This window comes from Python bivittatus, unplaced genomic scaffold (genome assembly GCF_059951505.1).
Source record: "Python bivittatus isolate LINGU-HERP-01145 unplaced genomic scaffold, Pbiv_v1 ctg000350_np1212, whole genome shotgun sequence".
Classification (NCBI taxonomy): Eukaryota; Metazoa; Chordata; class Lepidosauria; order Squamata; family Pythonidae; genus Python; species Python bivittatus.
Window position 1 is genome coordinate 25,255,010 of NW_028277074.1, and position 576,716 is coordinate 25,831,725.

At 39.2% G+C, this 576,716-nt stretch overlaps 6 protein-coding genes and 1 long non-coding RNA gene across 21 annotated transcripts; 4 read left to right on the forward strand and 3 right to left on the reverse strand.

The window, feature by feature from the left end:
* Positions 1-18,784: 18,784 nt before the first annotated feature.
* RPL8 (ribosomal protein L8) lies at positions 18,785-24,778 on the forward strand. Its single transcript, XM_007426501.3, has 6 exons — positions 18,785-18,918; positions 20,647-20,790; positions 21,288-21,429; positions 21,737-21,955; positions 23,284-23,399; positions 24,572-24,778. The coding sequence occupies exons 2-6, from the start codon at positions 20,653-20,655 to the stop codon at positions 24,728-24,730; spliced, it is 774 nt and encodes a 257-aa protein (XP_007426563.1). The 5' UTR covers positions 18,785-18,918; positions 20,647-20,652; the 3' UTR covers positions 24,731-24,778.
* Positions 24,779-38,074: 13,296 nt separating this feature from the next.
* Positions 38,075-162,535, reverse strand: USP9X (ubiquitin specific peptidase 9 X-linked). Of its 5 annotated transcripts, XM_088144757.1 has the most exons (48): positions 161,501-162,535; positions 158,358-158,416; positions 154,076-154,167; positions 147,505-147,598; positions 125,552-125,805; positions 123,835-123,980; positions 123,192-123,271; positions 121,472-121,584; positions 113,667-113,885; positions 112,391-112,506; positions 105,353-105,604; positions 105,121-105,259; positions 103,958-104,110; positions 100,010-100,114; positions 98,459-98,665; positions 96,581-96,717; positions 94,595-94,728; positions 94,053-94,140; positions 92,911-93,253; positions 91,045-91,140; positions 90,260-90,471; positions 89,545-89,785; positions 89,200-89,349; positions 88,990-89,110; positions 88,415-88,545; positions 87,470-87,748; positions 85,462-85,587; positions 84,645-84,770; positions 83,264-83,430; positions 80,739-80,847; positions 78,137-78,283; positions 77,794-77,940; positions 76,821-77,043; positions 75,764-75,981; positions 69,040-69,230; positions 66,742-66,915; positions 65,400-65,541; positions 64,287-65,037; positions 63,528-63,651; positions 59,672-59,897; positions 58,466-58,595; positions 48,766-48,951; positions 47,781-48,001; positions 46,522-46,610; positions 43,726-43,882; positions 43,144-43,356; positions 41,397-41,492; positions 38,075-39,659 (listed from the first exon to the last, which is right to left on the reverse strand). In XM_088144757.1, exons 5-48 carry the CDS (start codon positions 125,645-125,647, stop codon positions 39,525-39,527), a joined length of 7,656 nt encoding a protein of 2,551 aa, XP_088000883.1. In that variant the 5' UTR covers positions 125,648-125,805; positions 147,505-147,598; positions 154,076-154,167; positions 158,358-158,416; positions 161,501-162,535; the 3' UTR covers positions 38,075-39,524. The 5 variants fall into 5 exon arrangements, with proteins under 5 accessions (XP_088000883.1, XP_088000882.1, XP_088000880.1 ...); XM_088144756.1 differs by lacking the exon at positions 147,505-147,598; XM_088144754.1 differs by lacking the exons at positions 147,505-147,598; positions 154,076-154,167.
* A 9,021-nt stretch (positions 162,536-171,556) lies between these two features.
* Positions 171,557-242,582, forward strand: MED14 (mediator complex subunit 14). Of its 2 annotated transcripts, none has more exons than XM_088144760.1 (31): positions 171,557-171,918; positions 172,818-172,844; positions 181,367-181,472; positions 184,158-184,331; positions 185,549-185,678; positions 186,537-186,665; positions 186,968-187,075; positions 200,872-201,004; positions 202,603-202,753; positions 203,257-203,368; positions 205,872-205,997; positions 208,808-208,886; positions 213,137-213,296; positions 213,850-214,044; positions 214,681-214,815; positions 216,007-216,083; positions 217,338-217,498; positions 217,583-217,729; positions 219,433-219,524; positions 221,008-221,160; positions 221,483-221,752; positions 222,575-222,709; positions 228,286-228,397; positions 228,722-228,853; positions 230,345-230,527; positions 235,968-236,203; positions 236,926-237,105; positions 237,463-237,570; positions 237,670-237,795; positions 239,270-239,459; positions 242,006-242,582. In XM_088144760.1, exons 1-31 carry the CDS (start codon positions 171,737-171,739, stop codon positions 242,077-242,079), a joined length of 4,323 nt encoding a protein of 1,440 aa, XP_088000886.1. In that variant the 5' UTR covers positions 171,557-171,736; the 3' UTR covers positions 242,080-242,582. The 2 variants fall into 2 exon arrangements, with proteins under 2 accessions (XP_088000886.1, XP_088000887.1); XM_088144761.1 differs by having other exon boundaries at positions 228,289-228,397.
* A 1,572-nt stretch (positions 242,583-244,154) lies between these two features.
* CUNHXorf38 (chromosome unknown CXorf38 homolog) lies at positions 244,155-252,690 on the forward strand. 2 transcript variants are annotated; one of them, XM_015891049.3, is made up of 6 exons: positions 244,173-244,497; positions 246,324-246,458; positions 247,375-247,497; positions 248,264-248,413; positions 249,456-249,623; positions 252,295-252,690. In XM_015891049.3, the coding sequence occupies exons 1-6, from the start codon at positions 244,282-244,284 to the stop codon at positions 252,445-252,447; spliced, it is 945 nt and encodes a 314-aa protein (XP_015746535.2). In that variant the 5' UTR covers positions 244,173-244,281; the 3' UTR covers positions 252,448-252,690. The 2 variants fall into 2 exon arrangements, with proteins under 2 accessions (XP_025032440.1, XP_015746535.2); XM_025176672.2 differs by lacking the exon at positions 249,456-249,623 and having other exon boundaries at positions 244,155-244,497.
* A 2,518-nt stretch (positions 252,691-255,208) lies between these two features.
* On the reverse strand, positions 255,209-267,307 carry ATP6AP2 (ATPase H+ transporting accessory protein 2). The gene is made up of 9 exons (XM_088144762.1): positions 267,151-267,307; positions 264,649-264,779; positions 261,864-261,992; positions 260,430-260,525; positions 260,115-260,252; positions 259,737-259,790; positions 259,038-259,187; positions 258,128-258,244; positions 255,209-257,120 (listed from the first exon to the last, which is right to left on the reverse strand). Exons 1-9 carry the CDS (start codon positions 267,200-267,202, stop codon positions 256,926-256,928), a joined length of 1,062 nt encoding a protein of 353 aa, XP_088000888.1. The 5' UTR covers positions 267,203-267,307; the 3' UTR covers positions 255,209-256,925.
* Positions 267,308-412,904: 145,597 nt separating this feature from the next.
* LOC148215146 (uncharacterized) lies at positions 412,905-442,949 on the reverse strand. 2 transcript variants are annotated; one of them, XR_015796814.1, is made up of 4 exons: positions 442,856-442,949; positions 442,678-442,738; positions 414,856-415,061; positions 412,905-413,039 (listed from the first exon to the last, which is right to left on the reverse strand). It is a non-coding gene; the product is annotated as an uncharacterized LOC148215146 (long non-coding RNA). The 2 variants fall into 2 exon arrangements; XR_015796813.1 differs by lacking the exon at positions 442,856-442,949 and having other exon boundaries at positions 442,678-442,786.
* Positions 442,950-457,314: 14,365 nt separating this feature from the next.
* BCOR (BCL6 corepressor) lies at positions 457,315-539,507 on the forward strand. Of its 8 annotated transcripts, none has more exons than XM_088144764.1 (15): positions 457,315-457,820; positions 495,314-495,442; positions 497,511-497,589; positions 499,090-501,909; positions 502,532-502,585; positions 503,064-503,247; positions 509,129-509,407; positions 509,734-510,087; positions 513,931-514,259; positions 514,690-514,827; positions 521,730-521,896; positions 535,942-536,087; positions 537,305-537,382; positions 537,563-537,713; positions 538,341-539,507. In XM_088144764.1, exons 2-15 carry the CDS (start codon positions 495,357-495,359, stop codon positions 538,627-538,629), a joined length of 5,154 nt encoding a protein of 1,717 aa, XP_088000890.1. In that variant the 5' UTR covers positions 457,315-457,820; positions 495,314-495,356; the 3' UTR covers positions 538,630-539,507. The 8 variants fall into 8 exon arrangements, with proteins under 8 accessions (XP_088000890.1, XP_088000895.1, XP_088000896.1 ...); XM_088144769.1 differs by having other exon boundaries at positions 509,836-510,087; XM_088144766.1 differs by lacking the exon at positions 457,315-457,820 and adding an exon at positions 458,530-458,666.
* Positions 539,508-576,716: the final 37,209 nt, after the last annotated feature.

Below are 576,716 nucleotides of genomic sequence, written 5' to 3' on the forward strand. Positions count from 1 at the left end.
ATGCACTTATTTGTGAAGTAGAAACTATAGTTTTCCAGAAACCATAGCAACAGTTAGGAGTCTTAGCTGCATTCCTCATATCCATCAATGGCACTTGCATACAGTACTGAAAAAATTACATTTATCATAAGCGCAGTGGTTCAGTTTTCTTCTGTTACAACCTATCTTTCAGAATCATTCCCTATGCTTTTTTGGACTCCAGGCATTTTTATACCATCTAAGGGATCAAAGGACTATATTGGTATCAGGATTTATTTTTTTATTTTTTTTACAAACTCAAAAGTTGCTAGCATTATCTTGTTCTTTAATTCTGTTCTGAAAGGAGACAGAAATTGTATGAATTACAAAGGCCTTCTTTTGTATTATCACAAATTACATAAATGTCTAGGTTTCAAGAAGCTGTTTTGGTTGTTATTTTTTATTTAGGCTTCTGATGTTGTGAGATGGCAGTTCAAGGAGTAAGACACAAAATTTTGATCTCTGATTGCTCCTAGGCAATTTTGGATTCTGGATTTAATGGGCTTGGATTTAGATGGCCATTTGCACCATTACTTCATTCTACAATCCTTTTATTCGACATTTGTGATACATTGAGGGGAAGTATATGGACCGACCTGTTTACTAAGTATGATTAATAAATATTCCTCATCATCTGCATTCTGTATTTTAAATTCCTTACAACAGTGTTATTACTACAGGAACAAAACAGATTTTATGCCTGCTGACCTAATTCAAAACACTTATGGCCAAGACCAATCATAAAGGCAAAGTACAACAAATACAGTAAACAAATTAAAAGTATAAAACTACATAAAATAAAGCCCTAAATCAATTAATAATGTGAATGAGGCACCAGGAGACTTCTAAAAGCCATGGTTATTGATAAAAATTTTGTAACCACCTTAGAGTTATCTGAAAATTGATCACATAAAAGGACAGTGGTAATCTCACAATTACAGGAGCAGTTATAATTATTGGAAATTGGGGCTATGAGTTTCAATTGTCATTGGGTATATAACGGGCATTTTAATAATGTGATGCAGAGCTCAAGCAAGCGTGACTTTCATTTGGAAGGTTAATATATTTGCTGATTGTCATCCTAATAGATAGCACCCCATTCACACCAGAGTAAACAGTTTCCTGGGGAGAACATGTAAATTATTAAAAAAATATCTAGGGACCGGCGGGGGGCAATTATACCATAGAAAAGATGAGAAACTCTGGCTGTAATCTGAATAAGTCCCAAATCCTCTGCTTCAATTCAGCCAGAATTTTATCCAGGCCAAGGGCAGAAAGTACAAGGAAAGGCCACAATATACCAAGTCATTGTTAATTTGTCTCCTTAGGGTAGAGCTGAACCTATTGAACAAGGTGAGATGGCAAGGAATTCTTGCTACAGCTAGAATTTTGAGTTGGTAGAGTCTTCATCAAGCCCCAAAGGAGATGGAGACTAATTCTAACCATATTAAAACATTAAAAGTTGAGCGAGGAATGCACATTATAATATTTAAGAATTTTGATTAGATGATGTCTAAGCTAGGGATCTTACAGATACACAGCTGATACCCAGAACTTTATATTCAAATATTTCAATTGTGGCTGGGCCATAGTTATTTTCAAACTGACTTGTGAACTTAACAATGAATTTAACATGCAAGAGGTGCTTTTGGGGCTCTTATAAGCAGCATTCTTGCCTGTATTGACCAACTGGTAAAAGTTTGAAATTGAACACCCAAAATTTAACCTGTTCAATAAGCTTGCCGTTGATTGTCCATCTAACTGGAGTCTTGAAATACTTTCTAGAAAATTACAGGAACTTCCTTTTGGAATAGTGAATTTCAAGATGTTCTATAGTACAATAGCGCAATAAAGCTTTAAGACATCTTTGGAGGCCTACTTGGGTAACAGACAGTATAAACAAGAATAGAAATGCGGCAGTTGGATGGAGGATGGAATTCTGGCTTGGCAAAACACTCAGTGATGCCATTAATATAAAAATGAAACAACAGTGGGGCAAGAATCCAGCCTTGTTGATACCTTTGCATATAGAAATAGGTTCAGCTAGGTTAACTAGATGGTTACCTACCATCCTTGACTTGGATGATAGCACCAGGATACAGTAATATAGTTAATTTAAGTAGATGTCAGTCAATTGAAGTGGGAGCTAATTCCTCCAGTCTTTCATGTATCAAAGTCCAATCGTAACCTATAAAGTCAACATACAGGGTGCCTTTAGGCAAGCTATATCCCTCAGCGAGATGTGGTAATATAACTTGATCGAACACAGGTTAGAGCCACTATTAAGGCCTACCTTGTAGTAGCAAGGGAGGTGAGGCATCAGTACTTCTCTGCCCTTACTGCATCTGCAAATAGCTGCCCTGCACCCATTTCAGGTGACTCAAGCCCTCTTGGGTAGAAGGGGCTCGGAGAACCTTTTGCAGGAGTGTGTGAAGGAACTTGTTCAGCATCTGTTGGATAAAGTCACTTGGATTCACTTGCAGTTGGACACCGGCCTTGTTGCAGGTCCAGAGGAGATACCTGGGGAGGAGTCTTGCCCAGTTATTTGGGAATGGTTGAACCAGTTGGACCTGAGAAGGTGAACAGGACTGTGAGCTCAGCCACCTGCTCTTTAGATCCATGCCTCTCCTGGCTTGTTAAGGCAGCCCAGGGGGTGTCGTGTGAGTGGGTTCTAGAAGTGGTTAAGTCTTCTTTGAGTGAGGGGGTTGTTCCTTCACCTTAAAGAGGCTTTGGTTCACCCTCTCCTCAACAAGCCATCGCTGCACCCCACTATACTGGACAATTTTTGTCCAGTATCTAACCTTTTTGGGAGAAGGTGGTTGTGCAGCAGCTTCAGAAGACTTCGGAAAAAGTGGATTATCTGGAACCCTTTCAACTGGGATTCAGGCCTGGGTATGGGACAGATACTGCATTGGTCATGCTTTTTGATGATCTCTGGCAAGGGTGGGATGAGGGTTGTGCATCCATCCTTGCCCTACTTGACCTCTCTGCAACTTTCAATACCATTGACCATAGTATACTTCTGGATCAGGTGTTGTTCTGGTTCGCCTCCTTTCTCCGGGATCAATTCCAGTCAGTGGTGACTGGGGAGGAGAGGTCCCAGCCTCAGCTTCTATTATGTGGGGTGCCACAGGGCTTGGTGCTGTCCTGTCCTATTCAACATCTACATGAAGCCACTGGGTGAGCTCATCTGTCACCATGTGGAGACTTACCCAATTATATATCTCTGCCCCTGGCAAATTAAGCAATGTTGTGCCTGGAGGCTGTAAGGGTCTGGATGGGGAACAACAGGCTTCAGCTGAACCCTGGCAAAACTGAGTAGCTTTGGATTTTGGGGCCTGCTGGTTCTAGGACTATGCCATCTTTGGTGCTCGATGGGGTTGAACTGCCACAGACAGATCTGGTGCACAGTCTGGGGGTCCTCTTAGAGTCACAACTCTTGCTTAAGGAGCAGGTGGCAGTTGTGGCTAGGAGGGCCTTTGCACAGCTTCATGTTGTGTACCAGTTGCACCCATTCCTAGATCAGGGGGGCTCTGCTCACAGTCAATCACGCCCTAGTCACCTCCAGATTGGACTACTGTAATGCGCTCTACATGGAACTGCCCTCGAAGAGTATCTGGAAGCTTCAGCTAGTGCAGAATGCATTGGTGCAGGCAGTTATGTGTGCTTCCAGAACAGCACATGTCACACCAACAGCACACCAGTTTGCTTCTGGGTCCAATTCAAGGTGCTGTTTTTAACCTTTAAAGCCCTTCATGGCATGGGACTGGGTTATCTGAGGGACCGCCCCTCCATGATTACATCTGCCTGTCCCATTAGATCTGGCAGGGAGGGCATACTTTAGGTCTCATCTGATAGGGACTTACGCTTGGCGGGTCCTAGGAGGTATGGTGCCTGCCTTATGGAACATTCCCCCCCCACTCCGGAAGTGAGGTTAGCTCCGTCCCTGTTAATGTTCTGTAAGTCCCTCAAGACCTGGCTATGTCATCAGGCCTGAGGGTCCCAGGGGACCGGTGTTACTTTAAGATGGCTCCATCACTGTGATTAATTTATTCTTTCTTGTGCCTGGTAGTTTGTATATTTTAATATGACTGTTTTATATTTTTAATGATTATTTTATATATTTATTGTTTTATTTAATTGTTGTACACCACCCAGAGTCACTTCTTGTGAGATGGGCGGCCATATAAATTTGATAAATAAATAAATAATAGAGTGACCAGAACTTAAAGGGGAAAAAAAGCAAAATTCTGCTTTAGAGAACTGGACTAGGATTCAGCAGGCTGTGAAAAATTATTGCCTGTTTTGGTGCCTTGTTTCTTAAGTCCCTGCCAAAACTACCTTCTATAATGATAACAACTTAATCTCTCTTGAGTCTTGGGCTCAATATTATCTTGATCTATTTACTGTATCTCAAGACAGTGAACTACATGTCCAATTTTAACAGAATTCTTAAAACTAAATTCTGCTGTGCTAGCCCCTCTTTTTACAGCTATAAATAACTCTTTGTGTATCCCTAATGAATGACTTAATTCCTTCATTTTCCAATATACAAAAAAGGTAATAGAAGTGATCCCTCAAATTATTGCCCAATTAGTCTTCTACCATAAGCAGCAAATTATATGCCAGATTTTATGTTATAAACTCTTAGACTGGATGTCCTTCAAGAACATCTTGGCCCCTGAGCAGACTGGCTTTAGAACACATTTGAATGAGCACTATTTGATGTAAAAAAAAAAAAAAGAACTTTAAAATGAAAATCTCTAATCATGTACAGTATATATGCCTGGATACCTGCTTCCTAACTTTTTTAACATTTAAAAAAAGACAAAACATTCTTTACAAGGCAATACAAACCAGAAGAGATGCTGTGTGATGAACAGTTTCAATTCCAGTAGGCCACAGCATATCCATGCCAGCTCTATTTTCCACTATTCCTGCACTCTGTCATTTGGGTAGAGGTTAGACTTAGGCCCTGACTGCACCATTAACTTGCATTCTTAGGTTCTTCTTTAATAAAGTCTAAATAATGTATTGTAAGACCTCAACTGAATGTGTGCTATCACGTTGACTCATAGTGCACACACACATAGACCTACTGTCCCTAACCTGGCCATTCAGATCTTCCAGTGGTAGACCATTGCCACTGTAATAAAATCCATCTATCTTGCTGCTGGTCATCCTCTTCTCTTTCCTTCTGACTTTCCCAGTATTATAGACTTCTCAAGGGAGCTAGGTCTTCACATGAAATGTCCAAATTATGATAATTTGAGCCTGGTCATTTGTGCCTTGAGTGAGCCTCTGGACTGATTTCTTCCACAATCCATTTGTTTTGTTGGCTATTCAGGATATTCTGAGGAATCTTCTTCAACACCAAAGTTCAAAAGCATCAATATTGTTTCTACCCTGTTTATTCAAAATCCAACTTTTGCTTCCGTGTACTGCTACAAGGAAAATCATTGTCTGCACCATTCTGTTTTTTGTAGGTATAGACACTTCACAGAATCTAAATATCTTTTCTAAAGCCTTCACTGTTACCTTCCTAGTCTTCAGCATATTGCTTGACTGCTGGTTCCTTTCCTATTGATAATTAGTCTTAAAGGGCAAAAGTTATCCACCACTTCAATATCTTCATTGTCAGTTGTAAGGCTAGTTACAATTAGTTGCTATTCATTTGGCCTTTGTTATATTTATCAAGTCCCATTTTTTCATTGTGTTCCATGACTTTCATTACTAGAGCTTACACATCATTTGCATTTTCAGCTATCAGAGTAGTATCTTCAGCATAACATAGGTTATTGATGTTTCTTCCTCCAATTTTAAAACCATGCATCTTCCAATTCAACCTGTATGTGTGTGTGTGTGTGTGTGTGTGTGTGTATGCATGCATGCATACATGCATGCATGCATGCAGCTGGACACAGGAGACCGGGATCCGAATCCCAGCTGGTACCTATCTTAGGGATCCTTGGGCAAAGACTCCCTAACACTTCACCTGCCTACCTCAAATACAAGAGTGACATGAACTAAGAGAGTCATGCCAGCTCGGCCATCGCCCAGATTAACAAGGTCTGCACCAGATGTTGGGGATCCAGGACAATCTGACAATAAGTGGGCTACTGGAACAAACCATACATGGACAAGACAAGAGAACCTGGAATTGATGGAATGCTACAACAGTAGACCCAATGAGAGGGAATATATGAAACACATGAGGGAACTATGGATGGACAGAAAACCTACATCCACAGTAACTGAGAAACAGCTAGTTACCCAATGCTTCAACATAGTAAAAAGGAAACTGCTCTCACAACTTGAGATAGACCAACTACACATTACAATCCAGACTCGAAGACTCAGAAGAACAACTGAATGTGCAGCCAACACCTGAAGCTGGAAGGTCACTGCCACCCCCTCCATTACAGAGCACAGCAACTCTTCTCCTGCTCAGTGGAGAAGTACCATCAGATAGTATGCTAGAAGATGCCAATAGAGTCTTCATGACAATCCCTACTATCACTATAACTCAAACCAGTGAACTGGTATATGGTACACGATCAAGAAGAACAGCAGTACATACCCCCACTGGAAAATGAAGTTGGAGGCTAAGATCGAGCCAACTTGGAGATAAGTTAGTCAGATAATGCTACTACAGAAGGATGTGAAGATTAAGAATAAGATTCAGCTGCTGAAAAAATACAAGGGCCTGACTCCATTTGAAGCCCGAGAGACTACTAAACAAAGGTTCACAGCACTGGCTGCCAGGCTAAGGAGATACACTAGAGAAACATAGTCCAAGAAGATACAAGAACCATACAAGTTGTACTCCCTACTGCAGTGCAACAACACAGTAACAGCAGAGCTACCAATAGCAGAAACTGAACAGTACTAGAAGAACATATGGGAGAAAGAGAAGATACATAACACAAGTGCAACGTGGGTGCAGGACCTGAGAGCAGACCACAGCAATCTCCCAGAACAGGAACCAGTCACCATCACAGTAACAGACATCCAACAGCGGGTCAAGAACATGAAGAGCTGGACAGCACTGGCTCAGACATGATCCACACCTACTGGCTAAAGAAACAGTGCATGAGCACCTAGCAGCACAGATGAACCAGTTGCTAGCAGTAGGTTCCCACCCAGACTGGCTAACAGAAGGAAGGACGGTGCTGATCATGAAAGACCCCCCCAAGGGAACAGCACCGTCCAACTACTAGCCAATAACCTGCCTCCCTACAACATGGAAAATCCTATCAGGCATCATAGCTGCCAAGCTAGAGAACCATACGGGCCAGTACATGAGCACAGCTCAGAAGGGCATTGGGAACAACACCAGAGGCTCAAAACACCAGTTGCTCATAGATACAGCAGTTGCCCGAGGCTCAAGGTCTAGGCAGACCAATCTGCGCACAGCCTAGATTGAGTACAGGAAAGCCTATGACTCAATGCCACACACATGGATCTATGAATGTCTGGCGCTATACAAAGTCAACAGGACACTAACGACCTTCCTCAAGAATTCAATGGAATTGTGGAAGACAACACTGGAAGTCAACTCAAGACAGCTCACACAAATGGCCATCAAGTGCGGCATATACCAAGGTGATGCACTGTCCCCATTGCTGTTCTGCATAGGCTTGAACCCCCTAAGCCAGATGATCACAAGGACTGGATACAGATTCAAGTTCAAGAGTGGAACTACCATCAGCCACCTCCTCTCTCTCTCTATATATTTAATTATTTATTTTTTACTACAAAAAAGGAAAAAAATACATAAAAGTACATGGATGACATCATCTGCATGGACAATATCAAGCTGTATCCTAAGAGTGAACGAAACATTGACTCGCTGATCCACCTGACATGGATCTACGGTGAGGACATTGGGATGTCATTCAGACTGGAGAAGTGTGGCTGGATGGTAGTAAAGAGAGGGAAGGTAGTTAAGACTGATGGGGTGGAACTACCCAGTGGGTCACATAGCAGACATACAGACCAGCTACAAGTACCTTGGTATCCACAATCATATGGGAACCACAATGAGGAGGCAAGGAAGACAGCAACATCCAAGTACCACCAAAGGATAAGACAGGTCCTGAAGAGCCAGCTCAATGAAAAAACAAGATCCATCCCATCAACACCTTGAACATCTGCATCTCCTTTTCCATATAGAGCTCTAATTTGCTTTGATATTAAAAGTATTATTTTGCTAGCATGTGAAAATAAGGACATTGTACGATAGTTTGCACACTCTATTAAGTTAAAAAGTTACCACTTTTTTTGGTATTGCTAAGTAGACTGATCTCTTCCAGTTAGTTGGCTACTGTGTCATTCTCCAGATTTGCTGGCAAAGTTTGGTTAGAACCTTTACTGATTTTACTTCTGTTGCTTACCATATTTCTATTATTTTTTGCTTGCTAAATCTCTAGGGGCATTTCTAGGAAATCAATCTTACTATTAAAAATTTAGGAATTCTAGAAGGAAATGAGGAAGGGAAAAATAAGACAATTTAAAATCTAACTCTTTGAATTGTATAAGAACTCTGGACTGCTTATTGCACTTACCAATTTTAAAAATACATGTATTGTAATAATAGTTTATAATTAGTTTATAGTTTATAATTTTTTAAAAGTTTCACTCTGTCCTAACTCTATATGTAAGCATTGTAGCCTCTCTAGAAATGTATTTGGCAGCTGACCAATAACCACTGTTTTCTTCTTACTTAGCTGGAACTTGTGAGAACCTTTAAGAAAATGAAAAGATTTCTAAAACTTATTCTCACTGGATATTTTCCATGGATATAGATGCTTACTATATATTACTATTTCCCCTAAGGTAAAAATAATTTTATTTTTTTAAATAAAATTATTCAGCAGTGATCTCATGTAGTATGGTAATTAAAATTAAAATGTCCAGAGTTATAATGCAGTGACCAAATAAAAACTATCAAAGCCAATGGATTGCTACTCTTTTGCAAAATGCAATATTTGATAAAGGTGATTGCGATGATCTAAGTGTAGGTATTGTGAAGTATACTGTATGTATACTTGTTCTTTGATTTAAAAAATTAATTAGATAAATTTATACATTTTAAAGTTAAGGAGTCCAATATAACAGTCATCCTGTCCCTCTCCCCAAGAAAATCCAGTCTTGCCCCTTGTATGGAGATAATAGTGTATTATATTGTGTAATCAATATTGCTTTTCTTTTCTATTATTTATACTTCAGGAAATAGTTAAAAATTAATTTGTAAAACACAGAGATCCAAATAAAAGAAGAGCATGGGGCAGCTGTGGCCAGGGTGGTCTTTGCACAGGTCATCTGTGCAACAGTTGTGCCCTTTCCTCAACCAGGCCCTGCAGACAGTCACTCATGCTCTGGTAATCTCACAACTGGACTACTGCAATGCACTCTACATGGGGCTGCCTTTGAAGACCATTTGGAAGCTACAGCTGGTTCAAAATGCAGCAGTGCAAGCAGTAATGAGCACTCCTCATTGTACCCATGTATCACCATGGCTATGTGAGCTGCATGGCTACTAGTTGCTTTCTGGTAATTCAAGGTGCTGGTTGTTATCTTTAAAGCCCTTCATGGCATATGGCCTGGTTATCTGAGGGACCACCTCTCTCCCGTTGTTTCTGGCTGCCCAGTGTGTTTGGGCAGAGGGGTGCGCTCCCAGTCCCTTCTACTAAATGCTGCCATTTTGTGGGACTAATAAATCATGTCTTCTGTGCTGTGGCCCCTACCCTCTGGAACAGCATCTTCCCAGAAATACAGTGAGTACCTGCAGTTCCAAAAAGCCCTGAAAACCTACCTTTGGTCTCAGCTCTGGGGTTAGTATGTTGGTGGGGGGCTCTCATCCTGTATTTTAATGGCCGTTTTTAGTCTGGGCTGTTTTCTTTTATCCATTTTTTAAATTGTTTTATATTAGATTTTGTAAGCCGCTCAGAGTCTGTTGGAGTGGGCAGCTATAATAAATTTAATGAAATAAATAAATAAGTGAATAAAGTAACCTATTAGCAAAATTTAATCAGAATTAAATTTATGAGACGTAATTTCAATTTTATGCAATATTATTGGAAAAGTTTCATTACATTCAGTGGTGCTTACTTTTGGGTGCATTGGTACAAATTGTACAAGTACTGTAGTGTATCTTAAGAAAATGCCTTCAACTAGTTGAAATGAACCTTTTGGCTTCTACAGATAATCTTGCAAAAAGCATTACTATTAAAAATGTTACTTTAGAACATTTAGAAAGCTCAGAAAAATGAACACCTCTAGTTTTGGCTGTATTATGACTGTCTTTATCGATTTCCTGTTGTAATGTGTCACTTTAAACATTGGAAGCATTATTAGCAATCAATTCACTCGCCTATGCAAGAAATACCATAGTGTTTTGGCTGATACATTCTTTCTTTACTGTTTTCAGCCTTTTGAACTGGATTTTGGAACTTTATTTTATCAACTTACATTGTCTCAATCACAATTGCAACTCTAGGCAGCATTGAGAAAGTATCAGAGTCATCACGAAATCCCTGAAATGGTTGAATGATGTTGCAGTAGATGGGATAAATAATCTGTAAGAATCTGCCTTCTCCTTCAATCTATGGACTGTATTTCAGGGTCCCACTGCTTCAGCCACGACACTCCCAAAATTAAAAGGTGGCCTGCAATGGGAGCCACCAACCACCTAAGAGTCTCTCTCTGAGTCCCAATATTCATTTCTACAAGTTCCCCCTCCCACGGGTGATCCATCCAATTGGATGAAAACCATGGGGTATTTTAAGTTCTGCACCCTCAGTCCCAGATCATCCACAATGCGTGGATTGATTAAACACCAGCTGCATCCAGAGCCAATTAATGCAGTCAACTCTGCTTTACGATTAGTTCTTAACATCCTTAGTTTTACGTCCACCATCAGGGGATTCACCATGCCCTTGTCACTCTCCGATTCACTTCCTGATGGCTGCCTATCATCCTTGGAGGATTCACTGTCCCACAATAGCGGACCCTCCTCCAATCCCCCCGCCGCCGTCCCTTTCTTTTCAGGCTTGTCGCTTGGTTCATGACCCTTGGGCACCCTTTGCCCCACTGGCGGCTTCACAGTGGTCGGCGAAAGGTGATTTTTTGGGCAACTAGCAGCAAAGTGCCCTTCTTCTCCGCACTTGAAGCACATACGCCTCCCACATCTCACCTCTCGAATCCCTTCTCTGGGCTTCCCAGCCAGCTTCTTCACTCCAGGTCTCGTTTCTCCCATCAGGCGGCTGCTTTTCCCTCAAACTGACAGCCAATCCACCTCCACTCTTCTGGCCAAGTTAATCCATTCATCCAGGGTCTCTGGGTTGCCTCGAGCCAGCACTCATTCCAGCAGCTCAGGTCTCAGCCCCTTCTGAAAATACTGCACTTTTAACTCCTCATGCCAATTTCGAAGTTTTTCTGCTAACCCCATGAACTCCAGGGCATACTCCAAAACTGCTTGAGATCCCTGTTTCAGATGCTTGATCACCACCTTGGCTTTGATGGTTGGGAAGGGGTCTTCAAAACGCTTGCAGAGGGCACTCATGAAGTCATCCAGGTTTCGCAAATCTGCGGAGCCAGCTTCGTGCAAGCGCATCACCCAATTGGCAGCTTTGCCTTCTAGTGAGCCCGACACATAAGCCACTCGCTCCATGTCGTTTTGGAACAAGTGCCCACATCCCTCCGTGTAGATCCGCACCTGGGTCATGAAACAGCCCAGCCAGTCAGGGTCTCCGTTGAAAACCATCTTCAGACCCCGCTGCTGGAGAGGGTTCTTCTCACCCCTTTGGCGCCTTCTCGGGGGGGGGCATCGTCGTCTTCTCCACTAGATCCCTGCCCCTCGCGCTCATCCCCACTCTGCCCTGATGACACTGGGGAACCAGACCGGGGTGGGGGTAAGGCTCCGTCCCCTCCAGCTTGCGGCTGTTGGATCCCTGCCCCCAACAATCTCTCCAGCAGGGTCTCCATATGGCCCTCTAACTTCCCGACTCATGACTTCGAGTCCTTCCTCTCCCTGGGGGTTTGAGTCACTTGGATGTCTCCAACCCCCAGTGACCACTAGGGTTTGACCTTCTTCCTTGAGGGCTTAGGTGGCAGTTTCTCCTCCGCTTCCACAACTTTCTGGAAATGGGTCACTTGGGTAGCTGGGCACTGATCTCTCCTCCGCGCCACCATAGGTTCCAATGGTTCTGAGGGTCCGGGTTGTGACTCACTGGTGAATCCCTCTGACCGCTCTGGACTCTACTTCTATGGCGTCGTCTGCCATCCCAAGTTTCTGTTGCAGCAGCCTTTCAAATCTTCCTCAAGGAGCGTTCACTCTGGGAAAGATTCGCTAAGGGTGTCTTGGCAAAATGTAAGAATCTGCCAGACTCAAATCCCAACAAAAGTTCTCAGCTGGACCATTGATTGGTTTCAGAGCAAAAGAATTCTTTATTAAGAAGCAGTCTACAGTTCCAGGTTATTGCCAAGACTAAAAGCCTGTGCATGCAAAAACCCTTTTTCTTTCCCATCATTTCTACCCCCCTTTTTCCCAGTCCATCCCCCTTCTTGCTGGTGATCTCAGCTCTTCCTGGGTCTCAGGCTGGTATGACCTTGGTTGTCTCTGGAAACCCGATAACAGTCCACCTGCGCTTAATGGTTCTCTGTCCCTCTCCCCCTTTTCCATAATGGCAGAAATGAAGCAAGCTGATTAACTATTTAATTGATTGCGAGGCTTCTGACATAATCATTCTAGCAATCTGAATACATGCAGATATAGAGACAAACCCATTCCTTTGAACCTTCAGTTCTCTCTTCAAGGCACATCCATGTAGTCTTCTTGGCAAAAAAATACAGATTTTTTTAAAAAATACATTTCCTTCTTCTGGGATGTTTTTTCCACTTCCCAGTCTAGCCTATTGTATTGCTGATATTTCCTGACAGTTTCCCATCCACTTACAAGTCAGATCCAACTCTTCGTTTTTTAAGATCATGAAGATCAACTAGTGCTGCCTCCTAGCTATGCAAGAGAGACTAATCATCAGCTATATTAGTGGCTGCCTTGCCAGAATTGAATCTGCCCACCTGGTCTACAATATAAATCTCAACAGGGCCTGCTGAGAATCCTCCCTCCCCACAGGAAGGGCATGGATTGTGGGTTAGGCACCAAGCCTTTTCTGTGGTGTCCTGTACACTTTAGAACATACTATACCTGGATCATTTAGCATCCCCTCTCCTTGCATTTTGTAGGGCAGCAAAAAAATGTATCCCCACCATTCTTTTGGCCCAAACTGATTGTGGGTGTTCCTCTTTGATTTGCATAATTAGTTCTTATTAGTCTGCTTATTTTTCCTAATCTTGCTTTGTTGTTTATTTCTGGAGTCTTACCAATGTTATTTACCAACATTGTAAATAAATAAATAAATTCACACACACACACACACACACACACACACACCCTCACGTTATTGGAGACCAGGATATTTATACATAAAATTATGTGGAGCTGCGTAGCAAATCCAGATAAATTATACATCAGGCATAACATTGTTCTCACAGACTTTTAGAATGTTATAAAGCAAATGTATCTGAGTGGGATAAGATCACTTCATAATTTCAGTGTAGGCTGCATATGGATTAATGCCATGAGGAAAAAAAATTACATTGGAATAGCAATATATCTACACTATAATAGGAAAGCAACTATAATGTTTATGGAACTCTCCTCGGCAATGGTGGGAAAATGGGCAAATTTTACAGATGGTGGTGAAAGAATAGGTTCCAAATTAGTTCAAGAACTGAGCATCATCATATATCAAGCACACCACACACACAGAGCATGCATTCTTGTATAGGGATCTATAGGCATTGCTTTGGAAAGGAGGATTTTGAGGATGGGACAATTGCCCAATCAATGAAGCCAGTATTTATTTATTTTTATGCTGCCTTTCAGGACAAAATCAAAGTACAGTAATTCAGAATTAAAAGCCTAAAAATAGTTTAAGGAGCAAGTCATCTGACCTAATGTGTAGATAAAATGATGATATGAACCCCATCCCATTTTAGCACTGAAGATGTTACCTAGCTAGGTAATGAAACGTTTGCAAGAAAAGAACCAAGCTCAGAGAGCCCCAAGGACTCCACAGTTCAACCCTGAGCTACACATATTCACCTCTATTGGTACCACATATGGGCATCAAATGCTTCAGAAAGCACGCAGATGGGAGAAATTTGCATGGAGGCAAGAACAGCTATTCTTTCTACATGAATGCCTAAGACAGCATACTCTACCCACCAGCATCAGATACAAATCCCCAATAAAGAGCACAGCTGGATGGAAGATAGCACATCAAAACGGCCACAAAATGGTAAGACTAATGATCATGGATGTGCACCACAGACTGGACAAGTACCAGCAAACAACAGACAACCTCAAGGAATAACTAGAACTGACCATGACCCCAGAGCATACTAAGATACTGACTTCCACCATCCAGAACACATCCAGAAGACAAGCAGAGAAAACAAAAACTCAACTTCAAACTCAACTACTCAAATTAAACCCTGGAAACAAAGAAGTACTCGAACCAGAACAGGTAGTCAACATGTCTAGCCAGCCACTATCCACTGCAGAACACAATATCCTCCAGAAAGGCCTCAGCTACAACATGGACAATGCCAATCAACTAGATTTCTGCACATCCCTAGAAGCAACATTCAAAACAACAGGAGTCAACCCAGAGACCCAAGAAAACATAAGGCAGACAATCATACCACAGATCAGAAGAACATGATATCAACACCAACTCAAAGCAGAGGACAGAGCAGTCCTCAATAGCCTAAGGAAAGACCAAACCATCATCATCCTCCCAGCAGACAAAGGCCGCACCACAGTTATTATGGATAAATCACAATACCTGCAAAAAGCCAACAAGTTATTAGAGGACAAAGAAACTTACATCCCTGTTAACACCAACCCAATACAGAAACTAGACAACCTAATCAAGAGGCCCCTCATCGACCTAACTAAGAAAGGCCAGATCACAAAGGAAGAACAGTGGCAGATAAAAGGCAGTGGACCCATCCTCCCACGCTTCTACGGACGACCAAAAATACACAAGCCTGACATACCGCTCCGACCAATTGTATCTTTACCAGGGACTCCAACATACAACTTAGCAAAAGAACTGACAAAAAAGCTTGGACACCTCACAGAGAATAGTGAATATTCTATCAACTCCTCCTACAGTGCCTCCAGAAAATCAAAGACGTACACATATATGAAGATGAAATTATGGTCTCATTTGATGTCACAGCACTCTTTACATCCATAAACCCAGAACTAGCAAAAGAATCCATATCAGCAGTACTACACAACACACCCGACTTAACCAAATACACCCAGATCGAAATACCCAGAATCATGGACCTCATCAACCTCTGCCTCACCACCTATTTTCAGTTTGATGGACAAATATATCAACAAATCAGAGGCACACCCATGGGATCACCACTGTCAGGACTCATAGCAGAGATTGTAATGCAATGCCTAGAAGCTATAGCACTTCCCCACATACAACCTAAAGTATGGATCTGGTATGTAGATGACACATTTGTTATGATAAAAAAACAACTAGAGAAGACACATGAAACCATTAACAACATCTTCAAAGGAATAAAATTCACCAGAGAGGAAGAAAACAACAACATGCTACCCTTCCTCGATATCCTCATCAGCAGAGGAAACAACAGTAAATTAGAAACCCAAGTTTATCGGAAGACAACCCACACCAATCAAGTACTCTATTACCAAAGTAACAACCCAACCTCCCACAAGAGGAGCTGTGTAAGAACATTATTCAAGCAAGCACAAATGCGTTGCAGCAACCCAGAACAGCAGAAAAAGGAAGACCACCTATACAACAGCTTCCAATAAAATGGATATCCACATAATTTTATCAAAAAGTGCCTGACCACTCAACCTACTACAACACAACCTACACAAGCCATGAAAAGGATCACACTACCATACATCAGAAACGTCTCAGAAACCACCAACAGACTATTACAACCACATGGCATCTCTGTAGCACACTAACCAACAAAATCACTTCAAAATATCCTAAGTAAATCAAAAGACCCAGTAACACAAGAAGAAAAAACAGGAGTCATCTACAACATACAGTGTAAGGACTGTAACAAACACTATGTAGGACAGACAGGCAGAAGCCCAGCAGAGCGCATCCACGAGCACCAACTAGCAGTCAGAAGACATGATGAAAAATCCTTAATCTCACAACACATGGGCAAACTGAACCATAGTTTTAACTGGGAAACTGTCAGCATTTTAGACCAAGCTAAATCCAAATATGCAAGAGAATTCTTGGAAGCCTGTTATTCAGACAAGGCAGCAATTAACAGACACATAGAAATAAACAGCATCTACATACTATTCAAAAGAGGCAAAAGACCAGAAGATCGCCTCACCAGCAATCATCACCCAGATAAGCAGAGGTTACCACCAGGCACACAATCAAGCAGTGAACATATGCTAATCAAGAAACTATCAGAGGAGCAAAACAAAACCCCCACCCACACCAGCACTGGCAAGGCATGCCACAGTATATAAGTAGAGAGCAAACCCCATCTCATTTTAGCACTGAAGATGTTACCTAGCCGGGTAATGAAATGTTTGCAAGAAAAGAGCCAAGCTCAGAGAACCCCAAGGACTCCATAGTTCAACCCTGAGCTACACATATTCACCTCTGTTGGTAAAATGATGATAGTTGCAAACATAGATCAGCAACTTTATTCAGTTTGGAACTGCCAAGGCTTTATTACCTAAGGAATACCATTTGTATTCTCTGAATCTTTTATAGCCACCTTGCCATAGAACATTAACATCCATTAGGGAACTTAACTGCACTCCTGACATGAGATTTAATACCAAACACCAACAATTCCATCTTTCTTTCCGCCAAACAGTGAAATGGCTGTACCTGATAAGTCACGTGTAAGGCCACAACAATAACTAAATTTGACTTTATTTTATTAATTAAAAATAAACATAGTCAATTTGAGTAGTTTTTAATCATGTATTCAAGAGTGTTCTTTCTGTGACTTTGTTAATTATAATTTGACAACCTGTAGATGTCTCAGGATGGTACCCAAGGCTTGGAGGGAAGGCTGCATGCAGTCCTGGGGCCTCAGTTTGTTACCTCCCAACTCCCACCCCCACCCTTGTTTTAAGCTAAGGGATACCTACAGAAGATGTTGCTTTTGAAAAGATCAGCCTTTGAAATCACTCAGACCCTTTGGAGCTAATAAAAAATGTGCTGCCTGCCTCCTAAAGGCATTATTTTTTTTAAAAAAATGGAAATTTGTCTACCTTTAATGAACCACCAATTTTTCATCAAATGCTTAAAATCAAAAAGGAATGTTGTAATTGTAGGTAATGAAATGAGGATGCCAGCAGAACTAAGGTTTTGTTTTTTGTTTTAAAAGGGAAAGCACTACCTAATTGCAGGATGCAGAGATATTTCAGTTTGTTGTGTATAAGAGAGCCTGCATGCTGTATGCCTTTGGATATTCTGGTGCACAACCAGTTGTCAACTTTTCAACATTCCAGGGAGACATTAGCTTCCATACCATAGTATCTGCATGCTACCATACAGTTTTTCTGCCCATGTGTTGTTCATAATATAAACGTTACCAACACCGTGGGGGGTGACAAAAAGCTGGCAACTGTTGCTAAAGGGAAGACATACATTGTAAATTCCGTCTTGCGGAGTCAGGAAATATTTTGTATTGCTGGAACATTTTCTGCTGTAAAATGGTACAGTACCAGCTCTATGCAGAGCAAAAGAAACAGGACTGCTGCCCTATCAGCCTCTCTTATTATAGAGATAGTTCAACTAAAGCAAGTGAACTTCTTTCTGACAAAGCACTTTTACACTTCATACACCAGTGATCTGCAGCTCTGGCACTGGCAAGCATCAAGTCTCCACTGTGTTCTGGAAAAGGATCATAAACACACCTCCTGCTACCATAGTCCAGTCTACCAGCTCAGCAATGAGTTCCTAATGGGCAATAATGGCACAGGCACTGATGGGTGTGTCATGGTATGTGCACATGTCCCCACTTCTTCACCAGCTGTGCTGGTTGCCAGTCAGCTTCCTGGTGCAATTCAAGGTGCTGGTTATCACCTAGAAAGTTCTGCATGGCACAGTGTCTGTTTAGTTGAGGGATCTCCATATGTTTCTGCACTCCAGTCAGATCAACTGGAGTGGGCACAGTCAGTTAAGCAGTGTCATTTCGAGGGACCTAGGAAGCATGCCTTCTCTCTGGTTGGTGGCTCTTGACTGTGGAATGATATCCCCCCTGGAGATTCCTACTGCTCCCACCCTTCCGACTTATGCAAACTGCTTAAGACGTGGTTGTTCTCCTTGGCCCTGGGCTAGGATGGGGGTCGAGCCCCTTGGCTTGTGGCTGTTCGGTTTCCGGTCAGCTGTCTTCTTTTTTCTTGATATATTTTGTTTTCTTTCAATTTTTATCTGTAAGCTGCCCAGAGTCCCCATGTAGTCGGGCGGCCTCGAAACCGAATAAACAAACAAAATAAATACATAAATAAGGGACGTAATGTCTTTTAGCTCCTGCAATGGGAAATAAAGGAAATCAGACCGAACAAGCATCCTGCGCGGGACCCAAGCGGAATGCACCCAGCGCGTCTCGTTAGACTTTAACGACCAGACGAGAGCGAATTCAGATTCTCATGTACCAAAACTACATTACCCAGCAGGCTTTCCAGATGGTTTGGCTCGCCGCTTTCCGTCTTGGCCGGAAGGACTTTGTAGTGCCGTCATCGCCGTAGCTTTCTTTTTCCTGGAACAGGCTTCGGCAGAGGTAAGAAGTACTCCGGTTTAGGAAAGCGGTTCAGGAGTATCAGTCTCCATCGGGCCTCTGTGACCGCCCCCTTGGCCACCTCTGAGAGTTATTGACCTGCTTACCTCCTTGTCGAACTTTTAAGGGCGGGCGGGCGCTTTCGAGCTCTCTCTACCTAGTAGCTTTCCGCGGCAAGCGAGCCCAGTCCCCTTGGGCCACGAGCAAATTGGAGGAATATGGCGAAGAGCTTTTCTGTTTCTGATGTTTTTATAAGTTGATGATAATACACTGTAGGGAGTTGCTCCTCGTCTTTTTTTGCTGTCGTTCCGAGGAATAAGCTGTTTTTGGAGCACTTAATTTACAGCATGTCAGCTTTTCAACTTTTTGTCAGTTATTTGATGATAATTCATAATTGATTTGCTGCTCATTAAATCGTCATTTTTTATCTTTTTGGACAAAATTTACGTTCTATATTCAGATATGTTTGTATTGCCACTGCATATGAAGAGCTCGTTTAAGCTAAAATAGAAAAAGAAACCCAGAGTTTCTGCTAAGTTCACTTGCTCACAGTGCCTTCTGCCAACAGAAGGGGTGGGTGCACAATTCTCCCCACTTCTCTCTCCATCTGCTCTCAAAATCATCCATGTTCTGCTCTCAACAGGGTTGAGAATAACAAAAAGCAACTTATTGGGGGGTTATGCATTCAGGAAGAAAAGAAAATCCACATGGAAATCCACTAATGGAATGTTGGTTTTTGACTTGTTTCTCACCCAGAATGAGTTGGAACTTGGAAAAAATTAGGCTTATATTTATTTTAAAAAATGATAGTTTAACTCCCTGAATGTTTTTAAATGGAGGTTTAGGGGATGCATAACTAATAAATGGATCAGATTAGAAAGGACCACAGTTCTTTCAGGTTTGATTTAATCACTGTTAAGTGATGAAGCAGAAAGAAAATTTTGCATGTTGTACTAATTGAAATTTTTTTTATAAAAATGGAACACTAGGTAGAGCTAACATTTAGATTTAGTTATTAATAGTGCTGCAGCTAATATTGGTATATTGTCACTGCAAGAGCAGCACTTGGCTGGTCTCAAGAAAACTAAGCGGGGTTAGAACCAATTAGTACTTAGAAGGGGAAACAACAGGAAAGCCCAGATAGTAGACTAGATTGGAAGGTCAAATATATCCTTGGAGAAAGAATTGGTAAACCACTTCCATGTTGATTTGTTTACTCAATCTATATTCTGCTTTTCCCCAAGAGCTCAAGGTGGCTTACATAGAAATCTTTGATTTCTTTTTAGATTTTTTTATCCCACCTTTATTATTTTTAGAAATAACTTAAGGTTGTGAAGATACCTAATACTCCTTTCTCCTCCTATTTTCCTCACAACAACCACCTTGTGAGGTAAGTTGGGCTGAGAGAGAGTGACTGGTCCAAAGTCACCCAGTTGGCTTTCACACCTAAGGCAGGACTAGAACTCACAGTCTCCTGGTTTCTAGCTTGGTGCCTTCACCACTGGACCAAACTGGCTCTCACTTTTATTCCCTAAACAGCAACCCTATGAGGTAGATAGGACTGAAAGACAATGACTAGCTTAAAGTCATGCAATGAGTTTCCAGGGCTACATGTGGACTTACGTTGTCGTCAGGAGCTTAACACAGGTTTTATTTTAATTATATATGACATATGTATTAAATAATTAAAGAAAAAAATCCTAAATAATTGTGATTCCAATTATTTTTCAGTGCACAATGGGCCGTGTAATACGAGGTCAAAGAAAAGGTGCAGGTTCTGTATTCAGGGCCCATGTGAAGCACAGAAAAGGTGCAGCAAAGCTGAGGGCTGTTGACTTTGCTGAAAGACATGGCTACATCAAGGGCATTGTAAAGGCAAGTATCAGGTTGTGGAGTTGTTATGAAACTGCATTTTATTAAAGTTTAAACTAAAGTTTTTACTAATCGAAAGGTAACTAAACACTAAGAGAACAGACTTATAAATTGATAGTTACAGGTTTCAGGTTTTTTTAAATGATGGTTAGATTGAAAAGTCTTGAGTGTCATACAAGAACTAAAAATATGAATTTAAAGTTCTTAGTTAAATATAATGATGAACAACATCTGAAGTGAGGAATATAAAAATGGATCTAAACCTTTCACACACACACTTTTCTAATACAATCATTGCAGTATGGATGTTAAATACATGGCAGCTGAAGTACTTATCGGGTTCCGTAGCCTTGTAATATTGGTATAAAACTTGTTTTCTTGAACACTTAATACTTTGAGCTGCAAATGCACAAGTAAATATTTCTGTAAGTAAAATTGCAATATTGTTAATAGTACATTTGAAGCCATACACTTCTCAAGTTTTAATTACATTTCTCTAGGACATCATTCATGATCCTGGTCGAGGAGCTCCACTTGCCAAGGTTGTTTTTCGTGATCCATATAGGTTTAAGAAGCGAACAGAATTGTTTATTGCAGCTGAGGGCATTCATACTGGACAATTTGTTTACTGTGGCAAGAAAGGTGAGTAGAGACAACTGGCGACCATTTGTGTTGTAGCATCCTTTGAAAAGTTGGTATTTGAGAGAAATACCATGAAATAGAAAATAGACACAAAGTCTAATCGCACCTTCAAGGCCAGTCATCTTTGTTAGGGCATAAGCTGTCATGAAGTGCTGCTCTCAAAAGGTTGTGCCCTTAGTCTTGAAGATGCCACCAGACTTGCCAACTATTTTGTTGCTGTAGATTAACATGGCTCTTCCCCCTGTGTAACCAGATCATCACTGTATTTTAAAAAGCATTTTCACACATGCAAATACATCCCTTTCAGCTCAGCTCAACATTGGCAATGTCCTGCCTGTTGGAACAATGCCAGAAGGCACCATTGTCTGCTGTCTCGAAGAGAAACCTGGGGATCGTGGAAAACTAGCTCGTGCTTCTGGAAACTATGCCACTGTTATCTCCCATAATCCTGAAACCAAGAAAACCAGGGTGAAGCTGCCTTCTGGATCCAAGAAGGTGATCTCCTCAGCAAACAGAGCAGTTGTTGGTAAATATTATCCCTAAGTCTCCAGAACCAAAATATTTGGTTAAAATCTGTAATATCTAAAGTTTAAACTATGACAACATGGAATGCGCCTGCACTATAAAGATTATGGAAATGTTATGGTCATTTCCTATTTTAGGAAATAGTTGTTTTAGTATGATGAGGTACTGGTCATGAAAGAAAATAAAGTGTAAGCAGAAACTCACAACAGACAATTTGCTGTAAAAATTTAAGATCTCCTCAGTTAATATGGGAGGGGTTGATATTTGTTGAATACTGGTAACTTTGGATCAGCAGTAAAGGGTATTGAAATAATTATAGTATTGGAATTTGTCCATTGGATCTATGTAGTCTTTGTATAAATTTTAATTAATGTAGGTAAAACAAGCATTGCTGGTAGCAGATAGTGTGTTGCATTGCACGATTATTAGGTCCGTGAGTTCTTAAAATTGTTAGGTTTCCCTCTGTAATTGCAGGTGTATTATCTGCCTGAGGATAGCACTTCATGCATATGAAACAGTGAGATAGTGTTTATAAAAGCTTGAAGTAGGCCTTATATACCGGTTGCTGGGAAGAGCTACTGGAAGGAAGCTATTGCTTTATTTATTTATATTCCAAATTTGGTCACCGCCCATCTCACTAAGGAGCGGCACTGGGTGATTTACAGTAAGAACAAGAATATTAATTAAAATACAGTGACCCAGAATGCTTGACTGCAGGGCTGTTCTTATGAAATGCTGCAATAGTTTGAGTTTTTATTCCATTTAACACACTACTAAATTACCTGCCACTTGATAAAATACAATTCATTACTTGAAAATGCTGTTTCCATGAATTCTATAGAATATACTTGTTTAGTACGTTGTTCCTATAATGTACATTTAAGAAGGCTAATTGCAGCAAAACTGGCTTTTTTTTTTTTTTTTTGGCCTGGGTGGGGAAAAATGTAGTCATGTTGATGCTAACTAAGGAGCTGCTCCACGCAGCCGTAAACTACTAATTGAATAGAAACAACTATTATAATCAATTGTTTTTGATGGAAGAGATTCTAATACTTTGACATTACATCTAAAAGGTTTGATAAATTAGTGATTTTTAAAAGATTCTTATTAAATTGAACTGTAAAGACTACATAAAAATTCTTGGAAGTCTGCAGCACAAATCTACAACTGACAGACCTATAGCGCTAACTTCTGGCAAACATTCAAAGCCAAGAATGTAATTTTATCTATTTAATATGACAAATTAAGTAGGTTTTGAATTTAGTATTTGCAAAAAAAAACATCATTAGAGGTGATCTTTTCTGATAATTATACTGCATTTTCTTCTAGGTATTGTTGCTGGTGGTGGTCGTATTGATAAACCTATCTTGAAGGCTGGAAGGGCTTACCACAAATACAAAGCAAAGAGAAATTGCTGGCCACGAGTCCGTGGTGTGGCTATGAACGTAAGTAGTCCTTGTATTTATCATGCTAATATAATTTCCTTGTTGTTTATTTACTAGATTGATACATTGCCTAAAATGAAAAGATGTTTTGAATAGCATATACACTGTATCTGTCAACATCTCTTTAAGAAGCTGCATCTTTTCTTGGGCTTGCCTATTAGCAAGGCCAGAAAGATGTGCAAATACTACAAGAATTATTCAGACTTTTTATACATAAACTTGTGTTGGTCTTGAAGGGAGAATTTTTTTTCCCCAATTAAAGTTGGTGATAGGAAGCTCTTTACCCTTCTCTATGCAGATGATCTGAGCTTAGTTTTTGCACAAACGTTGATTTACCCATGCTGCCGTTCTCTTTAGACCAGCGCTGCTCAAAAATCTCTTTTACCATCAGTTACCAGGAAAAAAACAGTCATGAACCTTGGGCAGAACTCCCCTAGGCACCTGTCTACATACTACTGGCACCTCATCGCAAATGCATATTTTCTTGGGATTCCTCCATTACTATGTGAAGCAATAAATGATAGAGTTCTTTTAAAAAGGTGCCACCTCTGAAGCACTGCACATCCCTACTTCTAAATTAGGTTATTTGGTAAAGATGATTAAAAGAAAATTAAATGGGGAGGGAAGAGGAAAATAGAGGAGAAGACTCTTCATAACAAAGTTCTGGGAAAGTTTGGTTATGGCTTAGCTAAGTGTCTTCTCCCTCAAATCTAGTGTTGACGTTGCTGATACAACTTCAGTGCTCATATTTTAAATCTCTACTCATACCTAGTACTTTATATTGAATTCCAAACCTGCACTATAAATACCTGATACCTTATTTGCAACATTTTAAAGCCCCAAATGGTCATATACTACAATGCAATTTATAACATAAAATGGTAATACAACATTCAGATCAAAGCTAATACATGACTATCGATTTAACATTTTAAAAGCAGAAAGCAAGAGATATTACATTCTCTTCCAGCAGATTGGACCATTTCTTGAAAGTCATTAACACCAGTTCTTGCTCAGAATGAGCAAGATGCCTTCAGAAATTTTTGCTTTCCATTTGGTAACATTAGCAATACAGTAATGTCATTTGCCTAATGGGAGTTTTAATTAAGTTCCTTTGGTATTTGAAATAACTTCCTGTTCTGCTTTTGACTTGGATTGCTTTTCTTTCCCAGCCTGTTGAACATCCCTTTGGTGGTGGTAACCATCAGCACATTGGTAAGCCTTCGACTATTAGGAGGGACGCTCCAGCTGGTCGCAAGGTCGGTCTTATTGCAGCTCGACGTACTGGTAGACTGCGTGGGACAAAGACTGTGCAAGAGAAGGAGAATTAAATTCTTCACTTTACTATATTCATAAATAAATGTCATCTGGTTAAAAAACAGAGTGTGAGAATTCATTTTAGAAATAATAGCTTCTACAAAACAATTTTATACTTAAAGTGTTCTAGAAACTAGTCTTTATTTATATGCGATCAAAGACCAGAGAAGTATCCAAAACAGGAAAACAAGACAAGTGTGTCACAATACACCCAGGAAAGTGCACAGTACTAAAATATCAACTAAAAGGTAAAGTAACAATCCAATGAAGTCATTAATCACTCACTGCAGCCAGACTGTTCCTTGTCTATGTTTCTTGTTATATCTCGATTGGTATCTGATAAAAGAAGTTCAGTGTAAAACCTGACTGTTCTTTCTGGAAATGGCTAGAAGATAGATGCTCACTAAAATTTGCAACTTCTCTTAAAATTGCAGGGATGCAGCGATTGTATTATATCTACCTCTTAAAAGGGCTGAGGGTGAGATGTTATGCCTGGCTTGAAAAAGTTGCTTCCTTAAGCTGAGAGAGGTTTGCACGCTCGGATAGTTTGCAGGTTTCCATGTTTTTGTAGTAATTGGTATTCTAAAGCTTTGTGTTAAGGAGCCAAATTTGGTTTGAAGTTCTATGTCCTCCAGTCTTCGATAAATATCTTTTTGGCTTGATTTTAGCCAGCAGAAAGAAGGTAATCTTTGGTTAATCCAGTGGCATTTATCTTCTTACGTTACAAGAAAAATACAGTGTCAGCCAGTACTACACTGCTAACCTTGCAAGTCCTATATTCAATCTGAGGCATCTCTGAGAGCTACATTAGGGGTGCTTTTAGAAGCAGAAGATGGACCTGAGAAATGAAGTTTGTATGACATCTAAGAGGTCATATCTAAGGGGTCAAGCCCAACTTGTAATGCATATAAAATCTGGGCCAGGACTTCAGCCTCAAAAGGATGAAGGGCTGAGGTATAAACTCTCCTCTGATAAAAAAAAGAATTTCCTGAAAGCCATTGAGGATTTAAATACTGCTTCCTTGATGTATTTGTAGTGAATGTTCCAGGAGCCCATGGCATGCAATTACGTGTCTAATAAATGGAACAAGGCCTGGGCCAGATTGCAATCCTGCTGCGCTTTCTTTGTAGTTGGTACATTCTGTAAATGCTCCTTCGGGATCTTGCTTGGAGGGATGTATTTATACACAAATTCCAAATTAAAAATATTGAATGCCTATTAGTATTTTGTATTTTTTCTCCAAATGTCAATCTTTTTCTCAAAATGTCAGAGTAGGCCAGGTCAGGAAACAGGCTCCACAAGTAATAATGGAACACTACTCAATTGATAAGGGCTTTAGTAACAATCCTAAAAGCTAGACAGCATTTTCCTTCCCTGCCTCCCTTTTAAACTCAAGAGAGTTAAGGTGGAGCTAGTTTGAGTTTCTCTTTTCTTCCTGTCCTGAACTTAATTCATATTTTACTAACAGCTGTCCTGTAGTTTCTCCAAGGTCATTGTGATTCTCTACACATAAGAGGGTTTGAGGTATGGAATCAAACACTAAAGGCAGGCCACATATGAAGGAGATTTAATTTTATAGATGTATTTATCAGGTGGTACAACATGAAAATGTGGCCTGCCATTGAAATCATGTCCTACTGGGGCTGCCCAATTTAAAATCCTACTTGTTTCAGTCCAAGGATTCCTTCATAATCCAAGCAGCCCTCTAATTTTTGATTCAGCGATCTAGCATAAAGTTTGGCTATTAAATTCAAAGGGCTAATAGGTCTCTAAATAGATGCATCCCCTTACTGCATTTCTTTTTAATAGGCACAACTATCTCCCTCTTCCAGTCCGTGGGGATATTTCCTGTTTGATCAATGTCAATAAATAAGATGCACCCACCAGTTAGAATGCATCTTGATGAACACTGGTAAGATGCAATCACAGCCTGGGGCCTTTCCTAGCCTAAGAAATTTGATAACTTTAACCACTTCTTAAAGGGAGACCAGTAGCCAAGAGTCTAACACAGAGAAGGAGGCTCATATCACTCTATGAGAACTTATCAAGTCTCAATAATATGCTGTTGGATTTCTAATGCAGATGTAGAACTAAGCCATGTGGTTAAATATCCTGTTCTTTCATTCCATTTAATGCATGTCATGATATCTGCAGTCTCTAAGGCTGGGACAAATTTTGTTTTTGCTCTTTCAGTCTGGTTGGATCTTCAGAGTGACCATGGTTCCACCACTAGGTTAGCCAGAAAAACTATGGCATTATGGGATACAAACCAAAAATCCACAGTAAACTTCCTACCTCTTCCCCAGAAGATGTATTTGGCCAGTATATAATTTTCCAACACACCATTAAGAATACATGAGCCTGATTGGTTGGCCATTTGCTTCACGCTAAGACCTGTGACATTACAAGTTGTATCTTTTGTCTCCCTACCTTGGAAAACAGGGTTCTGCTGATTCACGCAGATAAGTGTTACGTTTCTATCGATGAAAAAAGAACAGATTCATTTTTACCTAAACGTGCATTCAAATCTCTTCCAATCATGATTGTCACAGAAGAATAATGGGAGGAGCAATTCCCTATGTAGGTTCAATACAGCCCAACTGTGCTTTAATTTGGGTCGAAGTGCACAGAGGAGATAATATATCTTAAAAAGCAGAGTTTAAATCCATTTAATTTTTAACAGGTAAAACCAAACCGTCCAAGGGAGAGACCAAAGCAATGCTGAATTAAAGTTCTCTGCTAACAAGAGTAGTGATACCCCCTTTGTCCTTCTTCCTTTCTTCCTTGGGCTTGTATTACATGAAGTAGTATAATATCCATCAGGGTCTAAATTAGGTGTGGCCCAGGTCTCTTGCGGTAACAGAATGTGAAATTTGGATGCACATTGAAAAAAGGACTGGTCTTTTAGTCTAGATATCCAGCCAGCAATATTTCAGGTAATTAGGGAAAGGGAGCCCAAGCTAGAAGCTAATCAGGAAGACTGCCTGGTTTGCTTTTCAATATGAGAGCTTACGATCTGGCAACCTGTTACTTATGGGTGAGTTAAGATTAGTTCCGGACTCAATGGGTATCCTCAGTAAAAACTGCTGAGTTTCATTCCTTATCATTGAGGAGGGATTTGATTGTCCTAGGCACTGATCCTGGGCAGTAGAAGTTTTTTAAAAAAGAAATTAATGTATGTATCAAAATGTGGATCTGTAGAAAATACAAAACCAGAGTAAGACTGCATTCTGAATTGGATAAGAGGGAGCTTGACATCTATAGATGGGTTCATTTGGCTCACAAAATGCTGCAGGAGAGCCTAGACCAGACTATTATATAAGAAGCATTTAACAGCTGTTAAAGAAAGTAGACAAGACATTGTTGAGAAAAATCCTGCTACCAGAGTAGATTTTTGATATAAAGCAATTTTTAAATTTTGTTAAATAGCAAATGTTGGTACAGAAAAGTTGTTCTCTATCTTTAGTTATAAATGCCAAACTCAAAAGCTTGCCATAGTGGAGCTTTCTAATATGAAATAAATACTGGGTACATTTGGTGGATTACAGTTGCTTATTGTATCAGTATTTTGCATTCATTACCAACTTACAGCTATCTTTTGGCATATGAGAATGTCTAATGTGTACTTTGATTTACTTTTTGGGGGTGGGGAGCTCAAGTGACCAGTCTAGACAACTGCTGTGGGCTTTTTAATTTTGTTCTAGTGGAACAGCTGTCCCTATTCTACAGTTGGTAAATTTCTCTTGAAAATGAGAGAGAACTCCAAGATGGAGACTAATTCAGCAGCATCTCTTTAAATACAGACAGTGGAAGATTGTGAAAATTTCCCTAAATTTTAAGCTGAACAAGAGGGAGCCTGGCAGAAACCCAGATTTATATGGCAACACATCTATTGGTACAGCAGCATATTCCACCAGCTTATTTTTTATCTCCTAAGGATACAATTCTTTTTGGAACAGAACAACAGAAAACCCAAGAGAAGTTAGAATACAAAATGGGAAAATCCCAGGTGCAGACAGACATTCAAGATTCCCAGCTACTTGAAAAGGAAACTGAGAGGAAATAACTCCATCTCTTCTGCTTAGAAGAGGCGTAATTTATACAGCCACAGGGTGGAAGTTACACCCCCTCCCCCCCAGTCTTAGTTCTGAAAAAGAGAAAGGCCTTTTTCCCTTGGCTCCATTTTGAAGTCAAGAGACCGAACTACAAACAAACAAACTCTCCCAAGAACAAGGAAGGAATATATTGTAAATCAGTCACATGGAGAAAGGAAAAAATCTATGGTTTGTTGCTGTGTTATCTCAAGGACCAGTTTAATTTAATATAAAAGTAAGGGTTCCCTCTATTAAACTCAGCTGCTGGTGACTCCATAGACATATCTATTCCTTTTTCATGGCAACAATACAGAAATAGTTTGCCCTTGCTTGCTTCCACAATTTTTGTTTTTTTTACTACCCAGTTTTAACACTAGAGAAATCTATTTTTCTCCCATAAGAAAGCCACATGTTTTCTAGCCTTTTTTTTTTTTTTTTTAGGAGTAGAGCTATTATTTAGCAGTGTGTAAAAGTTTCAAATTTGAAGCACTTAGAGTCTAAAACAGCTGTTCCAACTATCATTATAATTTCAGCTCAGTCCATTTTGAGTTCAGAATATTTGTAGTAGGGTTGCAACTATCCATTTTGAGATCAACATTTCAAATTTTAAATCTTTTGTACAGCTCAAGTTAAAGTTAGCAAAATGGTGCAGTTTTTTACACAGACATGGAAAAAGTAGTACAGATTTCCCAAAAGGAATTATGTATAGCTTAAAAAAAAAAGATACTTTTGCACAAACCTGACCCCTTGCACTACATCATTTTCTTGGCAAAAATGCAGGTGTGCTTCACCATTGCCTTCTCTGGAATTTTTTTTTTTTTTTTTAAGATTTCCAAGCTATAGGTCTGAGATTTCCAAAACCTGTCTAGGTCCAACACTGCTTCTCTTTTGGGGAACAATCAGGATTAATTAGCTGAGCAGAAATACAAATCACAGATTTTTAATTTGAAAGCAGAAGCAGCATGGAGATAGGAGGTAGGCACTAAAAGGCAACTATGTAGATTATTATATTGGCAATTATATAGATTATTATATACAATTATATAGGTGGTAGGCACTCTCAGAGGTAGGCACTAAAAGGCGATTATGTAGACCTCAACCTTAAAAATAATTCTTTAAAGGTGGGGTTAGTTGATGCCATGATATCTGCAGTTCTTGTATTGCATAGTACAATGACAATTCAGTAATAGATCTTACTGAATGAGGTTTTGAATCTATGGACAAAAGCTCACCGGACTGACCTCTACTTTTCCAAAGACATTCCAGTACTGTAATTTTTTCATCCCACCCATTCACTTTATCCATTGTCTTCCCCTTCTTCTACACTGTAACATCTAACCTGTGCTGGAGTTGGGAAATGCATTGTGGGCCTTAAACAAACACAAAGTGGGTCAGAAATTCATTTGAGAAAAAAATCTAGAGTGGTCTTACAGGGCAAGTAGGAGACAGCTGATGCACCTCACCTCTCTCTTCCTCTGTATGGCTTGTATTCCCAGTAATCTCAGTGCCTTCTTTCCATACTGTCCCTTCTAACCACCATCCTAGAATTCAAGCCTGCCATATTTAAATATCCAAAATGGTTATGTACATGCAACAGTTTGCAATCCCTAATAACATCCATTAAAATCAAAACACGGATTTTACAGCTTCGTAGAACTCTTGCACCTCCAATGTTACAAAGAGCAATATAAAATAAAATGCAAAATAAAATAAGTTGATGAAACTATTTGTAAGGAACATTTAGGATTAATTTCATAATTATAGCTTTTTTCAAAGCATAAACTCCAGCAACACTAAGTGCTAATGACAATAACTAAAAACGTTGAAAAGTTCCTACTTCAGAAAACAGTTAACATTTGATAATGATGGAGGAGGATGAACATTTGGGCATTTTCCATATGCCCTTTCTGTACAATGTGGATGACATTAACCCACACACTACTTAAATAACATCCAGGCCCTCATTTGGATAAATATCCATTTCCAGTGCTTACTAGTCCTGAGTGTAATGGGGAGAGAAAGTCAAACCTCTTCTCCATTCATCTCTTTTTGTGCTGCTCAGCATTTCTCTGGACTACAGGCCACCCTCAATTCCCCCCCGCAGAAGTTAATAGCATTAATGTAATAATATATAAGTATTCAAACTAATGTAGAATGTAAATGAATTGCAATCATTTCAAACACCTTTTTTATATATATAATGGAAGATTGGCTTTACCATTAATTGTTCAGTTTGAGTGGATATAAACCTTTAAAAATTTGGACCTGCCTTCAAACTGGAGAAGCGTTCATTCTTTGCTGTCCGCTCTGTCCCCCTGCTGGCTAAGGAAACATAAGAATGAACATTCAGCTTTCTTAACTTGCCAAGTCCACTTCAAAGATTCAGGACAATCTTATCCAATCCTGATGTATTTCAGATGTATTTGGCCTACAACTCTCAGAGCTCCCAGCCAGCATGATCAGCTAGCCTCAATCTGTCAGGAAATCCTGGGAATTGTAGTTACGTCTGGAAAGGACCAGTTTGAAAAAGGGTGCTGTAGAATTACAAGAGAGCAAATGTCATCTAGATTAGTTTTATATCAGAGTTTAGAAGATGAATCCTTCAAAGATTAATGTTGATGAACATACTAGTCTATTTAAATTTCAGTTTTAGACTTGATATATATCACTTAACTGATTCAAGTGATGTGTTCTTCCAGCTAGCAAAATTTTAACAACTTTGTGCTTATAAATTTACATTGATTTCATTTAATTATGACTTAACATGTGTGTTTGTGTGAGGGAGGGAGGGGGGTATCCTGCAATAATATACTAGAAAATACACTACAGTGCTGTAGCCCTTTTATTGGAAATTTAAAATTATAAGTAGTATATTGAAGCAGAAGACATTCTAGGGCAGCAAATTATAAGAAACTGCAAGTGGAAATTCAAATGCTTTGTTACATTGAGTTTACTGCAAAGAGAACATACAACTTAAAACATGAGGTATCTTTTGTTTACAAGGAGATGTATAGCCCCAATGTCTTGAGCAAAGCATTTATATTAGTCTGCTAATGAAAAGGATGAGAATAAAAAAACAAACTTTCTTTTAGGAAAAAGAGAAATAACACTTAAGCTGCCTTCCTTGACCAAACAGCATCTCTCAGGACTGGGATGATACAATCCCCTTCTCAATGCAGCTCCCTGCTCTCATGCTCTCAAAAACCAGTGGAATCTGGAAGGATCTCGAGGGGCAAGAAGGAAGGGTCACAGAAGGGAAACCCCAAAGTGTGAGTGGCAAAATTCTATTTGGTCATTCCATTAGATCCAAAGAAGTACGCCAGATACGTTGCAGACTATCTGGCCCTCCAGATGTTTCTCTTAGCATCCTTCATTGAGCTGGCCCTGTTCTGGATTGGCGGTGAACAAAACCTGGAGGATTACATGTTCTACACCTATAAGCCTCAGCCTTACTACTTGCAAATCAGAAGTTACAATATTCAAAGCAGCAAAGTTTCAATCTTTTCAGAACTATCAGTCAACAATATTGACAGCATATCTGAGCAATCTACTGTAGCTGCAAGAAATATGCCTGTTAGGAAAACAGAAGATTTATTAAGACACTAATAACTCTAGTCCATTCATTTTTTAAAAATTCATATTTAAATACAAAAACAAAAACATCAGAGGCTTAAATCACTTGTCAGGTAAAATGGTTAAAAAAAGAATGTACTTAAGAACTATTGTTTGAGAAAGCGTTTAGCTTTCCATCATTTGGTTCCCAAGGTAAAAGAAAACCATAACCACATTTCAATATTTAAAAATAAAAAAAATATTGTAATATCTTTGGAATAATTAGTCCAACGAAAGAAAGGGAGAAGTATTTCTGTACTCTAATCACTGCCATCTTTATTGGTTTTCAGTTTCAGTTCTTTACTTAAATTTCCCTACATCCTATGTAATTAATCATGGAAAGTCTTGTAGTAGGAAAATCCTAGTTTTCAGCAACTGGCCTATAATGGTCTTTGTGGTATCACAGCTCTACTCTTTGATGACAAAGCCAGCAGTTATCACATCTCTCTGTGAGAAGCATTCTAATATGTGGAAAGAGATGCTAAGATTTTGGAGTTAATCTTTTCTAAAAGATAACTGTTTCCTACAACAATAAAAACATTTCTTGTTCTACCACTTCCTTTTCACATATATAATTAATCCATAACACAGAACCTTTGCCTGGCCCTTTTGTAAGATAGAATCTGAAGCCCATGACTTTTTGCTTTGCTTTCAAGGTAGCCTACGGTTCTAGGAAAGCACTTTACTGAGCTAAGGGCCACAGTATAGTTGTTGTTCAAAAAAGTTACTATTTTAAGAAGTTAAAAAAAAGGAGCGCCAGTTTGGTCTAGTGGTTAAAGCTCCAAACTAGAAAGCAGGCGACTGTGATTCTAGTCCTGCCTTAGGCTCGAAAGCCGGCTGGGTGACTTTGGGCCAGTCTCTCTCTCTCAGCCCAACTCACCTCACAGGGTTGTTCTTGTGAGGAAAACAGGAGGAAGAAGGCATATTAGGTATGTTCACCGCCTTGAATCTTTATAAAAATAATAAAGGCAGGATAAAAATTTAAAAAAAAAGTCAGCCAAACAAATCATAGTACTGTACTGAAAGCTGTAAGCTATTTTGTGAGACTCAAATACAGACTTAAACTGGAAAAAATGATAAATCAGCTGATATTACATTATTGTTCAGAGGTAAGCCTGTATAGAAAAAAGAGGCATACAGGAAGCATATGTGCAGGAACAATGAGAATCCTTTAGCAGTCAAAGTAATTAAAAAAAACAAGGTACAGCAAGAATTTAGTAGCAATGAACATTTAGATGTTTACACTAAGAGCAACTGATGCATTTTAAAAAAGAACAAAAGAAAAAGGGGGAACCACCAAAGATAGCATTTTTAGGAAAGCAAAACAACAGGTTGAATGTCATCCAATTGGATCCAAAAATTAATATAGTAAAATCCTGAAAATACATCTTTTCCTTTTTAAAGAGAATATCAGAAAATTAAGCAGTACCAAATAGAACTAAACAAATATTTTTTGGTATGATTGTGATGGGCAGGGCATGGGGACGTTCTCAAAAGCTGTTTAATCAATTTTAGAATTACTGTTAGGTTGGAAAAAAGCAACATGAATTAAAGATCTATAGAAAATACATATAATTTGCTTGACACACAATTTGGCATTTGTGCTTGGGCCACAAAGGATACAATCAACAGACATCCCTAACATGACTGAGAGGTTCATTTTCAGCCACAGCAATTGGAACTGGGACCACCATCAATGACTTGGCCCACATTACTGTATTTCCAGGGAATGTTGTTGGATAGAACATACATTGATGCAAATTGCTCCCAACAAAGCACTTGACAGAAAGATTAAAGATCAGGAAGCAAAAACAGAGAAAACCCAAACTGCATGCAGGTGGTAGTTACTACATTGATAGAAATCAAGACAGTTGTATGCAAGTTTAGGCACCCCTGGTCAAATTGTGGGTTGGATGAATCCCTAAGTGAACAGAAGCTGACACAACCTCTATGTGGAACAGTTCAACACACCTGTCTGTAAAGTTTGAATGCCTACTTACTCTTTATGTGGTGGCTTACAGATTCAGAATAAGAAAACGGGGAATATGGCAGCTGCAAAAATTCTGACTTGCTTTCAGTCAGTGCTTTTTATCACTTCCTTTGGCAGAAGTTAACAGCTTTCAGTTGTTTTCTGTTGTCAGTGGTCTTATTTTTGCTTTTGGATTTCTCCCCCCCCCCTTCCTTGCAGAACATTTATAACTCATAATCTTGCGTGTCCTTGCATGCACTGCCGTTTGAAATCTCCTGAGAGATTTTTATAATATTCATACCTGGGGACCTTGAAGACCCTTCCAAAACGTTTTAGCTTTCTTTTCTAAACATATTATAGTTGATTCAGAGGCATGTTTTGGATCACCATCTTGCTGAAAATATTCAATCTTTTTTCAGCTTTACTACAATTTGACCAAAGATGCCTAAACTTTTGCATACAACTGTAGTACATTAACAAGAGACTGATGCTAGAAAAATAACAACTTGCCCAGGGCTATCTAATGAATTCTCAGCAGAGGATAGATTCAAACAGGAAACTTCCTGATTTGTAGTTAGGCCTGTACCTAAGTACATGCTTTGTGGGCAGAGCAAGTCACCAACTTTGTAGCTTAAAGAGTATTTGCTTTTTATGCACCTAGGAAGCCATTATGATCCAAACCTACTTCAATACACAATTTTTGGAATGTTTTGATTTGGGGGGAGGGAGTGAAATTCAGTAAAAAAATCCTCAAATAGGAAATACCAGAAATAGCTTAATGTAATGAACAGTGGTTACTAATGCTATAGGAGGATTTTAATAATTTGACAAACGCCTAGTTAATTTCAAAAATATGAAAGCAAGTTGAGAAACTAAGGCAGAACATGTGTAGATTTTATCCCATTTTGTTTCACACTTTAAAGTAAGGAAAAACTTTTCTGCTCTTTTAATGGTTTCAACCAGCCTATGGTTGACAGAGCCTATGGCCAAATTTATAGATAAATCTACATCACAGAATCAACTTGTTGCAACTTGCTTCTGATTATTGGGACAGATTCCCTAGAAAAACATGGGTTGGATCTGGTAAATTGATCATGAAAGAAAACTAAAAACAGTACTTTTCAGCTGCCTTCTCCCCATCCCCCCCCCCAATCTTTCCTTAGAGGTAGAAGATAATATTAAGATGAGCAGCGTCACATGGAGGTGAAAACAGTTCCAGTTCAGACAGAGGATTCTTGCATGAGTTCAGGAGAGGCCGTTAGAAGAAACAGAAAGAGATAGAGGCCCTCTTCCGTCAACTTGTTTCATTCTTAGGAAAGAAATCATTGCAAAACTGCAAATGTTTCAGCCAAGACATTTGATTTATGACTCAGTAACACACAAATCACCACCTAACAAGAGTATCATGAAATGGTACACATACAAATGTGAACCAGCCTTATTTTTCTTCAATTTGCCATAATCTCCATTGAGAGAAAAATGCTTGCATTTTTCTGAAGTATTTATTTCTTGCAGGAATTTCTTGTAGAGTCTTATGGTGGTGGTGTTTTTTTTTTTTGATAAAATAGTTTTTAAGAATGTGAATCCTAGCACAACCTGTGTTAACAATGTCCATAACAGTCTATTTTATATAGCACAAACATTTAGTCATATAACATTTGGTAATACTACCATCTTTTTTATAAACAGTACATGGAGTTATCTTGAACAAACCAGTGAACATTAATAGGACTGTCCGAAAAGCAAAACAGTATTTAAACCAAGTTCCAGTGGAACACACAGGAGTAATATTGGGACAATTCTTCAGACTGGTCCACCTAGGGAATACGCTTTTCATGAAACATGAAGCCTAACACAAACATTTTGCAGCTTGTTTTTAAAGTGCAATTTCATTTAAGAATGCCTATATGGCAGTGGCAAGATCATGTATACTACCATATGAAAGTGTGCCAGAAGGGGGAAGAAAAACTATTTTATCCTAACTCTACACCGACTGAACTATTTCAAATACTCTTTTTAATTCACTAATGAACAAAGGACATCCAGAATGTTATCTCTATATATACACATTGCCTATAATTGTTTTTTCTAGTTAATTCTGTTTGAAAAGCAAAGCAAACCAATACATGCATTTCTAAAGCAAGTTCTCAAAACTCAAAATACATTATGCAACTTAAGGATTAAGTTTAAAATTCTATTTTGGATGTTTTTTACTTCTTGATTGGTCTTCAGAGAACATTCCAATCCAACAACCACTAAAGACTAGAATCTAGTTTTGTTTTGTTTTTTAATAAATGAGGTTCCCGTGACTTTTGGCATTCAAAAGGTCTTTCAAAGTGAAAATACATTAAAAAAACATAGCAAGCTGGCAGCCATGCATACTTATTTAATTAGGTTAGTTTAGCAGTGAGAATACTAAAACAAAACATTTAGAATTTATTCACTGAGCTCAGTGATAAAGACTTATATGCATACAGAATTGCTCCTATAAAAATGAAAGCTATTTTTATAAACACATTCTGGTAAGAAAATTGCTAATTTTTTTCCTGTAGCTGTTCAACTTCTTTTTGTTTGAATCTTAAATTATTTTAAAAAAGGTAAGATTACCACTAGGTGAATCACTTTTATGGAAGACAGCAGTTTCTCCTTAGGTGTTACAAACAAAAAACAGAATTCAATAATTAGGGGAAAAATAAAATTAAACATTTAGGCACTTTGAGGACTTATTTTAATGTGTGCCATCAATACTGAGGTAATAAATTACAGTTCTGAAACTACTGCTGCCATAATTGACAGAAGCATAAATTACTCTGTATAACATTTTAAAATGAATAAATCTGACATTTTGCCAAAAGCAAAAGGAATTTTCATGTTTCTGCCACCTACTGATTTCCAAGAAGCCATACTCTCAGAACGTTTTCTTTTAGGGGCAAAAGCTTAGTGGTAATACCCCCAAGCTGAACATTTGAAAACATGTTCCCCCTGGAGGGTAAAAAATGTACAGCATTGTGAACGTAAGTTCCACAATTGTATCACACTTGCTTCCCCCCCCCCCAAGGCTGAAGTAATAACTGCCTTCTTTTGGTAGGCGAAGAGAGTCTTTGAAACACCTTGTTTAACAATAATCACTGGACCAAGGGAATATGAATGCTTGAGGTTCTAATATAAAATCAGGATATTATTTTGTTTAAGCTAGTATTAAATTTATCCAAATAGATGGGTAAAGCTTCACTCAAATGTTGTTAACCAATCCAAAAAATGCTATTAAAACATAACAAGTATATTAGAGCAAACCTGGGTGACGTGAACACTGCTACATAGAATAAAAATGTGTTAAGACTAGTTACACTAAATGCAAAAGAAATTTGTGATTTTGTTTTGCTCATTTCAACTATAAATCCTAAGTTTGATAAGCAGCGTTGTTTGTATTAACTCAGTAAAAATACCAGAAAGCTTGTGCTCATTAAATATATATGTATATATAAAACATACAAAAAGTACAAGATAGTCACATTAAGAAACTATGACAGTTTTCTTTTTTTATTCTTTGTCAAGGGTCAAATTTCTGTCCACCAAATCTCACTGTGACTTTTGTTCCAGAATTCAGCATAGTGCACAGAATTCAACTACCTGTGCAGTCTGTTTTAAAAAAACCACACACACATACCACAGGACAAAAATGGTCTTCTTAAATCAAATTCTATTTGTGAATTCAGCAAAATAATTTCTATAAAATAAAACAGCAAATATTTAAATAGTATAGGGTGGGCTGTATCTGTTTGCAGGGGGTATTTGGTTTTTTGACAGGTTCCAAAATAATTACACACATTCAAGTTACCAATTTTTAATTTAAATACAGTATTTACTGATGAGTTCCTTGAAGTCTTTAAACAAATGTTTACTCTGGAATAGAGATACCTCAGGTTTATATTTGACTAACCAGTAGTTTATTTACTTTAATAATCAAACCCTGCTCCTAAGGTTAAGATTTCTCTTATAATGGATATAGAGCTAAGACAATTCTTGCTTTCAAGTAGAATTGTGCATGAGCAGAAAATCAGCAAGTTAACTTGGTGCAGTGGCACTCACAAGTATTGTGTGATTTTGTTGACTTCCACTTCACTGCAATGCAGTATAAAGGAAAGTATTAGAAGTTTTATCAAATAAGCTCTACTGAAGAAACAAAACAAGCACACCAAATACAGTCTGTTATGCTCCAGGCATCCTGGCATAGCAAAATTTGCATATTTGTTTTAAATCTTTTAATTTCCTATTACTGAAAACTAAGTATTTTTTTACCCCATCCAGAGACAGAACTGTCAAACATCAGATGTGAGGAACATATGTGCAACTGAAAACCATCGGCCACTTTGCCCAACCCTCCCTTCTTGTTTTATAACCCAGGCGTCTGAAGAAAAAGGGTTTAAACAGCAGTTGTCATTTTGGACAACTGCATTTTTCTTTCCTCACTGGCTACTCTAACTTGGTGTGAAGCCATGCTAAATGTTACAGCTTAACTATAGCTTCGAAGTGATTAACTTAATACCAGAATGGAAAAGGCAATGGAAAAAGACCTAGAAACAAGGTTATATCACCAATTTTCCACATCAACCAAAGAATTAAAAGGTTACCAGTCATTATGATGCTCATAGTAAAATTGACTCCAGTGGCAAAGAATTACATGAAAGTATTTTTCTGGTTGACATGGAGAGGCTTATTTTTTGGGCGGGGCAAGGGTAAGGAGTTGATCTAACTGCCATTAGGCAGGCAACACTGGTTGTAGAGCGCAGCAGATATATCAAGAAATTAATTGTTGTAGATCTGTGAGTCTCATTCAAGACAAAAAAAAAAGTTTCTTGTTTAAGAATTAACAGTCAAACATTAATATACTATATACACCTTTGCCATTTACACATTAGCATCAGGCCATTTATTACAAAACACTATACACTTTCCACTGCAGGCAGGTTATATATTGACAGCAATTTTCTGCAGATAAGACAGTGAATAGACTCTTCACTCCATGTTGATTAGGAATAGTTTTTCTAAATATCAGCCAGACACAGAGAAAAGTTGGACTGTAAGGCCTGGGTGCACAGTCTTGATGGAGCAAGTTAATTATGTGCATTTTCACTATTCTTTTGTCTGAGGTGGTGAAACTTCTTCACTGCCTTCATAATTTTCTTGTGCTCGTTGGCCAGTTCGCTGAGGGTTGTTCATATGGTGTGCTGCAGGGCCCGTATACGGTTGTCCATGCACATGGTTATTCTGTAAGAAAGAAAATACATCTTAAGAACAATTACTTTATTTACTTAAACAGCAGCATGGTGGACTGGTTTGTAATAGTCTAGAGAAACACTTACCTGTCAAGTAAAATAAGACACAAAATAATTTATACTGAAACCAAAATGCTGATTCACTGTTTAAGTTCATGCAAGAGCTGAAGCTAAAGGAAAATAAATATGCTATCCAACCAATATAAACAGCCTGAATTGTATATTCAAAAATGAAATGGTGAGAAAGTAGCAGCATTATTTATTAAAGAAAAATATGTCCTGGCCAATTGCATTAATTTTTTGCCCTTAGGATACAGTACAGTCTTTGAGTCAAACATAATAAAATGATAATTTACATCATATGCATTAACTAAACTGACTTAAAGAATATGTCATAATGTAATGTATACTGGGATATGTGCATATTGAAATATGCAATAAAATAAAATAAAACTGAAATAAAATTAGTCATTGTGAAAGTTTGGAAGGGAGAAAATCTCTTGGGAATAAATCATACCCTAACAGATAAGGGAGGCGATAGATAAATATGGTCAACTTTGTGGCAACTGAATCTACATCTTTACCACTTCTTTGCTAGAAACATCAGTAACGAAAGCAAAATGAAAGCAAATAGGCAAGAAATAATATTAACCAATTTAACAAATGGGTTAAAAAAGATAAACAAATAGCGCAATTATTTATAACAAACATAATTCATAACAAATAAGCATGACTTTAACCTTGCAGAGGTAGCATGGTATTTTTAGCAGCATGTAACATTTAAGAGTTTAATCTTACATCCTTGCATTTAATCTAATTTCTCTCCTTCATGCCTGTTAGCTTAAGAAAACTTTGAAAATACAAAATCCAACACACAAACTATTCTCAAACCTGACTTTACTAACTAGGATTGGGAGGCAACTTCAGATAGCATTGCAAATGAATTGTAGAATCAGATCAGTGCTGACTGAAGCATTTCCATTAGCCGGGGCTGGCTCTAGGCTAAGGCCATGTAGGCACTGGCCTAGGGGCACCAAATTTCAGGGGGGTACCAAAATTGAAAAGACTTCTGAAAAACACAGTGAAAAAGCAAAAAGCAGTAACAGTGCACTCCGTGAGCCAGCACATCCACTTGAGGGTTTAATATAATTTCTCAGTGTAATAGGGTGAAAATGTTTCAGAAAAGAAAAAAAAAATTCTGGGACTGAAAACCGGAAGTGAAAAGCTCAAAAACCCAAAGAAAAAAGGAAACAAGAGGGTGCCTTTTTGAAATTCCTAACAAAATTGGAAGATGAGACAAACCATAGAGGGCGCCAGAATATGATTTTGCGTAGGGAACAAAAATGTCTAGAAGCATTTCTGCCATTAGCAGTAGGTTTGGCAATCAGGATCTACATATATGTTTACCAGCAATTTCTGTAAGCTACAGCTCATATAGCCAAATTGCTTTGAGAACTGTAGACTAAAACATTTGGAGGGCACTAATTGTCTACTATCATTAGCAATCACTTTATACAAAAAGTATATATAGTTTTAGATATTTTGTAGCATTTTGATTTGCTTTCTAACGTTGCCCTGCAAGCACCAACAAACATTTGCACAGTATCCAGGAATCTGTTACATGCAAACTCATTTTCTTTGGCTGGCTGTGATTCGAAAGAAACAGAGATGCCTTTTACTGGTACTATAGTGAAGTAACATATTCTCTTTAAGATATATCTCTGCTCACCTGCTGATATTGGGAACCAGGTGAATGGGGATACAATGGGGCATCTTCTGGTGGAGAAGATTCATGCTCATCAGGAGCATCTGGATCATCTGGTTCCTAAAAATGAAATCCACTCCCATTAAAACATGGGGAAAATCTTTATCTGTTTCATTTTTATTTTTAAAAATGATTATTTTCCAACACATTTGTAAAGTTTACACAGTATGGACTTTTTTACTCAGAGATCTAATAATTTTTAAATTACCAAATACAGGACTAAGGCATACCATTTTTGTGCATATATTACCCTCAAAGGGAATTTTATATGTATGTACTTAACATCCTGGTATACGGTATCATCTGCCAACTCCCTTGCCACTAAGCTGTGGCCAATAGTGACATCACTCTATTAGTGTTAAGCTTTTGCCATCTGCAGGCTATATTTTCATCATAGTGAGGCCCTGTATTGCACAATAGTTTGCTCCTAATAAAGGACAAGATAGAAAATGCTGCATATTCTACCTCTCACCACACGTAGGGCACTGTTCTACTGGAGTTACACCTGCTTGACCATGCTGACTCTTGACCTAATGCCTTGGCTACAAAGGTAATTTGGGGCCTTCCAAATGACCCATTCCTTTGAGCTACACTTTCACAATACTATTAATAACGTCCTCCACAAAGTTTCTTAAGCTGTGTCCACCATAACTCCACCCCCAGAAGAAGTCAGTCTGGTATTTAATGTTTTCATTGTCTTTTGCGTGACCTCTAGTGTCTTCACTTTGACATATGGTTATATGAAGAATGCCTAGCATCCTCCAATGATCATTTTCTGAATAATCACAGTTCTCCACAAATTTAGAGAGATTATTCTAGCAAGAATATACAATTTATTTGTTTTAGTGGGCTTCAAACAAGTAAGTGTAATTCAATATCTGTTGTTTACATTTTTTTTTTTTTTGCTTGAATGTACTATTCCCACACTGACTGTGCATATGCAGCACAAGAGTAACAATGGGTCAAGCTGGAGCTTGTAATGGCTGCTGAGGTAGTCTTCCAATGGAACAGAAGTCCAATGTACTGATTTCAGCTCTCAGTTTATATTTAAAGAAAAGTGTATGATTCAGGACTCCTCCATGGTATACATGGTATACTACTCAAGGAAAATCATACTGAACTTAAAAACTGGGCCTGATGATAACTGAAATTTAAAAAGTGACCAGTTTATGCAAAAGCCATAAACTCTGTTATACCTTTTCTTTTTGTATTGCATGTTCAACTGATACTTTATGTGATTTACAGAAGTTCAAAACTATGAACTCCACTATGACTTAATTTGTAGTATGGAGAAATCTTGGAGAAATCTGTATCTGCCAGTTTAGAGAACAACTGATGCTTAAAGTTAAGAGCAGAATTTGGAAAATACTGGAAAAATAAGAGTTAGTGACTTCTCTTTTTATGTAGGATTTTTCCCCCCAATATGTTGTACCAAGGGAAAATAACATCTTGATATAATGTAGCCTTTAATATTAATGTTCTCTATCCAATGTTAACATGCAGGTCATAAGCTATTTTTCAAGATTTAACCCAAGTTAAACAACTTCATTAACTTACTGTATGAAGAAACTATAAACTTGTGGTTTTAAAAGCGCATATTAAAGTGTAATACCAACCCACATTTTTATTATATAAGGTGTAATTCTATTGGCAATTTTGTGACAGATTATCTTTGTACTAATGAATGCCAAAGTAACATTAGATTTCTCACCTCTTCTGGGCACAGTTCACAAGCCTTTGCAAGAGTCATTCTTGCACTGTGGGATCTCTCCAGAAAGTAACCATTTGATGTTTCATTACTCTGCACTGGTGGAGACCAGTTGTTGTATGTATACTGCGGGTTGCCAGTATAAGGCCTACGTTCCAGCTCATCTCCAAGCCACTCTACTGCCCAGGTCCATTTTCTCTTCAAATCTCCATTACTCTGTAGAGATAAAAATGAAGTCATCCATATTTGAAGAATTATTCCAACTCTTCTATTCCATACAGCTTTTTAATATAATGTGCTGTTTTTGCTCATGACTGAGAATTAAAGAAATATCAACAAAATGGTCTTTCTATGGGGAGGTAGGATTGCTTTTGTATTTCACTATATACAAAATACAATACAAAATACAAAAGCTAAATTAAATTTAGTTAATTTATTCTGCTGAGAATTCTATTCTGACCAAAAAAGTCTCCATCAATCTATGTTTTTTTCACAAGATTTTTTTTAAAAAATGAAACAAACAAATAAATCCCTAACTGTGAAATGTAATTAACATCACACAAACACTAAGATCAAAACATTTACCTGTAAAATTTGATATGCCACAGGACAGTTGCTGAAGAGAGCCACCATACACTTTATACACTGGTAAGCCCTTTTTTGATAATGGTTCTTGGATCGTTGAATGGTATCGAACAGACCATCACGGTCATCTGGAATTCCTTTAAGTGCATTGTGAATCCTTAGGGAACCCAAACAAATCAAAAGATAAGAATTTCACAGAGGCTGAAAATCTATATAACTGTCACTGTTATAAAACATAGGTTTCCAACCTATGCTCTGGGCTGGGTTCCAGTGTTGTTATTCCACAAAGAAAGGACTGATATTCAGCAAAGGCAAACTTTTGCCAATCCCTCTTTAGAACAAATTTTCATTAATACTCTGAGCTACAAAAGGAGGAAGGATTGGTTAAAATCACCTCTCCTCACTCTTCTGGGAATTTTTCTTTAAATAGCAAACAGCTTTGTAATTAAACTTAATGGATGAGTATCACTTTCTTATATTATCAGAAACTTATTTTATAGAATGAGTAATGAGAACAGAGAATATCTTGGAAGATAATTGGAGTGGGCCAAGTTAAGAAGCAACAATAATCATAATGCTTCTAACATTAATATCTGAAACTGTAATTAATATTGATAGAATATCCACTTATCTATATTCATTATGCTATGACATCTAAATAGCAGAATATTAAAAATTTATGATATAAATATCATTATATTGAAATAATATGCTGTGTTAAAATTGAGAAGATGGAGCAATAGATGATCTATATAGCTAAATGTAATAATATGTTAAAAGATTGAGCTAGTTCTACATTAATACTTTATAGATGTATCTTTAATTTCTTCAAATGTCATTTAATTACTCTTGTCTATTCTTTTTTTATTAGCAATGTTATATTTTTGGCTATCCATCATATCTTCTAATTGTTACACTTAAACAATAAAATATTTAAATGTCAAGAAGAAGAAGAAGAAGAAGAAGAAGAAGAAGAAGAAGAAGAAGAAGAAGAAGAAGAAGAAGAAGAAGAAGAAGAAGAAGAAGAAGAAGAAGAAGAAGAAGAAGAAGAAGAGGAGGAGGAGGAGGAGGAGGAGGAGGAGGAGGAGGAGGAGGAGGAGGAGGAGGAGGAGGAGGAGGATTATTTTATCTTAGAAATATAATATACGTTACATCCCCCCCCCAAGTACAAATGCATGCACAAATTTCAAATTTGTCATTCAGGTATAAAGAATAAGATTGGTCTGATTTTGAATAAAGCCCATCCAGTTATTAACTGTGCAATTACAGAAGCAGAATTTGCATTTATTAGGCAAGTTAATAATTAGTTTTAGACTACTAGTTAAAAATCTTCAGACCAAGGTGTGAAACAACCTGCAGTTCATTACTTAGTATGTTTGATCACAAATACATTAAGCTGATAATGGAACTTTTAACTGAACTGCCCCAACAGTTATCACATATACACAGTCATATATATTTCCAGTTATAGATTATTCATAGAAAAGTATGTGCTTGAACAAGAGACTTTCAGGTGATAACAGGGAGCAATACTGTGTGACATCAGAAAAAGGCTTGGCTTCTTTAAGGTACAGCTGGCAGATAAACCCAGTATACCCACAACGGATTTGAACTGTTTTTCCTGCTTTGGATTTCAATATTGAACACCTCTACAGCCAAAACAGATTTGGTGCCAAATTTGGGATTTAAGCCACAAATGAAATTAACTGGATAATCCCTCTTAGAAAGGCACCCTTCTTCAATCCCATTTCTAACAGTTAATTCTCCTTCTTTTTAGATGGTTTCATCATACAACATCAACTGATGAAAAACCCCATATTAAAGATCTTGCCCTTTCTTTCTTCAAAGGAGGAAATGCCTATTTCAAGATGGAACCTGATAACCACCTATAACTGTATAAAGTTGCAAGATCTGGTGCTGGCAACGTAATTATCGCATGACCAGTACCAAGACTTCTCAGGCTCCATCCAGAAACAGGTAACATCTTGAATCCCTGACTCCACTTTTCTTAATTTCCCCACCCCACTGCCATTTTTTATCATGACTTCTTCCCATTCTCACAAGCTCACTGAAATTAATTATTTTAATTCAATGATTTTCTAATATTTGGTTTAATGCATCAGTCAAGCAATTTAGTAATATTAGCATTTATGTAACAGTTCAAGTATTCAAAACATTTAATTAATTAACAACTCTGAGAACTCTATAATTTACCATCTATAATGATTGGTTTAAGGGCAAGGTACATTTGCTTCAACATTAATATAAAACTAAAGCTGTAATATATATTAAACATAATAAATAATTTTGTTTAAATGCCTATGTAAATAAAAAGTCTAAACCCACAACAAAAAGGATGTATGATCAGTGCTAATCACAGTTATTTGTGAGAGATGCCATCTGTACATTAGAATGAATGCACCTCTCCTACGGATAAAACTCAGAATTTGCTCAACGCATTGTTTGCAGGTGGAGTTCCTTCAGTATTTTGAGAATCAAACTTCACTCCATAATTTTTTGTTCTCCTCCTCATTGAAGTACAGAACAGTGGGTTGTCAACGACCACAAAGGGAATTTGCCACAATTCAAATATTTTATCTGATGCAAACAAACATCTTTCTCCAACTGCTACATCTTATTCATACCAGGCATGTTTGACCTGCATTTCCCTTATGCTGCTGCAATAGCAACTTTGAACATGGTTCAAGATAAGCTACTGCAGCATGATATTTTGATCAAAATATGTAAGAAAAGACTTTCAAATGGAAGAAAAGACCAAAAATCTCAATTGCTAACCTGTGAGTCTGCCAAGAATCCTCAATTAACAAGATTTGGAGAAGTAGATCCAAATACGGTCGAAGTTCATACGTGTAAGAATATGCAACCTTGAAAGGAAAATATTAACATACAACTTCTAATTCAAGCATATATCACAAATGATATGTATCATGAATATTTGAATATTAGTATTATGAACCTTTTTTATGTCATAACAAACTATTGGGAAGGTGCTGTTAAACAAGGCTTTATAATTTAATGATTACTTATTCTTCATGTACATGTGCTTATATATGAGCTTGGGTGTGTATGTGTCCATGAATAATCGTTTATATGTATTGTTCCATGTGTGTGTATAATCTTTAAATTCAAGGAATGTTCTTTATTAGACAAAAAATACCAAAAAATACACAAGTATTTTCCAAAGTTTTATGCTCTGGCACTGGATCAGTTCAGGTTAATATCAAATCATTATCAAAAGTTTGGAGAATTCTGTTTCCTTCTCCCATTCATATTCTAGTTCTATTTATACCTGACTACGTTTCCCTGGTTTCAGAAAGCAATTAAAATAAAATATAGAAGAATCAACTTGCCAAACCAAGAACTGCAGCTACATTGCAGCTAACTATGGTTGTTGTTGTTTTTTGACAGTACAGTGAAACCCTGATTTAAAAGACTGAGTGGGAGTGCATCTATATTTAATGCACATTTGTAAATAATGGAGATCCTCCCTCCCAGTCAGTCCTTTAAATAAAAGGACTGTACTATCCCCCCCAAAAAAGTTCATTATTGCAGCAATTTAATTCATGTGCATGAAGACATCATAATGAAAGTTACATCATTTTAATGCATCTCATTAAATCAAATGATGTAAACCACTGTGGAAATGTGGTCTATCCCATGTGAAATCTATCGTATCACAGTCTGTTAATTGAGGTTTTGCCATATAGTGTGAATTAAACTGCCTAAAAATTATTTATGAATTGTTTCCCCCGTACTGTATTTGCTTCAAGTGCAAAAACTGCTTCTTCCCAGTTCAGTGCAACAAAAGAAATAAACGAAGCCAATCCCTGTGAGCTGCTTCAGAAACTTTAATTCTGCTATTAATTACTTGCTTTAATATACTGGAGCCACCTTGCTTGGAAATATATTTGATACATGGGATATAAATATTTTAAATGAATATGAACCAAATCTTACATATATTAATAACAATTATATGACAATCAAAGCCATTTCCATAAGATACAAGCTTTCTTGCTTTTTTTTTTTTTTACCTGCCAAAGTAGTTCACTGAGAACTGTAGATGAAAACTGAGGATTCTCCCAACAGCAGAAACGAAGTAGTTTGATAGTCTCTTCTGAGTTACTGCAATCTTCTATAATTTTTTTCACATAACTAGTCCGCACAAACAAAATGTCTGCCACATTTTGCTGAAGTGCCATTATTGGTTGTGATAAATTAGGATCACCGTATGGATTGCTAAGTGGAGGATTACCTAAAAAATAAATATGTAGTACTTTATTTTTGCTCTTAACGATATAAATCTCCAAAGTATCATATTATTAATAATATCAAATTCTACAACCCATACCAACACATAAACCTATCTCCTGATTAATAGGAAACTCTTGCGTAGGTGCTCACTTAGATGTAACACTGAACCAAAGATACATATATAATTGATGCTGTAGCAATTATCTTCAGGAACTACAGTTGGTTATGTAAAACAACATTCCAGAATGTGGTGTTATCACAACTTGCTTGGTGCTGCAGTGTTCTAATATTGGGACTAACTATTTGGTCATGCTACTTGACAACTTCGTTAAAACAACAGTGAAAGGAAGTTTTATCTATCATTGGCATTGATTTCTGTTCCAGTAGCAAATCTAATAATAGAATTTTCCTTAAAAATATAATTCAAACTCTTATGACATTGAAATTAACACAAGGAAGCTGGTGTTAAAGTAATAACTAGTACTTCTTCTAAGAACAGAATGCACTCCACACTTCTAAGTGGGAGCCTACACGAAAAGTACTGTTGTATGAGGCAATCAGTCCAGGAGCTAAAAGCTCCACTTCCTACTTCAAATCGATTCATACTGATTCTGAAAAAAAAGCATCCCATAGTCTGATCCCTCTCACCTTTCTATCAGTACAGAATATACATCACTCTAGAAAAATATTGATAAAAAATATTTAAAAATAAATTTCACACATTTCATAATAAATACATTTTATCTATAAACTGCAAAATAGTACCATTGATAGAAGACTGCATACGTGATGCCACATTGCAACAGCGAATTAGTTGGGACACCACAGTGTATAGTTTGCCCAATTCAGCATACTGGTATTTGATTGGAGGACCTGGGCCTTCGTCCAGTGCCACAAGCATAAATGTGGCAGGGACATTTAGTTTTAAAAGTTGTGTTTTTTCTGCTACACCTAAATGGAAAGGTGATAAAAGGGGAAAAAATCATTAGAAATCTAATTATATTTTAAGTTATCAAAATGTTATATACAAAAATTGATACATATTCAATCCCTGGATCATGTCTGGAAAAAATGGAAGTGTGAATATAACCAGGCAGCAACACCTAGTTGACCCTAGTTGATTCTAAAAAAGCTAAGCATGATCAAATCTAATTAGTATTTGAATGAGGATCACATGGAAATCTGAGAACTATCAATCAGAGTGGCATGTCAGGAAAGCATCCCAGAAGAAAGCAGTACCAAATTACTTTGACAAAGATACCAAGGAAATTATATGGGGGTGTCCCATTAGTCATCAAGAGTCAACTTTTTCCAGAGAGTCTTTATTTACGCATCACAACCAGTAAGAGTCACTCAAATCAGCAAGCAAACCTTTCTCATTCAATAAGATGTAATAGAGTTATGAAATGTGTTATCCAGCAATATCTGGTTCAAATTTCTCATTATTAAGTCTATTTGAAACATACAGCAAAGTCTATCCAAATTTTCAATTATGTAATTTTCCTAACAAACTATGCATGTTTGCTGAAAGAAATCAAGAGGTTATCTAAGTTAACCAAAGGGTCAGGAAACCCCATTTCTGAAAATCTCCAACTGAACTGTAGGAAAATTGGTAGATGGGGCAGTAATTCGGCACATAGGGAGCTTCTGCTAAGCTTTACTTCACTTGGCTCAGGGTATTCCTGGCTTCATCAGGAAAGCTTAATAACTATACAGCAATTAAGGGTTGGCAGCTCCAATTATGTAACTGGCTGCACCAATTACGATCTTTCCTGAAGTAGGAGGCCCCACACAATCACTCATGTTTTAAATCTCCTCTTGTTTGGATTATCTCAATGTGCATTATACGGGATTGCCCTTAAGCTCACTCAGAAACTACAGCTGCCCCCTTGTCTCCCAGAGCTCTAAACCCACTGGAGAAACCCAGATGTCTTGTGGTCTCCCTGAGAGGAGCAAGTGTCTGCAGCATTTGTGGGTGATCACAAGTCCTCTCCTTGTCTGGAGAGGAATTACAAACAGCCGGTCTAGTTGCCAGCTCTTCATTCTGCTGCAGTCGTCGGCTCTGCTTCAGTTCGCCATTACTTCCCAGGAAAACTGCTCAAATTGCAGTCTGCCTTTACAGGCACTACCTTTTCTAATCACTTTTGGAAATTGTTTAACTGCTTTTCAGCTATTAGGAACCTTTGGATCAACAAGTTGATTTTGGAAAGTTACAAACACACTAAGGGTCCAGATGGATTTAAAATAAGATTTTAAAATTAATTATAAGAATCCTTCCCAAGGGAAAATGCTTTTGTTTTGAATTTAAAAAATAAATAAATAAATAAACATGATAGGACGGGACTTTGAAGGTTGGACACTAGAGGGAACCAGAAGGAACTTAAGATTACAATTAAAGGAGAAGAACACTTACATTTGACTTCCTAATTCAGAATGGAGCAAAGTATTTCCTCTTAACATTGGAAGTATTGAAGAATATTTTTGAACAATGGACCCAGAAGTTAATTTTAAGAGTGCCTGTCCTTACAGATAAATTGAGTTTAAAAGATGTAATGGAAGAAGAACAAGTTTTACTGGCAAGACTGAGACTCATCTAAAAGTGGATTTAAAAATGACAGGCTACAAGAATGATATGGAAAAAGATGCTACGCTGGATATACAAATGAAACTGGCTGATGTCTTAATTAAAAGGGATATACAAATAACCAAAAGGGTGACCTGGGTAACTTTCCTATATAGGATTTACAAAAGAGTTGTTAAAGTTTGTTAAAACTTTGAAGAATTTTGTGACAAGGGACAAAGAAAAAATGAAAAGAAATCAAGTTCTAAGACATTATTTGAAGGGACTAAAGATCAAGAGTGTTAAAAGTAGAAGGAAGGAAGTAATATAAAGTTGATTTATTTGATCAAGGTTAAAATAGATGTGTTATCTCTGGTAACCCTTAATGGACTTTTGCTGATCAGGACTGAACAATGAGGCTTAAGGATTTGTTTTATAGATAAGAGATGGGATATGGGAAGAAGAGATCATTTGTTGTACTTTAAGAGAAGGTGATAGGTTACTAAAATTGTTTATACTTGTGATGAAGGGGAAAGTCATTTCTATATATTTTTTCTTTTGCTTTACTATATTCTTATTTTTTCTTTCTTTTCTATTTTTCCTTCTATTTTTTCTTTTCTGTACTTTCTATTTTTTTTTTTAATTTTTCTTAGTTTGAATTAGTTTTTATCTTTTTAATTGTAATGTTTAATAAAATTTAATAAAATTACTGTGGAGTCCTTGGGGTTCTCTGAGCTTGTTTTCTTGCAAATGTTTTGTTACCCAGCAACATCTTAAGTGCTAGAATGGAGTGGGGTTTGCTCTCTGTTTATATATAGTAGCTTGCCCTGCCAGTGTTGGTGGGAGTATGTTTTTTTTTTCTTGGTAGTTCCTTGATTAGGGTATTGTTTACTGCTTGTTTGTCTGGTGTTAGTCTTGGTGTTAATCTCTGCTTATCTGGGTGATGACTGCTGGCAAGGAAATGTTCTGGTCTTTTTGTTTCCTTTTTATTGTCTCTTTTGAATAGTGTGTAATGTTGTTTATCTTTATGTGCCTGCTGATGGCTACCTTGTCTGAATACCAAGCTTCCAAGAATTCCCTCGCATTTTTGGATTTAGCTTGGTCTAAGATGCTGAGAGCTTCCCAGTTGAAACTATGGTTAAGTCTGTCCATACGTTGTGAAATTAAGGAGTTTTCATTGTGTCTTTTGATTGCTAGTTGGTGTTCATGGATATGCTCTGCTAGCCTTCCACCTGTCTGTCCTACATAGTGGTTGTTACAGTCCTTACACTGTATGTTGTAGATGACTCCTGTTTTTTCTTCTTGGGCTACTGAGTCTTTTGGTTTACTTAAGATGTTTTGGAGGGCTTTAGTTGGTTTGTGTGCTACAGAGATGCCATGTAGTTGTAACAGTCTGTTGGTTGTTTCTGATGTACGGCAATGTTATCCTTTTCACAGCTTGTGTTGGTTGTGTTGCAGTAGGTTGAGTGATCAATAAAACTACTATATATATAAAAAAAAGAAACTACAGCTGGTGCAGAATCCAGTGGCTCGAGTATTTATGGGTACATAATGATTTGCCATATAACATCTCTGCGTCAAGACCTACACTGGTTACCAGTCTTTTAGATGCAATTCAAGGAATTTGTTGTGACCTTTAAAGACCTTCATGGCTCAGGACTTGGGTATCTTTGGGATTGCCTTCTCCAACTGGTTCTTTCTGCCCATCCAGTAAGATCAAGTAGAAAGAGTTCCCAGTGGGTCCTTTCTCTCAGAGAATGTAAGCTGCAAGGATCTTGGAGGTCAACTTTTTTCATTCATTGACTCCATCTATGGGATAGCATCTCTCCAGAGATTCACATGGCCCCAACTCTTCTGGGTTCTAGGAAGGCTATTAAAACCTGACTTTGAGGATGATTATAACATGAATATTGTTCCAGGGTTTATCTGTATGTGGTCTCTTTATTGTTCCTCAGCAGGAAAGTGCAATTTGATATTTGTGGTGTGTAAATGTTTAACCTTATTGAAATAGGGTATATAAGCTGCTCAGAGTCTGGAATCATTGGAATAACATATAAACCCAGTAAATAAATTAAAGCAAATCCATGACAGGCTTCTTATGAGTTAGGAACTGATTATATAGAACCTTGGACATCATTATGGAAGTATCTGCACAGTTCCTTCTAATCTATAGGATTGGAACAAGAACAACAAAAAATTCCTACATTTTAAGGGGAAAAGGCATTCTAAAAAGAGAATTAGTTTTTATCAAACAAAAGAGGAAAACTGATTTTTTTTTTTTTTAACAGAACAGGATTCCAACAGCATCTTTAGCTCAGTCCTACTCATGCATCACAGAAATTGACATCAACATACTTTATGGAAAGAAAAATCAAGGCCTTAGGGATTAAGAAAAATCTAAAAGAAAAAGTAATTTGAAGTGCCATGTACCTAGCAGCAAAAGCAAGGAAGTTTGTTGTGAAATCTCTAAAATCTGTGCAATCTATGTTAAGAATGACTGGCTTATAAAAAACATGCTATGTAGTAGACAGAGTGTGGGTTAGGATGGTACTGTTATCCATCTAAGATTGTAGGCTTTCCCAATTTGAAAACTGTGAGTAAGTTGCTGGGATATTTGATAGCAGGATAGTAGCATACCTCTTCTGTTACAAACTCTACTACACTTAGTAGGACACCAGACCTATCTTGGGCAGACCTTAGCAATTGAAAAGGTTGCAAGCTACTACATGATAAACCAGCATTTCTCTGTTAGGCTGGTGGGTGACTGAGAGCATTTACTAACATTGTGGCTAAACTCAGTAGATGATTATCCATGACAAAAACATCCTGACAGATGCAACAAATCCAAAATTGTAATGATAGATGAATCAGAGTGGAGATCAAGAATCGCCTTGCTTGTTCATTTAATGAACTGTTACTGTATTTTCAAAAAAACCTGGACAACCAGGCTCTGGTTCAAAGGTTATAGGTGCTTTCACTATAGCAAGAAGTTGCAGGTAGTCAGTTGATAAAGGAGACACTTTTCACAAAGAGTCCATCACACCTGCATAGTAAAATGGTCACAACAGGCTTCTTAGCCTTCCCAAGAAGCATCCATGCTGCTGCTGCGACAGCAAAAATGGGCCCCAATTAGAGAAGTTCACCTACTAGCAAAGAGAATAATGTATCCTTAATGGGACATAAACCTGCATCCACTGCGAACCAACTCCAAAATAAAAATATAACAAGGACCAGTGCTGAAGGAAATGCATCTGGAGTCAAGTAAAAAGGACCATTACCACTGGTTCAGTCAAATAGCAATGGCTATTTTAAAGACTCTGTATTTTATGTCAGGCCCCATGATGAGACAGACACTATTTATGCTGGTAAAAAAACTCTGTGATGGAATTCAAGTGAGTTATTGTATATAACTTCTGCAATAAATATACATCTTTTAAATCTGTGGAAGTGAACCAGTCCTCTCAGTGAATGAGAAACTAGATGTTCTGAAGTGCCACCATCCTGAAGTTCTGAACACAAATGCACCTGAGTACCCAGAATGGGGTACATCCCTTCATCCTTTTTGGAACAGCAAAGTACTGACAGTAAAAAGAACCTTAGTACTCTAATTCATTATTTGGATAACAATGCTCAAACTTCATCCACGGGAGTAGAAAGTCAGAAAGTATGGTTATGAGGTGGTGTCACAAGAAACTTGTAGCACACTTACTTATAGATGCCCAAACTTACAACTGGGCATCTATAAAACTGTTGTAATAACCTCTCAGGTTTCCAGATAAGCAACATAAGGACCAAAGTAATCTTTCTACTGAGTGGTGTTCAAGTCAAAGATGTCTAAGCAGTTGTTCCCAAACTCTCTTATAGAAAAAATAAGACCTGGATGAAGTCATCAACAATCTAGTGGTATGAGCAGAGCAGGAGCACAAGGAAGATGGAGATGAATGAAACCACTTGTCAAATTGCACCCATGAGACCAAGGATGGTATTGAAGATAAGAATGTTGAGCAACTGGATTCCTACTTATGTAAGATGCTATAGCCTGCCTGCCTGCCTGCCTGCCTTTCTTCCATAATACCACCAATCTTAAGACAGAAGAGGGTCGGGTCCACCACTTCAAAAAGTAGCACTTCTGCATTTCTTGGGAGAACTCTGCAGCACAAAAGTCCAGGATGTTTTCAAAGCTCAACTCTCTAAAGAAGCTTCATTTTGCTGATCTGTTAATCTCAACAGCCTACTGTCCTCTGCAATACAACACCTGCTATGTCCTTTTTGTTATGTGGGAGCTGTGGGGGAAACAATGGAAGAACAGGTGCAATGCCAGGCAGCCTGATGGTTAGCTATCTGGAGCTGAATGGCAGTGGTATAATAAACCTCTCTCCCTACAACATACAGTTTTTGTTGCTTTACCCACTGGTGCTATGTGGCTCCAGCTTCAGAATTTTCTGTAGTCTTCATTCAGTTAATGTGCAAGTTAACTGCAGTGAAATGTTAAAACAACTTGCAATCTTGCTGTTGGAAGTTTTTATAAATTTTCCACAGGTTTAGTACTAAATGGCACAGAGGACAATAAACAAAAGGGGTTTAAGCATCAAAGTCTACTAGCTGGAAAACAGGATCCTTGACAGGATTAGCATCTGCTGCACTTGTCAAACTCATCTGTAGCAAATGCTTAAGACAGGAACAACTGCTTTCCAACAGAGATCCTAACAATTAGTCTTAGACCATTGTTTCTGGAGAGCAGGCCAGGTTGGTAGCTGTGATTGTTAAAGGAACCATCAGTGAGATTGGTCTCTATATTATCATAGTTGGAATCATTACCAATACTTGCAGTAGGAAGATTGTGGTAAGCATAAAGGTGGGACAGCTGCTGTGACTGACAGAGGCAATCCACTATTGGAAATGACTTCAATTTTGAGGTGAAAGTACATATTTTTAGCTGTGCTACATCAAGAGCCTGAGAAATGTCAGCCAAGTTCGATCCTGCCAAAGGGTGTATGACTCTTGCTCACAATAGTAGTAATCGCCTAAAGCTATCTGGAAACTGCATATTGTTTCCATTCAAATTGAAGAAAAAAGAGATAGATACTTACACAGATGTATTAAACTACCATGACAAAAATGGGGAACAGTAGCAGAATATGTCTTCTGAAGGGTACATTTCTTTGACTAACTTTCTTCAATTGGAAAGCAACAATTCCAACCCCTGAACATTAGTGGAAAAAACAGTATTGATGGTTATCATATTGAGACTGATACCAGCTGAGATATGAATACTGTGATTTGGGGGAGGCAAAGCATTCTAGGGATTGATGAAGTTGCTGTCCATCCCATGGGAATTGCCTACAAGAATATCAAGAGCGAAGATGTGGAACATTATGTCATGAGGCAGAGAAGAATCCCTCATCTCATCTTTTTAGTTGAGTCCATAACCCTTTGGTTATTGTGAGGAAAACCTACTAGCTATACAGAATGACTGATTCTTTCAAGTCAGTTTTTGACTCCTGGCAACTGCCTATACTAGTTGCTGCTGTTTTCTTGGCAAAGTTTTTGGAAGTGGTTTGCCATGACCTCCTTCTAAGGCTGAGAGAGAATGACTGGCCCAGGTCGCCCAAATGGCTTTGTGCTTAAGGCAGGACTAAAACTCATAGTCTCTCAGTTTCTAGTCTGATGCCTTAACCACTACACCAAACCAAAAGTTAAACATACAGAATTAAAACCGGCTAATTAACTTCAAGATAAGTGAGGTTAAACAGTGAAGTTGGAGTCAGTATCTTACTTAAAGATATGTTGTTGATATAAGACTATTTTTTAGGTGTTTTTTTAATCTTTGGTACCTCAGGTCCTAATCTGATCAAAGTTTTCTCTCTTCCCATTCTATTTATATTTGGACAGACAAATGCCCATAGAATGACTTGGCACTGATAAGTTTTACGACAAGACTGAGAATCACATAAGTCATCAGTACTGCTGAAGTGGATGATGGCTCAGAAGCAGCACCAAACCTGATAATCAGATTGTAATTGGAGGCAGCTGGGACCAAACAGTGAACCAAGTGTACTTGATGCAGAAGCTGAGGGTCCCATAGGCAGCAAATTTTTTTCCTAGAGGTATGTGTGAAGTCAGAACAAGCAGTTTCAGTGAGTCTGTTTAGTACATTTTTGGCAATAGATATAGCAGTCCATTATATGGCAGTCTCCCAAGAAAGACAGATAAAGCAAATGCCTGTCTTGGGAAAATAGTTTACTACTGGAAAGGTCCAAGATAAACTCCATGCTCCTCTGCTCTGTACTATTCCTCTCATATCCTTTTTGTGCTTTTTTTCCCTTTTGTTTTTAAATGTATGATTAAACAAAAATATAAAATCAAAAGTCAGTATTAGAATGATAAAGAGAAAAAAAGAATATCTGGAATCTTCACCACTGCCCTCATTTAGTTCCTACCAATGAGACTACTGTGGTGTTTGAAACTGAAGGGAAAGCAGGAGTTGTACATCTGGGAATATACAGTAGGGTAGATTTCCAACAAAAAGTCTCTAAAGTTATAGATTCCTAATAGGATTTCTGCTTATGCGTGAAACCCCCAAAATGTGATGCAGAGATCAAAATAAAGAACCAAATGACATACCAGATGTGGGAACATATACCAATTTAAATACAAGCAGTTAATGTGTATCCTCTATGGCAAAACTGGGTTTATTTGATCAGAAGTGGCATAGTATCTTCAAAATTTATTCTGAGCATAAATATAAAATCTCACTGCCACCATTTTAAGATGATAAATTTAAGAGTTCTTATTCTCCCTTGTATTTTTCTGTAGCTTAGGGTCTTGTGTGATTATATTATATGCTTTTCTCATTTACTGAATCAATTGTTTACCAATTAAAACTTTATTAATAACAGTATGAACATAGTGTGTTATACAAGTTATTTCTGCTTAGAGATACAGAACTCTGTGCCTACTTACAAAATGATAGTTTACTTTTTCACATCTGTGTCTTTCTTTTCTATATACTAATACTTTCCTTTTCTTATCCTATTTCTCTTTCTACTCTTTTTCTTCACTGCTTTCTCTCCAAATTCGCTAAGTTTTCTGCCCTGCCTTCATTATAAGGAAGTACTCAGTTAACACTTTATTTGCATTTCACCACATGTGCTTGCATAAAAAATTAAGTAATAATATAACAATAATTTATTAAATTTATATGCTGCCTGACTCCCAGCAACTCTGGGCAGTTTACAATAGTTAAAACATTTAAAAAACAAAGAATAATACAGAAAACATAAAAACAGCATAAGACCAAGGGACAACGAGGGCAGAGGGGAACAGAAAGGAAAAAAGGGACATCAATCATCCTCTCCAAATGCCTGGGTGAAGAGCCAGGTCTTTAAGGCCCTTTGAAATCCCAATAGGGTGCCAGCCATTTGAATTTTGGGGGGAACCTCATTCCAGAGGGCAGACACTGCTACAGAGAAGGTGTGCTTCTGGAGTCCCTGTAGGTGGCATTGTTTAATCGATGAAACCCAGAGTGTGCCAACCCTGCCAGATCTTTTTATTCCACCTTTAAAGTATGGAAGACATTTAATACTTGTCTCCCTCTAGCCATGGATTCAAGGGTATACTGGTAACACATCTTCCAGAGAAGCCTCCCTGTTACTGTTGATTTTTTCACTGAAGAATTGAAGGGAATTTCCAGAACATAATTTGAAAACTACTGTCTTGACTGTAAAAAAAAAAAAAAAAAAAGTTTTTGCAACACCCAATGAGCCATATAAAAAAGTTTGGCACGAATCTTTTGATGAAATTAGGTTATTTCAAAGGGAAAGAAAACAGGAATAATAAGACATATGCAAATGAAATTATCTGAACATTTACCTTAATTGTTTTTAGAAAGAAACAGAAAATTACCTAAGTTGGCATACATCACGAACAAGTTGAAATATTGCTGCAAATGACGCCCATGCTCAGACACTTCCCTTCTAAGAAGATTCAGTACTGCTCTTAACAAATGGTCACTCAAACTTAAATTGTCATATGCCTATAAAAAATAAGGCATGTTAAATTTTTATTTACAGGCTAAATATACTAGAAAGTAAATTACAATTTCATTAAGCCTTTTTAAGGGACCAACTGGACTCAAAACAAACCTCAAATGAAACTAAACTGTTAATTGTATTATATCGCTATGAAGATCTAGTGTAGTATATGCATATGCATATAATGTAGAGAAATAATAATAATGGTGGTTGTTCCACAGTCAGCCAGATATTTAGACTGGATTTGGCATTTTTATTCACCTATTGAGTCCTTCCCAAGGACCTGGGATAGGTAGATGTTGTTTGATGGTGTTAAAGGTATCATCGGAGGATATAAGCTGTTCCAAGTAAAGCTGCCTTTTGCAATTGACTGATGGTGATTTTGTTAATGCCAATGGTGTTCAAGTGGTGCTCCAGATGTTTTGGGATTGCACCTAAGGCGCTTATTACCATTGGTACTATCGTTGCTTTCTTTTGCCACAGTCGTCCTACTTCTATTTGCAGGTCTTTCTATTTTGTGATTTTCTCCAGTTCTTTCTCTTCTATTCTGCTGTCTCCAGGTATTGCAATGTCCACTGTCTAGAATCACTGTCAGTCAATTGCAAAAAGCAGCTTTACTTGGAACAGCTTATATCCTGCGACGATACCTTTAACACCATCGTAACAACAACTTCTGCCTATCCCAGGTCCTGGAGAAGGATTCAATAGGTGGATAAAAATGCCAAATCCAGTCTAAACATCTGGCTGACTGTGTGACCAACCATAATAATATCACCTTTTAAAAATATATATATTTGGTCAAGGCAGCAAACTTACCTAATACTCCTGCCTCCTGTTTTCCCCACAACAAAACTTATCGTTTATCTGTTCCCCTTAATTAGTTAAATCAGCTAAATATGAAGCAGATATCACCCAAGCCAGTAATATTCAGGAAGTTAATATAAGCCACTGCATAGAGTCCAACATGAATTCATAAATAGTTAATCAACTAGGATGCCTTTATATCAAAACAGATGATTATACCATTGTATATAAACTAGTTCTTTCATATTGCATTTTGGTTGCAGAATGAGCATACCTGACTAGAAGGTCCAGGTGAAGCAAAGGGTGAAGGACATGGTCCATCTTGTAATGAAAAATGTGCAATAAATACTATCAATTTTGCAAATGCTCCTCTTACTTCAGCACTTGGGCATTCCAAAAGGTATTCTGAGAAGCGATTTGAAACATTGAAAAGGACATTGTGTGCAAACCAAAAACGTACATTCTTGCTGTGACGAAGGAGAATGCACAAAGCATCATACCTGAAAAAAATATTAATTAAAAGCATCACATTTTCAGAATACTGATCTATATATATGAAATATAGTTAGAATGCTACTAATTAAAGTATTCAATATTGTTAAGGAATACTAAATATAGCAAGGATATAGCATTAGCATTATAGCAAGATTTCAAACTCATAGTCTTGCTTAACTGTGAGTCAGCTGGGAGATTTCCTGCTGCTTTTCCTTAAATCCTCCAAATTTCCTCTGCTCCTTTCCTGTTTCCTTAAATATTACATCCACAGTGCTAACTTTGCTTAACAATAACCAAGATTCCTACTTAAGCAATTTTGTCAACTGTCTTCAAACTCTTGCTTGCATTAATTATGGTTTATTGTTCTATCTGTTTTAAAATAAGGAATCAAAATGAGAAGGTCTGATGGCACAGATAGAACCAAATTCAAAACAGGCACATTTCAATCTATATAGTTAAAAGGGCTGGTTATGACCAGATACGGCTGTTCAAATGAGAAGCACTTTATGTCTATTTTGAAGCAGGTAATATTCAGGATGCTGATCATGTCATTAATTATGGCAAATTCTTCTTACTCTCATGTCAGATTACTGCATCATCTCTTTGCTATATTAGTAAAGTTAGATGCTAGGTAAGTTTATCATTATGTAGAATCATTTTCACTATGATTGTACATATATTATGGCATATATTTATTTTATTCTTTTTGTGTAATTTTAATTACTGATTTAGTTCTTTTGTAACTGTTAATTGTTACAAAGGTTTGACTGTACCCTGCTGGAGGCATGCAGCAATTAAAATGTTTGTTTGTTTTGTTGTTTATATCTATGAGCCACCAGAGCAAATGGTGAGAGACAGATAAGGGAAAGAATCTTTATACACTGTCATCCAGTCTGTCTCTCATCTGGCATGTTAATAAAATGAGTCTCTGCGTTTAAGAGATAAGGGAAATTCTGTGCATGCACACACTCACTCTTTCTCTCAATGTTGTTTAGATAGAAGTACGGCTTCCTTATTCTATACATTTCTTAATAAACCTATCTTTGACTTCAAATGGAATAAATGTCTGTTAGCATTCACTGATAGCTGGGCTAAGCCTATACTCTGGATCCAAGTTTATTATAATTATGATCCAGATAAAAAAACATAAAACATAGTATTTTTTAATGAATCATCTCATTTTTACTGTTTACACCTGATAAGCCACAAGAATAACAAGTTCAGCAGATTCAAACAATTTGTGGTTTATGTAGAAAACAAATTGGGAAGAAAGCACAGATTTTATATTCTGATAATGGATGAGAATTTATGAGTAGACAGATCTTTAATTATTTAAAGGTAAATGCAACTATTCATGAGAAGCCTCTTTCTTTACGCAGAATAAAATGGATTAACAAAAAAATGTTCTCTGCTGGATGTGTATATGCTAGCTGACACAGGCTGGATCAAAAATATGTAGAAGCTATTTCAACAGCCAAATCTAAATCACTATTTTATTATGACAGCCCAGCAGTCAAATATAGATAAAACAGATACAAATGAAAAAAAATGAAGCTAAAAATTAAAAGAAACTTATACAATTTTTCAGATGCAGGGTGAAGTGAATGGTACATATAGAGGCATGGAACTGGACAACCTGGAAAGATATAATCAAACAATGGCCAGACAGGAGAAGCGACAAAGAGAAATCATGCTCTTTTAATTTATTCAGAATAAGGGGATAAAAGTAATCTGTCATTCCCCATGGAGAAAGCCATAGTTAAGGTCCTCACAGAGAAATCACAACCCTATAGTTAAGTTCTCATTCATGGCCAAAAGGAAAGGGTGAAGGAGCAAGAGACTGGGGGAGACACCCAAAAGCTGCCAATTCATGAAGGCAAGAAATGGAAAACAGCAGCAAAGAAAGAGACAGAGCCTCAAATACCTAACAACTTGTGAAACTCCCCTGCCACAGGAAAAGCAATAAAGAGTTGACAAAGCTGCAGGACTCCTATGCAGAAAGTAAATGTGCCATCCCAAGTGACTCGACTCCAGTTGAGAGTCTGGGCATATACCTCAAGGGTATGAAGCTGAAGCTGCCAGCAAGCAGAAACCCTGACCTACTTGAATACTTGCATGAAGACCGGGCTGATGATAAAGCTGACCACAAAACACTTGTTCCTCTATGGTGGTGAAGTAATCAGGTGGGCCAGCAAGGAGTAAGCCACTGTGTCACTGTCTTCCACAGAGGCTGAGTACACTTCAGCTAGTAAAGCTAGTTGCCAAGCCATACAGATTTACAAATTGCTAGAGGATTGTGGAATTACTGAACCCAAGCCTTTAGAAATGCTTGAAGAAAAATAGATTGTATTGTCATCACAAAAAGAAAAGATTAATTCAGGAGTAAAGCATACTGACACCAAATGAACTATGCAGAGATGTACAAGGCAAGGACTTGTCAGTGTCCAGAATTGTCCCACAGAACAAATGAGAGGCAATGTGCTGATAAAGCCATCACCCTGAGATGGGTTCCAGATGCTTTGAAGGGTACGGGAGACTGCTTCATCTCTCTATACCTATGAGCCATTTCCTCACTAAGGCAAATGGTGAGAGACAGGTAAGGAGAAAATCTTTACCCACTGTCCGTATCTGTTTCTTACATGGCCTACTGTTAGTATAAAGAATCTCTGGGTATCAGAGACTAGGGAAATTTCTCTTTCTCTTCTCAAGATGTAATTTATAGAACAGAAGAGCCTCATTTTTATTTATTTCTTAATTAATCTACATTTTACTTCAAATATAATGAAAGTGTTAGTGTTCAATATAGCTAGGATGCAATTATATTGTGCATCCAAGGCAACTATATTATGAGTATTTTTCTTTTTGAATGGCATCTGTTGCCACTCAGTTACTTGCTATTCTTTTAGCTCTGCAATGCTCAGGAACATACCCTCTAACAAGAGCTCCGGAATTAGTATGCGCAACAGATACTGTGAAAAGAAAGACTAGCCATGCCAAACAAACTTCAAAGCAAGAGAATATTCTCAATAATAATACTAGCGAGCAGTTCAAATAATAGAGAAAAGAACATTTATCCCACCACTAGAGATATGCAAATAGACATGCTCTCTAAAACTCCAGAACATGTTGCTCTATGTTGCAGGACACACATCTGATAGATGCTACTGTGTAATAGACAGAAATATTCATCTTCCTATCACCATTAGTCATAAAGGTCACTAGGTAATTTGAAGCCTATCAGTGTGTATCAGTCTGATCTGCGTGACAGGGCTGTTGTAAAAACAAAGTTGAATAAAATATGGAAAATACCAACAGGTCCTGGAAATGATTGAAAAAAATCTAATATTATGTGTGATTAGAAAAAATACATTAACCCTAACTGTAGAAGTTTTCTGGTTTTACTGTCAATACTAATTGCTAATCTCAATTACGTTTAAATATGTACCTTTGTGTTAATGTCTCAAAAGTAGGGCAAATTTTGTATTTCTAAAAAACAAGTTGCAAGCAAATGCAACACAGCTTTCAATTTCACTGTAATGGTATTTGTTTCTGACTGATTAAAATACTATCATACGAGCAGTACACTAAAAACACTGAAGGTATGACTAATTAACACTCTTAAAGTCAAAATTTACCAATCACTGGCAGGACCACGAACTATTTTCTTTGTGTGAAATCCTGTGGTAAACAGAAACCTAGCAGCAAGCTGAACACTTATCATTGTAATTTCCTCTGCTTCAGGTAGTAGATGATCTTGTCCTAAAAAGAAAATGTAGAATGTTGTAATTGAGTTTATATGTACTGAAATCTGAAAAGTCAACCTGACTCAAAATAGTTCTTAAATCAATCTACTTCAAGAATTTGTCACTTTTTTTCAGCGATACTGCCTGACATCTTAAGTACACTTTGTGCATTTGAATCAGTTTTGACTCCTGGCAACTGACTGGACTAGTCCCTGTAGTTTTCTTGGCAAGGTTTTTTGGAAGTGGTTTGCCACTGCCTCCTTCCTAGGGCTGAGAGAGACTGACTGGCCCAAGGTCACCCAGCTGGCTTTGTGCCTAAAACAGGACTAGAACTCACGGTTTCCAGTTTCTGGCCTGATATCTTAACTACTACACCAAACTGGCTCTCTAAGTACACTTAAGCACCTTATTTTGTTTATATTGAAGGCTTTTTGGCTTCAAGATGGACATGGAAGATAATGATAATAAGAAAGATATCCATAATGTATTAAAAAGTAATTTAGTAAACATTTTAAAATTAATCTCAGGGAAAAATTGTCAGGTATACTGAAAATGTTAAAAATGAAATCCAGAAGTCTGAAAAATGTTAAATATCTTCTACTTTTACATAAGTGTGTAATTCATTTTCACTAGGAATATCCAAAAACTTACCTGGAGGGGGATTTAGGTAGACACTGTTACATGTCAATAATTTTTTTACAAACTGAAAATATTCCAGGCTGTACTGCATTCGGTTATGCATGAACTGTACATTTTGCTTTCGTACACTCCGTTCAATGGCAGATGGCATTTTAATTTGATGGGGTTTAGTGGTCATTGCAAGTTCTGAAATATATTTTATAAGTTCATTGTCTTTCTCTACTGTGTCCATACGTTCATAAAAAAGAATGTAAGCATTCCACCACCTCTTCTGACGTCTGTAGGACATCCGTTTCATCATATGATCAAATACTTCTCCCATGTACTCTCCACCAAAACACTGATTTTTCATTTCTTCATCATCATCCATTTTGCATTCAGTTACATCGCCATCATCAAATTTATACCATCTGTTTTTCTCACCATCTCCTCCATTTCTTTGAATAATGTAAGAGTAGTAATGTCCACCACTGGCCTGACCACTGTGCACCAATACACCCACTAATCTGTATTTTGTACTTCCAGAATGTTCATTTTCTGATTGTTCATTCTGTATTAGCTGGTTTTCAGGGTTTACGTCATCCCCTTCCAGCTTAGCTACTCCTGCCACAGTATAAGGTTCCATATCCAACTCACGTGGAAACTCAAAGTAATCATTGAACTTGATTGCACATTCCCTTTCCCAGTCATAGTCAAATCGTTTTAGCTGGATGGCAAGAACTGGAGGCAGTTTTTTAATCAGCAAGCGTTTCACTGTATCAACCTGAGAAATAAACACATACTTATTGCTGTGAATTATCAAAAGCAACAAATTATAGCCATTTTTTAAAACCAAAATGCTATAATCAACTCTCTGGTCTCATATACACAAATTTAAAATAACACAATTAAGGAAGTGGTAGCAATACAGCTCTAAATTCATATGTACCTCCTTTTGTAATTAAAAAAAAAATGGAGATCTTGGCCACCATCATTCTAAGAAATATTCTTGAATTCTGACTAAAATATGATGAATAGGAGCTCTCAATACTCATAAAACATCTAAATTGTTGTCTTACTGACCTATGTCAGCTGCTGCTGAATCAAACAGATTTAGAGTGTTTTCTTAAGGCATGCCAAAATTACCTTCTTGTTGCATTTTTCACAGTGATATGCATTTGCACCTTCCAGTAAGTCTCCTTTGACATATTGTTCTAAGGAGTCAAGCAGATTTTGGTGATTTCTTATATCTACATTCAGTGTTGTAAAAGATTCTTCGCATTCGTACCTATAATGATAGCAAAATAGTTTAAGTTTGCTGAATGAATGATCTTTTACCATTAAGCAAAATTAATAGCTTCATGAATAGTATAAAAATGTCTACTGAAAATTTAAAATATATACCTAGGTAGAACAATTTAGACTGACAATTGCAATTTTAAAACAAAAGCTGTCCCACTGGATACATGGCAATATTGTAGAAATATTAATGTAAGTTTAAAAAAAGGTTACATTTATTAACAAATGAATATGGAAGAGCAAATAAACACAAGCTGTTCTATCTGACACAAAGGAGAACAACAACAAACTTTAATTTTATTTAATTAGAAACAAGGAAGCTCAAGGAAAAACTATTACTGTACATATGGATTTTCAATATGATTTCATCAGTGTCAGAAAAGGGTAGCTGTAATGGCTTCTTGTTTGTACTGCCATTTAAGATGCATGAATAAGTATCAACAAAGTCAACCACTGGATCTGGATTAACCCTCAAATGGTAAGCAGTATAGAATTCACATAAAAAAGTACCATATTTTTCCGACTATAAGACGATACTTTTTTCTAAAATCCTTACGCTAAAAATTGAAGGGCGTCTTATTCAAGGAAGTTAGCCGAGGAGAGAACCGCCCAGTTGCAAAACTGCCCATATTTTGTCTCTGCAAAGAGGCTTCCTCCTATTGCTAGCCTCCAATCACGAGTGAAATAGCTTGACTCTGCAAACGGACTTCCTCCAATCACGAGCCTTATGTAACTGACGTCAGCTGATGCTGAACAAACCAATTAGAGGAAGTCTGTTTGCAGAGACAAGCTATCGGCAGTTTCACTCGTGATTGAATGTAATCAGTTATGCAAAAGAGCATGGAAATAGAGCTGCAGAGAGACGGTTTGGACCTCCTCCCACTGAGTGTATCAGGTAAATGTTAATTAATTACTAAATAAAAATGTGTTCTGCACTATCTTTAAAATATTGATTTCTTAATTTTGGGTTGGAAAAGTGGGGGTCGTCTTGTACATGGGGGCGTGTTATTGATGGAAAAATACGGTAAATTCAAGGAATTAAAATATTCTAATATTTTGATTAAAGTTACAGAATGAAATAGTTATATATCATCACTTTTCAAATCATCATTTAGAATGCTAATATAAGAAGTATACATATATTTATACAATAATATTCAATGTCCTGTTAGATAACTAAACACATTACCTATGTGGGCAACCTTGACAGATCTTCTGATCGGCAAAGGATCCTCCCAAAACTTTACTTAACATTGCTGGGTGACCTAGGGCTTTTAAAGCTTCATCTAGACTATCCACCAAAGAATTAAAAAATTCCAAAGCATCATGCTGTTCCCGCAGATTTACAGGTTCACCCCAGAGTCTAGAACAAAAAAGATTTTTTGTAATAAAACCAGATTTCTAGCAAATTAAATGTCATGGAAATAAAAACAATTGTTTATCTCAACTTGATATACATTTCTGCTAAAAGATGCATGTTACAGGTATGCAACAATCTTCAAATTATATACCAATTCATTTACAAGGAGGACTAAACTACTGTCACCACCCAAACTCTTCATTTATGGAATAATGTAGTCCCTAAAATAATTTAGGAGATGGGACTTAGAGTGGTGTCTCATGACTTCATCCTTTTTTTCCCTTCCCAGAATGCCTCAAGAAAAATGCTAGTGTGTCCATGCTAGGTGTCAAAGGCTGTTTCTAGACACATTCCAGGAAGAAAAGATGGATATGGCAAAAGCTCCATTCCTGCTGCTATAGCTACCAATTTTTAAATGTTTCAAGAGGAAAACTAAAAGATTTTTCCATTAAAAAACAAAGTAATAAGCCTTTCTTCATCTGGCATTCTAAGCTTTCCCCTCTACAGTGAACCTGAAGTGAAATATAATGATGTACGTATGTACATAAATTAAATCATACATACAACCTTAAGATTTTGCCCCTTTTCCCATAAAGTACAGAACCTTTAGTGTTTGCCTGGACATGAGAATCTGAGATCACATGGGAATGAATAGAGGTAGTTATGAACCAACTTATCCTCTTTGTCAAGCCTCAGAAAGCTTTAGTTATGATGGTGTCCTTATTAACTATAACGCCTGACATGAATTTGCTCATTTGATACACTTAAAAGGGTATATATGGATGAGGTAATTCTGTCCAAATAGGTACAGTGGCCTCTCATCTGGATTACTGCAATGCACTCTACATGGGGCTGCCCTTGAAGAGCATTCAGAAGCTTCAACTGGTGCAGAATGCAGCAGCATGGGTAGTAAATGGCGCCGGTTAGTCAGTGCATGCAACATCACTGTGAGATGCATTAGTTAACAATGTGCTTCCAGGTGCAATTCAAGGTGCTGGTTGTCACCTTTAAAGCTCTTCATGACTTAGGACCAGGTTACTTGAGGGACCCAGTTGTTTCTACCTGATCGATCCGGTCAGGCAGGATGGGCATGCTTCTGGTCTTGTCAGTGAAAGAATGCTGGTTGGCAGGACCTAGAAGACATGCCTTTTCTGCTGTAGTGCCCACCTTATGGAATACTCTCCCTCTGGAGATCAGGATGGCCTTGACCCTGCTGGCCTTTCCTAAGGCCCAAAGATCTGATTCTGTGCCTGGGGCACAGTGTATGCATTTCTCGGCTTCCCGTATTTTTAATTTTTATAATGTTTGTTATTGTTTTTATTCTATTTTAATTCTGTTCATCACCCAAAGTCACTCACTGAGATGGGTGCCATATAAATTGGATACATAAATAAAAATAAAGTTCAGATATCTTCTGTCCTTGAACATAAGACTGAATCTTCTCAAGAGTATTAGAAATGAGCATAATATTTTACCTTTTGTGATATTTCAAACAGTAGTTTTAGGTAAATCTATTATTATTGGTTTGATGTATATTGCTCTCATATTTATTTACCTTTATTTTCACATATTTGTTTTATTATATGTTAGACAAAACTGATTCAGTATAAAATAAAAGTCTGGATTAAATGGAAATGGTGTATTCCCTGTGTACTGAATTCAGTCTGAAAAACTGCTACCAGCAAAGTAAGTGTCAGAATTAATTAGCTCACAGTAAAAACCATGTCTGTTCACCACTTGGATATTTTCTTTCCTGATGAATAGATAGAAAAAACAGGAATTCAGCCATAGCTAGGAAGTTTAAGGGACAAAATTTCATAACTCATTTTTGTGTTTTCTATTAAACTTCATTTCACACTCAAGGATCTTCCTACCATGATGGAGCCCACATGAATTCAAGGCTTTTGTTTGCATTTTGTTATATCGACAATCTACACCAAGATCTTCTCTGAACTGTCCAGTAACTTTTTTCTTTGAGCAATTTTAGCATGCTTTCTACATAGGTTAAAAGGTTCACAGAAAGCTGTACCAATTTAGAAATATTAAATTCTCTTAATGTTTTATTAAATGCATGCTGCTTGTAATGTACCACAAAGACATTTCAACAAAAGTTAATTTCCCATTTACCTGAACTGTTTCCAAAATCCTCTTGGCACATAGTACTGTAATCTAGAAGCTGCTAAGTGACCAAATATGACCTGGAGATGTCTTAATACGCCTATGTTGTATTCTTTTCTGTCTTCTGTTTTACTTAAAGTTGGTTTATCTTCATATGGATGGGGATAGCCAAATACTTCATCACGTGGGTCAACATTGCTCTTGAAAGGAATAATATATTACACATGAAGACTATTGCAAAATAAGAGTTTGGTAGTTGGACTTATAATGAATTACCCTTTCGTCACAGGATGATGGATCTGATATTCTAGGGACAACTGTCTCTTCTGCTGAGAAGGCAGGCCAAAACAATTTTTGTGTCCTTGTAGACGGGTTTCATTAACTGCCACGTGAATGGACTTCAGATGATATTATTACTATTACTATTTCCCACTTTTAAAAAATATATATTTGGTCAACTCAAGATGTCAAACACACCTAATACTCCTGCCTCCTATCTTCCCCACAATAACCCTGTGAGGTGGGTTGAGTTGAGAGAGAGTGACTGGCCCCAAATCACCTAGCCAGCATTCATGCCTAAGGGAGACCTAGAACTCAGTTTCCTGGTTTCTAGGCTAGCACCATAACCACTACCCCAAACTGTTGATCTTTGCTTGTATAGCTAATTATATACAGTGGGGCAAAAAAGTATTTAGTCAGCCACCAATTGTGCAAGTTCTCCCACTTAAAAAGATGAGAGAGGCCTGTAATTTTCATCATAGGTATACCTCAACTATGAGAGACAAAATGGGGGGAAAAATCCAGAAAATCACATTGTCTGATTTTTAAAGAATTTATTTGCAAATCATGGTGGAAAATAAGTATTTGGTCACCTACAAACAAGCAAGATGTCTGGCTCTCACAGACCTGTAACTACTTCTTTAAGAGGCTCCTCTGTCCTCCACTCGTTACCTGTAGTAATGGCACCTGTTTGACCTTGTTATCAGTATAAAAGACACCTGTCCACAACCTCAAACAGTCACACTCCAAACTCCACTATGGCCAAGACCAAAGAGCTGTTGAAGGACACCAGAAACAAAATTGTAGACCTGCACCAGGCTGGGAAGACTGAATCTGCAATAGGCAAGCAGCTTGGTGTGAAGAAATCAACTGTGGGAGCAATAATTAGAAAATGAAAGACATACAAGACCACTGATAATCTCCTTCGATCTGGGGCTCCGTGCAAGATCTCACCCTGTGGGGTCAAAATGATCACAAGAATGGTGAGCAAAAATCCCAGAACCACATGGGGGGACCTAGTGAATGACCTGCAGAGAGCTGGGACCAAAGGAACAAAGGCTACCATCAGTAACACACTATGCTGCCAGGGACTCAAATCCTGCAGTGCCAGATGTGTCCCCCTGCTTAAGCCAGTACATGTCCGGGCCTGTCTGAAGTTTGCTAGAGAGCATTTGGATGATCCAGAAGAGGATTGGGAGAATGTCATATGGTCAGATGAAACCAAAGTAGAATGTTTTGGTCTAAACTCAACTCGTTGTGTTTGGAGGAGAGAGAGAATGCTGAGTTGCATCCAAAGAACACCATACCTACTGTGAAGCATGGGGGTGGAAACATCATGCTTTGGGGCTGTTTTTCTGCAAAGGGACCAGGATGACTGATCCGTGTAAAGGAAAGGATGAATGGGGCCATGTATCGTGAGATTTTGAGTGAACACCTCCTTCCATCAGCAAGGGCATTGAAGATGAAACGTGGTTGGATCTTTCAGCATGACAATGATCCCAAACACACTGCTCGGGCAACGAAGGAGTGGCTTCGTAAGAAGCATTTCAAGGTCCTGGAGTGGCCTAGCCAGTCTCCAGATCTCAACCCCATGGAAAACCTTTGGAGGGAGTTGAAAGTCCGTGTTGCCCAGCGACCGCCCCAAAACATCACTGCTCTAGAGGAGATCTGCATGGAGGAATGGGCCAAAATACCAGCAACAGTGTGTGAAAACCCTGTGAAGACTTACAGAAAACGTTTGACCTCTGTCATTGCCAACAAAGGATATATAACAAAGTATTGAGATGAACTTTTGATATTGACCAAATACTTATTTTCCACCATGATTTGCAAATAAATTCTTTAAAAATCAGACACTGTGATTTTCTGCATTTTTCCCCCCATTTTGTCTCTCATAGTTGAGGTATACCTATGATGAAACTTACAGGCCTCTCTCATCTTTTTAAGTGGGAGAACTTGCACAATTGGTGGCTGACTAAATACTTTTTTGCCCCACTGTATTAGCTATAAAAATTACAAAACTTATATTATCACAATGTTTAAAGCATAGGCCAAACTTCCCTTCCTTCCTTGTTAGGGAATTTTCTCCCTTTTCTTTGAGAAGACCTATCAACTTCATCATCCAGTGATCAGAAGGATTCATCATTAGTCTAACCACAATTGTCCATCCATTGTTTTGGATCAATGGAGCGGACACTTTACAAATATATAACCGCAATATTCCTAAAAACTTATTAGAAATTTGTGACAGCACTCTGAAACACTTTGCAATCTAATGGTGCAACTGGTGAATCCATTTATCTTGAACAGGCTGATGAATTTAGAAGGGCTGAAAAAGACAGACAAGACGCAAGTGCTAATCAGTGAAATCCCTGCTCCTGGTATTGTTCTTATGACAGATTTTCTTACCAAGTGAATACTGATGCTTTTAGCAACATTTTTCATTAGCCCAGTGTGCCAAAGTGATGCATTCGTTATTATCCAATAATAAAGAATGTGATACCTACTTGACATAGTTTCTAGCTTGTACCATGGTAATAGGTTACCTACCACAGGGGCACTAACCCTATAGTGTTGGCTTCATCAGTCAAATGACTGAGATTAATAAATTCTGTGCCTCATACATATAACCAAATACATTTTTTCTGCAATGTTTAAAAAAATACTAATAATTCAGAGTGAATGCAAGAATGTGTAAAATAATTTGTCTCATTAAAATTCTTATCTATCTAGGACAACAAATGCATTCCAGCTTCAAGTGGACAAGTGAGATTCCCATGAGAAAGTGTCATAACTATTTTATGGCTTTTTACTATCTTGGCTTTTGTGCTATAAGTACAGCTTATAGGGCTGATGCAAACATATTTAGGTTAGTGAGAACAGCCTGATCCCATGAGTAATTATTTCTTATGTTTCATGTACTGGGTAAGATGAATAAAATGTTATTTTACTTAAAAATGCTTGGGGGTGGGTGGGTGAATAGACATTGTGGACATGAAGGCAGTGCAATCCCTTTCCTGTAAATCTACATATAGATTCAGAAAGGAAATCATGCAATTTATGTTGTATTATATTAAACGTGTATATTATGGACATCTTGGGATTTTATACTTATGTACAAAGTATGTGCCATATTAGAAGTGGTCCTCAATTTGTATGCCTATTTCAAACTGATACACTGAAATAATTTATTCACATCTATCTTGTCTTAATCATTCATAATGGACCTGAAGTAATCCAAAATTCTGTTATTTGAAATAAATGTTATTTTTAATCCAATTCAGTTAGTTATCACTTCATTGAAATCACCCTGTATAACAGCTCTATTGCTGTAATTTGCAAATAGGCAACATATGCTTTTTTGCAGACACAATTACTCCAGATAGAATGACAAATCAGAATACAAGAAGTATTGAGCTTCAGTCTCAATTGTTCCCACCTTTCCTTAGAATTTGAGAAATTGGATCAAACTACAGTGAATATTTTCATCTATTGTTTGTTAAAATATTGTTGATTCCTGAAATCAAGATCAAACAGTTAACTGGCTTGAAAGGTAACTATGATTTGCCACAAACTATACATTAAACTTCTCCTCTTCTCTTTTCAAGCAAAAATGGGAAGGAGAATGAGAGTTCATAGCTCATCACTGTTCATTCTCTTAACAAACTGTCTTATTTTTCAATGATCAAAATCACGCTCCTCCATCTCCAATGCCTTTTTCCATTATCTTTTCTTATAATCAGATTTACGACCATAAATGTATTATGTCCATACTGTACTGAATGCTACTTCGATTAACCTTACATCATACTTTGTATCTATAATGTAGCTTATGATTCAGGAAACGCTTGCTGAAAGAGAGTATCAGAAAGTTTATAGATATCATTCAGATCTCCAAATTAAAAAGTTACTGCTTGATAAAGAACATTTCTTTTAGATTTTTTAATCCCAACTTTATTATTTTTATAAGTAACTCAAGGTGGCGAACATACCTAATACTCCTTCCTCCTCCTATTTTCCACAAAACAGCAGCCCTGGGCTAAAAGAGAATGACTGGCCCAATGTCACAGAGTTGGCTTTCATGCCTAAGGTGGCACTAGAATTCATAGTCTCTGGTTTCTAGCCTGGTGCCTTAACCACTAGACCAAACTGGCTCCCACAGTAAGATGTTACATCTTACACAGTAAAATTTACTTGTAAAATTTATAAAATAAAATTTACAAAATATGTAAAATTTACTTAAAGATCTTACACAGTATGATCCTTACATCTCCCAGTAAGACTGTGAGATACATCCCTTACAGTGTTATGCACAAAACAGAACATGTGTTTTCTTTGAGCTTTAACTGAAACAAGCTCCATTAGAAAATTTCCATCAAAATGTTTTGAGTTGGCTCAAGTGTTGTATATTATGAAAGTACAAAACTTGAAATGTTTTGAATATTCCAGTTGTGGGAAACAGTGGGAACTCAGAAACAGCTACTGCTCCCTTATTTATCACTCTGAGGTTGCAAGATCACATTGTATGGTAGTCCATGCCAAACCCTGTGCTATCTACCACCTAAATTGTGGACAATTTGGCCAAGCATTAAAACAAATTTCCATGGGAAAAAATGGGAACATAGCTCTCTTCTCACTAACTAGGAAAAATGATCTTGTGGAGTCCTTGGGGTTCTCTGAGCTTGGTTGTTTTCTTGCAAATGTTTCATTACCCAGCTAGGTAACATCTTCAGTGCTAGAATGGAGTGGAGTTTGCTCTCTGTTTATATACAGCAGCTTGCCCTGCCAGTGTTGGTGGGTTTTTTTTTTTAGTGGTAGTTCCTTGATTAGGGTATTGTTACTGCTTCATTGTATGTCTGGTCTTGGTGTTAATCTCTGCTTATCTGGGTGATGATTGCTGGTGAGGAAATGTTCTGGTCTTTTGTTTCTTGCTGGCGAGGAAATGTTCTGGTCTTTTGTTTCCTTTTTATTGTCTCTTTTGAATAGTGTGTAGATGTTATCTATCTCTATGTGCCTGTTGATGGCTACCTTGTCTGAATACCAAGCTTCCAGGAATTCCCTCACATTTTGGGATTTAGCTTGGTCTAAGATGCTGACAGTTTCCCAGCTGAAACTATGGTTATGTCTGTGCATGTGTTGTGAGATTAAGGAGTTTCCATTGTGTCTTCTGACTGCTAGTTGGTGTTCATGGATACGCTCTGCTAGACTTCCTGTCTGTCCTACATAGTGGTTGTTACAGTCCTTACACTGTATGTTGTAGATGACTCCTGTTTTTTCTTCTTGGGCTACTGGGTCTTTTGGTTTATTTAAGATGTTTTGGAGGGCTTTAGCTGTGTGGTTGTAAGAGTCTGTTGGTTGTTTATTCAGACAAAGTAATAAATAAAAAGGAAACAAAAGACCAGAACACCTCCACACCAGCAATCATCACACAGATAAGCAGAGATTAATACCAAGATTATCACCAGACATACAATCAAGCAGTAAACAGTATCTTAATCAAGGAACTACCAGTAAAAAAAAAGAAAAAAGAAAAAAGAAAAAACCACCAACACAGGCAGGGCAAACTATATATAAACAGAGAGCAAACTCCACTCCATTCTAGCACTGAAGATGTTACCTAGCTGGGTACTGAAATGTTTGCAAGAAAACAACCAAACTCAGAGAACCCCAAGGACTCCACAGTTCAACCCTGAGCCATGCGTATTCTCTTCTAATGACCTTCTTGTCCTGTGTTCTTCTTTTGGGGGGATAGCGTGCACATAGGGGAGATCGCCGGCTGCAAAAAAGGACGGTTGCTAGTGCTTCTTAATTGTGGGAATAACATTAACATTACAGCAAGACACAAGAGCATGCATGGATAGCATGTGCACACCAGAGTTCTACATATCAACATTGTCTAGAATGTAGAAGTCTTTACATTTATACAACATCAGCAGCATTAACAGCTCTGGTGTAAGAAGCGGACTAGCGCACAAGCTTTCTTGACTTTTTTCTTCGTGATCTGAGAGGTTAGCTATCTCTGTGTTCCTATGCATTTTCTGAAACCTGCAAGTTTCATGTTTCTCTCTGCACGTATGTCTCTATTCTTCCTTGTTTACATAAGAACATTGAAAGTATTTTAAAGAACAGTCAAATGGCTTTAAGAGTAATGAGTTAAGAAGAGTTTAAAAAGACAGGACACATTTAATGTATTTGTGAAAGCTAGAAAACAATGCTAAACTTGTGTAACACAAAAGGACACCCACTTTCAAAATCACTGATAGTACTAAGAACTAACATAAAAGCATAGAACAAAAGTTTCATGCTGTTTTTTAAATTGTTGGTGATTAAAAGGTTATTGCCAAACCTACATATACACACCAAGAGTAAAAACCCTTATAATCAGACATACGGGGCAAAGGAAGCACAACTGGATGCATTATCATATACTAAGCAAAAAGCAGTACTGTATTACCTCATCTTGTTTCTCATCTCCAGACATGTCATCATCTACATCACTGCCTGTTCCATCAATTGCAAGAATTCCATTCCTGATGGCAGGAATCATATATAGTTGCTGAATGACAGAATTCATGTAACAAGTGGCTCCAGCATTCTTAAGCCCTACAAATCCCTTTGGTGGTCTTGGTCCAACAGGTGGCAGATATTCCCATTCTGTTAGTGCTTCACAAGCTAGGACAAATTAAATATATTAGACCTTTAACCGCTTGCGACTCAAAATATATTAGTAGGCTAATTGTTACTGCTGAAAATTATATTCCTAAAACAAGTTTATTTCAAACCCAATTCTAGTAATATATGGATTTTACATTAAAATGTGTAAGTTAGGAATTACATCCCTCAGCATCTTATTTCCTAAGTGCATATAGAGAAAATAAAATCTACAATCAAAAGATGCACAAAACTATATAGTAAGCCTCCTTTAAATAATTTATCCATAAGAGTTATTTGAAGATGACTTGCACATTTGCTAGATTTGTAAAACAATGTATTAGTTTGCCAAAATTGAACAAAGACCTGGGGCAGGACCCAAAAGTTAATGTTTCTAGGTTCCTCAAGCACAGGGGAGCTAATCATGCTTTGATGTTTCCCTTTCCAACTGCAATTACTCAGAAGTCACTTCAACCAGTCACTGAGAGACTTTGAAGCAACTCTGATATAAAACAACAAATTAGAACTGAAGCCCCTAAGAATAAAGTATCTGTGTAGTCCTAACCAGATTTAATCTTTATGCACTTCTCTTAGGAATTATGATTAATCAACCAATTAATTAATTGATTAAAGCAAAGGGTTAGTTCTGGATTTATGCTAGAAACAGCATTCTTCCTTTTCACTAGCAATCTTCTATATAATTTTTTAAGATGCTCAAAGGCTATGATGCAGATAAAGGGGCTTAATATTCTACCAACCCAGATTTTTTCCCAACAAAAATTATGGAAACATATCAAAATATATAAAGTTCTCCACATTAAAATTCAAAGCAATATTAAAAAACATGAAATAGTACATACTAGTTATTGCAGTGCCTATATAATACATTTCGGTCAAAGTATCTACTATTTGTTTGAGGTTACGGACACAGCCCACTGCTAAGGCTACCAACAGCTCAAATCCAGCATTAATGGTAGCTGGGGAACTACAGACTGGTATTGCCTGCTCAGCAGGTAATTCTCCATTTCTCATGTATTGCAAGTAAACATTTGATGCTGGAAAGATGAAATCATCTATTAATTCCTGAAAAATAGAAAATAAAATATCTGTTATTAATTTAGGAACCATCCAAATCAGAAGAAATATCATCTAACATTTCACAATGTCTTAGATCTTTAGAAGAGAGAATAACTCAACTCCAAGAAAGCAAGTAAATCTAAATTCCGTACCTCCATTATGTAACCATAATGAATCAGTCAGAGGACTAGATTATTTTTTAAAATTGTATGAAAAATGTTGGGCATCAATCAACTTTATCAAGCCTATTTACCTACAGCTGACAGGTCAGATAATAATACTAGTTACTTGAATAAAGGATTTCCACACAGGAAGATTAGTCCTAATCTTCACAGGGCAAGGACTCACTTGCCCTTAATTTGATACAGATTTCTTGTCCCATCCGTATTTCAGTTAGGATTTGAGCACGCTCAAGATAAAATGTGTTTTTTTAAAAAAATGTATGGTGTATCATGTTACATTTACCTCAGTTACAAACAGGACTCTTTATCCAACAGCTTACATTATTTAAAACTTCATAAAAATTGAGAATGGGTTAAAGCTTTTCACTTCCTTCGCTAAACAGAAATTTTGCAGTGGCCTAAATATATACCTTCTACATATTTTGAGGATTCTGTCAAAAATTCAAGTCAATTTAAACTATTGTTTTATGTTTTTTGTAGTATATTGACATTAATTATTAATTACAATCTGCAAATGTTTCATTTTGTTACTAACTTTATAGTTTTCAAACTTTTTTGTACAGCAATAACTTACTTTGATGAGATTAGCACCACCTTTTTCACAACCAATATGGTATTTTTTTTCAGGAGTTTGGAATGCCAATAATTCTTTGGTAACTCCAAGATGACCTTCTAAAATAGTCTCCTCTACGCCTGTTTCTCCTGTCCTTTTCACTTCATCCTAAGGAAGGAGAATACTCAGACACATGAATTCTGTGTACTAATTTTCAAACATTTTTAGTGGAAGCACATATCAGTTAACTTACTATAATTATTGTCCCAATATTTTGTTCTACATATTTGGATCCAAGGCAATTAACACTTAAACTTAAAATAAATTACAAGTGGTGAACAAAATAACAAGAACAAAAACTTACCCTAATCCTTTTAAGCCAGTCAATTTCATTATTAAGCAGAACTTCAGCATTGGGCACATTAATGTTACTATTATAAGCATAATTTAGAAGATGTCTTAACAGAGTAAAGTAATCTCCTGAATGTTTAGCACGTTCTCGTGCAGTACTCTGAAAGAAAAATATTGTCAACATAGTTGAGAAGATATTCTCATTAATAGTCACAACACAGAATACTTCTTAAAGGCAATGTTCAGTTCATACATCATGGTAAGCAAGAATCCATTGAATCAACATGAGCATTTATGGTTACTTCTGAAGCACCTTCTTAATAGGAATTTTATTCCTCTCCTAATAAGCCAGAATCATGGCAATGCTTGCACTTGATTTATGTCTAGCTTATTAAATTAACAAGCCAGAGTTCTTAGTTCATTTGTAAGGCTAAAGAAACACTGAGTGGCTCCTGCCAGCAAGAGAAACCAAGCAGCAGTGATAAAGCACCATGCATTAGCATACTCCTTGTATATGAGCAGCCAGATCAAACTTATATCAAAATGCAGCTATTAAGTTTAGAAAGTTTTCATATAAAATAAGATTTAAAGAGATGAATAACTGAACAAGCATCTGCATTCTCAAGTACTGTTAAGCAGCTTACACTATGTCAGATTTTTGGAATTTTCTTCTATTACCACATACTTTCCATCATATTTTAGACAATTCCCAAATGTGTCCTAACCCCTAGGAAATATTCCATGGCACAAGATGCAGGAATATCTTGATGCATGAGCAAATTTCAGATGTATAATTTCTACATGTGACCTAAGGGTTCCAATTCAAAGCACATTTCATGTTCCTATGAATATTTTAATTTGTTGCTTGACTTTTAATAATGGGAGTAGCTCCATATGACTGTGCAATCAACCAGAGTTCAGTAAAACCATTACTTGCAAAACAGACCGTATGCATTCAATTAGCTTCTTTATCAGTAGTTACTGGTAAAGTTTAGTACCACTATTACTAAACCATACTTCTACGTCATTGTTCCTCTCTATTCTGCTTGGGTCAGATTAGATTATATGACCTACAATATTAGGTCATATATCACATTTTAGGAAGACCATTGAGCATGTCCAGTGAAGAGCAACCAAGATGAAAAGAGGTCTGGAAGACAAAATGTACAGGTAGTCCTTGTTTAGCGACTGCCTCGTTCAGCAACCATTTGCAGTTACAACAGTGATGAAAGAGTAACTTTCCAACCAATCTCGCATTTATGACCTTCATAGGTCTGTAAAGCAAAGGAAAGCTAAAGTAAGATCATAAGGACAGTCATGGTTTCACTTAGCAGCTGCTCCACTTAATGATCAAGCTGCTGGTCCCAACTGTGGTCACTAAACGAACACTACCTGTATGAGGAACAGCTTGAGGTGCTTGGGTACATTTAGCCTGGAGAAAAGAAGGCTGTGGGGAGCAATCATAGTTCTTCAGTTACTTGAAGTCAATCATCATGTAGAAGATAGGGCAGAATTGTTCAGAATTGTTCCAGGGAACAGGACAAGAAACAATGGTTTTTAATTAAATGAAGATTTCAGTTGGATATGAGAGAAAATGTCCTAATGGTAAGACCTGTTCAGCAATGGAACTAACTCAGGGAGGTGGTGGGCTATCTCAGGAGGTAGGATGGTCATCTGATGGGGATGCTGTAGTAGTTGATTCCTGCACTGGACAGGGGGGGAGAGTAGTGTAACTCCAAGGTCTCCCCAACCCTTGTATCTTATGATTCTTTGAGTCCCAGCCACCATTCCCAAAATATGAAATGCTGAGTTTAGTAACATCTGGAGTGTAACAAGTTCTCTCTCTACAGTATGCTCAAGACAAAGCTTGCTCACAGTGTTAGGAAAACAGAATTAAATTTAATCTTTGTTTAAATGCAAAGGAGCAAAGATGCCGGTAAAGTCTGTAATTACTTGACAAAGTGTTCATTTTAGAATTACTATTTTTACGATTTATGTGAATTGGTTCTCAAAATCACAGCCTCAGCTTTTAATACAAATATATATAACAAAGTAGCCAAAAATGCTCACAAGCAATAATTAATATAGTAATTTTAGGATTTTATTTTCAGCAGTTGCATTTTGCATTCTGCCTGTTTTATACTAATAGTTCATCTTTAAACAATAGACTAAAAGACTGTAAGCAGTTTTCAACAAACATTTGTTTACATCAATATATTGAAGCTTGTGAAATAGACAAACTAACACACTGAAAAACTTGACTCATACTTGAACAGAAGGTTAATATTAAAGAAAAAACAACTAAAGGACTGCCTTATGTAAAACTGTATCAGCATCATGAGAAATTACACATATATGTCTAACATATTAAAACATAATACAGTTTGCATGGAAGAACTATCTATTTAGTGGTTTATCATACTGTGTACATCTTCCAAAAGATAAGGCAATTTACAAGATAGAATGCCAGTAAATCTGCCATTTTTGAATATAGGCTTTTCATATACTGGTTAATGTAAACACTGAGAAAAACATCTTTAAAATTAAATATGTATTAAATATTTCTCATAGATATTGGAATATATACCCAAACATGAAAGTTTGAAATGTCTTACCCCTAATACAGTAAATAACAAAGTTATAAAAAAAAGAAGAGGTCTTTGTCCCATACAACATCGGGTAGCCATTAAGAAGAACTGCTCCTGTGCCATTTGCCGAACAGTTCTGAAAATTTCAACCAGGAAAAAAAAAGACATTAATACAGGTATTTTAAATAAAACTAACCTTAAAGTTATATAAAGGGTAGAATCCAATGTTAACCTAGGAGGTTTCCTCTGTCTTGTCCTTGGTACAATCCATTATATACTCAGCAAATCTGATCTAGATTATTAGGGGAGCCTCTGGAGCAGACTTTAAGAGAGTATGGGAGGCTGCAATCAGTCTCTCCCTTCTGGCAAATGAAAACTGCTTCTACTGATGGAAACATTCAACACAAGTCTACCCCAAATGTTTATGCCCCTCTATCCATACTGCTCTCAGAGCCCTATATAATCATCATCATCATCATCATCTGCCTATCCCAGGTCCTTGGGAAGGACCCGAAAGGTGGATAAAAATGCCAACTCCAGTCTAAACATCTGGCTGACTATGTGCGAACAACAACAATTGGATAAAAATGCCAAATCCAGTCTAAACAATTGGCTGACTATGTGACCAACAATAAAATAATAATATTAAGTCTGGGATGTTATGTGGCAGGTGCTTGTCTGTTTGAATTCTAAAGTCCCAGAGTACTTTAGCTTCTTCATTTTCTATTACTTTGTCTGTTTTGTGGTCCTACCAGTTGTTGATAACAAAGGCAAAAAAGTCTAGATAGTGGACACTGCAATACCTGGAGACAGCAGAAGAGAAGAGAAAGAACTGGAGAAAATCACAAAATACAAAGACTTGCGAATAGAGGTAGAACGACTGTGGCAAAAGAAAGCAAAGATAATACCAATAGTAACTGGCACCTTGGGTGCAATCCCAAAACATCTGGAGCACCATTTGAAGATCACTGGCACTGACAAAATCACCATCAGTCAATTGCAAAAGGCAACTTTACTTGGAACAGCTTACATCCTGCGACAATACCTTTAACACTATCAAACAACATCTGCCTATCCCAGGTCCTTGGGAAGGACTTGATAGGTGGATAAAAATGCCAAATCCAGTCTAAAATTCTGGCTGACTGTGCAACCAACAATAATAATTTATTAAACTTGTATGCCACTTTGCCTCACACTTGTCATGCACATGTGAAAAAGCTTTCCTATAAATTATGGAGGACTCTCTTTTAGAACTGAAAATAATCTTTCCTATCATATTTATAGAAAGGCAAAATAAAAAATAATAATATATAATAATAAAAAAATGTAAGATAAATCAAATGTGTATTTTACATTAGCATTTTTTTCAAACTTGGAGATCAATTTATTTCTTTATCCTAGTAATCCTAAACCTGAAAGTCTTAGAAAATAGTCCCAGCTTCTGACTACAGTTTACAATATATCCAAGCACAAAGCTAGCAACACTCATGAATGACTTAATTATCAAGATCCACTTCACGTCCCTATATTCAAAAGCCAGCACAGCTGTTTTGATTTTCCCAAGTCTTCTGGTGATGTTCAGTATTCTACCTATCCAGATTAGTTATTTAGGGTAGAAAACGAAGGCAAGACATTGCAGTTATTTTGCTTCTTTCTTAATGGAGAGAAGACAATTATTCCTAGAGGACAACTATACTACGGTGTTTCACAATATTCAGGTTTGTTCTCTATGCTGTCTTAACAGAACTGCACAGTGACAATCGCCCAATCTGGAATTAAGTGCAATCAGCACAGAAGTAACACCCTGTTCTCTTCCTCTTTAAAATCAAATCCAGATGAACCTGTAAAAAGGGCTACATTACTGTTCACAACTGAAAATTAATTGCATGAAGAGTAATATTCTTAGTTTACACAAGATGGAGATGCTATCAATTGTCCTACCGTTTGAGACTTATTTCCTCAGGCTTTTGAGATTATGTATATTTAGCGTGCTATAATTTTATCGGTCTACTTTTGATATATTGTTTGCTATTTATTGCAACAATGTTGTATTGTTTCATTCTTGTAGGCTGCTCTAAGAAGTTTAGCTGAAGATTACATAATAATAAACAAATGTCATCAGGACAGGGAAATCATGTTCAAGCTTCAGCTCATAGCACTGTAATAAATATCAGAGATAAAGAAGGGAACCTTGTACACCAAAGCAGGATATAAATAAAATTATATCACAACACCATAGTAATTATAACTCAGTAATAAAATACACAAATGCAAATTACAGCCCAATACCTGTATGTCATTTACTATATATACTGAACATCTATCATCACCTGCAATTGCTTCTGGAGACATGGGTGTCCCAAGGAGCTTGCTGCTTTCATCAGCATCATGCCACAACACTCTTTTGTATGTGTGTGCGATGTCACAACACATATACTAAAGGGGCAGGAATTGAGTTGGCACTATGTGATTTTTGTCATTCCGTCTGCCCTGAAGGATATCACTGGCTGGCGAGTAGTTGGTAAAACAGATGAAAAATTAAAATCACTTACTTGCTGTGACAATGCAACAACAAATCAATGATAAATGTCTGCCATGCTTTTTCTTTACTTAGTGCATCCAATGCTGTTGGAATTAAAGCAAAACAAAGTGTCATCGCTTCAAGTGCTTCACAGCAAACTTGTTCATCTTCTGCATCTGGTTCATTGCCTGCATTTGTCTACAAAATAAATCAGAAATAAGCAGAATAACATATGTGAAAGTGGGATTGATTACTTTCTTAACTGTTCCCTTCAAACCCAAGGAAAATACGCATACTATTTACTACATGCTTAAAATCACAAACACTAATAGTAGATTAAAACCAAAAGCTGGGATTAAGGATTTGAAGAGTTGATAAAATGTACTATGAGACAATAATGTAACTATACTGATTTGAAACAGATTTCACAGGAATTCAAATTACACACAGGAGATTAGTGTTGATGAAAACTGCACAAGGCAGGGAAGTAAATATAACACTTGTTCATAATTGCCTGCTTGTGATTGTTTGAATCTAATTTTAGCTCTTTATCAAGAGCTAAACATTTTAAGAGAATTTAGAATTTTTAATTAATTATCTGGAGTTTGTTTTTATTAGATAAATCAGTTTCTCAAACGGACATCTTCTTTCCATGATCTTTCACATTCGGAAGAGGAAGAATTATCAAAAGTGACTGCCCCATTCTTAAGCTACTACACAAATTCAGGCCACAGAATTTAGCCTAGATCCACCACAAGCAGCAGCCAATCCATATTTTTTTTCTGCACAGTTACACAATTATATGATCAAATTATAATTTTTAGTTTTACTAAAAACAACAACATTACTTAAGGCATCTATTTGGGGGGATTATATTCATTTATTTTCAGATATAGTGTAGGGTATAGATGATACGTAATAGGTAAATATCTGTTGTTAATTAAAATTATTCTACATATAAATTTTTACAAAGAAAGGAAGGTAAAATAGAAAGGTAAAATATTTCTTGCAAGTACTTCACAGCCCAAAACAAATCCCACTGACATACATGAATGTCATGTGAGATACCCACATAAATACAGATTTTATGCACATCTACGGGCAGATTTAGTTAAATACAAAGAAATAAAGAATCAAGCAATTTTGTGGCCAAACCGTAGTCTTACCTTTATATACAGAGATATCAAATTGCAAAATTACTTAAATTATGTAAATAACTTCTTAATAAATTTAAAAACATTCTTTCTACAAAGATGATAGCTCTAATACTATGCCAATAAAATTAGAAGAACAACAACTATCTAAAAAACTATAGCAATGTTTACTATTTGTAAATAGGCCACTTGAAGTTCTTAGTTTGGTCCTTCCTATTAAAAACCAATTAGAAGCAAATGCCGGTTCGGTTTTCTTACCTTTTCATAAATTTTACTAATATCTTCATTTGAGTTGAATACCAGTTGTACTGATCCACATCCAGAAGCCCATACTATTTTTTGCACTGCTCTAATAACACAAATATCAGGAATAAACTTCGAAGCCTGAAAACAAACATAATGCCATACAAATATAATAATTAATCTACCATTTCACGTATTATAATGTAAGCATGTACTTAAAAGTGAATCCATGCCATAGCAGTCCACAGTCTTGCATCAGACTTACAGGGACATAATTTATTCACCTAGCTCAAGCCAGTCCATTGTCTTGTATCAGATTTAGAGACACAATTTATTCACCTAGCTCAAGCCATCTACTGCAGCCACTCCCATAGTCTTCAAGAAGAGGTCTTTCTCATCATCTGCTGTTTCTTTATAATTACACAAGCTAGAAATTTAAAGTCCTTTCTGCAGCTGCATCTTCCCACAAGCAGCCTTGAGTGTAAACCACCTCTGAGGTTTCCAAAATGCTTTAGGGTACAATTCAAACTCAGGAGGACAATACCATGGGCTAACTGCAAACCACACTGTATTCATGATTTGCAGTAAATTAATTCACAGTGACACTAACTGAAAGTAGGTACAGCTTACATTTGGACAACACTGGGCACACTATAGAGTTCCTTGAGAAAATCCGGTGGGTGCAAATGGGATTCAAAGAGCCTCCATTCATCCATAGTCTCATGTACGTGTCCTTTAGTTTTTTTTTTTTTCAGAACCAAAAATAATCCAGAAACAGGCTATAAATTTAAGCCAAAGAGGTTTGGAGTGCTTAATACTTAACCATACTAACCTCATCAGATATTTGCTGTGCAAGGCGTATTGCTACATTTCTTAACATGCACTCTGAAGTTGGATTGGGAATGTTCTGTAGAGCAGTTTGCAACACCACTGCCTGGTCATGAGTCGCTTGGTTGATCTGCAATAATTTATATTCAGTATTTTTAAAGAGAGAACACATTCTGTCCAACAGTAAAAATTAGTATGTTGAGAAAATTGTTTTCATTGCATTTATTCCAATGCAAATTATTTGCATTCCATTCCAAAAATGTTAATATGAATGTTCAGTTACCTAACAAAGTTTATTAAAATAGATCTGAACAGATAACTTCTCCATAAAAGAGATTTCATCCCAAATTACAAAGGTTTATGCAACATCTATTATTATAAATCTCAATTAATCTCAAGAATAATATTCAATATTGTTTTTGCAGTCATCACCCTTTTTCTTCACAACCTGAAAACTAAACTGAAACAGTAGACTTCTCAGAAGAGAAATTCTAAGACGGAATAAGGTTAAGAATATCTTACTTGCATTTTAAAAAAATTTTCTATCTACCATCCAATCTGGCAATTTCTTATATAGAGTTCACCATTAAATTTGTTTTCTAGACTACTTAGTCAACTTTCTTTTCCTCCATCAATCCTGAGCTTGTCTGTCTGTCTATTTACAATTTCTACGATGCTCAATCCAAACAGGACTCTAAGCAGCTTTCAAAATAGTGTAAACATTGGAGTAAAACAGAAATATAAAATTTGTAGCATAAAGCAAACAATAATATTAAGAAAAAACCTTCCTATTTATCGTCACTCTGAGGAATAACACAACCTGTAAACAGCCAATCATTGGATGCAAGAGTGGGAACCCACCATTTTACCAGTCCCTAAAGCTTTCCAAAATAACCAGATCTTAATGGTTTTTCTAAATGCCAGCACAGTACTAATCTGACTGCAGGTCATATTAAGCTGTATAAATGTTCACTTCTCACTTGTGCTGTTCTCTATGTACTTATTTACAAACCTTCCACTGGCACCTTACCAAATGCAATAATTAAATGGCTACCATTGGACATTAAGTTGCAAACTTGCTTTGTATTCAAGCTAGTTTGTCTCCTGAAATGGGTTTAATTATTGTATTTTTAATTATACATGTTGTTTTTGTAAAACTGTAATTTTATTGAATGACAGAAAGATAGAATATAAATTAGTGTTAAATTAGATTAACATATCAATATGTTGCTCAAGTTGAGAAAAATACTGCTTGCTAACTTTAGAGAAATAGACTCTATGTGATCAAAGGGTCTAAGCAATGACTTCAAATTCAAGGTAACAGCAGGAAGCATGCATATAGAAAATAACGAATGCCAACAAAATTACTGAGGAGAGGAACTGAAGACCACGTTACCAGAAGACTGACTGAGATAAATTTATTTGGCCCAAATGCACGAGAAGTCAATGAGAACAGGACTTGCCTAGATTTTAAAAAAAAACCTGCTGTGTGAGAAAATATACAATGTAATATCAGATTATAAATATTTGACAGTTTACAGTTGATGATTTACATACACAAATTTTGTTCTAGAAATTATGGTTACCGGGAGAAATGGACTGTGAAGATGGCAGAATTTGCAGAAATAGCAAATTGACTAGTTTGATTAGGGACAAAACAATAAGGATTTTTATAAAAGTTTGGAAATCTTTTATGGACTTTTTGCTGAAAATGGATAAAAATGAATTGTTGATTTCTGGATTTGGTGATTAAAAAGGGTTGAACATGGGAAGAAAGGAATTATATAAAGCAATTCTAGAGGGAGAGAAATGGTAAAAGTTTCTATCTGCTGTAAAGAAGATTGGAAGCCGCATCATTAACTTGCTTTTTCTTTTTCTTTCTTTATCTATATTGTTTCTAGCACATTTTCTTTTTCTCTATTTCTATTTTCTTTTTATATACTTTTTCTTGTTGATCTTTTAATTATGTAAACACTTTTTAATAAAACTTATACAAAAATAATTATGGTTACCGGTGACATTGGGCTTGTACCCTCTACAACTGGTTGACAAGCTTCTGCCACAGCTCTCACGTGACCATAACCAATTGCAGTTAGCAACAGCTTTGCTATTTTTAAAGCATTTAGGTAAGCACCCCTTCTTGTTTCCATATCTGCATTTGGCAGGAAATTATTTCTAGTCAGCATACTCAACACGAGGGGTAAGCCACCACTTTTTAAGAAATTGTACTGAAAATCAGTAGCATCTTCTCCCAGAGGTAAATTGGCAGGCATTAACAAGGCATAAACTACCTGGAAAAAAATAGAGAAAAGATACAAAAATGACATTTTAGTAAAAATGCTTTCAAAACTCAGTGCATTAGACTGCAGGATGGGGATGATATATATAATTATTCATATTCATCAGAATGATCTGATAATGCATTAATATGATGATGATGAGGATAATAATAATAATAATAATAATAATAATAATAATAATACTTTTATTAGATGTATATGCCGCCCATCTCTCAGTAACTCTGGGAGGTTTTTCCATGTTCCTTATCAGGAACTAAATCAGTTTTTCATAAATTGTCCCTATCTTCCATGTCTAAAAATCTCAAAATTAATTATATAAAGAATATTTTATATTTTTCCCCTTTAAGTGATATAGTACAATTTCCCAAACCAGAATCCAATAGTATTTCTTACATTCAAGTGACATAAGAAGAAAATTCCTTTTATTTGGGAAAGCTATAGCATGAAAAGAATAAATTTCTGGAAAATATATCAAAAATAGTTACAATTTTTGTAAGTCGAGCCTCTTTCTTTTGGTCACTGACCAGCAATTTTTTGTTATTAATGTGAAAGAAAAAAATCAGACTGGATTGATATATGAATGCATACCATATTGAAATGGACTAAAATCAGACTGATCCATAAATACATTAGCCAAAGCATTAACACTATACAAACCTCTGTAAGATATAGCACTTGTGAAGCAGAAGGTCCAAAGAACAGAGAATCAAGGGAAGGACTAAGGCTGCTGTCACCAAGTTTTGCATGGTCTAAACAGATAGCTCTTAATTTTTCTATAGTAGTGTTATCTGTAATACATAAAACAAAATTTAAAAATGTTTCTTTCCCCAAAAATATTAAGAGAAACATACTGCTTTCTCAAAAACATCTTTAAAACTGAAATATATTGAAGCTACATCAGAAATCAAAACATTAAAAATATTTCTGAAACATATGTTTTATTTATAACACACATTTTTCAGGGACCACATGACTACAGTGTTGGCCCAAGAAAAGCAGCTTTTTTAAGGAACTGCTGACAGGTATAACAAATATGCCCACGCCAGAAAGTACTTTTCCCACTCTGGATCTGAATACTGCACACTTCTATTATATACTGTGCTAATTTTGAACTTCAATGGGAATTAAGCAAGCAATGTTGATTGTTCTGTAGCGGAAAATTTGGCTGCATGTGTTCTTTTCATTACCAAACTTATATTTCAATTAGCAACTACAGAATGAAAAAAAATTACCTGGTGGCATTAATTTCATAAGGATACGTGCACCATCTCTAAGGGGTGGCATATTTAGACTACTGCCTAGGTCTGCAACTTGCCAAAGAAATGAGATGTATCTAGGATGCAGTGACATAATCTAAAATAAAAATAAAAACTTGTGATAAGATGCAAATTTTAAACATTTGCCTAGCATTATAAATTTAGAAGCAATGTTCTTTAACTTACAACTCCAGGCAAGCAACTTTCGACTTCTGGATTTGGACCATCGCTATAATGATTGCCATGGTTACCAGGAGAACCCGTAGAAGAATCAGAGGAACTATCAGGGCTTGAAGGCATATTGGAACTTATCTGTGTAAGCTTTGCTGTAATTAGCTGCAGACAAAGTAAAAGGCAGAGGTAAATTGATAAACTGTCTCAAGTAGTGAAGCTTAAGTATTTTTTAAAGGTTCTGAATGTATTAAACTACAAGTTCCGCAAGTTTACTAATGCAAAATTCTACCATTATAGATTATATTTATACTGCATTGGCATACATTTTATCAGTATATAATTTTTCTTAGTACTTACTGTTTTATCTTTTAGATTCAATTGTCCAATTAATTTCCTGTCATCTACGGGATCTACTAGTTCGCCTCCAATAAATAATTCTACTTTGGTATGCGCACTGTTGGCTTTAATACGGTTGAGAATGCAACGTCTGACTGAACCAATGGTATCATTTGTATGAGACCAAACATCCAAATCTTCCACCTGCCGACCTTGGTTGGGAAAACGAACTACCAGAGAGATGTGCTTACCACGAAAAGCTCTGAAAATACAGGAAAATGAAATACTAGTTAAAACTATCCTAGATATTTAAGAATGTTAATATGGTAAAAGTAAACAAAGATAATAAATATTTTACTCCTTTTTAAAAGGTTAACAGTTTGCTAATAAGAAAACGTGTTTACTTCTGAATCCTCTGAAGGAGATGAAATTTATAAAAGCTATTTATACTGTAAGACTGATTGTCTTGGATAAAAAAATAATGTTTTCCTTACGTGTGTGAGGTATAATAAACACAACATTTATAATTCTGTTGTACTGCACCTACAAGCTATCATACTGAGATAGATTTCAGACAATTGGGAAGATGAGCTGAGTAGCATAATCCTAAGCATGTGCACTCAGATATATGTATCCTATATTAATAACTATGTAAGAACTAGTAATTCAAATAATATCTAATTAATAATTCCACCATTGCACTCTAAGTAACTGTAGTTCAGACTTTTCCACAAACCTTGACATTGGTAGAATTGTTCGTTCTTCATGATAATCACTGTCACATTCATTTATATACTCCCTTAAAACAGTCAACACTCGCACCATTCTTATTGCTTCTTGTCTTGCACAATTAATACTGTCTTTATCTCCATCCAAAACACATAAAGTATCATAGGATGCCTTCAAGCGATCAAAACAGGACTGAATAAAGTCCTCATGGATGACTACCTGTACAAATACCGAGAGGCATATTTTATCAATTACTCAAAAAGAACAAACAAAAATCTTCAAAAAAATTACATGAGGAAGTCCAGGTTTTTCCAGGTTTTTAATTCCAGAAACTGTTTTAAAAATTAACAAGCCAAACAAATATACTCTAAGAACATAAGCACTGGCCCAAATCTAAGTAATATTAATCATAACTGTCATGCAGTCTGACACAACTTCAATACTTTAGTACAAATAACAAAGATTAATGTCAAAATAGTGGACCTTGACTATTCCCACCTTTCCTGCCACAGAACAATAGAATATTCTAAAATAATTAAAATTAAGGACCACCAAAATTAGTTAGGTAAATATATCTGCTCATATCAGGGCACAAATTTCTTGGGTAAGTAGACTGTTAACCATGTCTACATTGTGTAAGCGATATTAAATGAGTATTTTGAAATGGTTATTTCTGCACTGTGCTCTTTGGATGACTATTAAAACCTTTTTTTTGTAAATAAAAAGGTAAGTAAAACTCTTCTGACATTGCAACAAAATTTCCTACTGGAAGAAGTTACTGTAATATTTTACCTGATTGACCTGTAATCTTGGACCAAGATTGGTATAAATCTCCTTCAGTAGATCTATTGCTCGACTGGCAATATCATCATTTCCTTGAATTACAACCTAAAGCAGCAACATAAAGTTAAGTTAAAATTGTACCACAAAGGTACGTATACCAATTCTATTTAAAATGATCTAAAATAGTATATGCCAAACTTACCTTTTTGGGAATGGAATGTTCTTAAGAACTCTGGAATATCCTTCAGACCATACCATTCTGCCTATTCTTGAAGTGGACTGCCATTTTTCAGAGTTAATCCTCCAAACAGAAGTAGGTTCTGGTATTCTAGTGGTATTCTGGCACAATTTCAGGCTGTTTCACTCAAAATATGACAAACTGCTTCTGTTTTTTTAACTTCTAGAAAATGGCAGACCATACTCCAAATGGCTGGAGCAGCATGATCCACAGGAGTAAGGAGTACTGAGGAATTTTCCAGAATATGCTACTCTGTTCCCAGAGCGGGTATTCTAGACTACATCATAAGATGCTACAAAGAAACTTTTAGAAAGCCAATACATTATTTAAAAAGCCAATGCCAAGTAAGTAAACACGTTTAAGTCTTGTCTCCTAGTTTTTTTGGCTAAATATTTAAACCATTAAAATTGAAGCCATTAATATCAATGGATAGCTTTATATATTCTCTCTCTAGTTTCTCAGGCTGTAAAGGAGATGGCAGGGGACTTGTACTTTCAGACTTGTGAGACTGATGTCAGCCTTACCAGGTAGACTAGACAGGAAACATGACCAGATAAGCTAATTCTACTTAAAATAAATGAACTTAAATTATTTTTATTCTGCAGTAAACAGATTTTAGTTAGCCATCACAGTAGGGCAATAGCTGATTAATTTTGCTTTGTTTCTTTGTTTTTCAAATGGAGGGTCCATATTCCTGACATGGGCTAAGACTGTGTAGGACACAAAACAACAAAACATAGTCCCTGCCCATCTTCCTATATGTATTGAAGCAAGCAACTACCATCAAAGATCAAATGTTCAATCTCATCTAAAAACAATGTTTATGAAATACTACTTGTATTTGTTTACATTTTGGTTATTTTGCCATCTCCCTGGCAGTGCTGGTATGAATTTACTGTCACCTTAAATAACTGCGAAAGAATAGTTAAGAACAATTGGTACACTTCACTTTTCCTAAATAAAATTTATTCATTGCATCTTTTCCCCATAATTTGCAAATAATGAAATCTTGTTTTAATGGACTACACTGAAGAAGGGGCTGACCATTATTCTCAAATGTTTTTAAAGAATTTATGTCACTGTGACAAATTATTTTATTTGTGCTATGACATCACACAAATTACAGTGTTTACATCAATTGCATAATTGTATCATGTCATATATAGTATATGGTGGTAAACTTGTTAGAAAAAGCAGCTGTACACAAACTTACTCTACCAATAGTAGCTCAAGAACACATTTTCAGCTAAAATTGGATAATTAATCAAATATAAAAGAAGCACCTTATAAATATGCTGTTTAGGGGCCTTAGGACGTTGACCTAAATTACATATTATCATCCAGGGCAGTTACTAGGGTATTGCAAATTAATTTTAAGCAGAAGGAAGAACACTGACAAATTAAATACTAACTATGACTTTAGAAGAGCTCCATACTATTACAGAAACATTAAGCTTTATATCTGAACATATCAAATGTATCAAATTAATGAAAGCATACTTAAGATACACAATGATTCTTCATTCCATGTACATATAATTGTTGATTTGCCTACTTTAAAAAATGTCCTCCAATTAGATTTTGTCAATACCGTAAGTCTCAATTTGAATAGTTAGATGTACATATTTTAAACTTACTCTCCAAAGATAATCTAGTCCTATTAACTCCAAGTCATCCATCATATAGGCTCGTCTCTTTGCTACTAGCTTCCCTTCCCGACAGTTCACAGCTTTGAAGAAACGCTCAAAACATTTCATTCCATTTTCTGTTAAGAGTGAAGGGTCCAATTGAAGAACATTGTTTTCAAAAAAGTCTTTATTAATGTCAGGGTCTAAATCCGGTTCATCTCCCATTAGTTTAGAATACCATTTAAAACAGGCTTCACGATCACACAGGTAGACTGCATTTTCAGCTAAACATTTCCATATTTGTTTTGCCTGAGGAGCACAGAGCCATAATTGACCATCCTTCAGTAAAAATCTTGCAGAAAACAAAGAAAAAAATCATTAGAAATATGTATTAATTCCATGAACACTTTAAAATAAAATCTATTATGCATGCTTAAATCCCAAAATTTTAACATTTCCAAGAGACAAAAGATAATTTACCAGTAATTACATTACATGCACATTATGTACTTTCACATTACTATTCTTAATATATGTTCATAAAAGGAAGTCATTCCACTTAATATTCTTTGACTACTGTAAAAGATTAAGGAGATAAAAGAAAATCTGTACATGCACATAAATTGTATCTCTGTGGCCTTCATATAACATATTTCCTTCCAAGTGCTGACAGACTAAGCTTCCCTTTAATATTTACTCATCACAGTATTCTCTTATCCTTAAAACTAGCCATTTAAATTTGCTTTAGTGAATCAAGAGATATCAAGATGTACTTATACAAAAAGGAACTACTTCCTTTCCCACTTTTCTGGGGCAGCTTGGCTATGAAGTAATAGTTCTGACTGCAAGAACTCTAGTGAAAACAATGTACCTTAAATGGGGCAATTTGAAAGAGGTTAACAGCTGGTATATCAATATTTAATGAATATAAATGGGAATTAGGCTGAAAGGATCAAGATTAAGATGCAAGGACTGATCTCTTGCTAAGGATCTTTCTGTAATACTCTCTACAAATCAGAATCAGCTTATGTTACAAATATCATTTAGTATGCAAGTTCTTCACATAAATAAATAAATAAAATTTTCTCTGCTTCTTAAGGAACATTTATTTTTACTCCCCCCCCCCAAAAACAATCTGTGCTTAAACCAACCGTAGAAAGTTCAACCGCTCTTGGACTTCTTGAACATGACTGTATCTACTTCCTGGTCTTACAGTTTGTGGATCATATTCTCCATGCTCTGCAAATTTTTAAAAAACAGATGCTATGATTTTATATATATTTAATTAGAAGTGAGTCCCAATGTATCCAAGAACCTCCATTTAAAATTGCCAACATTTTAGTATTGCTGAACCATTTATCATTTAGACGGGCAACAACTAAGACAGCCATACCAATGTCCTTTATGATATTTTTATACCTTATTCAATAATTCTTTGCTAAAATTTATTAACATAAAATTTAAAAAATGCTTCACAAATTACATGGAAATAGACTGAGAAAAATATTTTAGTTTTGCAAAACAACTCAAAGACCTGAACACTTTCTGTTTAAAAACCAATTTTACATGCTCCTTTATTGAGTAGCTGATCTCATATTTCTCAGATTAAGATGCTAGCCCCCAGTATCTAACAATGTTAGGAGAGGAAAAGGTTGTATTTTAATGAGTTAAACAACATTAAAATTTAACTCACCTTTAGCATACTGTCGCATGCTTTCCATATATGCTGAAAGATTTTCTGCGACTAAAGTTACTAGAGCATGATTGTGCTGAAGTTGATTGATTAAGTCATGACGATAAAATACATGGGGGCTTCGCTGAGTCTGACTGCAATTCAAAGCATAAAAATTATAGATGAATATTTCATATAAATATTTCAACCCTAATTGTATTAACAGGAAGTAAATAAGAGTCCAAAGTGGTATTACATTTTTAAACTAAAATCCCACTCAAAACTGAACATTTATAAAACAAGTCAATTTAAATTTTTTTAGTTTTTTATTTGTAATTATTTTTTAAATATTTATTCTTTTTAATTGTTGTACACTGCCCAGAGTCACCTTGTGTGAGATGGGCAGCTATATAAATATGATTGATAGATAGATAGATAGATAGATAGATAGATAGATAGATAGATAGATAGATAGATAGATAGATAGATATAGATAATGAACACCAGGAGTTATAGCTTTATGTGGAAGCCACTCTCTTCATAAAAATCTGTCACAGAACAATTTTCACAGTTTAATGAATTATTCAACAGCAAGTTGTTCTATAAACCATAATACAATTTTTTCTGAAAAAGTTCTGAACCATGGTTTGCCATCCAACAAAAATTATTAACAAATAAATTTAAAATCTGATACGAAGATGAATGCTGTTTTCTGGCACAAAAAAGTTGCAAAACCAATATACAGACCACTGACAGCCCCTTAGCACCTGGAATCACATCACAAAAAGTCAGTGGCAGAATATGAACAGAGTGACTTCAAACCATTTTTAGTTGTTTAGGACAATTTTAAGGGTCAAACATCTTGGCCATTCCTCTCTTCTGGTGAGTACAGGTGGCCCTCGCTTAATGACCACTCGTTTAGCAACCGTTCGAACTTATGATGGCGCTAAACAAGTGGTACTTATGACTGGTCCTCATACTTACGATGTTGCAGGGTCCCACAGTCACGTGATCGCCCTTTGTGACCTTCTTTGCTGGCTTCTGACATGCAAAGTCAATGGAGAAGCTGGCAGGAAGTTGTGAATGGTGATCACATGCCATACTTAACGATGGCATGGGATTCACTTAACGATGACAAGAAATGCCAGAATTTTCATCGCTAATTGGCAGAGTCATGTGATGTCACTGGTTAGCACAGAAATTCCTGCCCCAATTACTGTCATTAAGTGAGGACTATCTGTATGTTCTTTGCTCGCTGAAGGTCAAGGGACAGAATTGTGATCCTGACCCCTGAAATACTGCCAAACCATGGTATAAATGAAGGGAAATCAGTCATTTCTTTCCTTAACTGCTCTTCCTGAATTGCTGTTTTAAAATCAATTGTCATCAAAATAACTGACATGAATACTACTGGCAACTCAGCTTCAGTATTTCTCTTCTCCCCACCACACACAATTTATACTCTAACAATTCATATCTTAGTAACTCTTAACCATAAGTTTAATTGACCATTACACAGTCTCTTATTTTGGATTCCTTTAGGCCCAGGTTCTCTAAAGTGGTCAATATTGATTCCCAAAGGTAGATGGGACTATCCGTTGTTGTGGTTGTTGTCGTTATTATTATTATTTGTATTACTATTAGCTAAAGTAGTATTTATTATTTTCATATAATAAATGTTTGGGGGTCGATGCACAGTCTGAAACTTCATGAAGGGGTCAATGAGCTGAAGATTTTGGGGGGCCCTGCTTTATACTTTATCTTGCCCCTATCAACTCTCAAAGGTCACATTCTTGTCACACCATTTGGAGGAGGCTAATAATTAGGTTACTCTGGGATACTCCTAAACTAATTAGCTTCAGCTACTTGAGTTTGTTGCATGAAGGAATTATGTGCATTCTATAGGAATACTTCCTATTACCACATAACTAAAGAAATACATCATCTATTTAATGTGTTGTACTAGATTTGATTACAATTTAATAGAAAATCACTTTAACTTCTCACCTTAAGTTTTGTGGTGCTTCTCCAAACAAACTACAAATTTCCCTAATTTGTTTCAAGGCTGGAATGACCCATTTGTCATTTGTGCGAAGTTCTTCTATAAAACGATCTATCCACTGTATTTTTTGTGTATCTCGATCCTTCAGAGAAAAAAAGGAAGCATAAACATGCAAGGAATGAGAATAAAGATAGGCCAGAAAGGAACTAGAAGCAGTAGAATCATCCTGGGCAAAAGCAGAAGGAGCCCACAACTGAATAGTAGTGTGCCAGCTATCAGTATAGCATCAAGTGGGTTCCTTATTCCATTTGTACATGCAAAGCTGGAGCTTTGTCAGAATTTGGGCCAGCTGTTTTGTCCAAAAGGAGCAAGACTGAAATCTTATAGTAATGAACTGTTTGTTTATTTATTTATTATGGCCACCCACCTCATATACATGACTCTGGGTGGCTAACAATGAAAACAAATTCCCATAATCAACACTAGTTTGAGAAGACTAGCAAGCACAAAGCTAGAGGTTGCCACTGAAACTATGGCACCCTAAAGATTAAATTAAATTTTGATTAGGCCCTTGATTCAAGCAGCAGTCTTCCAGTACACATATACAAAGGGGGGAGGAGGAGAACAGCCATTAGCTGCAAAGAGCCACCATGTATAATTCTCCCTTCCCTATGCATTTTATACCTCATATTGCCCATACTGCCTGTGGATTTTGGTGCATTTACATCCCTTGCAAGAATTGCTCTTAGTGCAATCTGCTCTTATAATCACAGAGCCTGAAAGGAAGGGGATGAGGAAAGGGTAGGGGATTCTGGGGATTCTCTAGAAATCAGCATGTCTCGCTACCTCTGTTTCCACTGCTCTCTTGCTCCCAGATTCACCCCTCTTTCCATTACTCTCCACATATATTATTTTCCCTTCTATCTGCCAATTTTGCAAATCTGTCAAGCATAGTATATGCCCTCCATATAAACTGGTTCCCCCTTCCCAGCCACTTCTATACAGCTCAGAGACATTCTAGTTTCCTCTGCAGCCTGCCTGGCTGAACCTGCTAGTGGGAGGGATGCATACAACACTTCTAAGTATCTGCGGTATTTAGCAGGTTTGCCTCCAACAACCCACACAGCCAAGCTGTCAAAGGGTCCTCGGACGTTTTAGTCCTAAAATGCAAGGCAGGACTGCAACTCAGCTCAAAAACCAACCTGAAGCAATAATGATCCAGAGTTTACTGGCGGGGTGTAACAGACCTGGGTGCTAACTCCTAAGAAGGTACTCGTCTGAGAAATGCCAGAGTAGCTATGGTCTACTGGGCTGCTCCACTGCATGGTGAAGGGGAATTATTAGTGGCTGGCAGTGCAGGACCTATACTCCTGGTACGGCTCTTTGTTCTTAGTTCCACATCCTCTCTCAAATTGGGCATGTACAGCTTGCAAGCTCTTTATAGCTACTTGATAATGTTGGAGTGGCAAAACTAGGAGCTACCTCCTGCTGTAAATGGTGAAGCAACCCTTATTTCCTGGCTGACCTAACAACTTGCAACTGGCTCCTCTCCATACAAGAGCAGTGCTCCTTCAAACTCCTAGCTGCCAAACCGTATGAGGAGAGAGTACACACACCTGCCAGTGTTCCCTGGCTATCCAGCTTGTGCACACAAAACCAGAGCCCTGTGAGAACTCAGTTTTGGCACATCCAGACAGGTTAGGACCAAATTCTCATAGCATTCCAGCTTTGTGTGAGGAAGTACCCTCAAAATTGCAACCCTCCCTTGAATTTGCCCACCTACAATTTGAGAATTTCTGCTTCAGAGGGCTGGGAAAAAACATGATTTGTTATGAAATATTAACAAAATGATTGTCAATGGCTAATTAACAATACATCCTTACCTGTGAACAACTGTAATCTAATATTTTAATGTGGGCACTGAGAGCCTGATCCATGATATCAACTGGAACATCATCACTATGTGCTAAATTCCATAGAAGGTTTAGTACTTTGTGTGCCATCACACCATCTTTATCATCTTCTGCAAGACGTCGGATTAGCTCAAGTAGCTTTTCACGTTGTTTTTTACTTGCATTTGTCCAACTTGCCTAGAATCCAAAGGGAAACCACTGGAATGTTAAAAATATAGTCCTACAATAGTAACAAAACTAAAAATGTTGTAATATTAAAATACAAATTACCAAAATTTAGAATTTACATGTAACTATTTTAAATAACATACAGATATAAATGCATTATTCTCTCTAGCCACACTGAGCAATCGATAGAATTAAGCTATTTTAAAATCATTTTCAAAGACTTCACTTGAATGAAAGCCTCTTTTCCAGTTCTTCTAATTCAAAACAAATTCATGGTCTTATTTCAGGGGAATACAAATAGAATAGCAATTTTTAATAGCATTTTAATGTATTTTCCAATATCAATCAAATTTAATGCTATTTATAGTTAAACATGTCTGGCTTGACAATTATTCTTACAAAAATTCTTCATGAAAATGGAAAAAACTCATTGACTTTTACCCATAAAACAATGAAACACATCTAAACTGTACTTAAGTAACAGGAGCATAAAGTACTTATTAAATGACCATTGGATTCCAGCTTAAGTTCTTCATAAGTCAACTGTAAATTAATTATTTGATTCTACTGCATCATTTGAAATGAAATGTCAACATGTTTCTTATTGCTGTAGTAAAGTATCAATTAAATATAATTGTTACATTTTAGTATATGCATTGGTACCTTGGGTCATGAGCGCTTCTGTTCACGACCAATTCGGGTCACGAACAGCACCGTTCGCAAAATTTTGCTTCTGTTCGCGAACTCCGCATCAGGTGACGAACAGGATCCGCGGCCATTTTCCCTGCTGACACACTTGGTCGTGGCTTCCTATAGGGAGGGGGACTCTCCCTCCAAACAATAACCGCCTCCCCACCCGCCTTCCTGTCCTCCACGCCTCAAGCAAGGTTAGCATTCTCTCTCTTCATAGTGTACTGTACTGTATTTTGTGTCATATTTTTGTGGTTTTTTAAAAAAAATACATATGGTTCAGAATGGATTAACTATATTTACATTGAACCTTATGGGAAAATTTGATTCAGGTCGCGACCAAAATCAGTTGGCGACCAAATTTGTAGGGGTCAGAACGGATTAACCGTATTTACATTGAACCTTATGGGAAAATTTGATTCGGGTCGTGACCAATTCGGGTCACGACCAGAGTCGCAGAACGAATTAAGTTCGTGACCCGAGGTACCACTGTAATTTCAAATATTATAAACAACAAAGGGGATTTGATTCAAGGTACAAGAAATTCTCAGTGAGGAAACTGAATCTGAAATTTATCTACTATATTAATCTTAACATAACTTGAAATCTGATTATATTCGACTTACAGGAGCCCAATGAATAGCAAATTAATGGAGTAATTACCTTAAAGCAATCAAACAAATGGTCAAGCTGTTCAGGAGAGAAATCCCAGGCCAATTTTGCAAGAAGATCGTGTACATTTTTCACAATGGCTTCATGTTTTCCTGCCTTGAAAAGCAATGTTATTAACGTTGTTTTCAGTTATTTGTAGAAAAAGATACCACTTTTATAAGATGCAGGTTTCTATTATAACATTTCTGTCACAAAGTACCATTTTAAGATAAACTGATTAGAACTTGAAAAAATTCAAGGATTGGTATGGTATGGTAATGTACCTGATGCTTTACAAAGCTAACCTCAAGAGGCTACATTCTAAAATAAATAATCAGATGAAGAGGAAACAAAAGCATGAGGATATTTGATAATGCACAATTCCTTATATTATTAGTACTTCAGCTTGCACAAAATAATGCCATGCAACCTTTAAATGCCTGCAAGCTATACCTAACTTCTGGGAGAAAGCTGTAGTGTGCAATGTGATGTTAGAAAAGTAATGTGGCTTTATCACATAATATTAGGGAGATGCCTTGAATGCTTCCTGGAAAGTGTTTTGGAAAGCAGTTCAAGGCATAATGTAAGGCAAAGGAAGTGAGAATTGTTTCCAGGTTTATGAGACCTTTGGTTGAGAGTGATGAAGCTGAATGGACAAAGGTCATTGGAACAGATGTATTACAATAAAGGAGAAAGGAGAACAGAAAGATTGTTGTTAGAAGTTAGAAGTTCATGAAGGAGCTAAGACATATAATTAGAGATAGTACAGTGAGAAAAATTAATATTTGGAGAATGAACTGGATGGACATAAATTAATGAAAGTGAAACAGGTTTTAGTGAAAAGACTGCAATGCTAAAGATCAAAACATAAATTTTGCTTCAAATTCTTATGAACAGCTTCAGAGCAGCCCCATTTCAGTAGAAACAAAAGGTTTTGGCTAAAGCAAAATCTGGAGGGACCTCAGGGTGATTTTTATGGAGTGAATAGGGAAAAGGTATTGCCTGTGTTCCCCTCAGCAGCAACTAGAACAGCATATCCAACTGGCCTCCTCAATCCCCAATCTTCCCAGCACCTCCCCTCCCTCCTTCCTCTCAGCCACTATGGATTTACTGGCCTATGCACCTGTTCTCTACTGTAATTGTCCCAGCAGTAAGGAACATAATCCAAGGAACAGCATCTTCCGCAGGCTCTTCTGTCCCTGATCTTCCCAGAGCCTGCCCTCCTCTTCCTCTCCAAGCCACTGCCACTGTTCATTGCTTTTTTCTGCTCTTTCCACCCCCTAAATGAAGTGCTTCTGCCTAGAGCAACAATATTTTGGTCTGCATCTGGAGCAAAACATGCCAGAAACAAAAGAGTACACAACTGCCTCCTTCAAGACAATTGGAACTATCCCTTTTTTTCAAAGAAATCTTAATCATCTCTCAATCTAACCATACGCTCCACAAAGGACATCCTTTGTTCCTGTCTTTGCCTCCCAGAGTTTAATTAGACACATGGTGAAACTGCCTGCAAAATCCATGGAAAGAAATCCTCAAGTCATATGAAAATCAGATTCATAAAGCATCTAAATACAGTGCTGCTTAAAAGCCTGTGAATCCTTTTGAATTTTTGGATCATTTCCCTCAATAAATAAATGAACAAGTATGCTTTTGACTGATTTGTTTAATTGGGTTCTCTTTATCTAGTTCTAGGACTTCTGTGGAGAACAGATAATGTTTTAGGTCATATTTATGCAGAAATGTTGAAAATTCAAACGGGTTCACAAACTTGTAAGACTACTGTAGAGCACCCTAATCAGCCCCCATTCTTCAGAGGTAACAGGTGCCAATGAGTGGCATATTAGGAAGTGATCTGACCATGGAAAAGGAATGAACATGTCCTCAATCTTCAGATTACAAACTATCTGGTAGAAGTAATAACTAGATCCAACAAGTGGCCACACGCATGATGTTTTTACTAGGTCAGATCCAGGTTTGGGCATAGTTAACAAAGCCAATAATCAGTAGGATTAAAATATACAGGACTCTGGCCCTGTTTCAGTGGAATGCTAAGGCCAAAAGACAGAATCCATGAATCTAAACACAGAGGAAAAGAATAATTCCCAGGATAGAACACATAATGCCAAGGAAGATTATCTCCAGGAGGAGAAATTATCAAGAGGCACGGGAAAGAGTTAAATGACAAAAATAAGTGATTAACCCCTAAAATATAATAAGGAGAAATAATGCAATGAAAAGGCTGCAGAGAAGGAAGAAGAGATGGATGGACCCAAATGTTGATTCTGAAGGAAGAAACTTTCTTGAATAGAGAATAAGGAGAGAGAAAAGTAAAGAGAGTATTGGGCAGTAAGAAAAGGCATTGGGATTCCTAAAATTGGTATGGATTGGGGATTTACAAAATATTTCAAATTCAAAATACCTGACTTCACATTTGAAACATTTCTTTCAAGTTTTAAACAGACATTTCCTGTTCCGGCATGGCTGATACAATCCATTTCAAACAACTGTTTTCAACTCAAACTGGGGCATATCAAATTCATATTTGAAAGGTTCTGCACATCTCTGGATAACATAATTTGATCACAATTTTTATCATATATCTTTGACTGTTAAATTGGACTTTTCTCTCAATATCTAAATTTTTTAATACCCAACATTTTAATTCTTGTATTTTTTTTTAAAACAGAATTCTATATCCAAAGGATGAACACATATGTATTATCTGCCTTTGTCAAGGAATGCCACAATCAACAACGGACCTTCTTCCTTAGTTCTAATATAGTGAAGCCTTGCTTGAATAGACTAATTGTAAGGGGGGGGGGTGCCTGCTATTCCCAAATGCTCAAAATGTGTTATTTGTACCAATGTACATCAATTGGGTAATGATGTCATAACATTCAGATAAAATTAACACAAATTTAACTCATCCAGACTACTTTTGGAGGCAATAGAAATTTTCTTTGCTGCATTGAAAGTCTATAAAATGGGGGTCTGTTAAATTGTGGTGTTTCTGTATACATTAAACAATGAACAAGGTTTTATAATTTACACTTCAGTGTTGCAACCCAAAACTTCACAAACTCTACAACTTTTTAATGCTTAAATGCTGAATTTTGGAATCTTTAATTCCTAAAGCAAAATACTACAGGAGTACCTGGCAAGGTTTAACAGATCAGAATACCAGTTCAATCTAATACTGAACAATTTAAACTAGAACTATTACTAAAAATACTTGAAGTGTACAGTGGTACCTCGGGTTACGAACTTAATTCGTTCTGTGACTCTGGTCGCAGCCCGAATTGGTCGCAACCCGAAGCAAATTTCCCCATAAGGTTCAGTGTAATTACCGTTAATCCGTTCTGGCGTGGAGGACAGGGAGGCAGCTATTGCTTGGAGGGAGAGTCCCTCTCCCTACGACCACGTGTCAGGGGCAGAAAAATGGCCACGGACCATGTGTCAGGGGCGGAAAAATGGCCGACCACGTGTCAGGCACAGAAAATGGCCCCGGACCACGTGTCAGGGGCGGAAAATGGCCGCGGACCACGTGTCAGGGGTGGAAAAATGGCTGTGGACCACGTGTCAGGGGCGGAAAAATGGCCGCGGACCACGTGTCAGGGGCGGAAAATGGCCGCGGACCGTGTCATGGGAGGGAAAATGGCCGTGTATCCTGTTTGTACCCCGAGGCGGAGTTTGCAAACCGAAGCAAAATTTTGCAGCCGGAGCTGGTCGTAACCCGAAAAGTTCGTTAACAGAAGCGTTCGTAACCCGAGGTTCCACTGTATTTGAGACTTGAAAAGAGTTAAACTTTTTGCACCCTTGTAAAATATAAGGTAATGAGTCAGAGAAGAAAGCATTAAATGTTAGTTTAATATTGTAGTACCATATATAGACAATTCAAATTGTAACTGACTATACAAAATAAAGATGGTCTCACTCAAGATGATAGTAGTTAACTCTTACCTGTGCAGCCCAAATGTTGTCAAGGTCTTGCAAGGTGAGGGCCTTTTCTTTGATGACAAAACGAAGAATTTTCTCTAACTTTTCTACATACTGAGGTTGATGTAGACTATCTCTCAACACAATTGATAAAATGTTGTTCTGCTGGATCCATTCCTAAACAGAACATGAACATATTAGATATAATTAGAATAGTGTATATAGAGCATTCCCTTTATTTTCGTTTTAGATGACTGCAAGCAATGCATAATAAAACTCTTACGGGGGGGGGACATAAACATAACAATTTGGAAAAAAGGAATACTAATATTATTCACCAGTTTTTTTTCCTAGAACAAGCATACTCAACTGGTTATTCCAGATTTCACAATGACTAGGCACAGTATAAATTTGCTATGTGAGCATGTAGCAAGGTATGACGTGAATAGTTATTAGGGAAAACAGTCAACGCTAAGAACCAGAAATCTATGACAACCTAGACTACAGCATCTATTATACTAAGATAATGTGCAGTTGAGATAAATGATTAATTTACATACAGACAAACAGAACAGCACTAGAAAGTGGTAGTATAAATTTCCAATGTTAAAATAAATTAAGCCATATTTGAGCTTAGAATACATGGTACAATCTAGCTTCCACTCCACTGAGTTACTATGAATAAAATACCATGAATAAACAACAGGAGAGGCTTATGGTACCAAGAAGGTGAAATTCCCTTTTTAGAAATCCAATATAATTTTTAGGGAAAAATATTTAGACAATTATTGCTAACTTCTGCTTTTCAGCAAACCTTTTGTTCCCAAGTTTTTGCCACCTGATGTACATAACTTTTAAACTATTTGGTTTTACCTGCAGCTTAAAATATTCCCGTAATTGTTCTTTATGTTTTAATACCAAAGTTATCTGCTAAAAGCCAGTTTGGTATTAAAGCCACTGTGTTAGAAACAGGACACCATAAATTCTAGACTGCCTTTGGCACAAAGCCAGCTGGGTGACCTTGGGTCAGTCACTCCCTTTCAACCCTAGGAGGAAGGCAATTGCAAACTACTTGTGAAAAATGTTGCCAAGAAAACTCGAAGCCCCCCCCTCTAACTTATCTCCTATGGGCAGAAAAACATTACTGATGTACAAGTTTCCCACTATATTAAAGCAAATAAGCTTACTGCCATTCTTTCTGCTGTAAGCCATTCCTCCTCTTCAGGATTGCCATGTCGATGGGTATAATATGACACACTAGATATCACCTTGTTAACTTCATTTAGTGCGTTCATTTTTCCATTGAAAGATGAAATTTGTAATAACCTATGAAGAAATGTTAAAATAAAAATTTAAGAGGAATAGAATAAGACAATCCAACTCCTAAAAAGGCATTAGTACAACTGAAGAGATCCTTACCTAAGTATCATTTTTAATCTAAATATTTCTAAGTTTTTTACTGTTTCCTCTTGCCCTGGAACTCTTGAGGCTAAGTTCTTCAGAGATTTTATGATCATTGACAAAGCATCATTTTTGGCTTCATTCTTAGCTTCTTTTTTCAGTTCATCATCAGTTAAGTTCTCTAAAAACTGTGGAACCATTTCTATAATTGGAAGGAAGTATTTCTTCACTGTATGCAGTGTTAAAAACTCATAGCATTGTCCAAATGGTCTGAAAAGAAAGAAGATCAATGTAAAGGTAAAACTGGTTTGAAGTAGTATGTTAGGTAATCATAAATATTATGCATTTTATGAAAATTAATAAAAGCAAAACTTATCATGACTCTGATTGAAAAGTAAGCTATTTAGTGCGAGGCCAATCAACTTCCCCCCAGTCTTTGTCATCAAGCCATTCTTAGATAGCAAAATAAAATTCTGCTATTTTCAAGGAATATCCAAAGTGCGGCAGCCCACCAACTACTGCAGTAGTAATTTATGGTCACAAAGACTACATCTGAATGTTGTAGAAAGTGGGATCACTCTCACTACAAAACTCAGATGGTTCTGTCCATAGCTCAGCATTATGTGCAAATCAGGAATGGCAGACTACTTACGTGTACATTGGTTTGGTTCAATGGTCATCCAGACTGCCAAAAATCCCCTTGTTCTGCTCTGCAACCTTGTCCTATGCTAACTGAAACAAGCACCTCAGCAAGTGATAGCAGCTAGTTGATCCTGGCTAATCTCAGAAACTAAGCAGGGTCAGCTTCAGCTAATAACCTGGGAATTTCAGGACTCTTGGGTAGACTGGGAAGTTGAAAAATCACACCAGAAAAAGACAACAGCAAACTATTCCCATAATGATGCCCAAAAAAATTGCATGAATACAATCACCCAGGAACTGGCTTGATTCAAGAGCATCTTTACAACTCTTAAACTGACACGTGAAGAGGGGAAAATGAAGGATCATTTGAATATATAAATAATCATTGGAATAACAAGAATTACATGGAAGCTACCAATGGCTATTCTTTATGATCTCTTTGCATCACACTTAAGAAAGGTAGACAGGTCCTGCGAGATGAACATTGTACTAAAGCATACAGCTGCATCATCATCAATCTGCAGTGTTTCAAAACATATAAGGTAGACCACACTTTACTCTGCAGATGACCTGAAGTAGGACACTTCCAATCAAAGCAATGGAAATGGTAGCAGTACTACTGTAACGGTCTTTGCATGGAACCAATAAACGGTGAGTTAATAGGGCAGATCAACAATTTTTATAATCCAAATGTACTGTTAAGGCTTTTGGAAGACTTTCATCATTTGCCGTATTAACAGGCCTGCAACTACTTGAGTCATCAAGCAAATGAGTGAAAAATCAGGACAGAAACTAGGAGATGTTATCCTATATACATGTGTGCATGCATACACATGCATAGCCATTCTCCACTAGATAAGATGTACACAAACCATAGCTGTAAAGACCATCAAGTAATCACTACAACTCAACTGGTGATATTGGCATGAATTCTGTTGGTGCAAGGAAAGGGAGCTAAGTTGTAAAACCATATTCGCTATGAATCTTTCAAGCGAGTCTTTTATTTTGTGAGTACCAAAGAATGGGATATGACTCAAATGATATCACTTGTACGGAGCACTCTCACATTCTCCAATCAGTTCTACCAATTGAGTCTCCTATTAGTGAAAGATATTGTGAAGAACATCAGCATTTAGCATGTAGTCAAGATGAATAATTAAGGATTCACTGAAGAACACCTGTATGTTGCTTAATACGGTAAGATTAAGCAACTCTAGTTTTGCATGCCTTAATGCTAGAGGATCAGAATCAGATAAAGCATGGTGACAGAATAAATCTTGTTTGTTGATATGGAAACCATTGCAAAATTTTTATTGATCACCTATACTACTCTGTGAGACAGGGGGGCTTGAAACATCTTGCAGGCCTTGTAGAATAATAGTTGTTCCAGTGCATTGATACTGAAATTCTACTTCTCACCTGTCCAAAGACAAAATAATTGCTGGGGTCTGCAGCATGCACTCTTCCAATTAGGATGCATCTACTGTAACCACTTGTCATTATTATGGTGGGTGCTGACTCAGACAAATTCTAGGTCCAATCCTGGCTTTGCTTCTGAATATGCTGAGCTTTGACTAGTGTGAGAATGCTAGAAGAGGAGTGGGAGATGCACGACTAATAGATTGTGGAGGCAAGTCAAGTAAGGGCTCTAATGATGGGACAAAACCTAGGAACAATTTTAGTGAAGCTGCAGTCTGAACCAGAGAGGTTAGAGGATTTGTGGTGATAAGTCTAGTGGCAAATATAGTCAATACTGTAGGCAAAATTAGTGGTAGTAATAATAATAATAATTTATTAAATCTGTATGCCACTTGACTCTCAAGAACTCTGGGTGGCTCACAACAATCAAAGAAATTACAATAAAATCAATTAAACATAAAAGATAAAGAGAAAAGATAATGTGGGCAGCTGGGGTGGATAGCACTGTAATTGCTACCAAGTACTTGATATACATGCTGCCAAATAGCTTGGGTCTTCTACAGACCATGCATGTTTTCAGAATCATTCAATGCGGGGAGGGAAAATGACTGTGAAATCCAAGGAGGTGGTCTTGGGTAAAATGAATCCTTGTGAGTATGGTAACAGCAATAATAATGTAACAAGTATGGAGGAGAATAGAATCTGTAGTGGTTCCAAATCATTAAAGATGGTTTAAATTTTAAAATTAAAAAAAATTAAATGGTTTTAATTAAAGATCATTAAAGATGGTCCTGAAAGGGCTCTCAGTTTCTTGCTGGTCCAAAGCTGCCCTGGCTTGGTCTCAAAAACCCCTCAGATGAGGAAGACCAGAGGTGGCATACTAAGAAGCAGATTCTGTGCTGCCAGGCCCCAACAATGATGTCAAGCCAGAAACTGGCCTCACTGTTTCTGTCTTCCAGACAAGGATCTCCTCCATGTATCCCTCAACAACATTAGCACCCGAAGTGAGACCACTGAAAAGCATAGAAACATAGCAGTGCTCGGTTACATTGAGAGACCGCTGGACTTGGTTAGTTTACTCAGGAGCAACCTACTGAAAGATATCAGACCAGATTAGGGACAACTGTGTTCTGGCAGTATCAATGGCTGCTGGAATTTAGGGAGGAACTTGATGTCAGCTCTACTAGATAGACCAGACTATAAAACAAATGCCGTATGGGTCTAAAACTACTTTGATTAGAACAGTTATAGTAACTGAATCTTGTAAGTCCGAATGTGCTTCTTTTCATGTGAATGAAGGGGGAAGGCTGTCTGAGGCATTTTCTTACATTTGTTTCTTGGAAAGGGCTTAAGCCACACTTGTCTGATAGTTGCCTTGATAGTGGATCTTCTCACTATCCTTCAAGCCCATTCTCTATGCCTTTTACATTTGGCTCATTAAAACTGCTGGAATAGCACTAGTCTGTAGCCCTTAATGACTTCCTGTTCATAAATCCTAGCTAAAAAACCTCTTATTATCCTTGCTGCAAAACAGTCTTTGACTGATATTCCTATCTGCTCTTTTTTGATGCTGTCTTCTCAATGGATTGGCTTGTCTGTGTATGAAACCTGGACTGAATTTACAACTTCAGGATAAACCTGATTGATTACAATCTTAATCCAGGTAACAGCTACTGTTTGTGAGTCCAAAGCTTGTAGAACAGCAAAAAGCTCTGAATTCAGAGACATTTCTTGGAGGGAGCATCAGGGTTGAAGTCTAAAGAAAATAGCTGGGAAGCCATCTTTCCTGCAGAGGTAATTCACAATGTTTCTGCTAGATAATGATTAAGTGTGGAAAGAAAAGAGAAGATAGAGGCTAGACTGAGGTATTACGAGTATAATGTATAATCTCTGGAGGGGCAGGTTCCACAAAATGAAGTGGGATAGAACTCTGCTGGAGTCATCTATTGCATTTATAGAACAGAAGGATTTTTGGAGTGCTAGTTCTTATAGCATTTATACCAATTTTTCTGTCCCCAGCTTGCTACTACAATTTTGGTGCTGATGCAAGTCACCTGCTTGGAGTTAGTGGCAGCAGAACCTCTGCAGTAACTCAGACAATTACTGGAGAAGTAACTTTGGAGAAAATGAAACTGTGTACTTCATTTTAGGACATGTCAGGGCATTCAAGACTGAATGAAAGCTGGAATCAGTTGGTTACAGCACATTACACAAGCTCAAATCCATGGCTATATCTAGAGCCTGTTTCCTGGGAAACATAGAAAAAACGAAGCAATTCTGGAAAGCCTACAGCATAAAGTTCTGGCAATGAGTCCATAAGTCAACACGGGGACTCCAGGGCAAAAGTCACTTAAGAGTCTTGGTGTGGCAGAATCTTCCTCACAGTTAGAACACTTTGGAAAAAAAGGTTCAAGGCTATATGATTAAGGAGCCTAAAAGTGAAATGAAAAGGAAAATGTCAATGTATTAAGTTTTTAAGAATGCAAAACAAAGAAATGAGGAAAGCTAGGAGTGGACAAATCACAAAGTCACCAATGTGACAGAAAAGAAGTGAGGGTGTTTTTGGCAAGACGTTTCTATACAGTATAGGTAGGAGTGTGGGGCTCTCACCTTTTCAGCTCAACTAAAGGAAGTTCCAGGATGCTGGACTATATAGCTGTAAATTCATCACTGTGATGGGATACATATCATGGAAGAAAGAAGCCAGAGTTATTCTTCCATTGTATCCATCCCATCACTGTGATGACTTTAATAAGCCAATTTCTATAACAGGCCAGAATCATATAGCAAACCATGATTTTAGTTGATTAGTAGAGGACTGACTTAGATTTCACATAAATTGAATAGACTATGATAAATAATTCTGTTTATGAATAAATCAGAATTCTTTAATCTTCCAGTCTACTTTCACTCTGGTCTTCACTTTTGGGGAGAGGAAGAAATAGAACTTTCAGCAATGATTTGGATAACATTTGATTAAGAAAATGGCAGTGGCAAGAATTACCTCCCCTATCCCAGATAAATGTTTTCTGCCAAGAACCTTCTATTAAGCTTAAATGAGTATTTAATTAGTGTTTATTCTTTGTCTAATAAAACTAATGTTTAAATATCTTTTGAGAATTCATGTAAAAGTTAAACTGTAAAACTAAAAAGCTATAGCCACAAATATTTATTTCTGTGAGAATGTCAATACATCACTATAAGCAAGATTTTGCATGGTAAAAGATCCTCAGTGTTTGAAGCTCAGAACTGTTAGCAAAATGTTTTTGACTGATCTTACAACATCCTTCATTCAAGGCAAAATATGTAAAATTCTTTATGCCTTCACACATATAGCACTGCACCAAAGCAGGAAATGCAAACTCTAATATAAATGCAACAAAGTCTCCTAAACTAGCTCTGAAGGTACAATCCAAATGTTTTCATAAAAATCAACACTGCTGGATATACAAAACCCCAAGTTATTTTTCAGTGGGCTGTTTAACATGACTACCTGAGCAGCATTTTTTTAACTAAGGAAACTCTGAAATCTAAAATTAAACCTGTTCTCAGTCTTAATGCTGTAGTTTCCTAAGCAAAGTTAACTGCACAACAGTTGAACTTGCTTGATTAAAATATAAAGAAATACTGAGATCTTCTACAAACTAATGCTAGTTGGTACATTAATTAAGGAAGAGTTAAATCACTAAAGCTCCTAGATACCAAGAGGTAGAATAAAGAGATTAAAAAATATATATAAGGAATTCATTATTTTTGCAAATAAACTGAACAGGATGTATTTAGATCAGAATTATAAAGTAAAGTTGTTTTCATTTTGCAATGCAATACATATAGGCTTTTTTTTAAGTAGTAGCAATTGCAACACAAACACTTTTATATACTATCAAGGACCTAAAGGATTTTGAAATTTTGAATTTAGCATTAGGGCTCACAAATATGACTCAGGGTTTTTTTGGAGGGTGGGGGGTAACAACAGTTTAGCAATCTGGACTATAGCCAACAGTGACTATGTATTATTAAAAAAAAATTAATTTGAACAAGTTGATATGATCTGTCTCTAATCTACATGTTTCCCAACCAAAAGCTATTCCTGAGAGCAAATAGGAATACAGTGGTGCCTCGGGTCACGAACGCTTCTGTTCACGACCAATTCGGGTCACGAACAGCTCTGGTTGCAAAATTTTGCCTCCGTTCGCGAACGCTGGATCGGGTCACGAACAGGATCCGCGGCCATTTTCCCTCCTGTGACACGGTCTGTGGCCATCTTCCCGCCCATGACACATGGTCCGCGGCCATTTTCCGCCCAACACGTGGTCCGCGGCCATTTTCCCGCCCCGACACGTGGTCCGCGGCCATTTTCCCGCCCCTGACACGTGGTCCGCGGCCATTTTTCTGCCCCGACACGGGGTCTGCAGCCATTTTCCCGCCCGACACGTGATCTGCGGCCATTTTTTCGCCCCGACACGTGATCCGCGGCCATTTTCCACCCGACACGTGATCCGTGGCCACTTTCCACCCCTGACATGTGGTCGTAGGGAGGGGGACTCTCCCTCCAAGCAATAGCCGCCTCCCTGTCCTCCACGCCAGAACGGATTAACAGTAATTACATTGAAGCTTATGGGAAAATTTGCTTCGGGTCGTGACCAATTCGGGTCGTGACCAGAGTCACGGAACCAATTAAGTTCGTGAACCGAGGTTCCACTGTAGTTGACAAAAAACAGGGATTCTGATTTGTTGAGAGAAGAAATGTTTTCTACAGGGTCAAATCCACTATTGGATACAAACCACTCTCTGAGTTCAGTTATTAATACTATGTGTTCTCATTTTCTTGTAATTCAGAACTGTGCACTCTCCTTAACATTTTGAGAAGTGTGGAAATATATGCATATAATAGTAACTTTATCATAATCCAGTATAGAGAAAGATATTTGAATTAGAATGACAGTAACTGTGGTTCAGTTGACAAATTCCAAATATATCCTTAGAAGAACTTACTTGATGAGAGCTGCAATAATCTGAACATTCAGTGCTGATCCACTCATAAAGCGATCATGGAGGATTTGAAACCCATTTAATGTGCCAAACTTGTTGATGAGATCTACTAGCCAACCCTGCAAAACAATTTTCCTCCTTTACAAGTAATTTCTACCACCAAAGTACATATTTATGTTGCAAAGAAGTTGTTCCACATATATTTGATTTGAATCAGAAGCCAATAAATCTTTAAATTGTTCTTTTTTACATGTTCTTACTACTATCCTTTTAATTACACTGATACTTTAAAATTTGAAAAATTACATCACCTAAAATTCAGTCTTTAATTGACATTTTAAAGGCAGAATAACTATTATATTTTCTTTTGTCAGAAACGAAGACAGGAACATGACTTAAAAAACAGTGGTTTAGGATATGGAAAACATACCAGGCTTCAGAAGCTACATTAATATAAATTCAGTTTCCAGTTCAGCAACTTGTCAGCCACCCCCATGCTGACAGTCTGCAGGACTGTCTTTATTATATCAGCAGCTTTTATAAACTTTAATTCCAATTTGGTATAGGGACAGAGGCTATAAACATCTATAACTAATAATGCTACTTAGCATTACAGTAGCATTTTAACCCTCTTGGGATTCTGGTTGAAAGGGAAATAATGCCAATGTAATTTCTGTGCTCTCCTAATAAACAAATATGAAATAAAACTTGTAGAGAAAAGGCTGAACAATCCCCTACTCCATTCCCTTAATTACAGTTTAAGAGTTTACCAGTGTTACATATACTCCAATTTGTGGATCACTGGCTCCTCAAAGATTGACTCAGAAAACAAGTGTGTTCATACAGATTAAATATGCCAGGTTCCCTAATCTAATTTAGCTAAAGTAAATATACTGAATTGCACTGGGAAAAACAAAAACAAATTTGGGGGCATACATTCAAGCGCTTTGTCCACAACCACTGTTATTCAATTTAATACTCTAAAAAAGAACTATTTATAGTACACAGTGAAGATGAATTATCAGAATTGTTCAATGATACCATTACTTAAATATCAGAGACTGAAATCATATTCTGAAACCATTCTGCACAGGCTTCTGCTGAAGCAAATGCACAAATTCTGTTTTTCTGACTCAATTAAATATGCACTAGCAAGACAAACAAACAAACAAAAATCCAGTTTCTATACTGCTCCCTTATCTCAGGAAGTTACAGTCCAGAGTTGTTTATATAAGTCTGAACAAAGATTCACTAATAGTTCCAACTTCAATCACCATACCTTTGGTGACCGTGGGTCTGGAGGACGAGCATAAAGTTCATCTTCAGCTAGCTGAGCTCCAGCAGGAACAGTTTCTGAGGGACGTGTACCATTGTAAAGATGGAATTTGCAATGAGGATTTAAGGCCATTGCAAGAAGTTCAAGAAGAGGAAACCAATCTTGGGCCAGCTTTGCCACACAGAGTTCAACAAGACGATGGGTGTTATTAATGATACATCTCTGTGTAAAAGAAAATTATTTTAGAAATGTTGCCTTGTATTCAAATTCTACCACAAATCTTATTACAGTAATGAACACACATGACACCATAGTACATTCTGGTGTCTTTTAGGTTTAGACCAACAGTTCCCAAACTGGAGACCATGAATCCGAGGGGCTGCAGAATTATTACAAGGAGTCTGTGACATGCACCAAACGTGGAAATTAAAACAAAACACAGTCACATTGCTCTTCTAATGACACAGACACTGACCAAAAGATACTCCACTGCCTAGGCAGCACTTGACAGAAAACTGAAAGAAAAAATACCAGCTGATCAGGGGCACTCCTCTTTTCTTCCTCCTGACCAGCAATGATAATCTCTCCCATCCTGCATACACAGTGCACACATGACTTTCCCCACCAATGGCACTGTCCCTGCATGTCATGGCTAGCTCTGACTCGGAGAAGTCAGACACAGAGAAGCCTGCTCTGGAAGAGCCAGGTGGATTTCAGCCTGAGGAAGCTTCACATACTCAGTCACATGAGGATGGTCCACCTAGCAATTACCAGAAGCAGCTGAGCCCACTGCCAGAGGATGAGGAACCAGAGCTGGAAAAGCCATCCAGCCCCAGAGTGCACCATGTGCAACAGAGAGAACTTGACCTCTCATGTTGGGAACAAGTGTACTGCTAGTTAGAATGCTGTCTGTGATCTGAGCTCTTGCCTGTGGAAACTCTGCTCCTTTGGATGACCTACCCATGACGCTGAGACCTTTGGACTGTGCCCCAATGATGCTTCTACCTGCTGCTTTGGATCCTGGTTACTGAAAATTCTTTATAGACAACTTTCCAAAGGTTTTGGTGACTGCTCAAAACTGACTGTGTGATTGCACATATGCCCTGCCTACTCTTGCCTGTATTTGAACCGTTTAAAACAGTGCTTCAAAAACCTGGGTAAATTACTCAAAATTGGGTAAAAATGGTTTTTCTTTGGGTAGCGACACACAAATCCATTCACAACAGGGACATTTAAAGTGACTTAAAGATGGCCAAGTGTACTAAAATATATTTGAAAATCTCCCAAAGCATTCCCATGAAGACAAAAATCTATGAAATTACCAATGGTAATTTGTTGAAATGACATAAAGATCATTCAATGATATTGTTTTATAATGCAGGTAATCCTTGGGTTATGATCATTTGTTCAGCAACCATTCAAATTACGACGGTGCTGAAAGAAGGGACTTATGACTGGTCTTCGAAGCGCTGCCCATTGCAGCACCCCTGCAGTCACATGAACAAAATTTGGGTGCTTGGCAATCAGCTTGCACTTACAACCAGTTGCAGTGTCCCGTGCTCACATGATTGTCATTTGAAACCTTCCCTGCCAACTTCCCACAAGCAAAGTCAATGGGGAAACCGGCAGTGAGACTTCCTATTTGGGATGCTGCAGTGAGTGCATGTCTCTCATCTCTTTCCTGATTAAAAGGCTTTCAAACTTCTGTATTGTTGGACTGTGTGAATAAGAACTTTAATCATTCGGTAAATAAAACTTTTTATTACATATTATTTTATTTTTAACAACATATTAGTATGCCAACTAGACCTAAGCATTCCACAGCTAGCTCAAATTCAACTACGCCACTATCTGCTGAGCCAGGCAAGATGGCAGAGGAGGATTCTTCTGCTACTTTACTAAAAGAGATTGTGGCTCAGGTACAACTCTTAAAGCCGATCCAACAAGATCTGGCAGAGCTTAAACGTGATTTAAAATAGATGCAAGAAAAAATGGCTCACTATAAGGATCATTCAAATACCCATGAGACTGTAACTCAAGCCAGTCATAATATTTTGGATAAATGAATAAATTCTGGAGTCACAATTGCATAGGAAAAATCTATGTGTGATTGGCATTGAAAACCCTCCAAGTCAATCAAACGTGGGTGAATTTATGGTAGATTTTTTCAGAAAACTTCTTTCTTTGGTAATTGACTTTCCAGTCGAGATTGACCATGTGATTAAAATTCCTTTAATGAGAAGGAAGACTGGAACTAGTTCCAATATTACTATTGTGCAGTTCCTCCATGTTACCACAAGAGATGAGATTTTATGTATATTTCACCAGGAAGCAGTAAAGTTTTCTTTGAAGTGGGACTCTAGTCAAAGCAAGATATCAATTTATCCTGATTTTACTAGAGGTTTCAGAAAAGAGAAAGATGTTTACAAAAGCTCAGTCTTGCCAAATCAATATAACTTTAAAATTTCATGCATTTTCCAGCTACATTCTGCATTAATCATCAAGATCAGATTCACAAATTTGATAATTCCTTGAATGCAGAGGAATCCTATCTTTAAATCTGCAGATGGACAAGCCTGATTGTGTTTCATTTCTATGGAATCTGCTGCAGGAGAAGTCAGAGTTTGTCTACAGTAAAAGCCTCAGTTTAAGTCTAGATGCCAGTATTTTTTTTTTCCTGTACTCTTGTGTGTGTTTTCGTTATTTCAAGATACAGGGTCTGGGCATACTGCCAACTCTGTTGCTTATTTTTACACACAGTACTTTTTTTCCCTTCAATTAGTAACGTTTGAAACTCTTTCATAATTTTCAGTATAAGAAGAGAGATGAAATCACCGTGCCATCCCCCCTTTGGGAAGTCATCAACTTCTGTGATTTTTCCCCCTCCCATATATTTACATACATTTTTGTTCTTTACATATATATTTTTTCTTTTTAAGATTCCTTTTCATCTTTTTATAATGTCACTTTTTAAATTTGTATGCATATAATTATGTGTTTTTTTTTCCGTTTAAGTATAGATTCTATATACACGTAAAAGAATGGTATTCGAATGTTAAATTGAGTCTTTATGGAAGTTCTATGTCTGTGAGCAAAACTAGAAAATATGTTAAATATAGAAAAGTTTATATATTTGTTAAATGATGCATAAAATGAATTGGCATTGGAAGAATATTGATAAGTGGGCCAAAATAAAATGTATGGATGAAGTTAGTTTAAATATAAAAGGGTTACAAGAATCCAAGAAACAAAATGTAATCTTAGCATATTTAAAATCATTAAGGGCAGATACTGCTTATTTACAAGAGACTCATCTAATGGAACAGGATAAATCTCTATTAATGAAAGACTGGGTGGGACAAGTTTATGTCACAGATATTTTGATGAAAGCTAAAGGTGTGACCATTCTGGTTCAAAAAGGATTCCCAATGGATGTACAAGTTATTACTGATGTAAATGGGCATTATTTAATTTTGTGTACCAAAACAGCAGAGACTGCAATAGCTATGGTTAATGGTTATGGACCAAATTTAGATTCTATGTTTTATGAATGTTTTCAACATTTGAATGAGTGTATTTATGATAAATTGATAATAGGAGGAGATTTTAATGAAATATTGGATCCTGAGCTTGATAGAAATACACTGTCAGGGAAAAAACAATCATTAGTGAGGGAAGCAACTAAGACTTATATGGAAGAACTGAATTTGGTAGACCCCCTGGTGTTTGATGTATCCAACTAAAAGAGAATATACATTTTATTCAAATGTGCATCAGAATTTTTTAAGGCTTGATTATTTTTTAATATTGTCAACTATATAATCAAATTCAAGAATGTAACACTGATGTCTGTTATGTATCTGATCATAGTGCAACCACCTTGAAATATGTGTTTCAGAAACTGGTTAAGGTATCGAGAAATTGATATCTTACTGTTTCCTTATTGAATGAAAAAGAATTTGTATAAAACAGGTAGAGACCTTATAATATTTTTATTTGAATTCAGAAACATCAAGTGCCCAAATTTTTGAATGGGAAGCACATAAAGCATACATTCGAGGTAGAATGATTGCTTATTCATCATACAAAAATAAGATTAAAAATAAAAGAGAAAATAATTTGAAAGATGAATTGAAACATTTATGGGCACAGATGGTTAGATGCCCATCTACAGTTTTATATAGAGAAATACAGAAGAAGAAATATGAATTAACTACTATAATATCGTAGCAGACAGAATTTATGCTAACATGTTTACAACAGAGATACTGGTAGAACAGTGGAAGATCCAGTAAGATCTCAGCTAATTGTGTAAAGCAAAACAAAAACAAAAACCCAAAAAACAGAACATAGGGCAATGATTCCAGTCATTAGAGCTGAAAGAGATGAAATGTATAAAACTTCAATAGATATTAATTGTCAATTTTTAAAATTTTATTCAGAATTTTATAGTAAACCAGAAGATGTATCGGATGAAGATATAGAGGCCTTTTAAAAATAAAACTAACCTGCCACATTTAAATAATACACAAAATCAACTCTTATTTGCTCCACTATCTCAGCTAGAGATTAAACAAATACTTTTAAAAATGGCAAGTGATAAAACATCAGGATTAGACGAATTCCCTATTGAGTAGTACAAAACATTTATAGATCTTTTGGTGCCAAAACTTTGTCAAGTATATGAAGAGATATTTGATAAGGGAATTTTATCACTGGCATTTAATCAGGCTTATATTACAGTTATACCAAAAGCAGGAAATGATCATACTCAGTGTAATTATTGTCCAATCTCATTAATATCGATACAAAGATTTCAACAGCAGTATTGGCAAATAGATTACAGCAAGTGATATCGTTCATTATTAAGAATGATCATGCACGGTTTATAAAAACTAGGCAGGCAGCAGACAATATTAGGTTAGTTGTAGGTTTAATAGACTTAAATAAAAACAAAGATCAATTTGTAATTTTATTATTAGATGCTGAAAAAGCCTTTGACAAAATACATAAACAATATATGTTTGCCATACTAAATAGCTTTGGATTTCCTTTGGAATGTATAAAATGGATTAAGATATTATATGAGTCACCCAGGTCTAAAGTAAAGGTTAATGGTATGTTATCTCCTACTTTTCCACTATTTAGAGAAACTAGACAAGGATGTCCACTTTCACCCTTGCTTTTTAACATTTTCATGGAACTCTTGGCTTGAGCTATTAGACAACACAGGGAGATCTACAGAGTAGTACACAACTCAGTTGAACACAAATTGGTTTTATTTGCAGATGATGTTCTTTTATTTCTAAACCTCATGCTACTATTCCAGTGTTGATGCAAAGGATAGATGCCTTTAGTAAAATAGCAGGATATTCTATTAACTGGTCCAAATTGGAATTGATGCCAAAAGGTGAAAATCTGGCTACCCATTCCTTTAAAGAATATCAATTCTGTATTTGTCTGGAATCTATTAAATATTTAGGTATGTGTATACCAAAGGATGTAACTCAGCAACATGTAACATAAATAAAATATATAGAGAGGTTTCTTCAGCTATTGATAGATGGGAGTCATTAAATCTTACCCTTTGGGGAAAGATGAACGCTCTCAAAAATAAACTTTATTCCCAGATTAATTTATAGTCTGAGAGGAATTCCAGTTTTTATATCTGGAAAATGTTTTCAGAAAATAAATTCTTAGTTTAGAAAATTTCTATGGGATTCTTCAATTCCAAGAATATCTTTACAGAAAATGCAATTATCAATTAATGAGGGAGGATTCAGTCTTCTGAATCTGGAGCTATATCATCACGCTTACCGATTATCAAGTATTAAATACTGGAAGCCAACAAGTCGTGTTAATTTTCCAATCTGGGCAACTTTGGAATATACATATATAACACCTTTGGTCGGATGGACAGTATTTGGATCTAAATATACTATAACTCTAATATCTCTGGAAACAATTTTGTCAGAAAGTTATGGAACATAATGTCTAACAAACTATTTGACTCTTTTTCCCATGCCAAATTAATCTTATGGGGAAACCCAACTTTAAAAATTGGGAAAAATATTGGATGGAAGCAGGGATATTGACTTTGGACCAACTGATAGATTATGAAGATGAATTTTTAATGTACTCTTAAGAGATAAATATCATCTATCAGATGTAACCCAATGGCAATATTTACAGCTACATTTGTTAATAACATTGCTTGGACTAGGAGCATTTTCAGCTTCTGAGACACCTGAGATATTAGAACTTGTTAAATCCTTTAAAACTAAAAAACCTACTATTAGTTTGCATAGATATTTGTTATCAATAAATCAATTTGATATGCAGATGTTAAGAGATAATGGAATAAAGAATTAGAGGTTTCTATATTGCCTAGACAATGGGGTAGTATCTTAACTTCTATAGCAAGAGCATCAATAGACCTTAAACTACAACTTATACAACAAAAAGTAATATTTAGAATTTGTTGGACTCCACGACGTCTGTATAAAAAAGGATTGTAAAAATCAGCATTTTGTTGGAGATGTAATAAAGACAATGCCTCTTTAAAGCATATGTTTTTACAATGTCCTATACTTAATAAGTTTTGGGAGAAAGTAGTGGACTATATAAATATGATTGTGCGACAAAAACTAAAATTTTCAGAGGATAATATTCTTTTGAACTATATACCTTGTACATGGAATTTGACATTTGGATGATGTAAATGGATTCTTTGTGCCCTTACTATGGCCAAAAGACTGATAGTGAAGCATTGGAGATATATATGCATGGCCCCATTTATTCAATGGATTAAAGACCTGATTGCACTTGTCACTTATGAGTGGACTGCCTGTAGACAAAGACTTTGTATGCACAAGTATAATGAAATATGGGGCTCATTTATACAAAATACAGTAGGTTAAAAAGAAAAAAAAATGACAATCATATATATCTATTAGATATATACATATATTTGAATAATATTTGTATTAGATAAGAATATATAGAATCGAAATTGGTTATTGTTATAATTAACCCTTTTTCTCTGTTGTACTTTTTCACTTTTTTATTAAACCACCTTTGGTTTTTTTTCCCCTCCTTTTTGTAATAAAAAAAAATAAAACATAAATAAAAAATGGAGAATCTGGCAGGGGAGGTTACAAGCTGCTCGGGTAAGTCTTCCCCACCCACCTGGCCTTTCTTCACTTGTACACACTGCTGCCTCATTCCCCTTTGCTCACTTGCATGCACTGCACCCTCTTTCCCCCTTTCGTTTACATGCATGCACCCACCATCTTCCTCCTCCTCCCTTGAGTTTGGGTAATGAAGGAAAAAGTTTGGGAAGCACTGATTTAAAATAAAGCCTGCAACTAAATTCCTTTGTGTGTATATGCATTTATTCTGGGACAGGATCCTGCACTGTGCCTGCCTATCCTGTAAGTTTCCTATAAATGCCCTCATTCCAGCATAGCTGCTCTATACAAGCTCCTATTCTGTTCTCCCTGCCTTTCACAGAGCTACCCAGCTACCCTACCATGACTCCCTGTGCATGTTATACCCCACCTTATATTTCCCTTCTCCTGCTGACATCCCTCAACTTCAACCCCTGGGGACATGCCAGATAATAAAAATACAACTGCTATCATGCGGAAGACTGAAAACATTTTTAACATTAAAAAGTGTTTCCCTTATTCAAAAGGTTTGGGAATCATTGGCTTAGAAAGCCAAGGGGTTTGGGCGATTAAGTCACTTTTTTTAGCACAATTTGCTCATAATACATTTATATAAATGAGTAGCTATCACCAACTTACATGAATTTCAAATTTCCAGCCACTCACTGCCTCATCCGTAAGGATTTTTGTGAAAGAAATTGTTAACCCATCTCGAAAAAATCGCTGACATGCCTCACTTTTAACATCAAGACCTACATTAAAAAAAAAAGTTTAATAAAATTATTTCTATGAATATTCATATTGTGGTCAAAACATACAAACAGCAGCAAATCATTCACAATTTGCTTCAAAAGAAAGCCATTTTAAACTCTTTGTGAGCCTTAGATATCTATTGTACTTTATCAAAATTGCATAAAACTGAAAGTTAATTTCTTTAGTAAATTAAAATAATTTAATACTATAGAATATTAATAGTGAAGAATCTGACTTGGAAGAAAAAATAATCAGAACACAAATAACTGAGATGGAAGGAAGACTTATGAAAAGATAAATGTTTCTGAGTGGTTACGCAAGAAAAAGGAACAAAAAGTTACTGATAACACATTACATTGTTACATTGGACCGAACATTAACTTTTAAAAGACACTGTTGCAATTTAAAGCAAAAGATCTCCACCCCTAATAATCTCCTCAGAAAGTTGGCTGGAACTATCTGGGCTGCCCATCCCATTATTTACGAATGGCTGCCCTTGCCTTGTGTTACTCGGCAGCAGAGTATGCCTGCCCTGTTTGGGGCCAGTCTGCACACTCTATACATGTGGATAGGGCGCTTAGTGATACATGTCACATCATCACTGGATGTCTGTGCCCCACTCCACTTGATAAACTGTATATCTTGGAGGAGAAAGCCCCACCGCGTGTTAGAAGGAGTGTGGCACAAGACGTGGAATATGGAAAGGTGTTACATGATCCGGCACACCCATTATTTGGCCAAGTACCTCCTACAAAAAAATTGAAATCAAGAAGGAGCTTTTTAGACTGCGCCGAGGAGATTGTTACCACACCTCAAACAGAATGATTAAAAAGATGGAAATCTCAGGCAAAACATCATTATGATTGGATAGAACTGCTTGAGGAGTTGCCTGGAGGTTCGGAGGAGGAGTGGATGGTTTGGAGATGTTTAAACAGACTGCGCACTGGTTTAGCTAGAATTAAAGACCATATGGAAAAATGGGGGTTTCTCTTTGAGGACAAGGATATTTACTACGAATGTGGCACTATTCAAACAACTATCCATCTTTTACAGTGTCCCTTGGGACCGACATGCACACAGAATGACTTGCTGGTCAGAAATACTTTTGCCATCAATGTGGCCCGGCATTGGGCAAGAATTATATAAATCTATACTTTTATTAAAGTTTTCAATTTTTTAAATTTAAATTAATAATTTCCCCTTTTCTAGTTCCTGCATTTCTGACACGAGACGAGACTGATAACACAATGCCTGTTTAAGACAATTTCCAATTCACACAGATAAGCTTTTAAAATGTAGCCAGGGATAGAAAGTAGAACTGCAAATGAATATCACTGGAGAAATTAATATAGCTAGGTTGAGTTCAACTGTGTTCACATACACATTCTAGAAAAAGGAGTTCAAAATGTAAGAGGATTCAAGCCAGAGAATTTCTGATTAATTACTCATCTCTGTTTTACAAGAATTGTTAAATTACTGATACTCTCTTTAATTATACTAAGGCGTTCCCTACCCAAATAGGAGAAAACATTTTTACAAAACAAGTTTTTCAGTGAGTCAACCAGGAACCAGTCCATTTTTCTTAATGTTTTATTTTTTAGCTTACCCTTTTTACTAAGCTCAATAGCAGCTTCCAGAAGAACTTCTAACTCTCCCTTAGGCAATACAGGAACAACCCATCGAGGTCTAAGAAAACATAAGAATATACTCCATTTTACATTACATCTAAATTTTCCCCATTTGTGTATTTTATCCCAAATATCTGGGCCACAAATTAAGATACACTTAAGAAAAATCTGCCCTAATTTGATACCATTCTTTGTAAACAATTCAACTTTTTACATCCACTCGTTTAGCAACTGAGGTCCATTCCAATGACCAGGGTGGTAAGCAAAATGGTTGCTACATGGGAGAGGGAGAGGGAGAGGGAGAGGGAGAGATGTTGTGAAGCTCACTGGGTTGCTGCCATCTCATTCAGATCAAGTTCTCATATAGCTACACCAGCATTATTCTTACTCCGGCATACGTTATTGTCAGGCATACAAAATTTGGTCATAAATGCACAGATTGGTCAGAAAATGAATTTTTTATTTCTGTCGTATTTGCGATGGTCACTAACTGAGGTAGTTGCCAAACACAGAGTGGGTATATTTACTTAAATACTACTGGAATGTATCCAAAATGCTAACAGAAGTTAACTGCACAACTGTTACAACTTTTAATAATTACAAAAATGTTAAAGAAATAACCTGTTGATCATGTCATCCAATTTTGCCAAATCAGTGTGTGGAAATGCAGGCTCTTCATCTTCAAGTTGTGGTGGGGCATCACCTTGACCCTGTTCATCAGGGGGGGTAGCTGGGGAATTCTCATTTGAAGAATCAGGTGAAGAAGTCTGAAATGGAAACTATGTATTTCAATGAACTATTCAAATTCCATCATTTTTGCTTATAGCTTCACTGTGAGTATTTAAACAAGACTCAAAATTGAGATCCTGGAAAGGTTAGGAAGGTTGATTATCGTTTTCTGATTAGTTAGGTTTTTAAATTCAAGACATTACTAAAACGTAACCGTGTGCTAATATTTCCAAGTATGGTCAATGACAGACCTGCTTTGTTCTTCTTACAACCACACTAATACACTTGTCACTCTCATTCCACTGCTACACGTACAGTATTTATTTTCACTTTATCGCAAGCTTGTGTGTTTAACTTTTGACTACAGTAATGGCATCTAGAGATCTCGGATTTCTCTTTTTGATAGGATACTAATTTAATTTTTTTTTAATTATATTTCTCCAAAATTAATGAAATTTTAATATGGTATCTGTTTCTAACCCTGCTAAAACGTGTGATCATTTAGGGTCTCTATATCATCTAAAAATATGAAATAGCACTCATGCCACCTACACAAAATAAATCTTTGATAAAGCTTAGGTTCAGAGTGCCATGAACTTAAACACTTTGCATGCCAAGAATTCTTCCAGATGAGAGGAAAATACACTATCCACCACTGTGCTCCTCTTTTAATTCCTGCTGATTGCCTCAGTGTTCCTAGTATAATTTATATTATCGTATATCAATTGTTTCTCTGTTAGTATAGAAAGCATAAATTTTCTCAGGAATACTGACAATCTTCCCAGTCCATCAAATGCATTATTTCTACTGTAGGATCATCAAAACACTAATGCAGTTACCCTCCTTGTAGAGCAAGAGTGGTTAGATTATACTAAAGAGCTAAAAATGCACTCCTATCCTCATCCTGACATTGAACAAGGCACACCCATAGCAAGCATAAACATCTGATTATCAAACCCAATCAAAATTTCTGGAGCCTTGCTTATAAAGCATGTTACTTTATGAATATTTTAAAAACATATATCACAGTATAGGTATCCCTCACTTACTGATGATAATCAGGACCGGGAACTCCTTCACTAAGTGGTACAGTTATAAGGTGCGATGTCACATGACCGTGCCAACTTACAATGGCAGTTCCAGCAGTCCCAGTCTGTTGTTAGATGAATCCCGTGTGGTCACAGCATCCCTCGGTCACATGATCGCCATTTGTGACTTCCTGCTGGCTTCCCCACTGACTGCTTGTTAGAAGCCAGCAGTGAAGGTTGCAAATGGAGATCATGTGACTATGATCATGCTGCAACATCGTAACTGTGAGCTGGTTGCCAAGTGCCTGAATCGCAATCATGTGACTGCAGAGATGCTGCGATGGCTGCAATTATGAGGACCTGTCATAAAGCTCCCTCATTCAGTGCTGTTGTAACTTTGAATGGCCGCTGAATGAGTGGACGTTAAGTGAGGACTACCTGAATTTGCAGCCAACAGTAGCTTCCTACTATCAATTCTGGAATTTCATATAACAGCAAGAATTATAAAAGAAGAACTAATTAGACTTATTGTTACATTTAGTTGAAAGTATCTGTATTTTGCAAAGATATATTCAGCATACCTGATTCTGCTGGAGTGGAGGCTGGGACTGTCCATCAGGAGCCTGTCCCTGACTGTCATTCCCTCCCACTGGAGAGCCACGAGTCGTGGCTGTCATACTCGAAACAGGGCAGATTTTTGCAATTTTGTCTGCTTATGTAGTTGTTGAGAGAGAAAAACTTATAGTCCGCTTAATAAAGTTGAAGTACCAGCGTAGATCTGTTTTAAAAAGCTCCAACTCAAGAACAAGCCATCTTGCAGAGACCATTGCATAACCTGAAAGATAATTTAATACATCATGTTGTTTTAAGTATTATCTTGAACATACAAAAATAATGCCATTCAAGGAACAGAAACATTCTCTCTTTCTTATAAATCCACCCAAGAATCAGATTATCTAAGGAACTATTACAGTGAGGGCGAACCTATGACACGCGTGTCAAAGGTGACATGCCACAATGTTTTGGGTGATGCCAGTGTTCACCAACACCCAACAACTATTCTCCCTATTTGAGTTACCAAAGAAACTGAGGTTTTACTCGTATTTCATTTCTGTAATTATTTGATGTTTCTTTATATAATGCATAGTTTCTTTATATAACACACAAATGGACTCTATTTTTTTTTAAATAAATGAATATGTAAAGAATTGTTTCTCTTTTGTTCAGGGGGCAAGGTGACACGTCAGCAGAGTCAAGTTAGGCATTTTCTGGATTTTTGACACGCCAAGCCCAAAAGGTTCACCATCACTGGCCTATTATATTCTTCTAGAACTAAACAATGGGAATAAATGAATTTACCCCATGAGCTTCAATTCCACGACCCAACCACCTTTCTTTTCTCTTAGAATGTATCTGTTTTATATTTTAGAAAAACATTATCATTTGGCATTGCAAAAACAACACTGTGCCAACACAGAGCACTTAGAAATGTTAACCTATGGCCAATACTGGGCCAGTTTTAATTAGTGGTTCCTTGTTAATTCTCCTGATAAAGCTCTATTTCAAATAATATGTAAGTAAAATGTATGTGTCCAGCCAACCTCTGCTGATCTAAAAACGTTAATGAGTACTAAACCAGGTAACACATGGATGTAAGATCATCAGAAAATATTAGGACTGTATGTTAGACTGGGAAGTCAAAACAAAAGAAAATAAAAAATCTCAGAAGCAAGCAATAGCAAATCCCTTCCTACTGTTGCCAAGACAATTCCACAGATATGTCCAGGAAATCACCAGGAGGCTACCTTAAGTTGAAGGAGACTTTCACATTTACAGTACATAGAAGTCAGTTTTGAAGATCTGAGCAACAAATTAACAGCTATTTATATTCAACTATTAAACTGAATAGTTTAAATTTACCAGAACATTTAAAACAGACACTAGACTGCGCTAAAGTGTATTCAACGGCTCTTCAGTGTCACAACTCTTTTTCTATATACTGTATGCTACAAGATATAAGATAGAGTGTGGCACATTATTATTAATATTTAATAAGTATTTTATTTCATCTGCTACCCCCATTCCACAGGATAATGAAATGTTTACAATTTTTTTTGAGCCTGATTCACTTGTCCTAGCATATCAGAGCATCTTAGTGAAGGCTATAGAACAAATTTAGATAGAATACAGACTAGATGATATCAGTAGTTACTAAGATGAACTATCTAAATAGGTCTAAAGACAAACTGTAACCAGCATTTAAATCAGAAAGACAAAACTGGAAGTAAATTGCTTGCTTATACAGGTGATCCTCGCTTAATCACCACTCATTCAGCAACTATTTGAACTTCTGACAGTGCTGAATGAGTGGTAGTTACAAACAGTCCTCAAAGTTCCAGCTGGTGCAGCGTTCCTGCAGTCACATGATCGCAATCTGGGCACTTGGCAACAGGCCTGGATTTCCAACCATTGCAGCGTGCCACGGTCACTTGATTGCAATTTGTGACCTTCCCTGCTGGCTTCCCACAAGCAAAGTCAGTAGGAAGCTGGCAAGAAGTCAGAAGTTGCAATCACGTGAGGTCCTTGCTTAACAACGTGCTCAGTCCTCATTTAACAATGGTAACAGGGACTGCCGGAACTGCTGTCACTAAGCGGTGTGTTCCTGTGACATCACGCTTTATGACTGCATTACTTAGCAACGGCAGTTCCGATCCCAAGTGCTGTTGTTAACTGAGAACTACCTGTATTTTCTAAGATAGACTTCCACTCCAAAATTACAATATCAGACTATTCTATTGTTACAAAGATTAGTCGCTTTGAAGATTCAAGTTTAGACTCAAAAGATATTTGTTTTCATTTGTACACACATGATTACTTCACTTGCTTCAGCAGTCAGAAATATAAAGAAAGGCACTGCACAGGAACGTTATATTAGTTACTTTTACAACAGTTGTAGATCAACATTCAGAACCTGCAATATAATCTAATCATAACAACTTGGGGATAATGTAAAGTTTTGGGCTGGTACCAGAGAAATCCAGGTTCAGCCACAGTAACTCACTAGGTGATTTTGGGCCAGTTACTCTCTCTCAGCCCAATCTACAGTATTTCAGAATTTTCAATATTTCTGCATAAACATGAGCTAAAATGTGATCTGTTCTCCACACAAGTCCTAAAACTAGATAAAGAGAACCGAATTAAACAAATAAGTCAAAAGCATTATACTAGTTCACTGATTTATTGAGGAAAATGACTCAAAGCTACACATTTGTGTGGCAGATGTGAATCTCTAGCATTATCAGTTCATTTGAAGGAGAAATTAGAGTCAGGTGTTTCAATCAATGGGATGATAATCAGGTATGAGTGTGGGAGGTCCTACCTTATTTAAAGAACAAAATTCTGGGCATTCACTATCAAAAAATGATCTTCACAACACAGGTATGAGGAAGTGTGTCATGGCTTGAAGAAAGGAAACTTCTGAGGACCTCCGAAAAAGAGTGGTTGATACCAGGCTGGTAAAGATTACAAAACTATTTCCAAAGAGTTTGAACTCCACCAGTCCACTGTCAGGCAAATTGTGCATAAATGGAGGCAATTCAACATCACTGTTAGCCTCCCCAGGAGTGGTTGACCAACCAAGATCATACCAAAAGCAAGGTGTGTAACACTGTGGGATGTCTCAAACCCCAGAATAACATCTAAGGAGTTAAAGGCCTCTCTTGCATTGGCAAATGTCACTGTTCATGAGACCACCATCAGGAAAACACTGAACAACAATGATGTGCATGGCAGGGTTGCAAGGAGAAAGCCACTACTCTCCAAAAAGAACATTGCTACCCATCTATAGTTTGCAAAAGACTACATGGATAAGCCAGAAGGCTACTGGAAGAAAGTTCTGTGGACGGATAAGACCAAAAGAAAATGTTCAGGTTTGAATGAAAAGTGTTATGTTTGGTGAAAGGCAAATACTGCATTCCAGCATAAGAATCTTATCCCATCTGTGAAACATGATGGTGACAGTATTATGGTTTGGGCCTGCTTTGCTGCCTCTGGATCAGATGACTTGCTATCATTGATAGAACTACAAATTCGGAATTGTACCTGCAGATTCTACAAGAAAATGCCAGGGTATCTGTCCATGAACTGAAGCTCAAAAGAAAGTGGATCATCCAGCAAGACAATGACCCAAAATACCACAAGCTGTATGATCCAAGAATGGTTAAAGCAGAAAAAAATTGTTTTGGAATAGCCAAGTCAAAGTCCTGACCTCAATCCTGTAGAAATGTTGTAGAAAGACCTGAAGTGGGCAGTTCACCTACATCCCTGAATTGAAACTGTTCTGTAAGGAGGAATGGACTAAAATTCCTCCAAGCCAATGTGCAGGACTGACACACAGTTATTGGAAACATTTAGTTGCAGTTATTGTTGCCGAAGAGCAGACACACCAGTTACTGAAAGCAAAGGTTCACATACTTTTGCCACATACAAATATGTCACTCTGGATCATTTTCCTCAATAAATCAATGAACAAGTATGTTTTTGACTCATTTGCCTAACTGGCTTCTCTTTAACTAGTTTTAGGACTTGTGTGGAGAACAGACCACGTTTTAGGTCATATTTATGCAGAAATATTGAAAATTCAAAAGGGTTCACAAACTTTTAAGCACCACTGAATATCACAGGATGGTTGTTGTGGGGAAATATAAGGAGGAACTATTATGTATGCCACCTTGAGCTCCTTAATGAAAGGTAGGATGTAAATCAAACAATAAAATGAGTTGTTTCACATTATATTGCCTGTCATTTATTTTAAAAAATACAAAGCATTATACTTTTATTGGAATAATGAAAAAAATGCCAACTTGGCTCACTAAATTTAAGTGTATGTTTAAGCAAGCAACCGTTTAAAGGTAGGATATGACAAAATGTTCATTCTTTCAACTACTCAATAAAATCTGCCTGGTACAGGGTTAGAGATTAAAGGTAAAAGCTTGTATCAATCTGTTGTGGCTGAAGCAATGGTTTTGCACAAAATGGTAAGCTATAAGGTTTTTTAGTGAAACTGGGTCCTCTTTCTATGTGGAATAGCTAAAGTATTACAGTACCTATTTGTGGTTTATCTGAATGCAATAAGCATGCTATTTCTGGGTGGCTTTGTTGGAAGAACTACAGTGGTAAGAGAAGGTATGTGAATCCTTTAGAACTATCCATAATTTTGAGATACAGTGACCAACAATGTAATCAGTTTAATTAAATATTGATAAAGAATTGTTAAAAAAAACACTCAAAACAGTGTATCTTTTCATGTCTTAATTGTATGTATTGAGGCAATACTCACTGTCTTTATCGAATAAAATATATGAAATTTTAGTTTTAGAAATTAGTTTCACTTCATTTAGCAACAATGGCTTTGGCCAATATTTCCTGTAGCTGTCAATCAAACCTGTACATTAGCATAGAAATACTTTGGCCCATTTCTCTTTGAAGAATTGCATCAACTTGTTAATAGCTTGGAGCTTTCTTACATGAACTATCTGCTTTAGATCACAACACAACACTTCAGTTGGGTTAAGGTCAGCTTTGACTTGAACATTACAAAGTACAAAATTTCTTTGCTTTAGCTATTCTGCTGTAAATATATGTGTGTATTTAGTACTGCTGTGCTATATGACCAACATTAGCTTGCAGACAGATGCCCTGATACCGTCTTGTAGAATTTGCTTTTGCAATCCAGTATCTATTATTTTCTCAATGATTGTGAGCCAGCTAGTCCTAAAATCCCTGCTGCCATGTTTCGCAGTTGGGATGAGATTGTTTTGCTGAAATGTGGTGTGTGTATGCGTGTGCCCATAAATAACATCTCATTAATGTAAAGAAATTCCATTTTCATCTTATCTCTCCAAAGTACAGGTAGTCCTTGCTTAATGATGGTAATTGGGACCAGTGATACCATTGCTAAGCGACGCAGTTGTAAAGTGCTATGTCATGTGACCGCACCAACTTACAATGGCAGTTGCAGTAGTTCCAGTTGCTGCTGTTAGGCAAATCCCATGGAGTCCCAGTGTCCCATGGCCACGTGATCGCCATTTGCAACCTCTTGCTGGCTTGTCAGAAGCTGGCAGTGAAGGTCGCAAATGGCGATCATGTGACCGTGGGACATTGTGACTATCATAATTGCATGTCAGTTGCCAAGCACTTGAATTGCAAATGTGACTGCGGGGATTCTGCAATGGCCGCAATTACAAGGAACCGTCGTTAAGTCTCCTCATTCAGCACCGTTGTAACTTCAAGTGATCGCTGAAGATCTACCTGTAGTCACATAGCCAACTAGATCACTTTCCATGCACCACTCTGTTAGACTTATGATGGACTGATGAACACTGACATCAAACTGCAAGAATGGTCTGCAAATCCTTTGCCATTACTATATGCCTTGCTTTTCTGGAGGTCTTTGTTGGACAACCACTCCTGAGAAAAACAACAACAGTGCTGCACTTTCCCCATTTGTATATTATCTGCGTGACAGTAGACTGATGGGATGCCAAAGTTTTTGGCAATCGTTTTGTAGCATGTTCCAGCCTTATAAGCATCAACAATATTGTTTTCTGAGGTCCTTAGCAATCTCTTTTGAAAAAGGCATGATTCAGTTCAATAAACTTGTGTCGTTAAAAGTAATACTTGGTGGTAGCAGTTCATGTATTTCTTTCATTTTTAGGGGATGGGTTCTCAAACTCACATTTGACTGGCATCTGATTGGAACGTGTGACTTAAACATCCCTTCCCTTCAGAGAGCTGATTATCCTAGGGATTCACATATTTTTTCCAATAAAGACAAGATGCAGCACACTGTTTTGGGTATTATTTAACTAGAATCTCTTTATCTATTAACAGGACTTAGATGAAACTCTGATCACATTGAAAGTCATAGTACTACAGATTCTACAGAGTTCACAAATTTTCTTTCAGCACTGTATATGCATTGCTTCACTTCACTAAACCAGTAAGATGAGAATACAGTATATGTAGTCATTTAGCACAGAGATTCCCATCTCTGACTTTTTAACATTCCCCTCTTTGATTCCATCCAAAGAGGTAGTGCCACCACTAAGGCCCATTTCCTGATCCATGTCCCATGAACCTTACAAGGAGGGGGGACCCACAAGTGGCCCCCTCTAGATGTTTGAAGCAAATGGGTAGATTTTCTCCTGGAAGGCACTGCCCAATATATCCCAGCGCTCCACCCTTATAGGACTTTAAAGATAACACAGCACTTTGAACTGGGCCTGGAAGCAAAACAATAACCTATGTGGCAACTTTAGAACTGGTGTTATATATGCTGGTGGGATACTGCTGCCAGTAATCTAGCATTCTGCACCAGCTGTAGCTTCCATGTTATTTCCAAAGGCAACACATCACTGTAGTCCAACTGAGTGATAAGTGGTGATCAAGCCATGAGATACTACCACCAAGGCATCCTGATCCAAGTAAGGTCATAACTGGCACACTAGCTGAAGCTGGGCAAATGTCCCCCAACCATTACTTCTATCCACTGCTTTGGCAGAAACTGAGAATTCAGGAGGACCCCAAAGCAATGGACCATCCTCCTTCAGGGGCAGTGAATCTATGATATGGTTTCTTTCTTTCTTTCTTTCTTTCTTTCTTTCTTTCTTTCTTTCTTTCTTTCTTTCTTTCTTTCTTTCTTTCTTTCTTTCTTTCTTTCTTTCTTTCTTTCTTTCTTTCTTTCTTTCTTTCTTTCTTTCTTTCTTTCTTTCTTTCTTTCTTTCTTTCTTTCTTTCTTTCTCTCTCTCTCTCTCTCTCTCTTTCACCAGGTAATTACATTTTCTTTGTAAATATAATTTCCTAACAAATTTTTTTTTTCCTTTTGAAAGATAAGCAGCACTCTTCAGAAATCCTTCTGTGAATTGCTATTTCTCTCTTGATATGCATAATCTGCTGCATAAAGCTTTTCCATTAGCACTGAAATATAAAAACCACTGAAATATAAAAACCATACAACTACTTTTTACGGTTATTCTGCATGAAGCCTTTGGATGCATATCAAACCAACCAACCAACCAACCAAAGACATGTGGCTTCCAAACTTAGGGGTTTTCAAACTTTTTTAGGTGGCAGAATCTCTTAGTTTAAAAAAAAAAATCCTGGAAGCCAGCAAAACTCTAGTGATAGAAAATGGGCTGCATTTAGATGAACATCCCCCACCCAGCCCCCAGTCTCTCACAGAGCCCCATTAAGTTCTCAGTCAGGAGGGCGTTGCCAGAGGGTGCATTCATATTAAACAAGCCTTAGGACTTACCATGTCATGAATTAGAGATTTAGGTTCATACACTTAGCATTTGCTACCACTGATTTACCATAAACAAAATAGTATTTTAACCATTTAAATCTTAAAATAGAGTCAATTTAAGAAATTCTTATACAGACTCCACATTAATTTTGCAATTTTAAAGACACATAAGAAAATAAACAAAAAGCAAAAGCAATAGAACATAATTCTGCAATTCTAAATTCACCTGATTTTAATATATTTTGGAAATCGTTGATCAAGTGCTCTAATTCATTATATTGTTCTTGTATTATTCTGTAAGTCCGGACAATTCATTTATTATGAAGAATCTGTCAGGAATTCTCTTTTAAAATGAAGCAACATTTGTCAACAAATAAACAAACAAGATTTTGAAAGTCACTCTTGCTATAAGCACCATGGAATGACCTTGTCAGAATGGCTTCTACAGCCTTCTAGTTTAAGAACTAGCGACTCCTGAAGTAGAAAGGAAGGGCAGATATATCTGAAGCTTTCACAGCAAAGCCACTATGCACTGATTCTTTTAGTAAACAAAAGAAAATGTAACATATAGCCTCAACAACACTTTTCTGTTAAGGGTATGAACAAAATGGAAAATGTGCTTTGTTTTGCGCTTGGAACAAAACATCCCACTCAAAGTACTCTACAAAACCTGAAGCATTTCAAATAGTTTATCCAAGGGAAACAATAAAAACGTGGATCCAGATGCCCTTTCTTGTGTTTCACCCCAGGGCCACAGAGTACAGTAGGTGGAGTAGCAGTCCATTCTGCATGCTAGCTACCACCCAAGTAGCAGAATATTTGGCTAAGGATTCAGCCAACATCCACAGAATAAAAGATAAATTCTCTAACATTATCCTGAGTTATCATACCTTCCCTCCTAAATGCTTTTCATATGTAGATTGTTAGGTTTAATGTTATTTCATTGAAAAGATTTATACTTCCAACAAATTTTATACACATTTGCTAACAAATCTATATTTTCCACATATCCTGATTAGCGTTATGCTAATTACTAGCACAACAAATAAAAACATACCATTCTTTATTTTAAAAAAATATTTCTTCATTCCATTTACCTAGCATATTTATTTTTAAGAAATCTTTTTAAGTATAGCATTCAGCCAAATTTTTTCAAGCCATATCTGAACTGAAAGCTAGTCCAAATATCTTTAGTGTTGAGCAATGATTTGTTTAGCTGCCAATATAACAAATGTAATCAATTTCTTGTTTTGTGATTGTCTTATTCTATGAAATACATGTAACACACCTGAATCTGGGGGACATTCAATTTTTCTTTTTGTAATAAGTAAGTCTTCTCTTATCAAAAATATCTTTCCAAAATTTTGAAGTTTATCACAAGCCTACCAGAGACCTTTTCTTTTTTATAGTCTTTCCAAAAGTCAATGGACACTTATGCAACATACATGATACTCTAATCAGGGTTAAATGCCAACTACATAAAATCTTAGATGCAACTCTTATAATGGAACTAAAAGAATTATCCTTGGTAACTATAAGGATAATCATATATCATCATCATCATCATCATCATCCGAGTGTTTATCTACAGTGGGGCAAAAAAGTATTTAGTCAGCCACCAATTGTGCAAGTTCTCCCACTTAAAAAGATGAGAGAGGCCTGTAATTTCCATCATAGGTATACCTCAACTATGAGAGACAAAATGGGGGGGAAAATCCAGAAAATCAGAGTCTGATTTTTAAAGAATTTATTTGCAAATCATGGTGGAAAATAAGTATTTGGTCACCTACAAACAAGCAAGATGTCTGGCTCTCACAGACCTGTAACTACTTCTTTAAGAGGCTCCTCTGTCCTCCACTCGTTACCTGTAGTAATGGCACCTGTTTGACCTTGTTATCAGTATAAAAGACACCTGTCCACAACCTCAAACAGTCACACTCCAAACTCCACTATGGCCAAGACCAAAGAGCTGTTGAAGGACACCAGAAACAAAATTGTAGACCTGCACCAGGCTGGGAAGACTGAATCTGCGACAGGCAAGCAGCTTGGTGTGAAGAAATCAACTGTGGGAGCAATAATTAGAAAATGAAAGACATACAAGACCACTGATAATCTCCCTTGATCTGGGGCTCCATGCAAGATCTCACCCCGTGGGGTCAAAATGATCACAAGAATGGTGAGCAAAAATCCCAGAACCACATGGGGGGACTTAGTGAATGACCTGCAGAGAGCTGGGACCAAAGTAACAGAGGATACCATCAGTAACACACTATGCTGCCAGGGACTCAAATCCTGCAGTGCCAGACGTGTCCCCCTGCTTAAGCCAGTACATGTCCGGGCCTGTCTGAAATTTGCTAGAGAGCATTTGGATGATCCAGAAGAGGATTGGGAGAATGTCATATGGTCAGATGAAACCAAAGTAGAATGTTTTGGTCTAAACTCAACTTGTGTTTGGAGGAGAGAGAATGCTGAGTTGCATCCAAAGAACATACCTACTGTGAAGCATGGGGGTGGAAACATCATGCTTTGGGGCTGTTTTTCTGCAAGGGGACCAGGACGACTGATCTGTGTAAAGGAAAGAATGGGGCCATGTATCGTGAGATTTTGAGTGAACACCTCCTTCCATCAGCAAGGGCATTGAAGATGAAACGTGGCTGGGTCTTTCAGCATGACAATAATCCCAAACACACCACCCGGGCAACAAAGGAGTGGCTTCATAAGAAGCATTTCAAGGTCCTGGAGTGGCCTAGCCAGTCTCCAGATCTCAACCCCATGGAAAACCTTTGGAGGGAGTTGAAAGTCCGTGTTGCCCAGTGACCGCCCCAAAACATCACTGCTCTAGAGGAGATCTGCATGGAGGAATGGGCCAAAATACCAGCAACAGTGTGTGAAAACCTTGTGAAGACTTACAGAAAACGTTTGACCTCTGTCATTGCCAACAAAGGATATATAACAAAGTATTGAGATGAACTTTTGATATTGACCAAATACTTATTTTCCACCATGATTTGCAAATAAATTCTTTAAAAATCAGACACTGTGATTTTCTGGATTTTCCCCCCCATTTTGTCTCTTATAGTTGAGGTATACTTATGAAAATTACAGGCCTCTCATCTTTTTAAGTGGGAGAACTTGCACAATTGGTGGCTGACTAAATACTTTTTTGCCCCACTGTAAATTTGTTTCTCATCCTTTTTTCACAGCACAATTATAATTACCTGTTTCTAACGAGGCCTTAGAGACTTTAGAAATCATGCTTTAAGGTACTGAATAGCAAGTAGCAATTAACTTTTTAAAATTTGAAGGGGGCAGTTAGCTAAATCTAATACTCTCCTGCTTTGTAAAGACAAACTATACTAATACCATTGTAAGGATTATATTTTATAAATTAACTGTTCCTCTGCAATATGAAGTAAATGATTTTTATAGAAATCTCTTATTTGGTACAATCCTTTTTGTGCTTAAAACCATACTGTTTCATTGTTAAACCAAATATGTTCCATTAGAAGGTTTAAGAGGAAAACATCCAGAGTTAATCCTTAAATCCTTTTGCTCCAGATTCATATCACAACTTTAATAAATTTATTAGTAGTTCCATTCATTTTATATAATTCATGCTCATATACATATATATACATTTTGGGCATTTTCAATGTTCGGTTGAATATTCCAAAATAAAAGGAACAATGTGAACTAAAACAGTGGCTTGAAAATGCAAATTCAATTATTGTACTCCCTAATCTCCCCTTTTTCTGAGATGTACATACAGCATTTCTACAATTCAGTCTTCTGAGATGCTCTTACCTAAAGTATTTACTCAAAAACTTTGAAATAAGTTAATCAACTATGGAAAGCTTATCATTTTGAATGCAGTTATTTGGCCTAGAATTTTAAAGACTCTTTTTTATCACGATCTTTGCTTATCTTTATCCATACTGGACCACAATGATAATTCAACATTTAATAAAAATTGCACACATACATGTACCCCAAAATTGTCTGATTTTGTCAAGTTGAAGAAAACAAGTAAGGAAATGGTGTAGGTTTAATTATGAAATATGAATATATAAAATATGTATCATACACATTTCTGTTATCTAGATTCTTTTGGGTGGTGAAAGTTTTGAATTTATAGGTTGGCGATAGTCCCATGCTATATTCCCGTGCATGATTATAACTGAAGTACCAAGGATGAATTTTGGGGAAAAGAGAATAATGATTCTATCATATCTGCTTAAAGGTGTATCTGAAATACAGAGTTTAAGCATAATTAATGCACAGTTTAAGCATAATTCTATTAATACATATACATAGCAAAATAAGGAAGGTAACTCTAAATCATGATTAATTTGACTGCTTATGACAAAAGACAGAGAATTAGTGAAGGATACTAGGATAATGAGAGATGTTGAATGTTGGATACATCATTTTTGATAGTATCAAAGTACTGTGGAGGAAAAAAGGACATGGAAAAAAAGGAACAAAAGTGAAAGAATCTAGAATGTAAGTACAATGACTACAGGAAGACTACAGGTCCTGTATGAAATGTATTGGAAGACAAATTAATCTTCCAACACAATAAAAAAGTAGACATATGGAAAGAAGATGTGAAAACTGCTTGGAACAGAATTATAGAATAGTTGTTAGAAAAGACTGTATGAGGAGAATGGATCTGAAAATTAATGTTTCTTCTGACATACCCAACTCTTATTTCCATATAACAAAGCTCACTTTTATATATAGCCATTTTTGCTTCTTTTCAAAAACATTTATTCCTTGCAACAGACCACATACTACCTGACCTTTCTACCAGCATTTGCACATTTTAAAATTTCTCTACTAATTTCCTAATCTTTAGTTTATATTCTACAAAGGTACACAAATCCATCTACTTTAGCATTTCACCACTCATGTTTAACTTGCAACTATTTATTTTCCCTGTCAAACACATTCGTTTTCAGATCCATACTCTTCACTGCATCATAAAATCTTTCAATTGTTAACTAAGAATCATTTCAGTTCTTAGCTAACAAGCCGACATCTGATGACAAAACTACATAGATTTACATTCCCAATGAAACACTTATAATATCTTATAGTAGCTATTGACCAGTAGGACATACTATACCACTGGTTTTGTCCTTCTGGGACTTTTCAGGTGTAGATATCCTTCATACTAGATGTTCCACGTTCATCCCATTAATGGGATTTCAACCCACAGGTCTTAAACCACTAAAAGGTGGAACACAGAACATCTAATATGAATGGTATCCACAGCTGAAGAGTCCCAATCAGGATGACGCAAGTGAAGTGCCTTCTATTAATCAGTAGCTAATAACATCTACAACTATATAATTGCCCCCCCTTTTTAAGAGGAGACCTTTAGCATGAGATCAGAACAATAAAAATTACAAAATTCTCTACTATGAGAGCATACAGAAAAATGCATAGTTTTTACTTATAATATCACAAGAATACTTTATATATTTATTCATAAGCCACATTAAACAATCAAGGAGACACCACATATTCTTGTCTTACTCACTGTTCAATAGCAGATCCTACACCAAACAGAGACTTGGGCTAAATGGCCTCTGAGGCCATTTTCGAATTCTATGCTTCTTTGATTCAATACTGAACTACTTACTAAGCATTCTATTCATTTTCATATGTGCTCCACTGTCGCAATGTGTTCACTTCCATTATACATCTCTCTTACTGCATTTAGCAATCAACCAACCTGACATGTTATGTAGTTTGACATTATTATATACGATAGGCTTGTAAGATATAAGCATCTAAACATTTGTTCAACTGAAATGGCATAGAAGTACCAATAAGCTTCATATTTATGCAAAATATTCCAAGCCTATTCACTTTACCATATGCTCTATACCTGTGGTTCTTAAACTGTTTGACCCAATTGTACCTTTCCTTGGTCTCAAATGTCATTAATCCGACCAAAACAACCAGACTCTGTTGTTTTACACACATGTTTCAACAGTGGCAGTCCCAAACTTGATCCTTGCCTCACAAACAAGGAATTACAAATTCCTCCCAAAATATGCCCAAATTACACTCTTGATGATAATTACCCTCAGTTTAACAACCACTGCTCTATGTCAACAAACGTATAGCAAATTTTGTTTCTCACACTGACTTTCTCAGTGAACAGCTGAACAGCAAAACTTTGGAATGCACTTCTCCTGCTCAGCATAATGCCATACTGCACTACCAAACTTTTGATCATTGTCATCTCTTGTACCGTCAGTCAAAATTCTACCAAAAACCTTAATATATTTAACAAACTAATCCACATATAATTTTGCATTCAATATTGCTATCTTTCATTTTCTATACACGAACAATAACGGCATTCTTCCAATTAACAGGCAAATAGTCTTCACAAAGACATTAAACAAATCAAACAGCCATTTCATAAGCAAATCACACCTAAACTTTAACACATGAATCGTCATGGGGGTGATACTGTCGCCAAGGGAACAAAAATTGGTTCTTGGAGGGCGAAAAACATCTTAGATATTACAATAGTTTGTGACCCTCCAAAGCTCAATCCTACCCACAATATCTTATTCATATTTATTTTCTTGGGTATCCACAAGCAGCATTAAGTTCATGGAGAATACACAAAATGTAAGTAAGATCAGTTCTACAAAACTATACAAATAGATGGCTGTGGTTGGAGGAGTTTTGATTGATTGTTCGATCTCAAAGTCGTATCATGAGAAGTAGCCTGCCCATGTCTATTGGCTACCACTGGTTGCCTTGTTTATTGTGGTCTCAAATGGCAAAAGTACATTTCCAACATTTTATATCATCGAAAGTGATTTTAATTCAGTAAATAATATATTAACAAAAGAAAGAGAACTGATATATGTTCAAGAGAAGACATTAGAATTAAACATCACACCAAACATTGAACTTTTAGTTTAAAAACATCAGGCTCACAGATCCCATTGAATTGTTCCTGGGTATGTTACTTTCTTTTGTAAATGTTCTGTACTTAAAACATTATTTTCTCATATCAAGCAAAAGTTAAAAGTTCACTAATTCTTTTTTCATGAAATTAATTTAATTTTTTCAATTGTTTTACATTTGCTGGTAAGATAACAGTTTTTAATAATTTTTTAAAGATTTGATTACAAGTAATAGCAATTATACTGCTATTATTATGTATTTATATAAATTACTAATTTGCATATATTTGACAAATCACAATTATATTAAAGGTTACTCAATAAATAGTTATAAAGTTAAAAGTTAATAGCTTTTTAATGTTTAAGGTAACTTCTAACTTTAAAATTTTATTAGTCATTCTTAACCCTGCACTGAATAAAAACCTGAACAAAACTTACTTTTTATGTATAAATCACATACAGAACATTAATGAAAAAAAAAAAGGTTGAGAAACACCAGTTTAACATTTCTCCAATTACTTCATCTACACCTGCAATCTTACAATTTTTTAGCCTTCTCACAGCTTTTATTACTTCCTTTTCAACTTTTTTTTCTTGGAGATTATTATTTATAGCATTCACTTCAATGCCACTCTTCAACCTGGCACTATTATTCTACAAACTTATAAAATGTCTGCATTTTCTTGGACTCCTTTAATTATTCCTTGCTCTCTTTGACTGCATTCTTTGCAACTACCCTTTTCTCTCTGTACTCATAGTATCTTTCATCCTCATTTTTTGCAGCTATCATTCTCTTACTGTAACATAACTTTTTTCACTCTATGCCCAGCAGTTTCCACACACACAAACCCTTACATTCATTTTCCATTCCATGTTAGGAAATCAATCTCTATTCTAATAGTTTTTCATACAAGACTCAAACTTCCCCTTCCTATAGCCATCCTACTATCACTTTAGTTTTTAATCACTTCTTTTTCTTCAATGAGCACTTTTTCCCAAATATTCACTCCTGACACTATTAAAAAAGTTTAATCTCATATTTAGAACCTCTCATCACTCCTATATCATTCACTAATTCTCGCAATCTTCGATTGTAATCACATTAATAGTTTTAGATTTAGATTTATTCCTTTGCCATGTGTTCACAGACTTTTGTTAAACCATGTATTTGAAATGAACATCCCCTTTTCCATGCAGGTACTCACCAGTCACCACTCTCATTTATTTTTGCTTGTTCTGACTCACCGATTTGTGTCATTTAGCAAAGTAATTTCCTACTGGATTGCATTAATTCAGAATGCTGCATACCTATTCTTCAAACTCATATCTAGTTCTTTTATTATCATGTTCACCAGAGCTAACGTGCAGCAAGCACTGACCTATGAATTCCTACTTCTATACATACCTATAACCTTGATGATCACTAATTCTAACACACATTTTAGTGCTTTCATTCATAAATAAACTAGTATTTTCACTTTCTGTACATATTCACTGACTCTGCTCAAAATCAGATCACCTTTAGATTTATCTATTTCATTTGTTAATTAATCCAAAAATTTACCATTTATTCCTCTTGTAACCTAAGTCACAATTTTTCATATGCCAGTTATCACCAGATCAGCCTATACATATTGAGCTCCACCAACCATCCCAGTTCTAGTCAATTACATTTTCAAACAAAACATTTTAGTAAGATAGAGAAGCTACAGACTAGTTTACTAGCCTTAGTCACACACATAGTACACCCAGCACTCTATGTTAACAGTAAAGACAGTAGTGATAAATTTTGGCCAGTATGCCACAAGCATAATCAAAGCCAAATATTACTCCAAGCACGCTCACACTATTTTATGCAAATAGGGTCTCTGTTCTAGAGACTACTTTTTAAGCCAACATACTGTTCCCTGTATCCCACCAACCAGAATACAATGGGAATGGGTGGCTTAAACAAAGTGTGTGATAAAATAAAAGAGGTTGGGTCAATAGGTGATGGATAAACATGTACTGAATACAAAAATGACTGACCAGTATGTTGAGGTAATTTGGTTATACAGAAACAGGATCAATTCACAAAACAAATACATGAAAAAAATAGTTGAGAGAAAGAAGAAAACCAAAAACTTGTGGTTGGATGGAGTTCATGAGAACCTCAGAAAGGGAGCAATGAGAAATTTAAAAAACAAAAGGTAGTGTATGCAGTCATGATGGATTTAAGAACATTTGCAAAAATAGAATGTTATGAAGAGATACAGTGAATGGTGTAGGTGTACACAAGCAAACAAACAATCAAGCAGAAAACAATAACCTAATCAAGGAACTACTAAGGAGAAGACCACACCCCCACCCTCACTAGCATGGCAAGCTACTGTATATAAACAGGGAGCAAACCCCACACTCACTAGCATTGATGATGTTACTTAGTTGGGTAATGAAACATCTGCAAGCAAGCAAACAAGCTCAGAGTGCACCAAGGACTCCACATCAACAGCTACAAGGCAATCATAGCTATAGATAGAGCATTAAACTGTTACCATTATACAATATTAACAAACATTCAGTAATGAATTCTTAACACCTTTCAAGCAGAATAGAAGACACTGATATATATTTAAGTTGATTAGCTGAATCAAACTGCTTATTTAGGGCGGAAACTCACACCCTGGCATCTTAACTGAAATCATTGCTTTGAAATCCTTAGAGCTGCACTTTCTGTTATGCATTAATGACTCCTGAGAAAGTGGGCAACGTCCTCCAAACTGTCAATCTGGCCACCTCTTTGTTGGATCATGGCCCCTCCTGGGTTGTGAAAGAGGCTCAGGTGGTGACCCAAAGATGGATCCATGTGACTGCATCGCCCTCTTTGAGGGAGGAACTGGTCCCTTCATCCTTGAATGTGGCAGTGGTGCATTCCCTTCTCAATTAGCCTTTCCCTTCTCAATTAGCCTTTGCTGGGCCCCTCCATTCTAGTAATTACTGTTCAGTTTTCAATCTTCCCTTTGTGGGAAAGGTTGTAGAGAAGGTGCTAGAATGGCAGCCAGAGTGGATCTTGGATGAAACAGACCCACCTATCTAGACCCATTTCAGTTGGGTTTCAGATTGGGACATAGTACAGGTTAGTTGCGCTTGTCAATGACTTTTGGTGGACCAGAATGGGGGTGGTGCATCCATCTTTGCACTCCTTGATGTTTCAAGAGTTTCAATACCATCATCCATGGTATTCTTCTGGACCGTTTGCACTTCCCCATTCCAGACTGGTGCACAATTTGGGAATCCTCCTGGACTTACAGCTACTGCTCAATAAGCAAGTGGCAGCTATGGCCAGGACAACTTTTCCACAGGTTGTATGCCAGTGTTGGCATCATATAGGTTATATGCCAGTTCTGCCTCCTCCTTGACCAGGAGGCCTTCAGATGTCACTCATGTCCTGGTTAGCATGTGACTGGATTACAGCAATGCACTCTATGTATGACTGTCTTTGAAGACCACCCGGAAGCTACATCTGGTCCAAAACATAGCAGTGCAAGCAGTAACAGGCACTTCACATTATGCCCATATATCACCACTGCTATGCAAGTTGAATTGGTTCCCAGTTGGCTTCCAGATACAATTCAAGGTGCTGGTTGTCACCTAGAAAATCCTAGATGGCATAGGGTCTGGTTATCTACAAGACAACCTGTCATCTGGTACATTTGGACAGAGTGGGTGTACTCTAGGTCTCCTCAAACACTGTCACCTTGTGGAACTGAGGAGGTGGTGCCTTCCGTCATAGCCCCTGCCTTGTGGAATAGCACCCCCCAAAATACATATGGTGCCCGTACTCTTAGGGTTCCAGAAGGCTTTTAAGACTTGTCTCTTTTCCCAGGCTTGGGGCTAGTCTGGGATAGTCCCTGACATGTTTCGTTATGGCCGCTTTTTGTCCAGGCTGTTATGCTTTGTTGTTGTTTTAACTCTTTTGATTGCATATTTTAATATGTTGTAAGCCACCAAGACTCTCTTAGACTGGGTGCCCATAATACATTTTAATAATAAATAAATAAAATAAAACATAATTGAAATCCACCAAAAGTTACTGGCAGATGATGAGCACTGAGTACATTTTAACTTATATTTCTGCACTTCTATACACTATTCCTTCGAATTATAATTTATATGTAATTACCATTTGCTGGATATCTGTTGTCTATCGTGGTGTAAAATGAAACTGCTCTCAGGTAAAAAATTCAGGAGCAAAGTATGTTTTTATTTGCCATCCCTCCAGTTATTTACAAATGTATATACAGTACTGTGCAAAAGTTTTAGGCAGGTATGAAAAAATGCTGTAAAGTAAGAATGCTTTCAAAATATATATTGTAATTATTTATGTTTATCAATTTACAAAATGCAGAGTGAACAAACAGAAGAAAAATCTAAATCAAATCAAAATTTGGTGTGACTACCCTTTGCCTTCAAAACAGCATCAATTCTTCTAGGTACACTTGCACAGTTTTTGAAGGAACTCGGCAGGTAGGTTGTTCCAAACATCTTGGAGAACTAACCACAGATTTCCTGTGGATGTAGGCTGCATCAAATCCTTGTCTCTTCATGTAATCCCAGACGGACTTGATGATGTTGAGATCAGGGCTCTGTGGGGGCCAAACAATCACTTCCAGGACTCCTTGTTCTTCTTGACGCTGAAGATAGTTCTTAATGACATTGGCTGTATGTTTGGGGTCGTTGTCCTGCTGCAGAATAAATTTGGGCCCAATCACATGCCTCCCTGATAGTATGGCATGACGGATAAGTATCTGCCTTTATTTCTCAGCATTGAGGACACCATTGATCCTGACCAAATCTCCAACTCCATTGGCAGAAATGCAGCCCCAAACTCACAAGGAACCTCCACCATGCTTCACTGTTGCCTGCAGACACTCATTCTTGTACTGCTGTCCAGCCCTTCGGTGAACAAACTGCCTCCTGCTACAGCCAAATATTTCCAATTTTGACTCATCAGTCCAGAGCACTTGCTGCCAATTTTCTGCACCCCAGTTCCTATGTTTTCATGCATAGTTGAGTCGCTTAGCCTTGTTTCCACGTTGGAGATATGGCTTTTTGGCTGCAATTCTTCCATGAAGACCACTTCTGGCCAGACTTCTCTGGACAGTAGATGGGTGTGCCTGGGTCCCACTGGTTTCCACCAGTTCTGTGCTGATGGCACTGCTGGACACCTTCCCATGTCAAAAGGAAGTAAGCATGATGTGTCTTTCATCTGCTGCATTAAGTTTCCTTGGCCAACCACTGTGTCTACAGTCCTCAACATTGCCCATTCTTTGTGCTTCTTCAAAAGAGCTTGAACAGCACATCTTGAAACCCCAGTCTGCTTTGAAATTTTTGCCTGGGAGAGACTTTGCTGATGCGGTATAACTACCTTTTGTCTTGTTGCTATGCTCAGTCTTGCCATGGTGTATGACCTGTGACATGAAACTGTCTTCCACAACCTCACCTTAGTAGCAGAGTTTGGCTGTTCCTCACCCAGTTTTAAGCCTCCTACACAGCTGTTACTGTTTCAGTTAATGACTGTGTTTCAACCTACATATGAAATTGATGATCATTAGCATCTGCTTGGTATAATGGTTAATCATACACCTGACTCTTATCCTACAAGATCCCTGACTTTGTGCAAGTGTACAAAGTGTACAAGTGTAAGAATTAATGCTGGTTTGAAGGCAAAGGGTAGTCACACCAAATATTGATTTGATTTAGATTTTTCTTCTGGTCGCTCACTTTGCATTTTGTAAATTGATAAACATAAATAATATATATTTTTGAAAGCATTCTTACTTTACAGCATTTTTTCACACCTGCCTAAAACTTTTGCACAGTACTGTACATCTCAAATACAGTTTCAGGCTGTGACATTGTTAGTGTAACACAGCATGCAAGGTTTTTCCACTGCTTTTTTTTTTTTTTTTTAAGTATCTAAATTTCAGGATTTATATAACTGCAAATTAAAAATATAATTGATATTACACTCATCAAATTCAATAATTTCAGACGTCCTGTATATTTTTTAAAATGTCTACATAGAAAAAAACTAAACCAAGATCTTTAGGTCTTCTTAGGATTTATATTAAGAGTTTAAAAATGGCCCCATGTTTTCCATTTAAATTTAGATAGAATGCATGGTTAATATATACAGAATTCCAATATAGTAACAATAATTTTTCAACTTTAACATTCATGCTACTGTTACATTCAAACCACATTAAGTATGCTTAGTACTTTGGGAAAAAGAAAAACAGCTAAAGCATTTTCTAAAAACAGTTCTCACTTGTCATCATATACTAACGCATAACACAACAAATTTCAAAAGATGTCACTACCCTAACTTTTAATTAAAATCAGGAGCAATACCAGAAATGTAAAGGAAAATCAGTAAGAACTGTGGAGAGAAGCGGGAAGAAAATGAACCTATAACGGCCACTAATATATTACTTGAATGAGCGCGATGAAAATACTGGAAATTACTTATGCAGAAACTTTACTAATCAATGTATTTTGATCTGATATATAATTGTTTTTCTACACTTTTAACTGAATGAAATTCAAGCTATAACTTGACATATTTTAACAGATTTATTCCTGTGCCAGCCTTCATAAATATATAAATTAAGGAAGTTTAAGTACTTGGAAACAAAACTTTTAGTTTAAGTTACTATATTAGAAACAGATGCAACTTTAGCAACAGTCACACAATTATAAAATATCTAATATAATAAGACCAAAATTCTATTTGAACATCTTTTACTAATTAAAAAAAATAAAGGCCTTTAATGTGCAGCTTACTCCCTCCAGTGGCAGTCTCTAATAAACTGAATTTAATTTTTCTAAAGCTAAATTTAATATAAAACTGGGTTTAACAAGAATACAACTAAAAATAAATCAATGTTGCTGTTCACAAAACAATTGTAGTAATTTGCTGTATAGAAATGACCATTCTGTTTTATAATCATTTGTTATTCTTTTAACAGAAAAGCCTTATTTAGCACTGTTTATTTACAATAATGTTTACAACATTACTGAATTGCTATGTGGTATCTTTATGTTATTGTTATGTGGTATCTTTATGTTATTGTAACACTAAACCATATAGTTTATCTTTAAAACAGTCTGCAATTATTACTATAAAATTTCAGTTTCAGCAACTCTAAATTAGCAAACCTAACAGAGATATTCATGGTATCCCTGGATCACTCCAAACTAATTTTCATATTCATAAATTTAACATTTTTCCTATCCAAATTTATCTTACCTTATACACCATGCATTCTGAACCTTCTCAAAAATTCAAGAGTTGGAAATGCATAAAAATGGGCAGCTAAAATAGTGAGACTAGACCAACTACCCTGTAAGAAAAAAAAACATTAATATTTGCAGCTTTCTATTTTAGGAAAAAAGGAATGTATGGGGGGGGGAGACCATAGCGTAAAAAAGGAAGAACTTTGTCTCTTAGTTTTATAATATTAGAAGCTTCTATATGATGGGAGTTACAGGATAGAAAGCTATGTTCAGCCATAATACAGTCTGTCTGATTTTGGCTAACATGCTTATGTATTATCTTTTATATGACTAGACTCACACGCTGTGAATTTAACCAACTGTAGTTTGTTCAACATATCTGGATTAAGCATGTTAAAAATAGTGCACATACTCAATCAAGTTTTCCTTTAGTAAGCTCAGTTAAAATTATTCAATTTGTTGAATAACACAGTGATGGCTACCAAATTGGATGGCTTTAAAAATGAGACAAAATCAAGATATGACTAAATGACTATTAGTCATGATGGCTATGTGTTACTTTCAGGATCAAAGCAGTATGTCTTTCAGTGCCAGTTGCTGGGGACATGAGTGGAGAATGTTTACAGCGATAGGAGAAATTTGGAAAGCTTGTATTTTAACAAGAACTTATGTGAACTTGTACAGTGCTTGTGCACTATACTTGCATATGCATCACTAACTATACTCTTCTCCATTATATAATTCACAATTCAAAAATGTGACTAAAATTTGCTTATTAAGGAAAATATGCACAAAAATGTGTATTATAGAAATATGCAAGGGTATTCAAGCAAATCTCTGTCTGGACTTTTTAAAAACTGAAATTGATACAACTTGGAATAGAATACATTAAGGTCAGAAAAAGTTCAAATCTGGAAAAACTGAACTACAGAGATTCAGCCACTCCTTGATTATATACTGCACTAATGTCTTCCTTGTGAGTATCTTGCTGGCATCAGATGGCCACTATAGAAATAATGCTGGACTGTATAGACCTCTGGTCCAAACTATCAAGATTCTTATGTTATTATTATTAGTCTCTGATGCTTAAACAGCAGCCAACTGAACCAGATCTCTGCTACAATTATTGCATTCTATTGTGGAAAAGAACTGTTACTTTCTGTCCTTCTACAAGCAGTTAATTCATATATTAAGACATAGCACATACATCAATAGTTGTACAGAGCTGAGGAGGGCGGAGCTGGCGTCGCGGCGATACGGCGGGCGATCCTGGGCTCCCAGGATGGCAGCCGATATCTCCTCCCCCGGACGGTCCCGATGGACCTAAGCCGTCCCATAGAGATGGCGATCGCAAAGGGCACGTCCCGCGGATCTCAGGGACGCCGCAAGTCCCAGATTGATCCGGGGAGAAGCTCTTGAAGCCGGCGGAGGAGAGCCAGCCAAAATGGCTGCGAAAGCCGGGGCAGCTCCAAAGGAAGAAGGAAGAGAAGGGTGTCAACTGGGTGAGATGGACTTTTACTATTTAACTATTCTTAGAGAACACCTTAAGTAACTTAAAGAGATTTTTAAAAGTGAAGAAAAGTGGATTAAGCGGCGAGATCGAGCCTTATAAAAAAAGGGGGGAAATTTTTTTTTCTTTTCAACTTTCCCTTTTTAGTGGAATTGGCAAGATGTTTTTTTCTTAAAAAAATATATATTTTTAACTGGATTGGCTTTTTCTTTTTAATACTCAATAACTCTTTATCTTAAGCCATTTTTTTGACTAAGATTTCTTTATTGTTGTAAGAAATTTATACTTTTGATTTTGAAATGGGGAAAGTGGAGTTAAGAGAAAGTAAATGAAAGAAAGTTACACTACCATCTAGAGGCTCAACATAGTGTTTTTTTTCTTCTATTGTGACGCATGCTCAAGGACCCTGTGCTTTCTAAAAAGATAGTGGGATGTGCATGTTTATACAGGTGCCATCCGTAACTATAAATAAGAAAGTGGAGTTGAAAGCGATTTTGAAAATATCAAGATGGAAAGTTTGAGCTAGTCACAAGAGCCCTGATTAGTGGCAGTAGCTCTTCTTTCTGCTAGAAGCTCTGCTTTGCTCTCCATTCCCCCCTCAGTTGGATTTTTTTTAAAGAGACTTAGTCTTTTCCCTCCTCTTTTTTTTTTTTTCTCCTCTTGTTTTTTTTATTTTTTTTTTATTTTTGGCAAGAACAAAGATAAAGAATCCTTTGACTCAATGAAGGTTTATTAAGACAATAAACTATACGAGAAACACAATGCATAAAAAGATCTTTAAACTATTGAGGATGACTATAAAAAACTGGAAGAAGAGCTGCAGAAATTCCCGCAAAAAAAAAAAAGAAAAAAGATACTAAAGCTAAAATGGACTTAATTAAACATAAAACAGGATCAATGGAAAAGGAAGAAATAGTACAAGAAATCAGAAACATTAAACAGAATTATTGTGAGGCTTATAAACTGAGAATTAAAAGGGTTAATCAACTGATAAATGAAGAGGGACAGACTTGTTCTTGGCACTGAGGGTGAGAAAAAGATTATACAAGATTATAATGGAAAATCGTACTAAAAGAATGCACAAAAAGAAGAAGTAAAACAATATTGAAAGAAACTACTTCAGATGTTTAAAGAAAAACGAGGGGAATACAACAATGATGGAACTGACAGAAGCTTCAAAAAGCAGAATGTTTGAAAGGACATTTATTATTGCTTTCTCTTATCCAATAATATAGAAAAAGGAATAAACAGCTAGATATTTTGGGATATTGAATGAAAAGGGTGAACTCAAAATTATGCAAGCGCTGGAATAAAGTATAAATCTGAGATATATAGTTAAAAATTGTATTTGATTCTAAATGTTTTAAGAGATTAGACATTTACATATGGTTGAATATAGTAACATATAGATTTTAAACTAGAGATTTTTTTGTTGAAATATGTAGTGAAGAATCTGGTTAGAACTGTAACCCGGTTAGAACTGTAACTGATATTGTAACTGATACTGGTTAGAACTGTAACTTTTAAGAATTGGAAAAATTAAAAATTACTTATGCAGGAGGAAGTTATTGAAAATTATGAAATGTGCAGAGATGAGTTAAACTGAGATTTGAAATTAGAGTAAGAAGATAAGTAACTTGTTTTTATTAATGATTGGATGAGAAAATATAGTAATGTAATGGATTAGGAAACTTTATAATAGAAATTTGATATTAATTATTATATATATACACATATAATCGATAGATGAAAATGTATTACTAATCCTATTGAAAGTTAAAATTTCTTGTAATAAATGATTTTATAGATTAGCTATGAATGATTAATAATTGTTAATTGATAAGTATACAAGTATATTTTGAATAGATGATATGAGAATTTAAGATTATGAAAGGGGCACCAACGAGTTGGTAACTGGTTGACACACGCTATAAAATGGAAGATGCTCTTTTTTTTATGCCTTTTTATGGTTTTGTTTGTCCATGTATGTTTTGTGTTTGTTGTAAAAATAAAAAAATATTAAAAAAAAAATAGTTGTACAGAGCTTAAGAGCAGGATTCTTACATATAATCTATAGAAGATTATATACAAGAAGAGCTGCACAAAAAAGATCTGGTTGTGCAACTACAGGTAGTCCTTGCTTAATGACTATTTGTCCAGCAACTGTTTGAAGTTATGGTGGCACTGAACGAATGGTAGTTACGCCCAGTCCCCGAATTTATGCCCGTTGCAACGCCCGAGGTCATGTGATCAAAATTCAGGTGCTTGGCAGACCGCTCGCACTTATGACTTCAGGGGCGCTTCAACTCCCCCCACCCGCCTATTTCCACCCATCTCTGCCCTTTCGGCAATCCCGCACTCCGCCGCCTCTGCTGCCCTCTGCTCCCCGCTGGCCCTACCATCCTGGACTCTGTTCACCCTACCAGCCCTGCTGCCCCCGGCTGACCTTCGTCATCTTCTTCCTCCTGCTGCTGCTGAGGCACACCCAGCCTGGCCCTTCACAAGGAAGTTATTGGCTGCACCAGACCTTCTTCCTGAGGCCACGCGCGATTTGGACAAGGTGCAATCATGTGTGGCCCTCTTGCAAGGCTTTGAAGCCTTCCAAACCTTCATGAAAAGGCCACACACGATTTGGACAAGGACACACGCAGTCTTAGGAAGAAGGCCTGGCACAGCCAGCATCTGCCTTGGGAAAGGCTAGGCCGGGCACACCTCCTCAGCAGCTGGAGGAAGAAGATGGCAAAGGTCAGCTAGGGGCGGCAAGGCCAGCGGAGCCCAGAGCAGCATGGCCAGCAGCAGTGGAATGCAGCGTGGCCGAAAGGGCAGAGATGGGGGAGGGGAGATAGGCAGGTGGGAGGGTTGAAGAGGAGGCAGTCCCTTACCTTACCAAGGCTCAGGGCTGGGAGGGACCAAGTCGAGAATGGCTTGGATCAGTGTGGGTCGTCACCTAACAACTGGGTGGGATTCAGTTAACAACAGCAATGGGAGTGCTGGGAGTGCCATTATTATATGATGTGGTCATGTGACATCATGCTTTACAACCACATTGCTAAGCGACGGAAATTCCAGTCCCAATTACCATCATTGACGAAAGACTACCTGTATGAATACACATATTTTACAAGTAAGAATACAGAAACTGGAACAGAATTACCTATTTTGTTATTTGCAAGTTCTTCTCACTGTGAAACTAATGGGAGTCACAAATATTTACCATTCTAAAAAAAAAGTTACCCATAGATTTAAAAAGAATAAGCCAGGACGAAACACTTGTTTTATAATTTTGCTTTCCACTAACTCTACACTAAACAAGCCACAGCTATACTAAGTTATACATACAGTACCAGAAACTGATGACTTTGTGATTAAAAATGGTAGCATCTTTCAGTTGAGCCTAAAGGTGGTGAGAAGAGGCTAATGAACTCCATGTTTGCTGCACATTGTTCTCAAAGCAGAAAATATTTTCCCACTGAGCCTGAACTAAATAAGGTCAGGCTTTTTTTTTAACCCTCACATCCTTATGGACATGAGTCATCAATGTGAATCAAAAACTTCAGCCATCGAAACAGCATACTGTATATTTAATTTGGTTTTGGATCAAAACTTAGAAATACTTCTATGCATACTGCAAGCTTTCTAGATCTAAAAATACAAGCTACAATTTGTATGATTTTAGCAGATATAAACAAAACAAGCTTCTAACAATATTAATGGCAAAACTAATTTTTCTGTATATGTTGTATTAATACTTGGCAGTAAACAAAATGTTCAAGAAAAGTTCATTCCTACATTGATTCAATATTTCAAGATGTAACAGGAACCAATGAAGTATGCAACCAGATGAAATACCCTTTACATATTTTCAATTGCCAAAAGATGAGTTTCACCATATTTGTTAAATGCATTTATAATGGTAACTATAAGGAAATACACTTCTAAAATTATAGGCATAAGACTTGTTTTTCTTGTAATATCCAGATCGACTCACAATTCAGTATACTTTACCTTATGCTTTCAGAACATTTTTGGAAATGCCAGTGTATTTTTGCTTTTACCTGAGAATGTAAGAAAATCAGATCAATAGGCACTGGGCATTTCCTGAACTAAAGTGGCAGAAATATTAACCGTTCAGGTCATTAAATTAATTTATGCTGGCATCCTAAGAAAATATATTGTCATTCAGACTAGATGCATGATTCTCTATGTCTTTCAATTTTTTTTTTTACTTAAACATTCAATTCCTTTGGATTTTTTTAACATTCAAAATTTTTCCAATTTTTTATGCACAAAAAGCAGGAAACTTTGCATAACCAAATGGCATTATTCACAGAATTACAGGCAGCCACCAAAACAATATTTATGGAAGAAAAACCCTTTGAGGAAATAAAATTAAGAACATCTCTATGAGGGGAAGCTCAGAAGGTGCAGAATACTAAACAAATGCACATTTATGTATATATGATGTGTGTGCTGGGAGGCAAACAATTAGATGGAAGAATAACCCAAATATTCTAGACGTTTCTGGTTGGCTAGCTAGCCTTGAACAGAAGCATGTGACAGTATTGTGAAGTGATATTTGTTATGGTTTATTATGAATATAGGTTTTATTTTTGTACCTGCTTAAGCTGAGATCCACCATTAAATTTCCCTTCAGTTACTATATAATTTTTTCATGACTTATGTGAATAAGCCTTAAGCAGTTTGACTTGTTATGTAAAACTAATAGGCTTAGGAAATGCAAGATATTACATCAACCTCAAGATTAACAACATACCAAAGTAGTAGAAGGCTTATTAAATAATCTGAGATTGGCAATGGTCATATAAACAAAAGTTGTCATATGAGTTAAAGCAAACCTAATTTAAATATATGCTGAGTGTCAGAAATCTTACTTAGCTATAATTCTGTTCATAAGCAATATTTTTTCACTATGATAATGAACAATTTCAAGTAACACAGATCTAAATATGATTCAAATGTTTTACAAACTCTATATGTCTTAATAAAGTATAGAATTCAAATCATGGATAAAACTGAAAACAAGTGTCAATCTATACATAAAATATACACTTACCTACTTCTGCTCTTTAGTTTTTAGTGAATGTTATGTCTGAACCACAGAATTGCTTGAACACTTTTTCTAAATACAATTCATACATCAGCTAGCTAGAAAAACAAATAATGTACTATATCAGGATTTAATAGAACAATTTAACATAGGATTATAGTCACTTGCACATGTAAAATAATTTTATAATAATTTTCCTAAGTAACACAGTATCTATTCAACAAGACTATTTAAATACAGATTTAGATAACATATTAATAGAAAACATTTATTCTCCAACTTTTACCTTAGGCAAGATCAAAACTACTGAATGCAAGCACAAGAACAAAGATGGAAGATCACAGAAAACTTGATTAACAATGATTCAACAAACATTTATTTCCAGTTATAACTGATTAGCCGCTTATTCTAGGAAGTCAAGAGCAAAAATAATGAACATGTTTTATTTACTGATTTTAACTGTTCCTCATTTTAATGGGGATAACACACTGGATATATTAAATAAACTTGAATGTAGTAAACATTTTAATTTTAAATTTGAGAAACCACATACTTATTGAGGCAGTATAATGTATCTCACAAGGTTATTCATAAGATTAATATACTGCTCTGAGCTTCTTGGAATTGGATACTAAGAATTTTCCATGTTGGGAAACAGAAGATTGGTTTCCAAAAGACAATTCTGCTCTAGGTCTGTTCTTCAGTATTCAACAGCTGTGTTGTGCCAAATCTGCACTTTCCTGATGCATCTGAAAATGTTTCTGCATTGGCATTCTGGGGGTGAGAGGTAGCAGAAGTGGTCCACCATGGGTGCAAGCAATAAGGGGACTGTTGATGAAGATACAAGGAGGCTAGTGGCAGGTATGGAGTCAGGTCACTGCTGCATGTGTGCAGATCAGCTATTTGGCAGTCAGTGGCAGTGTAGCAGCAACAGAGGAAAAAATGTGTGCCTTCAAGTCAGTTTTGACTCCTGGTGACTCTCCACCACAGTATTCTTGCAGCATTTTTTCAGAAGTGGCTTGTCAGTTCCTTCTTCCTAAGACTAAGAGAAGTAACTGGCTCAAGATTTGTGGTTAAGGCAGGACTAGAACTCATAGGCTTCTAGTTTCTAGTCTTGATATCTTAACCACTACACCAAACTGGTTCTCAACATTGAAGAAGGGGGATGTTTAAAAAAATCTGCTCTGGGTGTCAAATATGTTAGGTATGCCACTGTGTCTCTGACTGTATTATTCTTCCCACAAGACAGACTTGTTGCCTGAGATTTCCTCATTGCACTCTTTCTGAACTCTACATAGCATTGAACCTTGGTCTTTTTTCCCAAAACCAAGGCCCTATGCACTATATATATATATGCACCCGCCCACCAAATATTTTTGTATTTCAATAAAGGGTAATAAGCAAATTCTCCCTTATACTTCTCAGCCATCATTACTACTCTCCCATGTGGAAGAAAAGATACTCCTGATCATTATTTTAAAAATTTAGCTGTCAGCTCACCAGGATGCCAAACAGTAAACACATCTCCCCTTCCTTCTCCATGCACTAGAGAAAAGCTAAAAACACTTCCAATACAGTCAGAACATTATGTTTCAAAAGTTTCAAGAATATAATGGAAAATGGTCCATTTGTTGTCAAGGTTGGTCTCTAACCAAAAATAAATTAACTTTCTCATAACATGTACATAGGATTACTGAGAAAACAAGAGTTGTGGAGTTGGGCCTGACTGCCAGTTTGGAAGATAATGTAGCATTGTGTCAATAAAAAATATGAAGGATCTTTCAGTCTGAACAATTCTCTAAATTAAATGACACGGTCAATTCATAGTAACATTCAAATGGGCAACCAGGACACCAGAATTGTAATCAGGAGAGTAAGAACAAAAATTAATGAATAGCATGGAATACTGGCTAAGGTGTGGAACTATAATCAGAAGACCCCGGTTCAAGTTCACCCTCAGCCATGGAAGCTCAATATACAATACTGAGCCAAACACTCAAAGCCCAATATATTCCACAGAGTTGCTATGGGCAATTTTTTGTAGGAAGGAGAGCTATGTACATCACATTGAGCTCCTGGAAGAAAGAGGGAATATAATATACAGTTTAAAAGTGAATGGGAATTTAACCCCTGGTAATAGGTTTTTGCCTTTTCGTTTTGTTCAAAGGTTTAAAATAACTTATTTTTTAAAAGTTTAAAAAATTATTTTAAAAACCTCTACTAGGACTGAGATGTAGAGCAGTGGTGCAGCATGCATTGGTATCTAGAATATGTTAGCACAAAACAGAAGCATATGCATATGAACCCAAACTGCCTGTAAAGCTATATATTTGAATTGTGCAATGCTATTTTCCAAACAAGCCATTTGAGGAGCAAGAATACTTGGCCCAAAACACTGTTCAAGTTTGTTTTTTTTAAACCATTTAGCATCTCTTGCAGCATAAGAACAAAATCTAGCACCATCTAAATCAGTAGTGCAGAAGTTGTGATTTAGACTAGAACCAGCCATAATTTGTTCATCACCAATCTTTCCAATTGACAATTGGAGCAGACAATTTGTTTAATAGAGTGAGAGTTAAAGCATATACATAGGATCAGTTCATATGATACCTAGACTGTGTTTATGAACACTACATATAATAATGTATAGGCTTGGACTTCTGCAGACCTCTAACAATCCAGTTAACAAGGCATGTAAATGTCAGAAAAAAATTCTGAACACAAACCAATGCCTGCATTATTAAAGTGGATGAAATTAATAATTAAATCTTTCATGAAATTTGACCCAAAACATCTAGAGTACAGACTGAAGCAAGATTTGGATCCACAGAAAAAAACAACAGTAGATTTGAAAGATAAATATAAGATCAATGCTAACACAGGACATTCCCGCTAACTGGCTGTACTGTAACATCGCAACAATCCAAATGCAGTTTGTTCAGTTTTGGCTTAGCGTTTTCTGTGAACCCTGTGATTGTGGTAATATGTACAAAAATAGCCAAATGTACCTTAGAAACAACTTATAAGGCAAACTATAACTTAGTACAATGTGTGAACCTCTCCAAAAAGTAGAACTGCTAGTAAAAAAAGTAAATATCACTTAAGCAGACAATTCTTGGACTGCCAAGATGGGATATAAATCTAATAATAATTTCTCAAGTAGCCACAGCATGAATAAAATAAGATCTCTTAATCTTTCTACCATCACAGGAGATATTTTTAAACATAGGTCATTCCCAGTATTGTTAGCGAATGCATAGAGTGAAGTGAAAACCCAAGTCTGCTGTACTGCAAATAAAATATTGGTTTAAAAAAATCTATTATACCAAAAATAAATCTAGTTCTTGTGGCATACAATTGTTTTTCTTGACTTAAATACATTAACATATTTTAGATTCAGTTTAAATATTTCAGAAGAAAATCCAAAGATTTTTTTTATCAAATATATCTCTATAGATATACAAACAAATCATGTAAGTTGAAGCCAAAGAAGATTCATACCTTTTGTTCCTAAATTATTGCAAGTTATAACATTAGTAAACAGCAAAAGAGACTACATCTCTAGACATATTACAATTCTATAGCAGTTAAGAAAAGTGTTATAGAAGTCAAATGCAGGCAAAGAAAGCCCATGGCAGAAGAGGAGAAAGTAATATTTTGCACTATCCTATGCACATCAATAGCACCACTATTCCCCTTGCACTGATAAAACAATGCAACCAAAATGCAAACATTTATTTCAAAATCTAGATGCAAGCTCCTGTAGAACATAAGACTAGACAATATAAAGCCATTTACTATTATTCTTATAACTATGGATCACAATGTAAAGTACATAATTCCAAAACACAGGTGCAGAGAGAACACCAGATCATAAAGCATAGTTCAACAGTTTTTATCTGCTGCCCTTTGCTGTAAAAGAAATAATATAAAAAGGCAGAATAATCAGCATTACTTAACATGTTATAGAACTGTATAGAACATTTAAGAATATGATTAATATTATTAAAGATAGGAAATTACTTACAAATACAACTCCTGTTCTTCATAATTTCAGATCTCCATGAAGTAGTAGGTAACGACTTAATGAACAGTTACCTGGTACTTCATATAAATTTTGAAATTATGAAGAATTCTTTCCCCAAAGCAATAAAATTTATTCAAGTGCAGAGAGTAGAAAAAGGAAAAGTATTGCTGGTTCAATGTTGTTCCCTTACCAAAAGAGCTGTTTAACTCAAACAGCGTATATTGTGCACCCAAAGTTAATATATGTCATTAAAGAACTTACTTCCAGCTAGTGGTGTTTTGGATCCACGTCTCAATTAGGCTGAGTCCCACTGGTCTCAACTAGAGAAATGGTAATTGTAAAAACTGAATACACATACACAACTGCAATAATAGAACAAAACAGATACATATGAAAAATCAAATTGATGTACAGCAAATATATGAGACATGCTTTTTTATAAAGACACAAACATTTTAGAAAATACTAAGGCTACATGGACTCCAGAGTTTCATATCTGAACATGTCATATGAACTAGTCATATGAATTTGACAAGCACTTCAAAGACACAAATACAAATGAGAACAAAACATTCTTTACTGAAGTTGTACACTTGAAAATCATATATAAAAAGAAATAATTTTATGAAGGCACTTCAAACACAGTTGATTATTTCAAGAACAGATTTTAAAGTATCACTGTACAATATCTTTCCTATTACCAGTTAAGTGCTTTTAATTTCTGAAATAATTTTAGCTCAATTTAGTGAGTAGAACCATTACTTTTTCAAAACAATTCTAAAATCTGCTACATTTTAAACTTTAAATGCTAGTTCCCAGCTCTCGCACAAAAGAACAATTACTATATTCTTAACTATAAATACCATGATAACCACCTGACAATTTATTTCCCCAATTATGTTTAGAATAATGGCCTTGTTTCAAATCTCTGGTATTTGAAATGAACATGTAAGGTTACATATTTACCTAAAAGAAACATGACCCTGAATTTAAGATATCCCTTCTCCCCAAAGATTAGACCTCTCCATTTTTGTGTGTGTTCATAAGGTGAATCTAAGATGATCCTCCTATTTTAAAGGTAAATTAGTTTTAGAAAAAATAACTTACTTTCAGTTCAATACAGCGTAAGATCCTCTTTATTTTTCCCCCCCTAGTATCTGTATTTCATCCTTTCTTTTCACACTAGTTAAGTATTATTGTAAAGTAATTGTTTTTGTAAATGTCTTAAGAAACTTATTTTAACTTTACTGGATCTTTTAAAAAGTAGCATAGCTTCTTCATTAGGAAATATTCAAATACACTGAATTTGAGCAGGCTGAAAGTGAACTAATGACGAAGAGTCATTTGGAGAAGTTTTGTGTGTTTGCTTTATGACCTATATTTATGAGAGGCATGGGGGAGGAAATCCCCCTAGTACAGTCTTGCTTTCACAGCCCATCCTATACAATACTTATAAGCAGCTGCCATTGATTTCAATGGGATATACTTCTAAGCAAGTACACATTGCATTTTAACTTGGAAAAACACTAATTTTAGATCAATGTAGTTTCCATGTTTAAATAAAATATTTGCTAGTAATTTTTATAAATATTTGAATAAATAGGATGGCAACTTATTCCAACCTTTATTAGTATATTAATAACTGTATTACAAACAATTCATAAATTTCAGTGGTATGCCATTCTTAGCTCCAGATATGATTGAAATATTTTAATATAAGGATGACTGCGCCTGTCCAATTTCCAAATTAATGTCCTTTCAATTACCTAAAAAAAATCAAAGCCAACACAACATACCTCAACAACTTAAGAAATTACTAAAGCTGTCACAACCCATTTCCAAATTATTCATTTGCTGAAATGGAACAGGCTTTAATATCCCTGCAACACTTAATAGTTCTGATGAATTCAGTTAAAGGCCTTTCTGCCAAAAGATTCTTTCTAGTAACAAAACTCAGTATAATACAAATGGGAAAACAAAAAATCAATTAATGCATATATGCAAGTACACACTGCAGTACAACTAGTTATATCTACAAAAAAACTGGACATAAAATGTAACTAGGCCATGGTTGACTGGGTACTGTACTAAATAATGGAAACCACACCCCCTGATTTCACATTTATATCAATACATAAGTCCATCCAAACTGTCTGTACTAGAATTATAGCTTAAAATAAGTTGTGCAAAATTAGGATATTGACAGAACAGCCCAGCACTGGGAAGATTTTAAAGTAGCTTGAAAAACTTAATACAAAAATAATTTACCATTATTATATTCTATCCATACGCATATTTATTAGAAGTTCACTGAGTTTCATTAGGCTTGAGTTAGCAGTCCTCACCTAATTACAGCTATATCTTTTTCTATTCATATTTAATATCTAGTCTGGACTGTGTAGCAAACTTAATATTGGTTTGTTACAGCCACAAGCAGGCTGTATAAAAATCAATGGGAGTTCTTCCACCAGTTTTTTAAAACATAAAATTCCACCTTAAAAATGTTCAAGTATCTTACTGTGTGCTCACGAAAGACTACCAATTAGTCTTAAAGATACCTATGAGACTGTGAACTTCTCAGTTTAGCCTCTTACAGTCTTTTATATATAGATTTATCAGTCTCATATATATAATTAACCAGGCAAAATTATTTATTATGTAGATTCTACCCAATATAAAGTTATAAAACGCCAAATATATTAAAAGAAGCAAACTACGCTCAATTTAAACCTAACGGAGAACAGATACTGATATCTGAAGGTATATCCTATAATATCACAGCTTTACTGGAAACGTAGAGTGCAGCCATGACACAGCCCACCTGCACCCATGACAATAATGTTTACAACGAAGACGAAACCGCTGGGCCACAACATCTGAGACCGGATTTAGAAAGAAAAGAGCTTGTGCAGAGCCTTATTTCCTGGCGTGGACTAGGCCCACACGATTCCAATCACTCCACCTCAATAATGGCGTTTGCTATGAAGTGGAACGAGAATCAAAAGGAACTAAACGCCGGGAAGGTCTGCCGGGTACTCCTTTTACTCTCTTCTCCGCCAGTTTTCCTCGCTATTTAAGGAGGGGTCAGGCCAGCAGCCGGCCAGCTCTGCAGGTTGTCTCCCCTCCCTCCCCGGGACTGCGGATATGGGGTGTGCGCGCCCCATTCTCCTGCAAGGCCCAGTTCAGGCCGGGCAAAGAATGAGGACTGAGTCGTCAGCCATTTTCCCTTCATACTCCACGACACTGACACACGCACGAACAGACATTACTCACTCCAAGATACGCTAACTCACGCACGAACAGAGACACAGCAAAGGGCTCCCCCTCCGGACTTTACCCCCTTGCTTTCCCACAGAATGACCCTTCTTTCCCCGACGGACCAGCCCCCTTCCCGACTCGCTTACCCCCACACAGTGTCGCCTTTTCCTGCTGCTACTCTTGGTTCTAATGCCGAGGCCCGCTCTGCTCCCAGGCGCCGCTGCCGCTGGCGATGCAGGGAGGAGGAGGCTGCGGCGGGTGTGGCCGAAGAGTTTCTCATCCCAGGCGGCACAAGCCGCCGCCGCCGCAGCAACCAACGGGGCTGCGCCTCATCCCAAGGAAAAGACGAGTGGCGGTGGCTGCTAGAGAAGCCGGCTTTCCTACGCCGGGTTTTGCAGGAAGGTGTCCCGCGTCGCTTTCCCGACCGAGCCTCCTTTCCGGGGGAACCTTTTCTTGTATTTTCCTTTCTTTTCTTCTTTTTAGTTTTGCGTCACCAGCTTTTCGGCGACCGCCCCACTGCTGGTGTGTTGCAGGGCCCGGGCGGGCTGACGCTCTCTCTCGTCCTGTGGTTCCTGTTAAGCTGAGCTAGGCCTGCGGGCTATACCACCTCATCCGGGGAAATCGGATACCTTCAATCCCTGGAGAAGGGGATGGGAATAGGAGATAGGAAGGGGGCCTGGACTGGCAAGGCCAGCAGCGAGAAACCAACGAGGCTACCTCTAGAAGAGGGGGGGAAACCCGCGCTGCGCCTAGGAGCAAAATCGCGACGGAGGTGGCGGCGGCAGCAGCAGCAGCAGAGACGGAGCGTCTGAGTCCCGGGCAATATGGCGGCTCTAGGAGGGCTCGGCTCACAGCATATGCAGCGCAGACTCCGACTCAACGCAGCGGCGCCGGCCCCGCCACCCAAACAGCGTTCGCGGCGGCCAACGTGACCCCCTCCCTTTCCTGAGTGTCAGTCAGTCAGTCACTCCCACAGCCCCCTTCCGTGTCCCGAGACAGTGCAGGGAGCAGCAGCCGCTCACGCCTTGCTTTATGTGGGGCTAGGGTCGCCGCCGTACTGTGGTAGGGTCTGCTTGGTGTGCCGTGTGTAGAGGGCGGGGGAGGGGCCAAGGCCTGACAGCGTTGCTGGCTGGGCTGGACGGCGACGGCGGCCGAGCGGGGCCCGAGTTAACGAGGCCGGGCCGCGATCACTGAGGCGGGTGGCTGCCCAGCCGTTTCGTTTCGGTTGAGCTCCGTTTCGGCTCCATTGTGACCCGCGGTGAGAAGAGCCCGGATAATGACGTCACCTTTCGTGTTCGGGAGGGGAGGGGCGGAATTGATCCTCCCCTTCCTTTCCCCTCCGTCCCAGGGGCCAGCCAAAGGCTGACGCGTGGGTGGGGCGGGAACGAGGGCTCGGCTGCCAAGCTGATGGGGAGAAAGGCAGATGGCATTTGCTTCCCGGACTTCGCATTGGAAAAGCTGTGCAGAAAGGCCTTAGCCTATTTCCCTTTGAAGCTTCAGCTCATTGTGTTAGTTTGAGAGGCAGACGTTGTGCATTGTTATTGTCATCAGAGGAAATTAGTCTGTACTCATGTCTGGTCTGGGTAAAAATCCTGGAAACGGTATTGAAGACAACTGAACAAATGCTACAAAAATGAGAAGAGTTGGTGTCTTTCTCTAGGACTTTGGAAGACTGAGAAGACATCTCGCTCTTTATTTGCTATTGTAGTGGGAAAACTAGACATCTGGTTCAACCTGGCATAATGCAGAAGTATTACCACCCTGCTACTGAGTATTCTTTGTCTATCTAATATATGTCTATATGATCGTTAGGAGTCAATCAATCACTTTGTACCTAGCATGATTTATTACATAGATTTGAAATTTCAAGACAAAATCTGCTATACATTGGCTATGATCAGTCAAAACATTTAAGCTATCAACCATGGTTTGTAAACCATTATGGCCAAGCCAAAACCAGACAATCATGTTAGCTTATACTGTGGTTGGTTTGTTTTGATTTGGCATATTCCAAGAACACAACTGTTAATGTATGATTCAAAAGGTTGTATAAACAACCATATTGATTCTCTTCTGTGCTAACATTAGAATGACTGGTTTCAGCTTATATCAAATACCTTCCATCATTTTTCTCACCCGTTTCATATTACTATAGTTTCATTTGTTGGCTTCCTGAAATAAAAGACCTGGCAGAAGCAGGGTAACTTAGCAGGCATATACAAACCCACTGCTTATAGACAATAATTTCACCCCAGTTTTAATTCAAAACTATGAGGGAAAAATCATAATTAAAAATCATAAGAACTTGCTCTTTTCCAATATTCTATGATTATTATTGAAAGTACTCTCTCCAGTGGCAATACTATGTCAAAAACTAAGCAGGATCAGGTGTGGGCTGGACCCAGTTCTTGAACGAGAGATTGCCAAGGAATACAAATTGTTGGCTAGCCTGGGAATTTGCAAAAACATCTCACAGGAAAGCAGACACAAATTATTTCTATGCTGCTATAATGGAAACTGAATGGACATGTCCATGAAGTCTCCAGGAGCTAAAGCCAGTTAGGCACCTATTAGACAAATGTACATCAAGAAAAACTGAGACAGTATTTTTTTTTCTTTTGATGAGGCTTAGAATTACATTCTCACCAGTACTCACTGGAAAATAATTCTTCACTACAGTACTATGCATATCTTAAATTATTTCTTGCAGATCCTTTAGCGTTATCAAATACTTCTTTCCTTATCCTGAAAGCCTAAGTTCATTTTAGATTTTAAAAAATGTTTGCTAATGCTTCCTTCAAAATATTTAAAATAATCAGACAATTCTTTTTTTTAAGACTTCTGCAACCTATTTAAAAATAGAATAAAGTTTTACTTTGTCTGAATTAAGTGGAAAAATACATAATTACATGCAACATAAAACAGTATGCAATGTGGCTTGGATACCTGGAAATCTAGTTTGCATTCTTGCAGAGTCTAAAACATTTCTATAAGTCTAGAAAGATGCAAAATCAAACTAATGCTAATTTTTTTCAGATGAAATGTAGATTCTGTATCTAAGTACTGTATATGTAAAAAAAGATATTTTGCATTCGTGAACATTCCATATAGTGTCTTCAAAATTTATTTACTCTATTTTATTTAGATGTTTTACAAAAATTGGATACATTTTAAAATGAAGAGTGCTAGTATATAGCAAATTACTTAACAGTGGAAGTACTGTGACTCCATTTCCTATGTAAATGCCTTCAAAAATTCAATGTTTGCATTTTTTTTCTTAGGAAAATTTAGAACATTAATTATCTTTAAATATGAAATATATTTAACTTCTTATTTATATCCATCTATATAATAAGAATGAAATAAGAACTCTGCTAGATCAGACTAAAGTCCTATTTAATCCAGGAACTTATTTTCAAGATATCTAACCAGAGATAAGAGCACACTCATTGCTGCATTCCCCATTAATTGGTATGAAAGGGAATACTGCCTCTGATTCTAATCATTGTCGTGATTAGAACCATCAAACCTGTGAAAGGGAATGCCCCAAATAAAACCAAAATCTTTATTTCAGTCATTGACCAGCATAGCATTACACAAAATGCTCTGTTTTAACTACTGTATACAATGTGTGAAAAAGTATTTTGTATATCTCTGATCATTTAATTGGATCCAAAATCTAGAATTACGACAGAGGAAATAACTTTCCCCTTTATAGTTTATCCGAACTGTGCCTATTTCCTAACTGTTCTTAACTTTTGTTAAGAACAAAAGTTCTTAACTTTTATCGTAACCCTCTCCATTCACCCTTTTTCCAAATGAAAGTGTCTCAAATGTCCATTTCAACTTGTTTTGAAACAATTATCTTTTTCCTTTTCCTAGCATATAAACTGACTGCAAAGCAAGAAACAGTCTCATACTATTTATCCATTTAATTTTTTTTTCATACTTCAAACATTCATGATTTGCAAAAGTACCCAGAACAGTTTGAAATTGGAGTTTGTTTATTTATGAGCTGTACTTCATCTTTCTATGTGTTTGATAATCCAGGCAGCTAACAGTAGTAACAATAATACAAAATGTAGACCAAACAATATAATCGAAATACAAATAAATATCAAATATTAAAATTAATTAATTAAAGGCTCAATGAAAGAAATGCTAGGCATTGCAGTATCACCAGCCACAGGTCTCTTTAGACATAATGGAGGCAGAGAAGTAGGACCTCTTCACTGCCTCCAGTATCTTGGAATAGGATGGGCCTGAAAAGAAGCCCCATTCCATGTTTAAACTGAATCATCATGAGAAGTCATTCATCTGTACTCTCTTCTCATACAATGTCATTGTTCTCAAGAGAACTTAGTAGAGGGAAAAGAGCACTTTCAAATAATATTGTGAATTCTGCAGCACATCTCAATATTCCACAGATTGGCCAGGGCTTCAATAGTATCAAAAGACAGGAATTTCAAGCATATTCAGAAAACTGACTGAATCCATAGGGTGTCTGGGTCAGACCATTTTAGCTGATCCTCTATCTGTGTAACCACTAATCTAAAACTTTCTAGAGAATGATCTCTCAATGAAAGCAGAGTTTGTCCATTTTCTGATCCCCAGCTTCACCCAAACAGAATACTGAATTCACTACGTGGCCTGCTACATGAATGAGACCAGATATCACTTGTACAGGTTGTCATAGCAAATATGAAATCTTCAGACATTCCTGATTAGGCAACCTCAGCATGAACGTGAAATCCCCAGGACAAGAAATCTTGAGTAACGCAGTGACATGCAATAGATTGCCCCAGCTACCTCAGGAAGAGAGACTGTACTCTGTACAGGGAAGGTAGTATACTAATGAAACCTCCCATACACTCCTAGCCCTGAAATGTAGCAAATAGTGAAAATTAGCAAGATAATTAGATGGAATTTCTGGTCAATAAGATAGATGCTAGCTAAATTTTATCTTAATTTTTCTAAGAAGTATAAAACCATTAATGAAAGGTGAGCTCCAAGTACATGTACGTATTGTTCTGCTGCATGTTTATTGTTGATCAATAATTTTATTATACTATAGAAAAATATGATGGTAACAGATTAATTTAAACTATTTTATGATTCCTGTCTGTTGAACAATAGCTAGGATAGCAGGGGAAAAATTAATTAATCCTTTACATATACAAATTTATACTGCTCTTTGAATATAAATTTATAAATGAAGATGGCATACTATAACATAATAAAATTTTCTCTTGGATCCATTTCGTTTAACCAGCTTATACTTGCAGTACATGCCCTCTGCTCATCTAAACATGAAGTGTTCTTTGGGATGAACTCAGGTCCGGGTGATTTTATGGACATGTTCATGTGGGGTTTTTTGGCAGTAATGGAGAAGTAGCTTGCCATTGCTCTTTTCTACAATGTTTGTTGACTTCCCAGTCTAGACTACAAGCATAGGTTTTCTTGATGATTACCCATCCAAGTACTAACCAGGTGTAATTATATTTATACGTGCAAAATTGGCCAAGGCCTTGCCAGCCTCACTGTGCTTTGTACTCCCCTTGATCCAACTGGCCAATAGGCAGAGCACAAATGGCAGCCAGCAGACATAGTCACATGCCCTCATCCTTCCCTCATCACATTTGCTTTCTGCAACAAGAAAAAGAAAACAAAAACCAGCCACTGTGTGAAAGACCAGCAAAGTGGTCCCTCAAAACAACCAGAAAGATGGGAACTGCTGCTTGACTTCAGGAAGGAAGAGGAACTCTAAGGAACAGGGAGATGGATTTGGTGGGAATTCATGTGCTCTGTAGATCCAGAGGAAACACCGCAAAACTGTTGGAATTTAACTGGCCTTTTCTAGGGCCTGCAATAAAATCAACATATCTAGAGCTGTATCCCTGAATTGCTGCTTGTAAGATTTATAGTGGTAGTATCAGTGGGGAACAGCCTTTCCCGACAAAACACTACTTTGCTATGTTCGTTTTCAGATCCACATTCGTTGCTACATCATACAATCTATCTGTAAAGGTTTTCTCTGATTGATCCTGCAACTAAAAGGCTTGTAGGCAGTAATTCAAGGGCACAGCTTTTTGATAAGTTAGGTTTATTGCAAAGACTAGAAAAGCAGTTAATGAAGAAATCTGGCAACTGCAGAGTGCAAGATGCAACCTAATCTCTCAGAATTTATCTTCAAAATTTACACTTCTTTCTTCAGCATAATGGGCTGAGAGTATATGATGTTTAGGTTGATGCAATGATTGACACCAGTGTATTATCAATCAAACTGGTCTGGTCTCAGGCTCTTTGCTTCTGACATAGGCTGATCTAATCCTCACACTGTATGACATTTGCAGATATCTTCCCTCTAGCAATAATCAACCAATAAGACAGCATCATATGCATATAAGTTATATGCACATTCTTGACTCCAGCCTACATACCTTTAATGTCACCAGAAGCATTTCTTGCATTATTTCTTATATTCATAAATTCATGAAATAAGGAACATCACATAATCTTATCTTACTGATGTTGAACCATTTGCTAAGCATTCCATTCATACTCATGCATACTTTGCTTCCATCTTATATCATTTTTATTGCATTCAACAACCAACTTTCAACTTCATATTAATGCAAAATTTCCATAATCCAAGTCTATTCACCATCAGACACATTCTCTAAATCAGCAAACATGCAATAAACATTCTCACGTGCATTTCTTAGTGATCTGCTAAAGAACAAAAATCTGGTCTGCACATCTCCTTCTTGACATAAAGCCACACTGCCCTTCCCAAATTGTGTCCTTGACACCTGTCATAATCAGAATTCTGTCAAACATGTTCACATATATACTTATCATATACTTAATCCCCCTTAGTTTTGTATTCATTCTTGCTAGCTTTCTTTTGTATGGGAGATCAATGATTGTACTTATTAATGGGTTTTATTTACCACTGCAATCCAAAAAGATTCTAGGTGATATAAAGAAACAATAATAAAAACCACTACAACAGTACAATATTAATAACAATCATGCAAGTTAATAACTAAATCCATTCTGGTGCCAGTGATTCCACATGGCATTTTTCCAGTTGTGAGGCACACATCTTCACACAGACATTAAGCTGCATAGCAAGCCACGTACATATTTTAACATTGTTCTAGTTACATTATTTACAGCTGCAGTCTTACCATTTTTCAGTATTCTCACAGAATGTATTACTTCTTTTTCATAATTTTTCTTGCATATTACAATTTACAGCTTTCAGTTCCATTCTTCAATATATCTCTGTCACTCCCATGCAAATGTCTAAAATATCCTTCCAGCTTGCATTTCATCCCAAATAATTTAATGACTTTTATTTTTAATTCTATTCACTCTGCTAGTGGCTCCTTTTTTAGCCCTTTTTACTATTCCCACTTCCAAAACAATGTTCATTTCAGTCAAAAGCATTCTGCATTTTCTCTGCCTCTCTCACTCTTAACTGTTTCCTACTCTCTTTAACTACATTCTTTGCAACTATATTTTTCTCTCTATACACATTAAACAATAGCTTCCTCTCATCCTAATTTTTTGCAGTAATATTCTCAGCTATGCATTTTTTTCTCCACAGTGTAATGGAATTCTCTGTGCCTGGGAACAGGAATGATAGTTTGCAAAATATTTCAGGGTCGGAACTTTTGTATGTTCCTTATCAGGCAAATGAGTACCAGCATCTTCTCCGTGTCAAGAGACAGGTACAAACTGGGTCAGGGGGACCAAAAAGGCCCCACCTTCACAGCTTATTGATAATTGGGTGCTAAAATACACATACCCAGTTTCCAAGATTCTGCAATCTAACCTCTTTTCCTTTTAATCAATCTGATTAATGGGACAGTGAGAATTTAGCTTTCTTCATTGTGAGCAGCTTAACAGCTTGACATATGCCCTCTTTCACTTCTTTATTATACCACCATGCATCTTTTTTATACTTCCTATTAGTGTAAGTCCACACTGTTCTATGGTACTCTCTAACATTGTCATGGCTGTGATTAATTGAGACTTTAACATAAAGCCTCATGAAGTTCATCTGCATATCCTGGTAACCATGGTGCAAAGCTGCCCTCTAACCATTTTTAGAGGACACCTAAAGTTGATTTTGGTCTCAGTGCATATCCAGCTCATGGTCGAGGCAGCTCAGAACTGTAATTAGCTATTCCAGTTTTAAAGCAGAGTTTTCGCTCTCCTTCTTATAGAAGTTGTGCCATATAAATGATCTGTGATGCATCACTGCTGATGCTGATGCTGATGCTGAAACAAACACCCAGAGACTGGAATCTGCCCTGCTGTCATTAGCTACTTAGATTGTGGTTGACGTGTCCTTTCCCACCCAGTTATTAGGTACTGCCCTTCATATGTTCTTTCAGATTCTTCTGCCTGCATAATGCCTGACCCAAAATCCCAAGTCGCAAAAGGTCCACTATGAATTTTGCTTGACCTCTGCAAGGTTTAGTAACAGGCAGTTTGCCCATTACTGGTACCTCTCACCAATGTCCTCCTCTTGCTCCTGGGATTACCAATATCTTGGACTCTTTCTCTTCTCCTTGTTGTCATCAACTAAGCCACTGTGGTGATAGGTGTCCTTCCATCAGGCTTAGCAAGCAATGGGCAGTTGTTTGTTCTTTCTGCAGCAAACAGCAAAGTAGCAAGATAAGGACAGGGAGGCAGCATGATGCTAGCTGGCAGTTTTTTTTTTTTTTTTTGCACTTCTTCATGTTGTTTATGGGAAGGAAGTGTTGGCTGGCTCAAACTTGAGTTCTTAAAATGGCTATGTGGAACAACTAGGCTATTCTGACTCTGTTTTTGTGGCTGAGGACAGTGAAGATCGTATGGGTGTTCATGTTTTTCTTTTTATATTATATGTTCTTTCAAAATTGTTACCTGCTCAGAGTCCTTTTGGAGTCAGGCAGCCTTGAAATCAATTAATCAAACAAACAAACAAACAAGAATGAGTGAAAAATAAATAAGAATTAGTGAAAAAGCTGCCAGTCTGGAAGTGCCCCAGGTCTTCCATACAGTACTAGCTAGGATCAAGCCAAGGAAGCCAATCTACTTGTGATTCACTTAGTATGCTGCATGAAGCAGGCCATGATAGCTTGTTTTACAAAACCATAGCGTGATGAGATGTGTAAACTTAGTCAATAACTTATAGGTTGTTACTACTTAAAGGCTAATTGCTGTGGAGAATAATTATAGGAAGGAGCATTATGAACATCATCTTCAGTCCAAGAGGAAAGGTGGGGTATAAAATTAATCAATTAAATGATCACATAATTCAGTTAAAGACATAAACAAGTCTAAAAAGAAACAAGTTTAATTAGACTGAGTTTGCTGTAAATGGAATGAAAGAGAAATTTCTGCATCTGGCATCCAGAAATTATTTTTGCTTAAGGCTACCACATCTGGCTAGCAGACATTGAGATGACCACTATCACAGCAACTGGTTAGAATTTTCTGTATCTCTTTGCTGTTATCTATTGGTCCACCAGATTTGCAGTCCAGATTTAGCAGCCTCAAGCAAGATTAATTTCCGAAAGATTTTAGCCTAACTTTATTTAAACTGAGGCTACATTATCAAAATAAGTAAGCCCTAGCACACCCTATTTCTTACAGTAATTTAGATTGGTATTGACACAATAGATTCTCCTAATGTTTAATAATTTAGTAAAACCACCTATCGGCTTGCAAAATTCCAGACGACCACCAGCTGGCAGCAAAGAGACACAGAGTACTTTAGTTCTTTGCTGCTGTCTAATGAACGTCCGGATTTTGCAGCTCATATCTGGTAACCCTACGTATGGATGTCTTCATGAAGTCTGGAATCGAATTCGACTCGAGGGAGTCTTTAAGGCTTATATAATGCAAGGAAGTTAAAATTGTATTATGACATCTACTTCGGTCCTATGATAATACAACATAACGGTGAATGAGCATTATCCTGCTTTCATCGCTACCTTAAAGTGGATTTGTTCTTGAATTTTAGTTGCTCCCTCTTCTTCCCCTGAATATTAAAAAAACAAAGATTTTGAACCCGGAAGCTTGGAACTGTTCCTGAGACTACCAAAAAAAAAGGGAAACGATCTATAATCCATGTACAGTCTCAGACGGGATTTATTTCCTGTCCGTCACTTTCTCCGGATCACTTCCGGTGCAGTGTCCAAACCCGCCCCCTCCAGCAATGGCGGTGTCACTGTCGGCAACGATGGCGCTTGCTGGGCGACGAAGTGCGTTGTGAGCACTTCTCTACGTTTGAAGCTTCGCCAGTGGGTGCCTATCGCTGGGGTGCAAAAAGGCTTTAGCAGCGCGTTGGGGATTGGTTGGTTTCTTCCTGTTTTGCAACGATGGCGCCGGTGCAACTGGAGAGCCATCAGCTGGTCCCAGTGAGTGGTGGGCCCGCTTCGGCTCCGGCCCCACCGCCCCCAGGGACGGCGACCGCGGCAACTAGTCCTGGCTACCGACTTAGCACGCTCATCGATTTTCTTTTGCACCGAACGTACGCGGAGCTCACTGTCCTCGCCGACCTGTGAGTCCTGTATCCCAGCTTCAGTTCTTCCACATACTTTCCGTCTAGCAATAGTTCATTCTCCGGCATTGCTTGGGAAAATCCTTGCTGCTTAGACACTTATTTTTTCTTTGGGATCTATGTTCAGTTAAAGTTAGGGACAAAAGAGCAGGAAGTAGTGGTGTGTAAGCCTTTGGGTCTGGTAACAAAACTGATGTTTGCAATAAAAAGAAATAAAGTGAGTTTTGCTGCTGAACAGATCCAGCCTGTTACGCTGTCATTTAAATCTCAGAGTGACAGTAAAAGTTACGTGAACCAATTGTTGGGAGACCAGGGGTAAGAATTAGAAGTATTTAAATTACAGATCCCATGCTGGGGTCAAATGCTGCCTTGATATTTCATCAATTTAAGTTTGTATAAACCTTGTAACAATGTCCTTTTGCATAATACAGACGTTTTGATTCAAGACATGTGTACAGAGGGTAATAAAGTTGTGTTTTCCAGTATGTGATGCATGTTAGATATGTGTTCATCATACATCTGAAGATGTACAGTATGTCTTCTCTTTCAGTTTTGTATACTCTGTGTAGAGATGTCGTGTTTGTATAGCAAATAGGTTGCCACCAGAAGAAAATGAGTCAGTTGCTATTCAAGTTTTCATGGTTAAGCTTATCTAAAGTATTATATGTGTGTTTATTATTAGTGTATTTAAGATTTCTTTTAGGAAAAGTTTAAATGTCAAGCTATAAAATATAGGCTCAAAATACATTGGCATTTGCATGTATTCTGGAATGTAGGACATTGTCTATATTGAGAGGCAAAGACATCAGATACCTTTTATAGTCTAAAACGTAATATTCTTGCAATCTTTCATGGCGTAGTATTTTATTCTTTTTTCTTCTTCTTCTTTCTGAAAACAGATTACCAAGAAAAACTGATATGGAAAGGTGAGTAATGTTTGTTATGGTGGCTTTACAAATATGGAGTCAATGAGTCAATAAATGGTATAATGTTGAATTGCTGTAGAGTAATTAATTTTAGTGCAAAGTTTGAAATGCAAAATACATTTTACTGCTTTCCACATATGATAGCTTGATTCTGTGGAAATAAACAGATCAATCAATCTATTTGCTTATAGTGCAAATCCAGAGTACAGTTTTGTATTGCCTGTAGACCATGAAATTGGTTTGTGCTTAATCTCTATCTAAAGTTTACCATATTTAAAAAAGTTCATGAAGCTGTCAAGGAAAAAGAAATCTACCAATAAAAGATTACTGTCTACAAGAATTGATCTGACGGGCAGCACAGAGTATATTCTTGTATTTTTTTTCCCCTCTTTTTGGTAACAAAATAAGGCAAGTTGCTAGTTTTATTTTCAGGTGGTTTAAGCAGCATTTCATTACAGTAGCTAAACAAGTCAGTTTCCTTTCCCCCACTCTTCTGCCTCTTTACAACTTTTTTCATAAGCAGCAGTATAGAAATAACACTAAGATTTGACTTATGTGTCTGCCCAAGCATTTTAAAGTTAACTATTTTCCTTTACTGGATATTTGTTCAACCTACAATGTTGGCTAAGTATGTACACTGCTGTTTCTAGATTCCATTTGTACTTGGAGTTAAGGGGTTAATTTTTCAGGTTGGCAGTCTCTCTTGGGCTGGCATGATGTGCTTGTCTTCTCTTCAGCCTCTCTCTTTAGTTTCCCATGAAGGGAATATGTTAGGAATATGACTTTCTTAGCTTCTCTTTATTAGGATCTTGGGCCCGTCTGCTTGTTTCAGTCATCTTCTCAGAATTCAGCCTGGAACAGCAGTGTAACTTGTGTAGACCAGTCAGCCATCTTTTTTCCTCCTTTCCAGAACTCCATCTAACTATTTCAAGTCTTACCAGTTCCACCCTTTGCCAGGACAGCAGCAATTCCTCCTATCATTTCCTATGAGAAAAAAATGTGCTATCTTCTCCCAGTTGCTACTCTCAACTAAAAAGAGCAGTGTATATGTTTGGATTGAATATGTGACAGGATGGCAGCAGCAGCGGCTATAACATACTGTCACACACATAATAATGGGGGGGGGGGGTTTCCTGGCAGGAATTTCTCAGACTACTACATTAACCTGAGATAGCAGATGATAAAAAACATTATTTTGAAAAATATTTTAGAAGTGGGTCCTGTGTGAATTATAGCTAAGAGTTAGAATAGAAAATCCTAACTAAGAACTGGGCACAATTTCAAACTATGATTTTAACTGGGATTATAGACAATGGTTTATTTGTTTTACTTATTAAAGGCTGTCAGAGTTGAACATATACAAGTTTATCATATACAAACCATACAATCAAAATAAAACAAAAATAGTGTAATCTGGAGGGAACATCAACCAGACTTTCTCCCCCATCAGCAGACAGAACAGACAAAAATATCCTCCAGATTCACTAACCCAAGGTTTCCTTGGAGTAGAGTGATATTTATAGTGCTCTTTTAAAGGCTGGTAAGGGATATACAAATTTCATGGGGATGCTGTTCCAGAGAGCAGGTGCCACTGCAGAGAAGGCCAGTTTGGTCTAGTAGTTAAGGCTCCAGGCTAGAAACCAGGAATGTGAGTTCTAGTCCCGCCTTAAGCATGAAAGCCGGCTGGATGACTTTGAGCCAGTCACTCTCTCTCAGCCCAACTCACCTCACGGGGTTGTTGTGGGGAAAATAGGAGAAGGAAGGAGTATTAGGTATGTTCGCCACCTTGAGTTATTTATAAAAAATAATAAGGGTGGGGTAAAGAAAACTAAAAAAAAAAAAAAAGGCCCACTTCCTGGGTCCTTCTAGATGATTTTACTTAATATGGGATTTGGAGTGAGCCAGCTGTATCAGATTTTACAGGACAGGCAGAAACCATAGGAGATAGACAGTCTCTCAAATAACTAGCCTTTGTGCTCTGTAGGGCTTTAAAAGTGACAACTAGCATCTTGAATTGTACCTAGAAACCACTGGTAACCAGTACAGCTAATAAAACATGAATGTTACATGGGCATGGTATGGCCTGCCCATCACTACATATGTCACTGCATTCTGGACGAGCTGTAGTTTCTGAATAATTGGGTAGCCCAGTGTAGAGGCACATTGTAGTAGTTCATCTGTGAGATGACCAAGGCATGAATGATTGTAAGAAGGGCCTTCCAGTTTAGGAAAAGGCTCAACTGGTACACAACATGAACTTGTGCAAAGGCCTCTTGGCTACAGTTGCCATCTGCTCTTCAGACTGATCTTGTGAATCCAGAGAACCCCCAGATTGTGCACCAGGCCTGAATAGGGTAGTTCAATCCCTTTCAGGGTGAAAGATGGAAGATTCCAGCACCAGGGGCCCAAACATCACAGCCACTTAGTCTTGCTAGGATTGAGCCTAAGCTTCTTCCTTGGAGACCCCAGGCACTGAGACATGATTTGAAAAGCATTGTTTGGCCAGCCCAGGGATAAGATATACAACTGAACATCATCAGCATACTTTTACAAAGTGAACTTATTTGATGATGGTTAATATATAGATTGAGATTCTGGGAAGTTATTAAAGAGATTTCTTTTTTGGATCAGGATTGAATGACATGGTTTTAAGGATTTGTGTATAATGATTTAAGTTAGAATATATTTATTATTAAATTTATGCATTTTTCTTTTTATATATGGCAACATGGTGAAGTTGATGGAGTTGGTTGAAGATGGAGAAATAGATGGTTTTGATTTGAGATAAGACATTGTATAATTTTAATGCTAATTGGAAACTTTTTTTGGACTTTTTGTGGAAAACAGAAAAAAATGAAAATATGTTGTATGGATTTGATAATTAGAAATAATATGGGTTAATAGAAATAATGGAAGTTATGTTGTAACCTTAGAATAAATGTTTGATGTATATTGTTACTTATATCTGTTGTAAGGAGGGTTGGAAGTCAATTTTTTTCTTTTGTTTCTTTTTGTTTTTCTTGTTTTTCACACTTTTAAACTTGACTATTTCTCTTTTCTAATCTTTCTTTCTCTGTTTTCTTTCTTAATATTAATTCCTGTTAGTTTTTATTGTTTTTTCAACATATTGATGATACCTGACCCTTAACTGACCTGACCTAGTGATTTCACGTAAATGTGAAATAGGAGCGGTGTTGAACCCCAAGGCATCCTACAAATCAGGGGCATTGGGCTCAGCCTCTCTCCTCCTATCACCACCAACTGGAACCAGCCACAGAGAAAGAGGAGAATCACTGTAAGACCATGTCTCCCACTCCCCACATTTGGTCCAGAAGGATACCATATTTGATGGTATAAAAAGTTGCTGAGAAATAAGGAAAACCAGGTTGGTTGTACTTCTTCCCATCCCAGTTTCCCCAAGTAATCCACAAGCATGATCAATGCCAACCTCACACTATGTTCTGACTTGAAACCCAACTGCAAAAGGTCTAGATAATCAATTTCCTCCAGGGCCCTCTGTAACTGGAACCCCACCACTTTCCCAACAATACTTACAGTAGTTTTTTACTCATTAGAAAGATTCCTCAAAAGAAAAATCAAATGTTCTGGCATACCCATTAGCTGTGATATGTTTCACACTTTGACATATTCAAACAGCATCTTATGCTATCTAATCTTTTTTTGGCTGCCTTCTGTGAAATCTTCCTGTTCATTAATGCCTCTATTTGTAAAATGTTAGCAAAACTTTGCTTGCCTGGGAATAACTGCAATCATTAGGTAATTTGGACAATCTCTTGCATCTCCCTCCTTTGATGCAGGTGAATACACTATCTTTTCCAATCTCTAGATCTCATAGTCCTGTTTCATATTTGTTAAGATAAGGTGTTAGCATAACTGCTTTTTCTCCTGTGGCTTTTAACAGTTCAGTACTGCCTGATACTTTCCTATTTGACACTAATCTATTGCCTGTCTTATTTCACTGTCTAGTGGAGTCAGTTCCTTGATAAAGTGTTTCTCTACAAATATCTCTGTGAGTTCTGTAGTTCTATTTGTTAAAGGGTTTTAATGTAATCTTTCCATTGACCTTTAACCTCATTTCCTTCTATTAATCTCTTTGGTGATTTATCTTGAGTTTTTCTACTTTAGCTATAAATTTTTCTATGATTTCTCTAATGTTCTTAAAAAGATACTTGTTCTTTTCCTCTGTTAACATTCTAGATTGTAATACCTTTCCTTGTCCACATTGTTTGACAATTAAAGTCTATGTTCAGATGTCCTTCTTGTTGTCCAAGGCTTTCATTTTTCATCTTTCCCTAGTTATCCTGATAGCTAGTTCTGAAAACTATGTGGATCTTTTTCTCTTTTCAGTTTTGGGAATATTTTTTCTCTTTTGGCTTTCATAGTATTACTTTGCCCATAACAGCTCAAGTTCTCTTTTACAGAATAAGTGCCCCCATATATATTCATTATATTGGTATTATGTTTTGTCTGTATGCTTTCCAGATTGGATAAGTCCTGGCACATCTATTCGTTTTAATTTTCTGAGTTCAACTGATAATTAACTGATTATTAACACCAATAATTACTAGCTTTACCATACTTTGCATCTGGAAATATCCTGGTTGATTGGATTACGCATCTCCATCTTCTGTTTCCAATTATGTATTCTATTTGGTTTTGATGACGTCCATGCAGAGAAAATGCCTTAATATTGAAGCAGAAGTTAGTGTGATAAACAAAAGTTCTCTTGTAAACTCTTTTAAACTACCTTTTACATTATCATGTTTACCCCAATTCAATTCCTCCTGTGATTGGAAGTTCCACTATATTTGTACCATGTCTTCTTTACGTTTATTTCTCTAGTAAATCTTTGCCTTATCTTTTATCATGCCCATCTTTGCATAAAAGGGTCCCTTTGTCTGTGAATTTCTATTAAATATACTGTATATCTTAGCCTTCCCATTCAATTGTTATCCTAAATAATTGTTTCTTATTTAGATTTAATTTCTTGTCTTACTCATCTCTGGAACTCAGTACTTAGTTGGGCAAATTTTCCTTTGTTTCTGTTGCCTTTTGTTCTCTACTTTCTTCAGCTATATTCCACCTGTCAGAAGATAGCCATTTCTTCTTTGGTTCTTTGCATTTTGGGATGTTTGCTTAGTCTTTAGTGATGTCACAATTTTAGTCCAGAGTTCTTCAAGCATCCTGTTTATCAACTCTAATCCATTTATTCTTTATCTTCTCTGCATAATCTTATGGATTATTGCTGAAGTCATATATCTTTTTGGGCTGATAATTTTGTTTTCTTTGGTTAAAGTTGTAATTTTCAAGAAGGTGTTGGTGACCTGAACCATAATCAGTACTAGGTCTTATTTTTGCTGATTAAATATAGCTTTTCCATCTTTCTTTGCAGAGTATATAATCAATCGGGTGTTTTCTGCCAGTGATATCCACATGTAGGTTATTTTCTATAAGCACTGAATTTTCTTGGCAGAACTCTTTTTCCTGTCTCATCTTTTATAATAAGGCCAAATTTCCCCCTCATTTTAGATGCTATTTTACTTAAAACTTTAGCATCCCAGTCTCTTATAATTAGTTTGATATATTTTTTTAGTGTTACATTGACATGGTTTTGCAGGTTGTCATAGAACAGTTAAACTTTCACTTCCTATGCATCTGTGGTTGGAGCTAGATTTAGATTGTTGTAATATTGATCAGTTAGCCCTGAATTCAAATAATTCTGTTATTGTGGAGATTGTATCCTAGCATAGACTTTGACACCTTTTTGTTAATGGCTACTCAGTTTCTTCTGTCATTTTCTTCTCCAGTAGATCTGATACTCCCTTGATGGGAAGTGACCCATTCCAGTCCAGTTTGCTGATTGCCAGAATGTTAACGTTCAGTCATGACATTTCTGCTTGGAAAACAGTTCTGACATTCCATGTTACCAGTGCTATACTGTACATATCTTTGTAGCACAAATCTTTCCAGAGGAAGGCCATTCCATAATATGAGGGCTACAACTGAAAAACATTGCCTGCAAGGCCTTGCCCCTTCATTTCACATAACTGGGAGACCATTAAAAGATGTCAGTAGTATGTGTACACTAAGCAAGCTGGATCTCTAGCTACATCAACAACTGGATATCCTCTTGGCTTTAACTCAGCCACATCATAGTTGCTAGTCTACCTATCTGTTCTTCCTTAGTAGTTCAGCTAGCTTTTTATGTGGGATGCCTCATCTCCATCATTATGTGGATGTTTTAATTGTTGTTAATGTTCATTTGGCTTCCTTAACAGAAGACGGAGTTTCCATGTAATTCTTCAGTGAATTGTATTTACCATAGAATTCTAGTTGTCTTCCTCCACTGCATTAATAGTTTGTGAATGCGTGTGTATACACACACAGAGGTAGTCTTCAACATACAACCACTCATTTGGCGACCGTTCAGAGTTATAATGACACTGAAAAAGAGACTTATGACTGGTCCTCGCACTTACAACAGTCACAGTGTCCTGCGGTCATGTGATCACCATTTGTAACCTTCCCAGCTGGCTTCCAACAAGCAAAGTCAATGGGGAAGCTGGCAGGGAACATCACAAGTTGTAGTCATGTGATGTCTCGCTTAACGACCACAGTGATTCGCTTAATAATCACGGCAAAAAAGGTTGTAAAATCGGGTGCAGTACAGCTAGTCCTCACTATCTGACCAGAATAGGACCAGAATTTAGGTTGCTAAGCAATTTGATCATTAATCGAATTGGCGCTAATTTTACAATCTTTTTTACGATGGTTGTTAAGCAAATTATCGCGGTCATTAAACAAATCCAGCTTTCCCAATGTTTTTGTTGAAATTCGCTTAACGATCACGTGATTTGCTTAACGACCGCAGTTATTCACTTAATGACCGTTGTAAAAAGGTCACAAATTACGATCATGTGACCGTGGGGGGTTGTAAAGCATTTTTCTGGAGCTGTTGTGACTCCGGACAGTCATTAAATGAATGGTTGTTAAGCGAGGACTACCTGTAGCTCATTCCTATCCATCTAAACTTACTTATTCCTAAAACATCTAATTTGATAAACTACATTTCTGCTTTGACAATTTCAAGTTCTCTTTTATTATGCTTCTCATATTCCATGTTCTGATTGGATGTGTCTGTAATTGCATAGTACATTTTCATAATTTAATATGAAATCCTTGTTCAACAGCCCATATGCTTTGAATGCATGTTGCATGTTTAGTGGCATTTTTTATTTTTCAAACTTATAGGTTCATAGCTAACACCTTTATGGGCATAATTAGAATATGCTTTACATCAGTAGCAAGGATTTCAATGTATCTTGGGTTGTTATTCATTAGTAAGCAATCAGATTATCTGTGTTGTCCTGAAATTGCATTACAGTTGTCTATATCAGTATATGTTAAGGTAAAGTTGTTGATGACATGTTACTTGTGAATACTTGTCATTGCTTGTAATTCTGTTTTGAAGTTGGTTCCTACATTTCAGTTTAGTTGCTTTAGGGGATGTTTTATTTAAATAGTAAATGTCCTTGGTTCAGAATTTAGTGCTGCAGGAGCGTTGATTAGTAACTTATTCCAGAGACTCTCTGAAATATGAAGAATATTTTATAAGATTTATTACTTCTTCTATTTAAAACCAAGACCAGGAGGATTTACATTCAGTTAAAAAACTTAAACTTTATAACAGCATTATCAAAAAAATGGAAGAATGCAGCTTAAAGTTTAAACTGTTTAGATCTTGGCCAAAGAAAAAAACAAATATGTTTGTTTTCTATCTGAGTACTAATAATGAAACATTACAGCAGTCCTCCTGGGAAACTAGTTCAAGAGATGTGGTGTCACTATGGAAAAAGCTTTGTCTTAAGCCCCTGAAGACTTTACCTTGTGCATAAAGAGAAACATAAGTACTAGTTGTACACAGGAAGCCAGTCAGAGAAACAGGCATAGCAAATGCAGTAGAGATATGGATTTGATGTGCTTATTTTCTTGATACATATAGGAAGTTGTGCCTTTATATAGGATAATTATTTAGGTTAAAATTAAAAATACAAATAGTTGGTATCCTGCAGCTAACATTTTGGTCTTAGTGGCAATACATTCTTGATCTGATTTATTATAGAATACATGACAAACTGATACTACTTTGAAAGTAGTTTGTTAAACCCAACTTTTCAACGAAGTTGAAGATCGATAGATCAATAGAGGGTAAAATCAAAAATAAATCTTTTTATATATAGTAGCAGAAAAATCTTTTGGGACAGTTTTAACATTTTATCAACAATCCATCCCTTGAACTGAATTAATCCAGCAATGCATCTACTTAAAAAAGCTTATTTTACTACAAATACATTTCCAGTCCAGTGATGAATATTCATGTGTCTGGTTGTAATGATTTTCTAGTATCTCATTCTGCGACTGTTGTAACTGATTTTAATCTTACTTTTTTCAAATTAATTGAACTGCATAGTTTCTAAATAAATTTTTGGTTTTTTTTGCAGGAAAATAGAAATAGTGCAGTTTGCAAGTCGTACACGGCAGCTATTTGTCCGATTATTAGCCTTGGTAAAATGGGCAAATAATGCTGGGAAGGTTGAAAAATGTGCGGTAAGTTTGAGTGTTCATGAGTAATGCCCAGTGAAATAAATGGAAGCAAGGTATGTGCTACATTCCACCCAGCTAAGATCATTGTAGTATATTGGTTACCAAATTTCAAATGCTAAAATGCCATGGACATTACTTTTCATTTAAAAAAAAAAACTCATCTGGTGTCAGAGATAGATAGGAAAATGCTACTTCCTTCAGATGTTTTGGACTTCAGCTAATATTTGAGGAGGTGCTGAAAGGTGCAGTGTGTGCTGCCACGCCCACTCCAAAGCACCTTTTTGGATCTCCAAATGTTGCACATCCTGTAATGGCATGTGAGAATGACCTTGGGAGACAGGGCTACAAGATGCAGCCAAGGGAATGGTCAGATAAAAGGCAGCTTAGCTTGCAGCAGGAATGTGGGTGGGGCAAGAGGCTCAGAAGAGACCCTCCCTAGTTTCTTGGGCTGTAAAGGAGATGGGAGGAGAGAAGTACTTTAAGACTTGCAAGATTCTGTTAATGTAACATTAGCTCACCTGGTCATGTTTTCTGTGTGGTCTACCTAGTCAGGCTGACACATCCCTACTTATTTCCAGCCGTGAAATTCTTAGGCTGAACTGATCTCTTTTTAAAGTCGGTTAGAAATAAATTATTTAAATAAAGTGCCTTCCACCTGGAAACATCAAATCCAGATTCCCGAAGGCAATGCTTCAAATCCCCAAGAGTTATCAGACACCTTCCTCCAGCTGGGTCCTTAAGTAAGTTTGGCTTCTATGACAATCTTGGATAAATTTCATTCAGCCTGTAGCTAGACTATTTGGATTAATTGCAGATCTCTGGTTTTTCTGCATACTTTTTGCATTCCATGGTTTGTGACCAAATTAGAATGCTTCTTAAACAGAAAATCCTAGATGTTGCATGGGAAATGAGTTGAATCTAGTTCCTGTTAGCTCCTAGAGTCTGAGGCCAGCCAAATGTTGTCACCCTAGTATTGCCTACATCATTGCAGTGGCATTTCTCGCTAATATCCTTAAATCTTTTCTGCTAGAAGGTAGATTTAGTAAGATGACCTATAAGGAATGCACCTAAAATTGTGCTTCAGGGGTGGTTGAAACATGGGGGCATGTCCTGCTATACTGTGAGTTTGATAGTGATCTGAACAATAAACTTCTTAATCCCTATTAGTAAACTTTCCAGACCATCCAATGATGAATTCTTGCTCATGTTTTTACTATTACCTGTAAAGTGGCAAAATTTTGTACAGCATAAAGTGTGACAACAGATCATGAGCAGTTGCCAAAATTGGTAATCCATCTCACTCAGCATGTGTAGCAATTAATTTCCCATTGCTTTTTTGTAAATATTGTTCTGCTATGTATTGTTATCTTGTCTGGATGTTTTAGAGCTTGTAGGCTATTTTAAATTACTGGTCTTTGGCTATAAAAAAGTATTCATTCAAAAAAATCATTCATTGTTCCCAAGTGATTGTGTCTCTTTATGATATTCTCGTAGGTTTTTTCCTAGTTTTAGACTAATAACATAAGTGTTGGCAAAGGTGAGGAAATGAGCATTATAATATCATGATGCAAGCTCCTCCCCTTCTGTATGTTTGTCAAGGCTTGCATGCATGCACGTAAGGGCTGGAACTTTTGTGATGTCGTTTGTTTTGTCCTGCAGACACCTCTCATAATTTATATCTACTCTTAAATTGTATGTTTGTCTATAATTGCACTTTATCTAAACAGATTCTAGGGTAATGTGCAATAATTATAATGCAAAATAAAAATCTAGTCTAATAAAGATACCACAATAGTATTGGTGTAGCTAGGCTTTTGTTTCTGATCTCAACTTCAGTTTCCACTCAGGTGTCACACTTTTTCTTTCTTTCCACCCACTGGCAAACTGTCATGTATTCTCTTTGCTTGTGCTTTGGTGTCCATTTTGGTAGAAGCCAGGGTTTTCTCAGTATCAGGTTCCCTACCCTTCTCAGTTTGAGCAGTGGCCTTGTCACCTGTTACAATTCTGCAGCACTGCTTCCTTGTTTTCTTAGAGAAATCAACCTGTACATGTAAAGGTGCTGCTTGGACAAGCTATACTGCCAGATGACTATACAGATATTTGTTTGACAGGTTGTTGTTCCTCCTCCTTTTTCCATGGTTCTTCAATACGGTGGCCATAATTCCCAAATTGTCTTGCAAATACATGCTCTTGCACACCCAACTGCTGCACTTTCTTAATATGGTTTGTGTATTTAGTTAAGAAATATAATATATAGCCTTAAAGATTAATATTAATGGTAACATATTTTCTTATATAGACTACAATTTATTTTTTATTTTTATTTTTTATTAAATTTATCTCTGCCCATCTCCCCTGATGGGGGACTCTGGGCGGCTCACATAACCCATTAAAACAATAAATATATATACAATCACATAAAACATAAAAACTCTACAAAATGTTACTAAAAGAAAAGAAAAAAGAAAAAATCCAAGAGACTGATGGTTTCCAGGGCTGCAGAGGACAGGCCTCTAAGGGTTAGGGTTTATAATAAACAATGAAATAAACAATATTTATTTCACCATAAATTTTACCTTTTGGAATAGGAGACTTATAAATAGTTGTGTTTCATAGGAAAATTTAGAGATGATTTAAGAGAAAATAATTAAAGGAGGATTTATTTCTGTGTATAATTTTTTTTAACAGATGATATCAAGCTTTTTAGATCAACAAGCTATTCTATTTGTGGACACTGCTGATCGGTTAGCATCACTAGCCCGAGATGCTTTGGTTCATGCTCGTCTGCCAAACTTCGCTATCCCATATGCTATTGACGTACTGACAACTGGGTCATATCCACGATTGCCAACATGTATACGGGTAAATTGTTCTGTAATATTAAAAGGGTGTCTTAAATGCCCTTTTCATATTATTGCAAGGGCAGTTTTTTTCACAGCTTTGTGTCATTTCTGAATATAGCTTTGTTGAAATGCTTTTAGTCATTAGAATATTTACTGATTGAAACAAATTATTCCAAATAATTTTCATTGATCTTAAGACACCCTGCTGGGATAGATGATAATTAACCCACTATCAAACACCACATTAATACAGCGGTACCTCAGTTCACGAACTTAATTCGTTCCACGATTCTGGTCGCCAACCGAATTGGTCGCAAACCAAATCAAATTTTCCCATAAGGTTCAGTGTAAATAAGGTTAATCCGTTCTGAACCATATGTATTTTTTTTTTAACCACAAAAATATGAAAAAAAGTACAGTACAGTACAGTATGAAGAGAGAGAACACTAACCTTGCTTGAGGCAACACCAAAAAGCTTCACAGCAAGTGTCTGTCTGTGACCGCGATCTCACCTAGAGGAAGCCACGACCACGTGTCAGAGCGGGGAAGATGGCCGCGGATCGTGTTTGTCACCCAATGTGGAGTTCGCGAACAGAAGCAAAATTGTGCGAACGCTGCTGTTCACGAACCGAATTGTTCAGGAACAGAAGCGTTCATGAACCGAGGTATTACTGTATTGTTATTAGGCCAGCCTAAAGATAACATAGTCATTTGTAAATTTCTCTAGAATTTTGCATCAGGCTAGGTTTAACAATATGTTCTGGTTATTGTTGATGAATAGTTAAAAAATACTTTCATTTTTTAATTGTAAAAGCATTTGAATAAGATTCTTTCTTTGTTCTATTATTATTCTATTAAATAATAATTCTATTATTGTTTAGTTAATTATATTGGTTGTGATTAGTTACTTTCTAATTAAATGATTCAAGAATTTCTACTTTCTGCCAGCTTAATTGGGTTTACAGTTGTGTAACAGCTCAGGCTTAATAGATCCTGATTTTTGTATTTATATAATCAGTATTTTTGTATTCTGATTATAGTTTGCTGAATTTAATTTTTTTGTTTCAAAATTGCATGAAATTATTGTAAACTCTTTAGGTAAACCTAGGTGTCTCTTAGACTTATGGCTAATATGGATGGCAAGGTTTGTCTCTGCAATTTTAGCATATGTATTTCCTAACGAAATGCAGAATATGTTAAATTGGTATGATTTTAAAATTTACTTATCCACAACAGGATAAAATAATTCCTCCTGATCCAATAACAAAAATTGAGAAACAAACAACCCTGCATCAGTTAAACCAGATTCTTCGCCACCGACTGGTAACCACAGATCTTCCACCGCAGCTGGCAAATCTTACAGTAGGTAAGAATTGAAATTACTTTATTTATGATTAAGGGGGCTTAAATCCTATACATGACTTAAAAGTAATCTCTGAAACATCCAAAGATTCAGCAGGATGGATAATGACTATAAGGGATATGGGAATCTTTTTCATATCTGTCTCTCTCCAAAAGTTTATGTTAAGAAATAATTTGTTTCTGTCTGAGTGAACTTCCTAAATTGCTTGTTTGCAGGCTGATGAGCTATATGAAAATAAATATAGACAAATTGAATATAGTAAGTAAATGGTTGAGGGTTAATGGCCTCTATGGCCTTGGAAAAGTAGCAATATATGCATCTAGATGAAGAATCAGTTTACTGTCTGTGCAGGCTCTTGGATCCAAGTTGACCAGGTAAAAGGGGTGTGTGTGTGTATGCATTTTATTAATTGTATCTGCAGTACTAACTACATTCTTTCTTGGAGAACAACACTGTTCCACTCTAATTGTTAGGACCTGTGTTTTCGCTAGCTCTCAATTTCAAAACAAGATGGAAGTGAGTTAAAGGGAAGGGGTAGTTGCAGTGGTAATGAAAGAAAAAAGGGAACAAAATTAGATAGAAGTTAGGGGAGGGGAGGGGAGGGAAGGGGGTAACTGAACAGAAAAAGGTCTATTTAGGCATTATGAAAGAATTACATTCTTCTCAGACTAATCTTCAACATCACCCAGTAGTGATATCTGTAGTCATCTATACCTCCTCCCCAATCTTTCTTTTTAGCAGCCTCTTCTGTTGACCCCCCTCAATTTAGAGAAAATTATGCTTCTTGGGTTTTTAAAACTGCTTTTATTTTTCTCCTTTGTATCTTGTTTTCTTATTTATTTTATTGAATTCTGCTTTTAGCTAATGGCCGTGTAAAGTTTCGTGTGGAAGGTGAATTTGAGGCTACCTTAACTGTGATGGGAGATGATCCTGATGTCCCATGGCGCCTTCTCAAACTGGAAATTCTGGTTGAGGATAAAGAGACTGGAGGTAATGCCAAAAGACATTATCTGGTTGAAAACTTGTTTCTGAACATTGGTTCCAAAAGGGTGCACTTCGTTAACCCTTCAGTCAAAGTAAATTGTGATGATTCCATAATCATCTTAAATGCTTCTGTCTCTCAAATTTCTCTCTTGGTTCTCTCAAAGTGTATGCTGCATTGGTAGCCACTTTTCAAACATTAATGAAACCTTGCTATATTCCTCTAAGATAGAAGACTTTGAGCAACATTTTAAGTAGTTTTAGGTCATCTTTTAAGAATATATAGTCTTTTTATTTTATTTTAATGGTAGATGGCCGTGCCTTGGTTCATAGTATACAGATCAGTTTCATCCATCAGTTGGTCCAGTCTCGCCTGTTTGCTGATGAGAAACCTCTGCAGGATATGTACAACTGCCTACGTATCCTTTCAAGTAACTTGCTCTGAATTGATATGAACCGTAGAATATTTTTTACTGGAAAAAATATATTCTAAGCCCATAATTTAACGCTCTAACAAGGAAAAAAGGGTGTCCATTAAAACGGATGACCATGAAACTGAGCAAACTCAGGGAGGCAGTGAAGGACAGGAAGGCCTGGCGCAATATGGTTCATGGGGTCACGAAGAGTCGGACACGACTTAACGACTAAACAACAATTAAAACAGAATGTCCATTCAATCCAGAAGGGATTTTATACATGCCTATATTATGCATCCATAAAATTGGAATGCAATTTTACATACAGTGCATTCGGAAAGTATTCAGATCCCCTTCACTTTTTTCAATTTTGTTATGTTGCAGCCTGATACTACAATCGTTCAAATTCATTTTTTTTCTCATTAATCTACACTCAGTACCCCATAATGACAAAGTGAAAACAGAATTTTAGAAATGTCTGTAAATTTATTAAAAAGAAAAAACTGAAATATCACATGTACTTAAGTATTTAGACCCTTTACTCAGTACTTTGTTGAAGCACCTTTGGCAGCAATTACAGCCTCTAGTTTTTTTTGGTATGACGCGACAAGCTTTGCACACCTGGATTGGGGGATTTTCTGCCGTTCTTCTTTGCAAATCCTCTCACACTCAATCAGGTTGGATGGGGACCGTCGGTGGACAACCATGTTCAGGTCTCTCCAGAGATGTTCAATAGGGTTCAATTCAGGGCTCTGGCTGGGCCACTCTAGGACATTCACAGAGTTGTCCCTAAGCCATTCCTGTGTTGTCTTGGCTGTGTGCTTAGGATCGTTGTCATGTTGGAAGGTGAACCTTTGGTCCAGTCTGAGGTCCTGAGCACTGTGGAACAGGTTTTCATTGAGGATATCTCTGAACTTTGCTCCATTCAGCTTTCCCTCAACCCTGACCAGTCTCCCAGTCCCTGCTGCTGAAAAACACCCCCACAGCATGATTCTGCCACCACCATCCTTCACTGTTGGGATAGTGTTGGGCAGGTGATGAGTGGTGTCTGGTTTCCTCCAGACATAACGTTTAGAATTGAGGCCAAACAGTTCAATCTTGGTTTCATCAGACCAGAGAGTCTTGTTTCTCACAGTCTGAGAGTCCTTCAGGTGCTTTTTTGCAAACTCCAAGCAGGCTTTCATGTGTTTTGCACTGAGGAGAGGCTTCCGTCTAGCCATCCTGCCAGAAAGCCCAGATCAGTGGAGGGCTGCAGTGATGGTTGTCCTTCTGGAACTTTGTCCCATCTCCACACAGGATCTCTGGAGCTCAATCAGAGTGACCATCGGGTTCTTGGTCATCTCTCTTACTATGGCTCTTCTCCCCCGATTGCTCAGTTTGGCCAGGCAACCAGCTCTTGGAAGAGTCCTGGTTATGCCAAACTTCTTCCATTTGGGAATTATGGAGGCCACTGTGCTCTTGGGAACGTTCAGTGCAGCAGAAATTTTTTTGTAGCCTTCCCCAGATCTGTGCCTTGCAATAATCCTGTCTCTGAGCTCTGCAGGCAGTTCCTTTGACCTCATGGCTTTTGCTCTGATACAGTATGCTGTGAGGCCTTCTATTGAGAGGTGTGTGCCTTTCCAAATCATGTCCAATCAATTTAATTTACCACAGGTGGACTCCAATCAAGGTGTAGAAACAGCAACGATCAAGAGAAATGGGAGGCACCTGAGCTAAATTTTAAGTGTTGTTGCAAAGGGTCTGAATATTTATGCCAATGTGATATTTCAGTTTTTCCTTTTTAATAAATTTGCAGACATTTCTAAAATTCTGTTTTCACTTTGTTATTATGGGGTACTAAGTGTAGATTAATGAGAAAAAAAATGAATTTGAATGATTGTAGTATCAGGCTGCAGCATAACAAAATTGCAAAAAGTGAAGGGGGTCTGAATATTTTCCAAATGCACTGTATGTGTAAACTGAATGAGACTTTACATATGCCCAGGAGTGTTTAATATATAGGCAAATTTCATCAATTGCATCTGAATTCCACTACATCAAGATCTGTAAAATAGAGGGATTTGTCTATTACATTCTAAATGAAAAACCTGCTTTATTGGTTAGAAAAGTTAAATGAAAAAAGAGGAATTCAAATGTTTTAATCAATGTGCAGTGTGTTTATATGAAAGTGACCTGGTGAGAAAGTGTGTGCATACCACAGAATTACGGTTCAGTAAAAAAAATATATATTTCTGTGAAATTAATGAAACATGCACAATTTTTTTTGTTATTCATTCGCTTAGACTCTTTGTACATATTGAGGAGCCCACATGGGCAAAGATATGCAAAAATTAAAATAATCTGAAAAGGATGTTTATTTCACAGAATTTTAGTTGTATTTAGGATTCTTTTTTTAACAATTTTATTAAAGATTAAAATACAGTAAAAAACTAAGAAAAATATAAAAAGAAAAAAGAAAGAATAAAAAGTGCAAAGGGAAAAAAAAGGAAAAAGGGGGGAGGAAAAAGAAAAAATATATAAAGAAAAAAATATATAAAGAAATGACTTCCCACTTCATCAAGACAAGTACAAACAATTTCAGTAACTTATTACCTTCTCTAACATCAAAGATCTCTTCATCCTATATCTCATCCTTTTTTTTTGTTTTTTTGTCTGCGCTCAGTCATTGCTGACACTGCAGTAACTGCTTGGACGAGTCCTTGCCGTTTTCAAGGTAATTGTTTTTCGGAAGTGGTTTGCCAGAGCCTCCTTCCTAGAGCAGAGCCCAGCTGCCGAGCGCAGGAGGCGGGGTTTCCGTTGCTTCGCGCCCTTTTCGGGCGCGCACGGTTTTTCGCGCTTACCGGCAACTGCTCCCAACTCCTTTTTGCAAGGTGCTGCCAGCATTTTTCCTCCCACCGGAGTGAGAGTACCCATTTATCTACTCACGTGAGTTTTCGACCTGTTGGGTTGACAGGAACTGGGGAGGAAACAGGAGCTCACCCTGTTTAACGCGAAGGCTGGACTCGAACCGCTGAAGCGTCGACCATTTCTGGCCGGCAACTTTCAGCGTTATTAAGCCACTGCGCCACCGCGTCCCCCTATCTCATCCTTTATCTATTAGTAAGTAATAAAACCATCAATCTTAATCAGCAAAAGTCCATTAAGAGTTACCAGAAATAACAATATATATAACATTAAACAAGTAAATTAATTTCCTTTCCTTTCCTTTATACTTATCATTTTGTCTAAAAATACAGCAACAAAAATCTCTTCCCATATTTTATCTTATATCTATAAACAAACCTACAAAAGCTTGTTCAAACTTAATAAGAAAAAATTCCATTAAGAGCTACCAGAAAATCTTAATCTTTAAAACCTTCAAATAATATCTTACAAATTAATTTCTTATCATTTTCTCTTTGTCTCCTCTCAGAAATTCCTTCACAATCTTTCTTTCAATTTTAACATCATAATCCATCACTTTCTCTAATCATACAACAAAAATGCCTCTTCTCCCCACATCTTATCTAATAGTAAATCTTGTCATTCAGTCCTGGTCAAGAAAAATCCATTAAAAACTACTAGAAGAAAAAACTTCATATATTTTAACCTTGATTGAACAAACTGACTTTATAATCCTTACTTTTGGTTTTAAAAGCCTTGATGTTTATTCCTTTTAAGGAATGTCCCAAAAAGCTGATTTATTTTCATTCTTTCTTTATCTTTTCTTAGAAACTCCTTCATAAATGTAATATATCTCTTTTGTAAGTCCAAAATAAGAAAGTCCAAGTCACTCTTCTGCATTGAAATCGACACATCCAAGTTACTCTTCTGATTTATTATTTGTATGTCCCTTTTAGCTATTAAAACATCAGCCAGTTTCCTTTGTAAGTTCTGTGTAGCATCTTTGTAAATATCATTTTTGTATTCTATCATATTTAAATCCATATCCAAAACAGCCTGATTCTCAGTTGAATCCTCTTCTATCGCCTCTTTACAACCCATTTTTATAGTATCAGAGGGTGGAGTCTTACTCACCAGCCCAGCCACACACGTTTTTCTGTGCGCCTGCCTTTTAATTCTATACTATTTTAAATAGTTTATTTTACATTTTTTTCTCCTTTTAGATAGCGCCAGTCAAATAAGTATATTAGGCTAATGTAGATTTTAAATTAGATTCTTATTATTAGATTACTTTAAATATATTTACAATTTTCTACAAAAAGACGATTATGGAGTAAAAGTGTCTGACCTGACTGCCCAACATGGGAAAAAGGAAGAAGAGACATGGAATTAGCCTGGGTTCTCGCTCCTCCTCAAAATCAGCTAAACAACCAAAGATAGAACTTTTCACACAAAACGAAACTGTAAGTAAAGCAAATCTTCCCTCCTCTTCCAACAAATTTGCAGCCCTTGAATCACTTGAATGGGACTTACAAACAGAACTAGAAAAACAACAGCTGTTAGAGCTTTCATTATCTGTCAGGGAAGAGCTAAATGAAAACTTGGATTCCCTTTCGGTCTCTGACTGTATGTCTTCAGTACAACTTGCTAGTTCTCCTAATAACTCTAAGGGAAATAAAAATAAGTTTAAAAATAAGATGCAAAATCCAAACTTGGAGAGGCTCCCCTGGGAAAATACAACGGAGTGGATGGCAAGGCAATGTCTTCTTACAGCTCAAACTGTTATTTCGCTATTTGACCACTGTCAACTATAAAAAATGATTTAGATCTGCTGAAAAAAGACTTTGAGACTTTTGTTTATAAGTATGCAGCTGGACCTGCCACATCCATTAAAACTAATGCAGAAACTCCGATAAAGCAAGACATCTCTGACATGCGCTCTGATAAAGGGTGAGACAATAAAGTTAAAAAAGCTGACAAAAGTATGCAACAATTAAATGACTCTACTAGTAAATCCTTACTCACTGATAAGGTAAAGAGGAGTAGTCCTATACAGACCAATGCCTCTCTGCATACAAAAGAGGAAATCCCTCACAAGCAAACCGCTTACTTCAGACACAGCAGGTTGCTCTCTGTATCTCTCTGAATAGTCTCAATATTGGACGCTGGGACTCTAGGAGAGCAATTAAAACTTCTTTAGGTCAACTTCTGCATTGTTACTAAAGTCAGATAGACCTACATGCCATCGAATGGCTTCCCACTGTTCAAAACCGAAAACGGATTTTGCTATCCTTTAACCAGACTACCATTCCATTAATGCTATTAAAGATGAGACCATATTTAGCAACATTTCAAATTTTTCCTACCAGAGTTTTTCGCGATGTTAAAATTAACACTTTATCTGGTCATGATTCATCTCGACTGCATATTCACTCCACAATTGTAACGGAGGCCACCAAGCCCTCCTTCCCACATACAACCTTGAAAAAGCAAGGCAGTGGGAGTCAGTCATTCTCACAGAATGAAGATATGCCGGACTCAGATGAAGGTGATCGTATTAAGGCTTTTGGAGGTCTGCCCAGGAAGGAACAAGATAACATAATACATAAGCTAGAAAACCTCAAGGAAACTTTACTGCTCACCATTGCTACAGCAGAACCACTTATTGATCTTGTGTCTACAAATACTGATATAAACTGCCACTTTTCGATGGACAATGAAATGGATGGAAATTGCCACCCAAATAATAATTCTCCCAGCCTCCATGGAAGGAATGGGAAGCCTGCTAGAGAGCACCAGCCCTTGCTAACTATTGAGGAGAAAGTGCCTCCCATATCACAGGCAGATGCTGAACAATGCTCTCTGGATCTTAGACCTTCTCCACATGATAGCTTTTTATCACATCCTTTGAAACCTACTAGTTCTCTTCCCCAAAATTTAGACTTGGATTTTATTACTGGAAGTCCTAAAATCACCCAACCGGAAGCTGTCCCCCAAACTCAGGTGGTGCTATACCAGGCAGCACTAGAGGAAACTTCAGTTTTGGACCCATTCCAGAAGGAAAACTCTGCATGTATGGCTAACTCACTGATAGTATCCTCAGACTCTAAATGACTACCCTATAGAAGGGGGCATTTCTATCCTCTCCTGAAATGTTGCAGGCTGGAAATCAAAGATGTTAGATGTTTCATTTATGGAATATATTTCTTCTTTTGATATCCTTTTGTTTCAAGAAACATGGAGTAGGGAGGGTCTATTAATACCTGGATACCTTTCCTTCACTTTAAATGCAATTCCCAGTACCAAAAAGGGTAGACCATCAGGCGGCCTGAATACTATGATTTCTGTTAAGCTCAATGTTCCAGTACTTATGCTGGAGTCTTGTTCAAATATGGCTCTAACCCTCCTACTCAGATTTAAAGTCTATTCTGTATTACTTGTCAATGTATATTTGCCCCCAGTTCGTGGGCACAGGGAAATAAATAATCTGTGGGATCAGTTTGATACTTATATAAATTTGCTATCATGTCAATACCCAGATTCCATCATATTAATAGCTGGTGATTTCAATGCACACATGGGCCAATCTGATGTCTCTTTACAAAATCAATTTTATAGGATATTTACTAGCCAGACAATCTAAAGATCAAAAATGTAATGTTGCAGGATTTCGTTTGGCTCAATTGGTGGATAGTTTAGATTTAGTTATACTAAATGGCACTGTCAGGGGTGACCTCAAAGGGGAGTTTACATTCTGGCGCCCAAATGGGGCCAGTGTGGTGGACTATATTATGATCTCCCGGAACTCTTTATGCCATATATCTTATTTTTATATTGGAACTCGCCCTGATAGTGACCACTTTCCATTAATCTGCTTTTTTGATTCTAAAACAAACCTTGAACCATTAGAAGTGGCCCACTGCCCCATTGACATCACAGTGAAGGGACAAGTACAAAATAAATGGTCTCAAGATTTAGCTAAAATTATGACTGGAATTCTGAGCTCAGAGCCGCTCTGTCAGATATATACCCAAATTTGTTCATCTGATTCATATGAACAAGTAATATCATTGTATCAATCAATTATTGTTAATCTTCAGGCCCCCATGACAAGACATACAACACCAAAGTACATTTATGCACATAAAAGATCTAAATCTTGGTATGATAATGAATGCATTAAAGCTAAAAAGGCTCTCTTAAATGCAATAAACTCCTTTCGCCAGGAAAATTCTTCAGTTGCTCTAAAGTTATTTAAGACTCAAAAAAAAAAATTATAAAGACCTTCTGAAGACAAAGAAATGGCAGGCTATAAGAGAGAATTGGAATAACTTAATCTTAGCAGCAAAGCTCAAGAATTCCACTTGGTTCTGGCATTTAATAAATCAGTTTCTTATGGATAGACGTTTTGGCTCTTTTACACAAATACCTGCAGATAAATGGGAGGATCATTTTAATAATATCTTTAAAAGGGAATCTGCTGAAATTTCAGATGTGATTCCCCCTTGTAATGACCTCCCAGATTGGCCGCCGGTATCCATAGCTGAGGTTAAAGATTTTATTGCCCAACTAAATCCAGGTAAAGCATCTGGTGGTGACTTTATCCCCCCAGAATTAATAAAAGAAAATAAAGATTGGTGGGCCCCAGTTTTGGCTACCTTACTTACACATGTTAACAATACAGGACAATTTCCAGCTTATTGTAGTACCGATATACAAAAATAAAGGAAATAGACTTGATCCTACAAATTATAGGCCTATCAGTTTACTAAATACAATAAATAAACTCTATGCCAGATTTCTATATTTAAAGTTATTGGATTGGGTACAAAATGAAAATATTATTGCTGAAGAACAGGCTGGGTTTAGAGAGGAACGTTCAACACTAGATCACTGCTTAGTTCTTCACCGTTTAGCAGAAAAATATTCTACTCCCCCTCGTGGTTCTCTTTTCGCAACTTTGGTTGCCTTTAAGTCAGCCATTGGTCTAATATCAAGGGAGAGACTGTGGGACAGGCTGAGACATACCATGATTGACAAAAAGCTCCTAGTTCTTATTTAGTCGCTTTACTCAAATACCAACCTGAAAATTAAATGCACCCCTTGGGGACACTTATCTAGAGCAGTCCCAACTTACAGAGGTGTAAGACAAAGTTGCATATTAGCTCCATTACTTTTCAATCTGTATCTAAATCCAATAATTCAAGCGCTTGCTGCTGCAGCACATCATCCACCTATTTTGGCTGACCGTGCAATTCCAGCACCTATACCCTGATGATGTAGTCATTATGTCTACCACACAAGTGGGAATGAGAAGAGCACTTAGGGCACTAGCTTTATTCTGCACAGATCAAAAACTTTCAATAAATTATCAGAAAACTAAAGTTTTAGTTTTTGCCCGATATTATCATAAAAGCCATAAATGGTGAATAAATGGGACCCCAATTGAACAGGTGTGCACCTATAAATACCTTGGAGTGCAATTCCATGCTTCTCTATTCTGGAATACACATTTCCTTTATCGAGGAAGTGTGGCATAGCACACTTCATCAGCAATTATAAGATTCTACCACTCAAAAGGAGCCCATTATATCCCTGCAGCATGCAAGGCCTTCCAAGCTAAAGTAATACCTCAGCTCCTCTATGGCTCTCAGATTTGCTCCCTTGCAAACCTCAATAAAATTGAAACTATTCAAAATAAGTTTATGAGAGCCATTTTGATGGTACCAAAAAGTGTTGAAAATGCCATCTTAAGGGTAGAATTAGGTATAGTTTCATTGGATGCCAGAGCTTGGTTTCTTCTTCTTACCTTCTGGCTAAAGTTACTACTATCTCCTATAGGTTTAGCCCCGTTAGTATTTAGGGATCATTTCAAATCATCATGGCAAAAACAAGATTGTTTCCTTAGATAGAATTCAATTGCTGGGCTTTTCTATGCAAACTCTGTGCTTATTAGGATTTGATAATGCTAGAACTGCCCTTAAACAACATATCTGGGACATAGATTTACAAACAAATTTAAATAAGGTGTTGCACCCCAATATTTGTCAGTTTCTACCACAAGGGTTTATTCCAGCTTCTTATTTAACATCTATTACAATTCTGAAATTTCGCAAAGCTTTCACCCTAGCTAGAATGGACGCATTGCCCTCAGCAGTCCTTTCTGGACATTTTATGGGCATTCCCATGCACCTTCAATTATGTCCATGTGGAGATGGCTCAGTAGAAACATTAAGCCATATGCAATATGCTCCCTCCCCTTCATGGATCACTGCCTTGTCGTGGCGAAGGGGCTTGCGTAACTCAGTGAAGCCATGAGCTATACCATGCAGGGCCACCCAAGACGGACAGGTCATGACAGAGAGTTCTGACAAAATGTGGTCCACTGGAGAAGGAAATGGCAACCCACTCCAGTATCCTTGCCAAGAAAACCCCATGGACAATGTTAAAAGGCTAAAAGATATGATGCCGGAAGATGAGCCCCTCAGGTCGGAAGGTGTCCAATATGCTACTGGGGAAGAGCGGAGGGCATTTCCAAGTAGCTCCAGAAAGAGTGAAGCGGCTGGGCCAAAGCCGAAAGGACGTTCAGCTGTGGATGTATCTGGAAGCGAAAAGAAGGTCCGATGCTGTAAAGAACAATATTGTCTAGGTACCTGGAATGTAAGATCTATGAACCAAGGCAAGCTGGATGTGGTCAAACATGAGATGACAAGATTGAACGTCGACATCTTGGGAATCAGCGAACTGAAATGGACGGGAATGGGTGAATTTAATTCGGGTGACCATTATATCTACTACTGTGGGCAAGAAACCCTTAGAAGAAATGGAGTTGCACTCATAGTGAATAAGAGAGTGGGAAAGGCAGTAATGGGGTACAACCTCAAAAACGACAGAATGATCTCAGTGCGTATCCAAGGCAAACCATTCAGTATCACAGTCATCCAAGTCTATGCCCCAACCACTGATGCTGAAGAAGCTGAAGTTGACCGCTTCTATGAAGACCTACAACACCTTCTAGAACTAGCACCAAAAAGATGTCCTTTTCATCATAGGGGATTGGAATGCTAAAGTAGGAAGTCAAGGAGTAATCGGAATAACAGGCAAATTTGGCCTTGGAGTACAAAATGAAGCAGGGCAAAGGCTAATAGAGTTCTGTCAAGAGAACAAGCTAGTCATAGCAAACACTCTTTTCCAACAACACAAGAGACGACTCTACACATGGACATCACCAGATGGTCAATACCGAAACCAGATTGATTATATACTTTGCAGCCAAAGATGGAGAAGCTCTATACAGACAGCAAAAACAAGACCAGGAGCTGACTGTGGCTCAGATCATGAGCTTCTTACTGCAAAATTTAGGCTTAAATTGAAGAATGTAGGGAAAACCACTAGACCACTCAGGTATGACTTAGATCATATTCCTTGTGAGTACACAGTGAAGGTGATGAATAGATTTAGAGGATTAGATTTGGTAGACAGAGTGCCTGAAGAACTATGGACGGAGGTCCGTAACATTGTACAGGAGGCAGCAACTAAAACCATCCCAAAGAAAAAGAAATGCAAGAAAGCAAAATGGCTGTCTGATGAGGCTTTACAAATAGCTGTGGAAAGAAGGAATGCGAAAAGCAAGGGTGAAAGGGAAAGATATAAGCAGCTGAATGCAGATTTCCAGAGAATAGCCAGGAGAGATAAGAAGGCCTTCTTAAATGAACAATGCAAAGAAATTGAGGAAAACAATAGAATGGGGAAGACTAGAGATCTCTTCAAGAAAATTGGAGATATGAAAGGAACGTTTAGTGCAAAGATGGGCATGATAAAGGACAAAAAAGGCAGGGACCTAACAGAAGCAGAAGAGATTAAGAAGAGGTGGCAAGAATACACAGAAGAACTATACAAGAAAGATCTTAATGTCCCTGATGTCCACGCTGGTGTGATCACTGACCTTGAGCCAGACATCCTAGAGAGTGAAGTCAAGTGGGCCTTAGGAAGCATTGCTAACAACAGAGCTAGTGGAGATGACAGGATTCCAGCTGAGTTATTTAAAATACTAAAAGATGATGGTGTTAAAGTGCTGCACTCAATATGCCAGCAAGTTTGGAAAATGCAACAGTGGCCACGGGATTGGAAAAGGTCAGTTTACGTTCCAATTCCAAAGAAGGGCAACGCCAAAGAATGCTCAAACTATCGCACAATTGCACTCATTTCACATGCTAGCAAGGTTATGCTCAAAATCCTACAAGCTAGGCTTCAGCAATACATGAACCGAGAACTACCGGATGTACAAGCTGGGTTTCGAAGAGGCAGAGGAACTAGAGATCAAATCGCCAACATTCGCTGGATCATGGAGAAAGCACGAGAGTTCCAGAAAAATATCTACTTCTGCTTCATTGACTATGCAAAAGCCTTTGATTGTGTGGATCACAACAAACTGTGGCAAATTCTTAAAGAGATGGGAATACCAGACCACCTTACCTGTCTCCTGAGAAATCTGTATGCGGGCCAAGAAGCAACAGTTAGAACCGGTCACGGAACAACCGATTGGTTCAAAATAGGGAAAGGTGTACGACAAGGCTGTATACTGTCACCCTGCTTATTTAACCTATATGCAGAGTACATCATGAGAAATGCCAGGCTGGAAGAATCACAAGCCGGAATTAAGATTGCAGGGAGAATCATCAACAACCTCAGATATGCGGACGATACCACCCTAATGGCAGAAAGTGAAGAAGAACTAAAGAGCCTCTTGATGAGGGTGAAAGAGGAGAGTGCAAAAGCTGGCTTGAAACTCAACATTAAAAAAACTAAGATCATGGCATCTGGACCCATCAATTCCTGGCAAATAGAAGGGGTAGAAATGGAAGCAGTAACAGACTTCATTTATTTGGGCTCCAAGATCACCGCAGACGGAGACTGCAGCCATGAAATTAAAAGACGCTTGCTCCTTGGGAGGAAAGCTATGGCAAGCCTAGATAGCATATTAAAAAGCAGAGACGTCACCTTGCCGACAAAGATCCGCATAGTCAAAGCTATGGTTTTTCCAGTAGTAATGTATGGCTGTGAGAGCTGGACCATAAAAAAGGCCGAGCGCCGAAGAATTGATGCCTTTGAACTGTGGTGCTGGAGAAGACTCTTAAGAGTTCCCTGGACTGCTAGGAGGTCAAACCAGTCAATCTTAAAGGAAATCAACCCTGATTGCTCATTGGAAGGATCGATAATGAAGCTCAAGCTCAGATACTTTGGCCACCTAATGCGAAGAGAGATCTCTTTGGAGAAGACCCTGATGCTGGGAAAGATTGAAGGCAAAAGGAGAAGAGGACGGCAGAGGATGAGATGGTTAGATAGCATCACTGAAGCAATGAGCATGAAACTGAGCAAACTCAGGGAGGCAGTGAAGGACAGGAAGGCCTGGCGCAATATGGTTCATGGGGTCACGAAGAGTCGGACACGACTTAACGACTAAACAACAACAATATGCTCCCTATATAAGGATTCTAGACAGATATATATATATATACCAAATATTGAAGAGATTTCCTGGTAGGGAGTGTGACTTCCATCTAATGCTACTCCTTTCAGACAAAGACCCGGAAATATCCTCCCAAGTTGCCCGGTTTTATGCTACCATCTGTACAATACGCTCCACCATTATTTAGAGTTAAAATTCCACAACATAGTGTCTTACTGTGATATATTTTAGCACTGTTATTTCAATTATTAGATTAAATAATATTTATTGTTTTGTTTTATAGATATATATAAATGTAAGATGGTTGTATTATATACTTTGGCTGTATCTGGCCTTAGGGCTGTAATAAACGTGTGTGTGAGTATCAGACAATTTTAAGAGAAAGCTCTAAGTACACTGTTGCCAAATATCCTTGAAATCTTCCAGAGTTAAAATACTTTTCTCCATTCTGTATTAGTGGGTCTCCTTTAATTGTAATTTTTAGTTCTTTCTGGTTGCCTCTTGTAACCAGCCTTCAGGGTCTCCTTTTACCATGTGTTTCTCTAATCCACACCATTTTCCCATGAAAAAATTTCTTACACTTAACTTCAAGATCTTCATATATTTTTAATAGGATTTTAAACAAACCACAGGAAGGATTCTTATAGTTAATTTCAAAATCTTATTTCCAGTCCCTTAGTCCATTTATAACTTTCCAAAATCAATGTTCTAATCACCTTTTTGCTGCTTATTTCTAAATATTTTTTTTTCTTTAAGTTCTTAAACTTACATGAAACTTCTTTCATTGAGGATTGAAGGAAAATCACCCAGTGAAATAAAACTTGTCCTTCTGAAGTTTCTTAGTATCCAAAAAGCAATTTACAAGTCATTTTCAGAAGTGATTAAGAAAGGAAGTGGGCGAACCCAGTGTCTCTTTGAAGGCTCCGAACTGTGGCTTGAGCAAGCTGATTCTCACAGCTTCCAGAGCTCTAAAACCAGCTGGAGACTCTCATCCTGGGGAGCCTCTGTAAGGAGCACTATGAGTGATCCCAAGTCCTCCCCTTTATCTGAGGAGGAATTTCAAGGCACCAATTCATTCGTTGGCTCTTTGTTCTGCCGCAGTCATTGGCTCCACTGAAAGCAAAGCCATCTTCAGTTCACCATTGCTTCCCCGGAAGTCAGTTGTATTTTGGATTCTTGAAATATTTAAAATCAGTGTATTATGAAGCATATTTTCTCTCTATAGATTTTTTTTAAATATGCCATAAAGTTCCTCTTAATGACAACTTTCTGTTGTGTTGGTGAAGAATGGTATTATGATTTATAGGGGATAGCAAGTTTTAGCAATAATGTAAGACTAAATTTCTTACTGAAATTTGTAGCGATGTATTTTATTTATGGATTTTACTTTGATATTGTTCTTCTTTCCAAAGAAGCTCAAAATATTTACTTAACCAGAACATTTTAGATTCCTTCTGCCTGTCCCTGCAGTTGGAAGTTCTACATTCACAGACTTTAATGCTGATCCGAGAACGCTGGGGTGACCTTGTACAAGTGGAACGATACCATGCAGGCAAATGCCTGTCTCTCTCTGTTTGGAAGTAAGTGAAATCACTGTTATCTGTAGATGTTCATACAATCAGTCCAGACACAATTGTATTTATAATTATTATTTATTAAACGATTTATATGGTTTCCATATAACAATATTATATTTATATTGTTGGAACCGAAATAATGGGAACTCTTATACTAGTTTAATTTGATACATAGTATATAGTATGGATTGTATGGATTTCAAGAGAGGTACGCTGTTTCTTAAATAAGTTATATGTAATTGATTTCTGGAATGAGGGCAAATAATGAGAGCAAATAATCTGACTTGAAGGTAATATGTTGTTACGTTGGGGGTATTTTAGAATCAAAACTTGTCTGCAAGCATAGTTAGTCAAGTTTTGTTCTATAGGCAAAGCTTTCACAGTATTACTGCTCTTGGAAATGCATGCCCTAGAAACAGCTAGGTCTAACTTTATATAATTAAATAGATACAAGTTTGAAATCTACAAAATCTTCCTAATCTTTGTAGTTGGTACAGAAATTGTGGAATTTTAAGAATCAAATATTCTATCTTGTCATAGAGGATTATCATTGGGTAAAACATACATACATACATACATACATACATACATACTCAGTGTAGATCACAATGAGAGGTTGCAACTATCTGTACCAAGGTGTAATGGAAATGTAGTTGCTGCTTCTGTGAATTTATTTAATGGTAGTAAGAAGTTAGAGAGAATCACTTGTCTAGTATGCTGTCCAACAGCTACTGAAATACATAAAAGAGAACATTTAATACTATTATCTCATATATAATGAGAAGTGAAAGCAACATCCTGCCTTCTTTAGACATGTATGAGTACTCCTCTGTGTGATATTTTCAGGGCAGCACACAATATCTGAAACCTAATTTAAAGAAAACATTAACAGTTTTGTATCCATTATATTTGTTCCTGGTGTTCTCCGTTGAATGTAAAGTACAGTATTAACTTTGTCTCATTCTTTAGGGCTTAAAGAACATCTAACAGATCATTTTAACCCATGTAACCTGGCTCACAGTTTGAGATTAGGCTTGGAGTTCAAGCTGCTTGTTCACTTGTCAGTAGGGATAAATGAGAATTTTAGATATAAGCCACAGGCCTTCTTGGTAATACTGTCATGATTCTAGAGTTTTTTGCCAAATGAACTACTCATTGTTCGTTACCTGATAATGAATAGTAATACATGGCACCAATAACCCAGGCCTTCAAACAGGTTTTAAAACCTATTTGTACCAGACCACTCTTTTAACCAATGCTTTTGTGGTATTGATTGCTGAGGCGATTAAATGTGCCTTAGGGACATTTTCATGGTAAAGTTGTTATATTGATGTAGCAAGTCTGTTAGAAGAAAGCGATAAGCAAAAATGATCAGCAAAGCTGAGAGTGGTATATTGGGCATAATTGTCAAGGATTTGAAACAACAAATTAAAGAATTCTTAAGATTATAACTGTGTGCCGGTTAGAGAAGTTTGAAAGTGTTTCTTGAACTTTATAGGGAAAACAGTTACATTCTTGTTTTATTAGTAACGTTTTTACCAATTTATTTGAATGTTCTACAAAAATTGGATTTTTATTTAACATAGTATTTCTTTATTAAGCCAACAAATTGTTGGGAGAAAAACAGGAACTGCATCTCTTCATAAAGTCACCATTAAGATTGATGAGAATGATGTATCAAAGCCTTTGCAAATTTCTCATGAACCTCCCCTTCCAACATGTGATTCCAAACTAATTGAGAGAGCTATGAAGGTAAAGTTCAGCAGTTTAAGTTGTCTCAATTTAAAAAGGCTCTTTTTTAATCCATATGTTTATCGTTAAAATATTTGGAATATATAGACAAAAAGCAAATATTGAAATACAAAAAAAGCAAGATGATACAAAAAAGATGACTACATTTGAATTTTAAAAAAGAAGACTTTTAAAACAGTAGCAGTTTAGAAATGTAAAATTATTTTCCAAAATTGTTTGCCAGGGCTGGAAAGACTTATATATTGCAAAATTCATTATTAGTATGAAATATAAAAATATAAAGAAGAGTTGCAGTAGCAATATATTTTCTCATACTGAAAAAAGAAACTTGCTGGATTTAAGCCAAGATTATAGAGGGCATTTACCATGGGCCTACTACTTAATTTAGATGAAGCTAAATGATAATAAAGGTGCTTGAGCTACTGCACAAATGTCCCCTTACAACTGCAAACTCTTCAAAAAGTCCTGTTTTTTAATAACTCCTTTTACTTTGATTTTTGTAGATAGACCATTTGTCAGTAGAGAAGCTTCTAATAGACAGTGTCCATGCAAGAGCACATCAGAAACTCCAGGAATTGAAGTCCATTCTTAAGAGCTACAACACCAGTGACAATTGTATGTGGTAGTATCTGTATAATCCTTTCTTATCTTACTTCAAAATAGAAGGCTTGAATCTGAAGTAAATGAAATTACTTTGCCAATTTGCCTCTGTCTCATATAATAATAGTAATAACAACAACAACATCTGGCTGACTGTGCGACCAACAATAGTTTTAATTCACTGAACTGAGAGCTTTCTTGGCAATCATTGCCTTGAATATGCTATAGAGAAGTGATAAAAATTTTAACAACTGGGATTTTAACATGTTAACAAATTGTTAACATTTCTTTTATGAAGAAAGTGAAATGATATGAATCTTTTTTAGTATTCTTACACTAGAGATTATTTCTTATATCCTTTTGAATTAGTTTCGAGTACGTTTCAAACTTTTGTCAGCTAGTATAAATGTTCAGGGTTTTAATTTAAAAATATACTTAATTTATTTTAACGTGCTTATTCAAGAGGGGCATACATAAAATTGTTGTACTAGAACTTGCCTAAACCTGATTTTGGATGTTTCCCCTCAGGCTCATATACCCAAGTCCATTCCATTTAGGCAAGTCTGCTAACCTTTTGTGGAGGTGTTTTGGAGTGGATTATAGAGTTCGGTAAAAATCAATTGCTGGAGTCAGGGTTTATGCTTAGTCGTTTCATATAGCAAGCTCCCTCATATACTATGCTCCCTTCTGTCTCTTCTGCACCTAGGTGTCTGTGTAGATGGTTTGGGCTACTAATAGATATTGATGGTTATTTAGTATTTAATCATTAGTATTCATATAAGTTAATGAACAAAAATATTCCACAAGGACTGAATGAAAAGTAATGCCTCCAATATTATAAGTTACCAACAGACGGGAGTACTGATGCATTAGAAGTTCTGATGTGTTCTTTACAATCTGTTATTTCACTTCAGTTGGCGGGAATTTGCTATGAAAAAAGGTTGTGTTGCTATTGTTTGTGAAATGGAAGCTGCAGTGAAAACTTGTCAGTGCGCTTTAAGCAGCACACCAGATTGAATTTTTGATTGCCAAAGGAGTTGCTGCAGTTGAAATTCACTTTGGAATGCAGATTATTTATGGTGATGATTGTGTTGAAGTGAATACTGTGCATTGCTGGGCAAAAAATGTAAAGATGCTGAACCGGGAAGAGCTGGCTTGCGTGATCAAAAATAAAGTGGATGATCTGTGACACAATCAACAAGTTTCATGTGAGAAAGATTGGTGAAGTGACTAACCACAGTTGGCAGATCACTTAAAGGGAAATTGCTGTCAGGTTTGGCATTTCACAGGAATGTTTGTGCAAAGTAGGTTCCTCACATGCTGATGGTAAAGGTGAAGGCTTCAAGAGTTGAAATTTGCCAGCAGTGGTTGTTATGCTACAAAAATTATGGGATTTTTTTCATAGCATTGCAACAGCCAACAAAACATGGTTATCATTATGATGCAGAAATGAACCGTTAGTCCCTGGAATATCATCACAAGGCTTTGCCTGTGGGGAGAAAAATTCAATACCCTGGTTTTGGCAGGAAAACTCATGCTTACAGTTTTTGGGATGCAGATGGTGTTATTCACATGATTTCCTTGAACCTGACACCACTATCAACTCAGAGCAGTATATTGTAATACTCAAAACCTGGAACAATAATTAAGCAGAGTTCAGAAGCACAGGAAGGAAATTTTGCTGCAACATAACAACTCTAGGCCTCACAGCTAACAAGCCATCCAAGAGGCAATTGCAAAGTTGGATCTCACCATCTTGCCCTATCTGCCATACAGTTCATACCTGGTACCATGCAACTTCTACTTTTTCCCAAACTTGAAGGAATATCTTTGCGGATATCTGTCTGACTCAGATGAAGAGGTCAAGAGGACTGTCAGGACCTGATTGAACAGAGAAAATGTAGAGTTCTTTTGTGATGGCTTTAAGAACCTTTCCATCTTTGACAGAAGTGTGTAGCAAATGGTGCTATTGAAATACAGTCGTGTGAAAAAGAAAGTACACCCTCTTTGAGTTCTATGGTTTTTATGTATCAGGACATAATAAAAATCATCTGGTCCTTAGCAGTTCTCAAAAGTAGGTAAATACAACCTCAGATGAACAACAACACATGACATATTACACCATGTCATCATTTATTTTACAATACAACTGTATGCTACTAAATTATGTGGAGAAGTAAATACAGGTAACAAAAGAGCTCATTTTAAGGATTATTTTTCTATTTTGTTTATTAAAATATCCTATTTAGACTAAAGTTATGGAGATGAAGGCATTACTTGTCATTCAATTATCATATGTAGAAAGAAACAGTGAAAAGGGTTTTGGTAGCAAAATGGCATTCCTTGAAAATATAATTTTATTGATGCTCATTAAATGAATGTAAGTTTACTAAAATAGTTTTATTGAAAAAGGATTTCTGTTGTGATTGAAGTCTGCAGAGGTCCAAAGTTGAATTTAATTTTGAAGCATTTCCCTAGTTAAAATTCCATCTCATCTTATGAATTCTCAATTCTTTAGCTTTTATTGAAACAGCTCTCCCCACACTTGTTATCCCTATTCTGGAGCCTTGCGGGCAATCTGAATGCCTACACATATTTGTAGACCTTCATTCTGGGATGTTTCAGTTAATGCTTTATGGAATTGGTAAGTAAATAAGAGTTAGCTTTATTTTCACTTAAGTCCCACTTCTAATTATTACATTACAATTTCCAGAATTCAGCTGTTTTTCTTTTGCCTGGAAACTAAAAGTAAAGGTTTTTATCATAGAGTTTGCTAGTGTATTAAACGGTGTGATGTCAAATATAGATATAGAGGTCATTTGGTCAGTTAGCATGTAGTAATTCACAAGCACAATGCAGTGCAAATGGAGAAATTATTTCCCAGAGAAAATAATGATTATTGATGCCAAAAAGAATGGGAAAATTTTGTTTAATACATTTTACAAATGAAATGGCTTGGTCATGATCACACTTTGACATAATACATTGAGCTTTATATAAGGCTTTTCCTCCTAATAATTTTTAAAATAATTTTCTTAAAAGCTATACCTCAAAATACAAAACTTAGGAATACAATTTAAACAATTCAAGCAAGTCTCTTTATAAAAATCTAAATAATGGCAGCTAGCAAGTAACATGAAATCTTTACGCAGATCACTACAACTCAATTTTTTAAACAACAAACTGAACCTTGATTATTCGGAATTATATTGCTTGGTCTTTCCTGTCTATCCAAAAACGCCCATTCAAAAAATGAAATATGTCGGCTCTTAACTACCCAACTTTTAGAGTTTGGCATGTACACAAACTTTCAGGATTGCAATAGTCTAAACACAACATATCCAATTTTTTTTTGTAAACAAATTCTAAATTTGAGAGATGTTATTTGCCATTTTGTAATATAGAATACTGGAATTCTCTATTACAAATTTGTATATTTTCCAAATTTATTTAGTAAATTTTTAAAATTTTTGATATTATTAGAATGTTAGTTTAGCCTCTATAAAAGCATTCAAAGTTACTGGAGCTTCAGTGCATGGTAAAGCATCTGAACCAAACAGAGCTTTTCTTCTTGCATGCTCCCATTCACAGAACATCTTCATTACCAAGTGGTGGTTTAGGTAAATTAAACTATGGCAACAAACTAGGATCTTAAGTCCTGTTTTTTTAATTACTGAAGAAAGATTGAAAGTTGAAGAGCAGGAAACTCTGTGTTCTGTACAACATTCAATGGGAAGTCCTTGCAGTTATTAAAATTTTGAAATACAGGAATATGACTTCTTAGCAAAATAGTTCTTTCTTCCCATGGAGTGTCTTAAAATCTGTTAGTAGATTGTATGGTTGGTGCACATTTGGGGATCCCACAAAGCTGAGTGGAAAAAAAGGAAGATCAGTGATAGTGGATATTGGATAGAGTCTGTTAGATTGGATTGAATCCAGAATTAGTCATGCTTACGGTTATTCTTCTGAAATTAATGAGAATTAAATTAGATCTAATTGAGTTCTGTGGGTCTACTTGAAGCATAATAATGTCTAGTTCTAACTTGCTGATAATGTTTAGTTCATATGAAACAGATTATTACAAAGTTTTTGGCTAAGAGTGACTCACAATCTTTGTGTGGTATTCCAGGAGCCACACTCCCTGAATATAACACAAATAAAACTGAATCATACTTTGTTTTAAATGAATTATAATAAAAATAGAATATAATTGATATTTTTACTCCCATAAAGCTAACATTAATTTGTCCTCCTAACATACAGTTACAATTTAGTGGTAATCCTTGGGTGGTTCCTACTTTCAACATCCTAAAGACTTTTGAAGGAGTGCTGCTTCTTGTATTATACTGTTCATTCATTAAATCTTCAGAAGAGAACTTTCTTTATGTACCATCAGTGGGAAAAATTCATTATTAATTTACCAAAGAAAGGCTTTTCTACCTAGCATTAGGTAGGTCTTTTAATATTGTTACAAATATACTATAATGGTTTAATTTAGTTATAGCAATAGCTTTACATAAAGATAATAAAACCACAGGAGTAAATATAAGAAGGAAAAATTACTAAATTTATTCACACATGATATGATATTAACTCTCTCAAACACAGTATGTTCATCTCATATTTAAAAAGAGTTAAAAGATTTTGCAGAATTCAGGTCTAACATTAATTTCAACAAATTTCAGTTGTTGTACATTCATACTCCTCCAGAGATACAAAAGCCCCTATCCAATATCTTAAAAATAACATCCAAACATGTGTTTTAAATTAAGGTATAAAAATGACAAAAAAAATTAAAAATTACTTAATAATAACTATGTTCCAATATGGAAAAAGATAAACAAAGATATGAACCACAACTGTTTTATCATCCTGGGCCAAATTGTTACAGTTAAAATGAAGGCTCTTTCTAAATTAAATTTCGTATTTCAGGTTCTCCCAGTAGAAAGTCTTGATAAAGTTTTCACAAAATAGCAAAATATAAATGATTTTTTTTGTTTCATTTAAAAAAAAAACTTCCCAAGAATCAATAGAAATAATATTGAAATAATATCAGAAAAAGGGAAGATGGGGGGGGGAGCGTTCCGTGTCTAAAATTATAGTATCAGGTTGCAGACCTAGTACACATCATCATATCCAACAAAAATAGTGGTGACAAATTGAAAGTATAAAATATTTGAATAAATACTTGAGTGAATTCTTTTGTTTAAAAAGATCTAGCTGAGGAATAAAAATAAAATATATAAAAAGGTTTCTTCAAATATTGATAGATGGGAGTCATTAGGTGAATGCTCTCAAAATGAATATTATTCCCACATTAATTTATATTTTGAGAGGAATTCTAGTTCATATATCTGGAAAATATTTTCAGAAAATAAATTCTTTGTTTAGGAAATTTTTATGGGGTTCTAAATAATTTTAATTTAGGTAATAACTAATACCTTTTCTTTGTAGATCAGCAGACCCTGGATGACGTAGAGAAGTCCATCAATGATGATATGAAGCGTATCATTCCTTGGCTTCAGCAACTCAAGTTAGTAAAAAGCAATGTCAGGAAATTCACTTCTCCATCATTGTAAAAACAGTTTCACTTTTAGAATATTTTCTATGATCTCTACTTTAGCTGCCTTTTAGTAAGTGCAAGAGGGAACTTTATTGTTGTTTATTTGAAAGGCTTAGATCTATATACCCTAGCATGTTATTTGTACAGCATAGATTTTTACTAGCAAAGATCTACAAAAGTTACTTTTCCTAATTGTTTCACATAATCTTGATTGGTCAACATGAATTGTGGCTAAAGCCTCCTTGATTCCTGAACACTATTATGACCACTTAAAATATTGTCATACACATGTATCTGAAACGCAAAGCTCTTAGGTAGAGTATTTACCAAGTGTGCATTCATTTGCTAGTTTCAAGCTGTTAGCCTTGGGATAAGAGTATTTTCCTCTTATGGATCAAAACTGGTTAAGAAACCAAAAGCAGAGAATAAATACTGATCTCACAGTGAAAGATTATAAAAAGTATGGTTTGTCTAGCATCTATATTGCGCTAATATTAAATCATATATGAATGGTTTAGAAGTAAATAAGTTACCTCCAAGTTTGGGGAATGAGCAACAAAATGGCCAGTCATTCAGTGTACATCTTCATGTATAGTGTGAGAGGATCTGAGGTGACAGGAACTGATCAGGAGAAGAAATCTGAGACTGATTTTTTTTCTCCTCTCTTACCATACTAGATTCCAGAATCATCCCTTCATAATAGAGACTCTGGAAAGCTGGAAATATTTCACATTATGAAAATCATTATCACAGGATTTTCTGATAGCCTCTGATTTAGATAGACAGTTAAAGACTAAAAGACTAGTTATATCAATAACAATTATTAAGAATTTGCTAGTCAAATTGATTAAAGGCCATCTCTAGGATCAGAGTTAACTTTCCTTGCAAATAATAGTTATTGGGGAATGACAGGCCAGGATTCCTACTGTCATGGCTGCTTTTGGCAAACAGCATACTAGATTACATGTGCTTTTGATCTTGTTGAAGAACAGTTTTTTGTATTCTTTTGAGTTAGTTATTTGGATTCTTAGATACTATTTTAATCAGCAAGTTCATTTGCAATATGGAGATTCTAAAGTGTTTTAAAAAGGGTATTTTAAACATTTTCTATTTTTACAATATTGTTTGCAACAAACAATATGTCCTTGAAAGTAAAAGAAATTGTTAAAATGTCCTTATTTTCTTTATGTACTGTAGTTAAGCATTTCTCCAAGTAACGTTTTTTTTACAATCAAACGTTCATATTAGAATTTTCTATTAATTTTTTTAAAATCTGTTCATGAGAATTAATAATTTTACCAGTTTATTTACACTGTTTATCATTTGTATTTCCCATTTAATTCAGCCAGCTTCTTTTATATATCCAGTAAAGAGTCCTTATATGGATCATTTCCTTGGCCTGTCACTTGTATTTCCACTTTAAATGCCTTCTCTGTCTTGTAATCCACACTTTTTTTTAATCCAATATATTCTACTGTTTCTGTATTAAGCAAAATTTGTTTCACATCTGTCACTCATTCAGTAACATCTTTTGAACATAGAAAGATCTTCTAACTGTAGAAGCAGACATTGTTATTGATGTTATTGTGGCTAATAATTTGTGGCCCCATTCTTCGAAGATCCCCTTTAATATTTCAAATATTACAGCATTTAGTATCATTTTATTTACATTTTTTTCTTTTTGCCTGGAATCTTTAGTCCAAAGTGCAAAGAAAAACCAAAACAAAACAAAACAAAACAAAACAAAAAGAAAGAAAGAAAGAAAGAAAGAAAGAAAGAAAGAAAGAAAGAAAGAAAGAAAGAAAAAAATAGAAGAAACTTCCCCCTTGATCCCCAGCAAGTATAGTCAACATTAACAACTTATCACTGTCTCTTAAAATACAACCAAATACATCTTCATTCAATACCTCAACCCATTTTCTATAAGCCCATCTCTAAATCTTCAGTTCTTCTTATTTAATCAGCAAAAGTCCAGTTAGGGTTATCAGAAATAACAACCTAATATTTACATCTCCATTTCCATTTAAACAAATTTCCTCTAATCCCTCTCTTCAAATAATCAAAGTCCAATCCCAATTACAAAAAAAAATAAATATTACCAAAAATAACCATCATCCAGTCCCAATCAAAAAGGCCATTGAACATTACCAGAAATACTAACCCATTATTTATATATCAAAAATAACAGAAGAGTACTTTTGCTTCTAACCATGTTTTTATGGATTGTTGTAAGCCGCCTGGAGTCATTGTATGATATAGTCTTGCAAATAAATAAATAAATAAATATAACGAATTAATCCATTACTCAAACATTTCCTTCCTTCTAGTGTCCAAACTTCAAAGGCTTCTTATCAGCTCAAAATTTAAACAAGAGAACTTTTCCCAGGACAAAGGATCCTTTTAATTAACTTCAAAGTCTTTCTTTAATTCAAATTCATCTGAACCCTTAATCCGTTTAAAAACTTTACAGAATCAGCTCTATAATCACCCTTTTGCTGTATACTGCAAAAAAGAAAATTCTTACAAAACTTTAAAAACGTAACTTTTTTTCTTTCTAAACAAATTGAAAAGAAACTCAAGAGTTGTGGTTCTGAAGGTTTTTCAGTCTTTAACAAACAATAAGAAAAAGAAAGAAAGAAACTCCAAAGTGGTTAAAAAATGAGGTTTGGTCAAAATTTGAGTCCATAAAAGGCTACATTAATGGTTCTGAGCACAATGGAATCCCACAACTCCCAGCTGATCACAAGAGACTGCAAAAACATCAGTTTTTGCCATCAACTCACAAAAAAAACCCCAAACAGCTGTTCAGAGTACATATGGGTAATCTCAAGATCTCTCCTTCATCCGGAAAGAATTTTTGGCAGACTGGATCCAGCATCCAGCTGCCTATTTGTCTGTAATGTCTCCTGCAATCCGTGGAACATCAGTTCCCCATTCCTCACAAGAAGTGACTCCTTAAAGTCTGTAATCTCTGTTATAACTTACAGTAGACAAAATAATTTTGATTCCAATGAAAAGCTGTTTATTTTATATAGTTAGTTCCAAAATCTTGTAGTAAAAGTTTCAGTGTTCCAAATTTGTCTGGACTCTTAATTCGTTTATAACTTTCTTAGTTCAAAATATTATTGAGCTTTTTGCTGTTTATTTCAAATTCTTTGAGTTCTTAAACTTATAGTTAATTTTTCTTTTGTTCAGAAATGAAGATAGACTCACCAGGTGGCTTTTCAAAGTTGTTCCAAAGATCTCTAATAGCTTTAAGATGGTTAGATAAGCAATTTCTGAAAGTGATTAGAAAGTGAGATTAGAAAGTGATTAGAAAGTTAGTGTCCTTTAAAAGGCTCTCACCAGGTGGCTTTTCAAAGTTGTTGTTCTGAAGATCTCTAATAGCTTTAAGATGGTTAGATAAGCAATTTCCGAAAGCAATCAGAAAGTGAGGTTAGCAAACTTAGTGTCCTTTAAAAGGCTCTGCTGCGTTTATGAGCTTGATGGCTGATCCTGTCATCTCCTAGTGCTCAAACCCTCAGGAGACCACTGCCTTGTGGTCTCCGTATGAGGAGCAGCTGTCTGGAGCACATGTGGGTGATTTCCCATCCTCTTCTTGTCCAGAGAGATTCCAAAGAACCAGTCTACTCACCAGTTCTTTGGTGTTTGCCATGGTCATCATCTCCACTGTCCCAGAGATGTATTTAGCTTGCCATGCCTCCTCTGGAAGTTGCAGCCAGACTTCATTAACAAATGAACCTATTTGTTCACTCTTTCGTGTGTGCGTGTGTATACATACATACATGCATGCCAGTTTGATATAGTGGCTAGGGTGAGGGCCTAGAAACCAGGAGAATGTGAGTTCTAGGCCTCCCTTAGGCATGATAGCTGCTTGGGTGACTTTGGGCCATTCACTCTCTCTCAGCCCACCCTATCTCACAGGGTTGTTGTTGTGGGGAAAATAAGCAGGAGTCTTAGATATGTTCATCACCTTGAGTTATATATAAAAAAGATGGGATAAAAATATCATCATCATTATCTTGGAGGTGTACTTAAAGACAAGAATTTGTATAGTAGCTTTTGAGAATTTTGCTTTTTAGCTGAGGTTCTGTTCTGCATAATTGTGAAGAAATTAGAAAAACCTAATATATTCTGAAACCAGGACTATAGAGTAAATGAGCCTTGTTTTAATGAGCACTATTGTTCTTGCATATCCTGTTTGCTTGTATTCAATTCAGGTTTTGGCTTGGGCAGCAGCGTTGCAAACAATCAATAAAACATTTGCCTACTGTAAGCAGTGAAACATTGCAGCTAGTTAATCATGCTACTCATCCTGTGGGAAATCTTTCCAATCACAAACTCTTCATCAAGCTTACCCGACTTCCACAGTATTACATTGTAAGTAAATGGGATCTCCTCATAAGAATATGGTCCTCTGAATGAAAAATAGGCAGTTGTTGTCATGTGAAGGATGCATTAAGTTAGGTTCAGTGTGATGGCCGTTATCATGCTTACTGTGATGAAATAGTATGTTATTGCTCCATTAAAATGCAGGCAAAAAGTTAAGTGGCTACTTCCTTAGAAGGAAGACAGCTAGAAAACTACGAGAATTTAGAGAAGAGAGAGAGATTGCACAAATGGAGATGGTAAAAAGGAAAGGAAAAGGATGTAACCAGTAAATATAAAGCAAAAGCAAAGCAACAGTACGGTACCCTTTGTGACAAGTTAAACAGCCATTCTGTAATAAAGCCCTGAGGAGATGTTTTGCTGGTATATTTCAGTATGATCTTCTCTGAGCAAGTTAAATCTAGATTTCACTGAAGTTGGCTTAGAACATCTGGATTTCTTCTGGATTTACACTCATTATGATACTCACTGCTATGGCAGCACAACAGTTCATATATTAATCTGAGTATATTTCCAATCTTAGTGTGACTTTTCAACATCCTAGGTAGTGGAAATGTTTGATGTTCCCAGTAATCCCACACAACTAGAATACAAATACTACTTTCTTTCTGTGAGCTATGCTGAAGGAGATGACAACCCTGCTACTGCAGTTTTGCTCCAACAATTTAAACCAAATATTGAAGAACTGGTTTTGGACACAAAAAGTGGCAAACAAGCAAAAAGTGGCACAAAACGCAAGGTATGGGTTTGATAACCAGCATTGACTTGTTTCAGTCGATAAGAGGTAATTTATTTCTCTTAGCTGAAGATAAGAGGCTAAATAGTGCAACATTTTGCTTAATCAGGTAAATGGGTAGCTTATGATGGCAAAGAATAAATCTGCTAAACTGTCTCTCTCTTGTTCTAAGAAAAAATGGATAGAAAATGTGTTTGAGGTGACATCTCAAAGATATTCTCTCCTGTGATAAGAAAGGTGACTATGTTTTTAGCATCTGCCCTTTGTACCTTTTAAACACAATTTAATATTTTCTTTATAAAAGTGTACTTTCAGGTTAAATTTCTAGCACCATTTGCATTTACAAAAAGCTTGCAGTTGATTCTACTAAGTGCTGCAAGCTTACTCGTAATGATTTCTTTAATACACTCAGCTCAAAATGAGCACAATTATGTGGAAGTTTATGCAGGAATTAATGTTTAATAGAATTTGCATGTACAGAAGCATAGCCTAAATATCAGTGGGCATAAATTACTGAATAGCTCATATGAAACAGGTGAATTTCCTACTGTTACCTCTATTGTTTGTGATTTAGAGTTTGTTCCAGCTTTGTATTAAAAGAACATGCATCTTTCTTGAAATTTTTCTGCTCTTTTGTAGTTGTCTGGTGATCTGTGTCCCACAGAACCCAAAAAACCAAAACAGTCTGGAGAAATGTGTGCATTCAATAAAGTTTTAGCTCATGTTGTAGCAATGTGTGATACAAATATGCCATTTATAGGACTTCGCATAGAGGTAGGTAATGAATTGTATTTGCTGAGTTGGAACAGTTGAAAGGATTGTCTAAGGAGTACCCAAACTTAATCCAGAAATAGGAAGAAATAAGACTGGCCGGTTTCATGTATTATTAAGTCATAATATGGTTTAACTGTTTTGGTGTAGTGTAATGTGGAAACTCAAACTATGGGTAAACCAGGCCACAGTGGCTTGCTAAACAAACCATGGCTAAAAAGATCCTTTGTTCGGCATTACATGTGAATAAGATTACAGCAGTTGTGAGATGAGATGAGTGGGAGTTTCTTACGTATGCTGTCTATTGGCTGAAGCAATGGTTTGGGTTTTGGTCTGAATGTGAAGTGTTTAATCACAGTAAGGGATTGTTTGTGTGCATTAGCAGATATTGACTGCAACATGATTGAAAAAGCATGGAGAGCCTAACTTCTGCAATTCCTTCCTACCTTTACTAGCAATTGTCATAGGAAGCAGCTGTGTTTTCTTCTGTATAATAATGTGTTGCATCTGTATATATTGTATTTCTGCTCTCACCTTTTGCTCTGTGTGTGTATATGTATGTGTATGTACAGGAAAGCCTGTCCTGGGCCATAATGATTGGGAGTTTGAGGCCCTAGAATGACGGAGTCACCAGCATTCCAAGCTGCTGCCCAACTACCTCTCCCATAGGGAAGCTTTGGGAGGAGGGGATTTCTTCACAGCCCTCAGCCTGATCTAGCCCATTTTAACCCAACCTTTATTTTGTTGGTTTCTCCCTCCACACACATATATACCCACAACAATTCAGTAACCCCTGTTCCTTTTCAACATGCCCTTGTTTAGATGCCCATCTGACTAGCCATCTTTGTATCATATTATAAATATTTTAGATGTTAAATGTTAAGTAACGGTTTTATCCTATAGAGAATTAAATACAAATGTTTAACATTATTGTCCCATATATGCCTTGCTCTTAGTTTTATGTGTTTTTAGTATGTGGTTGATTAATGGACTCTAGCAGAAAGAAGTACTTCACATATTTTGTATGTAAAGAGATGGTCCTTTCTCTGATTGGATTTTATTTCTTCCAGTAGTTACTATTAACCATCTTGGAAGATTCATATGTAGTGTGACAAGTGATACTATGCAGCTTGAATTTTCATTTGCTATGAAAATATAAAACTAAATTTATTAAGTTTTTTTTTTTAATTTCAGTTATCCAGTATGGAGATCCCACATCAAGGTGTCCAAGTTGAAGGAGATGGCTTCAGTCATGCTATTCGTTTATTAAAGTAAATAAAAAAGTTAATCTTCCATTAATGTTTAGACTATTCTAAAAGGATCAAAAGGAAATGATGTAATATTTTAAAGAATCAAATTTTTGCTTCTTTATTTACGCATTAGTATTTACAGTGGAACCTCGGTTTGCGAACTTAATTCGTTCCGTGACTCTGGTCGCACCCCGAATTGGTCGCAACCCGAAGGAAATTTCCCCATAAGGTTCAATGTAATTACCATTAATCCGTTCTGGCGTGGAGGACAGGGAGGCGGCTATTGCTTGGAGGGAGAGTCCCCCTCCCTACGACCACGTGTCAGGGGCAGAAAATGGCCGCGGACCACATGTCGGGCGGAAAAATGGCCGCGGACCACGTGTCAGGGGCGGAAAAATGGCCGCGGACCACGTGTCGGGGCGGGAAAATGGCCGCAGACCACGTGTCAGGGGCGGGAAAATGGCCGCGGACCACGTGTCAGGGGCGGAAAAATGCCCGCGGACCACGTGTCAGGGGCAGAAAAATGCCCGCAGACCACGTGTCAGGGGCGGAAAAATGGCCGCGGACCATGTCACGGGAGAGAAAATGGCCGCGTATCCTGTTCGTACCCCGAGGCGGAGTTCGCAAACCGTGGTAAATTTTTGCGGCCGGAGCTGGTTGTAACCTGAAAAGTTCGTTAACAGAGGCGTTCGTAACCCGAGGTTCCCCTGTATATTGTTAATTTGTTCTTAAAATAATTGTACAGTAAAAAACCCCTTTGAAACTATTTTAAGAACAAGAATATTGTTTTTTATTCCTGAGGAAAACGGAACATTTATACAAAGTTGGCAGTTATGTGTATATGTTCATTGAAAACATATAGTTCTTAAGGAGCAGGTATTACTCAAAGATATTATTAAGCCTAGTGGCTTTGAGATTTTACCTGGCCATTTTGACTGAATTTCATCTTTACATAAACACTATACAGAAAAGCTGATCTGAAGCTTTTCAAAATGTTCCCAGAATCTAACTTTGTTTAATGGGCTGCCACTTCTGTGTAAAATTGTATTTTATATTGTAAACATTAAAAAAATGATCAACTTGCACCAAACCTTCCAGTTCTGGCCATACCTTATGTATTATTCTTAGTGCTATTTAGTAAAGTTATAAATGCATTGTTTAGATTGAAAAAACTGACTCGAACACTTGAATTTCTTGAATTATGTGCTTTCTTTCAGAGTTTGAAAGAATTAAACTAATCTAAGTATACTGTTGTATCTTGAACCTTTTGCACAGAATTCCTCCATGTAAGGGTATTGGTGAGGAAACCCAGAAGACTCTGGATCGTTCTCTTCTTGATTGTACTTTCCGACTGCAAGGTAGAAATAACCGCACATGGGTGGCTGAACTGGTGTTTGCAAATTGCCCGCTTACCAGCACTTCTTCCAGGGAACAAGGTTAATTTCTCAATTGTCCTGCATATTGTCCATTCCCCTTATACTCTTTGAGTATCAAATTGGCCTCTCCCTTTCATTTTGTAGGACCAACTCGTCATGTTTATCTGACATATGAAAACCAGTTGTCTGAACCAGTTGGTGGCCGAAAAGTAGTTGAGATGTTCCTAAATGACTGGAATAGTATTGCCCAATTATATGAATGTGTGTTGGAGTTTGCCCGATCTTTACCAGGTATATAATGTCATTGTGTTTTATTCTAATATTGATATAGGAAAGAAATAGGCCACTTTCATTTGACCTGTTGGTATATTTAGAATGAGAGTGTGTTGTGGGCACTCACACAAATTAGCTGCCATGAGGGGGCTAATATATTCATAGAATAACTGCCATAGGAGATATGGCCAGTCATAAATCCTTGATTTATCAAAAGACAGCCTAGTATACTTTTAGCCCCTTGAAAATCTCTTTAACAATCTAGGTTACCTTAGTTGTTTTTATGAGAAGCAGATATGGACACACTTCCAAATAAAGCACCACACTATAGTGACTAACTGTTTTTATTTTCTGAGAATGCCTTTGGAGTCCTTGTGAGTCCTGGAGGTGTCCTTAGAAATAAGGATTGTATTAGAAGCTGTTAGTTGTAGCAGGAAGCAGCACCTGTTCGTTCCTTTTCTGAACTTGGAAGCTAAACATGATCAAGCCTGGTTAATACTTAAATGGGATGTCCAAGGAATCTCTGAGGTATAGGCTAGACTAGGAAGGTGAAAAAACATCCCAGAAGGTGGCAAAGGTAAACAACATCTGTACTGCTACCAAGAAAACTAAATGAATGTGCCTTTGAAGTCATCGGGAATCTGACTGAACTTGATGGGAATTATAACTTTTAGGGACTAATGCTTTGTTTTAAATTAAAAGAAACTAAATATCATTTAAGGGGCATCTGAAATTTATTGTTTTTCAGGATTCATTTCATTCAGGCTTTCAGATAGGGTATGGTTATTAAATTGTTTTGATCATTACTGTTCAAAACCTAGGTCATTATCCTGCATGCTTGGAGATTGAGATTCAGATGTTTCAGATGGGATTACGCATTTCAAAAGCCTGGGAATACTCCTTGATCCTCAGGTCTCAGTGGAATCACAGGTGGCAAAAATTATGCAAAGGTGTTCTGGTGAAGAACACCTTTGCATAATTATCACAGCTGCAACACATCCTGACTTGATCAGATTTGGTAGTGGTTACCCACCCTGTGGTTGCTGCAGTGCACTTCACATGAGAAGTGCCTGGAGTTGTAATTGATGCAGAATGCAGCAGCTGGGTAGTGAACTGAGCTGAAAGATCTGCTCCATTTTAAAATTGCTTACTGAGCACAATTTCAGGAGTTGGTACTGACCCTTAAAGCCATCAGTGGCATAGGATCTAACTATTTAAGGGTTCTCTTCTTCCTTTATGAACCTATCCAGTTCTTAATAGGACCTTATGAAAATGTTCCTCCTGTCAGAAGCCTTTCTTCTGGCATTTTGAAGAGGGCTGTTTTTTCCTTTGCTCCTGATCTATGGCACACATTCTCTTAGGAGATGCATTTGGCTCTCACTCTTTCACTGTTTAGAAAATTTGTATAAATGTGTCTTTTTCACCAGGCTTTTAATTATTGTTAAATGATTTTAGGGGCTTATTTGATTATTACTTTTAATCTGTATTTTTAATTTCTTGCATTAGATTTTTGTTTTAAAAATATGTTAGTTCCCTTAAATGTTTACCAAATTAGAAAGACAACCAACTAAAGTCAGGTGAGGAAGGAAGTTGCTGGAAGCCAAAGGAAGTGTTTTTAGAAACATTACTGTCCAGGAGCAGTAGAAGGTCTACTAAATTTAATACTTTCTCTTTTCTTAAAATATTTTCTATCTCCCCCCATCTTCTTTTACATTGTTAAGAAATACCAAGCCATCTAAATGTTTTCTCAGAAGTTCGGATCTACAATTATAGAAAGCTAATTCTTTGCTATGGAACTACCAAGGGAAGTTCTGTAAGTATCTTTGAGCTTTCTCTCAAAGCCATGTTAATATACTTATTGTCTTAATGTATGGTGTCTCTTGTTTTAAAATGCAGTCTTATCTAGGTATTAAGCTGCTACTATCCATGCTAACTTGCATGTTCAGTACTATGATCTTGTCTATACTGTAGTGATAATTCTGTTTCATCTTTTTTTTCCCCTTAGCTTATAATTAGAAGTTTTCTCAAAATAACTTTTGATGATAGCTAGTTATGCATGTTCAACTAGAACCTCCAATCTTCTTCTCCACTGAATTTCCCTTAAAAAATGAATTCTTGAAGTTCAGGGGATTCTAAAATAAAGGTGTGGGTTATGAAAATGACCAGTCAGAAAAGAAAGGGCAGAAGCAGATTATAGTTTGTGTGTTCATAAATGAACTTCAGTCTCTACCCTCATTTTACATATTCATATTTATTTATTTCATGCCATAGGTTATCTTTTAATCAAATCTGAAAACTGATGTGCAACAGACCAGGATATAGCTTACCAAGTGACTATGTGAAGCATGGGAGGAAAGGAGTTTAATGCTCATCTCTGTAGCTCCATAATGACTTTCCATAACTTCAGGGATACCTCAGAGCCTCTGATACATTAGGATCTTTTTCTTTCTGGTGTTTTCCAAAAGATATGGCATGATGTACTTAAAACTTTTTGTGTGTAAAATAGTTCAATTTTCTCTTAAGTATAGGAACTAGGTGTTGACACATTCAGGGTATCCAGTACATTCCTAGTAATCAAGTAGCAAATGATGTAACAAATCAGAGGCAGGATTGCAAAGAGTAGAAATACAGCATCAGATATTTTCTTGGCTTGGTTATATTCAGCTTTAAATAAACATGGAAACATTATTTTACTCTCTAATTTAAGCTAGGGAAGGACATGGTCTCTAGAAGAGACAGTTGGTCTCCTGTCCCTTTCCTCTCTGTACAGAGTGAGAAAAACTGAACTGTAGTGCCCAAATGTTTCCCAACTGGGATCCCTTCAGCTTGAGTGAAAGAAGTTGTGTTTTCCTTTCTGCAACTCTGGTTTTCTTGGTGTGTTCAGCACATAAAGACTAGGATCACCACCACCTCAGCAGAAACACATAGTGTTGACTGAGTCATACTGTTTCATTTAGTCCAGTCTTGTCCAGTTTGACTGGCAGTAGTTCTCCAGGATCACAGGTAAGCATCTTTATCAGGTGAGATCCTTTTTGTATCAGAGATTGAGCTCAGGGTCATCTCTGTACAAAATATATAGTTCTGTTCTGAGCTGTGGTTCTTCCATTGGCTGCATGCAGTTAAGTGTTTGCTATATAGAAAATACCTTACTTGGAATATAGAAAATACCTTACTTGGAATATAGAAAATAGATATGTTTCTGTTTCTTTATTGACTTTCTCTACCCACACACACACACAGAGCAGTCGCTTCTTGGCTATCATTGCATAATTTTATGAAGCTTTCTGTATTTATAGATCAGCATTCAGTGGAACTCTGCACACCAGAAATTCCACATATCTCTTGGAACTGTTGGACCAAACTCAGGTTGCAGCAACTGTCACAATACTATTCTGCATCAGCTCCAGGAGATGTTCAATAAATCACCAAATGTTGTCCAACTATTACAGGTAACTTTTTTCTCAAAAGAGAATTTTGCATTTCAGATAGGGAAAGCACTGAAAGGATTATTCTTTTGCACAAGAGATCATAATGCTTTATATGGGAATGCAGCAGGAACAATCTTACCAGCAACTATATTTCTATATTTAATTTGTTCTTATGCTCTTACCACTAAAGTAATGCCATTTCTTCATTTGGTTGTTGTGAATAGAAGAAGATAATTCAGTATAAAAGCAATTGATCATGTTCTTTATTTCTGAAGAGTCGATATACTGTACCCGCCTAACTGTTACATGGTTATAACAAAACAACTGTTGTTTTTATTTGCAGGTTTTATATGATACTCAGGCTCCATTAAATGCTATCAATAAACTTCCAACTGTGCCAATGCTAGGACTGACACAGCGTACTAACACTGCTTACCAGTGTTTCTCAATTCTGCCTCAGTCGCCCACACACATCAGGCTGGCCTTTAGGAATATGTATTGCATAGACATTTATTGCCAGAGCCGTGGAGTGGTGGCAATTCGTGATGGAGCATATAGTCTTTTTGACAACAGTAAAATTGTGGAAGGCTTTTATCCTGCACCAGGACTGAAGGTGAGAGTTCTTTGTTTATTTATTCTATAGTATAATTAGAAGATTGGTTGGGATCATTAATGTTTCAGAAATCTTCTGTAAGTGGTGAAATTCTTTGGAAGGTTCTTTCAAATACATGTATAACGTTTAAGCTTCTAATACATCCAGTGGTAAGGATATCAGTCACTCTGTTCTGTCTTTTTAGAACACAATGTATTGAATGTACTGAATGGATATTGGGCAATATAGTATCCTATCATTACCTTTTAGTCTTTGGCACTTCAAAATTGTGTTCTGGCTTTTTGGAATTGTTGTTGCAGTAGATTATAGTTCACAATTTAAACATTCTGGTAACAGGATTAGACAAGACAGCTGCCAGAGATTTTAAAGAAATGCTTCCAGGCACAGCACAAGGTTGAGTAGATGAGTCTGTGATTAGAATGTTTTATTAATCATTTTAGTAAAACTTTGTTTTTAAAAATGTAAGCAAATGTGAGTTGCGATAGTGCAGCTAATATTGTCACAAACTTTTCAGTAACCTGGGCTAAGTACTATTTTTGAAATGATAGAGTGAATTTATTTCAGTGAATCTTCATAATTGAAAAAGATTGCTGATGTTCTGGTGGTGAAAATCAACAATTAGACTAATAAGTCATTTCTGATCATTTGTAACACAGAATTCACCAGTATTATGTATTCACCTTTGGAGGCCTAGCAAGAAATTGTTTTAGATATCTGAAATATTGATAATTTAGAACTGTGGCATATTGCTATTAAGATTGTTGTGTCTGAAAGATGTAATGAGAATGTATTCTCATAAATCTGAATACTCTGAATTCACAGACTTTCCTGAACATGTTCGTTGACAGCAATCAGGATGCAAGAAGACGATCTGTCAATGAAGATGATAATCCACCATCTCCTATTGGTGGGGATATGATGGATTCACTGATATCACAACTTCAGCCACAGCAGCAGGTAGCATACGTGCATGCATAAATTTAGTATCTCAGACTAAATACTGTTAAATCATTTGGGGCAAATGTCTATTCTTAGTCTAATCTGGTAAGATAGTACAAATGGAGAAGCAATAAGGGGAAAACCCTAGCTTGGTAACTGAAGATACACTTTTCAAACAAAAGTTCAGAAGTTTGATATCTAGCATTCCCAAGAGGATATATTAGATTTCTGTCTGAAATCCTGGAGAAATGATATTGAGTGTACAGTCGTGTGAAAAAGAAAGTACACCCTCTTTGAGTTCTATGGTTTACATATCAGGACACAATAAAAATCATCTGGTCCTTAGCAGTTCTCAAAAAGTAGGTAGATACAACCTCAGATGAACAACAACACAGTACATACTACACCATGTCATCATGTATTTTACAAAAAGAAAGCCAAAATGGAGAAGCCATGTGTGAAAAAGTAAGTACACCTTATGATTCAATAGCTTGTAGAACCACCTTTAGCAACAGTAACTTGAAGTAATTGTTTTCTGTATGACTTTATCAGTCTCTCACATCATTGTGGAGGAATTTTGGCCCACTCTTTTTTACAACATTGCTTCAGTTCATTGAGGTTTGTGGGCATTTGTTTATGCACAGCTCTCTTGAGGTCCCACCACAGATTTCTATCAGGTTGAGGTCTGGACTTTGACTGGGCCATTTTGATTCTTTTCTTTTTCAGCCATTCTGTTGTAGATTTGCTGGCATGCTTGGGATCATTGTCCTGTTGCGTGACCCAGCATCGGCCAAGCTTTAGCTGTTGGACAGGTGGCCTCACATTTGATTCTAGAATACTTTGGTATACAGAGGAGTTCATGGTCAACTCAATGACTGCAAGGTGCCCAAGTCCTGTGGCTGCAAAACAAGCCCAAGTCATCACCCCTCCACCACCGTGCTTGACGGTTGGTATGAGATGTTTCTGCTGATACGCTGTGTTTGGTTTTCGCCAAACGTGGCGCTGTGCATTATGGCCAAACATCTCCATTTTGGTCTCGTCTGTCCAAAGGACAGTGTTCCAGAAGTCTTGTGATTTGTTCAGATGCAACTTTGCAAACCTAAACTGTGCTGCCATGTTCTTTTTAGAGAGAAGAGGCTTTCTCCTGGCAACCCTTCCAAACAAACCATACTTGTTCAGTCTTTTTCTAATTGTACTGTCATGAACTTTAACATTTAACATGCTAATTGAGGCCTGTAGAGTCTAAGTAACTCTTGGATTTTTTGCAATTTCTCTGAGCATTGCATGGCCTGAACTTGGGGTGAATTTGCTGGGACGTCCACTCCTGGGAAGACTGGCAACTGTCTTGAATGTTTTCCACTTGTGAATCTTCTTCCTCACTGTAGAATGATGGACTTTAAATTGTTTGGAAATGGCCTTATAACCCTTCCCAGATTGATGGGCAGCAACAATTGCTTCTCTAAGATCATTGCTGATGTCTTTACTCTTTGGCATTGTGTTAACGCATACCTCAGTGCTCAAGACCAGGAAACTCCTAAAACTTTGGCTTTTATAGAGGTAGTCACACTTGCTGATGATCAATTGATCCAGGGCATTTGATTAGCAGCACCTCTAATCAACTCAGCCTCTTCATACCTACGGAAGCAGTAAGGGTGTACTTAGTTTTTCACACATGGCTTCTCCATTTTGCCTTTCTTTTTGTAAAATAAATGATGACATGGTGTAATATGTCATGCGTTGTTGTTCATCTGAGGTTGTATTTACCTACTTTTGAGAACTGCTAAGGACCAGATGACTTTTATTATGTCCTGATACATAAAAACCATAGAACTCAAAGAGGGTGTACTTTCTTTTTCACATGATTGTAGATAATAGAGCTGTTGATGGATAATTGGTGTAGTGGCATGTGGGAATGACTTTGGGAGACAGGAGGAAGAGCTACCTGTTGCTGTGCTGCCCTTCATTGAGGCAAATTGTGTCCCAGCTGTTAGTTGTATCATGGCATTCTGCAAATTAATAACTTGTACATCTACTTGCTGCTGGTGTTGCAACAATGCTGCTGCTAGGTGGTCAGTGGATAGAGGAGTCCCCTGCGGATCAGAAGGCATTCCTAAAACTCCTAGGGGGATCTTTTGCCTCTCTTTGGAAGAGAGTAGGAGACTTACAGGATTTTTGTGGACTGCCATGTGAGGTAGTCCGGATAAGAAGCACACCCAGAAGTACTAGCTCTAATGTTATTGTAAGGTTACATTAACAGAATCTTGCAAGTATGAAAATACATCTCTCCCCCCTCACCTTTACAGTCCAAGAAACTAAAGAGGGTCCCTTCTGAGACGTTTGTCATGCCCCCATTCCTTCTCTTGACTCAGCTGCCAGTTCTCTGATAATTGTCTGGTCTGTGGCTCTTCCTCCTGTCTCCCAAGGTTATTCCCACACACCATTGCAATTGGGTCTGCTGACTTGGTATAAGATAGTTGCCTTATACCTGAGCTGGTATCTGTATATGGCTATATCTGAAATGTGTATTTCTTAGGATAGATTTGAATGGATGTTAATTTTCAAGGTACATTTACTGATGGCTAAGATGGAAGAGGACATGCCATATTAATTTGGAAATAATTAAAAGAAAAAATGGTTCTTAGAAGCAAAAGCTACTGATGGGATTTTGAGAATGGCAGATGTGATGAAGTATATGATAAATCATCCTTGTTTTTATCATGAGGAAAATGCCATTCTATAGAAATGAAAATCATATTATTTTATTTATTCAGTTGACTACCAAAGTCTCTCAGTGGTCTATGTAAAAACAAATTTCAAATCAAGCCATTAAATGTGCATGACAGTTTTGTCATTAGATTCAAACAAGTTGGCCTATCAACCAAAGCTTAGGAAAAGCGTTTTGTTTCTTCCCTCAGCCAGGGAGAGATTTATCTTCAGAAACATTCCCAAACTGTTCCTTTCAGAAGAGTGCAATCTGATTCAGATTAGGCAGATCTACCACCTTTCTGGAATTATGATCCCTCATTAATAAACACCTCCATATCATCTGAATTCAGTTTCAAGTTTATTAAGGTGAGGATTAGTCCACTGATAATTGCAGACAGGCATTCGGGGAATTACACCATTATTATCAACATATTGGTAATACCCAGGTTCAGATCTCCTGATCGTTTCTCCCATAGTTTCACATAGTTACTAAAAAGCATTGGAGACAGAATGAAGCCTTGAAGGACACTATGTAATAATTCCCATTTTGAGGAGTAACAGGCTCCAGGCGATGCTATCTGAAATGTATCCAAGTGATAGAAACAGAAGATTACAAAACTATTCTTGCTTTTCCCAAATCTCTCAGGCGATCCAAAAGGATAGCATGGCTGATTTTATTTATTTGTTTGTCACATTTATATAGCTACCTATCTTACACAAAGCGACTCTGGGTGGCATACAACAATTAAATAAAATAATAAGTGGATAAAAAGAAGCTCTATAAAAAGATAAAAAGGGATTATTAAAATAAAAACATCAAAAATTTTAAAAATTTAGCTTTTAATATATACAAACCCCACACAGAGAGCAGAATATCAATTACAGTGGAGCCATCTAAAAATGTCTCTGGTTCCCAAAGGCCACGAGGCCTGATGACACAACCAGGTCTTGAGGGACTTCCTGATTGAAAGCCACCAAGAGGTAAAAAAGAACAGTGGAATCACACTCCCTCTATCAATTCCCAAAGGTCACCCATGGGGCCAGCCAAAGCAGTCTTAGTTCCGTAGCCCACCCTGAACCTACTTTGAAATGGGTCAAGACAATCTGCTTTCTTGAGACTATCAGCAGTTGAGAAACTACCATTCTCTCTTTTTGTACATAATTTTTAATTAAGGATTTTGATTACAATAGTAAAAACTAATACAAACTAAACTTAAAGAAAAGGGAATTGAAAGAATAAAAGTGCAAGAAGAAAAAGAAAAGAATATATAAAGAAGTGACTTCCAACCTTCATTACAAGAAGTATAGACAAACTTAGTAATTCTTCATGCCCTATAAGGTTACAAACAGATATCTCTTCATCCCATATCCCATCCCTTATCTATAAGCAAGCCCATAAAACATCAACTTTTCAATTCTGGTGTCAGCAAAACCCATAAAGGGTTGCCAGAACTTTGCAAAAAAAAAAAGTCTTATTTTAACCTTGATCAAATAAACCAACTTTATATTCCTTTGTAGTACTTCTTAATCTTTAGTTCATTCAAATATTGTCAAAGAATTTAATTTCTCTTCAATTCTTCTTTGTCCCATTGCATAGATTTCTTTAAGGGTTTAACCAGCCTCTTTTGTAGATCCAGTAAGAAAACATTTTCCAGATCATTCTCTTGGTTTGTCATTTGTATTTCCCCTTTAATTTTTAAAACTTCAACCAGTTTCTTTTATATATCCAATAAAGCATCCTTTTCCAAATCATTCTCTTGGCCTGTCATTTGTAGTTCTAGTTTCAGTACTTTATCTTGTCAGACAAAATTTGCCCCATATCTGTCATTCCCTCATTAACATCTTTTGGACATAATCTGTCCATAGAGTCAGATATCATTACTGACACTGTTGATATTGTAGCTACTAATTTCTGGCTCCATTCTTCAAAGATCTCATTTAATATTTCCAGTGTTATGACATTTTGTGTCATTTTGTAAGTCCCAGTACTAACCAACACCAAAAGCAGGCTTATATATATTTTTTCCTTCTACCCAGAATCTTTAGTCCCCTCCAGTGTCCAGTTTCTAAAATCAAACTCACTTATCTTATTAGGAATTACAATAACCTAAGATAGCCATAATAACTCTGGTTCCCACAAGAAGCTATTTATTTTTTATAGTTAATTCCAAACTCTTATAGTAAAAATCAATATTCCAAAATTAACAGGACCCTTAATCCCTTTATAACTTTCTTAGATCAAAATCTTATGTAGCTTTTTGCTATTTATTTCAAATTCTTTAAGTTCTTAAGCTTGTAATTAATTTTTCTTTTATTCAGAGTTGAAGCTAAACTCACCCGGTGACTTTTCAGACTTGTCATTCTGAAGGTCTCTAATAGCTTTAAGATGGTTAATAGGCAATTTCCGAAAGTGATTAGAAAGTGAGGCTTGCAAACTTAGTGTCCTTTAAAAGGCTTTGCTGCGGTTACGAGCAAGATGGCTAATCCCTTCGACTCTTGGGGCTCCAACCCGTGGAAGACCACAATCTTGCGGTCTCCTCACAAGGAGCAGCTGTCCAGAGCACATGTTGGTGATCTCCCATCTTCTCCTTATTCAGAAAGGTTCTGAAGAACTGGTCTTCTCACCAGTTCTTTGGTCTTTGCTGCAGTTGTCGGCTCCGTTTTCACAGAGAGGTCTTCAGTTCGCTATGCCTCCCGTAGAGGACCGAGAAACTACCATTCTCTCAACCACCTTAACCACCTTATTGAAACATGCTAGGTTAAAGACTGGCCTATAAGTGCCTATTCTTGTGAAAGAATTGTTGCTGAGGAACAAATTACTTCAAATACTAGACTCTGAGGATATAAGCATCAAATCTTTATTATATCTAATAATGTTTTTATTTCAGCAGTCTTCAAAACAGACAGGAACACCAGGGGCTTATCCTTTGACATCCCCTCCCACATCCTACCACAATACTGTTACTCCTTCACCTTCAATGATGCTCACCCAGTCACCAGGTAAAATGGCTTTCTGGATTGGCTGGATTGGTTTGTTATAGCTTTGCTTATTAAGCCACAGGATCAGTGAACAAGGAAATTGTAGTTACTAAAATGTTTTTGTTGTTTGTTTGTTTCTATAACATATTGTGGCTTATTAAAGAGAGTTCTGATCATCCTATCACAGCCTTTGGCAATAATATTGAATGGCTTTTACCTTAGTAAATGAAAAATGCCACATTCTGTGCTTGAATAAATTGTTGTCCCAGCACATACTAGTATTTTCAAGGTTTAACAGGAATATTTATAAAATATAACTGCTTGTTTCTTGAATCTTATATTTAGGAACTTTACATGCTGCAAATTCTCCAAGTGGAGCATTAAGAGCACCATCACCAGCATCATTTGGCCCAACTCCTTCTCCTTCCTCTCTTGGAATCACAATGGGACAAAATGCAAACTTTGCCAGCCCCCACGGTAAGCCCATTACCTCTTCACATAGGTATTGATAAAAAGTTGATACTTCAGATACCACCCAGTGTACTAGCATTATTCTGTTCTTGCTGGGATTCAGATCTTGAAAAAGCACCAAACTATTTTCCACCACACTTGGCTTGTACACCTACAGAATTAGTAAATATTGCTGTTGACACACAAAAAAAAGGGTTACCCAGCTGTTAACATAGCAAGCTAGAAATACTGGAGGAAATAGACTTTTCAAGGAGTTGGTTTCCAAATGTCTTGATTCATTAGGTGTTGCTATCAGACTATAGAAAGCTTCCACATTACATTATTGCTTGTATTACTAAAGATTATATTACTTGGAATGCATTGCATGTGAATCTGCCTTTTAAAATTATAGGAGAAATACCCCTTACTCAGAATACAACTGGAATTTGCTGGAGTGAATATGCTATATCAGTATTGAAAGAACATCTGCGGCTTTTATAGGAATAGGCCTTCTCAAATCTTTCCCCTTCTCCCCATTTCTTCTGGCACAGTTACAGGGAGATAGAAGATTTGTTTCCAAGTGTATACTTACTACAATTTGTCTGGCTTTCTTTAATGTTACCTACAAAATCTTGCTTTTCTTTTTCCAGTCACAAAGAAAAGATTGAAAGCATCCACTTCTATTTTCATTTGCATGCAGTTTGTTGTTACAGCCAACATCTGTGACCAGTACACAGTTCTAACTATGTGGCTTGTCTGAAAGGGGGAATCATAAAACACATTTTGATGTTTACATGTTCAAATAACTTAATTAAAAATAAAAGCAACATGATTGTGATTTATAATTATAAATTGTGAAAAATCAGGAGTCTGGCAGCACCTTTTTCTGGCTAACACATTTGATTAAAAGGCTTACGCTTTTTGTGAGCTACAGCTCACTTCATCAGATACAGATGCACTTCATCAGCTGCGGCTCACAGAAGCTTATGCCTTTTAAACAAATGTGTCAGTTAGAAAAGTTGCTACCAGACTCCTCCTGACTTTTTGTCAAAATAGACTAACACGGCTCTTCTCCTACAATGTTAAATTGCAGGAAGCTGAAAATAAATGTGCTGGAGTTGAGCCTGTAGCTTAGTGTTATGTTAGAACACTGATGTAATGTCCAAACAGGACAAAAAAATGTTTGCTTACATTAAGATCAGATAACTGTAGCTTATTTTGCTCCTGGCTTGCTTCAGTAAACCATGGTTTAAACAAAAAACAAAAACAAACTCCTAGTTCATATGTAATGACAAATTACAGTTAACTGGAGTAAGTGGATACTTTCAGTCTCTTCCTCTTGACTACGATGGAGTGAGAACTTACGAGGGCAAGTCTTGAGCAGGATGTTTTATTGGATTTAGGTAGGGAGTCTCAGATAGATTCTGGCTATACCATTCTGTATGCATGTAGTTTTTCAATACTGACACTATATTACTCTCTGAGAAAACTGTTTTCAAGTTGTTGGAATTTCCATAGGCACAATAGACCCTAGCTCACCATACACGATGATGTCACCCAGTCAGCGTGCGGGGAATTGGCCAGGCTCACCTCAGGTCTCTGGTCCCTCTCCAGCAGCACGTATGCCTGGAATGTCACCAGCCAATCCTTCCCTACATTCTCCAATACCAGATGCTTCTCATTCACCACGGGCAGGAACAAGTAAGTATGAGCAATAGCAGGTTGCACAAACAGCTATGTCTTGCATTAAAAGAAGAAACAATTCAATCTTACTCAGTATTTCTTTACAATCCACATCAACTCCCTTGCTGATGTGCCATACCAGTAGAATTAATAAAGGCTGGTGGAATTTTATTTATTGACTGATTAGCCAATACTAAACAACTTAGCCTAATACGTTCATTGGTCTTCTTATTGAAATATAAGTGAGTTCCAAGGTGTATGTTCCTCATGATGTACCCAGCTCTCACTTCCAGTAGACAGTAGAAGAAGTAATCATTTTCACTTCTTCTGACAAACATTCATTCCTTGCAGTAGACCATGTAATTCCCAAAAGTTTTCTATAGCATTCTCCCATCTTGAAATTTTTCTGCCCATTTCCATCTTTAGTAAACATTCTATTAAGCTACACAATCTGCTTGCTCTAGTTTTTCACCATTTATATATATAGCCTGAATTTTATTATTCCATTTTCTCTGTCAAATACAATTTCCTTGGACTTTGGTACAGTAATTTTCAGATTCATAATTGAGCCATACTTGCATTATAGCATTATACAGTCTTAATATTTGCTAGAAATGATTCAGCCAGTGACGTCATCATCTGCATACAAAATACACATACAGTTATATCCCCAACTAACTCACCTCTAACATCACCACAAACATTTTATAAATTTTCTATAAATACGTTAGGCATTTTCTATAAATACGTTAGGCATACCAAGGAACATCAGACAACCTTGTCTTACTCTTTGCTTAGTATGGGATCATTTGCTAAACACTTCATTTATTCTCACTCAGGCTTTACTTTCATCATATTATTATTATATTAACACATTCAGCAGCCAATCCTGAACTCCATATTAATGCAAAACATTTAATAATTCAAACCTATTCACATCATCATATGCTTTCTCTAAATCAACAAATGTACAATGAACTTCCATTCTCACATTTGTATATTTGTCAGTGACTTGCTGAAGGGAAGTCTTGCTTACCACCGTTTGTCCTATTAATCAGAATTCTGCCAAATACCTTCCCAGGCATTTTTAACAAATTAATTTCTTTTTTTAGTTTTTGCATTCACTCCTGCTCCCTTTTCCATTATATAAGAAAATAGTAATGTTCTTCCAATTGTTAGGCATAGACGCAATCTTCAAACATATATTGAATAATTTGCACTTACTTGTTTCAATTTAGGCACTGCCCAACTCCAAACTGACTCTGGGTGGCTTACAATATATTAAGCAATTAAAACATAATATGAAACAAAAACAAGAAGGGATCTGTTCACTTGATACAAACACATATACAAAAACACATCTAACAAGCAGCTTCATCCATCCTAACCCACAGTCTGGGAGAATAGTCAGGTCTTAAGGGTCTTATGGAATGCCAACAGAGTGGGAGCTACATGAATTTCAGGGGGGATCTCATATCAGAGGGCAGGTACTGCAACAGTCAAAGGATGCTTCCTGGGTTCCAATGGCATTATTTAATCAAAGGAACCTGGAGTGCACCAACTCTGACAGCATATACTGGCCAGGCAGAAACCATGGGAGATAGGTGGTTTCTCAAATAACCTGGCCCTATGCCACATAGGGCTGTATAGGTGATGACCGGCACTTCGATTTGAATCAGAAGCATACTAGCAACCAGTGCAGGTCACGAAATAGAGGTATCATGTGGGTGTACCAAGGTGTTTATCTAATGTATTGCATAAAGGCACTGGATAAGGAGTAAGATGTGCTTGTCAACGAAAAATCCTCAGATTTTTTTTTCATATTTTATCTCAAGTATGAAATCAAAGGTGGATTTTACATTAAGGGCCACATACAATGCTCCCCTCCGCCAGCTTAGAGATACATTTCTCAAGTGTATGTTGTAAAAGAAAACATTGGTAATTAGCTGATTGGCTTGCTCTGTACACTGTCTATTTCTCTGCTAGTACGTTTTCAATTCAATCAGTTTTCAGTACAGATACCTTGCATAAAGTTTGCTGATGATACTAAACTCCAGCCAGTAATTATTTAGTTGCATTGTGTCACTTTATGGATAAGAGCAACAATACCAAAGCTCTAGTCCTTAAGACATACAGACCAAATGATTTATGTTTATACAAAGAGCTTCTAAGACTGGAGCCTACTATTCCAAATTTCTCTTATACAGTCCTGGTGGTAATTGATCTTCATTTGAAACTTTCTCAGATTTAACAAGGCAATCACTTTGGTTGCTTCTGATGGGGTAACAGGCTGCCAGTTTGGGAGTGAGTTAAGAATGAGCTCAGAATGAGAGGGCGGAGCTGGCGTCACGGCGATACGGCGGGGGATCCTGGGCTCCCAGGATCGCAGCCGATATCTCCCCCCCCCGGATGGTCCCGATGGACCTAAGCCGTCCCGTAGAGATGGCGATCGCAAAGGGCGCGTCCTGTGGATCTCAGGGACACCGCAAGTCCCAGATTGATCCCAGGAGAAGCTCTTGAAGCCGGCGGAGGAGAGGCAGCCATTTAATGACTGCGAAAGCCGGGACAGCTCCAAAGGAAGAAGAAAGAGAGGGGTGTCAACTGGGTGAGATGGACCTTTACTATTCAACTATTCTTAGAGAACACCTTAAGTAACTTAAAGAGATTTTTAAAAGTGAAGAAAAGTGGATTAATTGGCAAGATGTTTTTCTTTAAAAAATATATATTTTTAACTGGACTGGCTTTTTCTTTTCAATACTCAATAATCTTTTATCTCAAGCTTCTTTTTTGATTAAGATTTTTCCATTGTTATAAGAAACTTATATTTTTTGATTTGGAAATGGGGAAAGTGGAGTTAAGAGAAAGTAAACGAAAGAAAGTTGCACTGCCATCTAGAGGCTCGATATAGTGTCTTTTTTTTCATTGTGACGTATGCTCAAGGACCCTGGGCTTTCTAAAAAGATAGTGGGATGTGCATGTTTATACAGGTGCCATCCGAATAACTATAAACAAGAAAGCGGAGTTGAAAGCGATTTTGAAAATATTCAAGATGGAAAGTTTGAGTTAGTCACAAGAGCCTTGATTAGTAGCAGTAGCTCTTCTTTCTGCTAGAAGCTCTGCTTTGCTCTCTATTCCCCCCCCAGTTGGATTTTTAAAGAGGCCTAGCCTTTCCCCTCCTCTTCTTCTTTTTTCTTTTGCTTTTTTTTTTTCTTTCTCTTGGCAAGAACAAAGATAAAGAATCCTTTGACTTAATGAAGGTTTATACAAGATAATAGACTATACGAGAAACACAATGCAGAAAAAGATTTTTAAACTATCGAGGATGACTATAAAAAATTGGAAGAAGAGCTGCAGAAATTCCCGCAAAAAAAAAAAAAAGATATTAAAGCTAAAATGGACTTAATTAAACATAAAACGGGATCAATGGAAAAGGAAGAAATAGCACAAGAAATCAGAAACACTAAACAGAATTATTTTGAGGCTTATAAACAGAATCAAAAGGGTTAATCAACTGATAAATGAAGAGGGACAGACTTGTTCTTGGTACTGAGGGTGAGAAAAAGATTATACAAGATTATAATGGAAAATCGTACTAAGAGAATGCATAAAAAGAAGAAGTAAAACAATATTGAAAGAAACTACTCCAGATGCCTAAAGAAAAAACGAGGGGAATACAACAATGATGGAACTGACAGAAGCTTTAAAAAGCAGAATGCTTGAAGGGACATTTATTATTACTTTCTCTTATCCAATAATATAGAAAAAGGAATAAACAGCCAGATATTTTGGGATATTGAATGAAAAGGGTGAACTTAAAACTATGCAAGTGTTTGAATAAAGTATAAAACTGAGATATATAGTAAAGAATTGTATTTGATTGTAAATGTTTTAAGAGATTAGACTAAAATTCATACATGGTTGGATATAGTAACATATAGATTTTAAACTAGAGAGATTTTTGTTGAAACATGTAGTGAAGAATTAAGTATGTTTTGAGAGTGGTTAGAACTGTAACTTTTAAGAATTAGAAGAATGAAAAAGTACCTATGCAGGAGGAAGTTATTGAAAATTATGGAATGTGCAGAGATGAGTTAAATTGATATTTGAAATTAGAGTAAGAAGATAAGCAATTTTATATGACACGGGATTTGTTTTATTAATGATTGGATGAGAAAATATAGTAATGTAATGGATTAGGAAATTTTATAATAGAAATTTGATATTAATTAAATATATATATACACATATAATCGATGGATAAAAATGTATTACTAATCCTATTGAAAGCTAAAATTTCTTGTAATAAATGATTCTATAGACTAGCTATGAATGATTAATAATTGATAATTGATAAGTATACAAGTATATTTTGAATAGATGATATGAGAATTTAAGACTATGAAAGGGGCACCAACGAGTTGGTAACTGGTTGACACATGGTATAAAATGGAAGATGTTTTTTTTAATGCCTTTGTATGTTTTTGTTTGTTTATGTATGTTTTGTGTTTGTTGTAAAGAATAAAAAATTTTATTAAAAAAAAAAAAGAATGAGCTCAGAATGCACTATGGGACTAGTTAGAGCAACAAAATATAAGAAGTGTGCATTTTCCAAACACCTAAAAGCAAATAATGTACATGAATGTACAGAATTTGTGTGTTAGTATTTATACTTTTGGAAGCCATAAAAATGCTAAGTAGTTTAGTCAGAAATACATACTTGTTGTGTGCCTTCAAGTCAGTGTTGACTCCTGGCAACTTCCTGAACAAGTACCTGCAGTTTTCTTGGCAAGATTTCACAAGTGGTTTGCCCTTGCCTCCTCCTGGGGCCGAGAGAAAGTGACTGGCTCCAAATCACCCAGCTGGCTTCATGCCTAAGGTAGAACTAGAACTCATGGTCTCCTGGTTTCTAGGCTGGTGCAATAACCACTACACCAAACTGGCTCTACTTATTTACTTACTTACTTACCTACTGGATTTGTCTCCCACCATAATCAATCAGTTCTCAGTGGCTTACAAGAAATATAACAGTGACAATCAAAACATCCATGTAAAACAACAACATAAATAAACATTAAAGGAAATAATAAAATAAATGATGCAATTTTTTAAAAAATCAAGAAAATGCTAATTCAGAAATAGCATTTGTTTGTACATTTACATTCTGTTCAGCCTCCAAAATTTAAAATTTGTTGATAAGGTTTTCATCATTTTTACTTATGTACAAAATAATATCAGGCTGTTTTTAAGTATAAACTATTTTTATTAGTAGTAGTATTGTAATAATAATTACACAGTCATCCAGATTTTTAGTATTGCTGGGCAAGTCCTGGGACCAAACTGATGAAGGCTTGTTGGTGTTACATGATCCTAGGCAAAATCTTGTTGAAATTCACTGAGCATTGTGAGTCTGCAATTTATCACAAGGCAGGAGGAATAAGATATTCTTTATTTCCACCAGGTTCTCAAGCAGTGCCAACCAATATGCCCCCACCTCGTAAACTACCTCACCGTTCCTGGGCTGCATCTATACCAACAATTCTCACTCACAGTGCCTTGAATGTTTTATTGCTGCCCTCACCAACCCCTGGACTTATGCCAGGACTTGCGGGAAGTTATCTTTGTTCACCGCTTGAACGTTTCCTTGGATCGGTTATTATGAGAAGGCATCTCCAAAGGATTATTCAGCAGGAGACGGTACTAATAGGATCAAAATGTTTAATTCCATAAGCAGTTGCTGAAGTGCAAAACTTCATTTTTCTCCTCTCTTCAGTATGCGTGGAAATAGAAATTCTACTTTTGCAAACCATGTTCTTTAATTGTTTGTAAGCATTTGAAACAATAGATGCTTATCCCAAATGTGGCTCATCCACTGCTATATTACCAGTCCTCCTATTGAAGAATTCCTGAGTTCCTAGGAATGCAAATTAAAAACACTTTGATAAGTGTTTACATTTGGAAACATTTGGTCCAACTTCTGGCTCACCTGTGAACTTTTTTCTTGTCTATGCCATTGGAAATCTGTTGGAATTATATAATTCCAAATAAGAATCAAAATAAGAATCTTATGGGAGATATATTACAGGTTTGGGTAGTTCGGGGAAAAAATACATGTTGCCCTGTCAAAGACTGATGGGTCTTTCTGTTGAATAGACAATGCTCACTGCTGAGTTGGTATAAAGTATTTTCTTGTGGTAGGATTATAAAGCAGATAAGCTATTTTCATAAAGCTGCTGTACTGATCATTAAGCAAGTTGTTATTTATTACTGACAGTAGAGAGGAACTGTTAAATTTCATCAGCCAATAACAACGCTTTTCATTTACCTTTAAATAAAATTTTCTGTCCCTGTTCAGACTTATAATAAAGTGTGGATGAGAGCTTTCATCTCAATGAGATGTCTTGGCTTTCTTTTAACAGCTGCAGCTAATCAACTCCAATGAACCTGGAGTGATCATGTTCAAGACAGATGCCCTGAAGTGTAGAGTTGCCCTTAATCCCAAAACTAACCAGACCTTGCAACTAAAAGTAGCACCTGAAACTGCAGGCCAGTGGAAGCAAGAAGAATTGCAAGTTTTGGAGAAATTTTTTGAAACCAGGGTATGTATTTGTCCCATGTTGTTGTAATTTGAGGGCTTAGTGAATAAAGTAGTTGGGGTGCTGTGATTTTTCATGGACAGTCAGTAAGAGATAGAAGATCTTTGAACTGATTTTCATGGAACTAGCAGAACCCACTGTTCCATGATCAGGAGCAGAGAAACCTTGAAAAAAGTTTTGAAAAGTGGTGCCCAACCAATGGCAACTAATCTAATGTTTCCCAGTTTCATGATGTTCCTTTGAACTGAACTACAACTTTCACAATGTTACCAATTAGATAAGTTATAATTTATTCTGGAGTTATGAAGAAAGGGAAAACTGATCTAAATAAACACTATAAAAATACTGCATTTATTACAGGTTGCAGGGCCACCATTCAAAGCCAATACTTTAATAGCCTTTACCAAGCTACTAGGAGCACCTACACATATTCTTCGGGATTGTGTTCACATCATGAAACTAGAGCTGGTAAGTCAATTTTTTTCTCATCACTATTGCAAATATTTTCTCTACTCAAAACTGAACCTGGATTATTTATCTATTTCAATGGCATGTTTTATTAAATAGTTTCCCGATCAGGCAAGCCAGCTGAAATGGAATGTACAGTTTTGTTTGACAATCCCTCCAAGTGCTCCACCAATTGCACCTCCAGGAACACCTGCAGTTGTGCTGAAATCGAAAATGTTGTTCTTTGTAAGTAAAACAGTGGATGATGATGACGATTCTATTTGGCGTAGTCTTTCAAGAAAACACGTAATAACATTAACTCACTGCTTTAACTGAGCTTAAATATGCCTAGCATTGTTGAATTATTTCTTTTGAAAAAAAACGGATACAACTTTTTGGAACTAGTCTAGTTTCTTAGATTTTTTAAAAATGCTCTGTATTTAATTTGTTATGGTAGCACAGCCAAACCAATACAGTTATGAATAGTAACTTCCAGAATTTCAAGGAGCAGAAAAAGAAAGTCAATTAAAAGGCATCTATATTCTTCTAAAACATACCCTTTTAACCTTGTACATGCAGACGCAGATAGCTATTATCAGCAACCATAACAAGCCCTAACAATAGTAAAATGACAAGTGCATCATGGCCCAAATGATACAGTTACATATGTAAGTACATAAGTTGCATCATTTGTATGATATGATGCATGTATCATTATTCGCTCATCTTGCTTTTCCACTCTTCAACAGGAGAGCTATTTGGTAATATGCAGCAGTTAAACATATTCAAAATTAAAGTTAGGGTCTTAAAATATGTCCAGTTGATGTCACACCAATTTAAACTTGTCCTTTGAAAATCTAAAGTGTAGTGAAATACGAATTTATTTATTTATTTATTTAGAGTTTGCAAGTACCTTTATTATTTGCATTTATATCTTGCCTTTTTCTGAGGATGCAGAGCAGTATGCACGAAGCTTCGTTACACTTTATCCTCAATTGGGCTGACAAATGATGAGCTCCATAGTTGAGGGGAACTTGAACCTGGGTCTCCCAAGTCCCTATCTTAATAGTGTAACTATTACATTACACTAATTTATCAATACCAAGTTTTAACTATATGTACATACATGCATATAATACATATACAGGATATACCAAAAGTCAGGTCCCATAGACAATTTATTATATAAATTACATTAAATGTTTGAATTGGTTGCCATTTTCTTCTAAATATTTCCTCACTCATTTGATGCATGACCTTTGAGCATTCCTAAATAAAGTAACATTTTCTGTGAAAAAAAAAATTAAAAGAACATAATTGACCTGGAGGGCTTGTCTGAGTGCAGACACAAACATAAATACACGGACAACATAACTGATTATTTTAAAAACTGAACCAGAAGTACTTGCAAAAATAGTGTTCATATGTTATTACAAAAGGCCTAGGAAGTAAATAAAAAATGTAAATATGCATTTTAGAAGCAAATTTGTAGGTTTGCATTTGTAATCTCTTCAGATTTAGATAATGACCTGTGTCGGCAATCTTTTAAATTGACTTTAAATTTTTTGTTAAATTAAGGAGGAGTGAACTAAAATAAATCTAGTGAGCAATGAAGAAAATTGGGCTGACTTGTATAATTCCCCAAAGCATCCATGTTAATGCTAAGATTTTGGTGTAGAATTACTGTGGTAATCATTATATGTGTTGTTCTGTTTGGCAGCTTCAGCTAACACAAAAATCTGCAGTTCCACAGGAAGCCATGAGCATAATCGTTCCAATCATTTATGACATGGCTTCAGGTACAACACAGCAGGCAGACATTCCCCGGCAGCAGAACTCTTCAGTTGCTGCTCCCATGATGGTTAGCAATATTCTAAAGAGGTTTGCAGAACTGAATTCACCACGGCCAGGTACTGTACATGTGCAGTAGGTCAAATCATCTGCATGCTTGAGTGGCCAGAGTCCCAACAGTTAAAGTTTAAATATTGCACTTTATCATGAGTGTTGCTTTGCCTTCATTGATTTTATTAAAACCTGGTTTTGATTAATGCATGTAAGTGATAAACTGTCTGAATATACCTCTCTGTGGTGTCAGAAGGGTTGTATTATTGACATGACATGGACTTTATATCATTGACCAAGGAAGTGTAATGCACTTGATGGCTTGGCTTATACTACTATGGTCATAGTTACACTATTTTAAACATTACCATGTGACTCATTGTATATATACTTATGTAAAAAATAGTGCTTGTTAGTCATCTTGCGCTGTAGGAATATGACTTCCCATTTATTGTAATTTAATTGTTATAAGGTTGGCTACCTATCTTGTTCTCATTTGTACTCCCTCAAGGAAAGTCAGGGAGCCAGCAAGATGGACTGATTTATAAATTATTCCATAAAGTTACATATTACAGTACTAGCTTTATTATCTGTATCCCATGACTAACATCTTACCTTGACTGTACCTTCTCTTTTGTGCTACCTGCTTTGTTTCTGTGAGATGCTTTTGTATTCAGTTTCACTTTTTCCCTTAATAAAAGTGTTAGAAACTTTTGAAATGCATTTTTTTCAACAGTTTTATTCTTGGGTTTGCAATTTCTGCCCAAGACACTAACCTCTCAGAAGATTTCTTCTCTCCTTGTTAACTGCTTATTGGTTTGAGATTACAAGTAATTATATTGGCTTTTAAGTTTTTTTTTTAAGCCAGCACAGTTATAGGGTAGTATGATCATGCTGATGAGCAGAGATTCTAAAGTTGCACTGTGTGGATATACACCACTTGACTATATGCAAGCAGGTTATAGGATTGAGGTGATGTGGATGATGCCTCTTCAAATGCTTGCCTTTACTTTTGGTAACACTCCATCTGAGCCTCTGATCGCCATGGAGGTAACTACAATTTTGGGAGGGTTAGTCATGTGTTTTCACCAGGGTATATGGTTCAAGGTGACTTATCCAACATTCATCCAATAGGCACTAGCATTTGGAATATTGTGTGTGCTACCTGTAATCCATGCATGCTTCAGAGAGCAACTTAACTGAGTTATCTAAGCAGTGATACTCGTGGGAGGGGAAATGCAGTTCTAGTTTGTAACTGAACAGTTACTGGGGCATTGGTCATCTGGCTCTACTCTTGGGGCTTAACCGAAACTGGAAAAAAAATTAAAATTGGCATGTGTGGTTTTAAACTTGCAACATCTTTTCTCACATCACTATAAAATATAATGGCATCAAGATAATTAATGTATGCCTTCTAAATTGAAGTTTTGAGAAGACTCCATGGCTACTTTTCACTGCTTTGTCATTTTGAAATTGTAAGTTGAAGCCCAGTGTACATGTAAGTAACATATATACTCTCTGCTAGAAACATTCCTATCTAATAAAGGCCTCACAGATTTTATTCCTTAAAGAGTAAACATAGCAACACCTTCAAAAGCTGTAGGCATACAGCTTGTGAAGTTTTTGCCAGATTAAAAACACACTCTGCTTGAGCTGCCACTTTTGAAATGGTAGCTGATCTTTGTCTTTGAGTCTCTTGTCAACAAATGTGCTAGGATACTAATAGAGTTGTTTTATGGTTTGTATACGAGAGCCAGTTTGGTGTAGTGGTTAAGGCATCAGGCTAGAAACCAGGAGACTCTGGGTTCTGCCTAGCTCACAGTCAAAGCCAGCTGGGTGACCTTGGGCCAGTCACTTTCTCTCAGCCCTAGAAAAGGGCAATGGCAAACCACTTCCGAAAAACCTTTCCAGGAAAACTGCAGGGACTTGTTCAGGCAGTCTCCGAGAATCATACACAATTGGATTTAAAAAATGGTTTGTATAGTGTTAACATAGTTAATTCCTAATGTCACTGACTTCTTATTCTGATTTAGTAATAACTTTTTCATTTAAAGATTGAAAAATATTATTAATGTAACTGTTAACAGCAGTTCCAGCAGTAACTGTCCAATTGTCTTGCATTTTCTAATAGTTATCAAAACTGTTCTTCTTCAGTACTATTAGCATCACTCTTGCTAATAGTACTAATTGCTCACTCTTTGGCAATATAGTTTAGCATTCACATTTCCCTTAAGGAGCACAGGATAATTAATATACATGGAAGACTGAAATATTTACAGCTGAACAGAATTTGATTTCTAATCCACAACCAATATTCTTGCTTTTGGCTCTTTTAAATGCATGATCTTTCCTGCATTTGGAAAATCTCAATAGCTTGGCTATGATGGTATATGTGTATATTATGTAGCAGTCAGTATTTAAAAGACATACTTTTTATTTTCTATACCAACTGTACACTTTCTAGTAGGTTAGAACAAAGCAATAATATAGGCTATTGAAATTACTGTTTATGGTGCATAAATTGTATATTTGTTACAGTTGTTTACATTTTGATGTTTATCACTGCCATAATGTAATCTACTTTTCTAACTTGTTTTTCTTTCCCTTGTTCTAGGTGAGTGTACAATCTTTGCAGCTGTTCGTGATTTAATGGCTAACCTTACATTGCCCCCTGGTGGGCGTCCATAGGCTATTTTATACAAAGGGTAAAAGTGAGATGAAGCGGAAAAACCATCTCTCTGAAATAAAGCCTTTGGTTACTTAGAATGGAAGAGACGTGTCACGTGTCACATTTTAAAAAGAGCTGATACAATGGATTGGCCTACTTTCAGGGATGCACTTTCATCAGTTTTTTTTTTTTTTTGGGTACAGCACTCTTAAAATGTTTTAAGAAGACATTTCAGACTCATAAATTTATGTATTCACTTGGCAGTAAATAGAGTTAATATTCTGTTTTATACTTCAAAGATTATGAAAATGCCAAATTTGTTTATTTAAATGTTTTTTTCTGATGTCTTGCTGTAATAGTCTTTTTTTAAGGCAAGTCTGTCATTTTTTGAATACTGTAAAACTGTGACTTTATATTGAAACTGTATTTTAATATTACTGCTTTGAAATGTTAAAAATGGGCTTGTTATAAACATGTCCCCAAAAGCAATATTTAATAAACTAGATTTTTTTTAAAAAAGTTACTTCAAAAATGTGCATTTATACAGGAAAAGAATCTTAGTGTTTTGCTGTTTTTCATTAGATCATTGTTGACAATCATCTTTGACAAGTATCAAATCAAGCAGTAGGATGTTGTCAAATGCTTTTAGTCAAGCTGATGATTTCTAGAAATGCCTGGAGTAGATGGGTGGTGGCTGTTCTTTTCCCCCTGACCTTATTTGTTCTTGGACAGTATCTTCCTGGCAACTGCCTTGAGTTCTTTAGCACTGTGCCTGGTGAACCTTCCGGCTGCCTTTTAAAAATCAATATTATGCACTATTGACAGATGAATTTGAAACAGGTTCTTTTTAAATAGAGGGATTTCTTCTGATGGGAGATAAGGAGAAAAGACAAAAGTCACATTCTGGTATTCCTAAACCAGAACTAAAAATATGCTCTGTATTGTGGTGGTTATTCCTCATGCTAGAAGAATAGTAAGGAACCTGCTTGAAATAGCATCTAAGGTGATCATTCCACTTTGCAGCTGTATTTTGTCAATTAATTTACTGTGGGATGTCCTAATGCTGGCATGAAGATTCTGTGTGTTGAATTTAGGATTATCAGATATCTGCACAGGCAAAGGAGGACACGGACAATTGGAAAGATGGAAAAAAGAGGACACACTGTTTAATTTTCTGGCATCTGTGACAAAAATTAATGAAAAACTGGGGGAAAAAATGTAGTTAGGCCTACATGTATATGAAATTACTTTTTCCAGCATCAGAAAGACTGGTTTTTCCATCACAGGAATGTGCTAGACCCAGTTAAAGGCAAACATCCTCAGCATGTAACTGAAGAATCGCTTTGTGTGATTCTTTGTGTGTGGCTATATAAATGTGACATATAAGTAAATAAAGGTCTTGTCAATTTCAGGCAGCAGTGTCAGCTGGCAGGAGAGTACTAATCAACTAAAAAAGGTCAGAGAGCTGAGTTTGTTATCTTCAGTTTGCACTTACTAGGGAAGCGCTGTGCCATGGAGAAATGCTGCTCAGGAAGAGTTAAACTTGTTAGTTACTCCAAAAGCTGGGCAATATTTGATTTTAAGGCTGCCTGCTGGACAGAGGACATGTCCTCCTTTTGCTGGAAGTCTGGTAACCCTAGTAGAACTCAAGAACTAAATTAATACATGTACTGTAACTTCCTAAAGAGATGGAGGCCGACAATGTCTCTGGCTATGTCAGCCTGGGTAAATCCTGGTGCAGAAGAAACTGCTTTTACAAAGAACGTAGAGGGAAGCAACAAATTCAGAATGGTGAAATACCGCTAAGTGTTTCTGTAGTGTTTAGGAACCTACTTGGAGGATTATGGTAATCCGACATCCAAGGAGAGCATCGAATTAGGGAAGGCTGTGTTACAGGTCCACGGCAGGAGCATTAAACTAATGGAACTTCGCTGAGTTTTATGTAGAAAGCAGTTCCCCTATTCCGTCTCCCTATGCAAAGGAGAGATTGGATCACGGGGAGCTGACCTTTCTAAATCTTGAGAAGCGAGTAGCGGGTATTTTACTGAGGAATCCTATTAAGTATCTATTCGGGGGGGGGGGGAAGACTCGAGAGTGTGTTGCTAAACGCCGTCGAAAGCCTCCGCCCGTCCTCGCGGAGTGACGACAGAAATCCGCCCCGCTTTTGCCACGGCTTAGTCCGGCCACTCCCTGCTGACACGAGTAGCGCCGACGAGCTTGCGATGGCGCTGGCGGAATTGGCTGCGCGGCTCAACAGCGCCGAGTACAAAAACTGGCTGAAGGCCGGGCACAGCCTGCTACTCGTGAGAGCTGCCCTGCAGCGCTTTGCCGGAGAGCAAATTCACGCCTTCCACCGCCAGCTCATCGCGAGCGACTCCGCTCGCTTAACCCCGCCAGGCCGCCGGTGTGGCGGGCGTTGCACCCCTCGAGGCAAGCAGGTGAGGCTTCCCACCTCGCACCCGGAGCTCTGGCCGTCGCAGGAGCGGGGCACGTCTTGGCCCCGGGCCTCCGCAGAATCGATCGTCCCGTTTGCGCTAAACGCAAATGCTGCTCGGAAGCAATCAACGCGCGTTCGCTGGTCCGTTCCTAAAGATACGTGCATCTCCCCTCGACCTGGTGCAGATCCTATCAGCAACCTCCAGGAACCAGCCTTGGGAAGCTTGCCTTGGCTACACCCTTTAGTTCCAATCCCGCCCCCTGCTCGGCGGTTTTCTCCCGCACCGCTTTTTCCTCAGCTCGAACGTTACTCTTCTCCCCGAGAGAGGGGGATTTTGAGCTGAAAAACTGCCGATAGGGACAAGCACCCCTCGTGCCTTTCTTTCCCGGTCTGTTCTGCTCTGCTTAACCGCCTTCTCGAGAGGGAGGCCCGCGTCAACATCCGGGGAGAAGGGCAGGGCTGCCGGAGGAAGTCCGGGTGGAACGAAGAATTCGGCTCCGCCAGCCAGAGCCGCCTCTTGTGAGGGGAAGTCTAAGAGGAGAGGGGGCTAAATACTCGGCGTTTGCCCCCCTCCTTTTGCCTGTGATAAATTCCTGTGATTAACTAGCATGGAGGGCAGGTTATCTAACTGGCCCTCAGCTTCTGAGCATGTTTTGCAAGTTACAAAGCGGAGCCTTATTTTAACTCACAGCCCTCAGGATAAATAACTACCTTAGTAAATTATATTTCAACAATTCTCAAATCAGCTCAAAAGACGTAGTAGAGAAAGGCATATGCATATTCCTTATTTGAAAATATCAAAACAAAGTATACAATATATTTGTAGCTTACTAGGACAGAACTGGCACAAGGATACCTACTATTCTTTCAGCCATTGTCCTTTTTAAGGACTGCTGAAAAGATTAAGTTGTTCCATGTCAATTTATATTACATGACAGTTTTTCAAAGTTTTCTTAACTATCACGAGCATGAAAATCTTCACATCTACTCTTCTTTATTAGGCTGAATCACACAAGCTTTTTTATACATCCAGATCCAGATTGTGATCTGTGCTCAAAGGTGAATTTGTGAATGCATTGAAGTGTGCAAAGATCAGACAAGATTTGCTGAATAGAGTCATTCCTTGGGGGAGATGGGCGGCATACAAATTTAACAAATATTTTTTCACAATGTGATGAGTCATGATGGACACTTTAAAACATTCACAAGACTGAACTGAGTTAGGGTTGAAAGATCATAACACATTTGACTGCAATTTTTTTTTATCCAAATAGTTTTTGGTGAAACAGTAAAACAATTTTCAACTGGGCAGAGGTAGAATCCCCCCCCCCCCCATTTCTAGGCTTCTAAAGCTTTATGACATTGTCCACAGAAGTTTTTCCAGCCCTTCTTGCTATTTATATAGAGGATTCTATTGGATGCCAGACTGCAACCCTTGTGAGAAATCCATTAAAATTAGAGATTTTTGTTGCCTCAGCACCTTTGCCTCTTTTTTTGGCAAGAGTAAAGATCCTTATCCTCCATTCTTGAGCCTGATTGCAGTTTTGAGATTTGGGGCATATGTATGTGTTTGAGAAAGCAAATATTTTAATGTTTTCCCTTTCATGTTTTCCTTTGTTTCTTTCTCCACTATCTTTTATTCTTTGCCTATTATAGTTGTAAACATTTGAGATTGGAAACTGCTTATTTTTGTTTTGGAAATAATGATACTTTTTATCCTTTCAAGTTGAAAATAAGTCTAAAATAATCTTGGTAATTCCCTTGGGTAAAGGACTGCATATATGGAGTTGGAAGGTTGCTTATATTGGTGTTTCTTTCACTTTGCAGTTTCAGCCTATCTGTTCCTTGTGTAGAGAATGGAAAAAGGAGATTTTGAGCCACCACACAAACAAGATGGGGGAGATTTATTGGGGGAACTGCAGACCTTGGCTCTGGCCTTCTAACTCATGGGAATTAGCAAAGGTAATGCAAGTCAGTTATCACCACATAAAATAGATTTCAAATATGGAGCAACTGGGGGGCTTTGGTTGTCTTCTGATACTCCCAAGGAGAGAGTAAAGTACATGACCACTAGTGTACGGTTGTTATACAAATGCCTTTTAGCTGCGGATAGTATGTGCATGCACTGAAATAGATATACCATCAAAAACGTGTTTTAAAAAATGCTTATGGGCAATGACCTCTAGGTTACAAATGCCACCTGCCACTTTGGTGCTTCATTCTGCTATATGATTTCAGTTCAGAAGATGATAATGGCATCTGAGTGTCACATAGTACAAATTGTAGTAAAGATAGGGCGATGCAGTGCTTCAGATTTAGTTCAGAGGGAGTTTTGAAATGTGCAGGGTGCAATGGAACATTTTTATGCAACTCATTAGAGCAGCCCGTATGTTCCAAAGTACCTCTCCTGAACTGAATTCAGAGGGTTGCACAACTTTTGTAATATAGATAAGCCAGGAAGTCTTCAATCTTTCTTCCTGGCTACTGCTACACTGGTATCCTGTGTGTTTAGGTCCAGAAAGAGAAAGCCCAAATATGGCAGCCTGCTTCTACATACTGACCTTTGGAATTTAACTGTACAGTATTGGATTTCAACTCCCACAATTCCCAGGCACTATGATAGGCCCAAAAGGCTGTCAGTGAGATTGTAAATAGGAAAATGACAACTACAAAAATGAATTGAGCCAGTTTGTTGGCTTTACCCAAAGCCACTTGTCTAGTTCACCAGAAAGCTAAGTTTAGAACCAGTTATTGCTACCAGCATTCGTTTCATTAATCTTATTCTCTGATATAAAGTTCAGTTAGGAAATAATGTTTTCCTAGTTTCTGAGACAGGAACAAACAACATTGACCAAGTGTGTTTTTCTTTCCTGTTCAGGCTTATATGCCTCGTGGAAAAGCCGATACTTACAGCCCTGACAAGTGTGATGCATCAGCACTCTTAAACCTTTTCATTTTCTGTGATCACTTCAACAGTATTGATCCAAAGAAAATCAGAGAGGTATCCAATAATGAGTGTTTGAATGACATTTCTTTTATTAATTCTTAGCAGACAACCAGAAACATATTCCCTGGGACATCACTGGTGACTGTGGCCCTCTCTAAAAGGCAACAGCCTCACTTTTTCTTTTTTAGTTCTCTGCGCTTGAACTGAGGACTTATGTGGAGACAGCAAAGCCAAGTAAGGGAGGCAAGCAACCTTTCCCCTTTTGTCCATGTTCTCTGCAATTCATAGAAAACCTAGCAGAGAGAACACGTGATTTCCCCCCTTCCCCCAGTAGCCCGACTTATTTAGGTTTCAGCAAGTTGTCAAGGCCATTGCTATGAAACCAGCATTGTGGCTTCTAATCACTGCTTTACCTACATGGACATCTCAGGATATCTTTCAGGAGAACCTACACAGGTGTTCCTGTAAGCTTAGGGAGCCACAACTAAGATTAAAGTGAGTACCAGTAATTGTTTTGGGACCATTAGTGGTAAGACAGCCAGCTCTGATCCCAGAATTGTCATTTGGAAGAAAATGGGTATTGGCAGGGCTGTGAAGAAGTCAGGATCCCAACACCAAATGTGAATCATAGCACAGAATTGCTAAACATTTGAATGTATTTTCCACATGGAATGTTTATGAGCTGGTGATATTGACACCATTATGTGGTTCTGGCATGAAATTTGTGTAACTCAGAGCTATAACTTGAGAACTGGATCTCACTTACCATTGCCCATAGCAGATTTACAATATGTTTTTTGCTTTACATTTATACCTTTAGGTGATAAAGTGCCGTAATGAGCTAATGCATTCTGCAGATATGAAAGTCTCTTCTTCCTGGCTGAAAGAATTTGGAATTCATGTCCAGAATTTGCTGACTGAATTCTACCATGTTCCAGAGGCTCAGACAGCTTGTCATAGGATACAAAAGGTAATATTTACAGATTTTCTAACATTATATGGCTGCTATTATTAATATTTCTTCCTTAGTTTGGCACTCTAATAATTACTGGAGAAAATGACACTGCTTGTGTAGTTTATGGTCTAAAAGAGGGGTTTTTACATTTTTTTCAGGCCACAAAACCTGTTAGTTAAAAAATTCCTAGAACCTCTGATCTGCAAAAAGCAGCTGAGGCTTTTTTGTGGGAAACAAGAACTACCCTTTCCACTGTATCTTAAAAAAATTGCTATGGATATCCTGGTTGTGTTCAAGTGATTTGTTTGACCCTTAGTCACTCACAGAACCCCTTAAAGTTCTTATGAAACCCTGGGGTTCTGTGGAACACAGCTAGAAAAACCCTGGTCTAAAACAAGAGCTGGTGCGTATGATTGGGTTCTTGTAACATAGGGTTTTCTATAGATTTTAGTATAGATTTAGCTGCCATTTCAAAATCCTACCTTTTAAAGGATTTTTCTCAGGCTATTTTAGAAACTGTTTGAGATACTTCAGTGTGGAGAAATTATGTTATTGGTGCTCATTGCACGAACAACACTGTCCAGGATGCCAGGAGTGTGTTGCATCGTTCACATAGCAATGTCCTCTGTCTACTCTCTGAAGCTGAAAGGAATTTCAAAAATAGCTTATATTATGGGAGGAAATCTGAGTGCTTGTGACCCAGTGACAAATAACGCTGAACCTATTTAGATATTTGGATACCATTTGAGTATAAGGTGTGCTTTCATCAGGAGCATCCTTTCAGGCAGCCATCAGAATAGAAAGGACATATTATTAAATATTGTACTAACATCAACCGGAGGATTGGTCCTTTTCTCTTGGCTTCTTAGAATAGTTCTCCTCAGTCCACATGATCATCATTGCCCAGTCATTAGTCATTGGCTAGCTTAGCACATGAGAGTTGCAGACCAATACATCTGGATTTCATCTGGTTGTGAATGTCTACTTCTATCCTTGATTTTTTCACTAATTAGCTTTTATTTGGTTTTATTTGTGTTGATTTTAATTATCCCAATAGCTCTTGGCATCTGATTGGGATGTTCACATAGCAGGAGAAGATCAGCTTGATGGACTGGAAGGTGAAATGAGCCCAAGCCAGATCAGAGAAACAGAATTAGAACTGATGAAAGAGAGACTTGAGGAAATCCATTTTCTTGCAGAAGAACATGGAATGACATCAGAAGAGGTGACTTAATTGTTGAAAACATAAAAATAGCATAGTGTTGCATTTGTATTTAGATCAACAAATCTAAATCATTGATCATTGATTTGTTGTAGGAATGTATTGGAAAAAATCTTTCAGATTACTCTTCACACTGAAGAAACCACAATCAATAGATCTGGATTTTATTGCTATACAGTTCTGTATCCTGGGTACAAAATAGGACTACTTATCCAAAGCACACATAGCACCTAATTAGTGTACTTGCATCTAAATGTTGTTGACATTTAGAAATTATTCTGCCTCCTACCCCCAGCTTTTCCATGAAGCTGTTCTTCATGTAGCATGTTTTTATGATAAACTGATAATTTAAATACCTAAGTGTAGAACTATATAGGAAAAAAAACCTGGCACTCCCATTTTTTAATTTATTAGCTTGGTACAGTTATAGCCCCAGTGCTGGAGTATTTCACCTCTATTTAAAAAAAAAAAAAACCCTCTTTCCTCCTTTCTATTTTAGTGAGAAAAGATTAACTCAGCTACATTTTCCAACTTGCTAGCCTGTGCAAGAATACAGAAGCATGGAAGGCTAAGAGGTTTTGTTGTTAAGGTCCTATAGAAAAGGCTGAGAGAGCTGGTAAAGGGTTTATAACCCAAGTCTTGTTGTGTGAAATTGCTGAGAGCTAGGTAGAAGATTAAGGAAAAACATGATACCAGTCTTCAAATATCTCAAGGGCTGCTGTGCAGAAGATGCAGCAGCTTTGTTTTTTGTTGCTTCAGAGAAAACCAAAGGACTTATGTTAAAAGTACTACCTTGGGAGGTAGTAGATTTTCTTTTGTTGAATATTTAAGCAGAGATTGGACAGGCATTTGTCACAAATGTATAGCTGCACCTTTTATGATGAATCCTGCATGAATAGGAGTTGGATGAGATAATTAAAATGATCCCTTTCAGCTCAGTGATTCCAAGATTCAGGGTAAGCTCTGAATCTGACTTTGGAAACAGAGAATTGTTGAGTATTGGGAGCATTCACTACTACAGAACTATTTAACTGCCATTCTGCCACTGAGAAAAGAGATAGCTTCCCATGATATAAAACTGACTCTCTCACTTCCCCAATGACCACCAACACCATTGCTGCTTACGAATTGTCTCACGCTTAAAGGAAGACAGAATAACCAGCCATCTGATCAAACAAAGCTACTTGAAAAAGAATAGCAAGCAATTCCATGTGCTTAAGTCACTAGATTGTATCTAAAATGTGAAACTAGGTTGGCAGAAGAATACTTTATTGCTCTCACCTCCCCATAGTACCCCCTTGACAATGGTTGCTGTTGTAAGTTGTGATCTAGTGAGGACGTAAAGTACAAACAGAAACCACTGGGTGGTTGAATTCTAACTAGTAAAGAAAAAGCCATTATATAAAGTTAACTTTTTAATTGCTGCATTGCACTGAAACATTTGAAAGACAAAAAAGATGAAACAAAGACTTATAACCTCTGGTCAGGGGGACTTTTTGTATTGCTTTCATCTGCTATTAGTATACAAGACATGTCTTACTGTTAGAAAATGAGGCATTGTTTATTTTTGTTTGATGTCAGATAGTCAAAGCTTTTTTGTATTGCCAACCCAGCTTCAGCATGAAAGGATACTGGATTACACACTTTTTGCTTTAGATCAAAGCTAGGGTGGGAAACTTGCAGTCTCTAACATCAGGGGGATGCTGCAAAGCTAATACAGGTAGTCCTTGCTTAACAACCATTCATTTAGCGACCGTTCAAAGTTACAGTGGTGCTGAAAAAAGCAATTTACAACCGGTCATCACACTTATGACTGTCGCAGTGCCCCTGGGGTCACGTGATCTCAATCTGGGTGCTTGGCAACCAACTCGCACTTACGACAGTTGCAGCATCCCAGGGTCACATGATCGCCATTTGCAACCTTCCCAGCCAGCTTCTGGCAAGCAAAATCAATGGGGAACTGTGTGATTCACTTAACGACTGCCGTAAAAAATGTCAGAAAATCAGGTGAGGTCACATGATGCCTTGCTTAATGACCACCCTGCTTATCGATGAATTTTCTGGTCCCTGTTGTGATTGTTAAGTGAGGACTACCTGTATTCCTCTTTGTGTTACCCGCTGAAATTAAGTTTTCTTCTACTTCATGTTTATGTAAGAGCAAGGTAGAAAAGGAATGGGTGAAGAGAGCAAGAGCACAATGCAGCATTGCAAACTCCACTCATTTTGGGATCTGGCTCCATTTCTGTCCTGTTACATGCACTTAACTCATCGCACTTAATTTTTCCATGAGTCAGTATTACTTCATTCTCACTTTTAAAAAGGTGAGATTCCAAAAATACATAGAAGATAAATACTGTCCAGAAAATCCAAATACTATCTGTGAAAATCCACTGAACTTGAGAACATAGCTTAAAGAAATGTTGAACGTAGAAAGGAGGACATAGCTTTGGTCTAATAGAAAGAGTGGATATAGTGATTATTATGTTGAGTTTGGAGGGGTTAGTTTCTTCTTTCGTGAAATTATCTGGATGTGCTTAAGCTACTCTCTCACTCCAACCTGTTCCAGAGGCTGATTAACTGCCAAGACTACTCTATAACATTTGGGAAAAGGACAGAGAGGAATGACATTTACATCAACTGAAATATATTTCATAAGTTTTTTTTTTCCTCTTAGGATTTAAATAGAGTACAAATAACAAGAGATTTCTTACTGGACAACTGTGAACTTCAAAGTAATTTGCAGAAAGAAATGCAGAACCTAGATGACCTGGTAAAAGAACTAAATGGTGAAAAAGAATTGGCAGGAGACACTCAAAAAGTGAATTGATGAAGAGACAATCAAGTATGCACACTTCAAATTTGCTGCTTCTGGTTTTTTTTCAGAAAGATGTGTAACATTTCTACCATTTTATAAGGTGTTAGAAGAAAGTATAATTGTGTAACTAAATAAAAACTTTAAGGTGGCTTTTTGCTTAAATGCTTGAAGGCAGAACATTCATAGAGAGGGCAAGATGATATTTTTAATCATGGAAAGCAGATGAAATTAGTTTAAATAAATGTGCATTTCTTATTTTCAAGTGTGCTTATTTAGGACTGCTGTGCCAGTGATGAATGAAAGTGAGAGTACAACTAACAATTCTCATGCTATACTATTCTTAGAAGTAACACCTCAAGACAGAACACCTTCTTCATACCTGTCTTTGCCTGGCCAACAGTCTCCAGACCTTCTGCTTGCCTTTGCAAGCCCTTTTCCATTTTCCAGCAGGGCACCACTCCAGTTGCATTACATGTCATCTCCATAATTTCCTGAGATTCCTGCATTTCAGATCAGCGCTTACTGATTGGGTTCTTACACCGTGTTAAGTCTTTTTTAACTGATTTATAGAATAAGTTAAATTGGCCTGGTACATATACTAAACTATAAACACAAAACCAAATTACTACGGCTGAGTTCACATATAGCATTATTCACAATGTAATATGGGGTTAGCATATCTGCAACCATTGGTTTGTAAACTATGGTTTAAAATAATGGCTTAATACAATGCCCAAACCTAGTTACTATGTCCTATTTCTTTGAACCATTTTCTCTTGGCCAACTTTCCAGCATTTCTTCCTGTATATAGTCCATCATAAACAGTGAAATTTCAACAGAAATCCTTTATGTCATTTCCTTCAAGCATTGTTTCTAATTTGTCTCTTTCAATTTCTCCTTAATTCACTGCCTACTCAGCAATTTTATTTTAGCCTTCTTATCCAACTTCCTTTTCTTACAGCTGTTTATGCTTCAGTGTTTCCCTGAACACTGATTGTTCTTGCATCAGGTCAGCCAATGAGAAACCATATTTGCCAGAATTCTGTATGCTGTGTATTCAAAAATCTCAAAACTTTTTCTAAATTTTGTCAGATGCTATGATCGTAGTTTTTCTCCAAGCAGCTGTACACAAACTAATGAAATATACTCACTTGAACAATATTTGAAGCCCATCAAATAGAGTGTACAAAGCTACGTAAAATGCAGAGGAAAAATACTCTTTTTGTGCTATTGAAAATAATAGGATGATGCTAATACTTTGAAGGAAATGCTTCGGAATGCTCTTTTTTACATGGTTGAAAGCCCCCTTTTTGGCTTGTATAGCTTCTTCAGAAGATGGTTCCAACTGTCTCTGGATGTTTGTACACGTGAAGACAACTGGAAGCAGGTTCTGCAGCACTTCTTTGGGAGGATGAAAAAGTCAGCATTAGGAAAAAGTTATGATAGCTCTTCTGTTTTAGATTGAACTATATCAAAATGAAATATCTTACAATTTAATTCTAATGGGAAACGTTCTAGTTCTAGAACTATCATTAAATTATTTTTTACAAACTTTTTATGCAGGTAAAATAGTTTTGTTTCATTTCTAAGTGCCTTGTGGTTCAATATATTTATATTAGCAATATTCAGCAGTGGAAATTCCAGTTTCAAGGAACTATTACTCCAACAAAATGAAACAATCCATTTTGGAAACATTTTATCGTCTGCATTATGGAACAGAAATGGAAGATGTTCTACTAGGAGATTAGTACATCTTGGAGGCTTATTCAGAAATAAGCCTCAAAGTTTAAAGGGGCTGCTTTAATTAATTAATTAATTAATTAAAGTGCATAGAGAATTGCAGTCTGTCTGTATTTTTTATTTGGAACCTGACAGTATTTATTATGAACCCAAGAAAACCCAAGAGTCCACTAGAATTGGGCAGCCAATAAATTTAAACAAACAAAAGTTAGCAACAGGCTCAGTAATTACATATGTTTCTCTGTTTTCTGAAAGGTCTATTGAAACTTAAAAGTATTACCTATTAGGTAAAGGGCTCCAATTCTCTCCACACCTATATAGGAATAAACCCTCTTGAATTCAGCAGTACCTTTTCCCAAATGGACAGGAAAAGGATTTCAGTATTGGATAATTATGCAGAACATAAGTGATATACCCTTACTTTAAGATTGCCTCGGAATGAATATAGAAGAACATGTTGCTGGTTTTTTTTTTTTAAAAAGATGTCTTAGGTTCATTATTCTAATGAATAATACCAGTAACAGATGTGCTATATAAGATCACATATTAATTCAGAAAGTTAAAAATTAAACATCCCATCAGGCATACATGATTATTTGAAAGTCACAAGCAGACATTTCAAAAGATTTTATTACAGTATAGGATTAGGATTTAGAGGAGCAAGAATTGATGAAATTCTGCAAACTTCAACTGTAAAACTAAAGCACTTGAATATGAATGATTGTATCTTGTTCTTTCAAACATTCCTTTATAATTTAGCCTAAGTTGATAATAATTTGCTGTCAGGTGTATCAAGACAGTATTAGGGCAAAACTGATCTCTCATTTGTTTCAGTAACATAACTAAGTAGTATCTTGTATGAAGATTCAAAGGCTATAAAGCACATATATTAACTTACTTGACCCATTAATGATGAAATTGTATTACTTATTTCAAATGTGGCTTAAATGTGTATTTCTTTTAATTCAAGTCTCATTCAAAATCTTATACTGTCACTCTAGATGAATTATTAGAACCAAATATATAGACATCATCACTAACAAAGCTTTTTATTCGTATCAATATTGAAAAATTTATAAACTGAACACAACTACAGAGAAACCAGTGCCTAATTCTTGACTGTATCATGCCCATAATCGACTGTTTTCTAACTGGAACTCATTTAAGTACATCAGTTTAAGATTAAATATTATTTATTGGTTTTCTCAAGCTTCAGATTAATTTCAGATCTGCAGTCCAACCCCCTCATGCTTCCAGTAATTACTGTGAGGAATTTTAAAGACAATAAGACATCAGCTTCATCAGAAACAAATTATCATTCACCATTCTATACATATAGCTAAAGCAAAACAATAAAGAAAAATAAATTAAACATCTATTTCTACAGTGGGAAAGATTCTCCCTGCTGGAACTGGAATTCAAGTATTTTCAGTCATATGCATATGGGGAATTTTTCACCTATATCAGATCAGTGTTTACATTCACTGAAAACATACCTGTCATAGTTTAACTAGAACATAAATAACCAAGTCCTGGCATACTAGTGCCAGCTACAAGATCTAGAAGAAACTCTGATATCCCTATTATAGCAGTTGAATATCAATTAATATACCAAGATAATAAACCTCCTAAATTAAAGGATGTTAATGTATATACTAGTATAACATATTAAGTACATTTATAGATGGAGTGTTTGTTGACCCTCTATGCTAAATATATTATACTCTCTATAATAGCATATCTATTTAGTTCCTCACAGTGAATGAATCTGTGCAATTGTACCATAACAACTAGCTTTCAAATACATAAAACAGATCTCAAGCCATTACATTTGTTTTAATATTAATTTTGCACTGCAAGCAGATTCTACTTGATGTCAAGGCCTATATAATCTTCAGTGCTATGGTTATACCTAGCATGTGATGCCTGTGAATACAACATTCCACTCAAATTTCACCCTTTTTGTTTCTTCAGCATATGTCAAGAACTGAAATAAGTACTTGTCAGAGACAAAGAACCCAGGCCACTATGTACCATTTACTAACTGAGCACGTTATAGAAGAATGTAGAATATAACTGAAGTTTTCAACAGAATTCACTATTCATAAAGCAGAGACTATTGATACAATCCAGTGACTTAATACCAGAAGATTCTACATTACTGCAATTTCTAATACTGCTGCTGTACCAATATGTATTTTTCTTCTTTCAAATAATTTCAGAACTTTAAGAAACACAGTCACTTTGAATTAGGATAGATATACACACATGTACAGCAAGGTTGTATTTTAAAAAGATACCTCTGCTTAAAGGAACTTTTACATTGAATAATCAGCCTTACTAGGATTAAAATCCTATGATTTGAATTATTTACATCATAAATTATTTTGTTCATCTACAACATAAATTAAGAGAACATCCTAAACTTCCAGTGTAAGAAAAGTGTTAGAATATTTCAGTATATTTATACATTAGTCATAAGCAATATAAAGAAGCATCCCTAAAGCAAAATGCACACTGCACGGTCACAAAGTAGAATGTTATATATATTCAATAGGAACTAGCTCATGGTTGTGTAGTACTGCTCATTTTCAACTCTGCATGTTGACCATACCCACTACTAAACTTTAATATATCCTCACAAAACACAAATGGGTACTTCGTAAAAATATTCACACTATGAAGAGTCCATATTGAATGCTGCCAAAATACTGATGAAGCATTTCTCCTCTTAGGTTTGCATCTAAAGATCAATCCATTCTAATTTTCTGGTTGGTCATTCTATAAATGATGCTGTCATAGCCTGGATCCATATTCCAGAGATTGTAGGAGATGACAATCACAGCTATGGCAAGTCCAATCATAATCCAGAAAATTATATTGAAGACAACAGCATAGTTAAAGTTGTATGCATATCCTAGATTATATGGATTTTCAGGCTTGCTCTATAACAAGGAGAGGACAAATGAATAAGTATACACAATAAATCATAAATGGCATTAAAGAAACACAAGGAATATTCTGGAAGATTAACTGTAAAACCCAGTACAATTTATTTAGTGTAAGTTTATTCCTATTAAATAATTAAGCAAGTATCAGTTGGATATTGCTTACTCATACTCAACTGATGGACCACTAGCACTCCCAGATCCTTCTCATATGCACTGTCATAAAGCCAAGTGTCCCAAACTATGTTCCTATGCATCTGAATTTTTTTCTACCCAGATTCAGGGTCTTATACTTCCCACTGCTAAACATCAACCTGTTGGATTAGCCCAGTGCTCAGGCCTATTGAGGTATTTTTGAACAGAAAAACAAAAAATCTTTACACGCCAGCACAATTCATGGAATTAGGGGTGTGCTTGCAGCTAATGAAAATTTTCAACAAAAAAGCTTGGAAAATAACAGGTATGTATGTATATTTTATAGGTTCATCAGTAATCTAAGATTTTATACTATCTTTAGATTTGCTTTAAGCCTCACAGAAGCAATTTGGAAATCTAGTGACAAAGAATTTCAATAAATCAAATGGGTGTTTTCCTAATTTCTGAGGTTCAAAATTGAGAGATCAACAGCTGGCTCTTTTTCCTACTAAGAAAAACATTATAGATATCGTGTCTAATAATACAGTATGGTTTCTACCATGTCCTTAAGTTACAAAAAAATGTACAATATGCAAAATAGAAATTATAGCCAAATAGGTTATTCCACTCTTGCATCATATTAATCTGAGACTGAAGTAGCTATACTCAAGTATATTTAAAATTATTGCTTTTTAATTCCAAGATTTATGCATTGAGTGGCTGAAAAAAATAAAGAAAAAAAGCAAAGTTAAACAGGTTATCATTCATACACTGCATTCTTCTGTTTAGTTATTCCACAGAAATACATAAGATTTTCAAGTAAAGATTTACTGTCAAACTACCAAAAGAAATGCTAAAGTTTGTATAACCTCTGAGGACTGTAGAATAGATCTGGACTTTCTCACAAAGGGAGTGTCAAAAGTCTTCACAGTCACCACTTCTACCACTGCATTCCCACTGTAGAGGTTGTACATCTCATCTGCAAACTGAAAACAGTCCAAAATTCAGAATTTGCCAACTGAATTAGATACAGATGAGAAAAGGCGCATCATTCTAATATTATTGACAACAGAAACTTTAGTATCAACAGAACAATTATCACAGCTTACTTACCAATTTCAGCACAAAGTTCTGACCAAAGTAGCAACTGAGATTAATTACTTGCAAATATCTGTTACATTTTTAATGGAAATGTTCTCAGGTATTTTATTTCAGACTGTAGTGTGGGCATTTAAGAACCACAAGGCATGCCATTTCACATTCTATACCCAGCCCCAGGTATTTCTCAAATCTACACATATGCAGAGAGATATTTTTAGTATTCCTTGAATGATTCTGGAACTTTTCAACACCAATTCCTAATAAAGCTATAATAAACTTCTAGTGGGAAAAGAAAATAAACTGACATGAAGTCTCTGGATTGCCATACTAGTCCCATTTTTAAAATGGCCAGTTTCAAGGATCAGTTATAGTATAGTATGATTAACTATAACAATTAACTTGCAATTTTCCGTCGTTTACTACTCCTTTAAGAACTCTAATTCAGTAATGATTTAAATATCTATGATTGAAGACTATAAAATAGTCTTCATAGTCAAGATAAACTATATCTTGATTTGGCTAACAACTGTAAGCCTGAAGAAATTTTCATTTGAAAAAAGCGAAACAGGTACCAGCAATAAAGTACTGCATAATCTATTCATACTTCTTTCTGTATAGAAGTATTCCTTTGAGTTAAGAAAAAGTTAAATTATTTACCAGCATTTTTGCTCTGCTTACCTTTTGCAGAGAGTCTGCAAGAATCTGAGAAGCATCCTTGAATTGCTGTGAATCTTCCCCATACCTTTTACCTATTTCTTCCAACCCAGAAAGTTCTAGAGAATATAGATCTGGCGAATGATCCTTGGCCAGATGTTTGTGCCTAGAAAGCTTAGGAAGCAATAGGTAAAAACTGTTGATAGGATGCTAAAGTGAAAAGCAAGCATTTCAATTTTAGAAAACAGTATTTTTTAAAACTATTTTAGGGAAACATTTTCTAGGATCTGTACCCTACAGACACATCTACACAGGGGTGGAGGTATCTAGTGGGCACTAATGACAGAAGCACTGTTGCAATGATCCAACATAAGCTCTGGCCCTTTCGTACATGCACCATGACATCATCTATATATACAAAAGAGGCAACATTACACTGCATTTTGGTGAAAGTGTTGCAACATGCTGATGCTTTTAATTCCCTATTCTGCTTCTCCAGGAATTTATCAAGAAGTCCAGTTTAGCCAATAAACTACACATTTTCTCTTCTTTCCAATTTAAGACTCTCTAAGCCATCTGAAGAATTATACAGTCAGAAAAATTACATAGTGGCACTAGCACTATGCCATGAGTAAAATACCAGCCTTCCTGTGCCTAGGTTCTGACAACGGACCTACCAGTTGAAGAACGCATAGTAGAATTTTGTTTGCAGAATTTGCTTACCAAGCTTGTGATATCATGCAAAACTTGCAATTCTGACAGGAAGAGCAGATCAACCTAAGAAATAAATACATACATAAATATATAGAAAACAAACACACACACAAAAAGGTGAACTGAAAAAGCATTTTGATTTATAATAAAAATATTCAAAGCCAATTCTGACATTAATTTAGCATAGCTAGCACATGCTGGACTTAACCATACAATCTCTTAACAAACCAATCACTTAATGTACAACTGAAATAATCTATTAACAGATCATGTCCTAAAACACATCTTGCCTAGAATATAGATTTGACTAAATGTGACTGCATAACATACAAAGCATTAATTAAAAATAGTGGTCAAGCAAGATAATTTGAATGAGTCTTGCCTTACCTCATTGTTTCTGCTCAATGAGTTGAGAGGAAGGGAAGCAAGAATGGAGTTATCCTGGAAAAGTCTATTCCGAAGCTGCCGCAGTGTGACAGAAAGATCTTCGAATACAGAATTTGCTTTTCCCACCATATAAACTCTCTGAAAGAACCATCATTGTACATTGTGACAGGGAATCCTGCATTGTTATAAGAGTCTTCAACCAACTCTTTCCCAATATTGAAAGTTCTAAGAAAAATCTCTGCCTAGAAGCATGCACAGGGCACGATTTAATTTTTGATGTTTTTGTTAAAAAATATATATATATATGGAACTTACTTCTTCACTAGGAGCTAGTTGGACAACTACTGGGGTTTCCTCAGAAAACAAAGTATGTATTGAATTTGCAACACCATCCAGGCTGAAAGGAACTGCCTAAAATAAAATGATCAATGAAATATTGTGATTGAAATCTATAGACAAATTAGGAAAATAATAACTTCTGGTATTTACCACTGCTTTTGTATTGCATCCAGGAAAACAAAAACCTACATGAAATACGTTTATGAAGACTTTTAATTCCATGTAATAGCTAGCTTTCCCCAAATTAAAGAAATACATAGTTCTAGAACCACTATTAAATGGATTACATTAAACCCTAAGATGCATAAAGTTATAATTATCAGAAGTAAGGAGTGCAAACATTAGTTATATTTTCATTAGGATTATCCGAGGATTATTTTATCAAGATTAGCTAAACATTTCTTTCATGGGCAATAATGAAGATTTCAGAATCTCGAGGCAACTTATTTTGATGGAACTGAAGAACAACTAACAATGAGGAATAATACATATTCCAATAAGGTAATGAAGATTAAGGTGTACTAACATTCAGATCAAAGTTGATGCAGATTATAGAACTAATAATCATGCCCAAATTACACAAACTAGTGTTTTCATGAAGTTTTACTTTCTAATGGCATCTAAATATTTCCATTTAAGCAGTAATTATTATTCTGTAATCTAAAGATATCAGTTTTATAGTTTTAAAGGAAGAAACTGAAACTTTATTCAGATAAAAACCTATTATTTGAATAGGCTTTAGCTTGTATATATCTCCTATCTAACTTTTTCCCTTTGATTTATTGCAGAGTACTTAAGAGTATCCTAGTCTAACAGAGTACTTTCCAAATGTTCTGAACTACAGTTCTTATCCCCTGCCATTGATCATGCTTGCTGGGGTTCCTGGAAACTGAAATGCAAAGCATCTGGGCTGTCTAACCTTAATTTATTACAATATTTCCATGTGCAGTTTTGATCTTATACTTCAGTATTGAAATGGCATACATTTCCTATATTCCTCCCCTTTGTTCCAAAACACAAGTAGTTTATACTAAGACAAATGGGAAGAGCAAGAAAGCAAAAATACTTATCAAGATCAAGAAAAAAATTCCTTCCTTAGTTCCTATAGCTGATAATATAAAAAGAAAGAGAAAGTTCTGTGCATCCTTCGCCTCAGACAGAAATATCAACATAACTTCCATACAGAGCTTCTAGAAAGAATTGCTGTATAAATTTAATGAAATACAAATATTCTGAATGTTCCAAGAGAAAGAAAAATGTTAGTATCTTCTATTTGCCTACCAAAGTCTGCATTTTGTGTCTGTACACCAATTCACAACAGAAGCATGCAATCTTAAAGCAATACTCCCCTGTTCTCATTTACAGAAGTTCTGCTGCTAGTACAGACACTGGAACCTATAATATACTTACATTCTCAACTGGGTAAGATACTCCATTCTTAGGCAGTGTTAGCTTGTCTATCCCTGTTACAGTAACAAGAACAGTTGCTCGAGGACGCCGAAAGATATTGCCGACCGCTAACCCAGGCCAAGACAGATCCTGTAACAATGCAATTTTTTTTTTTTACAAAAAGTTTTATATGTGTAAAGAAATATTTTTTCATGTAAATCTATTTATAACTTAATATGGGGCATTAGAAATTGTGTTAACGAAGTTATCACACTTTTCTAAATGAAAACAACAATGCGGTACTCTTCATCAATTAATGATTTTGGTAAATATGTCAGACATAATGCAAAATTGGGCTGTATGTTCATTTACAGTTGCAAGAAAAAGTATGTGAACCTTTTGGAATTTCATGGTATTCTGCATTAATTTGTCATAAAATGTGATCTGACCATCATCTAAGTCAAGAGTATTGACAAATATAATGTGCCTAAAATAATCACACAAAAACAATTCTTATCCTTCATGTCTTTATTGAACACACTCATTCAACATTCAAAATGCTAGTGGAAAAAGTAAGTGAATCCTAGGAATCAATAACTGGTTGACCCCCCCTTGGCAGCAATAACCTCAACCAGGCGCTTCCTGTAGCTGTGGATCAGACCTGCACATCGTTCAGGAGGAATTTTAGCCCATTCTTCCTGGCAGAACTGCTTTAGCTCTGTCATATTCTTTGGATGTCTCATGTGTATGGCTCTCTTCAAGTCATTCCATAGCATCTCTATTGGGTTGAGGTCTGGGCTCTGACTTGGCCACTCCAAAAGGAGGGTTTTTTTTGAAGCCATTCTGTTGTGGACTTGCAACAGGACAATGACCCAAAACACCAGAGCATCACCTAACTTCTACAGAGTTTCAGCTGACGTACAGACATTCTCACATTATCCTGAAGAATTTTTTGATACACTTGGGAATCAACAGCTAGTCTTGTGGTATGGTAGTAATAACCTAAAACTGAATACACTTAAGACCGTGGAGATGATTGTGGACTTTAGGAAGAATCCTTCTCCTATTCCTCCCCTTACTATACTTAACAGTCTAGTATCAGTGGTAGAGTCCTTCAGGTTCCTGGGCTCTATACTTTCCCAAGACCTGAAATGGACGTATAACATTACAGCCATTATTAAAAAGGCACAGCAAAGGATGTTTTTCCTGCGGCAACTTAGGAAGTTTAAATTATCCCAGGAGCTCTTGGTGCAGTTTTATAGGGGAATCATTGAGTCTGTTATCTGCTCCTCTATAACTGTCTGGTTTGGTTCTGCAACCAAACAGGACAGACTCAGACTCCAACGAATAGTTAAGTCTGCAGAAAGGATCATTGCAATCCATCTGCCTTCTGTAGAAGAACTATATACTGTGAGGGTCAAAAGGAGGGCAGAGAGGATATCTGCAGACTCTTCTCATCCTGGGTACAATCTGTTCCAACTTCTTCCTTCAGGACGGCACCATAGAGCTCCTTATGTTAAAACATCCAGACATCAGAATAGTTTTTTCCCTCGTGCCATTGCTTTGCTGAATACCATGTGATCTTTTTTTTGCTCTTATCCAAATGCACCGTTGATTTTGCTGTTATCACCGAAGATAAATTCCTTGTGTATGTTCTATACTTGGCCATTAAAGTATTGGTATTGGTATTGGTATTGGTATTGAATTCATCTTCCCCTCAATGACTGCAAGCTGGCCAGGCCCTGATGCAGCAAAGCAGGCCCAAATCATGATGTTTCCTCCACCGTACTTTACGGTTGGGATGATGTTTTCATGATGATATGCAGTGCCCTTTTTACACCAGATGTAGTGCTGCGTGTTCTTTCCAAATAGTTCAATCTTTGTTTCATCAGTCCACAAAACATTTTGCCAATACTGCTGTGGAGTGTCAATGTGCACTTTTGCAAACTTCAGGCATGCAGCAATGTTCTTTGCAGCAAGCAAAGGCTTCCTTCATGGTGTCCTGCCATAGACACCCTGCTTGTTCAATGTTTTACATATGTAGATTCATGAATACAGATGTTAGCCAGTTCCAATGATGCCTTCAAATCTTTGGCTGTCACTCGGGGCTGTTTCTTTACCTCACTGCTGAGTTTTCGTTGTGCTCTTGGGATCATTTTGACTTGGCGCCCACTTCTTGGTAGAGTAGCCACAGCCCCAAAGTGTCTCCATTTGTAGATCGTTTGCCTAACTGTAGACTGGTGAATTTCTAAGGTCTTTGAAATCACTTTGTAACCCTTTCCAGCTTTATGTAAATCAACAATTCTTGATCGTAGATCCTCTGAAAGCTCTTTTTGGCGAGGCATGGCCCACATAAGCATATTCTTCTTGTGCAGAGCAAACTCAAAAAGTTCGAGTGGTTTTTATCAGTCAACGTAGCTCAAAAACTCATTTGCTTAACAAGACTCCAGGTATGCTAACACCTGACTCCAAATAGATTTTTTTAAGGTCAACTCAAGGGTTCATATACTTTTTCCACTAGCACTATGAGGTTTTTATGGTTGTTCTCAATAAAAACATGAAGGATCAGAATTGTTTTTGCGTGATTATTTTAGGCACATTATATTTGTCAATACTCTTGACTTAGATGACGGTCAGATCACATTTTATGAGAAATTAATGCAGAACACCATGAAATTCCAAAAGGTTCACATACTTTTTCTTGCAATTGTATAATTCCCCCAAACAGTGCTAGAACCCAGATCTGCAACAATTTTATAAAATGGTGATGAACACTGTGGCTGATATACAGTAATGAGTCACATACTTCCTCAATAGAGAAGCCCATGGATAAGGCTGCCACATCTGGGATCCGTTCTCCTGGTATTGGCCAATTTCCTTCTCGAAATATGACAGATTCAGGAGATCTTAATACATTGAATTCATTGGCAGAAACAACTGAAATAAGAATACAAGTATGATAAAGTGATGACACTTATACTGTATGCAAAAGTATAAGGTGATACATAACCTCATTCAACTCAGGCTACAGGTGGTAGATACCACTTTTGAACACTATCCCATTAAAAAAACAACACCTGCTGGAAAGGTTGTTACTTATATCTGTGCAGAATGTTTGAGAGAACAATGACAACTGCAATTCCCAAAGTGCTACTACACCATTCTGATACAGGAAAAGACAAGGCCTCTGGTTACAGTAAACGTGTTATGATTTTAAATAATTTACACATAGGATATTCCCAAAACATGTATTAAAATCGTAGAATGCACCCATATATGTGAATGTACCAAATGACCTGCTATCAAGTTGTTTCTACAGCAGGCACTTCAGGAGAGAATCCATGGCTAAGTAGTAGAACTTATCACAGAATTTTTAAAAATCTTGGATTTAATCTGAAGCATTTCCATTGAGAACATTAGAAAATGCCAATGCCCACAACCCTTAAAATCCTCTGCAGGGAGTACAAATGGGGTAGGACAGACAGAATCTTCTAATATATGCTCAACAAGAATTTTAGTTCTATGTTGGCAATTTAAAGGCTAGTTTACAAATCTCAGTGGGCCACATCTGGCCCAAGCATCAGCTTCCTTATTCCCATTAACATGCTGTGAAGGTAAAATGGATCCCCCTTCAGAATCATGCAAGCAACTCCACAAAAAAGCCTGCAGTTGGTATAATTTAGTTCCTGCTATTTTGACCATATTAACCTTGGAGGAAGGTCAAAACCACATCCAAGGCTGTATTTAAAACACAATAGGTATTGACTATAAACACATGGGATTCCATAATACTAATTTACACCAACAGCACAATATCAGTAAATATTAGCTAACTAGTATGTCATTTGAATTTATAATGTAGGACAAAGGACTAATTTAAGACTGTCTAAAAAAATACTCTTGAAGAAGCTTCAACTCGCTAACCAATTTTAAGTGTATAGGAAAGGTAATCACCAGTTATCCACATTTAATCTGTTAATTGAAACATTTTTGTCCTCTAGCATAGTATAAATGCAATTGATCTGGCAAATTTTTATAAACATGATCCAACAGACAGAAGCAACTATATTTGCTTTCTGAGTTGTATCTTAATTTAGAATCCCTTTTAAACTTGATTTTTGGGGGAAAAAATACAGTTTAAATCTTGATCAGTATTTGTAATTTTAGAATGCTAGTACTATACATAGGAATCAGTTTGGTGTAGTGATTAAGGCACAAGGCTATAAACTGGGAGACCATGAGTTCTAGTCCCGCCTTAGGCACAAAACCAGCTGGGTGACCTTGGGCCAGTCACTTTCTCTCAGCCCTAGGAAGAGGGAAATGGCAAACCGCTTTCAAAAATCTTGCCAAAAAACCCTGCAGGGACTTGCCCAGGCAGGCACCAGGAGTCAAAACTGACTTGAAGGCACCCTCCCCCTGAAATATACAGTGTATCTATCCACATAAAAGAGAAAAATTAGAAGTGAGCAATGAAGTGAGCCTCAGTAGACTATATGTTCTTAACTGAAATTTCCCACAAGCTGGGAAATAGATACAGGTCTATGACTTCAAACAAATACATTACGCAGCTAAGGACAAAGCAACATAATTCTGAGTGGGGGGTAGCCTCTTTTAATTGCAAGCTATTTTTCATCTGAAACTAAACAAAACATTGTTGTAGAATGTAACACAGCATCTCATTGTACACTAAGTGAATTTACAAGGCTATCTTCAATATAACAAAGCATACTGGATAAGCAAGGAAGTTAATAAAGTCACTGGTAACATACAGATCAGTTTATTGACAATAATTAAATTCAACGCCAAATCTGCCCAACAACTGCATAGTTTAAACAGCAACATTTCCACTGCAAAGCAATCCCACTCTAACTTCCCCCGCCGCTACAATATTCCTGCTGAAGCTGCCTTCCTCCAGCGTAGGCTACATCTCCCATCATTGCCAGCCAACAACTCTGGAGAGCACAACTTGGAAAAAGGGTCTTTTTCGGCTATCGGCCTTCGTGTTCCCGCACCAGTCCCCTTCGGGGCCGCTCCTTAAACACATCTGCGGCACTTTGAATTGCTGCAGCCCGGCTTCGCCTTCTCACCGGTTCCCATGGCTGACAGGAGGCCCTCCGACCACGACCGCCTTCGCAGCGTTACTTGCTTCACGCTCGCTCTCCCCCGCCTCCATCCGCACCCTTCCGCCTTTCAGCTTCCCTCCAAGCCCGGACAGCGGCTACGGAGGGCCGAGCCTCGCGGGCCCGCCGCCTCCATCCTTTCTTGGGATGCGCCTCCAATTCCGAGGAAAACGAGTTCGGAGCCTTACCTGCTAGAAGCACCGACGCGACCCACAGTGCCGCCTCCCTCCGAGGCCCCATCACCCTGGCGTCTGGCCTGACCGCGGTCCCAGCCAGGCCCAAGAAACAGCAGCCGCGTCGGGACGCAAAATAACCCCGCCTCTGGCTATAATTGACCTCATTATCGACCACTCAGAAAGCTTATACCATGAAGGAAGCGGAAAGAAGGTGTGGCCACTTTCTGAACTGCAAGTCTGCGTTGCCGCTATCGGTGCCGGCGAAAACCCTCCCATCGCAGCGATTTCAGGCTGTCACGCGGCTGAGGGTGGAGATTTAGCTCGAGTGATTGACCGCTTGGCCATTCACGATAAAGATGGGAGGCATCTTTAAGGAAAGCTCAAAAAGCTCCACAGGAAAAGAGAATTACAGGACCGGACAAGCTGGCATGCGTCGGCCGGGAACCCTGTAAGGTTCTGGGCATAGGAAGAGGAGGCGGGACCGGTGTAATCTAGTGATGAGGCAGCTGCCCACTCCGAGCATCGGGGACGTTCCCAGTCCTAATTTTTTGCGGAGGCAGGCTGGGAGAGCCGGAAAATCGTTGGGTCAGATTGACAAAGCAGCTGCCCAATAAACGGGGACAAGCCCCTGCAGCGTTCTGAATTGACCGCAGGAGTATTAGAAGGTCGAGGGATGGAAAGGGCAGTTGATATTTTACACGTTTTGTAAGCAGTTTTGAAAGCACTCACGTGAAGGAGGAATTTTTAACCAGCCTTTGCCATATTTGCAAAGAAATAATATGTGTAGGTATGTGAGGAGGGAGAATCATAGGGCTGAGCAAGTTAGCCTCATCCCTCATTTTTGCCAGATGTGCATGTTGGAAGAGGCCATGATGTGCTCAGTGTGATGAAACCAGTCATACGTAATAGGAGAAACCATCAGTCTCAAACTGATTCCCCACGAATGGAGGAGTTGCATGAACAACAGTTGGTACTTGCAGGATAATGGGGTGGGACATGTGGACCTTCAGTTCTGTCAAGTATTATTTCAGTAGAGGAATACTGTCAAAATCCCATTGGTTGCACTCCAACAACATCTTAACCTGGTTATTCAGCCCATTTTCTGAATTTGCGCAATGCAATGAACCATAACATAGCCAAATGGATTCACCTAGCAAACAAAAAACCAAGGTTCACACTAGCCAAGGTTAGCATGTTGTGTGAATTAAAGTTGCTAAGTTTGGAACTGACCTGGATAAATATTTTGTATGAACAAAGCAATTCTATAATCCTTCACAATTTCATTCCGAAGTAATCCTATTAGATTAGGCCTAAATTCAAATATATACATTGCCATAGAGTTTGCTGGACAAGTTGGCCAGTTAGTTTTTGCAGCGTAGCTTATTTTATTGTGAGAAAGGAAGACATATGCTGCCTAAAGCTGCTAGGAGGAAAGGTAGAGCACAAAGATAAGGAAAAAAAGTTCCTTTCAAAATAATAGGGATTACATCTGAGTAAAAAGTAGATAAGCAGTTCTCATTGGGAACACCTTCAAATTTCAGATCTTCCTTTGATTCAAGAATCTTAACATCAAGTAGAAGCAAGCCATCTATAAAAGAAAACAATCCTAGCAATAGTGGGGCACACAAATATTGTCCAGAAGGCCCAAAGCCTCATGTAGAGCCAACAATGTTCTGAGAAAATGAAGAGGGTAAATGGCTGGTTCTTCAGATAATATAGTGTGTCACTTTCCAGCATAACATGGTTTATTGTTACCACCTCTATAGTCTTCCTTTCTGTGTTTTTCATGGATTCCACATTTTTGTCTTAAAAATTGGTAGTGCCATGGGAACGTTTTCATTAAAATGTCCCACTTTTTATATGGCTAAGATTTCCTGCCTCATTTCCTAAATGGTATATAATTTAAGAACATGAGAAAGTGCATTATCCCAAGTTTGTTCATTAGTCCATCTTACTGAGGAGCATCACTATTTTTCTCTCCACTCTGTCAAAAGGAGGTTTAAATTGAAGCCAACTTGTAATAATCCCCCCCCCTTTTTCCCCCATACATTTTGTGTGCATTTGCCTGGCAGACATCTAAGAGATTGCTATGAGAGAAATTTGTTCAGTTGCAAAACTACCATCCCTTCTGTTTAATTTAAAAGCCACTGGACACTGTGAAAATATCAGTATTTTTGCAAGAAGATGTATTTCACCATAGCCCTAATCATGGATGATTTTTGTTTCAGCCTCGGAAGTGGTAGAGCAGTACTCACACTGATGAGTTTCTTTTAATGTTTATAGATCCTTACAGTTCTTCAAGCGTATGCAGTAATCCAGGTGAAGCAAACAGGTGAAATGGATAAACATGCTCTCTGTTCCAAGGGATTAGCTGGCTACAAAGCTGCAGGCAGTTGCTTGGGTTGTTTTTCAAAGGATTATTTTGAAAGGAAGTTCCCTAGGGATTGTTCTAAAGGGAAATGTGGAGAAGAGACAATAACTTTGCCTTGAGTTCAGGAGTTAAGAGATGTGGTGAAGCATGAATTCTAGCCAATGGGAAACTGGATTGCTACAAACTTAGTATTTCAAAGTTTTGCAAAAGATAAAATTATCCCTGCTCTGATTTTAAATGTATTACTGCTGAGATGGCAATAAATTAGTTCACTCTGAACACAGGCAACACTGTGGTCCAGATCTGTTTTCAAGTTGGCACAGAGTCCTTATGTGGGAGCACCCTGAGTTTGTCTAGAGTGTACTTCAGATTCAACATGAACTGGCAATAGCTCCAAGGTTTCAGGCAGTAAACTTCCCCTAAAGGTAGGAGAACTGAAGCTGATTATGTAAGCTAAAGGTCCTATCACTGTACTACAAACTTTCCTTGATGCACTGCTGGTCAGTTTAAGGGTAATTCCTCACAGCTGAGTTCAGCTGCTATCCACCAGTTCTTGAGCAGGCTGAAAACTATTCTGGGATAGAATTTGCTATCCCCACTGGTGATCCCTATCCTGTCAAGAAAGGAATGGGAGAATTATCCTGTCTTTGTTTCCCTTTACTCCAGCTGATCAGTCACCAGCTGATGAACATCCTCCAGTCACTCCTCTTAACAATGGATAGGGATGGGGTTGGACAGGAGATGAATTTTGACAGCTGACTGTATTGACAGGTTTAGCCATCTATCAGAGCTCTCCTGGTTGTGTTCAGGTGCATTCAAAGGGAACCTGACTGTCAGCTGATAGCCAGGCTCCTTTTGGACATGGGTTTTGCATTATTCCAGAAGAGCATTACATTTATTTTCAAAAGGAGCTAAATGAAAGTTTGGTGTTATTTCAGAAGAGCACTAACTCATGTTCAGAATCAAACTAAACATCAGCTGCCAGATGTCTGGAGGTTGCACTGTGAAGTGGTGGAGCAGCAGCTGGATCTTTCTCCCCACTGCACTGTGTAGCACCTCTCCCACACCATTGATTGTTATTTGAACTGATATAGGTTCCCAAATTGGGGATAAACTTAGAAATCTGGCAGGTACAAAGAACTCAGTTTGAAAGAACTGGACTGTCTTTTTACTCAAACCAAAATGGCCCTGTATGGCTGTTCTAGGGACTGGAGTGGAGGGATTTAGTAGCCAATAGAAACTTGGGTTGATCCAAACCCCAGGAATCAACTGACTGCATAAGCACACAATGATTAGTGAGACATGTTAGATTCTATCCATGATTATAGTTATGGTGGGATAAGGAGGAAAAAGTCTGCTTTTATAGAGGAATAGCCAGGCAGCATACAAGTTTATTACATTGTTATTGTTGGTTGAGGACCACCTGAACACAATGCCATGAAAATATGCACAAAAGAGAGATTGCTAGGGCAAGTTTGTGCTACAGTTTGATGCAGGTGAAGAAAGGCTGCAAATTTCTGATGTATGTTCCAGGTAAGAATTTCTTATGTGAGCAGCTGGAGAGTATCTATAGAGTTAAAATAATAGTGACACTGAAAAATTTCAGAAGTAGAAGGTAACATTTTCATGCTTAAATACATGACTGCATTTCAATCTCAAACTGGAACTTAGGTGCAGTGAGCAATGCATTTTGCAGCGTGGTATATTTTTTTATTTTTTTTACTGTCTGGAAAAATTAGGAAGTAGGTTTCTTTGGGAAAAAAATCAGCTGTATTGGAAACATGAGCACATATTTTGGAAAAATTCTGAAAGGAGCGATTTTTAAGCTAACAAAGCAGTGGATTTTTCCACATCAGTGCAATTCAAAGGCCATTTGAATGCCAGGCAAAGGACAAGGTACAAACTCTGTCATTTTATACAAAATAATACAAAAATGAATGAATCTGGCTGGTGAAGGGATGTGCTGAAACTCTTATTGCCTCTGAAATTTTGGAGGCCGTTTCTTTTGATGCAACTATTTAAATTCCATTTAGATTCCATTTCCCAATCCCAGAAAGACAATAGAAACCATAATATATAGCAGTCAGTTAATGCAGCTGCTTCAGTTATCCTCAGTCCTTCATCTCGGGAAAGGGACTACTATGTAACAGATGGGGCTGGATTTTTGTGAGTTTAACATTATAGATTCAATCCTGATTTAAGGTACAATCCTATACTTATCCTCTTGGGAGTATGAACTAAATGGGACTTATTTTTGAATAAGAATCACACTGTAAATTGGTTGAATTTTTAATCTAAATAAAAATGAGTCATGAATCATTCATCTCATAGAATTCAACTGGATTTAAGTACTCGACTAATTTAGCATTGATCCAGCCCTGTGTTGTTAATCCAACTTAAATTAATTGTGAAATCCATAAAATCAGTGGAAAAAGAGTGTTGCAATAAAAATAAAACCTATCCTCTCTGTGGAATCAGACATGGGTAACTCAGCTGTCATCCGAAAAGGGCTCATATTGAAGGTTAATTTCAATATCTACATTACAAGAAACTGAGGTAAACCCAAAAAGGGGTAGGAAGGAAATGTCTGATTACAACCAAGTACATGAGTATATTTATGTGTGAAAGTGAAATTCTTGAAGTCCAGACTACACTAATAAGTAAATATCAGCTTCTGGATTATGTGTAGTTTATTAGGTGATCTACTTTTCTAAATATTTTTCCCTAGATTTGTAGAATGATATCATTATTTGTTATCTATACAAAACACTCTTAATGTTTCTATGTACTGCTCCTTCCTGTGTATGGGCACCAGACCCTGGTAAGATGTAAACCCTGCTGGATTAGGCCAAGGGTCACCTTAGTCCATTGTTTTGTTTCTCACAGTGGGCAGCCTTGCCCATGGGGAGCTCACAAGCGAGAGACCCCCAGACATACCTCTCTCCTTCTGTTCCTGTGCAACTGGCATATGGAGGCATGTTGCTCCCAATTCAAAGATAACACTGAATTCAAGACCAATAGGTATTAATAGATCTGTCCTCTATGAATGTATTCAATCCCATTTCAAAAGTTAGTAGCCATCACCATACCTTGTCATGAATTCCCTAGGTTAATTATGCACACAGTGAAGACATGATTCCTTTTGTTTGTTTTAAATCCCTTTCCAGTCAGCTTCATAAAATAAGCCCCTATCCTAGTTTTTTGGAAGAGAAAGAAAGTCTCCATGTCATGCATAATTTTATATACCTCAATTGTGTTCACTTTCAGACACCTTTTTCCACCCTCAAGAGTCCCAAATGTTCAAGTCTTTTCTCATAAGGAAGGTATTCAACCCACCCGATTATTTTAGTTGCCCTCTTCCAAACTTCTTTCAGCTTTTTGAGGTTTTGTTTAAGTTTAGCAATCTGACCTGTACAGAAAACTCCAGATACAGATGTTCAATAGAAATTTATAAAGGCATTACAAAAAGGTCTTTTTAGTATTAATCCCTTTTCTAATTAATTTACTTTTATTTATTTTACTGTGCTTTTATGCCACTCCAATCATTACTGACTCTGAGCATCTTATATACTCTATTCCATAAAATAAGGTTAAAAAGTATACCTAAACATTGAACAATAACAACTTACAATTTCATGCCAGGGACAATAAACAGACTCGATTCAAAAAAGCCAAAATGCCACACTGCAAGAGGGAACATTCTATGACACATCTGTCCCCAAGGCCTGCTGGAAAAGTCAGGTTTTAATTACCTTTCTAAAACTCAAGAAGATTGGGCCCATCCAGATTTCTGACAAAGATGGAGAGCGTCAATTAAAAGCAAAACTATCTTCACGGTCCCTGATGGTATAATTCCTTGAGTGAAGAGACCTGAAAGGAACCTCTTCTTCCTGACCTAGAGACAATTGGAAAAAAGCAGCCCAAAGATCCCTTGAGCCTGAGCTTTAAAGCAGATAATCAGCATCTTGAATTGCACTGGAAGCAAACTGGTAACCAGTGCAGCAATTAGAGGCATTACATGATGAATCATGGTTTGCCTGTAACTACCCAAGCTATTGCATTCAGTTGTAACTTCCAAGTAGTCTTCAGGGGCAGCTCCTTGTAGCAATAGTCCAAATGGGAGGTGACTAAGGCATGAGTGACCTGGAGCAGTTCATCCACTCCAGGAAGGGTCATAACTGCCACACAAGATGGAGTTGTGCAAAGGACATCATTGCCGCAGCTTGTTCCTTTATGTGCTTTGTTGTTTTTTCTTTGATCATCATTTCTTTCAACTTGCCTGGAACAAAGATTACACTGTTTGGCCTATAACTCCCCAAATCTCCTTAGGTGTTTTTAATATTTATGTCACATTAACTATCTTCTCATTCTCTATAGCTGAACCTAGTTCAAGGGACAAGTTATATTTTTTGCTAGGAGAGCAACATCTTCACATTTGAATTCTTTAGGAATTCTTGGGTGAATACCATCAGGATTTGGAGATTTGTTACAATATAGTCCCTCATAGAATATCTTCACTTGCTACCTTAATTGGCTTTAATAGTTCCAGTGCTTTCTCTGAGAAAGTTACAGGTATCCATCCTGTTTCTTCTTCTCTAGTAAAGACAGATACAATATTCATTCAGTTTCTTTGCAACCTCCAAAAGCATCCTAGCTGACATTATTATTATTATTATTATTATTATTATTATTATTATTATTATTATTATTTTGCCATATGCTATCATCCTCATCCTTCCCTTTCTTTAAAAAAACACCTTGAACATTTTCTAATAGAGGTTACTGTATATTCCTTTTTCTTCTCTTAATTAGGATAGGCTTTCCAGAAAGAAGCCTTATCTTTACAAATTAGGATTAGAGTTTTTACAGGTTTCTGTATAATACTAGAGAGCCATGCTGTCCTCCTCCTGGATTTTGCTCTCTTTTTTTTCATTGTGGAATACATTCTAGAGGAGCTTCAGTTGTTGTGGTTTTAAATAACTTCCAGACCCCATGAATACATTTGCCCCTCTTGATTTTTTTATTTTCAGATTCCTTTCCACTGTCCCCTCATTTTTTAGAATGCCTTCAAAGGCAACTATGTTGGACTCTGTGGACAGATTTCCATTTGCACATATGCTCAGTGCAATAACATGACAGCCACTGTTTCTTATTAGTTTCACAACACTTTTTTCTCATTACAGTTACCACTCAAGGTTAATGCTAAGGTTGCTTCCTCCCTGTTTAGTTGGCTAGTTAGTGGAATTGTTTGAAGGTATGGTCTTTTAGAGTGTCTAGAAATTTGACTACTTTGTCATAGCCTGAGCATGAAAGTCCTTCTCCTTTGCATGCTTCCCTGATTTTTTTTCACCACCTCAAAATCATTCTTAGCATTTTGATCAAATGGGCAATATATATCCCTAGTTTTATTTCACATCTTGGCCAGATATTGCTACCGTAATAATTCTGCAAAGGAATTCAGTGTTTTCTAATATATTAGATTTTGTACTCTTCTTCTTGATATAAAGAGCAACTCCTGCATGCTTCCCTGTCCTTTCTATAAAGTTTGTATCTTGGAATGATGATATCCCATTGATTTTCTCCATTCCAATAGGTATTCCATTCCATACCAGTGTAACGAAAGTGATTGTGTTCCATAATTTCAGTATTAAATATCTTTTAAAAGCACCAGCATCTTTAAAATTTTTTGCACTGAACTTATTCCATAAGTCCCATTTCTAATCTGTGTACTAGCTCTTGATTTGCATGCTAGTCAACAAACTTGGGAGGAAGAGAAATTAATTGCAAGATTTATAATACTTGAGCTTTAAATAATAATATTGACTAACCTTGCCAAGAATGAAATTAATCCAAAGTTAGTCATAGATTTGCTTTTTTGGCCTTGGGCAAGATACTGTCTCATAGCATTCGAAAAACATGGGCTTTATAGGTTAATTTAGTGTGGTTGCTGAGAGGGTTTTTAAATGGATGCTATCTTTTTTTAATTGTTCTATCTAAAATTGTGTTCTGTAACTGTGTTTTAATTATATTTTTAATTTAGTTGTATAATCAGATTGTATTCTTATTCATTATTCTCATCCATTCTGAGTGCCAGTTTGGTAGAAAAATGGGTAAAAAAAATAATCAATAAATAATCAAATTTTATAACTGTCAGCTAAATGATTGCTCCTCCTTTACAGATCTAGGAAAAGAAGTAAGGTTTATTAATTTACTTATTGAATTGTTATTCTAGAATGTTGTGATCAATACATACATTTTTTCAGCAACTTAATTTATTGCTATTATCAACTTATTGATATTTATTGGTAACTAAATATTATTATTAAACTATTGAGAGACAGAAATTCTCTTCGATCTACTAACAAATAACCAAGAACTCTGTAGTTAATCTCCTTTCTGCCCATCTCTATCCTAAGTAATACACTTAAAGAAAATGTGAGAATTACTTTTCTTTGTCTGCTATCATGCTGTAGGAGTAGGCAATGTGAGATCCATATTGGGACCCAGTTTGTAAAGAATTCGAACTGTACTAAAGACAGTATCCGGGGCACCTCCACATGAGGATTCTGCTGTGGATCTTTGTGATTCCATAGCGTTGGCAGCGTTCAACAGCTAGAGCTATTCCATCTCAGCTGTAGTGTATCTGAAACCACAATGAAACTAGTATTTTGTTCTGCAGTGCTTTGAAATGCTGAATCTGGTTTCTTTATCAGCCAGAATTTTTGGCTCCTAAAGTCAAGGTATTAAAGTGAGAGAGTATTAATCTCTCGCTTTCCTCATGGTAGACCATATCTCGGGGAGCTTTAGTGTCAAAGCACTTGTTTGAAAAGCAATCCAAGCAGCATCTAGTATTTTGTAGCAGCCAGATGTTCCCTGGCTAAATAGAAATTGACAGAACTCTTGTCAATTTCACCTTGATTTTAACTGACTGGAAAAAAATCAGGCAGAGGTGGTTTGCCTGGTTTTGTGTGTGTGTATGTGTCTGTGTATATATGCATGAAAAAGAGTGTGCTTTGATGGGTATTTTTAAAAGAAGTGAATGAAGTGAATGGGTCTTGACTGCTGGGAGTATGAGGAGAAAGGTCAAATTTGGGGGAGATATCCTGAATGCTGGAAACTAAGACTTTGGTTCAACTGTCCATCAGAGCTTCAGAAAGTTCCCCAAGCACCATCTGAAAACCAGAGGGATCCATCAAGCACCTGATACAAACAGAACAATTAGGTCAGTCCTCCTTGCAGGGGAGAATGGCACCAAAAAGCTCTAAATCAATCAGAGAGTGGTCTGACCATGACAATGGACAGATATTCATGTCCTCCACTTTCAGATCACATTGCAACTGCCCAAGAAAAGAAACAAATCCAATGTGTGACTATCTGCTGCATAGGGCTCTCAGTTACCTGGTCGGGTTCATAGTTGTCATGTGTTATGGCAGTGATCCTCAAATGGTGGCTGGCAGAGGTCTGCTAGGTAATTCATTGCAGCCCATCTCAGCCACTGCATTTTTCACCAGTTGCTTTGTAAAAACGAGTCATTAGATGAAAACTGGTTCATTAAATCTTTCAAGTAATAATGCAAGTAGCAACATGAATTATCGAACTCAGAAAACTGGCAACTATGAACAGGTATTGAAGGCAGTTAGTGAGTGTGAGTGACGTGCTCTGCTAAGTAAACTGTAACTTCACATAAACAATTCAAAAAGAAAAATGCAAATAGGAAATACAATGATGTATATCTAAAAATGGAATTTAGTTGGGCTGGAGATCCATGCACCCCTTAACCCTTAGGCCTCAGAGATTTCTACACAAAGTAATTCAAATATTAATAAATTTTGAAATCTTTTTGGTACAAAATTTAGTTTACAAAAGCTTATAAAGATGAAGGGAATGGAGATGCAACTATAGTAATCTTAATACTGAAAAACGTGATCTCCTGTGCTCTTAAAGACAAAAAGTTAGGGAAGGGTGTTTGTTTAATTGGGTTGTCCTGCATTTTCTGAACATTTCTTTAGTGATCCACAGTTTCAGAAAGCTTGAGAACCACTGTACCTATATGTGTCTACAGATATGAACAACAGTAATTATTTTCATCTACAAATGATAGTGGAATATAGAACATTTCATGGACAATCTATCCTGTATATTGCATCACAATATATTTTAGTGTAGTTAGGATGATCTATCTTGTAATAAAATAAGCTACTTCATGTTACTTTTTGCATCTATTTGAATAACCTGGAATAATGGCTAGAGAAAACAATTTCTGACCATATTGATCTGATGCTTACCTATAAAGATCTCTATAATCGCTCCTTGAAGGAAAGTGCCTCTCTGCATCAATTTAGTAATGCAAAAAGGTCAACTCCTGAATGGTCCTTCAAATACCCTTTAAATGAGTTGGATGAAACTAGGAAAAGTATTCTCAGTTGTGGCACACAATTTTTTGATCTTGGTCCACTAGAAATCTTGCTTACATATTATTTTCTTTTTAGCAGCAGGTGAAGATTTAAAAAATATACTTTGAGGCATTTAACACAATTTCAGCTGTACACTGTGAGTTTTGAGACCTGTTTTATTATTTACTTTTACCTGTTGATGCTTTTGTTATTATTAACTTTGAAAACCTACTGTAGGATGGACGGATGGATGGATGGATGGATGGATGGATGGATGGATGGATGGATATCATCTCCTTATAGGATCAATATTATTTGCAGTGAGTGAGAACTAATCTCATGGGGTAATTTGATTTGATTTCAGATATTGAATATCTCAATCCAACATCAATTTTAAGATTAATATTAACAGGCCAAAGGCTTTCACAGGGTGTACTGTAATCTAAACAAAGCATTACTGACTTCAGAATTATGATTCTGTTGCCATATCATACATTGTGAAAGCAGTTTAACAGATGTTTTCTTAAATATCAATCAATAATTGTTGGCATTGTAAACCATTCATGGCAAGGTTTCCTAAAAAAATCTAAGTAAATGATGCATGTTCATTTAAAAAACAGCAACATAGTTTTATGTTTTAAATAGCTGTTCTGGAGGTAGAACATTGATAACATTTCCAAGCATTCACCTTTTTTAAGTCTTTTCTAAATCTTTAGAAATTTACACACACACCCCTTCATTTTTCAAGTTATTCTTACCATCAGAAATCGGAAGTTTGCTGCAGAAAAATATTATTTCCTATAAGCTCAGTGAAGTCTATCATCCTTCCAGAGGAATATAATTAACCCCTTGCTTCTCCTTTTATGTTAAACACATAATTCTTATCTTATTTCTTTCAGGTGCGGCTCTAGATGTAGACAGATAGAATTACTGTATATATGGGGTGATTGCAAGACTTTTCTTTCCTGCCATTTCTTCCAACCCGGTCTTCTATGAATCAATGGCACAGGTACTCCTGGTGGGATGCAGAAGTCTAGCTAGGATGTGTTTCCCCTCAAGTGGGAAAGAGCCCAGGAGAGAGATGATTACAGAGAAGGTTCTCAAAGCAGCCACTCGTCACTCTAATAGTAAAGGGAATGGAGCATCTCAGCACTGTGTTTCCCAAAGTCCAAGACTACAGCAGCCTCAGAAAGGTTTGGCTTAGGAGTTAAAATAAAGTAAAATTCTGGCAAACACTGCTTCAGCCCCAGTTGATTTTCATTAATTATTTTCTAGTCAAAGCAATAAAAATGATTGCCCACAGTATAATTTCAATTTTTATGTTCATAAAACTTACCATAATTGATATATCAGACTGCCTGTATATGTATATGTTGTTCTTGGAAAAGTTTTTCTTTGTATGTTTGTTTCTATCCTGTGGAATACAGTTGGTTGTTTGTTTGTTATTGTGACAGGAGTATTTAAGATATAAAGGCTGAGAACCATTGCTCTAATAAGTCTGCTATTCTCAACTGTGGTACATCATGTTTCTGCAGCTAGTTTCAGAATAAGATTCAGGGCCAAAGAGGAAAATAAGTCTACTTACCACATTTATATTTATTTAGAAGTAATTTTATCTCCCCCTTCATGGATCACTGCCTTGTCGTGGCGAAGGGGCTTGCGTAACTCAGTGAAGCCATGAGCTATACCGTGCAGGGCCACCCAAGACGGACAGGTCATGACAGAGAGTTCTGACAAAATGTGGTCCACTGGAGAAGGAAATGGCAACCCACTCCAGTATCCTTGCCAAGAAAACCCCATGGACAATGTTAAAAGGCTAAAAGATATGACGCCGGAAGATGAGCCCCTCAGGTCGGAAGGTGTCCAATATGCTACTGGGGAAGAGCAGAGGGCAATTCCAAGTAGCTCCAGAAAGAGTGAAGCGGCTGGGCCAAAGCCGAAAGGACGTTCAGCTGTGGATGTATCTGGAAGCGAAAAGAAGGTCCGATGCTGTAAAGAACAATATTGTATAGGTACCTGGAATGTAAGATCTATGAACCAAGGCAAGCTGGATGTGGTCAAACATGAGATGACAAGACTGAACATCGACATCTTGGGAATCAGCGAACTGAAATGGACGGGAATGGGTGAATTTAATTCGGGTGACCATTATATCTACTACTGTGGGCAAGAAACCCTTAGAAGAAATGGAGTTGCACTCATAGTCAATAAGAGAGTCGGAAAGGCAGTAATGGGGTACAACCTCAAAAACGACAGAATGATCTCAGTGCGTATCCAAGGTAAACCATTCAATATCACAGTCATCCAAGTCTATGCCCCAACCACTGATGCTGAAGAAGCTGAGGTTGACCACTTCTATGAAGACCTACAACAACTTCTAGAACTGGCACCAAAAAAAGATGTCCTTTTCATCATAGGGGATTGGAATGCTAAAGTAGGAAGTCAAGGAGTAATCGGAATAACAGGCAAGTTTGGCCTTGGAGTACAAAATGAAGCAGGGCAAAGGCTAATAGAGTTCTGTCAAGAGAACAAGCTAGTCATAGCAAACACTCTTTTCCAACAACACAAGAGACGACTCTACACATGGACATCACCAGATGGTCAATACCGAAACCAGATTGATTATATACTTTGCAGCCAAAGATGGAGAAGCTCTATACAGACAGCAAAAATAAGACCAGGAGCTGACTGTGGCTCAGATCATGAGCTTCTTACTGCAAAATTTAGGCTTAAATTGAAGAATGTAGGGAAAACCACTAGACCACTCAGGTATGACTTAGATCATATTCCTTGTGAGTACACAGTGAAGGTGATGAATAGATTTAGAGGATTAGATTTGGTAGACAGAGTGCCTGAAGAACTATGGACGGAGGTCCGTAACATTGTACAGGAGGCAGCAACTAAAACCATCCCAAAGAAAAAGAAATGCAAGAAAGCAAAATGGCTGTCTGATGAGGCTTTACAAATAGCTGTGGAAAGAAGGAATGTGAAAAGCAAGGGTGAAAGGGAAAGATATAAGCAACTGAATGCAGATTTCCAGAGAATAGCAAGGAGAGATAAGAAGGCCTTCTTAAATGAACAGTGGAAAGAAATCGAGGAAAACAATAGAATGGGGAAGACTAGAGATCTCTACAAGAAACTTGGAGATATGAAAGGAACGTTTAGTGCAAAAATGGGCATGATAAAGGACAAAAAAGGCAGGGACCTAACAGAAGCAGAAGAGATTAAGAAGAGGTGGCAAGAATACACAGAAGAACTATACAAGAAAGATCTTAATGTCCCCGATGTCCATACTGGTGTGGTCACTGACCTTGAGCCAGACATCCTAGAGAGTGAAGTCAAGTGGGCCTTAGGAAGCATTGCTAACAACAAAGCTAGTGGAGATGACAGTATTCCAGCTGAGTTATTTAAAATACTAAAAGATGATGGTGTTAAAGTGCTGCACTCAATATGCCAGCAAGTTTGGAAAACGCAACAGTGGCCACGGGATTGGAAAAGGTCAGTTTATGTTCCAATTCCAAAGAAGGGCAATGCCAAAGAATGCTCAAACTATCGCACAATTGCACTCATTTCACATGCTAGCAAGGTTATGCTCAAAATCCTACAAGCTAGGCTTCAGCAATACATGAACCGAGAACTACCGGATGTACAAGCTGGGTTTCGAAGAGGCAGAGGAACTAGAGATCAAATCGCCAACATTCGCTGGATCATGGAGAAAGCACGAGAGTTCCAGAAAAATATCTACTTCTGCTTCATTGACTATGCAAAAGCCTTTGATTGTGTCGATCACAACAAACTGTGGCAAATTCTTAAAGAGATGGGAGTACCAGACCACCTTACCTGTCTCCTGAGAAATCTGTATGCGGGACAAGAAGCTACAGTTAGAACCGGTCATGGAACAACCAATTGGTTCAAAATAGGGAAAGGTGTACAACAAGGCTGTATACTGTCACCCTGCTTATTTAACCTATATGCAGAGTACATCATGAGAAATGCCAGGCTGGAAGAATCACAAGCCGGAATTAAGATTGCAGGGAGAATCATCAACAACCTCAGATATGCGGACGATACCACCCTAATGGCAGAAAGTGAAGAAGAACTAAAGAGCCTCTTGATGAGGGTGAAAGAGGAGAGTGCAAAAGCTGGCTTGAAACTCAACATTAAAAAAAACTAAGATCATGGCATCTGGACCCATCAATTCCTGGCAAATAGAAGGGGTAGAAATGGAAGCAGTAACAGACTTCATTTATTTGGGCTCCAAGATCACCGCAGACGGAGACTGCAGCCATGAAATTAAAAGACGCTTGCTCCTTGGGAGGAAAGCTATGGCAAGCCTAGATAGCATATTAAAAAGTAGAGACGTCACCTTGCCGACAAAGATCCGCATAGTCAAAGCTATGGTTTTTCCAGTAGTAATGTATGGCTGTGAGAGCTGGACCATAAAGAAGGCTGAGCGCCGAAGAATTGATGCCTTTGAACTGTGGTGCTGGAGAAGACTCTTGAGAGTCCCCTGGACTGCTAGGAGGTCAAACCAGTCAATCTTAAAGGAAATCAACCCTGATTGCTCATTGGAAGGATCGATAATGAAGCTCAAGCTCAGATACTTTGGTCACCTAATGCGAAGAGAGATCTCTTTGGAGAAGACCCTGATGCTGGGAAAGATTGAAGGCAAAAGGAGAAGAGGACGGCCGAGGATGAGATGGTTAGATAGCATCACTGAAGCAATGAGCATGAAACTGAGCAAACTCAGGGAGGCAGTGAAGGACAGGAAGGCCTGGCACAATATGGTTCATGGGGTCACGAAGAGTCGGACACGACTTAACGACTAAACAACAACAAAATTTTATCTCATCTGATCTAATGAATGTTCATCAGATTATAGCCATGATGCTGTAGCTGTAGAACCGCATCTTAGATCTGTTCTTGTTCACAAATAGAAGAGGCCAAAATTATTGTCTCCATGCCATTGCAAGGGATTAAGATGTCATGCATATACCATTACCCTACAGTCGTATATCTCTCCAAGAAAGAACCAGAGTCCACAGCTGAGAAAATAATCATTGTTTGCAAATGTATTTGTTTGGTTTATGAAAATAATCTAAATGACGGCCCTTTCATGTATGAGGAAAGTGTGTGATGATCTAGGGAAAAAAGCCCTGTTATTTACGATTCAATTTTATTCTGATCAAAATATGTTGAAATTGACCTATTAGATAATATGAGATACAACTTATTTTACAAACAGAAAAATAATTGTCATACAGTTGTTTTTAGTGCTAAGGGCAGTAGATTATTAAAGCACAGTCTTCTCCTACCTAGCATTTTCCCGATGTATTAGACTACAATTCCCAGAATTCTCAGCTTGCATTTCCAGACCAAGGCCTCTTCAAACTAGACAGTCCTGCTAGATTCATTCAGATGCTAATCAGGCACAGATGCTATATAGTTCATTCCTCATATTCAGTCACATCCATGTGAATTTATTTCACCCATTATCAGACAGAAATAGGGAGGAATGTCTTACTTGTTACAAATGAATACTCGAGAGAGTTATGAGCCTCTGACTGAAAGCTGTGTATTCTATGAAGATAAAAAATAAACAAAAAATTAGCAAAAATCAAAATTACTTCTTGGGAAGGATTTTGAAAACAGACTCATGCATGTTATTTTCAGCCAGTATGGTATTTAACTTCTGGTTTGAGTCCAAGTTATTAGAAAGGCCACTTTCATTCACATGAAAGTGACCTATTTGGAGATCAGTTTCAGTGGCTTTATTCGTAGTTTTGTTTATAAAAGCTCCACAGTCTCCCTGTTTGTGAGGCCTGGGAAAACAATCAGGTCTTCAATACTTTCCTGAAAAACTTAGGAGTGGGAGCCACACAAATCTGTGTGGGAAGATAATTCCAGAAGGCAAGAATTGCAACAACTGATACTATTGGATCATTGACTGCATTGTACCCAAGTACTGTCTTTGCTGTATGCTTCCTAACTGAAAGCAGTGGTGTTTCTTCTTTGTCTTTTGTGTCCTGAGTAGTAAACAGTATGATCTTCTGACTGAAAATGTCCAATTCCAGTCCATTTCAATTTGCTGATGGCTAAGGTGTCATCAGTTAACTTCATCTTTTACTATCTGAGGAAAGTTCTTAGTATGTTGAGTGCTATCTGATCTGAGAGGCCCATCTGGTACTATGTTATCAATCACTTTATCATGTCTGTCCATGTGATTTCCATGGTAAAATACAGGAGTGGTTTACCATTGCCTTCTCCAACACAATATAAATAAACCCTTTGCCATTGTCCCTAAAATGATCATCCACCTCCACATCTTCCTATATCGTTGCTGCCCTGGTTGCTTTAGGTGGGCAACTGGGATGACCTGCACACCATTGGTGACCCTGCTGGAAATATATACTTTTGGTGTACACTCACAGCATTCTTTGCTCACCTCTCTTAGGAACACTTTCCCCCTGCCACAACGAGGTAGCATAGCAGGACTTATGGGGGTGGGGGATGGGGATGAATAGTTAATGAAGGTTAAATGTAAGTTACAATTAATAAACACAGTGATCACAGCACTGCAGCAGGATGGGATGAGTATAACGCCAGTACTCTGCCAAGTGTCTCTAGGCTGTTTTGTGTGCCACTGTTCCAACATCTTATTCTGTCACAACACATTATGTTTAATAAAGTGTTTTAAAAAAAAACAAATAGGAGTCACAAAGGAAACTGAGTCACTTGCTGTGTTTCCTATCAGTAGTCCCTGATCTTATCATTTCACTATGGCAGCCTTGTGCAAATCTAGCAAGGGCATCAGAGATAGCATTCACAATACCAGCTGGATAGTCTAGTGTTATTGTGCAAATCTGCTCAACCGCCACTTCATAAGAATTCTCTTTTGATGCTTCTTCCCTGCATCATATTATACAGTAGATTCCCATAGCCTTCCTCAAACTAGGTTCCTCTGAATGTGTTAGAATGCAATATTAAGAAGATGCAGCCTGTCTTCCTGAAGGCCTTATACTGTGAAATTTTTAAAATGTAACTTAATTTTGCAAAGAGTATTTGATTAATGGTACACAAATTCAACTTTGTTAGCTGTTGCAGGCCTATTCACTTCTGGGCTTTTTCTGTCTTTTGCCTTTTACTCAAGACAAGCTTGCATGCTCTTAAAGAAACCTAAGCGGGATCAATCAAAGATGTATTACCCATTTTCATTTTTACCCATAGTATTAATGAAAGCTAAGATTCCCTGAATTTCAAATTCTGCATCAGATGCCAATCAGCACAGATGTTCTTTCTGTGTGTGTATTTAATGGTGCCATTAAAAAGCAACAGTCTGGGAAAATGGTTTCTTTCCCCTTAAAAGAAAAGCTAGGATTTTAAAAAGAAAAAGAGGGAAAATGTAGTAATAGAATAAATGGATTAATGACTAGAACTCATAGCGTCTTGCTTTATCCCTGGCCATCAGTTTCTGCTACTCATTACTCTCAATTTATACATCCGATTAGCTGAATCCCAATTAGAACTGAATCCTTCTCAAGTTACCTGTGCTTTTCTTGCGATAATGTGGAATTCTGCCTAGGTGAGCAGAACTGAAAATGAAACTTCCTGAAGCTTCCAAATTGGCTTGGTACTTCCATATCAGATATCTGTCCATGTCTGTGGACAGTGCTTTCTTCCTTCATTGCTTCTTCTTTGTTGCCGGGAAGAGGTGCCTCCTCACCCTTCTTCAGGTCTTCCAAATAAGCTTTGATCCTCTTTCCCTTACACAGAGTCTCCTTCCTTAACATCCTGATAAATTATCTTACTATTTGATAAAATATTTAGTGAGGTAAACTGGTTATATCAGAGAAAGCTGCTGGGTTGAGGGAAGAGCAGAGAGCTCAGCACAACATCCTTGTCAGTGGCTAGCTGCACCCTCCCATGCCCAGCAGGATTATTAAGTGCTCACTCTCAATTCTGCGTTGTCAAGCAGGACAAGAAGTTTATAGAAGTAATTGTCTTGTGGAGAATTTGGAAACCATGTGTTCAAAGTAGTTCTCAGTATAGCAATTCATAGGAAATCTTCCCTATGTGTATATTAATCCTATAATTCAAAAGCTGGGCCTTTTCCTCACATTGTTTGAGAGTGAATTTAATGTAATACTTAAGATGTTAGAATCTTCAGTGGGCTATAGAGTTCACTGGGTGACTTTAGTTCAGTTTCTCTTTCTCAAAGCAGTCTACTTCACATGGTTTCTGGGAATAAAGTAATGCGAGATGCCCATAGAGCCTGCCTTGAACTTCCTGAGGAAAGGCAGTATATAAAGTCAGTAAACAAATTTCTTTTCCAGTCTGGTTATTTACCTTCTGATATTTCCTCTAGAAGTTACATCTCATTTAGTTGTTGTTGCAGCTGATGTTTAAGTTGTATGGACAATGAGCATCATCTTTCTTCTCCACTACTGCTATTTTTGCCCTAATTATTAAGCTATAACTAATTTATTCATTTATTTAACATTCTGTTTTGAAAGGTCAGCTAAGGCAGGTTATTATATAAAGAATAAGGATTGTGTCAGGCACATGTTTTCCATCTTCAGAATCAAAATTGCCCCAGAGATTGTAAAAATTCCTTCTCTTCTGAAGTGACAGATGGAAACAGTGACACAGCTCGTTTCAAAATAGTGCTTTGGACCTGTGTAATTTTAGAATTCTGATTTTGGAAAAATGGTTATACATGCAAGTGTATGTCTATATACATAACAATTGTATATTCAACAAGGGAAAAGCAGAGAGTCAATAAACATTACTGTTGATGTTAACACTGCAAAATAAATGAGAGTAAATCTATATGGGACATTTAGACCTTCACAGACTTGTGCTTTTATGTCAGGTCTTCCTGGCTAAGGAGATTAACTTTATTAGGAGATAAAATATAAATAAAAGAAGATTAAATACAGGCTGGATTATTTTATTTAACAAAGAGTATTGCATACATACGTCTGGAAGCAAAAAGGTTCAACAGTATTATGCATCTTCTTGAAATCTAAGGCTCAGAAAAGAAAAGGATATATTAATATCAATTAAATTAAAGCCTTTGCTTTTAAAGAGCTCTATCACTTCCCTACTTCCCAGGGTATTAGAAAGGATCTGTCTGCAAGATGGATTATATTGTATTTAGACCATTTTCGTTGACTGCTCCTTCAGGGGGGGTGTCCATCTGGAGGCAACAAAGGGGCCACCCTAACCTTTCACTCCTGGACATTCAGCAAGTGTGTCAGCTAGGATTTAATTTTAGTTCCCACCTATTCCCTTACTACCTCCAGACATCAGATAAGAGGTGGAGAAATATAGATGGATTTCATCAGCATGGTGATGATACCTCAGCTCAAACTGACAAATGACATCTCCCAGTAGTTTTGTGTAGACTTTAAAGAACATTGGGGAAAGGAGTGAGCCCTGTGCCACCCCATACAGGAACACCCAAGGGCATCTCCATTACCACCAACTGGAACACTTTATTCAGTACCTGCTTCCCTCACTCCTCACAGGAGGTCCGGAAGGTTACCATGGTCAATGGTAAAAAAGGGTTGCATTTCCTGCATCCCAGACCCAATGGAAGTCGTCAACACAAGTGGCCAAAGTAGTTTCAGCCCTATGCCAGGGGACTGAAATCCAGCTAAAAGGGATCTAGATAATCAGATTCATCCAGGACTCTTTGCAGTTTTGACTGAACAACTTCTCCAAAACATTTTCCAAAAAGGGAAGGTTGGAGACAGGGCAGAACTTTTCCAACATGGTTGAATCAAGAAATTACTTCTTCAAATGGGAATATGCCACTGCCTCTTTCAAGGCAGGAGAAACAATCCCTTCTTCTCAAAGACGCATTTATTACCTCTCAGATCCAATGCACAGCCCCCATCTCGCCCCCCAAAGGATCCAGGTTTGGCATGATCAAAAGCAGGTTGTAGAGTTCATGCTGGCAAAAACCCTCTCTACATCTTCAAGTCCTCCAGATTAAAAAAAAAATCCAGATAAACATCCAAGATGTTGACCCAGTTACACCACTTTGCCAAGGTGGAGTCTAAGCAAATGGAAATATGAGTGATTTTGTTGGCAGATATGTCACAGTGGTCTTAAGGGAGAAAGTCTTGCTCATGTTTGGGGAACAGATGAACTGGATCATTGAATGGCATTCTGCCAAAGCAGGGGAAGTAGAGAAGTAGATTTGATTTGATTTTTAAAAATGTATAAACCACTTCACTCCAAAAGCTGTACGGTAGGTGATGTATAAAATAAGTCAGAGTATAATATAGAATTATACTACATAAACAAACAAAACTATAAACAATAAGAAAACAGTATCTCCTTATTTGGCCCAGAACTTATTCTAGGTCAGTGTTTCTCAACCTTGGGAACTTTAAGATGTGTGGATCTCAACTCCCAGAATTCCCCAGCCAGTATGGTGTGGCTGGGGAATTCTGGGAGTTGAAGTCCACACATCTTAAAGTTCCCAAGGTTGAGAAACACTGCTCTAGGTACTTAATCTCCAAAGTCCAAAGTTAGGTTTTAACTCCAGAAGGCCGTAAGATTGGGGCCCATCTTGCCTCAGGATTAAGCTGTTCCAAAGAAAGAGAGCAGACACTGAGAACACCCATTTCCATTCCGTCTGTTATCATACCTCCAGAGGAAAGGACCTTCAGTAGGTGCTATCTATTCACCCAGCTTGGGGAGGTGAAATTTACTTGAGGTAGGCAGTCTCTAAAATACTCAGACTCTGAGCCATATATAAGTGATAACTAGTATCTTGAATTGCATTCTGGAATAAACTGATAACCAATGCAACTTCTGTAACAACAATGTTATGTGACAATACCATGAGTGTTTGCTAATCACAAAGACAGCTGCATATTGTACCAGCTGAAGTTTCAGGGTGATCTTCAAGGGCATCCGCTTGTACAATGACCTGCAGTAATCCAAGCATGAAGTGTTCTAAGCGAGGCTACAACTGTGTTAGATCAGGGACTGATACTTCCCATAGGATTAAAAATACACTGAACTACTAAATCAGCTCTTTTTGCCCAGTTTGTAGATCTTAAGCAAGCCTTTGATTCCATCTCTAAAGAAATTATTTGGAACAAACATAAAGCATATATAATCAACAGACAATTACTCTCCCGATTATATGCACTCCACCAGAATACTAGCTTGAGTGTGTGACGTGTTTTGAGGATATGTGCCATAGGAGGTCATCTCACAGATGCAGTGCCAACCAATAAAAGGTTTAAGTGAGGGTGTAATTAGGCCCTATTACTGTTTCAATTTTACATTGGTGTAATGGAAGGTACCTTAAATATGGAACATGTCCATCCCCAAAATTGGCAAATAGACCTATAACTATACTGCTTTATGCAGATGATGCTGTTATATTATTGCAGACCCCAGTAGACTTTAGAACAGCCATGAGACTGACCCATTTCTGTAAGCAACACTTATTACAGAATCACCTATGAGAAAACAAAGGTTATGTATTTCATGAGGGGCTTTAAAAAATGGACTTTGACCCTTAAGGGCCAGAAGATAGAACAGGTTTCCTGTTTTATGTAGCTGGGCTTCATGCTGCATTATTTGGGGAAGTGACACACACTGCCCAGGTTGTTCTGAATGCTCAGAGAAGTTCAGCAGCAATTTTGTTCTTCTCTGGAAGTGTCCAACATATACCAGCTGCATTGAAAACTCTAAATGCCAAGATGCTGGCACTGCTTCTATATGGATCACAGTTTAATCCAGGTTTCAATTATGATCAATTAGAAAGTGTCCAAACCATCTTCCTAAGACAGTTATTCTAAGTGGTGAAATGTGTAGCTAATATTGTCCTATATCTGGAGGCAAGGCCCATAAAATTGAAAGGAGGAATGGTTATGTATATATAAATATTGGATGGAAGCTCATTTTCAGCCTCAAGGTCTGACACATCTTATTCTGACAGATAAATATTCCTGGAAACATCAAATAGAAGATAAATTACAAAATTTGGGTTTTCAACTGAGATGCTGATGTCCCTTGGACTTTCTTGGACTATGGTCATTCTGAAACAAAGGATTTTCAATATAGAATTATAACAGAAGATGGTAAGCTGTCACCCAGAGTACAATTGGGTCATAGCACATTTTACTTTAAATCAGTATTATATTTTAACCAACTTACAATAAATTTTGTAGGGCTTTTACAGTACTTCAGTTCAATATCTTGCTGTCAGGGTAAACAGCAAGGGTAAATTTAGGAAGGTAAATTCTGGAAAATCCCCTGTGCTGAAGGCTTTGCCCTTGTGAATATGGGAGTATTGACTCAGAAGCTCATGTTTAGCTTTGCTGTAATTTTTCCCAATATATTCTTAATGAGCTAAGCTTGTATTCATAGCCTGTAGAACTTGCTCTTTATCAATAACAATATAGACCAAGCATAATCACTGGCCTTTTTGCAACATGTATTATATTGTGCTTTTGTGTTGTATGGAACTGTGACCTGTGATAAAGATACTACTACTTCTACTACTAAAAAAACCCAGCTGGCATTGATCCATGTTGTTTTGACTTATGCAGATTCTTGCAACTCTTCCCATAGGCCCAGTTGCCCTGGGGAAGTAAGCAGAAGTAAGCAGGGACTGTGATTTTTGTTGTTTTTTGTTTTCTCCACCCCAAGTAACTGCCTTGAAATAGAAGTATTTATTTCTAGATTTCTAGAAGTATCCTGTTCAAGGAAAAATAGCAGTTTATTACAAATGACTTATTCCTCACTGGGGAGGGAGGAAATAATCTCATTCAAAAAAGAAAACAGCATCCCTGTCTGGAAGACTCCTAATCTCCTCTGATTGTCTACTTCCAAATTAGGACTCTTAGGACACTTACATGACATACATTTCTCTTATATTTCCACGTTGGAGTTTGCTGCGTAGGCTTAATCATGTCTATGGCAATAAACTTGGAGAAAACTAGTCAGGACTATGAATTCATCTCTCATGTGACTTAAGCAGAAGGGCAAGGAGAGGACTTTCAATGTTTTTTAATCTTACAAAGACCCCTTTTCTAAAGTACTAAACAAAATGAGGAGGAGGAGGAGGAGGAGGAGGAGGAGGAGGAGGAGGAGGAGGAGGAGGAGAGTCAGCCCAGCCCCTAGATGCAAGAATGATTCTGTTGAGGGTGCATAATTAGTTCAGGAACAAAGTTTTTCTTGTCATAGAAAAAATTTGTTCCTTTGTGGGCAAGATTTCTGAGAAAGGAATAAAAGTTTCCCTTCAAAAACAGGGACATAGTTGTCACATTTCACCCCCAGCATGATGGTTTCTTTGTCGTCTCAGAGAAAGAGGAGGAAAGGTGTCGCTCAACAGACAGCATGCAAGACTCACTTTGTGGCCCCAGCGCCCCCATGCCCCCACCTAGAATAGGATGCCAAAAAGGTTGGGCTTTTATTGATTTTTACTGAATGAAATGAGTCCCTTGTAGAGGCTTACATCACCCATTTCAGCCCTTTAAACCTCTGAATTGCCCCAAAACCTGTTCTGATCCTGCCTACTTTGGGAGTGTAGCCAGTGACATGCTGCATAAAATTTGGTGTGGCCTTTGAGTTGATAGAAGTGCTGCATTCCTACCTTAAAAGAATTGCAGAAATATTTTTGGATGTTAGAGACTCTATGAAGTGGGCAATTCAATTCAGCTATTAGACTTCATGAAGTGGACAATTCAGCTGTTAGAGGCATAAAGGTAGGCTTGTGACAACCATATAGTGTCTGGCATTTCTAGTATGAAGGTATTAGATCTCAGGTTTCATCCAGTTTTTCCAGTGCAGCCTTTCAGAACCCAGCCATGCCGACTTTTTCTTTTCCTTTGCTTGGAGATTACTTTGGAATCAAGCTACCCTTAGTAAAACTGATGCTGAGGCACCATCCATTCCCATAGGATTTTTGTTGTGGTAAGAGTTCTCTGTGGGAGGTGGCTCCCCCATAACAGCAGCTTGCTGTCAAGCAGCTCCTCAGTTCAAAGTATAAGCTAAGAAATCTTCTCTGTCTCATTTAACACAAGCTGGATAAGAATTTGGGGGTTCTGATGTTCCCTGTCCTTTGAGATGAACATTACCAAAGCTTCAAAGATAATTTACAAGGCCACACCCAGCAAAACGTGCTAGAATTTTTACTGCTAATTAAAAAGGGAAGAGAGATTATTTCTAATAATACATGATAACACAGGCTCAGTACAATTCCATATGCAGTATACAAAGTATTTTTAAAAAGTCTTGCACAAACAAAAAACGATTGTTCTATTGCTCTATTTGAAGGTCAGCAGATTCTCAGCCAATGTACTTTGGCATATGGCACAGTTCTGCTGCTTTCAGTACTGTCAGGTTGAAGACATGCCACTCAAGGCAGCTGCATTTGTCACTATCATTCCATGTTGGGTTTTAACTGGTGGCATTTGCAATTCCCTTATCTCCCCTCTCCTGACAGTAACACTTTTTACCTTTCAGGTCTGCCTTCCATAGAGGTTACACACTTCACCAGCTAGGAGAGTGGGAAGTGCGATAGAGAAGCCATCTTCTTCTGTGCCTGTGGTCCCCGTTGTTAGGAACTTTATCCATAGATAATGTTGCGCACTGCTACATTACTATTTCAGCATGTTAAGAAAGGCAGTTGCCTTTTGCTTTTTCCTCACATATGTTTTCAAGACAAGAGTCAGAAACTTAAAAGATGCAAACAATTAACAGAATGTTTTAAAATGGAAACCATTAGCACATTTAGCTGTGAATTGCAGATTGAGTACATGCATATAAATCCTAAAGCAGCAAATTCATATTGAAAAAGAATCATAAAATATATGTTGATGTATAATAAAATATCTGTGCTAAGCTTTAAGACATTGTATATTTTTTATACATGTGTTTAGACATTTTATATTATTATTGGTGCACATTTATATTATTATTGATGTATATTTATACACACACACAGACACACACATAGTCCTTTTCTACAATATATATCTACTGTATATTTATATGACTATATGTACTCATATGGAATCATATAAATAAGCAGACAAAAATACAAAAATGTGATGAGTAAAAATTGAAAGCTGCAGCACAACTAATGCAGCATCTTGGTTAAAATGTTGGACCATGACTAGGACTTTGGCTCAGATCCCTTCTTGATAGTGCAACTCACTTGGTGACTTTGGGCCAATCACTTAGTTTGGTTCAGCCCATTTCACAGAATGCCCAATTTTGGAAGCTCTTACAGAGAAGACTTTTTCCCAGGTTTCCACGAAACTGCCCTATGGGGTGGTAAGTTCAAGAGAATGGCCTCTTCCAAAGTTCTTAAAGCCCAATGGTTCACAGGGGAAAATTCTGTCTTTGAAATAAGCTTAGCCACAGTTGTATAGGACTTAATCAGTCATAAACAATATTCTGAATTTTGCCTAGAAACAGACTAGTAGCCTATTGGCATTCTTTTAGCAAGAGAGTCAGTGAAGTCTATTTGATAATGTGCATGCAATCTTCCATAGTGACTGATGTTTCAAATATTTGAAATGCAAAGTAAACTTATACAGAACACATTATAGTAGTTCAAGCAGGATGTTATTGAGGGTCATCTCATCCCCAGTCCAGGGGGATTTAAGTATTTAAGACATACTTAAATTGTCCTTTACCAGAATTAAAGTAGTATTTTCCTCCTGATTCTTATACTGTCCAAGGGCAGTCTCAATGTGTATAAAATCAATTAGGCTTTGTCATTCATTGCCCTAGAAAGATGTCAGGTACTTACTGGGAACATAGGCAGTAAAGGCACGATAGGTACCAAAAATGAGGACAGCAAAATTTCATGATAATATAGTTTTTGATGACTCAAGACTAAGTGGATAGCACTAGCTTGGCAGTGGGGAAAGGCCCTAAGACTTGGGTTATTAAGGCTAGCAAATCTTCAGGAATGGGCGTTGTTAGAGGAAATCTCTCATTTATAATAGATCTCCAGACTGAGCAGCCTGGACACCAGGTCTGCCAAGATATATAGACCTTGCCTTGATTAACTACAGTGGTACCTCTAGTTATGAACGCCCCTCCTTACGAATTTTTCAAGATACGACCAGCTCCGGCCCCAAAAATTTACCTCTACTTGCGAACTCCACCTCGAGCAACAAACCAGATCCGCGGCCATTTGCCCTGCTGCCACGCGGTCGTGGCTTCCTGTGGGCGAGATCGCGGTAGCAAGGAGATGTTTGGTGAGGCTTGTGGTGTGTTTTGTGGCGTTTGGAAGGTTTTTGGTGTGCTTGTCAGCATGGCTCCAAAGAAAATGCAGAGCAGGCTGGCAACTGACTTTAGACAGGTTTTTCCCCAGAACTGAGCCTGCAGCTAAGAGGCAAAGAAGAGAGGAAACCCCTGAAGGAGATTTCCCCGATGTCCCTTTGGAGGGGGACTCTCCCTCCAAACAATAACTGCCTCCCCACCCCATTCTCCCTCTTCATACTGTGCTATACTGTACTTTTTTTCATGTTTTTGAGGTTTAAAAATAAAATGCATGTGTTTCAGAACTGTTTAGCCATATTTACATTGAACCTTATGGGGGAAATTTACCTTGGGGTGCAACCAATTTCGGAGGGCGGATTAGCCATATTTACATTGAACGTTATGGGGAAATTTGCCTCGTGGTGCGACCAGATTCAAAAGGCAGAATGGATTAACCGTATTTACATTGAACCCTATGGGAAACTTTACCTCGACTTGCAACCAACTCAAGTTGCAACCAGAGTCACGGAACGGATTAAGTTCATAACTAGAGGTACCACTGTATAATATTTGGTCTATCCCTTTTTATGCTCAAGCTCCAGATGACAAAAAAAATTGAAACAGGGACAAGGGCTCAATTCAACACAGTTTGCTTTTTAACGGAACAGGAGCATCTTAATGATGAACTAATGGAACTCCAAACCTTAGCTGACTATAGCCACTTTTCCATATATCCATCGCAAAGAATATGTCCCACATATTCTATTGCTATTCTCTACAAAATGCTTCCATGTTGAAAGAAAGGACTGTAGCTCAGGGGTGCTGTCCCTGCTTTGCATGTAGGGTTGGAAAAGTCTGAATCTCTGCAGAAAACTCCCATAAGGTAAGTCCCCATGTTGGCATTCTAAAACATGGGATTTTTTTCCTAACAAATAATGTGAAGGTGGCATCTTGCTAAAAAAAAAAGTTTCCAAAAATAATCAAAATATTATTGTCCTAAGTCTTTAATAGATTATGATACAAAACAAACACAGATATAATACAACTGTCTATGCGTGCTGTAGCTGCTCCAAATCTCAACTTACACTGTGGCTTGGTTCCCTCCCAATGAAAAATTCTGTCAATATTCATGAGTGTAATCTTGTGAATTTCTGTTCATAAGACCAAGTAGATATAGGATTGCAGACTAAAACAAAACATTTTTACCATCTGAATAAATCCATGTTCAGAGACTACCTAGAAGGAGCAAGAGGGTCACAGAACCTTATACTGCTTCATTACATTCCATATGGGCAAGGCAGAGAAATCTTGGGCCTCAGGCAGACAGGCGTATAGGTCCTCAGAATCCTGCTGTACCGGAGAGATATAGAGGCCTAAGTGAGTGAGTAAATAAATATGGGAGAAAAAGGGCTCATCCTGGTACACCATTTATCTGGTAAAAGATTGGTGCTTTATGATTCTGGTGTTTCAGTGGAACCCGTTTTATATTTTTTTATATTCTTTTATTTAATGTGTTTATATTATATTTATATACAGTACATGTCCTCTCTGGTACCTTGATGGCATTTTTGTACGCCACAACTTAATATGCGTTGCTCTTTCCTAGAATGCTGATTGAAATTGAGTGCTTACTGGACTACAATTTGACCAGTTTTTAGAAAATAAGTATCATGAGTCATTATGAACAGAGGACATGTATCAATAGTTGGAAACATTGTCATGAACCATGTTTCTTTATCTTTGAAGTAGCTAATTGCTTTGTCCCATAATAAAAGTATCTGTTATTCTTTTTCATTGACATAACCATCCTTTCAATACAAGCACTGACTTAAAATCATCTCCAGGCCTAAAATAAAACAACATGCAAAGAACACCATAGATTTATTTTTGAAATGAATATTAATATTTCATTGTAAAGAGTAAGATTAGCTAGCTTGATCATATGTTGGATGTATAAGAAAGCTGTGTCAGTTAAAATCCCTGTTAAGCTGTGGATAATTATTTCCCCTCTCATTTTCAGTTAATTATCTGTAAAATGGAAACCATTAATACCAGTCAGCATTAACCAGAAATTAAAAATAATCAACTGGTTTCAAATTCTGGCTTGCAGTAACCAGAAATGGTAGGTAATCCACATTCCACTAACTGTGATAAAGGAGCAGTGTTCTCTAGCTCTCAAAGAGTTGATTTCCCTGCACAAAGATTGCCAGTTTGTTTACTATTTTCTTCACTGTGGTATATGAGTGTGGGGGGGGGGGAGAATGGGTGGGAGAATTCACTCTATAGAGTACCTGTAGGGAGCACTGACAAACTCAAAGAGAGAAGGTGAGGGCACACACCAGGATGAAATGCTGTGTGAACAGTGTGTATTCAGGGGGAGAAAAGACAATACAAATATTTCTGCATGCTGCTATAATACTGTATTGCTTGAATTGTGGGTTGGCTGACCTTGTCACTGTACCACATTCTGAATCTTGCTGTGGATTGTACTGAATCCACACTGAAAGTGTACATAGCCTATCAAAATATTAATGGGATTGGGCTTTCTGAAGTACAAACTGAATTCAATAGTACAATATTTTTTTAAAAAAATAATCATATTGCATTGAAAGTAGAATGGGTGAATGGAATCTGGTAGAAACTGGGTACAGTTTCATCCATCTTCAAGAGTCAGTGGTAAATCTATAATTTTAGACAAGAAAACATAATATAATGGCAAACACAGAGCATTTCCTGCAAAAAAAAAAAAAAAAAGCTGCCTGGAGCAAGTGTTGATACATCTATCTGCCAGGCAAGACTCCAATTAAATACATGCTTTTGACAACCTCCTTGATTTCTTTGCCCCAGAGATGTGGGGTCAGCCATTTTGTAGATCCTGTTTAACTTCAGCTGCTGAACTTATCCTACATAAAAGAACAGAATGGCAGAAATTATCTGGAGCAATTATCTCCCTTGTCATCACATGTATTAAACAAAGAAGCAAGTTTCTGATCTGAGTTATGCTAGTCAAAAAGCAGTTGTATTTTGCAATGGAAGTTTGTGTTTGGTACCTGAAGATGGAAAATGGGATCATCTGTTCAGGTGGATCCTCTGCCGGGGCAGCAATTGGACTTACCGAAGACTATGCTGCAAAGAGGCCTACAGCATTACTAAGCCATGGTCTTCCTAATGAGGATCCCCCCTATCTGTCCATGAGGAAGATCTGGTGACTGTAGAATCAAAAGTTCCTCTCCTATAGCTTGAAAATAGGAAATGGATTCCAGCTCGCTTTTCATCAATGGGAAGTATCCATAAATGTCAATAAGAATTGGATTAGGTCCACAATTTGTATAGAATCTTAGTGATACAGCTTATTATTATAAATGGGGATTCCAGAGAATGTGGAGTCTTTTATAAATCCTTGCTTATATCAAAATGCTAAAAAAGAAAAGAGGCACATACACCCCTGCATAGCCAGAGGGAAGGGTGAAAAAGGACATTTCACAAGTAAAGGCTGCCACGTTTTATTTTAAAAAACAAGCAAACCAAGGCAGGATGATGATGATAATGATGATGATGATGATGATGATGATGATGATGATGATGATGATGATGATGAAACTGAAATTATATTAGTACTCACATCTAGCAATAATTAAAAACCTGCCAACATTTCTATTAGGTATTCTGCTTTGGTACATTTAATATTTCAGCAATCTGAAATCTCACTGGCTTGATTCTTGGCAAAAACACCTTTTCATTCTGCATGCAAATTAAAATCTGAGTCACCTTTATTTTTAAGCACGTGTTTAAAATGTATGGTGCTTTTTATATGATCTGTTTATAGAACATCCCCATAAAGTAGGCTCAGGGTTGGCTAAGCCCGTGTAGGCAGTGGCCTAGGGACGCCAAATTTTAGGGGCACATTTTAGGGAACCCCCAAGACTGAGAGAAGGGGAATATGCACAGCTATTAAATTTATGTTTGTGGATGAGGACGCACTGAAGTTCTAGTCCAGCCCCCTAGGGTATCTTTTGATCGCTTCCCACAGGGTAAGAAAAATAGTAGCATTGCTCCAGGTGAACATGAGGAAACACCTTACAAAAGAACTGCAAATGTTCTTGTGTAGCCCTAGAACTAGTGCCCCTTTTTTCACTACTTGCCTTTAGTAAAAAAAAAAAAATTGAGAGGAAGTTAATATTGTCTATCACTGGTAAAGGAATGAGGTGCCTTCTAATGCCTGAACAGTCTGTAGCATTTCACTAAATTTTATTTATTAATTTTAACTGGTTGTGAGGGAAATAAAGTAATTGTTATTATGTTCATTTATAAGAAGGTGAAAATAAAATTAAAATATAGCAAATGGCCTTTGGCCACTGAAAGTAAGAGTGTGACATTCTAAAGACCATATTTTCCCAGGTCCTGCTCTGCCACCTGAAGATGCCCACTTTGGAGGAGATCAAGAAATACAGTTGGTATTGGAATAGGTGCTAGAATTGCACTTGAAGAGGTGGCCAGCAAGCAGGTTAAAGTGGGCAAAGTCAAAACACAGCATACGTTTGGTATTGATTTAAACTTCATTAAAATGCTTTAATGAATTATTGCTCCCCCTACATTTAGCAATGTTCTTCTTCTGTCAAACTAGAAATTGCAGGGGGGTGGCTCTGGGGCTAGTGCACTTCTCTCTTCGGCAGAGTGAGTTGGCTGACTCAGAAAGCAGAAACTGAGCAGGCGGAAATGAGTAGCAGATTCAGTAGTTCCACAGTTATTCCCCCCAGTTCCCTCATCCATTCCTGACTGTTGAAGGACAGAATTGTGTGTGCGACATTGACACACATCCTGCTTCCTCTAAGTTGGCTTCCGCCCGTGGTGTCCTATTCAGCAGAGTATGCTCTCCTATTGCTAGCACTGCATGCCAAGGAAGTTTTTAGATGAGGAGTATTTTTCATTTTAAGCTGTACAATATTTTTGGTCTGCTCGAAATAATCTCCCTATTCTATATCAAGGGACACCTATTGCTACCTCTCTCGTGCTGGTGCAGGAAAGACAGGGGAAAGGGGAAAGCTTTTGAAAAATGTGTATTAACAACAGTGAATGTGATGAGGCACTTTCTCATGAACTGAAAGCAGCTCTAGATCTCTGTGTTCCCATGATTTTGACAGTGTTGGTTTGCTGGGCTTCTTTATTGCCTGCTCCACTGGGATGAAGATGAAACCATTACGGAGCTTCAGGCCATGTAAGGGAAACGGTTGCTTTCTTCAGCAAGGAAGGAGTGCTGAAGAAAGTGCCAGGCTACTTTCTTTCCTTCCTTCCCTCCCTGTGATTGATTGATTATGTGCCATCAAGTTGTTTTTGACTCCTAGTGACCACATACATAGATTTTCTCCATGATAAATGGATTTTTTCCATTCCTTCCCTGTAGGGCAGTGTTTTTCAAACTTGGCAACTTTAAGATGTATGGACTTCAACTCCCAGGATTCCTCAGCCAGCTGGCTGGGGAATCCTGGGAGTTGAAGTCCACATATCTTAAAGTTGCTAAGTTTGAAAAACATTGCTGTAGGAAAATAAGATGTTTGTTGCTGAATGATTTGCAGCATTTCTTGGCAGGGGAATGGTTTCCCCACTTTTTTCAACATTTCAGGTTGCTAGAAGTGAAGACAATCATGGGTTGCCTTCAAACTGCCTCTGAGAGTTTGGAAAGAGAAAACAGTGATAGCATGTGATGGAAGTGCCTGTATTATACGTTCATTAAATTAGAAGATGTAAACATGCACTTAATGGTATGTTCAGTTCTTCTCCCTTCTCTAAAAACTTCTGTGGTCCCTGATCACAGATTTGGGAAATGCAAAAACAAATTAATCAAAGCCTCTGTATCATCTCATCATCTCATCTCATCTCATCATCTCATCTCATATCCTTAAGTGGTAAAGTCCTGTGGCAAAAACTAAGTACTTCTGTTAAAGTGACTTCCTCCTGTGATTCCAGCTTGCTGTGCCAACTTACTTCAATATATTTGACAAGTTTTATTTTTGGTTTTTAGAAATGAATAACAGTTGGCAGCAATAGAGGAACATATGGCAAAACATGGCCATTCAGAGCAGAAAACAATATTTCAAGTAATCATTACAACACTATCTGAAACAAGCTATCATTAGAGTTAGAAACTCCATAGCTTAGGTCATCCACTAGCTAGCATTTGATTTTCGCCAAATATTCCTTACCAGAAGTTATTTTTAATTTTTTTAAAAAAAGAATATCATATTCCTACAATAAACAAAATACAGTAAATAATACTCAGAAAAAAAGCAAAACAAAAATAGCTTATCACTTTGTAGAAAGGACCCAAGGCACACGCACAGTGCACAAACAATATATGCATTTCCTGCAAAATTGGAATATAGTTGATTAAAACAAATTGTAGTATTGTTTCATTTCCCAATTCTAATTCTGCATATGGTTGCTTAGGGCAAACTACACCCAAAGTTAGATTCATTTTTTTTTCAACTACAGTTTTAAAACAAGAAATTCAGAACTTTTGGGATACCCAGGACCATACTTGTTCTTTAAGAGACATGTTAAGTGTTACATTCCTTTAACTAGTTGGGGCCAAGACAAAAACTAAATTTAAATTCATTGAAAGTATATTTAAATTATATTAATTAAATATATTTGATGCCATTACTCCCCATGTATTTAACTCTGTCCTTCTGTCATACTAAAAATGACAATTTGGTTGCAAAGTTTGGAGGTATCAACCCACACATACAGTAGCTGGCAAGATTAAGGATGCAAGAATGGTATGGATTTCAGGAAGGTATCTTTAATATAAGACTGGCATAAATATGGAATCTTGTAAACTGTAATAGTAATTTCCCAGCCTCTGTTATAGTAAGATAATTAAGGCAGGGTCCCTTTGAAAGATTTGTTCTCAGGCCTCTCAGCATCTGGGCAGAGTTGCCTTTTTGGAGATAATCATTCAACTGACTTGTCCCCAGCCTTTCCACAGTCTCTCACATTGAGGGGACTATGCCACTGACATTCGAATTCTCCTGATCAGGGTTTTTCAAACTGTGTTTTTTGCAACCCCACTATCTTTACCCAAGAAAATACCTCAGCTCCCATGAAAAAACACCACAGCCATCATTTTGCGCATGCCTGTCCTGCCTTCTGCAGAGTCATCCTGCCTGAACCCTGCCTCCTTATCCTTCCCAGAGCAAGGTCAAACAGAAGCTTTCAGCTGGATAGGGCAGGAGCTTCCCTCCAAGAGCAATTCCTAATTTGCCTTTTTGTTATGGACAAGCAGTAATTAGCAGCAATTAGCACAGGTTTTGTTTTATTGCCAGTTTTCTATCACTAGAGCTTGACCACTTGATCAGGGGTTCCAGGAATTTCTTTTTTAACTAACTGGTTCTGTGGCCTGTTGTAGATAGGAGAAAGGTGAAGAGCAAATCAAGGAGGAGAAGCATGGATGAAATGGGAAGGGAGCTCTTCCTTCTCTGCACCTATGACCTGTCACTGGCTGTTTTTGGATATGGGTTTAACATTCTCTCAGACTGGTCTATGCTTATGTTCAGAAGTAGCCTGGCTGATGGGTCACAAGTACAATGCATCTCTGCACCAGCAGCCTGGCACTTGGCCAACTTGAAAGGTGACTAAACTCTCTGTCTAAGGTACTGTCATGGGCCAGGCTCAGGACTTAGATCCTGAATCTGAATCTGACCCTGAAAAAGCTGCTCCATCTGCACCTGTGGAATGTCAGCCTCAGGAGAGACAAAACCAGGAATCACATGAGGCTGATCAAACAGAGGTACTACCTGAACATCTGGAGAAGTCAGATGAGGATGATGTAAGGCCTCCCAGCCCCCACACCCAACAAGTACAGAAGAGAGCAGAGCAGTGAAGGTCTATTAGGTTCCTTGCCAAGCAAGGGAGTAAATCTCGATTAGTGACAGCTGGCTGCAGCCTGATTTAACAGGCAGCCCTGACCCAAGTCCCCTTGTTGGAAACAATGTCTGATTTCCTGCTCTGGTGTGTCATTCCTGTGAATCCTGCTTGTGAAACTCTGATTTTGGACTGACTGATAAACCTGACCTGGCTCTTTGAACTTTGGATTGGATTTTGACTACTCTTCTGTATGCTCCTTTTGAAAGCAAAACCACCCAGGCAAGCTTGCTTTCTGAGAGACTTTGTTGATTTGCATTTCTTCCCTTGTCTGCTGTTATCTGCTCAGGCTTGAGCAAATTGCTTTCCTCGCCTAGCAACTGTGTGTGTGCGTTTGAGACCTGAAACTGGACAGGTGTCCAATCCATCTCCACCCCAAATTAAGGAGGGCACTTCCTGGTGGGAGGGAAATGAGGAGTGGGGGGTGGTCATCCATTGCTTTCCTTAATCACACTGGCTCCATTAAAACCTGACAAGGCAGGACCATTTGCTGCCCTTGTTCCTGAAGCAGAATAAGGCTCAGCAGTTGGGAAAGTGTCACTTATGCTGGCATACTTTTCTGCTGACTCTCAGATGGGAGGATAGCAATTTAACATGCCTGTGAGAAACAGCCATTACTGGGACTTACTCCCATGTTTAGAAATGCAGCCTAAGATCTATAAAAAGCATTAGGGATGACAACATGCCACATAAGTAATGATTTTCTTTTCTCCATTTTGTAAGTACTTCCCTTCCATTGTTTCTAAATTACGAAGTCCTGAATATGGGATTTGCCTCTTATATTTTATGCACTCTATAAAGTACAGCAGCGTGGTAGCATCACAGTTAATCATCTGCAAAGTTTCATAATGGCATTTCACCTGGACATGAGAAGTAAAAATAGGAAACAGATAAGGTTTTATTGAAAAATCAAAGTTCAATCCCATTATCAGCTACAGTGCTGAAGCTTCTCAGGTGGCCTTGAGCAAACCCCTATCTCTAGGCCAGATCTACCTTGCAGGTTATTGTAATGCCAAAATACCACTCTGAGTTTCTCGGAGGAAAGACAATTTTAAGATATAGCAAAGAATATGTTAGTTAAACACAAGAGATTGCAACTAAAACATTCTAGAGGTTTATATATAGAAACACATTTTAAAATGTTCTTCAAAGAATTCATATTTTTATTTGAATGCTCAATACTACTTAGCCTTTCAGTAGACTATTATTATATTTGATTTCTGCCAAAAAATTCAATGCCAAAAAATTCAATGTGAAAAGCATAGTTCTTCCTCCACAGCCACAGTCTTTAAAAATAAATGTTGACAACTAAATTATCCAACACTAAAAACCTACAACATCATAGTAGGTAGATATGAGTAGCCGTTGCTCAGATCACTTCAGGATACAGATCCCTCACTCCCCATGTATTTACCATGCATTTCCTAAATAGACCAGTACATGACAGGTTGCCACTCCCTAAGTTCGTTGTTCGATTAATTCTGTGATGCTGTGGGTCACGGGATTAGAATATATTTCCTACTAACCAAAACTGGGGGGCGGGGGGAACCCTTCCTGAATTCAGGAACCAACTGAGCATCCTTATAAAGGGATCTGGTTCTGTTAACAATCTGATCACTTGCTGTTTTTCTAGGGGGATCTAACTATTGTACAATAGATGCCAAATAGTAACAGCGTGAGAGATGAGCAAGGTTACAAGGAACGATTATCAGCTTACCAGGGTAAAGGTATCCAAAAAACCTTTAAGCTAAAGGAAAATAGCCCTTAGTGATATTCTACTTGTGGAAGTACAGCATATGTTTGTTGTTGTTGTTCAGTCGTTAAGTTGTGTCCAACTCTTCATGACCCCATATGCCTTCCTGTCCTTCATTGCCTCCCTGAGTTTGCTCAGTTTCATGCTCATTGCTTCAGTGATGCTATCTAACCATCTCATCCTCTGCCGTCCTTTTCCCCTTTTGCCTTCAATCTTTCCCAGCATATGTTTAGTTCAGGCAAATTCCCAATCAAAGCACACCATTTTGTAAAGATTCAGGACTTGTCTGAAGTGAAGCTGTTGTCCTCTGACATGATCTGGATTGGGTTTTTCTGAAAGCTTCAGGGCTAATTCAGAAGGATCTATGAACAGAGCAGCTTTTTGCTGGCATTTGCCAATATTCCTTAAAACTAAAAGGCTTCTGGTATACCTCTAGTTATGGTGGCTAGTATATTCTTTGTGCATTTGGCAAGCATTTGGCAAATAACTCTGATTGCACTGAAAGGCTTATCCATAATCTGAAACTGCACTTAACCCAACCTGTTCCCATCATTCCTCTGGGAGATTCCTCTCTTGAGCAGGAATATATATTTTTTGTTTATTTATTAATTTTTGTAGTTATTTTAGAACACTTCCTAGAGGGAATACAGAGAAAAATAGAAAGAAAATAGAAAAGGTATTTACAATTAAATTAAAATAAATTATCAAGGTAATGTTAGTTCAGTATGCATATTAAAGTTACTTGTATTGATCTGAGATTTCAAAATGATTATTAAGCTCTTTGGTGGTAGAACCTGTCAGATTTTATACACTGTAAGGCTGTGCTTCGATGGTACTGGAAAAAGAGGCAAAATGCTACTCCTATAGATCCTATTTTTTTATTATTATTATTATTATTATTATTATTATTATTATTATTATTATTATTATTTCAAATTTATCTCTGCCCATCTCCCCCTAATGAGGGACTCTGGGTGGCTCACATAGTACAACATATATACAACTAACAATTACAAATTAAAAGCCTATTCTAATTACAATTAGCGCAGCCCTACACTTTGTGGCCAGCAGCAGTCACAAGGGAGTCATCTCATCCGGGCTTTCTTCCACTGATGATCTTTTCTGCCCACCGCGTCAGTCACGTCCGGCGTTTTTTCTGCTGATCAGATCCAGCACCGGTCCCCGCACAAAGCACCGCTGGTTCCTCCCACTGAAATGGGAGTACCTATTTATCTACTCGCAGATGGTACGCTTTTGAACTGCTAGGTGGGCAGAAACTGGGACGAATGACGGGTGCTCACCCCATTATGTGGAGCTGGGCCCGAACTGCTGGAGTGCTGACAATTTCTGGCCAGCAAGCTCCAGCGTCATTAAGTCCTCACACCACCGCGTCCCCTTTATATCAATGTTTCTCAAACTTGGCAACTTTAAGATATGTGGAATTCAACTCCAATGCTGTCTGGGGAATTCTGGGACTTGAAGTCCACACATCTTAAAGTCGCCAAGGTTGAGAAACACTGCTATAGATGAATTAGACCTGTCTTTTTCATGGGTGACAAAAACATTGCTGTTAGACAAAGTCAGAAAAAGGCAATCTCAGCATGTGATTGTACCATGCTAAAAATGAACGCGGGGAGAATCCCAGAGGTTCTTTGCCTCTATAAAAATTATAGTTGTCCCATTAGCTTGTTTTTACCAAAGGAGAAACGTCATGTACTGCAATTCTCCTTCTATGAGATGGACTCCCTGCTTGGTGACTCAAACTGAAGAACATATTTTATGCTCCAAAAACATTATCTTTTTCAATATGGTAGTTAAGGAAATGCTTGATGTTTTAGACTAGTGAAAATGTATGACTGAAATTTCAGAGAGGTATTAATTACAGTGCTATTTTCTGAAAGTTACTTTACTGAATTCCGTAAGTGGCTAGAAACACTTCTTGAAAAAGTTATTTAGATGCTAGAAAAATTAATATTAGAGCATTATAAAAAGAGAGAGAGAATGCCTTTTAGCTAAGGATTGACTACAACCAGTTCCACACTCACTCACCTGAAATGGCTGTTCTCAAAGGAAGTGACTTCTGGATAGTCCTGAATACAGAGAAATTTTTTTGAGAAACTTGAGAAATTTCTAAACAAAACTTTACTTTGTGTACAGAAGCAAAACGGAGGGAAATAATAAATGAATGAATGAATGAATGAATGAATGAATGAATGAATGAATGAATGAATCCCGTTGAAATTATTGCTTCTACTAAAAAAAAATAAACACCTTTAAAATGTTATAATTGTCAGGACATCCAAATATCCAGGGAGCCATTGTTCTAGGAAGACTCAAGTGATTTTTCAGATTAGTCATATAAGCAACTAGGATTTGTTGGATGAAATATACCAATGTCTGGATGTAGTAACTAACATACAAACTTAGTTATTTTATTTCTTATATGAGCTGCCAGTGGTGCTCAGCAAATGGTATCAAAGCAAATACATCTCCAGCACTTACAAACTGGCTCAGCATCTGGGCTGATTTGGTTTCCACACAAAAGAGATTGGAAAGGAATATTCTTTCCCAGATTTCATCCTGCTATCATGTTCTTATAGGCTTATTGACAGTTTTATTGCATCTGGTTTGTATTTAAACTGCAATCCGGTAATCTTGTGTCAGATAAGAACCATCAGGATGAAGAACTGCATCAGAATTAAAAACTAACGATCAAATGTTCTGCCTTGATGAATTCTTGCAGACCAATGATGATCAGTCCTCTTGGCCATCCTGCACTCACATGTGTGGGAAATCCCTTTATGGGGGAAGATAGTGTGTTCTTTTCCTCTATAAAGAAGCAAGGGATGGAGAAGGGGGGGGGGAAGGGGAACCTGGAAATTTTCCCTTTCCCCCATATTCTTAATCTGGAATCATACTGAAATGGTCTTTGCTAATGGTTTTTCAATACTATAAAATGGTCTTCTTGCTTCTGCATAAGTTTTACTTTTCTTCTGCAGTTTCAGAAAGCAACTGGAGTAAAATATTTTTTCTTGTTCTTCTTCTGACATCAAACTAACTTCAAAATAAAAGTATTAAGATGATGGTGAACATGGTAAGACTGGGGGTAGAATGGAAGATGGGGGGACAGTCCACAGGATCATAAATAGAGCTTTCTGAGCATCAAGGCAAATTTCTCAGAAGTGGCCCTCAAATGGTCCTGGAGACATCATCTCGGTGGTAATTTTGGGGAAGGTAGTAAGACAATTTAGGTACCAACCTTCTTTGGATAATTACAGGGAAATGGAGGAAAAGGGTCATGCAGCTACTTCTTCCCTATTGAGCAGTGCCCCTGCAGGGATATCCCCAGTGTCATTTTCCTTCATCCACTACCTCTTCTCAAAAAATACTCCTGTTGGCCTCTTGAAAGTGTTCTCCCTCTCCTCCTTCCTTTCCAAGTAGCACCAAGGCAACTATGTTTGCATACCGCTGACAATCAGACTCACCAGATTGAACCATGCAGGGCTGTGATTTGTTGAAACTGCTGAATATATTGCACCAGTTGATGCTGGTTTAAATTTACCACCTGGCATGTTTTCATAACGTGAGTATTGGTTACCATTTTACAAGGTACTGAGACATAGGAAGTTTATGGTGAAAGCTATCCTTTCTGCTCTGAAAACGTCTAACTTAACTATTTGGAGTTTCTTCCAGAGCTATTTATGTAAAATATTTAGAGGCTGCCCGCTATCCAGAGGATCTCATGGCAGGCTACAATCCATAAAAGCAAGAGAAAACAAGAGAAAACACCCTGCTCCCATAAAATAAATTTTAAAAACACACAATAATAAACAAGAAATAAAAGGCATGGTCAGATTATGTACATTAAATCCTACATACAAAAAGTGCTGAAAGGCAGATAGTATTGGCTCAATCCTGGCCTGTGAGAGGAGCATTCAAAGCAAGGGTCCCTTCACCGAAAAGGCCTCTCCAGCATCCCCATAAATATGCCTCTCCCACCAATGGGATGCTTTGGAGGGCCCTCATGACTCATTTTAATATTTAGGCTGGTGCCTACTGGGATAGATATCCCCTCCAACATTGGGTCACAAGCCATTAATATTTAAACAGTATTAATTTTGGACTTGGACTTCAAGGTTTTAGTAACATATAGGCCACCGGTACAATTACTGTAGAATCTGTGTTATGGGGTTTTCTGAATAACTCCACTGCCAGATTTTACACTAGCTGCAATTTCAGAGTTGTCTTTAACAGCAGATCTGCATACCGTTAGTTGCAGTTCCCAAACAGGAAGTTACCAGAGCATGAACTATTCTACCCAGTCCATCCCTGACCAAGCAGAGCTGTAAATCACTAGACCAGACACAGCTGACTGAATGTACTTCAGATCACCAATGTCACCTTGGGCTTAAATGGCAGATATAAATCTGGAGGGCACCAGGAGTATACAGCTGCTTTGTGGGGAGAGTGCAACCCTAAGTTGAAGATGTGCAGTTTAAAAGTTAGCATTCTTTAAAAATAAATTTTCTTAGTCTAGACTTTCATTTTTATCATTTAGATATTTCCTTTGTCAGTAGAAAATTGCATAGAATAAAAAAGTTATTGGGGCTGAGGTTACCCTTTGATACTGTAATTCAGTTTAAAGTGATCCCGAATAATAATGCAGAAGAAAGATAATAAGGTGTGGGCTTGCATTTTGGAGAGGAGTATGGAAAAGGGACACCTTATCATAAAATAGAAAGAAATATAAATTAGGACCAAGGACAAGACCAAGGGGCCAGCTTCAAGGCTGAGTCTGCCTGATTATCAATATAGAGTTGAAGGCTTTTCTTGTCTATGTAATGAAATTAATTGTTCATAACTGTTGATGCAACTTTTCTATCTCCTATATAATCCTTTGCTGATCTACTCTTGGGGTTCTCAGTCAGTTTGACTGAAAGCCCAGTGATCACTGTTAAAGGATATTTTAATAAAGAAACCTTGTGTCAGATTTCCATTGCTTTGGTTCATCTTTAGTGGATCTCTTCTTTTAACATGACAGAGACCTGTTCCGTTCCTGGATCTATGAGCAACCGATCCATTGTACTTCCATCTTATTGAGATTCAGCTTCAGTTTATTATTCCTCTTCCAGTATCCAATGCCTGCACTGGTCCAGTGTTGAACTGCCCATCTTAAGCTGATGATAGAGAGAAATATTGCTGGGTGATATCAGTATACTGATGGCACCAAACCCTAACCCATGATGACTTCACCCAGTGGCTTCATATAGCTGTTAAATAGTTATCTGCAAAGTCTATTTATACTTAACAGTATCACTATTTTCTATTTAAAAAAATATTTTTATTAACAAATTCAGTAACAAAGTAACACATACAAATATAAATGAATACTAAAGGAAAATAAACAAAAAATAAAACAATAACCTTACCTGCCTTTAGTTAGATCTATTAATATTCTCTGCTTAATGGAACTGCCAGAAGTTTCAAGGTGACACAGTCATGTAAATTCCTCAACAAGCACTGTGTCACCTTCATGACCCAAAATACCACCTTGAGGCGAATCAAACTTTCCTCATACTTCCTATCATGAATTAACTGTGAATTAAATTCTTCCAAAATAACAATATTATTGTTGTGGAGCATGGCAAGTTGTATATTTTTTTAATAGCCAGGAGAAAATCAGAAACCATGTGTCAATAAATGGGACGAGTCATGTGTGTGTATAAGAGAAGGACGGAGCAAGAGAGAACGTAGAGTTCAGGAAGATGGCAGGCAGATGTGGGTAACTTTGTTGGAAGAGGAAACCCAAGCCTCACACACTGCCAGTTTCAGCCAGGTACTTCCTTAAGTATCTATTAGCCTCATAGAAAAAAAGAGAAAACAAAGCTAAGAATCTAAATTGCCAGGAAATAACTTATTATATTTAATTCAAAAGTTTGGCTCAGAGTGTACTTTTTTATTTCAACTTTTTAATATTATACTGAGCGCTTATGTCCTCCCTACTTGTCAAATTTCAAATGTGGCATGGACTGCAATTCTGAATGCTAGAAATTCTATTGCAACAATATAAAATTAATAAAATCATTTTTTCTTTCAACAAATATATTGTAAATGAATATACATATATTTCATATATTGTACTCATAATTTCACTGACTGATAAGATCATTCCTTTAATAATAAAAAAATCACTTCCCCACTTTGGAATACTTACTGCATGTTTATTGCCCAAGAATAATAGTCTTTTTGAAAAATGAAATATGCACCTTTCTACTTTTCCATTGCATTAACAAAATTACAGTGGGAAGTTACGTTAGTTTGAAAAGTGTAAGTTAATAGACCACGAAAAAGCTTTTTAAAACAAAAAAATGATGGATATATACTGAAATAATGTTACCTGTTATGGTGTTAACTACATAGAAATGCCTGGATGTAATTGACTCTTTCATGGCTGATATATTCATGTCATCAAGTTAAGTCATTACATAGTTATGATTTTACAGACTTAATCCGCTTGTCAAATGCTTGCACAAACTATTGTGGTTAAAAGCATTTACTTTCAAGGAAACTTTTCTATTTTCTGAAGTTCTTAGTTGCAGTAGTGAATGTACATAGAAGTTTTTGAATAACCAAAAAAAAAAAAACTTTTTTAGCAAGCTGGTATTCATACTGTAAAAATAGATTTCTAAGATCAGAGTTCTATGTTGTTTAAATACAGTACAGTAATGATACAAACATCATTGTAACTGATGGAATGCAATGTTTTGAACCATGGGGTGTGAATTTCGAAGTTTATGATCCAAGTTTCACCTGAAGATTTAATATTCAAGTTAAAAGCACTTTAAATAATTTTAAGGAAAATGCTGGCTCTGGGACCCCCCCCCCCCTCGTCCCCCAGTTTCCAGTATTGAAATAATAAAATTGCCCCATCTTACAGGATTTTTGTAAGGTTAATTGAGATAATAGTATGAAATGCTTCTGATGCTTTGAATTACAGTGTAAATACTTAATGTAATTGTCTAGGTAAATTTGTTCCTCTTCCTTCCTCCTCCTCTTCCTTCTTCTAGAGAAAACCTGCATTACAGATACTCCACAATGAACAGTTCACAGCCTGGCATTGACATGATTATGAAGTGTCTTATATGGTTCTGGGCAGAGTTTGGAATGTGGAAAGTGTTTCTCCGTGTGACCAGAGCTAATCTCAGTCTCATTTTATCATGACCCTTGCTACTTTGGTGTGACACATTAAATCTGCAAGAGAGTCAAGTTGCAGAATGACAGTACTTTATCATCCAACAAAATATTACTCAAATTCACTGTCATTTATCAAGCCAGATTTGATCCTGTTAACTAAATCCCAATAAGGTAGTATTCAAAAATACCAGGAGAACATGTTGTTGTGGCATCATAGGGTTCCTTCTATGTCCCCCTAACCACAGCCCAGAGATGCCTTGGTAAGTGTTTTGCCATGTCTCTGTGACATTATCTTCCTCTTGTCCCCACCCCACAGTGAAGGCAGTGTAATGCTCTTTTTAGCTGTTCTGGTTTTAAAGTAAGGGTTTCCCTATTTTACCAATACAATTTTTGCCATGCTTCATCAAAAATAGGGTTTATTCCCTGGTCAGGGATCGGGATGTGCTCAGTTCCTACTGGCCGCTGTCAGCTGCTGTGGGCATGCCCCCTCTCCTCTGGCTGCAGGCACAGGCTGCTGGGGCCCTGCAGGAAAAACAAGATGCCCAGCTGGCTTCTGCGAGGCATCTGCCCACCGAAGGCCCGACCTGCATTTCCTGAAGTTCTTGTCTGGTCTTAAGCGGACCCCTTGTAGGCATCAGTTTAGCACTCTTTTGAAAGAGATTTAGATCTGTGCTTCAGAAACAAACTAGCACTCTCTTGTGCTGCTGAGAAGGTTAATTTAAACCAGGAAAAAGCTGGCTTTGGCCAGCTTCATATTGCTCCTTCAATCACCAATGTCTGCACTGCAGGTTTTCCACTGCTTCTGCGGACATGGGGTTTTGGGTGGCTGTACTTTTTACTGTTTACTGTTTTTATTACCTGGGGGTGGGCAGTGCCCTTTTGCCTACTCTGTGGGTTACTTCCCGATGTTGCTGGCCATGGCTGCTCACTGCCAGCATTCCCTTGCAGGCCTAGTTGGAGTGCTTGCTTAGTATTGATTGTTCCCTCCTGCTTCACCCTGGGCCGTTCTGTCACGCTGAGGCTCTTCAGAAAGAGCCTGGCTGACAGGAAGCAGGTGCAGAGGCTGCAATGTGTTAGCTGGACAACTTGACAGGTGGCCAAACCAGCTGTTCTAGGCCCCTGCCTGCACTCACCCATTCCTATCCCACTACCCATTACGTAGAACAAATGGTGGTTGTTTTTCTCACTGGAAGGTGGGAAGAGAAATTAAGACCTCACTGTGCTTTCAGAATGGAGTTGTTTCTTCCAAGGCACGTGTGTGCTCAGATTCTCTTCTTTCTGTACAGCTGGAGTGGACTCTTGTTGGTAGGGAAACTGACATCTAAGGAGGTACGCTCTTTGGATCTGAATCAGAGAAGGGTTGGCAGGTATCTTGCTAAAGAAGGGGAGCTCACACAGTAGCAGCACAATTCCAGGAAATACATGTTGGAGTACAGAGGTGCCAAAGGTGCACCTGCCCTTTCCAAAGGACCTTTTTTGCTTCAGATCCAAAGAATTATACTTCCCCGCTGACACCACCCAGCAGGACGTCACTTCTTAGACCTTTAAAGATAGAAAAAGAGGAAAGATTGTATCAGTGTTTCACTATAATTTGAAATGTTGATGTTAATAAGCATATGGTTGTTTAAATTTTACATCCAAAGCTAAATATAGCATTGATAAACAACTGCAAATTACATCAAAATATTTGTTGTATAATAAAAGTTTCTTTTTAAGTTGAATACTTAATACTAAGGTCCCCACTGTATTGTTATTTATTGTTTTTCATGCATCTTAAGAAAAAGAGAAAACAGACAAAGCAAAATAGGCAACAACGACAAAAAGAAAAAAAAGAAAAAGAAAAAAGGCTATGTTGTTTCTAACTTCCCCTTTTTTGTGCTTCTACTAATTTGTGGTGTTTATAAAGGTGTTTATAAAGAAGCAAACTGTAAATGTTTATATTTGCCCTGCTGCGTAATATATTGTATGTATGGGAACCATTCTTACTTAAAACTCTTACTGCTATTTTGAATATTAAGTTTTTTCCCTCATAAATTGTTTCAGACAAAGAAACATGACCAAAATGTCAGGCACATATCGTCCTCTGATTCTTGAAGAAAGATTGCCATACAAGGAACTGTCATGGCAAGTAACAAATGCTGCTCTAGCTGAGGTCCACCATAAGCTGCTAAATCCAGTCACAAGTCATTTTTTGTTGGTCCAGAGTGAATCAACTGCCTTTGTTAATGAAGTAGCTTTCCTTTCAGGGGAGCCTAGAGGCTGGCAACTCTGTTCTTTCCTGAGACACATCTTTGTCTAAAGCCCAGGTGCAAAATACAGTGACAGTCAAATCTTCTGAGTCCTTTTTAAAAACCAAAAGATCACCTAAACAAAAAGAAGAGCCATAACTATTCCTTGAACAATTTCAATAGGTTGTTCTGTGTACTCTCTTGCTATATGTCTATAGAAGAAAGATGATGGCAGTTAGATTCAGATGTGATATAATTCAGGGATGGAATAGTAAGCCACCCTCTGGCTGCCTCGGCAAGGTTCTGTTCATTCCCCAACTCCTCCTTCCCCAACATCATCCTAGGAAGAAGCCTGTTCCAGGAGCCAGAAGCACAATGAAGTGCCGCCTCCTCAGGAGCTGGTGCTTAAAATGCTGCCAACTAGGGGATTTTCCCCATATGCCCCACAATGTGCTTTCCTTGTTTTGTGTTAGGTTTAAAACATAATTGGTAACGATTAGTAGGAAGAACTTTTCCCTTTCATGTTAAGATATGAGTGAGATTATCCCCCATGCCTCAATTTGGTGATAGATAATTTTTGTGATTAAAAATCTAATTAACCTATGAATTATATGGATCACAGGAGTTGAGTACATGTGACTTCCTGAATGTCTGTCTGCCCCACTAGGTAGACCAGACCAGGAAATCAACTCCACAGGAAGGATAAAACTACTTTTACTGAGATTACAGAATCTTCCAAGTCTGACTGTGCTGTTCCTCCTCTTTCTCCTGCTTATAGTTCAGTGAAATAGGGAGGCATCTGCCTGAACCAATTCGTAATGTTATTTCATTTCCCTGGACTTAAAAAAAATGTTTCAGCCCCTTTTGCCTAGATAATGGTTCTTGCATATTTCCATCAAGATCATCTTCCTTACCCTTTACACCGTCTTTGTTTTTGCAAACCTGAAACATGTTTCAAATGAATTTCAAATTAATATTTGATCACCATTCTTTCTGTGCTTGGCTGCAGCAACAAAACCTTTGGAATTAGATATTTTTATCCTATAGTATCATAATTCAAAATTACTTCAACAGACTTGAATACTGGACCAAATCCAACAGGATTTGGGGATCTGCCATAGTCAGGACCATGCATTTGCTCTGTCATGCACAGCTAGAATTTTGTGTAGAATCTGAATCTGAACTTATGACTATATTAATTTTACTTCATTTTAAAGGCTGGGAATCCAGTCTCCCTCAAAGGAGCATATTATGAGAGATGAATAAACAATTCTGTCATACTGTTGCAAGCAAAATCAATGTGCCTAATCAAGGGACCATGCTATGCATTCCATAGGATTATATTCCTGATACTGAAACAAAAATATTTCTATTGTAGGGCACTGATTTTGCATTAAGTTTCAGGTTCCAGTATTGTGGGGATGCAGCTTGCCAGACTGTTTTGGTCCAGTCAAACTAACCACTGGAAGAGGTAGTAAAATGTAGATATGTGATACAACTCCAGCAATGGCTGTGCTACAGTACAATTTCCAAGTATTTGAAAAGCTGTCATCTGCATAGAGCTCGAGGCAACCTCTTAGAGAAGACACCTTCTCTCAAATTTCTTTTTCTCATGGGTTTTCTAAGTACAGGAGCCTCAGGCAGGTTGGAAGGTGGCAAGCTTTGCAAAACTTCTGCACAGCTTTCAGACCTTTGTGGTCTGTTGCCCAACAGGAAATCTGCTCAACATTTATATCTTTAAAGAGCTGGTGACTCATGTGATGTACTGGGCTTTGACTGATGTGGCCCCATCTGGCTGAAACCTGATTAATCTTTTCCCTCTGAGCCATTGAACTCTGGGTGGTACTTGCCTCTAATTAAATCACCAATTAGGGAAGCAACAGAATTCCTTTGGTGGTACACCCAAAGCTTGTGGATAAAGAGGAAACTTCAAGATAATTTGAACATTTCCAAAAATCTTGGCAAAGGACAAAGAAGTCACACTGATACATCAGCCTATTAATCCTATTAATTAATGAATGAGCTGTGACAATCCTAGTCCTAGTATGGCACCACAGTGCCCCCTAAAGCATCTGATAAACTGACCCCATGCTGGGTGGCCTAAATAGATGGAATTCAATTTTTGTGTCCTAAATGTGTCTCTCCCAACTAATTCTATTTAGACAAAGACAAAAAGATGAACACCAGACTGCACCTTTATAATTCCATCAAGTGTCATTAAGAAAGTGGATTTAGACCATACATAATTTTTAATTTGCTGGTTAGTCCCAAAACATCAAAGATGGAGCATCCTCCTTGACTGGGCAAATCAAGAGTCAGTCTCCCAAAGAAGCAGGATTTTACATATGCTCTGCATTCTGTAAAACTGGGGATAACAGCTCAAGAGAAAACATCAAGGAGAGGCAAAATAAAAGAAGAAAGAAGCAACAACATGGGGGGACTGTCTACAAACATCTGAATAGAAGACCCAAATAATCTCTCTCCAACCATCCTTTCCAATGAAGAGCTTATTCAAAGAGATAATGTTTAGCTAGGTTAACTTTATTGATTTTATTTGGAATTCTGTATGTGTTATTATTGCCTTTCCTTGTTTTCTTTATATTCTCATTTTCCAACTAACATTTTTTTTAATATTTATTGATTTAGTTATATTTGTTTAATTGCTCAATAGAACAGTCCCTACATATCACACTGTTACATAGTTATTACTTCTATTTCAGGATTGACAGAAGATTTATTAAATTCTGTATTTCTGGCTTTGGCTGGGAAGAACAAAAACACCTTCCTCTCTATGTGGCTATTGAGGGGCTGAAGGGAAAAGTCAGCTGAGGCTGAACCCTGGCACTGTTTGTTCATTGTGGATTTCCAACATCTCCACTTATGTCTCTTGAAGGTACTGGTATGGCCTTGAAGGAGCAGGTTTGTTACTTGGGGGTCCTGGATTCATGGTTACTGCTGGATGGGCAGGTGGAGTTGGTGGCTAGGGGAACCTTTGCCCAGCTTCAGTTGATGTACCAGTTACAGCCTTACCTGGGATAAGAGGATCAGGCAAGAGTGACACAAGCCATCATCATCGCTCAGTTGAAGAAGTGTAATGTGCTCTCTGTGGGGTTGCATTTGCAGACCACAGGGAAGTTTCAATTAATCCAGAATGTACTGTAGCAACCCAGTCATTGGTAAGTGCTTACACCTCTGCTCTAGGTCCTGCACTAGCATCCTTTTTTGCTTCTGAGATTGATTCCAAGTGCTGGATTGGAACTCTAGAGCCCTCCATGGCTTGGCACTGATATCCCCAGAAATGTGGTCCCCACTCAATTTCAAACAATTTGATGTGGAGCTGCCAGGAAAATCAATGGTAGTCCCCCATTTCCATGAAAATAGGGGGTGGAGCCTCACAAACTTTGTTGTTCTGTGGCGGCATCAGTGTTACTGAACTCTCTTTCCCCTGCAATCTAATCAGGTCCTACCTTGTTAGGTTTCAGGAAATCATGAAAACCAGAAATGTTTAGGAAGGCTTTCAGATTATTTTATCTGTTTTTTATTGTTATGTAAAATTATGCATGCCACAGATGTTTTATTGTTGAGATGAGACTCCTGAGACTCTTTTGTTTGTGGAAGGTGAAAAAACAAATAAATAAACAAGCAAATAAATAAATAAATAAATAACATTTGGGTATTCCATGCCCAAGCTAAAACACACCTCTTTGAGGTGTTTTGGCTTAAGCAAAGAATCAAGGGAGGCAGAAGTAACTAGTAGGGGAGTGATGAAAAGGCCTAGGACTGTGGTGGCTGAGGGGAGGCAAAGGGAAGATGGAAGGGCAAGGGCATTGTGTGTCACTTTTAAAAGCCAACTTCATTAACATGATTACAACAGCCCACATTTAGTTAGTCTACGAAGGATTTCATTTGAATGAATAAATGCCCTAACTGTTGGGATCTGCATGTAGAGAACTCTACAGTTCCCATCATTCAAACAAAGAAACAAAAGTATAGTGCAAACAAATCCATAGTTTATAGCTTTCAGTACAAATAAACTTATCTGAAGTTTGGCTTGTTAGGGAGGTCTAATGAATTGGGCGTGACCCCTGGTTTGGATAAACGCTCGCCATCTCAACCATTCTCCAGTAACTAACTGTTGCTCTTCCAAGGACATCCCCCTTGATCTCATCCATCCATCTTATCTTCTCCTTCTATTTCTCTAAACCAGTGTTTATCAACCTTGGCAACTTTAAGATGTGTGGACTTCAACTCCCAGAATTCCCCAGCCAGCCATTTTTAGCCCATTAGCTGCTAGTACCACATGCCCAAAGTATGTGAGTTTCTGCTTGCTGATCAAGGTGGTATTTGGGCTTTAGTTGGTTCAGAACTGATTGGTTCTTCTTTGTGTGGGCTTACATTCTTATAATCCATGGTCCTCTAAGTAGCTGTTTCCGATCCAATGAAGGCACTTATCTTCTTTCTCTTGCTCTTTCTGAATGTACAGCTTTCACCATTGTACCTTACCACTGGGGGAAAAATGCTTTAACTGTTCTGATCCTTCATATCAACTCTTTTACTAAGAGTTGCTGCTTGACTTGACCATTTTCTTCTTAATAGTTAATATTAACTCAGATTTTTCACTTCTTCTCTTTCAGCTAACAAAGCAATATTGGCTGCATGTTTCAAATTAACTATTTGTTTAGGAGTGTCTTAGAGTCTTACTTTGATTCCAGTTGTTTTTTTTAATGTGTTGTACTTCTTCTAGTTTTGTTTTGTTTTTTCATATGTTGTTCTTGCCCTTAAAGAGACCTGGATATTTCTAGATGAAGACAATAAGCCCTCATTTTGTGTGAACAGAAGAAGGCCCAATGATGACCTCATAAGAAGTCAGTGCAGTACATCCTTCATGTTGCTAAATGTGATGCTGTCCTCTAAACTAGAAGTCCTGAGCCACCCCTTGTTTTCCAAAAGTTTCCATCTCCCCCAAGTTCCTGGAATACAGTGATCATATTGAGAGTGAGAGCAGTGAGCAACAGTTTGGGAAATTGATTATTAGAGACACAGACATCAAGACCCAGATAAATTTTTGTTTAGACTTGTTACTATGGGAAAATTCTAATCCTCCAGAAGATTTTGGATTATACCTCCTATCATCCAGGACTGTTGACCCTGTGGTGGCTGATGGAAGATAGAATCCCTCAACATCAGGAGCTTCTTTACTTTGAAGGCTTGGCTTGCAGTGTCCAAGACCATTTTCCCTGGAGTCCTAGAGGGGAGAGGAAACTAAACCTGGTTTCTTACAAAGGGGCTGTCTGCAATCTGTGTTACCCACAGAGGGAATAGAATTCTAGTCACATTTTCCTTGTTTTCCTAAATAAAAAGCCTGTAAAGGTTTCAGGCTTCAAAATGCTTCATTTCTGTAAATCCCGTCATTCCATATTACAATGGCACTAGTACCCTAAGATCAGTTTGACAGTTCCCATTATGTCTGGCTCATTGGGTGAGCAAATCTGAAGGGGGCCTCACGGGACTGTAAAAACAACTGTCACACCTGTTCTTGTAGCTAGTGTGATCCAGCTGGCTCAGTGTGGCTCTTGGGAATGATACCTCTCTCCCTGTGTGGCACATGCTACAACAGCATCTTTTTTTCCTGTGGGTCTGTTTAAATGCACATATTTCCTGGTTGACTGTATTGGCTTTTCTGATAGAACTTATAGATCTAGCAAGGATGAGTATGAAATGTTTGCCTTTGTAGTAACTACAATTCCTTCCTTAATTTCTCTCTTTTTTTCTTTTATATAATATGTGAAAATAGTTTTGATTTTTATATTGACATTTATTTGGCTTGGGTATTGCTTCATTTGCTGCTAGAAATTAAGAATACAGTGTTTATATTGGTGTGTGAGTTCTTCAGTTTTAAAACATGAATTCCAGACCTATATTTTGTGAACTGCTTCCTCTGTTTCTTAACTTTTACATGCTTGGAAAATAAATGTAAAGAGATAAAGTAGGAGGAGGAAATGGCTTGAATTATCAGACCATTTTGTGGTCTGTAAAAACATAAGATATAATTTATATTCAGTGTAAAATGATGGCTCTGATGCAAAAGCATCTAAAATCACTCCTGATTTCTGACAGACATTCTGGAAGAACAGAATCTTGGGAGCAATTTCTTATGCAATGAAATTAATAACAGTTTTAAAATAACAATTATAACGTACATGCAGCATTTCCTGGTGCAGTCCTATAGCCTCTGGGACATCATCCTGAGGTGAAAGGGATTTCCCCCTGTAAGGTCAAAGAAATAGAAAGGGAAATCACCTTGCATGCCCATCAACTTCTGTTGCTCTGCCCCTCCCAATCAGAAATCCAGACTTCAAAAAGCCTCTGCTGGGATCCATACTTCTCCAACCTCTGCCCCACACCTACCCAGACAGAATTTAAACCAGGTGTTTGGCTGTCTAAATAATTCCCTATCCCTTGCTTATAATGGAAAGGAAACATTATCACCCCTCCTCTCCCTTACCCCTGCCTCATCTTGTTCATTTCTGCTGTGCCAGTGGGCTGCTAGTTACCTCTCAGATCCCTCTAAGGAGAATTCTGGGTTGCTCTGTCAGGGCCTCCAAAGAGTTGCCATATGTATGTGTTCATTTTGGTATTCATTTGGTATCATTCATAGATTGATACCAAAAAAAAAGGTTCACATTGTCATCCCCATATTATAGGAATTGAGGGGGCAAGAGGTAGATATTAATGGCTTGCCTAAGGTCACAAATGACTGATCTTAACAAAGCTAAGCAAGGTTGGATCTGGTTAGAATTGAAATGGGAATCCATCCAAAAATCTCAGGATGTAGGGTAAACTGAGAAGTAAAAACACAAAGACAAAAGTAGAAGAAGCAATAGCAAAACACTTCCATGTTATTGCCAAGAAAACCAGACCCCAGAAGTTGAGCTTGACTGAAAGAAGTCTTTGTCCTGTTACAGTCCAACAATTTGTTTGTGACACATTCAGCATTTGAACTGGGGATTTGCTAATTTATATGTTAATCTTTCAGCAACCATATCATATCATACCCTACCATTTCACTGGACACTACTGTTAATGAAAGCCAGAAAGCAGAGGACTTAAATTTAACACATATTGTACTTTATGTTGTTATTCACTTTAGAGATGCAGAAAGTACAAACAGGACTTCTAGTGTCTTTTGCAAAAAGTGCTGTAGGGATTAAAAGTTGGAACAAATGTTCCAGACTGTTCACTGAGTTGTTCTGGAATCTTACAACCAGCAATGCATAATTTTTCCATTAGATGTCTCTAGTATCTTGGAGTTGAAGAAAATAGGCAATGATGAGAAATTAACAAACATATAGAATTAGAAAATGGTAATTAAGTTTTTTAGGACTAAAATACCTAGTCATTTGAACAGGCTATTGAAGGTAAATAGTATGAACATTAGGAAGCATTTTTATAGAAAACAATATTTTCTAGATTATGGACTTACATCTAATTGAAAGTAGAATTTGGCTGTCTTGTTCATTTGAAATGGCACAAAACTAAGAAGATTTCAAACTGCTTGATTGTGGTTGGAACAAGCTTTTTTTTTTTTAAAAAAAAAAGACAATGTTTGACCAGAATCTTTCTAAAATTTACTTTAAAGGTTCAACCAACAGAGTTACTTTTTCTGCTTTGTTTTTAATTACTGTTTTAAATTCAATCACAGTTCTCAGAACAATAGCAGTTACTTTGCCAAAGGTCTTTTCAAACATTAACAGATGAAAAAAGATTAGATTCTTTGGGAAAGAATTTCCTTAGAAAGAGTCACCCTTCTTGTTACTCAAAGGGATTAACAAAAACATTTCAAGGTCACATAGTGAATCAGTGGCAATGTGGCACTGAAATCACAAAAGCCACAATCTTCAGATATCATTTCCCAATGGCCAGTATGTTAATCTTTGGATTTACAAGTGGTATCAGCAACAGTCTATGGCATCATAGAGTGCTTTGTTCACTGTTCCAGCCAGCTAACCAGCCATGTCTCCTTCCACAAATTCCATTCCTCTTCCCCTGTGATATCCATTCACACTTACCAACGGTAATCATTCTATAGTATTCTGAGCAACTAATTCTCTTTGGATTGTTGAGAGGGTTACGGTTCTTCATTTATCCTTAACAAGAAATAAATTATCAAACAAATAAACAAACCACAATGTGAATGATACTTCTGCAAATTGCAAGGTTCTTCCAAGCTTGCTGTTGTTGATCCTGATATATGGGAAATTCTGACCTGACTATCTAAATAACAGCACTCAACCTAACAGAACCAATAGAATTCATTGTCACATGCTTTAGAGATGGTCCCCAGTCTGGGTTACTTCAAAAAGGATTAGAGAAATTCTTAATTCTTCAATAAAGCTAGCAGCTATTATTAGTCATCATAGCCATATACAGGGTAGAAAATGTTTGTGCCCCAAAGACTATGTTTGGCTTTGTTTCAGCAAGAGACTGGAGGGAGGGAACATAACTCCAAACAGTAAGCCAGTTCTAGTAAAAACAAGAAACAAAACAGGTGGCATCAGGGCATGCCATTAAAAAAATCTAAAATTGAACATAAATAAATAAATAAATAAATCCCCTCTCCCCAATCTTTTTCCTGACCTTTGTAAATATCATAAGATCAGTTTGCAGAAATTTGGGGGCAAGATGGCAGGAGGCTTTGGTGGCTGTCTCAAGGCCTTCTGAGTGCCACAAGCACCCCAGAAATTGCTCACTTCTCCTATGCATCAACTGTATAGATTTCTGAGAAACACAAGTGGTATGTTTCAGAGTGGGACTAGATAGTTCTTCAGTTCTGTAACAACAGCAACCTTCTTTATACTTTTACTTTCTTAAATTTGTGTTTGCAAAGTAGGGATGGAGTGGAGTTAAATTTAAACTGAGCAGAATAGAATCTCCCTCCATTGTGTGAATTGGTTCCAGATCCTAGTGTTTTTGTTTTTTACCTCTAATGAGGATTGCATTTGAAGTTTCCCCATTCCCACTCAGCCCATTAACATGGTGCTATTTTTCTTAGAAGAATATGAAGAGAAGGAAAGCGGTATCTATTCATTGCTGCTGGCTTACTAAATGTAATTAAGGATGCATGTAAATGTTTAAGTGAATGAAGGTCTCTAAGGCAAAGAGACAAGGCTAGGAAAAATTGTGAAGCACTAATTACATTAATTGCAATCAATTTGGGAGCATTGTCTTCCTCCATGCTTCTAATGTCAATAAGCTTCTGAAAGTCATGTGCCATGAAACATGCTCACTTTAGAATCTAATGCCAGAACTCATAATTATTTTATTTAGAAGAGTTGGACAAGAACAAGAAGATGATGTTGGTATGGAATTACAGCACTGGTTTCTAATAGTATCTATAAAGTTCAGTACTTACTGCTTCCACCATGGCAACCATCTCTTTATATGGGAAGAAATAACTTACAGTATGTAGAAGATTTTTATGCTTTCTGCCCTTGGTGCCTTGATCTTTAAGGAGGACAGCAACATTACTACTTGAGCTGACATATCAAATGTAGAAATATTTAAGGATGCACTCACAACTTTTGAATAGATAGTCATACAGTTGTGACATAAATTCAATTTCTTGGTTGTGGTAAAGCTGTCTCCCCACCTCAGGCAGCCCTCCAGATAAGTAGAGTTACAGCTCTTTTCAACTATAGCTTGAGGTGTATGGCCTGACTAGAATTACAGGACTTGAAATCCAGTACTTCTGGAAGGCAGTAGATTGGGAAAAGTTTTGTTTTAGTGTAACAGCACATTGGGAGTCTGGGACAAAATATTTTGAAGGAGGGATTGCCTACTAATGATTAGATACAGTATGTTCAGTTGATGTTCTTCAGATGGGAGATAAGGACAAGAAATTTCTTTCCCTGTTTTGGAGAAATAACAAATTTCAGTTAGTTATAGCAGCAAGGAAAGTGTTTTTGTAATTTTGCAATTGGAACTGGAAGAGGGAGGAAAAAATGTTATTAGCTAATAGAAAGTGAAGAAATGTGGGAATTCACACTACTACTCTCTGGGAATGCAAAGCTAGATTAACAATTCTGAAGTCAGTTATGAAACTATGTTTACTTCATTCTCTTTTGCTGGTTTAATTAAATTTTCATTAAAATATTTCTAACCTTTATTTCCTTCCCAAAGAGCCCCTGTTCCATCTGTATATAGAACAAATTTTACAAGGACACTCTAACTTTTCAGATCTCTCCCATTTAAAAAAAACAAAAAGGTAATGTAACTTCCCCCAGATATTCTCACTTATCCAGGAAAGCAGACTTGTTCAGTTTGTAAACGATGGTTTTGAAGATTTTTTATAAATTTACCTTCAACTGTGCCTAGATAAGGCTGTAGTGTCAGAGTATACATTTGTTTGATCCACAGACTAACTAAACCAGTAAGAGATTGAAGCTGACTTTTTTGTGTGTAAAAGAAGATATTCCTGCATAAAGATTCTCTTGAGCAATAATGTGCCCTGTACACTCTAGGGCAGTGTTTCTCAACCTTGGCAACTTTAAGATGTGTGGATTTGTCTTGAGAATTCTGGGAGTTGAAGTCCACACATCTTAAAGTTGCCAAGGTGGAGAAACACTGCTCTGTGACGTATAGGTAGGTGTTCTGGCTGGGTGATCTGTACTTAGCTTTAAATCCTCCAGTGCCAGGAAAGACAAGCCAGCCAGCCTGGCTTCTTTTCTTGCCATTTCTTCCTTTTCCCGAATTGTCTGTCTGATCTCTCCTCTTGCCTGCTATGACAAGTAAGAATCTAGGAATGTTGGGACGGGAGAGGGAGAGAGAACAGGACTAGAGAAGAAATGAATTAGAGTAGTTCTAGCCCTTACTGCAATGAAGGAATTTAAAGGCACAGCACAGATTTTTAGGTTGTGACCAAATATCCCTATCTACCCATGGCATAATCTCAATTCAATGGCTAGGTTCATGCTAAGCCAGAACCAAAGATACCATATTATAGTTCAACATGCTGTGCAAATCCCAGTTCATTATGTCAATAAGCAATCCTGGCCCAATTCTCTCCTGTGCACAGCTAAATCTTTCACCATGCCATCAATGCCAGTGGTCTTGTGAATAAACTCTAGAGACCTATTTAAATCTATGATTGTATTCTTGGCAGTATGTGTACCAGTTAAAGCAGGAATACCTTTGCTTGAGCTGGGCTGTGTAAGCTTTAAATCTAGTTGGACGTGTATACTTCAGCAGCTGCATGGAAAGCAAAGAATCAGCAAGAGCAACCTTCCCTGTGTGCAGCACTAGCTACAAGCTCCGACATTCAGAGCCAGCCAGGCCAGCCTACATGCCAGACAGCTGAGTCAGAATCCACATGCACAAGTGAGACAAGGTTCTTCGTCATGAGCAGAATCAGAATGCTGGAGATAGAGCTTTTGGAGTCCTCTTAAGATCAGGGAGTGGAACTCAAGGAAGGAATTCTGGGAATAGCATGTATTTCAAGGCTGGACAGCAATGGGGTTTACCATCTCCTCAGCAACCTCAAAGTGAAATCTCCCCCAAAAGTTGAAAGAAGCCCAGACAGTTGAAGCACAGGAACATTTGCTCTGAAAAAAATTGCTATTCTGCAGAAAATAGGTAACCAGTCTAGTCAAGAATTTGTGTTCGATATTCTCTTTTTTTCTGCTAAGTTGTCTAATTTCTCTGTAAAAGGTCAGGAATTTCTCTATGTAAGTTCTTTTCTCTGGATGAGTTCAAGAATTTTGTGCAATCTCAAACTTTTTATTCATATCCCAGGCTGTACAAGAAGGAATAATATTGTCTTTATTTTTATAATTTGTAATATAAGGAAAATCTTCACAGCATCTCTTCCATAGATTCTTGCTGCTCTAAAATAGATGGCACCTGAACAATGAAGAACTTTGTAGCAGTGGAACACAAGGCCAGAAGAAAGTCTAACGTGCTTGTTCTTAGAGTATGCACTTAGAAATAAATGCAAGGAAGTAGTAGCAGTTATCTGGAGTTGTGAGTGAGCCTCTCTGGAAGGCAGTTTGGCACCTAAATTCAAAGGATTATTGTAGTTCACAATAATTATTACTATTATATACTAGATATTTTCAATGTGGAATGACCTGCCTGTTGGAGGATAGGGAAAAAGCTTTCCAGATCCTCTCACACTGTTCTATATAGACATATATGAAGTTTTTACATGGTCTTCTCTGTTCCGCTCCCTCCCTCACACAGCTTCTTTTTGTGCTTTCACTTCTTGGCTTGCTTCTGTTCTAGGGAGGAGAATGGGAATAACTGTTTTCTGAGCTTCTTGGATTCCAGTACCTTTGTCAAGCTGTCTTCACTGACCTCTGGTCTGTGCTCTGAAAAGTGCAGTCTTTTCTACCAGCCAGTTGGCTCAGCAGATCTCTCTCTTGGTCCTTCTGGCTCCAGCCAGGTCTCCATCGATACATTTCTCCTCCTCAAGACACATAGTATCATTAGCCCACGCTGCATATAAACAACTCCAAGAATGCCCAACAACCTCTTCTTCCATTACTTAATGCTTCTGCCCTTTTCTATATTTATAAATAGAAGGCAGGTGATTTAATTATTGGTGCCTATAGGTCACTGAACCTGAATTTGGTTCACATAAAAAAACTCTTGAACCTTGAGCTCATGGCATCACCCCAAGCCTATCAGGGCAACTCACCCTGTCACGCTGCCTCAATGCAATTTTCAGGCCTGAAGATTTGGAATCTTACTGGACAATGCTGATTTTTTAGAACAGCAGACTGGAGACTGAACTCTTAGAAACATTTGGACTCAGCCATTCAGCCACTATAATGTGCTTCCCTCCTATCCTTGAGACAGAAGGAAAGTTTGCTGACAAAAAACCATTCCTCCACAGCCTACTTTTGTTGTGTTTCAAGCAACAAGACTGGTAGTGCTGCTGCCCTCACAGAAAGTAACACAGCTTATTCTTAGGGCAGTAACTGGTACTTCTCTTGCAAGTAGGGCTGCAAAAATTACCCACTACCACTGCCACGCCAACCTTGAACTGGGAAGCTCTACTGCTAGAATAGCTGCTTCTTTCTTCTGGGGACTGGCATCAAACTAACAAGTTATAATAGAAGAGAATATATGTAGCTCAAGTTTGAGTTGTCCTTGAGTCCTTGGTGTTCTCTGAGCTTGGTTGTTTGCTTGCAGACATTTCATTATCCATCTAGGTAACATCATCAGTGCAAGTGATTGTGGGGTTTGCTCCCTGTTTATATACAATAGCTTGTCCTGCCAGTTTTAGTGGGGGTGTGGTTTTCTCCTTGGTAGTTCCTTGATTAGGGTATTGTTTTCTGCTTGCTTGCTTGTTTGTCTGGTGTTAATCCATGCTTATCTGGGTGTTGGCTGCTGGATGCGTTCTGGTCTTTTTGTTTCCTTCTTAGCTTTTTTATTGTCTCTTTTGAATGGTGTGCAAATACAGTTTATTTCTATGTGTCTATTGATGGCTGATTTGTCTGAATGCCAAAGTTCCAGGAATTCCCTAGCATTTTTGGATTTGGCTTGGTCTAGGATGATCACAGTTTCCCAGTTGAAACTGTGGTTGAGTCTGTCCATGTGTTGTGAGATTAAGGAGTTTTCATTATGTCTCCTGACTGCTAGTTGGTGTTCATGGATGCGCTCTGCTAGTCTTCTTCCTGTCTATCCTACATAGTGGCTGTTATACTCCTTACACTGCATGTTGTAGATGATTTCTGTTTTTTCTTCTTGGGCTACTGGGTCTTTTGGTTTACTTAAGATGTTTTGGAGGGCTTTAATTGGTTTGTGTGCTACGGTGTTGCCGTGTGGTTGTAACAGTCTGTTGGTTGTTTCTGAGATGTTTTTGATGTATGGTAGTGCTATCCTTTTCATCGCTTGTGTTGGTTGTGCTGTAGTGGGTTGAGTGGTCAGGCACTTTTTGATAAAGTTGCGTGGGTATTCATTTTGTTGAAAGATGTTGTATAGGCAGTCTGTTTTCTTTTTCTGGTGTTCTGGGTTGCTGCAGTGTGTTTGTACTCATCTGAATAATGTTCTTACACAGCTCTTCTTGTGAGAGGTTGGGTTGTTACTTTGGTAATGGAGCACTAAAGCCCCTAATCCTTTCCTTGCTGAAAATAAATAAGTATTGCTCACTATTAACAAAGGCAGAATGACTTCAGGCTGCAGAGATCCAGCCCCATGCAATTGATTTAAGGCAGACCTAATAAGGAAATTGCAGCAAAGTAACTGGACAATATGCGCCTAATTCCATCTATATTCTGGTTTACTGGCTAACAAGAGACAATGGCTATTTCCAGCATTGCTGCTGCCTCTAAAAAGGAGTTTTCCTTAACAATAAAATGGCTCTCTTTACACAATCAAATTTATCCAGTTTTCTTTGTATGGTCCCATGATCCTGACAGCAAATCAGAGCCCTAGAATTTCCCAGTCTACAATTAAACATTCTTATAAAAAGTCTTGCTTTTTTTGTTCTCTATTCCTCTCTTTGTGAAGGTGGAACCCAACAATCATTGAAATAAATGGTAGGTTATTTCTTCTTAGTGTTGTGCTTTCTTCTGAATCTTCCATGCTGGGGATGCAGATTGGGCATTGAGAGCTGCTTCTGGTCTGTGAGCCATAACCTTCCAATCCATCTATTGTAGGAACATTTGCCATCAGCTCAAGCATGAAGGAACTGAGAGAGAAATGAAGCGTGATGTTGAGCAAGAGTTGGTATTCGGATATGTGAGTATCATAGTCTTAATGGTTAAGAGAGTCTGCATCTTGGCAGAGAGTTGGCAATAATCAGTCCCTCTGATTTTCACAGTAACTTTCCTTCCTTCCATTCTTGCTTGCTTTCTTTTTTGGCACTACCAAGCCATTGTGTCTTTCTATATAGCTTTATAAAGAATGTGAATACATGAATACACTCACATCAGCTGGGGATGTTATCCATGCCCAGTATATGAGAAGTCAGATCAGTGGGGGCCCAGGGGTGCTGTTCCTTTGTAATTGCCCTCACTTTATGGAAGTCTCTCCCTAGGAGTAAAACTTGTGCCAACTTTAACAGTATTTCATAGAACTGTTAATACTGAGCTATTTCACTGACCTTTGAGAGCCAGTGCCAATAAATAGTGGTGGACACCTGCAATTTATGCAATTTGATATGAAATTTATTTTTACTTGTTTTTATTTAATTTCTATGTTCTTTATTCTGTTGTGGGAGGGTTGTGCTTTTATTGTTGTACAATTGTAAAACCTTGATCAATCAATCTTGTATTGGGCTGCAATGAATGATCTGGAAAAGGGACTTAGAAGAAATAAAATAACTAACAACTCAAGTCTCTCTCACAGTAAACTCTTTTTACTTATTTCGTTTTGCATTTTATTCAGCAATGTACCTAGTGGTGAAGAAAGCATCTAATAGGTACACAAGAAACCCCTCTTTAATCTTGTTTGCCTCTGATTCATTACTGAATGCTGAGAATCAGCCTGAAAGCTATCATGGGTCCTGTGCATTTGCAACTAGCCCATCTATTGAATTAGTGCAGCATATGGAGCTGGAGGCAACCAATTACCTCTTCTTCATATAAGAGGTTTTACTGTTTTTAGGAAGCTGCTAACTTTTGCATCTAGCATTATCAGTGGAGTAAATAAATCACTTTTATGTCTATCCTAAAACAGTGCCTCTGAAACATCAGCTCTACTGGACTTCTGGGGAAGCAATGGCAGACTGAAGATGGCTTCACTGTGATGGAAAGAGGAGCCAATGAATGGATCAGCTCCTTGGAACTCCTCTCCAGATTAAGGGGAGGACTAAGATCACCCACACATTTGCTCCATACAGAGGCTCCCCAGAAAGAGATTGTAAAATAGCGATCTCTGGTGGGTTTTAGAATCTGGGAGTTGAGGGGAAAATCATCTTGCCTAAGCTGCAGTTTGGTGCCTTCAAAATGACACTGGGTTTGCCCACATCCTCTCTTAATCACCTTAGAAAATTGCCTGTTATTGATTTTTTGGATGTTAAGAACGTTCAGAAGGGCAAGTTTCAGTGCCGGGAGAGTTTCCTTCTATCTTTGATAAAAGAAGATTCATGTAAGTTAAGGATTAAAAAGATTTTTTTTTTTTTACTTTTGAAAAACAGCAAAAGAGGGACTAAATATTGATTTTAGAAAGTTAAGGGACCAGATGGACTTGAAAGAATATTTCCTGTGGGTTGTTTAAAATTTTATAAAAATATATATGAAGATTTTGAAATTATAAGAAATCCTCCTATGGGAAAGTTTTGTTAATTAGAAAATAAACATGTAAGAGGGGACTTTGAAGGCTGACTAGAGGGAACCAGAGAGAACTGAAGATTACAGTTAAAGGAGAAGAGACCCATTAATACAATGGAGCAATACTATTTGACTATAGAAGAAATCTATAAGGATATTTGGGAACAATGTACCCAGAAATTACTCTTAAGATTGTCTGCCACTATAAAAATAGATTTAACAGAGACTACAGAAGAGGAACAGATTTCACTGGGCAAAATAGAGACCGAGGCTAATCTGAACGTAGATCTGAAAATAGATTTTAAAATGCCAGACTACAAGAGTGATATGGAAAAAGGAGACACATTGGATCTACAAATGAAACCAGCTGATATCTTAATAATTAAAGAGAACATACAAATAATAAATCAGCAGATTGACTTGGGAAGCTTTCTTATATTGGATTTACAAAAGAGACATGTTAAACTAGTGAAGAAGTTTTTGAGAGAAGACAGAGAAAACTTTGTGGAATATTATTTGAAGGGATTAAAGATCAAGCTTTTTAAAAGTAAACAGAAGGAATATAAAGTGAATTTATTTGACCAGAGTTAAAATATATATGTTGGGGTTTTTGGTAGCTATCAATGGAACTTTTTTTTTTTAAATCAGGACTGAATGATGAGGCTTTAAAGATTTGTTTATAGATAACAAATAAGATATGGGGAGAGATTTCTTTTGCTTTATTTTTTAGACAAAGTGATAAGTTGGAACACAAAATGGATTTATTTGATTAAGGTTAAAATATATATGTTATTATTTCTGGTAGCTCTTAATGGACTTTTGCTGATTAGGACCGAATGATAAGTTTTTACAATTTGTTTATTGTTAAGAGATGAAATATGGGAAGAAGAGATTTTTTTATTGAAATATTAGAGAAGGTGTTAAGTTACTGAAGTTGTTTATACTTGTCTGAAGGGAGGGGGAGTCATTTCTTTCTTTATATATCTTTTTTTCTTTTTTATTATTTTCTTTTTTCTTTTTCTCTGTACCTTTTACTTTTTTCTTTACTTTTTATATTCTTAGTTTGTATTAGTCTTTTATCTTTGCATTTGTAAACTTTAATACAATTATTATAAAAGAAAAAGAAACATCAGCTCTATTCTTTTTCATTTGTATTTTTACTGCTGCAGTTTGTCTCCTTTGTCCCACAATTGATGTAAAAATTAGCTCAGACCAAAAGAGCTTAAAATAGTTTTCAAGGACAAAGAGCTCTGTAACATATTCTTCTGAACTGCAAATACCTGCTCTACAGAATTTAAATCTCTTCTTCCACTTTCTAATGTATCGTAAATACCATCCAAGAGCCAAGAAATATTCTCCTTTGTACTTGACAATTAACAGCTTAATTAGGGCTCAGTGGGGCTTGATCCCAAAAACTGTTTTCAGAATCACAGATCTTGCAAGGGTCTGATGAGCAACTGCAGAGTGCTTGTTGTTTTTGCAAAGCAAATGCCACATACTCCTGGAATCAAAAAGGACTTCCATTTCCATGTTAGAATTTATCACATTTTGCTGTTTTAGAAATAGATCATTGTGTTTTGGGTGAAACGTAGGAAACCCTTGATATTTATAGCATTAACCATAAAAGGAATATTAGACTTTTGAAATGAAAGTTTGTAAAATTTGTGCCACCATCTTCCTCCAAAAATAAAGTTACAATCCTGTAATAGCAATTTAGTGGAAAATAATTGCCATTAAATCTAATGGAAATGCATACCACAGAAATTAGCACAATTGGTCTGTTGTTTTCCCTAATATTGTGTCAAAAGCTTCCTTCCCATTTCCTGAAAGTTTTCTTCACTTGCAAAATAAAAATTTATTTTTCTATGATATCTGCAGGGTCCTTTACAATGACTGTAGGTTTTTTGGGTGGCATTTTGGAATTTACTTTATTGTTCTGAAGTAGCAGATGGTGGTAGCATTTCTTAGTTAATTAATTACACACCTGTTCATCACTTTGCAGCTTCCCTGGCTGCCTTTGCTTCCTGACTTGAAGGGGTCCCATGTGAGAAATTTAATACAAGCATTGGAATTGGCAGTTCTCTGGAGAGATGCTTGTACTGTGAACCATAGGACCCTCATTTATACCTCAGTGATCTCATAACTCAGATAGACGTTATAAGCCTACACTCACTCCATGCATGAGAACTTCACCAAGATTTTCTTTTCCTGTGGAAAAAAATCAAAAGTGATTTCTCTTCCAACACAATAAATATGATTTTCAAACATTGCTGGAACAATTTTCAGCAGTTTTATTTCTGTATTTTCTTTCATTTTGTATGACAGTTTCCAAGCCATCCTTAACTAAGATACTTAAAAGAATGAACATCATTTCCAGTGCTCTCCTCTCTCTGTAGCCTTTTGCACCCACCTCAGAAAATTTATTTGGAAGCTAACAGCCCTCTTCCACAGACAAGGTTGATACTGGGGTGGAGGTTGCTGGGGAAAACAAGAACCAACCAAAGCTGGTAACATTCCTTTCGCTCAGCAACTCCTCTCAGGGATGACCTAATCCAGTGTTCCTCAACCTCAGCAATTTAAGATGGGTGGACTTCAACTCCCAGAATTCTCCAGCCAGCCATACTGGCTAGGGAATTCTGGGAGTTGAAGTCCACCCATCTTAAAGTTGCTGAGGTTGAGGAATACTGAGCTAATCCAGAGGACAGGTCTCCTGTTCTTTAATAGTTAAGCAGAAAAACAATAACAAAGAACAAATCTCAGCAGATTGTTGTTGCGTAACAATATGGACAAGAAGTCTGGAGGAGTCTTGCTAAAAAATTTTACTTGATCTTCGATTTCACAGTTATTTATTTGAAGAGGATAATTAATGCATGAATGAAAGTGAGGATGGTAGTTTCAGTTAATTCAAGAGAGGAGGTGAGGAGACCCCTGAAGATTGTAACAATTATTGGTCAGTTAGTAATATTCTTTTAAGGGTACAATATTCAAGCAGAGGGCAGCTGCACTCCTTACAGGGCATCTCCATGTATGTGTGTGTGAACAGCATAAAAATGGCAGATGTGACTGGGTGATCAAAGTCCTGCCCCTTTTTAATGTGAGTCGCACATATTGCATGCATACAAAAAGGGGTGGGGCTTTGGTTTCCCATACACACTTGCCATTTTGCCATTGTTCATCCCCCCCGACACTTCCTGGTGGATGCCCCTGGCTACTTATCTGCATTATAAGCATATCAGCACTTATTATTTTAGCTGTTCCTGCCCTGAGTTCATGCCAGCCTGAACTCTAAACTGTCTCAAGAAAACTTTGGCAACAGCTTACAAGGTATTCAGTCCAGAATGAAAGTTACCATGTCCTCCCATTTATGCCCTCTCACGTTTCTCTTCCAGGAAAGCAATTGTCAGTCAGTTGGGTGGATCTTCCTGGATATCCTTTTTTGTGTGTAACACAGTTAAATTTATATATACAAAGTTAAAGCATTAAAATACACATACATGCAGGAAGAACAAGCAGCTTAAAAAATTATTTCTTATTACCCAATTGCTTTCTAATGTCTTTTAGACCCACCCTTAACACGAGTGCTATAATAGCTCAATGACACTAACTTTTCCCTTGTAGATACAAGGTTGCTGGTCAGAACTGAGCAGAAATGTTTTAAATTACTTTTTTTTCTTTCCCTTAGCTTCATACTTTTCCTTGACTGAACTATCGATCTATCATTCTATCATCTATCTATCATTGCATTGTTCTATTATCTATGTATCTATCTTTGTATCATCTACCTAGCATCTGTTGTAGTGGAGAAAATAAACCTAGCAAACAAAATGGAGGTTACACCCGGTTCTTCCCTGTCCTTTAGATGTGACCAGGGTCAAACCCTGTTCATCTCTTTGCCTAATCCCATCAGTCCCAAATTGACCCTCCCTGCCCCAGACAAAGCCCCCTGCAGTCCCATCAAAACCAAAGAATGAAGCCTCCTCACCAACTCACAGGACAGCCCAAGTGCAGTACTAACAACAAGGGTTCCCAAACTGTGAGGTGCAGACAGAGTCCAGGGGAGGTATGTAAAGAACCTTTTAGTTACACTGTTGCAATACATCCACCTTTCCCAAAGTTTCATTGTATTGTTATCATTATTCATTTGTGTTCATTTTGGTGTTTGGATATTTAGGGGAGGTGTATACATTAATATTACACTAAAGGGAGGTGTGATGGCAACAAGTTTAGGAAACCCTGACTTACAAGGAAATTGCAATATAGAGGAACCCCAATGTCCATCAGCTGATGACCCCAACATTCCATCTCCTTTAACAGTGGACTCCCCCAGCTCTGCTGCCCTCCTGAAAGGCCCATTTTGTCTAACAATAGAACTCACCCCAGGTACACCAACAAGGATCTGCCTAGCTTCCCCAAACTGGCCAACCAATCAAATCCTTAGGATTTCCCGACCTTGTAGCCCTCAATTTCTATAAAAATCTTTGCTTTTCCATTGTTTGGCAATTCCTCTTTCTTGTAAAACAGGCACCCAAGGATCATTACAACAAACCTTGGTTCTTCTCCTCAGTGTTGTGCTCCTTCTTCAGACTGAATCCATGACACATAGAGAAACTGTCTTGTACTGAAACAGTGTCGTCGACACAGACTGGCAGTGGTTGTCTGGGGCCCTGCATCAGGGAGACATACAGTACATCTTCAGCATTTATTGTTCTTAGAAAAGCAAAATGGAACAGATTTGTATTAAGTCACAGAACACGTTTAAGTTCATACTGAAAATGAAGACTCCTATAATGGCTGTGGATGAAGACTAGAATGTGTGTATTGCTTAATCTCACCTGAAGCTGGATTATTGGGTCTGAAAAATCAGATGTAAATTTTATTTCAGCTTTAAAGTCTTTGTTTAAATATGTATATTATTTCCCAACCTCCCCACTCTCTATATACATACCCCATATAATGAATTTGTATACCAATTTCAAACTCATCAAGATTTCAGTATGTGAAGTTTTATCTTCTGAAGGTTATAATTGAATTGTTGTCAATTAATTATAAAATAGTAATTTTAGATACACACTTTCCTGATTCCATACTTTGTTTTTAGATTTTTTTTATCCCACCTTTATTATTTTTATAAATAACTCAAGGTGGCGATCATACCTAGTACTCCTTCCTCCTCCTATTTTCCCCACAACAACAACCCTGTGAGGTGAGTTGGGTTGAGAGTGACTCTCGTTTACATTTACATCACATCATTTACATTTCATTCTTTCCTTCCTGTTCTTTTTTTATTTTTTCCAAACTTCCATTTCCTTTTTAGTCTTCCTTTAATCTCATCCCACTTAGATCCCATCACAAAGTTTCCTTCCTTCCTTCCTTCCTTCCTTCCTTCCTTCCTTCCTTCCTTCCTTCCTTCCTTCCTTCCTTCCTTCCTTCCTTCCTTCCTTCCTTCCTTCCTTCCTTCCTTCCTTCCAAAACAAAGCTGAAATCATTACCAATAAAGAGCACTCATTGGTATCCTAGAAAAATGAAGACGCCAGGCATAAATAGCTTTATAGCACATCACACTCAACTTACATTTGTAAAAAAAACTAAACTAAACTAAATAAACTAAGTCACAATGAATGCAGTTGGGGCACTCTGGTCTTCTGGCCTCCTGATTTTTACCATGACACCCAACCCTAGTGATCTTACTGATTATCTGAAAGTGAATGACACTGAATATATATCTTATATTTGAAAGAACATGCATGTGATTGCAGCATAATATATCGGCCCCCAAACTTAACAAATCTAAGTTTTCTGTAGGCACATGTATGCTATTGCATAAAGAAAATATACTGTTGGATTTAAAACACAGAATACTATTAATTTCATTTACTAGCTTTATGAACTATAATTTTAGAAGAAAAGAACTGCCTAGAGCTTAAAATGGTTTGTTTTTATTAACCCTTCCAACCACTGGGTGCCACTATTGGTTTGCAAGGTTAACTGAACAGCAGGAATTTTGCAGTTTGATCGTATGTGCAAACAGGGACCTGCACCCCCACACAGGTGATTTACTTTGGAATTCTATAAACCTTGGAAGTTTATGTATATTTATTCAAAAGTAACTTTTCTTCAATGGAACTTACTCCAAAGTTAAGTCTTGATTATAGTGAATGTGTCAATGTGTGTAATAAGAATTTTTAGTGAACTTTCCTTCACAGGTACCTTAAATTGGCATTTCTATTTCCCTATTTCTTTTCCTGAACATCAGATGTAATATGATTGCAAATAAGAGGTTAGGTTTCATAAACTAATAAACATGGACAAACATGAAAAGGAAATGCATATATGAAGTCATAATCTTTGACTGATTTCTATGGCATAAGCCATAAACAGGACTTTTAAAAAATGTCAAGAATTATCCCTAGAAAGATCTACTGGTTGCTTTTTTTAACCAGTTTGGGAATACAGTAATCCCCAAATGCCTGAATGAGAATCAGTGGGGTTCCCTAGATCATAGATCTTCTGTTATCAAAGTAATTGTGCTACAATATTGAAGTTCACAATATGGATATCTAACATATTTTCTCCGAAACAGATGTTTATCAACTAATCTAAGATTAGAAGAAAGCCTGTGCATCAGAAATGATGGTACATTTCAGTCTTCCTAAGCTGGACCAAGAAAAGTAAATATTCCTGGGTGTCAATTTATATTTTGTCTATTAAATTCTCCTGTGCAGAAACATACAAATTTCATGTTTCATCTTCTAATTCTAAGCATATTTCCTGAAACCATTTTAATAACATTCATATTCAAGTACATATATAATTTAAGGTTCTGATATTTATTTATTTAAATGTAGTGTCTAGGGCTGCTGAAATGCAATACTTTTCTGTGGCTAGAGTAATAATAGAAAATCTTCCTGACCTGTAACATGGAAAAGTAAATGTTATATAGGGGGAGAGGTTTGCATTAACTACTTGATGACAGAAATTCAACAGGAGGTACCTTCTGTTGTGAAGAGAATTGCTGGAATATGAGGCAATTTTTATTCTCAGGTTCAGGATCCCTTGCAGGAAAAGGTAAAAAAACATAGATGGAATATTGCACCTTTGAGAAGTGTTTTCCTCCTGTCTTTCTCCTTTCAAATCATTAGAGAGACTGGACTGCCTGGAGAATAAAAATTCCATAATATATTTTCCAAGAAAGCAGCAGACATCTAGACAGCAAGCTGTTGATGTAATAAAACAGAGACTTGAACTGAAATTGCAGTGGAAAAAATAGTTATTAGAGTCTTCGTTTGAGATGCAAGTTAAAACATTTAACTCCACCCCTTCCCCTCCCTCCCCCCCAAAGTAATTTGTCTCCTTCAACAGCATAGTACATAGCTTAGCATCTTCTACCTAAAACCCTGGCAGTACCAGGAGAGAAGCTGTTTTGAGACATGATGCTGGAAACTTATTTGGCACTAACCGAAATAGGTTTTTTGCTTGTAAATGGTGAGAAGTCATAGAAAGCTATGGAGCCTAATAATGAATGGTGGCAAATAATTATTAAAATTGGAAATAAAGAAGTTGAGATGTTTCAGTGTATGAAAGGCAAATAAAATAGCGTTACTGTATATTGTTTGGCCTGATATTGGAATTGGCCTGATACTAGAATTGTCTCAGTATCCTCTTCAGAACATCTCACAGAATAGGCCTGATCTTTTTGGGGGGTGGGGGGGGATAAAATGAAAGTTGTGTGCGTCTTCTCCAGGACCATTACAAAAACACTGAATGTGACTTATTTATTTGTTAATTGTGCATCCTGCCTTTCCACCAAACACTATTGACTGGTGCCACAGACTAACACAACTATCCTCTGGAAACTGTTTGACATAACTGTTCATTTTGGAAATCCTTGTAACATTAACAATTATTGCCATATTGCAATGTGAAGGAACACAGGAAGCTACCCTTCACTGAATCAGAACTTTGGGCCATCTAGTCAAATACTGACTAGTAGGAACTCAACTTTTTCATGCAAGAAGTTTTATGTGATGATACTAATGATTTCAATCTGGCCAATTTAGCTCAAAGTAACTATTCTACTACTGGGTTTTGGATTTTCCCCAAGGAAGTAGAAGACTAATTTACACTTGCTTTCCATTCCCAGATGTCAGCATTGTTTTGATGGAACATGGTAATTTGAACAATGAAATTCAATTGGAAGTTTACAAATCAATATCATTATTTCATGTTCACAATGATTTTAGATGATAAACTGAAAATAATTTTGCAAGAATGTATTCACAAAGACCAGTGTGAGTTTTTACCTAAAAGACAGTTAAAGGACAATGTTAGAACTGTGTTGGATATTTTAGAATATTTGGAACAACATAATGAAAAACAAGCTGCACTGATTTTTTTTTAGATACAGAGAAGGCCTTTGACAATTTGAATTGAACTTACTTATTTAAAGTATTGAAAGATATGAATTTTGGAAAGAATTTTATAAAATAGGTGAAGTTGATTTACACTTCACAGAAAGTACAAACTATTCTTAATGGGGATTTAACAAAACTTTGTGAGATACAACAAGGAACAAGACAGGGCTGCCCACTGTCTCCTCTTCTGTTTATTTTGGTTCTTGAAATACTGAATAGAGACATAAAACAGGATAAGAGGACTTTGGGAGCAAAAATTTAAAAAGAGACAACTTGAGAGCTTTTGCACATGAATTGATGCTGGTTTTGGAAGATCCTTTAAAGAGAATTGAAATATTAATGGGAAAACTAAAAGAATTTGGTGCGTTAGCAGGTTTCAATGTTAACAAACAAAAGACAAAGAAGTTAACAAAAATTTTGAAGATACAAGATGAAACAGAACTGATGAAGAAAATGGGTTTTAAGATTGAGAAGAAGGTAAAATACTTATGAAGTATTGAGAAGATGAGAAGAAGGTAAAATTACTATGATAAATATGAATTGTATGTTATTTCAAAATAATTATGTTAAGACATGGAATGAAGTTTAAAAAGATATGTTAAGATGGGAGAAAATACAATTGTCATTGCTGGAGAGAATTTCTGTGATTAAGATGAATGTTTTACCTAGAATGTTATTTTTGTTCCAGACAATACCTGTTTTGACAACTGATGTACCATTTAAACAATGGCAGAAGGATATATCTAAATTTGTGTGGCAAGGAAAAAAACCACAGGTTAAGTATAAGGTGTTACAAGATGTAAAAGAAAGAGGAGGATTGGATTTATCTTATTTGAAATTATATTTCGCAGCTTGTTGTTTAGTTTGGATTAAAGAGTGAATGTTGTTGAGAAATAAAAGGCTTTTGGAGCTAGAAGAACATCACTTGAGATTTGGGTGGCATGGATATCTGTGGTATGATGCTAAGGTTAATGTAGATTTTAAAAATCATTTTGTTAGATGTGCCATACTGAGAATATGGAATAAATATAAACCCAGGGTATGTCCCAAAATACCTTTGTGACTCTCAGGACAAGAAACTTTTCATAGAAGAGAAATGGTAAATAAACACAAATGGTTGACTTATCATGATATATTAAATTTTTGTCAAGGGAAAAGTGAAATAAAATCAAGAGATCTTATTGCAGAAGGATACACTTGTCAATGGTTCTCTTACATACAATTATTAGAAAGATTTAAGCTAGGCAAAGGAATTTTTGGTTTTTAGCAATGTAAAACTGAGTTCGAAATAAAATTGTGTACAAATGAACATGTTACAGTATTGCTAAAATGTATATACTTTTATTGAAATTTGAAACAGAAGAAGAAGAAGTGAAAGAATATAAGATAAAGTGGGCTAAAAATTTTGGTTACAATATACAAATGGAACACTGAGAGAATATGTAGTTTGAAAGACTGAAATTTACATTATGATATAACCTTAAGGAGAATTTTTATAAAATGATGTATAATTGTTATATGTCACTGGAGAAACTGTCTATAATGTGTAAAGGTACTTCAAATTTATTTTAGAAATATGAATAAGAGGGGACATTTTATTATGCTTGGTGGATGTGTAAAAAGCCAGAAAGTTTTGGATCCAGATACATACATTAATTCAGAAATGTTTAAAGATTAATATACAATTTAAACTAGAGGCTTTTTTGGGGGGACTGATGAAAGTTGTCCCTTCAATGAGCCCATTATATCAGTGAGGAACGCAGCCACCCTGGAAGACATTTATGGGGTCCCCCCAACCAGCTTTCTAGACTGAAGAAGCTGTTTGGACAAGCAGCAAAACGTATCTAATCAAAAGAAAAGAAGTCCAGTTGCCATGACTCAACCTCCAGATAATTCCACCTGGATGTCTGAGAATTTGCATCAACTGAAAGCTATACTGTAACCATAGAGTAAGGGGTCAATTTATATTTATACTTATGTTGCTGTAAAGAAAATTGAAAGCTACTTTTTAATATTTTCTTTCTTTTCTTTTTTCTCCACTTTTGGCTTTGTCTTTTTTCCTCTCTTTTCTTTTTTCTTTTTTTTATTTTATATATTAGTTTTTATTACTTTTTATCTTTATTAAAATCTTAATAAAGTTATATATATAAAAAGGAAGTTAACATATAATTATCCTTCTATTAGAAGGCTTTGGTGCAATGAAGGCTTCATCAGTGAGCAAGGAAGGAGGCAGTCTGGAAGAATCCAACCACCCCACTGAAGCCCCACTCCTACCTGCCACGAAGCAACCCATGGAACAGATTTTGGGAGATCACCTGGGGACCTTCAGGAAGGGGAGGGGGTCACCCAAAATCACCCTGTTCTGCATTTCACTGACAGAAATCTCCATTAGATCAAACAGACTTGTCAAAAAAGGGTTACTAATTAGATACATTCCAAGTAACACAGAACCAGGCATTAGTTTTCATCAAGGTTGATTAGTAGATATACATTTGTACAGATAAATCAATGCATGAAAATAAGACACATAGAAGAACAGGATTATGTTAAAAATTACCCCATGTGCCACCAGAAACTCTGGGTCTTTGGATTATACCTTAAGTTGGCATTGCCTGATTAACTAGGTGCCATCAAGGTGCCATGCTCAAAATCCTACAAGCTAGGTTTCAGCAGTACGTGAACCGAGAACTACCAGATGTACAAGCTGGGTTTCGAAGAGGCAGAGGAACTAGAGATCAAATCGCCAACATTCGCTGGATCATGGAGAAAGCACGAGAGTTCCAGAAAAACATCTACTTCTGCTTCATTGACTATGCAAAAGCCTTCGATTGTGTGGATCACAACAAACTGTGGCAAATTCTTAAAGAGATGGGGGTACCAGACCATCTTACCTGTCTCCTGAGAAATCTGTATGTGGGCCAAGAAGCAACAGTTAGAACTGGTCACGGAACAACCGATTGGTTCAAAATAGGGAAAGGAGTACAACAAGGCTGTATACTGTCACCCTGCTTATTTAACCTATATGCAGAGTGCATCATGAGAAGTGCCAGGCTGGAAGAATCACAAGCCGGAATTAAGATTGCAGGGAGAAACATCAATAATCTCAGATATGCAGATGATACCATCCTAATGGCAGAAAGTGAAGAAGAACTAAAGAGCCTCTTGATCAGGGTAAAAGAGGAGAGCGCGAAAGCTGGCTTAAAACTCAACGTTAAAAAAATCAAGATCATGGCATCTGGACCCATCAATTCCTGGCAAATAGAAGGGGTAGAAATGGAAGCAGTAACAGACTTCATTTATTTGGGCTCCAAGATCACCACAGACGGAGACTGCAGCCATGAAATTAAAAGACGCTCGCTCCTTGGGAGGAAAGCTATGGCAAACCTAGATAGCATATTAAAAAGCAGAGACGTCACCTTGCCGAGAAAGATACGCATAGTCAAAGCTATGGTTTTTCCAGTAGTAATGTATGGCTGTGAGAGCTGGACCATGAAGAAGGCTGAGCACCGAAGAATTGATGCCTTTGAACTGTGGTGCTGGAGAAGACTCTTAAGAGTCCCCTGGACTGCTAGGAGGTCAAACCAGTCAATCTTAAAAGAAATCAACCCTGATTGCTCATTGGAAGGATTGATAATGAAGCTCAGGCTCAGATACTTTGGTCATCTAATGCGAAGAGAGGACTGTTTGGAAAAGACCCTGATGCTGGGAAAGATTGAAGGCAAAAGGAGAAGGGGACGGCAGAGGATGAGATGGTTAGATAGCATCACTGAAGCAATGAGCATGAAACTGAGCAAACTCAGGGAGGCAGTGAAGGACAGGAAGGCCTGGCGCAATATGGTTCATGGGGTCACGAAGAGTCGGACACGACTTAACGACTGAACAACAACAATCAAGTCATTGTCAACTCTTAGTAACCATATAGATTTTCTCCATGATGGCATTGCCTACTGTTGCTTAATACTAAAAATCATGCCACCACTCTCAAGATTGTACTGTTGAACCCACTATCTCTTAAACTCAGTGTTACATGTACCACATCTGATTCTGAAGCCGAAACTAGTTAAGAAGTACAGTGTCTTACTTATACTACTAGTAGAGCCATTACTGCCTTCAACTACCCAGTTACTATTTCCATCTCATGCTGGATGGAATTAAATGGTTATGTGGATATTCAAAGATGACTGAGCACTTTGAAAATATTTGTACAAAATATTTGGGAGGGAACACTGGGGAGGAGGCATTGGGGGTTGGGAGAGATAATATGATGTGACATTTATTTCTTGGTTGGACATATCATACTAGTTTCTGAGTTAAGAGTTAAAATAATAGTCTATACTGACAAGTCTGAGAAAAGCTTACAGGTATGCCCTGACTGTGCTGAGGTGCCAAGCAGCAGGTAACGTGCTAGACAAGGAAGGAGAATAAGAGCTAGCAGCTCTGGATCATCGATAGTGGAAATAAAGCTACTGTGAAATGTGTACAATACAACTGAATACATTAAACATGCTTGGGCAAATACAATAAAGGAATAAAGGAATTTTTATATGTGACGCTTAAATTAGTTCATGATTAAATCAGCATCTGATGCAAACTTAAAAACTACACTGGATAGAATGTATCCTTTGGTTTCCTCCCACATTAACAACAAATACCTTGAACAGTCAGTGTCACAAACGCCAGAGCCATCCTTTCCACTAGGTGGAATGATGCAACTGCTTCCTAGGGCATATTTTCAGCACCACTTAAGAGTAGGCACTTGTCACTTATCCAAAGTGTTGCATTGCCTCATTACACCATTATAATATTTTCACTTGGACAGAGAACATGATTTTCTGCCTCTGACCTAAGCACATCTTGGGCCTGCACTAAGACAAGCAAAGTGTTACTATGTATTACTACAACTGTGTTTGTATTATGGTTTTTTAATGGTTTTAAAATGCATAGGGGGCTTTCTTCTTGAGTATAATTACAAATATACCCAAACAAATGTTTTTTTTTAAATATTTCATCCTATATGAAAGCAGTTATTATTATTTTCTCCTTCTTGGTTTAAGGCTCATCCTAACTGCTTTGCTGGGCTGTGTTTTTCATATTATGGAGAGGGATTGCTTTGCAAGAAATCACCATTTCATTAAGAAAACACACCTTGGGCTGATAATCCATTCTCAGAAGCTGGACAATCATTTGGACTCATTAGACCCCTTATAAACTGAAGCCCTTAGCAATGTATTTCTAGATTAGAGTGTTAGGCAAGAAAAATGGTAGTGGAGATCATTTAACACCCCTGGGGAGATGACAGGAAGGAATTAATCTTCTATTGCTAATTCATCCAATGCTGGTGGATCAAAAATTGCCATCTATGGGGTGACAGGTCTGCTATGATGGAACCTGCAGTAAGTCATACTCCCTTCCCCTCTTAAAATGGGAAATGGAGATTTAGGAAAGAAAGTGTGGCTAGATTAAAAAGCATCTCTCCTTCAATCATATAATTTTTGATCCAGTATTTTTGTTATTTATGTAACTGCAATGCAGGAGCAACCCACTTCTTGGATGACTGAACCTACCCACCCACAGTTATGAGAACCCAGGAAGTGCCTGTAATATCATTACCTTTATCAGAGTAGAGAGAAGATATATAAAATTTAGACCTGAACCATCAGACTCTGATAGGTAGAAATATTCTTCATGTGCTCAGTGAACTGTGACTCATAACAGAGAAGAGGGAATCATGGAGGTGGAAGATGAGAATACTGAGTCTCATCTGCTTCTGTTGAAGTTTTTGAAAAGTGTCCTTGATGTCCTCTTATGTTTCCATATTATTGCAAAGCAGCAAGGAAGCATGCTTGGAAAACAGACTGACATGTTCAATTATAATGTACATAATTTTTTAGCCCTCCATTCTTGATCTGGTGCAGGGGTAGTTAGTTGGTGGCCCATAGGCCCAGATCCAGCATCTAAGGAATATTTACTTGGGCTCCAAGGGGATCTAGTGGGAATAAGATATGGGAAAAATTTTATTCAGTTTCACTTGCAAAGAACACAAATGATAAATCCATGTGTGTGTTGCATATGAATGTTTTTATGTGACTAACTCATGTGGATTCTGGGAACATTCACTTTCCTTTCCCTCTTTAACCTAACTATAAACGGCTTCATCTTATCTGAATGTGTGAATCCAATATGAAACTTTCATTGCTAAGTGATTTTTTCCCCAATTATCTATGATGAAGTAAGATTTTTTGGTCCCTGAATTAATAATAAGAAAATAAAATGGTCATTGAAAATATCCTTGATCATTCATGATCTTATGGATAATCATTGCATATGAACTAGGGTTTCAATACACATTAGCAAAGATTAATCAGTGGGTGCAATTGTCTTTTTTAAATTTATTTAATTTATTATTAAATTTATATGTCGCCCATCTCCCCCAAAGGGTGACTCTGGGCGGCTTACAGTTAAAAACATTGCCTTGCTTCTATTTGGTTTGCTTCCATAACGGAACATGTTCTAACAGCGTCTAACCAGGATGTTGTACTGTAGGATATAGTCTGCACATTGAGAACTGGCACAGAATAATACTTAAAACAAAACTAAGACAGGATGCACCTCAGCTGGAAAAAAAGTTTCCTATAGGTATCTGCTTCCAAACTAAAGTAGTAGGGAGCCAGCCAGGAAGAATACATAATAGAAGAAACAGGACAGGTTGTGACAGTAAAGGGACAGGAATTTTATTGTGATACATTATAGTATAGAGTTCTGCACTTCTTCAGTGTGGTTCAGCATGAACCATGCCAAAGCAATTTATTGTCATTTCTAAAACGATTCCCAGATGTGTGGGTTAAATGTACTTAACTCAGCACTGACCCATGCTAAACTGGCAGTGTAAATAAGCCCACAGGATTATGTACTTAGTGGGGAGGCAGAAGACAGAAAGAGATGCTGAAGGTTGCTCTGACTTCCACAGATGCTTACATCTGCACCTGAAAGGACCTTTTGCAAAGGAATGGCTCCATGTAACCTAGAATAGCTAATGTATAGTTTGTTTCTATAGATAGCTCATGTATTCCCACCAGATTCTACCAGCAATGTTCAGTAATCACTGGGCATCTCTGCAAGTAGAATGTTCCAAATGGCAAAATATTTGATGGCAAATTACCATACAGCATGGAAAACTACAGTGTGAAAGTTGTTTCATGTGATTTCCACATATCCTTTATTTGTAGACAGATTCTGAATTTTTTGAGAAAAATCTGGTGTGAAGAGGACTATAGCTATAAAGAAAACTGAGATGTTTGGGTCAGGGGTAATACTGAAGTGGTCATGACTGTCAGTGTAAGAATCTTTCACGTTTGCAAAATGTATTTAAAAAACAAAACAAACTAAGCAAGTCCGGAGGGCAGTTTTTTAAACATTCCTGAAATATCAATTAATCTAACATTTTACTGTTATCTACCAAAGATTACAGAAGCATGTAAATGATTCATTGGATCAGGCAATTCTTGGTTAGACCTGATGAGCTCTTCTGAAATGCTTGAAGTCTTGAAAACTACAACAGAATCACTCAACAGAGCATGTCTTCAGGAAAAAAAATGAAAACTAAATTATATTTGTACTGGTTTCATGGCTTTCCCTTCATAATTTAAAGAACTTCCAGATGGAAGATTTCTTGAGTACCAGTTTAATGCACTTGACATCCAAGAATCACATGGGCCTTGTGCCAATTATTGTACTGGTCTCTGATAAGCCAAAATTAACAGAGGTTCTTGTAGAAGCATCCTGGGTGACACATGGCAAGCTAACAGCTGTGATGCAACTTAATATTCCCCCCTCCCAATTTTACTTTAGGATGCAGCTGGGGCTGGAGAAAGGGAAGTTCATATCTGCCTAAGCATTTACTCTGGTTGACGTCCTCCTTTTGACAGTCATAAATGCTAAAGAATACCTCGCAGCCTGATCTTAGCTCCACATTACATCCCACATTTTCTAAAAGCTGTCCCCAGCATGCACAGTAAAGCTGCTCTTCCTTCTCTTAGGAAACAAGAGTAATATGAATATAGGTAGTCCCCAGTTTAAGAATGAGTTCCACTCCCAAGGTCTGTCCTTAAGTCGAATTTGCCTGTAAACCAGAATAGTATTATTGTATAATACTATATAAGTAATATTGTGCAATTAATTTGATCCATTGCGTATTTAACTTGAATTTTGCTACAATAGGCTCCATTCTTAACTATGGGTCATCTGTAAACCAGACGTTCTTAACCTGGGGACTACCTGTACTTATACAAGCAACAAGTGAGAGGAAAGGAGGAGTTTGAAGGGCATTTTCCTATCTCTGATATTTTTCTCCTCTTTTTCTCTGATAGCAATGATTTTTCTCCTTGGCTATTAACAGACAGTTTAATTTCACAATGCACCAACTCACTATACCAAAAGTTAAGGCTTCTTTCCCCCAGATCTACAGAATCTTCATACTTCTTGTCCCTCTCCTTTCAAAGGATTACATCCAAGCAGTCTTCTGAATATATAGTTCTCAATGAGAAGTGTATGCAGTGAATTACTTAAGTGAATTACTTAAGAAAGGAAACAGAAACTGCACAAGCATTACATTTCATCCTTGATTGCCACAGTTGTGACCCTACCTAGATAGTGGTAACTCATCCATGAACACCACTCAGATGGATTATTGCAATACACTCTATGTGTGGCTGCCTTTGGAGATGACTCAGAATGCTGTCTAACTTATATAGAATGCAGTGGTTGGATTGAGGATGGGGCAAATCCACTATTGGAAAATAACACCAATCTTAAAAGTTGCTGCATGGGTTCACCTGTATTCAAAGTTCAAGTCAAAGTTCTGGTTATTAGTATACCATCAAAATATATCAGGAACCACTTTGCCAGAACTGAATCTTTCCAATCTGAACATCTAGGGAAGGCCTCTGAGGGTTTCACCTCAAGAGGTGCATCATGGTGGGCTAGGTGACAAGGCTTTTCAGTATTAGCCCACAGACTCTGAAATACATTTCCTCTGGTCAGTCATGTGAAAAAGGAAGTACGGCCCATTGAAAATTTTGACTTTTTCAACATATTTCAACATACAGATACTTGATCTTCATTTCAACAACACTGATAGATAAAAGAGATATAACCAATATCATACACCATTTACATTTTGTAATCCATTTTGTAAATGCAAATGTTGTATGTGGAAAGTGTAAACATATCCCTATGTTTATCACTACCTCAAAATACCTAAAATTAGAATCAGGCACACCAGATCACCTGATCTAGAGACAGATCAGGTTAGAGAGGATCTGAGAGGAACCTGTCTAATTTAGACCTCACGCATTTGGTTTGATTTGTTCTTTGTTGTGGTGGTGGTATCACCATGCCTAGTTCAAAAGAGTTCTCTGAGGCCTTCACAAGAAGGGTATATGAGTCTGGGAAGGGATTTAAAAAGATTGCCAAAAAATTGGAGATCAATCATTCAACTGTATGGAACATCATTTACAAATGGAGAAGATTTCAAACAACTGCCAACTTGCCCAGGCCAGGCTGTTCCAGCAGGTTCAGTTTGAGAGCAGAATGCAAGATGCTGAAAGAACCCCAGAATTTCATCACATGACCTACAGGTAGCTCCCACCACTACTGATGTCAAAGCTCATGAATCTACCATCAGAAAGAAGCTGCACAAATTAGATCCTCATGGGAGGTGTACCAGAAAGAAACCTTTGCTGTCCAGAAAGAACATCAGGACAAGACTAAAGTTTACTCATGAACACCTTGGCAAAGACCAGGACTTCTGAAACAATGTGCTCTGGACAAACAAGGCAAAGATAGAGTTATCTGGCCACAGTACCAGAAGTCATGTTTGACCAAAACTAAAGACAGCATTTCACCAGAAGAACCTGATACCAGCTGTAAACCGTGGTGGTAGAAATGTTACGGTTTGGGGCTGCTTTGCTGCATCAGGGCCTGGGCCACCATAGAATTCTTCATTGTATCAGAGGGTGCTCAAGGATAACGTGAAAATATGTATCAGAAGATTGAAGCTCAACCGAAAATGGACTTCACAACAATGACCTTAAACATGCCAGTAAATCCACCAAAGAATTATTTGTAAAAAAAAGAAGAAAAAGAAATGGAGGGTTCTGGAATGGCCAATTCAAAGCCTGGATCTAAATGTGACACATGTGGGCTGTGCATGCAAGAAACCCATTAAACATTGCACAGCTGAAAAAAAAAATCCTCCCAGGCAATATCAGAGACTGGTAGACAGTTATAAGAAATGCTTACTTGAAGTTGTTTCTGCCAAAGGGGGAAATACCAGGTATTAGAGCCAAGGGTATACCGTATTTTTCCGTCAATAAGACACCCCCATGTACAAGACGACCCCCACTTTTCCAACCCAAAATTAAGAAATCAATATTTTAAAGACAGTGCAGAACACATTTTTATTTAGTAATTAGTTAACATTTACCTGATACACTCGGTGGGAGGAGGTCCAAACCGTCTCTCTGCAGCTCTATTTCCAGGCTCTTTTGCGTAACTGATTACATTCAATCATGAGTGAAACTGCCGATAGCTTGTCTCTGCAAACAGACTTCCTCCAATTGGTTTGTTCAGCATCAGCTGACATCAGTTACATAAGGCTCGTGATTGGAGGAAGTCTGTTTGGGAGACAAGCTATTTCACTCACGATTGGAGGCTAGCAATAGGAGGAAGCCTGTCTGCAGAGACAAAGTATGGGCAGTTTTGCAACCGCGTGGTTCTTTCCTCGGCTGAGTTCCTTGAATAAGACGCCCTTCAATTTTTAGCGTAAGGATTTTAGAAAAAAGTATCGTCTTATAGTCGGAAAAATACGGTACTTACTTTTTCCACAGAATAAATGGTGTATCTCCTAATTTTTTGTTAAATAAATGATTGCAGTCAATGTTCATATTTTTTGTTCAATTACATCACCTTTACCTTTATATACTATTTGAATTAAGATAAAATACTGATACGTCCACATATGTTAAAAAAGAAAAAACTGTACATGAGGTGTACTTATCTTTTGGCATGACTGTATGTTTCACCTGATCCATCCTGGCATTTCATAAGACTGTTAAAACCAATCTCTTCCAATGTGCCTTCGACCTTGAATGATAGTGCGCAATTATTATAATAGTAACTACAATATATTATTTTTTATTTATAGGGGGGTTGGTTTATTTGGTGTTGTCTCACTCTGCTTCATTGTATACTATCACTTGATTGAAGTAGTTGACAAACAGTGTGTGTAATTAAATTAACAGATATCTAACAGGTACGTTACTGAAGTGAGATTCCAGTAACCTGAACAGGTAGCTGTTCTAATGTTCTGGAATTAAAATGGTTAGGCTTTAATACAGAGCAAATACAGGTCTTTGATTTGTTCCTAGAAAGTGTTTGGTAGTTAGTGGATTCTCTTTAAGCACTGGTTAAATGTATTCATTGTGATGTCCCATTTAGCAAGCTCAAAGATACAATCTGGACCAACTGAAGTTCGAAAATGCTCTTCATAGGTAGCTGCATGCAGAACATACCATATTAATTTAACTTTTAAGTCACTGAAGTATAAAGAACTTAGGTCATATTTATAAGAAGTGGCAAGCTCAAATGAAATGAATCCCCAAACAACAATGGGCTTCAGCAATTTTATAAAAGTAAAAAAACCCCTCATAACTGCTCAGACTCAAACTAAATATACATGGTCATTGGTTTTTGCATGGAAATCTTCTGTTAGGGGCCAGGAAAACTGAGTAAAGCAGAACTCTAGTGGATTTCTAGAGCAGACGTGTCCCAAGTGGGTGGCATGGAACATAAACAATGAAAATAAATGAATGGAAGTTCTCTTGAAATGTCTTGACATTTCTTGAGTATCCCTAACAACAAAATTTTTTCCATGGGGTTTTGAAAGCTATTGAAGGCTCTCAATTAATTCTTTGCTTTCTAATTCTGGTTTTCCTGTCTCTTCCAATGTGTCTTTAACCTTGAATGATAGTGGACAACTACAGGTAGTCATCGACTTACAATCACAATTGAAACCAGAATTTCCATCGCTAAGTGATGCGGTCATAAAGTGCAACATCATGTGACTGCATCACTTAGTGACAGCAAACCCAGCACTCCCCATTGCCATCATTAATCGAATTCCATCGGTCATTAGCCGAGGACCCACCCCAATCCAAGCCATTCCAGGGTCAGTCCCTCCCAACTCTGAGCCTCAGAAAGGTAAGGGACTATCTCCAATTCCCCCCACCCACCTATCTCCTCTCCCATTTCTGCCCTTTTGGCTGCCCTGCACCCTGCCTTGCAGGGCAGCAAGCAGCCCCAGAACTGTGCAGCTCTGGGGCTGCTTGCCACGCTGCAGCTCAGGGGCTTCTTGGCACACTGCAACTCTGGGGCCTCAAAAAGGCCCTGAGCTTCAGCACAGGACGAAGCCCTTCACAGCGTGAAGCCCAGTCCCAGCCTGGCTCAGCAGTGCGGCACAAAGCCACAGCTGCCCCGGGAAGCTGCAGCTGCCCCAGCCCAGTCCCAGTTGCCCTCGCCACCTTGCACGCCAAGACCCCCGCCACCCTGAGCTCCGCCACTCCAGCTGGCCTTCACTGTCTTCTTCCTCCCACTGCTGACAAGGCATGCCCAGCCTGGCCCTTCACATCAAGAAGCCCCTTTACACCACAGCCTGGGCCGCAGCGTAGTGCAAAGCTCACCCCCCATCCAGCCCAGCAGCATGGCGCAAAGGGAATTCTTGGCACGCTACAGCTCTGGGGCTGCAAGAAGCAGCCCCTGAGCCACAGTGCAGCGTGAAGTCCAGCCTCAGCTCAGTCCAGCAGCGTGGCACAAAGCCACAGCCCTCCAGGCCAGTCTCGGTCACAGACCCCTTTGCCACTCTGTGCTCTGCCATCCCAGCTTACCTTCACCATTTTCTTACTCCTGCTGCTGACAAGGTGTGCCCGTGCTGGCCCTTTACGAGGCAGCTGCTGGCCACGTGAGCCTATCTTCCCCAGGTCTCATGGGGAAACTACCACACACAACCTTGAAAGAAAAGCTTCATGCGGCCAGCAGCTGCCTCGCAAAGGGCCAGGCTGGGCATGCTTGGTCAGCAGCAGGAGCAAGAAGATGGCGAAGGTCAGCTGGGGCAGTGAAGTGTAGGGTTGCAGGGCGCCAAAAGGGCATAGATGGGGGAAGATAGGCAGGTAGGGGGAGTTGAAGCACCCCTGCGATCATAAGTGTGGATGGGTTGCCAAGTCCCCAAATTTTGAACGCGTGATCGCAGGGACGCTGCAATGGCCATAACTTGGGGACCAGTCATAAGTCCTTTTATTCAGCATTGCTGTAACTTCGTACAGTCATTGAACAAATGGTCATAAGTCAAGGAGTATCTGTATTATCGTTGAAGCTGGTCCTGAGGATTCTAGCTTTTCTTTCTGAACATTCTAGACTTTCCTGTTGGATGAAACCAAGAATTACCTGTTTTGTCTTCTGTGTTCTAATTATATGAAGTTACATTTAGAAGTCATTATATCCTAAATGCTTTTTTATATCAACACTTAAAGCTTTAGTCCTCCCTTAGGAATGAAGCCAACTGGGTGACCTTGGGCCAGTCACTGTCTCTCAGCCGTAGGAAGGAGGCAATGGCAAACCACTTCTGAAAAACCTTGTCAAGAAAACTGCAGGGACTTGTCCAACAGGACTTGACCTCTCCAGAGGTCATGGAGGCACCAAAAAAAAAAAAACACCAACCCTGAATAAGCCAGTCAGTCATAGATATTGAATTAGTAAGTCAAAGATGGATGAGCCTGCATATATATCAGTATAACCCTTTCTTAATTTGACCAGTATGCTTCTATTTCTTTATAACTTCTAAACATTCAGTTTTGCAAACTTGCTGATCCTTTCTTCCTCCAAACAGACATTTTCTTTCAAAACAAGTCTCCCTTTTAACTGAGTAACAGAAAACTCAAGATTGCCTTATAAAATCAGTATTCTGAAAAAATAGCATTGCATATTTACTATCCCTTTGTAAACAAAAACACTTCCATATACATCCAGAGAAGGAAGAGCAAGGTATAGCTGCAAGCTTTAGATTCAAAATGAAATATGCCCAAATCTAAACAGTCCAGACTAAACCAGTCCTCAGGTTTGTTTTTTTAACAATCAACAGTTTGGATCTCTCCCCATCAGCCTTAAATTTCAGCCATCCGGAGCTGCTAATAAAATCATGTGTTATATCTGACTGGATAGGTTGAGAAAAAACTTCCTTAAATAGATGGCCATTTAATTAACCAATATTGTCTCCGTTTGAACAGTCAGAAGTCAAGGGAATAAAATAAAGTCTCAAGGCTATTCATCTGACCATCACATACTAGCATGTTACAGAAGGTATTATTTAATTGTTGTGTTTGAGGGTCCAAAGATCAGACTGTTACAGTAAGGACTAGTTTTGCAAATGAAGAAAGCTGAGATCATGGACAAAAAGTCTTTATTGTTCTTTGAACTTTTCTTACACTATCAATTGATATGAAAAGTGGTATGACGGCACTTGGCTTGCCATGGATTAGGATGGTAAAACTGAGTTCCATGGGATGCCATATTATGTATTGGTGAGCCACATTAATCAATACAGTTTTGCTAAAGGTGTCTCTGGGGTTAGCCACAGGAAATGCAAGACATGTGAATGACTCAGTGCTGAAAATCAAATAATGGTCCATACAAAGGGAAACAATTAAAAGCAAATCCATAAACTATCCTTTAACAATTAACACAAAACACATCAATTATAGTACAATACAGTCTTAAACATATAATCCTGAAAACTATTAAATATAGTTACTTTAATTGGGCTATTACAGTTTGGGGATTTCAGGAGAAAAGAATATATAAAAATAAAATCTTAATAAATTATGTTTTGTCCAAGAATGACTGTACCTGTATACATTTTCAGTGGGTTTGGCTCTTCAATATTGTCATATGTAGAAAATAAAAATGATTGCATTGTGCACTAGCACACTGACAATTTTCGACAGAGAGCAAGCTAAATGGAATCCTATCCTTCATTACATATTATTTTAAATTATGTCTTAGGGGTTTCTTTTAAACATTTGCTTCTGTTATGAGATCATACCTCAAAAGGGATTCCTGTCCTCCTTCCAATCTATTTCTTACTCTGGCTAAAAGGAGCTAGCAGCCCCACTCTAACTCGTTTCACTCTCTGAGAACAAATTTAGTTGATGCACTGCAAAATTCCTTTCAGGACTCAAACTTGAGCTTAGGCAACTGCTAAATATGTCTTCCACAGCCATTTAATTATATCTTTAAATGATAACGAATCACTTTCCTTCTCTGACTCTTAAGCTAAACCAAACAAACAGGTCTTGAATTTGAAGACTCCATCCCATGATGATTCTCAGAAAATGCTGCTGCTAGATACTTGCCATTTTTCTAATGATCACCACCTTTCTGAAAATGGAATCCCAGAACATTCTATTCAAATATAATGTACAATAAGAAAATGCATTACTTCAGATTTGGGATTTATTGAAGACACTTTCCCACCATTGCTGAAAACAGGTTCAGAAAGCTTGGTTATTGTCAGCACCAAAATGGAGATACTAAATTTATTTCTTCTCTCTTGCTCTTTGTATTTTACAGTACTCATAAGCAGTACTTATAATGCCAGTTCCATTGACGTCATTGTGCTGCTAGCCACAGAACAGCTGAGTGGTGTGGTAGGTGTCAAGGCTCACTCCTGCTGTCAGCCAACTTGCAAAATTCCAAAAAAATTAACAATTGGCTCTCGCAAGACAGTTCCAGCACACCACTGCTTATAACCCATCCCAAAGGAGTCTAGGTGTCAGGAGGAGGAGGAGGAGGACTAAATCCAAATGAGTACAAAAAACAAAAAATAACCACAAAGAAAAACAAGAATAAAACCAAAGCTCACAGTTGGTCAGCTTGGACTGAAAGCCCATGAAATAAAAGATTTAACTTGTTTTCAGAACTGCAGCAAGGTGGAGGCTGCATGTGTTTCTGGGGGAGAATATTGCATAAGATGGGACTATTACAGAGAAGGCCTGCCATCTCATCCATGCTCTGCAAACTTCTTGAGGGGAGGCAACTTTCAGCAGGTCCCTCTTGATGACTGGACCAGACAGATCCAATTCTGGCAACGTATTGCCTGACAGCTCCTGGGGTTACATTGTTTAAGACTTTAAAGGTAACAACCAGCACCTGGAAGCCTACTGGCAACCAGTGCAGTGATTCGAGTAGACATGTAATTCTATACTGGCGGGGCTGTCCCACCATCTTGCTGCATTTTGTACCAGCTGCAGCTTCTGGGTTATCTGCAAAGTAGCCTCACGTACAGCACATTGTGGTAATCTAATTGAGTGGTCATAAAGATATGAGTTACTGAGGTCAGGCCATTCTGGTCCAGGTAGGGTTGTAATTAGTGTACCAGCTAAAACTAGTAAAGCATCTCCAGCCATGACTTCTACCTACTGGCTAATCTTATATTTGTAGAATTAGTATCACCTATAATAAATCTCACATATAAGAGACATTATATTAATCTTAAGCAAAAACATCAACTGCCTGAAGGAAACACAGGGGTAGTAAGCATTATTTCTATGACAAGCCATTTCTGATAAATAATGCATACGTACGTACATATGTATGTATAAATCATTCTCAGACACTTGTGCTTACTAAACCTATCCTCACATGAGTTCCTTTACTTTCACAAGAACTTCAAAGTACAGCCAGAAAGCACCTGGAAAAAATGCTGTGTTGCATGTGTTTTCCACATGTTATTCCTCTGGGTACTGTATGCACAAGTGATAGGAGGATTGAAGGAATCAGATGAGCTCAGGTAATAACCAGATGCCTTTCAATGCAAAGTTTCCAATATATTTCAGAAAGACTTTAACTGTCTCTTTTAGGACATGCAGTCAACACTTTTTTTTATTATAAATTTTATTATGTTTGCAAAAAAAGTTAAAATACAGAAAAATCAAAAAAAGGAAGGGAAAAAAAGAAAAAAGGGGGGGAAGGAGCGGGGCATAAGAAAGAGTAGCTTCCGACTTTCCTTGGTACAGGTATAGATACAGAATATATTTGCCTCTTACTCTAATATCTAAAAGTTTACATGGTAAAAAATAGTTTTTAATCTAATATTCAAGAAGATTCCTAAAATCAATCTATTTGGATAATACATATAGAAATATCTTGTACAAATTATAAGTATAACTTCAATCAGCAAATCCAAAATCAAAGTTGGATTTTTTTAAATATCAAGCAAAAAGTCTAAGAGTGGTTTCCAATTAGAGATGAAGTTAGACAATGTCGTCTTTGAAGAAAACAGTGAGTTTTCCCATCTCCACCAATTCCATTAATTTCAATATCTATTCTTCAGCAGTAGGTATTTGTAAATCCTTCCATTTTTGCGTGTATAGGAGTCTTGCCGCAGTTATCATATAAAGAAATACATTTCCGTGTTGTCTATGTAGTCAGCACTTTTAAAGCTACAGTAACATAAATACCTACCTAGAAGTGTGCTGTGTTTAATAACATGGGGTTTGCTTGATCTTCATATTATTAGATTTCAGATGGTTACACAACCTTCCATCCACATCAAAAAACAAGAATTAACAACTACGTCCCAAAGGTTAAAATATTTAAACTATGTATGATGGCAGACATGGATGAATTGTAAATACTTGAGAGCAGATATATCTCATAAAAAGAAAGTGAAATAGCTTGGTAAATTAGAATAAGAAATAATATAGAAATTTTCATTTTTTAAAAAGGTTGTACTGCTATTATATATGCTCATGCAACTTTTTCTTGAATTTTATGCTACATACCCAAGTATTTTTTATTAAAAACATCAAGCATTTATTACATGTTTATTCCAGCCTTTCTCCAAACAATTCAGAGAACTATATAATAGACTTTCTTCCACTGTATCCTTAATTCCATGAATGAGTAGAAAGGGAAAACAAAGACATTCCATGAATTTCAGAACGGAGCAGAGATTTAACCTGATGTTTTCGTGGCCAGAGACAGCATTAATACAATTTCTAATGATGACTCTGAAACAACAGGAAAGAAACAGCTACAAAGCAAACATAAAGTAGGACTCATAATCCTGCACATGCTTAATTCACTCTCTCAATCTTGCAATGAAATCACTGAGACTTGAAAAAAACTTAACTTTGATTGGATCATGACTATGATTAGGCTAAAGCTACTAATAAAATTTCCCTCTTTTTAATCTAGAATGAATCTAGGGAAGGAATTCAGCTCCAAAATGAGTTAGCATAAATTTAATGAAAAACAACAGGGAGAAACCTATTTCAGTGTCAGCATTTGAATGTACTTTGTTCCAAGGGTTTGCTTCATGAAATCATCATACAGTATTTATGTCATCATACTGTTGCCTTGGAAATGCATGTAATATAATATGCAACGTTTTGTTATTGAAGGAATGAATGGGAACAGCAGATGGCTGAGCAGACAGAGTAAAAGCACTGTTTAAACAACAGATATCATTTATACATAGCAAAATTATCAAAGAAAATGGTTACACTCTTACCAACACAGGTCTGTCTTTCCAAAAGGAAAACTATCATACTTTTTCCTGAAATACAGTTCAACCTTCTAGAATGTTGGGTTGCAAATTCCATCATTTCCAGCCAACAGTCCTGTTCCCACAACTCATTTAACTTAGTCAATTAAGTGGTTAATGTGTTGCGTGCACCCGAAAAAGGAGTTAATTGACTCAATCAACTTACACCATGAGGGTGAAATTTAACTCAAAATAGACTCAGTCGTGCGCAGGATTAAACTAACCCCACTCAGTAAGTCTTGCTGTGAGAACATCTAATACCAATTAATTGGCCCATTTTGCACCAAGAAAAAGAGCTGGCAAGATAAGGCTGGTTGCGGCCACTCATTGATTCCCTTGCAGGACATATTGATCTGGGATAGTTAGGACTGACTTACTTAGACTTAGGTCCATCTGTGACACATAGCACATCCGGCAACAATTGTTTTCCGACAGTTTTGATCAGCTGATCTCACTGAATTCCATTTGTTTCAGTAGTACTGTTTTATTTGTTTTTAAATAGGTTTGGGATATTACTCTTGTGCAATCTTTCTCTTTTCTTATCTGGGCTTAGAACTGGCAATGAGAGGATATTTAGAAACTGGAGTGAATTCAGTAAGATTTCTACCAGGTTCTCTTTCTAGCCAAGTGACAGGAAGACCAGTAAATTTGTGTCCAAAAATTGCCAAGGTGACAGGTTGGTGGGGTGGAGGACGAGCCTATGATGACAGAGTACAGAACTCTCTCAATGTGCCACAAAAGCACCCTCCCAGTTCATCCTGCACTCCTCTGCCCCATTGATCTGACAGCCAGACTAATTTTTAACACAGGTCTATAAGCCTTCCAGATGATCAGTAGATCCATGTTCAGAAATAGCTCAAGTGACAGATTACCAGTGTGGTGACCTCCACAAGTAGCTAAAGTAGCTAATTTTGGAGCTGAATTCCTTCCCTAGATTCATTCTAGATTCATTCTAGGAACTGTACACACTTGTTCAAGTCTACCCCCGGCCCTTGCTTAAGGACAAAAAACTGTGACTCTCCCCCCGCCCCAGCTGGTGATGCTGTATACAACAAAACCAGGGAACCCATCCATCTCTGCCTTTAAATTGTCCTGCAGTAAAATCCCATATTCCTCCTTTAATGTCAGCAACTTCTAGTAGGAGCCTTTTCATATCTGACTCACTTAGCACCTACATTCTCACCTTTTTATATCATACAAAGATATAAGCAAATAATGGGCATGTTAAAAGCAAGAGAAAGGGAAATTGATTAGCTGCATAATGAGGAATAAAATATTCCTGTAATGGTGATGAGTTTATATTAATTGACCATACAATCTGCATTTCAACTGGTATAACTGACAGTTCTTACACTTTGCTTGGGTAGACCTCTCTTCCGGGAAATGGTATAAAATAAAATCCTCTTAAGTTACAATGTTGTATAGTACCTTTATATTAGAATGTCATCCAAATCAATATTGTGAAAGAACTTTAAAAGGAATAAAACCATTTGTTTCCAGTATGAATCCATTATTGTACTGGGACATATTTTACACATCTCAGTAAACTTCTTAAATCGTTTTCCATAATTGTTTTAGAGATGGAAGAATCACTAAAATATTCCTTGTAGTGATACTGTCAGATTGCCCTTATAATCTTATTAATAGAAAAGAAGGTTTTAAACCCTGTTCATCAAGACTCTAAACTAGAAGCATCTATACTATCAACATGATAAAAGTTAATTTGGAATATAAATTCAATATGATGCTAAGGCCTACTAGAAGAATGAAAATGTATTTTGAATAGATACTCATTATTATAAGCTTAAAACAGATGAATCAAACAGCAAGTAAGTGTGAATTAAAGGTAAATACTATATGTGGGACAAAAAGCTAAATAATTAGTCTTGTGATCTTAACACCTAGACATGTTTGCAGTAAATTACTTACACCCACAAGTCTAAAACTATTACTTGGAAGTAAATGCTATTAATTTGTGTGGCTTACCTGACTTAATGTAGGAGTCCAGAGTATATTCATATATAAAAAGGGTAGAAGGGAGATGGCATTACCTTTGTTTCCCCAGATAACAAAGTACTTTGAACTGGCTTTGGGTATTTGCACCTGGCAACATGCTCTTAAATATATAGAAGTGCAAACTTAAATATGTCCTACACTGAGCTGTCCACAGAACAAGGCAGGTTATGCTGGAAAGAAATAAAAGGGCCCAGCTCTAATGTTTTAACAAGTGTGCATTCTTTCTCAAGAGTCTATCCTGCATTTTCATACTTTACCAACTTTCTCAGTCTGCTGGCATATGCAGAAAGTTCCTTCTCAACTGAGTGTCATTTTCCAGATGTGCTGGACTACACTCCTGTTTCTATCTGGCAATGCAGGTTTGGAAGTTGTACTCCAATTCATCTAGAGGAGACCAAGTTAGAGGACGTTGATTCCTTCGCCAAGGAAGTCTGATTTCTTCTGTTTATTTCTTGTGGACACTTAACTGGTAGAGAATTACTATAGGAACAGTACGGAAGAGCAGCGTAGCAGGGCACGAAGTGAAACACACAGCACAAGCACCATTAGGAGCCCGTGGTGTTGCAGAAGGCCTCTCCGCCGGGTTTCTGAGCTCGGTGCTGCGGGCTCGAGGAGTTGGGAGCACGAGCTCACCCCAGAAGGAATGCAACCCTCCTGTTTAAGGCTACGTGAGGAGAGAGATGGGGAGGAAAGCCAAGTCCTTCCTCTCCGGGGAAGGACTTTCATCGCCTTCCAACCCGTTGCTTCCTCTACCCTGCTCGGCAGGTCTGCACGCGGGCACCCCGCTTCTTTGTCAAACGGGCAAGGAGAGGCGGAGGCAAGAGCGGGCTGGCAGACGGCGGCCGCCCCGGGATGGAGCCTTGTGTCTCGAACGAGGCAGCTGCTTGAGGAGGACGGCGTGTGGCGGCGGCGGCGGCGGGGGGGGGGGGCGGGTGATGCGGGGGGCGCGCTTATGCGTCACGTGCTAAGCCGCTGGGGAGCGTCAGCGTCAGCCTTGAGAAGCAGCGGAGCGGACCGATCAGTCCCTCAGGCGGGGCGGGGCGGGGCGGGGCGGGATGAGAACCGCAAAGCCCGAGCGGACCTGTCCTTCGCCTGCGTGATAGTTCGTGAGCTGCTGCGGGGCGGGCAGGCGAGAGCTTTAACTGGGCCACCGACCCGGCGCCTGAAACATTCTTCCTGGTTGCAGCGCGGTGCTGCTTCCTTAGACCAGATCAGGCCCACGTGCTTCAGAAAGAATTTAGCCGTCACTACTGACCCCATTATCACTCCCCTGGTTAAGCTTCTAGTGGCTGTAGAACGCGACAGCACCTCGATGAGCTTCGGGTTCGCTAGGCTAGAATAACGACCAACCACCATTGCCTGCATATTCTTAAGAATGCCTTGAAAGAAATGGCCCAAGCGCCCGGTTATTGCTCTCGGAGAACGGCTAAGATTCTGAATACGCGGTACAGTAGTCGATGCGTGCGACAGACACGAACCGCACGCCCTTATCTGCCAAGTTTCAAATCGGGAGGTGTAGCACGCGGATCTGCGAGAGAATGCCCGGCTGGCAATGACACTAACAATCCTCCTCTAACATAGGAAGCCGAAATCCTTTGCAGGTTGCATTGACCCATTTTGGAGCTCTGCGTAACAGGCAGTTTCCCGTTTCCTCCGCTTCCTCTATCCGGCTTCCTAAGACGTTTAACTCAAAACCATTATTAGGAGCTGCCAGCCAGCCCTGCAGCAAATCCCGTGAGGAACACGCTGGTCCTAAAACAAATTGTTTAAAAGTGCGCGTTCTTATTGCATTACTCCGTATTCATCGGGAATGAAATATAATTAGTGAAACAGAGGATTCCTTTTTCTCTTCGGTTCTCTAACTTCTGCCGACAGTAGGGAAAACGTAATTTTAAAACTCAGAGTGATTTATTCTTCAAACGGGGGGAGCTGAGGTCTGGTATTTATGGACTAGCACACACATACCTTATATAAATTAGTGCAAAGTTGCTATTAAATATTCACAATTAAATATTGAACGGAGAGCTTTTTCAGGATATTTCCCTGAGGCTGAATTAAAGTGCTATCCACTCATCCTTGAGTCAATAGAAAATAACACCAAAATAAATAAAATAAATATGCAACCCCCATTGCTAATCCATGTGCTGCTTCTCTTGCCTCTGTTCCCAATTATTGCCAACTTCCTGATTTCCTTCCAAGGTTACAAAGTGACAAGAATTACAAGTTACCAAATAAATAAAAGTGCAAACATTTTAAACACCATGACACTGCTCTCTGACAATGTTGGAGTAAGTGGGGAGAAACACTACTTTAACACTGGAATAGCTACATGCAACTTAAGCCTGTCTCGCATACTGCCTGGGGATGAAATGAAGGCAACTACATGGAGATAGGGTAGAAAGAAGATGTGGCAAAGGCTTCTTGGTGCTGTGATAAAGTGCAAGTGGAAGGCCCTTAAAGGTATAGATTTTGAAGGGAGAAAGACAATCTAATCAAATTCCTCCTTGCATCACAGCAGGACTAATAATTCAGGATGCAGCTTCAAATCCTTAACAGTTGCCTGTCTAGCTTCTGTTTAAATACTTCCAGTGAAGGAGAACCTACACCATCCTAAAGCAGAAGTTTCTCCTACTGTTTAGCTAACTCTGCTTTCTAGTGATTTTCACCAGTTGGTTTTGTTCTCATCTCAAGCACCAACTAGCAACTCTGCACTCTCTTCTGCATGTCAGTGTTGCAGGTATCTGAAAGTCACAATCTCTCAGAAATCTCATTTATAAGGATTATCTGCTCTTTCTTTTGGTTTCTAGACATTTCACTATCTGAGGTTGCTCTTCTCTGGATCTGCTGCAATTTGTCCATTTCCTTCGTAAAATATGCTGCCCTTTTGAACATAGAACTCCTAATGGGGACTGGGTAGTACAGAAGTGGGAACTAGAATTCTGAGCATTGCTTTATTTGATGAAGACAAAGAGTAATGCAATAGTTTCTCTAGCAGCTGCATCACTTCTAAGCCATCATGTATGTGTGTCTGAACTCTTTTCTCAGTTGAATTTTCTAACATTCTTTACTTTTGCACCAGTGTTCTAGCCTATTAAAGTCCTTTTAAGCCTTTCCTGTCTTCTGTTAGTATTTCATTTTGGCTTGTATTTGGCTTGTAGAGTTGACAAGAACATGACTTAGTACAGAACTCTGGAGCACTCCTTCATAGGCCTCTTGCCATGATGGGGCAGAATTATTGAGTTCTATTTGGGTAGGATGGATCAACTAGCTATAGATCCTCCAAATAGTAGTTATGCTTCACTTATATTTTAATTTCTCACTAATAGCAATATCTTGGATAGCCGTGTCATTTGCTTCGCAAAAATCAAAATATACTACATCCATGATATACCAGACTAGCAACAAGAAAATGGATGGGAGGGAGAGTGTTGATCTAGCATGACTTAGCCTCCACTTGCAGGTTATCATGACATCACCATATCCTGGCAACCCCAAACTTCCCTTGGGCACACAGTGTTATCTTTATCTTGGCAGTCTTAAATCATCATTGATTAAATCATCATTGATTTTAAAGTACTATAGTATATGCTCTCCTTAATCAGGCACTACTGTATTCCAACACAGCTTTGAGATATGTAAAATTTGTAATACTTTGTCACCCATAATCTTGGACGTAAAGTCCGCTATCTGTTGTGGGCATGATTAAAGATAAATTTCAGGAGTGCTGAGTGATGCAGGTATGTCCGCATCCTTCTGATCACTACCAGACTTAATTTTCACTATTTCTCTCTCAGCATTCAATCTTTGCATTAGCACTATTTTTTCTGGGGTCCTTTTATAATGATCAGCTCTTCCATCCCTACTTTTGAAATCATCTTCAGCTTTTCCAATAAAGAGGAGAGCAGGGCTCCGCTATTTTATCTGGGAATGAGGAAGGAGCACATCTGTGTTCTTCCATTTCGACAATGTTTTCAGATGTATCCTTGCTTTATCACACCATTTTTTCTTGTTACAGGTTAACATGAGCTCCATTCTGCAGTACAGGACTTAGCAAACTGCATAATCATAGCAAGGCCTGTCTCCTTTCTGGAGCTATTTCTGCCCTTGTGTCTTCCCATATGTTTTCTTATTTCACGTTATGTTTAACTTGGGAGATGCCCAAATGGTTTGTGGGAAGTGGGGCAGAGAAACCATCTCAGAGAAACCAGGCAAAGTCAGACTCATCCCATTCATGCTGCAGTGCCATGATTAGTGCATGATTTTTTTCCTGCTATATAATGACCTATAACCAGCGGCATACTCATTAATCAGGATAATAGTATTTGGCATTGACTTGGAACAGATGCAGTAGAGGCAGGACAGGGATTGGGAAAAGGGACAGCACATTTTATGTTGACTTTATTTTATACTCACTATATATCTCCATACCTTTCTATTCTTCCAAATCATTCTTACTTCCATTTCACCCACATATTAATGCACAGATGTTGTTTTTTAAGCTTCTCACCTCTCTCTGAGATGACTTTCTCAATCTTCCGCTTCCTCTTGAGCCACTCATCCTTCCTTCATATATTTATTTTGCAGTCTGATCTTCATTCATTCATGATCCAACCACTTCAACATATGTCTTTTGTACTGGTCATTCACTTTTGTATTCAATCTGCATTCATTCGGCACCCATTCATTCTTAGCTCTATCATTTCTTTTTTTATCACTCACAATCCTTAAGTATTCTGTTCCACTGCATTCAAATTACTTTATGTTTCTCCTGGCATATTCGGCTTTCACTTCCAAAGTGGACAAAAGCACGCTGTTATACATAGCCATTTTTTACTTTTTAACAATTCCATTCCTTGCAAAAGATCACATACTACCCAAAACATTTCTACCAGCATTTGCATGTTTTACATTTTCTTCATCCATTTTTCTGTCTTCAGTAAACATTCTATAAGGGTACCCAAATTCAACGATGTGCTCTCATTTTTTTGTCATTTATATATAACTTGCAATTGTTTGTTCCATTTTCCCTGCCAGTACAACTATCTTGTCTTTGATACATTAATTCTCAGGTTCATAATTCTTGTGGCATTACATATTCTATCTAATATTCCCAGAAAATAATTCAGTTTCTCAGCCAACCACATATCTGAATACAAAAGTACATATATATCCACATCTCCAGCCAACATACCTCTAACATCACCACAAGCATTTCTTACACATTTATCCATTACTTACTTGGTTATTTCAATACTCATATTCATTTGGATAGGTTCAGTGCCCAAAGTGACAGTGCCAATAGATGCTACAAATCTGTTAGAATGCTCCTTCAAAGATACCACCCTGTGTCTTTGGCTTGCCCTTCAGACTCTTTGTTGGCTATTTCTAGCAACTGATAGGTGGCTTCTTCCTGGACTTTTCTAGGAGAGGTACTTGGAGGTTTGTACCAGGTTTGTACCTGGAGAGGTACAGCTCTGAAATGTCCAGTCTTCAGAATTTTCCCTGTCAGTGTTTTGCCTCCCCTTTGCAGTAGAGGGTCTAGACCCAGCCTTTTGCAATACTGTTGGCCACTAGCTTTCCTCACATATTTATCTTGCCACAGTGTTTCCCACTACCACCACTTGGAGGAATCAACATCAACACTCATTTATCCATAAATTCATTAAACAGCCAAGGGACATCGCACATCCTTTTCTTACTCCTTGCTCAATGTTGGATCATTTAAATATTCCATTTATTCTCATACATGCTTTATTCCATCATATACCACTACATTCTACTACTTCATTCAGTAACCGACCTTCAAATGATGCAAAACACCCCATAATTCAAGCTTATTCATTTTATCAAATGCTTTCTCTAACTCAGCAAACCTGCTGTTAATTTTCTATCTCACTTTCTTATATTCTCAATGACATGTTGAGCATCTGATCTGCAAATATTTCACCAAGCATAAAGTCACACTGTAGTTCTCATATTTTCCTCATTGTCACTTCTTGTCTCTCTTCAGTTAGAATGTTCCAAACCCCTCCCCAGGAATATTTAACAAGTAAAATCTCCAAATGGATTTTGCATTCACTCTTGCTACCTTTCCCTTTGTATGCAGGAACACAGATGCAATCTTCACACGGATTAAACAAGTGGCACTCCATAAGCAAGTACATCCACATTTCTTCATTGACATCATTGACATCGACAACATTACTATTTTTCAACAGTTCCCCAGCATTTGTGACTTCCTGTTCATCATGTTTTTTCTTGGATACTAATATTTACAGCATGAGTTTTGATTTCATTCATATAATTCTCTAAGATACTCTTCCAACATTCCATTTTTGTTTCATCCTAATAATTTAATCACATTTATTTTCAGTTCCATTCATTCTGCTGAAGACTTCTTGTTTAGCCCTTTTTACCCAGCTCCAAAACAATATTTTTATTTCTATGAAAACCACTCTGCATTTTCTCATTTTCTCTTTTAGTCTTAACAAATCTTTGCTATCTTTGATTACCTTCTTTGCAACTACCTTTTCTTTTCTACCTGTTATACAATATATTTCCTCCTCATTTTCATAGCATTCTTTTATGTATTTTTTTCATCCACAGTTTTTTACTTTATCACTCCATCAAGGAACTTTTTTTATACTTTCCATTAAGTCCCATACTCTTTTATGGCACTCTATAGCAATTCTTTTAACTCTTTTCCAAGCAGCTTCCACATCCTTTTTCTTAAATCTAACCCCTATCCATTCTATTAGAAGATTAATCTATCTTGTATTTTTTTTTTCTATTCAAGACTTCTACATTCTTTTTCTGCAGTTATTCCTCACTCACTTTTGATTCTTTCACTTCTTTCCTTTTCTTGCAATGTTCATTTTTCCCAAGTTCCACTCATGATAACCAAAAATGGTCTGCCTCACTTGCATAACTTCTTGGACCCTTGTATCCTTCACTAATCTCAATTGTTCATCATAAGCAATCAGATCAATCATGTTTTTAGAGATATCCATGGTTCCCAGATTGTATGCTGGGACACCCTGGGGCCACACAGTGAACTCACAATGTTGACAATGTTCATTTATGAAGCTGGGTTTTCAGCACTCTTTTGGCCTGGGGCACTGTGAAAAAAAATTCCTGAGACACTACGGGTACCATGAACTGAGAAAGTTTGGGGACTTCTGAGATATATATTCATTCCTTTATCATGCATATATATGAACAGACTTATGCTTAAAGTATATATTTGAAATAAAGATAAATAAATCTTCTTTTTGTAAGAAGATACTCCCCAGTTGCTATTCTTATCAATTCTTGGGTCTCCGTATAGCCCAATTACTTTTTTTTTTTTTTTCACTCTCTTGTCTCATTTTATCCATCCATTCGTGTCACTTAGAAGAATGCTTTTCCCCTGGATTGCATTCATTTAGAATTAACACCATTCACTTGAACATCACATGCAACTATTATCAATGGCTTTCTACTTCCATATGCTCCCACTATAATCTACAAGGCACCAGTCATACTTTCTGACATATAGTTTAGCCCTTTCATTCATAATGAAACCTACACCTTCACTTTCCTACATGTATTGATCAACTCTGTCCCACAATATCAGACCACCTTCATTCATATCTATTACATTCTTCCACTTGGTTTCATAGACTTATACTGTATTTTTCTTTATTTCATTTCATTCCATTCAATAATCCATGCTTTTTACCATTTATTCCTCCCACATTCTAAATCATAATCTTCCATATACTGTGATCATCACCAGATAAGCCCACAGATATTGACCTCTACAGCCCATCACGGCTTTGTCAGATGATGTTTTCACATAATACATTGATAAAATAAAAATAAACCCTGTTGTTGTAACAGAGAAAGTGTAGGCTGGTGATTAGTTTTGTCACATTTTGGTCAGTATCCTATAAGTGCAACCAAAGTCCAAGGTTTACCCTAAGCATGATCACACTAACTTCTAGAGATTACCTGGCAAACCAACACAACTGTTCCTTGCATCCCACCTACTGTGAGATATCTGCATGTGTGTGTATTGTGTACACACACACACACACGCATGCATGCAGTATATGTATGTACTACCTACATACAAGATAGCTTTCCCTGATTGCCAAATGTTACGTGTAAGGATAACACGGCCAGCCCAGCATTTTCATTTACATACAAGGATGCCAGAAAATTAATGGGTTTACAGTTGGAGCGCGCGGTGCTGCGACCTTAGCACAATTCGAAATCAGAAAGGTTTTCTTTGAAGTCATCTAGCGGAGAAAATACCAGCCTTTGAGTCAGTTCGCAGTTGGGTTTTATGGCCCCAGAATGAATCGCTGAGCCTACGCAACTTTGGTGAAGATTTACTAGATGACAAGGGGTTTGTGTGCGCGCAGCTACGCAAGCGACAGGAGGGAGTTTCATCCAACGACCATCCTCGCCCCCCCCTCCCGCTTCTACCTCCGTGGAAACCTGCTGTGCGATTTGCTTGCTAAAGGAACAGCTTTGAGAAAAGCAGGCTGCCTTGCAAAGCGAGTGAGCAAGCGGGGCTGTCCTCCCTTGACAAGGACAGTTGGCATGTGTGACAGCTGCACAGTGGCCGGGGATTATCTCTCTGGCGCACACAGCCGCCTTTGCGTGGCAGGCAGGAAGGAAGCCAAGGGCAGCGTCTCCCGGGACTCGCGCTGCAGTTCTCGGCGCGCCCGAGAGAGGCCGCCTGAGCAAACAAAAGCCGTGGCTTTTTCTGTCCGCCGCTCGCGACTGGGGCTTCGCACAAAGACGCTTTTCCTCGGCGCTTGGCCCAGCCGCCGCCGCCGGCGCTGAGCTTTTCCATGCAATGCTGTCCGCGAACGCGCGCGGCAGCGGGTCACTTGTGCCCCCCGCTCCAAAGACCGAGGCTGGAACAAACCCATCCCAGCCGCCCCTCTCGAGTCCTCAGGAGGTGAACGCAGTGCGCTGTGGCCTGCCTTCCTTCCTTCCTTCCGCCGCTCGCTCACCACTGTTCGCCTGGTGCCGCCAGCCAGCGCAGCCACACAACGGCGTGCTCCCATTTGCAGGCCTGGCTGGGAAGAAAGAGCGAGTGTGTGGCCGGACCCCAGCGTGGCTGAACGCCAGCAATTACGGGTTCCCGCGCTGGCGCATTCCTCTCCAGCTGGAGGTGGATTTGGCGGGGGAGCGGGTGGTCGCAAGCGGCTTGCGTGATCGCGCGTAGGACTAAGGCTAGGGCTGGATGAGGAAGAAGACGGAGGCGCCATTTGCTGCCGCAACACACCACCTCCTGGGCGTGCGAAAGCGAGTGGTAGCCAGGAACCTCCACGGGGCACACTGAGGCGGGGAGGGAAGGGGGCGGGCGGGGCTTGGCTGTTAACAGTCTGCTAGGCAGAAACTTACTAGCTCCCGGCCAAGTGGGAGATGCGGGTAGTTTCCAGCTTCCAGATAATAGGAAACCACATGGCGGAAAGCCCTCCTACCCTAGCCCGACACGAGATGCAGGCTGGCGCAGTACATAAAGGACGACCGCTGGCACTTCCTAGTGGAGACATTCGTTTAAAACGGAAGGGGGAGAGAAGATTGCGCCCAATCCCGCAAAAAGAGATTGTTTGACAGGGGACCCTCTCATGATGGAGATGGGACAGTAATATAACTTCAGTAAAATAGCCGCTTCCCATACATTGCCCTTCTCCGTTTAAAGCATCTGAGGGGGCGGCGGGATCCGATAGCGCTGGACTACTCCCAAGCCCCTACTGTTACATCGAGACCGACTCAGTCAACCTCTCAGCTAATCTCCTATACGCTAATTGAGAGAATGTCTTTATGAATGAATGCGTCCGACTATGCCCTTAAGACAATCGACGTTGCCGGATCTCTGAGAGGGGAACTAGTAACACGTCCGTCCGGCACCAGACTGGAGCTTTTTCTAAAGAGAGAAGTGCGGAAAGAAAGCTTGAGGCTTTGGTTCCTGATGAGCGGTCCTGGGTTAGGGATGGAGGAGTGTTGGTTGAGAAAGCCAGCCCACCCCCGTCCTTCCCTTTCCTGTGGATTGTGTAGAACTGCCTTGTGTTTCAGTTGGACAGGATGCAGGCTGGTTATTAATACTCCGGCTGCAATATTGCTTTGTCAGTGGATCCCCTAACTTGATGCACTGAGCTAACAATGAACTGGCAAAAGTTAAGACGTTTCCCTTTGCAAACCTTCCTATTGTTGATTTCTGTGCTTAATAAACAGGAAAAGGTTAAAAACTTGAGTTTGCTCACCCACCAATTTAACAAACTGGTAGGCCAAATATTTTTTGCAGTGGTGACTTCCTCTGAAAATCTAACACTTGAAAGCCACACTTTCCCTCCTTTTTTCTTTTTCTGCCAAGAGTCAGCTCTCACATGAACGTTGTTCACCATTTGCAGGCAGCACAGCAGGAGTGATAGCCTCTGACCGAAGGACTAGACAAGCTCAGAGTGACGGGTGCCGGGATGCTAGCTGCTCTCGAAGGAAGGAGCAGCCGTAGGAGGCGAGGAGTTTCCTGCTTTCGCAGTGGGCTTTGTGGGCTTGCTTGTATTTGTGCACCAAACAGCACCTTGGCTGTAGGTTCAACCTGCAAGCCTTCCCTGGCAAGACAGATCATGCAGCTGATTACTTCTGTCTGTTTTCCAATTGTGTTGGTGGAGCTGGGTGACCGAAAAGGAGAATTTCAGATTTGCAGTTTGCTTGCCGGAGCACTTTCACCTGAGTCATATTTGGTGGTCTTCTGAACTAGGCATGCTGGGGTTTTGTTTTGTTTTGTTTTCCAGTGCCATTCAGTAACAATAGGATTTTCCATAAGTAATACTTAAAGAGCATTACACTTGGGAATATCTCATCAAGCTTTGAGAAGAAATTAGAGGGCCATCACTAGTTTGTCTGCTTCCAGAAAGTATTCTGCATGAATCCTGAAAAGATTTTGTGTGATTTGAAAGAAAAAGAATGACTCTTGAGTTCATATCCCAGCCTATCCTTCAGTTCTCCAACTGAAAGCAAATTAAATAAATATTACTTGTCATAAAATTAGATATAGAGCAAACTACTTAAAAATGTAAAATGTGGCAGCCTTCAAGATTATCTAGTAGGTGTCTTGCAAGATGTAAATGGAATAATTATTAATTTGGACTGTTATTTGTGTCTGAATCTTAATTACAGAATGGATGACACCCAGCTTAACTGGGTGCTATTTATTTAAGAATTTGATCAGAGGGCAACTTCCTTTGAGTCAGCCTTTGGTCCAGATAATTCTCTTTTCCTGACAACACATGTGGATAAACTATGTTAATAGTCTTCTCTTCCCCTTTCTAGTCTGTTGTTCAGAAAGGAGATGGGAAACCCACATATTAGCAGCAAGGCAGAGTTTCAGACTAATCCTTAGGCACCTGATTGTTAATGAGGTAAGTAGATTTGACCTGTAATAAAACATTATGTTGCTGTGTGTGATATACTGGAATCACTGTAATATTAAAGAGAGCTGTAAGCAGCCTTTTCAATCTACCCAAGCCATGAGATTCTGGCAAATGGATATAGAGATGCTTTAACAGTTTCTATGTAAAAATCTGAGCAATAGGTCAAAGTCTTTCAAAATCCTGATTCCCACTATTCACATTGAGAATGAAACTGTCTCAGCACGAGTGGCTTACAATGCAAGGCCCATTACCAATGATGCAATAAAATAAGAAGATTTTGCTAGCTGGAGTGGGCAAGATCATCATTTACAGGCAAAATGAGGAACATCTAAAACATAGTAGGTCAGTGTAGGCGCTAATGAATACAGTTTAGAACTACATATAGCAAAAGAATGGCTCTGTAGCTGGGTCATACAATCTGGTCCACCCTAACCTTTCTTTGAAAACCAAGCCAAAGTAGATATGCCTAGGATTGCAGTCCAGTCACCACTGAGTTCTATCTGATAAAGACTTTGGTGAGAATTGGTCCTCCTTGGAAATTTCACTTCCCTTTTTTTATTAATATTCCATAGGTCAAACCCAAACAACTGTCCACACCAAGTGATAAGAGATTGAGGGTGAGATTTCCCTAACTGTAAAATAAGGCCAAGAATAAGAAGGCTGGCATGGAGACAATATAGCTTTCATTTGGGAGAGCAAACACAGTGGTGCAACATTAATAACTGGGCCTTGCCTGTCTTTTAATAGCTGTTAACGTCAGTGCAGGCGCCTGAATAAAGGTGCTGAAAAGAAGTGGAGTCTCAAACGGGGGGGCCCTTTTTTCCCCCTTTTCGCATATGTAACCCCCCCCCCGCGCTTTTTTTTCCACCAGGCAAGGCAACATCTGCTGTACGTTGCATAACGATCTCTCGGTTAGTCGTTTCAATGCAACCTTATTTGCATCAAGGAAGAAAGGCGAATGTTTTTCGGCTTTCGTCGCGAGCCCTCCCCCACCCTGCCTCCGAGCCCTGATTTGCAGCCTCCTCCGGCGGGAGAGCTCTCCCTAATTACAAGATCTTTTCCAACAGGGGGCGTGTAAACCCAGCAGCAGTTTGACTTCAATTCTGCCTTGGCGACATTTAATAGATTCTGGCAGCGTTTTCACTTACAGCCCTTCGTTAGGAGGGGGAATCGGGAATAATTACCCGGCAATAAAATATCTCTCGTGCACAGAACCTCGTGGCGCGAGGTCTTCGCTAGGAGGCTATTACTCTTGTCAATATTTTTTAGAGAAATATATTTGATTGTGGTTCCCCTCCCCCTCCTTCCAGCCCTTACACACCTAACAATTAGAGGAACCGGCGCGCGCGCGCGCACACTCATACACACACTCCTTCTGACTCCCACTGATTTCTGTGGAATGTGTTTACTCTTCCATTTGCATCGGAAGCGGATGATAAATTTCATGTCCACTTAAAAGGGGTTTTAAGGGATGGGGGTGGAGTGGGGATTCTTTTAAATTGCCCGAAACATTTAAATGTTAGAGGAACGTTTGGCTTGCAGAAAAACGGGGTGATGGGTTGAAGGATCGTGGCCTTTCGCTCTGGGCTGAGAGGGTTGGGATAGGAACGTTTGGGGTCCTCTTTTCCTATTCTTTTAATAGGCCCACAAATGATTTGTAGCTGCACTCCTGAAAATCTTCTGAAGGGATTCATGGTTCTAGGAAAGTCCAGGTCTAGGAAAGCTGCTTTCAGTACCTTCAGCCTTAACCTCAAATTCCCCACAGTGACTGGACAGCCGCACCCCGGACAAAAGATATCGCCTGCGCCCCCCCCCCCCCCCGATTGCATGAATTCTTCCTGACTTAACTGCGTGCATTTCGTTTCATGAAGGAGAGGCAGGGACACATGTGAATCTGGGGGTCAGAGGCTTGTTTGCTTGTTTGTTTGAAGTGGCTGGTCCGATAGAATGCAAGGAACCCCGAATTGTTCTCAGGAAGGGGCTTTATGCCTTTTCCCACCAAAGCATTAATGCCCGAATATCTCATAACTCGCAGATAGGTGCCTATAAAATGATGAAACAAATGTGATGTGTTTAAGTTCGACTTATGTGTTGTATGAATGTAGCCAGTTGCTGGTTATGCAATGAACCAAAGTTAAGAAGGTGACGGTTTACCGTATTTTATTGACACACGCTTAGTGTTACAACCCTGAGGTTGAAATTGTAACTTTCCAGTTGGCTTGAAATCCGGCATTTCTCGTCTGTATGATAAATGCTTACCTAAACGCCTGCCACAAATATCGGAAACAACTCTCCGCCCCGACCTCGTAGTGGCGATCCGTTCCAGTCTGTTCCTGGGACCTCAGTGCCTCAGCTGCCTGTTCTTCCCTCTTCGGCTAAAACAAGGCTGCCTCTCCCGAGGCAGAATGCAGAGCCGAATCAGATCTTAAAAAGGATTGCTCAGCACGATTGCGCCGGCAGCCCGGCGACCCTGGAAGCACAATCCAGTGTCTACTGGGTTGGACACGTCCAGTGTGTGGGCAAGTATTCATTTATTCAATCATTCATCACATTTATAGGAACTGGGATGAGTGACTCAGGAAACCTGGACAACAAAAGGACCGCCTTCCACTCCGAGTATCTGGGCCGATTTGGGATCCGCTAAGGTAGCGGTCGCTTTCCCTTTGCTCTGTCACGCCTGTTCTCGACCGGGAATCCGATTACCTCACCCCCGTTACATTGACATGCTGGTAGCAGCTCCAGGCCACTGACAGACCTTGTTCTGTCAGCAGCAGCCGCCGCTCCGAGGGCTCCCTGCAGATGCCGAAGGCTGACACTCTTCCTCTCCTCTTCCCACCCGGCCACGAAGTCGATCGATCAAACAAATTATATTCAATAAAAGCTAGCAGGAGGCAGGAAGCTGAATCCCGGCAGAGCAGCGGCAGCAGCAGCAGCTGCCTACGCATTTCGCAGAGACCGCCAGACGAGTAAATAAGAGGAAAGGAGGCTTCCCACGCAAGCAAACCGATTTGTTCCGACTCCCAAAGAAAGCGGCGGTAATGGAAGTGGCCCCCACGACCAGCTTTCTCGCCGGAATCAGCCTGCGTGCGAAGGAGTCGCAAGCAGGCCGGAGGCTGTCCTCCTCCGTGCGCAGCACTTGCTTTCCCGGGCTAAATGGGATGATCTGCAGCGTCCATTCGATGCGAGGTGGTCAGTGGTCCTCACGTGACCAGTGCGCTCCAGCGCCCGGGAGCCCATTTATTTGGAAAAGGGCTTTCTGGACCCGAAGAAGTCAGGATCTTCTAAGATAAGACACTGGAGGCTGTGGGGCATCTTAAGTTAAAGGTTACGACCATTCTTTTCTTCAGATGTAGCACCTAGCCGACCATGGTTGACTGAAAAAAGCTAAACAGATTCACACTTGGGAGGTATTTGGATGGGAGATCCGTAGGAAAGTCAGAGCTATGGCTAGACTAGAAAGTCCGAAGAAAGTGCATGCATACACACACAGACACACTCCAGAAGAAGGCAATGGCAACCCCTTTTGTACTGTTGGCAAGAAAACTACACGAGTGTGACCAGAAGTCAAGCTCAGCTGGAGGAACCTTTACCACTGCATATGTGCTGTTTCCAATTCAGAAAACCCTTTGATTTCCTACTTTACTGGATTATGAAACATTGTATCCATGTAAATACTGGGGACTTGTAATATGAAAGCAAATTCTTTGTCCTGCCAGAATGGAATAATATGAGTCACAGAAGGAAATTTTATGGAGAAACTTAAGATACGCTGGTCAGATCCTTGAACAAGAATCTGCTCACTCCTTCAGGGAGTCAGTCTTTTCACAATCTTTGTTCCAGAAAAGCAGCCTTAGAACAGACGTTCTCCTACAACATCAGGCCTTCTGATTCTGCCTTAAGCTCTGTCCCCATTTGCACCGAAGGCCTGACATCTTTCTCTCCTTGGCCTCACAACATCACCCTTAGCCTCTAAGTGAGGCAGCCTTAAGTCATTATTAGCTGCATAGGTACGAAAGTAGAATTTCACCCTTATTTTGATGCTGTCAGATAACAGTCTCAAAGTGTCTGAAGCCTGTGGTGCTTCGATACCTATTACTTCAGAGCAGAGGTCAGGTTATTGGCAGTAGGTGCAGTCCAAGGTGTGTTGCACTGTATTTTTTGAGTTCCTTTTCCATCTTTCATTCCTCCCCACCCCCCACCTCCCACCCCCACCCCCACCAATTCTAGAACCAGCTTGTCTCCAGGCTTCCAGCAAGGTTGAGAACAGCAAAAGAGGTTTTCCTTACTTCATCTGGGGGAAAAGAGATGGTGCTAATCCACCTCAACCATATTCTCAAATGAATCTTTAATTGGGGGTTAGGGTTAAGATGCAGACAGATCTGCCTTTCCTCACTGCAGTATCTGGAAAGTAATAAGGGATATTGAACTGGGACTTTTTTTTTCTTGGCTTATTTTTCCATTTTCCTGTATTTGCCAGTTTCAATCACTTCATTCTCCCTTCCCATGAGTAAGAAGCTGCAGAGGAGCTAATTGGTTTCAGTAAGTCCACTGGTACTACCTAACTGAACAATGACAGAAGGATTTGCTTCCATTCTCTCTGGGGCTATTTTTGCCCTAGTGTGTTCCCATACACCGTACTTTTTTTTTTTAAATGTTGCATGATTTTACCTTGGGAGATGCCCAAATGGCTTGTGGAAAGAAGGGCAGGCTCACCAACTGAGAGAATTCCAAGTAGAGCTTTGAAGTCAGCGCCCTCATTAGTGGATGTTTTCCCTGCTGGATAGTGACACACAGAAAGGAGAGGGCAATGCAACCAGAGGAGAAAACCCATTATCTTGCTTATAACCAGTGGCACATTTTCCAGTTAGGACAAGACCATTTGGCTTCATCTTGGGACAGAAACACTAGAGGCAGGACAGAGTTTCACAATAGGAACAGCCAGCATTGTTTTGTGCTGATTCAAGGATGAGTAGAAAGCACTTTAATCCAGTAGTGTTTTGCCCCACTACTCTTCTTGTTCTTCCCTCTTTTGGAATGTTCTTCATTGGCTCCTAAATGAAGAAGGCAAGGCATCTGTGGCTCTGGTTTAAGTGGACTTTTCTGCAATGCCCTGGCTACAAATACATAGCTGCAAAGAAAAGCATAATAAACAGTGTAGAATCACATTGCTTCTGGAACTTAACAGTGTCCTCTGACTTCCCATCATCTTCTTTGCCCCACTCACCTGAAACGATGGACCTACTCAGTTTCTTAGGTATAATGTAAATGAGAGTATCCTTCACATTGCAAGGATTATTTAAAATAAAGGTAAAATACAAATATAACTTCCTGAATCTCTTGAATAAGCTGGGTGTTTCCTTTACTGAATGGCAAAATTAACCTGTTATTGAAGAGAAACACACACACACACACACACACACACACACCCCTCTATAATAGTAAAATAAATTAGTGAACTGCCTGGCTCAAAAAAAAAAAAGCCATTTAACCTTTTTTAAAAAATTTCTTTCTTTTTGCTTCTTGTGAATGTATAGCGGCTTCCCTGTGGCTTCTTGTGGATATATTTGGAGTAGGAAAGTAGTGCTCAGATAAGTGACATTGGAAAAGCCTCCAAACTGATCTTCCCTCTATCTATATAGTACTTTGTCTTTATTCATAAAGATGTATTAGCCAACTAGAATCAAGAATTAAAAAATGCAGAAATGAAAGGGTGGACATTCTGTAGTTCACAGAGATTGGTGGTCTGCATTTCCCATCAATCATCTTGATTAGTCATGCTGTTTAATGCTGATAGGAGCTGGAATTCAACAAGTTTTGGAGGGCCACAGGTTGCCCATCCCTGTTTTGAATAAGGCTTTGTCAGCTGGTGTCTCCAGAGATCTTAGCCAAAACTCTGGTTATCTGTACTGACATTCTGGCTGGAGGATTATGGAAGTTGAAATCTGTTATATCTGGAGGTCATAAATATATATTACAAAGTTTAAAGGAATAGAAATGCTTGTTATAGATGGACTCTCAGTCTCTTAAGATGAGAGAGAGAGAGAGAGAGAGAGAGAGAGAGAGAGAGAGAGAGAGAACACAAGATAAAAACAGCATTCTTCTAACCTGAGTGTTAATGAACAACTGTCTAGAAAATGGTTAAATATTAACTTTGTTTTACTGAGCAACACTTTGCTCAACATCTTACTTGCAGATTAGATTAGATCCAACTCCTTAAGGCAGTTAAATAAAATTTTGTGTCCATATGAATACCTTAAACTAAAGTTTGTGTGTATGTTCAGAACTGTGGCTTTAATCAATATACCCTCATCACAGAAGAGTGGTTATTTCTCTCAAACATTTGTAACAATTTCTTCTACTGAGGTACACATATGTACACATAAAGGCTTCTTGAAACAAACTTGAAAGACCAAATGCTTTACATCTCAGTACAAATATGAACATTCCTCAATGCAGATACCTTAGCCTTTAACACCCTTGTGCCATAGCTAGTGTGCTTAAATAGTTGCTATCAGCTAATTTCTTTATTCAAGGCATGTTGATGGTGAGTCCTGGGGATTCTGATATACCTGAGTGATACTTAATGATTGGGATTTATTCATACTGGGTATCTATAAACAAAAAGAGCATGACCACCTCCTGGGCTGTAGTGGTAGAATTATCCTCACTTGAACTAGAAATTCCCCTCATGCCAACTACAGCGGTCCCAGTTTGTCAGACTTGAACTCCATATGGTATGAATAATGTAGTCTGCTTCTTTCCTTTCAGCCTAGCACATAAGGGATGCATTGGAAATCAAGATGCAAAACACAGAAGTATGTATTGAAAGATTCACACGCCCTGGCAGGCTGCATATGAAATGTTCTTGCTTGCCTGAAGAGGAGGAATACAGAATGCAATCAATATACTGCAGTTGAATGTTTAGCATCGAAGGCAGCCTCTGAAAGTCTAATTAATAGGAGGGCCCAGAGTGACAGAGGCTTTGCCTTAGGGACACAACAAAATACAGGCTCATGGAATTGGCCCACTCTGTCTGGAAAGAGACAGGGAGATTCCCGCTTTTCTTTCCCTTAAACGGCCGTGAAGCAGATTCGCAGGTACTAGACAAAAGTGCTCGATGTGACATCTTCTTCTTTTGAAGGATTTCAAATAATGCATCAGGATCCATGAGGAGACGATCTCCCGGGTAGCTTCCAGGATCTCCCGGGTAGCTTCCAGGATGCGTGGCCTTGCTGTTAACACATGTTTCAATTTGGACTGGAGACTGTCAATTACCTGCTGCACTGTGAGTCGGCCCCTGGGCGGACGGGAAAGAAAGCTGTGGACTGTTTACCTCCCAAGCCTGGCCGAGCCTCTTTCACTTACCCCCCCCCCCCGCTTTCTTACGACACACCTCCCCCCCCACTTCTGCAAAGCGAGCCGCCCCTGCCTCGCCCCCACCAAGAGGGTGTACTTTGCCTCCTCCAGTTGTCTGTTGCTACAAGGCAGTCCATGGCTGACCATTCAGAGGAGGAGCATTCATCCGTCATGTCACAGGACCTTGATTCATTTAGCAGCTGGAAGAAAAACGCCATTTACCCTTTAAGAACCAGAGTTGAGTGTGATCGCAAGACAAACGGTAGCCAGCTCCAAAGAGCAGTACCGTAAAATAAAGGAGTGCCCGTGCACTTACTTAGATACACTCCTTTCCTTTGCCTTCTTCAGACCGAGATCTTGAAATTCTATCACAGTTCAACATCTCCTGAGTGCTAGCCCTATTAATAGCAGTCAGTTTACTTTCAAGTATGGCTAGCTCTGGATCCAACCCATAATATTTACAATGAGGAGTAAGAACCCTGAGAGGCCTCTGAGTTGCCACTGTAGATGCCCTTTACAGAGCAAGCTTGCCTATGGTCCTCTGAAGCAATTCCCATGGTGGTGATTGGGATTTATTCCAAGGTAAACTTGCATAGGATTAGTCAGATCCTCCATCTTGTGAATTATCGCTATGTATATCTGAACCATTATGTATCACTATGTATATCTGAACTATGTATATCTGAACTATGTATATTTGAACCATTGCAATATATCACTTTTTTTGCTGGGAATGAGGTTGTCTTCTTCCCACCTTCAATCTGGCTTTTTCCCTGTCTTCCAAAACCAGAATGGGAAGACATTCTCCAAAAAATGATAAACCTCAAGGGCCTCTGTCTTAAGCAGTTAGGACTTAATCTGTTAGTTCGTCTACAAATATTCAAGCCTTAAATACAGAAAAGCAAATTTCAGATTTGCCAATGGCTTGGTTTTTTGGTTTTTTTTTTTTGCAAGCAACCGACCTATGCCATTTAAATATGTCATTTATTCTCCAGAGTCAAAGCAGCTCTAGGATGAATGGAGAAATACCACCAAGCTCATTTTCTTGCAAATTAAGTCTGAATATTTCAAAATAAAGCAATTTATCTGTAATTTACCTGGAAACAAAATCTATTAATCTCCGTGGGAATGAACTTTCTGAAATGTCACAATCAATACACGAATTTTAAAGCAGACTCTTCTTAAGTGTGTTGGATCGAGCTCACTATCATTTGAAAGGTAAGAAGTTCAGAGAAAAATTGAGATGAAAGTGGATATATTTTGGAGAGCCATTTATTTATTTACGCCTGTCTGCCTTCCACATCTAGCAATAGAAACGTTAACACCCTCCTATGTGTTCCTTGGCTCCAGGTGAAATTTTACTTCCAACTTCTCCCCAGCTGCAGAGTTTAGATGTCGGCCTGCGAGTCGCCTGCTGCCCCTGGACCCATTTCACTGGAGATGCGTTTCCTCTCTCAATACGCCATCACGGCTGCCGGCTGCTTCCCTTCAGTCTCTTTCGCCCATGTTTTGGAGATCTAACCGCATCTGTACCCTCCGCGACTCCTCTTCACCCATCCACCTCGCCCTCCTCCCCGACCGACCACCCCGATGCTTCTCTGACGGTGAACGCCACGTAGGCGGCAGCCTATAAATAATTTCCATTATGTTCAGCTGACAGCGCGAGGCGATTAATTTTAATAGCTGTATATTTGCCTGGCTCGCCTAATGCCCTGTAATGAGATGAGAAGCCACCCAACCCCAGATGGCTCCCTCTACCGAGAGAGACGAAGGAAGGAAGGAAAGAAGGAAGGAAGGGACAAGCTGCCCGTGCTCCGCGCGTCTTGTTTCCTCCCGGGGCTCCTGAGGGCACGGACCCTTCTCAGTAAGAGCAATTCAGCTGCCTGGCACTCCAGTTTAACGGGCCTTTGAATCCCACCCCCGTCCCCTTCTTTCTCCGTGTCTGGCCCCTTTCCTCCCCTCGGCGTATGTGGTCTCCGGCGGCCGGTAAGCCCGGCTCCTTCCCCGCCTTTGAAACCTTGGGAGAGATGGTGGATGGCTGCGTGCTCGCGTTTTCCTTCTGGGAGCGATTTAACTTTTGCGCTGCGGTCGGCTCGGCTCGGCTCTGAAGCTCCAGTGCCACCCCGACTGCTGTCGCTAGGGGCGGGAGGGGATCGCGGATCACGGCCCGTCCGATTAACCTAAATATCCTGACCTCCGGGCTGAGAAACGGGAGATTTCGCCTCCCGCCTCCTCACTCCCCTCAAGCGCGTGTGTCTGCGTGTGGCGGCGGGGAGCTGCCAAGGAGCGGCGCTTCTAGAGGAGCTGCTGCCCTTGTTTCCGAGCGTTCAAAGGGTGCGCGCAAGGGTGCGCGCGCTTTGGTGCGGGAGCTGGAGTAAACACGCCGCGGCGGCTCCTCGGGCGGCGGAGAGAGGGAGTTTCCTCACTCATTCGCTCGCTCGCTCCTGCCGAACTGAAGAGGGAAGCTCGCTGGAGCAGCGCGGCAGGAAGGAGAGCGATGGGGGAGGGGGAAGGGAAGCCGGGGACTGGAAACGGCGGGGACAAGCAAGCGCGTCACGGAGGGCGACTTCTAGCTCCGGGGTGGGGTGGGGAGGGGGCGGAATTCTGACCTCCGGCCCCGAGCACGCTGCGCCTCGCTCGGCCTCCTCAGCCAGGTGGGATGGTTCTGCGGCAGCAGCGAGAGAGCACCTGTGTCTTTCTCTCTGCCTCCCCCCGGCTCAAAAAAAAAAAAAAAAAAGCCAAACCAAAGTACGCAGCGCTAATTACTACAGGTAATTGCGTTCTTTTGAAGGTCATTTGAAGTCCTAGGCTATGCGTGCGCTCAATTCTTCTTTTCTTCCCCTTTTAGCCTGGCCAAAGACCTCGGTTGGCGCTTTCTCTCTCCCCTTCCCCCACCCCCTGCTCTTGCTGTGTTTTAAATATAAATAGGCGTGGGGGTGGAGGGGTTCTCCTATAAGCCTATGATCGACGCAGAAGGGCTACAGCCTCTTTTTCTCTGCCAACGTTGGGGTGGGAGCGAAGGGAAAACGCAATAAATAAATCCCCCGCGAACGGATTCTCCCTTCATTCTAGGAAGCTGAAAACGAGGAGGGTAAGGGAAAGGCGGGGGCAGAGAGAGTTGAGGAGAAGCGGGTGCTGTTTCTCTTGCTAGAAAATAAAAGCAAGCACAGAACAGGCGCGCCCGCGCCCCCCTACTCTAAGGCGCTGGCCCGGGGAGCCTGCTAGGAGTCTCAGGCGAGCGCGAGCCCTTCCCAGGTTGTTTCTCAAAGTCCAGCGCCTCACCGGAGAGAAGGACACGCGGTCCATACGACGCCGTGCGCGCGGCCGCCCGCCCGCCCGCCCGCCCGCCCACGCCAAGGCTGGCATCGCAAGTGCCAGAGCTGTCCCGGAGCAGCTTAGACCGACTCCATGAGGTGTGTCTGGGGGGGAGAGGTGCAGCAAATGGCCCTCCCTCTTCCCAGGCTTTTATGTGAAGGCGGAAAAAGATGCCCCCAATAGTGTCAGGAGGGTGAAGAGAAGTTGAAAAGACCAAGCTGGTTTTCCAGTGCGTCTTTCCCAGAGTCATTCAAGCTTTCCTTACATGCAAGACTTCCTCAGTTGAGGCTCTGTAAGCAAGTCTGTCCTGAGCTTCTGAAACCCAGGTACTATTAAAAGTGAAATGGAAACAAGCTCAGCCGCATGCTTTTGAAACCTGTACATATAGAAACATTTAAAATGGCATTCTTGTTTTCTCCACACAAACTTGGACAAGATTGATCCAGCCACCTGTCCATAGCTAGTTAGAGAAAGCAGGACAAGAACCAAAACTGTCATCTAAAACACAATTGTTTTGGCATATCTCTTTACAAGCTAAAATACTTTTCTTGGTGTATGAAATCTGAAGACTTCATCACATTCTTGAGAGCAGTGTAATATCATCAATTCTATTGGTCAGCTATATTACATCTTGAAAAATACAAGAGTCTATCTGATCAAAATATTTAAACTTACATGCAAAATGCTAGTCTCACAAAAATTCCCAGATCATCTGCAATACCCTCCATGTCATTATAATCCATCAGATTCTATAAATAAGACACATTCAAGAATTCCCTATATGTTCAATAGCATATTCTGATTATAGGGGGAAAAATACTTTCGCATATATCTCTATTCCCTGTTTCAATTGATTTTGTTTGATTATGGTATTTGCAACAACTTCCCTCCTCCCATTCAAAGCCCGTAATATATATCCAATGTTTAAAACTTTAAAATGTTTTATGCCTCTGATTTAGAAATTAGAACTAGATGTTAAGAAGGGTGAACTACCTTTTTATGTTCTAGCAGTTCCATGGTTGAGAACAAATGTGCATTGTTATCCAAATTATGCATGCTAAAACTAAAAATCTTGGCTGTGCAGATCTGTGAATAAATCCCAGTAAAATGGAAGCTTATTTCTGAGTAAGCAGTGAGAAGTTTTTTCTGAGCAAGGACATGAAAATTTGTTTTTTAAAATGTTCACTTATTTTAACTGGAGAATTAAGCTTACATTTAATTTCTCCTGAAATTCATGAGTCTTAATATTTTACTTAGGCTGATCAGCATTTAATTTATAAGCCGTTACTAACATTACCTGCAGTTAGGTCTGAAGACCTACCTATAAGTTCAGGTGATATGATTGCACTTTAGTCCTTAGGTACAGCTACCAGATTTAGACAGAAAAAATCAGGACACCATTAAATGGCAGCAAAAAGATACTGAACATCTTAGCCCTTTGTTGCTCTCTCATGGTCATATGGATTTCTGCAGCCTAGACCTGATAGTCCTGCTTTAGAAGGTGTTTCCCATTCTCTGCTACTTCCAGATGTGTAGACTTCAATTCCCACTTACAGATTTCTCAACAATGGGCAAAATGGCAGAGTTGTAGTCCACATACCTGGAAATTGCCCAGGTTGAGAAACACAACCTTAGGAGAAGATATAGGTAAATGTTGAGCTCAACATCTGGTCAATCACTGACCTACCAAGCTTTCTTGGCAACAATACACAAGTAGTTTGCTATTATTTTTTTCTGTGATGTATTATGACTTGGCCTATAGCTCTGGAGTTTCCTGGTGAAATCCCATCCAAGTAGTAACCAAGCCTAACCTTGTTTAGCTTCAGAGCCCAGAAAGTTTAGACAGGTGCTGTCACACTCTGAGGCTCTTTAGAATCCCAGAATAATAACATAAGGGAGGAGAGAAAGGCAGAATGGAATGAATGTGTGTACAAGTCTGCTGGAGGGTAAAAAAAGTGACAATGTGAGGTAACACTGTCTCCCCACATGTGAAGGTCTAACCCTTTCATGGTTGGAGTTAATCTTCCTTAGAACAGATCTCCTTCCCTTCCCACAGCCCAAGAATGTAAGCAAGTCAGTGGGGCTTTTCCCATACTTGCTTTAGATTCTTCATTTACACATTCCTATTTCATCTCAAATCTGCATGCATACATGTTTAATAGTACAAAATTCTAGGCTTGACTTGACTTGACTTTACATGCACAAGATTGCACTATAAGATTTCTACCAGGTTCTTCTATTCCCTAAATCCACAAGAGTGATTCCTTCTAAGTTTGAGCTCTTTCAAACTTTAGGGGAATGGAAAAAGTCCACTTTCTCATATAGTAACACATTCCACAATTGACTGGTTCAGGAATCTCACTTAATAGTCTTAAAACAACTTAAAGGATGAAATCGACAATAGAGGTGACAATTGATAAAGAATAGGGGGTGGGAGGAGGCACTCTTAAACAAGAATTGGATTAAAGATGCAGTTCTGGGCTGTACTTCATATATAAAAATACAGTAATAAACTCCTGGCATACATCTAATCCCCAGACTGAATATGGAAACTAGTGCGATACTGCTGTATTACAAATTCCAACCTAACACCTATTCTGGGTAGAGAAGCAAATATACACATCTAAATAAGCAAAACAGTGGCAATTCCTGTTTTTTCATCTCCAGATATCATTAACCATCCACTCTAGTTAACAAAGTAAATTTTTGCTCTTTTTCCTAGCACAGTCTTCATTGGAAATTCCTTTGTTGGTTTCTCTGCAGAACTAGTTTATTCTAGCTCTTTTTTTGACAAGGGAAACTAGCCATCTGGACCCATTCAGATTGCAAATTAACAATGGCTTTTTCATATGAACCTGTCTTGCCTAACTGGGCAATCTGAGAATATCAGATAAGAATATGTTTATTATTATTCAGACTGCTATAGAGTAAGAAGACTTCTGGGCAATTAGAGCCTGAACCAACATTAGCTTTGTCTGGGGCAGGGAGAGTCAGTTTGGGTCTGGTCTGATTAGGCAAAGAAATCAATTGGGTTTGACCCTGGTCATATCTAAAAGAGTAGGGGTATAAGAGTGCAGTCTCCATTTTGTTTGTTAGATTTATTTTCTCCACTACAAATGTTATTAATCCATAAGTGAATTCAGCTAAATCAGTTTGTGATTCATTGCCTGGGATTATTTTCAAACCAAGATTCTACACTGAACAAGGGATTTTATACCAATATACTGTTACTTAGCTACTTCTCATTAAAATTGATTTAACTCAAGATCACCCAGACATACTGAACTACTTTTAAATATGCTTTCATTCTCAAAAATACTTTCCATTACAAATGAGCACATCTGCACCAGTCCAACCTTTGATATTCAAATTGGTGCCATTACCATTCAGATCACTTGAGTGATTATACTGGTGAGTTTTGATCCAAGCCCTGGGCAGAGGCCTCAGATTAGTGGAGATTGTTTTTGGTCCAAGTTCTGCATTAGGATACCGAAGGCTCTCTGAGTTGCCTGATTCAGTCACATAGGAAGGCATGATGCACCTCAGTTTTGTGCTGATTCCAAAAACAGACCACTGTCTTGCCTATTCTATTCTGTTATTCAAAGTTCTGTTGTCCTTTGTATTATTACTATTTTTACTATGTACAGTTGATGGATGGCATATTATATATGAGATTTTATGCTTCTTTAGCTAAAGTGATACAATTATGAATAGAAGCAAACCTGGGCAAAACTATAAAACAAATGGGAGGTTGCAAAACCCATTGCATCAGAAACAAAAAAGATGGAAAAATGCTAGACAAAGGGGGGAAACTGTACTAGGTTCAGTTGGCCATTTCTAAAAATGAACTATGGCTTCTAGTTCCTAATGACCTAATCTAGGGATCTGGAAATAGTAGGTGCAATTAAAAAATCCATCTGATTTGACTGTCATATATTTTTGCAATGCAATTCTTATTATTTGTAATGTAGAATTATATGTATACACAATGTAACATAAGCTACTTATTTGGGCAGATAAGCCTCTCCAAAGTTTCTTTCAGACCCCTCCAAAGCAAAAGTGTAGGACCTGATAAACATCCTGCTTTTATACAAGAATGCTGCTATCAGCATCCCAGAATGTGCTTAGGTTAAAATAAGCAGACTGATTCCAAACCAATGGAAGGACATCACTAGGGTGTTCCAGAATCTTTGGTTATTGATGTTCAGGAACATCAACATCACTTCCTAGGTTAAAGTACTGATAGGCTTCATTCAGATCATAATTTTTAAAGGAAAGGGACTGAGAATTTAATATCCTTTCTTCCTGAAAGACTGCAACAAGGAACCTCAGAAGCAAAATTTGCAACTCTGGTATACATTTCTAGTTTTGAACAATTACCGTGGTACTGAAAAAGTACTCTTAGATTGAATTCTCCTTCAGAATTACTTCTAGTTTTCACTTATTCATTACAGCATCAATTATCTGAGTCAATCTCTATCTTCTACTGATAATGAGGAATAGAAATGATTCCAATCAAATTATTAGAATGTAGGGATAATTTCATACATGCATGTGATTCTAGCTTAATAGCAGTATGAAATAATGATTTGTCTATGAAGAATGCGATACCTTAATTCCCTTGACACCTGTGAAGACATTTCATGAACAGATTTGTTTGGATAGGGTAATGTATAACATGGCTTGTGGAAGGCACCCGTCTCCCAGCACTTAGTGTCATTCTGTAGGTATTCCCTGATACTCATATAGATGTTTCAGTGACTTTGGCCTTTGCTTTACCAGCATGGGATCTAACTCCATGGAAAGACTTCATGTATGGATGTCAGTCCTTGACCCAATAGATGGGCTTTCAAACAAGCTTGCCTTTTCTGTGGGACAGTAGGAATTATGTTCTCAAGTTGCATTTAGCTCCTTCTACCAGCCAAATAGACAAGTCACAGGTTGGAGCAGTGTTTCTCAACTTTGGCAACTTGAAGACGTGTGGGCTTCAACTCCCCATGCTGGTTGGGGAATTTAGGGAGTAGAAGTCCACAGGTCTTCAAGTTGCCAAGGCTGAGAAACACTGGGCTAGGGTGTTGTATTCTGGAGGAAAGGCATGGTTGGCCTCCTCTTCTTTACTCCCCATCAACTTGGTCTGTGTTTTGCTTTAAGGACTGTTGCCGTAACATATAGGCAGTGATTACTCTTAGAAAACCTCCTCCAGATAGCACTGATGGTACAGCAGTAAAAGGCAATATGAGATTCCTTAAGAGAAGGATCAAGGAGGAGGTGATGGTAGGCCAGTTTACTTCCACCTCCTCAAATAAATAAAGCTGGGGAGAGGAGAGGTCTTCCGGGAAAAGAAGCTCTTGCTGTGGAGTGGAGCCGTAACCTGGATAAAAAATAAACAAACAAAAAGGTGCTGTTTCCAACACCCTGGACTGAGGTAGTTTCTCAGGGAAAACCCAGCATTGAAGAGGAAATTGTGCTGAATAAATCATAAATCCCGAAGTGGTGATTAGAGAAGTCCGATGACCAAGGCCAGGGAGCATTTTGCAGGAGAGGGACACTCCAGATTGCGGAAGCAAGAAAGGAGGGGGAGGAGGCTGAACTGAAACAAGCCACCCACACCCCACACCCCACCCAGTTTGGCACCCAGTTTGGGTGAGAGAAGAGACTGTTTGCTTTAAACAAACAAATCCAGAAACCTCTTGGCAGAGATCCCAAGGAGAGATGAGCCCAGGACTTCTTAATATAGGGGCTGCAGGGGTGGGGGTGGGGGACGACTTTGTAAGAAGTGGGCTACTTCCGGAAAGCTACCTTTTCCCCCCAAACACGCCATTTGTGTCCTTGGGGGAGTCCTCTGATTCCTTCCTTTTACTTGGACATCCGCCCGTTCCCTGGAAACCCTCCCTCTCCCCACCCCCGCGCCCAGATTGCGGCCCCTGCCGCGGCCGTCCCAGAGATGCCTGCTCGGGATGCCAGCCAGAGCGCTCCACGGAAGGGCTGGCCCTCTGCCTGCAGCGTCGCCTGCAAAGAAGGAAGGGAGGAAGCCTGAGAAGCAGGCTTCTGCCGGGGGAAAGGCAGCAGGAGTCCGCGGGAGGCTGGGCAAAAGCGGAGGATCCTAAGAAAAAACCTGCTCGCCTCGTTCCTATCGAGGCCAAAAGATTGACAACGCCAAGTCGAGCCTAACAGGCAGCGGCAGAGAAGACGGTCTCGCTGCCCCCACCCCCAAAAAAGCAAAGGACGAGCCGGTGGCCCGGCGCCGGCCTTAAGACCTCGTATAGGAGACCCTCCCCTTCCTCCTGCCGCAGCCGAGCCAAGCCCAGCGCGCTGTGGTTTCGCTCCTGCTCCGGCAGCCCGCCTCTGGTTACCTTAAGGCACCCGAGCGCCGAGGGGGAACCGGTGGAGGCCAGCCCGGCTCCGCATCTCAGCGCACTCGAGCGTTGCTGGGGAGGGAGCGTCTGCCCAGGCTTAACGCGGCCCTTATTCGCCGACCTGGCAGCTCTTGGACAGATGCCAGACGCTTCCTCCCTCTCCCCGCCGCGCCCTGAAGTGCCCCGAAGTGCAGTGAAACTCCCGAGAATTTAGACCCGGATGTGGTAGGCGCGATCCAGCCACAGCCTGCCTTTTCCGATGGAAGCAGTCCGCTATCCTGGCTCCTCGCTCAGGGGTGCTAAACGCTGGAAGAGCTCGGTGGAGCAACCTGGTGACATTTAGAGTTTGAGGGTTTTGCCATCGGCGCGTGGGGGTGGGATGATGGAGGAAGAGTCCCAGAGCTCGGCCTGAGGCTATTTCTCTTTTACTCCAAAGTAAGCCCGCCCCGCGGAATTCACCGAGGCTTCTGCTTCAGCCAAAGTTCGGGAATCTGTCTGAATTAAAATCGGCCTTACTCATGAGTAGATATGATTACCTAGCTACTAGGCCCGGGGGGCAGGCGCCAGCATGGGCAGCCCCCGTTCTTCTGCCAGCTCGCTCCCTAGGTGGGCCGGCAGTGGGCCTGGCATTGTACTTATGGAGGCAGCAGGCAAGACCGCAAGAACATGGTTGACTCTCGCTGAGCGTCCCAGGCTTGGCTGGGACCCAGAATCCTAGCTAGCTCGCCAGCTCGGGATCCCAGCCAAGGCAGCCAGCCGAGGGGCGCTGTTGCAGCTTTCCTACCGGTGCGCGCCCTGCCGTTGCTGCTGCTGTTGCTCCCCGCTCCTCCCTCCCTTCCCCAGCAGTGCAGAAGACGCCTCCGCTCCGAGTCCCCTCGCATTGCAGGGGATGATGGATCGTGCCTGGCGGGGGTGATTTGGTGTTGATCGCACATTATCGCTGGCAGGTTGGACCGGTTGCTGATGGACTGCTTCCACCAGCGGCGCCTGCCTGCGCACCCCTAAAGAGGCGAATGTGCAGAAAGAACCGCTCACGCCGTTTTTCCGTTTCAGCTCCTTCTTCTCTTGTGAGAGAGTTAGCACGCCTAGGACAGAGTTCCGTCACGGGCAACACTTGCATTCTGACTACTGTCTTCCGCCCAACCCCACGTTTAGCCCTTGGTCCCGACTCAGGAGAAGGCTGCCTCTGGGGCTGCCAGGGCTCGGGGGCTGCAGAAGCTCCCGTGGGTGTCGCTTCCTACTTCCACCATCCCAGTCCCGGGAGCCTGAGCTCCAAAAGAGAACTCGGGTACTGTCGGTTCCACGTGACCCCAGCGCCTTCCTAGGAGAAAAACCTTTGACACACCAGACACTCAGAGGGCAGCCCCGACTCGAAGCTAGTCGGCTTGCTTCCCCGCTTCCCCGCCCTCAACGCTGGATTTCTTCAGGTGGTACTGTATCTGGAAACCCTTAGCCTCTGCTGCTGCCGCTGTGGAAATTCCCAGCCACTGTCACTACCGCGTCATTCTCCCAGATACCTGGTACGATTTTGCCGTCCTCGCTGGCATCGCTGCAAATGAGCAGGATTAGGGACTGGCAGCCTGGCACCTGTGCTGCCTGTTAGACTGAAGACCCAGACTTGCCAATGGCACGTTTCTATTCAGGGTGGAAAATAAACAGCCCAAACATACCCAAAACCCAGCGCAATGTTTATTGTGATCAAAGGCCCTCGCCAGATGCTCCCAACACATCGGAAGGAAGATTCGCTGCTGCGTTCGTGTATCAGGTTAAGCCACCGTGCACTGATGTGGCTCAGAAGCATACCAGCTTCTGTGGAATGAAAACCAAGGCTTATGACTCAGCCCCCGAGAAACCCATTGGGTCTTGGTCAATAACCTGAGATTGAGCAAATTATGGCTCAGTACAAGATGTAAACTCAGAAAATGGCCCTTTCCTCACTTTCCACATAGACGGGCAGTTCAATGCCCGGCAATCCCACTTTAGTCACAGGATACCGGTCCTATCTTATTTGTAGTTGGTGCTTTAAATGATATTAGCTCCGGGCTTCCTGAAAATAACTAGTTTGTCTTGCTTAATCTGATGAACAGTACAAGTGCGTAAAGTTTATTCTTCTTTCTCCCACCCATTTTGGGTAGGGCTACCAGATCTGTGCTACAAAAATCCGGACAGTGGCAAAGAGAGAGATAAACCTCAATTTCTTTGCTGCCACCCAGTCGTCGTCCGGAGTTTTACAGCTTAGATCTGTGAGCCTTACCTCAGCAGAAGTGTGCTGATGTGACTGGCCACACTTTTATGAAGCAATGGTTGAGTCTAAGAGGAAGTGCCTCTGTGTTAGGAAAGGGGCAGGAAATACATGTGCTGGCTATTCATCAGCAAAACACCCCCTCAAAATATTCTCCCCCAGGCAATGAAGGCAGTACAGTTGGTTTACTAGTCAGGATCGCAGTGGATCAGAATAATCTATCGCAATGCCGGCAAGAAGACGCTAAGCGGGAATCGCCAGGGCCAAGTTACGAGGAAGATCCCTGCTTCCTCGTGTCTTCGCTCTCTTGCGAGCCACAGCACGGACCCAAAAGCTCGCCGTTCTTTTTACTGCCCAATACAAGCGTGTGTTTCCTAAGATCCCCAGGCTTTGACGTACTGTGAAGAAAGAGAGGTTCGAATATTTTCTCGGTTCCACTTGGGTAGCCCCCGGCTCAGATTTCAGCCTTCCTGGTTTGTGGTGTAACTGATGGTGTATGTATGGGAATCACGTGGAATGAGCGAAAGAGCAGCACACGCTCCAAAGGCGAACGTTTCGATCATCAATCCGCAAGGCTCTCTTTTCCAAATCCCGCGTGGAGGCACCTGCGGCTTGTCTGGCAACCAGTCCTGCGAAAATCCGTGGGACTCGGCTTGGGAGAGAAGTTCTTGGACTTCAGCACGAGTGCGATCGACCCCACAGGACTGCGCAGGCGCTGGCGATGGCCCTGAGCCTCCGCTCTCCGAAAAGCCCTTTGGAATGAATGGCGGTGGCGGGAGCGGTGCTGGGTGGACTGGACCCTCTTGGAGCAGGTTAGTGGATGCAGAGGAGGCGTGAGTCTGCCAGAAGCAGGAGGATCGGAGCAGGGAAGATTAACCCCTGGGCTGCCAAGCGTCGCTAGCCCGCTCAGCCGCGACCTCTCTTCCTTCAGTCCAGGCCGTCCTCTTGGGCTGCTGGTGTCAAACCCGGGGCTGCTGAATAGGGGGGCTGGAGGGGGGGCTCCGCCCTCCCTCTTGGCTCAGAGGGGGGATGCTGGGCAGGCCTGGCAGGCGGTCTCCCCAGCTCTCTGAGGTTAACTCCTCCCTGCAGGTTCAATTCGCTAAGGATTGTTTTCTGTTTAGAAATCGGAGAAGCGAGGACTGTTGACAGGGAGCTTTTCCTCTGGAGAGCTCAACAGCTGCTCTCGGGCAGGCAGCGCCTTGAAATCTATTTAAAGGGAGAGAAAGGGGAGGAGAACAAAGCGGAGATGGAAGAAGCGGGGAAGACAAGCTGGAGCTCGGAGAGGGGAGGGGGAGGGGGAGGGGGAGGGGGAGGGGGAGGGGGAGACCAGCTACGAAGCGCCGCTTAGCTGTGAGCCCCGAGCTCTCACATCTGTACACGCGATCGATGGCAAGGATAATCTTGGTGAGCTGCAGACCTTCGCCTTCTTTGCCCCACCTTCTCATTCCAAGAAAGAGGAGAAGAAAGTCATGTCCTCTCTGAATAATAATAATAATGGCAAAATCCCAAACCGAGTAAAACGGTACGTTGAGATCGAAACTGGCTTACCTTCTACCCTCGTTCACAGTTGAAGTGAAATCCAAAATCTTAGACTGAAGCAATCTGCCCTGGTTTGGGAACTGGTTGTTTGTGATATCGATGTGATTATAGAATAACGTATTTTCCAAAGGAGTTAATCTAGGATCGCTACAAATCGGGCGTATTTTGCACCACTTACGAAGACGGTTGAACTGGGCATCAGTGCGATTTCTGTGGATGAAAGCATACGCACACTTACGTGTGATTAAAGCCCTCTGAATCCAGGGGGGCTTATTTCTGAGTAGACTGTGCTATTTCGGATAGAGTCAAAACTGCCCGATCCAAGGCAAAATATTCAGATGTGGGTTCTGTGGGAAACCATGATATCGAGCCCCAGATACTGAGATAATCAGCATAAATCTATTATTTCGATCCAACTGGCCTATGGATCCTTTCCAACAGAATGCACAGTAGTGTCGACATTTATTACCAATTTATGCTAGACCTATCCTTTACTCTTAAAATAAAAATGAGGAGGGAAGGCGAATGGCTCTTTAACTGGTGCCACAAAATAAACAGCGCAGCCTTGTCTTGAGTAGGATTGCAGCCTTATCCGTGAAGCCCAACCCTTTTCTATAGCCCAGACAAAACCTTCCGGGATGCCAATAGATAACACGATAATTCTCCGATGCAGCAAAACCTAGCCAGGCAGGAGGCTTTTTGCCTGCCTCCTGAATATTAAGGGCTGAGTTTCTTCATTCCTAGTGGACTGGTGAAGGACTGGCCGTCCCGTCCTAAATTTAGAGGACAATTCAACCCAGCTCCTGCCTCGGTCCTCGGGACCAAAGCCGAAGACGTGCCTGGAGACCAATAGGGAGGCAAAAGTCTTCCGATTCATTTCTGAGGGAAGAAGCGTCGTTCGACTAATCTAAGATGGGCGTCAGGGGCCCATGTGGCTGGTCTCAGCTCACCCAGCTGGGCTACAGGGTAGATCGCTGGGTACTGTTACGCCCACCCCCGGCCAGCCCTTGGCCTCCCGGAGAATAGTTCGCGCACATGGTCCGCATTTGCAGAGGTAGCAGCCTGTTTCCTTTCGCTGCAGGCAGGCAGGCAGGGAGAGGGAGGAAGGAAGGGGGCGAGGGAGTGAAGAGGCTCCAGAACAGAGGAGGCCGAACCCGAGCCCCAAGGGCGTCGTGCACACACCACCGTCTCCACCGCAAGCGAAGGCCGAGCGGATCTCCGCCAGCGCAGCGGGCAGATGTCCCGGCATGTTCCCAAGGCCCTGCTGCGGCTGAGAACTAACCGGAGCTCGAGCTCCCTCGCAAGCTACCCTTTGTGCGTCGGCCCCTCCGAAGGCATGGCGGAGGGAGGAAGCGGGAGCGTCAGTGCCTCCCTCTCCGCTGTACTGGGGGAAGGTGAGGCCTGCTCTGGGGTACAAGAGGAGAGTCCAGCGCTTGCGTGTGTCAGCCAAAATAGAGATTTTCAGGTGAGCGAAGGGAGCGCACGGAAGGGTTGTAAATGTCCCTCCTGCTGAACCTACAGCCACAGCAAATTTTTAAATATAATCTCCCCTCTCTCCCCCGCAAACAAAAAACAAGCTGCAACTTTGCTTTCATCTAACAGTGATTGGAAGCTGGAACCAGCCTTTCCCAGCCAATGCGCTGAGCAGTGCTCTCTCAGAGCAGAATGGATTACCAGGGCCATGTTGTAGGATGGGTCACTGGGAATCAATTCCTCAGTAGAATTTGGGAGTTCAGCCCCAGAAGAGTGTCCGTGACTTTTTTTTTAAGTTTCATGTAACAAATCTGTATATCTGGAACCAAATTATATGGAATGCAACTTATATGGAATAATGTGAAGGCAGCAACTTTGGGCTCCTTGTTTCTGAAGTAAGGTCCATGGAAATCAATGAGATTTTAGTCCTTCTAGCTAGCAGATCTGCACTGTGGGTGGATAAAAAAAATGTCATGATCAAGTGCTTGCTCCTCTGTATCAAACATTTCATGGCAAGGGCCCCTGCAGAAGAGACAAGTAATCTCCGATAAAGCGGAATCTTTTTCCTGGAAAAGAAAGACATCATCATCATCATCATCATCATCATCATCATCTTCATCATCATCATCATCATCATCATCATCATTTCAAATTGATGTTGCTACCCTTCATTTTCAAAATGAAATGTTTTTGAAAAACTTTTGTTATCACCCAACATTAAAAAGAGAGAACTTTTCATTTCAAGCAATGACCATGAAACAATACATATCAGTGTATAGAGTAAGAGCTGAGCAAAGATTACAGGCCAATCCAGAGAAGAAGCCTGCCCTCTTTTCCCTGCTGTGGAGGCCTATGTTCCCTGCATATAGAAAAATGCCAGCATAAACAATCTCTGCAACTAGTTTTGAATTTAGAGTGATCCCCCCCCCCACTTGGGAGGCTGCCAGCCAGGAGATCTGGCTCCTTCATCCTGAAGTGCCTGGTTGTTTGCATAAACTCTGCTTTACAAGAAAAGAATGGTTGGCATCAGGGGGTAAGATTGCTGCTTTAAGCACAGCCATTCTGCTATGCAAAGATTTCTCAGTCAGCCAGGGCCCAAATATCCTTATGCAGAACCTGCTGAAGGTCCTTGAAAGTAGCAGGTTGTTTTTGAAACAGAAGTCATAATCAAAGCTTTCTTATGACTGAGCTGAAAAGCTGAGAAGGTACACCCAATTGGGTGTCACATTATTGTTGTCACTGCTATGATACGTTTCCCATACATGAAGTTGCCATTTGCCTGCTTGTGCCTGGTATCTTAATGGCAGAAAGTGAAGAAGAACTAAAGGGCCTCTTGATGAGGGTGAAGGAGGAGAGTGCAAAAGCTGGCTTGAAACTCAACATTAAAAAAACTAAGATCATGGCATCTGGACCCATTAATTCCTGGAAAATAGAAGGGGTAGAAATGGAAGCAGTAACAGACTTCATTTATTTGGGCTCCAAGATCACCGCAGACGGAGACTGCAGCCATGAAATTAAAAGACGCTTGCTCCTTGGGAGGAAAGCTATGGCAAACCTAGATAGCATATTAAAAAGCAGAGATGTCACCTTGCCGACAAAGATCCGCATAGTCAAAGCTATGGTTTTTCCAGTAGTAATGTATGGCTGTGAGAGCTGGACCATAAAGAAGGCTGAGTGCTGAAGAATTGATGCCTTTGAACTGTGGTGCTGGAGAAGACTCTTAAGAGTCCCCTGGACTGCTAGGAGGTCTAGAGTAACAGAGACATTATGATGGAAAGGACAGTGATAATAGCAGCAGTAGTCCTGCGGCAGTCCTATACTGTATTTTGTGTAGTTGTAGACTTTACTTGGTGCCCTCTTAAGAATCCCTCCAGCAGTCCTGTAATATTAGACAGGGTACAAGCTATTCCTTGACCTGGAGTTGCTAGTCGCCTCCTCTCCCCTATATAGTTTGGTTAGGGAGGGTGGATGCAGGATCTCAGTGACTTCCCTCCTCCAGCAGCACCAGTCCAGGTGACTGTGCATTGGCTGTGGCAGCCTGTCTGCTGGCTCATCTGTGCAGCCAGAGGCCTTCCCCAAGGAGTTCTGCACTTTGCCTGCCCTGTCCTCTTGGCCTGATCTTGCCATGCTGACTGCCCTTTTCTTTTCTGACCACTGATTAGGCAGGGCAGCCCAACACCCCCCTCTCCCTACCCCATTTCTCCAGCTCGCCTTCTCTGCTCTCCTAAGAAGAAGCCCCCTTTGCACCAGCCGTTTTTCTGCTCTGGCTCTTTAAAAGAGAAGGCTTGTTGTATTCTCCCATACAGAAGCCTGAGGTTTCCTCTCACAAACAATGCTTACATTCAGCCTATACAGCTCCCTTCTGTGGGACTCTGGCAAAGAGAAGTACCATTCTTTATAGTTTGTGACAAAGAAATTGCAGCCCAACAGGACTAAGGGAGGCTTGCAAATTGGGCTTTTGCAGAATCAGAGGCGGAGATCTGCAAGCCACTGTCTTAGACACAATGGGCTCTGCCAGGAAAAAGAGGGCTCTTGAAATCACTTAAGCTGGTCTATCTGATGGGAATGTGCCTAACAGCATGAACCACCCAACCACCTAAGAGGAAACGCACCCATCTGGAGTGGTTCGATCATGAAGTCCTTGAAATCCATGGGTCTTTTTCCCAAGATTTTGAGTGCCAGTGGGAATATCTTGGTTCAAATCAGCTTATTGTGCAGTAAAACTAAGCATTCTGTAGTTAATAAGACCAGTAGGAAGGAGTCTGAAGTTGCCTGTAGATCATTAAGATTCGAAGTGTCATGATTTGTTGTCGACATTCTCCAGACATCTGGAGCTTACCGCAACATAACTTTTTTGGGGGGGTGGGGGTGGGGAAGGGCAGATCACTTTTAGGATGGAATTTTTTTTCTCAAATAGTAAAGTTATACACAGTTCATCTAAGTGGACTGCATACATTTGTACATATTAACCAATTTAAGTTAATGGAAAACCCAAGGGCATAGAATTTATTTGTGAAGTTTGACTGTGACAGTGGAAATGGTCTGGTTAATTCTGGTGGTAGGGATATTAAGAAAATTGTTAATTATTTTCAGTAGAGTCTTTTCAATAGACTTCATTCACAATTGAATTTTAACTATAAAGTGATATGTTTTTAAAATAGCATAAGTGCAAAGAGACATAATGGGTCTTCAATCACATTGTTCAGAACAAATAACAGTTGTGGAGTTGCAGTACGGTTCAAGGTTCATCAGGAAATATTTCTTTGGGCCAAATCTTTCTAGGCATTTCACGAAACTGTGCTTTCTCCAAGTCTTCCTGTATCCAGTTCACTGCCTGGCTTTGAGCATGCATGTGTGTGATTCTTGCAGAACCATCACTTATAGCAGCTGTCTTATGAGTTTAGGTCTTTCCACCAAGAAGCAAGAAACCCATGGATTGCACTAATCACCTTTTGGAGGTCACCTGGGGCAACTATGGCTGGCCCTGAGTGCCTCCTGTTATGTGGAGGGCTCAGGGCAAGGGAGCTAGGAGGCCCAAGGTCAAAGGTCTTGGCCTTTGACTGGATCTATTGAGGCAGATATCGGAGGACTTAACACTTGGGTCACTGAGTTGCAGCACAGCAGCAGCCACAAGGTGGTAAGAAAGCAGCTTGGAAATGTTTCTAGCTAGTTCATCAGGAAAGGCAGCCCCTCTCTCTGCTTGTAGTGGGCATGTTGGAAAGGGAAAGCACTTAATGGATTGGGTTGCATGGGAACTGTTCCCCACCCCCTCCACCAGCATTTTGGATTTCATGCTAAGGACTCCAAAGGTATTTTTCGATTCCTGTATGGATAATTGGCAGCTACCCCTTGGTTCCAATCTCCCAAACATCCAAGTTGCCTGGTCGAATGGCTTGATGTTGCTTTAGTTATGCTTTATCAGTTTTTTAGGATCCACAGAGTCTGCAGGTCAATTTCTACTTGTTATTACTATATGCAAGGCAAAGATGTTGGTTTTTACAAGGTATCACTGAGTAGTCCGGGGGGGGGGGAGGTGTGTGTGTGCCTCTATATCAAATCTACTCCAGATATGAGCAGAGCACAAGGGGTGGCCATAGGTATGCCCTGAATAGGGTTAGAACTTCTCTTTAATAAATATGGACTGATGAGTGTGTGTGTGCACACGTACTTTAGTTCCCCCGGCTTAAGTAAAATGCTAATCTGCAGGAAGGGGCCTTGAGCGGGAGCTCCAAATGGCCTGGGCTAGCAAGACCACGCAGAAGATTTCCAGTCCAGGGGGCAGCGGCTGCTTGATATGTCCCGATAAAAGGTGCCTCTTGCCATGCAGAGGTTGCTTTGTATTGTGCTCCACCTGACAGAACCAGGCTCCCTTGGAGAAATGAGGCGTTTAGCCAGAATCTGCGCCAGCCAGTCAGGAGGGCCTCCCCCTTCTCAGCAGACTGGATTTGACCTTGGCTGCTCCGGCTGGGCGGTTGTTCAGCGGAGGCTGCAGCGCCGGGAATGTTTTTCCCTCCCCCCCCGCCTCTTCGTTCCTCCTTCTGCCGCTCCTCCAGCAACTGGTCTCCTCGGGTCGTCGTCTCTACCTTTAGAGAAGACCGCAGCTCTCCCGGTCCCGATACCTTTCCTTCCCACCCAGAGAGGGACCGTCAACCCCGATCCCGGATTGTGGAGGAGCGGGAGAGCAAGGTCTGAGGAGGGTCCGCTGCCGTTGACTTTCAATCTCTCCCCCATCCTAAAGGAATTGCCTCGCAAATCACAGCCATCGGTTACTTTCTCGCCCAAAGATGCTCAAGCTTGGATTTAAATGGGTGCAAAATGGCAGCGACTTCCACTGGGCTGGTGCGTCAGTGGGATTTTGGCATGACGTCTTTGGGTAGGCCATGGGACCACTGAAAAACAAAAATGAACGAGCGGCACTGCATGCTCGAAATCCGGGGCCGCTGCAGGGGAGAGACCTCTATGAAATAGTAGGGGATGGCGGGGCCGCGGGTGTCCGAGAGGTTGGGCCCCTCGGGAAGCACGACAGCTTCCTTTTTTGCTCTTCTTCAGGACGGCACGCACGGACCGCATGCTTGCTGGCTGTTATACGCAAGGCATCGCTGTAAAAGCCGAGAATGTAAATAGTTGCCTACGCATTGAAATGTTAATATAAAGGCAGAGCGCCGTGCGTTTGGCAGCCTTTGGCAACTGAATGAAGATAATGCAGCGCAACATTTGGAGAGCGAATGGATTCGGAATGGGAAAGCTGATTGCCGGCGAATCGCGGTAAAGCCCCCGATTTAAAACCAGCGGCCGTGGGGCTGGGGCTACGGCTCCCAATCGATTTTAAAGGACCACGGGATATATACTTTAAATGGAGGGGTTTACTGTATCCCTCGGAATTCAGAAAGGAGTTGCGCAGGAAGGCAGGGCCAGTCGTAGCTTCAGTCAGATCTTCTCGAGTGGGAGATCCGGGCAGGCTGCAGAATTCAGCTTCTGCTTCCCGGCTGCCTGCTTGCCCAGGACACATCGCGCCTGCGCACTGGGTCCCTGAGGAACGCCTGCTCAGGAAGCGTGCCCTGAGCTTTCCCTGCCGCCCTGAGCAGCCTCTCCGGCATCTCGTTCCAGCAAGGCATAATGCCACATTAATATGAAACGGCTTGCTACACAAAAAGGCGTCGCTAATTAGGAAATTGATGGGAAGGGGGTAGGGGGCTGCGCTTTGTATGAGCTGCCTGTCGGGAACATGGAACAGACGATCCTCCTTGTTCTGGGGCTCCCCAGCTTTGCAAAGTTTTAGAGGCTTAAAAAAAAAAGCAGCAATAATCTGGAGGTGCAGATGGAAGACCCAAGGCCGTTCTAACAGCTGCTGTGCTCTCCAATTTGCCGGCTATGCCCCCTTTGAGTCTTGGATCTGAGCGAGCATCATTCTAGCCACTCCGACAAAACTCTCAGGCCTAGTTCTTGCTGAGGTGGAAAACTATAGCCTGGATTTTTCAGACTGCCAAGGAGGGTCTTATGTTGTTGGATGCCTCACCCTAGTTAAGACAAAATATTCACTGGAGATGGAAATCTCACATGCCACAGAAACCCCTTGTTTTGGATAGAGTTTTCTATGTAACCCGATCTCTCTCTCAATACATCCAATCCTATAACCCCCCGGAAGTTCTGTAGTCTAGGGTCAGGTTTTCTCTGTCAGTGAGTGGTAGAGTTAATGTTAGATCCTGGTCATTTTGAAGACATTTGGACATCCCATTTGCTGATCTTAACATGTTGCACGTCAGATTCTTTAATGTTGTCTTTGTGCTGCTTTCATCTGACCTTCTCCTTTGACCTTGGCTTGCAAAATAAATGGAAGAAATTTCACTCCCTGCATTTGAAGGATAATTTACTGCACAGCCCTCACATCTATAGGGCCAGTATGCTTGCATTTTAATTGGTTTTATGTCATTGATTTCTGCAAGTATAAATTGGCCTGAGTAAAAGGAGGGGAACACATTCATGTCTGTGGTCTAAATCACTGCACTGATAATCAAAACCTTAAAATAATGTAAGAATATATTTGAAAAAATACAAAAGAGCAAGTTGGATAGAACTAAACTTTGAAACTTCTCAGGATTCAACTTCAGCTTGTATGACCTGTCACAAATATGTATATGTTGATGTGCATATGGATACTAAAAAGTATGCCATATTGGTTCTCTAGAGCTTTTTCCAAAGAAAGTGGCAGAGGACTGCAGGCTTACTTTTTCATGATATCTGCCAGAATAAATTTTGGTTAAACTTTTTACAAAGAAAACATAACAGCAGCAACATAAAGTTAGTTAAATTGTTTAGAAAATGTTCAGTTTCAGTTGATCTATAACATTGTTCAATAAAATATCACTCTATATTAAATATTTGATTATTAAGGGTTCCTTATGCAGTAGTCCTTGCTTACCAACTGGCTTGCTTAGTGGTTCAAAGTTATAACAGTGTAAAAAACCCCCAGTTTTGTGACCAATCCTCATATTTATGACTGTCACAGTATCCCGCAGTCACGTGATCACCATTTGTGTGCTTCACAACTGGCTTTCAATAAGCAGAATTAATAGAAAAGGCAGAAGTAAAATCATAAGTTGCGGTCATGTGATGTCTTGCTTAATGACCGAAGGGGAAGTGAGGTCGTAAGCCAGTCACAGTCATGTGATTTTTCACTTAGCAACCATGGTGCTTAATGATGGGCTTGCTGGTCCGAGTTGTGGTTGCTAAGTGAGGACTACCTGTATTTATTATGAAATTAGTACATATAAGTACTTAAATTTGCTATAAGAAATCTAGACGCTTTGTGTCTGCAAAATGTTTTATAATGTGCATTATAGTTTATTGCTTTGATATTTTATCATTTAACTTCTATTTGGGGTCCACCTAGAGAACTTTGGTTAAAGGTGGCATAACCCCATGTAGAAAAGAAAAATATGTTTTTATATGGAAAAACCAGCTACTTACTTTATAAGGAATATTATTCATCTTGAAATATTTATCTTCAGAATTTTGTTTTAGCAAGTCTATTTTAGCAAATTTATTTTCCCTGTAAAACTTAAATGATTGCTTCTACACAGTAGCTTTATAGTTATCATTATTAGATTTTTATCCGTGTGTGTGTGTGTGTGTGTGTGTGTGTGTGTATATATATATATATATCTTAAGGTGGTGAACATACCTAATACTCCTGCCTCCTATTTTCCCCACAACAAGCCTGTGAGGTAAGTTGGGCTGAGAGAGAGTGACTGGCCCAAAGTCACCCATCTGGTTTTCATGCCTAAGGGAGGCCTAGAAGTCTCCTTGTTTCTAGGCCAGCACTTTAGTTCCCAAAATAATTTTGGCAAATTAAAATTTCTGACTCAGGAGAAATATCCATAAATGCAAGAAGTGCAGGAGTCACTTTGCATCCCATTCTGAAACACTGTCACTCCAAAACTAGAAAGGGAGGCCTGGTGGAAGCTTATGACCTGCACAGATCTGTGGTGATGTTAACTGGATCCACTGACTTTAATAGGAGTCAGTCTGTTGATTCAGATTTTCACTCATGGATGGAGTCATTACACACTGTTTTCATTGCTGGCCTATTTCTATCTGCAACATTCACACACTTTTGTTAAAGTCATCAAAATATAATTTACTTACTGATACACTGTATGTTTATTGACTCCAGTAGAATATAAAACTGAACAATGAACATTCAGTGAAAGAAAATTCCAATCCTTCTATTTTTACATAACATTTTCAATATGGAATATTGAACTGGCAAATATAGGCATACAACTTGAGAGCATCCTATATGCTTAACTTTCTGAGAGATTATAAGACATGGTTCCCTTCCATAATAATAACTTTATCCTTTTTATCGGTGCAAAATATCCTAAAAGCACACACTACACATACTGGACAAAAATTGAAGTGAAAATAGACTTTTAATGAGTAGCATAAGATTGCCATCTGAATACCAATAGGAAATATAGAAAATGTGAGACTGGTGGCCCAGAAAATTCCTATAAACTTGAAAAGGGATAAGGGTTCAGCCATCCACATAGGGGCATCAAGAAATTTGAAGGATCTAATTCTTGATCTCTTACCACTTTCACCTGAATTTGATGCCAAACAATCAACCATTTGACATATTAGTTCTCCTTCACAATTGTTTTGGTTCAGTTTCTCGTCAACTTCTTGTTTAGCTTCTCCTTATTCATCTCATGGTCCTTTCTTAGTATCTCCCTACCTTCCAATTATCCTTTCCTGTATGTCTTGTCTACCACTCTGCTCTGCTAGATTGAACAGAGTCTTAACATGTAGGCTACAGGGAGAGAGGAATGGTGGAAGATGCTGCCATCATCTCCCCTCCTTGGACTAATTATCCAGGTCACATAGCTATAGGGAAGAGTTTGGGCAGCCACAAATGTTACTGTGAAATCTACTAACCGATCCACAAATGTCCTCTTATTTTGAGAGTTTGGCATGAGGAGCAATTCTTGTACCTTCCACTTTATACTTGCAATCTGTCTTGCATTTATTTGTCTAAGACACATTTTGAATGTTCTATATTTTGAGGAAAATTCACAAGAAGTTCAAAGTTGGGTGTAGCAATTCCTCCCCACCCCCATCCTCAGTTTGTTCAGCCTTAGGTGTTAAAGCTCTCTAATAGCAATGGGACTCTGATTCCAACAGCAGAGTTTGATGGTATTAAGCCGTGAAAAAGAAAAAAACACACCCACAGATGCAGCTGGAAACAAGGAAGATAATGAAATCGACCATTTAGAAAGTCCAGGCTTCCGTGATGTGGCTCCTTTGGTAGGCAGATCGTAATCTAGAATATGGCACTTTAGTTGTTTTTTTCCCCAAGCAGTGTCTCAGCAGGTGGCAGCACCTGGCTGAACTTGTCTAAGTTCAAAAGCTAAGCACGGTCGGGCTTGGGTTAGAACTTGGATGGGACTCCTCAGGGAAATTACAGGGCTGACGTCGAAAAAAATATCTAAATTAGAAAAAGGCAATGGCAACTAAATCCCATGCGTTGCTGCCAAAGCAACTATACCAATCTTTCACGAAGAAGTCACCAGATGAAACTTTATGTTAACCCTGAAACAGTTTATACAACTCCTTAAAAAGCACTTATTCTGTCTGGTGATCCCAAGTCACCTTTATTCACTTGACCATAGAAGCATTTAATGTGTGTTGACTTAACAGAAACCGCTCTCAAGTTTGCTCGCTTTGAGTCGCGCGCTCTGCGAAGAGGAGGCACTGCTCGCTCGGTGCTTTATTCATTCCCCGGCCCTCCATGTTGGCTGCCTCCACCCCCAAGGCTGCGAGCGCTTCTCGGCTGCCTGGCTTTCGCCTCCCCCGCCAGCGCCGCGCCTCCCGGTTCGGCCAGCTGGGCTCTGGAGTGAACGCGGCCAGCGGGCTTGAGAGCCGCCGCAAAGGGAGAGCACTGCTACCGTGCTTCGCCTGTTGTCAGTTTCATTCCGCGGCCACCAGCGGAGGCGGTGCGGCAGGGAAACACAAAGAGGGGAGGGGAGGGGAGGGGAGGGAGCGACGAGGCAGGCAGAGAGCGAACGAGGAAACAACAGTGGCGGTGGGGGTGAGGGGTGCGGGCGGAGGAGGAGGAGGAGGAGGAGGAAGGCAGGCAGGCAGGCCGGCCGGCCGGCCGGCCCGAGGGAGAGAGAGGGGAGGGAGGCTATCTGGCAGCGCCTAGCGAGGGGGAAGGGCTGGATTCCCGCCGAGAGGTTTATCACCTCGTCCTTGGTTGCACCGGAGACTCGACTGAGAAAAGTTGAGCCTCCCTCACCCGCCTTCCAGCTGCCCGAGGAGCAGAGCAGCCGCTTTTAGCGAGCTGCAGGCCGGCGATCCTCCGGCACGAAACGACTGGCTGCTCCCCTTCTGCTGAGAATAGCGCTTAGCCGGTCATGCATCATGTGTGTCAAATAAATGCCTGATTGAGGCCCTCAGCGGAGGAATTAGCCTGCCTGGCGCTGTAAATGAACAAGAGGCAGGAAGGCAGAGGAGAAAGTGCTGAGGCATCCTTGTTTCGCCGTTTAGCCGCGTTCACGCCAGGATTTTTGATTGCTCCGGTGTTGTTGCCCTCTCTGCTTCTCACTCCTCCAGATGCATTCCTTTCCACTCTTCCCCCACAAATGGGAGCGGGGGGGGGGGGGGAGGGAGAGAGACAGCTGGGTCACAGGAGCCGCAAACGAGGCTGAACGACGAGCTCCGCCAGAGCGCTCAGTTTAATTAAACCAAACAGCATTCCCGCGGTGCTCTCTCGGAGACGGACGTTCCGGCCCCATCCCCCAAAACGGCTCCATCGTGAACATGTTCATCACCCTTTCCCCCTTGCGCCTATCCACTGAGTGCCGGCAATATTTGGTTTCTCGTAGTCCTCGGGACATTGCCTTCGTCTCATCCCAGACCATGAAAGAGACGACGTTAACTCGTCTTTAAGTTGTGTTTCCGACTTATCCGGACACCGTCAAGGGCAGCCTGTAAAATCTATTAGGCTTGGGGTCTTTCCCCATTGCTGAGTTGGTGCTATCTACACATCCTTCAGCTGGCAGAAAATTCTGTCTCGCCTTTCTTTTAAGTCAGCTGACTTCCTTTCAAGGTAATGGGTGACAAGGCTAACAAGTTTCATATGCTCGGGGAATGACTTAGCATGTTGCCAGAAAAAGAGGGAAAACCCTTTTTTAACACCGGTATAGCTAAGGATTACTTAAGCCTGCCTCAGAGCAGTTCCCCACTGCTGAGCTGAAGTGCTGTCCGCTAGGCGTTTATATGGCATTTTGGATTCAAAGAAAAGAAGAAAATTGCTTCGGAACATAAGGGGATGCATAAATGACACCTGTCTGTGACTCCTTTGTGCTAAAACAGTGGCAATGAGGACAGGTTTTACATCCTCCTCTCCCTCACTCCCTATTGGGGTTGATTTGATCCAGGTCACAGAGAAATTGCTTGGACCAACTTTTAATACTGAAAGATGGGAATGAAAGTGAGATAGGATGGTGCGTCCTCCCATTAGACTTTCTTTAAATCAGCCTTTTTCAATGTGGTCCTCTCTAGAAGCTTTGGGTGGCAAACCCAATTGTCCTTTCCCAGCAGACATGCAGATGATGGAGCTGAGGTCAGCTGCTAAAGGCTGGGATGCAGTTCATAAACTGACAAGCAAAGGGCACTTGGGGGCTGCCCACTGCCTGGGGCCTCAGATAGGTGCTGTGGCACACCTTCTGGCCTTTTCCTCTGCTGCTGCTGTGAAAGTTCCTGGGCTTGGAACCAGTCGCCTCAGAGTGAGAAGGCTTTTCTCACCAAAGGTCGAACGATGAGGGAGATGTTGAAATGACCAGATCCAAGCATTGATTTTAATGGAACATCCTTCGCAAAGCAATTAATAAGGCTAAGAGCAATAATTAGAACGTTCTTCCTTTTTTGGAGCCCCATATAATTAATTTCAGCCAGGCTTATTTGGGGGCTGGATGGGGATTTTATGCAAGTTACTTTCTTTTCTTGTTCCTGTCTTACTCAGGATGTTTGCTTACTTTCCATCATATCCTTGGGAATCATTGTGTGCTTATGCGTGATTCCAACTGTGAGGCAAAAGGACTTGATAAGTTTCCAGGTTTTACACAAATTACAGGGAACTTTTCCATATTAACTCCCTTACATCACTTAGACCTTCCTATCCACTTGTCTTTCCAACACTCTTCTCTGTGTGCTTTGTCCACACTGAAAATCGCCAGTGTCCTGTTGCTTGGGCATCGAGGGTTGGACTGGAATCTTCCTAGGACATTCCAGAGCCTCCCTAGAATATGTGGCTAAATGTCAGCCCCTGTACAGGGTGCATCCTTCAGCCCAATGTCAAGGGTTGTGGCTGTGTGTTCAAGAACTATTTAGCAGCTGATCTGATAAAGTGTTTTGCTCCTTCTTGTCCTGCTGGCACTCCGGATGTGAACAGCAGCACCTGGAGCTTGTGCCCTCCCGGGTCTCTGAAGCTGCCCTTTCCACTCCCCCGCGAGAATGTCAGATTACTAACACAAGTCTCCGGTGATCTGCCTTTTCTTTTCTTTTAGGAACGTGGACAAATCACTATGCCAAATTCTTTCTAAGTGAACTTATGAGATAAATGTGGGGGGAGGTGGAGGCAGAGAGGGAGGGTAAGGGGAGAAGGTGAGGAGGTGGAAGCAGGAAATTGCTTTAGGCTACTATCTGTGTTTCAGATTTCAGCCCTGGCTGACATATCTGGCTGAACGCCACAGTCCTGCAAATGGAAAATCAGGTGGCGCTGAGACAGAAAGGGAGGGGGAAGTGGGGCGCGAGTGTGTAGGCGCGTGTGCTCCATTGGCAAAAGGGTCAGACTACCGCCAACCCCCGCTTGTCTCCGCGTCCCCTGGGCACAACGGCGGTGGCTAGCTAGCCTCACTGTGTAGCAGAGGTCTGACTCCAGTAGGCATCTGAGCGGAGCGCGGGCATCTTCCACAATCCGCTCAGGGCAGGCACTGGAGCACGTGAAAAGCTGCTGATCGCTGCCATTGTTGCACGCGGCCGAAATGGGAACTGGAGCCTGATCTTTGGCAGGAGATAAATAGCCTCTGACAGCGCCTCCTCGCAGAGGGATCGTCTTCAACTGCACGCGGCGGACGCTCCCAGGTCGGTGTTGCTCTGTCTCCCGCGCTCAGCAGTTGCACGGTCCCTGGGCTCGGTCCCTTCCCCTCCGATTTCTCTGCTTTCCTCTCTCCTCCCCCTCCCCCTCCCCCTAGAGTAGGATCGTCGCGGTTGCATCTTTAGGCTCAGCGCACTTTTCAGAGTCGGGACTGATTTTGTCCACCCTGGCATTCAAAGCTTAACTCCTCGCGAAGCCTTGAAAGCCTAAAGACAAACCGAGATCTCTGCAGTCCCCAAAAGCCCGGGGGAAATGAGTTCAGCCGCTCCTGTTCACGAGCCCCTTAAAACAGAGTTCTTCGGTTTTCCAACAAGCGTGGGCTGTGTCCCAGGCAGCAAGTAAAGGATACACAGTCCTCTTCCTCACTAATTTGTGTAAACAGGTCTTTTGAAAGGGCTGGCATAAAATCCTTAGACATCGGGGTAAAGCAGGAAAATAGCTTGACAGCGCAATCATGGGCTTAGAAGGGGCAGAGCGGGTTTACTTCCAAGCAGGCAGGCGTACGGCTGCAGTCTTGGTACGAGGGGGAGGGGTCGGCGGAGGTGGGGAAGCTGCAGCAGGCCCTACCCGGGATTCGATCGCTGGCGACCTTTGAAAAATTACCCCAGCAGGCGAAGGTACACTGGCTAGGAGGGACCAGGGCAATCTCCTGGACTTAGTGCAGCCGAGATCCGGAGCTCTGTGGAGTGCCCATGAAAATCGATCGCCTTCTTGATGGTGTGGGGCTGTGTGTCTCACGGGAGAGGACAGCGGTTTCCTGAAGGGGCGGACAGCCTTCCTGTCACAACCAGCCTTCCGCACTCTCTCAGCTTGGGTAAAAAGGGATGGAACCTCGCTTCCCAAGCTGAGGTGGGACAGACAGATAGAAGCAATCTCTTCTGGACTAAGGTGCAAAGACCTACCAGCTGGGCTGAAATAAGTTAAAAGGACTATTTCTTTCACCATAGTTAGCTTAGCCATTGGAAATAGCTGGTTCTTCTGCAGGTAACTTTACTGCTATTTCATTCCTAAGCCAGATTTAACCACACATTGTCCTTGGCCTCATCGGGAGAAAGTCTGAAAATTCACCTATCAGATCACTTTTCTCTTCTTCCCAAGGAGCAGGCCTCCTTGACTACTTTCCTGAGACTTGAATTCATACCCCCCCCCCCCACTGAAAGAAATGGTGATTTCTGTTGCTCAGAGGAAGCAAATCTTGTTCTGTGCTAAGCAGCCATTGGACTGAACGGCATTCTCATGTGCACTTAACCTCACTACAAATGTGCCCTGCTAACCTCTTTTTTCTGCTGTGTCCCCATGACGTTATTTCAGCCCAATGAGTCAGAGAAACTTAAGTTATCCTTAGCCGTACCAGTGTTGAAATACTGTTTATTCTGTAAGTGAGCAGCAGCCAATGACAGTTGCAAGGTGGGTAAAATAACTTATGCTTCACCACCCATTGCATCACAGATGATGACTAATAGTGGGTGGGATCAGAGTGGCATTTCTTGGCCTTTTCCGGCTATGGGAATCTACTCCTTTCCTCCAGTCCCCAGTTGGCTTGCCTGCTGCCATTCTGCTGTTGCCTCCCTAAATAGGTGGATCCAGTGTCACACAAAATGTAAATAAAACTCCTTTTCAGAGCTTGAAATGGACTAACAGTGAAATAAATGCATAGCAGGCTGAAATAGTGTAATACTGAACAACCCAACCAATTCCACCCTGTAGTGGAGAAAATAAACCTAGCAAACAAAATGGAGGTTACACCCGGTTCTTCCCTGTCCTTTAGATGTGACCAGGGTCAAACCCAGTTCATCTCTTTGCCTAATCCAATCAGACCCAAATTGACCCTCCCCGCTCCAGACAAAGCCCCCTGTGATCCCATCAAAACCAAGGAATTAAGCCTCTCCACCAACTAACAGTACAGCCCAAGGGGAACTCTCACAAGGAAATTGCAATATGCAGAAACCCCTAAGTTCCATTCTCCATCAGCTGATGACCTCACTGGCCAACCAATCAAATCCTTAGGATTTCCCCACCTTGTAGCCCTCAACTTCTATAACAATCTTTGCTTTTCCATTGTTCGGGGTTTCTCTTTCTTGTAGAACAGGCATCCAAGGACCTTGCAATAAAACTGGGTTCAGTGTTTTGCTCCTTCTTCAGACTGAATCCATGACACCCCCTTAGCTCCTAGTCCTAATAGAACAAAGAGGACAGTGGTTGTTCTCAATGTAATGAATGGAAAAGGAAAGAAACTCTGCTGAAAAGTGCTGCTCATGACTCACCTTCCTTAGCTCCAATATGACTTTGTTTTGCTTTCTAAGCTTTATTCAGCTCAGGTAGTGACAGAATAGTGTGTGGGAGGAATGAGCCAAGAGGTGATAGGTAGAGTCCTATAACCAGACCTGCTCCATTCCTGCTGCAGCACTCCCAGGATTGGTGGATATATTTCCTGCTGCTGATGTGCAAAAAAAGGAGGATAGCAAAACTGGAGGAATCAACCAATTGCTTTGCTTATTGCGTGCTGCATACACAAAACAAGACAGCAGCATTCAGCAGTGAGTCTGAACAGAGGCAATAGAGGCAGAACAGGGATTGGCAATGGGGACAGGAGATGAAATGCTGATGTTGTTTCCTGCTTCCCAAGGTTGAGTCACTACCACTTTAACTCAGCAGACGGGAAAGGTTCTAAGAGTAGCAAAAGAGCCTAAGCTCGGGCCCCGTTGCTGCTTGAGTTTATCATGCTCTGACAACCCGTCTTCACCCTTGATCACATGGCAAACTGCACGATGTCTTATCCAACAGCATCAAATTGTCTGTTGCTAAGCACAGTAATATAGTATTTCCCCCATTAAGCTGGCACTACCCCACTAAAACTCCCAGGTGTGGAAAATCTGTAATGCTTTGTTACCCATTATCTTGGAGATCAGACAATGTGTTGTGGGTTGGCCAGAGGTGTCTTTTGAGAGGGTGGGAGGACACGGGCATGACTGTATCTATGTCCTCACAGGCCAGCCTTTGCCTTCTCAATTAGCATTTTGTTTACTGAATTTCTTTCAAATCCACCTCTCACTGTTTTTTAAAATCAGTTTGACTCCCAACTGTCAATAGCTTAGAGGCAAGGAGATTACCAGTATCTTATTGGGAATGAAGACAGGTTTTATTAGTGCTATTCCATTTTAACAGTGATCTGAAATTTATTTTTATATACAGCAACTCCACTTTTTCTCATTGCAATGACAAGAAAATAAGGAAGAATGTTGAACTAAGCCTGTGCTGCTCATTTGCCAGTTTCTCTGTATTTGTCAGTTTCAATCACTTCCTTCCCTCTGCATGAAGAGAAATGGTTGTCCAGCAGCCGATCGTAATCAATTATGCTGTCCTACAGGGCCAAGCTAGTTACACAGTTATAGAAATGTCTGCCTTTCTCTACTCTGAGGCTATTTCTGCTCTAGTCTTTTCCCATAATTTCTTTATGTCACATTATTTTAGCTTGGAGAGTCCCAAATCAGGATAGGAGGAAGAATCCATGAACAACCTGGAGAAGCCCAGGCAGAATCCTGAAGTGAAACTCTTCCCATTCTCCCTTCAGTGTCCTAATTAGAGAACTCCTTTCCCTCCTGGCTTGTGATGTGCTGAAAGGGGACAGCAGCCAAGCCAGAGGAGGAGACAAATTAGCTTGCCTCTCTTGACTGGTGCACTCTCAGATAGAACAGTTCCATTCTGCAGTAACTCAGAACAGACACAAGAGAGTCAAGATAGGGATTGGCAGTGGGACAGCAAATTGTATGCTCACATTCTTCCACAGAACTTCCAGTAGCAGGGAAAGCCCTAGAGGTCTGGAAATTAAGGATGTAATCCTTTCCATGTTTCCATGGAAATACATCCTCCTGCATTGTCAGATAGGCAGCCAGGCCAATTCTAAGTGCCTCTACCTGAGACTGTCCTAGTGAACTAAGTAGGGCCATCTCCAAATAGACCTGTTCAGGAGTGTGCTTTTATTGGGAAACTCTGATCAGAATGGAACCATCCAGAGTCACTGGGAGTTGGGTGGCATATAAATTTAATAAATAATAACAATAACAATTATCTTCAAAGCCAACCTTCTTGTTTCAGGACATTCTCACTTAAACCAATACAAACTGAAACCTTATACACTCTTGGTTTGGGATAAACTATAGTGACCATACCATACAGTACTTTAATTTTAAGGATACATACCCAAAAGGTGCCAAATGAAGGTGAAAAATACATCTGATGAGCAAGCACATAGACTGGGTTGTGGATGGCACTCTGGTGCCTGCTTGCTTTTGCTTTTGCTTTTTTTCTTGATTACAGTACCATTCTTGGCAGTCTTTTTGTCTGGTCAAAGATTAACCAAGCAAGAGGCTCCTGGAAAAAAAAAATCCTTGCCTCAGGCTTTTCCTGTTGAGGGAACTTGGAGGATCAAGGGAGACTAGTTTCTGAGTAGCTTGAGGAAGAGTGGTGGAATATTTAAAGAAATTGGTTCTCTTCTCAATCTGGAATCATTGCCTCCTCAGGAGGAGAGGCCAGAAAACTAGCCATTCTAATGAGTGCTGCTTTTCACCCCGACGACTCTGAATATGTAGAAAAGAAGCATGCTGTTTTGCCTGATCTGTTACATATATGAAACCCATGCGAGCTAACCATGCTATGGCTTAAGAAGTCTGATTCATACAACTCTTAAGACTATTTCCTCACTTATGATTTATAACATCATCCAACCATCACTGCGATAATATAACTTTATGGAAGAGAGATTTTATATTGCCACAATGATGGCTGTGTAATGGTATAAATCATTAGTGAGGAAATGGCCATAATGTGATTGATCTGGTTTTGGCTTATCCACTGTAGCTTGCAAGCCATGGTTAAAGGTTTAGCCTTTTCTATGAGCATTGCTTACTGTTTTGCTTCAGAACTGCCTTGAGCATCAGCACATCTAGATCTGGATTCAGAGATTCTCTAGAATATCAAGCAGGTCCTGGACATGTAAAGCATGGATTAGAACTAAGCCGTGCACTTAGTGGATTCAATGAGAGTTCTCAGCTATCAGAACTAAGTTCAAAACAGCTTTCATTTCAAAACTGACAGGATTCTGAAGGAACTGAGGAACGGGCAATTGTATTAGCTCAGAGGCATGTTTAGCTGAGGGCTGAGATGTTAAGATACTAAAGTTCTGGAAAGCTAGTTTGGTCAGGTGAGCAATCCATCCTAAGCAGGCCAAAGTGGAACCTCTGCTCAACTCTCTTCTACCATTCTTCTGCAAAACGTGCTTTATGCTATAGCCATCTTAAGAGCTATAGAACCTCATCTTTTAAAACCAGCTAGTAAAAACCTTTACTTTGTTTGTAAAAATCAAATGCTGCCTCATGGTTTCTTGGAGAATTGTTTACTGTGCAGGGCTGCAGTACTGTCATTCATCCCTCAAATACAAATTATCTGTTTCTCGGTGAGTGAGGCCTTGGTCTAGGAATGGTCAAACCACCCATAGGAAGAAGAGGGGGATTTTGGACAGAAATTTCTTTTGCTTTTCTTGTTCTCAGTGAATCAAATCTTAGCAACTACTACCTGCTCAGATGGCATACATGTGCCAGGGAGAGATGAAGCTGCCTGTATCTCAGCTTTCTCATGCAGCAGAAGGCTCAAGAGACCAAGTCTTCATCCCCAGGAAGCAGGAAAGCTGTGTTGGACAATCATGAGGTGTCTGCCCAGACAGAGAAAATGCAGGCACTGTTTGGCTGAGTGCTGCTGTGCAGTCACATTTATTGTGCTTTTAGGGGATTGATTTCCCACCCCCTACCTCCCAGCACTGGTGTGTCTCAAGCTAGTCTCGTAAACTGCTAATGATTTATTACTTAAGCTAAGTGCTTAATTTGTGAATATGAAACAGATTAAAAGGAGATCGGCATATTTTAGCAGGCAGACCACGGCAAGGCCAGCAGCTGTTTCAAATTTGGAGGTACATCCAGCCTTCTGGAGAATGTGAGCCAAATCCATCAGGAATGGAAGGGTGGGGGGCACTCCTTCCTGGGATTTGATTCTATGAAAGGCCACATTCACCTTCCTCTGCTTGGTTGGCTTGGCCAAAGTTTTCTCCTCTTGGACACATTGAGTTTCCTCCATTGAGTCCACTTAAACAGATAGCTTGAGCTCATCCTAGGCATGCCTACACCTGGATGTAAGTTTCACTAAATCAGTAGATTCTGCTCCAATAACAGGACATGAAAACCAATTTTTCCAGGTCCATAGCCACTATAAAATGTTGGGATGGGGGTGGGGTGACAGATTATTTGGCATTTGTAAGACTGTCAGTGAGTATATTTATTGAAAAAGTTTGGGTGAAAAGCTTGGGGACAGAGAGCGATTCAGTAGGCAGAACTTCCCTATGACACTAATGGCTATGTCTGTATCCTTCTAGGAATAACCCAGATGTACCATTTAGTATCAACCAGTTTAAACAAACTTGCTGGGCAGCGGGGGCGGGGGGATCTTCTAGATTTCAGTAAGAATTACTTTGAGATAAACAAGCACAGAACTGTACAATTCCAGCATGCCACCATCCCACAAAGTCTGAACATGAATTACTTTTTACACATCGATTCTACAAATGACTGAAGTGGTTAAAAAGTAATAAGGGGTATTATCACTGCATGCATTAACCACATGCTTATTAATGAAGGTGAAATTACAATCTTGAATCTAGAAGTATTTAAGCAGGATAAATCAGCAGCAACTACTAATAGCAGGATAGGATTTGTATATGGCTTTCAAATGCAGATCGTTCAATCTAGGGCTTTAGCTATTACTCTAGATCACAAGATATAGGAAGAAATATGTGGAAGAATTATGGGTAAGCTTTTCATGCCACTTGCTGAAATGAACCTGGACCAACAGAAAGGCTGCCAATCGTAAGACCAGGAGGAACTTAAATGATCAAATATAGCAGAAGACGCTTGTGGTGCATGCATGCGCATGCACAGACACAAAGGGCTAGTCTCCAAAGAGTTAACTAAATTAGTGCAACTCCCCCTGCCCCTCCCCTTCCCTTTCCCCTTTTCCAGGATTAACTCCAAATCAAGCCAGTGCAGCCAGGGCTGGTGGTCCCAGCAAAAAGCACGTGATTCTAAGAGCAACGTAAACATCCAGTGGAGAACAAAGACAAATCCTTACAGTCAGTTCTGCAGGCAAAACATAAGGAGTGAGGAACAAAGAAAGTTCTTGCCAAAAATAGCCAGGAGATAATCAAAATAACTGCTTTGATCTTGTCCTGCTCAGGCTGGCGGCCACTTTGTGTGGAATTCCCTGCAGCTCCCTCCCCAGAGGAGGAACCCGCACAATTGAGCATTTTCCTTTGAAAGGAGGCCTAGCAGAGAAGAGAGCTCGGCTTTTGTCACTTCCAGGCGACACTGCACATCAAAAGGGAGCGGCTGGTCCTTTAAGGCTCCTTGAGCTGGGCACTCTAGTGAAGCCATGGAGCTAGCCAGCAAACAGCTTCCCTCTCCAGGTTTGAATACTTCAGTTAAAGGCAATCCTGTCCACGCAGACATCACTGGTAATCTGGAGAGGACCCAGAGAGAAGCAAGAAGAGGCAATACATTGGCATTTGGATAGAATTCTGTGATGGATCCCAGTCCTTAGGACCTCATATCCCAGGAGTAGTAACCCTTGGAATAAATATTACTGTGCCTGTGCTAGCTGCTGCACCTAGTTTTGTTAACTTGAACATGATTTATTCAGTTTCCCAATGTAGAAGGAAAGCCATGTTCATCTCTGGTGGCAAAAAATCAGGAAGAGTCTGGTAGCACCTTTTCTGACTAACAGCTCATGAAAGCTTATGTCTTTCAATAAAACATGTTAGTTGGAACAAGTGCTACCAGATTCTTTCTCAATTTACCAAATGTTCTGCATTCTTATAATGGGTGGGTTACATAAGGTAGGTTTCCACAACCTGCCAACCCTTTCAAAGTCTAGCTAAGTGTATTATGTTGTGTGAGTGTAGTCACATAACAATGGGTCCAGTTGTCAAAAAAAATCCTAAGGCCAGGACTGTGAAAGTCTTCTGTCTTTAGGACTAGAGATTGTTTTCTTGACAGTCCACTAATGCAAGGCTGATCTCTCCTGATCTTGCCTTACAAGATCAAGGACTCTACCAGTCTGTGGCAGACAACCCACAAGTTCTGTGCCACTTCCATTCCCATCTTAAACCATTGTAACATGCTTGGGGCTCCAACCATAATTCACACAAGGCACATTTACACTAAAATGAACAAGGTTTGAAGAAGGCTGACCAGTTTATTGTAGAGTAAGTTAAGGTGCAGCAATTGACAATTTGTCAGCCAACAGGAAAAAAACATCTTTCAGTTTGGTTTCCCTAATGTGGACTGGCCTGGGGAGATGAATTTTGACAGATGGCTGGAGTGATGGGCTTAGTTATCTGTCAGATTCAGTGGGGGTGGGGCTTTCCATTCCTGCTTTACCAGGAAACCCCTACTCACTGCATCTTCAATGCCTGATTAATTGGGGGTGGGGTGATGGTGGGAAGGGATGATGGACAGGTCTGCTTCAGCCACCAATGCCTCCTATGGGACATACCAACACAGCTATGGATATGTCATGTGGGGGAAATTCTATGTGTGGTGTGTTGGCAGGTCATATGTGTGGCAGTGCTGACTGATGCAGGAGTGTTCCATTTCAACCAGTGCTCAGTCAACCTATCAATACAGCTGCCAACACAGGTATTGATACACCATGCAAGGGATCTGTGGGGTACCTGGTTCGCAATTAATGTGGGGCTGAAATGGCTGCAGTGGAAAACTCCTCTGGCTTAAGCCAGTGCCACCACTGAGCATAACACCTGGGTGCCAAAATCAGAGGTGTAGGGAGAGAAATCCCTTGCTGGCATGTTAGAAGATAGATGGGCAGTGCTGGCTGGCTGAAGCAGGAGATCTGAAAGGGCAGGGTAAATTGGAGTTCAAAGAGTCATACTTTCCCACACATTCAATCTGTCTAGCTGCTGCAGGCAACCAGAGGAGAGGGAATATGCCCATTCTAGTCAAAAGCAGTCAATAGGACTTGGGCAGATCCCATCCTCTGCTGCATCGTACAGGGGCTGTGGCATCCTCAGACATCATGCAAATAGTGCAGCTTGCATCTGAAGAAGGGGGAAAACACATCGATGGGTTGGGAATGCATCATGTGAAGGTGTCCTTCAGAAAGTTAACCAGACATCCTCAAGCCAAAGTTAGGGAGATGTGTGGATGTGCTCTATGCTGTAGGACCCTTTACAAGAGAAGCAATACAGTGGTGGTTCAGTCCTTTGCAGGGAAAGGAGCTCCCTCACAGTGTTCACGTAGAAGTAGACCAATCTACTTACAATTTTTTGGAAAAAGGAGAAGGAGCAGCTTCCCTACATCCCATGGTGGAGAAAGAGAGCAGGTTCAGTCTGGATGGGCTTTAAGAACCTCGAGGAATTCCTCTTGGCATGGTTCCAGGTGACAGCTGCAATTCATCCTCCCGCCTCTCTCCCCGTCCCATCCTAGGACGTCCCTCCTCCATTTCCTTCAGAGTCCTACGTGAAACCTCACGAGAAGAGGAAGAGAAACAGAAAGACAGCTCAGCTCTTGCTAATTATATCTCGCTCGCTAAAGTGTCTTCCTTTGACTGATTCGCACTTTCTGTCTGCTTGACGTAGCCGTGCCCCGCGTCTTTGTTAAAATTCTTCGGAGGTCTGCTTATTATAGAGCTGAGGCTCGAAGGCTGATGCTTCTCTTGTACGCTACTTAGGAGAAGGAAGGTCCATCTGAAAGCAGACAAGATTCTTATGTGTCAATCGGAGTAAAGAGTCAAAGTGCCTGGCTGCAGCCCCAAGGAAACTCCCGATCCTGGGACTCGTTTCACCGCATCGCTCTGCGTAAGATCGGTTGGGACCACAGAGGTAGACTTAAGCACGTTGCCTCGGAAGTAAGCGAGCCTCCTATCCGTTTCAAGATACCGCAGCAACAGCATTTACCTCTCACGTTCAGAGAGTTCAAGGCGCTTCACGGGCAACTCTAGGCGAGATCCTGACCGCCCCCCCCCCCCCGGCTTTCAGCCATGTCACTGCGCTAGCCGTGGTTCTTAAATAAAGACCCCTTCGGGTCAAGCTCGACTTCTGGTGTTTACACATTGACAAGTTCCTGTAGCCGACCTTGGACGCAGGCCAGACACGTTCGAGTTGTTTTCTTGGCAACAATCCTGGTTTGTCAGTCTTATTCCGAGAGGTAGCTAGATTGATTGGTCTGCCCAGACTCGGGATTTTTTTGGAGGGGGTCTAGACCCGCCTTAGCTTTGCCCTCAAATCAGCCCCTGTGGGCCGGATACTGCCATTTGCTTTAAAGGCCAGCAGACTCCCAGTCCGTACGTTCGCGTTTGTTCGACTTCTCTGCCTGCTAAAGTTTTTCTTTCTGGAAACGCACCGTGCTTCCCTGAGAACCTAGTCTAATTGGAGGGTAGAGGGCCAAGGGGTGGCCCTTGGTCCGGTGGTCTAGCTGAATACCGCGCCAGTTGGCTCGGCTGTGGATTCCCCCTCTCCAAGCCCCGAGGACGACTATCAACTACGAATGGCCAAAGCTCTTCTCCTCCCGGCACTCCAACAGTCAGCCCCGCATGCTGAGAGCGGGAGGAGGATTCTCGCCAGAGTTCGAGACCTTGGGGAAAGGGGCAGAAAGCAGTGAGCGGAGAGAGGGAGAAACCCATTCGCTGTGGAGGGAGAGCGGATTTATGGCTGGGAGTTGCCCAGGCGGCGGCGGCGGCGGCGGCGGCAGCGCTCGTACACAACATAGCCCTTTCTGTACTGAGGGGAAAAGGCGTCGGCGGAGAGCGCCCCCCGACCCACGAAGCGGCCCTATTTTGCTTGCTTTGGGCATTGCTTCAGAATGCCGAGAAAAGCCTCGTGTCCTCCTCAGCAGAACGGAACAGATCGTGCTGGCGAAGAGACAAATGACTCGCAATGCCCTTGTTGCGCCCAAAGTTATTGCTCTTGTGAGCTGCGGACGCGTCTGGTGCCGGCGCGGCATAAATAGCTGGAGTGGGAGAGAGAGAGGATGCGCAGACCAGGTGTGCCATGTCACTGAACAGATTGCAAGCAACGGCTGATCCCTTGTCAGATGTTGCTGCCAATTACCAGGAGAGAGATGACAGAGAACCGAGCAGCCTTTGGTTAAAGGAGCCAAGGCGGGGGTGAGGAGGAAATAGAGGTTGGGGCTGGAATCGACTATGTAATTGCATTTGGGAACGAATTTATGAACCAAGATGTAAAGAAGGGAGGCTTGGTTAAGCTTAAGTCAAAACCAAGACCGAGTGCACGCTAGAAATAGGATTTCATTTCCACCCTCTGCTTCTTGTTTCTGTATGTGTAACTTCAGAAAGAACAAAACAAGAAAAATACTACTCTGCTCAGCACAGTTGTAATTCACGTCTAAATCCTCATCCAGCCATGTAATAAGCCCAGGGATGCAATTCTACCTGGAAATAATTTCCATTGCATTTGATGGGTTTTACTTCTGAGTAAATATACTTAATTGTTAAAAATCTATCTGCAACTAGGTAGATATGCATAGGATCTGGTTGCAAGTGGGAGCATTCTTGCAATACACATCTTAAAATTGCTACAAAGGACAGTATTAAAAATTGCTAGGCGTAGGAATGTGTTTGAAATGAAAGAACACTGTTTCACCTTGGTAGTAACAGGTTGGCAATACAAGGCAGCTTACCTGGGAAAGTCATTTGAATTTGTCAGGGCCTCTTAAATAGAACTGGACATTGTAGGAGGAGAACTGTTAGTCTATGATAGCCAAAAATCAGCAGGAGTTTGGTAGCACCTTTTCAGAACAACACATTTTATTAAAAGGCATAAGTTTTTTAAAGCTTTTGTTAGGCTCATTACTTTTTTTTGTTGGTGACACAGGCAAGCACGAATCTTTTGGTCCTAGCTTCAATAAACTCATTCCCATCTTCCCAGATGTCTGGAGATGCAACTGAGAAAGGGATGAATTACAAATACAAACACAGAGCAACATTTTAAAAATGGCATTAAGATGTATAAGCAAATATGCTTTGGGTGCTCCTTGCCATGCACAACTGCATGCTTGGCATCCCTGGCATTTTCCCAACTCAAGCACATGTGTTTGGTCATTCTGGCAAGATGCTGAAACTTTATATAGTACTGAAAGCTTCAGCACACAACCAAAGATTGTGCCTCTCAGGGTTAAAGTATATGTGTATGAGTGAAAGAGTAATGGGACATTATCACTTAACTAGGGCTATCATTCCCCCACTGCAAACCTTCCAGAGACTACCAGACAGCAGAAAGAATTAGACTCTTCCGTATGCCTCTGCAGCCACCTGATGGTAATCCAGATATTTACAGCCCAGACAGAGTACCCTTACTTAGAATGACTGAATTGTTTTGAGGAACTATTCTGTTTAAAATGAATCATTGAAGTGGAAACTTTGTTGACAGCAGGATAAATGTGTCATACAAATATAAAAGCCCAATCAGTACCCAGAGAAGAAATAATAATTTTATCTCCCCAAAACTATTGAGTTAATCATGGGTTAAAATATTCTCCCTGACTATGTGGTGCAAACACTAGAGCCCAATCAAATTTGGGATGGTGTCTAAACTCTGCTCAGTCAGGAAAAAAGGATAGAAATATAAAGTAGTTTACAATGTAAGGCAGTGTTTTTCAACCTTGGCAACTTTAAGATGTGCTGGCTGGGGAATTCTGGGAATTGTAGTCCACACATCTTAAAATTGCCAAGGTTGAGAAACACCGATGTAAGGTACTCCATTATAAAACTCATTGCTAAGGTCTGACAGTACAGGTCATGCCTCCCAACACTGATTGGCTGCAGTCCTTAAGCTCGGCCCAGTGCTGCCTGCCTGGCCACTTAGCAACGCTCATTAGCACTGTGAACTGTTGCCAATACTTTTGTGGTACAATGGCTCATGGGAACACCAAGCAGGACTAGAGAAAGTGGATATGGACCAAATAGCAGCCCTTGATCATGCTAGCGTGATTGTGTAGTGCCACTGGAACAGGGGGAGCTTTGCCTGGTTCAGTAGCTGGTTGGGTTGAGTGTGGCGTGAAAACTCAGCCATATAATACCTATTTCTGTCATCAAGTAATGGTTGTATGTTAATTCCCTTTTGTGTAAAGGTAAGATAACTGTCCCATTGTAAGTTCATGAAAACTCTTATCAACATATTGGCAATCTAATGTGAGAAAACCACCATAATACTTTACTAGTAGGCCTGGGTAAATAATTTCTGCTTCCCTGGAGATCCCACAAGACACTGGGAGAAGCCTACAGCAAATTTGCTGAATCTTCATGTGGCTGCAGTTGCTTCTGGTCTTTGAGGAGTGGCTCCAGATTGGATGATTTGTGTTTTACATAGTACCTAAGCAACTGAAGTAACTTCATACCATTAACAGTAATGTTGAAGCTTCCTTTTCAGTTTGTCCTTCAGAATTCGTCTGTATAAATAGAAGTACTCATGAGATTTATTGGCCACCTAGAACAGGCTCAGGCATTTTTAATTGGAAAGATCTTTGAAAAATCAGCAAAATGTGCCACACAAAGTATAGATATGTGTGCTTAACTGGAGTCAGATTAGACAACCTTCATTAGTTTGATAAAAAATGAAGCAGTCTCTTTTATGAATCTACAATTTTTAATATTAACAAAAACAATAAATAGTATAGATTAATATGATGACATCAAAAATACATCATGTTTGAGAGAAAAAACCATAGGAAATATGGTAAATTTTGCCACATCTTTTTATTGAGAAAAGCTTTCATGTTCTACAGAGCTCTTTTATCAAGCCGATGTAGGAATGGGAATAAATTCATGACTGTATCTCAGTTAAGGCTGCAATCATGGGGAACTTCTGAACTGCAGGGCATCACCTGCAAATCTTGGTCCTCCTCTTTGGAATGCTTCTTGACTCAATACTTCTTTGGGTTTTCTCCTGCCATGTGCACTTTCACTCCAATGAAATGGGCTGGTGCTTGAAGGCATTTTGCACTGAGAATGCTTTTCAGTGCTGGCTGACTAGTGGTTTGTCTGCTGACAATTCCCAGAGGGGAAGGGTGCAGGGCAGGCAAATAGATTTGGAAAGTAACTTCTAGAAGGAAGAGCCTTCAAGCACTGATTTTCATTGCTTCACTGATTTACCTGTTCTACGCATTACAAGAAAGCCCATCTCTTCTGGAAGCTGACAATAAATGCGATACTAAACCTGTCCCACACCTTTCCCAAAGGTGAAACAAATTTACGTAGGAGAAAATGATATTGAACTTGGTAGGGTACACATCTAATACCCATGGTTAGAACTGTATTATAAGGAGGTTAATAAAAACATCTCAGATAAATTCTTCATTTCATATATGGTGATTCTGAAATCTGTTTAGGATTCACACAGAATTTTGCAAAGAAATTACAAAGTAATAATTAAGAGTACACAAGCCAAAAGTCACATTTTACCTGAGAGCTGATGAATCTTAACCAATAAAAAGTTATCAGGTATCACATTGCCTGATTTATACTTCTGTCTTTGGCAATAATAGCCGTGGTATAAAAATGTAATTCTGATAACAATATTTTCATAAAGAAAATATGGAGTTTGTAACAAATACTCTTCAGTATGTCATTATTCATCATGCAGGAAAGAATAATCAGTTCCATAAGTTATCCCACAGCTGTAGTATATCTCTAGTACAAAGTACTACAAAATCCAAATGTTAGTTAATATGCTTCCTAACCATGCTTATATAGTACCACTGATTGTATTCAATACTTCAATGATCCATAAAAGAAACAATATGCAACCGACACTCTATTACAAGTGGATCACAACTAAAATAGCAAGCTACAATGACTGGGAAGTCAACCATGAAGTCAGAACCACATATTGGCCCTACATAAAATGCTAGCTACCTTTGAAATAGACTAGCATTTCAAAAGCAGTCTCTCAAATTGTATGAGGTGACTATATCTGCAGTTAGAAGATAGGAAGATTGACATCCCACCTAGTACATATACACACCTTGGCATTCCTAAAGCAGCACAATGGATCACAGCCAGAATAAAGCCTACAGAAATTACTATAAACCTCATGTCAGCAACCTGTAATGTTTGGCTACTCTCCCTGCTGCCCAAAGAGCTATCAGCTGATGTGTGAAGAAGACAGTTTTGCTCCAGTACTAGAATTGCCTGGTATTGTGTATGTGTGTTTTATCTCTTTTCACCCAGTGTTTCCAGTGCAACTGACATTGTGGCTTCCCCCAGTTAGCAAGATAATGTCAAGCTTGACTTCTGATGTCTACATGGACATATCTATGTAGTTTTCTTGACAACTCTAGAGAAACAGCTTGTCATTGTTTTCTTCCTGGATTTTTTTTTTTTTTTTACTTCCTAGTCTGGTGTACAGCCCTGGGATTTCTTGATGGTTTCCTATCTGAGTGCTAATCAGATTTGATTCTACTTGGCTGTTTTTGAAATCAGCAAGGTCAGATAGGCACAGCCACCTGAACTGGGTTTCCCTACCTAATAGCATGGGGAAAACAGGCATGTTGAAAAGGATTGCTGTGGGAAACAGGCTTTAACTTCCCCTTGCAGCAATTGTACCCTCAATCTGCCAAAAAGCTTGGTTTGGGTGAAAGCTGGTGTTGTAGTTCACTTTTGGGCCAGAAAGGTTGTCCATTTTTTCCTAAACCAAAGGAAAAGTTGCAAGTTTTTTTAAATTGATGTTAATCAGAATCCTAGTTTCCCCAAAATCAATTTGGGGACCAATATGTGGTTCTTTTGGCCCAGAATTATTTGAAAATTGATAGGCTTCTTAGATCATGTGAAAGCCTCTTCCTTAAACTTAGCTATATTTTTGGTCCAAGAATTAAAATGAGATAGGTGAAGTCAGGGTTGACTTGATGGACCATAACAACCACGACACTTCCAAAGGTCACCTCCTTGGAGAAGGTTGAAGCAAAGCATTTAATTTAGGGCCACTGGTGAAACAGTGCTACTCCCCAGACAGACAGGCACACTGGTGTTGTCCCATTGCAGCTCAGACTGATTCACTTTGAGATTAAATGAAAAACTTGCATTAATGAACAATTAGCCTCTTTGCAAATAACAAACAAATTGGAATGTCCTGAAAATATCACAGATGTATGGCTGTCCAAAGCAAAAAGTTTTTCTGCGTGAGCTTCAAATTGGCTATTAGAAATAGACTGAGGGTGATTTGTGTGCATGTGTGTGTGGCACCAAGTCCTGGAGATTGCCTGGACAAGTCCCTGCAGTTGTCATGGCAAGATTTTCAGAAGTGGTTTGGCCTTATCTGCTTCCTAGGGCTGAGAGAATGACTGGCCCAAGGTCACCCAGCTGACTTTGTGCCTAAGGCAGGATTAGAACTCATGGTCTCCTAGTTTCTAGCCGGATGCCTTAACCACTACACCAAACTGGCTCTCAAGGGTGATATGCTCCCTGTTAAAAGGATACATAATCTACTCTGCTATTGTTACAAAGATTTCTCCAAATTCCATTTCTACAGATGAAAGTTGGAAAGATATTAAAGGGAATATATGGGACTTTTGAGCTAGACAGGACTTCAGAGATTCCATTCTGCATATCTAAGGGTGGAGGAAATCCCTGCAAATCAGTGGATTGCCTCAACAGTCTCGAAAGTCCACAGGCACTTCCAGCTTTTTCAAGAAAAGAGTTTGTTGCTACCAAAAAAAAAAAAAAAAAATCAGAACAGGACCAAGAATTGCACCAAGAATTAATGTTCTATCACAAAGTTACCTTGGCAAAATTTTAAATGAAGTAAATCAGAAAGATTGTTTTCATTATGTATAATTCAGTTTGTAAATATCAAATATTTTGAGTATGAAACTGATACAAAAATCATATTAATTGTGTAATTAATCCATGTGGCTGTTACATTTGTGCTACTCTTCCCTCCCCTTGTTTCTAGCTCTTATGAAGAGTCAGAATCATGTATGTGAGATGGATGACCACATGAATAAATAAATAAATCTATATATGGTAGACTATCATTTTGAATGAAGTTGAAAATAGAATTGTTATTTTCTATTTTCTGCAAAATAAAACAGTAACTCTATGTTGGGGAATCAGTCAGCAATAATAAGGAAGAAGAGTATAAAAATGATACAAACACTGAACAGGTGGGGATAGAAAATAATGTGAACAGAGAAAGTAATGAGAAGTACATCCAAGGTTCGTATCGTTTCAGCAGGATAGTTTGTTCTCTACAAATAATATGTAAACATTAAAATCATTCTTATACACATATTTCAGAAGTAATGGAACTGATGGCAGTGATTTGAGGCCTATTCAGTAATTAGTTAATTTAATTATCCTCAATGGAAATAAGGTAAACTATGTATTGCTTAGTATTACCAATAATTTCATTTGGGTGAAATATCAGTTTCACCTTCCATGTAGCGTTCTAAATGGAATCATATAATCTGAACATAGGTTAACAGCTGTCTGTGAGTCCTCCTATTGAAGTCAACCATGAGAAATCACTTTTCTGCCATGGAGAAAGAGAGTGCTGTTTCTTAGTGATTCCGTTTTTCCTCTGTTCTCTTGAAACAAATATTGAGATAATTCTATCTACCCAATCATGACTGGAGGAGCTACTACAGAATTCTAGATGAAGATTTCTTCCTCCATCTAAGCTCACATAAAAGGTCTGTCCTGATTAAAATTGCAGTGAATAACATAAACAAATACTTATCACTTTATAAACAAAAAGTTTTGAAATTATAACTGAAAGAGTTAAATAGTTTAACTGCTCTGGGTCAGTTTAGATATGCTGTTGAAATGTGAGCAAAATTTAGGTAATTTTAATAAAACTCTTGTGGAGAATTGTCAGCATATCATCCTTTCACTGCTGTTCATACAGTATTTTTTTCTTTAAATGTCCTGGCAGTTGGGATATGTCTGAATACATTTGGACTTTGTACATACACAAGTGACAAGTTGATGGCTTTAGAAATTGAATTTTTCCTTATTTTGATTATTTTATTCTAGTTGTTATAAAATATTATCATAGCAGTGTATTTAATTATAAAAATACAAGGTCCTTTTATTATTGCAGTGATCCATCAACTATTGCTGAATGCACCATGTTTTTCCTTGCTGAAATCCAAAGTACCTAATTTTTTGTTCTATAGTATATTACAGCAAAAAAAAAAAAAAAAGTGATATGAAACTAATTCTTCGGAATTGCAGTATTTAATGTGCCTTATCCCCAAATCTACAGAGCTTGATAAACTAGCTTTGCAGCAAGTAGTGATGGACATTTTAACCCATCAAACAAAACAATCCTGGCAAAGAGGCCTGTTTGTTCCATGATTTGTTTATTAATGACCTGGATGATGGAATGCTTATTAAATTCACAGTTGACATAATATTAGGAGATCTGTTCACCACCCAGGAGAACAGAATGAGATTCCAATCTAATCTGGACAGATTGGGAGATTGGGCTGGGAGGAACAAAACGCTTCTTAATAGGTATTGAGGTATTACATTTAGAGAAAAAATGTAGGACATGCATAGAAGATGAAGGATTCATGACTACATCTGAGAAGGACTTGGGTATGGTATTTGACAACAAGCTGACATGAGTCAGAAGTGTGAGACAGCTGCTAGAAGGTGAGTACAATTTGGGGCTGCATTAAAAGAAGCGTTGTGTCAAAGACATGTGAGGTTATTATTCCTCTCTGCTTAAAAACCTTAAAAACTCTGCTGGTACTGGTGAGATCACTCCTAGAGTACTATGTACAATTCTGGTCACCCCATTTCCAGGATACTGGCATGTTGGAAAGGGTTTAGAAGAAGGCAACGAAGATGATATAGTGACTTGTAGACATACTCTGTGAAGATAGACTAAAGGTACTTGGGATGTTCAGTCTGAAGAACAGGAGACTTAGAGGAGACAGGATAACCATGCTCAGGTACATAAAGTGAAGCTACAGGGAAGATGGGCATGAACTATTTTCATGGCCACAGAAACTAGGACCAGATATAAGTTATAGATGCCTGGGTTTCATTTAAATATAAGAAAAAACTTCCTGATGGTAAGATCTGTGCAACAGTAGAACAGTCTACTTATGGAAGGTATGGGTTCTCCATCTCTAGAGGTTTTTAAGAAGAGAATTAACAAGCCACCTCTCACAGATGGTTTAAATGGTTTTCCTGCATGATGAAAAAGGTTGAACTAGATGATCTTTGTGATCACTTCCAATTCTACTGATCTAAGATTCTATACTTTAGATATTTTCTTTTTCTTCCTAGTGTTTTCCTGCAGGTGCAGGGTCTGCTTTTTTTGTCATTGATCCATTGGTTGTGACAGGAATAGATCGACCGGCTTGTTACCCGAGCCTGATATCGTGGGCTGAGAGAGTGACTGGCACAAAGTCACCCAGCCGGCTTTCATGCCTAAGGTCGGACTAGAACTCACAGTCTCCTGGTTACTAGCCTGGTGCCTTAGCCACTAGATCAAACTGGCTCTCAAAAAAAAAGTGATCTATCATTGCCTTTTTCCAGCATTTTTTTTTACTTCCCAGTATAGTTTACAATCCAGTCTCCCTTCCAAGTACTAATCAGGGCTAACTCCACTTAGGTTTCAAGACCAAACAAGACTGGCCAAATGCTTAATATTTTTGTTTAAAGATTATAATAGATGGAGTATTGAAAGACACGAAATTGATAATGCCCCTTTATTTTTAAAATGAAAATTTATTCTAAAAAAAAATTGAAAATTTATTCTAGAGAATTTAACAAAACGGTCAGCACTGTAAAACTAGGTTACTTATTTGAGCAAACTGCTCTTCAGGATAAAACTTTGCTGTGTCTGAACGAACAGCATATCTAGTATTGATCAAAACTGCTGTGCTGTTGGGGACCTTCCATAATTCTGAATGTAGCATCAGACTTGAACTTGGAGACAGTTCAGATTCCTGCTCAATGAAATGATCTGGGGCATTATTGCTCCTCTGCCTCATCTTCTTCCCAGGGTTCTTGGGAGAAAAAGATGGAACTTGTGAGATGATGCATGCTGCTCTGAGATCCTTTGAGGATTACCCAGGTAATAGGTAAATGACTTTTCTTTTAACATTATGCATATTTGATAATTAATTATATTAGCTTTAATATCCTATGATCCAGCAAGGGAGAAATGCATGAAGAATGAGGTTCCTGCATGCTTAGCCAATACAGATGCAAATGCACATCTGGTTATATATAAGCATATGCTGGGATGGAGGCATATATTTATGTGCTGAGAAACAAATGAGATGGGGCTAGAAGAAATGGACAGTTGGAGATGATTAGATTCATTAACCGTTAGTTACTATTATTTGTTATTAGTTTCTATTTCACTGAAAGAAAATTCTGTTTGATCTCTACAAATGATCAAGAGAGTTATACATAGCTCATATGGGGCCTATTAAACTGGCTGAAAAGTTCTTTTGATGCAGGCAAGGATACATATTCTTACCTGTAACTTCCAACTCAGACAGACTTTTTTCTGGCTGGTGGGAATAACTGGAATTTTTACATGTTGTGGGTGCCCTCACAGAAGTCTTCATGGGGTAAGGGTGGGGTAGTCATTAAACTGGCTGCCATGGTGGGCATGGCCAGTCACAAAACACCCACTTATCAGTAGTTGAATTACTGATCTTCTTCCCCAGGATGCTTGTTATTGTCCAGCTTTTGCTTTTTGCTTTTGTTAAGTGTTTGGTACATTTTCAAACAAAGCATTGGGTCCCTACAACTTTTATTGATTAAGAATGCTTATGGGGTTCTATTGTCTAGAAGCAGTACTGTACATAAATATGATGTTAGTGGCCAGCACTATGTTTTGCAGCTTGCCAGATTCTCTTTTTATGATGAAAAGAATCTAATGAAAAATGTAAATTGGGTGGGGCGGGGAAACTAACAGATGCAAGTGAGCTATTGCTGGGCACGTTGTGTCAGCATGCTCTAGCTGACACAGATGTTAATAGTAAATGACAGACTTCAATCAGCAAAATGATATTTACCAATTAAAACTGGAAGATGAGGTTATATTCATATTTTTGGAAAGTAGTATATAAAATAACTAAATGTAGGGGTGGGGAGGAAATAAATATGTCCAAAATTCATCTTATATTCTAATGTTGCTATCATGGAGACTGAAGAATTTTGACAAGGTTCTTGAGAAGAAGGAATATGTAACAGCAGTTCCTGCTCCCAAAATAATACCTTGTGGAAGTAAATCACCATTTGGTGATAGCACCCAACTGAGCTTTGCTTATCTCAAAAAGCTAAGCAGAGCCGAAGGGGAGACCACCAGGAAGTTACAAGACTATAGGCTAAATTGGGAGGTTGAAAAAACATCCCAGAGAAAGGGAACAGAAAATGCCTTCCACATTGCTGCTAAGAAAACTACATGGACACATCACCAGAAATTCAGCCCAACTCAGGGGAATCTTTGCCTTTTTACTTTAGAATTATATGTCAACAAGCCAAAAAATGGCTGCAAGCTCCTTCCATTCACCTATAGCACAAAGCTAAAGAAAGGGCTTACAGTACTGACATGAGGTTGTAAGAGAATAGAATAAAGCTCTGGGACATCCAGACCCAGCATTTACCTTATCATAAGTGTACTGAGAACAGAACACTAATAGGCAGAAAGGCATCACTACCAAAACTAAATTGAGATCTTTGTCTGCACATTTTCAAACCATGGGAAATGGAGTGATGCATTTGTTTTTTCAATCTGTATCAAAACAAACAGGATTTTTTACTTCATATTTCTTTCTAAAATAAGACTCAACTCTCACTTTTCTTGGTTTTGCTATACGTGTCACTAGATATGTACACTGTGAGCTTTCATATATCGTTTTAATTATGTAGGAAACAACTCTCACAAGTATATGATTATTATGAATTCAACTGTATAGTGCTAAGGCTATATTCCTCTCAATTCCTTACACTACATTTTGAAGTAGGAAAATGTGATGTAGGATAATCCAATGATAACACTACTTTAAGGACTATATAAGCTGCAGCTAAGCAATGATAGCTTGCACATTGTTTTGCACCAGAAGTCAGCCAATACACAACGTTAAGTGTTTGTGATAGTACGGACCTTTTCCCAAAAGTACTTTTCCCATTTCAGGACTTGGAACAAGATCAACCCAATATAAGATTTACCCGAGGCCAATTCAGATTGTATAAATTCACACAATAAGGTCTCAGATGGCAATTGGTTGATGGCTAATAGCCTGACTCACACATAAATTAGTATATGAATACCAGCCATTTTAATTCTTTTACTGGTTTGTAAATCATACCCCCATTCATCTCACATTATTTAATACACAGTGTTGGTGCCCATTACTGCTTGGTAGACTACTGAATGTGCAGATCATGAAACAGTCTACTGAATTAGGGCAATCTACCAAAATTCCCAAATCTGGTGCCTTCGAGATGGGATCTGGCTGCTGTCTGAGAATTCTGAGAGTTTCAGTCTTAAGTCATCTGGAGAGAGCACCCTGTTGGGTAAACTGCTGCAGTAAGTTTCTGTAAAAAGTTAACTTCCTTTTCAGCTACTTTGTGTTAATTCTTGAGATATCATAAAACCATCTCTAGAGCTAACGTTTTCATAATGTGGTAATATGGATGAGACTTGATCTTTAAAGGTGAAGAAACCAAACCTAACTTATATAAGCATATTAATCTTGTTCTAAAATGTTTATACTGTACATCTAGTCAGAAAAATAATATAATGTTCCACATTAAACATAAGAATACATCCTAAAAAATTTAAAGGGTCTGAAACTTTGCGGAAATAGAAGGTAAGATAACTATGGTTGGGTATTCATAATATTATTTAAACTGCTTTTTTAGCATCTATGATAATTGTATTAATAAAGTATCCCACTTCTTATATGACTGGGGGATGACTACAGTGCAATGCAGATGTTTCTGATAATCTAAATGGGAGAGGGAAGAATGTTAGTTTTGTAAATCATTTTTTCTCCTTCCAATAAATACTACTAACTGCTTCCGGTCATGTCTCTTCCTGTATTCCTGAGATGAGAAATATATCATAAGGTAAGACAGACTTCTCCAACATGATATCTTTCAGATGTTTTGGGATTAAAATTCCCAGAATGGTAAACCGGCAGTTGGCTAGGAATTATCAGAATTGTAATCCCAATACATCTGGAGGGCACCAGATTAGAAAAAAAACTAAAGTAGGAGATATGCAATAATAGAAGACTCTCCTACAAAGACAATGAATGCTATCCTTCCTTCCCTCTTTGCAGCCACTACCTACAATGTCATTTACACATGTAAAAGTCAAATGATAACTATCTCCCAATATAAATGCAAAACCTACATTTGTTTTCTTCTATATGCTTTCCTTAGTGAATCAGCCACATTCATACATGACAGAGAAATCAATTGGGTTGATTGCCCTAAGGCATTTAAAAAAAAATTAAGGTGCTATAGTAGTATCTAAACAAATAAATTTAAATTAATTATTTATCTAATTTATCAAAATGTCAAGGAGGATAGCTGTGTCAGTTTGTGGTAGCAAAAACAGTGAGAAGGTCTGGTGGCACTCTAAAGAAAGACATACCACAATATAGCAATAATATGTGTAACTACTTATGCCACAATAAATCTAATAATCTTTACTATATTATGAGATTCTTTAAAAGCAATCTCAATGTGGATCTTTGTCAATAATACTCAAGTACTATAGGCTTCAATCAGGTTGTTTTCAATATTTTCTTTTCTTAATTATTTCCAGAACTTGTATCATCTGCAGAAGGATTTCAGTTTTGACTCTATCCAATAAATGCTTTATTTTGTCTTCCTTCTCCCTAAAAGGTAACAGTAGTGGTGAGCACACTACTTTTTAGTGCAGTCAATATTAATATTTAAATATTTATTTAAATATGTATCACCTTGAAAGCTCAAGCAAGAAATAACTCCATTCAAAACAAATATAATGCAAAATAGAATATATTTCTGGTTCCTATTAACTTTTATATTTACATTCTCCTGGTTTGCTCATAATTCTGATGCAAAAATTAAACCAGTATTCTTTCTTAGAAAGAGACAACTAAGTCACACTTACTGACAGTGTAATAACATCCATCTTAAATTACCAAAATGCATTTTGAATAGGGTTGCCTTTGAAGAGCATCTAGGAGCTTCAGCTAGTGCTACTGAATACCCTGGCCCAATCATAGTCTCTTCACTGTGATGGATCATACTAAACAATTGTTAAAAGACCTTCACTTTCTTCAAGTTTGTTTATAGCAGGACTGGGCATCCCATTGCTTTCCAGATGTGGCTAGTGACAACTTTCAGCATTCTTCACCACTGCTTATGCTTGCTGGGATCACTAGGAGCTGTAGATCAGCAATATTTTTTGAATTAGTTTTCTTTCCAAAATGACCTGGAGCCAGATTACATATAAAGGATGATGATGATGATGATGATGACGACGACGACAATAATAATAATAATAACAGCAGCAGCAGCAGCCCAACTCCCATAAAACCCTATTTGTAAAATAAGGTCTTCTACAGAAGACCTTCTCCAGATGGGTAGCTAATAAGCACCTTTTCTGTGGTGGCACTCAAATTGACTTCCAAATATTTTAACTTACCACCATTTTTATTATTTATTTGATTTATATAGCCACCCATTGCCCACAAGTGACTCTGGACGTCTTACAGGACGAAAACACACAAATCCTCCACACGTAACTCCCCAATGTCCACAGATAAACTATGACCCCACTCACCATCAGAAATAACCCATCTGACCCAAATGCTGGGGGAAACAGCCAGGTTTTCAATGTCTTGTAAAAGGCTAGCAAGGTCAGGGCCATCTCTGGGGGGATGCTATTTCACAGGGCGGGTTCTGCCACTGAGAAGGTAGGACAAGATGGCATTGTCTGATGGGAGGGACTCACGTATATGTTCCATGTTCCTGCTACAAACAGTTCTCAAGACAGCTAACAACATGAAGAAAAACAAAATACAAACTATTATTGAATATAGAAACAATTTTAAAAATTATAAATGAAGACAAAATAAACAGTGGTTATCACCTTAAGCAAATAAGACAACTTAAAAGCCAATTGTTTGTTTGGACATAAAGATGCCCATATTTTTATTGATATATTATTATAACAATTTATTGTTAGATTTGCTGTTATATATTAGGCAGCAGGTAAAGTCTACAAATAAGTTTCCCTATTTTTAGTGCTAGCTTGGGTCCTATTAAGATTTTTTTAACCATTACATCTAGTTGATTTAATAATGCTTATATTTATTAAGTTTTACTATAATGGTTATTATAATTCAGATCATTTTACAGTGAAAAGTAAAGGCAAAATAAATGTATTAAATGAAAATAAAAGATTCAAGGTACCACATGTGAGGTATCATAATACAATAGGCTGTTTTTCAATATTCTAACAGCCACTTGGCCAAAACAGGAATCATTTTTATATTACAAATTCTTGCTCCTGTTTCTCAGAAATGGAATCGAGTGACTCCCATATTAGGCTAATATACACACAGCAATATCTGGGATACATGCATTTGATCCCCTTATAAAGTTACATATTCTGGTAGCTGACATTACATCTTGTGGAAGAGAATGTCCTAGTTTAACTATGAGTTGTATAAAAAAAGTATTTTATTTTGGTGGTCCTTTGTCTTTAATCATCCACTTTTCTTATTTTCTTTCACTCTGGAAACTGTACCTTCCCCGCCCCCCCCCCCAAGATCTATTTTGATGATACCCACATTTGTACTACAGTACAAACCTGACACATTTCAACTTCAGCTACTTTGCTGGAACTCAGCACCCTGTGACTATTTAAAAAAAATATATGGATAAGCTCCGCATATATTAGCTTTTAGGGGCTTGGAGCAGTAAGTTTTATGGTTGTCTAACAACTGCAAATACAGGTAATCTTCATTTAGTAACCACAATTGGGACTGGCAACTCAGTCATTAAAGCAAAATGGTTGCTCAGTGAAACTGCAACTGTTATTACGATCTTACTTCAGCTTTTCTTTGCTATACAAACCTGCGAAGGATTGGTTGCGAAGTTACTTTTCCATCACTGTTGTAACTGTGGATGGTTGTTAAACAAAGCAGTTGCTAAATGAGGACTACCTGTATAGCTTTCTCCCTTCCTAGACATAATAAATTAGATCTGATAGAACTGAAAGTAACAATAGCAGGGATACCTAACAACTGTTTCAAGACCACTTCTGAATCCAGATAATGGCTAAATAACTTGGCTGCCTGTGTAAATTTTATCTGACAGCTTTGTACCATATTAATCAAAACAGATGCAAGAGAATACAACTCAGTATACAAACCAGTTGAATCAGAATAATTAGATATTAATTAATTTGAACGATTCTAAAGCTGCAACAGTACAAACTAGTTTGGTTCTGTAACAAAATCTTCAGTGCTAGCACAGTTCACAAAAACGTTATGGTTTGCTCATCTCTGTGGGTTGTTTAGCTTGGGCTTAGTGCAGCAGTATTCAAATTTGGTGGTACCATGACCCACTAAAATGAGAAATGAATTTATGTGACTCTTCCATGAATACCAATGATTCAAAGATTGACTACCATGTCTGGGGCAGCATTAAAAAAAAGAAGAGAAGGATCCCCTTCTATGTTTCCCATAATGTCCCATACTTTGAAAAGCCCTGGCTTAGTATATTATGTGACCTCAACTGCTGTAGCATGCAAAACATGGTGTATGATTTATTGCAATGCGCTGATACCCACCAATAGTTGGAAGTCAGTGAAATAAATAAATAAATAAATAAATAAGCCCCTTTCTGACTGAGAGTCTTTTCAATTGTGCAAGCATTTAAAAAGGCATGTCAGACCTGTGGAGAGTAGAACCCATCCAAACTGACAAAGTTTCCTTACCTCTTAATTGCACATCATTTACACTCCAATTTGTAGGAAATCAAAAAAATTATAGCAAATCAATGCATTGGGCAATGCTGGGAACAGAGGCATAGAGGGTCACAAGTTTCAATTATTTGAATAAGGCTATTATTTCAGTACTAAACAAGTGCTTTAAAGGTAATTTTTACAGATTTCAGTGGAAAGTAAAGAAGCTTAAGGTTGCAGCTCAAGTATTTTTGCTAGTATGTCAGTATCAGCAAACTGACATTGTTATTCAAATGGATGCAATGTCATATTTGATGACATTACTGCTCTTAATCTGTGGCTCATGCTAAACATGCAGGGCAGGTCCATTAATCTGCCAGAATCTTGCATACATTTTTGCCAGAGAGCAAAATAAATGTGAAATAAAATAAAGATTCAGATTTTCTCTGAAATCAACTTTTCATATAAAAATAGTGACAAGGGAATGCTGTAATGGAGCCTTCAAGCTGCCACCCTTCACATGTGCTGGATTACAACACCATAATTTCCAGCAATAGTCATTGAGAATTACTGGAGTTGTAATCCAACATATCTGGAAGGTGCCAGTTAGTGGAAGGCTGTAAAATTCCATTGGGCAAATCTTCCTTTAATTCCTTCCCCTGTTCCTTTGTACTTGCTGTTTTACCGGATTGTTGCCCCTTTCTAGGCTTCCTTGATTCCTCTCTTTTTCTGCTCTCATTCCTATTTTTTCTTCTTTTAGTCTTCAGTTTCTAACTTATTCCCTGAGTGTATACCATTAAAAGGGCCCAGCTTCTCCACTGTTCCACTTCTCTTTGATTACACATCAAATCAGTGATTCAAGGCTTTGGACTTCACTTCCACATCACCAAACCCATTAATGTGTTAGAATACAAAAGATTTTGTTCATATTAGTACCCTTACCTATGCCAGCTAGGAATTCTGAGAGTTCTCAACACTATCAGGGCACTTGATTAAGGAAAGTTGGAATACAAGATTTTTGAGGACATCAGTACACAGCATAATTTCTGGTCAAGTGCCTATACACCAGCAATTGCTCCTAGAATTTCTACCAGAATTGATATATACAACTTTTGCTGACTTGCACAAAGTTTGTATACATGTTGAGAACTGCACTCCAAAAGTACAATTTCCATCAAACTAATTTTAAGTTCATTTGCAAGGTTTAGGGCTTTCCTTCTGTCCTTAAAATCCACAACTCCCTCCCCCCAAAACTGAAAAGGGACTAAATTCCTTTCCCAATCTGATGGGCTTTGGGGGCCACAAAAAGGACACTGGCAAAGCTGTACTTTTTCTATTGCTGTCTTAGCAGATGCATTGGTTTCAATTATTCTTACCGTTTCATAAAACAGTATGCATGTAAGGTTTCATATATTAAAAAGTGAAATCAGCAAACTGTTTATAGATCAAGAGAATAGTTAAATTACCAATAGCTTTAATGGATGATATTACATCCAGCACTGAGTTATTCAGAAGTATAAAGCAATATCCTTTATCTTTGGGGAACAGATGGAAAAGGCTGAAAACAAAAATATGGCCCTAAACGATCTTTGCTGCAAGATGGAGACTGATTTGAAAGGGGACAGTGACATTTTTTAAAAAGCTCCTTTCAATATTCACATTCACAAAACCTAGGGAGGAATGACTTGAGAAACAAAGTACTGTAGTGAAAATTGTAATTGTAAGATGTTGAAGCATGAAAACCCAAACTTGATTAAGAATCTGATTCGTTTCCCTATCTTAAAATCTGGGATAAGGGTATATACTTACTGACATGCTTCTTCGGAGGCCAGAGAGGGAATTTGGAGATGTGGTAGCTACAAAAATAACCCAGGTCTCCTGTGACGAAAAGAAGTCTATTAAAAATAGACTTGCTTCGCTAGCTATTTCCAACTCTGGAGCACTCACAGCCTGATGGTAAGAAATCTGGTCATTAGGCAGTGAATGGCTTTGCCTATAAGTGGAGAATGTGCTAGAAAAGAAAACCTTTGGTATCTTCAGGAGAAGCATTGCTTTTCATGAAAGAGCAGCTGCTTTTGTTGACAATGCAATGGAAGATTAAGCTATAAACAGGATTTTAAATAGGAAAAGAAAATGCTTCAGATCAAATGCAGATACCTTTTTTGATGTCAAAAAATATGGGGGAGGGGGGAAATTGCAAATTGCTGACTCTTTCCATTTCAATAATACTATTCCCAAACAATAGCCTTGAGGCAGTAGTCAATACTATCTGATTTAAGAGGAAGTAAAACAGGTCATTGTCCCCCAAATAGTTGCTTCATGATTGACAATTATCTTCTCCAAAGTTTGCTGACAGTTGATTCCATAGTTCACTTGGTTTGCAAAAATCCACTAATATCGCTGCTATACTGAAATAGTTTGAGAAAAGAGGTCAAGCTACATGTCTATACACAATGTTATCCTCACAGAGTTCGTTGGAGAAGATCTAAGTAGTTAAATAATAAAATCAGCTTCTACTCTGTGGGATGGGCTAGGCTGAAGAATACCAGTTGACTCAGGGTTCACTAGTAAACCAGGGGCAGGTGTAATTTTGGTCTCCACATACCTAGTCCAACCATACTAACCATAGAAAGTTGCTGTGTACATTTACTAAGGAATAAGCCCCTTTGAAATAGTCTCCTCAGTGTAGCTTAACTAGACTAATTGTTACTGAACAATATGCAACATATGGTTTTTTTCCCCTAACATTTATCTAGCAATTTTTAAAAGAAGGAAACTCACATTGATCCTACCTTTTATGGTGAATCTCTGAGCACTCCAAAACCAACTGGGTTGGTTCTTTTCTTCAAAACCCAAGGCAAAATGATGTACCAGTTTTGTATCACTAATGTTCCAAATTTCTTGAATTTTGTACCCATTCACCAAGTAACTGGAACACCTCCTTGAGGAGGGACCAACTGAACATTTTGTTACTTTCTTCTAGGAGAGATGTAAAACATGGAGTTTGTAGAATGCAGTGATACAAAATTGATATGAACTTTTATATATATATATTTGTGAATATAATGATATATATTTTAGGTGTAACCTGGAGCCCAAAGTTGAAATATTTCTATCCCCTGACCCATGGTACTATAAAACCTTTGATTGGTGAACAAAATTATACAAAATGTTGGTTACACATATTTTGGAAGTAAAACAATGTTGGTTTCAGAGTGCTCAGGAATCTCCAGAGAAGGTATATTAATTACTTACTTGGGGGATGGGTACAAAACCTGAGATTACATAACAAGATGGTACAAAACTTTGGCCTGGTTTCTGAATGAAAACCAATTTTTTATATTTGTTGGTTCATTAAAAAATGGCAGGAAGATTCAACTACAGTGGTACCTCGGTTCATGAACTTAATTCGTTCCGCGACTCTGGTTGCGACCCGAATCAAATTTTCCCATAAGGTTCATGTAAATACGGTTAATCCGTTCTGACCCCCCCGAATTTGGTCGCAACCCAATTTTGGTTGCGTCCCGAATCAAATTTTCCCATAAGGTTCAATGTAATTACGGTTAATCCGTTCTGAACCATATGTATTTTTTTTTTTAAAACCACAAAAATATGAAACAAAATACAGTACGAAGAGAGAAAATGCTAACCTTGCTCGACGTGACATCTGGCGTGGAGGACAGGAAGGTGGGTGGGGAGGCAGTTATTGCTTGGAGGGAGAGTCCCCCTCCCTACAGGAAGCCATGACCACCTGTCACGGGAGGGAAAATGGCCGCAGATCCTGTTCGTCACCCAATCTGGCGTTCATGAACGGAAGCAAAATTTTGTGAATGGTGCTGTTCGTGACCTGAATTGGTCGTGAACAGAAGCGTTCGTGACCCGAGGTACCACTGAACAAGGTGCAAGAAGACAACACTGCTAAGTTGACTGGCCAACTGAGACTGGCCAAAATGCTAGAAATCCTAGCAGAATGCTAGAATTGGCTTTCTCTCTCCTCTTTAGCATTTATTGTGTGCAATTGTGGATTATCTTGTACTCTTATTATGTGACAGGTAGATACTCCAAATAGAACCCATATTACTTGAACTGCTTTCATCCCAAACTGAAGCAATTGCATGAAGCATCTTGCTAATTGGGCTAAATGGCACATTCACACATTAGTACTGAGAGTCCTTCACCACTGAATCTCAGCTCCAAAGCAGACATTAAAGAGTTCTATGTCTTAAAATAGCCCCCCTTCTCCCCCCCCAGCACAAGAATATAATTCTATGTAATGTAGCCTTTTGGTGGCTGAGGGAATGGCCATGATATCGCAAAGTAATAATTATGAAAAATGTCAAAGCAATATCAAACCTTTTGACAAAAACAGTATTTTCAAGGGCTCAGGAGTACTTTGGACCTTTTCTCTTTCAAAAAGCATATTGTTTATGCCTGCTTTTGCCTCAAAATGGTTGGCAAAAGAGGGATTGGGCTGACAGGTAACCCACCTCTGTGTTACATAAATAATTTTTAAATAATGATGAAATGCCTAGAATGGGTATACCTGCTTATTAACAGACATAGAAACAGCAAAATTTCTAGCACAGTAACTAATATACTGGAAACTCAGCTCGTGCTTAATTTCTAACACATTGGGTGAAGTTATACAGATGGCTAGAAAGTCACTTCCCCCAGAATGTGATAAGGAAAAAGATAATGGGAAAATGAATGGGTTCACCTATCACAATAAACCATAGTTTCCTTAATCAAGGTTCATTAAAGAAGCCACAACTGGCTAGGTTCACACAATTCTCTTAGCATTAACCAGGTTTTAGAATCACAATGTCTGTATTTATACAAGATACTAAACCAAAATGAAAGAAACCAAGTTATGGTTTAACATGAGATATGAACCCAGCTGATAAATGAAGACCATTTATTTTGGGTGTAGAAGAGGGAGGAGCACCCTTCTTCTAAAGTTAAAATCATAGCCTTTGATACATGAAGGGAATTGTGAGAGGAATCTGAAAGAATCTCATATGAAAGTTGTTCAGTATTCCAGTGATTAAGAAATCATTATATTTATTATTGAAAAAGTATGTGGTGATTATTTCTATGAAATGTAGAAATTTGTTCTTTTGAAAAATATACTCCTGACATGTGATTTCAAACTATCAAGGAAAGTAGACCACACAAACTGGCTTGACTATTTTGTAATATCTTGGTGAGATTTCCTAATTCTGCTTATTTTTTTCAAGAAAGGTAGAAACAAAAGTATCTCTTAAATTTCAGGTTGTTCTTTCTTTTTTCCCCAAATCCCTCCACATAGCTTTCTTCAGGACATAAATGCATAACTTTTATCTTTATCATCTACCTACTGACTGTACCTAACTACATCACATTTATTTCAGTATGACTTTCTCCCAACAGCTGGTTTAGGATCCGAACCTTTACCATTTCAGGTTAAGGACATCCATGAGATGAACTGCGAGATTCTGGGAAGTTTTTACAGTCCTCGGAGAGAGAGAAGAAAAAAGAATTACCCTAAAGTATGCTCTCCCTCTTCCCCTGGTTTCTCTCTCTGTTTCCCATTCCCAACAATCTCGTGCTTCTTCAAGGCAGGTTAGCAGCCAGACTGGAGAATTGGAGGGAGGGTTTGTTAAAAATTAATGGGCGCTTTTCTTGGGCCGCATTAGGCCAGCCTGGCTCTTGGCTTCTATCAGAATCCATCCAACCCAACCGTCTCCATGCTCTGAACCCATAAAGTGGTGGCGGAGATTCTTTCCTCCTTTGCTGCCTTCACAGACTTGTAGGGCAGCCTGATCACGTGCACGAGCCCTGTTTGTCTGGCCTTGGAGACTCTCGTCTATGCGTGGAGCCGGAGCTCACTTTCCTATTTACATTCTGCCTGCCCTGGGCCTAAGCGGGAGGCCAAGCCGAGCTCACTTGCTTCTGTAGCATTTGCCTGGAGTTCCCCATTGGCTCCCTTCCCCCAACCCTCATTGCCTTGCGAGACGTGGGAAGAAGGAGCAAGTGGAGAAGATAAAAGGGAGCTGCGTGCGGAACAAATGTGCTCGAGGGTGGCTTTCGGTGATGGAGCAGAACCTTGTAAATGAGAGATTTCCGTTCACAAGACTCCGCTTGCACGGTTCCTGTCCTGCCCTTGAACTGCTAGGCGAAAGCTTTGCATCGTAACAAGAATGTAAATCAAATCGAGCCTGCCTGCCTGGCTCCGGGAGAGAGCGCGGCGAACAACGCTTGGCTCGGTTGCTAAGTGCTGAGAAGTGGAAGGTTTCTGCTCGCAGCCACCGCCAAGCCGGTGGTCTGTTTGCCAGGCACTGTTTACTCGGTGCGCCTGCACAAATGCGCTCCCTGTTTACCAGGCAGAGCTGGCCGGAGGCTCTCATTTTCACCAGAAGAAGCTAGGGAGGACTCCATGAGATTGGCAGCAGTCCATGCTCAGCCACGATCTTTGGGATTAATCCATTGTTCCCTCAAATCGCTCGCTCGGACTGTTTGGAATTGCTCGCCATACATGTCAGCCAAAAAAGAACATAAAATTCAAAAATGGTCAGGATTCTGCTCACTAGTACAACGGAGAGAAGGAACAAAGTGGGGTATACCTCTAACATGTAGCTGCTGAGGGCTCTTGAGAATCATACCCTCTGACCCTGAAGTGTTGCTGCATAATTCCAGCCGTGTTTGGACAGGCAGGTAGACTTGAGAGAGGAAAAAAAAGCATTCCGCAGCAGTTGAAAAACACTTTTCTTTAAAAGGCTGGTGAGAGATGGTAGTTTTATTTAAGAGCTCACCCCACCTTCATTTGTTTTGTCCTTTTATGGCCTCCGGTCAATCAGGTTTGCAGGACTATAACAGTAAAACCTGAAAACCTTGTTAAGCTGATACAAGGCTGGGGCACGGAGGAGTAGGGGAGGCTGCAAGCACAGCTTTATCACACTATTTCCAGCTCTCAGAAGGAGAAGAAAAACATCTGTCTCCAGCTCACACACACCAGATCTGAGCCCTGATATTGAAAACACGTGCTGGCATTTTTCAGTACCGCCTCAAATTCAGCCCTAAAGGGATCTCGATTCTATGAACCATCCCCCCACTTTATGAAATTAGTTGGCTAAGAAAGGTGTTTTCAGACACCCGTTTTACAGCTCCATTTGACATTTATTTGATAATGCCCATTTCTGTACAGCCTGGTAAAACCAAAGTATTGTGACAGATGATTGTTGATGAATATGCAGGAAAAAGGTTTCTCTTTAGTCTTATTTCTGTTTAGAAGATCCCTTAGAGCTCTTCCCAAATACGTGTGTTTGCCACCCGATGTTTCTGTCGTGCTGAATGTCAGTCAATATATGCATCTAACAAAGCAGTGGATCGAGCCAATATGTAATCCTGCTTTGGTGGCAATTCCGCCTTAGTCCTGCTTACCTATCAAGGTGTTTTGAGCTGCAAGAGTGCCAGAAAACAGGATTGATTAGGACACGGCAGACATCCTTTCTGGGGAGGAAGTCAAAGCAAGCCCCTTAGAGAAGGGAATTAGCATCTTCAGCCAAACCATTGGCCTACGTAGGTCATTGTTCAGGTGCTGTGGCCTCGGGGACCCCTGCACCCGTTTTTTTAAAGAATCAAAATGGGTTATCCCACCACTCAGTCAACCCCTACAGTAATCCGATTAGCCCCACTGCCTTTAAAGAAAAAAGTGCCTGGTGCCTGATGGCCTTCAGGAAAGCAGACAAAAGCCTAAAAGGCAAAACCTCCGGGCGGACAGCGGGAGGTGGAGGTGTGTTAATATTCAATCCGGAGCTAGATAGCAGGTACTGAGAGGTGCTTCCCATTGTGGCAAATCACCATATACAGTTAAATTTGCCACTCGAAGTCCATTGAAAAGCAAAAGCAATGAAGGAGACAAAGTGTCCCCACTGGTACCCTGGAGGGGGAGAGATGGGCTGGATTTTCTCCAAACTGGCTTTTGTGAACCTCGGCATGCTGACTGGGGATGATGGAAATTGTAAACCAGCACTTCTCAAGGGTGTGGGGTTGAAAAAAAATATCTAAAAGTGCAGAAATAGACTTTCTGCGAGGAGCCCTACCCCTTCACTTTTTCTTTTTCTCCATTCCAAAGTTACGTTACTGAAGCCTTTTGGACTTCAACTGTTCCAAAACCAGCACAGGATGAAAGAGGCTGGGCATCGGAGCTCGGGAGGGTTTACAAGATAATCTCTGCTAGACCACAGTCTCCAGATTGGCGTATGTGTGCTGCCTGGGTGACAGTTCTTGTTGTGTGTCTGGAGGTGAAAGAGCAACTCTGCGCACAGAGTTCCCTGGCAGCACAAATCAATGATCTTGAAATGGACAAGTAGAGAGCTTCTGAGTTTCCCCAGCTATTTTCTAAGAACAAATAAAAGGCTAGCACCATCGCAAAATGTTAACATGCAAGCCAACACAAGCCAACAACGTCACTCATGGGCCTCCAGAGTGCAGCAGATCAGAGGTCAGAATTTTCTTGACCTGACCAGTCACAAACAACCAGGCGGGACACTTCACTTTCGTAAGCACCAAGATGGAGCCTCCACTTAAGTGACTATCAGGCACAGCAGCAACAATAAGGAAAAGGACACAAACAAACAAGAGCATGGATCTCTGCTTGCTGGGGATGGGGAATGGGGGGTGGAGGAAGAAACCACACTGAAATACAGATCAAAAATATCTTTCTTAGCAATAAATTTTGTTGAAATCTATATTTGCCAATTGTTTGCTTGCACTCACAACAGTGTATGTAAATACTGAATTCCATGTGTTTAGCAGGTTTCTACTTACGATGTGATTCTAGAGCAAGTCTCTCTCGATATTGCATTTTTTGTCCCTAAAGGGAAATATCCAGTCTACTTTAAAGCAGATTGCAACAAAGCCCTTGCAGGCAAAGCAGAGTGGTGGCAATATTGTAATTTACACACCCACATTCGTACACACACACACACACAGCTCTGTACTTCAATGTTATTTACAGTCTCCGGTATTTTGTTTGTGCTTCAAGGACGGGAAGTGTGTGAAGAAGGCGGGGGGGGGGAGGCAATCGGTGAACCCCACTGATGGCTCTCCGCTTGTAAAGAACCAGCGAGGCCTTCTTGCCCCTCTGTCCAGGCAGCATCCCATATCACTAAGTTCAATTAACAGCTTCTAAAACAGGCAACCGCAGCGCTGAAAGTCATTTGCAGACTTCACCCCCAAAACAAACCCCTCCAAATTCTTAGCACTTAGGACCAACTGCGTCGTGTACACCGGGGCGGGGGATTTCTAGCACCGCACGGGAGGGGGTAGGTAATTTGGAACCGACTCAAAGGGCTGCTGGCTCTCCTCTTTTGTGACCGAATTTCCAGGCAGTTAAACTTCTCCGACGACTGTGACATCTGCAGCGTTGCCAGTCGCACAGAAACTCTTTCCCTCCCTTCCAGCCCAGCCCAGCCCCCTCCATCCATCAGTAAAGGTGCTGGGCGGGGAGGCAGCAAAAAACAACATCAAAGAACCAGAACGCGGGGGAGGGGAAGGAGAGGAGCACAGTGGCGAGAAAGAAGGGAAAGAGACCCGAAACACGATCGGGCTGGGACCCCTCGCTCTTCTAAAGCCGGGAGGACGTGGGTTCAGGTCGGCCTTGACCGGAGGGACAAAAAGGTCGCAGTCCGAAGTGAAAATGGGACTCTAATGGGAAAGAGGCGCGTGGGCATTTCGTTCCCCAAATAGAGGCAGGGAGGATCGATAGCTAGATTAAGGGGCTACTGGATCTAGGGTCTATTTTCTTTCTGTTTGCACCGGCGACTGGAAGCCCAAATAGACCGGGGTGATTGCTTTGTCTGTCGGTGCCAGAAACTCGGTCAAACTCTCCGGCGCGGCTTCCTTCCTCCTCCCCGGGAGTCGGTGCAGCTCCTCCACCCCTCCAAGCTCCTTGGCCTTCCCGCCCTGGTGGCTCCGGGGGCGGAGGGAGGAAATTGAGGGTGGGGAGCGGAGAGGACAGCCGCGAGGGAACTTTTCATTCCACCCTTCTGGTTCGTTCACCCGTTCCCCTCCCCCACCGCAAGCTGTCTGACAGGAAAATAAAAGGAAAGAAAAAAGAAAACAGGAAAGTTAACCAGCCAACGGGGGTGGGGGGAGGAGTGACAGGCGGAGCGGGATGAAGGAGAAAAGGCAGAGACCCACCGAGCTAATAATGGTGTCCGGCTGCATAAGGGGGAGCCTTGAAACGGGCCCGGCGAAGCTGCTGGGGAGGAAGTGGAAGCCGTGAGCGAAGGAGGCTGCTGGAGGGGAAGGGGGAGGGGAAGCGAGGCAGCGCCATCTTTTCGTGTCACACAGTCCCAGAGACTGACTGCCTCCTCACCCAGGCGCCGCCGCCGCTCTCCATCTTATCGCTCGTTCGCGGGCTTGCTTCTGGCCACTAGAAAGAGTGCCTTTGGGTAGCCTAATAGAGGGAGGCTCGCAGCCCTTCAGCGTACAGAGCAGGCAGACAGCACCCCCACCACCACCTCCCGCACCAGCCTTCCTTCCGCTCCGAGTGTTAGTCGCTGGTGTGGGGCAGCAACCAAGCCAACTCCGGGGCTTCCCTTCTCGTGCGCTGGCCCTTCTTGGCTTGGTGAGTCAGCGCTGTTGCAAAGAAGGGAGGCCGTGTCAGGCCTAGGGCTAGGTTTGCTTCCGTGCGGAATAGCAGAAGGGCATGTGGTGCGCACTGATTTCCCTTCTCTCTCCCCCACACCATCCATAGCTCCCGCTCCCTCGCCAAGGCCGCCATTTGGCCCCTTTGGGTTTTCTCACCCACTGGCGGAAGAAACCTTGGGCTTCAGGAGAGGAGGCGCCAAGAGTAGCCAAGTGGCAACTTCCCGCCTGAGAGAAGCCTCTCTTCGTGCCCTTTTTGCGTTGCTTTTCTGTGACTGCGAGGAGAGCCTTAGCTGCCCGCGGTGCACCGCTAAAGCCCGGCCAAGTTGGCGCCCGGGCGTTTCTTATTCTTGTGGCTGTTTCTTTCTCGCTTTCTGCCCTTCCCCCACCTCGGGCTCGCAGGGCAGCGTAGGTTGCCGGCTCCCAGCCCCTCTTTCCATCCTCGGGGCAGGGTTCGCTGCCTCTCTTGCTCTGGGGCCTGTGCCAAGGAAGACTCGGCAGCGCCGGTTCGCTCTGAAAAGAGCTGCTCGCTTGCCTCGCCACACAGGTCGTAGCTAAGTCATGGGTGGTATCACAGCTTGCCTCGGGAGATTTTATCTTATTTTCTCTCCCCCACCCCCGCCCTTTCCCAGTAGCTTTATCTCAGACCGTTTAGAGGAGGGAGGACGCTTTTCATTGTGTTTGGCAGGGTCACCTGCCTGCCCGTTCTAGGCTGCTGTTGAATGGCGCTTCGTGCTGCAAAGATTTGCGCGCTCCGGCTCTGCCCTTCCTTGGCACCGAGAAGCTCCCTTGGGCCTGGCGCGCTGGAGAGCGCGAGGCACAGGCAGGGAGCCCGCTGGCATCCAAAGCGTTGGCTCTGCCGGCAGCGACGCCCGGGGAAACCTAGCCTAGTCTGCGCTCGCTCAGTCTGTTAGCTCTGGCTACCACACAGGAGCAACCGCACTGCCGTCTCTCGGACCTGCTGATGCGGGAGCGAGGAGGGAGGGAGAGCGGGAGCAGTGGTTGGTGAAGGGGGATTTGATGGGTGGTTGGCTCCGCTTCGGGAGGGGAGGGAGGTTGGCTGCGCCTGGTAATGAGGGATATGAGGGAGAGGGAAGGGCGGGTTGGTTGAGCTGAGAAGGGGAGGGCCGCCTGCCATTAGGGATGGGAAATCTGAAGCGGGGGTAGATGTGCCTGAGGTTTTGTGTTTTGGTGGGTTTTTTTTGTTTTTGTTTTTAATCCGAGCGTGTGCGGGGGGGGGGAGGCTCTTCATCCCAGAGAGGCGGGAGGCGTGCCTTCTGTTTCTAATAAAGGAAGCGACTTTTCTCGAAGGAAAAAGGAAGGTGCTGCTGGTGGGGGAATTGCTTAAGATGATGGAGGTGTTAGTTGCCTTCTGGGGAGGGGTGTGCGTGTGTGTAGTCTTAGAAATGCAAAGAGTGGCAACACCTATGCAAAAGGATGGAGGAAGGGAAGAGCGTTTCGGTGCTTTGGGGAGGGAATGTTAAAAGCAGTGGCCCCAGGGAAGGTTGGATTTGCTGCTGATTGTCGGCTGCCCCATGGGAAAAGGATTAATAGTTTGCAGATTGATGCTTGCTGCTCCTCGGAAAAGGGGTTTTCTGGAGAGACATTGGCTGCCCTCGTAATAAAAGGGTGTGTTGCGTTTAGCTACCTGCCCTAGGGAAATGAGATTGGCGAAGACTCTTTGTGTGCTGCATGCGCTGCTGGATGGCCCCGTTGGAAAAGAGGCAGCCACCGGCGTCGGGAATGTTTGGCAGAGACTTGTCAGAGGGGATTTGATGTGCGTTATGCTGGGGGAGGTGTCGGGCTGCGCTTCGCCTGTTGGGATTTCAGAGGGGAGGTAGGAGAGACATCTCCTGTTTCTAATAAAGGAATCGGCTTTTATGGAAGGATAAACGCAGGCAACTGAAGACGTGTGGGCTGCAGCCGCCGAACTTCTAGCTGCTAATCTTACTGCCAAGATGAAAACCTTTTCCGATCCTTTGAAAGACGACAGAAGCCTGACATACACGGTGGCGGCAGCCTCAGAAATACACGCTCCCCTGTCCTCTACGTAGAGCATTTCTCGTGCCCTCCCAACTTCTGAGGGGATCAAATGAGCAAAGGGAAACAACGAGGCACAACCCCTCCTAACAGTTCCGGCTTTGGGGGATTGCCAAGTTTTCTTTGACTTAGGGGAACTCTGGGGATGACTCATCATGCACCAGGGTGAGGTTTACAAGGGCTTTCTTTTCTTGTCACCTGCAGTTGCTGACCCCGTTGGCTCCAAGGAAAGAGCTGCGACAGGCGGCTTCTGAGAAGGCCTAGCTAGAGCCCCAGTCTGGCTCCTGGGAAATTCCCCTGCGAGTACCAAGAGAAAGCCACCCAGGGCCAAGAAGGCGAATGAGCTGAGAGGGGGAGGGAGATTTTCTTCCGGCCTGGGGCCTTGAAGTCCAGGATTGCAAACCTACCCGCAGTGTCTTGGGGATAAATGCCAGCATGCCTAATGTCCTCTTCTGCGAACCTTTGAGCCTTCTTTTGACTTCTGGCAAAAGTTTGGTAACTTTTGCTTCTCTGCAGATTATAAGCTGTTGTGTCAGCAGCTCAAACATGGGGTTAAAAAACAAATAACTTACCATGCTGCTAAATGCTTTTAAGATGCAAGCTACAGTCTGGCCAATAGATCTGACTCAGTAGTGCATTCCATGGACTTTTAAGTATACCAGGGTCATTGTGGCTCTGTCCAATGCTTTGGTGACCAGCCTAGGCACGATTACTGAAACCACTCTATCCAGATGCTTAAGTATGAATCTAAGGCACATTTACTTCAACATAGTCATATTTAATATATCAAGTTTTTCTTCAGTGTCAGTATGCCTGTCTGGCTGAGAAAGATGTCCTAGTTCTGACCTCTCTTTGTTATTTAGTTTTCTATATATTAGATGAATCTAGTTTTATGTAAAGGTTCTTGTAAGGGTGTATCCCTCAGTTGCCTTAAATGTGCTGAATTCAGAATTTCAGAGGCTTCTGCTGTTGTGTAGCTTGCAAGATTTAAGTGTTTCAACTACATTTCATCAGGGGCTGTTCCCAGCAAGGGTATTGTTGCAATGGGCTGTAATCTACAAATGCAATAAATATATTTGCCTGGAGGTGCTGTGTTTTTACTTGCATCTCATACTTGTAGCTTATAGAAATACTGAGGAAATAGATGTGATTATGTAAAATTTAGAAACTGTAACATTTTGAACTAAGGAATGCTACCTCTGACACAACCTTCGATGGCCATGCTTGCATGACACCCTGAACCACAAACTGGCCAAATACATTTTAGCTAATATGTCACTTAATGATGTTTAAGAGCATCCTGCAAACTCAGAAAGTTGAACTAACTGTATTTAGCTTGTCTGTGGGTATACCTGCAAATACAGATTGTGAAATGATTTTTCCTGCATAGGGTGATGATGTACAGTTCTTAGTAGCCTTATAAATTACCTTTGTCTGTGAAAGGAAGGTTAGTTGCAGTCTATCTGGAACTGCTTTGTCAGCTCTGAGAACTGATTAACTGAAGTGATATCACTGGCTCCATTGAGAAGCATTTTCTCCAATGAGTGATCAGGCGACAGGGAAACATCTGTTTAATCCATGATAGTTACACATAGGCAAATCATTTATCTGTGCTGCAATTCTGCAGTTTTAAAATAAATAAGAAATCTGTATGAAACCAATGTACCCCCATCCCCTGGCAGATCAAACTGGCAGAATTTCTCAAAGTTAGATCACCTTGCTTACCCTACTGCAGCTTTCTTCAACCAGATATCCTCCAGGAACATTGGACAGTACCTCCTATCATTCACAGCCAGTAGATCATTGGTCATGAAGTTGTGAATTATGGGAGTCACTATTCAGAGGGCACCAGGTTGGGGAAACATACTCTATAATTACTTCTGCCTTTTGAAGCAAGCAAAGTTTACGCATTTATGTGTGTGTCTTGGTCCCCACACACAGTTGCAACCACCCGAGTGTAGAATTAGAACCCAACGGGCTTTCCTTTAAAATAATTTAGTCTCATCCAGCAAGTTAGTCAGGTTGAAAAGCAGCCTCAGGGTGGACCTCTGAGATTTGCTGCAGTTGTTCCTCTTGCTTTGTCCCAACTTAGGTTTTTCTCTCTCTTGTCTTCTGAAAATTTAAGGAAACAAGTATGTCTGTTTAGTTGCTGTTCTTTCATGGGGTGGCCTATTAAACCCCAGCTGAGGTGAAGATGAGGGAAAACAAAGAGGACTCCTAGCTCTCATTCTACAGAAGGCAGCCTAATGTCTAGTGTGTGTTTCCTTTGAACATCTTTCCTTTGCAAGGTGGTCCTGACAGCAGAATTACCTGCCTAGTTCCAGTAAAGCCATCACATATGTGAGATGGGCAGCTATATAAACTGAACAAACAAACATATAAATAAAGCCAGTAAGACAGCTACCCTTCCCCCCCTTTTTTGCAGCTGCTGTACTAGGAGCAGGGCTAATATGCCTCTCTGTGTTGCAGAGATCCGGAGCCTGGATTAACAAATCCTTGTAATTTCATTACTGTCTAACGTGAGCAATTGGAGCCTGCAATAGACTGGGCAGAGAGGAAATGGGTGCCATTTGGCTTGACTGGGATTAGCCCAGGCAGAAAGAAGTTAGCAGATTTAAAGAGTCTCCCCTGCATTTTTGAGACTGATGCTTTCCTGAAAAACAAGAGTGTTTGCAAACTGATCGGTCTGTTAAATTTATAGTTCAGATGCAGACCAGAAAAAAACTGAGTTTAGCTGAATATGCACCTAGACGTATCCATTGGAGTTCAATGAGATTCCCAGTTTAGGTATCTGCATACTGGGGAGGCTGTTTTCAGACTGACGTAGAATTAAAATCTCAGAACCAAACTCTCTTTGGTTTTACTTACAAAAACAAGCAATCAGGCAGCCCTCTGGACAATTTCATTTCTCAGGCCTACAAACAAGGTTTTCTGTTTAAATGCTGAACCCATTTCAGTCTTTTTCCTGTTTTGTGTCTTGAAATATTGGCATTCACAGGGGAGGCATTCCTGGTGTTAGAAAGTTTTCAGTGACGTTTTGTGCTTTGCCAGAAGCTCTTGCTTGTGATCTGTGTAACTTCAAGAAGCCAGGGAATCCTTTGTTGGATGCCTCTCAGTCATTGAAAAAAAATTTTTTTTGTCTTTTTCCTTTTCTGTTAAAAACACATGCTCTAAAACTCCCAAGACTTTCCCCAATTCACACCATTTCTTCAGCCCAGCTCTAAGAATTCGCATTGTCATTTCCTCTGCCTGGTGCTGTGAAAGCTCTCCAGCCTGAACGGAAAAGCAGCTGTCTCATACTAACTACTGGGCCACAAGAACTCTCCAGCACTGTGTGCGCTACCTCAAACTGGGGTTCTGGCTTGGCATCTTGTGTGCTTCTAGTTTGCAACAGGGAGGAACCCACAGTAGCTCTGAGACTGCCACCATGGTGGCTCTAAAGCCCCAACCCCAGGAAAAAGAGGATTGCTGCTTTTGGAGTAGAAAGAGGCAGAAAAAGACTCACCACTTGTATCCAATCATTAAAGCCAAAGCTGGTGTTGGCTGCAAGATTGTGGCTTTCCCCCCTTTCCCAGCATTGTAGTACACTTTAGCAGAGAAGCAGCCCAATGGCTGGTATCCAGAGCTTGCTGTTCAAAACTGAGTTACCAACCTGTACCTTGACCATACCACCTTGGATGCTGAATGGGAGGGGGGCACTTTTGGGGATGACCAAAAACTGTGCCCTCCCATTACCTTTGCCCTGTTCCTGACACTGGTTTTCCAGATGCAGCAGACAAGAGGCTTGTATGGAAGGTCATAGAACCTATATCCCTTACGTGCAGTCTGAAGTCTAGCTATGCCATTACCCCAGGCTGCAGTAAGGGGAAACTGTTACTTCTGCCCCTCAGGTTGTCTGCATTCTTGCAGGCTTGGATGTGAATGTCTGAATTGGTCTGTCAATTTGTTTCAAGGGATTTATAGCCAAATGGCACTCAAGCTTGCTTGGATTAAAATGCCTTGATTAGAATGCCTGAGCCTTAACCAGGTTAAGATACTTCTTTCCCCATTTAGGTGCCATTCAACTGTCTTTGGGCTTCTGTGCTACAATTCCCAGCATGGGGGTTACTTGTTCGAAATCCTGGAAGTTGTAGTTTCAGTATGTGGGGAAGGTACTAGATAGATGACATCTGAAGGATAATTTTAATTTACTCAGGTATCCATAATAAATAAAGGATGCACAAGGCATGCATATCATAATATAAAATGAAGTGATATAAAGCCTGTCCACATTACTGTTGAAATGATACAAAGCCTCTCCACATTACTGTTATTTTGGCCCAGCAATGGTTATAGGACTCTACATGCTATAGATCACTAATGCAAAAAATAACCTTATTCACATCCAAAATTCCAAGTCAAAATGAGCCTGGCTTACTTCTCTGGGAACCATTCCTGTCTTTATTCAGACCTGTAGCTTTTAGGTGAAGAATCCATAAAATATTTGGATCCTGAATCTAAGTAGTCTCGCTAAACTGGATTAATTGGATGGGAGAAAGTGACAAAAAGGGAAAAATGATGAAAATCACTGGACACATTTATTCAAGCACTCTTGTGTATTCATCCAAACACAGTCTCAGAGAATTTGGGAAGTATTATTTCCTAACTCAAACTACATGGGGTTGGTCTAAATAAGTTATATCAGATATGCTTTTATATAAACACGGTTAGAAACTGGTCCTTGCCCTAAGATCTGACAATTTACAGCTTTTCTAAGAGATTCTGTTTCATTTGTTTCTAGTGGAGGTGGGACATCTATTATTTGGGTTGGTCAATGGAAATGGAGCCTTGTGCTATGGGATTGTGAGGAGAAAGTCAGGAAGTTTGAGGGTGTGACTGATTTGCCTCCTCTTCATCTGTCCTCTCTTGCTTGCTTGCCTCACCAGTTCTCCCTTACAAGCCAGCTGTCTCTTCTGAGAGCTAAGAGAACTGAACAAGGTTGCAGAGAGTAGCCCTTTCAGAGCTTGTCACCAATGCTCTGTGATTGGTTGTCAGAGCAGCAAGAGGCTAGACTCCCCTTTCACACCATCAGGCATGTCACTGGCTTCCCTTTTCCTGCTGTACCCCAGGAATGACAGGCAGCTCAACCTTCTGCTCTGTTGCAAAGGGCAGCTCTTAGTGAGTCCCCTTGGAAACTCTCCCAGGATTTCCAGGCCCAACATGCAAGCAGTCAAACTGGCTAGGCTATAAACAGCTACTAATGGCCAGAGTTCAACTGCAACAGTTCTGGCAGGGCCTGATGTAGGTGCTTAAAATAATAAATAAATATTTCCTTCTGGAGGATTATCTTTTCAGTTAACCAAAGTAATTTCATTGTTGGTTCTCAAGTTGGTGTGTTCTGAAAACATTTGTATGCCACACATGGTAAAGGCAGATGATATTAAATGGTCCAAAATGGCAGTAAACTCTTCTCATTATATTAAGATGCATTGCTTCATTGCCTTCATTTCACTCACTGCTCACCACCTATTCAGTGGGTAAATTCCTGACTTCTGCCCCAAAGCCTTGCCTTGAATATGCAACCAGGTTCCCATTCAAAGTATATTTGCTCTGAAGGAGAAATAAGGGACCTGGGCCTCTCCCACCATCTCAGATGTTGCTGATTATATCTCCCAGCCATGTAAGCAAGAAGCTGTATTTGGTGGCTCACAATGTCCTTACCTGTGCTTTAAAATAAGTAGTGTTGATTTTTCAAGTATACATTATCCATTTTAAAAATTTCCAGTTTATTATTCATTTATTATATACAAGTTGGTTTATGATCATGTTGACAGAATTTGTTAAATTGATTTAAAGAAAAAAAATACATCAAATCCTTTTCTCACTGAGGTGGAGTTCTCACCAGGGACAGATGAGGTAATAAACCTATATCAGAACAATATCACTTTATACTACAGGTGGAGTCTCATATATTCCAACAACATCTCTATGTAATGAGGGGTGTTTCTTGCAATCTCTTCAGCATTTAATTATTTATTTTGTTTGGGGTTGTTAATTTGAAGTGACAGGGGGCAAGTTATCAAATGTGTCCTGAAGTGGCATTGTCAGGAGAGTGCTGCACCTCATCTATTGTTTTTACAACTGGACCAGAGATAGGAGGAATAGTATGAGAGAAAACTATAGTACTCCCATCTAGATACAGTAGATCACCATTGTTCACTAACAACTTTTCCACTGATCTGGAGGTTGCTTCTGTCTGGAACAGAGATAATGGCTACTTTCTGAATAGTGAACTGTGGAGCAGAATTATGGTAGATACTCCTTTACTAAATGGGAGGCACCTATGTGGTGGAAATAAATAGCACATTCCCATCCACTTGGCTATGGATGATTGGTATTGTAGTCCATCTGATTGCCATGCACTCCGCTGAGAATTGTAATTCAATAATATTTGGAGGCCTCTTGGGTACAATAGTTACTCTTCAACAGTCCATGAAGAAGGATATGTGGATCTTTTGGATCTTTTGCCCCCTTTCAACACATCACAGCTGAATGAATTCACTGGTATACAATCTTTGTGGCCTCCATGCTGCATCTGCCAGCCTGCATCTGAACCTAGGGGCATACACACCCTCTCTTACTCATATGCTCACAAAGACACAAACTCTCCCTTCCTCCCTCCCTCCGGTGTGTGTGTGTGCACACGCCTTTGAGTCAGTGTTGACTCCTGGTGATTACCTGGATGAGTCCCTGCAGTTTTCTCAGCATGATTTTGGAAATGGTTTGCCATTGCCTTCTTCCTAGGGCTGAGAGTGACTGGCCCAAGGTCACCTGGCTGGCTTTGTCTCTAAAGTGGCACTAGAATATTGTCTCTCAGTTTCTAGCCCCTCTCTCTCTCTCTCTCTCTCTCACACACACACACACACACAAAATTCTCAGTGATTTCCATGTCCTCCACTGGGTGGAAAGACTCAAGGAGAAATTTTGCTTTCCCTAAGCCTAACCATGGCAAGACAGAATATATATATATATATTTAAAAATGAATAGAATCTTCTTAAATTTACACCAGAGCTGAACTGCACTGGTAAGTTCTACAAATGATATATACATGATCATATATTCACCAAAGCAGAACTTTTTTTTTTTTGACAGGCCAGCTCGGTCCTATTTTTGTTTTTTCAATGTTAAGGTTTCAGAGATAGAGAGGCCTTCTGAGTTCTCTCTCACTTGCCGGCTGTGTGTGTGTGTGTGTGTGAGTGACATGCCTGACTGAAACATGTTCTTTCCTGTCTAGTGACTGTACCAGCATTTTGTGTATATACCACTATGGACGCCAGCTGATGTGTCCAGTAGAACTGTAACCACTGAGAGTTTTTAATCCTTTCTGCACTATTCCTAGTTGGGTCTACTCAGAAGCAACACCCATTAATTACCCAGGAGCCTGCTTCCAAGTCAGTTCATTTAGGATTACAGTCCAAGCATGTGACTTTCTAAAATAAAACACAATACCTGTTAAAACATGGCTCTGCATTTGGGTGGATGTCTCAGTGTGTTGTAGTTTGTAACAGAAAATGTTGCTACCACAAAATTTGGTTACTCTGTGCAGCAAAGGCATAACACAAGAAACCGGAAGACTGGTTGGGAAAATACAGTAAATGGAATTCTAGATTGCTGCATAAGGAATTCTAGCTAGTGCAGCCAGGTGTGTGTGTGTGTTTTAAATAAACAGCAATTTCAACGTCTTTTATTTTCCTGATGGTGAAATCAGGCGTGCAAGACTGATCATATCTGCTGTATAAGGCCAAGCCAAGGTGGCCTTGTTTTGCTATTCAGATTTCTACACTCCCATTAAACCAGGCTCCCAGGAAGCGACAGCAGCAGCTTGATTTAAGGCACACTCAAGGAGGGCCATTCAGAGCTCAGAATTGCGTTGAGTTATTTGTAGTTTTTTTCCTCGGCGCTGCGCGTCTTCGTAGCTGAGCAGAGCGCTAATGAATTTAATCCCAGCGACACCCTTAGGAAGGAGAAAAGGACTGAGTCACGGGCGGACGTTGATCAGGCCCCGGGCCTCCAGCACGGCAAGGCCTTCTTGATTGATTACGTGCCTTGGTACGAGACCAACCTCCTGCTTTCTGAGGCAGAGGCATTGTTGCCCAGAAAAAGGGCAGCGAACGACCACGTGGAGTTAAGAAATAGGAGCTCTGTGAATCCGTTGCCTGGCCAGACCAGCTAGGGGAAGCGAGGCGAAAGCGGCCGCAGCTTCGAGATCCCATTCCCCTTTTGGCCAGCCCTTAGCAGCAGCAGCGTTTTCGAGAGGTTATTCAACGCTCAGGGTACCTACTACGGCAGTGCTGGGAGTGAACCTCTCCCTCGCTACCTTTCGATAGACACCACCCGGAGCGCCGCTGTCTCCAGCTCGCTCTCGAGTTTTTTTCCCGAGTGCAGCACAACCGCCTGATCTCCAGGTCAGCTCCCCGAGGATGGGCGAGAGAGGGAGGGCCTGGCGATCGCGACTTCAGTTCCTTCGTCCGTATCTCCCTCGGCGGAGACTCCACTCAGCCAAACACCGCGGAGAAGGGGAGAGGCGGCGAAACACCCACCAAGGCCGCGGCTGGGCCGCTGGGGAGGCTGAGGATTTGCAGTCTAAGGAAATCCTGAAGGGAGAATGAGGGGAGGGGAAAAGCCCAGCGCACGCAAAGGAGGGGAAGAAAACCAACTTGCCAAGGTTTCCGCTAAGAGCGTGGCTGCGAAGGCCTCTGTGCGATGAGGAGCGATGGAAGAGTGCAGTCCCCGTAGGCAGCCCCACACGAGAACTCGGTGAATCAAGGGTGCGATTGGAACCAAGCGGTCTGGGTTCAGTCAGGAGCGTGGGACACCTCCCCCACGATTGCCAGGAAGTTTATCTTTAAGAGGGTCGGATCATAGTCCTCTGACAACTCCAGTTCGTTTAAGGCTACAGCCTCACACTAGATAATGAGTGATAAAATATGCTTCAGAAAGTTTGAAAAGAACAACACTGGAAGGATTTAAATATGGAAATAATTAACTTTACCAGCTAAGTCTGGTGACTCCGAAAAGGAAGGCGAAGTAGAAGTCTTAACAAGAAGTTCTTTCTCCCCCCCCATTTTATTTTTTGCTACAGAATAAACACAAACCTCTACCCCAACCCTCAGTTTTCAGCTGTGTCTATATCCCCTGTGCGTTCAGCCTAATAACATTTAATGTCTACAATAGTTCTAAAATGACTTTATAAAAAACAGAATTACAGTGTAATAGGCCACGAGTCCTTGTGCTCCTTATCGGAGATATGGAAAAAAATGTGTGCAACATTTTTAGACACATTAACTCAGGACCACAGAACAAGACTGAATTGACCCCAAATCAGATTTTGAGGAAAATATTTCCAAAGCATTTCCAGCGGAGGCAAGGTGCTTCATTTAAAACTTGTTCCCTTCCCGCTTTTTGTTGTTTCTGTCAGCTGTTTAAAAAGCTCAAGAGCTTGTGTGTGCACCCAAGGTTTCAGGTTACAAACGTAGGTATTTTTCACTCCTTCTTTGAGATAAAAAAGGAGGTAGGTCCTGCCCTTCCTTCTTTTCTATAAAGGTGCAACCTAAAATCAGAAACCATATGAAATGCTTTCTGAGCAGAAAGCTGTTCAAAGGAGCTCCTATTTTCCTTTAAGCACAAGAGATTTGCATGATTAGAAAAGGAAACTTCAGAGGTGTTCTGGCATATTGAGTAAGCCATATTTTAGACTAGGAAAATGTTGCTAGGATTCAGGTTTAAACGTGCTTTCTTTTTTCCCACAGATTCCTGGACTTCACGATGACAAACAGGCTGATCATAGTTTTTCTGGAGTTCTGTGTACTGGATCTTCTTTCCTCTCCTTGTTTACCTTGGTGTAAACAGCTTATACGCACATTTAAAGACTGGGGTGAAAGCGGGCGTGATATAATTACCACTGTAGTGGGTGATAATAAAATTCCATTCATTTTCACCGGGCTGGTTTATGGTACCTTCCCCCACTTGCTCCTTTTCATAGCCATTAGCAAGACCTGTCCAATTGGAAGCAGGTCCCAAGGAATTTAATGTGACTTCCTGAAAAGCATGTTTAGGTCCACAGTTCTCTTACACAGCTAGTGGGAAGTTTCTCAAGCAAGGATCGGAAGTAAGAATCGGAGACAGACAGACAGACAGATACTGCTCAGGTTTCTTATGAATCCAAACCCATAATGCTCAGTGGGGCTTGCTCCAAAGCATATACATATAGAGTGCCGTCATAGTTAGCAATCCCTATTGTGCCTTTCCTCACTAGAGATCTATCTCATCATCCAGCCATAGTTGTCGCGATATAAAGCCTGTTTTCATTGCTAGCGTATCGGTCAAGGACTGATTGGTTGACACGATAGATAAATCTCTATAGTGAGGAACGGTGCTACCCTACTCCTGTGATAAATGGCCACGGAATGCGCGCGCACCCCCCACTTCTTGAGGTACAGAGTTATTTCCTGTAGATTGCGTCTTGTGAATTCCAGCCACCGCTGAAATGCAGTAAAGAACCACGAGCTGCGAGCGGAAGAACCGAATAAGCGAGCATCAGTCAAGATGGGCGTCGCGAACCCGACATTCACCAGCTGACCTACTAAGTCAAAAATACCACTCGCAGCCGATACGCCAAAGGACCAGCGTCCCAGCGATCCGAATTGTATTGAGGGAAGCCGGCGTGCGAAGCAGACGCCGAGCACGACTTCCCGCTCCCCGCGATTTCCACGTCACATACAAACGTGTTTGGGAATTTCAGAGACAGCAACCGAGCGTTGCCTTTCAGAAATCAAACGAAGGGAAGCCGTTTGTTATTCCGGAAAGTAGCTGCTGAAAAACGAATGTTTCCCATTACAACAGAAAGGCTCGGGGCGACGGGGCGGGGGCGGAAAGACAGAGCATCCCACGGTGGGACAAAAATAGCGAATAGGGAAGACGAGCCAAATGAAGAGCTGTGGGTGCAGGGCCGATTAACAAAACGCGGGAGGAGGGAGACACTCGAGGAGAACGACGGTTTGTATGCTTCTGGAGAAGCGAGATAATGGAAAATGGTTCGTTTGGAGGGAGACTTAAGTACAGGTTGGAAGGAAGGCAAAGCACCACGTCGTTCTCTTAAAAAAAGGAGGTCTTGAGAGGCATTTCCGTGGGGGGAGGGGAGAGCGTTGGTCAGAGAAGACGGAAAGTGCAGGGGGGGGGGCAAATGGGAAAGGGGTACACTGTGCATGACAATAGAGCGCGTGGGAGGGGAGGGGGAGACAAAGAAACAGTCCTTCTGGGACTCTCGGGGATGTGAGAGTAGAAGGAAAAACGTGGCGGGCCGGAGAATGGTCTCACCTGGAGGGGGAAAAGAAACGGCGGGAGGCTAGGAGGCAGCTGCTCCCTTAGCAAGGAGAACAAGGATGCCTTCTGAGGCGTGGGCACTTTTTCCTCGCCGTTGAGAAGGCTGAGGGGTGGCTGCGAGCGGCCCAGAAAGGTGCTGAGAAGGCGGGGAGGCCCATCCTGAGGCGAAGAAGCGCCCGCACTGGGGGGTAGAGGCGTTCTGCTGGGGCGAAAAGGCAAGGCAGCCCGGTCGGTGAGCGCGGCGGTCTAGCGCTGGTGTCTGGCTGCGCCTGCCGCTGGGGCTTTGACAGCTTGGCGAAGCGGAGGGAGAGGAGCTTTATGGTAATTGCGGCTCTCCACTGGCCTTCTGGGTAGCGAGCCGAGCCGAGCAGGGAGTCTGGAAGGGGGCGGGAGACTTTCCTTTTCAACCTCTCTTGGTCAAAAGGAGAGCGGAGTCTCCTCAGGACGCCCTCAGGCGAAGAAGCAGGCAGGGCGTGTGGAAAAGGGGGGCTTGCGGAGACCAGCTCAGTCAGCCAAGAGAGAGAGAACGAGAAGCCAGGAAACCGGGGGGGGGGAGAACTGGAGGAGGAGGAATCAATTAAGAAGAGAAAGCGAAGAGCCTTGGAACAAGAAAAAAGCGAGGCACTCGGGAGTGAGGGGAAAGAGATTCGCTGGGAGAGCACGGCGGCGGCTTTGCTGCTGCCTCTGCTTCTGCTGGCGGTGGCTCCCTGAGTGCTAAGCCCACGGGGGGAGGAGAGAGAGAAGGGGGCGGGGAGGAGGAGGAGGCGGTGCGGGGGGGGGGGAGACAGCGTGCAGCAGACGGAGTCCGCTCTCCCAGCGGCAAGGTGAGGAAGAGCGGCTTTCCCGGTGGATTAAATCCCCAGAGCCAGCCCAGCCACACACACGCACACTCACAGCCGCCGCCAGGACACGGGCTCTCCAAAGGGAGGGGGAAAGGAGCCTGTAGTCGCCGCCAAGAGCTGCCGAGATCAGCCCCGAGAAGCCACAGCAGCAACATGGCGTTACTAAAGCGGAGCCGGAGAGCAACCAGAGGGAGCCCGGCGGGCTGTTGAACTCAGCCGAGGGAAACGCCGGCATTCGGCCTCTCTCTCCGCCCACGCTGCCCCACCTGCTTCTGGCTAGTTCCGCCGGGGCCAGCTCGTCAGTCTCTGGGGCAGCTCCGGCCTCTCGCCTCCGAGGTCGGCAAACTTTTCTCACCCGCCTAGAAAACGGACGCGGCTGGCTCGGAAAGGGACAGACGACGGCAGCGCTGGACTGTGTGTTCCCGGCTGCGTCTCGAGCGGAGACTAAGGTCAGTGCTCTTCCCACTGAATGCTCCTCGCGTTTCGCGGAAGCGCCGCGGCGGGCAAGGGACCCAAGGGACCCCGAGCCCGACTCGTCCGAAGTATCTGTCTCCTCGCTTAGACTTCTCGGCTTGGGCAAAGGCTAGACCAAGGCTCGGCGTTCTTTTCCTTCCACCCCAGGTGTGGCTGGGGTACGTGTGAAGGTGCGCACGAAAGAGAAAAAAAGACAGCGCGCGCCTTACTGGGAGCTTGCCTTTCTAATGCTGGGATTGTTGCCAGAATGTATTTCAACTTGAAAGGATCCGGGCTTCCAGGAGGAAGGCGGAATCGAGAAGACAGAGGTTAGCAAGTCCAGCGGTCACAGCCTGGATGTGCTTTGGCTGAAAATTGCGGGTGGGGTGCTCCGGAGGCGGCTGTGTCGTGCGGGCTGGCTAGAAGTTTGGAAGCAGTTGGGCTGTGAAGCAGTGCGGGGCGGGGAGGGGGGACGGTGGAGAGACGAGAAAAGAGAAGCTGCCGGTCGCGGTCTGTCTGCTCCAGCAGGAAGGGGGGGGGGAAGGGAGGCAGAGCTTAGAGCGTCTCGCTCTCTTTTATCTTTCCGATTTGGAAAGGGCTGTAAAAGCCCCACCTCTGGCAGCCGCCACTTTTCGGCTCCCAAGGGGAAAGGGGAGAGTGGGTGGAGGGGAAAAAGGCTCAGAGTTCGATCGAGGAAGCTCAGGGCCCCGGGAAGTGTTGCTGGAAAGCCTCTTGGCTCGTCCTTATGGCTCGCCGGGCAGCGGAGTAAAAAGATGAGTGCCAGGAACGGAAGAGCGATGTGTGATTGAGAGAAAAGACTTCTGTATCTGTATCTCAGTGTGGTGGGTGTGCTTGTTTTTCCTAAGGGCTCTTTGAGAAGGCCTGTGGAGGTGGTGGGAGGTTTTTTCACCGGTGGTTTTTGAGGCCACTGGAGACGCGATTTGGCGGACTGGGCTGGGGATGTTCTAGAAATGGTACTCCGGTTCAAAGAATGTGTGTGGCGAGCGTGGGGTCTAACGTAACAGCTGGGGATTTCACGGGTCCGTTGCACCTTCCTTGTGGCTTCGGAGAGCTTGAAAAGTTGTCTGCTAGTCCGTGGGGCAGAGAAAGGGGCAGCAAGGCTCTTTGCAATCCCCCTCCCCCCATCCCTGTCAATTCCGGGGATGCCGGAGCACCGTGTCTGAGGCACGTAGTTCCTTTGCTTCTCGCCCAGCTGCTTCGGGGGCGATCTTTCACTTGCGACGCGTCGCTCGCCTTCCGCTTCTGGCGTGCTAGCTGCATCTCAGGCACACGAGAGCGAGGTATGTCGGTGGCTCTGGGAGGAGGGCTGGGTCGAGAGGAATGCCCTACCACCGCAGCAGGATTGTGGCCAAATATGTGCTTGTATTTTAATGGCGATCGCCCAGGAGCCTGTTTCCGCATTATTCTCCTAACGATCCTCCCTTTGGGGTTTCCGTCTGTTTCGAGGAAGCCCGTGGCTTTGCGTTTCCTTTCTCTGAAAAGGACGCTGGCGGAAGGCGACCTGTGCCGAGTCCAGCTCTGTCAAGGTTTTCTGAACTTTTCCCTGCTCCTGGCTCCTTGTGAAGGAGGCCCAGGGCAAAGGGCTCCCTGAGCAGGGCCCCTCGAAGACTATCTGCCAACCAAGATAAGGAGCGGGACTTCTCCCCTCCCCCCTTACGTGGGAGGACGCCAAACGCCCTTACAGCCTCTCTCTGGGGCACTGGAGACAGAGCCTACAGGTCAAAAGCAGCTGTCCTAGGGCATTAACATTCATCCTTGGCAAATGGGTCCCCTTGTCCCTCACGCGCCTATTTTCATGCTGCTACGCCCCATTTCTAACCACTATTTGTCATTTGCTTGCTCGCTCTCTATGGCAACTTCGTTTTGGAAATATTGTAGTCGCGCCGGCAGGCTTGTCCTGGGATGCGATGCCCTCAAGATAGGGATAATAACCCTCAAACCATTTCCCTTATAGAAGAGCAGTGGAACTGCTCCAGCCTAAAGAGGACCAGGAGAATTGTGCTCACTCTCAGTTCTCCCCTTGCACCCACCCTTTACAAACTGTGTATGCGTTTGCGTGGATGACCTGAAAGGTGGTCGGTTTGTTTTCTCGTGAACAAGGGAACAAAACCCTTAACTGATTTTAAGAGGTTAATCTTTTTCCTCCCTCACCCTCTCTCGAGCTTGGCTTAAACTCAGGAGAGTTCTCAGAATTGGTAATTGCGAGTTTCTTCGAAGTATCCTTGACAAAGAGTGGTGCAAGCCACTCTAGGTTCCCCACCCGTGGCAGAATTTGCCCTCTAGTTCGCACCGTGGAAACTATCTTGTTTCGAAGTAGGGATGGTGAGCCCAAGAACATTGGATCTGTGGGCCAAGCCCTTTCGAGGCTATGATTAGACTTCCCGGTGCCTGGGAGGCCTAGATTCTAGTCTAGTCTTTCCCACTTCACTAACTAGCTGTATTATATCTGAATGAGCCCAGCCTTCTCCCCGTTCGGTTGCGGAATAGGAACAGAAATGTGTGGTGCGTCTCTGGCGAGTGTTAAAAAAAGAGCAGGCAAAGATCCCATTTGTCCGGTACGAAGGTGGACATTTTCTAACATTCTGAATGGTCTTTGGGGGCTGGCAAGGCGGACAATTTCTTTAATCCTCGTCGGTTTCTCGAAGGTGAGATACAGCAATCCAGAGAAAGAGAAGGAGGTTTTTCCCCCGGTATTGTTTCGGCCGCCTATGATAGATGGGTCTAGACAGCCGTTCAGGCTCCCTCCGAGCGAAAAAACCGGAGCCTGAAAGGGAGTGTTGGGGAGACCCAGAGGAAAAGGTCACCACGATATTCGGTGCTTGAGGATGGGTGTTGTTAACCCTTCACGGGTCAGAGCCCTTACTCGATTTTTGTGCGTTAAGGGAATAGGCTTCAGGTTAGTCAGCTGCTACGATCCTGTGCCTACTTTAGGGCAGACCGTGGTGCAACCCTTGGGTTGCTCACCCCTGTTGTTATCTAAATGCCTCGTAAAGATCAGTTTCCCACTCCTTTTCAAGGCGAGTGCCAGAATCTTCCGTTCCCAGAAGTTTCCTCTTGTTTGGGAACTCCGCTGAGCGCGCTTAACCCCGTGTCCTGGTGGTGCAGAGCCAGACAAATACAGAAGAACACAAGGCAAGCCAGACGTGGAGGAGGGAGGATCAAGCTGGAGAATAAGAGCTCGCTTTTCCCCAGGACGGAGGTGTGTGTGCGCGCGCGCTTGTGTATGACCTAAAAGGACAAAGCCGAGGCAGAGAGGAGCTCTCCGGGCAAAGATCTCTGAGCAAACAACCTTCGAAGCCGAATCCAGTTCTCTTCTTCAACAGCGGTGGTGGGTGGGGTTTGGAAAGTAGGGAAGCGCGTCAGTCAGGACTGACTTTGTTTCACACTGCTGGGCTGGGCTGGGCTGGGCTGGCCGACTGGCTTACTTGCTTATATTTGTTTCATACAAACGGAGCAAACCAGGCACAAACTTACCCACCGATGCCTTGAGGCGCGTTAGACTTGCCCGAAGTCTCAGAGGGTACATAGTGGTTCTGACTTTGCTAGCACGTCTCGGTTTATGTTTTTTTTTTCTGTGATCGGGGAAGGGGGAATGGGGTGACGAGGGCAGCGCCAAGCCACCTCGGAAGAATACAAACGCTCTTCCCTTCCGAGTAACCGTCCCCCCCGTCCTGCCTCGGGTCGCAGACCCTTCCTCAGCTCTGGGGAAAGCTGATTTGTGTTGGATTTGCCCTGCAGCGCGGATCAGCTTTTTTCTCTTTGTCTGGAGCTCAGACTCCCGGCGCTCCAGCCCTCTCTGGAAAGGTTCCCGACGAGGAGTCCACGCAGAGCCAAGCAGGCAGCTCGGCAGTTCTTTGCACGTCACATCTAAATACATCGGTAATTAGATGGAAGCACCGCCGGAAATGATAGATTGGCTGCATAGCTAATAGGGACGAGGACAAATAAAGCTTACAGCGCCTCTTCCCCCTCCCTTCCCCCGCCCCCGGATAAGTGGGCCCCTGGAAATCAAGCCCAAGATCTGGAGCGAGAACTGAAATTACACGTCCTCCGTTTTAGGGCTGTAATCAACCAAAGAGATGAGAGTCTCGGTTGCTCCCCTGCTGCAAACAGTTCTTGAACGTATTTGCTGCATGATGGTGGGAGGAGGGAACTCGGAGTCTTTTTAAAACCCTCCGGGTGTCTGCTAGCTAAATATATACACCTAGGAGAGAGGAAAGAGGCGGGGGTGGCGGGTGCGCGAGAAAAATCCGATCAGTTAATGGAACCTTGGTACCTGTCACTTCATTCCCCAAACTCGCACTGATGCCAGTTAAGCGCCCTTCTGGAGGTTAACGGGTGGATGTAGAGACGCAAGGGAAGACTCTCCTGGCTCTTAGGTGCAGAAACAATCCTATCTTAAATACTGGCATTTGGGGTGCAGCTATCCAAAGTGACGGGTGCCTCGATCCTAAAGGGCAGCCACTAGCCATGAGCACCATCAACTTCAGGGTTTGGGAGTGTCTGGAAGTTGTGGTTCTGCTGGCTTCTCGCTACTTTGGGCTGCTCAATTAGTCCCTTTCCTTCCAAAATAATTGTTCACTGTTTGCATTTGTACAGCGCTTGGCATGCTTTTTTCTCTAGAGAAATGTGGCAGCTGAAGTAGACTTACTAACAAGGAACATTCATTGACTTCATTGTGTTTAGAATAGCTCTTCCCTGCCCCCACCCACCCCTTTCGTGCTTCTGATGTAAAACTCACTGTTAACATTGCTGCAGGCTTCCTAGGCCCTATTCTAAGCAGAAGGGTTGAAAAGGAACCACTACCTGAGCATTATGATGCAGGGGTGTTTTTGGAGGGATTGTCTGTTCGAGAAAGTGTGGACAAATGCCATTTTAATACCTATTATTCGAGACATAATACCAATCAATTTCTTTTTTTGTGCATGTCGGTCATTAGAATCAAACAGAATAACAAGCTCTTCTGCAAATATATGTGAAACAAGTTGATTAAGCCTCGTCTTTCAGAATTAGTGGTTGAAGTATTCTCCATAGAGAACTCACCTCTCAGTCCAGCATAGGTGGTTTGGAAAAGGGTGTTCTAAACTACTTCAGGAAAGTTGTCTGTGATGAGGACAAATTAGACCAATGTCATGCTCCACCTGAGCTTAGAGGAAGGGTGGAGTATGGAGGTGGCAAATAAATGAACTTGCCTAGTAAGATTGCTTATCAGTCCTAAAGTACACACCCTCAGTGCTGAAATGGAAGTAGGGGGAATGTGGAGAACACAGATCAGGAACTTTTTTTCACAACAGGGTGTATTATGTTATCTAACCAAACATTAGGGTGTTCAATGATTCTTCCTGTTCTGGCCAGGGAATGAAGTACTAACTAGGCTTTCAAGTTGTACTCAGCCTTGTTATTAACTGGTGTAAAGGAAGCCACAGAATGGTCACAGAAAGACTATAAACTTATTTTCCTTTGATGGAGTTTCCACTTTACGTTGCAACAGTAGCAAGATTTATAGGACATTAATACACTCTCATTTCAGCTGATTTTTTCATTTTGGCTCTGTGCTTTGTAATTTGAACCTATAGATTGAGCTCATACTGCTGCTAAGCCATGCTTAATGCCTGGCTTGTTGAAAAAATTGCAACTGGCTAGGCTGGCTGCAATGCCGAGCCATAAACCATGGTTTACAAATCCAGTGGCTGAGTTGGTATAACACACCAAGCAATCACTTTATAGCTTAGCACACTGTGTGAACCCAGTCATAAACTCAGAAATATTGCTGAGTTTAATGAAGCTTACTTCCAGTAGAGGACATGTGGATTGTTCCTGGGGATACTCTTATGCACGCTGCTTTCAGTATCTGGCTGGGTGTTGTATCATTTCAACCATTGTGGTTGGTAAACACTGGATTATGTCTGGCCTTGTAACTTAAAATTATGGGATGCCAGCCAATTTATTCATTAAAGCATGGCTAAACATGCCATGATTTTGTCCAATGTGTGAACCCAGTTTGTGTGTGCCCTGTATGTTTATGCACTCAAAAATGGATCTTCATTGCCCTTTATAAGAGTTGATTTCAAGTACGTTCTATTTTTTAAATTCTGTGAGAATGGACTGTGTTGTTAAGTAGCTTGCCCAAGGCCACCTATACTGGGAGATGGGATTGGAAGAAGGGACTTTTGACTAGTTCGTCTAATTTCTTTATTCTGGAAACTAGGCTGCTGGGATTTTCTGGACTGGATTTATATGCAGCAAACCTATAGGAGCTGCTATTCTAATCTGACCACTAGTTCGATTTATAGCCATGTGTCTAAGCCACTTCATGTTCTGTCTTTTTAAAAAAGTGTAAGGAGAAAGGAAAAAAGAGTGGGCCTTTTTTCATCTCAATCTACCCCCTCCAGCAATCTAACTACTTAAATAGATCAAGCAGATTCCTTCCAGAGAGCCTGACTAACATCCTTTTGCTATATCAGAAGGGTGGGTGGGTTAGGGGACTGAATGCAAGGATCCCGTGTTGGACTGTGGAGCAGAGGCCTCATTTGCAGACAGGGGGAGTTCCCATATCCTCAAACAGTGCTGGCTGCATTTAATCCTTCTGTCCTTTCACCAAACAAGGCCAATAAGTGAGAATTTCTTTGAACTGACCTCTCTTTTCCTTAGCCCTGCTCAGCTATCGAGTCCTGAACCTTTAGCAAGCTGCTGAAGGGATCTTTCTAGGCAGAAGTTAATGAATGTTTCACAAGGGTTCCTCTGGCATGTGCAGTGCCTCTCTTAATGGATGAGCTGACTTATGGGCAGAAAGCAAAGAGGTCACCAGCTTGTAGGAGCTATTTCCTCCCCCCTCCCCCAAAATTACATTCTCTTTTCGGAGGAGCTTCCCCCCCCCCCCACATACACACATATTTGCTTGGTGTCCAAAACATTTTTAGCTTTCTTTCCTTTAAAACCAAATCATATAAAATCCTAATCACAGAGAAACTTATATAGGTTTTTGCCTTAAGCTTATGAATGAAGTATTGCAAGCCAGGGTGCAATGGTGATATCTTATTTCTTGGTCTTTATGCTTATACTGAAATTAATACATAAGCACACTCTGTGGAAGATGATCCTTCAACAGCACGAAATATAATTTTGTGATATGCAAGACAGTTTTGAGCATAATCTTATTATGCACCACAAGCTCCTGGTATTGTTCTGTAGAAGATGGACAATGATCAATTTACATTGACCTGGGGCTGGGTAAGCTTTTAGATGGTAATTGCCATATTGATTTGCATGCCAAAAAGAGGGAAATCTGCTAAAATTAAACACTGCAAGCTAAATTAAACTAAATTTAATGTCTAGGTACAAATACTAAAAGACTTGTTAACTCAGTCTGCTAGTCTTCAGTTTTCAGAACTATGAAACTTGGAGGAGGAAGTGGGTGGCTTCCATTGCCTTGAACATTATCCTGCACAACTCTAGAAAGTCCATAGTGATTCTATATGTGTGCTTGTGTATTAATTGAAAAGAAATACTGATGTGTCCTTTCTTCCATAAGACAAATGCTGGGTTTTAATTTGATAAGGCAATTAAAAAAGTAAAACACAGATTCTGGCAGCAGCAACAGCTTCCCTGGAAACTGGTTGTACAGAGTTGAGCGAAGTCAGTGGACCATACGGAAAGGGGGTGGGTTATAGTTCTGCGCTGTAGTACGTCTCCTCAGAAGAGAGTCTTCTGTACATTTTGTATTGCCCTAATTTAGTAGTGGCCAGACAATTCAGAAAAAGAAACTCATTTTCTCCCGCTTCTTGCACCTGTTTAGAACAGTCATACAAAATAATCTCCTGCAAGAGAGTCCACTCTTTGTATTGGAAGCCCTTTGCTTGCAAATGTTTCTTCTGAAGCATAATATTATGAAAACTCTCCCTCCTACCCCACAATGACAGTTTTTTTCAAAGAACTATGCATAGGATTGTGCCCTTTGTATTTAATTGCCTGGCTAAGGCTACCGTCCTATGTAGAACTGTCTGTGAACAAACATGAATGAATACAAAAAGACTGGCTTCTAAGTAAATATTTTATAGGATGGAACTGAATCTCTTCTCCATCAAAGATTCAGAAGGAGCCAGCTTTTTATATGCAACACTAGATCATAAAACACATTTCTTGGAAATAAAGCCTGAAGCTTCTGTCCACGTCTAAGGGTTAATATATTGATTTAATGGCAATGCCTTGATTTTTGTAGTTGTAATCTTGTAATTTGAAAATACTTTATTAATGTTATAGAGCTATGCACAAAGATTCTGTTTTAGCCAGAGTTATGTAAGTGTGTATACGACTGGTACTATATGTTTAATTGCACCAGTAGGAAACCATCAGATTTCAGCAAAGCAGTACCTATCTACTTTTATTTCAAAAGAGACAGATGTTTCTAGGTAACATTTTTAACTAGGGCAGAGCTTCCTTAGAAATAAGTTCAATTAAAATTCTAGGAGATTGTTAGGAAGAACAGCATCGTTCTAAGAAACATGTGTTTTTAAGAACATGATCATTTATAGTAATCTGAATAGGTACCACTGAAGTTATTGAAAGCATATGAGGTTGAACCATACAACCTATATTTATGGAAATAGCTTTTTCTTTCTCAATCCTTATGATTAATAATGCAAGCAGAACAAATCTGGAGGCATGAGGGGACCATCTTTTATGGGAAATTATATTTCGAATTAGCTGGAATACATTCTACATCAATATAAAGATGAGATATTACATATATTACTTGTAACAAGACCTTAGCCTAAGCCTTGACAGTCAGACTCAGGACTCTAATACAATGTTCTTTTTTTCTGGAAACCCTCAGGTTGTTGCCCTGAAGAAATCTAGAAACAGATTTTGAGGGCACCCGGGCTTCTCAAGCACCTGGTGTTTAGTAGCATCTTTTAAAAAGCAATTTAAACAAGTTGCTTCCACACATTAACTACATGTTTTATGAAATAGCTTCTGTATGGCAAAGAAGCTTCACATATTTCAGAGTAATACAATGGTTTTCACACAATTAAAACCCTGTGCAACTGAGACTACTTCATTTAGAAACTGCTGTGTATACAACTGTACTAGTGAAGGATTCTCCTCGTAGAATGATGCTGTACATGTGGATGCTAGAGAAGTGGATAACTGGTAGCATCAGAAGTGGAGCTCCATAGAGTGGTAGTGTTCTGCGCACACATATTGTATTAGCCAGTTTAGATAGTACCTCTATATTGAGATGATGTGATCAGACTTATATACCATTTTCTAAATAAAGCCAAATCACATATTATATAAAGGAAACTTTATATAACTCTTTCAAAATGCTTTTGCACACTGAGTGGCTTGGCTTTTTCACTGAATTGTCTGCTATGATATTAATATCTCTTTCCTGATTGGTTGTCGTAAGACTGGCCTCATTATATGCAATTATGATTTTTATTCCAAATGTTTTGCATTTATTTGCAAAATTCATTGATTTATACTGAAACCTATTTGCCATTTTGTTGCTTATTTACACATCTTGGACAAATTCATCAGGTGGTCTTCACAGATTATTAGAATTTCATTAAACAGGAGCATGGTAGATAAGGTAGTTGGCTACATCATCACTTATCCTGGACTTCATATAAAGCAGTGTTGTCCAAACTTGGCCACTTTAAGATGAGTGAACTTCAACTCTCAGAATTCCCCAGCCAGCCATCCTTTCAACTGAGAAAAATATTTACATCTTAGGCTAAGATTTAACCAGTTATTAATCTTACAAAGTATGTATCTTTTAATCTAATGATTGTTAAGTTTATTTAAAGAGTCATTGGTGTGGAAGTCTGTCAAATAGCATGTAACTTTTATACCTGATTATCTCTAGCCACATAATAAATGTTCAAAGAAACGGCTTGGCAAGATAGGACTTCTCCTTGAAGAAATCATGCTGACCTGTCATCAGCAAGGCATTTTCTTCAGCAAGCCTGGTTTGACTGACTAATTTAAGACACTGTTAAGTTAATAACAAAGTTACACTCTTTGGATTGCCCCTGATCCCTTAAAACTGTATGAGATTGGAAATCTCTTCCAAAATTCTGGTAAGAAACTTATATAGCTCGATTCTCATAAGAGCTTGTTGGATGGGGTGAACTTGCTGAAGTTCATTCTTTATCACATGAAGTTCATTCTTTATCACATTTTAATGTAAACTTTTTCTGCACCACTTCATCATCAAAGATGGTCCATTTTAATATAAATGTAAACATGAAATTATATAGCTATAAAATGATAGAGACAATAAAACTAAAAACCAACAAAGAATAAAACCAAAATAATACTTTTTTCAAAGTTCAAATTAACTCCTATTTTAGTTTGATAACACCGCAGAAATGTTACCTCTTCCTATTCCTCCCCAAATCAGAGATGGGCATTTGTTAAGTATCTTCCACAGTGAACTTATTTAGGCTAGGGTCATATAAAATGCTAAGCTACAGTGGAGTTCAACTTTGGCTTGTCATTTTGTATGAACCCAGCCGCTGTGGTTTGCAGACAATGAGTTAATACCTTGGTATGATATGTGAATTCTTGATTATTAAATAGATCAGAAGCAAGCAAACCATGGTTGAGCACAATGTGTGGATCAGTTCATATACTCCATAAGATCTACCATAATTTCTTCTTTTGCATCTTTGCTATTTAAAGTTCCAAGTCAGTGAACTTAAGACAACTTTTACCTCAGTAAAACTTCTCAGTAAAAATACATTGAATTGCACTTTTTTCCTGATTTCCACCATATATAGTGTACCAACTTCGCTATGTATGTTGGATTACTTTTATGTTTTTAGACATTTGCTTCTCAGTAACTGTTCTTGCTTGCCTTAAATGCATTTTGTTTTGGAGTTTGTTGAATTGTTAGTTTTGTATTTATGATCTGGGCAAGTGACTTTTTAAAAATACATTTTCATCTTTCTACAGTTTCCCTGATACTGCTATTTAATAAATTGACATTCCCTTAAATGTTTGGTATTCTTTCTAATCTTTGGCAAGTATAGTGGCTGTATTCACATGATGCACTGGATCACAAACTACATTACAACGTAGTGTAATGTGCTGTGTGTGTCAGTTTGGCTGACGTGCTTAGCTCAGTGTTGTATAAAGCCAGAAAATCAGCTTAAATTTAGTTAACCACAAGTGCCTTGTGCAAAAGTAAGGAAGATGGATCAGTAACTTGCAGATCAAGATTAAGTACAGTTATTCTAGTTTGTTTTTTTGTAATTTACAATAGAAGCCTGTCTACAGTTGTCTGTGTCAATATTTGGAAATAAGCCTCAACAAACTCAGGTCCTACTTTCAAAATGGGCTACCTTATGTTTAGATAATGTTTAGAAAGCTGGAAGGGAAAATAGTCAAAAGAAATTTAATGAAATGAGAAGGAGACGGAGTGCTTCAAAAATGTACAGGTTTGCAGTGAAATATACTGTGAAAGTGCAGTGCAGTGCACTGAAAGTGCAGTGCAGTGAAATATACAGTGAAAGTAAGAATTCAAAACATGATTAATTTAATAGCAAGTAGATGATCTGAAAGTCACAACTGGGAGATTAAGCTCTGCTGAAATGAAGAATCTATAGTTGCAACAACAAACAAAATGTAGTAGCTTAAAGGTGCTTATGTTACTGCGGCGAAGCTTCGTATTTCAAGCCAGGGGATGGTCCCAGTTTCCTTAGTGCTTTTAGTGAGCCTAGGGCTGAAATTCTATTGAACCAGGGATTGTTAAGTTCTGAAACAACAGCAAAACAAAAGACTGAGGGGAGTTACAATGTCTAAAACACGTTAAAACAGCAAAACAAAGACTGAGGGGAGTTACAATGTCTGGCTAGGCGTCCCCTTCGAGTTCAGAAACCCTCAGAGCAGGAAGTGACTGAGTCTCCATTCCCCCATTCAGTCGCGGTTCCTGTGATCTCGTTTTCTTCTGGTTGCTTCTCAGCCCAGTGCATGGCATGGCTACATTTCCTTTTGGTCCTACCCAAGAACCCGCACCTCCCTCCTGCCAGCTCCTTCCTGATAATTTCTGGAGACACAGGAGGACCATGTATCAGCAGGAGCAGCTCTTAAAGGAACAAAACATTGGCCTAAACACTTTTGGGCAACATGAGCACTCGGTGAATCTTGCTGGCTTCACTTTGAGAGCTATATACAGAGTTGAATCATGTTTGGGCTTATGACAGTTGTATTGCGAGGGTAAAGGAGCTAACCAGTTCATTCAGTTAATCTAATGGTGGGGGATTGGTCTGAATGGAGTGAACTGTAAATACTTCCCATGGATCTTATACATTTCCAATTCCAGATGCTACAAAATGTTGAGCGTGCCCAGACCTAGGAGTCTCTGGTTGTAACACTGAAAAGCTCCATTGAGCTCCAAGAGACCTCTTATCAAGGAAGCATAGTTAGGGACTGCCTTAAGAGACTGCTTCTTTACAAATGAAGACAAAATTATGAAGGTGCTATGTGTGCTTTGAAAAACTGCTTTATTCCAGTCATTCTGAAAGAAGCAAGACGCTTGAGAAACTGTGTGCCTGGTGCAGCTGTTACAAGGTTGTTTCAAAAAAACATTTTAGTAAGAAAAACATATCGCCAATCAGATTTGGTTCTTCTTTTCTAATCAGGCAAAATTATACCTTTTTATATACAAATTGCTGATAACAAAGTGAGGGGAGGGGGGAAGACTCGGCCATCATTGATGGAGGCAGGCATAAACTTGTGAGCTCAGGTTTCCTACTGAGCTCCCAAAGGAGAAGTCAGCATTTGATTGAAGCTACACTTGGTTCTTGGTTCCCAGGGGGACAACAGCCCAGAAATACGAGAGTGTTGGTGCTCACGCTCTCCTTCCTTCCCTCCCCTTCTCTTCCTCTCAGACCTTTGTGCTGAAAGAGGTTTGCTAGGCACGAATCACTACTCTGTCTTAAAAGAATGTGTTGCAGCCTTTGCTTAGTTAGCAAGAGATGGTTTTTCTTAATATCCGTGTATGGACACCCTCCACAGTAGAGAAGTTTGCCAGCTTGGTTGAGGCAATGGTTATAACTGACCACAGAAGGCTCAACTGCTTGAATACTTGGACTCACTTACTGGGGAATTTGGCTAGAAAGATGAGATAAATGCAGCTTGTTAGTCGGAAAGCCTGCAGCTGTGAATTAGGAAGTGTTTTATCTTTCTTGTTAGTTGGATCAGAGATATTTGCCTCAAGTCATCCAATGCTACTGTTTCATATGGCTAGCCACATGATTTTACCTGGAAGTAAGTTCCCTTGAATGTACCAGTTTGGCCTCTTGGGGAGTGAGGCATTGCTGACAAAAGAATATCTAGCAGGATTACTGCTTGCTTCGCTAAGTTTTTATAGGTATTGGTAAAGGTGACACTGTGGGCACAGCAAGAGCCTGGTCTGTGCGGGGCTACTCAAAAATAAATGTAGTGGAACTTCTAGATAAGTATAGTAACATTCCATCCCCTCTGCTATCCCAGTTACATAGCCTTATTCAACCTGGTGTACTCCAGACATGTTGGGCATCCATTCTCATAACCAGCAATAGGGATTATGGCAGATGGAGTCCAGCTAAGTTTGAAGGGGCACCAAGTTGAGGAAGTTTGATGAACAGGATCAAGCTTTTTGTTTCTAAGGTACTCCTTAATCGTAATCCTACATTATATTGCAGTGTTTAGCTTGGCAGTGATCTTGCATACATATAGGCATGACCCCACTGATAGTACAACTGTGTTCATGTGTAGGACTTACTGCCAATTTATTTTTTTGTTTCCAAGTGTGTTTGGTATCCAAGCTTTTTAATCATATTGCTGATGGGCCTTTAAAAAAATTATTAAAAACAAATAGAAAATACTAGTATAACAAAGTTTACTTACAGTCTAGGTATGTGCCTCTGGACTTGGACTTACAAATGTAAAAGCACAAAAATTAACTCTTGTCTTATAAAATAACTAAGTATGCACACTGAAGTCACACAATGTGAATGGATTTAGGGTCAGAAATTAATTTTGGAGCTATTGGTGCTTCCTAAGCTGCACCCTTTGAGACTTGGCTTCATAGTTCTACCACCTGGCCTCTCTTCTAATCGAGATGAATTATAGTCAACTTAAAGGCAGATGAGATTAAGAGAAATGGCCCTGTGAAAAGGACTACTTTCTCAAGGAAAAAGTCAGTGCTTAGACAGTCTGCCTTTAGAGACACAGAATCTGCAAAGGCTGTATGGAGCAGTTCTACATACAAAAGGCAGGCTGAGCGGAACTGGCACTTGCACCCAAACAGCAGAGCACCTGTTCAGTGCTCCCTTCGGTGCCTCCCATGTGTGGGAAATTAACTTTATTTTTCACGTCCCAAAAGGAGGAGTGGGAGTGAATTTCGCAGTTAAAAGTCCAGCCTGCTTAGGACATCTTTGCGAGATAAAATGCTCTGGGTTTGATCCAGGCCACCATAGCCCTCCTCTGTGGGCATAAGGAATCTTATTTTGCCTTCTGTTGCTATGGGCCTAAGTAATCAGTGGGCCTGGGAGCTGGGGATAGCTCAGATTTACCGGAGAAAAGGCTCCAGTGAACTTCTTCAAGTAAACATTGCACGAGATTGCACACTTAAGAGTGCAGAGGAGTTGCAGTAGCCAAACTTTGCAACAAGGTAGCATCTAAATGTGTTGGGACCACAGCCCCCAGAATTCCCAGCCAGCACCAAGGCCACTAGGCTCCTTAAACTCTCCCCCCGCCCCTTTCCCTTGTTTAGTAAGGTGGAGTCGCCTCGTTTCAAGCAGAACGATATGGACGAACGACTCTTCCCCTTGCTCCGTATTCAGGCTGTGTTCGCTCTTCGCGCTAGGCCATAAGCCGTGGTTTACAAAACAAAAGGCTGGATTCCTGCAACTCGCTAACTCCAACCCACCACCTTCGAGACTAGCGCGCTGTGACATCAGCAGCTCTCTCCGTCTGAAGAGAACGGAAAGTTCTTTCGAAAAGGAATTTGGCCAGAGCCGGTGGCTCCTTTTCTCAGCTCTGTCGAACCGGCTTTACGCGGAGTCCGGCAAACGACTGAGCTGGAAGATCGCCGACTTGGCGCCTGGTCTCCACAGTGGGAGGCCTTGGCGAAGGAAAGATTTCCTCATCCCTCCTCCAGGCGCAGCGAGGATCGCGGGGCCGTCAGCAGTAAAAGCCTTTATCGTTCCGGCAGCTTCTATGAAGCCCTTCGGGAGCGTCGGCTCAGTCTTATCGCCTAGGCAAACGGAGGGGGCCTTGAGGACCAGCAGCAGCGGCCAAGCGGGAAGTAGCTGCGGAGCGCAGCTCTCATTCCTTGCCGCTTTCTCTCCTCCACGCAGCGCGCCGCTCGCAACCACCACCAACGGGGAAACCTCTCCGCCGGAACAAGAGGCCTGGAGCTCCTTGGAGCCCCGAGGTCGGAGCGCGACCCTGTCAGCGTGTCGGGCTGAGGCTGAGCCCAGGAGAGGCGAGGCTAGCACAGCTGGGCATGGGGGGGGCACTGGATGGCGGACCTGCCCGGGCTTTTCCGGGAGGAAATGTTCACGCGCGGGCGGGGCGGGTGGGTGGACGGCCTCCCTCTGCGCGGAGGGAAAGCTTTTTTTTTAAAACGCCCCTAGATTGACAAGGAGGGCCCGCGGAATGATGGATCAGCTGACACAAACAGTTCCCTGGCTTCCCGGGCGGGAAGCGAAGAGAGGGGGCTCCTTGTTTCGAGTAAACCAGCTGCAAGAGAGATGCTAAAGCGGCCGAGGCAGACACAATGCTGCTGTTGTTGGCTTGATCTCTAACTGGGGATTGTTAGTCTGGATTTAACTATGTGGTGTGGGGAGGCGGGCGAAAGAAGGGGGGCGCGAAGGCTGTTTACAGCTAGTGCAAATAATGTGACAGCTGTTGGGAGCGCGAGCAGCCAGCGCCTCTTCGGCTTTTACACAAAGCTCTCACTATGGCGCGAGGGAGGAGGGAGAGAGGAAGCTAAATGGGGGGTGGTGGTAGGGGACGACAGCTTCGTTCCGGTTCTTGCAGAGAGCACACCCGACAAAGGCGGCGGCGTCTTCCTGCCTCTTTATGGCAGGCTCAACAGATTTGAAAGGTTCCTTGGAAGTCTTGGTGGGGTGGGTTTTCTTTTTTCCGGGGGTGGTGCTGGTGGTGGTGAAGAGAAGAAAACCGTCTCTCCTCCGTTCTTTGAGGAACTTCCAGAGTAGGTGGAGAAGTAAAATCCATATGAGTTCGATGGGCCTTATTCCCCAGTTACCTGTGTTTAGGACAGAAGCCTTGAATAACTGGGGAGAAAAGTTTCTTCTTACATTGTACAAAAGGGGATGGGTATACTATTTTAAAATTCTTCTGCAATAGTTGTCTAATGCCTGCATATTAATTATAGGAAAAAAAATCCACCTATGCTTAACATGTTTTAGCTTAGCTGAAGACTGATTCACACATGCATGTACATCCTTGCCTATCTCATCACTGGGGAATCTTAATTTAATGTGTAAACTGATTCCACTGAGAAGTTTTGTGACTCCTACATTCTCGGAGTTCTCTTCAACTTGTAATGCTAGAGTTGTTTGATGTTGCAGTTAAACATACAAGAGTCCTTGGGCAACTACTGGGACTTGGCTAATTGGGAGGTTATTATCATCACCCACAGTAACCCCAGTTGAAAGTTGCTCTTGTCCACTGGGGAGTTAAGAATGAGGGCTAGCTCTTGACCACAATCAAATAACACTAGCTTCACTAGCTCTTTGAGCTCATTCTTCATCTTATATAAACAGGACAAATGCTTGAAGAACTGGAATCTTCAAAATCTTATTTCTTCCCTAAAAAATATTTCATGATAAAATTATACCCAATTAATAAAATGTGCTTTTTCTATAGAGCTCAGTTCTAGCTTTTAAGATTTCTAAAACTTCCCAGTGACCTTTCAATAATATTTAAAACCTAAATCATACATGAGATTGCATGGTTCTTTACATATAACATGTAAGACAACAAAACAAAAATCTGAAAATGTTAAAAAGAAAATTTGAGAAAATAAGGGCCTCCCCCCATGAGTGGATCTCGTGAAAATGCCAGGGGAATATTAACCATCTTAAAATATACTAAGGATGAGGAGGTAAATGTCCCTTGAGGGCTTGTTTCCATATGCAAGGTCTATGGTGAAGGTTAATCTATGGATTAGGGATCTGCTTGTCAACGCTAGCCAATGGGGAACATGGAAGTTGCAGTCCACAGCCATCTAGAGATCCACAAGCTGTCAACCCCTTTCATGCATAGTGGCTTGGATACTGTTTTCACGTGTCTTCAGTAAATATATTTGATCAAAAAGAGTAAATGTCCACCTATCCTTTCATTCAAGAGGTAGATGGACATTTTTTCTACATGTGCAAATTGGCTGGAGAAGACAAAGTTTTTCTTCCTGTTCTAGCCTCTAGCCATTATTTAGTAGCAGATACCAGGGCAACTATCCCTTTAAATATAATTCATGTATCAGGGAATTAATTGCCATATCAAATTAAACATTTTTCATCCCACATAAACAAAATAATAAACAGCAAAAAACATCAATACCCAAACCCCAAAAATAGTTTCTCATTTGATTCTACTTAAATGGGCATATTAAGGAGAAAATTAAAGTGTGAAAAGTAACTACCAGTAAATTTCTATATTCTTTCAGGATTAAGAGTGTTTTATTCCAGGCCAAGAGCCTGCTATAAGTCAGCTCCAAATGCAAACACATCCTTAAGTTAAATATGAATGGCCTTTACTTGAAACTAAAACACCGACAACTTTCACAAAGCAGCTCAACCAAGAGGCTTGGGGCCTAAGGCACTGATCATATGAACACCACATTGAACTAACTGGGCTGTAATCACTCTCAAATACTTAGTCTGATAGTGGAGGGTGGTTGGGGAGTCCACATGTAAGCATCACTTTTGCTCATAGTGGGATGGAACTTCCTCTTACTGAAGATTGATTCAAAACTGCCTAGCTTTCATGGAAGAAAATTACTGTATTAGGCTTTACAAAAATGAAGGAGAAGGAATTACAAAACACAGTATGTTTGTGTGTTTTGAAATGCACAAGATAAGAATTCCAAACATGAATGAGTTTATAATGTGGTAAGGACATCTCTGCAGCATTTATCAAACTAATCAGTTTGTATTGTTTTTAAATATTAAATGAAGTTCTGAAATAAAGTGAATTAATTCTGAAACAAGGGGTTGCTATTCTCACTTTTTTTTTGTTAGAGAATAGAACAGAACCAGTTTTGCAATAGCATTCATTGTTATGTACTACTAAAGAGGCCTTTGATGTGCAGTTATTCTACTTATTAAGTATACAAGGGTCAAGACCTCATTTTGTAAAGCTCACATATTTTCCTCCCATTTTCCTACCTTTATTTTTTTCGTTTTGCAAAAATTTGTTAAGGAGGTAAAGATAGAGATTTTGATAAGTGTTATCTATATAGAGACACTTGTTCCCTGTACGAGTATTTGCTGGTTTCCTCCAAATTTATATCACATTCATTTGATAATTATTTCAACCATTTTATTAAGAGAACAATAATTTGCATTGTCTGTTGATAATTTGTTATAAGCCAGATTTAAGCTGCAATCCTAGCCACATTTACAAGGGAGAATGTTCTAAATTCAGTAAATAAATATGCAGAGGATCAGTTTGCATTGGACTCCAAATTAAAGCATAGACTTGGTCCTGTCTGGATGAATTGAGAAGCTAGCTATTGTTTTTAGAGCAAGACTGAAGCAGCAGAAGAAAATTAACTCACAGCTTGCATTCTACTCTGGCGCCAGCTTTGGAACAAACAGCCTTGGAACTATTTGAAAACCTAGCAGACCATTTGCTACATACATCCCTTCACCTAATCAGCTTTCATTATTTTGTGCCCTTCCTATCTTATTTAAGGCTTACCAGGTGATTTGATAATTCGTTTAGGTTTTTCCATAACATTTTTTTAGAAGTACCCACACAAAGTAGCTAAATGAAAATACACTACAGGTAGTCCCCGACTTATAACCATTTGTTTAACAACTGTTCGAAGTTATGATGGTCCTGAAAAAAGTAACTTATGATCAGTCCTCACACTTATGACTGTTGCAACATCCTCATGGCCACGTGATCAAAATTCGGGCATTTGGCAAGCAGCATGTATTTACGACAGTTGCAGTGTCACGGGGTCACGTTATCGCCATTTGTGACCTTCCCAGGGGGCTTCCGACAAGCAAAGTCAATGGGGGAAGCCAAATTCACTTAACCATGTGATTTGCTTAATGAACACTGCAAAAAAGGTAATTACATTGGGCACAACTCACTTAATGACTGCATTGCTTAGTGATGGAAGTTCTGGTCCCAACTGTGATCGTAAGTCAAGGAGTACCTGTATAATTACATCTGGCTTACTTTGCCTGGGCTTGGAAGCTAAGTAGGGTTTGGCCTAGCTATTACTTAGATGGGAGACTAGCAGGGAGTTCCAGTGTTGGAGCCTAGATTGAGAGGTCTAAAATCATTCTGGAAGAAGGAAATGGCATACCGCTTCTATACCATTGCCAGGAAAACTACATGCATTTGGCCATAAAGCCACCAGGAGTCCAGATTGACTCAAATAAGACTTTATCTTTTTATTTTAAAATAGGGCCTTAGAATCTGGCTATGTTAGTGAATCTCACTCCTTTCTGTTTTGTTAAAATATAAAGTAAAATCCGTATCTGATAAGTGATCTTGGAAAGATGACAAAGAATGATAGAAGCATAAATCTGGAAACGATTTTGGATGAAATACAATTTGATGCCAAACAACATAATCTTGTACTTGTCTTCTTTTGAGCTCAGTGACACTTATTCCTTCATAAGAGTATATAAGTATTGTAGAAATGGAATTCTTGAAATCTACCTACCCTGTTTATATTAAGCTTTGATTAGAATCCTGTATCATTGATTTTTCAGTATTAATACTGTCTTTCACATAAGTGTATGCAGAAAAATGTAAAAAAAGTTTCATTTTACTTTATTCTGTGGCATTGCTTAAATCCTAGACTTTGCTTTGGCTCAGTAGGATTGGAGCTTGTTGTCTAGAATAACCCTTTGATTCCACATGAACAAAAAGCTCTCAGCTTTGGTCCAATGGCAGCTGAGCAAATTGGAGTAGTTTCATTCCTTTTCATAATTGGAATTAATTAGGTCCCATTTGGGAATCTCTCTGCAATGCAAATCTATTCCTTGCTTATATATAGTGAAAAAAATTGCTGTGTTTAACAACATGTATTTAGTTGTGGGCATAACATTTTTATGGAGACAGTGAAACTGAATCAGGTTCAGAGCAGCCTGGATAGTGTGGGCTGGTGATGGTAATCAAATCAAAGGAGTGGTTGAAAAAGCTGGGTATAGTTAGCCTAAATAAGGAGAGATTTGATGTAGTCTTTAAATATTTATTACACAAACACTGGTTGTTTTCTGTTGTTCCAGAGGACAGAACTAGAATAAGGAAGTTTTAGGGAAGCAGATTTTGATTAAATGTTGGGAGCAACTTTCTAACAGGGAGAGATGTTTGGCAGTAAGCAAAGACTCTCTCAAGGTAGTGGGTTCTGTTTCACTGGAGGTAATTAAATGCTGAACAAAGTTGAATCTGCTTATGATGCCATAGTGGCAGCTTGCTTTGAAAATTCTGCATCCAGCAAGGTTAGATTAGATCAGAAGTAGGTCTCTTGGCACATTCTAAATGTTTTGGATCCAACTTTCACATTTATCATTGCCAATGGAGGCTGGGCTGATAAGAGTTGAGTTCAAAACATCTGAATGTTTTACATACACTACATGTCTACCAATGGATTAGATGGACACTAAGGTCCTTTCCAAAACTGTGGTCCTATAACATATTGAAAGGTTATATGCAATTATCTCAACTGGAAGAGAGCATTACATTCCTGCAAGTGATCCCACACGGCTTCAGACATTAGGAAGAAGGGTGTGTGTCATGCCATGGTGTAATATCTGAAGAGGAAGTACTACCTCTTCCTGCATTAAAATGCAAGAACTCTTCCCGCATCTGTTACTTGTGACGTTACTCTGGAAGCCTAGTGCACATGAATCTACTTGCCTTGTTTCTCTTACGTCTGAAATAGTTCCCTTGGCATGGGGAGAGGGAAGCATTTTTGTGATGTTCATTACACTGAAATATTTCTTTTATATAGATGAAAGACTCTATAAAAATATTTAAATAAAAGACACTACCTTTGTATATGTGAGAATGACTTGTAAGGGGCCACAATGTCACAAGTAACTGAGTGTGATAAAAAGGAGGCTGTCATGTTTAACTGAACCTCTATTCTAGCTTCCCTAGGTGGTTCTGCATTTGAATTACAGATGTGGGAAATGCAAAAATGATGCAGATTTGAATTAACAGGAAACCTGTTTTTAGATGAGTTAATTGCTCTTAAAGAGCTTGAAATTAATGGAATAGGCTTTGGGGCTGCAGGCCTAATGGTGCCTTTGCAGGAAATAAGCTTCACTGAACTCAAGGAAACTTACTCCTGAGAAGCATGTGTAGGACTAAAAAGGGCAATCTTACAAACAGCAGCATTTTATTTTGGCTTGTAGAATCAGTCTTTTCAAACAAATTTCATTTGGCTTGCAATCTGAATCTTTCATTGGGCAAGAGCTGATTCGTTTAAGGGTGACTCGCATTTGTACATAGAATTTATTCCTTGTAACTCTCATGCAGCATATTTGTCAGCCTCCGGCTTCCTTGCAAAAAGCGTTTTTGGTGGAAGATCCCTCCAGCAGTCCTTAAACATCAGAGCTATAAATCGGATTTTAACGTGACGTCTACCATTTTCTCTAGGAATGTTGCTTGCGAAACTACTTTTGCCTTGGAGCAAAGGTGGAAGATAAACACAACTGGCTCGCCAAAATATTGGCAAATCTTTTCCGTGCTTCCACAATTCTCTTAAAGTTGCCTGGCATTTTTATTATTATTTCCCCAGGATTAGGCTGCTGCCTCTGATAGCGGACTGCCGTTGGTTTTTTAGTTTGGTCTTAAGGGGAAAAGAGCTAATGCAAATTAGAGGAAAATAATTTTCTTTCAGCGATATGCAATGTATTAGTCACTTGTTATCGTGCTTGGAGGCAAACCTCATTTGCGCGTCTGCCAACTCACTCACATCTGCTCAGAGCTGTTCTGGGCGTTTTAACCTTGGCGGTATCGTGTCGTAGTCCCAGGGATCAAGAGCCAGTAATTAAGGCTCTAAGCAGCAGCAAAAAATTCATAGCCGCCCATCTGCAGCGCAGTTGCTACCATGCCCAACCTCCTCCCCCACCCCAACGTGGGGCCGACTTCAAGATGGCAAAGATGGCTCTGCTGAGACTCTTGGGGCTGCTGCTGAGGACCGACTTTAATACGCAGAGAGAGGAAGCCTCACTGCTCCACCATCAAGCTTCATTTGCGAAGCCTGAGCAATGCTCCAGGCCTGTTCTTCTTGTCCAGGGGCTGTCACTGCTAGTTTATTAAGAAGGCAGACCGGTCCAGGTCCACTACTGAGGCTTCTTTAGCAACAGTGGAACATGCACTGCTAAAGAGGAGACTGTTGTAAGACAGGAGGCAGGAGTTCCACCCTGCTGACTTTCATTCTTGTGGGGTGGCGGCTGTGTTTGGGCTCAGAGTCCCATTTCCAGATTCCTCTTGCAGTCCAAGCTCTTGGAGTAGCGCACTAGCCCATGACCCAACCTAAATGACCTTCAGCACTGACCTGAGTCACAGAAGAGACCCTGCTCTTGGCTGTGGCTGTGAGTAACCCCCTCACCCCAATCAGGTTTATGTCTACTTAGACAGTTAAAGAGTTCACGACACAGTTTAATGGAATGACCACCACTTCTGAGATGAGTGTAAAGCCCGGAGATGAGGGGGAAAAAGGAGTAATAGAAAAAGTCTCCCATTTGATGGGTTGCTTTGAGATCGAGAATGCAGATTTCATATTAAACAGGAAATGATCCCTTGTCTAGTGGCTTGCAGGCAGTTGCCATGTGGCTCCTTTTCTGATATTTAAGACTAATGCGCTCCTCTGGATTTAAATACACATACCCACAGTAGGAATTTTCAGGCAAATAATGGAGCTTTTCATGTTTGGGGATGGGGCGGGGAACAGCCAAATGAGCATGAATTCACCTGCACCATCCCTCCCCCCATGGTGCAGTTAGTATTGATGCAGAGAGTTTGCATGTGGGATCGTGTGTGGATCTCCTTTGCTTAGGCATCATGAAGGGGGTTGGCCTGGATTTATTATTATTATTTTATATAATAATATATATATATTAAACTACGCTTGCTATCAGGGGCACTGGGCCTTCAGCTTAAGTGCTTTTCAAGAAGCGGTGATCATTCCGCGCTGCCTCCCGCTCCGCCCTGGTTAAAACCGTCTCTATTTGCGAGTGCTTAACTCCCGGACCAATCTGGTGGCGGGCGAGAAGGTGGAGGCGGTGGGGCCGACGACGCAGGCGAAGGCAGGCAGGCCGACGGGCCTGAGGGGAAGCAAGAGGATTTAAGGCTAGTTAAGCTCAGCAGAGCGTTCGACAGCGAACCAACCAAGCTGAATCTCTCGCTGTTGGCGCGCCGGCCATTTGCTGAATAATGAGAAGCGGCTTCTTTTCCCCTCCCGGGGGATTCGCCTTCACGCAGGGCTCTCTCGGAGGTGGCGGCGGAGTGTGTGTCTGCCGGGGAAAAGGGAGTGGGAGGCGCTGCGCTCCCAATCAATCAGGCCCCTCAATGCTGTTGCTCCGTAAATGAGGAAACCACAGGTACTGTCAGCCACAATTAAGCAAAATCAACTCGCCCGTGATTCAATATCTGCTGGCTTCTCCGGTGAACGCGGGAGGCGCCTCTGCCCTCCGGGGACGCACAGCTCGGCTGCCGGCCCAGCACTCTGTGTAACGCGGCGCAAGCGAACTGAGGCAGCCATGGATCAAGAAAAAGGGCGAGGATCTCATGAATCATGAGGGTGTGCTGCTACGTGGGCAAAGGAACCGGTGTGTACGACTGTGCGGACGAATATTAGACGCTGGTGCTTACAAAGGCCCAGGGTGTGGGTCAACCGAGCCTACTTTCATTCAATGACCCTAGGCCTTGGGTCTATTTATACAGCGCAGATATATACGATTCAAAAGCATACGTTTGCGGATGTGGGTTTTTCCTTCTGAAACCGAACTTCCTTATTAAGCCTGTGAATTAGACGTTTTTGTAAAAATGGAACGTTCTTACCAAACTATAAATATGCACATCGAATCCCGCTGCCCGAGTACCTGGTTCTGAGGTCCCGCTGCCTTGTATGTTATAGAGCCCAGCATCCACTACGGATTTTTCTGGCCTTCCAGTAATAGTGAAACCAAAAGAGCATTGTTTCAGGGGCGGGGGCGGGGGGAATCCGCCTCAGGCCGACTCTGGGAAAATGAACGCTTTGCTTCCGTCTGGGCCTAAGAGGCCTTCAAAAGGTTAATGGGGTTGCGGCTACAGCCGACAGCGGAAGCCAGCGTGGCCTCTTCCGCGTTTTCCCCAAGCTCTGCTTTGGCCGACCCAAAAGGAGAAACGTTTGCTTAATTACCTGACAGGTCTACTCGTGCCAAGGAGACTGGCTCGGTGGATGTCTCTCTCCTGCGGTAGCGCGATCTCCGCTGTTCCTACTGTTCCTCCTCTTCCGCCACAACTAAGACTGTCGCTGCCTGCTTGTTTCTGGAATCAGCAACTTCGCTGCCGATTCTGCATTTGCCTAAAATGGCGCGCCTGGTCCGGGAGATCAAGGCGAAAAGATCTAACGGGGTATTTAAAGGCTGGTGGGAGTTATGGGAAAGGCCGACGAGGCGTGTTCTTGTCCAGACGAAGTGAGCGTCTCCCATCGCCGTGTTGCTTCCCGCCGCTCTAAGCCTACCCAGAAAGAGCGAGCGAGCGCGCGCTCTTCTGCTTGCCTTGCCCCAAGAAGTGTTATCACGAACGTTTCAGGGGTAACGGGGCAAAACTGCTTTATTGGAGGTGTGGGAATTCGATCATAATGCTAAAATGAGGGGTTGGTTCAGTGCTCTCTCTCTGCGTCTAGGGAGAGGAGGTGTAGAGCAAGAGATACGAGATCACCGTACTCCCTCTTCAAGCAGCAGATTTAAAGGGCTATCTTTTGTGATAGCGTTAAAGGCTCTGAATTTAGTTCCCGAGCTTATATTTTCTTGTGACTGTGCAACCTTTTCCACGGGGGTAGACCCTTGAAACAGTAACTCCATGCCCGCCTGCCCTGACAGTCCCCCTTCACACATGCATTCAGTCCTGTGGAGGAAATGTACTGCGCAGCTTCTCACTAATCTAAGGCTGACATGTGGGGAGGGCGCTATTTCTCCGTTCTATAAGCCGCTGGCAGAAATGAGGTGAGCGAGACGGGCAGCAAGGTTATTTGAAGGCTCACCAGCCATTTTACCTTTCCCTTATTGACGGCCTCCCCTCACTTCCCCTCCCTCCGCATCACTTATTCACAAGTTTTGCTAGCAAATGGCGTCAAAAGGCAGAAATCACACCGCTTTCTTCACGATTTATGGAAATACGAAACTGGAAAAAAGGAGACGAGAGGCTGGCTCTGCGGATGCGGTCTAAAGCTCAGTGTGTAATAGAGGCAACCACAGAGAGGACTGGGTGGCGGTAATGAGAAAGTAGAATTGATGAGCTGCCGATTGTGCCCCCACCCACAAAGCGAAGGCTGGAGCCTCGGCTTCTCTGCAAAGCAGGGATTCCCCGAGCCTCCCAGGAGAGGCAGGAAAGCCCTCTGGCTGCGGACGCCGCATTCTCCTAACACCTTACCGCCGCCGCCTCTTGGCACACCAACACAGCGCTCCTCTACTTACAAGGAGTTACGCTCACGCTGCTAAAACGGCTTTCTCCGTGCCTAAAGCCGCAACTGGCGACGCTCGGTCCTTCCTCCACTCGCGTTATCCGTGTCAGGGCTTGAATCACTTGCCTAATAGCGGCGTCTGCTCAGTCAATGCCCAGCCCTACAGTCCGTCGCTCCGACGAACAGCATTGTGGTTACTGGAAAGTCCAGATCGCTTCTCTGTACGTGACAGTCTTGGGAGCCTCGAGGGAACCGAGAGCGCAGAGAAGAGGAAGTTTAACAGCCCTCCCCCCAAAATAGACATTTGACCGGTTCCTTTCTGGGCGTGTTGTTTTGTCAAACTAAGCAGCTTTCTACAGAGCTTCGATATGTATTTTTACTTTGTAAGAACTTGCAGGCGCGCTGTGCTTAGTTTTATGGTCAGGCGAAATGCCACACATCTCGGCTAAAGGTCAGTTTTTCCTCCCGCCCCGTCCGCGCGGCAGTCACTTTGCCGTTTCCTACCTCTCCTCGCAAACAGCGCTGTTTATTACAGTACATTCTTCTTTCTCCCCCGCTAACAACTGTGCATTCAAATGTATGTAACTATATTAACCATTCAGTAACTGCTAGCAAAAGAACTAAAATGCTGATAATATTGAAGGCTGCAACAATATCTTACGGTTGCCATTCTACGCGATATTACCTTCGACTAGGATCTTTTAAATACAATAGAGCTTGACTAACATATTAACGCAGAAGTTCAGAAGGACTTGGTCGCACTTAAACTGCAGAGCTTACTTGTAAGAAAACGCTTAAACTTGTAAAAAGTATCCACACTTGAACTGAAGTCCAGTGGCTGGGTCACTATTTGCTCTAAGCTATAGATCGTTTTTACCTACAGTTTGTTTAATCGATGGACTTCACACAGTATGATAAACTGGTATAGCATAGTAGTTACGGAATCGGACTAGGGCCCTGGTTGAATCGAAAGCTCACTGGATGATTTTGGGTCAATCCCTATCCTTTTAGCCCAGCCTACCTTTTAGATTGTTTTTGTGGGGAAAACGCTGAGGAAAGAGCAGTACCTACCCACTCTGGGCCCCTGGAGGAAAAATGGGACATAAATATAGCGTGTGTGTACAATTACTCGTGTAGTAGGTTACCGTAACGTGTGAACTCAACCAGTGTGTGTCGCGGCTCCATTTCCCAGTCTAATCTATCTCGTGAAGCTTGACTGAGAAAGGGGCAATAGAATTTTAGTTCAGATGTGCCTATCCAGTCCCTACTAAAAGTTTATGACCGGTGCATGTAAGAATAAGCGGTTTCGGCTAAGCGTTCAACGTATCACGGAGACTGGTCCCCTCTATCCCATTTGATTCCTCGCGTTCGGAGAGTTCAGTCACCGTTTTAGAAGCGATCCTTCCCTCGGCTTGCTTAGGCGAGAACTGAAAGAGCAACTATGAGAGGTGTGCCGGTCAAGTCCCTTGCTTTTTTGGGGAGGTCTTACGTGCTCCGCTCGGCTCCAGCTATTACCCGCCGACATTAACCATCGCTGTAGCTAGAGCCGCCTGCAGTTCAGCTGACGACGGCTGTGGTTTATGCAGTGGAAACTGGCGGGCTGCCAACAGGAGCTGGAGGTGGAAAGAGTAAAGGCGCCAAAAGGGAACTCGTGTGCTCGCTGCATTCTCTCTCCTCCTTGGCTCGCTAGGGCTGCCCGAGCCCCGCTGGAGCTTCCTCGTGCACTATTTTGCTTTCACCTTTTCAGTGCACTCGCTAGCAATAAAGGCGTCCTCACCAGGAGAATCGCGGGAAAGCGGGGAGGGAGGGAGACGAGAGCGGCTTGACACGCTGAATGGCTTCCCCTGACCCCTCCCCTCCTTCCTAGGAGTCGAGAGCAAAGCGCCGCCGCCGCCGCCGCCGCTGCTTCCCTTGGCCGCGGGCATCAGGTTTTTCTAGTTTGCGAAGGCAGGAGCGTGCTAGCAAAACTTTGCTTCTGCGCCCGCAGCCGCTGGCGTCAGAAGCTGCCAAAAGTCTGTTGCCGTTGCGAGGGAGATGCAAACGTTTCCCTTTTGAAGAAGGGAGGGGGAGGGGGAGAGATGAAGATCAAACGGCCAAGTCAGGCTCTGCGTGTACGCGTTTGTCTGCCTCACAGCGGCGCGGAGTTGCGGCGGCCAATGGTGCCCGGAGAACTGGGTGTTCAGCCAGAGAGGCCGAGCGCCGGGATTCCTTTTATTTTATTTTTTTTCCTGTCTGCCCTGTAACCTGAGCGCGGTTGACTGGAGGGGGAGGGAGATTCGGCTCGGCAAGAATCGAGAAGCAGGTTGCCGCTTGCACGCGCTATTTATTTATTCATTTATTGCACGCCAGCCGCCCTCCCTTCGCAGCGAAATTCCGTCCTGCAAATCATCGTTCTAGCTCTGTCAGGCAGATACCTCTGGGTAGGAAATTTCGTAGCCTCCGCGGCGGTTAGAGCCTGACTTTCGCCTCTTGGGTCACATCCTCGCGCAACGAGCGAGCGAGCACGGAGAGCTTTTAAGGAGGTTCGGCGCGGTTCCTTTCTTCCCGCGGCGGCGGAGAGAGCTTTGAGCTTCGCCTGGCGCGGAATGAACCTGCTACTGCTGTTCCTTCAACAGCTCCTGGGAACTCAAGCCGCGCAGCCCAGCATGCGCGAGTTGCATCTAAGCAGTGGGGAGCTTTCCACGCCATTAAATATAGGAAGGTGGTGAGCACGTTTAAAAGTTTTCTGTAATTGAGTGAACAAAATGGGCTTCTGTATTCTAGGATGGTTTTTTCCCCCCGTTTGTTTCTCCAACTCTTTTCCAAATTCACTGAACTACATTACCACGCTGCCAAAGAGAAGCGTTACAGAATAATAGATAATCTGTATTTTTGGGGTGCCTTGGAGTCAGTTTTTGACTCCTGGGGACTGCCTGGACTAGTCCCTGCAGTTTTCTTGGTGAGGTTTTTCAGAAGGGGTTTGCCCTTGCCTGCTTCCTAGGGCTGAGAGAGAGGGACTGGCCCAAGGTCACTCAGTTGCTTCATGACTAGGGCAGGACTAGAACTCAAGGTCTCCTGGTTTCTAGCTTGATGCCTTAACCACTTCACCAAACTGACTCTAAGCTGTAAACTGCTACAACAAACTGGTTCTAGAAAACTGCAGGGATTTGTCCAGGCGTCAACAGTGACTCTGAAGTGCATATACATACATACACACAATAGATAATGGGGAGAAGGGAAATCTTAACTAGTTTCTGACTGAATTCTTCAGATGTGTTGGACTTCCATAATTCTTAGTTAGAAGGTCTGGCTGGTGTGTGTGTGTGTGTTAAAACCAGTAGGTAACAGTATGTTAAATTTAAGGTTAAATTTAAGGTTGAGCCAAGTAGGCCAAGAGCTTCTAGCACTTAACCACATGCATTACTTCTAAACTCCGTTATTTTGGAGCAGCAAATGAAAACGCTACTCAACTAACTTCCTGAAAACTTAGTTATGCAAAGTAAACAGGATTGGACCTCTAGCCTAAACATTTCTATCCACACTTTTAATTTTTACTAGTGTAAGTTCACCTCTTAACATTGCTCTTGAGGCTCCTAAGGCCTAACCTAAGGCCTAACCTAAGGCCAACCCAGTTCTAAAAAGCCCTATTCCTACCTACCCGTGACTAGGAATCAGTCTCATTGAGTATGATAGGACTTGGTTCTGAGACAACCTGAGAATGGTTATTTATTTAGGTTTAAGTTAGTATAACTAAGAGTGAAGGTCAGCTACTAAGTGAGTGCTTTGATTTCACTAGGGCTTCCAAGTCCAGCACTAGTCACTAAATCTAAATGTTCCTGCTGCAGTGAGTAATGGACTGCTTTATTTGGAAAAAGTTCTTTATCTTTTTGACAATCGCCACAGACCCAGTATACAAGCAGCATTTAGTCCCCCCCTTTGCCCCCCCTTTCTCCCCCTTTTCTCCATCCTACAAGGAAAGGCTGAACGCAGGGAGTCTGAAGAGTTAAAGTCTGTTGCTTGTTGCAATGAAATTATGGCTGGCAGTGGCGCCGCTGTTTGTTCAACAGACCTCCACTTTTAAACAGTTCACAAAAAGTTCATCAGGGCGGCGATGATTATAAATAACGTATGTATGCATCCAACTGCAAAGCACGACCCTAAAAAACGAGCAGGAACTAGCAAACTTCTCACCCCACCCACCTCCCAAAAGGAACACACACCGATCATAGTGCTTGGCTTTATTTTGCACAATCCCTAAGAACTGGCTCAGCCACCGCACACACCCAGAACAACCTCTGATCCTCCAAAAGCGCTTTTCGCTCCTAATTCAGTGGCTTCTCCCTCCTTAAATGCTTTATCCTTGTCTCACCGGCATGCAGCTGTGGTGTTTGAAGAGCTGGCTGTGCGAGCCTCACGCAGGCCTCTCTGCAAACACCTTTGCTTGAGGCAGTTTTGCAGTGTGGAATAGCAGAGAGATGTTTGTCTTGCAGCAGAGAGCAACATAGTTTTCTTTTTCTCAGTGCTTTCTTAAAATTATTGCAGTGTTTTGGAAGGAAGACTATCATATCTAGGCGGATTATTGTGCAGTTTGCTTAGATTTTCCAGCCAGCAACCCATTATATGCAGTGTGTAGATTCATTTGCATAACATGTTCTTAAAATTACAGGCTCTTAGAAGCGAGCACTCCCATGCAGCGGGACTTCCAAAAAGCATGTTTTGGGATTTCACTCAGGGTGATTTCTGTTGTTGCTGTTCCCAAAATATAGATGGCTTAACCAGTCAAGTACAGCAGCTGATAGCAACAATACATTACTAGCAAAAAATCAAAAGCTCAATAAGTAGACTCCCTGTCATGTTTTATTTTCAGAAAGGGGAGGGAGAGTGAGTGGCACCCTTCCCTCCTGTCAGACAACCCTATCTATTTGGACTTTGTGTCCACTCCATTCCTTACAGATGAGGCAGCACACTGGGCGGCTACTAACTGTATGTAAAACTCTAAATCACTCTCTCCAGGCTGTGGCTGCTCTGTTTGAAAACATTGCGAGTGTTACATCTGGAAAACAGTAAATCTGTTAAGCACACCCATCTTTCCAGTGGAATAACTCCTTTTGAATGATAGTGCAATATTTTCTTCTAGCCACTATGGTGGTAGTGGCAGGGATTGGTGAAGGAAGAGGAAGGAGGGAAAGGGTACAGTTTGGTTTCTTGTTCTCATAGCAGTTTGGACCAACTACCTTATATTGGGAGTTAGTTACTGTGGAAGGTAGTAAGGGAGCATGTCATTTCATTAAAATGCATTTGTTCTGTGCATGGGATTCTGCTCCAGGGAAGGGAGGGATGAATACAACAGAAGTGAAAAAGCATAGCCTTTAAAAATGTTTCTTTCTGAAGGCCACTGATCATGCACAAAGCATGGTGTAAAACTCAATCTGGTGTCCTATTTCCACTCTTGATATATGAAAAAGGGTTAAATTATGTGTTTTGGCGCCTAAGCTGAGTTCCTTAAGCTTGTTTTTGTGTGGGTGCTAACCATATGCTGATTCTGTTGTTTACTCTAGGGTAGCCTTTCTCAAACTTTTTAGCTTGGAGGAACCCCTGCATAAAAATGATTATATCTACAGCTCATGGAACGTTTATGTTTTTTTCAGTCATGACCTTTCATGGAGCCCCTAAGTGACCTTTCGTAGAACCCTAGGGTTCCCTGGAACCCCAGCTGAGAAAGGCTCTCTAGGGTAAGGTAATCCCTCTGAGTCTGACTACTGCTGTACAGTAACTTAACAAAGTCCTAATTTAAAAGTCAGCTAGATTCTATTCCATCCAAACTAGTAACTGGGCATAGGGAACATGTATTTTCAGTATTTGTTGCTGTACAGCACTATATCTAAAACATTTTACCTCCAATTAGTCCCATATGTGTTTAATGCCTCGGCCTCCCTAGTGCATATACAGGATTGCAGACCTACAGTGTGTAATAATATAAGACATATCTAGCTCACATCAGTATATGCCTGCACTTTTCTTTTTTGATGAGAGGAAAAACTGAAGGAGTATCCTGTGTGTTCAAGTCCCTCCCCATTAACCCAGCATCTAACAGCGGGATGTAGGCTGAACCTCAATCAAAATAAACGACTGAGCCTCCAAAGAACAATTAAAATCTGGCACTGGAATAAATCATGCGTTGGGATAATCGTGTTAATAAAACGCAGCTTGTCCTGACACTTCACTCATGCAGCAAACTAGAATTTAATGCTGGTGGAGATAGCTTGTTCTGGAAGGAATAAAGGCAGGCAAAGTCCTTCTCCTTCTGGATACAGAAATCTGGTTGCCTTTCACCTGCCTTCCCTACTGCACGCAGCACTGATCCTTTTGGACTGCTAATGCTTCTCCAGTGAGCCCGCTAATGATTTCTTTCCCTGGAGTGAACAGGCGTCATTGAATTACTGAAAGCACTCAAAGCAGCAGCAGCAGCAGCAGATCAGCAACAACAGCTCCAATGGTAAAAGCCGCTAGGGTTTGGTTACTTAATCAAATCAAGAGAGGGGAGTTTAGTGACCCACCTACTATTTTTAACCCTTTTCTGGGCTGGGATGCAGATTCCTACTCCAGGAAAATTAAAATGTTACCATTTTAAAATTAGAACCTCCTGTTTATTTATGGCACTCCAATCTTTCATAGCCCATAACATCCCCCTTCAGCTTTTTCTTGGAGCCTGGAATCTTAGAAACTTTCTTTAAAGTAGAAACAGACATGTTGTTTGTTATTGTTTTAGTGATGGATAGGATTTCTGCCTGCGTCAGTTGTTCAAAGATTCACTCTCACTCTGCTCCCATACCAGGATATCTCTTTAGACTCAGTTTAATGACCTTATTTCATTTTTGACTGGGTAACTTCCTTTGTAGATTATCTGACTGCTATGAACTTGATATATCTTGACTCCAACAAAACGTTTTACAGAGTAGCCCATAACATTCTGATTAGCAAACTATGTTAAATTATGAACTGGATGGCAAGTCTTAGGTGGATCAAGAGTTAGTTTAAAAATGGCACTCAAAAAATTAAAAAAACCATTTCCTTACTAAGATGAAGGGAGGTATCAAGTTAAGTGTCATAAAATGCAGTTTTGACCCTGGTTGTCATCTTCATTTTCCTTAATGAGATGGCTAGTCATTAATGAGGATTTCAGATTTGCAGATGACACACAGCTGGATAGGATAGCTAATACTGTAGGAGATAAAGAAAAGAAATTCAAATGATTTTATTGGATTAAAGAAATGAGCTAAAAAGAACAGAATGAAATTTAATGAAGATATATGCAAAGCACTTCAGTTAGATAAAAGAAATCAAATGCCCAGGTTAGGATGGAGGACCTCAGGCTTAATAATATATGGTACCGTCTCCCTTAGGTCATCTCAGCTCTTTGTTATGGACACATCTGTATTGGTTTCTTGGTAACACTATGGAACTGGTTTGCCATTACCTTATTCCAAGAATATTTTTTTTAAAACAAATATTGTTAGACTAGTTTGTATTCCTGGAAATTTCTGGTGGTCTGCCATTCCAAATAATAACAAGGTCCAATCCTGCTTAATTTTTTTGAGTTCAGCCAAGGTCAACTAGGTGTTGCCATCTGTCTTGAGTTACACTTGTGAAGTCTGAGATGTTGGAATTGTACCTGATTGCAAAATAAATATGGGCTAGCAGTGTGATGGAGTTACTAAGAAGCCAAATGCAGGTTTAGGCTACTTCAATAAAAGTGTAGCTTCCAAATCACAGGAGGTAGTTCTTTATTGGTTGGACACCGTGTTATGTACTGCGTCCAATTCTGGGCATCACACTTTAAGAAAGAGCCAGAGAAATTGATTTTGAGGAGAAAGATGCTGAAGGGACAAGAAGCTGAATCTTACAAGGAAAGCTGAGGGCAATTGAGTATTTTAGACTTTAGAAAATCTGACTGAAGGAGTGTCACACAGAAAAGATCAAGACTTTCATCCTGTCAGAATGCACGGTGCAGGACACAGAAGTTACAGAAAAGTAGATTTGGGCTGAATATTGGGAAGAGCTTTGCAACAGTAAAAGTGTTTAGTGGAGTCAACTGCTGAACATTTCTTCTGGTATGTGCTAGCAGAGGTTGGACAGCCACCTGAGGGGATGCTTTAATTTGGAATTCTTGCACTGAGCGTAGTGTTGGATGGCCTAAATGGCTCCTTTCAATTCTGTGTTGGTATGAAATTTATTGGGCTTTGATGTGCAAAACTCTTGATTTCTAATTTGGATTTCAAGGTTTCCAGAAACTTACTACAGAGTGTGAGAGAGACAGCAAACAAAAATAAGGTCTGCAAAGGTAACCTCTGTTGGATCTAGAATAATTTCTGGACTTTTTTGTATTCTGATAGAGTGGTTTGTTGCACTATTATTTTCTTTATGCTTTCTTAAATGACACTTTAGATGGCTAAGGCTTAAACTATATGGAAAGGAATTATACTAACAAGATTAGTAACTTACACATCCTGTAAGAGCTATCCAGGCCTAACACTTCCATTTAAGAGAAGATAACCAGTATACAGTACATGGGTGGTCAGATATTAGATCTAGTCTCTGTCTTTGGGCAGATGTGATGGAATCTGAAGATAAGGAACATTAATATCTATCCTTTGTCATATTAAAATCACTTTCTGATTCCTTTGGAGGTTTTTGGTCCTGCTTCCCAGTGCACAAAGGCTGGCCCTATTAGATAAGTCTACCCTGGTGCATGATAAGCTTGGTTTCCAGATAGTGCTTGGGCAGTTCACCTACGGTCTTAGTTGCTTTCTGAAATGGGGGAGTCCTAATGGCTTTAGATAGGATTGCATCTGAGTGGCCTCTGTTCTGATTGTGGTGGTCCCCTTGGGTTTTCAGAGGAGCTCCAGTAAATGAAGAGTCAGAAAAGACACGTAGAGCTGGAGAAAGATGAAGAATGAGTTTGATCCAACATTTGTATGAGTTCATATTATGACCAACATGGTGATGATAAGGGCAGCAAAATGTAATTATTTTTACATCCTTATCACATTTGCAGAATGCCATCCGGTGCCCTTTTTTAAGGCTAATCTGTTAACTTTTATGGGGGTGGAGGGCCAGGATGAACATTAGAAGGGCTGTTGTGAGGAATCTGCTAGGCATCTGACAAAGTCACTTGGATTCATTCAGATAGACTCTGGATGGGCATGTCCTCTGGCTGGGCACTGGCTGAGCAGGAGTCCTGCTCTATTATCTGGGGAGGAGTTTGAACCTGTGAATCTCAAGGAAGTGGACAGAGCCCCTCACAATCTTAGCACTGCTGCCTATGTATTGGTCACTTGTCTCATCTAGTTATCAAGGCATCTGAGGTGACAATGGTTGGTTTTAAGCAATGGTTAATTCATCTTTTTGAGGGGGGTGGGGTTGTCCTGCCTGCTTGAAGGAAGTAGTAGTACATCCCTTCCTCAGAAAGTCATTGCTGGATCCAAGATGTTGGATAATTTTTAATCTATCCAACTTCCCCTTTCTGGGAAAGCTTGTGAAGAAGGTGGTGGTGTGGAAGCTTCAGAGTGCTCTGAAGGAAGTGGATAATCTGGAGTTTTTTCAGTCAGGCTTTTTTCAGTAAGGCTGGATATAATACTGAGCCAGTGTTGATTGTCCTTGTGGAATATCGCTGTCAGGACTTGAGTAGAGATGGTACAAGTCCCTTGGTCTTGCTTTGATTTGTCAGTGGCATTTGAAACCCTCGATCATAGTATGCTTCTGGTCAATCTCCAAGGACTGGAAATGGGGTCACTGTGATTCTCCGCTTCCTCTGGGGCTGGTTCTAGTCAGTGCTAGTAGGTGAGGAAACATCTAGTTTGAAGCCCTTGCTATGTGGGGTTCCAGAAGGTTTAATACTTTTCCCATTCCTGTTCAACATTTACAGAACACTGCTAACTGACAGTCACCCATTAGCAAGGGCTCAGCTGTCATCAGTATGTGGATGATGTGCAGCTTTACATTTTGACCTCTGGCCAGACAGTCAGTGCTGTAGAGGTCCTTGTCTTGGTGTCTGGAGTCTGTAAAGGCTGGATGGGGACTGAATGGCTTTGGTTTCAAGGACCTTCCAGTCCCAGGAATTTAGTTCTTGATAGGATTGCACTTCCTCAGGTGAAATTTGTACATAATTTGGGGGTCCTTATGAACTCTTGATTCACGTTTGGAGACTAGGTGGCAATTGCAGCCACAAAGACCTTTCCCCAAATCCTTCTTGTGCACTAATTTCATTCTTTCCTGGATCAGGACTGCCTTCTTATGGTCACCTCAAGTTTGGACTATTGAAATAAACTTACACTTTACCCTTGAAAATTACTGAAAGTGACAACTGGTGTAGAATGTGGCTGTGTGGGTAGTTATGGGAGCTTCTGTTTTGCCCATGTAGCATCTCTGCTCTGCGAGCTGTACTGGCTACCTGTGGTCTTCCTGGTGCAATTGAAGGTGTTGGTTGTCACCTATAAGCCCTTTGTGGCTTAGGATCTGCTTACTTATGGTACCAACTTTCTCCTGTTGTTTCTGCCCAATCAGAAAGATGTAGAGTGGCATATTCCAGATCCCATCTGTTAAGCACTATAGGAGATGTGTCTTCTCTGTAATTATACCTGTCTTGTGGAACATTGTTCTCCCAAAGTCTGTGTAGCTCTGACCCTACTGTGATTTCATAAAACTCTGAAAACCTGGCTGTTTCAGAAGGGCTTAAGATATAGGGTGAGGTGATCTGCTCCCTAACAGTGTATATTGGTTTTATGATTGTGGTTGAATTTGGTGTATCCTTTCCCCAGTATGCTGAAGTATTGTCTTCTTGGTTCTTGTTTCCTTTTATTATTTTTGTTTTGCTGTTTTTAAACCCTAACATATAAGTTGACTAGAGTTATTCTGGTGACTGAAGCAGCATACTAGATAGACAGATGATAGATAATAGATTTCTGCTGGAACTGTTTGTTTAATATATTTTATGGCTTTACTGCTTAGCAGTGGAGTAGATCAATCTCTCAACTTGGTGCTTTCCATATACTATGTTAGACTACAGTTTCTAACATCTTTAGTTAGTTGAGCCAGGAATACATGCAATAAATGATATACTAATTAGTATTAGTTGGATTTCCTGTGATGGCTTATTCATTCTAGAGCCTAGTTCCATTGTGCCACATTATGTTTTCAAGGTAATCAATATTGTAGAAGAATGAGATACATTCTATAGATATACTTTGCTGGAATATCAAATAGTTGTCCCTCTCCTGAGTACAAGTCAGGTGAATTTTGTTCATAAAAATAGAATGATGTTATTTTTCTAAATTTGAATGAAACTCTCAAAGTGTTAGATTTGTCAATAGTGTGGAATAAATCTTAATTCTCAGAAAGTGTATGAGGAGAGAAGATCTATCTCATCTGACCTATAAATTTCTTCAGTGTGCTCTTTTTATTGTATGTATTTTAACTATACACTTTTGTTCTCTACCAATCCTGCATTCAGAATTAATTATCAAAAAAGAGGCTGGTGATTCTGCTGTGATATTTGCACTTCCTTCTAGGCCAGTTTTCTCAATTCCTTATGTTCTTGTTTCTAAATAGATTATAAACACGTGTGAAGAAAGAGTCTCTTCTAAGTGACGTCATGCTTTCTGCAACTCCCCTGTATGGCAATGTTCATAGCTGGATGAGCAGTGAGAGGGTCCGCATGTGTGGGATTAATGAAGACAGGTAAATATTTAAGTTTCAGAAAACTTAAACTACACCATTATTACTGCAGAATTTCTGTTGCCTTAGGTATTCTATTGCTTGTTATTTTAATTTTAAAAAGGAAGAAAATTACACACTGATTTTTGGTGTTATGCTAATGAATTTTGGTGATGTGATCCTGTGGGGACAACAGAAAAAGGTTTGGGGCTCAGATGCAGCCCTCTGCCCAGCCGTTTTTACTAGGTAGTTATATGATGATAAATCTGTGGAGATGCATTTCATAAGGCATCATGGGATGGGAACAAAAGACATGATTCAGAGCAGACCAGTCCATGATTTACTATTTTAACAAATGATGTTCAAGTTTTCAGAGGGATACTTATTGTTAATCTGTTACAGCAGAATCAACATTCATGTAGCCCTGGTAAGTTTATGCTATAATAAATTTGCTGAGTCTTCAGTGTGCCATAGGACTCTTGATTACAGTATTTTTAGTGATGTGGAAGATACTGGAAAGGAGTAGGTCCCAAAGTTATCAGCCCTCTTTTTCTCTCTCTGTCATTCATTCTTACACATACCCTTGCATAATTTTTTGGTCCTAGCCCAGAGAAAGTGAATCACAATTACATTCCATTGAAATCCATGGGATAACTCAATGGTAATTGATTTCAGGCTCATATATTAAGTCCATTCTAGGCTGCAGTCTTATGGTCAGTTTCAGGAGAGTAAATAATTTCATTCATTGGGCTTAGTTTTGAATAGTCACGTATAGCATCACATTATATTAAGCACTGCTATTAATACTCACCTGTCCATTTTTCAGAGTAAGTTTTATTGGAGACTTGATAAAATGATTATATTTCAATTCACAAATAGTACAATATTTGTGTTTAATGTTACAACATTGTTCTGTTGAGAAGCGTATTTCCTCAATGGTTTTCTGATTGGAAGTGCACATAGTAGCTGATGACAGCCATTCTCTTTTTGACACCATTTTTTTCTCTTTCTGAAACCCACTTTTTTTTTGGCACTCTGGAGTGACATGACAATATTTATCTGATGCCTCCCTTATAGGTTATGCTAAGGACTACAGATTGCTAACCCTTGCTGCAGATGTATAGCTTGTTTTTTTTTTTTGTTTAAAGTGATATGCAAACAAATACTAAGAAATAAATAATAATTTACAAAACATGGCAGATGAAGACTTTTGGCATTACATATTGTTATCAAAGTATTAGAAAAGGGATACATACAAAAATATACTCTTTTTGTGTTTTGCCAGCTGTGTTTTGCTACAATAATGGGTCAAAACTATAAAAAATATGGGTGCTGCTTCATCTTATATATTGATCGTGTCACTTTAAATATCATAGGATTAGAATTGGCCCTTCTGGGTAATGATGAAACTTTCCTTCTGCTATATGTCAGCAATTGTGTCCCTGGGATTTGAAAGTTGGCTCTAAGGTGCTTTTTTATCGGCATTTTCTATGATAACAAGTCCCTGGGCTGCAACACTGCCGAGGCACAGATGTGTGGCTCCCTCTAACAGCTAATGTTTGTATGATATTAGAAAGGTGTACTAATTTTCTACTTCCTACATTTTTTTAAAAAAGATAAACCAACCTGGAATGTTAACTAGGCTTATTGTATGTCTCTAAAGAAACAATGCACTTCATTTTATAGGAAAACTTTTGAAATTGAACAAAAAAAAATCATAACATATTCTAAAGAGCAGAGTCCCAATGAAGAGTAGATAGGCTATTTATTAGGGCTTTGGATCCAAACACAAAAATATAGTTTGGCATCTGAGTGTGTGCAAATGAGGCATTTATATGTAATTCCTTGAACCAAACAAACACTGGGTGTTTCAAGTAGTTGCCTATAGGTGCTGTGCTCATGCCCCAGTATACACCAGAGCACCTTTTGCCTACAATCCAAAGTGCTGTGCTGCCATAATATTTTCAACTGCATATTAATGTACTAATAAAGATAATTTAATAGGAAAAAGCAGACATCAAGATGTAAATGTTTTATAATTTTATTTCTAAGTCTGTTTTTTTTTTTAAAAAAAACATTCTCTTAAAAACAGGAAAATCCCTGTTAATGATGGAGATGTCTTGAAAAGCAGGCTGGAATTAAGGGAAGAAAATCACCTGAACCACAGTGTGGTAAGAAATGGATAATGTAGATTAATGATATAATTTTTTTTTATTGTTAACCTGCTGTATTTTTTTCATTTACAAATAATTAAGTGCAGTTGGAACTGATGAAGCATTTAGTTTAGCACGATTCAGATGTGGCATTCAGACATTAAGATTGCATTTATTTTTTTTTTGTGGCATGAGTAAGGCTTCATGGTAAAACTTTTCCATGCTATATTTTTTCTAGAGTGAATCCTAAGGCTTTTATTCTGTGATATACTTAGTAGCATATCATGAGCAGTTATGGTAGTTCTAAATAATATTACAATCATTCTTTCACACTTAGGAATTCTGTGATTGATAGTTGCACAGGCTTGGTTATGAACTCTTACTACTGTATAGTCTCAGTGTCTTGAGAGTGCCTAGTTACCACAGCTTTGCCACTCAGAACTGTTTGAAAGCTGGTTTGTATGCCAGTTGTATGCCTCCAGATATTATTTCTGCAGGATACCCCAATTCCATGCCTTAAAATGTTTTTGCTGTCACTTTCTTGTTGAACTATTTGGCAGTAGGGACCTTATCTGACCCAGCAGACAGAGAGGTTTTGGAGTTGTTTCTTTGCAAAGTGATAAGTTGTTTCTTTGCAAATAAGAAAAAAGACAGGAACTAGCTGTCATTGGAAAACAAGCTTGTGTTTTGGTGCTGGTTTAGTGCTGGAGAATGGGACACTGAAGGACCCAGGTCTTGCCTGTTTGCATCATACTGTGGTTTGCTGCTGCTTGGGTAGCTCATCCTCTTAAACTTACATAAAGGGCAAAACTGGGGAGTGGTTTTGCCTTCTCCTTTCTCACAAACTCCTCACTATTATGTAGATACTGGGGAAAACAACAGATTACATCTTTTGTGGAATCACTAGCCTTTGAAGTTATAATTGCATGATACTTTTCATGCGTACTTAGAGTAAATCCTACTGAGTTTCCGGGACTTCTTAAGTGTGTATAAAGGGTTGGAATCTAAATATCCTAACTGGTAAGGAGAGTTTTTAAAAGTATTATTTGGGTAATTTGTTACTTTAGATACATGGATATGTATACCAATGCATTGACATTTGTTCTAGGAAGATCCCCCTAAAAAGGACCACAGCTGGCAAAAGATACAGCTGTTGAAATCTATTTCTTTTAATGGGTATGTCATATGAGTAGGAGAAATTTTAAGAGATTATTATTTAAAGGCAGTATCTACATAGAAGTTTGCTAAGTATGAAAGGATCTGGATGCCTGTCAAGTTATTCTTAATTTTCCTTAAAAAATCAAACTTGGCCGATAAAAGACAGGCTCTTTAAACTCATGTATGAAACAGCTTATAATTTTAAATGCTTGATTTCCTTTATATTTATTGATGCACATTGTTTTTAATTATGGAAAGCCTATTATTTCCTATTGTTTCCATTGATTAAAAATACTAACTGTAATCTTGATTACCACTTTCACTAGAAGCCAAAATAACATCTTTTTTTATTCTACAAAGGTGGATACAGCGGCAGTGCATCGCATTGACAGCCTTGCAGCTTTGACTATGGATCGCTCTGGACTTATGCGGGAAGGGCTTAGAGTCCCCAGTAGTATTGTTTATTCCAGTTTATGTGGACTTGGCTCAGACAAGCCCCGGGATGCTACAAGTGCTATTACTGGCCTTGGATTTGGTCCTGAAAGAAATCCAGAGATACAGTTCAAGTCTAATCCCACTGAAGCAATTGAAAATGGAGCTGGAAAGAACCCAAATGGCTTCAGTGCTCTGTACAAAACACCACCTGGAATACAAAAGAGTTCTGTTCCAACTGGGGAGACCTTAGGCTTGGACAGAAGCTCAAGTGACAAACAAAGTCCTCTCAGTGTCAATGGTGCTAGTTACCTAAGGCTACCCTGGGTAAATCCTTATATGGAGGGTGCTATTTATCCTTTTCTTGATTCACCAAATAAGTATTCATTGAATATGTATAAGGCTTTGCTACCTCAGCAGTCCAATTTTAGCTTGCCACAGCATCTGACTTATTCACCTGTATGTACAAATGGCGAACGTTTTTTATACTTGCCACCTTCTCATTATGTTGCTCCCCACATTCCATCATCATTAGCTTCGCCGATGAGGATCTCAGCTACATCAGCATCACCTGCAATTCCCTCTTTGGGACACTGTCCAGATAAAGGCTTGTCTTGGAAGATGGGAGTGAGTCCAGCAAATCCCATAGACTCTCATACCTATCCACATATTCAAAATAGTAAACCACCCAGAGTCCCATCTGCTAAGCCAGCTGCTAATAATATGTCAACTGACCCTACTGTTTTGCTGTCTCATTCACCCAGGCCATCACCTAGAGTACATCTCCCAACACAGGTTGGAGATGCTTACTCAGAGTTCCATAAACACTTTTCTAGAATTTCAACTTCTCCTTCTTCAGTTGCACTCCCCAAGCCATACATGAATGTAAGCAGTGAATTTTCTTCAAGAGTCTCAAATGGGAAAGCTCCCAAAACACATGATCCAAATGAAATTTCTCAGCAACCTGCAGTGCATGCAAGGAAAACAGGTCATGACAGGAAAGATAGCAGATCCCCTCCATTATTAGAAAAGCAGCAAATTGTTACCAAAGATATCATAGACAAACCACTGGATTTGTCATCAAAAGTTGCTGATGTAGATATAACCAAGTCTGATCATGTTAAGAAAATGGTACCAACTGTGTTAGTTCATAGCAGGGCTGGAGGAGGGTTGGTTTTACCTGGAGGTGATCTTCCAAAAGAAACTATTTCTCCTGGAAATGGTTGTCCTGTCTACAGGCCTGAGATAATTAGTACTGCACCTTCCTCCTGGGTGGTTCCTGGTCCAGCTCCTAATGAAGATAACAGTGGCAAAAACATGCAGTTGAAAAACAAGGCACCCGACTGGGTAACACCTCAACAACGAAGTTCTTCTTGCCCTAGAATGGGAGGTACAGAAACAGTAATTAATAATATTTCAGGGTCTTTGTCGAGTGAAGGTCGCCCAGCATCTGCTTCTCCAGCTCCAAATCCTAATGTAGATTGTCCCAAGACTAACATTTCAGTAGAAACTACTGCATCTGTCATACAGCATATAGGACAACCTTTAGTATCATCATCGTCATCTCCATCATCATCAAAGCATAGTAATAAGGCAGCTAAATGCAATAATCAAGAACCTATGTTCAAGGCAAATGAAAACACTCTTGCCCCAGGTTCCATATTTTTCTCTCCAAATGATGCATTCCGATCTCCACCATTGCCCTATCCAAGAAGCTATCTCCCATATCCAATTCCAGATGGTTTAGCATTAGGTCCTTTGCCTCTACATGGAAAAGGACCTGTGTATCCTCACCCAGTTCTGTTACCTAATGGCAGTCTTTTCCCTGGGCATTTGGCTCCTAAACCTACTATTCCATACAGTCTGCCAACTAGCAGTGGTGAGTTTATGACATATCAAGATGCACTGGGTATGGGCATGGTACATCCAATGTTGCTATCCCATGCAGCTCTTGAGCTAAAAGATGATAAATCAGAAAGGAGATCTAGATCACATGAAAGGCTCCGTTATGAAGACCCTGCTTTGAGAAGCAGATTGCCAGAGATGCTGGAAACCAGCACAAAGTTGCATTTTGAAGTACCTACAGAGAGAAATGTGAAGTCACACCAAAGTTCAAGTCATAGTAAAAATAGTGCCAAAAGTGATAAACTCATGTTTGCAGAATTGAGAGATGAACAAGATGTGAAAGGTGAAACAGGTTTGACAAATCCTAGCTTTCCTATTGAAAATGGTAATCAAACAAATGACCCTACAAAGCACAAGGTGGAACAAGCCTTTCAGCATAGAGATTTTATTGTAATGAGAGAAGAATGTGGAAGAAATAATTTCCATGAAGTGTACAACTTTAAGCAAGTCCAGAGTCCACCCCCATCAATCTTCACCTTAAGGAAAGATGATCTCTCAGCAAGCCACAATAGAGAGAGATTGACGATTCCCCCTTCCTCTGTGTTTCTGGAGACTGCTCATGGGAATGATGGCTTGGCTATGTCCTTTTGTAAAATGCCAGATGATGCTAAACAGCTCTGTATGGGAAATGCACAGTCAAACATTGAAATCAATCAGACATATGCCAAAGATGGGACTGAGGGTATGGAATCTAATGATGGCAAACTCCTGAAACCTAAGCCATCTAAGCTGGCAAAGAGAATAGCAAACTCTGCTGGTTACGTAGGTGACCGATTCAAGTGTGTTACAACTGAACTGTATGCAGATTCTAGCCAACTGAGTCGAGAACAGCGGGCCTTGCAGGTGAGTCTCTGGGGTTTACTTACCAAAACACTTTTGCTTTATAAAATTGCAGTTGAGAATGAAAGTTGATGTTATACGGGTTGGGAGAATGTATGTATGTACTATAAATTTAAGTCTATTGACACAATTAATGATAAATGTGCATATATGAGGGTACTACTATGAGGTGAGAGGAAGTTGAGCATTAATAAATACAAAATATATGTAAATAATAGTAAATAATTTAATCTCAAAAAGCATATTATATAATAGTGAAGAGCTGAAGAATGCATGTTTCTTATTTGCATAAGTAGTTTTTTTATAGCTTGTTGCTTGCTTGGCCAGCATTGTATGGTAATGGCAAAGGTTCTAATTAATATTCTAAATGTGGCATTTGATAAAGGAGCTGTATTTTAGTAAATTAGCACAACTTCTTTACCAAGCAAAAATATAGCATGGTAGAATAGAAGTTGTAATGAATTTGATGTTGAATGATGGCAAATATTGTAGGTTAAGTTTACGATTTATGACAAGATGAGTTAAGCCAAATTGTTTGCATTGTTAAGAAAAGAATTAGTTGATGCTTATAAAAATGGATGAAATTATCCAAATGATCCATTGAGTGCCCATTTTAATTACATAGATGGAAGGATTACAAGAGGACAGTATTTTATGTCTACCTGCTGCTTACTGTGAGGTCAGTTCTTCAAATTTTTATTACTAGAATCTTACATAAAACTTTGAGTTAAAATTTCATTTCCAAGTACACAAAGGGAAATTGTGGGCCATGATCGTCTTTATTCATTGTACTGTTTTTCTTTTTTGCTTGTTATATCTCTCAAAAGGTGTGTTTGTGTGCGTATGTGTATATTATACACACATACCTGCATACTATCCATATGTGTGTGTGTGTGTGTATGAATTATATATATGGTATAAATGTATATATATGAAATAATTGTGCATATATTTGTGTATAAATACAATAACTTTTGTATACTGAGATTTTTAAATTTTGTAATTATATATAGGTCAAATAATTGTATCTCAATTTTGTATGCATCACCTACTTGACTTTGAACAGAACTTTTCATTTGGATGTACTTTCATTTAAGGTAAGGTAAATGAAGTAGCTCTTATTGTGAGTCTTTTTTTCATATCAATTCTCTTTCTAGCGTGCAATGATGCGCTTCTCAGAGTTGGAGATGAAAGAGAGAGAAGGCCATGTAGCAACCAAAGACTCAGAGGTCTGCCGATTCAACCAAGCAGACTGGGAAAACTTGAAAGGAAATAATGAAAAAAAGCCTAAGTCTGTCACTTTGGAAGATGTCATTGCTGGGCCAAATGACAAAGACAGATGTAAGCATACATTAGTCTTATCAGGAGATTTGTGGAGAAGGAGAGCTAATTTACTCACTGAGAAGAGAGATATTATGTTCTAATTTGACTAGTTTGGGTACTTAATATGCATATAACTTTTTTTATTTGGAGCATCTGAATATATGAACCAATGGGAAATCCAATCACAAGTTACTGGTTTACTTCCTTAACTTTTTGATATGTTACTTATAAATTCATATATTCACCTACCAGTTCAAAAATATTTTGAAGCACTGTTAGTATACCATAAGGGAACTCTTGGCTGGGTAATGTCAGTGAATTTCCTCTTTGAAAAAGATTTCATCTCTTCTTGAAGGTGCTATCCAGGGCTTGTTTCTGGTGTCTTTTTTCTGTCTACAGCTCATGGCACAACTGAATAGCATAGAAAACCCAAAAGTATTGGTAGGTTAAAAGAAAAGCAGCTACTGTTTCTGCTCTCATGCATTTGGGCAGGCCATAGCAAGTGATAGGGTAGAGTGAGGAACTGGCTTCTGTCAAAGGCAGTAAAGTCCAAACAGTAAAGATACAGAAGGGTGAATAAGTCTTTGAATAAAAGGCAGTTGGGCACAAGTCTAAGATACATATAATGCATGTCAATTGATTGAAGGGTATGTTTGGTCAAGGAATATTTTGAAACAATTCATGATGGAATGGGTTATCCATGCTAGCCGCCCAAGTTCATTCTAAGAACATCAGTTAATTTTACTGTATTACAGATTTTCTTCTGGGATTTAATGGCTTTGTTTCAATGTAGTTATCAAATATATGTTCAGACTGATCCTTACTTGAAACCTTAAAATTATCCAGAAAGTAGCAATGATCAGAATAAACAATCAGATCCCTACTTCCACTTATTCCTTGTTACCAAACATCATTTTCAAGGCTGTATGAGATAAAAAGTACTGAATTATTGAGGGATATGTATACCACGGCTTGGAATAAAAATGAGCATTGAGTATCTCAGGCTGAGTGAAGAGTACAAATACAGATCTTTTCAAAATCCATGTCTCTGGATTGCATCCCAAGGTTGCTGTGAATTGATAGGATGGTGGAACCTTAAAAATACAGTCTTGTAAATGATACAGCTGTACAGAGATCAAATAAGAATTAAGGAGTTAGTATATTACTATCAGATATTATAAATGATATCCTGTGGCCCCCTTTTTATCTCCTATTGCTGTAACATGCAGAGGCACTCCCTGTGTGATTTAGGTTTATCATCTGAGTTTCCCTTTTTCTACTCAGTACAATTAGTAATCATTGATGGAGTGAGGCCGGAATCGTGTAGCACTCATGACATGATGTGGTACTTATTTTAGTTTACAAGGAAGCAAAGGAGACACCAGATTGTTGATCCCCATAGTAGGTGTAATATATGGTCTAGCTCTTTGCTTCTATATAATGAAATTTTGGTCAAATTACTCTGTCATTGCTGGGTGTATTTTTTTGTCTATGGATTGATGAAATGCTTGCAACATAATTCAGAAGGGGGGCTAATAAATACATTAAAAACATTGTGATAAACAGCTTAAAAACATCAATTTTCTTTTGTCTGCTAGTTTCTATAATGGTCATGTCTACAAGATAGAGAAAATTTCCAAGTAGTCTCATGGAGTTTCCATTTGGTCCCTGAAACTGCAGCTGATCAGGACACCTGAGCAGAAAGCTTTTTCTAGGATGATTGTTGTTACTTCAGAAAGTGGTGACCTTATATAGAATATACCAATAAGCATAAGTACTTGGCACGATCATATGTTTAGCAGAGGTATAAGACAGGTGTAAGTCAGGCAGAATAAAACCAGATTTTATTGTGTGCTATGTTAAAGTGTGGAGTATGCATTTTCAAGTTGACAGCCATACTCTCTTGCACAATAATTCTTTCAGTTCTCCTTGTCTCAGTGTTCTGTATTTTTTCCCCCAACAGATCCTCAGCTTTATGTAGCTACTAAATATGTCCAGCCTTTGGACTATCCTTGTTTGTTTTCAATATGGTGATTGTTTTCATTTTTACAAGCCAGGGGTGTTTATCCCTTTAATTTTTTTCATGTATCTTTTGTACATTCTACTGACATTCTTATGGGTTCCTCCAAGCTTTTTGCTACCTCCCACTTCTAAAAGAAGAGAGAATTGACAACATAAGATGGGTAATGTGTTGAAGGAACACAGTGCTAAGACCTACTATGTGGGGTGTGAGACTGGATGCCACAGACAGGTATTAGAAGAGAGTAAAGCCAAACGTGTGTATTTTATAAACCCAAATATAATCTTATATGTGTAGAAACTAGTCCAATACAGGCTCATTAAAATCTTTCTCCCTATAATTTTGTGTTTTCCTGGCAGAAAGCTCTTTACATGGCAGAGCATTTCAGAGTGGAATCCTGCATGCAATCTGAAGTAGTATAGCTCATTTCTTAATTTTTATGAGCAGATCTAGTCTGAATGGGACTAGTCAATTGTACTTTCCATTGTACTAATAATAGTTTGGCTACAGTGAATGCATAGGAATGGAGAAACAATTTTTATTCTTGGTGCTTTGGTGTAGAGATGGGACTGTTGCACTGGGACACAATCTCATTCAAGCAAGCATATGTTGTATTGATATCACAGTCTGCTTGATTAAATGCTGTCCAAATATATCGGACAGTATATAGGAGAGCCCACTGTGCTTACTGGCAGTTTAGCCCATGTTTATTTCCATCCATTAGCCCTGGTAGTGAAATGGATAGAAATAAGAACATTGGCCATCAATGGACAAAGTGGTGCTTTTCTCCTAGGAAAGTTCCCAGTGTAAGAATTAAAAAGCATACTGAAGAAGAGTTGAAAAGCTGCTTTTGTCATCAATTTTCAGAAAATAAAAAAATTCCTTTTGAAAGTGTTTTCTATTGACAGTAATTAGGCAAAGTTAAAACTTGTTTGTTACAGTATGTTCAATTAAGATTGGAATATTACAGACAATGAATGGTCCTAGAAGGACATCTATTTTTGAATTTGCAAAGGAATGCAAATTTGTCTTAGTTTCTGCATTACTATAGTTGGGCTAAAACTACAGGTTGGAAATGTTAGACTGTAAAGTGCTAATATAAGAAATGCCTAACATCAAACACTGCTGAATAAAATCCTCACACTCAGTAGATTAATAGTGGCTTAATTGTGCAATGTTTGTAAAATTACTTTTTCCTTTGGATTTTTATATGTAGAATTTTTTTCCCCCTGCCTTTGAGTCAGTGTTGCTCCTGGCGACTGCCTGGACACCTTCATGCAGTTCTCTTGGCAAAGTTTTTCAGAAGTGCTTGCCCTTGCCTCCTTCCTAGGGCTGAGAGAGAAGGACTGCCCAAGGTCACTCAGCTGGCCTTGTGCCTAAGGCAGGACTAGAACTCAGGGTCTCCTGGTTTCTAGCCTGATGCCTTAACCACTCTCATATGGAGAGAATACAGACTAGTAAAGGAGAGAAATGTTTGTGCTGGATTAAATTATTGCATACTGATACATAAGGGTAAAATGAGAGGAGAGTTTAGTGGCATAATTTTCTACCAAGGACTTATATGGTGGAAATAAAATAAACTTTGACAAATAGCTATTGAGGTAATACTTGTCTGTATTCTGTATAGTCATTTGATGTCTAGCTATATTTGGGTGCTTATGTTTCTTCTGAATATTTGTCTTAGCTCTGATTTAGGTTCAGGACAGAAGGGTTTGTTGACATAAGCACTTATGTACTTCCTCTGCTCTTGTCTCTATGTTCCTTTGTCACTGGTTAAGAGATAACGAGGCTGGAACTGAGATGGCGAACAGCATTTAGTAGATTTTAGGTCAGAGGCTGGCAACCTTTCAGTGGCTGAGGGCAGCATTGGGAAGGGGGAACTGAGGGCCACAAGCAGGATAGAGATGTAATGACATCACATGAATGGATAGTGACAGAATTTTCAGTTTTGGAGGATTTGGGAAGGATATAATTTTTTAAAACACGTGTTAAGCTGTCATCTGACAGCTTCTCTTTGTTCTTTGTTGGTACAGGAAATTGTACTTTCATTTGGCAATTTGCTACTGAACTTTAGTTAAGAGCCATACAAAATGGTTTGGGGCAGCATAAGGCTGAAGGCCACAAGTTGCTCACTCTTGGCTTAGAGTGAAAGAAAAAAAAAAAGAGGTAGCAACCTTAATGTATTTGAAGTCTGCTTGCTGTGGTTTAAGGGCCCAAAAAGCAAATGAAGGGGATATGGAAGTTGTATACAATGGGTGTGTATTTTAGCATTTGACTTAAGTGGTGAGTCTATTAGTATCAATCTACTTTTCAAACATCCATTTTTCGTGGGTTGCTGAAGAAAATAAGGCATGTCACAAAAAGAGGAGGAAGTTAAGTCAGTAATAAGATGGATGAGATAAATTAAAGGAAAATGTGTGGAGGAGATGGGACAAACAAGACAAGAGGCACAAATAGAAGGAAAAAGCAATTAGATGCATTCTTTTAAAAAATCATAAAAGAAGTAGAATCACAAAAATATAGAAAAGACATATAAGCCTAACAGAAGTACATAATTTTTCTTCCCTAGATGAAGGGGGGGAGAAGGGAAATAACATTGCAATTTAAAAAGTGAAGGCTCATCCTTATACTTTTCTCATGCAGAATTTGGTTTACTTAGATCCATTTCAGCAATATATGTCCACTGAAGATCATGACCTGCCAAGGTGAATTTTGCTGTGTAGTATATAGAAGTGCCTTTAAGGTTTACCGTAACATTAAGGATACAAAATATCAGCCCAATTTTCATGGCCTACATATGGCTGTCATAGTTGAGTAAAATAATAAAAGTTATTGTTATTATATTTCTATCCCACCTTTGTTTATATATAACTCAAGGTGGAAACCATTCTTAATGGGCTGAGGGAGAGCGACTGGCAAAATTCTGGAAGAAAGGTAGTAGTGCCTGCACTACACATGGAGCTGTATTGCACTTCTAAAATATTTTACTTAATGAATACACTTGTATGAATATTACCATAATTCAGGGAAATGCAGGCTGACAAAGGACAGAGGCAAAGTCAAAATACACTTCCTCCAGTCTCCTCACCTTGCTCTGTTCATTGGTAAAAATGGCTAGATATTAGAGAAAAGAAAACAAGGGCCATAATTTCCCAACCCTCTCAGTGGGGAAAAGAGCTGCACGGTATGGGAGTGGTGGGACCCTGCAGAAGAATTAGTGCATCACAGGAAAGGCTGCTAGGTCACTTTCTGTCCACAGACCATCTCCATTCCCACTGTAGGTTATGCTTAAGAGCAGGGATGCTGAGCTTTTTCCTGAACCAAGGACTGTGCTTTATATTTGAGGGATGGGATGGGGACCGCATTGCAAAAAATACTGACTGGGGTCAGAGCAAAACTACAGTTGATTTTATTTGCATGTCAATTTATTTAAAATCAAAGATAATGAATAACTCGCCGGTTGTGTACTTAATAATTTCCCCCTGCTACAGTATTGCATTACACATTACAATTGGTTAACAACTTCTAAAGGTGTCAGGAGCCACATCTAAGGTTTGGGGGACAGCATCCAAAATCTTTGCATGCTGCCTGGAACCTCAGATTATGGACCTATTTTATAACTCACATTTTTTGGGTTTGCATTTGTATTAAGGCAGGCAACTCACAATATCGTTACAGCCACCTGAGTTTTCCTTGTGAATTAATAGTTTAGTGAAGTGATAGTGAGGTTTCTGTGTACTTGGTTTTCCTATTGGCTTTTGTACAGCCTGAAAAAGATTTGCTTTAAAAATATACGTTGTCACTAGATTTACTCTGAAGAGATCAGATGCATTCTTGCACAATAAACTAACTAAATTAATAATGTGGCTTTATTTAAAGGTTATTTTCATAATACAGAAAATGTCCGTGATCACAGTTCTGAAATTCCTGAGGACAAAGGTTCTCCAGCAGATATTTGTTTGGAGAGATTTACTGTGTATGAAAAGACAAATGACCAATCATTAGAAGATATCAGCCAGGTTCCGTGCCCACATCTGGACCGAAAGCGTAAACATTCTGGTGAGAATATGCAGAATGATGGAAGCCTTAAAGAAAACTTTGTAGAGGAACTGGAAGAAGAATTTGCATCAAAAGCAAAAAAGAAGAAGAACTCTAAAGGTAACCAAGCCCAGTTGGTCTGTTTTAAGGCATGGTTTGTGAAATGAACATTGTTTGGATTAAAGTGCCCCTTTATGGCCTTGATTCTGCCAATCCCAAATTTTCCCTGAATTATGTTTGGAAATTTGAAGGGTTAAAAACTAGTCATTGGACAATGTAATTATTGGACAATGCAGAGGGCTGTAGTGCATGCAACCTCTTCCTGAGCTAACCTTTTAAAATGCAAGTATAATGGTGAAGCTGAAAGAATCTGCCCCACAAGTGAACTATAGCTTTTGTTTCAAGTTCAGGGCCTTTTGATTAATTTTTAGTTATTTTTCCATTAGATGACTGGCCTGAGAGGGAAATGACAAACAATTCCTCTAACCACTTAGAAGAGCCCAATTGTAATGAGGTGACCAACCTGAAGGTGTGCATTGAATTAACAGGGCTCCATCCCAAAAAGCAGCGTCACCTGCAGCATCTTAGGGAACTATGGGAGCAGCAGGTGTCACCAGAGAGATCCCCACCCGGCAAGTTGGGCCGGCAAAGCAGGAAAGATTTAGCTGAGGCTGTTCAGCCAGAGGCCACTGCAAAGGTCAAAGACTGCACAGAAGAAAGGCACACCAAGAAAAGGTCAGAGGTCAAAAGCAATAGAAGTTGGTCTGAAGAGTCCCTCAAAACAAGTGACAATGAACAAGGTATGCAGAGATTACTAGGGAAATCTAGCATTATTTAGTGACGCATGCTGCCACCAGTGCTAAGAAGTTGTCAGTAGTGATTTTTGGGGGATAGAATATAATTATATTATAATATAGTAATATATTTATTGTAATGTATTTTATAATGTATTATAATATATATTATATTATTACTATATAAAAGACTTAACCACTATGAAAATTAAGTTGTGCTTGTTTTGCCAAATTTGTAGAGTGTGGTATAATATTAATTATTTTAAAACCAATATCCTAGATGTTTATGTTTGTTCGTTTTAGAAACAATCCTGAACAATTTTTGTATGATGTTTATGATCATAATAATGCATTCTTATCATTTGAAAATGGTTGATTTTGTTGCGGAGTCTTTGGTGCTCTCTGAGCTAGTGATGTTACCTAGTTGAGTAATTAAATGTCTGCAAACCAACAACCAAGCTCAGAGAGCACCAAGGACTCCACAATACAACCCTGAGTTACATATATTCTCTTCTATTGGTTGATTTTATAAAATATGACTATATCAAATGGGCTAAAATTAAGCCAAGTATAAAATGTTCTGAGTTTTTGATCACTCATGGGAATAAACTGCTCCATTAGGTTTTGAACTTCTGGGCTAAGTCTTCATGTTCAGGGAGCTGGGAGATAAAAAGACATCAGCTTCTATCTGATTTATGTTAGGAGAAGTGACAGATGATGTCCTGAATCTCTTGTCCTTTATGGTCTAATTTGTAGTGGCAGGGTTCTTCTATTTAGCTGGTTTTACCACATCTTCTCTTTCCTATTTAGTCAGTTACTTTACTTGTGAACTTCATTTTTCCACAAATACAATGTATTCCAAAGCAGTTCAGATAAAATAAAATGATAATTTAAATACTATAAGTGCAACAATACTATAATATACTACTGAAATGCTTGATCGCTGGTGTTGTACCCTTGGGTTGAAATAGGTCCCTTTCCCTGGGAAACTTACTATCACAAGGGTCCAACAAGGTTTTATACCTGGTTCATTATGCCAAGTTCCCATCAGCGCTACCACTCAGGAAACTACACTACTGTAGTCAAAAGCCTTCCTGTTGGGCTTATTCATGAGCATACCTAGTAGCAGTCCTTTAGAGCACTTTAGAGTGATAGCTGGTAGCCTGAACTAAGGCTCAGAAATCTGGAGCCAGACCTGTTTATACTTATTTGTAAAAGTAATTTGGATTAAGTACCTTAATGTAGAGGAAAGCAATATTTTCTTATCACATTTTTGTTAGGTATTTTGGGATGGGCAACACACAAGATCTATAGTATAATCCCTAGTTATAGTCTTGACATAATTTAATAATCTGAAAAGACTCCAACTAATCCTGGCCTTACTGAAGCACTTAACACATTCCTGCCTATTTTGCATAATTTCTGTGAATCCGACAGCTGTCATCCCCACCCAGATGTTAAATACAAGCTGTACAGAAGCTGATCATCAATCCCTGCCTAAATGGAACGGCCAACAAGGTTCTCCAACTACAGCTTCAAAACATGAGTCTATTTCTATGAATGCTACTTGTGTATGCTAATAGACAATAGTTTCATTGGTTTTGCTATTGGGTGGGGTCTGTATTAGATGGGGAAAAAGTGAAAATTCTGTTTACCATCTAGCTAAGAAGTAAAAAAATCTCCTCCTTGCTAGGGGAATAAACGGATTGTATTGTACTCTTTCTGCCTGTCTCTCAGGATCAGGGCATTGAGAATAATGCTCTTTTTCCTAGTCCAGTGAAGCTAGACTTTTGCCTTTCAGGACAGGGTATCTGTTGACAGGGCTGATGTGATTTATTTTCCTAAGCTTTTGACATTAGGCTACACCCTGTGAAAGACAGTAAAATCTTAGGCCTTTTTGGTAGGATACTGAGGAGGTTCAGCTAGCTCTACTATTCCAAGTTACTGTGAGCGTTTCCTTTGCATATGTCACTGTTTCTCCATTCAAATTAAAAGTATGGAAAAAGGACACATGGAAGACAAATACTTTTCCCAATATAGTCTTATTGATTTACAGGGAGAATGTTTGTAAATTCAGTCATGTAACCCTCATCTGATGATTGAACCAAAAGGTGCTGAGTGTCTAGAGCTCAGCCCTTTACCTTGAACTGCTCCTACTGGTGGGGGCATGGGTAACAAATGAAGAGATGGATCCCAACATTGCTCCAGATAGAAGTGGTAGGTAGAGGACAGTGGAAGAGCAGATAGAAAATGTGAGGAGAATAGGATGGGTTGTAGGAGAAAGCAAAACTGGTTAGAATCAAATGGGCTGCAGAGGATTTATGGAGGAGGGAGGAAGGAGATTGTGTGTGAAAAAAAGTGTGTTAGGAGAAATGAATAATTGGAGTGCATGGATCAGATGTTCTGGAGGTGAGAGTGAACAATTGGTTGTGTATAGAGAGAACTGTAGGTCATAAGCAGTGAGTTTTAAAGGCTCAGGCCATTGTGTTGCAGTTGGGTTCTTGGGACAATTGCTTGCTTTTTAGCTTAACTTGTTTTTTCTTTCTGTAAAGGGAGATTCTGATAGAACAAAAAGCTGGATTCATCAGAACGGGTTTTATCTTTGGGCCTAAGACCCCAGTTCTTCTTTATATTACGTTTTTTGCAAAACTTGCATGTCTGACTCATGGTAGCCATTGTGTGATGCCACTGTGACACTTTCAAAATTCCAGAAGTACCCACTGACTTAAAAATGTTGGAAGCCCTTGAAATATGCATGCAGGTACTTCTAAAGCAACTTTTAGTCATTCATTTAGTTCGGAGGTTAGTAGTTGTAATGAATCTTTTTATACTGAAAATATAGTTATAGAACATATTTGCTTTTTGTCACATTTTTCTCATGTATCAGGCAACCATTTTCTCAGGCATGGATAGCAGAATATTGAAAAACATGGAATGAACTGTGGGATTTTTTTTTTTTTGGAGAAGTTAAGGTGGTCAGTGGGTCACTATATATTGATTCCATTTGGGTTAAGTACATAGCATGCTTGCAAAAAACCTTAACTTTCTCAGAAAAAGTTAGGTACTTTCTGTCGTTTAGACAGGAAAGGCAGTTATTGATAGTAATTTTTCAGAGGTACGTAGCTGATTATCTGGATCTATGAACCCATTTCAAAATGCTGCAAGAAATTGGCTCCAGTGTTTTCTTTATCTTTGTATGCAAAGGGATACTTTTCAAAGACAAAAATGGGAATTAGATATTTAAGTGCCATTTCTGTTTTTGGAAATCATGTGCATCCTTTGACATATTCATGACAAAGCAAGTGTCCTTTGACACTTGCTGTTGTTCTATTAAAAAAAAGCAAAAACAAAAAACAGACTCCCAAGGTGAAAAGGTTCAGCAGTTCTACACCTAAAAGAGCAATATATTCCCATTTTAGCATCATGAAGTTACAGGTAAGAAAGCCTCTTCTCTCATTTGTATCCAAAGCAGTATCTTGAGAAGATAGACTGGCATCGTATTAATTTGCCACTATATCTGTGATGTGGTGTCTAAATTGTTTGATTGTTTATTGTCCTTTGACTAAGGCAGATTAGAGAACATTGCTTAGAAGTTATAACAATTCATTCTACATACTTAATATTTGTTTTAACAATTACAGTTAAAACGTGTGTTAAAAACAGTGGTGTAATACATATGTGAAGATTAATGCTTTTAAACAATACAAGGACTTGTGCTGAATGCTAGATATGTGAGTGTGTGTATTTATACATACATACATACATACATATATAAATGCATGTGCATATCTTTATCTGTCTTCCCATTCAACATGCCATACAATGTGCAATGCCTTTCCTTCCATTTAGGTATCCCTCTGTTCCCGATGTCTTCACATACGAAGAGTCTTTCATCCACCAATATAAACAGCAAAAGGCAAACTCAGCCAAGCTGTACTTTGACTTCAAGGTTGGCTGCCAAGCAGCAGAAAATTAAAGAAAACTGGAAGACAGATGGGCTGTGCATGGATGAAGAAGAGGATTTCCAGGCTGCATCCCTGCTGCAGAAACACAGCGAGTGTGAGAAGCCGCCAGGGAAACGTCAGTGTAAAACAAAACATTTGGCACTGCAGGAGAGGAGAACAAGGTCATCCTTGACTGGAGATGACATAACAGATATTGAAAGCATTGAGGAGAAGGTATCTTTTTATCATGACTCAGTTGCCATTACTATCAGATTGGTAAAATCACCCAGATTAAATTCTTAAATGCCTCCTTTTTACTTTAACTCACGGCTCATTCAGCTTTATTCTACGACAAATTGCATGATTTCATGAGAGTCTTGTACATTGAGGATATTGGCCTTGAACTTTTAAGATGTAGTAATTCAGAAGATGTCACTACCATACAGGTTTTTTTTAGAAAAAGGAAAGATTTTTAGTGAATTATTGAGGGTAGATGGGATGGGGTATGGAATTCAGTAAAGATTTTGACAGGTTACAGTTAATGAGAATCTGGAAGCAACCAGAGGCTCCTTCAGATTGAGATTCTTCACCAGTCAAATCACATGGGCGCACATGGTATGATTGCCTGCAGCAACAGACTCCCTCATTATTGCCTTCTCTTCAGCCCTCACAGCTGCAAATTGCAAGTACACCTCAGGAGATTGCCCCAAGTCGTCCCATGCCACCAGAAGCCCGAAGGCTTATTGTCAATAAGAATGCTGGAGAAACTCTTCTGCAAAGGGCAGCACGACTGGGATATGAGGCAAGCATTGTTTCTGAAGATCACTACTTTGAATTAGAATATGGAAGATGTTTGGTGTCACATATGATTCTAATTGTTCACATGTTTAAGAACCTGTATTTCCTCTCAACATGATGAAATATCTTGAGGCTCTCTGCTCTGTTTTTTCATTCACATTCAAGCATGCAATTAGTATATTTTGTGAGTTGGTTTAGGAGAGAAACCATATAAACCCATGTAATTTAATAACCTTCAACCTGAATAGGTGCCTGTCATTGCCAATAAGAATTTGGAGTATGGTGTGCTTTGCAGGATTGGAATCCTATGTGAAGTAAGATAAAGGGTGGAGTAGAGTTAAGGGATCTATATATCTTTGCTGTCTTTACAAAGGATTAGTGATTTTCATTATTTTCACAGTATAAGAGTATAGGCATGCTGCTTTTTAGGGTTGCTTTAAACATTGCATTATTGGTATACTGTATATAGATGCATTTTGTGAGTCAATTCAGTTTTTTGAAAAATACAGAGTATTTAGAACCAGTCAATCTTAGGAGGTAAAGATTTCAGTGGACTATGGATTGCACTCGTAATGTGAAAACACAGTATCTGAACTACAAATTGCTATATATTTTTAAACTTACTACATTTTTAGGCATTGATCATGTTTTGTGAAAAAGATGTATGTTAAATGGCAAGTTGGACAAGATCCTGATATAACTTGTTTTTTTTTTTAATGTTTTAATTGAAGAACTTTATTTCTGGTGCAGCAAAAGAAAAAAAAGCAAGGAACAGAAAAGAGAGCTTAGTCAGAAGCAAGATACCCAAAATTTTTATGTTCTTTAATTAATCTTAATTAAACCCTAAGATTTTAAGAAAAAAATGACCAATAGTTTCTCTTGATGAAGGAGAATTAGGAGAGGTTCCTTATGAAAGCCTACATTGAGAGGCTAGGTAATGTAGCAAACTTAGATCCAAGTGCTTTGTGATACACAAAGCATCCAGCTTCCTGTGTGGTAAGGTGGTGTAACACCTTATAGGTGCAGAAGTCCCATGATTTATTTGGCTTGGGCAACAACTTAGTCATTTTCCTTGGCTATATAATTGAATGTTGTTATTTGCTTCATTTTATCAGAAAGAGAAAAGTAGAAATCTGAAAAAGAGGGAGAGAAACCTAAACCCTTGTTACAGTTAAACACATACTACCACAGATTGCAATCTTGGTAATGGTTTAGCTATATCTTAATAAGGCAATATATTCTGAATATCTTAATTATATAAATTTATGTTAAATCAAGCAGGATTGCTAAGCAGTTAAAGAAGACTCAGCGATCTTCCTAATTGAGCCCTTACTAAACTGATAAGGGGCAGTTTCAGGAACTGTGAAAAAGCTCTTGGAGTTGAAAGATGGTTAAGAATGCCATCCTTCATCTTTTTGTCCTATTAGCTTTGAGGTTGGCCATGGAAAACTAGTTCTGGTTCTTTACATCAGAGTGTCCGAGGAATTAGCAAGTATATAGTATGGCAAATGCTTTTAAGTCCAGACAAGAGTATCAGTCTGGGATCCTATTGCTTAGGAGATGACCCAAACAATCACTAAAAATGAGGTAGATAGAAAACTAGGAATGTCCATATTGGGACTCTGATGCCAGTTTTGGTAAACTCCATGAATATAGATGCCTTGCCTATGTCCTCAGTTGATAATTCATCTAATTGTGCCTAGCTGCCAACAAGAAAAAAAAAAAGGAATTCTTTCTCCCTACTTAGTAAGTTTAAAATAGGGGTGAAAGAGGGAGAAATGGGAAAGGAGTGCAGTAAGCTGGGTGGTGGGGAAAAGAAAAAAATAAGTTAGCAGTGTAGTAACGTAGGTAGTGTGAGAACCACTCTCACAAAGTATTCTCTCATGGGCTCTTTCACAAGTGACAATGCTCTTGCTACAAGAACATATGAGATATCCTGAGAAGGCAAAAAGGCAGATTGAGGGCCTAGGCTTTATTTCGTTGTATGCACTGTTTCTCTCAATGTGATGTTAATGAAGGGGCATTGCAAGACTCAGCTTCTCAAACCCGCTTTGGTACTTGCTTTTGAACCCTCAGTTTTTGCCTAAGAGAGAGAATGAGTGGAGAGTACAAAGGAAGGAGTCTGACTGAGTAAGGGTGTCTGTGGGAAGGACAAAGTCAAGATGGCAGCCACATCCATGCAGTTGAAGCCCTGCTCCTTTTTTATATGTGTCGGCCGTAGCCATCATCTTAACCTTTTCGTTCCCTCTCCCCACAGATGCCCTTATCTTTCTCCAAGTACTGACCCTTATATAGCCAAGCCAGCCAAAGTGGCAGATATCAGCAAGCAAATATAAGGTGTATAATATTTTTTTATTTGCATCCCCCCTGCCCTCAGTGGTGTGGATAACCTGTAATAACTCAAGATTTAACATGTGATAGCTGCAGAGGAAACAGGACATGATTGAACAGGACCATTTGTTACATGTCTCCTTGGTCTAATAGAACACCAAGGTGCCAGCTATTAGAGAAGCTAATTCTGAACTTCTCTTTCCTTTTGACACCATGATCCAACAATAAGAGTTTAATACCTCCTTTTTTATGTATGTGATGTTATTTTAAATGAATATCTATTTGAACTTCTGTTGATTACCTCAGTACAAAACTGCTGCAAGTGAAAATCTTGTCTGATTTCCTAGGATGTTGGGTAGCTTAATTAATTCAAAATATATTCTATGAGGTTTCAGTAAAAATAAAGGACAGTGCTGAAGGTCTTTAGCGAATAAACAGTGACAAATACCAAATTAAAATTCCTTTTGAAGCAGCTGTACTTGAATGCACAGTTTGAAGGAAGAGGGAGAGGCATTTGAAGGTGGTGGTTAGGTGATAATAAGTTTGGGTCCACTGCGTCTGTCTCAGTTTGCACTTCTCCTTCCCTTCCTCCATGCATATTAACTACCAACAAGCTTGTGGCAACAAAGGATTCTCTCTCTCTCTCTCTCTCTCTCTCTCTCTCTCTCTATATATATATATATATATATATATATATATTAAAAAAGGCTCACACCAAAATGGTATTGAGGTAACATGATCCTGTTGCTTGATCTGTGTTTATCTTTCCACAACTAGAGCTCAGTTATGCACAGAGGATACCACGGATACACTGTGGAAAAAATATGCATGCCTCTTTCTGTGTGAATTGGGCTGCTGTCAGACCTGAAGTTCAGCCTCAGTGTCATAATACTAGTTTGCAGATGCAGCCTTTTGAGTGGCCTTTCACAACATTACATGGGAAATGCTTAACAATAAAACTCTTAAAAATAAATCAACCAGAAACAATACAACCAATTTTTGAGATTTGCTGACAAACTCATTTTCTTCATCACTTGAGTATAATTTGATGAATAACTTAGGGGATTTTTTAAAAAATGTATGTTTTAATAAGTTGAGCATGAGCTTTTTAATTAAAGAAATACTCCTGTAAACGTGTTTTCTCAGCATTCCCTGCTGTACAATACAGGAATGTGCTAGCAAAGGCAGTAAATTATAAGTGAATAGGTAAAGGTAACGGATAGGTTTGTAGAGAGAAAATTGGGGGCTTCCTTTGTGATCTCCCCAAAGAATTGGATTTACCTTCTGGACTACCTTGTAATGTTTAGTCTACAGAGTTTGTGGACCACCAGGGAACTTTGGGTGCAGAGGCTCTGTATTTCCCAATAGGTATCTTATCTTTCTGGATACTGTTTTAGAAATCTCCCTTTGGGAACTTTTATCTTCTTCCCCACCACTTCCCAATTTTAAAGGAGAATTTCCAGAGTGAAAAATGCCCCCCTCCCCATCTGTTTTCTTTAAGTGACAACCTCTGATTTTAAAGGTGTCTCCATAGCAACAAACAGTTTTTTCTCCCCACCCTTCCCGTCTTTCTCCAGGAAGTGGTTCTGTATTGTTTGGAAGACAAGGTCTGTGATGTAAATCACTGTGACAGGTCTGGCTGTTGCATTGTAAAGAGACTTTAGTCACGTTTATTCTTTTAGTGATTTTCTTTGCTGGCTTGAACTGAGGATGCTACACAGAACGCTCTGTAGAGCCATATTTAGGAATATGGATCTGTGGAAGCGATCTACTAAAACATCAGCGGAGACTAGCAAGTGGAACTGCTTCTCAGCTTGTGTGCCTGTTGGTTTTTCTCTTATTTCACTTCCTCACTTTTAAATCACTACTTTAAATACATTTTTGTTCATATTAGATATGTTTTGGCAATGAAGAAGGAATATATCTTTTTAAAAACAAATAAACCTGACTTATTAAATGCTAAATATTACATTTATTGTGCTCCATTAAGTTCATTCTAGAATGACCTACCTAGGGCTGTAATCAGTCTGAATAAATTTTTATTAACAAGTATAGTATTCCAGTATTAGGAAATAATTATTTACGTTTCTTACTGATTCTGACTCAGGCATGTACTCTGATAAGGAAATAACTTCTTTATAGCTTTTGGTTCATGAAAATTCTGATGAAAATATTATAAATTGGTCAGAAAGGTGTAAAAATTGCTTATGAGTTAAATCTGACCAATAGGCTTCCTAGCAGATGCAAATTTTAGATTAATGAGAAACACACACACAAACAATAGTTTTGGTGATTACACAAGTAAAGATCTAAATATTTATGTGCAAGGTTTTGACATTTTTTCCCAGGGCCCGTACTTTCATATTCAAACTAGTCATGTGCTATCAACCACGTTTCTGAAATTCAGCAGAGAAGGCTGAAATCTCAGTGAATTGAATCATAATTAAATAGTTAACGAGGCATTTAATTAATTAACCATAAAACTCTACATTGCTATGTTTCATGGTGAATGACATTGGATAAAATCCACTGGGAACTTCTCCAGTTCTATGGTGAGAAGCTGTATATGGAATGGGTGCAGTCTTTCAGGAACTATTGTGCAGATTAAATGAATGGGTTTAAACAAGAGAATATGTTCAAGAGGGAAAATCCTGACAATTTCTCTTTTATATATATTTATTTATTAATATAGGCAAATGTCACATTGTTCATTGATTAATGCTAATTAGTTCTAACTCTACCACAATAGAAGCTTTACGCACAGAGGATACTCAATTTTGGGGCCATCATCTAAATTACCTCACGTAGAAAAGTTGCAGAGACTTTCCTGAAACCTTGAAAAATGTGTGGCAGCCTTCATCACCTAAGTTCTATCATTTGTTTTGTCCTGTATGCCTTCCTAGTGTGATCAGTTATTGGGAATGATGAAGATTGTAAGCAAAACGATAGGAGTGAGCAAGTTTGTGGAAGGCTGCAGGAGCAGATGTAGGTAGAGACGTTCCAATCCTGTTTTAGGTCAGTTTACAATTAGCTGTAGCAATGGTTTTAATTAACTAATTGCCCTTACAACATTTAATATAGAAATAGGGGATGCATAACTTTTTTTCCCAAAGGTGTCTCTTTGTGATTGTATTACTTTAATTGAATATGCAGTTGGATTGTGCAAAAATTGCATGGATGTCTACCACTGATTTCAGCAGGCTTGCCACTTCAAAAGCTTACCCTCGTTCACCAAGTGGCTGATATACTCAGTGACAAAGTTATGCATCTGTTGTCTTCTTCCTTTGGTTTGGACAACCTTTTTGTTAGTTTGCTAGCAATTATATAAAGTTGGTTAGTAAATGGCATGTTAAATGAACAGTTTCATGCGGAATCTCAGCTACTATTTAGGTTAGATTTGTGAAGATGGCAGATTATGGTGAGCTTTCCAGCAGGCATAGAACATCAAAGAAAAGTCTGCTGTGTCGGTAGAAAGTACTTCACACACTTAAAGGAATGGTTCTCATACATGAAAGGTTATGCCACGATAAATTTTTCAGAAATTAAAGGAAATGTTAAAAGTTAGCAATGATCTTAACAAACTTGATGGCATTGTACTGCAGTCTTCACTACAGATTTTTTAAAAACCATTATAGCCAAATTGAGGATGTACTACAGGTATTCTGATCTTTAAGCTAGGTCATGGAATGCTCATAGGCTGAAATTTCCATACTTGCCAAGAAATGTAACAAAATGAAATCTTGCATCCAATTGATTGTTGTGAAAATTCTCCTTTCTTTCAAACTAGTATAAACAATTTCTGTTCATTGACCTTAATTGACAAGTGATTCTTACATCCATGAAGTATCTCAAGTCAATAATAAAATATTAAGGGAAGTCCCAGTGGGAAGACTAATCTACATGTTATTTCACAGTGAATTTCCACTTGTTTCTAGCAGGCACATAGAAACTTCAGTTGGTGATGCATTTTGGTGTATCTTTGGTCCTGGAATGGAGTAGAGGCAAGAACACCCCCCCTAAACATGATGATTCCATGACTTATGATGACTTTTGATATGTGGCACAATTGAAATACAGAAAATTTTGCATGTCATTAATTAATATATAAGGCAATGGAAAGAGGCTTACATAAAGAGAAGTGAAACTAAAGTATTCTCTTAAAAGTCTGAAGAGATTTTTGCCACAGGGAAAATCCAGTATATTAAAAGAACTGTGGGTATGCATCCACATTGTTTCTTCTGTTAATGTGGAAAACAATTGTTCCTTGTAAATTAGTTTACTCCATTATCCTTGTACATTTATTTGTATGGTAACTCTTTTGAAATTGTTAAAACAAATGTGTTGAGAGCCAGTCTGGCTTGAGATATCTCAATCTTCCTTCTGGGCTAATTGCTGGCTTTGTTTTTCAACCATTTGACTTCTTCACCTGAGATGAGAGCTGTATGGTAGCTTCCTTCTTTCCTTTGTAACTTGCTAATAGCCCAATCAGAGGGGTATTCCCAGCATGTTAAAAGTAATGGTATGTATATTTCCGCAGCAACAAACAATTTGGTCTGTTTTCTCCTTCTTTTTCAGGAAGTGGTTCTGTATTGTTTGGAAAACAAAGTCTGTGATGTAAATCATCGTGACAATGCTGGTTATTGTGCCCTACATGAGGCCTGTGCCAGAGGTTGGCTGAGCATTGTGCGACATCTCCTAGAATATGGAGCGGACGTTAACTGCAGCGCTCAGGATGGAACTAGGTTAGCCATTTTAGTTAAACCACATCTAAATCTCCTATGCTTCAGTATTGCATTAATATATAGTTGGATTACTGTTGTCCCAAGTTTATAATCTCCTTTAAAGAAATGGCATATTTCTCCCAAAATGAGGTCTATATACAGTAGTTGCTTTTGGCCTTGTATCCTGTACAGAAGTCAATATAGCAAACAATACAGTGTCACACTTTGGTACATTTAGGCTGCAAGTCTGTATCAACAAATTTTAATTTTGTTATTAGGAAAGAATCAGTGATTTTGTGTGCCTTCGAGTCAGTGTTGACTCCTGTTGATTGTCTGGTCAAGTCCCTGCAGCATTCTTGGCAAAATTTTGAAAGTGGTTTGCCATTGCCTGCTTCTTAGGGCTGAGAGAGAGTCATCCAACCGGCTTCATGCCTAAAGCAGGATTGGAACTCACAGTCTCCCAGTTTCTAGTCTGATGCCTTAATCGCTACACCAGGCTGGCTCTTGTGACCCCCTTAAATACTAATAAATATTAATACAAAGTTTAGGTAAAAATACAATTTAAGTTTTTACTAGTCATAAGGAAACAGGCAGTAGACATGCTTTCCCCCTAGAAGGTTTTTTAATTGTTAGATCATTCCTCTTCCATTACTATTCACTAAACTTTTCTTACTGTGATTGTTATGTAAAGTTTATCTTTTCTAAAGCAGTTTAGTTGTATTTATTTTTTTAAAAGATCTATAATAATGTTGGAGCATATTCTTGGAGTTCTTCTGTTGAATGTTTTATCACTTACCACCATATCTGGTAACTCGGCTCTAAATTAGCATGTCTGTAAGCCAATAGCCTTGTAATTATTGGCATTTGAATAGAAACTTGCAAAGATTTCAGGAAAAAAACAAAGCTTGTTAAAAACTTCTGAGCAGAGGTTGTCACCTCATTGATTCTGTAGAGACATTTTGAATGTTTGTTCCTTCCACTAGCTAACTAAATAAAAAGTATGAGAAGAGGTACACACCCCCACGGTGTGGGATTTTTTAACGAAGCAGTCAGGCCTTTGTTTTAATAAGATTACTTTACACAATAAGCCATAGAAATGTTTGCAGCATGTGGTATAAACACAAAATTATGGCTTAAAAGGTAACTTTTTTCCATTCCTTGAACCTTTTCCCCATAATGTGCAAAATTGCTATCATGAATTGCTTTTACTGTTACTGTCAAATCTGTGGGGATTACTTGTATGGTCAGAGACTAATGTTCACCATGTAATAAGTGGCAGATTCTGCTGTAATTTACCTTCATCTGCCCTTTGTAATGTACAGGGAGTAACCACTGGATTAAACACAGATTGTACCATCTCTTTTTCCCCATCTATACTGGAGAGTGATGGAAACTGTGGTCAAATCAATCTCTCTCTCTTACTCACTCACTCACTCACTCGCTCATACACACACACACACACACACACACACACACTTTCCATATTCATTAATAAAAGGAAGTGAGGCAACAGCTTGGACAAAGTATAGATCCATACACAGACTCCCCAACTGCTGCCACAGTAGAAGATACACAGATTAAGAACCTGGAAACAGGCTCCAGTAGCAAATTAGCTGAAATAGATTTATCATGATTGATGGAAGACAGTATGCTTGAATTCTATTATGGCAAAGTTAATATTAAATGTACAGTGGAACCTCGGGTTATGAACGCTTCTGTTAACTAACTTTTCGGGTTACGACCAGCTCTGGCCGCAAAATTTTACTTTGGTTTGCGAACTCCGCCTTGGGGTACAAACAGGATACGCGGCCATTTTCTCTCCCGTGACACGGTCCGCGGCCATTTTTCCGCCCCTGACACGTGGTCCGTGGCCATTTTCCGCCCCTGACACGTGGTCCGCGGCCATCTTTCCGCCCCTGACACGTGGTCCGTGGCCATTTTTCCGCCCCTGACGCGTGGTCCGCGGCCATCTTTCCGCCCCTGACGCGTGGTCTGCGGCCATTTTTCCGCCCCTGAGACATGGTCCATGGCAATTTTCCACCCCTGACACGTGGTCTGCGGCCATTTTTCCGCCCCTGACACGTGGTTTTAGGGAGGGGGACTCTCCCTCCAAGCAGTAGCCGCCTCCCTGTCCTCCACGCCAGAACGGATTAACGGTAATTACATTGAACCTTATGGGGAAATTTCCTTCAGGTTGCGACCAATTCGGGTTGCAACCAGAGTCACGGAACGAATTAAGTTCGTAAACCGAGGTTCCACTGTACTTAATAGAACAAAAAGAATTTTGGCAATAACTTTAAGAAAACCAGATTAGCTACTGTTTCTAAGAGTTTTTAGCATTCTCACCTTATCTCTCACTGTCTTCCTCTCTCCTTTTTTGTAATCTTAAGTACAGTGGTACCTCTACTTACGAACTTAATCCGTTCCGTGACTCTGATCGCAAGTCGAGTTGGTTGCAAGTCGAAGTAAATTTTCCCATAAGGTTCAATGTAATTACTGTTAATCCGTTCCGGCGTCCGTGGACCACACGTCAGGGGCGGAAAAACGGCTGCAGACCACGTGTCAGGGGCGGAAAATGGCTGCGGACCACGCGGCAGGGCGGAAAAATGGCCGCGGACCACGTGGAATGGGCGGAAAAATGGCCGCGGACCATGTGGAACAGGTGGAAAAATGGCCACCGACCACGTGGAATGGGCGGAAAATGGCCGCGGACCACGTGGCGCGGGCAGAAAAATGGCCGCAGACCACGTGGAACGGGCGGAAAATGGCCGCAGACCACGTGGCACGGGCAGAAAATGGCCGCGGACCACGTGAAACGGGTGGAAAATGGCTGCGGATCCGGTTTGTAAGTCGAGGCGAGTTCGTAAGTAGAGGCAAACCTTTGGGGCCGGAGCTGGTCATATCTCAAAAAATTCGTAAGTAGGGGCGTTTGTAAGTAGAGGTACCACTGTATTTCATAAGTTTATGATAATTTTTCATGGGTACTTTCCAAGGAAATTGGTTTTAATGGGGGGGGGATTATAACGTCGTATACATTCAGTGATGGTGCTAAGCACTATAAAACATGTTTTAGCTGGATATATTCATAGGAAAGACCACATGTACAAATTTTTGTATCTCATATGATTAATTTTCATGAGAATTATGTTAGTAAGCTTAAGAGGAAAGCATGTTCCTATTCAGCATATTCATATTTACAGTCACAGTAGCACCTTATGCTTGTGGTCCCCAGCAAGTGATGACACTGGAAGTAATATGTGTATAGCCATAAAATCTAGTAGCAATTTCTAGCCATATTCTCCATGAATTTATCTAATCTTCAAAAGCCATCCAAATAACAGTTATCATTTCATTCTGAGTAGTAAATTCTACAGTTCAAACATCAGATTAATGAAGTAGTGTTTTATTATTTCATCCTTTTCTTCTTCATTGAATGACACTGGGTTCTGGTATTACAAGAAACAAAGAAAAATTCCTCCCTATAAATTTGTACTGTGTATAATTGTATATACCTCTATGAAGTCTCCCTTTAATTGCTTTTTTCTAAGCTAAAAAACCCAAACTTTCCACACAGGGAAGTTGCTTTGGGTTGTTGATTATCTTGGTTTTCCTTTTCTGCATTTTCTCTACATCTACAGTTTCCAAATAAAAATAAGCATTGTAAAAGTTCAGATTTCCAGTTAAGACGCACACTGTCTCATTCAGCAGAATAAACTTCCATAAGATGAAAGTATTCAGCTCTTTTTGAACATGGAGTAAGCAGTAGAAGAAGACAAAGTAGAACGATTAACTTTTTTCTGTTTACTTACTGCAGGAATTTTTCTTGCCCCTGCTGTATACTTGGTTAAAAGTACAGAATCATAGAGGTGGTAGAGAATTTGCCAGCCACTTACCCATTTCTTGACTGAGGAAGGAAATCCAGAGCTAGTGCATCTTCAACAAATGGCTACCTGCCATATGTTTGAAAATCTCCAGGAAGAGGGAGGCTTTCCTGCATTGTAGGACTGCTCTTACTGTTAAAAACCTCAATCATATTGTTCAGGCTTGTAACCCAGATATAATACCCCAATACAAAAGTATTAACTATGTGTGCACCAGACAACCCTTACCTTAAGGTTATGTCTCTGTTTCTCGAAGTCGAGAAAGGCAATTCTAGGTGGTAAGACATGAAGGAATTATTGAGTAGTTTGGATAATTTTATGGACTGTTTGTCATCTACTTTCAAAACAGAATTAGGGATGTAAAGGTTGACTGCAATGGATGGGCTCCAGCAGCTCCAGCAGTGCATTGGGCCTATGTTGTATTTTCCGTCTTTTCTCCAGTACTATCTCCATTTAACATACTTTATTAATTAAAATCCTAGTAGAAATACTTTGCTCTGTTCTCTTGGGCTCACCTTATAAGATTTTAGTCACCTTGTGCTTCTGATAATCTTGGAGAGTGGGGAGATGGCTAAAATTGAAATGGGGAGCTAGAATTATACTTTTCTGCCTCTTATTAATTTCTCCTCCCCACTTTTTGTTCTGTGACTTCTCTGCATCCAGTTGTTTTTGTTGAGTATTATTGCTTGTAGATGTTATCTTCACTTGTTCAACATTTCCATTTAAGACAGGAATGTGCTAAAATGTTTATCTTCTTTCAGCGTTTTACTCTCTGCTACTCTGTTTCATGACAGTATCCTAAACAGTTAATTTTTGCGAGAGAAATATCAGATGGCATGGATTTCTGTGACTAGGTTTCATCTAACATACTGCAAGAAAAAAATCACTTGGGTCATTTAAACCATCTTATCTGTTAAGTAGTCCATGGTAATTAAATTCATTGAAAAATAGAGCCTCAAGGCAAGTGCATAGCACTGGATACCTGATTTAAATGGCATTTGTGCAGTTTATGAAGTCAGTAAGTGAGAAAGCATCTGAGTATGCACAGAGTGTCTTTTCTTGACCACTAAGTTACTATAGTGTTTAAACATTTGGCATACATACAAAGTATTGTCTCCACTGTGTTTTTTTTTTTAAAGATATTCCACAGTGGTTGGACAGGTGAGTCTGAGTGTGTGCAAAAGAGATTGGGCTATGAGGTCTACAGAATAGCTGAATGCCTGCAGCAGCTGGGAGAGAATGCAGTTTTTGTAGGCCTTAGGGTGAATGAAGGTGCTGCCTAGAAGAGGCAGGCACTTTCAAGAGTGATGTGATTTCCACAGGCAGGGAGCCGAGAAGAGATTAAAGTAAAACTGACTCTCTGTATCATAACCTTAAGGTTAGCTTTCACAAAGTCTTCCTCTGATAGCTTGAAGATGAACTCAGCAGGGTCTTTCTGCATTTCTTCTCTGTTTAGGTGACGCTGGTGTACTTATCTTGTAGTACTGATGTATACAGAACTCCTATACCAGGAATATCTGCTTTTTTTGTTTAAAGGTGGGGATTTGGGCATGTAAAACTTGAGTTGTACACATTTGTTGCATGAATCCTTTATTGAAAGAGGCATAAACTGGAACTACTAAATTCCTTCTCTTTCCTCTATTCCCTTCAACATTGATAGCAATATTTTATTTATTTATTTATTTATTTATAAGTCAGATTTCTAAGACCACCCAACTCTAAGGCACTGGGTTACAGTCTTTGAAGTCTACAGAATTAAAACTAAAGGTATAAAACCACAGGTAAAAGAGGAAAAAAAAGTTGGTTATCCCAGTAGAACAAAATACCCACAAGCAGTCAATAAATCCCCTCATGTAGAAAACCTGCATTCTACCCGAGCCCACAGCCTGGGAAAAGAGTCAGATATTCAAAGCATGTTTAAAAGAAAGCAGGGTTGGGCCATTTGCATCTCTGGGGGGATAGTGTTCCAGAGGGCAGGTGCAGCAACAGAGATGGCATGCCTCCTAGGTCCCATTAGATGACATTGCTTAATGGATGGGACCCAGAGCATGCTGACTGTGTCTGATCTTATGGGGCAGGCAGAAACAATGGGAGAAAGATAGTCCCTGAAATAACTAGGTCCTGTATCATGTAAAGATTTGTAGGTAACAAGCAGCCCCTTAACTTCCACCTAGAATACTACTGGTAACCAGTGCAGCATTAACAGCCCCAAGGACCCTGGGCATTTCTTCAAAAGTTACAGGGTTAAAGTCTTCCTATGTAACTGAGCAAGACTGTGCCTCAGTGATTTGACTGGACCTGCCCAGTCAGAGTCTAGCTCTAAGAAGATCTGAGCAAATTTATCTGTCAGATGCCTAGGATATTCCTCACAATGGCCTTATAGGGATTCTTGTGGCCCATTCCTCCCCAGCAGGGAAGGGGTCACTTTAAAATGAGTTCTTACTTACATTGGATCAAATTCACTGATGTCTTTCTTCAGTGGCACTCTAGGCATCTCTTCTGCCATTTAATCTCACTGAGCCTCCTGAGATTGAAGGACAGGGAGAGGCCTTCTAGGAGCTCCAATCCAAGGGTCCCATAATATGCTCATTCCAAGTAGAAACTAGGGCCTGAGTCAAACTGTTCAATCTCAAGAAAACCTCAAGCTCCCTCTGATAGTCATCAGGGACAGAGTGATCTCATGGTTTCAACCTCGCTGTGTGTGGGGGCAGCACCAGCAAGCCAAAAAACAATCAGAGAGCAAGCTGACCATGACAAATCAGAATGTCCTCCACCTTCAGATCATGTTGGAACTGCCTGAAGACAAAAAACAGATCTAGCATGTGACCACCTGTCTGAGTTAGGTCCTGGATGATCTGAATCAGGTCCATGGTTGCCATGAACTTCTGTGCCACCCCTGTGCCACAAGAGGGCAGGTTGAAATCTCCCAGAATTACCAGTATGTGATACTCCATCGCCAGCTCCATGACAGAATTGAACAGCTCTGGCAGGGATTTGCTGTGCAACAGGGAAGCCAGCAAAACAGCAACAACATCAGCTGCTTTTTAGACCCCAGCTTCAGCTACAGGGTTGTACATTCAGTTATGTGCAGAGCAGTGCCTCTGAAAGTCATTAGTACTTCCCAGTTGACAACTGGCACCACCTCTGCTTTGGGGTCATGGCTAGTGCCAAACATGAACCACAATTGGGCATATTTTGGAGAGGGAACATCCCTTTTTGGCACGCCCAGGTCTTGGTTACGTATGCCAGATTAATTGCCTCATCCATAATCAAATCATGGATGAGAGCAGCCTTCTTATATACTGGCCTGGCATTTAGTAGCCACAGCCAGTAACCAGCACCTCTGAGGATCTGGTGACCTAGTATGAGAGATGAATACTGAGAGCTGGAAGGCAGAGTCAATTTCAGATATCAACACTGCCATCCTTATGAGTAGCCCATTCTCAGATTTCCATCATCTCCCTTTACCCATCACCACACTAATGTTAAGTGCTTGTGGTGCCATCTCAACTCCTTCCCAAATCCTGCCTTCACTTTCTCAGGCCATGGGACCCTCCCTATCTCATTCCACTCCACAACCAGCTATACTTCCTACTTTCAACAACAAGGTATATCAAACTTTACCATACAGTGGGGCAAAAAAGTATTTAGTCAGCCACCAATTGTGCAAGTTCTCCCACTTAAAAAGATGAGAGAGGCCTGTAATTTTCATCATAGGTATACCTCAACTATGAGAGACAAAATGGGGGAAAAAATCCAGAAAACCACATTGTCTGATTTTTAAAGAATTTATTTGCAAATCATGGTGGAAAATAAGTATTTGGTCAATATCAAAAGTTCACCTCAATACTTTGTTATATATCCTTTGTTGGCAATGACAGAGGTCAAACGTTTTCTGTAAGTCTTCACAAGGTTTTCACACACTGTTGCTGGTATTTTGGCTCATTCCTCCATGCAGATCTCCTCTAGAGCAGTGATGTTTTGGGGCTGTCGCTGGGCAACACAGACTTTCGACTCCCTCCAAAGGTTTCCCATGGGGTTGAGATCGGGAGACTGGCTAGGCCACTCCAGGACCTTGAAATGCTTCTTACGAAGCCACTCCTTCGTTGCCCGGGCGGTGTGTTTGGGATCATTGTCATGCTGAAAGACCCAGCCACATTTCATCTTCAGTGCCCTTGCTGATGGAAGGAGGTGTTCACTCAAAATCTCATGATACATGGCCCCATTCATCCTTTCCTTTGCACAGATCAGTCGTCCTGGTCCCTTTGCAGAAAAACAGCCCCAAAGCATGATGTTTCCATCCCCATGCTTCACAGTAGGTATGGTGTTCTTTGGATGCAACTCAGCATTCTCTCTCCTCCAAACACAACAAGTTGAGTTTAGACCAAAACGTTCTACTTTGGTTTCATCTGACCATATGACATTCTCCCAATCCTCTTCTGGATCATCCAGATGCTCTCTAGCAAACTTCAGACGGGCCCGGACATGTACTGGCTTAAGCAGGGGGACACATCTGGCACTGCAGGATTTGAGTCCCTGGCAGCGTAGTGTGTTACTGATGGTAGCCTTTGTTGCTTTGGTCCCAGCTCTCTGCAGGTCATTCACTAGGTCCCCCCGTGTGGTTCTGGGATTTTTGCTCACCGTTCTTGTGATCATTTTGACCCCACAGGGTGAGATCTTGCATGGAGCCCCAGATCGAGGGAGATCATCAGTGGTCTTGTATGTCTTCCATTTTCTAATTATTGCTCCCACAGTTGATTTCTTCACACCAAGCGGCTTGCCTATTGCAGATTCAGTCTTCCCAGCCTGGTACACGTCTACAATTTTGTTTCTGGTGTCCTTCAACAGCTCTTTGGTCTTGGCCATAGTGGAGTTTGGAGTGTGACTGAGGTTGTGGACAGGTGTCTTTTATACTGATAACAAGGTCAAACAGGTGCCATTACTACAGGTAACGAGTGGAGGACAGAGAGCCTCTTAAAGAAGTAGTTACAGGTCTGTGAGAGCCAGACATCATGCTTGTTTGTAGGTGACCAAATACTTATTTTCCACCATGATTTGCAAATAAATTCTTTAAAAATCAGACAATGTGATTTTCTGGATTTTTGTCCCCATTTTGTCTCTCATAGTTGAGGTATACCTATGATGAAAATTACAGGCCTCTCTCATCTTTTTAAGTGGGAGAACTTGCACAATTGGTGGCTGACTAAATACTTTTTTGCCCCACTGTATTTGGCTCTCTTTCTGCCTTAGTCCTATTTTACTGGTCACCAATTTAAATGGCAAGCAACATTTTCTTCAGTGTATACATCTCGCACTTTGTGGATTAACTGTGCATGTATGGGGTGTGTGTGTGTGTGTGTTTGTATAGAATCTGTGTGTAAAGAAGATGCAAGCATTGCTCTGTTACATGGATAAATGGTTTTGAGGCCATTACTGTTAGCTGCCTAATTTCCTGCATTATTGCTTTTGACTACAGTACGAAAAATACATAGGTGGTTAAATATAGTGAGCAGGCATGCTTCACAAATCCCTTATGCAAATCTATCCCCTATATTCTTCTTATCAATTTTTAAATGATATTTTTACTCTCCCAGGCAATCTCCAAAAACAGGAAGTTGAATGGGTCACTAGTAGACTTTTATTAAAAGTTGTATAGCAGATGATAGCATATAGCTCCTAATGTCCAATTTTATGCATATATTAAACTTAAAGCCCCAGTATTAAATGTACATATACAGTACTGTGCAAAAGTTTTAGGCAGGTATAAAAAATGCTGTAAAGTAAGAATGCTTTCAAAAATATATATTGTAATTGTTTATGTTTATCAATTTACAAAATGCAGAGTGAGCAAACAGAAGAAAAATCCAAATCGAATCGATATTTGGTGTGACCACCCTTTGCCTTCAAAACAGCATCAATTCTTCTAGGTACACTTGCACACAGTTTTTGAAGGAACTTGGCAGGTAGGTTGTTCCAGACATCTTGGAGAACTAACCACAGATCTCCTGTGGATATAGGCTGCCTCAGATTCTTCCGTCTCTTCATGTAATCCCAGACAGACTCGATGATGTTGAGATCAGGGCTCTGTGGGGGCCAAACCATCACTTCCAGGACTCCTTGTTCTTCATTACACTGAAGATAGTTCTTAATAACATTGGCTATATGTTTGGGGTCATTGTCCTGCTGCAGAATAAATTTGGGGCCAATCACACGTCTCCCTGATGGTATGGCATGATGGATAAGTATCTGCCTGTATTTCTCAGCATTGAGGACACCATTGATCCTGACCAAATCTCCAACTCCATTGGCAGAAACGCAGCCCCAAACTTGGAAGGAACCTCCACCATGCTTCACTGTTGCCTGCAGACACTCATTCTTGTACTGTTCTCCAGCCCTTTGGCAAACAAACTGCCTCCTGCTACAGCCACATTTTTCAAATTTTGACTCATCAGTCCAAAGCACCTGCTGCCATTTTTCTGCACCCCAGTTCCTATGTTTTCATGCATAGTTGAGTCGCTTAGCCTTGTTTCCACGTCGGAGGTATGGCTTTTTGGCCTCAATTCTTCCATGAAGACCACTTCTGGCCAGACTTCTCCAGACAGTAGACGGGTGTACCTGGGTCCCACTGGTTTTCGCCAGTTCTGTGGTGATGGCACTGCTGGACATCTTCCGATGTTGAAGGGAAGTAAGCATGATGCGTCTTTCATCTGCTGCATTAAGTTTCCTTGGCCGACCACTGCATCTGCGGTCTTCAGTGTTGCCCGTTTCTTTGTGCTTCTTCAAAAGAGCTTGAACAGCGCATCTTGAAACCCCAGTCTGCTTTGAAATTTTTGCCTGGGAGAGACCTTGCTGATGCAGTCTAACTACCTTGTGTCTTGTTGCTGTGCTCAGTCTTGCCATGGTGTATGACCTGTGACATGAAACTGTCTTCCACAACCTCACCTTAGTAGCAGAGTTTGGCTGTTCCTCACCCAGTTTTAAGCCTCCTTCACAGCGGTTTCTGTTTCAGTTAATGACTGTGTTTCAACCTACATATGAGATTGATGATCATTAGCACCTGCTTGGTATAATTGGTTAATCATACACCTGACTCTAATCCTACAAGATCCTTGACTTTGTGCAAGTGTACAAAGTGTGCAAGTGTAAGAATTGATGCTGGTTTGAAGCCAAAGGATAGTTACACCAAATATTGATTTGATTTAGATTTCTCTTCTGTTCACTCACTTTGCATTTTGTAAATGGATAAACATAAACAATTACAATATAATTGTAACCACTGAAGGACAGTGCCTCCTACTCCCAGCCCCCTCAGCAGGCCCAGAAGGAGACAGTAATTGATGGCATTGAAAGCTGCTAAGAGCTCAAGAAGGGCCAGGATGGATACACTACCTCCATCCTGAGTCTGCCAGAGGTCATCCACAAGCGTGATCAATGCCGTCTTGACACTATATACTGTATTGGCCTGAACCCAGACTGCAGTGGGTCCTGATAATCTGCTTCCTCCAGGGCCCTTTGAAGCTGCAGGCCTACCATCTTCTCAACAACCGTCCCTAAAAAGGGAAAGTTGGGGACTGGATGAAAATTGTCTAGTACAGCTGTGTCCAGTGATGGCCCCTTGAGGAGGGAGTGGCCACTGGCTCCTTCAAAGCAGGTGGAACTACCCCCTTTTGTAGAGAGGCACTTATCACTACTTGAACCCAGCCACATGTCACTTCCTTGGAGGCATTAACCAGCCAGGAGGAGTATGAATTTAACACACAGGTGGCAGGAGAGCCAGTTTGGTGCAGTGGTTAAGGTGCTGGCCTAGAAACCAGGAGATGATGAGTTCTAGTCCTGCATTAGGCATGAAAGCCAGCTGGGAGACTTTGGGCAGACATTCTCTCTCAGCCCAACCCACCTCACAGGGTGGTTGTTGTGGGGAAAATAGGAGGAGGAGGGAGATTGATTGATTGATTGATTGATTGATTGATTGATTTCAAATTTGTCACCATCCATCTCACTGCAGAGCATCTCTGGGCAGTTATATATGTTTGCCGCCTTGAGTTATTTATATAAAAAAAATTCTCATTCTAAAAAAAAAAAAACATCCAAAGGACCCTGTCCACTTCTTTGGGAGTAACCAGTTAGAACTCAGCCCAGATAATTGGACAAGACTATGCCCCAGTCATCTTGCTTCTTTTTCTGCAGTGTCTCTGAAAATCAGGGGGCTCTCTGGGATCTGCATAGGCAAAATCCAATCCAAGGCTGCCAACACTTGCTCATTCCAAGCAGTGACTGCGGCCTTAGCTGAACAATGCACCAAAACTTCAGGAACTACCTCAAGCTTCCTCAGTCAGTGGGTCAGTTAGTCAGTGGATGGATTGAATTGGTCCCTCTAGAGCAAGTGTTCCATTTGCCCAGTGGGCAGACCGGCCCCAATATGTATATGTGTAGGATCAGTTCTATCATTAGATAGTCAGGAAGTAGCAAAAAGGTATTAGAGGAGAAAGAGAGGAAAGATGTGTCTCACATAGCAGGTCCTATAAAGCTAGCTGCTGTTTTCAAAAGCAATACAGGTAGTCCTGTTTAATGACCACTCGGTCAGTGTGATCATTCAAAATTGGGATGGCACTGAACAAGTGGTACTTATGACTGGTCCTCGAAGTTCAGACCATCACGTGATTGCAGTCTGAGGGCTTGGCAACCAGCTAACACTTTTGATGGTTGCAGCATCCAATGGTCATGTGATCACCATTTGCAACATTCCTACCGGCTTCCCGCAAGCAAAGTCAGTGGGGAATCTGGCAGTGAAGGTTGCAAGTTGCTCCCACCGCTTTTTCTCCTGAGAAGGTACAACTCCGAGATCCCAGGAATCTTATACTTCATAGTGCGCACACTGCAGCACCCCTTCCCCAGCCCACAGCAACCCCTCCCCAGCCTGCATGCACTCATTGCAGCATCCCCCTACCTCACTCTGTAGTACTCACCCACCCTCTGGCCTGCTTGCAAGCTGCCTGGGACTTGCAACTTCCAGATGGCTTCCCCATTGACTTTGCCTGTGGGAAGCCGACTCTCAGGATTGCTGTCATTAAGCAATGTAGTCGTGCGATGTCACGCTTTACAACCGCATCACTTAGCATTGGAAATTCCAGTCCCAATTACTATCGTTAAGTAAGGACTACCTGTAGGTGTTGAATTAGTGCCAAAGAAAGATTTAACTGCTAGCCCAGGTGGATTTTATACATAGAATGGAAACAGATGCCATCTTGTTTTTGGCTTCAGTTAATATAATGTGGGTAAGCCCTGTGTGTATATTTCCATTTTGTTGAGTTTCCTAACAGTATCAGAGTTTGAAATCATCATGTCTTTTGACTTTAATGTCAGGATTTTGATTAAGATAAAGCAAATCAAAATAATTCTAACAAAAGCAAATTTGCCTCTAGCTTCGTTGTCCTCTATAATTCCAGTGATTGAAGATCTGGTTTTTGTCCATAGTCTTAAACATACTTGCATGTGTGTTATCTATATTCATGCAGTCATATTTTAAGAAATCACTCAATATAGCTTTTGATAGCATAATTTACATTTATAGTTGTTAGAAAATACTTCTAAGGGTTTCAGCTAATAATTGTTATGTATACCTGTAAAGCTCTTGCTCTCCCTTGAATCACAAAGCAGAGGTTGATAATAATTATTGTACATTTTGAATGATTGCTGTAGTGAAAACTAAATTTATATAAAATTGGAAAACATTAAGGCAGCTATTTGTTTGGGTTTTTGAGGAGTTACATTTTGCAGAGCAGAACAATGATGTGAATGCTCAGAGTATTGTTTACACATACATATACCTTTTGATACCAAATATGCCAATACTATGGGATTTGATTGTTGTTCAAAGTGATGTTCGTTTAAACGGATGGGAGGCAGAAGAAAGGAGGAAACTTGAGTAAAGTGGTAACAGGGGCAATTAATTGTGAATAACTTTCTCCAAGAGGCATGCTGTTTAATAGAGTATATGTATATTATATAAGTTTCAGTTCCTGAAGTTAACAATGTATTTTAAAATTTGAGAAAAGCACTTTGTGCAATAGTCTTCTTCATGACTTACAAATAGTGCTCATACTTCTTGTTTTAAATGGAGGCAGAACACAGCTTACTATATTGTTTGAATTTGAAACAAATAAGTTTCTCTCTTCCCTTCCCAAGGCCTATCCATGATGCAGTGGAAAATGATCATCTAGAAATTGTCCGATTGCTCCTTTCTTATGGCGCTGACCCAACGCTTGCTACATACTCAGGTAGAACAATTGTGAAAATGACACACAGTGAACTAATGGAGACTTTTCTAACAGGTATATATAATTTTTTTCTTTGCTTATAACAATGCTTATTCATTTGCAATTTCATTTTCTACAAAACTTAAATTACACTTCAGGTAACAATAAAAATCAGGGTTGTGGTATTCAGATATTTTCTTGCCTAACTAATAACAGAAATACGGGCTTTTTTCACAATATTAGTATTATGAGTTATAGTGTTAGTATCTTCCAGCTCATAGATGTCTTCATCTGTCTGGTATCAACAGTGGCCAAAATTATGATACCATCCAGATTTTGGGATGTGGGGAGGGAGGTATGAATAATCAGTATGAAATGTACAGTCAGGGACATTTCTGCAATCAGTATATTGCTGTCTTCTTTTTTATACATTCCCCTTTGGCTCTGTTGCAATTGGAAATACTAAAGCTATTTTGTCCAGAACAGAACAGCCTTATTTGAATATTAATGCAATTAACAATTAAAATGAAACAATAAAGCAACAAATACTAAAAACAGCAATGAGCAATGTAAAATCACTTAAGAATGATCTAAGAACAAAAGTGCTATAAAGTGCCCATTGGTTAGGTGCCAATGGTACCTAAAAGGTAGCCTTAAGGGTATACATAATTGGGCTAGGGGAGTTCCCATAGTTTGCTGCCATCACTAGAAGGCTTTATCTCTAATATGGATAAAAAACCTCAGCTCCTGGTGAGGGGTTTGACATTACTTTCTTTTAGCCTACAGCACTTGTATATCCTGGTAGATTCTCATCCATCCAAGTACTAACCAAATCCAACCCTGCTTAGCTTTTGGGGGGAATTAGCCAAGTTCAGGTTTGTGTTGCCACCTGTTGTGCTTTCAAAGCTCGGGGCATCAAAGAAAGGTGTTCTGATGAAGATGTGAAGATCTTGGCCTGATCATGTGAGACAAATGTATCTGTAGCAAGTATAGCCTAATGTTTATAGACTATTTCTTCAGAATCAGTTTTTGAAGTGTGCAAAATGAGAAAGTAGGAATGGGAAGCGGCTAAAAAGACAAGTAAATGGAGGTAGAATAATTATATTTGAGAAGAAATAAGATCTCTGATATCACCTCACTTAGAGTTCTGTGGTATTCTGATTTATAATGTTGATACTCTGTGCTTTTAGATAAACATAAAAACTTTCTGGAATATATTTTTGACATGCTATGATAGTTTGCAAAACTTCTGAACTTTTTGCTTTATCTCAATATTTGTTGTATCTCTCTAGAGTATTTAACTGATCTCCAAGGTCGTGATGTTGATGACCCTGGCTTGTCCTGGGACTTCTATGGCAGCTCTGTGTGTGGTAAGAAGACATGGCTTTTTTTTTCTTTGTGGGACATTTCCAAATGTGTGTGTGTGTATGTATGGGTGGGGGAGGCAGAATTCATGGAAGAGAGAGCAAGTCAAATACAAGAAAGAGAAGGGAGGAAAAGCCACTGTATATTTGACAAAAGGTCATTTATTTTTCTGTTTATTTAAATAGAGCCAAAAGGCGAATCAGGATTTGACATCCTGTCTAATCCACCTGGTCCAAGTGATGAGGATGAAGATGGCTTTAGTGATATCTTGGAGTTTGAATTCTCAGATGTGCCTCTCTTGCCATGTTATAACATCCAAGTGTCTCTTTCTCAGGGGTAAGCATTATTATTATTTATACTGGAGAGGAAGATAGATAAAGTTGTTTCCCCAGCTTATGTTAATGAACAAATATTTGAGTTGTTATTGACATATTCAAGGTCATCTTTTTGTCTCATTAAATGCACTGATCCTTTTGTTATTCATTTTGCTAGAATTGGGTTTCATATCCTAAGTTTTATTTATTTTGAACATAAAAACTCCCCATAGATTGGCTTCTTTAAAACAGAAATTGTTCATACTCAATGCAAATCTATTTCTATGTGTGTGAATATATGCTGATATTGCAGCATATTCACAAAGAAAAATCTACTGGCCTGGTGCAGCTTATGAAAACAGACCAAGGACGGTGTGAGAGCAGGACATGAGGGAGGATAGGGGGGAAAAATGGGAAGAAATTGTGTCCCATTGTGTGAACAGATGTTTGCTTGTTCAAAGTTGGATTTCACCCATGAGTTTACTGGAAGGGGGAGTAGGAAGAGGGAGGAAGAGTACAGAGTCTAAGCTATTTTTAATTTCTTTGCCTTAAATAGAAATGTACACAAAATTATTACTAGCAGAATCATGTTGATTGAAACTTCTGCAGCATCTTGTCAATACTTTGAACATCTTTATTGCCTTTGTAGACCACGGAACTGGTTTTTGCTTTCTGATGTAGCAAAGAGGCTGAAAATGTCACCCAGGATATTTCGCTGCAGTTTCCCAAGTTTGGAAGTTGTCAGTGTTACAGAAGCAGAATTTTTCAAACAGGTATCTTTGAGTCAGCTGTTTGCTTGCCAAAAGGATCTCGAAGCTTTCAACCCAGAAGGCAAGGAACTGTTGGACTTGGTAGAATTTACTAATGAGTTACAATCTTTGCTTGGAGCCTCACTTGAGTGGTTGCATCCGGATGAAAAAATTGATATTCATTGGTGAATCTCCCAGCTACTTAATGTATAGTTCTGTGTAAAGATATTTCTTTATGTATATGTGTTACTGCAGTTGTTTCTGTAAAGAAAAGGATACTGTTAAAAAGATAGCTTTCCTCTAACACACACACACACACACACACACACACACACACACATCTCAGATGGGTGGACTTTTGGAAGATTTTTTTTAAAGAGACTTCACTCTGTTTTTACAAATTGTAAAATTTGTAAAAGGCTGTGTGCACGTTCCTTTAAGTGCACACAAACTTTGATATAGATTTGTTTTTACATGGAACTTTTTTTAAAAATAGAGAAAATGGCTTTGCTTCATACAAAGCACTGATTACATAGGAGATACCTATTATAGGTGATGTGATCAAAGTCATATTGTTGGCTTGGGAAACTTTATTGGGGAAGGCACTTCATTATATTTTTGTTTTTGTTTACAAAAATTCCTGCTTTGGCCAGGTACACACTATTGAATATAATTCAGTAGACTGTAATATAAATTAAAACCATACCCATGCACATCTACTAATTGTGTGAACTTTTGTATCTTAATTTAAAGATGTGAAATTTAGTTTTCACATGGCAAACTGGATTGTTTATATATATGTATATATACACACAAACACACACACAAATATGTTTAAACATTTGATGCTCTTTATTTAAAGAAAACTTTGAACTATTTTTCTGTAAAATACTGAAAACTAACCTATGTTGAAGTTGCTTAAAACTGTACAGAAGCTAAATCTTTTTTCTGAATTGTGTGTTTATGTTTGAGATTTGTGTTTTAACTTTGTAAGTAAATTCTTCTGCCTTTGTATTTATATTTTACAAAAAAAGATGCTAAAGGCAATAAAACTGTTGAAAAAGCAATGCTGAAATAACAAAATTTTCTGCATGACCTTTGAGTGAACTAAGAGCCCAACTGAGCCCCAATGGTATCTCTCTCTTTCCATGACTAGAATTGTATACATTCCCCACTTAAAAAGAAAAGAAAATCCAGTCTTCAGTTATATACAATCCTTCTTTGTTCAAAACTACAAATATGTACACAATTATAGGTACTCATTATACCATAGGACAAGATTTGGCCATAACTGTCTGCAGGTGGGATGAGTGGAGGGATGGGGAATGACAAAATATGTATCATGAAGTTGCGACACAAATTTTGGCCTTTACATACTTGCATGTGATGTTGCAGTTTTAAGGGGAAAAAAAAGGATTTTGTACCAAACACATATTTTGTAATGTTGTGTCAGCATAGTTAGGAATGACCTTTGTGTTTGACCCTGTGTTAAGTCAGATATTAATTACTTTTTCATGATGTCTTGGACACAAGCAGCATTGTTACAAGCATTGTATCATGTAGATATTACATTTGTTTACCAGGGTTTAATAGCCAAGCAATTTTTTTAAACATCGCAGAGATATTTTTAGGAGTACCTGTTTCCCTATCTCCCAGGTAATATTGAGCATGATTGGCTGGTGAGATACTTTGCTAGACAAAACTGCCTGTGTCAAATTATTCAGTAGAGAGAAGATAAATTTGAACCATTTGATTGGAGGTGTAAGGGTACAGGTTGCTGAGTGGAGAATCATCTGAGGGGGCTATAAACTGCTGAAGTCTTGTAACCCTTCCTCAGCAGCTCTGCCCTTCTTTGGCACTGGCTGTACTATACTCTTCATCTTCTTCTTCTGCTTACTGGAGATGAGAGGGACAAATAGATAGCCCTCCCCCTCTATAAAAGCATTACAATAGGTAAAGCATAGTGATCTGTTTTGGAAGAGCATAATTTTCAGATTTTTCAAAAAACAACTTTATAGATGAATTGCTTGAAAAATCGTCTAGAAAAATGTCATGCAAATATACCAAATTATGGTTTAAATACATTTGCAAGTAGTTTCGGATCCTGTTTGTTGGATAAGTCCTACAATTTATATTCAAGATATATTGCAGTGCTCAGGTTACAACTTTATGAAGATGTTGAAAGCTGAGGTAAGATATAGAGAATAGGCTAAGGATGAATAGTATAACTTTCTTGAAAAGAATGCTGCATCTCTTCGAACTTGAATTGCGAAAGTCACTTTTTCTGATGACTTAAGAGGCAGATGTATTCTAGAGACTTGTATTAACTGTAAAAGCGCATTAAAATGTGAATATAAAGATACAGTGGGGCAAAAAAGTATTTAGTCAGCCACCAATTGTGCAAGTTCTCCCACTTAAAAAGATGAGAGAGGCCTGTAATTTTCATCATAGGTATACCTCAACTATGAGAGACAAAATGGGAACAAAAATCCAGAAAATCACGTCGTCTGATTTTTAAAGAATTTATTTGCAAATCATGGTGGAAAATAAGTATTTGGTCACCTACAAACAAGCAAGATGTCTGGCTCTCACAGACCTGTAACTACTTCTTTAAGAGGCTCCTCTGTCCTCCACTCGTTATCTGTAGTAATGGCACCTGTTTGACCTTGTTATCAGTATAAAAGACATCTGTCCACAACCTTAAACAGTCACACTCCAAACTCCACTATGGCCAAGACCAAAGAGCTGTTGAAGGACACCAGAAACAAAATTGTAGACGTGTACCAGGCTGGGAAGACTGAATCTGCAATAGGCAAGCAGCTTGGTGTGAAGAAATCAACTGTGGGAGCAATAATTAGAAAATGGAAGACATACAAGACCACTGATAATCTCCCTCGATCTGGGGCTCCACGCAAGATCTCACCCTGTGGGGTCAAAATGATCACAAGAACGGTGAGCAAAATTCCCAGAACCACATGGGGGGACCTAGTGAATGACCTGCAGAGAGCTGGGACCAAAGTAAGAAAGGCTAGCATCAGTAACACACTACGCTGCCAGGGACTCAAATCCTGCAGTGCCAGATGTGTCCCCCTGCTTAAGCCAGTACATGTCCGGGTCCGTCTGAAGTTTGCTAGAGAGCATCTGGATGATCCAGAAGAGGATTGGGAGAATGTCATATGGTCAGATGAAACCAAAGTAGAATGTTTTGGTCTAAACTCAACTTCTTGTGTTTGGAGGAGAGAGAATGCTGAGTTGCATCCAAAGAACACCATACCTACTGTGAAGCATGGGGGTGGAAACATCATGCTTTGGGGCTGTTTTTCTGCAAAGGGACCAGGACGACTGATCCGTGCAAAGGAAAGGATGAATGGGGCCATGTATCATGAGATTTTGAGTGAACACCTCCTTCCATCAGCAAGGGCACTGAAGATGAAACGTGGCTGGGTCTTTCAGCATGACAATGATCCCAAACACACCGCCCGGGCAACGAAGGAGTGGCTTCGTAAGAAGCATTTCAAGGTCCTGGAGTGGCCTAGCCAGTCTCCAGATCTCAACCCCATGGAAAACCTTTGGAGGGAGTCGAAAGTCCGTGTTGCCCAGCGACAGCCCCAAAACATCACTGCTCTAGAGGAGATCTGCATGGAGGAATGAGCCAAAATACCAGCAACAGTGTGTGAAAACCTTGTGAAGACTTACAGAAAACGTTTGACCTCTGTCATTGCCAACAAAGGATATATAACAAAGTATTGAGATGAACTTTTGATATTGACCAAATACTTATTTTCCACCATGATTTGCAAATAAATTCTTTAAAAATCAGACAACGTGATTTTCTGGATTTTTGTTCCCATTTTGTCTCTCATAGTTGAGGTATACCTATGATGAAAATTACAGGCCTCTCTCATCTTTTTAAGTGGGAGAACTTGCACAATTGGTGGCTGACTAAATACCTTTTTGCCCCACTGTAGCTATTGAAAGGATAGGCCTTTTATTTTTGGTTCTTTCACTGTTCAGAATGGGAATTAAAACACTTAGACTTTTCTTCATTATAACCATCAGCAGTTTAACCTAAAAAAAAACCTAATGTAAAACTGAAATCATAAACTCATGCTCTCTAGAGAGTATAGTGGAATTTACTTAGCAGGGGTGCTTTTGAATTAACATGCTAAACATTGCTGTAAAAAAACTTTTTTTTTTGCACTCATAGAGTAAAATCTTGATTCTTTTGAAATCCATGATAAAACTATCATTGATTTAGAACATAAATATATTGCTGGATCAGACTATGTGCCTGTCTAGCCCAGTATCTTGTTGCTAAAGTAATTAATGTTATCCAGTAGGAAATCCTACAGTCAGGTCATGAAAGCAAAGTTCTTCCCAAGCCTTATATTTTAGCAGCTAGTATTACATGCAGAGGCAGCATTGAACCGTTTGGGTTGTAGGTATCTGCCACTGTCTTAACTCAAAATGAAATTTCCCTTTAAAAGCTATCCTAGCTAGTGACACTGGATACCCATCATATCTTGTGACAACAAATCTATTTGCTTGCTCATAATCCTATAAATCTTTACCCCATTTCCTTCTACTTTTGTTTCCCTAAATTAAAAATCCTCAAGTGTTGTAACCTTTATTGGCCTTTGAATGGTAGTGCTATTGCCTATACTGAGCATGGGATGCAAAAACCTGGACAGATCATTAGAGGACAGCAGTAGATTTGCTTTCTTGTCTTCCAGCAGTTGTGTGGTTTTTTGCAGTCCATATATTGTAGCTCTAACCTATATTAGTTCAGACAGAGATGGATTATAGGAACCAGTCTGCAAAATACTCACCTAAATCAACAAAACTGAAGTATATATTAATGGGAGGATTAATTTGATATAGGCCTTGCAAACAACTCACAAGGTTTAAAGTAGAAGGAGTGTATAATGGGCTCTAGGTTAACCAGGATGATATCAAAGTGTTACTTCAGACTACTGTGCAAATTGGTAGCTGCAACAAAATAGAAGGGCCAAGAGTATTTTTTTTCCTGTAACATACAGTACAACAATTAAGGAACTGTTGGATAGGATTATCTTAGGTTGTTGAATGGCAATAGTAAGCTAAAAGTGCCTTCTAGTTGAAGTCAATCCCTGGTGATGAAGGAGGAAGAGAGTACAAAGGAGCCAGGTATTTCCTATGGTTAGAACCACCCACATCTCTGCATTTTGTATAAAACATTGTAGTTCTGTTGCTAAATAGAATTTCCTTTTGTTGTCACATTAATTTGCAACTCATTAATTGTGACAGAATTGAGGTGCTGCACTGATGCCGATTTGCATATTCATGAGTACTTATTAAACAAATAAGATCTCCCTAGCCTTAGGAAATGCCCCAAGTAATGCTACACACTACATTACACCAGCCTTGGATGTTTTATTCTCTCTTTATTATGTTAATAGATGCAGTTGATTTAAAGAATAAAATAAATAAATGCAATTAAAATATATAGAATCTTTTAAACAATAAGCCAGTAGCATGATTGGCTGTAGCTTCCCAAAATTTGTATACCTTCCTAACTGGGAATTAATTTGAGTAGATGTAAAGGCCTACAGTTAAATAAGTAAAGAATGGACATGGTATAACAATAACCTACATATTCTTTTTCAGTGGTACTTTTTTATATATCCACATAGGAAAACTGCAAGGTAACCATGTAGGAAATTGGTAAAAAATGTGATGGTTGGGAGTAGACAAGGTACATGTCTGGTTTTCTCTTGCTTTTAAAACAAATACCAACAAATGAAAATATGTTTTTCCATGTTTTTAAAAGATGGAGAGAAAATGAAAGCCATGCGCAATTAACTGGGTTAAATAATACACACAATATTTGTTCTTTCTTAGTACAATGGGAATTAGGTAAGGAGAGAGGCGCAGAGTAGACTAGCAAAAGAAGTATCCAGATTACAGATGAATGTACTGTTCAAAGATACAGATACCTTGCTGTAGGGAGGCAAAGATATTGTGATTATTCTTCACAATAATACACAGCTGATTTTACTGAGACCAACCAGAATGTCACAAAATAAGTTCTCATTTTATTATTTTGAGTACGTCAGAAATGATCAGTATATCGTCCAAATGGGATAGAAATTTTAATAATGCAGCCTTCCCCAACTTGGTGTTCTCCAAATTGGGAAAATACTAGAAGTTGGTGCTCCCCTGAAAGACCAAGCTTTCCCCCAAACAATTTACCTTTAGATATCATTCTAGATACCTAAAATGGAAGTTTTAAGGTGATTCTTTCCCTTTTTGGTGGTGGTGGGAGACAGAGCTTAAATTCAGGTTTGTCTTGCCTTTGACTAGATTCAGAATTGCAATTTGATCCTCTTGGCCACCAAAACCGCACAAAAACTGATCACAAAGGTCACAGCTATCTTGCATTCCCTAGCCAGTTTTAAAGTTCCATGGAGGGTAAACAACATTTATAAAAAGTCTGGGCAATTTATACAATGTGTATGTTTACATACTTAAGCTATGCTATGCTATTTTACAATATTCTACGGTTTGTCCTATCTAGCAGAAGGGGATGTGTGGTTGCTCATCACTGTTCTCTCATCCCTTGCTGGAGTTGTTTATAATTTTGAAAAAGGAAAAAGATAAAAAGTCATAACAATATACCAACTGAAACCCAAAAATATTCAAGATGACCACCTCATTATGGATTGGTCTTTCGTTACATTATCTTACACGTATTGTTTCATTGAACTTAGGATCCAGAACTACATGTGCTGTGGGATTGGACCACTTGGCACAGGAAGGCACCCTCCCCCTGATAATTGCATATGTCTGTGTGTGTCTGTGTGTAGGCCTTCCCCATCCCTTTCCTGCCCTAGTAGGAAAAAGCCTGGTGTACCATATTTGGAAAGCACCTCGGCTGAAGGTGATCCGAGAAGTCCTCTAGAATGGTCTTCCCAACCTGGGGCCAGCCAGGTATGTGGATTTCTGAGGAATTCACTGGGAATTCAAATACACACTTTCGGAGAGTATCCAGTCTGCTGTAGTGAAACAATCTGCTTTGTTCTACACTCATCCAAAGTACTCTAAAAGTTAAAGAGAAAGAAAAGATACGAATGCTTCTGCTTGGTAAGGAGAGAAATGTGTGTGTGAACTAAGAGCAGAGAAGAGTGTTAAGATCACAGAAAAGAAGGCAAAACGAGGGAGAGAAATGTGTATGTATGTGATGGTGGAACGCATGTAATTCATGTAATGTATTTAACTCTCAGATAAACACCTAGTTTGGCTGCATCTGTACAAAATTCTACACTTGATTATTCTGAAAATCTTTCAGGCCCAAAAAGGGAGCTCATTGTATTGTGTGACCCCAGCCCATTTCATAGAATCACAGAGCTGGAAGGGATCTAAGAGGTCATATAGATATCTGTTTGTGTTTTCATTGCTTCTTTCCTATCTGTACGGTGAACTTTTTATTGTATTTTTAGGGATATATGTAAATTACTCTCTCTTGACCATGGCAGGCAGAAGTGTAACAAAAAACAAATCTAGTCCAACCCCTTTCTCAATGCAGGATCCGTTTCAGGGTCTCTGATCTCTCTCTCTCTCATATGACAACCCTTTAGATATTTGAAGACTCCTGTTGTATCTCCCCTCAGTGTAGATTCTGTAGGCTAGCCATTTCCAATTCCTTTAACCGTTAGCTACTTTATAGGGCAACCCTCTTCTGAACTCACTCCAATCTGTTTTCCTTTTTGATCTGTGGTGCCCAGAATTGGAGACAGCGTACAAGTGGGTTCTGAGGGGGGGGGGGCAGAGCAGTGTAGAAGGATTACTTCCTGTGATGTGGACTCTGTGCTCTGCTAATACATCCAAGATAGCATCTGCCTTTTTAATACAGGTAGTCCTTGAGTTACGACCATTTGTTCAGCAACTGTTCAAAGTTACAATGGTGCTGAAAAAGGAGAGTTACAACTCCTTTTCTGGTAACAGCCAGAAACTCCTTCAAAGTTACAGCCATCCCAGTACCCCGTGGTCATGTCATCATAACCTGGGAGCTTGGCAACCCATTTGCACTTACGACTGGTTGCCAAGCACCCTGCAATCACATGATTGCCATTTGCAACCTTCCCTGCCTGCTTCCCACAAGCAAAGTCAATGGGATGCCAGCAAAGAGGGTTGCAAGTCACTGGCGTAAGTCTCCCCCCCAAGGCCTTTCTTCACTCGCACTCACTGTGTCCTCCTTCCCCCCTTTGCTTGTACACACCTCTCACCCTCTTTCCTAAGCCTCCCTGCACTCACATGCACCCCACGCCCTCTTTCCATAGCTTCCCTGTGATCGCGCATATGCATGGACATACCCCCTCTTTCCTTGGCCTCTCTGTGCTTGCACACACGCACACACCCCCATGCCCTCTTTCCATGGCCTCCCTGTGATCACACGCACACACACACATATCCTGTGTCCTCTTTCTCTGGCCTCCCTGGGATCACACACAGATCACACACACGTATGCACATACCCTATACCTTCTTTCCATGATTTCCCTGCAATTGCACACACCCTGAGCCCTCTTTTCTCGGCTTCCCTGCAATTGCGTGCACCTTGTGCTCTCATTCACCTGCCTTTCTGAGCTAACATTGAACTGAGCACTCTCTCCCCCAACTCACACATGGCCTGCACCAGGCCTCCCGGGGCCCCCCCACCCCCTGCGGCACCCCCATGCTCCTTATCTGGGACTCCCTCCACTTCCCGCTTAAGGACCTGCACATCTTGGGTTACAAGAACAACTGACAACTGGGACTGTTTGGATTGCTGTTGCTAAGCGATGCAGTCATGTGACATCACTCTTTACAACCACTTCCCTTAGCGATGGCAATCCTGGTCCCAACTGCAGTTGTAACTTGAGGACTACCTGTAGCTGCATCACACTGCTGACTCATGTTTAACTAGTGGTTAACAAATTATCAGATCTTATTCTTTTCATTCCATTGCTCAAGCCTGTCTTTTTTGAATTCTCCTCAGTGGCCAGCCTGCCAGCTTTGAGATTTGACCCCGGTGATATCCAAAAGATAGGGGGCAGGGGGAATGTGCAGTGTCCATTTTGTTTGTTATTTTCTCTACTACATTCCATTGCATAAGATTTCCCATCCTCCTGGACACTTTTTTCCCTTCACAATTTCAAGTTATTGGATCTGACCTACCCTTTATCAAAATCTGCATTTCTGAAATCTAGTATGCAGATCTGACTCTACTCAGTTTCTCCTCCCCTGGATATCATGAATTCAAGAATAACATGATCACTTTCTCCTAACGTACCAATTACCTTTGCTTCTTTAAGCAATATCTTCCTGTTGGTGAGGATTAGGCCCACAACAGCAGACCTCGTTGTTTTTTCTTCTACTTTCTGACAAATGAAGTTTCTGGTAAGAGACAAGAAGAATTTGTTGGATCTCAGAGTCTTAGCAGAGTTATATTCCCAGCAGATGTCAAGGTAATGGAAATATCCTATTATCATTATTGGCCATCTGACACAGAAAGATCTGTAACTTCTGCCTGACCAGGTAACCTCCCCTAAAGTATCACTTTTATTTCTCTCCCCCCTACCCAAACATTCTAACAGAATTTACATGCTTCAGTTCCTGAATTCCTATGTAAGTACAGATAGTCCTCAGATTATGTCCATTGTTGAACTTATGTTCAAAGTTACGACAGCATTGAAAAAATGGACTTATGACCAGTCCTTGAAGTTCCAGCCATTGCAGTGCTCCTGTGGTCATGTGATCAAAATTCAGGCTGGGCTACATTAACAACGCCCACCCCCCTCTGCTGGCCTTCTGCCTGCATTCCCTAGTGCCCCCCCATGGCACCCCGCCCACCCACAGCACCTGCCCACACTCCCTAGCACCTACCTGTGGCACTCAGCTCCCCACCTGTAACACCTGCCATGCTCCCTAGCGCCCAACCCCTGTGCCCATAACTCTCACCTGTCAGCCTGCTTGCCTGGGACTCCTGCCTCTTCCTGCTTAATGATCCATGTGGTCCTGGGGTTGTGACAGAAACCAAGACTGCTGGGATTGCTGTCACTAAGTGATGCAGTAAAGTGATGTTACAACCACATCGTTTAGCAATGGAAATTCCCATCCAAATTGCCATCATAATGCAAGGACTACTTGTATGTATTTTCTTCATATGCAATTCAGTACCCCCACTCTTTCTGTTGGGTCTGTTCTTTTAGAATAAGTTCTAGCCTTCCAGATAGTTGGTTGCCATTCATGAATATCATCCTACTAAGTTTTAATGATGGCTATCACATCACATTTATTTTCTGAGTTAAGGCCTCTGGTTCTCCCTGTTTATTTCCTGAATTCTGTGGATTCGTGTAGAAACTAGTGCATCACCTACTGCTGTCTCTCTTGCAGTTCCCTGTGAGTCCCTTACCCGGGCCTCCTGCCTTTGTGTTGGTTTTCTTGGCCCCAGCCTTTGGCTACATGTTCAGTTCTGGGCTTTTGTTCTAGTTAATACCTTCAGGATGAGACTGGCAAAGAGCTTGCTGAACGCAGATGTAGATTGTTTCTTCAAAAGAGTCCTTCATGAAAGTAGCATTAGTCATTGCCATAGAATCCAAATACTTACTTGGCAATATTATCCACATAGCCAGTTGTTGACTTTCAGGATCCTGTTTTCTCCTCTGGCATGGTGACCCTCAACTGAAAAGACTGATGAATGAACTACTAATGCTCCCAGTTCCTTCACCTTCCTGCCCCAGAGCTCATAGTGGCCAGAGAGTCTTTCACGGTCTTTTCTGGCCATGTCATCCATTCCTTTGTGAATCAAGAGGAAGGGATAGTTGTGAATGGATTTAAATTGTTTTAGTACCTACCTATCACAAGCTCCTCAAGTACTGCTATGCTGCCTCATTCTGATAGTGGTGGGCTGTTACTGGGAAGGATGAATCAAGAACCCTGGGAGTATATGCCAAGAGTATATACTCCCAACAGGGTCACCCAAAGTATGAATGTCATCCCAACTTCCCAGCTAAAGTAAACAGGCAGCAGCAACCTAGGAAAATGCAGGAGGTAGATGATAACTTCTAAGTCTACTGTATTCTACAGCCTTGGGAAATCCAGATTCTCTCATATCCAATTACTGGGGACCATGCTTAATTTACATTTTGATCAGTTTCTCCCTTTCTGCATTTCTGTCTCTCTGTCTCTCTCCATCTGATCCATGCTTATATACTTTTAATTACAGGCTGGCATTATTAGAACTCAAAATGTAAAATAAAAGTTTTACATTGGCTGTGGGAAACCTGTGGCCTCTAAATATGACTAAACCTCTCAGCATCACTCCCCCATTGGCCATGGTGGCCGTAGTTGCTAAGAATTGTAATTCAGTAAGATCTGAAGAAGTAAGGGATTAATGCATAGAATCCCAGGAACTAAATAAGCCCAAACTCTAGCACTCATTTATTACTGATTTTGTTTGGGTAAAGTCTCTGAAGCCTGTTTGAACCCTTTGGTTCCAGAATGCTAGACTAAAGAGCTAATTGCCTCTTTTAAAAGGTAAGATTGACTCTGAAATATTCATATGGTAATTGATTTGTTATATCACATTTATAATTGTTAATATAACATTTTCAGATATTCCTTTTTTTCTTTCCCAGCTCCAGAGATCTTACTTGCACATAGATTCAGTTCCTGCTGTCTCCAGGTATGGGAGAAAAGGCTCCTATGTGAAATTCTGGCAGTCTGTTGTTATTCAGCACAGAGCCTTCTCCGTATGATACCTTCAGGTATGTTGGATTATAACTCCCAGCAGCAGTTTGGGAAGGGTGGCATGGAGAATATTGGGCAAGATGGACTAATGGATTGGTCCAATGATATTTTAAAAAAGGCCCAGTTCTCTGAGTCTTCCTTCTGTTTTCCAGTATGTATGTTAGACTGAGAGAGAAGGATTGTTCTCTTTAACTGAATGGCTTTCCCCTGTCCCAGTTACATAGGTACTGGGTTGAAAATCTATATACTACTGAAACTTTCATGTTTGTAACCTACAACTGGGCAAAACGGTGCATCATAGGGTGACAGTTTTTGTACCAAGGTACCTTAAATGGGCTAACTTACAGAATGCATCCAAAATCTGAGACCAATTACTCCAGTGGGATTGAAATTTGGGAAATTTGTGGCTGCTTCAGCACTGCTGTGCTGCTTAACCACCATGGTCAGCCCAGGTCACATGATTGCCATGGGCATATCCCAACCTTTTTCCCACCTGGGCTGGTTGGGGGGGGCACCGGTGGTTGATGGGTGAACCCTCTTCCTTCCTCAAGGGAGGGGGCCCTTGGGGACACACCAGAATGGGGAGAGGGGGTGCAGTTTTCCTTATGGTCCGCGGCTCCTTTTGTTCTATCTCCTCCCAGCAAAGTGGCAGGCAGTTTTGCGGGTCATCTGAGGAGGAGGAGGAGGAGCTTTCACTAAGCCTTTCCTGAGAGTCTTGAGGGGAGGGCAAATGGCACAAGGCTATATTGTATGTTGGAAGGGAAGGGAAGGGAAGGGAAGGGAAGGGAAGGGAAGGGAAGGGAAGGGAAGGGAAGGGAAGGGAAGGGAAGGGCTCCCCAACCTCTTTCCTACTTCCCTCTGCCTCCTATGCCCAATCGGCTGGCAGCAATGCCCAGCGGGTGAGCGGCAATTGGCTGTTTTGGAACTGAGGCTGAAATTTGAAATTTTTTAACAGCTGTGGGCATTGATGAGGGACTGACTTGGATGCCTGCTGGTGAGGTAGACTGGCTGGGGATGCTGGTGGCCAATGGGTGAGCCCTCTTTCTCCCTCAAAGGAGGGAGCCCTTGGGGACACTCTGGAATGGGGAGCGGATATGCAGTATTCCTCATGATGCATGCTCCTTTTATTTAACCTCCCCCCAGCAAAGTGGCAGGCAGTTCTGTGGGTCAGTCAAGGAGGAGGAGGAGGAAGCTTCACGGGGACTCTCCTGATGGTCATGAAGGGAGGGCAAATGGCATATGCCTATATTATATGTGGGAAGGAAGGAAGGAAGGAAGGAAGGAAGGAAGGAAGGAAGGAAGGAAGGAAGGAAGGAAGGAAGGTTGGTTGGTTTCTGAGGCTCCCTGCCAGCTTCCCACAAGGAAAATCAATGGGGAAGTTGCTCATACTCCCACTGCTTTTTTGTCCTTGGTCATTCTGTTTCTCTGTTTAGGTAAGGAAATATCTCTGAAACAATGACCAAGTGGATCACGGGTTGTCTAGTACTATATAAAAAGGATCTTCCCCAAGTTATTTTGTAGGCAGACAGTTTTTCTTTAAAACATTTAATCGGTTTGCTTGCTCATATCTGAATCATAGCTCCTTTCAATATGGAAGATATTACAAAGAAGATGAGATTTTCATGGATAAAGTTATACTAAAAACTCCAGATCAAACATCTGATATTTCAGCTTGAAATACATCTATAGCTTTACTTTGAATGGAGACCAGCAGACCACTTTCAAGACCTGTCAAAGGCTGGTGGGGGCAGAGGAAGGATTAGTGTGTGGTAGAAGTGCTATTCTATGATAGGAACAGCATCCTGAAGATCCCAAATGTGCCTTCTGAAAACCCCATGGGTTGATGTACCACTAGACATTTTTTATGGTGATAGGGTCCAAAGTAGGTGTTTACCCAGCCATCTAGCTTATATCAGTCTGAATCTGGTATGATGTTTTCCCCTCCTATTTATTTCCATGGTTGGGAAAATAAAGTATCCTCCAGAAACTGCTGGGGGGGGGGGAAAAAAAAGAAGGGCTAGTAATTCCTATCCCGATTTAAAAGTGCTAGTAAAGCTCTAGAAGTGATAGATTTTCTGCCACATAGCCCCCGCCCCACTAAAATGTAGGATTACTTTGTTAGATCAGCTTGCATCTTGAGCTACTAGCATTGTTCATCTGCCTCCACAGTTGTTCAGGAAGAAAATTCCAAATATATCCTGGACTTTAGGCTATTAAAATATTTGTGATTCTATTAATTTCCAGAAACTCCTGGAATTTAATATGGGGGAAACAAAGCCAAGACTAGAAGGAAGTTAGAAAACCTATATTTCTAAGGTGAAGCTGAATATTCAGAGATCTTGAATCTGTTCTTTCCCTAGAATAGAGCTATAAACTTAATAGCACAAGCAATCTGGTTGAATTATACCCTTACAAAACTCTTTTTTGCAGCAACATTTGTGTTTTCTTTTTATGGTATATATTGCTGCACTACTCCCACTGGCAGGACAGAGCACAATCCATGTTTAGCTTCTCTTGCTTGTGACTTACTACGCTAAAAGTATTTGGTAATTCTTCTATAAACCCTTCTTGATTCTCAGTCATATGTATCTGATTTGGGCCTGGTTCAGTATATTTTTTTGCTTCTCATCAGTTAGGCTGTGGTTTCCTGAAAGAGCTGTATGGCTGGACTCATGTGAAAAAAATGCTTAAATACCAGCTGTTACTATCAGGACAAATTTGTTGTCCCTGGTGTCTGTCATTGGGGAATCATATAATTAAGACTTCTAGTTAATGTTTTTTCAACTTATGAGTAGGTTGAATAGCAAGTCCCCCAAGTCATTTGGTTGAACGAAGGGTCACTGGGTTTTCATACTAAACAACTTTCTCTTGTCTGATACTCCTGTGTTCTTATTTCTTTCACAAACATCCTGAAATGTTATAGAGTTTTAATGTGAGCAAATCTGTAACACATTCTTTTCAGTACAAACAGCAGACCTGTCTGTTTCTTGGGACCTCTGCAAAATACAATTTATTTGACAGGTTTATTTCTTTACCAGCTATTTGTTTAACCCCATGACACTAGGAGGGCTAACTTCCAGAAACTGACCTTGAAGTATAGATTCCTACACTTGGCACCTCAGGGTTTCTGGCTTATTGATGTGATCTCTTAAGATATAGCTGCAGTTAAGACAGCCTGAGCAGTGTGATGAAATAGATATGGAACTGGAGAGCCTTGGTTCTAACTTTCCATTCAACCATAAAGCATATGGTGTGGTCTTTAACACATCTGTCTCAGTCTAACCCAGGGGTCTCCAACCTTTTTGGGTCAGTAGGTGCATTTTAATTTTTAACAGCATGTTGCCAGGACTCTCACAAAATGGCTGCTATGGGGAATACTTGACCTTTTACAAAATGGCTGCCATGACACACATGGAGGTTAAAAGGAAAATAACTCTTCTAAGATCCTGATTCTAAGGTTTGCAGTAATGCTTACACACCATTTGCAAATTAATATTTAAATCATAAATTACTCTTCCTAAAATTACACCTGTGTACAACATTTAGGAGTGGACATTTCATGATTTAGCGTGTGATAACAGTAGCATAGTAGGAGTATAATAAACTCAAGCATACATACTATAGTATGTATGAAAGAGAGGTTGGTTGTTTTATTGTTTTTAATTACTTCTATGGCACTTATTGGATAACTTGGTACTATGATTAACAAATGTCCCTTAACAACCTGTAGGAATTTAAACGTAAAACTACATCATCCTAGCTAGCCTAACTTTAAGTTTAGGAGGTAAGAGGAACTTGAAAGTTGCCACCTGTGCCCAAATGCAAGGTCGGCCCTGCAGGTAGCATACTGGTCTGCAGCATATTCATTTTACTGAAAGAGAGAAAGAAAGAGACTGAAATACCTTTTGCTATATTTGTTCCATATTATATTTAGTTTCATTTTCATCTATACTAAAACTGAGTGTAGATTTGTGAATACGCTTTGTTTCCTGACTGTAGTGCATAGAAAAGGAATAACATTTTTATCAAGGATGAACAGACTTTAACCTTGCAGAATCTATTTTGTTTTTCACTTTAATCTCTAGGTCTACCAGACAAAGCCAGATGAAAAATAGTGGCTTATGAAGAGGGACACTGAATTGTGAACTAAACTGCCCTTGAGCACATGCTCAACCCAGGAATGTGATTTCAGCAATGGAAACATCTATTTGCAGACAGGACATTGCCAGATGTGGGTGATTGCCCACTCATAGAGCTCATTGAATCCCCCAGAGGTGAGTCAACCTTGCTGTGGCCTTTTTTTTTTACACTTGGGGCCCTCTTCCTCTTGCTATAATGACAAGGCTTCCTGTGCAAATAGGGGATTCCTTCCTTCCTTCCTTCCTTCCTTCCTTCCTTCCTTCCTTCCTTCCTTCCTTCCTTCCTTCCTTCCTTCCTTCCTTCCTTCCTTCCTATCTATTTATATAGCCCCTCATCTCATCAAGGTGACTCTGGGTGGCAAACAGAATTTATAATAACAGTATAAATAACAAGTAACAAAACCATTCAGCATACAATGAAAATGAAAAAGGGCAGTTGATAATTCTTCCCTAAAAATGACAAACCACATGGGTTTCACAAACTTCCTGACCCCCATGTTGGGTAGAACAGCCGGGTCTTAAGCACTCTCCAGAAAGCCACCAGTGTTGGGGCCAATCTAATATTGGATGGTCCACTTTTCCAAAGGGTAGTTTCCATGACAGAAAAGGCACACTTCCTGGGTCCTACTAGATGTCATTCTTTAATCAATAGGACCCAGACCATATCCCTCCTGCTGGATCTAATTGGGTAGGTAGAAACAATCAGAAAGAGGTAGTCCCTCAAATGTTCTGGCCTCATGCCATGAAGTATTTTTTAGATGACAACCAGCACCTTGAATTCTACTTAGAAGCCTGTTAGGAGCTTATGCAGCTCACAAAACAAAGATGTAGCACAGATAAAATGAGAAACACCTATCATTGCCTGTGCAGCCACATTCTAAACCAATTGTCACTTCTGGATGTTCTTCAAGGGCAGCCTCAGTACAGTAATCCATTTAGGAGGTGGCCAAAGCACAAGTGACTGTCTACAGTGCCTCCCAGTCCAGGAAAAAGCACAATTGATGCACAGCTGTACAAAGCTATCCTCTCCTGAACAGAGCTAGAAATCTAAGAGGACCCCAAATTGTGCACTGGCTCTGTCTTGGGTAGTACAATTCCATCCAGAACTAAACATGGAAAATCACCAAATCTAGGAGGAGTGAAAACCAAAGTCACTCAGTCTTGCTAGGGTTAAGCCTGAGCCTGTTCCTCATCAATCAGACCCCCAAATCCTCCAGATATTGGGACAGAACTTCCACAGCATTGTTTGGTTGGCCTGAGGTGAGGATATACAATTAAGTCTCATCTGCATACTGATGATATCTCACCCTGTACCATCAAATGACCTTCCCTAGCAGCTTCATGTAGATGTTAAACAGGAGCAGGGACAGCATCAAGCCCTGTGGCCCCCAACAAGTGGGGGGCTATGAGGTGGGTTTCTCTCCCCCCATCAGCACTGACTGGAACTTACCCTGGAGAAAGGAGAAGAACTAGTGTAAAGCTGTGCCCCCACCACCGCCACAACCTTAGGAGCAGCCTCAGCATCATGATGGAATTTCCAAATGGTACTACAGAGGTGGTTCTAGTTTGCTTTGTTGGTTCAAATGGGGCAGTCTGTGTAGTCATGCAAGAAGATATATTATTTATTTACTAAGTTTTGTGTGCTGCCTCAACCCCAGACTCTAGGTAACTTCAATACAGTAAGACATTAGAATAGAGCAAAGGTAAAAATAAAAACATAAATAATAAAAATGTAATCTCACTCATCAGCCTCACTACTCCTGGGTAAGTCCCTGAATAACACGTAACCCCAGCTTGGTATCAAATACTTTTTCTGTAAAGGTTCTGCAGAAGAGTTATGTCTTAACAGTCCCAGATATCAACATGGAGGCATCCTAATTTTGGGGGACAAACTGCTCCAAAGGGAAGGAGCCATTGCAAAGAAGCCCTGCTTCCAGGCTGTCCAGTCCCTGACCTCCCAGATGGATGGGGGTGAGGGGAACTTTCCTGGCTAGACTGTATTGGGTGGGCAGGTTCTACTCAAAAGTTTTGGAGATATCCAGGACTCAAGAATTTTTATAGGTAATAACCAGCACCCTGTATTGTACCTTGAAGCAAACTGGCCATCAGTGCAGCTCCTACAACAAAGGGGTTATCTGCCTATAATGGTTCTCTCCTATCAACAAGTGGGCAGCTGATCTTGCACCAACTGAAGCTGGTGGCTTTTCAGGGCAATCCCATGTACACCTAATTACAATAGGCCAAATGCAAGGTGACAAGGGCATGAGTCACTCCTGACAGCACATCCCATTCTACAACAAACTGTATCTGACGCACTATCCAAAGCTAGACAAAGGCTCTTCTGGCCCTGACGTGTAGCTGTTGCTCCAGCAGAAACTGCAAGTCCAGGAAATCCCCAGACTCCAAATCTGCTTCTTGAATGCAACCCCATCTGGTGCCAGTGACAGAAAAGGATGACTTCTGGCCATACAGTCATGCCAGGATTAAAATTAGACCTGTTTCTTCCCATCAAGTCCTTCATAGTCTCCAGACTTCAGAAGAGATTAGCCATCCTGCCTTCTAACATCTGGTGTCTGTTATAATGGCAAGGTGGCAGGATTGTAAAAGGGACAAAATACACAGTAGTCATGCCAGGGTGTATACAAGCAAGGTGGATAGAAACCCTTTCAATTTACTTTTTTAAAAAAGCAGTTTTTGGAGGGAGAAGAAAGGAATTTGTCTTTTCATGAAATTGAGTAGAAAGATTGAGGCACCCATTACTGGCCTATTGCTGGATACTGATTGGCTGAGACATTTTGGCTCACTAATTAGCCAGACAGGCATGTTCTGATTGGCTATTAGATCTTTATCTTTAAATGGAGAGAATTCAATCTCTTTACTGCAAACCATCATACAGAAGGGCTTGTAGTGTCTTGGTAATTAAAATGGTGAGAACAGCTGACTCAAACCCAGTTTCATCTCAGTTCTGGTGTCAAAAGATCTGTCAATGGACAGGTAATCAGCTAGAAGTGCTGCAGAATTACTTATGATTTCCTCCAAGTGTTTTCAGCGTTAGCAGGATAATTTGGAGGAGAAAATAGCTTTTTGTTTTTGCTATTGGGAGTCAGAAACCAGTGATTTTCATACTTTCAACTTAATCTTGGCCATCAGGACAATCCTCCTCCTCTAAAAATAAATGGCAAATAGCACTGGATGACATTAATAGAGAAGGATTTATCAAATTCATATTCACAACATTAATTTTACAATCAGCCATTCCTTCTTGCTTTGTAGATAGAGTGTTGGCTGGACAGTTTGCTGCATGAAATAGAGCATCCAAGAGTGCTTCGATGCTAGGATCATCACTTTAAAAAGTCTTACTGCAACATTCAAGTACTGGCTTGTTAGTTATTTATTTTTTTATCTCACCTTTTCATCCCAGGAGTTTGAGTTGGGATGCCTGGTTATCCTCCCAGCAGCCCAGCGATTCAAGTGGTCTGATGGAGTAAGTGTAACAGATTCCCAAAATCAAAGAAATTCACTGATACCAAATGTAGCTTTAGGCTTTATAGTAATCCAGTCTGAAAAGGAATTCTGCAGATGGATATTTTTTTAAAGAAAATGCTGTTTGATGCAACACCCTTTTGCCAGCAAGAGATACGTGCATAGGATCAGTTACTATGATCTTTTTAGAAGGCAGATCTTTTGGACATTGGCACCATAATTATTGCAACAGAGCTTCACATGTCTCTGGGATACATGCATGAAAACTGGAATTTGTATTCTTGCAAGCTACATAGCTTCTTCATTATCTGTTGCTTATCTTTTTGCCTATGTCTGTGTTCTATTCATTTCCCCCCCAGTATCAGGGATGATGCCAGGAGTGTAGGAAGGTAATATAAAACAGCTGTTTGGGCTGTAGCAGGATTGCAGGCTGCTTGCCTTTCACTTCATTTTGGTGAATGAAGAAGTGAATACTGGCACATTGGTGTATTTTTTTGTGTGTTGCCTGAATGCTCCGTAATCCTGATGCAGAAATTTAGTAGCAAGCCATCAGAAAACTAAGATGAAATTTCCTGTTAATTTTCATTTCCCAATAATTTTCAATACAAACCCAAATAAAATAGTTGTATACACTGTTTCAAAGGTTTAACATATTAAAATACAAGCATCCCACACAAAACTCCCAAGGTTTCCGAGCCCCACTCATGTTCATGTTATTGTGGGGTCTTTGCTTTGCTCACCTGAACTAAGCCAAAGCTTATGACTATGGTTTGTTGAATGAGCCAGGTTCTGGCTTACAAATGTTAAACAAATCATGGCTTTTTTTCATATCAGGTTGGTTTGTTCTCTTCCCTAGCCTCTGGTAACAGAAACCTTTTACACTGTACAAGAACTGGAAAACTTCACTGCCTCACCAGTTCCTTTGCTCTTGGTTGCTGCAGAAAGGGAGTAGAAACACATACATTCTCAGATCTCGATCTCTCTCTTTTTTGGTTGCTCAAGGCAAGTCTCTGAAAATGAAACCAAGTAGACCTAAAGCTTCCATATCTCCCCACTTTGTAGACTTGCCTTAAGAAGACTTAGAGGTTTCTTTGTTGCCTTTCCCCCCAGCCTTCCTGAAGAAATATCTGTTCATATACAGCAGGACTTTTAATCCTGCTTGTGTGAGATGATATTTGTTTACTGCAAAAGTGACTGAGCTGTGGCAAAAGAATATTGCCTAGTGTAGGTTCAACTTAAGAACCAGTTTGGTGCAGTGGTTAAAGCATCAGGCTGGAAACTGGGAGACTGTGAGTTCTAGTCCTGCCTTAGGCACGAAGCCAGCTGGGTGACCTTGGGCCAGTCACACTCTCTCTCAGCCCTAGGAAGGAGGCAAGGGCAAACCCCTTCTGAAAATCTTGCCATGAAAACTGCAGGTAGTTCTACAGGAGTCAACACTGTCTAAGCAGTTGCCAGGAGTCAGTACTGACTCAGAGGGACCCCCATCCCAAAAAAGGTTCAGATTGACACTGCACTCATTTCTGCAGCATTACTGCATAAACCACCTCTTCTCCAGCCTTCCAGAAAGTGTACCAAGAAAGTTATTTAATATATTTCTATCATATCTTAGCCTGCCAATTCAATTACTCCTTCTGGTAACTGTCTCTGGGACGCACTTCAGAATTGCAAATGTGCACCCACACTTTCACCTCAAGACAGGACAAAAGATCTCTCTCCACATAAGGTATTCCAAATGATTTGTTCTTCCTTGAAACCACCAGCCACTTTTTAACCCCAGAAGAGAACTACAGTCAGCATTTGATGTCCTGAAAATACCCTTTAATGTATATTGCACATCCAGAACTTTTGCCTCAACCAATTTGAATAGATAAACTTTTTTCATCAGTAAAATTTTACTGATATGCAAGTTGAAAAAACAGTTGACAGTGATAATCAAGACTTTTGGATATAAAAGAGAAAGGACAGGTGGGGCTTTGCAAATGTGCAATCAACTGAAAATGTAACTATTCATCTAAACTAAGTCAGGCCATTGATCCATCCAGCTCAGTGCTGCTTACACCAACTACCAGCAGCAACTATATCCTATTTTATCAAATTTCATAGTAAAGAAAAATGTCCAGGTATCTGTCCTGAAGATCCCACCATTCAATGTCATTGGATAATCCTGGATTTTACTATTAATAGAGGAAGAGAAAAGCTTCTGTATCCACCATCTCTATACTCTTCTGTAATTTTATATACCTCTATCAGGTCAACTCTTAAATGTTAAAAAACAACAACCAAAGGTCTCAGTCACTGCACTCTTCCTTCATAAGGAGTTTCTCTACCTCCTGGTCATTTGGATTACATTTTTGGCACCTTAGCTTTGTAATATCATCACAGGGTATCATGCCATATCTCATATTCATTTTTTAAGGTGCAGTAACCATTACATATTACTGTAAATATAGTTGCATCATAACATAATTTTTATGTTATAACGTAACATAAAAACAACATAATTTTTTAACATAATTTTTCACAGAGGTCCAATAATGGGTTGATGCTTTCCTTAACCTATCCTTGACAACCCCAAATTCTATTTCCTGGTCAGACACCATGCACCATCAAATAAAGTTAGGACCCTTAACTTATGCTGGACTATTTTACAATTTTCCCATAGTTTGGAAAGAGTCTTTTATTGCTTTTTGCTTTTCTTTTAACCACTTTAAATTATTTGGTATCATTGGCAAACCTGGCTATCTCATCCCTACCTCCTGGTCATCTGCATAAATGAAAAATCATTAGATTTAAAATATATCCTTGAATTACACTGTCTTTCATCCTTTCACTCTAAGAACAGACTATTCCTTCCCATTCTCTCCTTCTTGTTCTTTAAACTCTCCTTTTTTGCCATGATTGTTTAGGAATTTTACAAAATCAATCAAATCATTCCTGCTTTGATGCTTGCTGATATTCTCAAAACCCTGTAAGATTAGTGAGACAGAGCAATTTTCACAACCTATGCCGATAGATTTGTCCTTATGTTTGGTAAATTTATCTTCTTGGTAATTTTTATCTAGTATGTTTAATAACATTTTCACATATTAACTAGAACATAAGTTAATTGATCTTAATTTCCTAGATTTGCCCTGGACACCATCATTATCAATTGGCATTTCACTGGTCATTTTCCAGTCCTCTGACTCAAAAGTCAGTCTTTGGGATATTTTGCTATTAGATCAGTATTTTCCCATTTAAGTTTTTTTTTTTTTTAAACTCCCAGATGGATGCCATTTGGAGCTGGTGATTTGTTTTCAATTGGTCAATAATGTCTAGAACTCCATGCTTTGTCACGTTTCCTGCACCAGCTTCCTAGTCTCACTTTCTGAAAATGTCTATTTAGACATGAATATCTGCTGTACATCTTCTGCACTGAACACATACACATAATTCATGCAAATTCTTTAGTCTCCTTTGACTCCATTAATAGAGAATAGTCCTACCTGTCTTTCTAACCAGCTTCTTGTTTTTAATGCATCAAAATAATTTTTCATTGTCGGTGCTGAAAAGTTATAAAAATTATTTTTGTATTCCCCATATGTTTCAATTTCTTTTATGCAAATGTGAGTTACTTTTATGTATTTGTTATTGATTTATTAAATTTATATGCTGCCCATCTCCTCCAGAGAGTGACACTGGGTGGCTCACAATTAAAATCAAACATTAAAAACAGTAAGAATATAAATATCTATATTAAATTAGCTAAAAAATTAATACTATATAAAAAGACTATTAAAAATTCAAGATGATGATGGTGGGGCAGAATTGATTACCCCACCAGCCAATTCCAACAATGCGAACCCCCATCAGGCCCCCAGGCCATCTGGCATAGGCAAGATGTCACACTCTTCCGGAAGGCCATGAGAGTGGGGGTGGACTGCACCTCAGGTGGCAAGTTGTTCCACATGGCGGGGGCCATGGCAGAAAATGTCTTCTTCCTAGACTCTGCCAGCTGAAATTCCTTGACTGGTGGGGTCTGCAATATGCCCTTTCTGCCGGACCTAGTGGGGTGGGCTGTTATAACGGGGGTGAGTTTTCTTCCTTTAAGTAACACAGAAAATCTTTTTATGAATACTCTATATTAGTGAACATATAGAAAATCCACTAATATTCTATATTCTCCTACCCATCCCTTTATCTAAGACCCTACTCTGAATGCCTGTGCATACTGAAATCTGCTGAATGAGTGAATCTTTTATTTAAGTAAAATTATCCTTTATTTCCAAGACTCCTGATGACTATATAGACAAGTACATGTTGGGTTTTTGGGGGAGGGGGGAAGCAACACTACTATGTGGTTTGTCATTGCATTCTTCCAGACAATGATTTTTTGGAATATCCTAATAGTCTCCCTTCCAAATACTGATAAAGTTAGACCTTGCTTTTACTTCAAAGATCAGCCAAGGTTGGCTAGGTGCTATCACTTAAAATAATGGAATGCACTGTTTGTCAATCAAATTTTTTAAAAATTTTAAGACTGTTTTATATGCACAAGCTTTTAAGAAAATTTTAAATTGTTGCTCTTCATTTGGTTTCTAAACCAAAATTATGCTGTGTTTTAAATAACTTTTATGGTTGTCCTACAGTTTACCCTTCATTTTAAAAACATTCATGCAGAAGGATGGGAGAATCTGAGAATGTTGTCCCCTTTTCCTCATGGAAACCTCCCCAGGAGCCAAGAGCCTGGTCATATTAGATGTAGCCCTTTATCTCTTTTCTGTAACACAGATACAGCCTGTTATTTTTGCCAATGCCTCCTACACCCACATAGTGTCTAACTATTCCTTCACTGCTGGTATTTTTGTCTGCTCCGTTTCTAGCCACACTAACCATTTGTGCAATCAATTATCTATCAGCATTAGATATACTGTTGTAAGTATATATAGTATGGCTGTCAAGATCACCTTAGGCCAAATTCATCTTTTCCCAGGATCATGCATCAGCTGAAAACTGCCACACAAGCTCAGAAAAAGATGTAGCTGTTTTAAGGTGTTCCAGGCAGCACTATGTTATGTTAGGCTTTTAACATAGGTTAATCTCAGTTACTATCTACAAAAGATGCATAGGACATGGACTCATTTAAAGAATCTTTATTAAAAATGATTTTAATACGGAATTAAATATAAGCTTTTTTCAGAATGGGGAGGGGAGAGAGAAGGGAAGAAAGGAGGGGGCAGGGACATAAATCTTAAGAGAAGGAAAAATAAGAAATACATGTTATCAGAATAGGAGTGGGTAGTGATCCCAGCATAGTGGTGGCCTATGGAATATTTGAGGAGAAAACAGCTCTTATCACAACAGCAAATAAGAATTTCTAACTAGAAGGACAAACAGCAAAGCCCTACCAGTGGCATCTGAAGATGGCCTGGAAGAGGGAAAGACCAAGGAGGGTAGGAAGGTGAGGCAGAAAGACAGAGAAAAGAGAGAGAGAGAGAGAGAGAGAGAGAGAGAGAGAGAGAGAGAGAGAGAGAGAGAGATTATTGAAAGTGATGACATTTGTATGGAGTAATGTAAAAGATGTATAATATATGATAAGCAGGAAAGAACAGCTACAATGGAATATGAAGCAACTAAATAGTTCAGAACTGAAAATGTAATAGGCTAAAGTTATATGCTGTCACCTGATTGAATTAGCTTATATGCAGACTACATTGTGAGAAATGTTAAATTAGAATTAAAATTTTTGAGACAAATATCAACAACCTAACAGGAGTCTGGTAGCACTTTTTAAAACAAATTTCATTAAAAGGCACAAGTGAGCTGCAATCCTTGGCAAACAGAATGGTTAGAGAGATACTTTTGGCCCTGCTGTTTGGATATTCATAGATATATTCCCATTTTTCTTCTTCCTCCTCTTCTTCCCTAACCACAGTTTTATAGAACGTGGGGATCAGTGAAATCTAGCCTCTTTGTAGAGACTGAGTGTTCCTTTAGTTCAGGACAATGCCCTGTTTCTGACGTCTTGGGTCTAACCAGCAAATCAGAAGTTATTTACAGGCTAAAACTATATTCTTAAAATCCTTGGTGGAATTATAAAGGTGCAGACTGGATTTCACCAGTTTGTCCTTTGTATAAATGGAGAAAACCTGTTTTGCAGCAAGGAAAGTTCCTTTGAGGGCAGAAATATTTCATTACCCTATTACACGGGATTCCCTGAATTGTCACTAAAGAGGGCACCTTGCTGAATGAGCCTCCCTGCTGGTATTGCACTATATCATCATGCTGGCCTGAAAAGGAACCAAAATGCTAGGTCTGAGATATGAAATGAGGTTCTACCATCATGCCACCATGGTGAGCCTCAAAACAGTAGAACAGTAGAACTATCCCCCCTTTTATTTTTTTAACAAATCAGAAAGGGGTGGCCAAACAGTTATTTTAAACAATCAGTTTCTGATGAGCAGTTGAGTCCTGGTTTTCTGGCATTTCTCTGTGCTTGGCCATTGCCCTTAAAGAGCAAACACTGACCACTTGGCAGTTCTCAGCATGTCAACTTACCCCACCTTCATGGAATCCTGAGGTCTGAAAAGTTCTGGAATGGTCAGAATGATGGAGTACAATATTGGATGGGCTTTAAATTCAAAGTGGTTGGGGACAGAAACGGTTGGTGTCTGGAAGTGCCAAAAAAACAAATGGAGAGTGAAGTCAAACATTCAGCAAAGAGTGGCAACCAGCCAAGTTTTGCTTTTAGTTGTTTATTTTGAGCTGTCTAGAAGCTTTTTTCCCCTGGCAATTGGGAAAGTGGGGAGAACAGACAGGATTGGCAATATTGGCAAGTAAAAGGCGGACAATCTTTTTCACTATGGTTTATTTAACTCTGGCTTATTGAAGAAAACACAATTGGTTAGGTTCATAAATACACTAAACCATAAATCATGGTTTACAAACCATAATTGTTAATTCTCTTCTATTGGCATAATTGCTGAATTCAGCTAAGCCAAAACCACACAAATCACATTATAGCATAGTGCAATGTATGAACCCTGTGACTGACTCAAGGGTTGATTTAGATTTTAGGCCAAATTAATTGACATAAAAATCTGTGATCAGATTATTTGCTTTCATTAAAAGCAGTTGCAAGTCAGCCTTGCACGAATAACTTTTGAATTAAAGAATGATGACAACCATGTAGACTTTTAATGTCAAATTTCTATAATAGACTTTTAAAAGTAAGTTGCTTTTATTTATTGATTAGCATCTTCATTAAAAATATGATAGGAATTTATCCCTCCTCCTTTCCCATTTCACTCTATGAGTATTTAACTAGCTAATAAAATGTTTTTGTTTGGTTTTATGAACTCACACTCGAGCAAGTTTTTGTGCTTTTTTGTTTTGATGATGTTCACTATGACAAAATTGCTCTTCCAGGGATCTCTTTAGAGCCTTACTTGGCTTTAAATTAGCTTTTTGTTTTAGCTCACAATCCAACCTCCAATGTATCTTTTGGTAAAATTTTCTATTATTCATGTCCAGTTAAAAATAATTGAATCCAACCCACACAAAATCAGATGGGAGACAGCAAAAAGTTGTTTTTGGAGTATTGAAGGAGACCTGAGAGGAATTTTGTTGCTTGTGGCACACATACTCAGAGTCAAAGGAGACGTGACAAGACAGCCACCCACAAGTCTGCTCTGTTCACAGATAAAGCAGAGGTGTGGCCCAATTCTTAGTTGAGAAAGGATTGTAGAGGGAGATGCAATATTCTAACAGACTAAATGTGATCTCAGAAGTTGTTTAAAACTTTCTAGGTAAATAGTGACAGACATGTTGATAACATTCTCATGTCTATCTTAGTTATCACCAACTACTATAGTCTAACAGCAACATAAAACCAGAATTCAGGGGTGTCTTCAGGGTGTGGATAAAAAAAAGTCAAGATGGTGGCTGTGATGGTGCAACACACATAAAATCCAGGTGCAGCTTTGATCACACCATAATGCCCACCATCCTGACTTTTTTGACCACACCCTGCAGACATCCTTGCCAGAATTAATGACAGCATTAAAATAACAGTTCAACATTAAGGTTTAAATTAAAACCATCAACAATTAGAAGCCTGTTTAATATTATCAAATCTTTTACATGAGAATAAGGAGAACTGTTCACTCAATTTGACAAACAGTACATTCCAGAGACAGCTGTACAGAAAATTCAGTTTCAAATTGCTGCCAGAGGACTCCATGGCACACATAGGCAAGCCCCCCAGATGATGCCAATAAGCAAGGATAAGAATCATATAGTTATTCTCAGATTACCAGGCCCCAAGTGTGAAGGGTTTTAAAAGTAATAACCAGAGCTCTGTATTCCATGTGGAAATAAATGGGCATTTGGCATAATATCTAAAAGTAATCTCATCTTGGTGGGCACTTCCACATGAGCACAGTTTTTACTTCCCAGTCCCTCCATAGCAGTTTGAAAACAGTCTACAATCACCTTCCCTGCTGCCAACTCGGAAACGCTGAGAACAAGGAGTAGAAATCACTGCTTGGCCCTGAGTTGTTGTAGGTCCTGCAATGTTGCCCCCTTTCATTCAAAAGGGAAAGAAAGGAAATAAAAATGTAAGCAGTCCTGCTCATCCTCTCCCAAAGAGAAGAGGGGATCTGACAGAATAAGAAAATATGAAGCTATCAGACTAGCATTTCCTATGCCAGACCAGCTAACAATGCTAAAGCTCATGAGGTAGAGGGAGGAATGCAGTGAGAGATCCTTCCAGTGGAGAAACAGCTTGCCACCAAGCTTTGCAAAGCTCCAGGGTGTCCAGCTGACAAGTGGCTTCAGAACTGTCCTTGCAGTGCAAGTGAACCAGAAGTAATTTGGCTCAGTTGTCTAGGAGAGAGAATGGGATGGGATGATAGGGGTGTGAAAGCAAAGAAAGGCACCCCATATTGTGTGGAAATGTCCAGTAAGTGCTTCCAGAGACTAATTTGGCTGCTGAATTCTGTATGTATTGAAGTTTCCAGATTAGCTACTAAAACCTATGGAGAGTGTGTTGCAGTGGTTACTGCAGCAGGTATTGCACTCATCATGTTGGTTTGACCCTTATTCTGATCCAACAGGAGTTGCAGGCATTTACATAGTTAGGACAGACTACTAAAAACCCAATGGATTATATCACAGATCTAAAAGCCAGGTTTTCTGATACTGGCTGACCAGCTACCTCTAAGAACCTACAATGATGTAGTGATATCTGCAAGGGTGTCTGTGTGTCAAAATCTGCCAGCTCCACCCATTTTGTATGTGCAGCGGCCATACAAATCTATGTATGTATGTATGTATGTATGTATGTATGTATGTATGTATGTCTCTCTCTCTCTCTCTCTCATATCATCTGGGCAACTGGGTCTAGTTGCTATTTAATTTTGCCCTGAGAGGCATGAGTTGGGGGCACTATAGGAAATTAAAAGACAGATAAATCTAGGCTGGAAAAACAGTACTTCATTCTGGAGGTAGCAGATACTGCTTGTAACTACCAGTCACTGATGGATTGGTTCTACAATTGGCAGCAACTTCCTCTTCACCTGTCATCTGATCCTTTTAACTGGAGATGCCAGCACCTGAACCTTAGATCTTCTGCCCAAAAACATCTGCTTGTATGCAAAACATTGTTTGCTATTGAGCTGCAGTAATTTCTACACTCGGCGCTCTTAAAAACTAGGACCTGTCCCTGTTTGCAGTGTGACAACCTATTACAGCTGCAAAATGAGATGCCAGGGGCTAGAGAATGATGCTGATGAAGAATTGATAGTTAGATCCATAAATAGATCCGAATTTAATCCTCACAAATTCCTGTGAGGTACTCTAATTTGGGAAAGTGTAAAACAACAACAACAACTCTCAGTATGGTGGAAAGGGTTTAAACACACATTTTTCCTGAATTACAGAATAACCAGTGAAGAATCCTCTGGCACTTTAAAAACTGTATTATAGGATAAGTTTTTATTGTCAACATTCTTTTCACCAGAGGCATGGTGTATTATTCTGAAAGAAGAATATTACATATACCCATGATAGGTGTCAGGAAAGGAGGGAGGGAACAGGAAAAGAAAAGGCCAAAGACAAATATGCACACCAAATTATATTTCCTCCTTACATCATAATTCCAAGTCCAAAGTGCATCTTTGTTGCACTTCTCTTAATTTGTTCTGGTTTATCTGAATCTTTCTTAAAATGTAATATTCAGAACTGGATACAGTAATTGGAGTGGGTCTGACCAGGGCAGGATGGAGTGGAATTATTATTTTCTATGATTTGAAAATAAAAATTCAGATGAAGAATACATATGCTTCAGAATGTGGCAAATAAACATTTGGATCATGGATTAGCACTTATGTCTGTCTTCACCCAGGAGACACATCTATGTTTAGCTTCATGGCAAGCAGGGATTTAAACACAAGTTCTTATGATTATATCCCATTATGCTGCTGGGGTTCTCAGACTACAAGCCAAATAATTTGAACTTTAAAAAATAATAAACATATTTCTCCACATAACTCAAAATTAGGAAAAGTCTAGTAAGTAGTTTCTTCTCTGACGTGATGGCACTGGAGAGCCAATATCTATCTCATGCAAAATTAGCCACATTTTTAATCAATTTTCTAACTCTAAGCCGTTTGGAATAAATGAGAACATTTTTTACTTAGAGAAAAAAGAACATCTCTCATGTGCAAAACATTGGTGAATGTGTTTCTTTATAGTTTATATAGTATTAATTTTCTTAGGGTGAGACATTAAACATCCGTTAGAGTCCATATGAGAATGAATGAAATTATATCCTATTTCTGTTATTACATCTTGATTTTCTTTATCTTCCCATATTCTTTGTGTGTATAGCCAATATTTCATTAGTTCACCACTAATGATCTAATGTAGTGCATAATGATTTAATCATTACTTATAACATGTATGCATATATGTGTATGTTAGTGCTGCAAGCACTAATGCAATGTAGAGTGACTTTCTACCAGCGCAATGGACTGTGAATCAACATGAAATTATTGCAATGTAGAGTTGTGATCCTCACACACTTTGCAGCATCTAAAATGTTTTCCCAGTGCATGAAATTGTACTATGTTCATTTGTTGCTTCGCTTTCTACCATCAGCAGCCAGGATAGCTCTAGTATGAAGTATTGGAAACATATTGAAAGGCACTCATGTTAAACAGTTATCTTGTAAATAAGAAGCTTTCAAAACCAAGATTTTTAATTTTAAGAGGAACATTTTTAAGAAGAGATGTTTTGAGAATTTTCCTCATCTGCAATAAATTAATGGTACTGAATGGGTGTGGGGAGCTTATATCCCTCCAGATATCTTTGGATTCAAGATCCTGTCAGACTCAGCCATCATGATCAGTGGTGATTATGTAATTCAACAACAAATGTAGGATTGCTGGATGTTCATCAGAATCTGATTTGATGAAGACTACTTGTAAGCTCTTTCTTATGATCCCCGGACCACTGAAGTTTAGCCATTTTTTTTCAAACTGTCATTTGCTACAATCCAGTCATTCTGAATGATTGTAATCAAAACATGTTCCCTTTCAGCAAATCCAATTCACTTTTCTTTCTTTCACAAGCAGGAGCAGGCATTTCATCCATCGATCTGTACAAGACAGAGTGGTCTTTGGGTACTATTTAGTTCCAAAGAGGGCTATAAAAGGCAGATGGTCTCATTAGAAACAATTTATGCATATCTGTTTCTAAGAGGAGAATGCTGCCAGAGTAGGTTTGAGCTGTTCCTTGTACCAGAGGAAAATATAATTGTTTATGAATGTTTTCAGTTTGCAAAATGACATGTCCAAACTAGCCAAGCAACTAATTCTACAGATCCTAGAGAAGGTGAGATACCACTCTGATTATGCTGTTGATCATCTTCAGGACAAATAATTTCACATCCTCCCAAATACCATTCTATTTCCATTTTGCAAGGTAGTCTCCTCTTAAGGAGCAAAATTGTAAATCCTGCTGGGCTAATGCCATTGTTCTCACTATAATTTTTAATTTCCAGATTGAATGGCCTGTTAATTAAAAAGGTGATCTAACAAATTCAAATGATTGCAGGAAATTATTCCCATCACCAGATATTATTATCCCACTTGGAACTAGTTTTCAAGCACTTCAGGTTCTGGACAGAATTAGGAAAGTGCAAAGCATATAATTCTACTCAGGGCTAAATTTCATGCATTCAATAGTGTTTTCCCATAGATGAAGACATATACAATTGCAATTTAAATCATTGCACTGGAAGCCAGGAACTCACTATGTCATGGTGAGAATCACTTTTTACTTTATACCATTTGCTTCTCTCTTTTGTTGATGTTATCCTCTATCTTCAGAAGTTATTCTTCTCACGCTTGCCCTCCTTTGTCCGTCATACCCTTCTGACAGCTCCAAGAAATCTTCTCCTTCTTTGTCAAGTGAAAACTGAAAATACGGCTCATCGTGCCTATCTTTGTTTCTGGTGGTGACACTGTTATGAGTGAAAAGTACCCAGCGATATGGGACTTGCCTGAGTGACAGCTGTCAAGGTACCTTTTGGTTCTATTCTCTGAGTCTGCTTAAATACCTTTTTAGTTTTAAAGGAGGCAAGAGAGATTTCACAAATGACATAGAAGCCATGTTCAAAATGCAATATGTCTGCAAGAGTGGGCCAAGAAGGTCGGTGCTTACAAGCAATTTCCAGCTACTTGTCCTTGCTTATTTCTCTGTCTCTGTCTTTCTCTCTCTCACATCTATTTAGTGCTCTTTGGTGTTTCATCCATAGTAGTCTTAAATTAGGCCAAGGCCTGTGTAGGGCACCAGGTTGGGAAGACTGACATTTAGTGGCAGGCCTATTGTGTCCACTCAAGCCTTCTCTTGTTCACGGGTGGCAGAAACAGCACATCAGCGCAAAATGGGAATGTAAATCCGATTCACACATTTTTCCACATCACCATTTTTCTCTGTCCTTAGAATATACAAAGTACAAAATGTATCTTGGTTGGTTGTTCTATTTACCATAGTACTAGAGGCTGTCATCTAGAGCTATGTGAAAATAATGTGTAGGAGAGGAGATAGATCCAGGTGCAAAATGGTAGAGCCAATAAACTATACACTAGGATGACTGAACCATACAAAAATCCACTCCTGGTTTTCCTGACAAACTACTGATATTTCAGCAGACTTATTTAGGAAGAGGAAAAAAGGAATAGAAGCAGCAGTAGTAAACATGTTTAAATTTTATCCTGGTAATTATGTTGTTTTAATTATTTTTAATTATTTTTTTCTGTAATTTATTATCTTTGTTGACAGCCTTAAGTACATTTTTTCTTTGGTGGAAAGGCAGGATACAAATTTAATTAATCCATCAAACAATCAATCAGCTGCTTTTTGTGCTGTTACTATTAAATAGTAATAATAAATCATTTCCAATCTATTGCAAAAATACTCCATTGATTATACCAAGAGATCCTAATCTACTGCTTTCCCAGTTTAGCGAGTGATAACTGAGCCTATAAACTAGCTCTATTAACATGTGTTACATCTTGAAGTATGTATGATGAGTATTTAATCCTGGTTCTTCCTACCCTGAATTCCCAGGATTCCTAGGTAATATATCTGGGTCAGTAAATTCTGGGAGGTCAGGTATTTTTTCATCTATTACATTTTCACAGACAGAAAGATCTCAGTATTTCATTTTAATGCCCCAATCCTGATCATATTTTCTAAAGGCATATTAAGCTGAATGAAGAAATTTAACGTTTTAAGAATGAAGGGTGACAGGAAGTATTTTCATGATGAGTGAGTTGCTCATTTAGTTTTATGCACACTTCTTATGTAAAATTCTCTTGCCAAATGCTGCCCCAAACTCCAGAACTCAGCACATACCAAGCTTGCTAGATATCAGCTCTCTCTCTTTGTGTGGTCAGTAATATTCATGGATAATTTATACCAAACAGAAAATGTTATATTTGGGAAAGAGCAACAGAATCAACCTCTGTTTTTGCTCTTAAGTGTGAAAACCAACCTAAGGGTGAATTAAAAACAGCATCCTTTTGACAAGCAATGCACCTTCAAAAGTAGGAGCACGTTGTTTTTTCTTTTTTCTTTTTTAAAAAAACCAGCAGCTGTCATACGTGCTGATCTTTACAACTCATGAGTTTAACACTAATGAGTTATGGGCAGGCCCACAAAAACATAATGTGTAAATTAGGAATTTAATGATCTGTAAGATTAAAAGCTGTGTGGGACTGTATGTATTTAAGGCTGCCATCTTGTGTTCAGAGAGGAATTATTTGATTAAGCTTCATCCTTTCACTTAGTTTAAAAGGATTTAGTGAAACTGTGAGACTACTGGCTGATGTGTGCCACACAGTTTTCTGAACAATTCTGAATAGATCTGCTGACTAAGATTTATTATGAATTAACTACAGAATAAAAGGTGTATATTGACCTTGGTGAGGTTTGTCTCTCTAAAATCATGTTTTATATAAGCTGCCCAGAATCTTGTGGAGTGGGCTGTCATGTCAGATCAAATAAGTTAAACTAAATTAATAAAATATGTTTGTAAGAAATTGTAAATCTAGAATTTGTTCAAACTCATGCTGAATCTCCACTTTTACTAGTTAATATACCCAAATTATAACTTTGAGGTTTCATTAACAGATTTTATGAAAAAATACATTTTCAATCATTACTAAAAAGTTGGGAGAAGACCAAATCCAATGAGGTATGGGCAATTCAGAGCCATTTTTTACTCACCCAGCTTCTGATTCAAAATCCTGTGGGGAATTGGATTCAGAGTCTGTCTTGAAAACAGAGTGATCTTTGCTTGTCTAATTATAGCATTTTAAATGGTTGGTAACAGACACTTGCTGTCCTAATAATTGTGCATTGTCACTTGGGCTCTGCTTTTTGAATAGTGCTGTGTATAGCCCCGTCTTTCTCAGCCTTGACAACTTTAAGATATATGGACTTCAACTCCCAAAATTCCCTAACCAGCATGCTGGCTGAGAAATTCTGGGAGTTAAAGTCCACACATCTTAAAGTTGCTAAGGTTGAGAAACACTGGTATAACTTGAAAAACCTTGATTTGATTTTTTTCAAAATTTGGCATATTGCATCTCATAATGATTTAATTTTTTTTACAAAATTTCATTTTACCCTGATTAAAAAAAGCAGTATTGGGAGGCATTTTCCCATTTTTTTTTTCTTGATTCACATTCCCAAGAAATGTATAAGTTGGAAGAGCTGTTCTCTGGACCAATGCAAAGTGTTCTGGGCCAGTTTGGAGTGAGAATCTGGCTGTAAAATAGGGCTGTGATCCCTTCCACAACCATACTAAAAATGTCAATTAAAAAAAAAAATTATGTTGAATCTGTCTAAGGTATTAATACAGACCCTCAAGCGCTCCTCCATTTGCATCTGTTTATGGAGACAGATTAATTTAAATTCATGCTTCAGTTTATCAGCACTGTTTTAAGAATCAGAACTCCAGCAAATGGAAATGAATGTATAAGATGTAGCACCATGCTCCACTATTATCTTGATATAGTATGTAGGAGGCAGATCCACTCATTCTGAATATTCTTTGGAAGTCTCAAAGAGTTTCTTCTTTAGACAATCAAGACAATACAGATGGGTGAGCCTAGTTTCCCATTTATATTGTAATATGTGTTATAAATTATTGAAACCTGCCCTGTATTTTCAGAATGCATTTGGCTAAACATTTAAATAATCAGAAAAGCTGAGAATTGTTATCCTAGGCTATTGATATGATGATATCAGGAAGTCCCTTAAGGATCTGGGAAAACAACATTTCTGGAGCATAAATATTGGCTTTGAAAGTTAAGATGATTCAAGTACACGGGCTAGGGTCAAAGAGTTTTAGAGAGTCTCAGCACTATGAAGGCGTAATACATGGAAACTACTGGGACTTTGCTTTCTGAAGAAAGGAAGAATTCAATTATGAAGCTTGCTTTTTCCTACTTTATGCCTCAATATACACTTGATGGTGAAAGCTTAACTTATGGTATGTGAAAGAGATTCCAGTACATTTCTTGGAATGCCAAATTGGGATATGTTTTTCTTAAAAAAAAAAAAAAATATCCCTATAGGCTGTGGTGATGAAACTTTTAGACCTGAACTACAACTTTCATAGTCCCAGCCAGTCTGGTCAGTGGTGAGAGATGCTGCAATATCAGAAAAGCCACAGGTTTCCTACTCCAGAGAGAAACTTTACCATCTTGATCTACTATCTAGTCTTTCCTTTCACATCTTATACTCTGAAAATAGTCTCAAATGTGTTGGCTCAAAACAGAGAAATGAATATGGTCAGAGTTCTCCCCTTCCTCTGCCATTTTGCCAGAGAGGGATTGTGACCCAAATGGGGATGGTGGTGATTCCTGTGACATCAGCAAAGAGAAGTCCTTTTCCCAAGGCATAAATATTCTATTCAGGTCAGATAAAGGAACTTTCACAGCAACAATGTTGACATTTATGCCCTGCGTCAATCAGAACTGTGCATGTCTCTCTGTTCATAATGCTCAGATTAAAGCTTTCAGCTGTGGCTGGAGAAGGAAAAGACTATGAGTGAGATCCACCTATGACAACTATCAGTTCATTGACTGCCAGGTTGATGTAGTTAATCTGGCTGGTTAGGTAGATATCCTCTTCCTTTCCTTTCTAGGTGCATTCCTGCCAAAGCTGTGTGCTTCATGGAAAACAGCACACACCCTATATCAAAAGAGTTTTATATTGATTTATTGTATTATTTTAACACATTTTGGTTTTAGATGTATACCACCATTAGTCAGTAGGGAAATATAACAGTGCAGAAATGTAGTTACTGAGTGGATAAATTAATCAATACATAGTGTTCCATTGTTTATCCCTCTGCTAGAACTTCCAAATGTTCATAAGGCCGCTTTGTTTATAGAACAGTTTATTTCTCCCCATATCCATCATTTCCCTCTATATAAGTAACTACAGCCCATGCCCTTCTCCTTTTCTTTCCCCTGTGAAACAAATAACATGGCAAAATTGCAAATATGTTATGCTGCTTAGCTTGCCTGAATGGACACAGAATGAATGCTCCTTCTGATAAGAGTTTAGGGATAAGCCTTACTACAGAAACATACATATAGGCCATTTCCCAGCAGCTGGTCATGTTATCTCAAAAAGCCTACTGTACTATGGCTCAGCTCATCATCTCACACCTTTCAGTCAGCTCACATGGGGGTGGGGGGAGTAAAGCAATACCAGACAATCTTGCACAGCACAATTTGAAATCTTCTCAGCCTTAGTTTCTTTATACGGAGTCATATCATTTCAGCTATTCAAAAATTTCTCCCATACTCCTATTTACTGCTGAATCACCAAAGTGGAAATGTTGGAAGTCCTCATATATTGATGCCTTAATTGGCATTTTAATAGCTGTGGATAGATGAGTTTAACTTTAATTAACCAATTGGACTGGTGCTTCTTTCACTAATACTGTAGCAGTAGATTCAGTCCACTACAAATGTTATGAAAGAGCAGGGGAGGAAAGGAGATCCTGATTGCTATGTTTTCCTAATTTTGTAATGACAAGCGTGGCTTCTACCAGGAAGTTGGCTCCAAAGGAAACTAAGTCCAGCCTGCTTTTACTCCACATTACCTTCACCTTCTGTTGTTTGCAAACTGTGGATTGGGAGGCAGAGGCATGGTGGGGAGTCCAACCAGGAAGTAAACATCTGGAAACATGTCCATGAATCCTGTTCCTCCAGAAGCAGAAGTAAGAGGATTTTTTTAAAAAAAAAAACTTGTTTGCAGAGATTTCTTACCAGCCATATTTTTCAGTTGCTTCCAAGACTCCTCTACAAATTGCAGCTGTTGATAGATCATCCGAGTGTGTTTTGCATTAGATATGCAGTTTTCTATGTGTGTGGTAGGACTCACAATGGCGCCTTCTATCTGGTAAGCTTAGCAGACTTTATTTTCTTTATGGTGAAAAACTGATGAAACTACTCCTTGTCTCCTTAATTTCGCTCCTGTAGGACATTTAAAAAAATTAAATCCGGAATTTATCAAGGTGAGATATGGCTGGTTGTGGTAAGCAGCTTTATCAGTGCTTACAGAAATATCAAGATTACATTAAGCATTTGGCTGAAAGACAAGATAGCACCTCTCCCATCAGCATCCATTTAGAAGGCGATTGAAATGTCTTCAGACAAAGGCTGGTAAGGAGTCTTGTGTGATACCTGAGGGCAGCAGACTAATATAATAGGTGGAAGACAATTTCCAAGAGAAGGAGAAGGATGATGGTTTGGAAGATTGCCAGCGCTACCTATCAGCAGAGGTACTTGCCTCTCATTGCCCTACGGCAGGGCTGGCCCTGAAAAAAAGATGCACTGACTGTACAGTGCTCACTTTTTCAAAAGTGTTATCATTTTTCCACAATGGTTAAGAAGTATCATGTACTTATAATAAGACTATCCAATTGGCATTACCCATAGCAATTACCCATAGCAATTACACTATAATAGCCACTTTTTCTATATTCAGGGATTGTTGTTATATGGAGGAACATTAACTCATATTAGCAGCTTAGAGGAGAATCCACATGCAAATCTATTAATTCGGTGAAAAGTAAGTTTGGTTGGAACCTGTACTGGTGTACTGTATTTCACTATTTTATATTTTGTTTTATATTTCTTAACTCTTTTAAACATGCTGTTAGATGTTGTTCCTTGATCTTAGGAAAGGGCATAGTATGAAGCAGCAAAGCTAGTCTTGAATGATTTTTTTTGTTGGTTTCTGAGGCAAAAGGGGAAAAAAAGTATTCCTTCCCTTTCCAGAGGGAGTTCAGTTTTAAGGGTGATAACCAGAAAG

Coding starts and splice junctions, on each gene's coding strand:
- RPL8 (XM_007426501.3), top strand. CDS start 20,653: ATGGGCCGTGTAATACGAGGTCAAAGAAAAGGTGCAGGTTCTGTATTC. Junction 20,791..21,287: donor ACATCAAGGGCATTGTAAAG/GCAAGTATCAGG, acceptor ACATTTCTCTAG/GACATCATTCATGATCCTGG. Junction 21,430..21,736: donor TGTTTACTGTGGCAAGAAAG/GTGAGTAGAGAC, acceptor CATCCCTTTCAG/CTCAGCTCAACATTGGCAAT.
- USP9X (XM_088144758.1), bottom strand. CDS start 125,647: ATGACAGCCACGACTCGTGGCTCTCCAGTGGGAGGGAATGACAGTCAG. Junction 69,231..75,763: donor GAGATGAGAAACAAGATGAG/GTAATACAGTAC, acceptor ATTCCTTTCAAG/AGCAATGTTGACCCACGTGA. Junction 46,611..47,780: donor TCAGTGAACTACTTTGGCAG/GTAAAAAAAAAA, acceptor TTTCCTTTCAAG/GTTGCATATTCTTACACGTA.
- MED14 (XM_088144760.1), top strand. CDS start 171,737: ATGGCGCCGGTGCAACTGGAGAGCCATCAGCTGGTCCCAGTGAGTGGT. Junction 214,045..214,680: donor AAAGTGGCACAAAACGCAAG/GTATGGGTTTGA, acceptor GCTCTTTTGTAG/TTGTCTGGTGATCTGTGTCC. Junction 230,528..235,967: donor TTCACCACGGGCAGGAACAA/GTAAGTATGAGC, acceptor TATTTCCACCAG/GTTCTCAAGCAGTGCCAACC.
- CUNHXorf38 (XM_015891049.3), top strand. CDS start 244,282: ATGGCGCTGGCGGAATTGGCTGCGCGGCTCAACAGCGCCGAGTACAAA. Junction 248,414..249,455: donor CTTGTCATAGGATACAAAAG/GTAATATTTACA, acceptor TTATCCCAATAG/CTCTTGGCATCTGATTGGGA. Junction 249,624..252,294: donor ATGGAATGACATCAGAAGAG/GTGACTTAATTG, acceptor TTTTCCTCTTAG/GATTTAAATAGAGTACAAAT.
- ATP6AP2 (XM_088144762.1), bottom strand. CDS start 267,202: ATGGGGCCTCGGAGGGAGGCGGCACTGTGGGTCGCGTCGGTGCTTCTA. Junction 260,253..260,429: donor AACTAGCTCCTAGTGAAGAA/GTAAGTTCCATA, acceptor TGGTTCTTTCAG/AGAGTTTATATGGTGGGAAA. Junction 257,121..258,127: donor CTATTCTACAGTCCTCAGAG/GTTATACAAACT, acceptor TCCTTGTTATAG/AGCAAGCCTGAAAATCCATA.
- BCOR (XM_088144764.1), top strand. CDS start 495,357: ATGCTTTCTGCAACTCCCCTGTATGGCAATGTTCATAGCTGGATGAGC. Junction 495,443..497,510: donor TGTGGGATTAATGAAGACAG/GTAAATATTTAA, acceptor TCTTAAAAACAG/GAAAATCCCTGTTAATGATG. Junction 497,590..499,089: donor ATCACCTGAACCACAGTGTG/GTAAGAAATGGA, acceptor TATTCTACAAAG/GTGGATACAGCGGCAGTGCA.